General features: G+C 39.7%; 2 protein-coding genes and 1 long non-coding RNA gene across 7 annotated transcripts in view; 1 reads left to right on the top strand and 2 right to left on the bottom strand.

The window, feature by feature from the left end:
- LOC124799129 overlaps positions 1-1,008 on the bottom strand; it is a 128,469-nt gene extending 127,461 nt beyond the window's left edge. The window contains exons 1-3 of the mRNA XM_047262669.1: positions 879-1,008; positions 615-670; positions 352-517 (exon numbers count right to left, since the gene is read on the bottom strand). Coding sequence (XP_047118625.1) covers positions 352-517; positions 615-670; positions 879-908 — 252 coding nt within the window. The 5' untranslated portion in view covers positions 909-1,008. The remainder of the gene's footprint in view (positions 1-351; positions 518-614; positions 671-878) is intronic.
- A 100,416-nt stretch (positions 1,009-101,424) lies between these two features.
- On the bottom strand, positions 101,425-354,134 carry LOC124799192 (protein abrupt-like). Of its 4 annotated transcripts, none has more exons than XM_047262737.1 (10): positions 353,966-354,134; positions 331,714-331,906; positions 330,919-331,104; positions 303,773-303,973; positions 292,140-292,269; positions 269,864-269,950; positions 200,345-200,475; positions 183,542-183,761; positions 158,621-158,741; positions 153,789-154,201 (listed from the first exon to the last, which is right to left on the bottom strand). In XM_047262737.1, the coding sequence occupies exons 2-10, from the start codon at positions 331,897-331,899 to the stop codon at positions 154,183-154,185; spliced, it is 1,281 nt and encodes a 426-aa protein (XP_047118693.1). In that variant the 5' UTR covers positions 331,900-331,906; positions 353,966-354,134; the 3' UTR covers positions 153,789-154,182. The 4 variants fall into 4 exon arrangements, with proteins under 4 accessions (XP_047118707.1, XP_047118693.1, XP_047118685.1 ...); XM_047262729.1 differs by having other exon boundaries at positions 353,904-354,134; XM_047262751.1 differs by lacking the exons at positions 153,789-154,201; positions 158,621-158,741; positions 183,542-183,761; positions 200,345-200,475 and adding an exon at positions 101,425-101,767 and having other exon boundaries at positions 353,904-354,134.
- Positions 353,655-392,410, top strand: LOC124799223. Of its 2 annotated transcripts, none has more exons than XR_007016988.1 (3): positions 353,655-354,036; positions 354,146-354,339; positions 392,264-392,410. It is a non-coding gene; the product is annotated as an uncharacterized LOC124799223 (long non-coding RNA). The 2 variants fall into 2 exon arrangements; XR_007016987.1 differs by having other exon boundaries at positions 353,897-354,020.
- Positions 392,411-576,716: the final 184,306 nt, after the last annotated feature.

Genomic DNA, 576,716 nt, shown 5'->3' on the forward strand with positions numbered 1-576,716 from the left:
TTCTCCATTTATTTACCTGAGTCAAAAGATAATGCTTGTTTCATCTGTGTACAGCAACCAATCTAAAATCAACGAAAATAGTTACTAACAAATTTAGTCTGTATTTAACAACTCAGCACTCCTTCTGAGGACAGCTATCATTTACCAACCTCGTTTGCACAAATTAGTAGTTTGTTACCTCTACCGACAACTGCTCGTCATATGATAAACAGGATAATGTAGTAAATACATTCCAAATAAGACCAAGAAGGTTTATTCGATAAAGGAATGGATCCTTTTTTAAGAAATACTACTGATACTCAGGTTAAGGAATTTTAAAAGCGCAAAAACTTTAAATGTTAAAAAACCCACCCGAAACTCAATGACGTGACCCGCATACGCTCCGAATCTTATCACAACGCCCATGGGAGGTGAATTATAAACTTCATATGTTTCACAGTTAAACAGAGGTATAGCCTCAGCGTCATCCGGAACTGTCCACGTAACATCACCACTCTCATCCAGGCAAAAGCGGGTCCTAAAATGCAAACACAAATCTGGTTAAGAAAAATACTCTGCACATAAAGCATTTGTTTTGTTTTTATTATTTTTTAAATACGAGATTCACTACTTACCCATCAACACCCGTGTTTTCCACCAGTCCAGCCTGGCGAGGAGTGCATGAAACAACCTGTAAAGCAGTATACGAACTCAGCTATATCCCGCACCTTTTCGTACAACACGAAGTTGTCAAACCTCTACATGTTATGTGTTGTGACAATTGCAACCAAAACATCACAACAGCTTCTCTGACGGCATCAGCTATCACACTAACCACAAAGTTCTGTCTAAACATGTCACTAACACAAAACTACACAAATGTTCCGCACTTTGCTTACCTCCCATGTCCCAAGTAGCTGGGAATCCATTGCTTCCTCTCTACAAGATTGCCATATACTAGAGTGCACTACTTGTCATTTCAACACCAAAGCGGACAGTCAAAGACATTCGATAGTAAGTAACCTGTCTGCGCTTCTGCTGCTAATGAGCTAGAATCAATGATCACAGGCTTCATGTTATCTCGTAGGCGAAGAAAAAACCTAAACTGTTCTACGTGTAAAAGGAAGGGCACCAACTACAGTATGAAAGTTCACTGATTAAAAACTGAAACTCTTAACATAAAACGCTGATCCCGAATATTTTTAAAAGATGTTGGAAATAGCTAATGTTTCAACATCAGGATCACTGATCTAATCAGGTTTAACGTGATAACAATAATCAGAAATAAAACAACTGCGCAAAAAATAAAATCAGTGAGCAATAGAAATCGAACTACGATGGGAACTGAAAGCATAGTAGCGGCTCAAAGAGGCTACGACGAGGAAACTTTTGTTCAGTCTGTGGTACGTCTAAAACGTGGAAAAGTGGCGAGCTTAAAACCGTGTCAGAATAAAATTAGTCTTTAATCTGATGTAGAGATAATAATAATTTTAGGAAGAATAATTCCTCTTTATATAGAAAAGCGCCACCACAAAACATTTGTCATGGCAAGAAGAACACTAAACCATCTCCCGATTTACAAGAAGGGTAGCAGATGGGATACGCGAAACTACTGTCCACTATCGTTGACATCCATTTGTATAAGTATCTTGAATAGTATTCTGAAGTCCAACCAGGGATTTTGCAGTCCCATGCGAAAATTTCAGGTACAGCCGCTCTTCGTATTTTCATGTTGTTGTTGTTGTTGTGGTCTTCAGTCCTGAGACTGGTTTGATGCAGCTCTCCATGCTACTCTAGCCTGTGCAAGCTTTTTCATCTCCCAGTACCTACTGCAACCTACATCCTTCTGAATCTGCTTAGTGTATTCATCTCTTGGTCTCCCTCTACGATTTTTACCCTCCACGCTGCCCTCCAATACTAAATTGGTGATCCCTTGATGCCTCAGAACATGTCCTACCAACCGATCCCTTCTTCTGGTCAAGTTGTGCCACAAACTTCTCTTCTCCCCAATCCTATTCAATACTTCCTCATTAGTTATGTGATCTACCCATCTAATCTTCAGCATTCTTCTGTAGCACCACATTTCGAAAGCTTCTATTCTCTTCTTGTCCAAACTATTTATCGTCCATGTTTCACTTCCATACATGGCTACACTCCATACGAATACTTTCAGAAATGACTTCCTGACACTTAAATCAATACTGGATGTTAACAAATTTCTCTTCTTCAGAAACGCTTTCCTTGCCATTGCCAGCCTACATTTTATTTCCTCTCTACTTCGACCATCATCAGTTATTTTGCTCCCCAAATAGCAAAACTCCTTTACTACTTTAAGTGCCTCATTTCCTAATCTAATTCCCTCAGCATCACCCGACTTAATTAGACTACATTCCATTATCCTTGTTTTGCTTTTGTTGATGTTCATCTTATATCCTCCTTTCAAGATACTGTCCATTCCATTCAACTGCTCTTCCAAGTCCTTTGCTGTCTCTGACAGAATTACAATGTCATCGGCGAACCTCAAAGTTTTTATTTCTTCTCCATGAATTTTAATACCTACTCCGAATTTTTCTTTTGTTTCCTTTACTGCTTGCTCAATATACAGATTGAACAACATCGGGGAGAGGCTACAACCCTGTCTTACTCCCTTCCCAACCACTCCTTCCCTTTCATGTCCCTCGACTCTTATAACTGCCATCTGGTTTCTGTACAAATTGTAAATAGCCTTTCGCTCCCTGTATTTTACCCCTGCCACCTTTAGAATTTGAAAGAGAGTATTCCAGTCAACATTGTCAAAAGCTTTCTCTAAGTCTACAAATGCTAGAAACGTAGGTTTGCCTTTCCTTAATCTTTCTTCTAAGATAAGTCGTAAGGTCAGTATTGCCTCAGGTGTTCCAGTGTTTCCACGGAATCCAAACTGATCTTCCCCGAGGTTGGCTTCTACTAGTTTTTCCATTCGTCTGTAAAGAATTCGTGTTAGTATTTTGCAGCTGTGACTTATTAAGCTGATAGTTCGGTAATTTTCACATCTGTCAACACCTGCTTTCTTTAGGATTGGAATTATTATATTCTTCTTGAAGTCTGAGGGTATTTCGCCTGTTTCATACATCTTGCTCACCAGATGGTAGAGTTTTGTCAGGACTGGCTCTCCCACGGCCGTCAGTAGTTCCAATGGAATATTGCCTACTCCGGGGGCCTTGTTTCGACTCAGGTCTTTCAGTGCTCTGTCAAACTCTTCACGGAGTATCATATCTCCCATTTCATCTTCATCTACATCCTCTTCCATTTCCATAATATTGTCCTCAAGTACATCTCCCTTGTATAGACCCTCTATATACTCCTTCCACCTTTCTGCTTTCCCTTCTTTGCTTAGAACTGGGTTTCCATCTGAGCTCTTGATATTCATACAAGTCGTTCTCTTATCTCCAAAGGTCTCTTTAATTTTCCTGTAGGCGGTATCTATCTTACCCCTAGTGAGATAGGCCTCTACATCCTTACATTTGTCCTCTAGCCATCCCTGCTTAGCCATTTTGCACTTCCTGTTGATCTCATTTTTGAGACGTTTGTATTCCTTTTTGCCTGTTTCACTTACTGCATTTTTATATTTTCTCCTTTCATCAATTAAATTCAATATTTCTTCTGTTACCCAAGGATTTCTACTAGCCCTCGTCTTTTTACCTACATGATCCTCTGCTGCCTTCACTACTTCATCCCTCAAAGCTACCCATTCTTCTTCTACTGTATTTATTTCCCCCATTCCTGTCAATTGCTCCCTTATGCTCTCCCTGAATCTCTGTACAACCTCTGGTTCTTTTAGTTTATCCAGGTCCCATCTCCTTAAATTCTCACCTTTTTGCAGTTTCTTCAGTTTTAATCTACAGGTCATAACCAATAGATTGTGGTCAGAGTCCACATCTGCCCCTGGAAATGTCTTACAATTTAAAACCGGGTTCCTAAATCTCTGTCTTACCATTATATAATCTATCTGATACCTTTTAGTATCTCCAGGGTTCTTCCATGTATACAACATTCTTTCATGATTCTTAAACCAAGTGTTAGTTATGATTATGTTGTGCTCTGTGCAAAATTCTACCAGGCGGCTTCCTCTTTCATTTCTGTCCCCCAATCCATATTCACCTACTATGTTTCCTTCTCTCCCTTTTCCTACACTCGAATTCCAGTCACCCATGACTATTAAATTTTCGTCTCCCTTCACAATCTGAATAATTTCTTTTATTTCATCATACATTTCTTCAATTTCTTCCTCATCTGCAGAGCTAGTTGGCATATAAACTTGTACTACTGTAGTAGGTGTGGGCTTCGTATCTATCTTGGCCACAATAATGCGTTCACTATGCTGTTTGTAGTAGCTTACCCGCATTCCTATTTTCCTATTCATTATTAAACCTACTCCTGCATTACCCCTATTTGATTTTGTGTTTATAACCCTGTAGTCACCTGACCAGAAGTCTTGTTCCTCCTGCCACTGAACTTCACTAATTCCCACTATATCTAACTTCAACCTATCCATTTCCCTTTTTAAATTTTCTAACCTACCTGCCAGATTAAGGGATCTGACATTCCACGCTCCGATCCGTAGAACGCCAGTTTTCTTTCTCCTGATAACGACATCCTCTCGAGTAGTCCCCACCCGGAGATCCGAATGGGGGACTATTTTACCTCCGGAATATTTTACCCAAGAGGACGCCATCATCATGTAATCATACAGTAAAGCTGCATGCCCTCGGGAAAAATTATGGCTGTAGTTTCCCCTTGCTTTCAGCCGTTCGCAGTACCAGCACAGCAAGGCCGTTTTGGTTATTGTTACAAGGCCAGATCAGTCAATCATCCAGACTGTTGCCCTTGCAACTACTGAAAAGGCTGCTGCCCCTCTTCAGGAACCACACGTTTGTCTGGCCTCTCAACAGATATCCCTCCGTTGTGGTTGCACCTACGGTACGGCTATCTGTATCGCTGAGGCACGTAAGCCTCCCCACCAACGGCAAGGTCCATGGTTCATGGGGGGGGCGTATTTTCATACCTTTTTCATAATATCATTCACCCATGACGTCTTATTTTCACATATAATATTTAATCATGCATATTTCTGACTTGATACGTATTTAAAGCCCGAGATAGTCAGAGAAACAGAACTGAAATGTTTGCAGTATAATACATTTTCAATTAAAACCTCAAAATAAACTGTTTTAACCGAAATAAAGAATATACAACTAACGTATGTTCAATTTTTCTTGTTTCCTCATCCCAGATGAGCTTGTAGTATGGAGGGAGGAGCACCAGGACAGCCACAGGGAGATTAACAAGTGGGGAGTAGAGGTGTGTATTGAGTTGTTAGATGTCTGGCTATAACCAGTTATGAAACTTCCTGGCAGATTAAAATTGTGTGCCGGACCGAGACTCGAACTCGGGACCTTTGCCTTTCGCAGGCAAGTGCTCTACCACTGAGCTACCCAAGCACGACTCACGCCCCGTCCTCACAGCTTTACTTCTGCCAGTACCTCGTCTCCTACCTTCCAAACTTTACAGAAGCTCTCCTGTGAACCTTGCAGAACTAGCACTCCTGAAAGAAAGGATATTGCGGAGACATGGCTTAGCCACAGCCTGGGGGATGTTTCCAGAATGAGATTTTCACTCTGCAGCGGAGTGTGCGCTGATATGAAACTTCCTGGCAGATTGAAAGTGTGTGCCAGACCGAGACTCGAACTCGGGACCTTTGCCTTTCGCGGGCAAGTGCTCTACCACTGAGCTACCCAAGCACGACTCACGCCCCGTCCTCACAGCTTTACTTCTGCCAGTATCTCGTCTCCTACCTTCCAAACTTTACAGAAGTTCTCCTGCGAACCTTGCAGAACTAGCACTCCTGAAAGAAAGGATATTGCGGAGAAATGGCTTAGCCTATAACCAGTTATGTCCGGTTTTTAAGGTCGTGTCCAGTCAAATATGTAAGAGTCCGGCCAACCTGAGGTTTCTTAGGCTTTTTAGTTATGAACTGCAGAAAGCACAAGTTATGCTGCACAACAGAGACCTGTACCAAACTTATGATGCAAGTACATGGAAAAGTATGAAGCAGATTAAGGAGATATTCTGTAAGAATTTAAAAATATATGTGTTAAGAAGTCTGAGCACCTGGTGATATTATAATTGCCAGATTATAAAGCTGTTTACTAATTTTGCTTTTTTAGTTTTTGCAACAAACTGAGACTGTATTTCATTATTAATAACCGAGTGAAAATATCTAACTGTTTCTACTTCTATTTAAAATCGGTAGTCTGACTTTTCGGAACAAATGTCCAACTAAATATAGCGCCGAGTTCGATTTATCTATTTTTATGACCTGGCTTTCATAGGTGAGTAGAGTTCTTGCAGTACTTTCAACGTTCACATTTTGTGTTGCATACTGATAGCTTGTGGACATGTAAATGATGTGCAGGATAGACAATTTTCGTGAAAGTGCGTATATATCTCCATATGCAGTACATATTCATAGCACACCACAAAGTAAAAGAAACAAATGCACACCTGTTCACTGCGCACTGGAACGCCTCACTGCAGGGCAGGGCAGTGGTAGGTCGCTTACGTTGCCGAAGTTGGAAAAGGCACAAAACGTTCTGAATTATGTCAGCGAGTTCTGAGCAGGGCTATGGGGTTCAAGGAACAAGAAACAGTAAACAGGCTATAGTATGTGAAATGGCACTTCCAATATTTCTGTGACAGAAACTGAGCTTGTATCTAAGATTCAGCGTTGTATGGTCATCATCTGGTTAAAATAAAACGAAACAACATCGTTACGATTTGGCTGCTGGCAGCAAGGAAATTTACAACGCAACCGTGAGGACAGAGTGACAGTTCTGGAGACAAAAACTACGGCAAGAGACCTGTAGCGACATGCACATTTGAGTACTGCATTGTCGGTGATAACACTGCCGCTTCTCCTGTATGACGTGGAAGATTGTAGAAGTGGTGGTGGTGGTGGTGGTTAGTGTTTAACGTCCGGTCGACAACGAGGTCATTAGAGACGGAGCGCAAGCTCGGGTTAGGAAAGGATTGGGAAGGAAATCGCCGTGCACTTTCAATGGAACCATCCCGGCATTTGCCTGAAACGATTTAGGAAAATCACGGAAAACCTAAATCAGGATGGCTGGAGACGGGATTCAACCGTCGTCCTCCCAAATGCGAGTCCAGTGTGCTAACCACTGCGCCACCTCGCTCGGTGGTTGTAGAACTAAGTGACTTTCCGATAAATGCTTTATTTATTGAAAAAGTCTATAAATCCTCAGTGCCTGTTTAATTTGTCTGTAGGATGTAAAGCAAAAATGACGGTCGTCGGATATCGAAAGGGTATTATTTATAGCTCAAAACAAGCTTTTTTGAAAGAACTTTCATTTATTGTAGCGAAAAATAACAGTTAAAGTCTAAATAAGGTTTAGGACGCAAACACTGTGAAATACGACGAAACTGGATATACAATTCGTGCAGTGCAGATTAGTTGCTTCAGTTCCAAAGTACGGATTTATATTTCTTTTCCATAAGACCTTAATGTTAGTATCTGTTGATTAGTGATTCAACACAGAGAAAGAAAAGGGAATGAAAGGAAACTTGTTACAAGCAAACGAGAAAAAATTAATTAGAGAAGAGTGGAAAGAACGAGAATAATATCACATCTAAAGGAGAGGGAGTTGTGTGAGAAGGATGCCATTCAACTTTCCCTGTGTAAACGCCACATAAACACGAAGTCTGGAATCAAAAGACTATCGCATGTGATGGGCAGTCCATATTTTACTAACTCTCTGCTTATTTATAACAAAGTGTTTTTCTCACAGATATTAGTATAGTTGTTTACATTTCCTGCATAGGAACTGTTAGTCTATAATGTGCTGACACTTATCTTTACTTTTTCGCCATAAAGTTTTCCATTTATGTACGAGGTTTTCAAGCTGGTGCAGCTATATTTCAAGAGTTGTGTAGGCACATGGTAGAAAATGAGTTGGCAAAACTGCCTCAAGCAAGCGTTGCTATTTTGAAAGATGCACCCAAGGTGACCAGCGTTTCATTTCTTGTCTATTTCACAATACTATAGATATTTTCCAGATTATATGAATGATTTGTATTTCCAACTTCTTTTCACAATTCTTCATTTATGCAAAACACAATTCATTGTCAAGTTTAAACTGTCCTTTTGGACCCATATTAACATTCAAGAATCTGCTGCTCCCCTGAAAAGCAGCCATACTGGTCGGTGGCTCAATTCGCCTGACTCCCCCCCCCCCCCCCCTCTGGCCACCCCTCTACATCTGGCCCTGGCTCAACTGAATCACTGGCAACACGAAACTAAACATGTACTTTTCTCACATGACATCTTAAGAACTATGGATCAAGGCAGTCCTGTGGATGTAGTATTTCTAGGCTTTCAAAAAGTACTTAACTCACAGGCAAATCAATGCTTATTAATGTAAGTAGGAACTAATCACAACTGACTTTATACAAGCTGGAGTCTTGGCAAGAGCCAAAGCTGTGAAGAAAGCCTACAACTGAGGCAGTGTTGTATTCAGTGAAATACGAATTTTGACTTCAGTTGTTGTAATATGAGCAACGTCTGGTAAAATGTCTCTCCTAGGCAACCACAGACTACTGATTTGCCTGTAAAGCTGGGTTCTCTTCCTCATAGAACATATCTTGAACAGAATGACCTCATCAATGTCAACCAGCACTGATTCCAAAAACAACGGTCATGTGAAACCCAATTCGCACTTTTCTCACATGACATACTGAAAGCTTTGGATCAAATGGAGTATCAACAGAAATTTGTGACTGGATTGAGAATTTTTTGGTAGGGAGGATGCAGCATGTTATCTTATATGGAGAGTCGTCTTCATATGTAGAAGTAGTTTCAGGTCTGCCCCATGAAAGTGTGTTGGAACCCTTGCTGTTCATCTTGTCTATTAATGACCTTGCAGACAATATTAAGGAGGGATGGAATGGATTTTGGTCCAAAAACTCGATTTTTCCCAAATATTATTTTCATGATCTATGCAGTTTAATCTATGTTGTGTGTGAATTTTATCGTGACAGCAGGTATAGAAATGCCTTTAAATTGTTAAACTGTTTAACTCTGACATCTATATCTCTGGCTGACATCTATATATTTGCCTGCAAACTTTCTTGCATGTGGAAGGTTGAATTCGCAAACCTTTACGTGGAACTCAAGATTTATGTGTAATGGGTGGTGGAAAAACTGTGTTTAGGAAACGGAGGTTTAATAGAAATCGGTTTATCAACAAAAAAGAGGAAGCAGCTCGAAATGAAGAACATAAGCTCTCAGATTCAGCATTGAAACTTGGGACAGGAGAATTGTACAGGTGTGTGAATGGTGTTGATATGAACTCCAGTGGATTCAGACTTATTGGTTTAGAGAATCTCTGCCAGGCTATAAAGTTTTAATGTTCATGTGTTACATGTAAAAATACACAATGCACGATTGTTGTTGAAGAAAGATGAGTGGGAATAGCTTGTGATTTTTAAATTAATTCGTAATTCGTGTGGCCATTTACATTTTCCTCCTCCAAACAAACTGACACTGGCACCTATGAAAGCAATTTTAGGTTAGCATATGCTCTGAGGTGCCTTGGGCAGGGCAGGGGAAGGTAGTAATTAATTGTGCAGCTTTCTGAACATGCCTCCAACTTGTGCAAGGTTTGAAAAAATAAATAAAGAAGTGTCTGACGCTGTATCCGATACTTCCAAAGTTTCTATGAAGAAAGCAGTGAAGGAATTGGTGGAAATAAACGAAAAAGAAGTAGATGCTGGGGTAGGTATTCATCACAGCGACTCTACTACGAATGTTACTGACCCTTGTGTGTCTGTAGATGGGACCTGGATGAAAAGCGGTCACACATCTCTGTACGGAGTTGCATCTGTTCTTGGTACAGTATTGACTTGATTGACTTGGGTAGCGTTTTAGATGTAGAAATTATGTCTAAATACTGCCACCAGTGTGCAACAAGGAAAATGTCTAACAACAAAGACAGTGAGAAATGGTGGCAAGAAAAGCATGCAGTAGCATGCTCCAAAAATTACAGTGACACAAGTGGGGACTGCTGAAAGTGGGATGATGTTCACCAGATCTGAGAACCAATATGGTGTTAGATATACTAAATACCTTGCTGATGGGGACTCCTTTCCGTTCAAAGCTGTAACAGATAAAAATCTATACAATACAACAATAGAGAAGTTGGAATGTATTGGCCACATCCAAAAGAGGCTTGGTGGAAGTCTTCCTCACTTGCTGAAAGAGAAGAAAGGTGAAGTAACTGAGAATGGAAAACCACTAGAAGGAAAATCCAGGCTTACTCTGAAAGACATTGGTTCTCTTCAGTTATTTTATGGGAGAGCTATCAGGAAAAACAAACACAATTTAAAGGCAATGACGCGTGCTGTGTGGGTAATTTTTTTGACACAAACTATCCACTGACTAAACACCAAGCACAATCTGTGTCCGAAAGACATTAATGTAAGTTCAGCAACAGAAATGAGACATATTCATATAAACACTCATTACCAGAACCTGTTCTGAATGCGATTAAGCCCACATTTAGGTTTCTTGCCAACCTTGGTTTATTGAGGAAGTGTCTTTACAGAAATACACAAAATGCAAATGAAAGCCTCAATAATTTAATTTGGATTAGATACTCAAAAAGGACATTCGGTGGACTCCAAGTACTCAAAATAGGCGTCTTTGATGCATTTTTATCTTGAAATAACGGAAATAATGGCAGAATTAAATTGCTGAAGAAAGTTGGTATAGATCCTGGTGTGTTTACAACAAAAGCATTTTACACCATCCACGAAAGCAGGTTCAAGAAAGCTAACAGTGTCTTACCTGGAAATACAGCCAGGCAGATTCTAAGAGGAATTTACATTCAGATAATCTTGTATCTTGCTTCATACATATGATCTAATCTTTTTTTTTTAACTAAGAAACTGTGGCTATAGGGCGGCGAAAAACGAAGTATATATCAGTTTCAAACAACACCAAAAAAACCTTATACTGTCAGAAAAGTTAAAAACAGCTGCTAAAATGGAATTTATGTTCATATTGTGTATGTTTTCCTCTTTTCCATTTTTTTTACTTTCCTTTTCAAGAGTGACTTCTGGATGTACAAACACCAGGAATGAGTCTACCAAACAGTTCATCAGAGTAGTATTGTTAGTTAAACCAGACATATCTATGTCTTACTGTTTACTCTAGAGAACCAGGTACTGAAATTCCCTTGAATTAAACGATTGTATAATAACATTACGAATGTTTATAATGTGTTATGTATGTGCATGAAACACATTCTGCCCTATACTTGATAGCTGCACAATATTTAGTTTTCATATAACATAATGTTCATCCTTCATTGAAGACCCATCTTACCCATGTAAATAGTAGTAGTTTTATTGATTTGATCTTCTGCACATGTGTTAATCATGGCATTGATTTGATGTTTGAGCATATGACACAACCAGTCATATGTGGTAGTTGATTTCTGCATTGTGCACCATGTTCTGTCCCTCTTTTACATAATCTGTTAAAAATACATATCTGGAGGTTTAAATAAGAAAATGTGAACGATTCATTCGTGTGTGCTTGCGTTAAACGCACATTTTCTTCAATTAGAGTGTAAAACAGCACGATGTTGGAATACTGAAGACTCTGGCTTTTGTAAAGTAGGCTATGATTCAAGATGTAACATATTGATGATTTCTGGGTGGGGAGGACACAGCATGTTACCTTGGATGAAGAGTTATCAACAGCTGTAGAAGCAAATTCAGACACGCTCCAGGAAGTGTTTTGGGACCCTTCCAATTTATATTTATGTCAATGATCTGGCAGATAAAATTAATAACTTCGAATCTTTTTCAAATGACACAGCCGTCTGCTTGGAAAATGCTGCACAAATATCCAGGCAGATCTTGACAAGGTTTCACACTGGTGCAAATTTTCGCACATTGCTTCAAATGTTCAACAATATAAAACTGAGCACTTCCCAAAATGCAAAATTAGGTAAAGTACGTGACACAATGGATAATGTATGATATGTACAAGAGCGAGAGGGAACAATAAGACCAAGAACTAAGTACGCAGGTTAGAAAAGGTTTAGGACAAGGTTGTACACTTTTGCTTCTTCTGTTCAATTTATTCATTGAAGAAGCAATGATGGAAACAAAAGAAAGATTCAAGTTGAAAGGATATCAATGCCAAGATTCATTGATGACATTGCTATCCAGAGTGAAAGTGAAGAAGAATTACAGTATCTGCCAGAATGGAATGAACAGTCTAATGAGTTCAGAGTATGGGTTAAGAGTAATTTGAAGAAAGAAAAAGTAGTGAGAATGTCAGAAATGAGAACAGTGAGAAACTATGAACTATGGTTTGCAGCAAAATAACCCATGATGGACAGAGCAAGAAGGATTTCAAAAGCAGACTGGCACTGGTAAAAAGGGCATTCCTAGCCAAGAGAAGTCTACTAGTTGCAAACGTAGGCCTTAGTTTGAGGAAGAAATTTCTGAGAATGCACATTTGGAGTACAGCATTGTATGGCAGTGAAGCCTAGACTGTGGGAAAAATGGAAGAGAGGAGATTCGAAGTTGCACGAAGTGATGTTACAGATGAATGTTGAAAATTAACCCATCTGACAAGGTAAGGAACGAGGAGGTTTTCTATAGAATCAACGGGTAAAGGAATATATAGAAAACATGGACAAGAAGAAGGGACAAGAAGGAAGAGCATCTGTTAAGACATTAGGGAATAACTTCCATGGTCCTGACGGAGCTGTAGAGAAAGACAAAGATTGGAATAGGTTGCAGGTGCTACTGTGAGATGAAGAGGTTGGGACAGGAGAGGAATTCGTGATGGGCCACACCGAAGCATTTAGAAGACTGATGACAAAAAAGGGAACTGTACTTACTCACGGGAACCCAATGCTAATTTAAAATATAACTTATTTCATGATACACTTGTAAGAGAATTTGAAAACTGTTTCCCCAAGAAAGTAGTTAAATCTAATTATAAGAAACCATGCAAGAAACCTTGGCTTACTAAAGCAATAAAAATATCTTGTAACCACAAAAGCGAACTGTATCTAAAAACAAGAAAGAGTAATAAACCAGAAACAGCCAAATATTATAAAAACTACTGTGCTACATTAAGATAGGTTATTAGAAAGTCCAGAACCATGTGCATCATGTCTGAGATTAATGCCTCTGATAACAAAATCAAAACAATTTGGAAAATTATTACACGAGAGACAGGACAACCAAGAGTACAGGATGACTGCATCACCATCAAATGAAATGGAAACTTGATAAACAGCAAGCTGGAAGTCGAAAACATTTTAAACAATCATTTTTTAAATGTTGTAGAGAAAATAGTATCTAAATGTTCATTAGAAGAAGCAAGATAGTTAATGAAAGAGGCCTTACCCACACCATTTGATACAATTGAAATTCCACACACCTCTCCTTCTGAAATTAGGAAGATAATAAACTCTATAAAGAATAAAAGCTCACATGGAATTGATGGCAAGGTAGTTAATGAAAGAGGCCTTACCCACACCATTTGATACAATTGAAATTCCACACATCTCTCCTTCTGAAATTAAGAAGATAATAAAATCTATAAAGAATAAAAGCTCACATGAAATTGATGGCATTTCCAGCAGGATAATAAAAGCTTGTTCCCAAGAAATAAGTGGGATTCTTAGCCACGGATGTAATAGCTCTCTGAAGCAGGTTATTTTCCCAGATAGACCGAAGTATGCCATTGTTAAACCACTGCATAAAAAAGGGGATACATCTGATGTCAACAATTACCACCCAATCTCTCTTCTGACTGCCTTATCCAAAATTCTTGAAAAAGTAATGTATTGTAGAGTAGCTTCACACCCTTGTAAAAATAAAGTTTTAACAAAATGTCAGTTTGGTTTCCAGAAGGGTTTTTCAACGGAAAATGTTGTATATAGTTTCACTAATGAAATATTAAATGCTCTGAGTAAGCGGAAGTCCCCCGTTGGGTTTTTTGTGATCTATCAAAGGCATTTGATTGTGTAAATCATGGAATACTTCTAGATAAGCTCAAGTACTGTGGTATGAATGGGACAGTGCTCAAATGGTTAAAATCATACCTAACTGGAAGAGTGCAGAAAGTTGAAATAAACAGTTCACATAATATACAAAAAAACTGGTGATTTCTCAAACCGGGGAACAATCAAGAATGGGGTGCTGCAAGTTTTGGTCTTGGGTCCTCTGCTGTTCTTAATATATATTAATGACTTACCATTCTATATTCACGAAGATGCAAAGCTGGTACTTTTTGCCGATGATACAAGTATAGCTATCACACCCAACAGACAAGAATTAAGTGGTGAAATTGTAAACAATGTTTTTCAGAAAATCATTAAGTGGTTCTCTGCAAATGGGCTCTCATTAAACTTTGACAAAACACAGTATATATAGTTCCACACAGTAAATGGAATGACACCATTAATAAATATAGACTTCGATCAGAAATCGGTAGCTAAGGTAGAATATTCGAAATTTCTGGGTGTATGCATTGATGAGGGGTTGAACTGGAAAAAATATGCTGAGGATCTGCTGAAACGTTTGAGTTCAGCTACATATGCTATTAGGGTCATTGCAAATTTTGGCGATATACATCTCAGTAAATTAGCTTACCACGCCTGTTTTCATTCTCTGCTTTCGTATGGCATCATATTCTGGGGTAACTCATCATTGAGCAAAAGAGTGTTCATTGCACAAAAGCTTGTAATCAGAATAATTGCTGGAGCTCATCCAAGATCATCCTGCAGACACTTATTTAAAGAGCTAGAAATCTTCACTGTAGCTTCACAATATATATATTCACTTATGAAATTTGTTATTAACAATCCGAACGAATTAAAAAGTAATAGGAGTGTACATGGCCACAGCACTAGGAGAAAGGATAATCTTCACTACTCAAGGTTAAATCTAACTTTGGCTCAGAAGGGGGTAAATTACGCTGATACAAAAGTCTTTGGTCACTTACCTAATAGCATCAAAACTCTGACAGATAACCATATAGTATTTAAAAGGAAATTAAAAGAATTTCTTAATGGCAACTCCTTCTACTCATTAGGTGAATTTTTGGATATAGTAAGTAGGTAATTTCCCAACCACCACAAAAAAAAATATTGAGTGTCACGAAATATTTATATTTTGTCTAATGTAATATCTTGTATAGACACCTTTTATAAACCTGACATGTTCCACATCATTACCAAGTGTCATATTCATGATCTATGGAACGAGTACTAATATAATCTAATGTAACCTAATCTGCATTATTCATTACATGTTCGTTTCTTTTATAAGCTATAAACTGCCTGCTTTGGCAGAAAGAGGCAAGGCTTTTCTCAGTAACCAGTGTGCTATGAGTTGATCACAAGCTTCTGCACCCAGCAGCCTCTGATCAGGGCCCTTGTAAAAATGTGCAGTCAGTGGATGTTTTCGCGCACTAGGCGTACAAATAATTTTAAATTAATCCATGATTTCTGTACATAGTCTAGTAATGAGAGGATCCTTACCTAATTTACTGAAACCTTTTTTATTTCCTTTTTTAGCCCATTCCAACTTGGTGAATTCGGTGTCATCTAAGATTCCATTGTCTACATTAAAATTCTGAGAGTTTAGTTTTATTGCCAAAAAATATAATATATTGCCATCAAAAGGCAGTTAACAAACTGTTTATTCTATGTAATTTTCTAGTATGACAAACTCACCTTTCCACTTACCATTACCAAAATCTAATAGAGAAACAAATAACTAGGTCTGTGATGAGAAGTCTCTTTGAATATATGGTGAAAAGCTAATCTTACATTAAAAATTTTAATGCATCCATGTTGGATCGATCTACAAGCTTGAGTTGAACTATGATGGAGATAGAAAATAAAATATTTCACAACTAAATGCGACTTTATCTACAGGAAATAATCAATAGAATTTAATGAGACAAAATGGTAGATAGGCGAAACACAGTGCTGACTAATTCAAAACACTTTGATTCCAGTCTGCAGTTGATGTTCATTTTTAACTTATTATTTTATTATGTCATTGATAGTTAATTATGATGGAATGTGTTAGAAGAGGAGTAATGTCGGTACATTCTTCTTGTTTTTGTAGTGGCAAATACCACTCCCATCCACTGCTGTATGTAAGCCTTACTTCTGGTATAGTCGACAGTTCTGGATTGATAAGAATCGTTATGTTGCTTTCCAAAGCCCTGTAGAATCATAAATACAAATTTTTCCTCTTATCACTGTGCACTCACATAACACTGTTATCTGGTTACATTCGTTGAGGTACTATCTCTCTGGTGACTTCCTTGTTGCTCTCGCTTCCTCAGCAGTCTTATTATTAATATTTTTCATCACTGGTACTGCAAGAAATAGTCCATTCCAAGATTCACAAAATTGTTGGCGTCCTTTGCATTTCTCAGTCTTAACAAAAGATGACAAGAATATCAACAATTTCTATATATTGTTATTACTAACAATTCTCAATTAAAGATGTCAAACAAAAGTTGGTGGATTTCAAGTATTAAAAATTATTCCTAATTCGAAACATTTCTCATTACTTGAAAAAACAGAGCAACTAGCGAATTTTAAACTTTATTGGCATATTTCTAATAAGGAAAACGTTTAATAATGTAAACAATGACATATTATGTACTACCATCTAATATATTCACACTTAGCTTATTGTATTCTGGTCTGGGGTTGTGCTGCTTATGTATATAGACTCAAATATTGTTAAAACTTCAATAGAAAGCTGTTAGGGGTAATGTCAAAATATCTTCTAGAAATTCTTGCGGAGACATATTTAAAGCTCTTCAGATATTAACTGTCCCTCAATGCACGTTTGTGAAGTCATTCGTTTTTTAAAGCTGAACTACTCAAGCAATCTTAACCAAGACATATGTGATTACAACACTGGAAATAGGATGAATTATCACATAGAAAGTAAGCATTTAGAACTAACTAATAAAGACACAAATTTGCACAGGTAATATTTACTTCTACATGGCGCAAAGAATAATTGTAATATTATTGGATTTATGACACTTTGCATATGAGATATTTGTCATAAAAGAAAAGGACAGCCAACGAGCTGTAGTTTGTAAAGATGCTAAGCATCACCGTGCGAGAGTAAAGAGATGAAATATTTTTTTTTAAATGTGCGCCTATACCAAGACGCGCGTCCAGCGTCTAAATACTCTAAATAAACACTGTGAACCGTTGGGCGCAGATATTTAAAATCATTGCCACAGCACTTGATAGCAAGAAGCTGCAAAACAGAAGAAAGAACAATCTATCTTTTGTTAAGAAATATTCTAGAGACTTCATTATCCCTTGTACTTTTGGTCGCCGACATGTTAAGACATAGTGCATAGCAATACTACAAGTTGTATTTTTATTTTGTGTAAAAACTATGTGAAATGACGAACAAAGATTTCGGTAACTCGGGTGTGGATACAATGTACTTACGCACACATATTTAATTTTAAGATGGAACAGACTGACAAAGCAGCGATTATTGGACTGCGCCATCCAAAAAATAAATATCAGATGTAAGTTATGCATTTTTTTGTGTATTTGTCAATGTTTAGAAGTTTAATGGCAATTTTTTCAAAATATATTAATATTTTACGATGTAGTAATTTTCTTCTTATTCTTTTCTTTCACTAACCAAAAATGATGTTCAAATTGTATATGAGCTATGTTACAGGTTTGCTCTTTATCGTGGTGTCTCGATTGTATTTGGGAGACCACTAATGTGTTCAACTTTCGATTTGTTAACCTTTCTCTTACGAAATTCCAGTAATTTGCTTTCATTTCCATTTTTATATTCAAATAGCTCCCTTAGTTATTTTCACCGAAGATTCTGATTGTGTTGAAAGCAATCTGGGCCAAAAGGTCAATTATTTGCGTAATCAATCCGTACATCTCCTGAACACAATCGAGAATCGGTGCATCAGTGATCAATTAATAATCTCTCTCTCTTTTAAAGTCGCACTAAAAAACGGCCACGCAGGATAGCTGTATATATATATATAGAGGGAAACATTCCATGCGGGAAAAATATATTTAAAAACAAAGATGATGTGACTTACCATACGAAAGCGCTGGCAGGTCGATAGAAACACAAACAAACACATACATACACATTTGCCTTTACAAATGTCTGCTTGTGTCTGGGTATGTGCGTATGGATATGTGTGTGTGTGCGAGTGTATACCTGTCCTTTTTTCCCCCTAAGGTAAGTCTTTCCGCTCCCGGGATTGGAATGACTCCTTACCCTCTCCCTTAAAACCCACATCCTTTCGTCTTTCCCTCTCCTTCCCTCTTTCCTGACGAAGCAACCATTGGTTGCGAAAGCTAGAATTTTGTGTGTATGTATGTGTTTGTTTGTGTTTCTATCGACCTGCCAGCGCTTTCGTATGGTAAGTCATATCATCTTTGTTTTTATATATATATATATATATATATATATATATATATATATATATATATATATATATATATATATACTGATAGCTATACTTGCACCTGCTAATGGAAGAAGAAACCTGTTTCGTATATGACACTGGGTGGTGGTGTGATGGGCTACACTTCGTTGTCACCTATGATAATGGTCTTCCTGATGTTGCTGTTGATATTGCAACATTAAGTGTATTACTCAGTGCTATGGGCAGCAGGTTTTCAGGCAACAGTGCCTGACACTGAAATGTGGTTTCTATGAGTGCACTCTACATCCTTGCCCAACTATATTGTATGGGTTTTTCTGTCTCTTTCCTTAATTGCTGAGGCAAATGCTGGAACAGTTTCTTTCAAGAGACTTGATAGTGTGGTTTGTTGTGTACATTATTTCTGACGTACAGAACATAAACACTAAAAGAGAAAAGTAATTTACTAATGTATATTAAGAAAGAAGATGCTGGACATGTCTGCCTTCCTTGTTCAAGCAATTCTGACACCAGCTTAGGAAACTGCTTATTACATCCGCAATTCTCTCTGAGAAATGGCACTAATTTCTTGACAAATGTTAGTTTTAAGTTCATCTAAAGGTGTGGATTCGATTTGTACACTTCTTCTTTTAATGCACCACAAAGACAAAAGGGGGAGCAAAGATGCCATTCTTTATTAGTGATAACTTTATCTTGAAACACATAATGAATTTCCTCCAGTGAGAAGTTGGGCTTGTGTTCCGTCGCAGAATTCTGCTGAAAGGTCACGAAAGAACATTCTCTTTCAGTTAATTGCCCAAAAAAGGCCGAAGAATGTTTTCCACATACCCCACTGTTGTATCCTGGATAAAATAGGGCCTATTATTGTGTCACTGCTAATAGCGCACCACACTCCCATTTTATGATCATGCAGGGGTGTCCCATGTATTACTTAGGCTTTTTAGAACTGCTGTAGCTGCTATTTTCTGAACAAACGTATACAGTTAGGTGGAACCATGCCTCATTCAAAAAGCACTCATGGACTGTGCAGCTGGTCCCGGCAGAGGTTCGAGTCCTCCCTCGGGCATGGATGTGTGTGTTTGTCCTTAGGATAATTTAGGTTAAGTAGTGTGTAAGCTTAGGGACTGATGACCTCAGCAGTTGAGTCCCATAAGATTGAATACACATTTCAACATTTTTTTGAACATTCAAAAAGAAAGTTAGGTAATGGTCAGATTCTCCAACATGCAATCTACTCAAAATCGTTTCACAAATGGGCACCCTTTTTGCAGGGTTAACTGGTCTAAGTTTCCACACTACAGAAACTTTATAGCCATTTGAACAGAGACATAGGGAATTCACATTTGCTGAGAAAGACACCTTTCCAGAGCATGCAGTATGTTATTCAGAGTTTCTGCTGTGAGTATTGTACATGACTGTCTTGGTCTCCTGTCAAGAACACTTCTTATTTCACGAAATTTATTTATCAATTGATGAATCACACTCCAATTTAAGAACTTGACCACCAAAAAATTCCTCTTCAAATAGTCTCCTTATTGCATGCATTGATTCTGTACATATGTGTGAATCATAAATTAATACTCTTTGATGGATGGAATACTTGTATTTCACCATTTCACTTGAAACACTTTCTCTCAATACACTGTACTGCACTGGCTAACAAACATGTGCTATCTGCGCAAAATTTCTGCACAGAGGAAGGCCTCACAGTGGAGAGGAAATATAATCCACACCAGAACTATCACTAGCTTGCTGCAGCAGGATAGGTATGTCCCCACTAAGTGGTTACTTTGAGGATTGATCATCCTGTACTTTTCTTTGTAGAACTATAATTTTCTTTATGTTTATATGCAATAAAATTTTCTATTATTTATTTATTAATGTGTCTAATATTATTGTTAATGTAGCCTGCAGACACAAATAGGTAAGTAAATAATGTCAAGATGTGTTTCTGTTACTCATTCATCTTCAGTTGCTGTAATAAAATTATATACAGCATTCATCACTATTTTATGACATCAACAACTCGACTATTGCAGCTGGTTTCTATTGTAGTTCCATAACTCCTTGTTTGAAAAAAAAAATATAAATATATATATATAAAATTATATATATATAAACATGGATATATTGTTTCCACACAGCATCCACCATGTAGGCGACTAATGCGTTTCTTTACTTCTAGTTATATTTGACACTATTTGGAATATAGGAAGGAAGAACGACAATGGATAAAGTAAATATACACTGCATATTGCCTTTTAAATGTTGATTAGTGTGTCTGCTATATATTTTTTTCTCTACCCAATAATTGTCGATCTTTGAAGTGTTTGTGTGGTAGTTTTCCAGCTTTTTTCACTTCTCAATAGTTTACCATAATAGCTTCATCAAGAAAATCTGTGATAAATTTTGCTGTTGCCATTAATATACTTTATCATTATTAGTTACTTACTAAGGGTATAAAAACAACTTGTAACCGGAAAAGGGAAATGTATCTGACAGCAAGAAAGAGTAGTGACCCAGAAACTATCAAAAATTATAAAAACTACTGTGTTATATTAAGAAAAGTTATTAAAAAATCCAGGAGTATGTGTATCATGTCTGAAATCAGCAACTCTGATAATAAAGTTAAAACAATTTGGAATATTATTAAAAGAGAAACAGGTCAACCAAGAGCAGAGGAAGACAGTATTACCATCAAATTGAATGAAAGCTTTACGAACAAAAAGTCAGAAGTTGAAAATATTTTTAATAATCATTTTCTAAATGTTGTGGATATAGTAGGATCCAGGTGTTCATTAGAAGATGCTAGACTGTTAATGGAAGAGGCCATACCTATGCAATTTGATACAATTGAAATCTCACCCACTTCTCCCTCTGAAATTAGGAAAATAATAAACTTGCTTAAAAGCAAAAACTCACATGGAATTGATGGCATTTCCAGCAAAATACTAAAAGCTTGTTCTCAACAGATAAGTAAGATTCTCAGCCACGTGTGTAATAGCTCTCTGGAACAGGGCATTTTCCCTGATAGACTGAAATATGCTATTGTTATACCTTTGCATAAAAAGGGGGATAGATCTGATGTCAACAATTACCGTCCAATCTCCCTTCTAACAGCTTTATCCAAAATTTTTGAGAAAGTAATGTATTCAAGAGTAGCTTCACATATCTGTAAAAATGAAGTACTAACAAAATGTCAGTTTGGTTTCCAGAAAGGTTTTTCAACAGAAAATGCCATATATGCTTTCACCAGTCAAATTTTGAATGATCTGAATAACCGAACACCACCCATTGGGATTTTTTGTGATCTCTCAAAGGCTTTTGATTGTGTAAATCATGAAATTCTGCTAGACAAGCTCAAGTATTGTGGCATGAGTGGGACAGTGCACAAATGGTTTAATTCATACCTAACTGGAAGAGTCCAGAAAGTTGAAATAAGTAGTTCTCGTAACATGCAAAGATCAGCACATTCCTCAAACTGGGGAACTATCAAGAATGGGGTTCCACAAGGGTCAGTCTTGGGTCCTTTGTTGTTCTTATTATATATTAATGACTTGCCATTCTATATTCATGAAGAGGCAAAGTTAGTTCTCCTTGCTGATGATACAAGTATAGTAATCACACCTGAAAAACAAGAATTAACTGATGAAATTGTCAATGCTGTCTTTCAGAAAATTACTAAGTGGTTCCTTGTAAACGGACTCTCACTGAATTTTGATAAGACTCAGTACATACAGTTCCGTACAGTGAATGGTATGACGCCATTAATAAATATAGACCTTAATCAGAAGCATATAGCTAAGGTAGAATATTCCAAATTTTTAGGTATGTCCATTGATGAGAGATTAAATTGGAAGAAACACATTGATGATCTGCTGAAACGTTTGAGTTCAGCTACTTATGTAATAAGGGTCATGCAAATTTTGGTGATAAACATCTTAGTAAATTAGCTTACTACGCCTATTTTCACTCATTGCTTTCATATGGCATCATATTTTGGGGTAATTCATCACTGAGGAATAAAGTATTTATTGCACAAAAGCGTGTAATCAGAATAATAGCTGGAGTCCACCCAAGATCATCCTGCAGACATTTATTTAAGGATCTAGGGATATTCACAGTAGCTTCTCAGTATATATACTCTCTTATGAAATTTGTTATTAACAACCAAACCCAATTCAAAAGTAATAGCAGTGTGCATAACTACAATACTAGGAGAAAGGACGATCTTCACTATTCAAGATTAAATCTAACTTTGGCACAGAAAGGGGTGAATTATACTGGCACTAAAGTCTTTGGTCACTTACCAAATAGTATCAAAAGTCTGACAGATAACCAACAAGTATTTAAGAAGAAATTAAAAGAATTTCTGAATGACAACTCCTTCTACCCCATAGAGGAATTTTTAGATATAAATTAAGAAAAAAAAGAAAAAAAACAAAAATATAAAAAAATAAAAAAATAAAAATAAAAAATAAAGAAAAAAAACACAAAAAAATAAAGTTGTTATATTAACTTAAGTATGTTGTTAAATTAACCTAATTATGTCATGTATTGGAAAATTCGACTCGTTCCACATCATTACGAAATATCGTATTCATGATCCATGGAACTAGTATTAATCTAATCTAATCTAATCTAATCTAATCAGTCTCATATTATATACCGCCTTTTTGTATCACACAGAAATTACTCAAACGTCTGGAAGAGAAGACAAGTTACATTATTCAAATAATTATTATGAAGATAGCACTGCAGCTTTCTCATCACTTCTTCATCACAGTACACTAAATATTGGTAATCAGTTTTTTATTCATTAATGATCACTGTTACACATTAGTTAAATTGCGCAGGTAAAGCACACTTGTGCTAGTGGTATGGTTACAATTGAGGCAGCTCCCAACGAAAGTAGAATTTTGATGATATGTTGAATAACCGGGATCTCTGCAGGATATTCATGTTGTTCTCGCACGATATTGTAGGTTTGAAGAGGAGGCACTTACATCATCCACATATCAACCCAAGTGCTTTTTCAGATATGTGAATGATACCTTTCTCATCTGGCCTCATGATATGGAGAAATTAGATAATTTTCTGGAAGATCTATATTCACGGCACACGAATATAAAATTCATGATGTAAGTGTAGAAGGATGGACAACTGCCATTCCTGGATTTACTAAACAAGAGTAAGTCAGATGACACATTTGGACACAGTGTGCACCGCAAACCTTGTCATATTGACACATACCTACACGCTGATAGCTGCTACCATCCAGCACTGAAGAATGGAGTGCTCAAAACTCTATTAAAAAGGGCACATATTCTATCAGATACCGACAGTTTGGCGACGGAAATAGAACACTTACAGTCGGTGTTCAGCAAAAATGGGTTTTCTTCTAGGGACATCCAGAAGCCAGTTCGACCTGCTAGTCAGCGACAGGTTCCAGAAGACGAACCAGAAGAGGTGAACAAGATTACATACTTGCCAAATCCTGGACCAGTCTCCGTAAATATCAGTAGAATACTAATGAATCATGACAGAGAGTATTTTGCCCACCTATTAAAATTGGGACAATGCTGGGAAATGTAAAGGATGACCTGGGGTTATCCAAGCCACATATTTACAACATCCCGTGCCACTGTGGGATGTCATACGTTGGCCAGGCCACCAGGACTGTGAACATCAGATGTAAAGAATACCAGAGAGACACCAGACTCAGACAACAAACTCAGCCATAGTAGAACACTGTGTAAAATTTGGTCGCTCGCTGAATTACAATGGCACCATGATTATCACACAGACCCCAAGACACTGCGAACATGTCACAAAAGAATCCATCGGTCTGAGGGTCACAGAAAATCCCATCAACTGTGATAGTGGATAGCTGCTCAGCACTGCCCGGGATCTGGTTCTTGAGCTTCTGAAAACTCAACATAGGACACTTCGAGATTTTACATGAAACGGTAGTGTAGACTGAGAAAACAGCCATGAAACAGAGCACCAGACATTACGGGTCGATTTGACACACCTGAGATGACGACCACAACCCCAGATGACGACCGAGCCGGGCGTGGACGGCAGTCAGAACACCAGCGGCCAGAGAGGACCATTGGAGCTACTCCTACTGGGTGCAGATTGTGGACAGAACACCTGACACAGTGCGGACCAGTTACAGAGCGCCCAGGAAGACCCAAAGCTGGAGACTGAGGAAACAGCCATGTGACAGAGCACCAGATATTACACATTGACTTTGACACAACTCAGATATCGATCACAGCACCAGAGGATGACCGAGCTGAGCGCGCACGGGCGTTGGATCACCGGCGACCAGAGAGGACCATTGGAGTCGTGCCTGGCGGGCACGGCCGCGAACGGAGCACTAAACGCGGCGCGGACTGATTACGGAGCGCCAGCACCATCCAGGCATAAATACTGGACTCAGTCCATCCAAAAACAATTCTCAGGTAGCACCTACAGAGCACAGTGAGCTATGCCGTCGAAATATCGTGCTAGAACGACGCGAACATTGACAGAGATCCCGATTATTCAACATGTAAACATACCGCCAGGAAAGCCTGAAGAATAAATTAGAATTTTGATGTGTATATAGTGTAATATAAATGTAAAAACGGGACTTTATGAACGAACGTGATTGTTGGATATATTTTCGATGTGAAAAGTTAGAAGAAGACGATCTTCCAGACGAAAAGAGTGAATGTCGGTCCAAATTTTGCCTGGAGGGTAAAGATAAAATGTCGTTGCTGTAGGAAGATAACCATCACATAAACACAAATTATGATACTCTACAAGTTATTTTATCTGCTTTAATAGAGGAGAACTTAACCATTGGCTAAAGAATATGGCAGGTTGAAAAAATGAATATGCAATGTATGCCAAAGGACAATTTACAAAGACACTGGGATATCGTTTCAATCACAAAAAGTTGCAATCCAATGCTGAAGAATGGGCATGTAAATTTTTCACTCTTGAGTAACAGATTTAGTCTTCTTGAACATCTTGAAGTTTCAGACGAAACATTAAAGTATGCTTACAAATCAAACTGCCTAACCTAAGTAAGCCTAACGGAAATGAAGTGAGTAAATGGTGCAGTAAAAATTTTAGATCAAATGTCAATGGAACTAACTAAATGAAATGTTCAAAGATACGAAGCTGTGAAAATACATGTCTATGTTGACATCCAAGGACGAAAATGAGGAATATTATTGGCAACAGTTCAGGTCATCATATCTCAGCCATAATAAAAGCTGGTACAAAATGCAGAGATGTTCTGACAAGTTCTTCTCCAACAGATGCTACTAAAATGACAGTTTTCCTTGTTGGAACAAATGACATAGTGGGAAATGAGGGAAAAGGTCTTTTATTGTCATTAAGAAAAAAGGTGCATGAACTACACAACAGAAAAACTGTGCTCTTCTTAGTACCATTTCTTCCACTGTGGTCATGTGTGAACATGGAAGTAGTATGAATAAATGAAGAAACTTTGTACATATTTAAAAAATGTCTCTTTTGTGAACATAATTGCCCTGGATAAAAGACTTCATATCACTCATGGTGTCCATCTGAGTGAACTCAGAATAAAAATGTGAGTGATTAAATCGTCCTCCTCAGGGGACACCGCGTTAACATAGCAATGTAGCACTGTCCATATGGGCGAGGAGGCTTGTGGCTCTCGATCTGGAGGGCTATGCCAGTGGTAGCATAGCTACCAGTTGGGTCACCCATGCCGGACAGGCCAAAGGGGAGAAGCCAGATGAAGTGTGTCACATAACGACCTATCAAGACTGTTTCCTGTTCTATCCTATTCTAAGCCTATCCTTTGTCCTTGTCATTTTCATTTCCCTACAACATAGCATATGGAGGGCTCTAGAGGTGTGGTGAAATGAGTCTTCCTAATGGAGTAAACACAACCCAAATCCAGGGCCTCCAGGGTGGGGGTTGATCATGGGGTAACAACCCCATATCAAGAAAAAAACTCATTATTCAGCAACCTATTCACAGAGAGAACTAGACTGTTTCAAACTTACAACAACCAAGGCATGTCAAACGGCAACGATTTTGGTATATCGGAAAATGGAATGTAAGAAATATCTTTCAGGTGGGAGCCAGTAGGAAGCTCGAGGGGGAATTATTGAGGTACTGAATTGCCTTTGCAGCATTGCAGGAGATAAGATAGAAACAGAGGTGATTGATCTCGAGCATTATACCTTGATCAATAGCAGGGAATAAGAAAATAGATTGGGAACAGATTTTATGGTAAAGAAGTCTGTCACTCACGTCATGGTGGAATGTGAAACAATAAACCCAAGATTATGTCGATTGAGACTGAAGGGAAAATTCTCCAACTTATTACTGATGAGTGTGCATGCCCCAACGGAAGATGCTGCTGAAGAAGAGCAAGAAGAATTTTACGAGAAACTGGAGCAAGTATATGGTATGCTGCCAAAGTATGATGTTGAGATTATACTGGCGGATTGTAATGCTAAAGTAGGTAAAGAGAAAGAGAGCCAACCGGTGTTAGGTCTTCATAGTAAACACCTGGAATCAAATAACCAAGGTTGGAAACTGAATTTGCTTTTAGCAAAGATTACTGATTAAAAGCACATGTTTCCCACACACAGACATCCATAAGTAGACTTGGATATCACCAGATGGGTTGACAAGAAATCAAATAGCTCATGTACTGATAGATGGCTGGCATGCTTCAGATATTTTGGATGTGATTAGCTGCCGAGGATTGAATATTGACTCAGACCATTTTTGGTAAGAATCAAAACCTTAGAAAGGATTGCAGTTAAAGCCAGAAGGGCTGGGTTGGAGAAAAGTAAGGTCTACAATGTGGAGATGCTCAAAGATCAGAAGAAAAAGGAAAAGCATAGGAACGAAGTGCAAGAGAAGTTTCAAAAGATCTGCAGGATGGAGGGAAAGGATATCAACGTACTATAAGAGGACACTAAGCTTTAAATACAACAGCTCAAGAGGTACTTGGAGAAAGAGGAAAACAGAAAAGAAACGGATGGTTGGTGAGGAGATGTCAAAGACGCTAGATGATAGAAATCAAGCTTGACAAAAATTTTTGCGAAATAATGTGGCTATGTTTAAAGAGAAGAAAAGGGTAGCTACGAATTTAGCATGGATTAAAAAGAGAGAAGAGGAAAGGGGAAGGGTGGATGAAATACAGAAGAACTTTTAAAATAAACAGGGGAGGAAATTCTGTTATTGGGTGGGTCAAATAAAGAGAGGATATCAGCCAAGGATGGATATGCTGAAAGATGAGACAGGCATTTTGATAGCTGGAAAGGAAAAAATAATAGAAACATGGTCACATTTTGAAGTGTTACTGTCAAACAGACACATCATAAGTGAAGAAAGAAATTGAAGGGCTAGAGAAGAAACCAAGAACAAGAGGTGAATGGAGATGATGATGTGGTGGGCACAGAACCACCATCGATAGAAGAGCTAAGAGTAATTATAAAGCAACTTGGGAATAACAAAGCTCCTGGATATGACACGGTAAAAGAGGAAATGATAAAACACGGAACTGAAATATTAGTAGGGAGGATACATAAAATAATTACAATGGCCTGAAAAGCAGAGAAAATGCCAGAGGACTGTACATTAGCAACCATCTGCCCCATGCATAAGAAAGGATCACATATGCAGTGTAAGAACTACCGAGGAATATCTCTGTTTAGTATCATCTACAAAATCCTTTCCACAGCTGTAACAAGGACAGTAAGTAGAAGAGCAGAAAAGATTCTAGGTGAGTACCAGGCACGTTTTAGAGCTGGGAGGTCTACAGCTGACCATATCTTTACACTATGTATGATGCTGGAGAAGACTTACGAATATAATGTTAGATTAGAATATCTCTTTCTAGGCTTTAAACAGGCCTATGACGGAGTGAAAGATTAGCACTGTGGGAAACAATGCAGACATCCACATTTCCTAAGAAGCTAATAAAATTAACTAAGATGGCTGTGAAAAACAGCAAAAGCCAGGTTAAAGTTCAGGGATGTCTGTCGAGATGGTTCCCAATGGAAAATGTACTAAGGCAGAGAGACCCACTATCCCCAGTACTATTCAACCTGGTATTAGAGAAAGCAGTAAGATCAATAACCACAAACCCAGGAGGCAATATTTACAATAGACTTCTGGAAATATTAGCCTATACAGATGATGTAGTAATAAGTGCTAGAAGTATGTAGGTGCCCACATCAGCCTTCAAAGAGTTGAAGCCACTACCAAGAATCTTGGTTTAGAAATTAGTGAGACAAAAGCTAAGTATATGGTAACTGAGAGAGATAGAAGAAACACAGGTTCTCTACAGTTAGAAGGGTACAACTTCGAAAGAGTAGATAGCTTTATTTCTCTTGGCTCAGTAATAATATCAGAAAACAAATTGGAGGCAGATATAACAAATCGAATTAAGGCTCCAAACAGGTCATATAGAGCACTATATACCATGCTCAAAAGCAAGAACCTACATAGGAAATTAAAGCTGACACAGTACAAAACAGTGATCAAACCAGTTCTTATGTATGGCAGGGAGGCATGGGTACTGACGTAGGCTTTGGTGAAGAAACTAAATATATGGGAAAGGAAAGTGCTGAGGAAGACTTTTGGTCCTGTAAAAGAAGGTGAGATATGGAGAATTAGGACTAATGAAGAAATAAGGGCTCTGTGCAAAGAACCTGGTTTGGTAACCTAAATCAAAATGGAAAGGCTAAGATGGTTAGCACATGTCCATTGTATGACAGAAGAAAGGCCCCCAAAGAAGAAGATGATGAGACATATTGGAGGTAGAGTATGACCATGTGTGAGATGACTGGCAGATGTGGAAGCTGACCAGAGAGCAGTGGGAGTGAGGAGGTGGTGCAGGCATGCTGAAGACTGAGATGATTGGAAATCTGTGATTGGGAGGCCAAGATCCTCAGAGGACCGTAGTGTCATGGAGTCAATCATTCAGATTAAATCATAAATCTAGATGATACTTAAGGCTTAGCAAAAATTGGTAGGTTAGAGTCATTACCACTTAGCTTTAAGGAAAATTATTTTTTAGATGTAACATAGAAGGCATAGACTGTTCTAACTAGATTCACACTGGAGAACCAACTTAAAGATAAGCAAGATTTAGTAAATATCTGTATTGGTCCCATGATATGGTCAGGGAAAATATCAAAGGTCAGAACAAAATTAGCCTTGAGAATTTTGCACATCCAGTCGGAAGTTAATCATTGTTTTGAGAAAAGTAGAAGGAATAATGATTCTCCTTATAACAGAACTTATTCATTAACTTATGTTATTCAAGAGAGGCTATTTCAATGTTGAAGGTACGTTTGGAAAAGATGTAGTTTAAAATTATTTTGCAAATCAGAATATGGTCCATTTGTTTTGTTTGAGCAAACACTGTTGCAAGATAAAAGAAATTTCTTTTCATGTATTAGATGATTTCCTGTTTGTTAATAGTTGCAGCAGAGAGCAGCATAATCATAAGGTTGTATCATTTTATGTTAAGAAAGCATTAGTAATTGGTAGTAGTGGATAAGACCCAGGTTTTTTGTGGACTGAGTTGCACTTTGAAGGTACAGGTATATATTCTGAGCACTTAAAAATTGTTGTTGTATCAATATATAGGTTAACCAATGGTTCCAGTAGTCTTTCTTCGAAAACATGAGAATTTATTAAAGTTTTATCATAGTCCTTAATGAAGAAAGTATAGTATAGTGATTAATGGTGATATAAAGGCTTCATTTGATAAGACAGAAGATACACGCAATGTAAATGAATTTAAAACATCTATTAAGACAGTTTAATTTTAGTTTTACTAAGTGTAAACCTACAAGAGAGACAGCTTGTCTTGACAATATAATTACAAATGTTAGTAGAGATTTAATTTGTTCTAATGTAACTATTATTGCTTCCCAAGATCATGGTTCAATTTTAGTACAAATAAGTAAACCTAATGTGAAGTCTAAAGAACTCAAACAGCCTAAAGTGCCCATTACAAGACAATAAATGCCGGTCAAAAATTCTAATTTTATGGTTCTGCTTAAGAATTATGATTGGAAAACAATTGTTTAACAATGATAGTCACTGTTCTGCTAATATAACCTTTGATAGATTTTTTGTGCTTTCTTAAATATGTCTGAGACAAACTTTACTCAGTAGAAATGTTACATCAATCCCAACATAAATAAGCATAGGCATAAGAATGCATCATATATATCTCAACTAGCCAATGTGAAAAACAGATTGTTAACGTATTTCGATTTTTAAAGATTAGACACAACAGATATGGCTAAGCTAAAATACCTAAGAGCTCGAAAGTATTATGAATATTCAGTCAATGAGGCTAAGAAACAACATAATTTGTTTAGTATAGAATCGTCCAAAAATAGATGCTACAAACCATGAAGTGTAGTACACTCAGTGACTAAAAGCAAACAAAAAGAGAATGTAGCTGTATCACCAGTAGAATTTAATAACTTCTTTTAATGAAATTTGTGAATGCATTGTTAGGCCTCATGAAACTGATACAATAAAATGTCGTATGCAAGCTATGCATAGAAAGAAAATAATTTTCGCTGTACTGGACCAGACGTTGTTTTAAGTATTATAAATAATTTTAAGCCTTCTGACAACGTAGATATATCTGATCTTCCTAATAATATGTCAAGAAAGACAGCTGAGTGTATAGTATTTCCTTTTATTTATTTGCGCAAATAAATGTTTAATTGAAGGTGTATTCCCAGATGTGCTAATATTGTCAGGATTTGTGCCCATTTATAAAAAGGGAGATAGAAATTACTTCTCCAACTATTGCCCAGTATCTCTCAATAATTTTATCTAAAGTCTCAGAATCTGTCAGCTATTGCCAGTTATGTGATTATCTGGAGTACAATAACATTCTTTCTGCTACACAGTTGGGCTTTAGGAAGGGCAAATCTACTGTTCATGCTATTGACTCTTTGATTAAAAAGATGCTTAGTGCTTATGAGGAGAAAAACTTTACTCAGACTACATTTCGCAGATAACTGTGTACAGCATGATTCGCTTCTCAACAAATTAGTTTAATAGGGGATAATTAACAACATTATAGGTAACATTTTTGAATCATTTCTTAACAACTTCAAACAAATTGTATTGAGAAGGAGAGATGGGAAATGGCAAGGTTCAGGTTTTGGGCCCTTGTTATTTATTCTAATTATAAGTGAGTTGCCATTTCATATAGACACTCATTCCATTCTCTACCCTGTTGATACATTTTTTTCAATGTCAGTTCACAGTTTGAAGCCTTTCAAATTATGGCTAAAGACACACTATCACAAGTATCAATCTGGTTTAGAGCTAATGGATTCTTCCTCAATGAGAGTGCAACTGAAGAAACTGCATTTATTTTAAGAGATGTGCCAGCAGAAGACTGTTTAGATAGTACTAAGTTGTTAGGTATTGCCATTGATAGTAACTTGTCTCGGCACCCGCACGTTAAGTATGTTAGTGCAAGGTTGTCTAGAGTGGCGTATTTGTTAAAATTTTTTTTAATAAAGTCTTGACCCTTGGCTTATGAAAGAACAACCTATTTTGCTTTTATCACAGTATTATATCCTATCGGTTTTTATTTTGAGGCATTATTTTCAGGATAGTTTGGTATTTCAAAAGAAAGTTATTAGGATTATTTGAAACTCAGAAAAATTTGCCCACTGCAGACCATTTGTTATTTCCATAAAAATGTTAACTGCAGTAATTTATACATTTACACTTTTCTCTTGTATACAAAGAATAACTTATCATAATATGAGCTTCAACGGTATTTACACTCTCATGGTACTAGAAATAATAGGCATACTGACGTACCTTACTGTAGACTACCTAAATCATATCCTGTCCAGCTAGCCGTGTGGTCTAATGTACTGCTTCCTGGGCGGGAAGGCCTGCCGGTCCCCAGCAAAAATCCGTCTGATGCATTAGTGTCGAGGCCCAGTGTGCCGGCCAGACTGTGGATGGTTTTTAAGGTACTTTTCCATCTGCCTCAGCGAATGCAGGCTGGTTCCCATTACTTTGCCTCAGTTACACAATGTTGGCGATTGCTGTACAAACATTGTCACCATGTATGCGTTCACCATAATTACTCTACCACACAAACATTGGGGTTACACTCATATGGAATGTGACATTCCCGGGGGGAGGGGAGGGGGGGGGGGTCCACTAGGGGCCGAACCACATGATAACCCTAGGTTCACTGTGGGGCAGTGGTGGGGTGAGTGGACTGCTGTAGCCTGGTGGGGTTGTGTACCACTGAGGGCTATGGCAGGGATAAAGCCTCTCTGTCGTTTATAGGTCCCCAGTTCAATACATCCATACATACATACCTAAATCATTGAAGAGCTATGAAGTGATGGGTATGAAAATATTCAACAAACAACCTTCAGAATTGGCCGGAAGCTCCATTCGACTTCACAAATTGTACACATGGTTATCCACTAATACTTTACTCAGTTGATGAATATTATGAATTTGGAAATGTTACAGCATAGTGATAATTCTTTGGAGAGACTACCACAATTTCTTTAACATTGTTAAAGCAAGACAATTTTGTTCAAATTGTTGGATTAAATATGTTACTTGATTGGAAATTTATTGCAGTTTTTATTTTTATGGACTTATCTTTTTGTGTATAGACTGTGTATTTATATATCATTGTAACTTGACAGTGTGTATTTCTGTACGAGTTGAACAACAGTTCAGCACAGTCCCACAAGCTCTCAGAAATGTGAGGGCGAATAACAAAACTTTTAAAGATGGTATGATTCAAACCAAAGCAAACAAATTTTCAGTTCGCACTCGTTATTTAGTGATGATGTGACTCCACCACAGTGACCAGTTTTGATTTATGTCACACATCATTGAAAGACTAGTAACTCATTATCTGCTATTTAATATCAATAATTTGCAGCTTTTCGAGAGATTCTTAGTGTACTAGGGTTGTGGAACAGCATTTATTTATAGGCCATTAGTTATAGTACGGTTGTAATACAAAACCCATCAAATGCGAGCTTGGCGAAATCCATATGGTTCACGCAAGAGCTTCAGCCAAAATATAACTTTGAAAGGAATGCAGATAGAGTACATCTCGTAATGTACATAGAGTAGAAATATCTCTGGTCTGCACATTACGTTCAGCGCATAATGTCAACATTTTAAACTGCATGTGGCACTGACTTCGGGACGATGGTGTTTGTGTTTGCTACAGAGTTCGCAACATTTAAAATTACACATATTTGAAGCATTTTCACTGTTTGTTTATTCGTGACAGCAATTTACTGTAATTGCTACATGTGCGAAGAGAAATACATGAAAGAAGAGAAAGCTGGTATTGTATGTATAATTAGATGTACCAATACCATAGTGTGCTGTTTTGGTTGGGTTTTAGTAAATGTTTTTAATACTTTTTCATATGTGCAGAATATGTAGGTTTGTCAAGTGAAGTCTTTGGTCATCCGTGGCAGCCATTTCTTGATATTTGTACACATATAAGGCAAGAAACCTACAGCTCGAAAAAACAGGCTTTTCTTTTGACAGCTGTGAATCTAAATAAAAAACGACTGGTAGAAGTTGACTTTTTTCCTTTTTATACTTTTCTGATAGCTCAGACCTGCGTGATTTATGGTCAGTTTGTTTGTTTTAAACTGAACTAGGCTTCTCATATGGTAATATGTGGCATGAAAAAACAGTTTCATGTTTTATTCAAAATCGAAATGTTCCTCAAAAATTCCACTATTGGTTGGAGATTATATATGTAAGAGATGACCGCTAAGGAGCTAAAATAAATGTCGTGGAGGCAACTGTGTTGAACATGTGTGTGTGTGGGAGGGGGAAAGGGGGGGGGGGGGCGATCGAGAGGAGAGTTAAATGTAGAGTTGTGGCGATTCGTGAATAAAGAATCGTAAGAATCGGATCGTGATACGGACGAATCGTTGTTCAAAAGAATCGTAAGAATGATTGCGTGTTTCCGAGTCGTGACGATTTCAAGTTCCAACGATTCATCGATTCTTAGAACGCTATGCTTCGAAGGCAACTTCCGAATTATGCCGAGACGTGCCGAATGATAGCGTCCGCCAGATGGCAGTCAAGTGGTGGATGCGTGTGAACAAACGAAGCTCGGAACGAACAAACGAAGTTCGTGGGCAGTAATATTACTCGTGAAAACCAAGCTGACACTTGGCGGTGACTGACGGGAACGAGCGTAAAGGCATTTCCCATTTACTATCGTTACCATCAGCCACCGCGCCGACGATATCTTAGCTTGAGCTAGAAATGCACGAACTAGTGATGACAGAAACGATATACAGCGAGTACACAGCTCCCAATACACACGATTAAAATCAAGAAATCCAAGTATGATGAATAAATACGTACCTCTTATTTGTTGCAGATACTATGCAAAACACACACACCTTCTTTACACATGAGCATTAGCACTTGGATTATGTATGATATTTCATCTATCTTGAAAACGGCCCTAACGATTTGGATGAAATTTTGTATTTAGATTGGTTTTTGCTTTTTGAGTTCACCTACATAGTTCCATTCTTTCGTAAAAAGTCAATTTTACAACATATATATCCTAAATAGTTCCATTCGTGAAAACGCAATTTTATATTATAAAAACACTATTTCACATGTTTTTATAACGCGATCTTGTAAAACTTTGTTAGTACGTATTGAATGTAGTTAAGGTTTTGGTTTTTATGTTTATCTGTATTACATGTGTCTATCCTAAACGTAAACATCGGAAACTGCAGACCGGTTCACGTTGCCCGATCAGAGGATGCGCGGGTGATAGTCCTCACGCGAAAATGTGCATCCACACTAGATCAAAATACCATGCGAAACTCATAGGGAACCATCTGATTTCTTGTGAAGCCGTTCATTTTAATTAAATTTTCTGAGAGCTTAAAGTTCATATTTATTAAGTAGTCGTTATATTTTTTATTGTTATTTTTATTGAGTAATTTTTCTCTCATAGAGCTATCACCGAATTATGCTACAGTATTAGTGTTCTGACTTATGGTCTCAACTATTTGTTTTATTTTATGGCACTTAAGTTGCACAAGCATATATTTATCTAAATTTACATTTATACAGCATTTCGCCCATGGAGGACGCATTGTTTTTCGAGCTGCTGGCCTGTAACCCTTAAGATTAGGGCAGGATGACGACGACGAAAAGCCAGACGTTGTTGGGTTAAACCATGACTGGGAAGAAGGGACGAAGGCAGACGTAATGTGACTCATATCTTACTATCAATGAAGAAGTTAGGTCCACACAGTTTATTCATTCATTTCGTGATCGGACCATCTTACCGACTTCTGTCAGTTTCTCTTTCCTGGCGTACTAAAATAAAACAAAACATGCAATCAAATCAAACGTGACCTTTCGTCAATTTTAAGACATTACCCATACAAGTCGAAAATGACACTTTGTAGGGAAGCAGCCTAATCACGCTGTAGTAAATTCACATCAGTTTCCATTGTGTGCCAGCCAGTCTGCTGTAACTAGCTCTGACGTCATAAATGTTGCGCAATACCTTAAAAATCAAGCAAATGACTTAAAACTTTTGTTGCATGTCAGAAGTAATACTAAATTAATGTATGTTAAATATCAGTTCGATAACTTTAGCCGTTTCCGAGATTTGGACGTTTTTCTGAAAAAATCACTGGCGCAACAGAAAAGAGCTAGAGACTTCAAAATTTATATTTAGATTCATCTTTCATTATGATTTAATAAAAACAGTACTTTGGATTTCACAAATTAAGACTTTAGTGGAAATTCATGATTTTCTGATTTTCATCTCAAAACTGAAGGAAGCAAGATAGATTAAGTAGGCTAGTAAATAAGGCTAGGATGTTTAGATTTAAGTAGGTTGGAGGTCCGCTATGATTATGAAGATGTGTAAAGTTTCTTTTTAATACCTATAAAATTATAGCGATAGCGGATCTCAAAAGGGACAGTTCAGAGCTCATCTGCTGCGTGCAGGGTAATTAGATTAATTCTCTCGCCCAAAGTATTTAACTTAGCCACGTCAAAATTTTATTATCAATACTTACCTGCGTGCTGAATGCACGTTTAAATTAAGAGCTTCTTCGGCCATCAGCCAAAGAAGCTATAAATTATTATGTATCTTGAAGTGGTGCGTTACTAGCCCAGCGGCTAGTCGGGAGAGCGGATTTGATCAGGCGATCCCTCAGCCGTCCGCACCGCGGCTTTATATATAAGAACACTGCGCGAGGAAGCAAGGCCCCAGTTCTCTCCAGACGCTGAATGACACGCCATCTGTGTCGGTAGTCGCGTCGCATCAGTGTATCTGCTACAAACAGCCTCGGGTGCCGTATTAAGTTACTAGAGATATGCGGAACCATGAAAACATTTTATGTGAAGTGTTAATTCTGGAATGATTTTCATTATCTAGCTTCAGTTTGCGTTTTGTCGTATTTTCACGTGCCGTCGCGGGACAGACATTCTACCAAATATTTTGCGTGGCGTTTGATGAAATATTTTCATCAAATTATGGCGAGCATTCTTTTTAACATTTGATTCGGACATTTATAGTTGCATCAGCGTATTAGACTCTGAACTGTTCTGTTAGTTAGGTTGTAGGGATACTTGTGGTTTTTATCAGTGAATTTCAGAATATACTCAACTATTTTGGAAAACCGTTTTGATTAGAAATCCCGGACAATCTCCTAATTCCTCAGAGCTATAAGCTGCAGCTATAAGAACATTCTCAGGTAAAGTGGGCACTAGGATATCTATTTACTGGCTCCAAGTTTCATTAAATCACTTTCTGGGGGTCACGGAGTAAATAGAGAGCCAGTGTTGAGAACGGCAAAAGACAGCAATAACAACATTCTAAAAGCTAGAAACTGATTCTACATGCAAGCATATATCCAACAATTAATTAGATTTTTACAAACTCATTCCGCCGCCCCACATATGGTGCATCGGCCGGGAAATCAACTAAGTGAAAGTGATTTTAACTATTCGGATTCGCGAGTGAAATGCGACACGCAACTGAGAATAGAACAGTGAATGTGTTACGTGTGTATGTGGACGACGCAATTGGATTAACAACGCATCTGGATTGACGGAGCTGGCACTGAGTCTAGCGGTGCTGCCGGCATCGCGAGAAACCAGTTTTCGCCGTACCGCAGTCGTCCGCTGGAGCAGCCGGCGCAGAGCCTCCAATTGCGGGCCACGCAAACACACAACAGCCGTTGGAGAGCCGTCTGCAGTTCAACGTGCCACGTCGCATCAGGAATCCTGGTACGCCGCGCCGGCAACGCCATACGTCGTGCAGAAGGAACTAAGTTAAGTGAAAAGCTGTTAAAAGTTTTACTAACCTGCACTAAAAAACTGTCGGCGATGGAACCGTCAAAAGAAGCTGAGGTTAAATTTAAATCAGAACCTATGTCTGTTGAGGGAACTGTAAATCCAGACAACGGTTCGAGTGTAAATATGCATGAAAGCAGTAATGTTAAAGTGAAATATGAAGTATTGTCTCCTGACAGTAGTGTGCGAAGGGGCAATGATTCAATAATAGAGACCCCTGTAGTAAAGCGGAAAGTAGAAATGGTAAATTTATTGGATGACAGTTTCTCTAATGAATTAAAAATGAAACAGTCTTCAGAAATGGTAGAGTTTAAGAAGGAGAAGTTAGATATGACTAATCAATCAGAAGTTTCAGTTAGTTTTGATGATTCTGGTGTTGGAGCTAGTTTTTCGTCACCTGAGTGTGATAAAAAGCCAGCTAGTGAGCAACCCAAAAATGCTGGGGCTGTTGATTTAAATGTTATATTACAAGCAATAGCTGCCAGCAATGCTGAATTAAAGTCTGAAATGGTGGCCAGTCAAACAAATTTTAATAAACGGTTTGAGGCAATGGACAATAAATTAGAATCCAATAATGCTGAATTAAAGTCTGAAATAAGTGAACAGGTCAAAAGCAGTAATGCTGAATTAAAGTCTGAGATTGTGGCCAGCCAAACAAATTTTAATAAACGATTGGAGGTAATGGACGATACTTTCAAGGCTGGTTGCAATAAGTTGAAGGAGGATCTAGACAGTTTGAATTATAAAATTGATTGCAATCATGAGGATATTAAGAAAAAGGTTGCTCAACAGTTTTCTGAAATGTATAAAACAGTTAAATCCGAAGTTGCTGAGGTTCGCAAAGACTTCCAAATGGAAGATGCGAAGCTGGAGCACAAGTTAACAGAAAAGATCGAGGCGGAATCTGAACTGTGCTCAGATAGATTTAAAGATGTTAATATAAAAGTAAACATATGTCAAGCAGAAGTAGAAGCAATCAAAACTGACACTACTCATATTGTGCAAAGAGTAGATAATGTTGAAACGAAAGTAGAAAATATAAGTACTAACATTGCTAACATTGAGAGTAAAGTAGCTTCAGTAACTTCTGGTAATGGTAATGTACAACAAGTTGTAGCTGCAAACGCCGCTTTTATCGGGTGTCAGCAGTTCTTGCGGTTCGATCCAGATAAAAATATCCACCCGCTAGATTTCTGGAACGATTTTGAAGATGTGATTCCACCAACTTGGTCTGAGCGAGAGAAAATCTCATTTATTAGAAGCCATTTAGCAGGTGACGCCATGCGTTGGTCAGCTGATGTTATGTTGAAATGTAAAACATTAGCGGAATTTAAAACAGCTTTTATTAATGAATATTGGTCTAGCAATAAGCAAAATGAAGTGTTGAGAGAATTTTGGAGTGGAAAACGCTTCAATGCAGACAAGGAATCTATTAAAGAGTTTGCTAGGTCATGGATTTCACGTTTGTCACATTTGGCGGAAAAGCTAAAACCAGAAATGATTATACTAGGTCTGGAAGCCAAACTGCCATGGTACTGGCAAACTAGAATTATATCAGCCCCTAGAGACAATCTGGATCGTTTCATTGAATATTTGGAACGTGTAGAACGTGTTGCTGCCAATGAGGAGCAAGCACGTAATAACCGTAATGCCAATAATAATAATAGTAATTTTAGGAACGAGCAAAATGGCAATGTAAACATCAGAACAGTAGGTGTTCGTCATCCTAAGAGAGATAGGAATTGGGGAAATAATTATCAGAACCAACAATGGCGTCCAAGGGATAATAATTTTGTTCCAAACAGAAATATGCATGTAAACAACAGTACGGAAAGTAAGGCTATGCCAGCTAACTATAATGAAACTAAAGGAAACAGTAGTATGCCGAGGCAGGAAAACTAGTTCCCGTCTATGAGGACACTGGCGCTCACCAGGCGGTTACTTTTCCTAAGCCAGTAGTTAAGAGAATTGGTAAGACAGATCGGAATACTCAAACCGAACATGTGGATGAAGAGTCAGTAGCACGTAAGGATACAACAGAAATATTACATCACTCACAGTATTTGATAGATACCGTGTTAGAGACGCTTTCTAAGTGGGAAGAGAAAGAGAAGGCGCAGCAGTGTAACAGTAGGGATGAGCTACAAAATACTGAATTGACAGGTGAAGAAGCAGAAGAAATTCATGCTTATATTTACGATGAGGATGATGTGCTCTTATCTAAAGTGCCTGTGCAGGATGTTGATAATGTACTAATAGATTTAGGACAGGAGATAAGTGGGAATGTAGAGGGTAGGCTGTTTGGGGTCGATGAACCCAGTAGCTGTGACCAGTTGTCACTTGAGAAGGAAACCGACGATAATGGTGAAAGTGGTTTAGCTGTAACTAATGTTATGCCCGGTCTGGAGGCGCAGAATCGCTCAGACTACAGTAATTTGGGTCATGTTCAGCAAACTAAATGTAATGAAGTCGTGCGGTGTTTCGATTTAAAATTAATAGACCGACTGGAAAAGGCAGCTGAAAATGTAACTCAGGAAACCCCTACACACTGTGACCTAAATGTAATGAAGACAGATGTCGATCACTTTAGTTGGAGACAAATCCAAAAGGAACTACTAGATGAATCTGAGGAACCACCTGTACAACCTAGAATAAGCCACCCTATAATAATAGTGAAAATGTTAGGTATCAATGTACGTTGTCTCTTAGACAGTGGAAGTGAGGTGAGTGCAATATCTCAATCCTTCTTTGATGCATTACCTGGTAAAGACAAACTTACTGTAATGAGGGTATCAGGACTAAGAATAATTGGTGCTACTGGCAAGGTGTCAAAAACGGTAAAGCAAGAAGCTTTACTACCCTTTAACATTAATGGTAATTTAATTGATCATCCATGTTTAATTGTAAACAATCTCAGTATTGAGGTTTTAATTGGCATAGATTTCTTGTCAAAATATCAGAGTGTTGTTGACTTTGAAAGAAGCCAGTTAAAAATGGTCTTGCCAATAACCGGAGTAATTATAGTACCTTTTAGTGATAAACATGTAGTAACTGATCATGAAACTTGGGAGCTGCCTATACGAGTTCTGAAAAATAGGAGGTATTGGGACGAAGGTGTTAATCTTAATAACAATAAGCTGAATACAGAAGAAGAAGAAGAAGCAATTATTTTAGACAAAATAGAAACTAAATTGCAGGAAATCGATAAGATTTCAGACAATCAAAAGGAAGAACTGAGACAGGTTCTAAAAAGGCATCATAAAGTATTTTCAGATCGACGTGGCGTGGTCAAAGGTAGTGAATGAATGCTGTAGGGAGGAGGTTGTTCTTTAACCTCTACACAGTGTGGCAGCTGTGCAGTCCCAGCTGTGTGAGATCTTCTTTCCCATTTCAGGTCTCACTCAATCTTCATCTTTCCTATCCCCAAAAATTTCGACCTCTACTTTCCAACACAAAATTTTCCGGTATGATTATCACGTCAATAATAAGCTAATGAATGCTGTAGGGAGGAGGTTGTTCTTTAACCTCTACACAGTGTGGCAGCTGTGCAGTCCCGGCTGTGTGAGATCTTCTTTCCCTTTTCAGGTCTCGCTCATTCTTCATCTTTCCTATCCACAAAAAATTTCGACCTCTTCTTTCATACATTAAATTTTCCGGTATGGTTATCAATACAGCATTAAACTAATGAATGCTGTAGGGAGGAGGTTGTACTGTAACCTCTACACAGTGTGGCAGCTGTGCAGTCCCAGCTGTGTGAGATCTTCTTTCCATTTCAGGTCTCACTCACTCTTCGTCTTTTCTATCCACCTAAAATTTCTAACTCTTCTTTACAGCATTAAACTAATGAATGCTGTAGGGAGGAGGTTGTACTGTAACCTCTACACAGTGTGGCAGCTGTGCAGTCCCAGCTGTGTGAGATCTTCTTTCCATTTCAGGTCTCACTCACTCTTCGTCTTTTCTATCCACCTAAAATTTCTAACTCTTCTATACAGCATTAAACCAATGAATGCTGTAGGGAGGAGGTTGTTCTGTAACCTCTACACAGTGTGGCAGCTGTGCAGTCCCAGCTGTGTGAGATCTTCTTTCCTTTTCAGGTCTCACTCATTCTTCCTCTTTCCTGTCCTCAAAAATTTCGACCTTTTCTTTCCAAATACTAAAATTTTCCGTTATGACTATCAAGCCTTGAGTTATGTAACCATTCTATCTACCGATTAATGAAGAAAAATACCTAATGTGACAAACCTAATAGTGACAAACAATAGAGAAGTATGACGTAATTAAGATACAAATGTATTTGAGTAACAATTATGTATAGTACCCTGGTAATATAGTAAGTATGAAGTGTTGTTTTATTGGAAATGGTCCACCAACATTAATTTAAAAAGATATATGAATTCATGTACGAGCAGGATCTGAAGTGGTAGTGAAACCTAGTGTATGCATTAGAGCTAACTAAGAAATAGTAAAAGAGATTGCTTAGTGTTAGGAAAAATTTGCAGATAAGTTGTAAGATTAAACTCACCTGGTGTAGCAAGGAAAGGCAGTGTAATAGAATTGAGCAGTGTTTGTGGTTGAGACGTGAAGGACACGTCCCTGAAGTATTTATAAGGTTGGAGCTGGCCATTATTTTAGTGTAGTGTGTGACAGGATACACCTACACGTATTGAGGTTATGAGTTGGAGGCGTGAATGCGACCATAGGTACCCTTATGTTAGATGAGACAGAGCAGCTCATGGTGTCCTATAGGTTTAAGGAATTTAGCATTACGCTCGTCCATATTTACTTGATGCACTTTAGTGGTAGGTCTGAGAGAGACTACCTGAGGTTTCAGCATCCGATCGAGTGGAAATGGATTGCCACGTGAGCAAACTGATCAGCTGCAATACACTAAAGATATGAAATAAATGTGCTATCCTATGCTTTAAAAATTAATAGAGTGAGTATTAAATAAGTTCATACACTAGCAAAGTAAATAAATAACATGCTGACAGACGTGAAACATTATTTTAGCTCAGGATAAATACATTTCAAAGTAAGTAAGTACGTAATTGCAGATGTGGAACTGACAAAAGCAGAGGACCAATAAGTGGATTTAGTAGTGAACTAAACGTAGTGTGTTTTGAACACTCACAACTGTACTATTACCAAAAGTTACTCACATGTACAAAGAAGCTGAGAAAACAACCACTAATCATACTCATACTATCTCTGAGAATAAAGTAATCAAAGATGAGTCAGTTAAGTGCTTAAAATGCAAATGTATTCAGGAATGTACCGAGCATTGGTTCAGCGTTCCGGCCCAGAAATAAGAAATTCAGATTAAATATGATTTATGATTGTATGCCTTAGGAGCATAAATTTTCTCCAGTACATGACTAAAGGCGTTTTGAGCCATTTGTTTAACGATTTTATGACAATTAAGTAACCGTGAGAGTAAAATTAAAAAGGTTCTGTTAACTTTGTTCCAGCAACATATTGGAAGATAAAATGTATATATCCCCATTTCATTGTGACCCACCCTTAGATATTAAGTGAACAGAGTCTGAGGCACTCTTTTTGTTTGTTCTACAGGACAAACCAGATAATGGCAGCCTGGTAGCTGCGTGAAAGCGTGGAGTGACTTGGACACAACTCACAGTGACCCCTCCCCTTTCCCCCATGTAATTTAGAGAGAACGTGAAGGACGCACACCATAGCAACTTCCCCTCCTCTACCCTTGTGAATGGAAGTGTAGGACGCTAGCCAAAGCGGCTACAACCACGTGTGTAAAAATTATTTGTGAACTTTTCTTTCAGGTTTAGAAAAGACTGCTAAGAGATAATCATCTGTTTATGTATCATGTTATTTTCTTTGAATTTGTGTATGTAAAAATGTATTTAATGTATTTAATGGATCTAAGATTTTTATAATTTTTCAATTTCTATGTGTTTGTTTGTCTAAGGCAATATGTATGCCAAAATATTTCATGACTTTGTTTTAAAAATTTGAGTAATGACATTGTTTAAAAGGCAGTGAACATGCCTACAATTTAAATAATTAATGTAGGTAATCATTTTTCTTTAATGTTTCTACAGGTTTATATTTCAATTTTGAATTTTCATAGGGAGTTAAACTGTACTCTTGCTTCCCTTTTTGTAATTAAATTTTTTTTATTCATTAACATTCATAAACAAAAAAAAATTAAGTAGAGGGTGATGTAGGGAAGCAGCCTAATCACGCTGTAGTAAATTCACATCAGTTTCCATTGTGTGCCAGCCAGTCTGCTGTAACTAGCTCTGACGTCATAAATGTTGCGCAATACCTTAAAAATCAAGCAAATGACTTAAAACTTTTGTTGCATGTCAGAAGTAATACTAAATTAATGTATGTTAAATATCAGTTCGATAACTTTAGCCGTTTCCGAGATTTGGACGTTTTTCTGAAAAAATCACTGGCGCAACAGAAAAGAGCTAGAGACTTCAAAATTTATATTTAGATTCATCTTTCATTATGATTTAATAAAAACAGTACTTTGGATTTCACAAATTAAGACTTTAGTGGAAATTCATGATTTTCTGATTTTCATCTCAAAACTGAAGGAAGCAAGATAGATTAAGTAGGCTAGTAAATAAGGCTAGGATGTTTAGATTTAAGTAGGTTGGAGGTCCGCTATGATTATGAAGATGTGTAAAGTTTCTTTTTAATACCTATAAAATTATAGCGATAGCGGATCTCAAAAGGGACAGTTCAGAGCTCATCTGCTGCGTGCAGGGTAATTAGATTAATTCTCTCGCCCAAAGTATTTAACTTAGCCACGTCAAAATTTTATTATCAATACTTACCTGCGTGCTGAATGCACGTTTAAATTAAGAGCTTCTTCGGCCATCAGCCAAAGAAGCTATAAATTATTATGTATCTTGAAGTGGTGCGTTACTAGCCCAGCGGCTAGTCGGGAGAGCGGATTTGATCAGGCGATCCCTCAGCCGTCCGCACCGCGGCTTTATATATAAGAACACTGCGCGAGGAAGCAAGGCCCCAGTTCTCTCCAGACGCTGAATGACACGCCATCTGTGTCGGTAGTCGCGTCGCATCAGTGTATCTGCTACAAACAGCCTCGGGTGCCGTATTAAGTTACTAGAGATATGCGGAACCATGAAAACATTTTATGTGAAGTGTTAATTCTGGAATGATTTTCATTATCTAGCTTCAGTTTGCGTTTTGTCGTATTTTCACGTGCCGTCGCGGGACAGACATTCTACCAAATATTTTGCGTGGCGTTTGATGAAATATTTTCATCAAATTATGGCGAGCATTCTTTTTAACATTTGATTCGGACATTTATAGTTGCATCAGCGTATTAGACTCTGAACTGTTCTGTTAGTTAGGTTGTAGGGATACTTGTGGTTTTTATCAGTGAATTTCAGAATATACTCAACTATTTTGGAAAACCGTTTTGATTAGAAATCCCGGACAATCTCCTAATTCCTCAGAGCTATAAGCTGCAGCTATAAGAACATTCTCAGGTAAAGTGGGCACTAGGATATCTATTTACTGGCTCCAAGTTTCATTAAATCACTTTCTGGGGGTCACGGAGTAAATAGAGAGCCAGTGTTGAGAACGGCAAAAGACAGCAATAACAACATTCTAAAAGCTAGAAACTGATTCTACATGCAAGCATATATCCAACAATTAATTAGATTTTTACAAACTCATTCCGCCGCCCCACAACTTGTAACGTCATATGCATCATTACTCAGAAATAAACGATTGGTGGCGTATCTTATCACGATAGAGTGGATCGTGAGAAGAATACAAACACCTTTCCTCGGAATTTGCCTGAATTAAGACGATTAATGCTTGTTTGATCCATTCTATTTCTAGAATACGAAGCAATCAAAGTACAAAGAATCCGTTTCGAAAATAGCTTGAGTAAAGAAAGTCTGCTTGAAAATAATTGTTTAGTTGCTACATTTATGAAAATTTGAAGAATGGAAAAAATCTTCAATATAGAAACTTGAAGTTGGGATCTGGTCACAGAGGTTAATAGCAACAGTAAACCACAAACAAATAAGCAGAAAGCTGACTGTAGCACCCCCTTGTGCGCATGCGCCAGTTATCCCTATATAATTCACATGCGTGGATTCGTATCATCCTACGTTTTTCTGTGCTCTTTCCAATTCCACAGCACCTTATATTTCATAATGAGGCAGCTGTCAGCCCTCACACACTGCAAATTTAGCTTAACTTTTGTTTCGTCGAAATACAAAGCATAGGTATTTTGCTTTTAATTTGTCTGAGAACTTGCTTCTGCCACTACTGTTTATGTGAGAAGACGACATACTTCAAAAGTGTAGGATACAATCGTATACAGCGACATTACTTCACTGCTAATTCTGTTACTTCCACCAGGGCTGCCACTAAATGGCTGTCGCACTAGACCAATATTACAGACCCTATATAGAGAGAATAAAAGCTCTCTAACCAATACCTTTATTGGCAGATCGCCGTGTAGTACCGTCTTTAAACAAAAGCTTTTTAATTAATAATTTCAAGTTCGAGTTCCGAATGTTAATCGTGTTCAGATTCATATTAAATTTTAGTGAAGTAATGTCGCTGTATACGATTGAATCTACTGTTTAAAAGTATGTCGTCTTATCACGTAAATAGTAGTGACAGCGGCAAGTTCTCAGCCAAATTAAAAGAAAAATACCTATGCTTTGTATTTAGAAGAAATGAAAGTGAAGCTAAATTTGCTGTGTGGGAGGACTGTCAGCTGCGTTATGAATTACAAGAGTGATGTGGACTTGAAAAGACAGCACAGAAAAACTAAGGATCATATGAGCCAAATCACATCTGCCTCACTGCTAGATTTTGTTACTATAAAACAAACGTCTGTAGTTAGGTATGTTCAAGCCACACAAACAAATTGGCATACCACGTAATTTTGCACCACCTATCGCACAAATCGAATCCTCTTTCCTGGCATACTGTAATAAAACAATAGATGCAATCAAATCAAACGTGACATTCCATCAATTAAGGCATTACACGTATAAATCGAGAATCACACTTGTAACGTCATATGCATGTTTACTCTATGGTTCGGAGGGTGGAATGTCAGATCCCTTAATCGGGCAGGTAGGTTAGAAAATTTAAAAAGGGAAATGGATAGGTTAAAGTTAGATATAGTGGGAATTAGTGAACTTCGGTGGCAGGAGGAACAAGACTTTTGGTCAGGTGATTACAGGGTTATAAATACAAAATCAAATAGGGGTAATGCAGGAGTAGGTTTAATAATGAATAAAAAAATAGGAGTGCGGGTTAGCTACTACAAACAGCATAGTGAACGCATTATTGTGGCCAAGATAGACACAAAGCCCACACCTACTACAGTAGTACAAGTTTATATGCCAACTAGCTCTGCAGATGATGAAGAAATAGATGAAATGTATGACGAGATAAAACAAATTATTCAGGTAGTGAAGGGAGACGAAAATTTAATAGTCATGGGTGACTGGAATTCGTCAGTAGGGAAAGGGAGAGAAGGAAACATAGTAGGTGAATATGGATTGGGGGGAAGAAATGAAAGAGGAAGCCGCCTTGTAGAATTTTGCACAAAGCATAACTTAATCATAACTAACACTTGGTTCAAGAATCATAAAAGAAGGTTGTATACCTGGAAGAATCCTGGTGATACTAAAAGGTATCAGATAGATTATATAATGGTAAGACAGGGATTTAGGAACCAGGTTTTAAATTGTAAGACATTTCCAGGGGCAGATGTGGATTCTGACCACAATCTATTGGTTATGAACTGCAGATTGAAACTGAAGAAACTGCAAAAAGATGGGAATTTAAGGAGATGGGACCTGGATAAACTGAAAGAACCAGAGGTTGTAGAGAGTTTCAGGGAGAGCATAAGGGAACAATTGACAGGAATGGGGGAAGGAAATTCTGTAGAAGAAGAATGGGTAGCTCTGAGGGATGAAGTAGTGAAGGCAGCAGCCGATCAAGTAGGTAAAAAGACGAGGGCTAATAGAAATCCTTGGGTAACAGAAGAAATATTGAATTTAATTGATGAAAGGAGAAAACATAAAAATGCAGTAAATGAAGCAGGCAAAAAGGAATACAAACGTCTCAAAAATGAGATGGACAGGAAGTGCAAAATGGCTAAGCAGGGATGGCTAGAGGACAAATGTAAGGATGTAGAGGCTTGTCTCACTAGGGGTAAGATAGATACTGCCTACAGGAAAATTAAAGAGACCTCTGGAGAGAAGAGAACCACTTGTATGAATATCAAGAGCTCAGATGGCAACCCAGTTCTAAGCAAAGAAGGGAAGGCAGAAAGGTGGAAGGAGTATGTAGAGGGTTTATACAAGGGCGATGTACTTGAGGACAATATTATGGAAATGGAAGAGGATGTAGATGAAGACGCAATGGGAGATAAGATACTGCGTGAAGAGTTTGGCAGAGCACTGAAAGACCTGAGTCGAAACAAGGCCCCGGGAGTAGACAACATTCCATTAGAACTACTGATGGCCTTGGGAGAGCCAGTCATGACAAAACTCTACCATCTGGTGAGCAAGATGTATGAGACAGGCGAAATACCCTCAGACTTCAAAAAGAATATAATAATTCCAATCCCAAAGAAAGCAGGTGTTGACAGATGTGAAAATTACCGAACTATCAGTTTAATAAGTCACAGCTGCAAAATACTAACGCGAATTCTTTACAGACGAATGGAAGAACTAGTAGAAGCGGACCTCAGGGAAGATCAGTTTGAATTCCGTAGAAATGTTGGAACACGTGAGGCAATACTAACCTTACGACTTATCTTAGAAGAAAGATTAAGAAAAGGCAAACCTACGTTTCTAGCATTTGTAGACTTAGAGAAAGCTTTTGACAATGTTAACTGGAATACTCTCTTTCAAATTCTGAAGGTGGCAGGGGTAAAATACAGGGAGCGAAAGGCTATTTACAATTTGTACAGAAACCAGATGGCAGTTATAAGAGTTCAGGGGCATGAAAGGGAAGCAGTGGTTGGGAAAGGAGTGAGACAGGGTCGTAGCCTCTCCCCGATGTTATTCAATCTGTATATTGAGCAAGCAGTGAAGGAAACAAAAGAAAAATTCGGAGTAGGTATTAAAATTCATGGAGAAGAAGTAAAAACTTTGAGGTTCACCGCTGACATTGTAATTCTGTCAGAGACAACAAAGGACTTGGAAGAGCAGTTGAATGGAATGGACAATGTCTTAAAAGGAGGATATAAGATGATCATCAACAAAAGCAAAACAAGGATAAAGGAATGTAGTCAAATTAAATCAGGTGATCCTGAGGGAATTAGATTAGGAAATGAGACACTTAAAGTAGTAAAGGAGTTTTGCTATTTAGGGAGTGAAATAACTGATGATGGTCGAAGTAGAGAGGATATAAAATGTAGACTCGCAATGGCAAGGAAATCGTTTCTGAAGAAGAGAAATTTGTTAACATCGAGTATAGATTTAAGTGTCAGGAAGTCGTTTATGAAAGTATTTGTATGGAGTGTAGCCATGTATGGAAGTGAAACATGGACGATAACTAGTTTGGACAAGAAGAGAACAGAAGCTTTCGAAATGTGGTGCTACAGAAGAATGCTGAAGATAAGGTGGGTAGATGACGTAACTAATGAGGAGGTATTGAATAGGATTGGGGAGAAGAGAAGTTTGTGGCACAACTTGACTAGAAGAAGGGATCGGTTGGTAGGACATGTTTTGAGGCATCAAGGGATCAAAATTTAGCATTGGAGGGCAGCGTGGAAGGTAAAAATCGTAGAGGGAGACCAAGAGATGAATACACTAAGCAGATTCAGAATGATGTAGGTTGCAGTAAGTACTATTTATGGCATATCTTATCATGTTCCTTTGATTGCCCGTAACTAAAGCTCAGAGAAATTTGTAACCCATGAAACTGGATTCCAATCTTGGTTCCATGTCTTGAAAATTTATAGAGCCTCTTTAATTGATGTGGTGTTTTCTTCTTGAATGAAGAATATTCCAACTACTAAATAGCATACTTTAAATTTCACTACCAAGAAAAATAATGGAATGTCATACTTCGTTGTCTTGCATGTTGCATCAAGCAAACGTACCCTACGATACTTTTCCAAAAGTTCCCTTTGCCACTTGTGCTAGTAACGGTGTGAAAAAAATTCTCTCATCCTTCAATTCCTTTTCCCACTCGTTAATTTGATTCCTTAATGCAACTTGGTCAATAACTTTTTTTTTATCAAACAGAGCCCGATACATATGGCAATAGATTGTACTACCCGTTAGGTAAAACATTATGTTCATCTGATCTGGTCTGTTTTCCCCAGCGAAATTTTTGTCCACAAATCTTTCCAGTTCTAACTTAATAATCCGAACTGAGCTTTTCCCCTTTGCAACCATATACCCGATCTCTCTTGAAAGCAAAGGGTGTACATGTCCAATTGCTTTCACACATTCAATGACATGATTATGGTGGCTTGCTTGGGAGGCAGCCACATAATACTGCAGATAGCTTTTTGGTGCCAGTGTCAACTCCAAGTCTCGTTTCAATTTCTCCATAACCTTTAACACAATACAAATTTATCAATGAATTACAAATATTTATAAACAAGAGCTAGTCAAATGACATACATGTAACTGATCAGGCTAATATATCCACACGCATTTTTCAATTGGATACTAACTTTTTTTTTCTTTTTTTAACTGTCTGTTGCAGACTTTATTGCATAATTGGGGAATACCAGACACACTTAACGTCCAGTGTCACTGGACAGTCTTTCTTTCTTGTGTCCATGATCACTTTTCTCTTCTTTTTTGGGTTAACATGGTTCACCTTTATGTATAAAATGAATAAAGTTTAATACACCCTTGCCTGTAACTATTGCTTTTTGATTGAAAATATATATAATTGCAACTTAGAGCTTTATTTTACTTACCAGACGATCTGCAACAGGAGTCTCCCTTTTACTGTGATATAATGGGCAAGAGTACACTCTCTTTTTACAAGGCTTTCTATACAGAAAAAAGGCCAAAAATCTGGATCTGTATGTTTGCTTTTGTGTAGCTGTAGTGGAAGCCTGTCTTGTCTGGTAAAAGCATAATTTTAATAAAACCTACATTCATGTGATTGCACATACATGAAACTGGGGTAGGCCACTGATGTACATGGAAACTATTATGTAGCAGGCCTATGTAAAATATAAATGATAGCATCATGAAAAACCAACAGAATTTAGTGCAAAAACCAATTACCTTGTCACAACAGGAACTAGCACAATCAAGATCAGTTTATTCATACACGAATGGATATATTTTACAATTGGATACAAGTATATGTCTTTGACCACGGAAGCAAACAGCATGGAAATGATGTCAGTACTTAGTTACAGTATTTTCACACACTAATGGGTAGATATTTTCGTAAATTTAGCTGTTTTAACTGTACAGGAACTATGTACCAAATGACCAGTAGATACACAATATAGAGTCACCTGTAGTCCATGAGGTTTAGGATACGCTGTAAAGAATCTTGACAGAGTAGAGGCAGGAAGATTGGCGTTTCGTGCGTGGATGCTGTTGTTACAATACTCAATAAAAAAAAAGTATATCAGTATCTACATTTGAGCTACATTTTAATCCTTACATGGCTTAAATGTTTCCAAAATCAAATTCTTTCATGTCTTCCATTCCCACATGCCCTTTGTTCACTGCATTCTGGTTAGTCTGTTAATGTGGGCATGTTTTTTTCTCCCAAATTTATCACTTCTCATGGATATGGAGAAAACTTCTCTTCACCCGAACGAACTAAGGAAGTGACGTCAAAGTGACGTAGCTCAGCGTTAGTAAATTATGTCGATATATCGATCGGCGACTACAAATCGAGCTGACGTGGGAGAGAATCGAGCTGACGTAAAAGGGGCGGGAGATTCGTGTGATGTAGAGTTCTGTCGCAGCAGTATGCCGCGAACTTTTGATTCAGGCACTTCTTCGACTATTCCTACTGACCGTGTTGTAGCCCGGGAAGTAGACATGTTCGAGAGATTAATGCGGGGTTATTTCTGAAAGAGGTATGTCTTCATAGAGACAAAATTTGAATCGGTCATTTCAACCACAACTATTGATTCGAAAAACCAAGCACCTACAACTACGAAAAACAAAACCAATACCACAACACCTCAAAAATTCAAAAGTCAAAGATCCCTACGTAATTTGAAACACATTGAATACACAAAACAAAACATTACAACTCGAGAAAAATAGACCAAAAAAAAACACTTACCACCAACAAATTTCGTTACTGCAAAATAGGACACGCGCGCGCAGAGAGAGAGAGAGAGAGAGAGAGAGAGAGAGAGAGAGACGTCACGGTCACACAGTACACCACCCTTACGCCATGGGTCAGAGCCGACGGGTGGAATCGGACGCTTCCGTTGCCCCATTTTCATTCTGTCAACACGTTACACTTTTCATTCTCGCAGTACGTACTGTTCAGTTGGGCAAATCAATCATAGTGGGATGGGGAAGACAGCAAGTGATAAATCTGGGAGAAAAAAACATGCCCACATTAACAGACTAACCAGAATGCAGTGAACAAAGGGCATGTGGGAATGGAAGAAATGAAAGAATTTGATTTTGGAAACATTTAAGCCATGTAAGGATTAAAATGTAGCTCAAATGTATATACTGATATACTTTTTTTATAGAGTATTGTAACAACAGTATCCACGCACGAAACGCCAATCTTCCTGCCTCTACTCTGTCAAGGTACTTTACAGCGTATCCTAAACCTCATGGACTACAGGTGACTCTGTATTGTATATCTATTGGTCATTTGGTACATAGTTCCTGTACAGTTAAAACAGCTAAATTTACGAAACTATCTACACATTAGTGTGTGAAAATACCGTAACTAAGTACTGACATCATTTCCATGCTGTTTGCTTCCGTGGTCAAAGACATCTACTTGTATCCAATAGTAAACTATATCCATTCATGTATGAATAAACTGATCTTGATTGTGCTAGTTCCTGTTGTGACAAGGTAATTGGTTTTTGCACTAAATTCTGTTGGTTTTTCATGATGCTATCATTTATATTTTACATAGGCCTGCTACATAATAGTTTCCATGTACATCAGTGGCCTACCCCAGTTTCATGTATGTGCAATCACATGATTGTAGGTTTTACTAAAATTATGCTTTTACCAGACAAGACAGGCTTCCACTACAGCTACACAAAAGCAAACATACAGATCCAGATTTTTGGCCTTTTTTCTGTATAGAAAGCCTTGTAAAAAGAGAGTGTACTCTTGCCCATTATATCACAGTAAAAAGGAGACTCCTGTTGCAGATCGTCTGGTAAGTAAAATAAAGCTCTAAGTTGCAATTATATATATTTTCAATCAAAAAGCAATAGTTACAGGCAAGGGTGTATTAAACTTTATTCATTTTATACATAAAGGTGAACCATGTTAACCCAAAAAAGAAGAGAAAAGTGATCATGGACACAAGAAAGAAAGACTTTCCAGTGACACTGGACGTTAAGTGTGTCTGGTATTCCCCAATTATGCAATAAAGTCTGCAACAGACAGTTAAAAAAAGAAAAAAAAAGTTAGTATCCAATTGAAAAATGCGTGTGGATATATTAGCCTGATCAGTTACATGTATGTCATTTGACTAGCTCTTGTTTATAAATATTTGTAATTCATTGATAAATTTGTATTGTGTTAAAGGTTATGGAGAAATTGAAACGAGACTTGGAGTTGACACTGGCACCAAAAAGCTATCTGCAGTATTATGTGGCTGCCTCCCAAGCAAGCCACCATAATCATGTCATTGAATGTGTGAAAGCAATTGGACATGTACACCCTTTGCTTTCAAGAGAGATCGGGTATATGGTTGCAAAGGGGAAAAGCTCAGTTCGGATTATTAAGTTAGAACTGGAAAGATTTGTGGACAAAAATTTCACTGGGGAAAACAGACCAGATCGGATGAACATAATGTTTTACCCAACAGGTAGTACAATTTATTGCCATATGTATCGGGCTCTGTTTGATAAAAAAAAAGTTATTGACCAAGTTGCATTAAGGAATCAAATTAACGAGTGGGAAAAGGAATTGAAGGATGAGAGAATTTTTTTCACACCGTTTCCAGATGATAATGAAAAAGTGCAGCCATTCCTCTTTTGTTACCAGCACAAGTGGCAAAGGCAACTCTTGAAAAAGTATCGTAGGGTAAGTTTGCTTGATGCAACATGCAAGACAACGAAGTATGACATTCCATTATTTTTCTTGGTAGTGAAAGCTAATGTATTATATTTAGTAGTTGGAATATTCTTCATTCAAGTAGAAAACACCACATCAATTAAAGAGGCTCTAGAAATTTTCAAGACATGGAACCAAGATTGGAATCCAGTTTCATGGGTTACAAATTTCTCTGAGCCTTAGTTACGGGCAATCGAAGGAACATTTCCAATGTCAAGGGTTTATCTTAGTTTATGTCATCGAAAGCAAGCCTGGCTACAGTGGCTTAGCAAAAAGGACAATTTAGATGTACCGGGAGACAGTGAGCAAATTCTGAAGCTGTGGGAAGAAATTGCTGCATCACCATCTGAAGAACAACTTTTAACTGCAAAACAAAAACTTCAGTCTCGTGAATTATTAACTAGAAATTTTGGTGCAGTTGACTATTTTAATAAGCAATGGCTTTCAATATCTGAAAGGTGGGTGAAGGCCTATGAGGACACGGAGAATTTCTTCACCAATATAACTACTACTAATGTACTGTAGATTTTCCCACAAATTCTGTAATAAAGATCTTTCACCAAAGTGTTCAGTCCCTAAGCAATAAAGTAGAAGAACTAAACATTTTATTAATGCATGAACTAGAGGATATTTCCGTAATGTGTCTTTCAGAACACTGGCTTGACGAGAACTTAATTAAATCTGTCTGCCTACAGAATTTCACTCTGGCTGAGTGCTATTGTAGACCTAGTGGTCACTATGGAGGTGTAGCCATATATGTAAAAGATAATATAGAGGTTACTAAAATAGATAATGTCACCTCCCTAAGTTGTGAAAAAGACTTTGAGATGACAGTGATAAAAATTCCAAAATTAGGTTTGATAATAGCTACAGTGTACCGCTCTCCAACGGGAAAGTTTGAGGTATTTTTAGAAAAAATGGAAATTTTCTTAAATAAGCTGCATAAAACAAGGTGTGATGTTGTAGTATGTGGTGACTTTAACATAGATTTTCTTAGTAAATGTAAAAATAAAACAGCCCTTGGCAATCTCATTAAAACACATAACCTTACAGCCACAGTTAAAGTTGCAACGAGAATAACACCAAACAGTCAGACAGGTTTAGATCAAATCCTGATTGATAAAGAGAAATTGGAGTGGTCAGTAAAAGTGTTTAACACAGGTTACAGTGACCACAAAGCTCAAATACTTACCACCACAAAGGAAGGAAGACTGGTTAAGAATAACTTACTAAAGGTCAAGAGAAGGATCTACAGGCAGAAAAGCATTGACCACTTTAACTCACTATTGCATACTGAAGACTGGTCTGATGGCTATGAAAAGCAAAATCTGAATTCAAAATTCAATACTTTTATAGAAAAAATGGTAAAGCATTTTGATACAGCCTTCCCTCAAAAAATGGTAAATATAAGAGAGACGACAAGAGGAAAGGGTTGGATTACTAAGGGAATCAGAACTTCTTGCCAGAAAAAAAAGGGAGCTCCACAGAATCTGCAAAGAAAATAATGCCACTGAGGAAATGCATACTCACTACAAAACATACACTAAAATCTTACAAAAGGTCATTAAACAGGCAAAAAGAATGTACAATGATTACTACATAAATAATTCTACAAATAAAGTGAAAGCTATGTGGGACATCATTAAAAAAGAAACGGGCAAAAATAAGAGAACTGAGGAGAATACACAACAATAAAAAGATTTTACAGCCTACAGAAACAGCAAACATATTCAACAAATACTTCACTGGGATAGCTGAAAATTTAATAAAAACTAATTTTAGTTCAACTCAGCATCAAGTGGTAAACAAGTGCAACAGTCATAATTTTTCAATGTTTGTGGACCAAGTAAGCAGGGAGGAGACATTGAAGGCTGTCAGAGAACTAAAGACAACATTCTCAGCAGGAATTGATGGTATACCGAACAGAATCCTAAAACTCTGTATCCAAAATATAATTGACCCCCTTACTCACTTATGCAACTGTTCCCTAGAGTCAGGCATCTTTCCAGATCAACTAAAAACATCAAAAGTCATCCCTATTTTCAAAGCTGGTGACAAAGATGAAGTAATAAACTATCGTCCCATTACATTAACATCCTGTTTCTCAAAAGTAATAGAAAAATTATGTGTAGTAAGTTGTTAAAGTTTATAAACAAAAATAGTGTGCTATCTAATACCCAACATGGCTTTAGAAGCAAGAAATCAACGGAGACAGCAATCTATGAATGCATATCTACTGTATTAAAAACAATAGATGAAAAACAACAAACAACAGGTATATTTTTGGACGTAACCAAAGCCTTTGATATGGTAAACCACAGAACCATATTGAAGAAGCTAGAGCACTATGGAATTAGGGGGTTGGCAAATGATTGGATTCGTTCATTTCTCAGCGACCGTAAACAAAAAGTATCCATCAGACATACAGATGATAAAGCACGAATAATCACAGAATATGTATCACCAGAAAGCCCGATCACTTACGGGGTACCACAAGGGTCGGTAATGGGACCCCTACTTTTCTTGTTATATATCAATGATTTGGATATACATATTGATTCCCACAAAGTAATACTGTTTGCTGACGACACAACAATACTGGTAAAAGCAGCAAAAAATGAAGATATACAAGAAGAAGTAAACACAGTTACAAAACATCTAAGTAACTGGACAGCAGAAAATCAGTTGATAATAAACTACAACAAAACAGTAGCCTTACATTTCCATAACCACCAAAACACCTCATTGATATATCCAGAAATAAAAATCAATCAACACCCTATTGCAAATGATGAGGCTACAAAATTTCTTGGCATCTGGATACAAAGAGACTTAAAATGGGACAAACACATAGAACAAATTAATGCCAAGCTGAGCACGGGCTGTTATCTTCTTAGGGTTCTCAAACGATGCATAAATGAACGGGCACTATTGTGTGCCTATTATGCGTACTTCAATGCCCATCTCAAGTATGGACTCATATTCTGGGGAAATTCCCCAGCAGCTCAAGGGACTTTCAGAATACAAAAAAGAGCCATTAGGATTATGACAGGGAGTGGTGCTCGACAGTCCTGCAAACCCATATTTAAAGCACTGAATATACTACCTCTACCATGTATGTTTATTGTTGACACACTAATGTACGTAAAAAAGTATATGATTGGAAATGATGATAATACTTTAAAAAACAAAGATATACATGATTATAATACTCGAATAAAATATAACTTGCATGTACCCCCAGCCAGTAGCAGTTTGCATCAGAAAGGTACATGCTATCTGGGTATTAAACTCTATAATAGACTATCAAATAGTATAAAATGCTTACAAAATATTAGTGCTTTTGAAAGATCTGTCAGAGAATATCTACAGTACCACTGTTTCTACTCAGTAAAGGAATACTTGGACCAGAATAACTGTTAAGAACTAAAGCTACTGTAATTTGTAACATTGTATCATTATAAGAACTACAACTATTGAAATTGGTAGCATGTTGAAAAATGATTATTTAAATATGTATCATTTTGAACTATATGTATCATTTTGAACTTAGTAATAAGTCCAATATCATCCTGTACACTGTACTACATATGATCAAAGGATTCAATAAATAAATAAATAAATAAAAATAAATAAATGGTGTTGAATCACTAAATAAAAGAGTGAAACATTTTTTTCTTAGATATTCAGTGGATAAAACATTGACAGGCGTTGTTAAAGTTTTAATAAATGATTTCCTCCCTAGCCTGTATAAAAAATATTGTCAAGAATTCAATTGTCAAATTTTACAGCAGAGAGATTCCTCATTTCTTACATAACAAGTCACACAAATTTGTGAATCACATAATGAAAAGATATTCTTCAGCGAAAACTGAATTTACTAAAAGCTTAGTGAGAGAAATGAGTGAGGGAGTATTTTGCGTAGAAAGTACTGAGTCCAAGGATTATTACTATGTGGTGAATTGTGCAAAGCCTAAGTGCATGTGTGAAGACTTCCAAAGGTGGAAATATCCATGCAAACATTTCTGCACTGTTTTCATTTATTACCCTAGATGGGGCTTTCATAAGTTGAATGACAGTTACAAGAACAGCCCTTTAATTTGTCTCAATGAGACATTTGGGTTTGGCTCAAGCAGCAGTTGGTTTGAACCCGCCAGTCATGTATTACAAAGGGTGGTGTGTGTGTGGTGTGGTGTGTGTGTGTGTGTGTGTGTGTGTGTGTGTGTGTGTGTGTGTGTGTGTGTGCGTGTAAGAAAATGGATGGAAGGGAGGAGTAAGAAACATGCTTAGTTCAAACAGATGGAGCCTGAAGTATCCTACGTCTCTGCTGAAGCAAATTTACCTCCAAGAATATGTAAGTGAAAATAAATTGTATAGGTATACATTTTCTAAAACTAATATACTATAACTGTAATCAGTGAAAGAATTACTTACTTGCATTGATGCCCATACCGATCACCCTGGGCTAAAAGAGGAACATAAATAAAACTCAAAATAAATCTCAGCCCCATGAATCAGTTAGGCATGAACATAGCAAGACAGCCAGTAGTATTTATTTAAATGTAATAAACCAGTTGCTGAAAACCAATTTGATTTTAAATAATTTGTGCTAAAATATAGATCAGGGCCAGCGATAGTCACAGAGGTGCTTATCTACTGCGCATTGGTTGGCGACGCGACAGTTTTGCGCAGCCAGAAGAATGATTCTTTGACATATTCAACGAGAGATGAGAACACACACAATGTACTTCTAGTACTGAAATTGTAAAGCATTGTCATGTTTGCTGGATTTCAGTGTATTAGTGAGTTTTGAGAAATATTTTGTGATAAGGGACGCAAGCTATAAATTACTGATTTCAGTGATTGTTCTGCACGATGATGTCATCTGTTTGTGTATATCTCATGGATTAATTGCAGATATGTGAAAATGTCAGATGTGATGGTGAATGATGGTGGGTGGAATCATCTGGAAGTGCAGCATAAGCCTCCACTTTGAGTAACAAGATCAATGATTTTTTAATTCCATCATGGAAGAAGGTAGGTGGATCAGTAGTTGCATATGTTATACATTGAAAAACACCGATCCACCTGATTTAATTAAAAAACATTGATCCACTTACTCATTGTTCTCGTGTAGATAGATTGCATACCAACTCAAGAGGAGAGAAATATTTCACTGCTTTCTGGAATATATCATGGGTTGTGACACTGTACTTACTTTGCAGATACTAGCACAGTTTAAATAGCTGTGACTCAAACAGGGAGCAGTCAAATATATGATTCTTGTTTAAAGCAATGTTCCATCCTTTCTTTCAAATATATTACATCGAAACATGTTGGGCTGCTTCCACATAACACCCATTTGTCTAGCCTGCACAAGTGCCAACTGCCCCTAAATAACTGTTTTGCTCCCCCCCCCCCCCCTTCCTCCTCTCATAGTTCGTCTTACCTTACCAAAAACTTTTCTCTTCTAATAATGTGTGCCTTATAAAACTTACTGTAAGCAAATTCTTTCTCTATCTGCCCTCATTCTCTCCACCTTATCTCTTGTATAGATTCTTTGTCTTGCCTTTCACTACATATTACTATAAATACCGAAAGGTAGAGGCACCTAGGATGACTCAATCTACATGTTTCTTGTACTGTACTGTAGCGTACAGTTTTCAATCTTTTCGCTTGTGGAATTTGCTGTATACATTCTGGTGGTGATCAGACGAAAGGAGTTCTTGTCTTAGGTAGCTAATGCCTCATCACATGCATGAATGGGCTAAATGTTGTTTGTACAGTTACTCTTACACACAATTGGCTGTTATATAAAATTCCCAAAGATTATTCAATTATTCTACCTGTATGTGTGTACATACACGATTTTGTCTGAGGCTCTGGTCTGTAGATCCATTAATCACTAATAGTATTGCTATTTTCATCAGTAGTAATCATTCCAGTAGCCCCTTTTCCCCCTTCTTGCCAATCTTGTTGAGAGATCGACACACACTCCTTGAGCTGCCCTCATTTGTTATCCTGCCCCTTTAACTTCTAACAGTGAGCTGTTATAGAGCCTTACCTATGTGGAAAGATTTACCTCAGGTAGCTCTGTCATTTGCATTGATGTATGAAGTGCAGGGATAAGTACGTAAAAAATGGCAACATTAATCTGTTGTATGATACTACTCATTCTTTGTGGGTAACTCCTAATATTTTATCAATTAATTGTATAGAATGTAGGGGTCTTGGTAGAAGTCATTTCACACACAGCGCTTTATTTTTTCCATACTGAAATTTTAATGACACATTACATCTGCAATTACTTCTGTAAAACAACTTGTTAAGACTACCAACCATGATATAAAGCAACCTTGCAGATATAGTAAACAATGTAGACAGTGTTGCAAGTGGATCTTTGATGGTTGATAATTATAGACAATAGGCTAAGCCCTTAATCACTGCTGATAAATGTATCCTGTAAATTGGAATTTACAACAATGAAATTTGTGTGTCATGGCAGGCAGTGTTTTACTCTTTGCTAAAGGCAAACTGACATGTTGCAGCTAATTCCAAATTCACACACTGTGTTTGGCATTCACTATCCAAAAATTAGAAATTGTATGAGGACAAAGTCTGTTGAAGATCAACATTGATTGATGACTTCCCAATTGTGACAGACTTAATGAAGTAGGATATTAATGTTATGAAAAAAATAAGAGACGTTTTCGCAAACAGGCACAACAAAAAGACTGATAAATCTTAGCTTTCAGCCCAAAGGCCTTCGTCTGATGTAGGAAATACACACACATTTTCCCAAACACAGCTTGCACACACATGACTAATGTCTCTCACTATTGTGGCCAGAATGTGTGTCTAATTTGTATTTCAATAATATTAGGAAGGAAAGTTGCTACTCACCGTGTAGCTGAGATGCTTAGTCGAGATAGGCACAACAAAAAGATTCACACAATTATAGCTTTCGGCCATGAAGGCCTTTGTCTGCAATACATGTGTATGTGTGTCTGTTGCTGACAAAGGCCTTGATGGCCAAAAGCTATAATTGTGTGAATCTTTTTGCTGTGCCTATCGCGACTCAGCATCTCCGCTATATGGTGAGTAGCAACTTTCCTTCTTAATATTGTTACATTCCATCCTGGATTATCCATTGTTTAGTTTGTATTTCAGTTGAAGGAGCTTTGGCTGAAAGCCAAGCTGGATAACAGTGTAATATTGTTGTTATTCCATCCTGGACTTTCCATTGTTATAATATTACCATTCTTATATATGTTATGTGCACTCTGCATCAAGTAGAATGAATTTATACTGTTTACCACTGTTCCTCAGTGTACATACAGATTATTATATTGCAAAGGAAATTTTTAGCAACACCTTGTCAGTAATATATAGATTGCAGTATCAATAGGTAAGAATTGCAATATATCTTTTATTTTAAAGCTGTGGGTGGTGTGGGAGTTATCCCCTTTTGCAGTTAAACATGTTACATATGTATTTCATCATTAAATATGTATTGTTTACCCTTTTTTGCTTACTTCATGAAAAAACATTATTTCACTTTTCACAGGTGCTCTGGTTGTGTTCTTGTGCCACATTTAAAAGCAACATTCAGATCAGATTTTTTGTTCTTTCATGTTGCCTGGAAGCAGTGGAGAAGCCACAAGTACAGTTTACAAGAGAGTTGCAGATCACCTCAGCAACATCAAAGTATGTCAGTATCTGCGTTGATTTTTTGATTAAAATATCACTTGCAGGCCAAGTTATTTTAAAGTTAATCATTGTATTCCCATTCAGGTGACACAGTTGTCTTCTCCCAGCAGCGAGAGGCAATGTTGCAGTCGTTTCTCTGTACCTGCTTCTCTCGTGGAAAATGTAATCAACACACAATGCATATTCAGGTGCAGTTGCCCCTACTGTTACAAATAAGGTTACTGTGGCATATTATTTGGTTGTGTAACATCAAGATGCGTAAAGTGATAACATTTATTTATGTAAATTCTTATTACAAGGCAAATTTTTAAATTCATTTTGCTTTCTACACTTAGACCGTATCAGTCTAAGGAAAAACATGATGAATACAAATGAGTGAGTGCTCAGTCACAGTTTCACACAAATGGTTGAATTTTCCAGGTTTTCTGTTCAGTGAGAAAATTATCACTGGAAAACAAAAGTGAGTATAATATCTGATTGTGAATTATATTTCTAAGAACTTGTTATCGAACCACTTCACTGTACATGATTTGACAGCTTTTTATTGTTACATGTTATTGGTATTCCTAAATTAATGATTGAGGTAGCTGCAGAAGTGGTCTTGGTGTTCAAGTAAGACAGAAAGGCAAATTTCTGAATTTTTGTTGAACATGCTGCTATTACATGTTCCTCAGGGTAAGACAATGTAATTAGTGCACACATTCTCAAAGTCTATTAATGTTTCTAGTGTTGTAGGTCAGGTTTATAACTAGCCTAGCTAACTGCCTTTCATCTTGTTCCTCTGGTGAAGTTGAGCTTCTGAGATTGGCTGCTCATTGCTAGTACCCTCAGAAGTTTGTAATACGGGGCTGGCATATATAAACTGTTATATCCTAGCCAGTAATGCCACCCGAGCCCGCTGCCAAAAGGTTGGCAGCATCAAAGTCCGGACGCCGTCCGCATAAGCAGCGCCAGCAAGACAGGAAATCGCCGCAAGTCTGCGCGCTCCACCGCTGGCTTCTGGTTTCTTAAGCACTGGAGTCGCGAGCGCTAGGACAGTTCTGTATTCGCCGCTCAGTTGTATATTCACCACCGAATTGTGTACTTGCTAGTCAGTTGTGTGTTCATTGCAGCAGAGTGGTTGTTTGTCGTCAGCCGACGCTGACCTAGCCGCTCTGACTCGAACTAGACAGATTTCTGTAGACACGGAGTTCACTACTGTGTTTCTGTATCTTCGTTAATAAAGATAAGTACTGACTTTTATTTAATCAGAGTGTTTTGGGTTTTCATCTTTCTGTTCACTGTTCCAGCGGACCGGTCGGCCCGCTATTAAAAGTGTGGCAGTGACTTCGTAAGCCGTTTCTACAGCGAATTGTTTGTCGCTACGAACGCCGCCACAAAACTGGCGACGAGGACTTCCGAACTCGTGTGCAGGGCTGGTTCAACTTGTTTCTGGTTATACTAATTATAGCGATAAAATTTTGGGGGCTGGTTTAATTTGTGTTCACTATGTCTGCCGACTTACAACAGTTGATCTTGTTACAGAGTCAGCAAATACAAAGTCTGGTGGAAGCAATCGCCAAACAAGCGGCTAATCCTCCAACACAAAAGGAACAAGCACAGGCAGCACCACCTTTCCGTGCTTTTGATGCATCAAGAGAAGAATGGCGAGAATATTTCGCGCAGTTGCAGGCGCACATGACAGTCTACAAAATCACAGGTACTGAGCGGCAGCTTTATTTAATTTCCACTGCAGGCGTGGAAGTCTATCGACTACTTTGTAAGTTGTTCCCGGAATCCCAGCCAGAAGCTTTAGACTATGACGTTGTTGTTAACAAGCTTGCTGAGTATTTCGAGTCGCGAGTTCATGTGGCAGCAGCCAGATTCAAGTTCTTCAGATTAAAGAAACTGCCACATCAATCTAATAAACAGTGGTTAACAGATTTACGGGGCCTCACCCGTCAGTGCCGATTTAATTGTGTGTGTGGAGCTTCCTACAGTGATGTCATGTTACGAGACGCTATTACTCAAAACATTGCAGATTCTCGTATTCGTGCTGCTATCTTAAAGTTGCCTGACCCGTCATTAGAGACTGTGATGAACATCATTGAAGCCCAAGATACTTTTGACTATGCTGAGTGTGAGTTAGATCAGCCATGTATTTCTCAAATTGCCTGTGCTAAGCAAGTGCTGTCACGCCCGCGGCCCCACCGGCAGAGTCAGTCTGTAAACACTAGCCGGCCGCGTCATGTTAAAAACATTCGTCAGACGCGTGTGCAAAATGATAGAGTTAAGTCTTGCCCTAAGTGTGTTCTTGCTCATCCTCGTGAACGTTGCCCGTTAAGAAACGCGGTTTGTCACTTTTGTCAAAGGAAAGGACACATCCAGACTGTTTGTTTGCGTAAACGCAAGAACAATTCTAGTGCTGCTCAGCCCATGGATATTCATGTTATTCAAAGCCAGCCCGCCCAGAAGGTCGCGTTTAAAGACTCTTCCACGGTTTGTGTGGGTAATAAACTTGTTCGCAATAAGCCACCCACCCAGCCCTCTGCTATGCGACCCAAGCGTAATTCAAACGCTGTAAAAAGTAATGTACAGACTGCAAGTGAAGCGGGAGTTGTTGTTCCACCCGCCCAACCCACGAGTTGTCGTAAGCAGCGAACACGCGCTAAACGCGCTGATTTTGTGTCTTCCGCCTCCACTGCACCGATCCAGAGACAGTGTAATAAACTATTTGTGAAGCTACGCATCCAGGATAAGGCCTTCAATTTTCAATTAGACACTGGTGCGTCTGTGACTCTCATAAATAGTGCTACGTATGCGGCTATCGGCCGCCCTAAACTTTCAGCGGCAAAACATTCTTTGGCTACTTATAGTGGAGAACAAATTCCTGTGTTAGGTGTATGTAGCGTGCCAGCCACATTCCGTGGCAATACAAAAACAGTTTCATTCACAGTGCTCCGCGCTACAGACAGTGTAAACATTTTCGGATTAGACTGTTTTGACTTGTTTGGCCTGTCTATCCAAGACAATGTGTTGCAAATTAATTCTGTTGTTGTTCCTCAAGACAGCATAACCGATTTGTGTAAACAATAGTGACATATTTAAAGACGAACTAGGTTGTGCTGCGAACTTTGCCGCTCATATTACGTTAAAAGATAATGCTCAGCCTCGATTTTTTCGTGCTCATCCAGTGCCTCACGCCCTCCGGGCACCTGTAGCAGATGAACTTCGTCGTTGGCAAAACAACGGTGTTATTCAACCCGTTTCAGCGAGCCAGTGGGCTTCTCCCTTAGTTATTATAAAGAAACCGTCTGGCAAGTTACGTTTGTGTGCTGATTTTAAGTCGACAGTTAATCCTCAGACTGTCATTGATTCTTTTCCTTTGCCTAGACCGGACGAGCTGATGGATAAGTTAGGGGAAGCTCGTTTCTTTTCCAAAATTGTTCTCCGTGAAGCATATTTACAATTGCCCCTCGACGAGCAATCACAACAGTGTTTTGTCATAAACACGTCGTTGGGGTTGTTCCGTTTTCTGCGTTTGCCTTTTGGTTGTGCGTCAGCTCCAGCTGTTTTTCAGCGTTTTTTGTCACAACTTCTGGCTAATGTGCCATCGTGTTGCAACTATTTAGATGATATTGTTGTGTCCGGTCGGACGCCTGCTGAACATTTCCATAATTTGGAGTGTTTGTTTACAGTGTTGTCTCAGGCAGGCCTACGTTGCAACATCGATAAATGTTCATTTTTCCTTACGGAGATGGAGTATCTGGGACATGTTATTAATGCTCAAGGCATTCATCCCTCCCAGTCACATTTAGCAGCTATTCGTGATTTGCCCGCCCCTTGCAATCTGCATGAATTGCAAACAGTTCTTGGCAAATTGACATATTATATTAGGTTTATACCTAATGCATCACAGATTGCTGCACCGTTGCATCGTCTCCGCCGTAAGAATGTTCCGTTTGTGTGGTCAGCTGATTGCCAATCAGCCTTTCAGCAGCTTAAAGAGGCTTTATTGAATGATCGTTGTCTGGTCCATTACGACCCTAACAAGCCTCTGGTGTTAGCTTGTGATGCCTCTTCTTTCGGCCTCGGTGCTGTGTTGTCTCACCGAGTCGGTAACACCGAACGTCCTATTGCGTTCGCATCTAAATTGCTAAACAAAGCTCAGTGTAATTATAGCCAATTGGACAAGGAAGCGTTGGCTATTGTGTTCGGTGTCACAAAATTCCATCACTACCTCTATGGTAGACCATTCTATTTAGTAACAGATCACAAGCCCCTGACATCACTGTTTCATCCGTCTAAACCAGTTCCTCAGCGGACAGCTCAGAGACTACAACGTTGGGCTCTTTTGTTATCACAATACCAGTATGAGATACTGTATCGCCCTACAGCTCAGCATGCCAACGCTGACGCGCTTTCTAGATTGCCGATTGCTGCGGATGATGTCTTCGATTCCTCTGACGACTCTTGCCATCAGATTGACGCCGATGAGCATCAATCCCTCCGGGATTTTCCGATTGATTATGGTCAGGTGGCACGTGAGACAGCTACGGATCCTCATCTGAGTTTACTATTACGTTTTGTTCAACGTGGTTGGCCGTCCAAGGCAAAGGACATGTCGGATCCTGTGGTTCGTCGCTATTATCCGCAACGTCATCTGTTGTCTGTTTCGCACGGAGTTTTGCTGTTACGCACCGAGAATGACCAGCTTCGTGTAGTGGTTCCCCAAGTGCTCCAATCCAAGGTCCTCGACTTGTTGCATCAAGGTCATTGGGGAGTGGTCCGCACCAAGCAGCTTGCCCGCCGTCATTGTACATGGATCGGCATTGATAAGCAGATTACGCAGATGTCTACAGATTGTTCGACGTGTGCCGAACACCAAGCTGCTCCGCCTCAATGCTATTTTGAGTGGGCACGCCCTGCCGGTCCCTGGCAGCGAGTACATATTGATTTCGCTGGTCCATATTGGAATTCTCGTTGGCTCATCGTGATAGATGCATTTAGTAATTTTCCGTTTGTTGTGCTCATGCAGTCTACAACGTCTGCACAAACAATACAGGCGTTGACTTCAATTTTTTGTATTGAGGGTCTTCCAGAAGTTTTAGTGTCTGACAATGGTCCACAATTTACCTCTGCTGAATTTGAAAGTTTTTGTTCTGCCAACGGCATTTGCCATGTTCTTACTCCGCCATTCCACCCTCAATCGAATGGTGCAGCGGAACGTTTTGCACGCACATTCAAGGATCATATGGACCGTCTTCGTGCTACGCACTCTCGTCAGCAGGCCCTCATCACGTTCCTGTCGTCGTACCGGACCACGCCACGCGACGGCCCTTCGCCTGTGGAGCTTCTCCACGGCCGTCGTCATCGCACCCTACTACGGTTGTTGCACCCCCCGGATCGACCCGCCGCTTCTGAGCATCGCACGCGTTTTCAGCGCAACGACGCCGTTTTTTTTCAGAGTTTATCATGGTCGCCGTCGTTGGGAATGTGGTACCGTGATAAGTGTCTAGGGTCGCGGTTTTTATACTGTTCAAGGTGCTACTGGGGTGCACAGGAGGCATCAGAACCAGTTGCGCCGCGATGGCCGCCCGGATTTTGCCGCTCGTTCTTTGTCCACAGATTTGGTCCGCGGCGGGTTCCAGCCGCGCCTTCCAACTTCGCTGCCGCCCCCAGGGCAGCAGCAGCAGCCGTCGCCACTACCACGCCGACAGCCCGTCCCGTTGATGCCTCCCGCGCAGCTTCATCCGGGAGCGCCCCAGGTGGTCGCTCCGGCGCCTGCAGTCCCTCTTCAGTCGCCACCGCCTTCGGAGCTGATGGACGTCGACCCCTCAGCCGGGCCGCCTTCCCAAGCGGTGGCTGTGCAGCCTGTCCTGCAGCCGCTTTCCTTGGGCACCCCCAAGGAGTCTGACACCGCAGCGCCTTGTCCGGCGCCCACTCAGCAGCCGTCGACGCAGCGTCAGGAGACACTGCCTCTCTTCGTGGGTCCCGACGCCCCGTTGCGTCCAGTACCAGAAGCTGCGCCCGTGGTCACAGGCGTGCACCCTGACCTCAGTTTTCAGTCGGTGTTTCCCGAGGCCCCGCGCAGCCAATGCTGGGGTGCGGACCGGGGACGGCCACCGACAACAGTCTCCGCCCCAGTCTCTTCTGCTACGCCTGCGGCCAGACCCCTCCCCCGCCGTCGACGCTCGCCACGTCATTATTCAACGACGGTGCGGCGATTTGGGGGGGGAGGAGTGTTATATCCTAGCCAGTAATGCCACCCGAGCCCACTGCCAAAAGGTTGGCAGTATCAAAGTCCGGACGCCGTCCGCATAGGCAGCGCCAGCGAGACAGGAAATCGCCGCAAGTCTGCGCGCGCCACCGCCGGCTTTTGGTTTCTTAAGCGCTAGAGTCGCGAGCGCTAGGACAGTTCTGTATTCGCCGCTCAGTTGTATACTCGCCACCGAATTGTGTGCTTGCTAGTCAGTTGTGTGTTCATCGCAGCAGAGTGGTTGTTTGTCGTCAGCCGACGCTGACCTAGCCGCTCCGACTCGAACTAGACAGATTTCTGTAGGCACGGAGTTCACTACTGTGTTTCTGTATCTTCGTTAATAAAGATAAGTACTGACTTTTATTTAATCAGAGTGTTTTGGGTTTTCATCTTTCTGTTCACTGTTCCAGCGGACCGGTCGGCCCACTATAAAAGTGTGGCGGTGACTTCGTAAGCCGTTTCTACAGCGAATTGTTTGTCGCTACGAACGCCGCCACAAAATAAACGAACTGCTGCTTGAGCCAAACCAATGTCCCATCAAGACAAACTAAAGCATTATTCTTGTAACTTTCATTCAGTTTATGAAAGCCGCAGTAATGGTAACAAATGAAAACAGTGCAGATATGTTTTTGAAAGTCTTCACACATGCAATTCGGCTTTGCAAAAGTCACCACATAATAACGGTTCCTGGACTTGGCACTTTCAACATAAAACAATCCCTCACCCATTTATCTCACTGAGCTTTCGGTAAATTCAGTTTGTGCTGACGAATACCTTTTCATTGCATGATTCACAAATTTGTATGACTTACTCTGCAAGAAATGAGGAATCTCTCTGTTGAAACATTTGACAGCTGAATTCTTCAGACAATATTTTTTAAACAGGCTATGGAGGAAACCATTTACTAAAAGTTTAAAAACACCTGTCATTGGTCTGTCTGCTGAGTGTTTAAGGAAAAATGTTTTGTCTTCTTATGCACTGATTCATCAACATTAGTTGTTATATTGGTGAAGAAATTCTCCTTGTCCTCATGGGCCTTCACCCACTTTTCAGAGTTGAAAGCCATTGCTTATTAAAATAGTAAAGATCATCATAAATTCAGTTAATAATTTATGAGATTGAAGCTTTTATTTTCCAGCTAAGAATTGTTTTTCACATGGTGATGCAGCAATTTCTTCCCACAGCTTTACAATTTGCTCGCTACCTCCTGGTGCAATTAAATTGTTCTTTTTGCTAAGCCATCATTGGCATGCATGCTTTCAGTGAAATAAACAAAGATTAACCCTTGACATTGGAAATGTTCCTTCAATTGTCCATATCTCAGGCTCCGAGAAATCTGTAACCCATGAAATTGGAAATTTTGTATTTGTGGGGATACACAGCTTCCAGATGCTAAATAAATGTAAACATGGTCTGTAGTAGGCTGTAATACTATGTTTGTTTAATTGTGCAATTACCAAATTTTGACTGTCATTGTCCAGTACATTTGTAATATCTGTAGTACGTTTGTAATATCTGTATTTCGTGTCATTTTCAAATCACTTAATTAGAAGTAAGAAGTAGCCATATTCCACCATTTCACCAAAGGATGCACACTACAGTGACACCTTTTAAGATTGTATTCTGAACTTTGCTCTATATACAACATAACTGTTACAAATGTGACTTGACGATGCTTAGTCGAAATTAGCTGATCAAACACTTAAGCAGTGCATTACAGCTTACTACGTACCATGTTTACATTTATTAACTGTGAAAATTTCTAGAGCCGCTTTAACTGATCTACTGTTTTCTACTTGAATGAAGAATATTCCAACTACTAAACAGCGTACATTAGCTTTCACTACTAAGAAAAATAATGGAATGTCATACTTTGTTGTCTTGTATGTTGCATCAAGCAAACATACCCTACCATACTTTTGAGAAAGTTCCATTTGTCACTTATGCTGGTAACAAAGAGCAATGGCTGCACTTTTTCATTGTCACCTGAAAATGGTCTGAAAAAAATCTCTCATCCTTAGATTCCTTTTCCCACTCATTAATTTGATTCCTTAATGCAACTTGGTCAGTAACAGTTTTCTTTAACTCGAATAGTACTATTTATGACCATACAAATCAGGCTCTTCAGTTATGTAAAACATTTTCATCTGATCTGGTCTGTTTTTCCAGCAACACTAAAGTGCACAAACCCTGAAAGTGTTAACCAACAAACTTTAGTTATGTTTTATTTGCAGCAAGTGTGTGTCTTTTTGTATTGCTTCCTGGTCACTCACTGACTTCCTTACAACAAATAAGCTCTGTACACATGGGTGTAAGTTGTTTAAGCTGTGTAGTGAAACAATATTTGAGAAGAGGTTTTACATTTAGAAAACAGTAATCAAGTCAAAACACTTACGTGCATCGCTCATTTTGGCTTTGCTATAATTTGTTGTGTTATCAGAATACACGTGCTGATTTTTGTTATGCCCTATTGGAATGAAGAAATTCAATTATGTAATTATCATTTCCTTTGGCGATGAATCATATGAGTTAAATATGACATTAGAGGGAAGAGCAATTTTCAAATCATCTTTGTCAGTGTATACTCTTATATATGCATTGTTCCTTTAAGCTTACACACAATCTGTTGTTCAAAATGACTAATAGTTACGGTGTTTTTAAAATGTTAATACTATTGTACATATCAATGTATTTTATATGTTTCGTGGTTTCTCTTTATGTGGAAGAGGCAGTTCAATATATACTGGCTGTAAACAGTCAGAACTCCTAACCTGCTGAAAATTGGTTTACAGTGGTCTGTTTTTTTGCTTGAAGTAATGATCCCCATTGCTTTCATTCACAGTAAAAGTACATTCTTGCAGTCTGCAGAATGGCCCCAAAACAACAGCCCATAACTGATGTGGCTGTGTAACATTGCATAGTTCACAGTTTGCAGGTACTGTTCTGGTACTACACTTTTCAGTTTGCTCAAGAGCTACAGGACCCGGGAAAGGTTGGAACATACATGTTTGATGTGCTGTTGCAAGGTTAATTTGGTATCAATGAGAAATCCCAGAAGTTTAACATCTGCTGCATTACCCGGTGCTCCTGTATTTCTGAGGCTGCATTATCATCCTCTGAGTTTTTTCTTCATTAATTTTCATTTTGTTCATGATAAACCAGGCCTTAGCTTCATTAAACAAGACTTGTGCTTGTTGGACTGCCTGTACAACATTCTCTCCTTTTGAGAACAAGGTTGTATCATCCGCAAACTGCAAGGCGTGTCCATTGGAGCCCATGTCATTTACGAAGATACATAACAGCAGGGGCCCTATTACCGATCCCTGTGGCATACCATGCTGTAGCTTCTTCTCACCTGAATCAGCTCCTTGCACAGAGACAATCTGTCGCCTGTTTCTCAGTTAGGATTCAAGAGTTTGCAGGACAGATCCCCCTATACCATATGTTTTTAGCTTTCTGAGTGGGGCCTTATGTGAGATTCAGTCAAATGCCTTACTAAGGTCACAGAGTATTAGTGCTATAGACTCTTTATCTTCAAAAGCCTGACTTATGTTTATAACTAAGTCAAGTACAACTGTTGTTGTTGACCTGCCCTTCCAAAAGCCACATTGCGCATCATAAGAAAGACTATTTCCTTCAAAGTAACTTAATAGTTGTTCTTTCATTATCGACTCCATCACCTTCACTAGTACTGGTATTATAGATATGGGCCTGTAGCTTGACACCTCGTGTGGACTGCCTTTTCTTCTTGTAAACAGGCACTGTGCGTGCTACTTTCAGGAAGTCTGTAAAGTCCCCTGCATGGAGGCTTTTATTTATTACTACTGTTAAAGGCTGGGCAATTTCACTGGTTGTAGTTTTTAACATAGTACAGGACATGCCATAAATATCAGGGCTCCCTGAAGATTTATAGCTTTTTACAATTTTATTATTTCTTTTGGATACTCTCTCTTCCACATTACCATGCCGCATTTATTCTCAAATTTTACAGCAACTGCAGGATCTATTCCAAAGTCGGGAATTTCATCTACTGTTTTTTCCACTATTTTTGTAAAATAGTCATTAAACTCATCTGGACTGCAAGAATTAGAGCAAGAGGTGGGCTTTTTCCTGTGCTCATTAACCAAATCCCATGCTGCTTTACAAGAATTGTGAGCTTCTTCAATAAATCTGGCATCCCTTTCCTTCTTTGCTTTTTCTACTTCTTTTCTGTAGATCCTTTTGGTCTTAAATAACTAGAGTTCAGTCTATTCTTAATATCTATATCTTTGGCAACTTTGACCTTGTCATTTAGTATTTGGACAATACATTTTATTTTGGCTAGTCTAGGAATATACCACCTCTTTACTTTATTAGTTTTTGTCTACATTTTGATTTAGCATTTGAATATCTCTTGGTTTTTACTGGAAAATGTTCATCAAATTTCACTTTAAGAGTCAGGAACATGTGATTGAATGCAGAATTTTGTGGCAATTCATCAATTATTTGGTGCCAATCTATAGAAGACACTGTAGTTTTGAAATCATCTAAGCTTTTCTTTGTAGTAACTATTTCTGAATACATAATTTGAATGCCAGCTGGGAATTTGTTGTGTACTTACTGAGTTTGTCCATAACTTCATGATTACTGCATGGTGATCTGCTAGTATAGGGTCCACCACTTTTACTTTGTAGTCCCAACTACTTAGGTTTGTCACAATTGTGTCTAGACAAATAGCTCCTCTTGTTGGTAGTTTCCTACAAATAGCCCATATCTGCTTACTAAGTTCATGAAAGTTAAGAAACATACCTGCTTCACATAGTACTAAAAGAGAAATAATCTTGTGGGGAGTTCTTAATGTACATTATTTAAATGAAAGCGCCAAGAAAGACCTTAGTTGTTCAATGTTTTTGCAGTTTAGAACCATTTAGAGGTACAATGAAAAATCTGCAACCATAAACAATTGAAGACGTAGAAATGACAACATCTGCCACCGACAAGAAAAAGAATACTATCAAATCTGTCGCTGCACATTCTCTATTGGATGGACCCACAGTCTTCTGTGGTTGCAGACTGAACTTTAGCATCGACATAAATGATTCTTTTACCTATGGGAACGGATGGTTAACAGTCGCTATTGTACGTGGAGGTACAGGCGTACCCAATGTATCCGGACTGGAAAGCTTCGTCGATCGTGACATCATAGCCTATCGAACATATCATGTTACAGAAAATGCAAATAAAGACTTCGGCAAATCAACATATATGTCACCCTCACCCTTCTCCTTGTATACACGTAGTAGACGTAAGATATCTGTTAATGAAACTGTATTTGTATGGATCAAAGGTAAAGGTACTTGTGAATATGTTAAATTTGTTGGCGATTGTACAATGTATTTTCACAAATAAAGTTATTTGTAGCTTAGCTGAGAACCGGACAAGGGTACATCTAGACTCTGTCGACATAGAGTATGCAACAGCATGTTACGTCAGCTCTCTGAGCGCTTGACCTTTGACCCCGCCGATAAACTCTCCTGTGTATAGTACTGACAGTTTAATATTAAACATGCATAAATGAGTTTTCATCACAATTTCAAGAGGTATTTCCACAACCACCTAATTTCAATAGCTAAGATGACAAAATTATTTGCCACAAATAGTAGCAAGGGTTAGTATTTGAAAAGGAAACTGATGTCTGAAAAATAATGAAAACTCCTTTGGGAACAGAGCTGACAAGTGCAACCCCATGAAATTCTGTCCTCTTGTACCATGGCCATTACTGTCTTGATCTGCACCCCTTCCTCCATGCCGTTCTGTAAAAGTGTAGTTAGGAGCTTTGTCCATACTGGTTTTTGGTTCCCTCATCTCCTCCAAGAATAAGCAAATATGGTCAAAGGATGAGGATAAAGAGTATTCTGTGCACCCACTGTTTACTGTTACCATTAATCTCTGTACAGGGCCTGCCAGTCTGTCTTGCTAACAGTTATCAAACATAATTTTAATCACAATAAATAAAATAGAGAATGATTGACACCAGACTGAACTGGACATTTGATATTCTACTACATTTGTAGAGGAAACCAAGCTCTGTGACTTTTGCTTTACATCTCACTTTCATGCCAAGAAGTTGACTGGTTTTATGCCACTGAAGAATGAGGTCCTCAGTGTCCTAGCATAAAACAATGTCACAAGTGTGGCTTAAACTATTGCAAATAACCTTTCTAAGACTGAGGGAACAGCAATTAACAACATGCACTAAATTCTGTGCGGGTGCATAGAAGAATCAATATTAAAACAATGTTGTCACTATTGCAACAGTCTCCAATATCAGTATCTGGATACAAACAAATTAAACACACTTGTGGCTGTGTAGCTGACATTCTTGTATGGGCTACCCAGCTACCTTCCAAAGAAGCTAACTACTTTGGCAACTTCCATTCAGTATTGGCAAATGAGAATACATTCCAAACAGAGATGAGCACTTTATATATGATGCAGTACACAAAGAAATAAATTCAGTGATGCACTTTTTTCAAACAATACAAATTGTTGCTGTTTACAAAATCCACCCCACCCCTAAGGGTAAAAAAGGTTCAGAAGGTGCATATATTATGCCAACCAATAGCCAGTCAAATCACACAGTTATCTCAATATTTAGTTTGTGAATAATGTTTAATCTCTACTACTCAGAAGGTAGCCATATATTATTTTCACTTTTTATTAACACCTTATTGCACACTATTTGTACAGTTCTGTATGAATGGAGCCATGATTGTGAGTGTGGCTGAAGACTGTACATTGCTCTTAATGAAAGCAGTAAAACAATACATACATTTTCAGAAGAAATAACATTCACATGAGAGTACTGGTAATTGTTTCATAATTTATTTACATTTCTTTTTTAATAATCGACTGAACATCCACATTCAATTCTGATACGGCATGGGGATGAATGTTCTAAATGATGTGCTGACGCAAGTCGTTTCATATATACAGCAGCAAATATAGAGAAAGACATCTTTGAGTCTGTGACAACTTTCGTTTCTTAATCAGACTGGTGAATGCGTTGCAACAAATCAATTAATGATCATTAGTCAACTAGGGAAAAGCACGTAAAAATTGGCAAATATAATTGCACGACAGGTCATATGCATATTTTGCCACGGGTGAATGAACAGACACAGCAGAGTTAGTTAGAATACAACAGAAAACTCGATAACTGATCCACATGCTAACTACGTATTTTTACAGCATAGTTAACACATACTCCTCTTTCCTGGACACTCCGTGTGAGACTGCACCCAAAAAGGCCGTGGCTGGCCTAAGCTTTCACGTCAGCTTGATTTGTACTCGCCAATCGACATACTTCGTGAACGCTGGGCTACGTCATTTTGACATCACTTCCCTAGCTTGTTCGGGTGAAAAGAAGCTTTCCTGTATGTTGACAACACAAAATCTGTTCTGAGCATCCAAAAGTTCACACCAGAGATATTTCTACTCTATGGCAATGTATATGCAAATAAAGTCACATCAAAATGTACACCAGGTGTGATTTTTAAAAAATGTATCTGGCTTTCTTTCAAATTGATGCGACCAGCAAGGGCACCACTGTTTGCATCATACGCATGAGATACTGTTTTACCCATATTTGTCTTTATGTTCGCTTATGCTGCAGCCTTTCATCTTGATAAACACAACACAAACTATCGAGCAAAGAAGTGGATGCACAATAGGTCAACATGTGCACACGAGTGCGCACATGTGTACAGTACAGTCTTTCCTCCCATTTTTGCACATGATAAAGAGACATCATGTGGACACAGGGAGGGCACACTTAAACAATGGCTGTTTCATCATTTTCAGTAAATTTAAACAACAGCTGTTTCGTCATTCTCAGTAAGTTTGTAGAGTGTCTTATTGGTGTTCTTGCTTTCAGCTTGGAGAAGACAACGCATTGGTTGTCTGCAAAGAGCTTCACTCTGGCGATTCATTGATAGAATGGGAAAACTATTTGTTTTGCTGCTTCTAGCATGTGATTGTCTTTCAAAATCACTTTTAGATGTAAATATCATATTGCGTTTAGGTTTAATAATAAGAGGTGAATAAACAAAGTAGCACTAGTGATTTACATAACTGGAGGACTGATCATGGTCCTCAGCTAGTTACAGTATATGACATAGCTCCATTCAGTAATTCAAAACTACCCTCCAAAGTTGTGCGTTCAATTAATGACTCAACAATTAGAAATTTCAGGGAAAATCTTCAGCAGTTAGACTGGGATGAGGTGTACAAATGGGATGACGTGTACAATGAACCCAATGCTTATTTAAAATACAACTTATTTCATGATACACTTGTAAGAGAATTTGAAAACTGTTTCCCCAAGAAAGTAGTTAAATCTAATTATGAGAAACCATGCAAGAAACCTTGGCTTACTAAGGGAATAAAAATATCTTGTAACCACAAAAGGGAACTGTATCTAACAACAAGAAAGAGTAATGACCCAGAAACAGCCAAACATTATAAAAACTACTGTGCTACATTAAGAAAGGTTATTAAATAGTCCAGAAGCATGTGCATCATGTCTGAGATTAATACCTCTGATAACAAAATCAAAACAACTGGAATATTATTACAAGGGAGACAGGGCAACCAAGAGTACAGGATGGCATTACTATCAAAGTGAATGGAAACTTGACAAGCAACAAGCTGGATGTTGAAAACATTTTGAATAATCATTTTTAAAATGTTGTAGAGAAAATAGGATCTAAATGTTCATTAGAAGAAGCAAGACAGTTAATGGAAGAGGCCTTCCCCACACAATTTGATACAATTGAAATTCCACCTACCTCTCCTTCTGAAATTAGGAAGATAATAAACTCTCTCAAGAATAAAAGCTCACATGGAATTGATGGCATTTCCAGCAAGATAATAAAAGCTTCTTCCCAAGAGATAAGTGGGATTCTTAGCCACATATGTAATAGCTCTCTGAAGTGGAGTATTTTCCCAGATAGACTGAAGTATGCCATTGTTAAACCACTGCATAAAAAAGGGGATACGTCTGATATCAATAACTACCACCGAATCTCTTTTCTGACTGCCTTATCCAAAATTCTTGAAAAACTAATGTATTGTAGAGTAGTGTCACACCTTTGTAAAAATAAAGTTTTAACAAAATATCAGTTTGGTTTCCAGAAAGGTTTTTCAACGGAAAATGCTGTATATAGTTTCACTAATGAAATATTAAATGCTCTGAGTAACCGGAAGTCACCCGTTGGGATTTTTTGTGATCTCTCAAAGGTTTTTGATTGTGTAAATCATGGAATACTTCTAGATAAGCTCAAGTACTGTGGTATGAATGGGACAGTGCTCAAATGGTTTAAATCATACCTAACTGGAAGAGTGCAGAAAGTTGAAATAAGCAGTTCACACAATATGCAAAAAACGGTGATTTCTCAAACTGGCTATCAATCAAGAATTGCAAAGCTCGTACTTTTTGCCGATGATACAAGTACAGCTATCACACCCAACAGACAAGAATTAACTGGTGAAATTGTAAACAATGTTTTTCAGAAAATCATTAAGTGGTTCTCTGCAAATGGGCTCTCATTAAACTTTGACAAAACACCGTATATACAGTTCCACACAGTAAATGGAATGACACCATTAATAAATATAGACTTCAACCAGAAATCGGTAGCTAAGGTAGAATATTCAAAATTTCTAGCTACTTATGCTATTAGGGTCACTGCAAATTTTGGCAATATACATCTCAGTAAATTAGCTCACCATGCCTATTTTCATTCTCTGCTTTCGTATGGCATCATATTCTGGGGTAACTCACATTGAGCAAAAGAGTGTTCATTGCACAAAAGCTTGTAATCAGAATAATTGCTGGAGCTTATCCAAGATCATCCTGCAGACACTTATTTAAAGAGCTAGAGATCTTCACTGTAGCCTCACAATATATATATTCACTTATGAAATTTGTTATTAACAATCCGAACGAATTCAAAAATAATAGCAGTGTACATGGCTACAACACTAGGTGAAAGGATGATCTTCACTACTCAAGGTTAAATCTAACTTTGGCTCAGAAGGGCGTAAATTATGTTGCCACAAAAGTCTTTGGTCACTTAGCTAATAGCATCAAAAGTCTGACAGATAGCCATATAGCATTTAAAAGGAAATTAAAAGAATTTCTTAATGGCAACTCCTTCTACTCATTAGATGAATTTTTGGATATAGTAAGGGTTAATTTCCCCAACCCTCACAAGAAAAGTGTCATGATATTTTGTGTAATGTAATATCTTCTACAGACGCCTTTTATTAACCTGACATGTTTCACATCATCACAAAGTGTCGTATTCATGATCTATGGAACAAGTACTAATCTAATCTAACCTTTGTACGAACAAAACAGTATTGTTCACTAGCGGTAAACTGAATGCGACTGGGCTGTGTTAACACAACAGAATACGAATTGCCGCTTTTAGAGAAGAATCGGTGAAGGCAACAGACGATCAAATAGGTAAAAAGAAAGACAACACCCAGTAGAAACCCTCAGATAACTGTTCGTCATTGAATTTAATTTGCAAAAGGAGAAAGATAAAAATGAAGGAGGCAAAAGGGAATAAAGATGTTTAAAAAATGAGGTTGACTGAAAGAGCAAGAAGGAAAAACAGAGAGATCTCTGGAGAAAAGATAAGCAGCTCCATGAATATTAAGAGCTCAGGTGAAAAGCCAGTTCTAAGGAAATAATGAAAAGTTGAAAGCAATATTTATATGGTCTGTACAAGGGAAATGAACTACAAAGCAATATTGCAGAAAGGAAAGAGGAAGTACATGAAGATGAGATGTGAGATACTATACTGCCAGAAGAATTTGGCAGATCACTGCACAACCTGAGTCAGAACACGATGACATTTCCTCAGAATTATTGAGATATTTGAGAGAGCTATCTGTACCTGGTATGCAAGATATACGATAAAGGCAAAAAACCCTCACACTTCAATAATAATCCCAGTTTCAAAGGAGGTAGATGCTGATGGGTAAGAATATTTCCAAACTACGTGTCTGGCTGCAAAATATTTACAAAATGTAGGAAAAATACTTTGAAGCTAACCTTGGAAAATATCAGTTTAGGCTCAGGATAACTGCAGGAACACACAAATTATCGTACAAAATAGGTTGAAGGAATCAAACCAGATTTACAGTAGGGGGCCTATTTGTAGATTTAGCTGTCACTTTTGACAATGTTGATGGGAATACAGTCTTTGAAATTCTGAAAGTGGCAGGAATAAAATACAATGAGTGAAAATTTATAACATTTAGAGGAACTGGACTGCAGTTATAAGAGTCTTAGGACATGTAAGGGAAGTAGTAGCTGAGAAGGGAGCAAGACAGCAAGAGCTTGTCCCCAAAGTCATTCAGTCTGTACACTGAACAAGCAGTAAAGGAAACCAAGGAGAAATTTGGAAAGTCAATCAAATTTTAGAGAGAAGAAATAAAAACTTTGAGTTTTGATGATAATATTTTAACTGTGTCAGAGATTGGAAAGGTGTTGGAATAGCAGTTGAACAGAAAGGGGAGTTTCTTGAGAAGAGGTTATAAGATGGACATCAACAAAAGTAATAAAATAGAATATAGTCAAATTAAATCAGGCAAATGCTGAGGGAATTAGATTAGAAAATGAGATACCGAAACTTGTTCTTAGGTTTTGATCTTTGGCCAGCAAAATGACTGACAATGGCTGAAGTAGAGGGGATACAAAATGCAGGTTGGCAATGGCAAGAAAAGAGTTTCTCAGAGAGAGATATTTGCTAACATTAAATACAGATTTATGTGCCTTTTCTGAAGGTATTTGTCTGAAGGGAAGATTTATATGAAAGTGAAGCATGGACACTAAACAGTCGAACGGCCCGTCAAAAGATGAACACAGAGCAAGCATAAAAACCAGAAGAAGGTGTACTAAACTGTGAAAAAAAAAGTAAAATAGAAACAGTGAACGGTCCAAGCTCAAGATGTGCAACACCAAGCAGATCGGTGGTGCCAAGTCATCGTGGTTATGTGGTCCTGATGTTGGTCTGCAAAAGGGGAGATCCGTGTTCAAATCTCCCTAGCGCCAAAAAAAGATTTTTTCCCCACAAAATTATGAATGTATCTGTTTGTTATATTCATATTTTAGTCTGTGTTGTGGTGTAACATCCATTTGCAACTGGGAGGTGTAAGGAAGGGACCTATAATGAAAGTTGATTCCAAGATCTTGTATGTTCCCACTAGTACTCGATACTGGAGACCCATGATTACAAGGCAATTAGTCTCCAGATGTACATACCTCCTATTTGTTCTACACAAGTACCACATGTTACAGCTCTTGTGTTCCATTTTGGAAGTTTTCACTCTTGAATTCCTTTGTTTTAACATAGTTCACATCTGTTTATTTATTGTTTTCATTTCTGTGAAAAGCCTGTGCAGCATCTTGCCCACTCTCACTATTCATTACATTTACTTGTGACAGTAATATATTCTTACCAAATGACTCATATTCTATAACAATGTATAGTACGACAATGGCAAGAATACAGAAAGAGTACAAGTACATCAATGACTGGATGGACAGTTCATAATTTTGTGAAAAAAAAGGAAAAAAAAAAGTGGCACAAGCGAGATTTGAATGCAAATCTCCCACTCTGTAGTCCAACACCATGATCATATAACCATGACGCCATGGCTCTGCCAAGTTGCTTGGTGTTGCACATCTTGAGCTCCGACCATTCACCATTTCTGTTTTGCTTCTTTTTTCACAGTTCAGCACATTTTCTTTCTGTTTTCATGCTTGATCTGTGTTCAGTTTTTGATGGCCTATTCACTGGACTGTCTTATCATTAAATCTCAGGGGCATGAATGAAAGTTTCCTTTGTAAAAAATTTGGATTCAGTAAGGGATGCTGTGCAAAGGAATGTTTTATAAAAACAAAACTAAAAACATCAAGAAGAGATCAATGGAAGAATTTGGGCTACAGGGGCAAAGCACAGGCAAGATACATTGATTTTAAGTGTAACTGAAAAGGCAACAAGAATCTTGAACGTCTACCAAACTAAGTCTGGTGAGAACTGTAGCTCTTCATGTATTTACCATGTAAAATGCAACAAGAATAGCACAAATGTAGTCTGTAAATCCCTTTTCCAGATGGATTTGCTCATTATCGAAAAGCTTTTTTTAAAATGGCATTGAATGCTGATGCTCTTACACTAGAAAACAATAGAGACAGACCACTAACAGATCGAACAAAATAGCAATGGAAATTTGGGAAATGATCTGATCTCACTGGGAAAGTGTTCTTCCATACCATCGCCTTATTATCAAATCAAATCCCATAGGGAAATATTTTGTCAATCCTGACTTTAGTGTAGAAAAATTATTCAAATGTCTCCAAAATTATTTTCTGCATGCAATTAGTATAGTACTCCAGTTAAAGCATAAAACCTTTCACATATTCTTTAAAGAGAATAAATAGCCTGTATTCATTTCAAATACCAAGAGCTGATTTCTATCAGGAATGTGAAGTTACAGTGAGTGTCAACGAAAAAATCTTTGTAAACAAGTATATGAAGAATGAAAAATAAAAGTTGTCTAGTACCAAGAACTAAAGGAAAAGAATTTGAGGTTGGTCAATTGTGAAAACATGGATACCTTAGTGCTTGACTTTTATTACATGCAAGACTTGCCTCTGCCTAAACTGAGCATTAGTGTGGTGCTACGTTTTTTATGTTCACTGTCACAATGAACAATCCATTATTGTTTTCTAGAAGGTGTAGCAAAAAAGGTTCCAATTTTTCAGGTTTATATTTATACAATTTCATAACTAGTAAAATCTAGGCTCCAAACAATATCAATACCATTATACTTCCATCAACTTCATGTTCAAGGCAAAATGAAAATATGTGTGTGTTAAGATTTTGTACACGCCTTTCAGAATTGAAAAACATAACCATACACCATTTCCAGTTAGGGGACACTCATACAGTCAATACGACCATAACTTCGACCTATATGGAAAAATTCTAAAAGCTATCAAAAACACTGACAATGTACACCAATATTTTACAGAGCTTCAGAGCTGCACAAAAGAATCCACCATACTTTGAAGTGGAAGAATAAATGGACATTACTGAGGACTGGGCATCAATTTTATCACCATGCTATGACAAGAAACTCAAAGGAAGTCACAATTCGGAATACAAAAGTGTGTTATTTTGTATTACAACATATACTAATTGTTATAATTATTTATAAGTACATCACAACCAGAAGACTGAATACAAATTTATTTCACAGAAGCATTAACAACTTGAACACAGTATTTCAGTAATATTCAGCAAGAAAAAATTATGTACACAAAGAGCTGTAGCAATACACAAAGAGAATGGAGGCTGAGTGTAGCTTGGCTAGCCTTAAATAGACTGAGACCTGCAGGGTAGGGGGGGTGCTCTGACAGTGATACAAAACTGCACTCCTTCTCTCTTAGGGAGGCATCCATGCTGTCCTCCTCATCCCCTGGGCTCTGGCTAAGGTGTTGGGCTGCAATAGGAGCGTACAGTCTGAAGCACTTCAGGCGCAGTCAGATTTTGCGCCCACCTTTCCGTGTCAAACCATATGGCAACCCAGCGATGCTGGGGCCATTTCCATGTCAATCTCTGGCATTGGTTCAGGGTGACGATGCTCATGGTCCTGATGATACTGGTATCAGTGGTTGCTCAGGAAAAGGTGACAGAATCCCTGATGATGGTGTCAGAAGCAGTAGAGGAACTGCTGGTTTGGCCACCGAGGACAGATGCCCTCCGCTGCGTGGAGTGGAGAACTGGCAGCAGCAGGTGTTTGACACCTGATGTGGAAGGGCTCAGAGGTGATAGTGTGATGTCAGGGGGCACCTGGCTGTCCATGTGAAGGTGAAGCTGATCATGGTTCCTTGAGCAGAGGCTGTCCTCCGTGCAGATGTCACAGAGATGCCAGCCCCGGCATCTGGTGATGACAGGTGGAATCCATTCAGGATGACATCTGGAAATGCCCACCCAGACAGCCACACCCAACTGGAGGAGGTGCAGCTGCTGCATCGGTTGATATCCAGATGGAAGATACATGAGGTGTGATATTGTCCTCAACTGGTGCCCGTGGAGTAGCTCTGTCGTGCTCTTCTTGCTGAATGGTGTGAAAGGGTACAAGGAGAGAAACTGATCTAAGGAAACTTCAGATGAAGAGTTGGCAACATATTTTTTGTCTGAGTTTTGAACATTCACGTTAGGTGTTCCACCTCACTGTTAGATTGTGGATGGAACAGTTGGGTGAGGATGTAATGGATACTACAAGAATCACAAAATTTTGAAAACTCTTGCAATGAAAATTGAGGACAATTGTTAGACACTAACATTGGGGGCAAGCCTTCGATTGAAAAAATTCTGGACAAGGCTGTGATGCTGGCAGTTGTGTACATGGAAACATAATGAACAACATGTGGAAATAAGAATATGAGTCAATGACCAATAACCAATAAGTGTTGAGAAAGGGGCCAGCAAAATCCATATATATTTTATATGGTGCCATGGATGTGACTGCATCAGCCAAGGAGACAATAACACCGAGGAGCTGCTTTGTGTGTCACACACTGTGAATAGGAGGCAACCAGACAGGCAACGTCACCATCCAAGCCCGGCCAAAATATGTGTCAACCAGCCAATGCTTTTTTGATTGATACACCCCAACGATCCACATCTAATAAATGGAGAACCTTCAAATGAAGCACTGAGGGGATCACTACACGAGGGGCAGCGTGATCTGTGTCTAAAAGCAGAACACCACCCACAACAGAGAATCAGTGTCGAAAGACGTAATAATTGTGGAGGGGTCAAATGCATGAGCAGACAGTGAATCTGGCCAACCATTTTGTATAAAAAGTTATGACTTTCTGCAAAATGAGATCTGAAGCTACAGTCTTTGTGATCCATGTGGTAGTTACAGGAAAACCATCAACCATCTGCTTTGAGGGACATCAATGTGGAAACAAAGCAATTCCTCCTGATCAAATCATCGTTGCAGACTGGCCAGCAGTGGGGACAAAGCATCGGTGTTTGCATGTTGATTTGTCAGGTGGGAATTAATCTCATAGTTGCAACACAAAAGGAAACAGGCCCAACATTGAATGTGATGTGCTGCTTTAACAGGTAATGATCAAAAGCTTCCTTTTCTATCTGAGAGTACCTCATTTGAGCAAGAGTCAGCGTTTTGGAGGCATAAGCAGTAGGCTGCTCAGAGCCGTTGGGATATCTACGAGCCACTACTTCTCCCAACCCATACTGTGAAGTGTCCGCCATGAAAACCAAGTGGGGCTTGGTTGGTATGTCACTAAGCAGGGCGCAGACTACAACAAGGTCTTAAGGGACGAAAATTTGGTTTCACAAGCTGGTAACCAGTAAAACTGAGTGCCTTTGCACAGCAACGCATGTAACAGCTGGATGGTTGTCACTGCTCCAGGCAAAAATTTATGGGAGTCGGCGACTTTGTGCTGTGGATTGGCAGGAGAGCCAACCCAGGAATATTAGAGGAAGCCGAAAGGCACACGTTTTAGCTCACGCAGGCTGGCGTGAGGTCTGGAACAGGACAGGGAAATTAGAATTTAGAAAAACGGACGTAGCTGGTGGAATATTTAACTTAAATCCATTAATGGTGAACGTCGGTCTGACGGTACATGATTAACAAGATCAATAGCAACTGATAATGGCACCTTGCTAGGCCATAGCAAATGACGTAGCTGAAGGCTATGCTAACTATCATCTCGGCAAATGAGAGCGTATTTTGTCAGTGAACCATCGCTAGCAAAGTCGGTTGTACAACTGGGCGAGTGCTAGGAAGTCTCTCTAGACCTGCCGTGTGGCGGCACTCGGTCTGCAATCACTGATAGTGGTGACACGCGGGTCCGACGTATACTAATGGACCGTGGCCGATTTAAAGGCTACCACCTAGCAAGTGTGGTGTCTGGCGGTGACACCACACTTTGCCTAGAAAAACTGGAAGTTCTTTGGCTGGCATAGGGTGTAAAGTGACACAATATCAGGACCATATTGATGAAGGGGTTTGAAACCCTCATGGAAAACATCAGACCCAAGATAAACGATACAAGGTTGAAGAAATTGACACTTTTCTAAATTACACTTCAGCCCATCAGCTTGGAGGCCAGAAAAAAAAAAGACTACAGAGATTTTGTAAATGTTCCTCTGTGGAGGTACCAGGAACTACAGTGTCATCCAAATAGTTTGGACAACCTGGAACAGACACTGTAAGTAGTTGCAAAAAATGTTGAAAAATAACAGGAGTTCTGGTGACACCAAAAGGCAATTGCAGATACTAGTCCAGTCCAAAAGGGGTATTGATAACTAATACATGTGATTCTGTATTTACAGAGAGTATTAAATAGGAATCTGACACATCAATTTTTGAGAAATATTGACCACCTGATAACTTTGCAAAGAGTTTGTCTGGGTGCTGTATTGGGTATGTATCCACTATAGATTGTGCATTCTGAGGAACTTTAAAATCGCCACAAAGTCATAACTGGCCCAACGGTTTCTCTACTGTAACTAAGAGGGTAGCATCTTAGACTTCCTCCCTGAGTGCCACTGGAACCACACGGGCCTGAAAAAGCTGAGCAGAAGGTTTCATGGTAATGTGCACTTGAAAATTGTTGGCGCACCCCAATCCAGAAGAGAACAAAGAGGAAGATGCAGTACATAATGCATATAATTGTGTATACAGCACTTTTCATACACTACATTCACTTCATCTGAAATGGTAAAACCAAACAACTTAAAAGAAACTAATCCAAAAAGATTCTCCACACATGCATTATCTACAACAAGAAATGTAAGTGACGAGACTACTGACTTGTAGGTCGCTGGGGCAGAGGATTGGCAGAGAATATGAATACTCTGTTTATTTAATTTACTATCTTTCATGACATGGAGAAGCAAAGTGGAGCCCAAGCCCCTATCAGTTAGTGAATTTAACAAGGACACTGCAGCTCCCGTATCCACTTGCATGTGCATAACATCAACGAAAAGCTTGTTTGGCATAATAGGAACAGATGATATGATGTCGGGTGTTCTGCCGGATATCAGCATACTTGCATGATATTTCGGTAATGTAGCTCGTTACCTTCATCAGGTGCAACCTGAGACTACCCCTCAAGTGGACCTGGTCCATTATTTATGCCTGTGGCCTTCCCCCTTCACCAGATGCTCCCTCTGTGGTCCGCGCCTGCTTGCTGTGATCTTCTGGAGCATTGCCTTCCCTTTTCATCCGCTGCAGTCCTGAGTGTTCTCTTTGCAGTCTGCGCCTACCAAGCACACTCCTGGGTGTTCCATCTTCGGTCTGGTGCGTTTGGAATCCCGTCTGTGGTACCAGGCATTCCCCCTGTGGTCCTCTCCCACTCACTGTGATCTGCTGGAGCGTTGCCGTTCCATTTTTGGCCCACTGTAGTTCTAGATGTTCCCTCTGCGGTCTGCAGCCATCAGACCTGAACCTGGGTGTTCCATCATTGATCTGGTGTGCCTGGAACTCTGTATGGGGATCATTCTCCATGTCCATGCCTTCAGTTCTTCTATTTGTAGAGTGGTGCAGCTGTCCCCGTTGCTTCTTCAACAGTTCCAGAGCGGGATTCCAGGCTCTACTTAGCTGGTACCCCATGTCACAGTTCATGAGATTATCAGTCAGTTTTATCTCTATTGAGACTTGCAGGGCACTCACCAATGCCAGGCCTCCAAAATCGAACACCACATCTGAGGAGAGGCTTGCACTGAAGAAGCTCCAGGAAGGCAATGGTATTTTAGTAGGGAATCTACAGTCATTTTACAGTGGGTGGATTATGATGAGAAAGTACGTCAACTTCTGGAGGACCCAGCATACAGAACTTCGGAGTGTGACCCCACTGACAAGCTGGACAAGAAGGCCAGGGCTCTCCTGAAGGAGACAGGAATACCTGAGAAGATCATCAGACAACTTCAGGCAAAGGCACCAGTGCCACCTAGACTGTATGGTGTGCTTAAAATACACAAGGAGGGCGTGCCTCTATGTCCAACTGTCAGTAGCATTGGGGTACCTACGTATGCAACAGCCAAGTATTTGAAAAATCTGCTGTCTCTGTACGTGGGGAAATGTGTTCACCACATCCGAAACTCAGAAGACTTCCTGCAATGCCTCAAGCAACTACGCATCACAGATTCGGACATCATGGTTAGTTTTGATATGGTATCACTGTTCACTAGGGTCCCACTGAGAGACTCACTAGAACTGATTGCAGAAAAATTTGACGGTGCTCTGCTGGACCTATTCAGGCATACACTGACATCCACGTATTTCCTGTATGGGAACCAATATTACAAGCAAACTGAAGGTGTAGCTATGGTTAGCCCACTGTCTCCTGTCGTTGCCAACATGTTCATGGAGAGATTTGAGGAGAGGGCGTCAGAGACAGCCAGATATAAACCCACATACTTCTTCAGGTATGTGGATGACATCTTCGTGATCTGGCCTATGGGAAGGACAGGCTCAATGAGTTTCTGGAACATCTTAACTCATGCCATCCAAATATCAAGTTCACCACAGAACAGGAGAAGAATGGCCAGCTACCATTTCTGAATGTACTAGTAAAAAGGAAAGCAGATGGATCAATCTGCCACAGTGTGTATCGGAAACTCACACACACTGATTTATATCTGCAGGCCAGCAGCTCTCACCACCCTGGACAGAAGAACGGTGTTCTTAAGACACTGGTCCACAGAGCACTTGCCCTGTCAGACCAAGAAAGTCTACCGACAGAAATAGAGCATCTTAAAACAGTGTTCTGCAAAAATGGATACACCAAAACAAATTGAGATGGCACTCCAACCAGCCACAACACCACAAGTTCCAGCAGCAGAGAAAGCTGAAGCAAAGAAGGTGGCGTATTTTCCCTACACTGTTTCTGTTTCTTCCAGAATTAGTAGTATCCTCCATAAACACAATATCAAGTGTGTTTTCTGTTCATCCAGCAAGATCGGGGGACTGGCGGGAAATGTTAAGGACGAGCTGGGTTTACAGAAACCCGGGATTTATAAAATACCTTGCCAATGTGGCATGCCTACATTGGCCAGACAACAAGAACAGTAGTTATCAGGTGCAACGAACATCAAAGGCACACCCAATTAAGACAGGCAACAAAATCAGTAATTGCTGAACACTATCTAGAGCTAGATCATGCCATGAATTATGAAGAAACCAAGTTTCTAGCACAGACGCCCAGATTTTGGGACAGTGTTATAAGGGAGTCAATAGAGATAAAAGTGACTGATAATCTCATGAACCATGACACGGGGTACCAGCTAAGTAGAGCCTGGGATCCTGCTCTGGAATTGTTGAAGAAGCAACAGGGGCAGCTGCAGCACTCCACAAATAGAAGAACTGAAGGCATGGACATGGAGAACGATCCCCATACGGAGTTCCAGGCACACCAGAACGAAGATGGAACACCAAGGTTCAGGTCTGATGGGTGCGGACCTCAGAGGGAGCATCTAGAACCACAGCAGACCAAAAATGGAACGGCAACGCTCCAGCAGATCACAGTGAGTGGGAGAGGACCACAGGGGGAATGCCTGGTACCACAGATGGGATTCCAAACGCACCAGACTGAATATGGAACACCCAGGAGTGTGCTTGGTAGGAACAGACTGCAAAGAGAACACTCAGGACTGCAGCGGATGAAAAGGGAAGGCAATGCTCCAGAAGATCGCAGAGAGCAGGCATGGACTACAGAGGGAGCGTCTGGTGAAGGGGGCAGGCCACAGGCATAAATACTGGATCAGGTCCACTCAAGGAGTAGTCTCAGGTCGCACCTGATGAAGGTAACGAGCTACGTTATCAAAATATTGTGCAAGTACGACGCTGATATCTGGCAGAACACCCGAGAACCCAAGATGTCATTAGATCACTGGGAAAGCCTGAAGAATTACAGATGATATGATGTGTACATTCATATCCGCATCACTGTCACTGTGCTGAATTTTTGCATTACAAACAAAAGCAACGTGACCTTTTTTCCTTGCAGTTATGACAGATAGCCCAATATTGTGGGCAGTCTGGGTGCTCATGGTTACTGAAACAATATGAGCAGGTTGGGAACGTGGAATGTTTACATTGCTATTTACTAGCTTGTTTACTTTGTTGGTGTGGCTGCTGCAGGGAACAAGGCTGGCTGCCTTGATGCTGTGATCATGTGCTGACCGCCGCCACGATGTCTTCCCCGTGCGAACTATCTGAAGCTTGGTGTGGAGGAGAGAGCTGGATTGCTGATACCTCACACCATGACTCAATTTGGTTACCCACAGCTTGCGACACCTCGAATGACTGTGGAATAGCTAAAACCTTGGAGAGGGATGGATTTTCACACTAAAGGACATGCTCTCACACCTCAATATCTGGAGCTAAACAAATTACAGCCTCTCTCACCACCTGATCAGCATACAGATCTTTATGCACATTGGCCACAAAATGACAAAAATGATTTAATCTATGGAGTTCACTTTCCTTTGCTCAACAGGATTGAGGGAGTTGCTTCCTACAGCAGTGAAACTCAACCCAGCATGCAATAACATGGGTGCATTTACAGTAGTATTTTGAAAGAAGTTTGGTCAAATGTTAAAGGTGATGGATCCTGCAAAGGGGCAAATCAACATAGGACTTGATACATTCTTGGTGATATCCATGAAAGGAACAAGGCACAACATAAAATAGCATCAGCAATCGCAAAAGCTTGAAAGTGTTGTCGCAGACATTTCCTGTATGCACCCCATTCCTCAATAGATTCATAGTATGTAGAAAAGGGAGGCAGATAAACTGTGGGGGCCATGGAGGGCAAAAAAGCAGGGAACACAGGCTGAGGAGCATGCTGACTAGGCAAAACAGAAGCCAATGATTGAAGTACCTGAGTTTGATTATCCAGTGCCTGTGATCGGTAGTGCAACGCTGTGGCGAATGATTCTTGTTGTTCGACCAACTGATGCAAAATGTCCTTCATAATGCCATCAGCCATAGTGAGAATAAATGGAGGACCAGCCATAGTAGAAATCTGCATGAAAAACAAGACCACACTCATTGCCAATCGTATTGAAATTATGTATAAGCACAACCCCGAACATAGACTGAACACAACTTTATTCCATAGAAGCATTGAAAACTTGAGCACAATATTTCACTAACATTCAGCAGGAACCAGTTGCATACACAAAAAGCTGTAGAATACATATAGAGAACTTAGGCTGAGTGTAGCTCAGTTAGCCTTAAATACACTGGGAAGAGGGTGTACATTGCTAATGCTGAAGACTGAAATGGTGATGTGAAAGATATCACATCCTGAGTTGACAGGCACAAAGAAGAAATAATTTTTGCACTACCCAAGTTCCAAAGAGAACAAAATGCAGAAATGCTGTAGACAATTAAAGTACCTATGCATCCACAAAGAAATGTGAATTCTCTGAATGTGGAACAGGAAAACTGTCATTAATTAGTAGCCATACAAAGATTACTGAAGATCATTTGAGAGAAAGTCATTTTATGCCATTTATTTGTTTATTTTATTGAAAAGGTATTTATTTCACATTGTAAATGCTACTGTTACTAATAGGTTTTTAAAGAGAAAAAAATGGTTCAAATGGCTCTGAGCACGATGGGACTCAACTGCTGTGGTCATCAGTCCCCTAGAACTTAGAACTACTGAAACCTAATTAACCTAATGACATCACACACATCCACGCCCGAGGCAGGATTCGAACCTGCAACCGTAGCGGTCACGCGGTTCCAGACTGTAGCGCCTAGAACCGCTCGGCCACTCTGGCCGGCAAAGAGAAATGTTATGTGTTTTGCTCTTTAGTGTATAAAATGACTTAAAGAACAACATTAAATATCCCATTATTTTGCAAAGTAAATTTGTTTGGTAAGAATATAGTTTTTGTTGGATTAAATTCTAAGAATAGTACCTTTATTTTTTCTTAATGTTTAACAGTAAAATATGCCAAATTTAATTTAATTTTTCCTATTATACAGTGATCTATATAAAAAAACAACTTATGGAAAAATTAGTACTATATCATCACTTCAAATGAGATGCTGAGTCTAACATGTTAGACTATCACATCACATATTCTGAAACCGCAATATTGCAATTATATGCGTCTGAAATTTAGTCTATGTATGAGAGTTTAAAGTGAATAAAAAACAACTTAAAAGGTTTGATGCGTGTAGCCCAATTTCAGTATATTTCAGTTAGGTAATAATTCCAGAGAACCGCTCAATAATTGTTTTTCATGTAAGATCTTAGTATACTGGGAGCAAGTAGAGGCTGCAAATTTTAAATTACTTCTTATAATTGACTGCTGGAAGACAGCATTATAGCACACTGTTAAACTGAATCAGAAACAGCATTTGCCTTACGATACATTAAGAAATACTGTAAATGAATGTCCCATGTTTCCTTTGCCTCTTTGACAACAGTGGCTGCAGCAATGATAATGCTGCTGTCTTTTGTTTTTGCTGCAGTAGCTGTAACAGTTGTAACCATTGTTGCTGCTTTAGTGGTTGAACTAGTTGTTGACGCTGATGGCTGCTGTTGCTGCAAAGGCTGTCTTCAAAATGTGAGAAAGTGTGGATCCACAGTGATCAAACACTGCATAATAGGAATGTTCCTCATTGCCAATCATCTATTAGCCAGAATAGGAACACCTGTACTTGCTGTCTTGCATGGAGCAGCTCAACTGAAAACTGAAGCAGTCACACTGCAGTAGCACAAGGTGCTGGAGCTGGAGGCAGTCCAGCCAGCAAGTAGAATGCTGGAGTAGATTGGTAGAGCAACTGAAAACTGGAAACAACCCAGAGCCAAGCCTGTAGTACCAAGAGAAAAGACTGTAAGCATAATCCAAAATATGATCATTGCGTCATTGTACTGATACTGTAATGGCACAATTTAAGGCATCATGTACAGATAGCAAGTGACAACTTGGCAACTGTGCATGACTTTAAAGTCACTACTAGTCAGAGGCCATACATGGCTACAGCTTGCTTGTTAGTGGACGTGCCCACTTTGTCCAATGCTGATACCTAGGGTGGACTTTATCAAAAGGCACTGACTCAGATAATGCTAAGATCTCTGCCTCTGAACTGATACCGACATCATAGAATACTATACGAGCACTGATTCAAAATTAATGGACTGCTCAGCTTATGAACAATAACAGAGATTAATATTACGATCTTTACAGTAGATGTAAGATTTTCAGTCAGATGCATTTTGCTTTGTTTTTAGTCTCCGAAAAAATAACACATTTTATTACCTGTTTACATAATCTTTTCACAAATATACAACATGTGTGAGAAATCTACCAAAGGTTTTATTTTTTTTCAAACAACAGTATTGTCTCCTTCAAAATAATTCCCTTCAGCAGCTATACACAGATAGTCATTGTTCACAATCTTATTAGTGGCATTGAAAGGCTTCAACTGGTAGATCCTTTCACATGTCAGTCACATTTTTTTGAGCCCCAAAATGGGATTGTTTTAAGGCATTTTTCAATCGCAGGAAAAGAAAAAGTCATAAGAACGCAGATTGTATTAATGGGGGTGGGGCTATGGAACAACAGGAATGCCTTTTGAGATCAAAATTTCCATGATGGAAGTGGCTGTGTGATGTATGACATTGTCATGATGCAGCATTTGCTTGTCTGCAATGTCCAGTCTCACTTGATTCACCCTTTTCCTGAGCGTTTCAAGGACATCTTTATGAAACATTTGGTTGAGAGTCTATCCTGGATGAATATATTCTTTATGCGTGATATCCCTACTGTCAAGAATGCAAATCATCATTGTCTTGATTTTTGATTTGTTCATTTGATATTTTTTTTCAGTCGAGGAGATGTCTCAGTGTGCCATTTCTCATTTTGCCACTGTCTCAGGATCATACTCAAAAATCCAGTATTCATCACCGGTGATCACACGACTGAACCATTTGTGGTCACTGGCATTCCTCTAGAGATCGATGCATATGTTTCTTTGATTGTCCTGCTCCATTGTGAGCTTTTTTGGCACCATTTTGGCACAAACATTTCAAACGTGCAAATCCTCAGTCAAAATTTGATGTATAATGAAAGTGTTTGTGTTTAACAGGTCACCTATCATCCTTATCATTAAATGTCAGTCAGAACTTAAAAGAGCATGCACAAGTTTGTGAGCTTCATCTTCACTGTGTTCTTGGCCTTCCAAAAATGATTTGTGCCAGTGAAAAACTAGTGCTCTTGATAAGAAGTGTTTCCCATAGTCCTCTTTCAACTTTTCAAAGGTCACACTCATGTATTTCTCCAAGTTTAACACAAAACTTAATTGCATAACATTGCTCTAAATTCTGCTGTTCCAGTTTTGTTACATGCAATGAGAACACAAATTTACTGATGGCACTCTCAAAAATTGCATGACTGCTGTACAGAGCTGAAACTCAGACTGAGCATCTGGAAGGGATGCACACACTGGTCTACACAAGAACAACACAGTGTTGCAACACCACTCGCACTGTTGTCAGTCTCATTACTTTTCTCACACTACTCATATATTCTGGATCATTCGTGATGTCTTCAAATACCTATTATTTACCAGCATCAATCTATTGTTCAAATTTACTTTATATTCTGACCCTTGACAGAACTTGCTGTTTCAAGTTATTTTTGAATATCTTCCTTTCTGTAAATGTACTGCATCTCACGATGAGAGCAGAACAGCTTGTGGAGTAGTTACCAATATGTACACTACTGGCCATTAAAATTGCTATACCAAGAAGAAATGCAGATGATAAACAGGTATTCATTGGACAAATACGTTATACTAGAACTGACATGTGATTACATTTTCATGCAATTTGGGTGCATAGATCCTGAGAAATCAGTACTCAGAACAACCACCTCTGGCCGTAATAACAGCCTTGATATGCCTGGGCATTGAGTCAGACAGAGCTTGGATGGCGTGTACAGGTACAGCTGCCCATGCAGCTTCAACACGTTACCACAGTTCATCAAGAGTAGTGACTGGCATATTGTGACGAGCCAGTTGCTCGGCCACCATTGACCAGACATTTTCAATTGGTGAGAGATCTCGTGAATGTACTGGCCAGGGCAGCAGTCAAAACATTTTAGGTATCCAGAAAGGTCCATACAGGACCTGCAACATGCGGTCGTGCATTATCCTGCTGAAATGTAGGGTTTTGCAGGGATCATATGAAGGGTAGAGCCACGGGTTGTAACACATCTGAAATGTAACGTCCACCGTTCAAAGTGCTGTCAATGCGAACAAGAGGTGACCGAGACATGTAACCAATGGCACCCCATACCATCACGCCAGGTGATATGCCAGTATGGTGCTGACGAATACATGCTTCCAATGTGCATTCACCATGATGTTGCCAAACACAGATGCGACCATCATGGTGCTGTAAACAGAACCTGGATTCATCCGAAAAAATGACGTTTTGCCATTCATGCACCCAGGTTCGTCGTTGAGTACATCATCGCAGGCGCTCCTGTCTGTGATGCAGCATCAAGGGTAACAGCAGCCATGCTCTCCGAGTTGATAGTCAATGCTGCTGCAAATGTTGTCAAACTGTTTGTGCAGGTGGTTGTTGTCTTGCAAACATCCCCATCTGTTGACTCAGGGATTGAGACGTGGCTGCACGATCCGTAACAGCCATGCGGATAAGATGCCTGTCATCTCCACTGCTAGTGTTACAAGGCCATTGGGATCCAGCATGGCGTTCCGTGTTACCCTCCTGAACACATCGATTCCATATTCTGCTAACAGTCATAGGATCTTGACCAATGCGAGCAGCAATGTCACAATACGATAAACCGCAATCGTGATAAGCTACAATCCGACCTTTATCAAAGTCAGAAATGTGATGGTACGCATTTCTCCTCCTTACACGAGGCATCACGATAACGTTTCACCAGGCAACGGCGGTCAACTGCTGTTTGTGTATGAGAAATTGGTTGGAAACTTTCCTCATATCAGCAAGTTGTAGGTGTCGCCACTGGCGCCAATCTTGTGTGAATGCTCTGAAAAGCTAATCATTTGCATATCACAGCATCTTCTTCCTGTCGGTCAAATATGGCGTCTGTAGCACGTCATCTTCATGGTGTAGCAATTTTAATGGCCAGTAGTGTATTATTGTCTATGTACACTAAAGTTTGATGCATAGTCCTAACTTTTTAACTATGGTATGTCACTGATGAATCCAGTTACTCCTTTTTAGTTACTCTTATGCCATTTTTCTGTAGTTTAAAAAAAGCTTATTATGTTTTATGATTTTGACTCCCAGGATGTTATTCCACACCTAAAAGATTAGTGTGGGAGAAAAAAACAAGAGTATTGAATGTGTGTGTGTTTATTATCTGAGCATCATCAATTTCTTAAAAAAGGGATATGTGCATTCTAGATTAATTTCATAAAGATAAAGAATTTTTTTATTTACAAGTATGATTTTTATATTTTGTGACCATGAAAACCGTTCTACCTCTTTGTCTGAGCCAAATAATGGGAGCCATGAAAGGAAGCTATAATTAGGCGACAGATGTATCCGTATTTAATGCCCTCACACTTGCAGTCTTGTTTGAAAACAGATATGAGACTGTGAATCTGCTAAACAATCTCATTTACATATTTAAACATGATAGAGGACTGTTTCACATTTTGGTGAGTTGTTGTGCATGAGTATTATGTATTTGAATGTCCATCTGCTGCAGTTTGATATACTAAGTTATTTTCACCCAAGACAGTATTCAGTCATGCAGCAGTCAGAAAATATTTCGCTAAAACATCGCCATTATGCTATTACCATCATACATCTCATGCAGAGATCATGAGAACAAGATACATGGTATTAGGGTGATTACAGAGGCATATAGACATTTTTACCTCACTCAATACGTGAACTGGAATGATACACAAAAAAGGAAATGCTGAAAGTTTTACCACTGTCACTTTGTGAAATTAATTTGAATTTATATTTTCAATTACCTCATCAATAATGCAATCTTTAAAAATGTTTTCCTGTTAAACATTTTCACTTGTTGACTCATACTGGTCTGCAGAATTTTTTGTGCTTTAGTACCAGTGCATCAGCTTATGAGATTATATTATACTTTGAATGTCATTCTTTCTCACATATTATACATTGGTTCTCAAACATCTTTCTCACACATTATACACTGGGTCTGAAACATCTAACAATGGTTTGCAAAACTTTATTTATTCTTAATGAACTGGGGACATTTTGCTAAGAGCAATTGAATATGCAATATTATAATAAAAGTCCAAGTAGTATGGTGCAACTGACAATCTACTTAGCATTTGATAGCATTTGATGCCAAAATATCATTTTAATTAGGCAACTGCATTGCTACGTAGATGACTTTTTGGCAAACAATATATATATATATATATATATATATATATATATATATATATATATATATATATATATATATATAAAAACAAAGATGATATCAATATAATAGAAGGAAACATTCCACGTGGGAAAAATTAAAAATTATATAAAAACAAAGATGAGGTGACTTACTGAACGAAAGCGCTGGCAGGTCGATAGACACACAAACAAACACAAACATACACACAAAATTCAAGCTTTCGCAACAAACTGTTGCCTCATCAGGAAAGAGGGAAGGAGAGGGGAAGACGAAAGGAAGTGGGTTTTAAGGGACAGGGTAAGGAGTCATTCCAATCCCGGGAGCGGAAAGACTTACCTTAGGGGGAAAAAAGGACAGGTATACACTCGCACACACGCACATATCCATCCACACATACAGACACAAGCAGACATATTTAAAGACAAAGAGTTCGGGCAGAGATGTCAGTCGAGGCAGAAGTGTAGAGGCAAAGAAGTTGTTGAAAGACAGGTGAGGTATGGGTGGCGGCAACTTGAAATTAGCGGAGACTGAGGCCTGGCGGATGACGAGAAGAGAGGATATACTGAAGGGCAAGTTCCCATTTACGGAGTTCGGATAGGTTGGTGTTGGTGGGAAGTATCCAGATAACCCGGACGGTGTAACACTGTGCCAAGACGTGCTGACTGTGCACCAAGGCATGTTTGGCCACAGGGTGATCCTCATTACCAACAAACACTGTCTGCCTGTGTCCATTCATGCGAATGGACAGTTTGTTGCTGGTCATTCCCACATAGAATGCATCACAGTGTAGGCAGGTCAGTTGATAAATCACGTGGGTGCTTTCACACGTGGCTCTGCCTTTGATCGTGTACACCTTCCGGGTTACAGGACTGGAGTAGGTGGTGGTGGGAGGGTGCATGGGACAGGTTTTGCATCGGGGGCAGTTACAAGGATAGGAGCCAGAGGGTAGGGAAGGTGGTTTGGGGATTTCATAGGGATGAACTAACAGGTTACGAAGGTTAGGTGGACGGCGGAAAGACACTCTTGGCGGAGTGGGGAGGATTTCATGAAGGATGGATCTCATTTCAGGGCAGGATTTGAGGAAGTCGTATCCCTGCTGGAGAGCCACATTCAGAGTCTGGTCCAGTCCCGGAAAGTATCCTGTCACAAGTGGGGCACTTTTGTGGTTCTTCTGTGGAGGATTCTGGGTTTGAGGGGACGAGGTAGTGGCTCTGGTTATTTGCTTCTGTACCAGGACGGGAGGGTGGTTGCGGGATGCGAAAGCTGTTTTCAGGTTGTTGGTGTAATGATTCAGGGATTCCGGACTGGAGCAGATTCGTTTGCCACGAAGACCTAGGCTGTAGGGAAGGGACTGTTTGTTGTGGAATGGGTGGCAGCTGTCATAATGGAGGTACTGTTGCTTGTTGGTGGGTTTGATGTGGACGGACGTGTGAAGTTGGCCATTGGACAGGTGGAGGTCAACGTCAAGGAAAGTGGCATGGGATTTGGAGTAGGACCAGGTGAATCTGATGGAACCAAAGAAGTTGAGGTTGGAGAGGAAATTCTGGAGTTCTTCTTCACTGTGAGTCCAGATCATGAAGATGTCATCAATAAATCTGTACCAAACTTTGGGTTGGCAGACTTGGGTAACCAAGAAGGCTTCCTCTAAGCGACCCATGAATAGGTTGGCATACGAGGGGGCCATCCTGGTACCCATGGCTGTTCCCTTTAATTGTTGGTATGTCTGGCCTTCAAAAGTGAAGAAGTTGTGGGTCAGGATGAAGCTGGCTAAGGTAATGAGGAAAGAGGCTTTAGGTAGGGTGGCAGGTGATCGGCGTGAAAGGAAATGCTCCATCGCAGCGGGGCCCTGGACGTGCGGAATATTTGTGTATAATGACGTGGCATCAATGGTTACAAGGATGGTTTCCGGGGGTAACAGATTGGGTAAGGATTCCAGGCGTTCAAGGAAGTGGTTGGTGTCTTTGATGAAGGATGGGAGACTGCATGTAATGGGTTGAAGGTGTTGATCTACGTAGGCAGAGATACGTTCTGTGGGGGCTTGGTAACCAGCTACAATGGGGCGGCCGGGATGATTGGGTTTGTGGATTTTAGGAAGAAGGTAGAAGGTAGGGGTGCGGGGTGTCCTACACTCGTACTCTCTGCTGGAAGTATCACTTTGCCACGAAGAAAAATGATCCTAATCCTACTCCTAATGATCCGACTCCTCAAGACACCATCCAAATTGAACCCTGCCTGGAACAGTTCCGTCCTCCGTCACAGCGGGACCCACCTCCTCTTCCTCAAAATCACCCTCTCCAAACCTTCCAGGAATTTCTGACTTCCAGCCTTGCATCTCAATCCTTCTTGAAAAACCTTAATCCTACACCCAACATCACCACTGCTGAAGCCCAGGCTATCCGTGATCTGAAGGCTGACCGATCCATTGTCATTCTTCCGGCAGACAAGGGTTCCACGACCGTGGTACTTGATCGTCGGGAGTATGTGGCTGAGGGACTGCGTCAACTTTCAGACAACACCACATACAAAGTTTGCCAAGGTAACCCCATTCCCGATGTCCAGGCGGAGCTTCAAGGAATCCTCAGAACCTTAGGCCCCCTGCAAAACCTTTCACCTGACTCCATCAACCTCCTGACCCCACCGACACCCCGCACCCCTACCTTCTACCTTCTTCCTAAAATCCACAAACCCAATCATCCCGGCCGCCCCATTGTAGCTGGTTACCAAGCCCCCACAGAACGTATCTCTGCCTACGTAGATCAACACCTTCAACCCATTACATGCAGTCTCCCATCCTTCATCAAAGACACCAACCATTTCCTTGAACGCCTGTAATCCTTACCCAATCTGTTACCCCCGGAAACCATCCTTGTAACCATTGATGCCACGTCCTTATACACAAATATTCCGCACGTCCAGGGCCTCGCTGCGATGGAGCATTTCCTTTCACGCCGATCACCTGCCACCCTACCAAAAGCCTCTTTCCTCATTACCTTAGCCAGCTTCATCCTGACCCACAACTTCTTCACTTTTGAAGGCCAGACATACCAACAATTAAAGGGAACAGCCATGGGTACCAGGATGGCCCCCTCGTATGCCAACCTATTCATGGGTCGCTTAGAGGAAGCCTTCTTAGTTACCCAAGTCTGCCAACCCAAAGTTTGGTACAGATTTATTGATGACATCTTCATGATCTGGACTCACAGTGAAGAAGAACTCCAGAATTTCCTCTCCAACCTCAACTCCTTTGGTTCCATCAGATTCACCTGGTCCTACTCCAAATCCCATGCCACTTTCCTTGACGTTGACCTCCATCTGTCCAATGGCCAACTTCACACGTCCGTCCACATCAAACCCACCAACAAGCAACAGTACCTCCATTATGACAGCTGCCACCCATTCCACATCAAACGGTCCCTTCCCTACAGCCTAGGTCTTCGTGGCAAACGAATCTGCTCCAGTCCGGAATCCCTGAATCATTACACCAACAACCTGAAAACAGCATTCGCATCCCGCAACTACCCTCCCGACCTGGTACAGAAGCAAATAACCAGAGCCACTACCTCGTCCCCTCAAACCCAGAATCCTCCACAGAAGAACCACAAAAGTGCCCCACTTGTGACAGGATACTTTCCTGGACTGGACCAGACTCTGAATGTGGCTCTCCAGCAGGGATACGACTTCCTCAAATCCTGCCCTGAAATGAGATCCATCCTTCATGAAATCCTCCCCACTCCGCCAAGAGTGTCTTTCTGCCGTCCACCTAACCTTCGTAACCTGTTAGTTCATCCCTATGAAATCCCCAAACCACCTTCCCTACCCTCTGGCTCCTATCTTTGTAACCGCCCCCGATGCAAAACCTGTCCCATGCACCCTCCCACCACCACCTACTCCAGTCCTGTAACCCGGAAGGTGTACACGATCAAAGGCAGAGCCACGTGTGAAAGCACCCACGTGATTTATCAACTGACCTGCCTACACTGTGATGCATTCTATGTGGGAATGACCAGCAACAAACTGTCCATTCGCATGAATGGACACAGGCAGACAGTGTTTGTTGGTAATGAGGATCACCCTGTGGCCAAACATGCCTTGGTGCACAGCCAGCACATCTTGGCACAGTGTTACACTGTCCGGGTTATCTGGATACTTCCCACCAACACCAACCTATCCGAACTCCGGAGATGGGAACTTGCCCTTCAGTATATCCTCTCTTCTCGTCATCCGCCAGGCCTCAATCTCCGCTAATTTCAAGTTGCCGCCACCCATACCTCACCTGTCTTTCAACAACTTCTTTGCCTCTACACTTCTGCCTCGACTGACATCTCTGCCCGAACTCTTTGTCTTTAAATATGTCTGCTTGTGTCTGTATGTGTGGATGGATATGTGCGTGTGTGCGAGTGTATACCTGTCCTTTTTTCCCCCTAAGGTAAGTCTTTCCGCTCCCGGGATTGGAATGACTCCTTACCCTCTCCCTTAAAACCGACTTCCTTTCGTCTTCCCCTCTCCTTCCCTCTTTCCTGATGAGGCAACAGTTTGTTGCGAAAGCTTGAATTTTGTGTGTATGTTTGTGTTTGTTTGTGTGTCTATCGACCTGCCAGCGCTTTCGTTCGGTAAGTCACCTCATCTTTGTTTTTATATATAATTTTTCCCACGTGGAATGTTTCCTTCTATTATATTGATATCATCTTTGATTTTTTATATATATATATATATATAATGATAGTGAAAGACAGTAAGGCAGCTGAACACACTACTAGTATCTACAATGATCAATCTCATCTGGAGATGCTAGACTACGGTGTACTAGGATTCCCAGAAACTGATGAACTGCCAGTGGAAGTAGTGAAGGTCGGAGAGCATCTGGTGTCCATGGATGATGTACTCATTATTTGTATGTGATGCATACGCACATGGTCTCGCATGGCAAATTTGTTCTTCACTGTTTTCCCACAGTACTCACATCTAGCAGTAGGAAGGGCAGTATGCATGCGAGCAACATGCTTGTACATATTTGTACGACGAGATATGAGTTTCCCACACACCTGGCATGGCATAGGTCCTTCACTTTGTTCTCCTGATTAAAAAAAAATACAATTTTTATTCACATAAATATTCAGAACAAGACCCTGTAAAAAAAATAAAAGACTACATTATAAGCACAAAAACTACTGCACAATGATTCATATTACACACAGGAAATAAGAATCCATTTGTGTAAAACAGAAATTGGAACAAGGCCAAGAGAACCTTGAGGGTAATGTTACTGAAACACTTTCACATTCCTTCATTTGAAGCTAAGGGGAAAGAATAATGAAGGAACTGATTTAAGGAGATAACTGATGCAAGAAATAATAGTGGAGTAAAGGTAATAATTTACAATTTTACTATTTTTATTCTTTCCATTATTCATATTTGTTTCAACTATTAAGTGACACTGCTCTTACTCTTTCCACTATTTGTAATCCCCCATAGACTTTCCTTTACCATACTCATATAGGATAGAGGAAGATATTATTCAGAATCCAAGATCAACATTCATGCACAAATCATAAGTGCAGCTGAGAGTACTAATGTGTCTCATTTACTGTTTCCACCAAGGGTAGCCTCTTTTACTTTTCAGACCATTCACAATTCTCACCCTAGTATTATTTATATACAAAAAAATGAGTAGCATTCAAAACTTGAGATGTTGTGTGGATGTCAGTGCCAAAGCATTTCTTTGTATAATATGACAAATTATTCTTACTTTCATTGGTCTGTTAGGTATCCCCCCCCTCCAAACACATACATGAATTACCGTGTTACAATTCATGTTTACATACCTATTTATCATTCAATGCAGCCACTACATGATGAGCATTTTTGTTTTCTCATTTCAGTGTTAGTATTTCTCTCAAAATTTGTTATAATGATATCTGAAATTATGGACTGATTTTCGAGTGGAAACACTTTTTTGCAACCAACCCTATCAATCAGACTCAACCTGAAACACAGTCATGAACCTTTCCTCCAATAGCCTTAGCCCTGACGAAGGGATTTTCATTTATTTATTAGTATGGCACTGGGATGATTTTGTTGAAGTGATGCAGTACACAACAAATAAAAATAAATAAAATATGATTATTTAATGAATAAAGGAGAATCTAGTGATTCATGAGAAAATGACTTCTGACAGTGCTACAATAACAGGACTGCTTCATATTCCAAATGAAAGATAGTGGCTTTGCAGAATTCTCCCTTTTGACAGTCATACGGCTTGTTGAGATAGTTAGCATATCTACAGCCCAATGTTTGAAATAAAGTAAAATGTATTGACTGAATGTTCTGGTCACTAACATTTATTTACATAATATTTAGCAGTTAGATGTGGCATTAAGCTCAACAGCAATTAAAAGATAATTGTTGTATTCAGGATACCAAATGAAGTGCCACATTGTTTACACTATACTCATTATTTGGTAAGAGCTTGATTTAAATTGCAGTCTTTTTGTAACTGATTCCTGTTTTCCAGCATTTCCTTGACTCACTCAACTCTAATCCTGGCTGTCTTCAAAAGGTTCTCAAATAATAAAAACATGAATCATTTTTAACTACTGCAGAAGTCATTAAAGAGATTGAAAGTGAGAAATAGAAAAATACATTTGTCCATTGTTTACTTCACTGTCCGTGGAAAAGTGTAGTAGCTGTATGACCTTTCATACATAAAATATCAGGATTTGATAATGTAAGTGTAGTAGCTGTATGACCTTTCATACATAAAATATCAGGATTTGATAATGTATAGAAACTATTGAAAATAAAAAAGGGGATGCAATAATGTGCTATGTCTGAAATCTATTGTATTCCTTGTGAGCAGAAAACAGTGAACACAATGGATTGAATATAGTAGTTACATTGTTACTATTTAAACCATTCTTCAAAAAACTATAAGACAGAAACAATCCAACAGACTCACAACTTTCTCATTTTCTGATATCCTTATTATTGACAGTTAAGTTATGTGGAAATCAAGGACAGGAAGCAGCACTGTAAAGCAAAAGTGTAAACTGGGACAAGTGTGTTAAACAAGGAGAAGTATAAGAAAAAAAATAGCAAGTCATATAAAGTTGGATGCAAAGACACAATAGACAGAATAATCCAGTACAAGAAATTGATGTCTGGTACAAAGTCTTGTCTCTGGTTTATCCATTATCTTTACTTTTTCATTTTGTTTATCCATTATTTGAAGCGGCACAAATTTACAGCTTCTAGCGGATCCCAGTACACTCGAATCACACATCATACAACTGTAACTTAGGCTTTGGACAATGTCCTTCTTTGAAGCTAGCAAATAAACATAAAGCTAATTTTTTCCAACACAGTTGAATGTTAAATTACAGTGCAGTGAAGCTGTGTGTATATCACTGTTTTGTTTGTGTGGGAAGCAAACAACTTTAGAGATGTAATCACTATTATGCCTCATTGTATAACAGAGGGATGTTCCATGTGAATGTGAATTATTTTAAGGAAGTGAACAAAAATGCTTAATTACTCAAAACAGATTTCCAATATTCAGAAATTATATATTCAGAGTGTTAATGAACCCGTTTTGCATCATAGTATCATAATGTAACAATACATCATGGTATCATAATGTAACAATATGAGGCAACATGCCAAATTGGTCATGAAAATTGTCTTTTACATATTTAAAATGATATATCAAGTAACACTGGCAAAATATTCAGCACATAATTTCAGAATACTAAGTTGACCAAAACCAATAGTCTGGAGGTGGAAATTGCGTCACTGTCAGATAAAGGTTCTTCAGTTGATGACATGTTATGTGGCACATCCATAAAGTAAGTTTGCTACTAGTACTACAGTTATCAAATCATATGTTGCTTGGAGCAATTGCTTGTACATGGTAAGAGTAATCACATGACATGGTACATGTCCTAGTGGAAGTTCCCTAGATCTCACAGTAGCTTCGTAGCAGTGGTTGAAAATGGAGGCTCATATTCCAGCACCTGCTGTGTGTGAAGTGTAGTCAGTGATAAAGGTTTTGAATGCACTGAACATAGTGCTGACTGAAGTTGATAATCAGCTGTGCCAGGTCGTGTGCCTAATGTCATCGGCAAACAGGTGGTGCGTTACTGATGCAGACGTTTTGCAGCAGGTCGCCAAAATGTTCATGATGAGGAATGCAGTTGGAGGCTATTCATCATTACAGGCAAATTGTGTGGGGATGCTTTATGGAGTATTGTTAGTTCACAACACTGGAACTCAGCAGTCACTTCTTGTTACATAAATTATTATGGAGCATATGCTCCAGAAATTGCACACCAGGTGGGTGCTGAAGCAGCTGACACCAGAACCACAAAGCAAAGCATGTGTAGACAACTTTGATTTTCCTTCAGCAGCAAGGTAATGAGATTCTGGACTGTATCATCATAGGTGATGAGTTGTGGGTTGCATACGATACCCCACAGAGAAAGCAGCATTCTATGCTCTCCCTGCAAGATGAAATTCAAGCAGACTGTCACACAGCAAGTACTGTGTTCAGTGTTCTGTTACAGATGGCAAGTTCTCCTTATCTAATTTCTAAGCAGAGATGAGATGGTGAATGCTGAGCATTACTGCAAAATGATGCATTAATTGCAATGGTGGAGGATGCTCAGTGCCAATGTTATCTTGCTGGACAGTAATACACGTCCACACATGGCTCGACAAACAACAGAGCTCCTGCAGATGTTCAGCTGGGAGATGTTTGGCCATCCCCACTTTAGTCCAGACCTTTCTCCCAGTGATTTCCATCTTTCCCTGAACCTCAAAAAATTCCCATTTGGTCAGAGTCAGCATTTTCAATCTGACAGAGAGGCTGAAATGGTTGACACACCGTGTTTCCAATCCCTGATGACTGACTTCTGTGACATAGGGATACAAAAATTGCTTCCACAATATGACAAATGAATGAATTTTGGTGATGAATATGTTGAAAAACAGCCTGAGACTTCCCGTACCTGTTCCAATAAATGAATATGTTGAAAAACAGCCTGAGACTTCCCGTACCTGTTCCAATAAATTTTTCAGTTGTGTTTTGTTTCTGGTCACAACACCAAGGAAACTTACATTATGGATGCACCTTGAATTTTAGGTCACATTTGAGTGCTAGATAGCAAAAGCATGTTGATGACTACATGAAAATCTCCTCATAAAATATTCAGATGCTCAATTACAGAACATAAGAGGCAAACATGAAATTTTATTCATGTACCCTTCCTTTCTGGTGCCTTGTATCCAACTGATGCAGGGTTGGGACCACTATTTTATGGAGAATCAATCATTCCTACGTATAGGCCATTATTACGAAAGTGTCACCATCTCCAAAGGCGTTTTAATGCTACTGACAGCTCACTGTCCTCCCCTCCCTTTCTTCCCAACCAGGGATGAATTTGTTTACCCTTTCTGCCTGCAGCTAGTGTAAACGCATGGTCAAATGTCACATTGTTCTGCAAAATGCTTGTGCATTTGGACATGGGAATTTGCCTGTTATTTACTGACAAAGTGGCTGAAAACCACATTCAAGCTGGCTGGCATTTTATTCCTTCATCCCTTGAAATCAAAACAAAAAGAGTCAATAATAATAATAACATCCACCTGAAGTACTAATGGGTGGACTGAGTAATTTGAAAGTGCTGCTGCCGGTCCCAAGCCTGGATAAAGGAGGCCCAAATAAGCCATAAAAGAGCAGGCAGGTCACATCTCAAGGCACCTCTGAGGCTAACTACCCCAGCTGTAAGCCTGTTAACACCTAGATGTTGACCCCAACATAAATCATTCGATTCAGCATGATGGTAAGTTCTCTTACAGGAAGCACTACCCCATGTGGTAACCAATCCGCCATTGTCAATGACAATATTAGTGAGCCAACAGATTCGGGGAATTCGCACCAGCATGCAAGCGATTGCAAAGTAAGAAAGTGTCATACTTTGCTACCTTCAATGTTAACTCACTCCTCAAAACTGGAAAACTGAGACGTCTTACTGTTACTTTGGCCAAGCAAAAATTCATTGCAACTGCATTACAAGAAACAATATGTCCAGACGAAGCAGCATTTGAATCAGAAGGATATCACAATCTGAAGGGAAAACCTGACAAGTAATGAAGAGCGTACCTCAACTGGGCACAGGCTTTATAATCAATGAACAAATCCTGGGAGCCATAACTGATTTCAGATCCAGAAACAGTAGACTTTCCACACTTACCTTTAGGGGAGCAAATAAGATTTATATCATTGTCAATGAAGATGCTCCCACAAATGAGACTGATAGAACTGACCCAGAGAAAGTAGAAGGATTTTGGGAAGACCTGAAGGAAACACTATCCAAGATTCCAACTAAGAATGTTATCATACTATTTGGAGACTTCAGTGCTCAGCTAGGGAAAGAGAGGAAGTTCAGAAACATAATTGGGAACTATCCAGCCCACAACAGGACTAATAGGAATTGCGAATGACTAGTGGAAATTTGTAAGACCTTTGACCTGATGATGAGATCAATGGCATTTAAATGCCGTCCAAGAAAACAGAAAACATGGGTATCCCCCAAACTAGTACTAGGAGAGTTTCAGCTTGACCATGTAGTGATATCATGACATGTAGAAAAGGAAATTCAAAGTCCTCAAGAGTGCAAATTTAGACTCAGATCATTTTCTATCCAAAATAAAAATCAAAATTCTACCAAGAGCCCAGCAGACTAAATACACTACCTGTATTATGAAGTATGATACAGAGAAACTTAGAACTAGCAAAGATTTTAAGGCGAGCTTGAATCAGAAGAACTATCAAGGTTGGAAACAGTTGAAAGGTGTACTGATTGACAACTTAAAGAAAACAGTTCACCTGGAGAAGAGGAAGAAACATGCATGGTGGCCGAAAGAAGGAGATAAAGCAATCAAAAAGTGGGGGTTGATTGGTGATCTCATAAAACACCAGAAAATCTAAAGAACTTCCAAGAAGTAAGAAAAACCACTCCTAAAACTATCAGAAATCTCAAGAGGAAATATTTGCAAGAATGTTTAACTCAAATAGAAGAAGACTTCCGGAAGAAGAACATGTGAGACTTCTATAGAATGTTCAAGACTAACTTAAGTAGATATGATCCTTCAAAACTCAACTTTAAGAATAATGAAGGAAAGACAGTGTATGGAGACATGGAAAACAGTCAGATCTTGGTGGAATACTTTGAAGACCTCCTGAATTGTGAAGCACCATCTGAGACATTCAATTACAATGAGAAAGAACCAAACCCCGACTCAGAACCACCAACTATAGAAGAGGTTAAGAACATTATAAGAACCTTGACAAATAACAAAGCACCTGGGGAAGATGGGATCATCACAAAAAAGTATGTGAACGAGAATATGATCATAGAACTAACGCAAATTGTATGAAAAATCTGGGAAGAGCAGCAGCTTCGAGAAGGTTGGACATTGGCATTAATACATCCTATACACAAGAAAGGCGATAAGATGGAACCTGGGAACTACAGGGGAATTTCTTTAATACCTGTGACCTATAAGGTGTTCTCAAAAGCACTACTAAATAGAGTGGAAGAACAACTAAATCCACAAATTGATGAGTGCCAAGGAGGCTTCAGAAAGGAGAGATCATGCACAGGACAGATCCTGAATCTAAAACCAATAATCACTTATCAAAAACAGAGGAGCAAAATGTTCATGCTTACATTCATAGACTTCAAGAAAGCCAATGATTCTGTAGATGCACACACACTGTTCCAATTTATAGGGGAGATGAATTTGGACAGAAAATCCAGTGAACTGGTTAAACAGACCCTAAGCAACACAACATCCACGGTCAAGTTCTGAGGAAAGCTGTCGGAGGCCTTTAAGATTAACACCGGGGTGAGACAGGGAGACGGACTCTCCCCTTTGATCTTTAATTGTGTCCTCGATAAGATAATCAGAGAGTGGCAACAAGGAATGAAAGGACTGGGTGGAATATGACTGGAGTGTAAGAATAAAGGAGTACGGGTAGACTGTCTAGCATTTGCAGATGACATTGTGATCTTGTCTGAATCACTAGAAGAGGCAATTAACCAAACCACAGAACTGCAGAGACAGGCAGCTAAACCAGGCCTACAAATCACTATCGAGAAAACACATTATATGACAAACATCATGACAGCTCCTAGATGGATGACAACAGAAAGAGGGGAAATTCAGAAGGTGGAGAGATTCAGATACCTTGGAGAATGGATAGGCAATGGAATGACTGAAAAAGAAGCAACGGGAGCACGAATAAACAAAATGAACTTAGCATATAAACTATCAACACCTACAGTAAGAAGAATATTTTAATAAATCCAAAATTGAAACATTAAAAACAGTGATCCGCCCTGAAGCTCTATATGCAGCAGAAATTCTCAGCTTAGTAAGAACCAGAGTGATCAAGAGGCTAGAACTGATAGAATGCAAGATTCTCAGGAGAATATTAGGACCTCGAAGAACATAAGATGGTCAATGTAGAAACTGAGCCGACCAGGAACTGTATACCAAGATAAAAAAATTTCTGATGTCATCAGGAAAAGACGGAGCATGTGCTTCACACACATCCTCAGAATGGACCAGAGGAAGTTAACACAGTGAAACACACAATTTCTGATGGACAAGAAAACCAAAATCTAAGAGATACAAAGAAATCTGGAAGAAATGAGAATAAAGGAACCAGATTTTTAAATAAAAAATTCAGGCCTTCAAAGATTTTGAGGACAGAATAAGGCTCCTAACAAAATCATCTTGGACAGAAGAACAAAGATGAATTTGCTAGTACTAGACCTGTTAATCCACCAATTGTGAATAAAAAAATAAATCCTAGAGCTCATAATAATGGTCGCAAAGTATGAGAATGAAACAATATTGCGAAAAACGAAAGACCAGAAGAAACAAAGCTGAAGTGAATTTATGTGGTCTTAAGGTGGCCAAAACGAAAGAAGAAGAAGAAGAAGAAGAAGAAGAATGAGACAAAACACCTGCTCACTTACCATTTCTAAATATGTTAACAAATCTACAGCAAAGCACGAGTCAAAGCAAATCAGGACAAGGTGAAAAGCACTGTTTATCAGCTACCTCACTGGTAATTTGTAAAAACAGGAAAATTATGAGATGTTCAAGTAAAACTTAAAGTTGAGAATATTACTGAATTGGAGGCTTTGTTTAATTCATCTTTCAGTATCAAGAAGGCAAATTTCAGTAACAAAAAAACAGATACTGCAGGAAATTGCCATGTTAAGCAGAGTTTCAAGAAGGTGACAACACATAATGAACATCCAATTAAATGTTACTTAAGCAAATGCGCACATGCTTACACTACCCCTTGAGAGGCTGGGCCATTTTTGAAAGCAGCCATGTCATCTACAAGCTCTGCTGCAATCACTATTCAACTTTTTATATTGGTGTGACTACCAACCAACTGTACACCAGGATGAATGGCCACTGCCAAACTGTGGTCAAGAGCAAAGTGGACATCCCTGTGGCAGAACATGCTTGATTTCTTTGGATGGTCCACAACCTGGATCCTCCCCTCCATCACCAGCTTTTCTGAACAGTGCGGATGGGAGTTATCCTTTGAAACCTATTCTCTGCTCCCAAAATCATCCCAGCCTCAACCTATGGTAACCCACTGTCCCCACACCCTCCACCCAACTATTTCCACCCCCTCTGTCCTGCCACCTCCTCACAGTTCCCCTCCTCTCACCCTCACTGTGCACTGCTCTCTTCTGGTGCATCTACTGGACTTTCCCCTTCTCTGCTCTTCTCCTTTCTGTCCCCCATTCTCCTCTCCCCCAAAACCATTGATGCTGTGCCTGGCAGCCCTGTTCTGCCACCTCTAGTTCCTGCATGCTCTGCCAGGCAGCACTGATTCCTCTTCCAGCTACCAGCACTGTGCAATCCATTCTTCACCCCACTTTGGATTGTTGCTTCTGTTTGACACATTTCTGTTGTGTTCTGGCCAGAGATGGTGATCTCGTGTGTGTGAGTTGTGCTTCCTTGTGTGAATGTGTGTGTATTTTTCTTTTCTGAACAAGGCTGTGCATGAAAGCTTATATGTAGCAGTTTTTTTCATTGTGCTGGTCTGTAACTCAACATATCATTTTTATGGTGAGTAGCAATCTATTATTTTCATACAATTGTCAATATTCTAATTTGGGCTTCCCATTGTTTGTTTTTACTTAAGCAAACTTTTGTAATAAATACATGGAAATAAAATTAATAATTTTTGTACACATAAATAAATTAATTTTTATCATATTAATAAACAAAAATACATAATTACTTGAGGCAAATTAATACTATAGAAAGGCAATCAATTTTTTGAAAAAGTAAATGAATAGGTTGGAGTAATTATGGAAGCTATAAAACAGTCTGAGCTAATGTCAGGTTTGTCTTTATAAGGAAAAGGAAGATTAGTCTTTAAATCCCACTCAATAACAATGTCATTAGAGAAAGAGAACAACTTAAGATATGCCTCAGATGGGGAAAGAAACTGGCCATTCATTTTCAAATAAACCATCCCAGTGTTTTAGAGAAAATGGAAAACCTAAATCAGGATGGCTGACAGAGATTTGAACCATGTTCCTCTTGAAAGTTAGTCCAGTGTCAGAAATGCTGTGCCACACTGGTCAGTGTCCATTTACACTGAAGAGCCAAAGAAACTGGTACACCTGCCTAATATCATGTAGGGCCCCCGCGAGCACACATAAGTGCTGCAATGTGATGTTGCATGGACTCAACTAATGTCTGAAGTAGTGCTGGAGGTAACTGACACCATGAATCCTGCAGGGCTGTCCACAAATCTAAGAGTACAAGGTGGTGGATATATCTTCTGAATAGCACATTGCAAGGCATCCCAGATATGCTCAATAATGTTCATGTCTGGGGAGTTTGGTGGCCAGCGGAAGCATTTAAACTCAGAAGAGTGTTCCTGGAGCTACTCTGTATCAATTCTGGATGTGTGGGGTGTCGCATTGTCCTGATGGAATTTCCAAAGTCCGTTGGAATGCACAATGGACATGAATGGATGCAGGTGATCAGACAGGATGCTTACTTACATGTCACTTGTCAAGAGTCGTATCTATATGTATTAGGGATCCCATATCACTTTAATTGCACACACGCAACACCATTACATAGCCTCCAGCTGCTTGAACAGTTCCCTGCCAACATGCAGGATCCATGGATTCATAAGGTTGTCTCCATAACCATACACGTCTATCCATTTGATACAGTTTGAAACCAGACTCGTCCGACCAGACAATATGTTTCCAGCCATCAACAGTACAATGTCAGTGTTGACGGGCGCAGGCAAGGCATAAAGCTTTGTGTTGTGCAGTCGTCAAGGGTGCAAGAGTTGGCCTTTGCCTCCAAATGCCTACATCGATGATGATTTGTTGAATGGTTTACATGCTGACACTTGTCGATGGCCCATCACAGAAATCTGCAGCAATTTGCGGAAGGGCTGCACTTCTGTCATGTTGAATTGATTCTCTTCAGTCATCGTCAATCCCGTTCTTGCAAGATCTCTTTCCAGCCACAGCAATGTCAGAGAGTTGATGTTTTACTGGATTCCTCATATTCACAGTACACTCATGGAAATGGTTGTACTGGAAAATCCCCATTTCATCGCTACCTCGGAGATGCTGTGTCCCATCGCTTGTGCATTGCCTTTATCTCTGTTCCTCTAAAATTATGAATCACTCCCAATAACATGCCTATGCTAGATCTACAAATAAGTTGCAGTCTTTAAAAGGCTGTAGGAGATGTTAGTTAATTGCAGCACATATAAGTAACTATTGCACTAGTCACTTCCAAATCTTAACCTGATAAAGAGGACCAAAGTATGTGTACTATTCTGCAAAGTCATTATTCAAAAGAAAGAATCAGCCTTTAAAAAAAAAATACCCACAGATTCAAACAAAGTGCAAAAATAAGCATTTAAAACCCAGTTATAGCAGACTGAGGGCCAATTTATAAAGTTAGCTATTAATCTCCTAACTGATTATCCCAAGATAATCCATTTTTCTGATAAATATTATCCCAAGATAACTCATGCCTCCAAATTTTAACGCATTCCTGCACAAATATCCTGATTATAAACATTATAGTTCATTTCACTGCCACCAGTTAGCACCAACATGTCCATCATAATTGTTGTAGTTACCCCCCCCATAAACCATACACCTTGCTGTTGGTGGGGAGGCTTGCGTGCCTCAGCGATACAGATAGCCGTACCGTAAGTTCAACCACAACGGAGGGGTATCTGTTGAGAGACCAGACAAACATGTGGTTTCTGAAGAGGTGCAGCAGCCTTTTCAGTAGTTGCAGGGGCACCAGTCTGGATGATTGACTGATTTGGGCTTGTAACACTAACCAAAATGGCCTTGCTGTGCTGGTACTGCAAACGGCTGAAAGCAAGGGGAAACTACAGCCATAATTTTCCCTGAGGGCATGCAGCTTTACTGTATGGTTGAATGGCGATGGCGTCCTCTTTGGTAAAATATTCTGGAGGTAAAATAGTCCCACATTCGGATCTCCAGGAGGGGACTACTCAGGAGGACGTCGTTATCAGGAGAAAGAAAACTGGCATTCTACTGATTGGAGTGTTGACTGTCAGATCTTTTAATCAGGTAGGTTACAAAATTTAAAAAGGGAAATGGATAGCTTAAAAATGGATATAGTGGGAACTGGTGAAGTTCCGTGACAGGAGGAACAAGACTTCTGGTCAGGTGAATACAGGGTTATAAATCCAAAATCAAATAGGGGCAATGCAGGAGTAGGCTTAATAATGAATAAAAAAATAGTAATGCGGGTAAGCTACTACAAACAGCATAGTGGACGCATTATTGTGGCCAAGATAGATATGAAGCCCACGCCTACCACAGTAGTACAAGTTGATATGCCAACTACCTCTGCAGATGACAAAGAGATTGATGAAATGTATGATGAGATAAAAGAAATTATTCAGATAGTGAAGGGAGAAGAAAATTTAATAGTCATGGGTGACTAGAATTCGGTAGTAGGAAAAGGAAGAGAAGGAAACGTAGTAGGCGAATATGGAATGGGGATAAGGAATGAAAGAGGAAGCTGCCTGGTAGAATTTTGCACAGAGCATAACTTAATCATGTAGCTGAAACTTGGTTCAAGAATCATGAAAGAAGGTTGTGTACATGGAAGAGGCCTGGAGATACTAGAAGGTTTCAGATAGATTATATAATGCTAAGACACAGATTCAGGAACCAGGTTTTAAATTGTAAGACATTTCCAGGGGCAGATGTGGACTCTGACCACAATCTATTGGTTATGAACTGTAGATTAAAACTGAAGAAACTGCAAAAGGGTGGGAATTTAAGGAGATGGGACCTGGATAAACTGACTAAGCCAGAGGTTGTACAGAGTTTCAGGGAGAGCATACGGGATCAATTGACAGGAAAGAGGGAAAGAAATACAGTAGAAGAAGAATGGGTAGCTTTGAGGGATGAAGTAGTGAAGGCAGCAGAGGATCAAGTAGGTAAAAAGACGAGGGCTAGTAGAAATCCTTGGGTAAGAGAAGATATTTTGAATTTAATTGATGAAAGGAGAAAATATAAAAATGCAGTAAATGAAGCAGGCAAAAAGGAATACAAACGTCTCAAAAATGATATCGACAGGAAGTGCAAAATGGCTAGGCAGGGATGGCTAGAGGACAAATGTAAGGGTGCAGAGGCTTATCTCACTAGGGGTAAGGTAGATACCGCCTATAGGAAAATTAAAGAGACCTTTGGAGAAAAGAGAACCACTTGTATGAATATCAAGAGCTCAGATGGAAACCCAGTTCCAAGTAAAGAAGGGAAAGCACAAAGGTAGAAGGAGTATATAGAGGGTCTATACAAGGGTGATGTAATTGAGAACAATATTATGGAAATGGAAGAGGATGTGGATGTGGATGAAGATGAAATGGGAGATATGATACTTCATGAAGAGTTTGACAGAGCACTGAAAGACCTGAGTTGAAACAAGGCCCGGGAGCAGACAACATTCCACTAGAACTACTGACAGCCTGGGCAGAGCCAGTCCTGACAAAACTCTACCATCTGGTGAGCAAGATGTATGAGACAGGCGAAATACCCTCAGATTTCAAGAAGAATATAATAATTCCAATCCTAAAGAAAGCAGGTGTTGACAGATGTGAAAATTACTGAACTGTCAGTTAAATAAGTCACAGCTTCAAAATACTAACGCGAATTCTTTACAGACAAATGGAAAAACTGGTAGAAGCTGACCTCGGGGAAGATCAGTTTGGATTCTGTAGAAATATTGGAACACGTAAGGCAATACTGACCCTACGACTTATCTTAGAAGAAAGATTAAGGAAAGGCAAACCTACGTTTCTAGCATTTGTAGACTTAGAGAAAGCTTTTGACAATGTTGACTGGAATACTTTCTTTCATATTCTGAAGGTGGCAGGGGTAAAATACAGGGAGCAAAAGGCTATTTACAATCTGTACAGAAACCAGATGGCAGTCATAAGAGTCGAGGGGCATGAAAGGGAAGCAGTGGTAGGGAAGGGAGTGAGACAGGGTTGTAGCCTATCCCCGATGTTATTCAATCTGTATATTGAGCAAGCAGTAAAGGAAACAAAAGAAAAATTTGGAGTAGGAATTAAAATCCATGGAGAAGAAATAAAAACTTTGAGGTTCGCTGATGACATTGTAATTCTGTCAGAGACAGCAAAGGACTTGGAAGAGCAGTTGAATGGAATGGACATTGTCTTGAAAGAAGGATATAAGATGAACATCAACAAAAGCAAAACGAGGATAATGGAATGTACTCGCATTAAATCAGGTGATGCTGAGGGAATTAGATTGGGAAATGAGACACTTAAAGTAGTAGATGAGTTTTGCTATTTGGGGAGCAAAATAACTAATGTTGGTCAAAGTAGAGAGGATATAAAATGTATACTGGCAATGGCAAGGAAAGTGTTGCTGAAGAAGAGAAATTTGTTAACATCGAGTATAGATTTAAGTGTCACGAAGTCGTTTTTGAAATTATTTGTATGGAGTGTAGACATGTATGGAAGTGAAACATGGACGATAAATAGTTAGGACAAGAAGAGAACAGAAGCTTTCAAAATGTGGTGCTACAGAAGAATGCTGAAGATTAGATGGGTAGATCACATAACTAATAAGGAGGAATTGAATAGAATTGGGGAGAAGAGAAATCTGTGGCACAACTTGACTAGAAGAAGAGATCGGTTGGTAGGACATGTTCTGAGCCATCAAGGGATCACCAATTTAGTATTGGAGGGCAGTGTGGAGGGTCAAAATTGTAGAGGGAGACCAAGAGATGAATACACTAAGCAGATTCAGAAATATGTAGGTTGTAGTAAGTACTGGGAGATGAAGAAGCTTGCACAGGATAGAGTAGCATGGAGAGCTGCATCAAACCAGTCTCTGGACTGAAGACCACAACAACAACAACAGTTACTTCTGCTGTGATAAGTTAGTGTTTCTAGAAGTTTCATATTTTATTGCAGTGTACGCTACTGGCTTGTGCTCATGAAATTGTTGCAACATTGCCATGTTGTTTCACTGCATTTTTGTGCAATTGTTGCAGTGTTACGTTACTTGCAGTTTTCTTAAATGAATAGTGATTGTTGCAGTGAGAAAAAGCAGTGGGAAGACACTTGTGTTTCAGAATATGGTAATGACTCTTTTGCACTTTCATCAATTGAGAAAGAATCTGAGGAAGACACTGATATAGACTGGTCTCTAGTGGCATGTTGTTGATCCAGATACTGATTAGGCTCCACCAAGATTACCACTTACTGCTAATCATGGCAGTATAATTCCTTTTGCTGATGATGAACTTAACATATTTGAACAATGGAAAATCCAGTATGGAATGTAACAATAAATGAAAAGAAAGGACACTTGCTACTCACCATATAGTGTAGATACTGAGTTGCAGAAAGGTACAACAAAAAGACTGTTAGAAAGTGAGCTTTCAGACACCAAGGCCTTTGTCAAAAGTAGACAGCATGCACACACACACACACACACACACACACACACACACACACACACACACATGCAATTAACACACACACACAAATGCAATTAACACACACACAACCACAGTCTCGGTCAGTCTGACTCCAGCTGCCAGAGACTGTGGCCATGTGTGTGTGTGTGTGTGTGTGTGTGTGTGTGTGTGTGTGTGTGTTTTGTCTACTTTTGACAAAGGCCTTGTTGACCAAAAGCTAACTTTCTGACAGTCTTTTTGTTGCACCTTTCTGCGATTCAGCATCTCCTCTATATGGTGAGTAGCAACTATCCTTTTCGTATATTGTTAATATATTTGAACACTTTTTTGGTATGGATTTGATGGAAATGATACAGGTGGAAACAGTTAACTGTATCAGCCAATGTGTTTCAACTACCGGATATTATGTCTTGCTGCTATTGTGTGAAGAACTTTGAACTTTCCTTGTTCTAACCATTTTGCAGTGTTGTTCAGAAACCTGAATTATGGCTTTACTATACATGGCATGTAGGCATATCAACTCCATTTTTCAATGACATAATGTCTTACAAGAGGTTTTGCGAAATCACTGAACAAAATTTAGCCAGTTTACAGCACCTTGGAAATAAGTTCAAAGCTTCTTATGTTCCTGAACTGGACATTACAGTGGATGAAAGTCTACTTTTGTACTAGGGCCAACTGGGTTGGTACAGTACGAGTATATCCTGATAAAAAGGGCATGAACTGGAATACAATTCTACATGCTGTGTGAATCATCTGGTAGATATATGTGGTCCCTGAATAGTTACAGAATGAAAGGGACAAAGCTATGTCGTCATAGGTTGTTTTGACACTTGTAAAACCACTCCTGATGCAAAGCTACTGTACAATGACAGATAGCTTTTATAGATGCCCACACAGTGGGAGATTTCCTAATTTTGAAGTCCACTGACAGTTATGGAACAGTAGAAATTGCCCAGAAAGAGATGCCACAATCTCTCTTAAATAAAAAATTATGAAAAGGGGAAATTGCAGGCGAAAAGTGAGGAAAAGTTCTAGCATTGCATTGGAAAGACAAGAAAAACATGGTACTCCTTTCAACTATCCACACTATGGATATGGAGGAGACTGAGTACAGGTCAAAGAAAATAATGAAGCCAAGGCTTGTGCTTGCCTACAACAATATAGTGGGAGGAGTGGATCAAGCCAATCAGAGAATGGCATCATATCCAATACCCAGAATGCAATGCAAGAAATACTACAAGAAAACCTTTGTCCATTAGCTGGAAATTTCTGTGTGGAATTCTTTTATTTGTATGACAAACCTTGAGAGCAAAAGGACTCCCTGGAATTTAGAAAGCGAGCCCACCTAGAACAAACGTCCCACCCTCTCGACTGACAGAAAGACATTTCCCAGAAGTCACTGAACCAACACAGAAGAAGAGCAATCTGATATGAGTGTTTACAGTTTACTCCAAGAAGCAGGATACACTTGTGAAGCGTGTCTGGGGAGAAACACGATACTACTGCACCCAGTGCCACGTCCCCTTGGGCATCACACCATGCTTCAGAATCTATCATATAAAAATAGATTTCTAATACAATTCTAGTGTGGTTTTCATATTTATATGTTATCTACCTTCTGATATGTATCTTCAAATAAAAAAAAATCATCTTTGTGATAAGCAACGTGTTGTAATGAGTATTTCCAGAGCTTGTGATGATCCTGAGCTATCCATTTGCACCTACAAGTTAAATGTAGGACTGAGTAGCCGAAGCAATATATTTTCAAAAAAGTGTAAAATTATATAGGAAAAAAGAAGGTTTTGTGACAGAAATAGGTATGTTAGGAGGTTAAATAGGAGAATTTTCTTCTTCCCCTTTTGTTTTGAGAAAAAAAAAGAAGATATTTACAAGACAGATAGCCACATGAAATGAAAACAAAGGTTACAACAGACATATGATGAAGATAGCTAGAAAGGCATAGGAAGAAGTAAAAGAACTGTTTCACAGAATACCTTAAATAAACCTCTGAAGCCTCAATGGATGTGACTATACTGATAATATTGTTAATTTGCATGGTCTAAGAGTACTACCAGGTGTACAACTTTGCCTCTGTTTGTCGACAGGTGGCAACAGCGGTAAGTAGCGGTTGAAAGAAACAGATCGCAGATGTCAGGCAGTTAGCTTGGACCTCAGTCGACATAACCTCATTTAAACATTAGTCGATTTGTGTCTGCATCATAAAGTTATTCTTGATTGAAAATGTCAGTTTACGAGCCTAACTCTCACCATTTGCGGGAGGTGTTACTGTTTTGTTTCAATATGAAGAAAACAGCGGCAGAGTCTCATTGAATGCCCTCAGGTACATATGGTAAGGATGCTATTAGTTAAAGAACGTGATGTGAGTGGTTTCAACACTTCAAGAATGGTGATTTTAACGCCATAGACCAACATAGTGGAGGAAGAGAGAATGCTTTCGAAGATGCAGAATTGGTTGGAGACATTGCTGAGTGAAGACTCATGTCAAACTCAAGAAGAATTGGCATGATTAGTGGGAGTGACACAGCAAGCAATTTCAAAATGGCTCAAGGCTATGGGCACGATTCAGGAAGAAGGAACTTGGGTCCCGTGTGAGCTGAAACCAAGAGACATTGAACAGCGTTTGTGTGTTTGTGAACAGTTGCTTCAGAGGCAAAAACGGAAGGGATTTCTGCATTGCAATGTGACTGGGAATGAAAAATGGGTTCATTACAATAACCCTGAATGCAAAAAATCATGGAGATATCCCGTCCATGCTTCCACGTCAACGGCCAAACCGAATATTCATGGCTCCAAGATCATGCTCTGCATTTGTTGGGACCAGCTCAGCATTGTGTACTATGAGGTGTTAAAACCAAGTGAAGCAATCACAGGTGCTTGTTATCAAACCATTTTGCAAAGTGTTGAATGATACATGTGTAACCAATTTGTTTCATTAAAGCTGCAAATGTTGGAGAAAAAATGGCAGAAGCAAAGTTGTACACCACGTATCATTTCAGTTTATAACAATGAAAACAATCAATTTTTGCAAGCTTTCGCAGTCTGTGGTTCCTTCTTCAGGCAGAAGGGTTGAAGGGGAAGCAGGAGGGGTGAAGGAAAAGGACTGAAGTGGTCTAGGGGGTAGATTTCATGAAAGTCACCCAGAACCGCTTGTCATGGGAGATTTAGTGGACAAGATGAGAAGTAAAGACTGATTGTTGGGGAACTCCACTGGATGAGATTTGAAAACCTGAGAGCTTAAATGTGGAAGACAGAGTAATATACAAAACAGAGATTACTGCTTAAACATTGTGCATGAATTAATAGTGAAAAGATAAGTGCATTGTACAAAATACAGGAGGGAGGGGGTGGCAAAAAAATAGACAGATGAAAGATGTACAAAACTAAAATGGAGTGAAGAAAGGAGAAGTTACTGTGAAGAAATGCTGAGGCAGAAGAAATTAACCCAAATTAAGGCTAGGTGGGTGGTGAGAATCACATGGGGAGTTCTGAGAAACTGGTGTCTGAGGGAAGAATCCAGATGGCGCGTGTGGTGAAACAGGCACCAATGTCACGATTGTCATGTTGTAGACCATGCTCTGCAACAGGATATTGCATGTTGCCAGTATACACCCTCTGCCTATTCCCATTCATCCAAACTGATAGTTTGGTTCTAGTCATGCCAATGTAAAAGGCTGAACAGTGTTTAGATAACAGTTGGTAAATGACACGTTGTTTCACAGGTGGCTCTCCCGGCGATACTATATGTTTTTTCAGTTACAGGGCTGGTATAGTTGGTAGTGGTAGGGTGCATAGAACAAGTCTTGCAGCAGGAACGTTCACAAGGGTAGGAGCAATAGGGTAGGGAGATGGGTGCAGAAGGAGCATAGGGTCTGACAAGAATATTGCACAGATTGGGAGGTTGACGAAAAGCTATTCCAGGTGCTGTGGGCAAAATCTCAGACAAATCAAACATATTTCAGGGCATGATTTTAGGAAGTCATGGCTTCATCGAAGCAGCTGATTAATACGTTCCACACCAGGATAATGCTGAGTGACCAGTGGTGTGCTGCGAAGTTGTTTTTTGGAGGATTCAGCAATACCAGGATTGGATGTGATGGCCCGGTAAACCTGCTTTTGAACTAGGCTGGTGGGGTAATTACGTCCAGTGAAGGCTGAGGTGAGAATGGTGGTGTACTGTCATAAAGAGTCTGCATCCAAACAAATATGTTTGCCTCGAATGCCAAGACTGTATGGGGGGGAACGTTTGACATGGAATGGATGGTAGCTGTCAAAATGTACACAATGTTGTTTGTTAGTAGGTTTTATGTGGACAGAAGTATGCAGCTGGCCTTCAGTGAGGACAAGATCAACATCAAGGAAAGAGACACGTGATTCGGAATACAACCATGTGAAATTTAATTGGGAGAAGGTATTCCGAGATTCCAGGAATTTTAACAGGTCAGCCTCATCATGAGTCCATATGGTAAAGATGTCACTAATGTACCTAAACCAAACCAGAACTAAAGATTTATGGATCCCAGGAAAGCCCTGTCCAAGTGACCCATGGAAAGGTTGGTGTAGGAAGGAGCCATCCTGCTTCACATGGCTGTACCCTGATCTGTTTGCTTAAAGATGAAGGAGTTGTTGGTAAGTATGAAGTCGATTAAAGTGAGTAGCAAGGACACCATAGGTCTGAAATCAGGCGGGCCTGACTGAGGAAATGTTCAGCAGCAGACAGACCATGTACATGAGGGATGTTGGTATAGAGAGAGGTGTGTGGTAGGAGTGGGATGAGTACAGATTCCAGACCATCTAGGAAATCATTAGTATCTTTGACATAAGAGGAAAGTCTTTGTACTATGGGTTGCAGGTACTGATCAACTAAGGCAGATATACGTTCACTAGGTGCTTTGAAGCCAGCAACTATAGGACAGCCAGGATGATTGGGTTTGTGGATCTTATGAAGAAGGTAAAAGGTGGGGGTGCGTGGTTTAGGTGGGGATGAGAAGTCTATGGCCTGAGGAGTTAGTCCTTGTGAGGAGCCTGGGGTTTTAAGGATGGACTGCAGGTCAGGGATCACAGGGGTGGGATCTTGATGGCAGGCACTGTATGTAGATGTGTCAGACAGCTGGTGTAGAGCTTCACTAACAAACTCCTTTCAGTCAAGTACCACAGTGGTAGATCCTTTGTCTCCTGGAGGGATAATGATCATTATCCATCAATGGAGTCAACAGCTTCTAGGTAAAGTAGAGCCCAGAGTTCTGCAGAGGACAGGTTAGGATCATCCTGTAGCAACCTGAGGAAGGGTTGTGAAGCAATGCTGCATGTGAGGAATTCTTAGAAGGCTTGTAAGGGATATTTTTGAGGTAGTGGTGGTGGGTCAAGTTGGGACTGTGGTTGGCACTATTCAAGGCAGTGTTCAATATCAGGATTGCTGCTCTTTAAAAGGGATTGGGTTGCAAAGTGTTATTTCCAGCTGACACTATGCATGAAGAAAAAAAATAGGTCCTTCACCACAGTAGCAAGATCAAATGCCAGTTTAGGGATGACAGTGAGACCCTTGGATAATACAGATAATTCAGGAAGGGAGGGTGCTTTAGACAAAAGGTTCAGGACACTGTTCTGTTGTGACTGGTTCTTGTGATAATGAGTTATTATTGGTATGAAGGCAACGGTGAAGGCTGTGGAATGTTAAGGAGATTGGCCACATTTGGTTTGTAGGAGAGGAGTGGTGTTTGATGGTGTGGCTGTTTAAGGAGCTGCACAAGGATAGGAAGAGAAACACCAATGTTCAGATAAGCCAGTGGGATAGCTTTTTGAGATGAAGTCTGACATGTTGTTGCAGGTTGAAGTTGGCTTGGCAGATGATACCATTCAAGGAAACATGAGGGGCAGATAACTGAAGGATTTTGTAAAATGACACAAGTCTGGTGGAGTAGAAATTGGCTGATAGGGCATACAGGTCACAGATTAGCCAGGTAAGAGCAAGAGATTGCTGTGTTTGAAACTGAAAAAGAGCCTAGTGTAGAATATGATTACATCCAGAAACAGGGAATTTCAATGTTAGGCCTTTTGGAGTAACTCCAAGAGACAAACAGATTTATAAAAAAAAGACTGTGGGACCTTAGTTTTGATAGGGCAAAGAAATGTTTTTGAAAAGAATGGCTGTAATATGTGATGGGGTACATTATGGCAAGAGGGGACAGTTTGGAGTATTAGAAATCGCGGGAGTGGCAAAAATGATGAGCAGAGCGTGGATAAATGGTAGAAAATCGGAAGAAAAGCACAGAAAAAATTTGGCAAAAATCAGAAAAAATCATGACAACGGATGATGGTTATCAAGAAGAATTGAGTGGGAGAGAAATTATCGCCAGAAAAGTGGTCTATATGATATGAAAAAAATTTATTGGGGAAAAAAATCGACTGCGAAAGTCGTGAGAAGACAAAATTTTAAAATCTGGGTAAACAGAAACTGAAAGTCATTGAAGAAAATGAAAACTACTTAGCTTGACAATTAAAGTAATATAGGAGACGGCAGTAAAAGTCGATCAGAGCGGTTTGACAAAAAACAATTGCACAAAAACGTGAATGAATTACATATAAACAAGGTAAGTGGAGGGAGGGAAAGAAAATAGCTGCCACATTTGCAAACAAGTCAGCAAAGATGATTGGGACAAGGCCCAGCAGTGTAGTGAACCGCAAATTGTCATATGCAAATTCGAAAATACCAATGGAATTGTTACATGCAAATAAAAATGGACCCGTCTATGCACACAGAAATCAGTAATACAAAAATGTAGGGGCAAAGTGTTGATTAATTTCGGTGATACAAGTAAGTAAACGAACAGATTAGCACATAAGATAGTAAACAGAAGACAGTTTGAACAAGACAGACGACAGTTACTAACAAGAGGGTTACATAAGATGGAATGATGGTCACAAGGGCTAATATAAGAACGAAAACAATCACTTTTTGACAAAATGAGGTAATTGAGTAGATAAAACAATCTACTCACCAAGTAGCGGCAGAAGGCACACATGAAAAATTATAATTAGGCTAGCTTTCGAAGCCAGAGGATCCTTCTTTAGGCAGAAGGATTCAAGGGGAAGACAGAGTGGTGAAGGAAAAGGACTGAAGAGGTCTAGGAAAAGGGGCACATTTCGGAAAAGTTGCCCAGAACTGCATATCAGGGCAGACTTACCAGACAGGATGAGAAGGAAAGACTGATTGTTGGGAAACTGCACTGGATGAGATTTGAAAACCTGAGAGTTTAAAGGTGGAAGACATGGTAATATGCAAGACAGAGATTACTGCTTAAACATTGTGCATGAGTTAATAATGAAAAGATAAGTGCATTGTATGAAACACAGGAGGGCAAGGCAGTGAAAAATAGACAGGTAAGAAAATGAAAGATGTAGAAAACTAAAATGGAGTGAAGAAAGGAGTAGTTACTGTAAGGAATGCTGAGGCAGAAAAAGTTAACATAAATTAAGCCCAGGTGGATGGCAGAAACTAAGGACGTATTGTAACGCTAGTTCCCACCTGCGGAGTTCTGTTTCCTTGGATGGAACTGTGATGTTTCCCTTCCTGCCCTCCTTAACATTCCACAGCCTTCACCACTGCCTCCCAGATTTAATAACTCATTATACCAAGAACCAGTCACAACAGTACAGTGTTCTCAACCTCTTTTCTAAAACACTCTCCCCTCTTGAGTTATCTATATTATCCAATGGTCTCAGCTTCAGCCCTAAACTGGCATTTGGTCATGCTGCTTTGGTGAAGGACTTATTTTCTTTCACCCGTAATGTCAACTGGAAATATGCTTCACAACCTAACCCTGAAACCTTTCCAACAGCAAACATGACATTGAACCCTGTCTTGAACAGTTCCAACCAAAGTCCCAACTTGATCCACTACCACTACCTCAAAATCATCCCTTACAAGCTTTCCAAGAATTCCTCACATGCAGCACTGCTTCACAACCCTTCGTCAGGTCGCTACAAGATGACCCTAGCCTGTCCTCTGCATAACTCCAGGCTCCACTTTCCCTAAAAGTTGTTGAATCTATCATTATCCCGCCAGGAGACAAAGGATCTACCACTGTGGTACTTGACTGAAAGGAATGTGTTAATGAAGGTCTATTCCAGCTGTCTGACACCTCTACATACAGTATCTGTGATCAAGATCCCATCTCTGTGATTCAAACTGGCCTGCAGTCTGCCCTTAAAAACTCAGATTCCTCACAAGAACTAACTCCTCAATTCATAGAACTTCTCGCCCCACCCAAACCATGCATCCCCAATATAGGTTGACTCTTACATAGAAGATTACAGCAACCAGACACTTTATACAATGTCCCTTCCCCTTCCTCTGTTACATACAATGCACTTAGCTTCTCACTATAAACTCATGCATGATGTTTAAGCAGTAATCTCTGTCTTGCTTATTACCCTGTCTTCCACCATTAAATTCTCAAGTTTTCAAATCTCATCTTGTGCAGTCCCCAACGATCAGTCTTCCCTTCTCATCCCTTCCGGTAAGCCTCCCCTGACCCGCAGTTCTGAGTGACTTTCCTGAAATCTACCCCTTTTCTTAGACCTCTCCAGTCCTTTTCCTTCACCACTCTGTCTCCCCCTTCAGCCCTGCTGCTTGAAGAAGGAGCCACTGGATCCAAAAGCTTGCGTAATTATAATTTTTTATGAGTTTGTTCTGCCACTGCTTGGTGAGTAGATTTTTTTTATCTATCCAATTACCTTATTATTTCAGTTTGCTAGACACTGCTTGGATCTGTAGTCAACTGTCCCCTTTTCATAATTTTATGTATAAATGGGTGAGATCATTGTAAACATGACAGCTGCACAAAACAGCTAAAGACAATGTGTGATCTTATGCTTTCTAAGCATACGATCTTGAACTGGTCTTGTGTATTGGTGGCATTGTATAGATGGTCCAGTTTTCAGCACACTGACTTGTGGCCATCCTCAGGTGGTGCTGATGACAATGTCTTAATGTGAGTGTCATCTTAGCCACGACCTCTTGCTTTTGCTCTCAGGGCCACTGAGGGCCCAGGATCAACACTAGAATATAAGATGGCACACTCAGAAATTACTCAGTCATCAGCACAACCTGATGATGGCAACAAGTCAGCTTGGTAGAATATTACACCATTTGGACTATGCCACCTGGTTGAATACTAGAAAGCAGTTCAAGAATACAGGACAAATCATATTTCAGAGTTAAACCTCAATGGAGCACATTCATGTCTGAGATCTAATTACCTCATGTAATGTTTACAAGGGGTGAACACCTCAAATATATAAATTAATACTAGTTCAAAGTTGAATAAAAACTGATCATCACTGAAAGACCTTTTATTAACAAATAACAATTCCTATACAATGAATTATAGACCTATGCACCAACTCTTACTGAAACTTTTTTGAAAAGATATTATACACACAAAACGCTCAAGTATGTATATATAAAAAGGGGTGGATATTCAACATCATATGAAATCATAAAATTATAGTAATATTTCATGTAACACACATAGAATAACTGGCAGAACTACAGTAAGAGTCTTTGTAGTCCACTGATAACAGTTATGATTTATATTAACTGTTAATATGATGCCAAAATGTCCTGGGTGGAATTCAAATAATGGAAGGAATCTTAAACACCGCTGCGATTCAGCAACTGTATAAATTTGAAGAAGTTGAAAAAAAAAAAAAGACCAGCCAAGCAGGTGCAAACCAAAGGTTTATTTAACCCTTGACCTTGGCTTCAATATTTCTACAAATGTCGTCTTCAGAAGGAATGGGCCCTAAAAATGATAAATGAATACAAACTATTTTTACAGATGTAACAAAATATTAATAATACAAAAATATTTGTGATGTAAACATACTCACTTGTTATATAACATGGCGGTAAACTACATTAGCTGATGCTGAGCAGCTCTTGTCATATACAGGATGAAGTGAAATTCATGTACTCGGGCTTCACAGTGCGACTGTTCACATGCCAGCGATAAAAAATGTCTCTCACAAAATTTCTTCCAGCAAGTACATCCAGATGAAAAAGGACTTTAAAGAGTGGCAATGTGGCAATACTGTAACCACATGTATGGTAACTACCTCTGTTAGCACATATTAGTCGTGCTGTACAGTTGGTGCAATGGAAAGAAATTGGGTTAGCGTGCAGGGGGTCGAGGGTTCGATCCTGGATTGGGGTGCATTTTTTTTATTTGCTAATTTCATTCTGACATTTCATACTGTAATATACACCGTTTCTTAGGCCACATGTACCCTAAATTTACAAGATTTTGTAATGCGGAACATAACAAATAAGTGGCTAGACAAATAGGAAATAGACAGTTGAAACAAATGACCTGTCATAGGACAGAATCTACATCTACATGGACACTCTGCAAATCAAATTTAAGTGCGTGGCAGAGGGTTCATCAAACCACCTTCACAATTCTCTATTATTCCAATCTTGTATAGTGCACGGAAAGAATGAACACCTACATCTTTCCGTACGAGCTCTGATTTCCCTTATTTTATCGTAGTGATTGTTTTTCCCTATGTAGGTCGGTGTCAACAAAATATTTTTGCATTCGAAGGAGAAAGTTGGTGATTGGAATTTCATGAGAAGATTCAGTCACAATGAAAAATGCCTTTCTTTTAATGATGTCCAGCCCAAATCCTGTATCATTTCTGTGACACTCTCTCCCATATTTCATGATAATACAAAATGTGCTGCCCTTCTTTGAACTTTTCCGAAGTACTCTGTCAGTTCTATCTGGTAAGGATCTCACACCGTGCAGCAATATTCTAAAAGAGGACAGACAAGCATAGTGTAGGCAGTCTCCTTAGTAGACCTGTTACATTTCTGAAGTATCCTGCCAATAAAACGCAGTCTTTGGTTGGCCTTCCCCACAACATTTTCTATGTATTCCTTCCAATTTAAGTAGTTTGTAATTGTAATACCTAGGTATTTAGTTGAATTTATGGCCTTTAGATTAGACTGATTTATCGTGTAGCCAAAGTTTAACAGATTTCCTTTTAGCCTCATGTGGATGACCTCACACTTTTTGTTATTTAGGCTGAACTGCCAATTTTTGCACCATTCAGATATCTTTTGTAAATCATTTTGCAATTTGTTTTGATCTTCTGATGAGTTTATTAGTCGATAAATGACAGCGTCATCTGCAAACAACCTAAGACGGCTGCTCAGATTATCTCCCAAATCATTTATATAGATAAGGAACAGCAAAGGGCCTAAAACACTACCTTGGGGAACACCAGAAATCACATCTGTTTTACTTGATGACTTTCCATCAATTACTACGAACTGTGACCCCTTTGACAGAAAATCACAAATCCAGTCACATAACTGAGACGATATTCCATAAGCACGCAATTTCACTACAAGCGGCTTGTGTTGTACAGTGTCAAAAGCCTTCCGGAAATCCAGAAATACGGAATCGATCTGAAATCCCTTATCAGTAACACTCAACACTTCATATGAATAAAGAGCTAGTTGTGTTTCACAAGAACAACGTTTTCTAAACCCATGTTGACTGTGTATCAATAGACAGTTATCTTCGAGGTAATTCATAATGTATGAACACAATATATGTTCCAAAATCCTGCTGCATATCGACGTTAACGATATGGGCCTGTAATTAAGTGGATTACTCCTACTATCTTCCTTGAATAGCCTATTGGTGTGACCTGTGCAACTTTCCAGTCTATGGGTACGCATCCTTCGTCCAGTGAATGGTTGTATATGATTGTTTAGTATGGAGCTAATTCTTCAGCATACTCTGAAAGAAACCTAATTGGTACACAAACTGGACCAGAAGACTTGCTTTTATTAAGTGATTTAAGTTGCTTCACTACCCCAAGCATATTTACTTCTACGTTACTCATGTTGGCAGCTGTTCTCAATTTGAATTCTGGAATATTTACGCATTTTGGAAGGCTGTGTTTAGTAACTCTGCTTTGGCAGCACTGTCTTCAATATATCTCCATTTGTATCACGCAAAGAAGGCATTGATTGTTTCTTGCCACTAACATACTTCACATACAACCAGAATCTCTTTGGATTTTCTGCCAGGTTTCAAGACAAAGTTTCATCATGGAAACTGTTATAAGCATATCGCATTGAAGTCGGTGGTAAATTTCGAGCTTCTGTAAAAGATCACCAATCTTGGGGATTTTGCATCTGTTTATTTTGTTGCTTCTGTAACAGTGTTCTAACCCATTTTGTGTACCAAGGAGAATCAGCTCCATTGTTTGTTAATTTATTTGGTATAGATCTCTCAATTGCTGCCGATACTATTTCTTTGAATTCAAGCCACATCTGGTCTGAACTTATATTATTAATTTAGAGTGAGTGGAGATTGTCTCTTAGGAAGGCATCAAGTGAATTTTTATCTGGTTTTGTTGAATAGGTATACTTTTCGTTTATTTTTGGAGGATTTGAGGATTACAATATTCAATCTTGCTACGTGAACCCTGTGTTCACTAATCCCTGTATCAGTTTTGATGCTCGTTATTAACTCAGGATTGTTTGCCGATACGAAATCAAGCGTGTTTTCACAACTGTTTACTATTCTCGTGGGCTCATGAACTAACTGCTCTAAATAATTTTCAGACACTGCGTTTAGCACAATTTCGGATTATATTTAATGCATACCTCTGGAATTAAACATGTATTTTCGCCAACATATCAAGGGTAAATTAAAGTCACCACAAACTGTAATCGTATGAGTCAGTTACGAGTTTGAAATGAGACTCAAGTTTTCTTTGAACCTTTCAGCAACTGTATCATCTGAATTGGGAGGTCGGTATAAGGATCCAATTATTATTTTATTCTGGTTGCCAACAATGACCTCTGCCCATACTAACTCACACGAAGTATTTACTTCAATTTTGTGACAAGTTAGACTACTTCTAACAGCAACCCCACCGCCAACCATATTTAACCTATCCTTTCAGAACACAGTTAGGTTCTTATAAAAAATTTCGACTGAGCTTATATCTGGCTTTCAGTGCCTATAACGATTTGAGCATCAGTGCTTTCTATTAGTGCTTGGAGCTCTGGTACTTTCCCAACACAGCTATGACAATTTACAACTGTTATACCAATGGTTCCTGTATCTACGTTCTTCCTGTGTCCGTACTGCACCCTTTGTGACTGAAGCCCTTCTTGTGTTTTCCCTGCGACCCTCTACCCTAAAAAACCGCCCAGTCCATGCCAAACAGCCCCTGCTACCTGTGTAGCCACCTCCTGCGTATAGTGGACACCTGACCTATTCAGCAGAACCCAAAACCCAACCACCCTTTGGCGCAAGTAGAGGAATCTGCAGCATTCACGGTCGCAGAACTGTCTGAGCCTCTGATTCAGACCCTTCACTCGGCTCTGTACCAGAGGTCCGCAGTTGGTCCTGTCGACTATACTGCAAATGGTCAGCTCTGCTTTCATCTTGTAAGCAAGACTGGCAGCCTTTACCACTTCTGTGAGCTGCTTGAAACCAGAGAGGATCTATTCTGATCCATAGTGACACACATCATTGGTACTGATGTGAGCAACCATCTGCAGTTGGCTGGCTGCACCCTGTGCTCTTAATGACATCTGGGCGGACCCTTTCCACCTCTGGAATGACTCCACCCAGTATGAACATGGAGTGCACATCAGTTTTCTTTCCCTTCTTGGCAGCCATGTCCCTAAGGAGCCTCATAATGCGGCTAACATTGGAGCTCCCGACTACCAATAACCCCACCCTCTTTGATTGCCTGGATTCTGCAGGCTGAGTGGTTTCCTCTGAAACAGGACAGGCAACAGCATCTGGCTCAGCAACAGTGTCAGCTGCAGACAGCACACCTGGAACCTGTTTGTCAGACAAACCGAGGAGGTCTTACGTGCGGCCACCTGGGGAGATCTTACACGCAGCCACCTGGGAGGTCTTTTGCCACCTGCTTTGCCCCACTCGACCACAGGTGAGAGGTGAACCTCAGTGCGAGCAGTAACTGGGCTGGCCACCAGTGAGGACCAATTGGAGGATTCGGACATGCTGGACGACTGTTGGATCCCCACGGCCGGCCCACACCAGTGGTGCCCATCCACTGCAGCCTCAAGCTGTGTAACCAAAGCCATCACAGCCTGACGCTGAGAGCGAAGTGTCACCAACTCGACTCGCATCTCCACCCAACAATCGCAGTCCCTGTCCATACTAAAGACCGTGAAAAACTAAACTATGCAGATAAACAGACTATCGACTGGCGTTACAGAAACGCGCTGTAGACCCTGACAAAAACGTAGGAACTTTCTCTAATAATACACAGATATTCAAAAACCTAACTATCAAAGCGCTCAGGTGAAACTCGATAGTTTGCCCCAGATTAGGAACTTGTAATATGTCACATATTACAATACGTCACCCCCCCCCCCCCATGAACCATGGACCTTACCGTTGGTGGGGAGGCTTGCATGCCTCAGCGATACAGATGGCCACACCATAGGTGCAACCACAATGGAGGGGTATCTATTGAGAGGCCAGACAAACATGTGGTTCCTGAAGAGGGGCAGCAGCCTTTTCAGTAGTTGCAGGGGCAACAGTCTGGATGATTGACTGATCTGGTCTTGTAACACTAACCAAAGTGGCCTTGCTGTGCTGGTACTGTGAACGGCTGAAAACAAGGGGAAACTACAGCCGTAATTTTCCCTGAGGGAATGCAGCTTTACAGTATGGTTAAATGATGATGGTGTCTACTTGGGTAAAATATTCCGGAGGTAAAATAGTCCCCCATTCAGATCTCTGGGTGGAGACTGCTCGAGAGGACGTCGTTATCAGGAGAAACAAAACTGGTGTTCTACGGATCGGAACATGGAATGTCAGATCCCTTAATCGGGCAGGTAGGTTAGAAAATTTAAAAAGGGAAATAGATAGGTTAAAGTTAGATATAGTGGGAATTAGTGAAGTTTGGTGGCAAGAGGAACAAGACTTTTGGTCAGGTGAATACAGGGTTTTAAACACAAAATCAAATAGGGGTAATGCAGGAGTAGGTTTAATAATGAACAAAAAAAATAGGAGTGCGGGTAAGCTACTACAAACAGCATAGTGAGCGCATTATTGTGGACAAGATAGACAAGAAGCCCGAGAGTAGGAAAAGGGAGAGAAGGAAACATGGTAGGTGAATATCGATTGGGGGTAAGAAATGTAAGAGGAAACCGTCTGGTAGAATTTTGCACAGAGCATAACTTAATCATAGCTAACACGTGGTTCAAGAATCATGAAAGAAGGTTGTATACATGGAAGAATCCTGGAGATACTAGAAGGTATCAGATAGATTATATAATGGTAAGACAGAGATTTAGGAACCAGGTTTTAAATTGTAAGACATTTCAAGGGGCAGATGTGGACTCTGACCACAATCTATTGGTTATGAACTGTAGATTAAAACTGAAGAAACTGCATAAAGGTTGGAATTTAAGGAGATGGGACCTGGATAAACTGACTAAACCAGAGGTTGTACAGAGTTTCAGGGAGAGCATAAGAGATCAATTGACAGGAATGGGGGAAAGAAATACATTAGAAGAAGAATCGGTAGCTCTGAGGGATGAAGTAGTGAAGGCAGCAGAGGATCAAGAAGGTAAAAAGACGAGGGCTAGTAGATCTCCTTCGGTAACAGAAGAAATATTGAATTTAATTGATAAAAGGAGAAAATATAAAAATGCAGTAAATGAAGCAGGCAAAAAGGATTACAAACGTCTCAAAAACGAGATCGACAGGAAGTGCAAAATGGCTAAGCAGGGATGGCTAGAGGACAAATGTAAGCATGTAGAGGCTTATCACTAGGGGTAAGATAGATACTGCCTACAGGAAAATTAAAGAGACCTTTGGAGAAAAGATAGCCACTTGTATGAATATCAAGAGCTCAGATGGAAACCCAGTTCTAAGCAAAGAAGGGAAAGCAGAAAGGTGGAAGGAGTATATAGAGGGTCTATACAAGGGTGATGTACTTGAGGACAATAATATGGAAATGGAAGAGGATGTAGGTGAAGATGAAATGGAAGATATGATACTGCGTGAAGAGTTGGACAGAGCACTGAAAGACCTAAGCCGAAACAAGGCCCCGGGAGTAGACAACACGAGACAGGCGAAATACCCTCAGACTTCAAAAAGAATATAATAATTCCAATCCCAAAGAAAGCAGGTGTTGACAGATGTGAAAATTACTGAACTATCAGTTTAATAAGTCACAGCTGCAAAATACTAATGTGAATTCTTTACAGACAAATGGAAAAACTGGTAGAAGCCGACCTCGGGGAAGATCAGTTTGGATTCCGTAGAAATGTTGGAACATGTGAGGCAATACTGATCTTACGACTTATCTTAGAAGAAAGATTAAGGAAAGGCAAACATACATTTCTAGCATTTGTAGACTTAGAGAAAGCTTTTGACAATGTTGACTGGAATACTCTCTTTCAAATTCTAAAGGTGGCAGGGGTAAAATACAGGGAGCGAAAGGGTATTTACAATTTGTACAGAAACCAGACTGCAGTTATACGAGTCGAGGGGCATGAAAGGGAAGCAGTGGTTGGGAAGGGAGTGAGACTTGGTTGTAGCCTATCCCTGATGTTATTCAATCTGTATATTGAGCAAGCAGTAAAGGAAACAAAAGAAAAATTCAGAGTAGGTATTAAAATCCATGGAGAAGAAATAAAAACATTGAGGTTCGCCGATGGCATTGTAATTCTGTCAGAGACAGCAAAGGACTTGGAAGAGCAGTTGAACGGAATGGACAGTGTCTTGAAAGGAGGATATAAGATGAACATCAACAAAAGCAAAATGAGGATAATGGAATGTAGTCGAATTAAGTCGGGTGATGCTGAGGGAATTAGATTAGGAAATGAGACACTTAAAGTAGTAAAGGAGTTTTGTTATTTGGGAAGCAAAATAACTAATGATGGTCGAAGTAGAGAGGATATAAAATGTATACTGGCAATGGCAAGGAAAGCGTTTCTGAAGAAGAGAAAACATCAAGTATAGTTTTAAGTGTCAGGAAGTCGTTTCTGAAAGTATTTGTATGGAGTGTAGCCATGTATGGAAGTGGAAACATGCACAAAAAGTAGTTCGGACAAGAAGAGAATAGAAGCTTTTGAAATGTGGTGCTACAGAAGAATGCTGAAGATTAGATGTGTGGATCACATAACTAATGAGGGGGTATCGAATAGAATTGGGGAGGAGTTTGTGGCGCAACTTGACAAGAAGGAGGTACTGGTTGGTAGGACATGTTCTGAGGCATCAAGGGATCACAAATTTAGCATTGAAGGGCAGCGTTGAGGGTAAAAATCGTAGAGGGAGACCAAGAGATGAATACATTAAGCAGATTCAGAAGGATGTAGGTTGCAGTAAGTACTGGGAATGAAGAAGCTTGCCGGCCGCGGTGGTCTAGCGGTTCTAGGCGCTCAGTCCGGAACCGCGAGACTGCTACGGTCACAGGTTCGAATCCTGCCTCGGGCATGGATGTGTGTGATGTCCTTAGGTTAGTTAGGTTTAAGTAGTTCTAAGTTCTAGGGGACTGATGACCACAGATGTTAAGTCCCATAGTGCTCAGAGCCATTTGAACCATTTTTTTGAAGAAGCTTGCACAGGATAGAGTAGCATGGAGAGCTGCATCAAACCAGTCTCTGAACTGAAGACCACAACAACAACAACAACAACAACAACAACAATATGTCACAAAATCGACTTACTTTCCAACGCAAATGAAAACGCAAGAACTGTGCCTATTAGATATTAAATTTACACGCAGAAACTCAAGAAACTAAATTATTAAAGCACACAGATGATATTATAAAATTTGCTCCTGGTTAGGAACTCGTAAATGTCACAAAAGCAGTTTCTTCCCTGTTCCAAGCAGTTTTTCCCTGTTCCTGCTTGTGTCTCTGTCGGCTACTACTGCCTGACTACAACTACAAACTATAACTACAAAAACAATGTCAATTTTGTGATGCTAAAAATGAGGGCACAGTACAATAACACATGTACTTGTCATCCAAACATTGCGCAACCTGCCGGATCATACAGCTCTGGACCCGTCACAGCAAAGCTGTGTCCAAAGTAACAGCAGCAGCATGAACATGTGCTACCAATTTTTCCACATTCATTGGTGGAGTAGAGTACATGTATTCCTTCAGGTGCCCCCACAGAAAGAAATCCTGGGGATTTAGGTCAGGTGAACATTGTGACCATACAACTGGACCTTCATGTCCATGACATTTTCCCGGAAATGTTCCGTCCAAACACTGTCGCACATTGTGGAGTGCACCATCATGCTGGAACCATATCCTCTGGCAAACATGTAGTGGAACATCTTCCAGTGGGTAGTTTAGAGGAATGAATTATACATTCAAGCAGTTAACCAGGCAAGCAACATGTAGGGGCCCAAACACCTGCCACCCAATATTCTGGCCCAGTTGATACCAAAGCGAACTTGATATCCACAGACACGGGTGGTGTGCGGGTTAATCTCACACCAATGGTGGGCATAATGCATATCGAAGACACCCTCGTGAGTGAATGGCGCTACATCCTACCATATTACGGTGTTTACGTAGTCATCAGTCATTGTTGGCTTCGTGTTGTTGTTGGAACCATTCACAGAATTGTATCCACCGATGATGATCTGCAGGATGCAGGTGTTGCATGAAATCATAATGATAGTGGTGCAGCCCAAGCTCGTGCAGCACATTGATGATTGTGCATTGTGAGACAGGCAGCTGCCTTGCTACACTACATGTACTTTGCTGAGGTTCTTGGTGTATGATCTCCAGAATAGCTTCCTCAGTAGCTGGAGTACAGTGAGTCCATGGATGATCTCTGACACGTGATGGTGGAAGGAGAGAACCTGACTCCTGAATGCACAGATGAGCCGGCCGGTGTGGCTGTGCGGTTCTAGGCGCTTTAGTCTGGATATCTAGCAGTATATTTATGAGTGGCAACACCAGCCTGGTTATCATATGCACCAAGGACCATAAGCATATCCACATATTCACTGTTTGTGTGGGCCATATGTCTGCCACACTGGTTTTGAGGTTTACAGTGAGAAAATTCAATGTGTGTATTCATGTACATTGGGGTCTGTCACGGGTGCATTACTCCACTTGCAACTGGTCCCTGTCTGGTGGACAGCGCTTACAGTATAAACACACTGTCAGTCCTGTGCGCTGTTCCATCTAATGTGCATCACCCCTCTGACAGATATTGGTCTGCATGATTCATCCCAACATCACTAATTGTGAAATGTTTGGTTTTGAATTACACTCTTTCCCTAACAGTAACAGACGTGATGTTTACACAATACCATCGATAGAATAATAATAATAATAATAATAATAATAATAATAATAATAATAATAATGCATTGAGACACATACTAAACAGCATGCGGTTATCAGACTCAATGTTGAAAGGCATAATTAGTGGGACTATGGTGATAACACATACAAATAGTAACCAAGTTTGGACATTATTCGCAAAGCATGTTGCTAGTCCTACTGCTAACGTAAGGTCCTAACAAAATGCAATGGATATGAACGAGTGAAGAATAATAGTTGGTACTAATCCATGGAAGCACTGGAGGAGGGTACAAAGAAAACAGGTTTCGCATCTAGTACATGAAGTGGTGCGAATAAATTCACACCCACAATGTGGAAAGGGCTTCTTTCAAAGCTGACCAATCTTCCATTTCTACGATTGTAGTATGTAAGTGCAAATGTTTTCCACAGGAACTGCTGCAATCGCTGTTGGTGATTAAGATACCAGACACCATACCACCTGGACTACTTTTATCAAATAAAAAACATATACCTCAACCCAGGATCGAACCATCGACCTCCTGCATGGTAACCCAAAGCTCTATCAACTGCACCAACTATACAGCACAGCTAATATGTGCTTACAGAGGTAGTTACCACACATGTTGTTACAGCATTACCAGGTTGCCTCTCTTTAACATCTTTTTCCTGTTGGATGTACTCGCCAGCCGAAATTTTGTGAGAGACATTTTTTTATCGCTGGCACATGAGGAATAGTACTGCGAAGCCCGAGTGTGCGAATTTCGCTTCATACTGTATATGAAATTGATATAAAATTCAGAAACCTCACATGCCGTGGCTTAAGACAGCAGCCAGATTACATCCTGACGTATGCTGAATGTGCAACACAACCCTCAATCCTGCAAATTTTCACTCCTTTCTCCATGCCTCCTACTTCACTCATTAATCTACACTTACACTTTTTCTCTTTGCAGTACCCCTCTCCCTCTGTTCTAATCTCCCTACACACCTACTCTTCCACTTCATATGCCAATAGAGAGCCCAATGGGGCCACATTCCTATCCTGTCATTTACTGTCTCTGGCTCCCAGCTTCTCTTCACTTCCTGTCTTCTTCTTCCTCTCATCTATTCCACCCAACACAATTCTGCATCCCAAGTTGCCTGCAGTACCAGGATAATTTAGTTGGCTGACACAGTGTGTGTGTGTGTGTGTGTGTGTGTGTGTGTGTGTGTGTGTTTTGCTGAGCCTGTTTAGTGCTCAACACACTTATGCTTATGGTGAGCTGTTACCTTTAATTCTTTCATTATTGAATTAACTGTAAAGTTCCTTAAATATGAATCATATATTTCAGATAGAAATAAATAATAAGAGCAAAATTATGAAACATCTTCACGCCTTATAATAATTCATCTGCAATGAACACAATGTTCATGAAAGAAAAGAAAAGGGAATAGGGCATTTGGGAGAATGGAGGACAGACCATGGCTACCCAGCTATTAACTTCATAGTGTTGAAATAAGAGGGTGTGGTGGGTAATAAAAGGAGGCAGAGACTACATGACTACAAAGGTACATTATAAACTGCCAATATAGTAAATATTATTTGTTGCTTACTTTTACAACACTTTCTGTACAAATTTCAAAAACATTCTGTGAGCTAAATATAATGAGTGAGAGAGAGAGAGAGAGAGAGAGAGAGAGAGAGAGAGAGAGAGAGAGAGAGAGATTTTCAGTCCTAATATTTATTGCTTTTTGTTATTTCAGTGCCCAAAATTTATTGTAATTGAAAAATACAAATAAATTACAAAATTTAAAAAAATCCTTCAGTTCCCTTGCATTTCCTTTTCTGTAACGCATTATACATTAATGGCTGCCAAAATTTCATCACTACATGGATCTAAAGTAAGAAGTAAGGCACTGCTACTGCCATGAGACAGCATACATGTAAGTGGATGCAACAACCAATATGCCTCAGTAACATCAGTAATTGAGGAAGGAGTAGTAGGACAGAATTATCCGTTTCCAGGAAATGGGTCTCTCATTCCATGACATTTCAGTTCATAATGTTACAGTTCTTGTAGCATGGAACAGAGTCCTACATGTAATGAGATTGAACGGGACTAAGCAGTGTGTCTACACAACTGAATCACATTCACATTGTCAACATGACTTTAATAGTTTATACAATTTTGCCGCCAATGTTTTCCCAAATGCCGGAGCACTGTAGCAGGAGCAGACCTGACTTGGAAATACTGAACATGCTGATAAATGTCTGTCCTTTGACTCACAATGGTGAAAGTAAATCACTCATTGAAATCCAATATGCTTAAAATACATGTCATTAAAAGAATTACAGTTATTCTCATCATAGCATTTTTCTCTTAACAACTCACAACAAGACCATAATGTTAGTTTAAGCTAAAAATCCATGTCACTACAAACCAATATTTCATACTGACACTGGTTGGCTTCACTAAACTCATAACAATAGTGCCACCTTTCACCTTAACCTAGACTATGCTGCAGATCAGCTGGCCACTAGAGCCTAAAACATAATAGAGAAACAAAATAAATACTGACAGTGTTTTGTTCCATCTCTGTGCATGTATGATCCCATGTCATCACATCCTTATGTCACGGGTGCAAGCTAATATCTAGGTAGGTTCAACCTACTGCCATCTGTGTTGATGGTTCAGTTCTATTTACTGTGAACTGCACTGTTAGTACATCACTGTGCTAGCTTTCACTGATTAGAAAACGGGTATCTCAGACTGACTGCCATGGGGCACTGCTGGTACGCTGAGCTTCAAAATGTACCTCTTTTTGGAGGGGCTTCCATTTCAGTCTGCCCTGTGGTGATGGCTACGCATGTATTAGTTGCTATCATGGTGACCACAGTCTGTAAGTCTGGACTGTTGGGCAACATAGCAGACAGACAAGAATGATGGTTTGGGATTCTATCGTACACAAATGTGCAATCTCAACTTAAAAGTATTGATGGGAAGCTGAGGAGTAGCTGCTATATTGGCCAGAGACACATCTTAGCTATATGGTAGTAATACAGTGCCCAACCACAACATGTAGTGATAAATACGCAAGCCTTCTTTGAAGAACTACAGGTAGTTTTCCTGCCATGCACGTTCACCTGATGTTGCCTACTGAACATGTGTGGGATATAGTCAGCCAGCAACTTGTTTAGTGTGGTTCCCGAACAATTGTTGAGGATTCTTTGCGGCCATACATAAAATCTGCATGCATGGAGGGAGATTCTCAAGGTACACAGTGCAGGGCATCTTTGATTTCATGGCCTAATGGTTTGAGGCACTGGTAGAAGCATGTAAGGGACATGCATCTACATATTGCAGACAATGTTATAAAAAGCTGGTGGCATTTATGCAATTTTATTAAAACCAGAAAGGCATGAAATCATGTCCAATGGAATTAAAGAAAACTCAAAATGCTTTGAGAGATACTTTATATTACAATAATTATTCTTGCATTTTGGTGGTTGCACTAGTTCTAAGAAAGTAAAGTTTTATGTGTAACATTACCAGCAAGTTTTCATTTGCCTCTAATGCAACTGCAAAAAACTGCATTGAGCATATAATTAAAAGTCAGCAATTAGTGAGCATTTTATAGTTCATTTAAATTTTGAAAGTTTTGCAAAAACCACACACTCTTTACTGATAGTCAGTGCTGTAATGGTGTAATCAGTGCTTGTAAAAGATGCTTCAGAAAAAAGCAATAAATACGGACTACAACATATAAAAGAATGGTGGTGGTGGTGGTGGTTGTTGGGATGTTTAAGGGGGACTAAACAGCTAAGGTCATCAGTCCCCCATATAAAAGAATGATTGACAGTGGTCCACAGGAGCATTCACTAGGATAGGGAAGATCTGTCACTCAAGAATATTGAGGAAAAATCTCAAGAATGTCATAGCGCATCCTGAGAGAAAATGTATAGTCTCTGCAGTACGTGTGTGAATCTCAAAATACTGTTACACTGTAACTGTACTACAGAAGCACAGCAGATAGGTTGTTTTAAATGTCTTCTTTTTCTGTTAAACTATCAAAATAGACATGGAGCATTTGCTTTGACATTATACAAGAACAAACTGCTTATTTAGGGAAAAAAAGAATAAAAAAATATTAATGTAGGGTAATGAAGTTTCAGGAATATGTTTTTCTGGCTAACGTACACTGATCAGCCAGAACATTATGACCAGTGATCAACTATCGAAACAAACCCATCCAGACAATAGCAGTGTCACTTGGCAAGGAATGACTGTTAGTCAGACAAAAGTACATTGCATGTAGTATCAGTGAGCATGTTGTCTGCTTGTAGAATGGGAAACATGCACAATCTATCTGAGTCTGACCAAGCAGATTGTAATGGTGTGGAGGCTCAGCATGAGTGTTTCAGAAATTACACAACTTGTCAGATATTCAAGGAGTGCTGTAGTGAGTGTCTTCACAATGTGGCGAAACAAAGGTGAAACCACGTCCAGACGTTGTGGGGCTGAGCAGTCACCCCTCATTACGGATGTCGGATGTCGTAGGCTGGGCAGATTGGTAAAACAGGACAGTCAGCAAACCGTAGTGGAATTAACATCAGACTTTAATACAGGGCTGAGTACAAGTGTGTCTGAGCACACACTGCACCGAACACTCCTAACAATAGGCCACCGCACCCGATGACCCATGCGTGTGTCAATATCAGTAACAATGACTGAGATGGGTGTAAGACCATCAGCACTGAACGTTGGCACAGTGGTAGAGGATTGCATGGTCTGATCAATCCCAATACCTTCTTCACCATGGCAATGGGATGGCACAAATCCATCATCTTGCAGAACAGCTCCTTGACACCTGTACAGCGCGCTGGAGACAAGCTGGTGGTGACTCCATTAGGCTCTGGTGAACATTCATGTGCGCATTCATGGATCCAGTGAAGCTTGTGCAAGGCACCATGATGGCCAACAAGTATTGTACACTCGTTGCAGACTGTGTACACCCATTCATGATGATCATGTTTCTCGATGGCAGTTTCATTTTTCAAGATAATGTGCCATGTCACAATGTCAGTAGTGTGATGGAGTAATTTGAGGTACACAGTGGTAAGTTCCAATTGATGTGCTGGCCCCCCAATTCGACAGATCTGAACCAATCAAACACATCTGGGATGTTACTGAATGTGGTGTCAGAGCTCATCGGGCACGCTTCCCGGTATTTTTAGGAGTTACATAACTTGTAAGTGCAGATGCGATGCCAGCTCCCTCCAGCAACATAGTGAGCAAGGTGTTATTGCTTCCATGCCATGAAGTATCATCGCTGTTATCTGTGCCAAAAGTGGACATACTGGCTATTAGGTAGGTGGTGATAATGTTATGGTTGATCAGTGTATTTAAGTGAGTAACAATGCAATATTGTGGGTTAATGTAAGGGTGAGATAAGCCATTGCAAATGTGAAAGACTGGTACATTAATAACCGATGTAACCATCAGAATGTTGAATGCAAGGATGCAAACGCGTATACATTGCACTGTACAGGTGGCAGATGTCAGTTTGTGTGATGGAGTTCCAGGCCTGTTGCACTTGGTTAGTCAATACAGGGACAATATTTATGCTGGTTGTGGATGGTGCTGGAGTTGTTGTCCAGTAATGTCCCATACGTGTTCGACTGGAGACAGATCTGGTGATTGAGCAGGCCAAAGCAACATGTTGACACTATGTAGAGCACGTTGGACTACAACGGCAGCATGTGGGCGAGTGTTATCCTGTTGGAAAACACCTCGTGAAATGCTGTTCATGAATGGCAGCACAACAGGTCACATCATCAGACTGAAGTACAAATTTGCTGTCAGGGGTGGGTGGGATAACCATGAGAGTGTTCCTGCTGTCATATGAAATCACACCTCAGACCACAACTCCAGATGCAGATCCAATGTGACTAGCACGCACACAGGATGGTTGCAGGCACTCTACCAGCCTCCTCCTAATCAACATACAGCCATCACTGGCACCGATGTACAACCATCTGTCATCAGTAAAGATAGCAGACCACCACACTGCCCTTGAATGAGCTCTCACTTGACGCCACTGAAGTTGCCAATGGCAGCGACTTGAGGTCATTGGAATGAAAATTACAGGGTGTCTGGTTCGGAGCTGTCCTTGAAGTAACCAATTTGTAACAGTCTGTTGTCTCCCTGTGGTGCCAGCTGTTCCTCAAATTGCTCCTTCAGATGTAGCACAATGCACCAGAGCCATAAGCCGAATACAATGTTTTTGCCTCTTGGTAGTGCCACGTGCCCATCTGGAGCCTGGTCTTCTCATGACCATACATTGCCGTGACCACTGCTGCCAGCAGTTATATACAGTGGCTATACTCCTGCCAAGACCTTCTGCAATATCACACAAGGAACATTCAGCTTCTCATACCCATATTACACAAACACGTTCAATCTCAGTGTGGTGTTGATAATGAAGTGTTTGTTACCTTAAAGGCATTCTTGACTAAAATCTACTATCAAGTCCAATCTCAAAAGTAACTAATGCTCACAACTGTTAAAAGCAAACCCGAGTTGTATCCTCATAGTGGCACTACTACTGCCACTCGTATGCAACTGGCATGAAACATGAATAGACAGCTTTCGGATGTAGAAACACACCTAGTACTTCTCTTAATGTCACACAACTTCTTCTTGGTGTTGCATTTCTTTTTACTGTCAGTGTATGTTATATCTTCCTTTTCTTCTAAACCTTGTTTTTACAGTTAGAACAAAGGGACAACCAGTTTGTAATTTACACTATAAACATAGATCTGAAAACACTTTGTCTAGATCATTCATTTTTATGTTTCTTGTTTTCTTTCAATATAAAAATTAAATTAGTGTTTGCCACAACATCAGATTTTATGTTCTAGGACATTTGTGACTACACAGATCCACTATTTACACACAGTATCCTTCAATGTGCACTGAACAGCATTTAAGTAATTTGCAATTCAGTTTTACGTTTTACTGCTTATTTTCTCAGAAAGCTTCCTATTACCTGTCAAGAGGCTCTGTTGATACCTTTTGAGATTTTCCCTCAACAGAAAAAAAATTTATGTTGCTCATCGGAAATCAATTCTTAAGCTTTTACGTCAGAAACTGCTGATGCTAACCTATGGCTTACGGATGCACTTATTATAATTTACCCAGATCAGTTGAATCATAGGTCTCAAATGAAATGACATGAATTCTTTCTCATACGTTGCATGATATTGCAGATCAACCAGCATGTACATACTCAGTTCACTATCAACAGAATGCCATCTGTGAATCTTGTTGTCTCACTGGGCAAGAAATAAACGTCTCTTCTCCTTCTCAGTCTACTACATGTGATAAAAAATTGTGTGCATCTTCGTAAGAGTCTCATGAGGTATGCTTTGAGAGAAAGGCGTTAAATACTCCTTGAGTTTGTCAAAGTCTTGCACCATCAATTTTCCAGCCCAAAAACTGTGCTGGGTAGAAATCACCAATAACAGGTGATGAGGTCTTGGAGCTCATTTTCTTCTTGATTATTGCTCTACACCAGCATATGTAGCAAATCTTGCCACATGCCTATTTTAGCGCACATTTCTCAAAGTTTATGTGGTTTCTGCATTGTATCTTTTTTTATACAATGAGATGGCATTATTCTAAATTTTGGAACTATTAGTAGGGAGGGATGGATTGAGGAGGTTTAAAAAGGAAGGGCTGGTCACTCAGACTGAGAGGGATGAGAGGAATTCAACTGTAGTGAAGATGAAAGGGGACAAAATGATGAATGCAATATATGAGTGCCATAGGAAGTCATTTCGAACAGGATCATCATGTGTACAACAAATTATTCCAAAGCTAGCTGTGGAAAGCATATTCAACATACAGAAAAGTACATTATGACAGACTTATTTTGTACTTTTCTGAACTAATTTGTTTGTTGTATAGAACATGAATTGTGAACATTCTTGGTTATTAGTCAAGTCACAAGGTAAGAGGCCCAATACTCTTATACTCAGTGTGGGCCAGTTTTTGTTACTGGAATGCAAAATTCCACTTTAGACTATACCAAATGCATAAATAACTTTTGTAGTAATACAAAAAACAAAAACGTGGAAGTAACATAAAAATGTAATTTCTTTTTTTCTTTATTGAGGCATATTCAGTTACACTTAGGGAACTTACTTCTTGACTTGCCATTGTACTAATGAAGACAATTACTTTCAATGTTTTGTCTCCATGATTCAGTTATGTTATTAGAACTGATAATGTACAGTAATTTCTCATAAAAATAGACCATAGTTACATTAAGATTACAACCACCTGTCATGGGGATTTTTACAAGAAAGCCATATATTAAGATGTATTTCAATATGTACACCACTCATTTTTCACATACTATAAACATTTAGTATGGAAGAGTCAATAAAAAAGCAGGTTACAGACAGGCTGCAATCTCATAATATATTTCCATCAATGATAAATGAAAACTGATTGAAGCATACAAAATAGAAATTTTATGTTAAAATTTTGTAATATATACATATTAACATGAGTAATGTACTGCTTTACATATTACTATGAATGTTTAATACACATATTTCAACTCTATACTAATGAGACACTAACCCTTTTGTCAGTTCTTGTATTTTAACAAAGTTTATTAATTTCAGCACATAACAATATATACAACATGATACAATACGAAATACTTTCTACAATTTAGTCAACAGTTTATAACATCTAGTAACAGCAAGATTCATCGTACCACTAAAATGTTTTGAAAGAAAAACTGGTCTATTAATTTATTGTTCTACTAAACAATTCTCAAAATTTCTGACAATTTTAGATCACATGTTTAAGACTGTTTAATGTCACAATATTAAAAAGTGGAAAACTTTATTCAGATTTCAAAGTTTTAAAGGTATGAGTCAAATACAGTACTTAGATATTATATTTCTTAGAGGTTGCAAAATTAAATATACATAGTTCTCTTCATCTACTAAACCTACAGTAAATAATAAAGTCTGCTGCTTGACATGCATGATAAATAACAGACCATTTGCAATAAAATTGTGGTCTAACCTGTACAGTATCTGGTAACTAATGAATATTTTTATGGCAACAGCCCCAAATTGTGAGAAGCATAAATGCTCAGGAACAAATGCAAAACATAAGTTCCCACAATTCATTGCGAAACACTTGCACTTTTCCTTTGGTTTCTTTACAAAACGGAATTGAACTCTAAATGTGAACATGACATTTCAAAGATACCACAGATATGAAACACAGAAAGAGAACATATTACATTTATAAATAATAAATTTCTTATGTAATATAAAACACAAATAGTAATTGCTAAAAAAATGCACGACACCTTGGATATCAGATCTTCCAAAAATCTAGGAAGACATTTTAAAGCCATCACCAGAATGTTTGTATGTTTGCTTACTATGAGCTACACATAAAAAAAAACTGAGTATCTACACCTTCAAGCATTCTGTCAAAGTACTTCATTGCTCATTTCAGATTTGTTTTGGTCTGTATTACTGGAGCTCTTTGGAGTAGTTCATGATTTCAGATGTACGCATTCTCATGATTTCAGATGTATGCATTCCGCTTCACAAGTACTTACACAAAGTCATATCAATCCAATGAATGAAATGAAATACAGATTAAACTAGAGACACTATTTACTAATAATTGAAAAAGTAGTCAGACCTAGTGGTCAAGTGGTAAAGCGTGTACCTGGAAACCATGAGGTCGCAGGAATTGAATTCTGGTTGGGTCACAAATTTTTCAGTCCACATATTAACCTAGCCTTCACCTCTCAATGATGTGAGGAGTCACCAGAAATGACATGTTTGGATTCCACATTAAATTATAGGTCCCCTTTCCCTGGCTGGATAAATGGGGTAGGTTAGGGAAACACAAACTGCCGAAGTGGCATCTAACTGAAAGCCTTGCACCAGGCCATTGAAACACTTGACATTATTATTATTATCATTATTATTATTGAACAAGTAAGGGACAAAGTGCACATTTGTATCCTGCAGTCAGATTAACAGTTGATAAAACAATACGCTACAACTGCAGCGGGTAAAGTTGAGTTGAACAAATGTAATATTTCACTTCTGTAAATGAGAAAACAGTTTTGAATCTGAGTTGTCGATAAAGTTAACAGTTATTCAGTCTTCCTGTCACTACGTATACATATCCGATAAGATGATGATCAACACTACACAGATTTAGGATAGGTATTTTACTGCTCTACAGAAAATCCATTAATATTGACATAATTATTGCTTTGTAGTGGCCACTGTTCCTGCCACACACTGGACACAACAGCAGAAGTATTCTTGGGGCAGTGAGGTGAGGTAATGCATTAATATCTGTCACTTTTAGTTCCTCAGATGATATGGGCAACAGCATTGTTTTTGAGAACTTGAAAAGAGAGTAAGTATGAAGTTATAATACCAGCAATGACAAAGAGGTATCAGAATTAGATATGAAGATCTGCTATAAACTAAGAAAGCTTTCATTTGACATATGTAACTAAATGTCTTTTTCTAACCATATACTACTTACTTCTCTTCCCATATTGCATACACTTCTAACAAAATTGAGTCAGGAATTGGAAAATGGCATTATGTCACAGTTTTTCTGAAATTGAGTTAGTGGTAGTACGGCACTCTGCAGAAAAGGAAGCAGATCTCATGTTTATACACGAGGTATTTGTCCTGTATAATTTTGATGTTGTTTGAAAAAAGGTTACGAGTCCTTCACAGAGTGAAACCCAGCAAACCCAGGAGCAGTCATAGCAAGAGCATAGAGTGATGTATTGTGTAAACGTGTGTTTCTACTTCACTTGCCAGCAGTACAAAATATCCAACTGTCTATGCCAGGAGCACATTCACAAGGCCATGTCCCAAATAATGCAAAGAAACTTGAAGATATTAAGAAAGCAATGAAGTGTCTGACTTTTATGTTGTTATTTTGGAATGGCCAACCTCAGGAGACACCAACTAAAATATTGTAGTGTTTTCTGTAACTAGGGTATTTAAATATAGTGTGTTATATAAAATTATATTTAAAAAGTGCCACAGTTTTGTTTTGTACACAAATAATGTAATGTATTATTATCTGTCTTATTCACTGGAATGAGGAGCTAAGCCCACCAAACACACTGAAGGAAATGTGTCACTCTTTCCTACATGCCACAAAAAATATTAAGTTCACATGGTACCTACAGTTTTAAGACATAAATAGTGTACTAAATCATTACTGTGTCTTATTCATTGGAAGGGGCAGATAAGCCCACCACACAAATTGTACTCTCTGCTTGAAAACACTCACTTTTATTTTTATGCACAATCATTCTATACTCACAAACCACTTAAAAGCATTCCAGGTTAAAATTGTTAATAAATATTAATATAAAGTGTTTTATCTCATTAGCTCAAAACTAATTCCAATTCCATGATTCAAAAGTTTTGTAGGAAAATTATTTCTTGATACAATATGGTTTACTCCTTACTACTTGATATGAAGATCTTAATGAGAATAGAGAGGTTAATCAATATTTGGTTGATTTTTACAGTACACTGGAGCTTCCATTTTTTTTGAGCAAACAAAGTAAACCCCTGATGAACTGATATGCTAAGCTAGCCTGTGGAAATAACTGATGAATTGTGTATAAAATCTGATCAAATATAAGTAACAACAGTAACTAAGAGACAGGAAAGACTAATAACTGAACAGCCTCAAAGGAAATAGTGCTGAAATATCTGAGAAGTGTGTTCATGGCTTGATTAAACAGAGCAATGGTTAACCGATGATGCTATTATGTGACTACTGATACCAACTTTTAAAAGTACTCCTTGAAATTCAGACACACAAAATGTGCAAAAGACAAATATGGAAAACATGAAACAAATGTGGGAGCTGGGTAAAATAAGGATGAAGGAGAAACCACAAAGGCAATGAGAATGAAAAGGTGAGATGTGCCAAAAATCAGCCTCAAAAAGTCAGATAAACATAAAATTGTGAATGAAGAATTTACAATACAAACCGCACAGAGAGCAGTGCATCTTGAAGTGCTGCTTCTGGGACGGTCACATATGCTGGCCCCAGATCGAATCTGCTTGGTGGATTAAGGACTTGGGTCGGTATGCCGGCAAGCCTGGATATTGTTTTTAGGCAGTTACATCAGCCTAAGTGAATACTGGGCTGGTCACCCAAATCCCACCTCAGTTTTACGATTCAAAAACTTTCACAAGATTAACACCACACGCAGACAGTTGGTGTACACACACTCTGTCCTGGGGGTAACGAGTGGCAACAGAAAGGGCATTAAGCCACCTCTTAAAAGTAACACTCCAAAATCCATTTATAACCATGCTGACTATGTATAGATGCAAGACAAAGGCACAAGAAAAAGAACAGTAACTTACTATATACAGACAAGTATTTCCAAGTGCAAATACTGAAATGAGGGTAGTTAATTTCAGACTAAACAACGGAAACTCCAGGTAGAAATACCAACAATGTAGGGAAAGATAGATTGCTACGTACCTTAAAGAACACATGTTAAATTGCAGATAGGCACAATTAAAAGACCCTTACATAATGCTTTTGGCCACAGCCTTCGTCAACAAAAGAGAAACACACCATTCATACACACAAGCAGGTACACTTCATGCACACATGATTACCATATCTGGCACTCGGCCTGCCCGAATAAATGTCTTTTAATTGTCCCTGTCTACAACTTATCATATCTTCTTTACAGTAAATAGCAACCTATCTTTTCCTTCAGCATTAATTTCAGATTAAGTTATTCTTACAAAACTCTCCAACTAAAAAAATTTTTTAGCTGACTGGAATATTTACAGTGGAATTCTTGTGGTATTCTGCAGCAAATCTGGCAAGAAACCTGACACATTTTATTCCAAAACACTCTAGACTTCCTTGAAGACTACAAAAGGATCATGGGAGGAAAACTAATTTAGTGGCAGTCAGGCACCAACATGGTATGTAGCCAAATAGGAAACTTTTAATGACTGTAACAACTTAACCTACCTACAGTACCCTCATTTCAGCACTGAGTCTAATAAAAGCAAAATAGACATACATTTATAAACTTCACATTTTTCTGCAAAAATTGCATGAAAGACACATGATACGTATAATGGAGGATTAATATTCTCAAATCGAAAGGAAACAAAATAAACAAATATAGGATAACTAAGATAAAACCAAATTGTAGGATACAAACTACCGATGGAAATGCGGTATGTGATATTTAGCTAAAGAAAATGCAGCACAGATTAACACAACAAGATTAAAGTGTTCAGAAATATAATTTAAATCACATTAGTTTAGCTGTAATTGAAGATTCACGAGTGTGATTACTAAACCAGATCTGAAATGTACATACAGCTGAAAACTGGTGCACTAAAAATAATAACAATAATTCTATTGTAATGGCATTTTGTCTTAAAAGACGTTCATTACAAAAAGTTATGTATATGATGTGCAGAAGTGTAACATGCAGCTTGATACCAGAGAAAAATCTATTGTTTTGGTGCAGCACTACCTTGGTATACTTCTTTCCCTCTAAAGAAATAAAAAATTCAGTTTCGACTACAGGTAGTGGGATTTGACACACATTAACCTGCTATGCCCATAAGTATTGTAGTTTGGGGCTTGAAATAATGGAAATTTCTAATTTGGCACTGGCCAGATGGTGAGGAAGTGGTTGCCATTAGATTTATATCCGCCACTGTGCACTAGTTACTGTTAGATGTCCCATTTTCTACAATTTTAAATTAGTGTAATTAATATCAGAGTTAAATAACTTAACAGCGGCAGCTTACATGAAGCCTAAATGTTATCAAGGTCAGTAAGTTAAATGTGCTTGAGAAGAGGTCAACTGTTTCCTCATACCCTATGCTAATAATGGAAATAATAGTCATATGAGACACACAAACGACTGTCTCTTGTGACATATGAGGGACAATGAGTTACTGAGAAAACTACTGATTATCATTAGTCATTCATGATAAACATAATTATAATTAATCATGTTCAAGATGGGTCCAAGACAACTGACTCGAGTTCAAAAGACATTCATGCTTGCATTTGTTACGCACTCAAACAACAGATTTTAATGGTTGGTAATGACTTTCTGGTGTGTTACAGCCTGAGGTCGCATTTGGAATTTCCTCTGTTACCCTGAATTCAAACAGAAGAAACTTCAGTGGAATCATTTTGACTTGCCCACTAATGCTTCTTGGGGAGACACAAATCAGTAAATTGAAATATTTTGCATATTTTCATTCAATAATGTCATATGGAATAATGTTCTGGGGTAACACATCTTTAACAAAGGTTTTAATTGCCCATAAATGTGCTGTAAGAATAAAATGAGATGCTCGCCCATGGCCATCTTGTACATATATGTTTAAGGAGATTGGCATACAGACTACAGTTTTACAGTATATTTATTCCCTACTGCAATTTCTTGTAAACACCCCACTACATTTCAAAAGGATCAATGATGTACATAATTGCAACACTAGAAGAAATAATGACATTCATTACTCCACATTAAGGTTGTCTTTAGCACAGAAAGTGGTGCACAATACTGCAACAACAATTTTTGATCACTTACCGAGTGATATAAAATATCTGACAAACAACAAAGTAAAATGAAAATAAACTGAGAAAGTTTCTCCTTGACAACTCTTTCTATCCCATAGAAGAATTTCTATTACTATAATATGTAAAAGGTGGTGGCAGGAATTACAAACTCATAAAATTGCTGCATGATAATGACCATTCCTAAAATTCCCTGAAAACGAGGACAGAAAATTTGAATTGGCAGATGTTGCCACATACATCATACAATCCTGGCCTCTAACTGATCCAATTTTCATCTGATCTGACCATTAAAACAGTTTTACACAGTACCAAGTTAGAAGACAGCAAAGCTGTCAGATGAGCAGATGAGCTGCACATAAAAGACTCAGATAACAAGGTCAATATTCTTCACTACTGGAATTAGAAAGGCAACAGAGCTGTGGGAAAAATGTAAAATGTCTTAAGACTGGTGGAGATTATATTCAAATGAAGCACAAATTTAACTGCCATTGAATACATTTTTATTCTCCTTTTTTCTCAACACTTTGTATCAATTATTGAATATCCCACATACATTGACTACAAAAGAAAAGCTGATCCTGGCTGAAAATTTTTTTCACCTGGCTACTAAATGCAAATTGTATGAAATAAATGAACACTTACATCACCGAAGAAGCTGAAAATTTACATCAAACAATGAAAAATTGTGTTATTGGTCTTCGCTGTGTGATATGTATACAGTAAACAAAAAAGAGGAGAAGGTAAGGGTGTAGCATCCAGCCAACTACACCATCATTAGAGAGAAAAGGAGAACAAGATGAAATAGGACATTGGTGAACAAGGATATTGGATATTCGCAGTGAACCACCAAGGTATTAACTGATTGAAGGAAACTGTGCAAAAATTTTCATCTGCATGGCAAGGTGAACTGAATATGAGCCCTAAATCTTAACAACTGTGTCATCTTGCTCAGTATTATCAGATAGGAAAACCCAATGGCATTTGTCATCTTGGACCTGTATAATCACTATTAGGTGAGCAGCAAATAGTAACATTTATGACATTAATCATGAACAGTAACAACGAATAACTAAGTCCCAGTAAGGAGCTCTTGCAACAAGAATATTTCTCTCTCTCTCTCTCTCTCTCTCTCTCTCTCTCTCTCTCTCTCTCACACACACACACACACACACACACACACACACACACACAGAGAGAGAGAGAGAGAGAGAGAGAGAGAGAGAGAGAGAGAGTGTGTGTGTGTGTGTGTGTGTGTGTGTGTGGGTGGGTGGGTGGGTGGAGTGGATCTAGCATGGTGGTGGAATTATGGATAAGTGGCAAAGAACACCTGCGTTTACATTCTTCAAACTTCTGGTTTATCTTTCCCTTCACAGTGATTATACGATATACATAGATTCATTTTCTTGCCTAACAGAATACTGGGACTAACAAATCACAGAGCTGTATGGCCACATTGTGCATAGGTTCCTTGTACTCATGAATTGCAGTCTAGTCTGAGTGAGCCTGAAGAGTGAGTTTTATGAAGGCTTGAAGACTCTACAGGCATTTTACAGCTCTGGATTTTGTCACTGCTACTGTCATTTTTTTTCCTCAAGTTAAAACCACATGCCCCATCATGCCTACTACTGCAAGCATTCTACTGCTCTAGATTTGTCATCGCTACCGTCATTTTTCCTCAAGTTATACTCACATGCCTCATCATGCCAACTACTTTACCCCAGCCTGTTGCTTGAGCTCTCTTTATTCATGGATACAGTCCATATCTATGGCCTTTAATATCTCCCAGTACCTTCAACTGTCTGACCTCAAGCTGACTTTTAACACTTGTCTTTCATATTCAGATTTAATTCTTATAGAGAAGAGTTGGCATTGCTACTATTCGATATAAATACTCCACAATGACAGTGTTAAACCACACCAATATGAAACATGCACATCTGAACTTCTGCCAGTAAAAGAGGAATGTTGAAATCTAACATTAATCAATAAAATTGGTATCTTAAAACATTAAAATAATGGAAGTGTTCCCAAGTAGAAACAAATGCAGAAAATTACTGATCAGTCAGTACTATCTTGAGGTTTATGCTTGTCAACTAACTTCTTCCCAGTCAACATAGTACTCACAAATGAAGTGTGACAATCCTATATGTATACAAACAATAGCAACTACACAACTCAGGAACCTTTATAACATTTCACTCAGTCTGATACATACAAATAGAACGCAAAGAACATTATATTTAAGATGTATACAAGGTCTCACACAGGGAATATATGACCAACATGAAACACTTCCAACGAAATATGTATGGTGCCTTATCTGAATAGGCATCTCCCAATAACTTAGGAAGATAAGCCAATGGCAATTCAAATAAGCTTTCTCTTTTATTTTATCAATGCACTGTGTTTTTTTTTTTTTTTTTTTTTCACAATAAAAGAATCAGCATGCAGACATCTGAAAACTTAAAATTACTTCCTTTATACTGGCATCATATAGCAGCTGAACAGGTTATTTTCATTCAGAAATGAACTGCTCCAGATTAAGTACTACAATCACCTACTAACATACTGTCGCTACAACGATGGATCCAAATACAACAGGACATGCTAAATAGTGCCTACTCACTAAAACATAGAGTTTTCCAACTTTTTCCCATTAAAAAAGTAGAAATGTATCAGAAGTTAACAAAAAGTTCTAACTACAGAGCAAAAACATTTCATCATACCTCAATTTATGATCATGTGATAGCTACCAGTATTATTCAGATATAAAAACATGATGGAATGTTTTAATCAACTTGAGCCCTGCTACTCAGGGTAAAGACAGTTCAGTAAGGCACATTTCATATGATTATTATTATTATTATTATTATTACTATTATTATTTAATTTGAGCCACAAAACTCATTTCCAGTGTAGCAACATTGAGATCTTTCTGATGTTCATAATTGTTGCTACATTAATGCACATTACATATCTATATTAAAAACCTGTTCTCTCCAGTCTCAGAAGGCAAATAATATTAAATTTGTCACATAATACAGACTGGGATGTGCCTGGTGCATCCACAGTGACATAATACATGTTGAAAACAGACATGGCCAAATAGCTAGAGAGATAATTAAACACAAACTAGACAGAATAAAAAATGATAAATGCAGTGTAACTGCTCAAATAGTCTAATATAAAACAATGTTAACAACTTAAAATAGGTGCAAATGAACCAAGTTCAAGTATCATATTTTACAGAATCTCAGAACAAAACACCTCGTAGAGTTGTGATTAATGACAGCTGTTACAAAGGCCTGCTATTGTTTATAGACTATAAATGTTATCAGAGTATCCAGGTTTGAGTGCAGACAGATGCTACTGGTCTTGAAGTTCACTGAAACAAAGAAAAACTCCAGTTGACACTGTTTCAGACGAATACTCTAGGATTCATATGAGAAACTGAAACTGTCTGAATATCACATTAATGGATACCTACAGGCAAAATTCACAGATGAAGTACTTAAAAACCTCCTCTCATGTTTGGGGACAAGTACAGCAAATTATTTTTATGCATTTTGATACTTCATTCATATTTAAATAAACTATTTATAAAAGAAACATATGCTTAACTGAAGTTTCCAATACCACTAACATAACTTCCATACCTTTAGTAAAAATGGAGAGAAGAGTGTGTTTTGTTTTGTAAGATGTAAGCAATTTCAGAAAAAAGTATTGTTCAGTGATATTGGCATATACTTTGGTGAGTTCTATTACACACACACATTCAGTTTCTCTTAATTAACAAATAAAGTGTGCAATTTGTGTTCCAAAATACTGGAATACTTGTTAATGGATGATCTCTTGCTAATTCAGTAAAACTTATTGAGGAGCCTTGAGCCATTTATGAAGTGGTACTTTTTCTGATGTGAGATTAATAAACTGAAGAGCAAAAGGAGACAGGGTGGACTCAGAGGGGTGGGGGGCATTAGGTGTGTTCTTTGTACTGGTAGTCTATTACAGACTGTTCAATTGGGGCCTGCCAAACACTGTTACATGGTACACTGTCATTAAATGTAACTTCAAAGATACAAATATGGGCAGTCATTAATTCAGATGAAGGCTTTGATTAGTATATCTGCAATCTACCACACTATTAAAACATTATAGTGGAAACTACTTCTACTGAGAGCCACATGTTAGTTTTGATGACTGAGTTTTCTTACAGAGTCCTGTTAATATCCATAATGCTTATGAATTATCTATCAAATCATAGCCTTCCAACACTTAACTGAGTTGGTATCCTCCAGTGATATTAAATGCTTAAGCTACAGGACCTTACAATCCACTTCTTGCAAACATTTTTGTATTTGCGATGACAACACATTATCCACAGAACAGTACTAGTTCTCCAGCTACTATCTTCATTCAAAGAAACTAAAGAAATTTCAGCATAGCATGGAAGACAAGTAAGAATGGTGCTGTATTTGTTTACTCTGTTAAATGACCTTAAATATGTTCATATGTAAAAGGTAGAACTTTTGCCTTAGAGTAAAAGCCCATCAACAGTTGACAATAGTAACAGACTTCAATGATTAAACATATAACAGTCCTTGTGCCCTCCAAAATAATTGTTTATATGGTTGGTGAAAGATGAGGTCTGCAAAGGGTACATTAATACAGTTAGGGAACTACTTTCTCATCAAAGTTGAAGACTTTGTCAACAAAAAGGAACTCTTCCATGGCGTATTAGTAGTAGTAGTAGTAGTATAGTAGTAGTAGTAGTAGTAGGAGGAGGAGGAGGAGGAGGAGGATGCAATCCACTCCATGAAATAGAAAATTATGTTAAACAGAACAGAACATACTACAAGGTGTGTTATAATGTTTTACAAACTCTGTCACCTGTTTAAGAAATGGATATTTATTGTAAAATTACTAATATTTGATTGGGAAACAGAAACAGTAGTTGTTTAAACAGAAAAGAGTTCAGAAATAGATCGCATGCTAGTGCTTATTCTTTGATTCACAGATACCAGTAGGATCATCTTAATAAACCCCTCATCCTTCCTATGGGACTGCCTGCTTTTCAGTTCTGTTTCTGCCTACTTAGTAGTACCCATCAAATACATACCACATTCCATCCCGCATTTTGCAATGACCACATTTTCCTCAATGGAATACTTAAGACCTTTCAATATTTTGAAGTCAAGTATTAATAAATAACTTATTCCTATGCCACAAGCATATCAGATCTTCATTTTCTTAACTCTATTCATCATTCATTTGTGTGTCCAGTTAGCATTTCCAAAAAATAGCAGCTGTGATACCTTTGTCATTTCCTTTGTAAACATCTTGTATTGTGCATGGGTTGTCCAGGAGGGGGCATACAAGTAGGAGCTTGGATCTTCTTCAGCCCCACAGTTGCAAAAGGTGTCAGCACTCGCTGGAAGGATTCCTCATTTCTTCGGGTTGGTCAGGGGATGGTAACTCTTGGGCAGTTGAGGGATCTCCATACAGGGTATTGTAGGTTTGTGCCAGGAGCTAGTTCTTCTTTTGGAGAGATGTCTACAGGCAGTGAGCTCTTCCATGTTGCAAGACGAAATGTCACTGGTGCTCCCTTCATTGGCAAAGTCCTAGCGAGGAAACTCTTGCGAGATTTAAGGTGGGATCTTGCTGCCATACAGAGGATGTTGACGGTCATTCTCCTGCTTTGTTCTCTCATTGTCTGCAGCAATGGCCCTCCGGATGTTGGGTGGGGTTATTCCAACAATCAGATACAGTTTCTAAAATGAAGTTGGCTTCAAGCATCCCGAGATGATCCTTGCTGTATCGCTGACCGCAATATTGACTTGCTTAGCATGAGCTGAAGTGATCCACACAGGAGCGGCATACTCAGCGGCTGATACACAAAGCGCAAGTGCATAAGTCCTTAGGAGGTGTGGACTGGCTTCCCTGCTGCTGCCAATCAGCTTCTTAAGTATCCCATGCGAGCAATAGCTTTCTGTTTCACGTATAGACATTTCTGCCTGTACGTTAGAGCCCTGTCCAGTGCGACACCTAGGTAGACTGGTGTCAGGTAATATTTCAGTTGCTCTCCTCACCATCTGATGTCCAGCTTTTGCTGCACTTCCCTGTTTCATAAATGGAAGGTGATCACTTGAGTTTTACCGGGATTGGGCTTCAGGTGGTTGGCATCATAGTACTTGGAGTGTTCATCCTTTGCTCGAGGCAGTTTTCCCTCTACTTCTTTAAAGGTTTGCCCCTGAACAGTTACTGCTGTGCCATCAGCATAGATGAAGAGCCTAGTACTTGCTGGTATTGGCTGATCATTTGTGCAGATATTGCACAGTGCTGGAGCAAGCACACTGCCTTGGGGGAGACCATTCTTCTGTGTTTGCCTCTTACCCTGTAATAAAACTTGGAATCTACTGTTCTGAAGGAACGTGCTAATAAGGGGTGTTAGTTGGTAGTCCTTAGTAAGGTAATACACTTTCTTTAACAGTTTCCTATGATTCACAGTGTCATTGCAGCTGTTAGATCAACAAAAGCAACTCCAGTAATCTCACCACACTCAAAACCATCCTCGATGTGCTGGGTTAGATTCAAGATCTGACTGCAGCATGATTCGCCAACACAAAAGCCTGCTTGTTGTGGGATAAACTTCACTTTTGAGGGTGGCACTGATTCGGTTAAGTACCAGCCATTCTAATATCTTGAAGGCGTGGCATAAAAGGGAGATAGGTCGAAAATTTTTTGGAACGTTTGGTTCCTTCCCAAGCTTAAGTATTGCAATGACTCGAGCGTTCCACCACATTTTGGGGATGTGTAGCTTGGCAAAACATGTGTTCATTAGGCTTAGTAGCCACTCTATCGTTTTACAGCTGAAGTTCTTTATCTGTTCAATTGTAAGGTCATTGACACCTGCAGCCTTATGCATCTTCAAACTGGAGATGGCAGCTTCAAGTTCAGCCATGGGGAAGGGAGCCCTAAGAAAATAATAATCTGTTTCTGGATCATGCAGAAGAGAGTCTTTGGGCATCCTTCCTTTTATTTTGCCAATCCACACGAGCTGGGTTGCCACTGTATCAGGAATCACACTCGTAAAATTGTCTTGTGATATTACAGAGTCGCCTCTCAGGTTTTTAAGCAGTTTCCAGGCTTGTCTACTGTTCAGCTTCATGTCGAAGTTCTCTACCAGGTTACTCTACTTGGCCTTGCGAGTTGCTGAAATGGCTTGCAGCAATATTTCACCAGCTTGGATCGTTTCTTCTGCAAATGGATCCTCTTTATAGAGTTTGGTATCTTTCTAACAAAAGTTTGTCATCACTGGACATGCCTAGAACATACTGAGTTCTGCATCCTCTCGGAAGTTTTCCTCGAAACTTGTTGGACACATTTGATGAAGGTTTCATACAATTCAGGTTGTGGTGGAATATTTATCACTTTTGAGTCAAGCTCTTCGCTGAACGTCTGCCAGTCAGCCTTCTTGAAGTTAAACCTCCTCTTGAATGGTACCACTTCAGTCCTACAGTCAGACCTACAGTCTTCATACACTGTACAGCTACCTTTGAAGAAACCTCTTTTCCACCTGTCACCGTTAAAAGAAGGTGGGAGCTTTGGATCACAGATCAGATGTGGGTCATGAGCCTCAGCCAGATATTAATATAAAGAATAGAATGGAACAATTGTGTGGGGCATATGGTTAGCATAATTATTGTAAAAGAGTGAACAAAGCAGAACAAACTCAAGAAATCTAACAAGAGCCTGGAAACTACTTCTGTTCTTAATATATTAAACACTAAAACTAGATGCTTACTTGAGTCCGAGGAGTTTAGATCCACGTACCCTCAGCGCAGCAGCACTTTCTTTACACTTGTATGCCAGTACCTGCTTCACTTTGCTGCGCTCGATGGTGGGAAAATGTGTACCAACATATGCTGTAAATGATATGTATGAATGTAACAAATATATACAAATTATACTACCTACATGTCTTACAAATTATATAACTAAATTTAATTGTGCTAATTTGCAGCAACAAACTTCACTGACCAGCACCCTTTCATCTTCTAGTTTCTGTTTTGATTACCACAGTTCTCACACCCTCTTTTGATGTGTTACTGGCCACATTAGTACTAACCAAACATTATATCCCTGAGTCTAAACCTTTTGATAAATTATAGAAGGGTTTTTATTCAAAGCACACGATTCACCATTTCCCCTACAAAAAAATGTTTTTCCGCATAATGGTCATATCACAAATCCTAGGCCAAATGTTCAGTCTCCCTTTGTCCCTGGGATTATTTTTTGTTTATTGATATGATGTTCACATTTGTCAGTCCATTGTATATGAATAAAAAATAAAGCTGGTGTGTACACTGCCATATAAGTTGTTGTGTGAGCCAGTTCCCAGGATATATCTCCCATCAGATAATGCCTTGTAAAGCACTCTGGAGAGCACTTCAATATCTGAGTGTAGGTCAGCCTTACCTTTTTTATTACAAGAAAAGTCTGAAGTGGCAGTTGACAATATTTTACCGAATACTGTAATCTCTAACAAATGAAAAAGCAAAGGGCTAATAAGAACATGCAGCATGAAAGTACATTTAACTGTCTTCCAAATAGCAATCTGTTCTTAGAGGCAACATAACAAAGTAGGGAACCTGTCAGCAAAAACAAAGTGTGGAGTGCATTGTGAGGCTGGAACATGTGACTGGACCTTCTGAAGAAGGGCACTAAGTGCCCAAAACCAGCCAAGAAATTAAATTTCTTATATGCAACTGGTTGCCTATTATTTCATTATAGAAGGACTCCTGTTGTTAAAGATGGATAAAATACTAAAAAACAAGGGAAACTAAATCTAAGAAAAATGAAAAGGGAAAAGAAATGGTAAACAAAAGTAACTAAAACAGAGAATAATTCACCTAGAAACCAACAAGCTAACCATTTACGTCACTAACATTTTTATCATTTCAATTTTCTCTTCTTCACTTTATTCCTTCTTCCTTTTCAGTAAAAAACAGTATAAAAAGTTTTGAAAATTCTAAAAACTAGCCTGCATTTCTGTGCACTGCTGCTATCAGATTCCCAAATATAATTCCCACAACTCTCAATGAAACTATTGTCATAAAGAATTAAACTATGAGGCACATTGCCAACAATCTTTGAGAGATGAGACTAAGCACAAATATAGCAGAATAACAGAACTTACAAAGGTAAGTCACTAAGTATCTAAAAACAGCTTTTATATACATCAAAAAAGTTTTGCATCACCCCAGTTCCTAGAATTCCTGAAGATAGACATTGACTGTGGATACTGTATCACAGACACAGTCCCTTTGACTGTTTAGAGATGTCACTAAGCCCACCCAAAGATGTAAACAACCATGCATGGAGCAGCGCCTATTAGACGGAGAGTGTCAAACAGCCAATCAGTTCCAGTCATTCCACCAGGAAAGAGGTACACAGCTTGTGTTGTCCGTAGTTCAACCATGCCTAGACGGTCAATACTGTGGTTTGATCACGTATGCATTGTTACTCTGTGTCAGGAAGGGCTCTCAACAAGGGAAGTGTCCAGGTGTCACGGAGTGAACCAAAGCAATGTTATTTGTACATGGAGGAGATACAGAGAGACAGGAACTGTCTATGACAAGCCTCGCTCAGGCTGCCCAAGGGCTACTACTGCAGTGAATAACTGCTACCTATGGATTATGGCTTGGAGGAACCCTGACAGCAATGCCATCATGTTGAATAATGCATTTCGTGCAACCACAGAACGTCGTGTTACGACTCAAACTGTGCACAATAGGCTGTACGATGCACAGCTTCACTCCCAACGTCCACAGTGAGGTCCATCTTTGCAACCACAACACCATGCAGCACAGTACAGATCGGCCCAACAACATGCCGAATGGACTGATCAGGATTGGCATCACGTTCTCTTCGGCAATGAATGTTGCATATGTCTTCAACCAGACAATAGTTGGAGACGTGTTTGGAGGCAACCCGGTCAGACTGAATGCCTTAGACACACTGTCCAGTGAGTGCAGCAAGGTGGAGGTTCCCTGGTGTTTTGGGGTGGCATTATGTGTGGCCGACGTGCACCGCTAGTCATCATGGAAGGTGCCATAACGGCCATCCTCCAACCAATAGTGCAACAATATCGGCAGCATATTGGCAAGGCATTCGTCTTCATGGATGGTAATTCACGCCCCCATCATGCATATCTTGTGAATGACTTCCCTCAGGATACCAACATCGCTCGACTAGAGTGGCCAACATGTTCTCCAGACACGAACCCTTTCAAACACATTGGGATAGATTGAAAAGGGCTGTTTATGGATGACATGACCCACCAAACACTCTGAGGGATCTACACCAAATCACCATTGATTGGGACAATCTGGACCAACCGTGCCTTGATGAACTTGCAGATAGTATGCCACGATGAATACAGGCATGCATCAATGCAAGAGGACGGGCTACTGGGTATTAGAGGTACCAGCGTGTACAGCAATCTGAACCACCACCTCTGAAGTGTTGTGAACAGCACTGTAAAGCATGTCCGGAGTTATGGTGAGGCATTGGCATCGGATGTTGTCTTTCAGCATCCCTAGAGATGCTGGTCGATCACGATACACTTGCTTCTTCAGGTAACGCCAAAGCCAATAATCGCACGGACTGAGGTCTGGGGACCTGGGAGGCCAAGCATGACGAAAGTGGCGGCTGAGCACACGATCATCACCAAACGACGCGTGCAAGAGATCTTTTATGCATCTAGCAATATGGGGTGGAGTGCCATCATGCATAAACATCATACGTTCCAGCAGGTGTTTATCAGCCAGGCTGGGGATGATGCGATTCTGTAACATATCGGTGTACCTCTCACCCATCATGGTAGCAGTTACAAAATCAGAATCACGCATTTCCTCAGAGAAAAAACGCCCGATAATGGTGGATGTGGTAAATCCAACCCATACCGTGACTTTCTCGTCGTGCAATGGAGTTTTCACGACAGATCTAGGATTTTCGGTAGCCCAAATTCTGCAGTTGTGGGTGTTGACAGACCCTCGGAGCACGAAATGAGCTTCGTCGGTCCACAACACATTACTCAATCAATCGTCATCTTCCGCCATCTTTTGAAACGCCCACACCAAAAATGCCCTCCGCTTAACTAAATCGCCAGGTAACAGTTCATGATGCCGATGGATTTTGTACGGGTAGCATCGGAGGGTACGCCTAAGTGCCAACCAAACAATAGTGTATGGAATGCCGGTGTGACGTGCGACTGCACGAGCGCTGACTTCCCCGTGCATAGATGAACCCGCTACAGTCTCTATTTCTTCCTGAACTGTCTCAGCAGCATTAAGCATTGTGCTCGGTTGGCCACTATGGGGTCTATCGTATAAACAACTCATGCCTTCGAACTTCGAAATCATTCTCGCCACATCTGCATTTGTCAACGGACCTTTACCCGTTCGAATCCCCTTCCTATGGCAATAGGATTGTAACGCTGAACTAGCACATTCCCCATTCTGATAATACAGCTTCACTAAAAGCTCCTTTTCAGATAACGTCAACATACTGCGACTGCTGGCGCATCTGATTCTCTCTATAATTACAGCTCCTTTTATACGCGATTGTCATGCGCAGTCACTGACGTTTTGCTGTCCAGCGCCATCTGTCGGACATTTTGAGAGCTTTGGTGGTTTTTTTTTTTCCTTCCCCCCCCCCCCCCCCTCTAATAAAACCCCATGTCATTTCAAGCATGTATGTCAATTTTTACCTCTCTATTCTACATTATTTCGTTGTTTGTTAAGTTTTCAAATTTATACTGACTTTTTGATCACCCGGAATTCATCCAGATCTTTGAGGCACTTTGTCCATCACTGCACAAGTTTTCTAATGACCAAAGGAACAAAAAATAGTATTCAGTTGAGCAACAAGTCATGTATGCACCACTTCCTTTGCCTCTCGACTGGATGCAAACTGTTGACCTCTTTAACATGAATTTGAATGAAACAAACTAATGATATGCCAATGAAGATGTTGCTATTTTGTCATCTGGTATTTGATTTCTAGTTGGAAGTGATGAATCTATAGTACATTAATACTGGATGACATACTGTCATGGGAGATTCTCCAAGTGTCCAAAATTTTAAAATATTTATTATAAAAGTCTCAGTTGTAATAATCATATTTTAATGTTAGTGATGATTAATTCCTGAAAAATTTCATGTACATTAGTTTATCAGTCCCATGGGCTCTGATATATACTCACTCAGTTGCTCTTGTGCTCTCCCCTTAGTTAGTTTGGTACCAATATCACACAAACCTTATGAAAGTTACATCTATTATGCATTATTTCCCATGAAGAACCATGACCAATGCCCACATGGTTTGTGACTTCATTGACAGTCACTTATCAGTCAATCAGCCTTGTTCAATGATGGCATTAGCAATGAACGTGGATGGACCCTGCTGTTTCATTGTTCTTCAAGCCTGTTCCACTGCTTGTGCACTGTTAAATGCTCTGGCAATCCATTTGCCCACGGTAAAATGCTGCCCTCATATAGTGCTGAAAGTGTTCTATGGATTTTTGTTAGTGTTACTCAAACCAAAAAAAGAGCAGATTACAACAAACTGTTTTTCACTGGCACAAGTGGAGAGAGCCATAGTCATGTTTACTTCACAACTAATTGTGAACTGATGTACTGTTTAAATCTGAATTAAACAGAGGGAATGGCACCATCTAGCAGTGAGAATGGTGCCATCTAGCAGTTAACTACAACAAAAGTGCAGAGAATGACTGACTCACTGTTACAGGTCTGAAAATATTTAATAAACCTTATAAACAAAATAATTCTGACAGCCACAAGGAAGTGCCAAAAAAGAACCGGTATGAGCAAAACGAGAAAATTTCTCGACCTCACACAGAGCTAGTGTTGATAACAAAGAAATTTTGTTTTCATTATATCAGTACATGTTGCACAATGATGTAAGTGAAATGTCTTCTTGATTTGCGGAATGGTGTTGATGATATGCCAAGGCTGAAGAGAAAGCCAATATGTGCTCAATATACCTGCCACAGGCAGTTGGGGAGGGGGAGGGGGAGGGGGGGGAAGGGGGGGGGGGGGGGGAAGGAAGTCCTGCCTGCAGCTACGAGGTTGGAGGGTGCAATCATCTGCAAGTTGTGGAACATGTTGGCACCAATGATGCCTGTTACTTTAGTTCTAAGGCCATCCTCAGTTCCTGCAGACAGCTAGCGAAACTGATGAAGACTGCTGACTTTGCTTGAAGGGTACAAGCAGAGCCTACAATTTGACAGAATTGATTGGGATCCTTCAGTTTGGAGCTGAAAGAAGATGCTCCATCAATTCTGTGGTCATCTTGGCTGCCCATTTTCGGATCTGCAGTATGGTGTGCAATATAGAAAGGAAGCAGCTGTTCAGGGGGCACAGTAAGTGCTGAGTGCATTTTTTAGGGCAAGTGATAGGGGTCCTTTGATGAACATTCACCATTCAATATACAACAAACAAAATAAGACCACATACAAAATGAAGATATTTCAAATATCAAGATTTTAACAAAAAATTGACAATTCATAACAAATTCCCTGAATCCACTGCCCTCCAGGAAAGCTCTCATACCCATACATGGAACTGAGAGCTGGATGAACTACAAAGAAAGCACCTCCAAAATATTTATCATGGCATGGAACATATTTCGAAAAGACTAATTAAACATCATAGGTTGGGGATGGTTCATTGCAATTGACAAAAACAATGTGTGTATCCAGGTCAAAATGGAGTCCGACTGCAAAGTTATCAGGACTGAGTAACCGGTCTACATAAACGAAAATTAACCATCATATATTTTTACCAGACACCTGATTCCAAGGTAACAATTGTAGAATTATTCAAAGAAAGTTTCTGTAGTGTGGAAGTATTCTGATCATGCAATTTTAGTTGTTGGCATACAATAACTTGCACCATTATAAATTAGCAGCCAGCCTGTTGTGGCAGTAAAGTACAGTAATGGGAAAGCTGAAGTTTTAAATTTCACACTTAAAAAATCATTCATGCAAGAAAATCATACAACACACAAACTTCCATACAGAGGACACATAAATTAGTATCACTGGTACTGAAAAGCAACTTAAAGTGTTGAAAATAGGTAATTTGAAGGTCCAAATCAAATCCCCACACTATTTACAGAAAATACTCTTTGGCATTAGCCCTTCACTTAACATGCATTTATTGCTAATCTGTTACCTAGTGCACCCGCAATACTGCAGACCAATATCCCTCATTCACAACCCTCATCCCCCGTGAGTGAGGTGTGCACAGTGGTTAGCATACTGAACTTGCATTCGGGAGGATGATGGTTCAAACCCAAGTCCGGCCATCCTGATTTACGTTTTCTGTGATTTTCCTAAATCACTAAGCAAATGCTGGGATGCTTCCTTTGAAAGGACACGGCTGATTTCCTTCCCCATCCTTCCCTCATCCAAGCTTGTGCTTGACCTCATTGTCAATGGGACATTAAACACTAGTCTCTTCCTCCTCATGTCTTTTTGACATAAAATTCTTGAGCATATTCTAAGTGTGAATCTAATAAATTTCCTGTGGAGAGAAAAGATTCTGTCCACAAACTGCCAAGTATTTAGAAAACACGACTTGTGAAAAACGTAACTTGCCTTTTCTCACGATACCCTGCAAACCATGGTTGAAGGGAAACAGGCAGATTTCATACTCCTAGATTTCCAGAAATTACTTCGCACAACACTACACACTAGACTGTTAACAAAGAAATATTGAATAAGTTCTCGTACATCAGTGGCTTGAAATCTTTTTAAGTAATAGGCTCCAGTATGTTGTCCTAAATTGTCAATGTTCATTAGAGATAAAGGTATTGCCAGGAGTGACCTATGAAATTGTGACAAAGACTGCTTGTCATAGTTCATCTATAAAGGACACCACATAAAGAACACTTGCCAGACCCATTCTGGAGTATTGCTCAAGCATTTGGGATACACGTCAAGATTAAAGAAAGATATCAAAGCAAGTCAGAGGCATGCTGCTACATTTGTTAGCAGTAGGTTCAATCAGGATAAGAGCATCACAGAAATGAAAAGTGAATTCAAATGGGAATTCCTGGAGGGTTGAAGACATTCTTTTCCCTAATCAGTATTGAGAAAGTTCAGAGAACCATTATTTGTGACAGAGAGCAGTACGATTCTATGCCACCAATGTACATCGTGTAATGATCACAAAGACAACATAAGAGAAATGAGGGTTTACATGGAAGCATATAGACCATTGTTTTTTCCTTACTCAGTTTGCAAGTGAACAGGAAAGGGAAATGGTTAGCAATGGTAGCAATGTAGGTTGATGTAGATGTAAAAGTAGTCAAACTGTGTGTGTTTCATTGAAGTGAATAAACTGGGACACTACTTAATCATTTTAGTATCTGATCCTGATTCAGATTCCCCGTGCAGCCTGAGTATTGAAATGGAAAACAGGTCAGAGATACTCAGGCTACATACTCAAACAGCAGTGTGTTGCTGCCCAAGGCGTCGCTGCAGCAAGTATGTCACATGGAGCTGTTCACTGATGTGAGACTGCCTCTACATGCCTTAGCTTGGCACTTGCCGGTCAGTCTCTTGCTGGTTTTTGTAGCCCTTAATTATGGGCCTTTGAACAGTTGAGTTTTGACCTTCCATGTTTTATGTTTGTGATTTGGATTGCTTCCTGGAATATTGTATATGCTTAAAATAACTCTGCTACACCCTGGACTTGTTTTATGGTTAGTCATTCATTTTGTGAACTCTGACATCATCAACCTCCGGGATTATCTGTTTGCTGCATCAGTCTCTGTGTTGTTATCACCAATGCGAGTGATCATAAACTGTGTTCTACCTGTGGAGAGTAGGATAGAAAAGTGGTGATGAGAACTTTCTCACTATGCAACTGTTTCAGTGAAGCATGGATCCTGGGTTTAAAGTTGTAGTAGCAGCTGCAACAACTACTACTGCAACTGCAACAGCAAGAAAAAAGTAGGACTTCTAGCAGCAGCACCAACAACAACTGCAACACCAGCAACAACAGGAAAAACCATGGAATTCCACCAGCAACAGCAGAAATTGCTGTTACAATTGCTGCAAAAACAACAGCCAGCAGCTGCAGTTTCCTTGCTTCCCCCTCCACCATTTGCTTGTTTTGACAAGACAAGAGTTTGGAGGTCTATTTACATCATTTTTGTTTCACTGCAAGATAAGCCAAATAACTGACCCTAAATGTCAGTGCATGTTCTTACTGTCTTCTAGTAACTAATTGTATGCAGTTGTGTAGAAACTATGCTCACTCTAAGAACCTAGTGGCTTGAGTCTTTCTGAGGTTTTTGATTTGCTGACTGATTATTACAGTCGTCAAACCCATGTCACTGAGACCAGACTAAAATTTAATGAATGTCTTGAGCGACATCAGCATTCCTAAGCAGTATGGGCTGCTGCCTTGTAGGATTTTGACATATAAGTATGCTTTTTCCTCTCAACAGTGTGGCCCAACACATGTGGTACCCTTCATGCATGATGTTGTTATACGTCTCACTCCTGACAGAGAAGTTAGTACAAAGACCTTAGAGCTGTATGATCCAGCCCAGAGAGATGTGTTACAAATTACCAAACCTCACAATGTAACTACATCGGTACAAGCTATGTTTCACAATTCTTCTAGTGTCGCCACTGTTAGTAGTATTAGTTGACATTGTGCTCTATGATCAACAGATGACTTCTAGTCACTGTCATCATCAGCATTACCGAGGACCCCTTCGTCCAGTTCGTGCATTTTTGTCAGGTTCTACAGTAGAGTTGCACAGCACATGCTGATAGTCCGTTTATCTGCATAGTTTAGTTTACCACGGTCTTTAGTATGGACAGGGACTGCAATTGTTGTGTGCGGATGCGAGCTGAGTTGGTGACACTTCGCTCTCAGCTTCTGGCTGTGATGGCTTCGGTTACACAGCTTGAGGCTGCAGTGGATGGGCATCACTGTTGTGGGCCGGCCGCAGGATCCAACGGACGTCCAGCACATCAGAGTCCTCCGATCGGTCCACACCGGTGGCCAACATAGTTACTGCTCGCACTGAGGCTGGCCCCTCACCTGTGGTCGAGTGGGAGGTCGCCCTGGGGCGAAGCAGGTGGCGAAAGACTTCCCAGGCGGCTGCACATAAGGCCTCCCAGTCTGTCTGACAAACAGGTTCCAGGTGCTGTCTGTGGCTGACACTGTCACTGAGCCAGATGCTGTCACCTGTCCTGTTTCAGAGGAAGCCACTCAGCCTGCAAGATCTGGTCAGTCGCAGAGGGTAGGATTATTGGTAGTTAGGGACTCCAACGTTAGGCGTGTTATGGGGCCCCTGAGGGACTTGGCTGACAAGAAGGGTAGGAAATCCCATGTGCACTCCATGTGCACACTGAGTGGAGTCATTCCAGATGTGGAAAGGGTCCTCCCAGATGCCATGAAGAGCACAGGGTGCAGCCAACTGCAGGTGGTGGCTCACGTCGGTACCAATGATGTGTGTCACTTTGGATCATAAGAGATTCTCTCTGGTTTCGAACGGCTAACATAAGTGGTAAAGGCTGTCAGTCTCACTTGCAAGATGAAAGCAGAGCTGATCATTTGCACCGATTGTGGACCTCTGGTACAGAGCCGAGTTGAGGGTCTTAATCAGAGGCACAGATGGTTCTGCGACCATGTAGCCTGCAGATTCCTCTACTTGCGCCAAAGGGTGGTTGGGTTTCGGGTTCCACTGAACAGGTCAGGTGTCCACTATACGCAGGAGGCAGCTACACGGGTAGCAAGGGCTGTGTGGCATGGACTGGGTGGTTTTTTAGGTTAGAGGGTCTCGAGAAAACACAAGAAGGGCTTCAGTCACAAAGGGTGCAGGCTGAACACAGGAAAAATGTAGATACAAGAACCATTGGTATAACAGTTGTAAATTGTCATACCTGTGTTGGGAAAGTACCAGAGCTCCAAGCGCTAATAGAAAGCACTGATACTCAAATTGTTATAGGCACTGAAAGCTGGCTAAAGCCGGATATAAGCACAGCCGAAATTTTTGCAAAGAACCTAACGGTGTTCCGAAAGGATAGGCTAAATATGGTTGGCGGTGGGGTTGCTGTTAGAAGTAGTCTACCTTGTCACAAAATTGAAGTAAATACTTCATGTGAGTGAGTATGGGCAGAGGTCATTGTTGGCAACCAGAATAAAATAATAATTGGATCCTTATACCGACCTCCCAATTCAGATGATACAGTTGCTGAAATGTTCAAAGAAAACTTGCGTTTGATTTCGAACACGTACCCGAATCATACGATGATAGTTGGTGGTGACTTTAATTTACACTCGATATGTTGGCGAAAATACATGTTTAATTCCGGAGGTATGCATTAATTATCATCCAAAATTGTGCTAAACGCATTTTCTGAAAATTAACTTGAGCAATTAGTTCATGAGCCCACGCGAATAGTAAACGGTTGTGAAAACACACGTGACCTCTTAGCAACAAATAATGCTGAGTTAATAACGAGCATCAAAACCAATTCAGGGATTAGTGAACACAGGGTTGTCGTAGCAGGATTGAATATTGTAATCCCCAAATCCACAAAAAATAAGCGAAAAATATACCTATTTGAAAAACCAGATAAAAATTCACTTGACACCTTCCTGAGAGACAATCTCCACTCACTCTAAATTAATAATATAAGTTCAGACCTGATGTGGCTTGAATTCAAAGAAATAGTATCGGCAGCAATTGAGAGATTTATACCAAATAAATTAACAAACGACGGAGGTGATCCTCCTTGGTACAAAAAACGGGTTAGAACACTGTTACAGAAACAACAAAACAAACATCCCAAATTTAAACAGAAGCTCGAAATTTACACCGACTTCAATGCGATATGCTTATAACAGTTTCCATAACGAAACTTTGTCTCGAAACCTGGCAGAAAATCCAAAGAGATTCTGGTTGTATGTGAAGCATGTTAGTGGCAAGAAACAATCAATGCCTTCTCTGCGTGATACAAATGGAGATATATTGAAGTCAGTGCTGCCAAAGCAGAGTTACTAAACACAGCCTTCCGAAATGCCTTCACTAAAGAAGACGAAGTAAATATTCCAGAATTGAGAACAGCTGCCAACATGAATAACATAGAAGTAAATATGCTCGGAGTAGTGAAGCAACTTAAATCACTTAATAAAAGCAAGTCTTCTGGTCCAGACTGTATATCAATTAGGTTCCTTTTGGAGTGTGCTGATGCATTAGCTCCATACTTAACAATCATATACAACCGTTCACTCGACGAAACATCCGTACCCAAAGACTGGATGTTTCACAGGTCACACCAATATTCAAGAAAGGTAGTAGGAGTAATCCACTAAATTACAGGCCCATATCGTTAACGTCAATATGCAGCAGGATTTTAGAACATATATTGTGTTTGAACATAATGAATTACCTCCAAGAAAACCGTCTATTGACACACAGTCAACATGGGTTTAGAAAACATCGTTCTTGTGAAACACAACTAGCTCTTTATTCACATGAAGTGCTGAGTGCTATTGACAAGGGATTTCAGATGAATTCCGTATTTCTGGATTTCCGGAAGGCTTTTGACACTGTACCAAACAGTCATCGAGTAAAACAAAAGTTATTTCTGGCATTCCCCAAGGTAGTGTTATAGACCCTTTGTTGTTCCTTATCTACATAAATGATTTGGGAGATAATCTGAGCAGCCATTTTTGGTTGTTTGCAGATGACGCTGTCGTTTATCGACTAATAAACTCATCAGAAGATCAAAACAAACTACAAAACAATTTAGAAGAAATATCGGAATGGTGTGAAAAGTGGCAGTTGACCTTAAATAATGAAAAGTTTGAGGTCATCCACATGAGTGCTAAAAGGAACGTGTTAAACTTCAGTTACATGATAAATCAGCCTAATCTAAAAGCCGTAAATTCAACTAAATACTTAGGTATTACAATTACGAACAATTTAAATTGGAAGGAACGCATAGAAAATGTTGTGGGGAAGGCTAACCAAAGACTGCATTTTATTGGCAGGACACTTAGAAAATGTAACAGACCTACTAAGGAGACTGCCTACACTACGCTTGTCCGTCCTCTTTTAGAATACTGTTGCGCGGTGTGGGATCCTTACCAGATAGGACTGACTGTTTACATCGAAAAAGTTCAAACAAAGGCAGCACATTTTGTATTAGCGCGAAATATGGGAGAGAGTGTCACAGAAATGATACAGGATTTGGGATAGACATCATCAAAAGAAAGGCGCTTTTCGTTGCGAAGGAATCTTCTCACGAAAATCCAATCACCAACTTTCTCCTCCAAATGGGAAAATATTTTGTTGACACCGACTCACAAAGGGAGGAATGATCACCAAGATAAAATAAAGGAAATTAGAGCTCGTATGGAAAGATATAGGTGTTCATTCTTCCCGCGCTATATACAAGATTGGAATAATAGAGAATTGTGAAGGTGGTTCAATGAACCCTCTGCCAGGTGCTTAAATGTGATTTGCAGAGTATCCATGTAGATGTAGATGTAGTCCAGTGATACGGGATTCAGTAGTTAGGGATCCACCACCATTATTGTCCACAAACAAGCAAAAACAGAATTGTTTTGTTCGCCATCATTGTCACAAAACTGGTATGTGTCCCAAAACGAGCAGAAGCTACGGTGACCAGTGTGGATACTGGAAAGGTAATAGATCTCCAGATTTTAACCAAACATTGTTATAAGTGCAAATAAGGGACTGAAGAAGGGCATATCTGTGACAGAAATTATGAAGGAACAAGTGGTGGTATGGAGGTCTCTGCAGATATTGACATTTTTAGTCTATCTGTGAATGAAAGGAGAGTGTGTTACACCAAGTTCTTAGGTGATGGAGACTCAAAAGCATATAAAGTATAGTAGCTACTCAGCCTTATGGTGAGAAGATTGTCACAAAACTGGTATGTGTTGGTCACGTCCAGAAGAGGATGGGCATCAGGTTGAGGAAGTTGAAACAAAGTTCGAGAGACAAGACACTTTCTGATGGTAAAACCATAAGAGGCAGGCTTAAAAAAGTTATTTGATTGTGCAAAAATTGGCAATTGATGCTAAATAAGGAAGTGTTAGATCATCCACATGGGTGCTAAGAGGAATCCATTAAACTTCAGTTACATGATAAATCAGCCAAATCTAAAGGCTGTAAATTCAACTTAATACCTATATAACACGAAAACAATCAATTTTTGACAAAATAAATTTGTCCGTCTGGTAAGTCTCCCCTGACCTGCAGTTCTGGGTGACTTTTCCAAAATCTACCCCTTTTCCCAGACCTCTCCAGTTCTTTTCCTTTACCCCTCTTCCTTCCCCTTCAATCCTTCTGCCTGAAGAAGGAGCCACTGGCTCTGAAAGCTTGCCTAATTATAACCTTCTTTCATCTGTGTGTTCTGCCACTGCTTGGTGAGTAGATTTTTATCAATCCAATTAATTCATTTTGTCAACTAAATACACAGTAATTACAATTATGAACAATTTAAACTGGAAGAACATACAGAAAATGCTGTGGGGAAGGCAAACCAAAGACTGTATTTTACTGGCAGAGCACTTACAAAATGTAACACACCTACTAGAGAGACTGCCTAAACTATGCTTGCCTGCCCTCTTTATGAGTACTGCTGCACGGTCTGGGATCTTTACCAGATAGGATTAACAGAGTACATCGAGAAAGTTAAAAGAAAAGCAGCACATTTTGTATTATCACAAATAGGGGACAGTGTGTCACAGATATGACACAGGATTTGGAGTGGATATAATTAAAACACAGGCATTTTTCACTGTGGCTGAATCTTCTCATAAAACCACAATCATCAACTTTCTCCTTCAAATACGAAAATATACTGTTGATACAGACGTACATAGGGAGAAATGATCATCATAATAAAATAAGGGAAATTAGAGCTACATGGAAAGATATAGGTGTTCATTTTTTCCGTGCACTGTTCGAGATCAGAATGATAGAGAATTATTGCTAACGTGGTTTGATGAACCCTCTGCCAGGCAATTGGTGTGATTTGCTAAGTATCCATTTGATGTAGATGTAAACCAATTCTAGAATATTGTTTGAGGGTTTGAGGCATAAAGAAGGAACAAATTCAGAGACCCACTGTTACGATTGTACTCTAATTGACTGGTTTAGTCCAAATAAAATTGTAACAAAGATGATCAAAGAAAATAATTGGGAAGGTGACAATATTCATACAAAACTGTGATATGTAAATATGGAGTATTAGTATTCAAGGAAGACTTGACAACAATTCTGCTGTTCCATAAGATATCATGTGTAATGGCTACAAGAATAAAATGAGAGGTTAGGTTGTGTGTAGAGGCATATAAATAATAAGTCTTCTCTCACCATATACATGACAGTTAATCACCAATATTGCCACAAGCTGTGCTGCACGTAATGGTTAGCATCACTGGCTGGCATGCTTCGGGTCTCTAGTTCAAACACGTCCACGGTCAATTATTTATTATTTTAGTATTTATCATTTCTGGATAGTTCTGAGAATGCCTTATGTTTATAAAGTTTGTATGTTATGAAATATTTGATGCCTGTTTAAATCCCAGCACTCTCCATCCAAGAGTTCACTTCTGTTCTGTTCTGGCTGCACACTGGTGTTCGTAAGGAAGTGCTTTCAATGCTAAATGTTGTACTTCACTGATGACCCTACTTTTGGATTTTCACTCAATTCTTGTCACAACTGGACCGTTTTGGCATGAGTACTCTCTGCCACACACTGAACAGTGTTTTTCGGTTTGTACATTTGAGACACTTAAAAGCACAGTTATTAGTGCTTTTGAAAGTGCTCTGGAAGACAAATGATGTTACAATATTTAAACAGAAATAATATCATCATAAGATATTTGCTAAAACTCAATCTCTCACATTTGTTCACACAAAGCCTAAAACATATTAAGACAATGGGTGATAAAGTTTTAATTAGCACATAAAATGATGTTACATAATTAATGCATTCATGGTACACACTGACGTTCCCACACAATAGCACCATAACAGGTCACTAGAAGGGCCAAAACAAGATGGCATAGCCCGCTGATACAGTGGAGATGGGCTGCACTATTCTGTTTTTGCCCCTCTAGTGACATGTTATAATATTTTGATGTGGGAGTGTATCATGAATGCATATAAGTGCCTGTAAACAAACAAATAAAAAACCGGAATGAAAAAGGCTCCTATTACAGAACTAAAGAAGTTGAACATGTCCTGCGCAGGGTTTGGGCTGTAAGAGAAGGGAGCTAGCTTTTCGACTTATCTGACAGCTTCAAAAACTTTTAAACCAAAACATCTTGACATATTTGTGCTTTTTTACTTGTTAGTACCAGTACAAATGTCATGTAATATAATTCATTGTGTCAAGTAACATGTTACATGATGTCATGCTGTATTACATGATACCTGCCATCATGTCATCCAACGTGGCATGTTTTGTGATGTGCAATATCACACATGTCATTTGTCATATTGCATGCATGCATGCATAGCCACTCTGGGATATTTCCTATTATGGATGCACTCCACTCTCGGATACTTCCAATTGCAGATGCATCTTACTCTCTAGAAGCCCATAAATTTGTGTCTATTTCTTCTTTCACCCCTACCATACATATAACAGGGGGTGTGTTTGGGGTAGAAATGGTCACCTCGGGGAAAATTCCCCTCCCCCCCCCCCCTGCCAACCCAGAAATCAATAATTGTTTTACAACCCCCTCACCCCCCTTTCCCCCAAGGAACAAATCCATCCCCAGAAATTTAATCCTTCCAAAAACTTTTTTAGGTACTACATGTATGCTCTTCAGCCATAAGATAAAATGTTATATTGCTTACAATGGCTGACAAATTTTCTGAATTTCAGGCTCAGTATCAGGGACTTTAGCCTGTTAATTGCAAGATGTCGATGTGCTGACACCTTGCAGCTGTGAGAGCTTGCTGCATTGGGGAAGTAGGGTTACCACATAAAAAACTGCCAGATACGTCAAAAAGCTAGTTCCTTTCTTTTATATCCGTAACTCTGCCCAGGACTTATTTCCCTTTTCTGTACCATGATAGCAGTACTTTTCATTCTGGTTCCCAACTTTTACTCTACTGTAATTTTGACAATAATCTGCCACAGCTTGGAAACGGAAGTAGATTTTTGTTAACTCTGGGGATGACTGATTCAGTATCGATTTTTTTTAGTGACATTTGAACCATGCTGCTTATATCAAGGCAATGGATGAGGCTTTCACAAAACAACAGGACAACCATTAATTATATGTATTCATATAACTTCTTACAAAGTTTGAACTGATTCACACAAGTATGAAGCACAGAGGTGGCACATGTAAAAAAAGGCCCTCACAAAAAAGACATGTTTTTTTTGCAAGTAAACAATGAATGAAGATAGATTTTATCATAAGAATGGATTTTTTATTTATTTGATTCACATTAAACTGTTTCCGTGTATTCAGTTCATATAAAAACAAATGTTACAAGCTACATTTAGGATGACTTTATTGCATGTTTCAAAAACCTGCCAGAAAAATGTGTTTTTTGCATGTAATTTCCAAACAAAGCAAGAGTTTTCAAATAATTAAAACTTATCTTAGATCAAGGTCCGATACACCAGATGACCAAATTTGAACCATAAGTCTTGTTCCAGTCCGGAGTTATTTAAGGGTGACTATTTTTGCTTGTAAAATTAGAATGAGGGCGGTTGTTCTCGCACATAAAATTCGACATGTGTACATACAAATACTGTTATTAGCTGAGCATTACTTTCAGCCCAATTATGGTCTTTTCCAAAAGGAATTAATTGATTCACACAGTTTGCCTGGGTGCCAGCTCTGGTTCAATGTTCAAACACTGCTTAATACACTGTAACATAGATACAGTAAGACAGATGTTCGAATGGTTATGCAAATGGCTGCTGGTCTACACTAAGCCAAAATTTCAAATAGGAACAGAGCACCAAGATCACCCCCCCCCCCCCCCCCCCCCCACACACACACACACACACACACACAAAAACATGATTCTACATGCAGCCTTTTCATACATGTTTGTTACAAAACTTCCACACTGTAACTATTAATTATATAACTTCATTTTTTTGATGTGATAATTAAAATTTTATGATTACCTCCCATATACCCTTAGTATTAAAGTATAATCTTAAAATATGGTCACAAAAACAGAACAAGCTTTGAAAACAAAGCATAAGGTTATAGGTAGAGATGCTGAATGAAATTCATTTGAGCATGAAAGAGAGCAATGAATGAAGTCTTCAGTGACTGTTGTAGCAGAATATTGTCAAATGATCTTTCACAAAACCCAAAGATCTTCTGATTATATGTCAAGGCTTTTAGTGGCACCAAAGTTGATTGTATATAAGCGCTGTTAGTGACACCAAAGTTAGCGTCCAGTCCCTAGTGAATGAGAGAGGAACTGAAATATAGGGTAGCACAGCAAAGGCTGAAATGCTTAACTTTGTTTTCAAATGTTCCCTTACAAAGGAAAAACCCAGGGGAATTGCTCCAATTTAATTCTTGTATCACTGTCAATATGAGTGACTGTGACGTTGAGAAACAACTGAAATTGTTAAAATTCAACAATGCTCCAGAGCTGGATGGAATCTATGCCACATTTTACACAGAATTTATGACTGAGTTAGATCCCCTTCAAACTATAATCTATCATAGATTCCTCAGACAAAAAAACCATACCTAGTTCTTGGACAAAAGCACAGGTCTCACCCTTCTACAAGATGAGTTGTAGAAGTGATCCACAAAACAAGCGTCTAATATCCTTGGCATCGATTTGTTGTAGAACCTTAGAATATATTCTGAGCTCATACATAATGAGATCTCTCAAACAGAAAGACCCCCTCCAGCATGGATTCCGAAAACATTGATCATGTGAAACCCAATTTGCATTTTTCTCACATGACATACTGAAAGCTTTGGATCAAGACATGCAGATAGATGCAGTATTTCTTGATTTCCAAACAGAATTTGAATCAGTACCACACCTACACTTATTGTCAACAGTAGGATCATATGGGGTATCAAGTTAATTTGTGACTGAATTGAGGACTTTTTGGTAGGGAGGATGCAGAACGTTATCTTGGATGAAGTGTCATATTCACACATACAAGTAACTACAGGTGTGCCTCAGAAAGCGTGTTGGGAGCCTTGCTTTTCATGTTGTATATTAGTGACCAAGAAGACAATATTAATAGTAACCTCTGCCTTTTTGCACATGATGCAGTTATCCATATGAGGTACTGTCTGAAAGAAGCTGCATAAACATTCAGTCTGATCTTGGTAAGATTTCAAAGTGGTGGAAAGTTTGAAAACTTGCTTTAAATTTTTAGAAATGTAAAATTGTGGATTTCACAAAACAAAAAAACATAGTATTCTATGACTATAATGTCAATGAGGCACTGTTGAAATCAGCCAACTCATATAAATAGCTGAGTTTAACACTTTATATGGATATGAAATGGAATGATCACACAGGTTCAGTTGTGTGTAAAGCAGGTGGTAGGCTTTGGTTTATTGGTAGAAAACCAGGGAAGTGCAATCAAACTTCAAAGCAGATTTCTTACAAATCACTCGTGTGGCCAGGTCTAGTATATTGCTCATGTCTGTGAGTCCCATTTCAAATACGACTAATGGAGGATACTGAATGTACACAAAGAATGACAGCATGAATGGTCACAGGCCTATTTGATCCATGGGAGAGTGTCACAGAGACAATTAGGAAACTGAACTGGCAGACTCTTGAAGTTAGGTGTAAACTATCCCAAAAAGTTCTATTAACAAAGTTTCAAGAACCAGCTTCAAATGGTGACTCTACGTATATATTACAACCCTCTACGTATCACTCACATAGGAATAATGAGGATAAGAACAGAATAAATACTTTACACACAGAGGCATTCAATCAATCATTCTTCCCGCGTTTCATATGTGACCGGTATGGGAAGAAACCTTAATAAATGGTATAATGGGATGTACCCTCTGCCATGCACTTCATGTAGTTTGCAGAGTATAGCTGTAGTAGATGTAGATATACACTGAAGTGCCAAGGAACCAGGTATAGGCAGTGTATTCCAATACAGAGGTATGTAAACAGGCAGAATATGGCGATGCAGTTGGCAACGCCTATATAATACAAGTGTCTGGCACAGTTGTTAAATTGGTTACTGCTGCTACAACGGCAGATTATCAAGAATTAAGTGAATTTGAATGTGGTGTTATAGTCGGCACATGAGTGATGGGATGCAGCGTCTCTGAGGTAGCAATGAAGTGGGGATTTTTCTGTACGACCATTTTGTTTGCTGGAAAAGATCCTGGAAGAAGGGGATCGACACTGACTGAAGAGAATCGTTCAATGTGACAGAAGTGCAACCCTTCCACAAATTGTTGGAATTCAATACTGGGCCATCAACAAGTGGCAGCGTGTGAGCCAGCCAAAAAAAAAACATCACCAATATGCGCTTTCTGAGCCAAAGGTACACTCATGTACCCTTGATGACTGCACAACACAAAGCTTTATGCCTTGCCTGGGCCTACCAACACAGACATTGGACTGTTGATGACAGGAAACATGTTACCTGGTCAGACAAGTCTTGTTTCAAATTGTATTGAAAGGATGGTCATGTATGGTTATGGAGACAACCTCATGAATCCATGGGCCCTGCGTGTCAGCAGGGGGCTGTTCAAGCTGGTGGAGGCTCTGTAAAGATGTGGGTGTGTGCAGTTGGAGTCATATGGGACCCCTGATACATCTAAATATGATTCTGACAGGCGACAAATACGTAAGCATTCTGTCTAATCACCTGCATCCAGACATGTCCATTGTGCATTCGACGGACTTGGGCAATTCTAGCAGGACAATGTTGCGACACCCCACAAGTCCAAAACTGCTACAGAGTAGCTTCAGTAACACTCTTCTGAGTTTAAACACTTCTGCTGCCCATCAAAATCGCCAGACTTGAACATTACTGAGCATACCTGGGATGCCTTGGAACGTGCCGTTCAAAAGAGATCTCCACTCCCTTGTACTCTTCTGAACTTATGGACAGCCCTGCAGGATTCATGGTGTCAATTGCCTCCAGCACTAATTCAAATATTAACTGAGTCCATGCCATGTCGTGTTGCGGCACTTCTGCACGCTCACGGGGGCCCTACATGATAATAGGAAGATGTGCAAGTTTCTTTGGCTCTCATAATACTGATGCTTTGTTTGTGTTTCTCTTATGGAACTATGAAGTGTTTAGAACTGGTTGCTTCACAGATATTAGGGCATGTGTGTGTGTGTGTGTGTGTGTGTGTGTGTGTGTGTGTGTGTGTGTTACTGTGCCTGCCTGTTTTACGTAACATGTGACAACTGGAAATTAATTTAACGAAGTTTTCATTTTATGGGGAGCAAGCGTCTACTGAGCTTAAATGCCTATAACTTTTAATTAATTGTATTCTGATATGGAAACATTATAGCCTTTTCATTTCCAAGAGGTGCAAGGTGTTGTTAGGTGTTTTTGTGAAGAAGGGGTGGGGGTGGAGGTGGGGAAGGGAGGAGGTTATATATAGAGTGAGTGAGTGGCTAGTGTGTGTGTGTGTGTGTGTGTGTGTGTGAGTGTGTGTGAGAGAGAGAGAGAGAGAGAGAGAGAGAGAGAGAGAGATGGTTGGGAATTAATAGAGAGTTTTTTACCTCTGAAAGATTTCTTTTTTAATTTAAATGTGGTATGTTAGATTTCAGTCCTATTTCATTAAGAGTTGCTGTTAGCTCTTTTTCGGCATAGCAGCTGAGATGTCAGCAAGTGAAAAGCAACTACACATAATCAGTTTTTTCCTATTTTCCAGTTACCAACAAGTGTTCTGCTTACTCTTGTTGAGTGGGTAGCAGGAAAGATGTTGTTTATGTTAGCTAAGAATTACAGTTATGGCCAAAAATATTCAAAACCACTGTCACTGCCTCACAGAAGATTTGCACAAAAATGGGGAAACAAAGGCAGAAACCTCATTTGGATAATTGCAGATAATGTTGTGTCTACAGGTATTACTCCATGCCTTTTTCAGTACCAAAGAAGACACTTACATCACACTGCTCATTTAAAAACATTTCCTGTAGGGATGGCTCCAGTAGGGTATATTATCAGAGTTGAATAGTATATTCTAAGCACAGACAGGAATCATCTTACAAGATTTCTGATACTAGAGAGCTGATGAGGAGGCATTTTGTCACCTATTCTAGTGGGTTACCAATACAGCTGGTAAGGGTGAGATGATGATGATAACAACAGTAACGACGAAATCAACAACAGTTAGGATTTGTGCACTTGTTTCCTGGTTTAAGGAGAGGATCAATTATTGATGACCTCCCCATGCCAGGATATTGGCCTTTGGTATGTATTTTATTTGAAAAAAGGCAAGCAGATTATCCTTGGGTTTTCAGTTAAGTTTCCACAGGATACCATAATAAAACGAGTCTGGTGAAGGATATTATCACGTACCATCAATACCATGGTATCCACTTACCCACTGCAGACAATGAGTAGTGAAGGTTATTGTCCTACTCATTTCTTGAGTGGAAATCTGTTCTCCCTCATCCTCCTGGAACTGGATTCATGGAAGGTGATTTGTTGGCACAGTATTGCAACATGTTCCCATACTACAATGGTGAACCTTCCCTCGATGATTTGTCAAGTTATCAACTCCCTGCCTGAAGGAATGCAAGTTTTTATGCAGATAAGCTGCCCTTGAGCCTGCAGTGCCAACCATTTGCCCTTATAGTAGACTGCCTGTTCCAACAATGAATGGGCTGTCTTCTATGATACCCTGAAGATTTTGTTATACAAGGTGCTACCCAAGCCAGTAGCAGTACGACATTCCGCTGCTAGGTGTCTAGAGGTACACTTATAGCTACTGTGGCACAAAGTTCTGCCATCTTTGGCGGATGTAGTTGTGAGTTATAGTGGTGCCTGGCAGGATGTGTTTCAGTGTTTCTGCAAATTGTGAAATGGTTTAAGTGAAGAAGCAAGAGATTTATATCAAAATTCTGTTTGAAGTTGAAGAAAACTGCAGCTGAAACTCACTGCATGCTGACAGAGGCATTTGGTGAGAGTGCACTAAGACAAACAAGAACATTTGGTTCAAGTGCTACAAGGAAGACCAAGAATCTGTCAAAGATGACAAGCATTTTGGTCAACCGTCAACATTCACAACACCGGACATTATCATGAAAGTGCATGAAGTGTTTTACAAAGACTGAAGGCAGACAATTCACGATGTTTGTAACAGACTTGGGCTGTCATACATTACACGTAAACAAATTCTAGCTGATGAACTGAACATGATAAATTACAGCCCTCTCAACATCGACCAATGAAGCCTCAGGATTCAGACGTGCACTGAACTGCAACAAAGAGTTCGAGAGTGTCCAAAATTCTTATCTAGAATCATAACAGGTGATGAATTTTGGGTCTACAGTTCTGAAATGAAGCAGTAGTCATCACAATGGAAAACGCCATCTTCTCCAATGCTGAAAAAAGCTTGACAAGTTCACAGAAAAACGAAGTCAATGCTGATGATTTTTTTCAACATTCGGGAAATGGTGCTCAAGGATTTTGTTGAACATGGTCAGAGTATCAACAGGCAGTTTTACTGTGAGGTTTTGAGGCAACTGAGGGAAAAATGTTCAGTGCATATGGATAGAGTTGTGGGAAAAGAAAGACTGGTTGGTGCACCATGACTAGGCACCCACACATACTTCACTTGTTGTGAAAGAATTCCTGGTGAAAAACAACATGGAAATGGGTGCCACCCTCCCTACTCCCCAGATCTAGCCCCATGCAATTTCTACCTGCTCCTGAAGATGAAAATCGTCTTGCAAGGGCAACATTTTGGCTCGACTGAAGACATCCATGTGGAATCACAATGGGTCCTGAACACCCTTCACCCCGAGGGCTTCCAGGAATGCTTCCTAAAGGAACAGCGCTGGCATCATTGCATGCATACCTGAGGTGACTACTTTGAAGGTGATGGAGGACACTAGGACGTAGGTATAGATTTCTGATTCCTACAATGAAATTCTCAGAGATTTTGGGTAGACCCTCATAGAAGCACGAGTGACAGATTACACACTATTAGTAATGTGATTTACTCAATCCTGAAAACTGTCTAATTGTTGAAGTACAGTCTACAGACTACACAGTGTCTGAGTTTGCCCTTGTGAGCATCTAGTTTGTCAGTTTTCTTTTTTGCTTAGGTTCTTGGATAAAAAATACAAAACTTCTAAGGGGCTACTGTGGTGAAAGGCATGTATAGCTCCCCACTAACGCAGCATCTGTGAAGACAGGAGAACAATGTTGCTACTGTGCTAAAATGCGTTATTTGTCTTATAATAATCAATAAGATTAAAACAAGGTGAATACAACTAAACTATTTAAAAAAGTGAAACAACAAGTCAGAAAAAATGAGATATATATACATACATACTTTAAAACTTTCTCGGTAAGAACTCTTCTCATAACATAGTTAACATGAAGGGTGTAAGGATAATAAACAATATTAAACATATGTGTTATGAAAGATTGTATAGTCAGTAGTGGAGGACAAATCTTTACATTTTAAGGTGACATCTTGAGTTTAACTGCTGGTCAAGATATGAAACAGTGGAAAAGAAATTAGCTTCAAAGAAAGGAAATGAACATGAAATGAATATGCAGATATATCACAAGACACTGGGCAGAGAGGTAAGAAGTTATATCTCGAAATGTATGAAGCATACAAAATAGTCGAAAATTGAAAGGAAGTCTAAGAATTAAGTTAGTGAAGGCATGCAGTAAGAACACAACTTGAGGAATACTTTTATCATATTGATGGTCACTGGAACTGGTGAAGACAACCGACAGTACAAGATAAGTGAGGTACACTGACAAATGCCCTGCACTAACAGAATATGTGAAGACTGCAGCAACACATGAAACTGCTACTTTTCTTCTTTGTCACATTGAATTCAGAGAATGAAAAGTACCTTCAAAAGCTCGAATTTCACTAATCTTTTTGTGAGCTTTTATTTCAGATATCCTGTATAGTGTAATTATAGGAAAAAAAACAAGAAGTAAAATTTAGAAGAAACTGTTTTAAGTATTGCAAAAAAGGAGTGGAAACCAGGACATGAAATTAGGACTGGGTAGGAGGATACAAGCTACACTAATATGAACTACATCTTAGCTGTTAATAAAAATAAAATTTTATATTTCCGTTTCTCTATTACATTACATACCTTTATTTTATTTTTCCTAACCTTTCTTCTACTACTTTTCACTGACATCCCTTCCCATCATACCCAGAATCTCATCATACAATTTCTTCCACTTCTACATTCTTTCACTCTCCTTGTGTGTCCTCCTTAATATGTTCTCTTATTCGTTGCTCATTTGAATTATCTTCACCAATTCAAAAATCATCACCTCTTATTTTTTCTCATGCATTTACATTACTTTCTATGATTTAGGTTACTATTTCCCACTAATGTCTACTTAATGCTTCTTTTCTGCTATTAAGTTATAAAGAATGGTACAAATGTATCAACATAGACACACCGAGAATGGCTTCCACACGACGCCGATCCAGAGCAGGTTTCGTTGGTCGGCCTGAGCAATAACCTGCTCGAGTCCACCGCTGACCAGTCACTGAACTTGATCCAAGTTCAAGGGGTGAGAAAAGAGCTGATGCAAGACCGCGGGTGAGTTTCCGATAGTCAGCTCGATTAACTCGTTGCAGCAGAGAAGCAGGTACCAGGACACCAGCAGCCAAAGGCACCTAGAATGAAGAGGCCAAAACTTAAATGACTGTAAAATCTTATATTGTTGTTGCCCAGTGGATGCTACAGGAAGATGGAAATATTCTTCTCATCATCTACAACTGAATAGGAGGTTTAAAGAAAAGCTAGATCTGTTAGCAGAAGGCATAAGAAAGCAGCATAAAGTGTCTACTACCACACAAAGGCTAATCCTTGTGGTTGTTGGTGTCAGATGAGACTTCTCTTTTAGGTTAAATTTGGAATTCAGAAAGAAAGTATTAAACATATTTAATTGTCAGAGACTCCCAATTCATCGTTTAAGAATACACGGAAAGGTAAAGAGAAAGGGAAAATCAACTTGCTTCATCAAAATATTGGTGGGGTTAAAAATAAAGTAAAGGAGTTGTTAGTTTGTTTTGCAGACTCAGTAACTGTAAACACATTGACAGCATTTGTCAGTCAGAGTACAGGGACAGAAAATCATAAAGTAAGGGGTTATAAATCAGCTGCGTATTGATGTAGATCTGTTATGGATAGAAGAGAAGCCACCACATTCCTAAAAACTAAATAGACTTTGAAAAACAGAGAACTACACTGATGAGCCAAAACATTATGACTATGTGCTTAATAGTTTGTCTGTCAGTCTTTAGAACAAAGTACATCACTGTTTCTGAGTACCAGGGATTCAACAGTTCGTTGGAAGGTTTGTGGGGGTATGCAGCACTAGATTTCTGAACACAGGTTACATAATTCACGTAAATAGTGGGCCGCTGATTTGTGTATGCAGTGATGGTGCCAGATAGTGACCCAGACGGGTTCCATAGGATTTATATCAGGTGAATTTGGTTGCTAAGACATCAACGTGATTTCACTGTAATGCTCCTCAAACCACTGTAGCATGGTTCCAGCTCTGAGACACATACATTTATGCTACTGAAAGATGACATTGCCATTGGGAACGACATCAAACGTGAACGGATGTAGGTGTTTTGCAGCTGTCTGCGTGTGTTTGATTTCTACCCCAGGTCCCATGAAAGCACAGGAGAATCTCTCCCATAGCATAATATTGTTCCACTAGCCTGCGTCCGTGGCATGCTGCACGTTTTGAGCCGCCGTTCCCATCGATGACAGCGTTTGTGGAGACGACCATCGATGTAGTGTGATTCACCTGAAGAGCCAACATGTTTCCATTGATTGATGGTCAAATCCCAATGGTCCCATGCCCACTGTAACCATAAATTACAATGTTGTTGGGTCAACATGTGAACTCGTAAGGGTTGTCTGCTGCAGAGCTCCATGTTCAACAATTTACAATGAACAGTGTGCTCCAAAACAGTTATGCGTTCACCAGCTTTGTGCTCTTTCAGCAGAGATGCCAAAGATCACCATCTACCCTACTTTGCAGACCAGACAAGCCTCTGAACCCTATGCTGCATGAAGAGTCATGGTCATCCAACCATTTAGTGTCTAGTGGTGGTTCCACTATCCATCTACCTCTTTGGCAGTGGTCATAATGTTTTGGCTTATCAGTGTAAGTAAATTCTGTACAAATCAGTATGAAGAGGCCTGTTAATATTGGAGAGGTATTATCTGTTACAGTTACAGTATGCAGTCCCCACACGGTATTTTGGAAATTACCTGATAGAGAATGTTTGCATACAACAAGCTCATCTCGTGGCAAAAGGTTTGTCAGCTCATGATACACATTATGTCAACGAGCTGCATATACAGTCCAGAAACACTCAAGAAAACTATAAGAGTAATTAATGGAAAAACAATGAAATTACTTGAAGTATTACACTTACAAAATAACATAAATTACAGCACACAATTCAAATTGTGACATCCTGAATCTACACTAACAACCAACTCTACCAAAACCTGTCTGCGCTGGATACTTTCCAGCATATTGTAGTTGGTCTTCAGCATTGACATAGATTCAAGTTATCATGATTTGACATATATCCTGTAACTGAAGATGTTTTATAAGTATATATTATGTGATGAATGTTGTATACCTACATGATGATTGTGCTTGGTAATGCCAAATTATGGTCTCTTTCAAACTATATACACACCACTGGATGGCCTACTCTCTAACTGAAACTGATTGATTTCAATAAAGTAACACACAGTTATTGTGCAAATCATGATTTTTCAAAAATATGTGTCAGTTATAACTAATTCAGAGTATTTTCCCAGACAGAATAAAATATGTCATTGTTACGTCTCTCTATAAGAAAGGTGACTGCATGGATGTCAATAACTACTAGTCAGCCTCACTCCTTTTGTTACTGTCCAAAATTTTTGATAGGGTGATGTGCTCTTGGGTTGTCAGCCACTTGTGTAGTAATGGGATGGTCACCAATAGTAGCTTAAGTTTCAAAAGGGTTGCACTACTAAGGCAGCAACCTATACTTTCACTCAGCAAGTAATACAATTTTAAAAAATAAATTACGTTTTGTGGGTTGCATGGTTTAGTTACTATTTATGAAACAGAGTGCTGAAAGTTACACTAGGATATTCAGATAATATAAGGAGGGACACCCGTCATCCGCATGGGGATATATCGCAAAAAGTATTTTGCAGGGTTCAATCATGTGACCACTGCTGTCCTTGTTCTATGTTAATGATCTGCCATTTTATATTCAAATCTGAAAAACACAATTACTTCTTTTAACATGTTTTGCAAGATTATTGTCACACCAAGCAATGAAATATTAACAGAAAAAATAGTAAAATATATTTTGTTAAAGTTATTAAAAGGTTTGCTCAAATGTGATTAGAAAACACACTATTCATCCACGTTTATACAGACAAAAATACACCACCTCCCCTATCAATAGACACTAACAGGTAACACTAAGAGCGTATTAACAAGAAATAACAACAAAGCAGAAAGTTCTAAGTTCTTGGGTTTTTCATTGTGTCCTAAGAGATAATAGTTTAATGTACCTCATCACTTACACAAAAGATATTCATTGTATTACTAGAGTAATACAAAGAGACCTTTGGAGAGAACAGAACCACTTGTATGAATATCAAGAGCTCAGATGGCAACCCAGTTCTAAGCAAAGAAGGGAAGGCATAAAGGTGGAAGGAGTATGTTGTTGTTGTGGTCTTCAGTCCTGAGACTGGTTTGATGCAGCTCTCCATGCTACTCTATCCTGTGCAAGCTTTTTCATCTCCCAGTACCTACTGCAACCTACATCCTTCTGAATCTGCTTAGTGTATTCATCTCTTGGTCTCCCTCTACGATTTTTACCCTCCACGCTGCCCTCCAATACTAAATTGGTGATCCCTTGATGCCTCAGAACATGTCCCACCAACCGATCCCTTCTTCTGGTCAAGTTGTGCCACAAACTTCTCTTCTCCCCAATCCTATTCAATACTTCCTCATTAGTTATGTGATCTACCCATCTAATCTTCAGCATTCTTCTGTAGCACCACATTTCGAAAGCTTCTATTCTCTTCTTGTCCAAACTATTTATCGTCCATGTTTCACTTCCATACATGGCTACACTCCATACGAATACTTTCAGAAATGACTTCCTGACACTTAAATCTATACTCGATGTTAACAAATTTCTCTTCTTAAGAAACGCTTTCCTTGCCATTGCCAGCCTACATTTTATATCCTCTCTACTTCGACCATCATCAGTTATTTTGCTCCCCAAATAGCAAAACTCCTTTACTACTTTAAGTGCCTCATTTCCTAATCTAATTCCCTCAGCATCACCCGACTTAATTCGACTGCATTCCATTATCCTTGTTTTGCTTTTGTTGATGTTCATCTTATATCCCCCTTTCAAGACACTGTCCATTCCATTCAACTGCTCTTCCAAGTCCTTTGCTGTCTCTGACAGAATTACAATGTCATCGGCGAACCTCAAAGTTTTTATTTCTTCTCCATGAATTTTAATACCTACCCCAAATTCTTCTTTTGTTTCCTTTACTGCTTGCTCAATATACAGATTGAACAACATCGGGGAGAGGCTACAACCCTGTCTTACTCCCTTCCCAACCACTGCTTCCCTTTCATGCCCCTCGACTCTTATAACTGCCATCTGGTTTCTGTACAAATTGTAAATAGCCTTTCGCTCCCTGCATTTTACCCCTGCCACCTTTAGAATTTGAAAGAGAGTATTCCACTCAACATTGTCAAAAGCTTTCTCTAAGTCTACAAATGCTAGAAACGTAGGTTTGCCTTTCCTTAATCTTTCTTCTAAGATAAGTCGTAAGGTCAGTATTGCCTCACGTGTTCCAGTGTTTCTACGGAATCCAAACTGATCTTCCCCGAGGTTGGCTTCTACTAGTTTTTCCATTCGTCTGTAAAGATTTCGTGTTAGTATTTTGCAGCTGTGACTTATTAAACTGATAGTTCGGTAATTTTCACATCTGTCAACACCTGCTTTCTTTGGGATTGGAATTATATTCTTCTTGAAGTCTGAGGGTATTTCGCCTGTTTCATACATCTTGTTCACCAGATGGTAGAGTTTTGTCAGGACTGGCTCTCCCAAGGCCGTCAGTAGTTCCAATGGAATGTTGTCTACTCCAGGGGCCTTGTTTCGACTCAGGTCTTTCAGTGCTCTGTCAAACTCTTCACGCAGTATCATATCTCCTATTTCATCTTCATCTACATCCACATCCTCTTCCATTTCCATAATATTGTCCTCAAGTACATTGCCCTTGTATAGACCCTCTAATACTCCTTCCACCTTTCTGCATTCCCTTCTTTGCTTAGAACTGAGTTTCCATCTGAACTCTTGATATTCATACAAGTCGTTCTCTTCTCTCCAAAGGTCTCTTTAATTTTCCTGTAGGCAGTATCTATCTTACCCCTAGTGAAATAGGCCTCTACATCCTTACATTTGTCCTCTAGCCATCCTTGCTTAGCCATTATGCACTTCCTGTCGATCTCATTTTTGAGACGTTTGTATTCCTTTTTGCCTGCTTCATTTACTGCATTTTTGTATTTTCTCCTTTCATCAATTAAATTCAATATTTCTTCTGTTACCCAAGGATTTCTACTAGCCCTCGTCTTTTTACCTACTTGATCCTCTGCTGCCTTCGCTACTTCGTCCCTCAAAGCTACCCATTCTTCTTCTACTGTATTTCTTTCCCCCATTCCTGTCAATTGTTCCCTTATGCTCTCCCTGAAACTCTGTACAACCTCTGGTTCTTTCAGTTTATCCAGGTCCCATCTCCTTAAATTCCCACCTTTTTGCAGTTTCTTCAGTTTTAATCTACAGGTCATATCCAATAGTCTGTGGTCAGAGTCCACATCTGCCCCTGGAAATGTCTTACAATTTAAAACCTGGTTCCTAAATCTCTGTCCTACCATCATATAATCTATCTGATACCTTTTAGTATCTCCAGGTTTCTTCCATATATACAACCTTCTTTCATGATTCTTAAACCAAGTGTTAGTTATGATTATGTTGTGCTCTGTGCAAAATTCTACCAGGCGGCTTCCTCTTTCATTTCTTAGCCCCAATCCATATTCACCTACTATGTTTCCTTCTCTCCCTTTTCCTACACTCGAATTCCAGTCACCCATGACTATTAAATTTTCGTCTCCCTTCACAATCTGAATAATTTCTTTTATTTCATCATACATTTCTTCAATTTCGTCGTCATCTGCAGAGCTAGTTGGCATATAAACTTGTACTACTGTATATAGAGGGTTTATACAAGGGCGATGTACTTGAGGACAATATTATGGAAATGGAAGCGGATGTAGATGAAGATGAAATGGGAGATAAGATACTGCGTGAAGAGTTTGACAGAGCACTGAAAGACCTGAGTCGAAACAAGGCCCCGGGAGTAGACAACATTCCATTAGAACTACTGATGGCCTTGGGAGAGCCAGTCATGACAAAACTCTACCATCTGGTGAGCAAGATGTATGAGACAGGCGAAATACCCACAGACTTCAAGAAGAATATAATAATTCCAATCCCAAAGAAAGCAGGTGTTGACAGATGTGAAAATTACCGAACTATCAGTTTAATAAGTCACAGCTGCAAAATACTAACGCGAATTCTTTAGAGACAAATGGAAAAACTGGTAGAAGCGGACCTCGGGGAAGATCAGTTTGGATTCCGTAGAAATGTTGGAACACGTGAGGCAATACTAACCTTACGACTTATCTTAGAAGAAAGATTAAGAAAAGGCAAATCTACATTTCTAGCATTTGTAGACTTAGAGAAAGCTTTTGACAACGTTAACTGGAATACTCTCTTTCAAATTCTGAAGGTGGCAGGGGTAAAACACAAGGAGCGAAAGGCTATTTACAATTTGTACAGAAACCAGATGGCAGTTATAAGAGTCGAGGGGCATGAAAGGGAAGCAGTGGTTGGGAAAGGAGTGAGACACGGTTGTAGCCTCTCCCCGATGTTATTCAATCTGTATATTGAGCAAGCAGTAAAGGAAACAAAAGAAAAATTCGGAGTAGGTATTAAAATCCATGGAGAAGAAATAAAAACTTTAAGGTTCGCCGATGACATTGTAATTCTGTCAGAGACAGCAAAGGACTTGGAAGAGCAGTTGCACGGAATGGACAGTGTCTTGAAAGGAGGATATAAGATGAACATCAACAAAAGCAAAATGAGGATAATGGAATGTAGTCTAATTAAGTCGGGTGATGCTGAGGGAATTAGATTAGGAAATGAGACACTTAAAGTAGTAAAGGAGTTTTGCTATTTAGGGAGTAAAATAACTGATGATGGTCGTAGTAGAGAGGATATAAAATGTAGACTGGCAATGGCAGGGAAATCGTTTCTGAACAAGAGAAATTTGTTAACATCGAGTATAGATTTAAGTGTCAGGAAGTCATTTCTGAAAGTATTTGTATGGAGTGTAGCCATGTATGGAAGTGAAACATGGACGATAAATAGTTTGGACAAGAAGAGAATAGAAGCTTTCGAAATGTGGTGCTACAGAAGAATGCTGAAGATAAGGTGGGTAGATCATGTAACTAATGAGGAGGTATTGAATAGGATTGGGGAGAAGAGAAGTTTGTGGCACAACTTGACTAGAAGAAGGGATCGGTTGGTAGGACATGTTTTGAGGCATCAAGGGATCACAAATTTATCATTGGAGGGCAGCGTGGAGGGTAAAAATCGTAGAGGGAGACCAAGAGATCAATACACTAAGCAGATTCAGTAGGATGTAGGTTGCAGTACATACTGGGAGATGAAGAAGCTTGCACAGGATAGAGTAGCATGGAGAGCTGCATCAAACCAGTCTCAGGACTGAAGACCACAACAACAACAACAACAACAACAACTAGAGTAATTAGAATTATGACAGGGTTCACACATACAGACCTTGCAAGTATCTATTTAAGCAGTTGGATACATTAACCGCAGCCTCAAGGTACATTTATTCATTGATGGACTTCATTGTTTACAATCCACTGCAGTTAGAGAATAATAGAGATATTTATAAACACAGTACTAGAATGATTGTCACTCTCTGATGAATCAACTTTGGCACACACACAAGAGATATTCACAACAATAAACTCTTGATGATCTGTCTTTGAGAGTAAAATATCTTACAAACAGCAGAAGTGATTCCAAATGTAGATTTAAGTTGTTTCTCTGTAACAACTACTCCTACGCCATAGAGGAATTCTTGAAATGTAAATAAATAGTCCATTACAAACTCATAAGCAGCCAGCACCTAACCCTGTAAATGTTTTTTGTTTAATCGTGATCTATGGAAAATCTAACTAACAAACTAAATAATGCTCCCTCCCCTTTCCCCTGGAAATGGGATACAAAGTATGGCTCAGATCATTAGTTTATTAATGTTATTGTTTTTCTTCAAAGGCTGGTTTGGTGCAGCTCTTCAAGCTAATCTATTGTGTGCAATCCTCTACACATCTGCATAACTACTGCATTGCGGATCCACTTGAATCTGCTTAGTATAGTCAAGCCTTGGTCGCATTTTGCAATTCAACCCCCAATACTTACTTCAGTTACCAAGATGAGGATTCTTAAATGCCTCAGAGTGTGTCTTATCAGTTGTTACCTTCTTCTAGTTTCATTGTGCCATAAATTTCTTTTCTCCTCAATTCAGCACAGTATCGCTTCAGTACTTAACTGATCTACCCACTTAATCCCACCATTTTTTACACTTCAAAAGGTTCTATTCTGTTCTCGTCTGATCTATTTATTGTCTGAATTTCATTTCAATACAAGGCTATGCTCCATGCAAATACTTTTGGAAAAAAATGGTCTAGCACTGTAAGGGTACATATTTTGATGAAGCATACAACAGTTCAAATCTACCATTACGCTTTTTGCTACAGCATTGGGTGCCTCTTTGTTACAGTGCAGCGGCATCACTGGTGGGGATGCTCCATAGTCCTGGAAGGTGCAAGTGGGCACCTAGACATCGGTTGGTGAGAAGCAGTGAGTCTGTTGCACTTGAGCCATAGCCAGGGCTGGACATGAATATGCTACGAGAGCACGATTGTGGGAAGCAAATATGTATGAGGGTGCCATTGTGGTAACTGTGTTCAAAATATTAACCTGTCAGTTATGAAATGTTTAATAATGAAAAGGCGATGATACAGAAAAAGAATGCAATGGCTAACTCATTTTATATCATGAATGATGAGTGTATGCAAGTGTAGTCCAAGTGGTGTTAGAAACGATGTTAAGGTGATATGCGAACAAGGAACAAATAAAATCAAGTGTTCTGTACAAATATGTTATCTAATTTATAATCTAAATCACTTTCATAACTTTTGGATGGGACTGATTTGTGTTAGTGTGGATACAGAAAATAGGGCATGTGTCACAGGCTACAGAGTTGAGATTCTAACCACTGACGTATTAAAAATATCAAACAGCCAGACTGAAACTGGAAAAATTTCCAGTAAATTGATATAAAAAAGGGGGCGGCAGCATACACATGGTGACGTGTGACAACCTGGACTGCAAGAACCTTGCATGCAATTGTAAGAAGAACAAAGGAAGGAACAGTTTCCTAAACATTTTGGATATGACGGAAGAGCCATTGCAAGAAAGAAGAAGAAGGCAGACAAACTGGTGAATAACGGATCAAGCAGATGTCACATCACAATGATCATCAGCCAGCAGCCAACAGCAGCACAAGTACAAAATGTAAGTGTTGTAAGTTGCTGTAGGCCATTAACGAAAAAACAGTGCCGTAAATACTGATTAACAGTGTAGCAGTAAATATTCAATGGAAGATGCTGCATAAGCTATTAAGTATACGTAAAATTGTATGTGATGAAACAGTGAAATTTTAGAACTGTGGATATTAGTAAATTTGGGATAATATTCAGAAAAATAGTAGTAAATTTCCAATAGTGTAAAATGGAACCAATATAGCTTGTAGAGGAAATCAAACAGAATAGTGTTTCAAATGAGGATGACTATCACTCAAATTTAGAAGAACGGGAAAATTGGTTGTAAGGTAGTGAAATGAAACAAGAAAATGAATCTGAAGGGAAAGAAAGTCTGACAGCTAACTCAACAAAATTATTCTTTGAAGATAGCATGGAGCAGGAAAGTGCAGGAAGTCAGACCACACGTGAAACAGAGAGGCGGGAAGCCGTGGGTCATCAAAGACGTTTTCGATGAATGTCCAAACCAAGAGGAGGAACTGTAGTTAGATGAAAAAGCAGACAGGAGAGCAAAAGAAAGGAAATCATCAATATCAAGTGAACTTAAATCAGACATTAAAGCACTTCAATAAGATCATGGAAAACAATTTGCAAGTTTTGAGGCAAGGTTTAAAGCATGGGAGAAAGAGATGGATACTGAATTAAAGAAAGAGAAGGAAGAACAAGAGAAAGTAAACAAGGAGATAAAATTGCAAGTGGGGAAACAGGAAAAAAGTAGTCACACCAATAAAAGAACTACAAAAACAGATGCAGAAGAGCATAACACTCGAGATAAATGCGATAGCAGTTTTCACAAATTTGAAAGCACAAGGATGAGAAGAAATTAATAAATGAGTAGAAGAGATTGAGAATGAGTTGAAAGACAAGGAGGGAGGCGGCAGCAAAAGCACAGAAAGTACAACAAAATATTGATCAACAGACCGAGTAGGTTGAAACTGAGAGACTAAGCAGCAAAATGAAATCATTAAGTGGCCAAACTGCAGTAGTGACCAAAAGTGACCCTCAAGTGGAGTTCAGAAACAGTTGTAAGTTCAGTAAATTCCACCCCAGAGGCAAGCTGCACCCTGTTTAGTTTATAAAGAATTTCCAGGGATTGTCACCAAAATCATGGGATGAAAGGAATAAAATTGCTTATGTCATAAATGAAATCGAGGACAAAGCATATAACTGGAGCACACACTTAGATAAGAAACATTTAACCTATTCAGAAGTTGAGGTGATGTTCCTAAAAAATTATTATGAGCAAACACAATGACATATTAATCTCTATATCTAGTTTTCCATTAAAGAGGAATCAGTATCTTGACACACTGTATGATGAGACAAATGTGGTGTGATGGGTAATACAAAGGCTGCCACATGAAGTATGTAATCATTTAATAGAAACTATTAATGACTCTGTGGGACAGACCAGGGTTACATTTACACAATCAGAATGGGAGGATAGGCCACCAGAAGTGACCAAAGACTGTTTCAGGATGCAGCACCACAGCGCGGAACACATTACGAACATGGGTGAACAAATAGAGAACCAGCAGAGGTCGTGGACACAGCAGTAACGCTTTCAGATCTCATGATGAGTGAGGGACAAGTGGTAGAGGGGAATAAAAATGTAGCATGCACGAAGAATGCTACAACAGATGGAGGCAAAGCGGTGGAGCAGAACCTGCCGTGAAACATATATGGTAGGGCCTCCAAACACAGACCGAGTAGAAAGGAATATTTATGTAATAAAGGTGAATAACTACGTGAAAAACAAGAATATAAACTAGAAGATGTGTAAAAGATAAGGTGGTAATTATTCTAATAACTGAAATTAAAATATGTGGGAACACAACTAGTCTTTGGTCAATTTGTAAAGCTAGCTGAGTGAAGATTTAATGGAAGAGGAAAATTTAGTAAACCATAGACACAGGAGTACAATTCCTGTCAGTGCACAAGAAGCAAATGAGCTCACATGGGAAGAAGTCAGGAGCAAAATATATGGGATTAGGAATATTGATAGAAAATCAGCTGAAATGCTATCAATGTTAATCAATGTTAGCAGCCAGTGAAATGTGAAGGAAACAATTAAGGATCTTGGAGGAGATATTAGAAGGATGTGAACATGCAGGCGCTGTACTTAATTTTCATAAGTCAGAATTCAGAAATACCTTGAGAAGCTTACAGCAATAAGAAATTTTCTGACACCAAGAAATAGGAAGCAGCTGAGAAGCTTCATTGGTCTCTGTGATTTTACCACCAATTGGTTGATGAAAACACATTAAACAGGGAAGCACTGCATTGATTGCTAAATAAGGGCAGAAAAAATTAAAAGGGCCAAACAAATGCTTCATAGGAGAGCTGAAGCATGAAAAAGACAATATAACAAGATAGTGCATCTTATAGTGTACATGGTTAGGGACCTGTTTTAATACACAGGCATGTTCAATCACAGAGGGACGATAGATTAAGAAAGTGTTTCACCATGTGCATAAGGAACCCAAAGGGTTGTTGCTTGAAGCATTCTAATACTTTCGAACTTGACATGTGCCAGGCTGATAGGATCCATGGTAATGAATACATTGAAAATGCAAAGAAATATTTTACCAAGGAACTGTCTCTTTCTGAAGAGGAAGAGGAGAAAAGCAGTGAAAGCAATTAGTGTTATAAATGAAGTGTTTAAAGTGTAATATTTGTGACTGTTAATTATAATTAGCAGTGAAACATAGTTGTAACAAAATGTTTCTTTTAGAAAGACGAAGCACTATGGAAATATTAATTTTGATAAAAAACAATAGCGGAAGTGTTAAATGTATATTGATACAATTGCACAATGTGAACATAAATATATGCAGCCAAGTATTTAGAGTGTTGCATATTAAAAATATTAAAACATAGTGATGATAGAGTTAAGAGGTAGGCAGGCATAGAACTTGTGACGCTTGCTAGGTTGTGTGGCAGGTACAAGCAACAGTAAAGTGTTACCACAGAAGCAGACGGCGCATACAATGAATTTTGTTTCACGCTGGGAACTGGCGGTGACTGCGCACTGCATTTGCCAGCACAATGATGCTGTGCAGCCAGATAAAAAGGCGAGGAATGGGCAGATTACACAGTGAACAAGGTTTTAGGCATTCACTGAAGGAACCATTTGCAGGGGAGACTACAGCAGCCGACAGGGCACTGATGGCAAACGAGGTACCCAAACCTCCTCAGGTGACAATTACAGCAAGGAGATGTGCAGCCAGCTGTGAACAGCACTGTTCTGCTTCACAGTTCTTGTGTGTGGCTCCCTTTCATAACAACTGTTATCCCACTGTGCGTCTACTATAGGTTGCAAAAACTTGCATACACATGTGTAAAGTTGTTCTATTGTCTGTAAATGCAGTGCTTTCTTTATTGCAAAATTTTCTATTTTCGTTTGTCTATATTGTCATTTACATTGATCAGAGTCCAGTGAAAAAAAATGATTTTAAAAGATTAGGATCATTTTAGTGTTTTGTATTATGTTTTGTTCCAGAGAAAAGTTTTCAAGCTATCAAGTTGTATCTCTCACGTTCCCTGCTTTTTATAGAATTTGTTATGTTTGATATGACCGACTGCTACATTACAATTAAAGCATTTGCCTAAAAATGTAGTACTTTGCTACAAATCTGAACAGTTCATAGGTTTTTTGATCACATAAGTGACATGTTTTTGAATTTCAAGATTTGTTTTGTGTTGTTCTCCTTTCAGCTAGAAATATGGAATTCCACTCTTGATATATCATACCGAAAAGAATTTAATGAATTTCCCAAACATTTTTGTTAAATATTTCAAACTTTGTAAAGATTTTGCAAATTACTTGGTATAAATAGCTGTGGAGCATGTATGAGATAATCCTACTGTTACTGAAGAATGATACTGTTTGAAAGTGAGGGCACCATTGCCATTTTTGCAGCGATTTTGGAAAAAAATTAGGGGGACAATCCAGCATTCAATTGATCGAATCTATCCCTTGGGGTTTTTCCTACATCGCTGATGGGGATGCTCCATAGTTCTAGAAGTGGGAGCCTAGAGATTGGCTGGAGGGAGGCAGTGAGTCTGTTACACTCAAGCCATATCCAGAACCATCACATGAGCAAGACACAAATCTACACGAGAGCATGATTGCACGAACTGTGTTAAAAATATTAATTTGTTGATTATGAAATGTTTAATGTTGTAAAGGTGACTGTAACAAAAAGAATTGCAATGGTTAACTCATTTTATATCATGAATGATGAGTATATGCAAGTGTAGTCCAAGTGGTGTTAGAAACCGTGTTAAACTGATATGCAAACAAGGAACGAATAAAATCGAGTGTGCCATACAAGTGTGTTATCTAATTTATATCCTAAATCACTTTGATAGCTTTTGGATAAGACTGATTTGTTGTAGTGGGAGCGGAGTAGATAGGGCATGTAGGATACAGGCTAAACTGTTGAGTCTCTAACTAATGATGCATATATTTTCAGAGTAAGTTTGCCTTTCAAGAACTGACTAATCTACATGTCCAATGTCTAAACATATCAGAAAGCCAGAATAAAACGTTTCCACCAAACTGATATAAAAAAGAGGGCAGCTTACAGCACTTAAAAGTTAAATTAATTTTTAAAATAATTTTTCTTTTCCAGGAAAACTTTTCTTACTACTGCAAGCCTGCAATTTATATCCTCTACTATTTTTAGTGTTTCATTTCCTAATGTGGATCACTCAGTATCACCTGATTTAATTTGGTATAAAATATTTTATCAGGCAAACATCCACAACTGAGGAACATATTAATAGGATAAATTTGCTTTAGTTGCCAGAGATATCTTATTTATTGCATGACTGGTTTTGATGCCTGAAGCTTTGTCTTCAGGTGCCACGGACTGCAAACAAGAGGAGGAACTATTAGTGCATACAAACTATGGGGTTGACATACCAAACTGAAAGGCAAAGCCATGGGAAGTGGTGTACTCACATGATTATGAAAACATAAATGTGTGGTGGCCAGTACAGTCAGTTATGGGGAGGTCACACCAACATCAAACAAACACATGTAGCTGGAGCAAAGACACTAATCTAGAGGGAGGGATCTGGACAAAAATGAATTCGATAGTAGAGAAATAAGTAAATAAATGAGTAACTGCACTCATGCTTAGGACCAGCAACTGAAGCACCTGTCTCAACAGCACAACATGGAAGAAACTACTGCAGCTGGTCATGCAGCCAGCTGTGACCAACATAGTAGCCAATGAGGTGGGGAACCCGAACAGATAGCCGAAAAAGTGCAGGAAACAGGGGCTGACTGGTCCATCCACTTACATATATGTGGTTCATAAGACTGATACAAAATTGAACTACAAATATAAGAATAAATATAACAACATGAGGTTCAGCAAAAATGCCAACAAGTCAATGTGACTGAGTGAATTAGAATAAAAAGATAAAACTATTAAATTAAAACTAAAATGGGGGACACAGATAGTATATGGAAATGTATCTAAAAATTGAGCAATAAGACAGCAACAGGTGAAATGTGGTAGGAGAACGATGCCACATATCAAATATATATATATATATATATATATATATATATATTATATTCATTATATATATATATATATATATATATATATATATATATATATATATATATGTTATTATATATATTATTATATTTAGTGATACTCCCTTATATTTAAATAATTTATGTTATTTCATTTTAATGACTCAGTCACTGCATTGTGTCCAAATCATAAGTGTCCTCAACCACTAGACATAGGCTTAATTTCTTTACTCGCTTTCTCTAGTCCTAATTTGTATGTCTTTTTTTTTTTTTTCCTTGCTTACTTTTATTATCTGTGGTGCTGCAAAGATACACCATGCTGTTTATATGGGTGTGCTGCTATTCCTTTATGTATTTCATTCTAATTCTGACTAAACTTGTTATACTTAGACTTTGTTTTGGCTGTTTAAGATTAGTCTATACATTATTACCGATCTTAATAGTTGACATCATACTCCTGCCACACTTCACCTGTTGTCATTGTCATATTGCTTAATTTTTTGATATATTTCCATACACTATCTGTCTCCCCTGTTTTAGTTGTATTTTTATCTTTTATATTTTTATCCCGATTCACTCTGTCATGTTGACTTCCAGGCATTTTTGCCGAACACTAATCTTATTATATTTATTCTTATATTTGTAGTTCTATTCTGCATTGATATTGCGAGCCACACTTACGTAGCAGATGGACTAATCAGACTCTGTCTCCCATGCTTTTCAGGCTGTCTACTTGGTTTCCCCACCTCACTGGCTCCTACATTACTCACTTCCACCACTGTGGTCAGCTGTCTCCCTGGCTGACTGCACTGGTCACTTTTGTGTCACACTGTCGAGGCGGGCGCTGTGACTGCTGGTCCTAGGCATGAGTGCAGTGACTTATTTATTTATTTATTTATCTACTATCACATTCGTTTTTGTCCAGAACCTTCCTTCTATGTTAGCGTCTTTGTTCCAGCCCCATGCATTTGTTCAATGTGAGTGTGACCCTCTGAGTGCTACACATTTGTACGAGTACACCGCTTTTCATGGCTTTATCTTTTACAACATTATGTTAACCACATAGTACACGTACACCAGTAGCTCCTCTTCTTGCTCATAGTTGGTGGCTCTTTAAGCTACAGCTTTAGGTTTTGAAACTGGCTGTCGAATAAATAAGAAATTAATGGCAAGTGGAGTGGATTTTTTTAATCTATTAATGATTTAATCTGAATACCTTCTATTACCCTTATTTTACTTTTGTGGATATTCACCCCAAAAAACTCTTTTCAACACACTATTCATTGCTTTTAATTGATCTTACAAGTCTTTTGCTGTGTCTTGTGAGAATTAAAATGTCATCTTCAAATGTCAAAGTTTTTATTTCTCCTCTCTGAGCTGCTCAGTGTACAGGTCGAATAACATAAGGGCAGACTATAATGCTGTCTCATTTCCTTCTCAACTTCTGTATTAAAATAATCCTCTTCATGGACTCTGTGCAAGTTGTAGGTAACCTCTCTCTTCCTCTATTTTATCTCTGCTACCTTCAGAAATTCAAGGAATGTATTTCATTCCTAAGTATCAAAAGCTTTCTCTGAATCTACAGGTGCTATAAATGCAGATCTGCCTTTCTTTGAGCTATCTTCTAAGAGAAGTTTCAGGTTCAGTATTATCTCACATGTTTCAGTATTTCTCTGGAACCTAATCTGATCTTCCCCAAAGTCCCAAAGTCAACTTCTACCAGTCTTTCCATTCATCTGTAAATAGTTTATGACATCTATCATGTGAGTAACTGGTACTTGACATATTATTATTATTATTTATAAAGTGAAGCTGTTATACACCTCACCTCAACTTTAACAGAAAGCATAACATATAAAAACTATTTTTATAAGACTTACCATCTCCTTTGAGTCTTGTTCATCGCCAACAAAATTAGGAGGAGATCCAAAGTATCGGGCAGAGTGGTCCCTGGACCAGGAAGACATGGCATGCCGCAGCAGTGTTGGTGGACACCAGCCCACACGGTTTCCTGGCAAGCAAGTCCAGCTGAAACACTCGGCATGCTAGCAGTGCCTGGGTTCAAGAGTAAAGGTAAAGTGGAGTAGGTGGGTTAAATGAAAAAGAAGAATAAAACTTGTGGAATCACCTCTGGGCAGGAACAGATTTCTTATTTTTTGACTATTGTTGGTGCTGTAATCTAACTAGAAAGATAATCAGATTGATTCACTTTTCTAAGTTAATGTGAAATTACTCATCACTGCTTTGAGTGCTGTAACATTAACTGCAAAAACTACTGTGTGCCAAAACTGAAATGGTTTACAAACAACCACAACAAGGCCTGTATTATTTAAAAACGAGTGTGTGTACAGTTTCTAACATTTTATCATCACAATCTTTTTAAAATTTACAGCTTCCCAATAATGGTTCTATTCATTTCCAGTATGTTCAATGGTATTAAATGCTACAAGACTTCATCACTTAGGGGTGGAAAAAAACTTTGGAGGTACTGTTATGCAAACTGAATATAATCATATTTTGGATTTGAATGAAAAAACATACACCATCAATGATATGGATGTCCCTCCTTGAAAGTCAGTTCAGTATCTACACACTGAGAATGTATGAACATACTGTTAGGACATTAATTAAATTTGAAAAGTGACAGTCAATTTGTCTATCCCTATGCAACAAACACCCAAGTTATACAAGCAAAAGTATAAGTTGCAGGTTACTCCCATTGGTCATTAGTGCTTAATTCTGCCCAAATTTTGCAATTACAGGTGATCAAAGATGTTTGTACTTTGCTGTATTACATCAGGCATTCTGGGCCCTGTGGGACCTTTTTTCATTTCTTTGCTTTATTTCCCTTACTCTCAAGCAAACAGTACACATGGGTAAAAGTTTATACTGTTATAACCTTTACGTAACAGGAACACACTTTCCCTGAGCTCAATCTGCTCAAGAGCAAGAGAAATAATGGTTGACATCTGATAATGGGTGCAAAGGGTCTGCATGAATTTTAATTGGATACAACCCAAATATTTGTAATTAACAATACTTTTTGTGTAATCATTATTGACTGCTTCTTTTTCATTCTTATAATATTGCAAATTTATCCACTGAAGGAAATAGTATATAAGAAAGTCTACAGAAAGTTGCACAAAGGATGAATCCCTCAGGCATAACGTCAATACTAAAAATAGCTACCATCTAGAAGTTTGATGATCTAACATGGAATTTCACATTATGTTGGCCAGACACAACCTAAATATCTACTGAAGGGGTAAATTAACTGCAGCACACTCCAGAGAGCAAAAAAATTAGGAATTGAAAGCAATTATATTTTACTCTCAATTTACTGTCATCCAGATGCTACAGATGCCCCAATGTGAAGTAACATAAGATAAATATATTTACAAAAAGTGAAGAAAGATCAGAACAGAGATACACAAAACATGTAGCTTTTTAAACAGATGTATGTCATCTAAAATGACTTGACCTAGTCCATATTAATTCAGGCAGGCTAGAAAAAAATCTTACCTTCAGAGTCTCGGATGTTATTGAATTTCGCATACGTTAAAATGAAGGATTAAGTAAGAAACATGTATTTTTTGTTTTCTCCAAAAAAATTTCTGCTCCAAGATAGAGCCCTCCAAAGGCGCATACCATTTTGAAGACGCGAATTTTGCAAAAAAAAAATTTTATTATATCTGGAGAAATCTATATATTTTATTGGGTTTCTTTACTTGAAAGATAACTGCTTTATAATTACAAAGAAATCGTCCATTTGGACTTATCTGTCAAAGTTCTTTTATTATAGCATTCTGAATTTTTTTTTTACAATTTATGGAAATTTTTTTTTCCAACAATGCCAATCCTTAAATTTTTGATTTTTTTTTTTTCCTGTTGATTAGTACCATACAGCACTATATTCCGTGAAAAGGAGAGCTTCCACTTTTAGGTTGAACAGGTTTTATCACCATCATTTAACAGTTCCAGTTTCCTGGGTACTATAATGAGCTTCTTCCACTACGTCCTGTCCAAACACATCTGTTCACAGAGGACATCATCCAGTGTCTATCCTCTGGGCACTAGATTGACCTTAATCAAGTTTATCCATCGGGTTCGAAGTCTTCCTTGAGGTCTCTCCCCATCCACCTGCCTTTCCAAATTTATTTTGCCTGTTCTGGTTGGCTCCATTCTCATCACATGCCTGTACCATCGAAGTCTAGATGCGCCAATTCGATCTAATAGGGATGTCTTTATTCCGGCTTCTTTCCTCACCACCTCATTCTTTAACTTGTCCATCTTGGTCTTCTGGACAGTGGACCTAAGAAATTTCATCTCTGATGCTTACAGCCTTAGTGATCCTCTTTTTGTGAGGGTGCGTCTTTCAATACCATAGGTCAATATTGATATGAAATAGCTATTGAACATCATCAGTTTGGCTGGTTTTGGATTCAAGTCATCCCATAAAAGTTATCTTACTTGTTGGTAGAATTCAGATCCTTTTTGCACTCTGTTGGTGATTTCATTTCTGACCAAATTATCACTAGAGATTACACATCCAATGTAAGAAAAACTGTCCACACAATCTAGCTGGTGGTCTCCTAGTTTTACACTTGCTGGTTGTCCATCTCTGTTGACTGCCATCACCACTGTCTTGGTCTTGCTGATGTTGAGGTTATATTTCTGGAACTGAGATTTCCATTTATCAAGTCTGATCTGTACTTCCTCTTCAGTTTCACCCCATATCACGATGTCATCAGCAAAGGCAAATGCCTTCAGTTCACCTGGCTTCTCCTTGACGTTCTTCATTATAGTATCCGTAACAGTGATGAATAGTAGTGGCGACAGGCACATTCTTTTTCCTCAGGCATTCCCAGATCTTATCTTTTATAACACTATCACAGGCTTTTTCTATATCCAAGAATACAATGACCAGGTTTTTGCCTTTCTCCCAATACTTTTCCATCAACATGCAGGTTTTAAAAATTAGATCTATTGTTGATCTGTTACTTCTGAAGCCATATTGTTCCCCCTCCAGCTAAGGTTCTATGATAGTTCTCCGTCTCTTTTCTATGATCTTCTCAAGTATTTTCAGCCCATAAGACAATAGGGTTATTCCTCTATAGTTGGTGGGTTTCCGCCTGCTACCTTTCTTCAACGGGGGAATTATACACTCTTACTCCAATCTGCAAGTATTTTGTTATCTGCCCATATGGCATTGAGTACTCAGTGCAGCCATTGTATGCCTTGGATACCTGCTGCCTTTATCATGTCTGCCTTCACTTCATCCGCACCTGGAGATTTTCCTTTAGGCACAGATTTTAAGGCTGCTTCTGTTCCTATCCAGGTGATGGGAGTTTCCTCATTATAAGTGTGGATTTCCAGTTCAATATTTGGTTCTTCAACTGATCTATTTAATAGGTGGTCAAAATGGTTTTTCAGGACTTCTCTCATGTCACTTTCTGTCCAAACCAGACTTCCATTTTCATCTTCAAGTGCTTTTATGGTATTCATTGGTTTCCTTTTACCTCTGATAACCCTATACAACAGTTTCTTATTGCCTCTACTGTCCTACTCCAATTTCTGAGTGAATATCTTCAGTGCCTAGGTATTTTCTTCTGCAACTGTTCTTTTAAGTTCCAGTTTCTTGATTCAGTACATTTGTTCGAGGTTTCTGATCTTTGCCTATCCATTTTATTTTTCTCCCTATCCCTCTCTTTCCTGAAGAGATTTCTTTTTCTGATTACTGCTCTCACACTTTCATTTCACTAAGGTGTTTCCTTCTATCTTGTCATAATACTTGTCTTTTCGCAAACTTCAGTGGCTTCCTTTACAAAGTGTACCTTAGTCTGGTCCATTCTGCCTCTCCATTTTTCCTTTCACCTTTTGGTAACATGGATTTTATCTGGTTCTGATATTTGGATCTCTTCTCTGTTTTCTGGAGTTCCCATACTTTGATTTTTGGGATCTTCTTGTTCTGTACTTTTGGTCCATGGAAGTTTCTCAGGTCCACTACTAATAGATGGTCATCGCTGTCAAGTCTCTCACTAGGGACTTGTCTGACATCAGTTACCATTCTACTCCTCTTTTCATCTGTGATGACATAATCAATTACAGTCTTTTGTAATCCATCCCAACTGCATCATGTTATCTTATGGCTCTGTCTCTTCTCAAACCAACTATTTTTCCTCACCAACCCATTCTCATACAGAAGTCAAGGAGATGCTCCCCTTCTATATTTATTCTACCATATCCATGGGGTCTCATTACATTCTCATATCCTGTTCTATCTGTCCCAATCTCTGCATTTCGGTCTCCTATAATGATCACTCTCTCTTTACTAATGACTTTTTCCAGACCTACAATAAACTGGTTCTTATCCAGTTTGAGGTGCATACACCAATACTAAAGTTAGTTTTTCTCTCCCTAAATGTACAGTCATCTTTATTAGTCTCCCACTAATGTACTGAATGTCCCAGATCTTTATTCACGATGAAACTGACACCATTCTTCATCTCTTTGTTATTTCCATGCCAATACAGTGTGTACTGTTTCCTTAATTTCTTCATGCCTTTCCCTTTCCATTTTGTTTCTCTCATCCCCAGTATCATTAATTTTCTCCTTTCCATAATGTCCACTAGTTCTTCACATTTTCCTGAACAGGTTTTAGAAACAACTGAAATTTTTGCCATACGTAAAACCTGTTTTGTTACCACATTATCACATGAAAGGCCCAAAAATGTCAAAACTTAGCCTTATTTAACATAATTTTAGTTTTGAAAGATGAGTAAGAGACTCACTTTTCAGGCATTTTAAATGGTTCCAAAATGTATGTGAAAGGCCCAAAAACTTAAAGGTTTCAGTTTATACAACTTCTGTGCACACTGTTTTTTACTAATATCAGCCAGTCAATAAACTAAAAATGTATTCCACGGTTTCAGTATCTTCCTTTGATATAAAGTGATGTCTCCCTGTTGCACCAATAGGAACTGGAGCACTTACAAACTTAAAAACATTGTGAACAGGAAGTGAGCACTGATAGCGTTGTTGCTGTCTTTCAGCAGGAAACCTATATCCAGCAGCTAGTCCATGGGGGGTAGTGGTGGTGTAAAGTTCCCTACAATTTCGTTTAACTCATAACTGGTGTCTATGATCTATGCAATCCACCAGTCACAGTCATACACACACACACACCACAAACATTCCCCTCTCAGGCTGTGAATCTGAATATTATCCTGCTGTTTCTGAGGTGTTGGCCAAATGAATGAAATTTTTTCTTTCTTGCTCTTTAAAGTGCATACAATACGAATTCGCCCATCACTTTGAGTCCAAAAATATGTCTTCTGAATTCCTTTCACAGGAGTAGTTTGTTTGGACCATTCTTCTTTTTTCTGCTCACAGAATTCTTCGATTTCCTCTTTGGACAAAAGAATAAGGGCTGTGGATGTGTAAGATTTCACGACTCTCATAAAAACCTCATCATTCTGAATCACAGCTGTATTTGATCTGGAAAGATTGTTTTGTAGTGAGGTGCTTCAGCAGGCCTACACCATCACAAGGCCCCTTCCTGTGACCAGTCAGTTGGCACAAGTGACTTACTCAATTCAAACAGCTGGTAACAACTTTTAAAACGACTAGGAGAACCATCAGCAATAATGAAGATCTTTTCTGCCCTTGTTTGCAGTTGAAGAATTTTGCGCATTGCTAGTAAAGCATGTGCTGAGTCATGTCCTGTGTGATCATTTATAACTGCAACACTTGTGGTCTTGGTCTGAAAATTTGTCACTCCTGTAAAAACTGAAACCTGGTCATTACTCCAATGACACCCTTGTACTTCTTGTGGGAGAATTACAGACCAGTTCTCAGCAAAATCACAGTGAAGCACTAAACATAGTTCTTCAGCCTGTACACACCCTTCCACTTCTGCAACGTGTTGTTGTTGCAATTTCTTCAGATGCTGGTGTGTTACTGCTTTCACGGACCATTTACCAAGTTCATCAATGAAACTGTCAAAGGTAACAGTTTTCTTAATTAGTTTATTTTCTTCCCATGTCACATATGTAATTTCTGCAGAGTTATCTGCTACATCTTCCAGGCCAAGTGTCTGTACAGAATGCCCTCCCTTTCCAGGGCAATCACCACATTCTTGAAACAAACAAGTCTCTCGCTTTACGTCACAGATTGATAAACACTTCATATGCCCAAACAAGGTGTCATATGTCACGTGCTCTAGTAAGTTCTTCAAAGTTACAATACAAAGTTCAAAATTTGTGCAGTACACACATAAAGGTGTGGCCGTGGGACTACCCATTTACGTCGTAGTGCATAAAATTTTGACCTTCCAATATGTGAAGTTGTATAATTGCTCTTATAAATTGCGAAAGTTTTTTTTAATACTGCAAGTCATATATCTCTTCACTTTCACAACTTTTTGATCTTCAACTGTTACAGTTATAGTGTATTTTCTGTTGGCACTCTGGTGAGAACAGTCCTGTTTATCTTCCAGATAAAATGATTGCAATATTTGAACTTGAGCTGCTTTTACAGGATGACCATAATAGGGATCTGGTCTTCCAAAGACTCCTTTTACAGACCTCACATTTATTGATTTGTCTACCTTGTACTTTGATATTGATGGAATGTGGTTAAAAATTGTTTTCTTTGAAAATGTCTCTGGAATAGTAGTTAAACCTTGCACTTTTTCAATGTAGGATGCACAATATTCAACAGCTGAAATGATTTTTGTGAAAAATTCCTGGCAAGAGGTGCACGAGTGCTTTGGTTCATTTTCTTCTGAATATGGAATTTCTAATTTGAAGCATGTGGTCAGTTTTGCTGCAGTTTATTCATTCATAGCTTTATTAATTTCTCTGCACTTTCTTCATGCATAGAGCTTATGACCCGACTTCACTGACCACGGTTTCTTAACAGGACTAACACCTGCATCATCTGCACCATGGGACGCTTCACCTTGTCCAGATACTATCATTCCTGTTATTCTGTCAAAAAATTTAGAACACAAAAAGTCGTCTCTTGAAAGATCTTCACTTTGAAACAGAGTCTTCAAATGTGAGCACTTATTCCCAACCTGAACAAAGTCTGTTTCTTTCTTTGTCTTCTATATCACCCTTTCATGGATATGCAAATAGTCAGCACACTTCACTCTCCTGTGGCCCCAGTCAGAAGACATTTCAAATAGTCCTTTTCAAAAAACACACTGCAACTGGGTCAACATGCAAATTCCTCAAAAAAACACAGAACTCACTGGATGGTCTCAGATTTCTTAGAAGCCTCTTCAGTAAACAAATTAGCACTGAACAACTACAATACAGAAACCTGCAATGAACAACCACGACAATGATACTATCAAGAAACTGCAACTAAGTGTAAGAAATACCTGCAACAATGTAAGTGAAAAGAAATAACTGCAACAAAGAAAGTGATAAGAAATAGCTGCAACAAAGACAGTAGAAATAAACATTGTAACAAATAAATTAGTAAGAAACAACTTCAGTGAAAACATACATTATCCTTGAAAGTTAAAAAAATGATTTTATAAAATAAAACCTGTCCAACTTAAAAGTGGAAGCTCTCCTTTACAGAGAATATAGTACTGCATGGAACTAATCAACAGAAAAAAATCTAGATTTTTCTAGAGTGTTTTTTTTCGAAAAAAAAAAAAAAAAAAAAAAAATCTGTAGATTACAAAAAAAATTCAAAAGGCGGCAGTAAAAGATATGTCCAAATGGAGGATACCATTGGAATCATAAAGCAATTATCTTTCAAATAAAAAAATTGTAAAAAAATATCTAGAACTGTTAGAGAGATACAGCACTTTAAAAATTTTTCTGAAATTCGCATCTTCAAAATGGTGATCATAGAGTCATTTTTTGAGGCCTATGTCACAGGGCAAGAATTTTTTTGGAGAAAGCAAAAAAAAATACGTGTTTCTTACTTACTCCTGAATTTTAACATATGCTAAATTCAATAACATCCGAGACTATGAAGGTAACCCTGCTGCCTGAAGTGATATGGATTGTGCCACTTATAATGCAACAGATAGAACACACAATATTATTTTTATATATGTGTGCAGCTTTTAATATTGTCATATACAATTTTAATAATACATATAAAAGTCATATATAGTTGGGGACGGATGACAGATTAATTTATAATGCAATAAAGAAGCATAGTAAGGCAACAGAGCGAGACAGACAAACTTGCATGACAATGTTCACTGCTCTATGAACACACTTATGCAGATATTCCAAATGAGTTTTAGATGTCACATATCCTCCCTGAAGACAGAATAATGTAGGTTTTGATATATGTAATCATCTTTCTGGCATAATTTTTTCTGTCTGTGTATTATTTGTGATTCTTGTCTGTCATTTTTTCATTATTTATACTTCCCCTTTCATCTTTGTTTGTCCTTGTCTTCATTACAAGCATGTGTCTCTCATCATGGGGTCTGAGTAACTTGCCCTTCCTTTTAAACCTTCCCCAACCTCTCCCAGTCTTCTCCATGTGGAAGGAACTATTAGTCAGATAGCGTGTCACTTTTACTTTTATATATGTCTATCGGCAGTACACTAAGCTCTCACTAATTCAGCCTCTCAGTAACCCTGCCCACATCCAGTCTGTAGCTGATCAAGCAAAAATGACACATACAATAATAAATGTTCATATGCAATAATGTTGTTAGTTAATTACAATATTAAACAATGCTATACTTGTTTGAAATTCTACCTTTTTTATAGTTCAGTACGACAGCTTCTAAGAGGAAATACGCGATGTTAGACCTCAAGCAAAAACTTGAGATTTGAGATAGGTTGAACTGAGGTTCTTCAAAGAAAGCTACTGCTGCTGAGTACAATGCTGGATAAGCAACCATTTTTTAAAAGAAACTTTAATAGATAAAGAGATAGTCAAAAGTGAATAGGAAAGTTATGATGAAAGTGATGAAGGAGAGGACATAGGAGGAGAGAATATGAAGATATGTCGCACTTCTGGTACTGAAGCTGTAGATATCTTTCTGGAGTACATTACGCAACAATCAGAAACACGCAGTACTGATATAATGCTTGTAACGCCATTGTGTGACAAACCATAATGAAGTCGTGTGTCATCATTGTGACAACTAAAAATTTGGGACATTTTTCATAGTGACACTGCTGTATATGTACATACTCAAGGACTAAGTTTTCTACTAAAATGAATGTATCTTCGGATTTAATAAAGTACAATTCCTAGGTGTTTACACTAAATTTAAGAAATTCTAATAATCTGACACTTCCACTAATCCGGCACTCACACATGCAAGGAATGCCCGGAGTAGCAAGAGTCTAGTACACAACACATTTTGCCCCTGAATGTAAGTACTGGCCAGGAATTCTGTCTCATAATTTATTAATGTACAGCAGACAAAGAAGTGGGATGTAACACAGTAGCAACAAATGTTTTATATTAAGACATTACATTTCGTCAAGTCAAACAAGCGAGAACACATCACAGTAAAAAAATTCTTTGAATAATATATCATAAGGCATGCCAAACACTATAGCATATACAAGGGGCGTTTGAAAAGTCCAAGAGATGGCACCATCAGCGCGTATCAAGGTCAGGTTTAGTTACTAGCATCCTTGGAAAGAACGTACCCCAAGTTTCAGCTATATTGGTCAATTTCTTTGTGTTTGGCATTCGTGTGAATCAAGGAAGTTGAGTGATTGACAAAAAATGGATGAAGAAGAATTTCATCTGGCGATTAAACATTACTTTATGAAAGGCAAAACACCTCAGGAGACTAAAGAGAAGCTTGATAAACAATACTGTGACTCTGCACCTTCGATTAGAACAGTTTATAGGTAGTTTCAAAATTTTCAGAGTGGCCATATGGGCACAAGTGATGCTATGTTCTGGACGCCCTGTGGAGGTTATGACTCCAGAAATCATTGATAAAATCCATGATATGGTGATGGATGACAGAAGAGTTAAGGTGGGTGGGATTGCTAGTGCTGCGGGCATCTCGAATGAACGGGTACATAATATTTTGCATAAACATTTGGACATGAGAAAGCTATCCGCAAGATGGGTTCACGATTGCTCACACTTGACCAAAAATGGAATTGTGTGAAGTGTTGCAAGGATGATTTGCAGCTGTTCAGGAAGAATCCGCAGGACTTTAAGCGTCGTTTCGTCAATGTGGATGAAACATGGATACATTACTATACTCCTGAGACCAAACAACAATCTAAACAATGGGTTACCAAGGGAGAATCTGCACCAAAAAAGGAGAAGACCATTCATTCAGCCAGAAAGGTTATGGCAACTGTCTTTTTGGATTCACAAGGGATAATCCTCATCGACTATCTGGAAAAGGGTAAAACTATTACAGGTGCATATTATTCATCATTATTGGACTGCTTGAAAACTGAGCTGCAAGAAAAACACCCGCAAATGGACCGCAAAAAAGTCCTTTTCCATCACGACAATGCGCCAGCACACACCTCAGCAGTGGTGGTCGCAAAATTAATGGAAATAGGATTCCAACTTGTTTCACATCCCCCCTATTTTCCAGACTTGGCTCCCTCGGACTACTGGTTGTTCCCCAATTTGAAGAAATGGCTGGCGGGACAAAGATTTTATTCAAATAAGGAGGTGATTGCAGCAACTAACAGCTATTTTGCAGACTTGGACAATCCCTATTATTCGGAAGGGATCAACAAATTAGAACAGCGTTGGACAAAGTGTATAAGTCTAAAAGGAGACTATGTCAAAAAATAAAAAAGGTTTAATCCAAACACGTAAGTAGTTTTTTATTTTTGCATGGACTTTTCAAATACCCCTCGTATGGTGTCAAAAAGAAATAATAGTAATTTTGTTTTCACATTTTTAGTAAGCTGTATCAGAAAATTAATAAAAGCTATACGAAATTCTGAAGTTAAGACATCTCTTTGTAAGTGTACATTTTTCATCTACAAATTCTGAATTTCAGTCTCAGCTTGTGTGTGCATTGTACGTGTACGTGTACGTGTGTGTGTGTGTGTGTGTGTGTGTGTGTGTGTGTGTGTGTGTAAAAACTAAGATCAATTTATAAAAAGGTAGTAAAGTCACATGGAATTAGTATTTTCTAAATGAAATAAAACATCAAAGAGAATTCAAAATAAGACACAATTCTAACAAGCCTCTCATATCTAACTGGTCTTAATTACGTTAGTTTATCCTTCTCTCTTGTTCTAAAATCTTGCTTTTCTTTTCCTTTCTTATCTGCTTTATTTGTCTCCTCCCAGTACCTACAATCTCAGCCCAAATTTTAATAGTCTTCTTGTATTTATTTACTATGTTGAACTTATTACCTGCAGCACAGAACTTTTAAACTGAAATCAGGTTGTTACATATTACGTACCACATCTCATCTGTAATTTGCACATCATTTTCCTCCATCAGAATGTTGGACAGTGAGCGACATTTTCTTCTTCACACACATAGCACATAATTCTTCATCTATTTTCATTTCGTAATTTGCTTCATCATCCTCAAACAGAAACTTTCACTCCTGACAACTTCAGTTTAACCTTTTTTTCCCCCTGTTTCACTTGTACTACTGCTGGATTGGGTAATGTTATGATATTTAAAAGATGGAGCCATTTTAATGAAAGTGAAAAGCAAAGCGTTGCCCAGTTTTGAATCTTAAATGTATCTCATCTTGGGGTCTTATATGCCTTCTCTTTCTTTTTAACATTCACTAACTTACTTCTCTCTCCTCCTAGAAGAAGGAACTAACAGTTCTGAAAGCTACGGTAGTATGTGTGTAGTTCTGTCTGTCCCTACTGGCAGTACTTAATTTGTTTCCTGAAGGTAACACTTGTCCACTATGACACAACCAATAAAAAACACTTCTCAAAGTAAATCAAAACAAACTGTGTGAAATTTTATGAAACAGAGGAATTCTATCTCATAACTGCTGTACAATGTTTATATATAACAAAATACAAATTAAAAACAATGGACAGCAGACATAATATGGCTGAAATAAATGAAGATTTTAGACAATGGTGCCTGTTTCACCAAACACTTTTTAATATACCGATGATGTAAAAAAAGATTGGGTAAAGACAAAAAAACATTTTAAAATTAATAACATCGATGTTAATATAGTGCTTTTTGTTGATGATCATGTAATTAATAGAATGAAAATAATCTGGAAGACGTTGTTTTTAATTTACGTAAAACAGCCATTAAATGTAAAGACCTTCCAAAAAGTAAGGAAACATATCACCACACTATCAGAAAGCTGCAGAGAAAATATGAGCCTCAAATAGAAGAAGTCTTACAAAGGAACAATATACAAGAATTTTATAAAACATTCAAAACTAATCTAAGTAGATATGATCCACCAAACCTCACCTTAGAACAAAGAAGGAAAGGTAATATATAGAGGCATGGAAGACAGACAGATATTGGGCAAGTAGCTTGAAGAACTCCTGCATTGTCAACCACCATTTGGAACATTCAGCTACTATGAGAAAGAACCAAATGCCAATTCAGAACCATCATCTCTATATGTGGCTAGGAGCATTATCAATACCTTGAAGAATAATAAAGCTCCTGGGGAAAACGGGTTCATTGGAAAACTCTTCAAGTATGCAAATGAGAATATGATCATCGAATTGACACATATTTCAAGTAAAATTTGGGATGAAGATCAGCTGGCAGAAGAATGGACGTCAGCACTAATACATCCACATACATAAAAAGGAGGTAAGTCAGAGCCTGAGAACTACAGAGCAATATTGTCAGTACCAATGACAGACAAGGTAACCTCAAAAGCATTGCTGAACAGAGTGGAAAAACAGCTACATTCACAAACTGGTGAGTATCAAGGAGGCTTTAGAACGGAGATTGGGTGTGTAACAAATTTTGAATCTGAAACTTATAATCACATATCAAAAACAGAGGAGCAAAATTTTTCTGTGCACATTCATTGATTTCAATAAAGCTCATGATTCAGTAGATAGACGCACACCATTCCAAATTTTAGAGGATATGAGTTTGGATGGACAATCCAGAGAACTAATTAAACACACCTTAAGCAACACAACATCCTAGGTAAGTTCAAAGGTAAGTTTTCGGAGGCCTTCTAGTTTAAAACTAGACTCCCCTTTGCTCTTTAACTGTGAACTTGATAAGACAATCACATAGTGGCAACAAGATATCAAAGGAATGGGTGGAATATGACTAAGGTGTATGAAAAAAGGAAAACAGGTAGATTGTCTAAGCAGGCATACAGACCTCATCAAGAAGATACAGTACATCACAAACATCATGGCAGCTTGTAGATGGGTGACAATAGGAGGAGGGAGAATTCAGAAAGTGAAGAGTTTTGAATACCTAGAATGGATAGAAACTGGGCTCACAGAAAACGAAAGAATGGGAGCACGAATAAACCAAACACATTTAGCATACAAACTAACTACAAATGTCTATAATATGAAGAATATTTCAGTCAATCGAAATTGAGATATTACCAGATGGTCATCTGCCCTGAGCCTTATACTCAGCAGAAACTCTTAACCTAGTACAAACAGGTGTGCTCAAGAGACTAGAATTGGTGGAACAAAAAATTCTCAGGAAGGTACTGAGACCACAAAGAATAGAAATTGGTAAATTTGGAAGATTAGTGAACCAGGAACTGAAAACCAAGATAGAGGGACTGTTGGACATCATCAAGAAAAGAAGTAGTGTGTTCTTTGGACACACCTTAAGAATGGACCTTGGGCGATGAAACAGCAAATAACACAGTTTCTTGTGAACAAAAGAAAGCATGCTAAATCCATGAGGTACAGAAGGATCTGGAAGAAATGGAACACAGGAACCAGACATATACAACAGGATGATTTCAAAGTGAAAAATTTAGGTTTTTACAGGTTTGGAGCACAGAACTAGACCCAGAACAAAATCATCATGGACATAAGAGCATTGAAGGTTGCCAAATACGAGAATGGAAAAATGCTGGGCAAGGAGAAAGACTAGAAGTCATGAAGATGACACAAATTAACTAGATCATTAGATGGCCGAAACAAGAAGAAGAAGAAGGAGAAACAACCATGGAATACAATTTGAACATCTTCATTCCAAAGAGAAAATCAACGGCATTTTTCGGGCATCATGCAAGTTAAGTTCAAAATTGTAATATTACATATATGGCAAACAATGAAATAAAAAATATGTTAGAACTCTTCAACTGTTTCTGTGGAACTATAAGCAGAACACTGGGAAGAAAGTCCACAGAGATATTCTATGGAAGTTTTCTAAGGTTATGGTTGTACCTGTACTACTCTCTGGATATGAGAATTGGACCATTAAGAACAGAAATTAAAAGAGAAAAGAAGCATGTGAAATGAACTTCCTTAGATACATGGCTGGGTATACTTTAATGGATAAAAAGAGAACTGATAACATTCAATATGAACTGAATATGCAGAACAAAACTGAAACAATAACAACATGTAAGATAAGATGGAAAGAACACATAAACCATACATCAGATGCAATAGGCACTAAAAAAAAACAATACAACATAAACAAAGAGGCAAAAGGTCTTTAGGTAGAGCAATAAAGAGATGGCTTCAGCAATTTTAAAGGGGATGGAACAAACAAAAAGACACAATCCCTTACTGTGCATGTTGATGATGAGCGACTTCCATCCCTCCACAACAGTTTCACACATTCACAGTCTCTGAGAGTTATTTACGAAATGACTATTGAAGTGAATAATGAATGGGTCAAGTGGCTGCAGTGAAGTCACAAAATAATCTTCATTGACAATAAACAGGAAGCACTCTAGAATTATTCAGTTAATGAATGAGAGTACAAAGGACAAAAAGCTAGTATTCTCCTACGGAAGTTCCCCAAGTCTCCAAAAATATCAGGTAAAAACAGAGTCATAAAAGACCAGGAACTCAAGAAAAAGCAAGTGCCACAATAGACATAAGTTTTATATCCCTAAGAAGTTAATTAATTTCTGTTGAAGATAATACACAGAATTAGAAAGGCTGATAGTCAAAGAAAGTTGTATAACAGAGAAGTAACAAGACAAAAATATGGTAAGATTAGTCTACAAAAACAAAACAATACACAAAAGGACTCAACATATTTGAAAAGTGGGGAATAAGTACAGAAAAAAAGGAAACTAAATGATAGGAGAGCTATAAATTAAACACAGTGTATGAAACTATAAGAATAAAAATGTGGTTGTGCAGAAAAGCCCACGGCAAATCACAAGAAAAGGTAATGGTGGTGGGAGGAAAAAGTAATAAACAGGTGGCAAAGTAACTGTGTGTGGGATGGAGTCTTATCAAGCAGGAAGCCACAAATATACAGAAGTGCAGATTATGAGAATTTATTTATGAACAGGCAAGTAAAACACTTTAAATTAAACCATTAACTGTGGCCACAGTGCCTAAGCACAGGTACCATGACTGCTATGAATAATCTGTTATATACTGCCATCAGTCGCATTATAATACAATAATTTTAAAATTATTACATTGGGACACATATCATTAAAAACTGAGCTTTTCAGTGAAATTCTGAAAATCAAGTTGCTTGGTGATCTGTGTTTACAGTGTTCTGATGCAATTTTGCTTTAAAATATAGTAGTTTCAGCATGCGACAAATGAAGCTTGGAGCCCAGAAGTCTTAAGTAAAACATCTGACATGCAGAGAGAATGTTAAATGATTAGTGCAACATAGTAAATGATACCAAAATATCTTCATGCGTGTAACGGAAGCTATATTGTGCAACTCCACAAAATCACCACCACCAAAGATGGTAAAAATGTTGGTTTTCCTCAATTAAGGTGTCAGATGACAAAGCAACCAACAGAAAGAAAATTCCACAAGCATTCCAAGGTTCCTTTAAAGGTTTATATTGTTTAAAAAAATGAATCTGATACACAGATCTGCTTCAGAATGTCAACATTTCCATTTTAACTAGAAATGGAAATAATGATATTCAGAAACAAATGCAATAATGAAGGTACATGTTTACACTTAGATAGTGTACTTCTTAAAACCTCTTTCATTTCTTTCTTTTTCTTTTTTTTCTTTTATCTTTTTTTTTAAAAAAAGAGCCATTTTGAGAGTTTACCCAAAGAAATGATGATGATGATGATGATGATTGGTGGGGCTCTCAACTGCGTAGTCATCAGCATCCATACAAAGTCCCAAAAGTTACACAGTCCAATTTAGCCACTGCCACAAATGATGATGATGATGAAATGATGAGGACAACACACACTGTCCTCGGGCAGAGTGCCCAAAGAAAGGTGCCATGAACATGAAAATGGAAGTGATTCATCACACAATGTGATACGGTTTATGCAAAAAAGAGTTAACATATTTTTTAAAGAATTTGTTTGATATTAACTGTACTTCACAAGAGTAAAATAACGTCTTTCAATGACTGTAAGCTATCGATGTCAATAGAAATCACAACACAGTTATTCAAAGAGGCAAATCAAACTAAACGTACAGGACCAAATTGGAGCATTCTATCATATTCCCAAGCCATCTAAATTACAAATGATGCTCTTCTACTAACATAATAACAAATGTGAAGTCACCGCATAGCAGCAAATGTGATTTCACTGCATAGTTGCAAGTAAGAAAACTGGTATGGCAAGCTCATCTGCTCATCTACTTAATTTACTGTCAGCAGTAAACAGAATAAAAATTGTTATTTTTGTTTGAAAGTTCTGGTGGAATGTAGATACTTAAAAATGAAGGAAATCACTCGATATGTGTGCCTGTCGATGACTTAAGGCTTCTGTTTTTTCATGAGTCGTCTCCTTTACAACTAAAAAAATATCCACAGAATAAAAATGGTGTCCCACATACAGTACCCTTATGAGCATACCTTAACCAGAGGGCAGAAATAAGACTCAATGACTGACAAGATACCTGAAACACTTCGATATTTATAGTATCTACGCTCATCTATGCTGAACAGTAACAGCTTAAAGCTTAATAAAAATGAAAATTACCCAATTGTTACTGTTTACAGCTGCCAATTTTTCCATGACACATATCGCATCAAAAGCTGATATTCTACCATAAAATGATAATGTGCTTTAAACAAAGCATTATGGGAAAGGAAGACAATAACTTACTAATGTGGTCTTGTAATTACTTGTGTCACTGAAGTATTTATGACATTAACAATTAAAAATCTACAAATGACAATATCAGGACTAACTATAAACAAGATGTATTGCAGATGACTAATGCTGTAATACTATTATGTCCACATCAAAGTAATATAAAGACTCTGGATACTTAGCAAAATACAGTTACATAATTATGCTCATTGATGTACTAAATTACCAGTCTGATGAGAGAAAAGGTCTGAACATACTCATAATTGCTAGTCTACGAAAGTCGAACCAACAAAGCAGTGATAAATAACAATTAATTATTAGTAAAATCTATTAAGAGTTTAAGAACTGAAGGACTTAGTGGAATAGGGGATATCTCTCAAAAACGTACTTTTGAGATATTTAACATTTTGTTAGACATTTTGTTAGATTGTCTGTAATTTTATCGAAACTATAAAAATCATAAAATATTTCAAGGGTTAGGTTATATAGGTACTGTATTACCTTCCTATAAATGTGATGCAGAATATGTCGATAATTATAAAAAAAAACTTACACTTGAATAATGACATACAGATGATATTGTCGACCCAACACACGTTTTAAAATATAACAGAAAAAAAACTAAATTACACAATTTTCATGCTTTATTTTCTTCTGTTTCATTTCCATTGCCTGATTTCAAATTTTGATAAAAGCTGTGGTTAAACGGAGATACAAACTTGAACATCGACACTATAGCACACTGTTTGGCAGCTTTGATGGACCTACCATTGGGATACTTAGGTTCCAGAAAAAGTGTCATTTATTTTCTGTACCTTACCTTTATCCTTCGGTACATTTATGGCAGTATAGTTACGTGTATTTCTATACATGAACCATACATGGTATCTTAGAACAGATGCCTTTCTGAAGATCACACTGATGCCAGAAGTGTTTTTGTTTGTTTTTATTAGCTTTTTTTGTTAATAAAGTTAAAATAACACAATCCTCTATCTGCATTTCCCCTATAGTGGAGGGTTTGTTTCTCCGTGCATTTTAAATCAGCTTTGCCCATTCTTGAGGGTTGTAAACATACTGTGAACATTGCTATAACTTATCAATTATGCCAAAATCTGCATCACAAGGCATTCATCATTTATAAACAAACTCTCTCTTTCTGTGTCAGCCATATTGATTACAAACCCAAGGTATAAAGCTGCTCTACCACTTGTCAATTAGTTATAATCAGTTAGCCAACTGGAACCCAGGTATCACATAGATATGGGATACTGCCTTATTCCACTTAGAAGTTAGAGACTGCTTTGTAAAGCCTGTTACCTTACGCTTTTTAGTATTGACATGGAGCTATCCAACACACTGGCAGATCAATAAACTGATGCCAGATGGATCCAGCTCAAATAATATGCACACTAAGGGATGCTCCCTCATTCCACTAAGCCTTTTTAATAAATATAAGGGACAAATTTTTAATGCAAAACAATTATGGTTTTCTGCATTAATTAAAGTTATATTCTGAAATCTTAAATGTCATTTAAGATGTAATTAAAATAATGTAACTGAAGAAAAGAAGAAAAGCTACTCAACAGCCGTGGTGAATAAATACTTCCACAAAATGGAAAGAAAACCAGATTTTTTACTTTTCTTTGTATGTGAGTCAAAAGTACACAGTACCTTGTATTTTAATAGTATTTAGCATTAAGATGCTCTTTTCATTTTTCATTTGCCCTATCCTCTTCTCGCAGTGTGTTCGGGTTTTGCTTGGTATTATCGCTGACCACAGTTCTTCTGCTTTCTACATAGCCTGCTTTTTATATCTCTTCACATACTGGTTTCAAAATAACTTATTTTATTTACTGTAGGTATAATTAATGTCATTCACCTGCAAAACATGCATTTTTTCATAACATTTAAGACAGTCACTCACTCACTCACACCTGTATGGCTATATTGTCCAAGCTGATAACATTGTGCCAACACTGGAGTGTGACTGCCTACTATGCGCGTGTTTTGGTGCCAGAACTACAGCTTGATTGTCCAGTATGTTTAGATCAGAAAAAGGATTCAATAAAAGTTTTGTTCTTTTTTTATCTGCCTGTAGACGACAACGCTTCAACTATACGGTAAGTTGCTACCTTTACTACTTCCATCATTTAACAAGGTACAGATCTCTGTTAAATGGCCGCAGCATGATCTAATGTTACAAGACACAATTAAGTTGTTGGCATACACAATTGTTCAATCAGAGGCACAACATATATATCATGATAACTGAAAAACTAACATGCAACCAAGCAAAATATATATTCTGTGCTAGGTAAAACTATTTTAAAAGACTGTCTGCATCCATTTAAATTTGCACATTTCACTATTGGTCAAGTTCACAGCAACTTTAATGTCTTTTTCCATATTCGTGACACTTACCTATCTGTTGCCTTTGTGAACTACCTTCTTGATAGGAGTTTCCTCACTAGCTCATTAGTAAATTAAATAGATATGGTCTACCACAAGGGCAAAGATATGTCTGTAATTGTCAGAAGAAGAAATAGGAGAAATTGTGATGTCTTGGGCAATGGTGTCATGGGTTGTTGCATCTCAAACTTTCATTATTGGGGATACCTTCTTGATAGTCAAAGGAAAATCAAGAAAGAGAAAAATTTATGACTGTTTAAAACAATTCTTATGTATTTTTCCATTTCAGATGCACATTTTTAATTAGATTACATGTTTCAGTCACTCAAGATCATCTTCAGATTCAAGCAGTTGCAACAGCAACCTGTCTTGCCTACTCAGAACTACATACCAGAACCGATCTTTATTGGATCTGAAGATGATCCTGAGTGATCAAAACATGTAATCTAATTAAGAATGTGCAACTAGGATGGAACAATAAATGAGAATTATCTTAAATTTTTATATAGTTACTGAATCTCTCGAGATGATTATGTTGACTATGGTGACAGTATTAAACATGGCGGAGGATGATAAATTACTATGAAATCTAATTAAAATTCATCAATGGCTGAATTTTTCTCAACTATTTGTTCGAATAATTTATCCTTGTCTCTACTCTTTTCATATGCATTTCCCTATCTACAGCTTTCTTTAACTCACATAAAAGACACTAGATTTGTCATGCTGATGCTGCTTCTATTGTTGCTGATGCTGCTTCTATTGTTGTTTATTGTTGTTGTTGTTGGGCATGGATGATTTTTTTTTTCCTAGCGCTGTTAATGTGAAGTGTAAATTTATCTAATGTAAGCATTGTATGTTGATTTCAAAATTCCGTTTCGGTGTCCCCCTATAACTGACTAAGGAAGGCAAGGGAATACCAACTCCAATTGGACCTTGGCTAGTAAAGCACTGTAGTATTACAAAACCTTCAGGCTGAGATCTGTTGGATCTTTCCTTTTTGATGCCACAGTGTGTTAACTCAAAATGTAACTATATTACTGAAAGAAACGTTCAATTAGGAGGCAAAAAATGACAGCAATATGCACCACAAATTTTACTCTCATAACTGAAAGACAACAGTAATAGCATTGCATGTAAAATCTGAACGTTAATGCATACATTTTGTTGTTACTGCTGTAGTTCATGACAATTACCTCCACAAACATACATAATTATTCATTTCATAAAAAGAACTATATATGTTGATTTCAGTAATTCAATCTTAATGATTACAAGTACAATGCAATTGTTTGTATCTTCCTTAATTGTAAAGATAATTAGTGATTCTTTGGTGTTTTTCAAATGGGTCAATCCACTTATATATTTTTCCTCAACAAAAAATAAATAATTTTAAGCATATAATTTCCAACAGTACTTTCCTGAATTAGATTTGTTTAATTAATATAAACCATTTTTAATAGTGAGCAGTTTTGATGGAAGTCTCGTGAAACTAGACACTGTCTATGGAGCAGAGATCTAATATTAACAAATGTTTTTATTGAAATTGTCTGCTCACAGAAATTAACAACAAGGGTATCCCCGTTATTAATTTTGATGACAAAGACAATTTCAAAAAAATATTGATGGAAGTGTCTGCAGCTTCACATCTTAACATACACCATGTGAATAAGGAAAGCAACAATATGGATTAATCTTACTGTTCACCACTGACTGCTTGATTAGAACAAGTTTCTGGTCATACACTAGACCACTATCAAATATGTCACAAAGTATCTGCAATGTACAAGTAACATACCAACTAAACTAATGACAGATCAGCAGGAGACATTTTAGGACAAAATGTTAATAGTATTTTTAGCGACGTAAAAAGAATAACTTAAAATTAGTTTCTTTGAAAGTTAGGGCATGACCACTAGTGAAAATCAAAAAAAGGGAGGGAGGGAGAGGGGAGAGTGAAAGAGACAGAAAGAGAGAGAGAGAGAGAGAGAGAGAGAGAGAGAGAGAGGAAAAAAAGGCAAGATATGTCAATCAAAAAATTATTTCATTACAAGGTTCAAAATAAAATATTACCTCAAAGATAAAAGAACTGAACATATTTTAGGAGGCTCTTAGTTGTAATCACTTCTAGACTACTAATTACTTTCACACCAAAAAGGGAGGTTCGAAGGAAAGAAATGTAAGGAATTGAGGAGGAGGATGACATAAAAAGGGTACCAAAATTTTGTTAACAATTGATTAAGATTCATTGTCCAGAGCGAAAAAAAAAAAAAAAATTCATTTACACATGTAGAAATGACCATTACTCAATACCAGATATTTCTCAGTATATATAGATTGAGTAATGGCTTACAAAACATTCTTTAATTTAAAATACATTCGAATATATTATCATTGCTGTTTTCCTGTGAAGGTTTATTCAAGTAGGTGTGTAAGCCTTCATTTCCCCAACAGATTTAATTTTTTTTTAAAAATACATTATATTAACTATAAACCCAGCAACAGTACTAGATATCTGTCAGTGCAAATAGACTCTCCAAGACTTCACGTGAAATGAGTGAAGAAATAGAACACAATGCTAGTAATGACACTAATACTTTTACTTCATCTTACAATCTAAGACCAGTTTTACCCACACAACAACAGTGGCCATTCATTTGCTTTGGAGATCTGACACCATTATCCTCAAGTGATGCTCAGCCCGTGTGCAAGTCCTTTTCTAGCTGTGTTCCTCAGGCACACAAGCAGTCTTATCTTCACAAACAATGAGTAAAATTTGTGCTAAGTGAATTCTTGCATATCATGTCTGTCAATTCAGTTTTACCAGACTGATGAAAAATCTCTGCGTTTGTGCCGCGCTCTCAAGCACTGATTACATGCTCATTATAGATCTGCTTTGGCTAAAATGCAGCACTTCCCAGACATGGAAAATCAGCAGATGAATATTTGTCGTCCTGCAACCCTGGTGTATATGGAGGGTGTGCAGTCTTCATGTGTCGCCGCAAGTTGCTGTTGTTGCTGTATATGCGGTAGCATACAGGACAAGGACGTGGGTCCTCCCAGCGATACTTGCGCGGGGCCAGCCCCCCTGCAACATACAAACACCCCCACTTGCAAGTGCGCTTCCTCACCTGGCTCTAGAGGTGGGGGGCACAATCTTGATTTCATATTGTCTCACATTAAAAATCCAAATTAATGTAAAGAACGGATCATATCTGTTTTTTTCTCATCCTGAAAGGGATGTATATGTTGGAGCTGATGATTTTTATATTCAGTGACATAGTTTACATGTACTTCTTTTATGATCAGGAAACTTGATGACACGTTCATGGACTACGGTGAGTAACATTTGATCATGGTTTTAAGGGAGATAACCAACATCTGACCATGATTTTAAAGGTGGTTTATGGGAGATTTAGTCGCAATAAATAACTTTTTCTTGGAATGTGTGACAATGGATATATACACATAAAAAACTAGTATATTTTTCTTACTTTATTATGTCATATGGTATAATATTTTGTGGTAACTCCACAAAGAGAGAATGTTTTTAGAGAATAAAATCATTTAATAAGACTCATTTGTGATGTAAATTCAAGAACAGCATGCCAAAACGTATTCAAAGAATTCTCAGTACTTCCATTTCTTAATGAAGTTGGTTGAGGTAATAAGTCTCCTTGTTACTTCTGTGCGCTGCTGATTGCTAATAGGTGAGCGCATCCATGGATTGCCAGTACTGACTGAGAAACAAGAATACCCCCCCCCCCCCCCCCCCCCCCCCCCCCCGCCCTCACAAGCGCTCTAGACGGATAGGTTGTGAGTCACTCTTTCTCCATTCCTCACGTTCTCTCGAGCAAAACTGCCTTCTTTCAGTAGAAGTGTGAATAGAAAATAGGCTTTATGTTGACAATGGTATCAATTATTATATGAAAACTTTTCAAGATCTGTTGGTCAGGCAATTTAAGCCATCAATAGTACTTTGGGGGATTAATATTTATAACAATGATCACTGAGAAATATACACGAGAAACAAAGCTCTCAGTAAGGGAGCCAGGAGGAATGAAAAAAGTTGCTATAAAACGGGAAATCCAGCAAATAGGGAAGACTCTTTAGAAGATCATTGTTATACCTCAAAGAAGCTGAATACTGAAAGACATATTGTATACCACAGTTTAAGTATGAATATTTTCACTGAATATGGAGTGTTTGTGATTAAAGCTATGCCAATGAAGAATGTTCTGACGATACCTATCATGAGATATTCAAGCATTATTCCATTTTTTTTCCTCACTTCATCAAGTACCTACGCAATTTCTATGTGTCTCTCCAGGCACTATACTGATCGCCCTCTACAGGGTGTAAACAATAACTGTTTACAATGTAGCACAGTGGTGTAGAGGAAATCAAGATGAACAGTTTGATACAGGACACTTGGGGTCCATCAAGTCAGAAAATTACCTCAAATAGGCCTACAAAAATCACTTAAGCTCCAGTGCACACACACACACACACACACACACACACACACACACACACACACACACACACACATTGCCTGAGATTTTTTTATATTCTCTCACTTTCTTTACATAAACTATTAGTCCTTGAGAAAAAATTAATACGGCTTTTTATGTAGGAAATTTAATGTAATTTTATTTTGTACTGAGATAAATTTTTGGTGGAGTCACAATTTTTGAGTTATTAAAGGAAAATATACAGAAGTATCCTTCAAGTGAACCCCTGCCCCCACATTCAAGGAGTTTTACTATGTTGTTCATTGCAGGCCTTCCTACCACTGTACAAAAATTTGTAGGTACAGGAATTATTTCCCATACTCGAACTTTTTTTGTCTTCACTGACTGGGCTTGTAAGGTACCAGATTAGTTGTGCACTTACAAACTGTAAAATAAATGTCTGCGTTAATTTTACCTCACAAATTTCCATAAAATTAACAATTAAATCGTTTTCTTTGTCTAGCTTTCTCAATATGAAACTACTGTGTATTTAAGCATTAAGTTTAGATAACACTGTAAATGTAATTAGCTTCTGAAATATGTATACAAAAGACTTTTTGCTTTCACTACCCTCAAAGAAAAGTTTAAATAACTAATATTAACAAAACAGCTAACTAAGCAGATGGCATAACAGAACTGTTGATGAAGATTACAAACTGTCAATATGGGAAATAATTCATGTAGCTGCAAATTACTATAATATGGTAGAAGCCTGTGCCAAGAACAATGCACTAAAAATCCTGATCAGTGGGGTTTCAGTGTGGGAATTGCAGTGTGTTTTTCTAGAAAACCAGGGTCTCTAGCAAAAACATTTCCCAGTACAAAATTAAACTATATTAAACTTTCTACAAAATAGGTCCTCTTCATTTTTTCTCTAGGACTAATAGTTTGTTCAAAGAGAGTGAGAGAATATGGAAAATCTCACAAGACACACAAGCACTATAGCTCGGGTGGTGTTGTGGGCCAATTCAAGGTAATTCTCTGACTTGATAGACCACTAGTGTCCGTACAAAACTGCTTGTCATAAACTGTTATCATTTACACCCTGTATATGCTTGATGAGATAACTGTTACAATTTTTATTCTAGAGTAATTAATATCCCTTTTGGTCTATCTGATAAAATTAATGTACAGAAATAAATTAACCAGTTCCACTGTTTTCCTCAAGTAATAATAATTTTTGCTTTTAGAGTTTTCAGGGGACACATCAACGAACAAACAATAACATAAGGGGAAGGTATTTAAAGTGATATTTGTAAGTCTCCATAATGTCACCCATTCTGAAAGGAATTACATTAATTTCACGTCTCTCCTATTATATATGCTATCTAGCTCTGAAAAATGAACTGGATGTATGTTGTGCATGGCTTTATGTTGCAAAATTGTTGGCACCTTCAAACTTATCCAGAAGATGTGGGGCAAATCTGATTACATTAGTACCAGACACATTATTTGACCATTTCAGAAGAATGAAAATGAGGCATCAAATACTGCCAAATACAGTCCAATGAATACACAATTGTCATGTCAATGATATTAAGAAAACAGTAATAATCACAATATTTACAGTAGAAACTTGTTTGAGGAAGCATCGTGGTATGAACAGGATTGTAGTGGTCTGGGCTCGCTCAATCAACTTCATTTCTTGGAGCATGAAGCTGAACTCTATTAGATACTGGAAATTCTCTGCCAGTACTTTAGAACTGATGATTTAATTTCTAGCATGGCAAATTAGAAATCATTACAGAGAGCTTTGAAGAAATGGGAGACAATAAAATCTAGCAGTGAGGCAAAGCCCTTATTTCAACCCAACAGAGCACACATGGGCAAAATAGATGGATATCTTTACATTAGGCTGTTCAACAGTGAGTCTCCAGTATCCTTCTGTATCAAAATATTACATTCAAGTCACATATTAACTGTATAAACATTCTTATTCCTACACTTCTGAATGCATCAATTTGCTGCTGCTTAAAACATATTAAAAGAGAAACAAAAAAAAAATTTATGCAGGTATGCACAGCTGCTTGAGGACATAAAACATAGGATGAAACAGACATCCTGAAACATATTAAAATCACTGTCTTACTAATTTAGGCTACCCTGAAACTGCAAAATTTACCTTTTCCTCATTCTCTGATCTACTAAGATGATGAGACAGATTCATCAATTTCTTCACAAGAAACAGAAACCTCCTGCAAGTTAATGGAAAGTCTTCCAATGGACGCAGATGATGAAATAAGGGCAGATGCTATAACAGCAGCAACGGACAGACCTACATCCCACCGACATCATCAGATCAGTAATTACCCATAATGTCCGGTTGTTATCAATTACTGTAAAGTAATGTGGCCTTTAGGGTCAAATCAAATGTCCCTTGAGCCATCGCAACCTCATTCAATTCAAGTCCTTTTCTTCCCCTACTTGCGATACCTATGAGAGACTTACTCCTGAACAGTATGGAGACACATTGTCATGTAGTACGTTATTTCCTCTTGACACTGAAAGACAAGAAAATGTGATGATTGGTCATAAGATTGAGGGGTGAAGGTGATAATATGCTTCAGTGGTGTGGTTGTGAACAGACCAAAAACAGCTGTCAGAAGTCCATCATGCCAAATTTTACCAGGCAATTACTGCAGTTATAATGCATGCAAAAAGTAATAACAAAATAAAACATGTGAAGTAAGTAAAAGATCAAAAAGAGCTGGGGGTGGGGGGGGGGGGGTGGGGGGTGGGGGGGCAGAAGAAAAGGCAATAAAGATTAGTCTCTTCTAATTTTACTGTATAGTAGTCCTGGGTCATTCACCACAGAAAAAGACCTTTTGTATTTCACCATCTCAGATTTTCTTGAAATTTGGCACAGGTGTACTTTTGGTATCGACTTTGAAGAAGAAGAAGAAGAAGAAAAAAAATTTTTTTTTTTTTTTTTTACTGAGATATGTCAACTCATTTCTGAATTACGGAGCTGTAAAGCTTTCATAAATGGGCTCAGAAACAGTGAACAGCAGATTTTTAGACTTACTGTAGAAGCTTTCCTAATTGAGCTACAGACCTGGGATGAATACTATTTTACAGCATTTTTCATGCCCTTTTGTAGGGTATACAATAATATATTGGTTACTAAAGAATTTTTTTGAAAACAAAATGCAAATTTTAATTTTTTTTCAAAAAGTACTAGCTAACACTGTAAATTGCAGGCTAAAATATAAATTTGGGATGATAACTTTTTCATTAGTAAAAAAAATTAGGACTGAAGCTCTATTTCCAATAATTCGACTGTGTACTCATGTTAATTGTTACAGCAATGCTCACAGTCACAGAGTGAATGCAGCCCTCCCTGAGTGGATGTATTCGAGTTGGGCTGTGTACAATAAGTTAGTTACTTGCGAAATGGTATTACAGATTACTTATTGTTTAGGACAAATATTAGTGCTTCAGTAAACCAAAGTATTACTGAAAGCTATAAAGTGACTAAAATTAATCAGAAAAACGTAAAAGTTATTGGCTAATTTTTAACAGTGATTTCTACATCTACTTGCACATTAAGTGTGTTTGAGCGCCCCCCCCCCCCCCCCCCCCTCCTCACTCAAGATGGAAACCGACACATTGCCTCTCAAAATGGAAACAGGCTCACTGAGAATAACAGTACTGAAATCCGTTACGGAAAACAATTCACTTTGTTAGAGACAGGCAAAAAGCTCCAAAATGTCACATCATGGATGTCTAATTGTATCTGCAAATACTCTGTTGTTCAAAAACCTGTGATAAATGCAGGAAGGAAATTACTATGTTAAAAAATGTCAGTCCATTCCCTAAGTGACAATAATGTTGATGATGATCATTCTCACTCAGAAACATTACTGCACAGTGATACAGAATTTACAACTACTTCAGAGGATGTCAATCATTTGATATATCTCTTGAACAGTTGGCAAGTCTCCCACTGCTAAGGGAAAAATGAAATACAAGAAGTACTGCACAACAAAATAAGAAAAATTTCCACAACTATGAAACATATACGTTTTTCTGCTCTGCTGAAAGAGTGTCATCAGACAGTGATAGTGATGTTGAGAAATGTGAATAAAACCAGGGAAAAGCTTGCGAACAGAGGACAGTGGGAATTGTATGTTCATTTATGAAGATGATTTAGTTAGTAGGAAAATACCAGGAATTAAAGACTATGTGACAGTTACTGAATCAGACAGAAGTAAATCAACTATTTTGAAAAGACTCATAGCGTGTAACTTTAAGAAGCATACACAGAGTTTAAAGACAAGTTTTCCAGCATAAAAATAGGTTTCTCTAAATTTCTGAATTGAGACCCTAAACGTTGTATGTTAGCTGGCAACGTGGCACACATACTGTTTGTGTGTGCACAAATCACTAAATTCAAAACTGTAACGAAAAGTAAAATTCAAAATTACAAGCAATGCCTCGCAAAAGTGTTTTGTAAACCCATTACTTTTCTATTGCAACATGGGGAAATGTGCTTACTGTCCAGGTGGAACTGAGATGCTTAAAATTTTGAAGAATCCTTTGCTGAAAATGCAACCGAAAAAGTGCAGTTTCACCAGTAGGTTTCAGTTGACTGTTGTCATCTAGAGACTTTGGCAAAAGATTAAGAAGAGTTTATCAATTTATTCTGCTGCAAGTTGTCCTCTTTGACTCAGCATGACTTTATTACCAATAAGCACAGATATTTTCTCAACTGCATAAAAGAAAATCTGAAAAATCAGAATTCATTGTCACATTGATTTTTCTGAAAATTGCAGCACAGTTCTACAAGATAAAGGTCAGAGTTACCACAGAACAAACCAACAGGTCACAATCCATCCCTTTGTTACGTATTTTCTGGGAGGAAAACAAAACTGAACACCTAGTTATACAATGTTTCAGATTCACTAGAGCACAACACTGTTGCTGTATATATTTTCAAAAAAACTACACTACTGGCCATTAAAATTGCTACACCAAGAAGAAATGCAGATGATAAATGGGTATTCATTGGACAAATATATTATAATAGAATTGACATTGTGATTACATTCACAGGCAATTTGGGTGCATAGATCCTGAGAAATCAGTACCCAGAACATCCACCTCTGGCCATAATAACGGCCTTGATTACACCTGGGCATTGAGTCAGACAGAGCTTGGATGGCGTGTACAGGTACAGCTGCCCATGCAGCTTCAACACGATAGCCACAGTTCATCAAGAGTAGTGACTGGCGTATTGTGACGAGCCAGTTGCTCGGCCACCATTGACCAGACGTTTTCAATTGGTGAGAGATCTGGAGAATGTGCTGGCCAGGGCAGCAGTAGAACATTTTCTGTATCCAGAAAGGTTCGCACAGGACCTGTAAGATGCGGTCGCGCATTATCCTGCTGAAATGTAGAGCCTCGCAGGGTTCAAATGAAGGGTAGAGCCACGGGTTGTAACACATCTGAAATGTAACTTTCACTGTTCAAAGTTCCGTCAGTGTGAACAAGAGGTGACCGAGACGTGTAACCAATGGCACCCCATACCATCACGCTGGGTGATATGCCAGTATGGCGATGACAAATACCCACTTCCAATGTGCATTCACCGCGATGTCGCCAAACACGGATGTGACCATCATGATGCTGTAAACAGAACCTGGATTCATCAGAAAAAATGACATTTTGCCATTCATGCACCCAGGTTCATCGTTGAGTACACCATCACAGGCGCTCCTGTCAGTGATGCAGCATCAAGGGTAACCGCAGCCATGGTCTCCGAGCTGATAGTCCATGCTGCTGCAAACATCGTTGAACTGTTCGTGCAGATGGTTGTTGTCTTGCAAACGTCCCCATCTGTTGACTCAGGGGTCAAGACATGACTGCACGATCTGTTACAGCCATGCGGATAAGATGCCTGTCGTCTCGAATGCTAGTGATGCGAGGCCGTTGGGATCCAGCACGGCGTTCCATATTACCCTCCTGAACCCACCGATTCCATATTCTGTTGACAGTCATTGGATCTCGACCAACGCGAGCAGCAATGTCGTGATACGATAAACCGCAATCGCAATAGGTTACAATCCGACCTTTATCAAAGTCGGAAACGTGATGGTACGCATTTCTCCTCCTTACACGAGGCATCACAACAACGTTTCACCAGGCAACGCCAGTCAACTGCTGTTTGTGTATGAGAAATCAGTTGGAAACTTTCCTCATGTCAGCATGTTGTAGGTGTCGCCCCACCGGCACCAACCTTGTGTGAATGCTCTGAAAAGCTAATCATTTGCATATCACAGCATCTTCTTCCCGTCGGTTAAATTTTGCGTCTGTATCACGTCGTCTTCATCGTGTAGCAATTTTAATGGCCAGTAGTGTAATCACTTTTCTGACAGCCAAATTTCACAAGCTTCCAAAAGAGATGTTCTATTTTTCAGATGGGTCTGCTGTCCAATACAAAACCAGAAAGAACTTCTTAAATCTCTGTTTCCATGAGAAACATTTTAAAGTGGAAGCAGAGAGGCACCTTTTTGCCAAAGCACATGACAAAGGGGCTTGTGATGGTATTGGAGGATCTGTTTGTAAACACCCAATGAGAACCAAATACAAATCCCACTGCACCTTTTTGAATGGGCAATAGAAAACATTACCAATGCAGACTTTGCATATTCAACTCAACAAGACTATGTTGACTCATGTTTCTCAAAAATTAGGTTTGAACAAGCATTTACTAACAAAGGAACGCATCAGTACCACGCATTCATTCCAAAAGCTGGATAAAAAATTTTGGTGAAAAACTTTTCTTTTGATTCAGAAGTTTGCAAAAAGGAGGTGTCAAAACCTTCCAATAAATTAAAATTTGCAGACACGTAAAGCTACATCACTGTTGTCTACAAGCAAACTTGTGGCTTGGTTATGTCTTGCAGAAAAATTAAAAACTTGGTAAGTAAATGTGACTTTTCTTCATCAAGCCAAGAAGAACTGATATTGTCTGGGTATGAATAATGGATGTTCTGGTGAAAGTAAATCCCGTGACTTCTACTTGAAGAACTTATAGTTTATTTGATAATGGTGTGTACCAAACAAATGAAGCCTTTTCAAAATTAAAATGATAAACAGATCTTGTTACTTAATAGTTAGTTTCACTGTGGGCTATTTACTTGAATCTTTATCACAAGTGTTCATGTTTATTTTCACGAAAATGTCAATATTAGTAATCTTGTAATAATTAACATTAGCACACAGTCGAATTATTGGAAATAGAGCTTCAGTCTTAAGTTTTTCATTTATGAAGAAACTATCATCCCACATTTATATTTTGACCTGTGATTTACAATAATACTAGCTATTCATGGAATAAATTTGGAAATTTTAAAGTGTGCACTTTTTGGAAAAAAATTAAATTAAAATTTTTAAATTTCAAAAGAATTTTCTTATATTAACTGATATATTGCTGTATACCATGCAAAAGGGCGTGCAAAATGCTGTAAAATAGTACTTGTCCCAAGTCTGTAGCTCAATTGGGAAAGCTTCTACAGCAATTATAAAAACCGCTGTTTCCTGTTTTTGGGCTCATTTACGGTAACTTTAAATCTCTGCAATTCAGAAATGAGTTGACACATCTCAGCAAAATTTCATTTTTTTTTTTTTTTTTTTTTTTTCGAAATCTATATCAACAGTACACCGGTGCCAAATTTCACGAAAATCTGAGATGGTGTGGTTTAGACTCTGTATCAATTTGACATTGTATAACCCTCCTAGTCCTTCAGCAATGCTACAGCATTAATACTTCAGTTAAACTGAAGATATTTCAGAATGAAAATAATTTGATGGAATGTTTTCAGGCTTCAACAGAGTTGATGATTAAAAAAAGCTCGAAATATATCAGTCTTTAACATCAGGGAAACACTTTCTTGGTTGAACTATTACATGGACAACTCATATTCAACTAATGTGTTCAAAATTTAAGACTGATCTGGTGATAGTCACTGCACTTAACTGGTAACATTTTCATCTTTACTTGCCCCCACACCCCTTTCCTCTATCTCTTTCCTGTTACTACCAGAAACCAATTTAATCTTCCACATGCTTCTAGCTGGTGATCTACTGGTGTGATGTACGATTCAATGCAACATATTTGCTCCAAACGTGCCATTAGTTTCAGTAAAATGCCAATACTAACAAAAATTTAGTACACAAAGAGATGCAAGTTTTCTAGAAGAAAATCACATGTCTAGTAATTTAATTACCAGTCACTTGTTCACAAAAATATTTCTCCAATAAACATTCATTAGGATTTCAATTGTCACTGACCTCTGCAGGAAAGAAAACAGTCTAGAGCTACCCACCAAACTTGTCTCATATATTAACCTACTCTTGTTTTACATACGTTGTCATATCTCAATAGTAGCCTTGTTTACTGAATTGTGTGTTATTTCTTCATTTATTTGCTTAATGATTTTTTCTTGGTATTTCTGAAATGCTCTACACAAAAAGGAAATAAATGTGGCAAAAATGGAACACAAGTGAAAACCAGTATGAGTTGTGGATTATTACTGCATGAGCCATCACATATAAATAAAAACTAGATAAACCATGAAACATACAGCACGTGAAATTCTCTGTTAATAGTTCTATTGTTACAGTAATGGATAGAGGCCAAGCCATGTTGTATTAATGATATTCAGCACAACAAAAACAGCAAAAGCTTTTTTTTTTCACATTTCCCCAAAACAGCAGGTTTCTTGGCAATTTTATTATGCATGTTTACACAAAGTGTAAGCAGAAACAGATGATAGCAGTTTAAATAATTAATTGCTAGTATTTCTTACGGAATTTGTTTAAAACAGCTGCTTCTCTCTGTCAATGTGTATCTTTCACTTATTTCACAAAAATATGGAGGAAACAAAGACTGGAGTTTAACACCCTGGCAGCAACAAGGTTGTTAGAGACAGCACAAACTTGGCTTGGAAAGGAAGGGGAAGCAGATCAAAGGAACCATTTCAGTATTTGCCTTAAGTGATTTAGGAAATCCATGAACAACCTAAATCTTGATGGACAGACAGGGATTTGAGCTGCACTGTTCCAATTGCAAACACAGTGCATTATCATCATGCCACCTTTCTTGATAACTTAAATCACATCCCTGAAGATTCTTCTAGGTGACCAATGGAACAGGAATAAATCACAGAGAACTAACATATATACAGCTCATATGGTGCAATTGAAAGTTTTTGTGGTCATTAATCCCATGCACAAATGCCTTCAAACACTGTAACTCCTGGACCACCAATATTATCATGTTTCACAATGTTCCTGGGTGCATTACATGTTTCCACCTCTCGTCGCATGATGGATATCCAGCAAAGTCACACATGATTGTTTTGTTGGTTAAGGTGTTATGGTACGGGTTGGCAAAACGTTGCACGGACATACTGGCATCCAAAATTTGGAACATTGTACTCTCGCCAGTCAACATTATCGTGACACTGTACTTCTTCCCCAAGTGCAACTTTTCAGGGGTGCATGTGGCCCTAACCTCACATTTTTAGGGTTCCTTGCCTCATTTGAAGAAAATAGAATCCTTATAGCACATTGCTTTGTTGTATGTCTATCTGTCTGACTGTTAAAAACCCTGTGTCTCAGGCACGGGAACACGTATCAAGTTGAAATTTATGTCAAAAACTAAGGTTTCTAAGGTCCCTTGGCTGCATAATAAATGTAAGCTTCAAAGTCAATCCAGTCAAAAGATATGGCCATCTATGTAACACATTTTGATACTTGCAAATTCACTCATCAAAACCTATAGGACTGTATATCCACAATGATAAAATTTGGCAAGAAGTAAGGTTTCACAGTATAAGTAAAGGAAAAAATCTGAACATTGTTAATTTGTAATTATATCACATGTAAAAAAGCTGTCATTTGTTATCCAACTTAAACTTGAAATTAAACTAATCAGTAGCTGTGCATTCAAGCTGACTGGGTCACAATGGTACAACTCAAACATTAGGCGAGGAATGACTTTATTGCTCATATGATGCATTCTCGAATTTATCCACCATTAAATACCCAGAAGCAATTATTGCACATAGGCAAATATTCACAGACTCATTCCTGGATATCTGATGGATAAATTCTGAAATGCTTCACATGAGCAATAAAGTCATTCCTTGCCTCCTGTTTGACCTTTACCTATCGACCCAGTCAGCCTGAATAGAGAACTACTGAGTATTACAATAATGGTTGCCTGACTCTGGGTCACATTTATATTATCAAAATTAAAACAGTCTCGAAAATCTTGCTATCTTTAGGACCAATGTCTTGCCAGTATTGATGTCGATAACAGACAAAATTGGACAAGATTCTTGATTCCCAGAATGGGTGAACTATTTATATACATAATTAAGTTTGTATGGAACCCTTGGAGCATGAGTCGTACTCACACGTGGCCAATTATTTATGAATAACAATGAGTGACCACAGTGAACAGTGCAGGTGGAAGAGCTCTTGGAATGAGTGAATATTTGGGAAATGCACTGCCCTACCCGTTTCTTCCCTTTGATTTAAATCCTATTGAGCAGGTGTGGAAGGCATTGGGGAGATGTACTCCAGTGAGTTCACATCCACCAACAGCCATCCATCATTTGTCAGGTGTGCTGTTGGAGGAATGGAATGCCCTACCACAACGACCGCTTAGCAACACTGTGACCAATACGAGAGCACACTGAAGAGGATGCATTGCCATTTGTGGTGATCATACATCCTATTAAGAATTACATCATGCCTTTTGGAACGTCCTGGAGGCAATCATGAATTGTGGTGACTCCAGTGTAACTAGTGACTTTGAATACAAGTATCATTTCTGTTTGTCTCATGTGTATTTCTCTCAGTTACCTTCTGAACTATACTGCACCCGGTCTTTTTATATATGGTTCAAGTCTCATCGAGCTTTGTTACCTAGCAGCAACACATCATGCAAAAGTCATTTTTGTCCTTAAGTTTTACACATCAATTTATAATGGAACATAATCTTCAAAATTCTGAAGGTAGCATGGATAAAGTACAGGGACAGAAAAGATAAACTTATACAGAAACCAGACTGCAGACATAAGAATCAAAGGACATAAAAGGGTTGCAATAGCAGAGAAAGGAGTGACAGGACTGATTGATATCCATCATGATATTTAAGCTGTACACTGAGTAGACAGTAAAGCAAACTAACATTTATAGAGAGGATATAAAAACATTGAGGTTTGATGATGTAATTCTATCAGAAAGAGCAAAGAACATGGCAGATTAGATGAATGATAAAGTAGATATGTTTTATTTATTTGTCTGATTAAAAAAAGAGCGAGGGGGGAGGGAGGGAGGGAGGGAGAGAGGGGGAGAGAGAGAGAGAGAGAGAGAGAGAGAGAGAGAGAGAGAGAGAGAACACACTATAATCCTAAAATTACAATCTACAACAGGATATCCAGAGAAACCAGGATAATATTGCCATTGACGGAGCTTATGTAGTACGCATTTCTGCTGCTCAGCGTGTATAGTTGCCAGTTCAGTGCCACGTGTGCGGTCAACCTAGCTTGTTCTGTTCATCTGCACGATTGTCTTTTAGGTGCTGTTTTGTACTTGTTTTGATTTTTACGATGGCAAGTTTGAGTGAACAACAAGTAGCTGTGAAATTCTGTTTTCTACTCAGTAAAAATGCTGCTGGAACTGTTTTAATGATGAAAACAACTTACCAAGGGGTATGGGTAAAACTCAAGTGTACGAGTGGTTTGCTGATTTAAAAATGGCGACATGTTGACTGATGACAAAACTCATTCTAAACGAACATCAACTGTCTGAGTCACTCAGAGTTTGTTCCCCCTAGATCAGACTGTCATTCAAACCTTTTATTTGGGAGTTTCAAGAAGATTGCACAACAGTGTTAATCAAAAAAGACCCAATTTGTGGCAGACTGGTTCTTCCACCAAAACAACGCACATGCAGAGAAAGCCATTTCTGTTAAATGCTTTTTGGCTAAAGACAGCATGGTTCCACTGCCCCACACACTTATTCGCCTGACCTGGTTCTGTGTGACTTTTTCTTATGGAAATGGGCATGAAAAGCCACTAAATTGACAACATTGAAGTAGTCAAGGGAAAAAAATGAGGAAGGCTGCCAGCCATTTCTAAAGACAACTACAAAAAATGTTGTGAACAGTGGAAGCACTGGTGGGACAAATGCGTTAGTTGTAATGTAGAGTATTTTGAAGGAGATGTGGTTGTTTTTGTAAACAATTTGAAAATATAAAGATTTTAAAAAATAATTCCAATTTTTTTTCGGTACTCCTCACAATTTTAATGTTGGAGATAATTTCTCACTTTGTAAGTCCAAGGTTCAGTAGTTAGAATGGCACAGCCATTTGCTGCAAACAAGCCTTTTGTGTCACAGGGTTCACTCACGTTTCTGTAAACCAACAAGTGTTCAGAGTCCTGCCTTGCCCCACGTACACCAAGTACATCGTCACTGATACTCCACTTTTTCAAATTAATTTTGCAACTTGTCATTTCTGTTCTCAATCTGCCAAGTGTCTTCCAAGACCCGTAGTGAAAATGGCAGCTTGATGGTGGCTTCTTTTTTGCTGTCCATAGTCCTCCATAGGTCTTTGTTCTCTACAGCACAGTTCTGTAGGCTTCTGCTGAAGTTGGAATTGGTGCCATTGTACAAGCTTTTCTGGATTTCAGTCATGGTAGATAAGCATGTGTTTCAAGCAATGTATGCCTTAGATCTGTTTCTTGCTTCTTTTTTTCAGTCTCTGCTGCTACCAGCCCCCTTACATCTGGAGCTACTAAAAGTGCAGAGTTTATCCAGATTGGAGTGGCATACTCTGCAGGAGACAAAAACAGACCAAGAGAGGATGTGTGGAGGAAACTGGACTGCACTACCCACATGGTTTTTGTCAGATTGTTCCTGGTGCATACCTTCTGGCTGGCAACTATACAATATTGTTTTTAAATCAAGACACAATCTGATTTTAAACCTAGCTATTTGGTGTGAACACAATGATCGAAATTTCATCCGTTCCAGGAGATGTTCAGCTTTCTCCCTGCCTCCTTACTGCATATGTGGAACGCACACAGTTTTGAATTTGATCTGGATTGAGTTTCAATTGGGATGTCATCACAGTACATAACAAGTTCTTCGAGGGTATATTCTACTTCTTCAATATGTCGCTCCTGTCATCTGCACAGATACAGAACTGGGTTTCCAGTGTCAAATGGCTGATGATTGGTATATATGTTATATAGTATCGCAGCTAGCACATTTACTTGGGAAAGGTAATTTTTCTGTATATTCCAACAGCCCTTTTTGTTATTTAGAGTGATGAAAAATCATCTGTTCTGTGGCAGACATTGAATATAGCCCTTAGTTGTCACAACTAACTTCTCTGTTAGTTTCTAATGACTGACAGTATCATAAGCAGCTGTGAGATCGATAAAAGTAACTCCTGTAATCTGCTTTCTTGCATACCCTTCCTTGACGTGCTTGGTTAGATTAAGTATCTGACTAGTACACGACTTCTCCATGTCTGAAATCTGGCTGTTCTTTAATTATCTTCCTGCTGACAGAGTCAGAGATAATATTCAAAATCACTCTACAAAATTTTAAAAAGATGGCAGAGAAGTGTTACAGGTCTGAAATTCTTGGGGTTATTCAGTTCCTTTGCCTAGTTTAAGCAATGCAATGACTTAAGCCTTGCACCATATCATTCTGACTATACAAGTGTTCATCACTTTCAGAATCCATTTCACAGTTATAGGGCAGAAGTTCTCTATCTGCTTCAGTCTCACGTCATTCAATCCTGCATCTTTGTTACTTTTCATTTGATCAATGTTGTTGTTGTGGTCTTTAGTCCTGAGACTGGTTTGATGCAGCTCTCCATGCTACTCTATCCTGTGCAAGCTTCTTCATCTCCCAGTACCTACTGCAACCTACGTCCTTCTGAATCTGTTTAGTGTATTCATCTCTTGGTCTCCCTCTAAGATTTTTACCCTCCACGCTGCTCTCCAATACTAAACTGGTGATCCCTTGATGCCTCAGAACATGTCCTACCAACCGATCCTTTCTTCTAGTCAAGTTGTGCCACAAACTTCTCTTCTCTCCAATCCTATTCAATACTTCCTGATTAGTTATGTGATCTACCCATCTAATCTTCAGCATTCTTCTGTAGCACCACATTTTGAAAGCTTCTGTTCTCTTCTTGTCCTAACTATTTATCATTCATGTTCCACTTCCATACATGGCTACACTCCATACAAATACTTTTAGAACTAACTTCCTGACACTTAAACCTATACTCGATGTTAACAAATTTCTCTTCTTCAGAAATGCTTTCCTTCCATTGCCTGTCTACATTTTATATCCTCTCTACTTCGACCATCATCAGTTATTTTGCTCCCTGTATTTTACGCCTGCCACCTTCAGAATTTGAAAGAGAGTATTCCAGTCAACATTATCAAAAGCTTTCTCTAAGTCTACAAATGCTAGGAACATAGGTTTGCCTTTCCTTAATCTAGCTTCTAAGATAAGTCGTAGGGTCAGTATTGCCTCACGTGTTCCAATATTTCCACGGAATCCAAACTGATCTTCCCTGAGGTCGCCTTCTACTAGTTTTTCCATTCGTTTGTAAAGAATTCGTGTTAGTACTTTGCACCCGTGACTTATTAAACTGATAGTTTGGTAATTTTCACATCTGTCAACATCTGCTTTCTTTGGGATTGGAATTATTATATTCTTCTTGAAGTCTGAGGGAATTTTGCCTGTCTCATATATCTTGCTCACCAGATGATAGAGTTTTGTCAGGACTGGGTCTCCCAAGGCTGTCAGTAGTTCTAATGGAATGTTGTCTACTCCCGGAGCTTTGTTGCGACTCAGGTCTTTCAGTGCTCTGTCAAACTCTTCACGCAGTATCGTATCTCCCATTTCATCTTCATCTACAGCCTCTTCCATTTCCATAATATTTTCCTCAAGAACATCGCCCTTGTATAGACTCTCTATATACTACTTCCACCTTTCTGCTTTCCCATCTTTGCTTAGAACTGGGTTTTCATCTGAGCTCTTGACATTCATACAAGTGGTTCTCTTTTCTCCAAAGGTGTCTTTAATTTTCCTGTAGGCAGTATCTATCTTACCCCTAGTGAGATAAGCCTCTACATCCTTACATTTGTCCTCTAGCCATCCCTGCTTAGCCATTTTGCACTTCCTGTCGATCTCATTTTTGAGACGTTTGTATTCCTTTTTGCCTGATTCATTACTGCATTTTATGTTTTCTCCTTTCATCAATTAAATTCAATATTTCTTCTGTTACCCAAGGATTTGATCAATATCAGTTCTCAATTCACATGTAAACAGAATGTCGAGATGATCATTCTCTTCTTCGTTCTGTTCAAGTTTCATTATGTTTGACCTTTTGCCATTCAGCAGCTGTTGGTGTGCTAATTGGTCAATGTGACCATGACCAATCTTAAGGATGGAACTGTAAGATTACTGTCAAGGTTTTTTAATAATTTCCAGGCTTCTTGATTGCTACATTTCATGTCCCAACTTTCGAGGAGATTACCCTATTTTTCTGTTTGCAGTGTTGAAATGGCTTGGATAAGTTGTTCTCCTTTGTAGTGAATTTTCTGTGAATGGATTATTTTTGAAAAACTGTTTGTACCATTTGAGTCTTTACAAAGTCCAAGTAAGTACACTGTTCATTAAATGTAGTAAAAAAAACTCAGGTGATATTAAAGGAATAAGATTAGGAAATGAAATACTGAAATCATATATACTTTAAATGATAAACAGTTCAAACAAGAACAGAAGTTTCTGAAAATTGGTGCTACGGATAAATGGTAAATGTTAAATGGGTAGATTATATAAGCAATTAAGATGTACTGAATTGAATTTGGGAGAAAAATTTGTATGGTGTAACAGTTGTATCAACTCTGTGAGATGAAGAGATTTGCACAGGACAGACTATCAGGAAAGTTGCATGGAACCAGTCTTTGGAGACCACCACCACTATCACTAGCAGTTTTTATCAATATGCATATCCACGAATTTTGAACATTCAGTTTACTGTATTTCATTTCTGATGTGTTTCGTGGTGTTTATACTGCCTTGTGCAAAACTGAAACAGAGTGGTTTTTTTTTTTTTTGTTTTTGTTTTTTTTAGTTTCTGACAAATCATGTACAGACAACCAATTAATGATTTTGGTGAAAATTACATTTCTCATTCATTCTGTCAATGTACCTCAACTGGGCTCCAATATCACATATCCATCATCAATAAAGGTAAGTATTTTAGCTTGGTAATCCAAGAACAGGATGAAGCAATTAATGACCCAGGGAAATGTAACTGAAGAAAGTAGCAGGAAATGTTTCTGCCAGTCAACTACTTATGTAACTTGCTTCAGTTAACTTTCAGCGACTGCTGCCTAGAATCAATCTGATAACACAAAGAATACACTTATAAACATTTGCAAGCAAAAGATTAAAAATAATGACTAAAAGAGAGCTGTTTCTATGTGTGGTTCCTATGCTTACAAAAGAAAATTTCACTGTAAAACAACAGTGGCAAAATCTAATCAGAGTTGATGCAGAATAAATCAATCAGTGCTGAAATGCATCACATACAAGCACATATGCTTTATATATACGAACTGAAAGATTTTATCCAATGGAGGAATTATATATTTGCATAAATACCAATCTGAGAAACCCTAATAAAAAAAGGGGTCATATGGCATGATTGGCTGAGAATTCCTCAAGAGGGCTGTGCAGCCACCTGGTGCAAGTCTTTCAAATGGATGCCACTTAGGTGACTTGTGTGACCCTAACCTAGTCCATTAATTGTAGCTGGGAAGAGATACCTACAGCTTAATGTGGAATCCAAACCATGTGTCATTCCTGGCTTATCTTCACATCATTGAGAGGTGAAGGCTAGGTTACACGAAGACTGAAAAATGTCATGGTCTGACCAGGATTTGATCCCATGACTTTTAGGTTTCTAGGCATGTGCTTTCCCACTAGACTGCCACTTCCAACAAACACCCCAGATAATAAAGTTTATCAATGGATAAGAAAAATAATTGGGGCTTGAAAGATTTTTGAAAACTAAAGCCATGCAAAACACAATTCTACAACTGAGTAAATGAACACAAATATGTAAAGCAGTTGCATTTAATATAAAATTTCTTGTTTTCACTCCAATTCAATATAACAAGTGCACACACAGATCAAATGACACAAGCAATTCATTTAAAAAATATAAGAAGTTCAAGCTTTGATCTGAGTATGGACAGAGCAGTAAGTTTCCACTCACAGTCTTAGAATGTTTTGCTGGCACTAAATGTTTCTTCCATTTTGGACAATACTTAATGTACATAAAAAATACCATACCTATCTCTGATTTACATTCCCTGTCAAACTGAAAAAACTATTCAAATGTCATCAAATGAGACAGATTGCACGTCAGTCCAAATAAACAGCATATCACCATCTTCCGACCACATGCAGTGAATAATAATCGAACTGCCTTTCACATTGATTACTAGTACTAGATAACATTATAGAAAGTATGCAGTAAATAATTACAAAACTTATTTGCATGTCTTCATGTCATCACCAACGTAAGATGCTGTAAGTTGTTGTTGTTGTTGTGGTCTTCAGTCCTGAGACTGGTTTGATGCAGCTCTCCATGCTACTCTATCCTGTGCAAGCTTCTTCATCTCCCAGTACCTACTGCAACCTACATCCTACTGAATCTGCTTAGTGTATTGATCTCTTGGTCTCCCTCTACGATTTTTACCCTCCACGCTGCCCTCCAATGATAAATTTGTGATCCCTTGATGCCTCAAAACATGTCCTACCAACCGATCCCTTCTTCTAGTCAAGTTGTGCCACAAACTTCTCTTCTCCCCAATCCTATTCAATACCTCCTCATTAGTTACATGATCTACCCACCTTATCTTCAGCATTCTTCTGTAGCACCACATTTCGAAAGCTTCTATTCTCTTCTTGTCCAAACTATTTATCGTCCATGTTTCACTTCCATACATGGCTACACTCCATACAAATACTTTCAGAAATGACTTCCTGACACTTAAATCTATACTCGATGTTAACAAATTTCTCTTGTTCAGAAACGATTTCCCTGCCATTGCCAGTCTACATTTTATATCCCCTCTACTACGACCATCATCAGTTATTTTACTCCCTAAATAGCAAAACTCCTTTACTACTTTAAGTGTCTCATTTCCTAATCTAATTCCCTCAGCATCACCCGACTTAATTTGACTACATTCCATTATCCTCGTTTTGCTTTTGTTGATGTTCATCTTATATCCTCCTTTCAAGACACTGTCCATTCCGTTCAACTGCTCTTCCAAGTCCTTTGCTGTCTCTGACAGAATTACAATGTCATCGGCGAAACTCAAAGTTTTTACTTCTTCTCCATGAATTTTAATACCTACTCCGAATTTTTCTTTTGTTTCCTTTACTGCTTGCTCGATATACAGATTGAATAACATCGGGGAGAGGCTACAACCCTGTCTCACTCCTTTCCCAACCACTGCTTCCCTTTCATGCCCCTCGACTCTTATAACTGCCATCTGGTTTCTGTACAAATTGTAAATAGCCTTTCGCTCCCTGTATTTTACCCCTGCCACCTTCAGAATTTGAAAGAGAGTATTCCAGTTAACATTGTCAAAAGCTTTCTCTAAGTTTACAAATGCTAGAAACGTAGGTCTGCCTTTTCTTAATCTTTCTTCTAAGATAAGTCGTAAGGTCAGTATTGCCTACGTGTTCCAACATTTCTACGGAATCCAAACTGATCTTCCCCGAGGTCGGCTTCTACCAGTGTTTCCATTCGTCTGTAAAGAATTCGCGTTAGTATTTTGCAGCTGTGACTTATTAAACTGATAGTTCGGTAATTTTCACATCTGTCAACACCTAAGTATGCTGTAAGTACATATCTAAAAATGATATTTACTGAACACAGCATGTCTCAACTAAAATGTAAGAATTACCACCTCAGCATTTAATGATACAGAAACTAAAAAACAGAGAAAAATTGAATAATGGATAGCAGAAAAAGGAAAAAAACCTTGGACAACTGAACTAAATAGGCACGTAAATTGGATGTGAGAGGCAGGATCTATGTGTTCACATACAGTAAAACTTTCTCTTCTATTGATTACAGATGTAATGCATGTATAAATGAGTATTTCAACAAGTAACCCATTTATAGTAGCCATTTCTATTAGAAGAGAAGTATTAACGAACAGATATCTTATAGTAAGCTGCAGTATGTGCTCTTGTTAGGCAGGACACTTATTTTTTTTTTTTTTTTTTTTTTTTTTTTTAAAAAAAAAAAGGTGCACTTGACACAAATATCTCCTAAGCTCAAAACCGGCGCCAACCTTGTGTGAATGCTCTGAAAAGCTAATCATTTGCATATCACAGCATCTTCTCCCTGTTGGTTAAATTTCGTGTCTGCAGCACGTCATCTTTGTGGTGTAGCAATTTTAATGGCCGTAGTGTATATCTGTCTCCATTTTGACAGCTGGTATCTTTCACAAATTATAAATGTCCTTTGTCTGCAACAAATTAATCTGTTTTACTTGGCTTCTTACATGAGGACAAAGTCTTAGATGCCTTTATACCTCACAACCACCCTGAATGCTCTGTAAAAAATTACTTCTTATCAACTTTCATCCAACTGGTGTGCAACCTCCAAATCTAAAACCATCCTGATGTAGAAATGCATACATATTTGCCTTGATAGCCAGTAGATCAACACACTTCAATGCAGGTGCCTTTTATGTTCTAACTCCAGCAGGAATCTAAAATTAATGAGTATAGATGATTATATAATGGTAAGACAGAGATTTAGGAACCAGGTTTTAAATTGTAAGACATTTCCAGGGGCAGATGTGGACTCTGACCACAATCTATTGGTTATGACCTGTAGATTAAAACTGAAGAAACTGCAAAAAGGTGGGAATTTAAGGAGATGGGACCTGGATAAACTAAAAGAACCAGAGGTTGTACAGAGATTCAGGGAGAGCATAAGGGAGCAATTGACAGGAATGGGGGAAATAAATACAGTAGAAGAAGAATGGGTAGCTCTGAGGGATGAAGTAGTGAAGGCAGCTGAGGATCAAGTAGGTAAAAAGACGAGGGCTAGTAGAAATCCTTGGGTAACAGAAGAAATATTGAATTTAATTGATGAAAGGAGAAAATATAAAAATGCAGTAAGTGAAACAGGCAAAAAGGAATACAAACGTCTCAAAAATGAGATCGACAGGAAGTGCAAAATGGCTAAGCAGGGATGGCTAGAGGACAAATGTAAGGATGTAGAGGCCTATCTCACTAGGGGTAAGATAAATACCGCCTACAGGAAAATTAAAGAGACCTTTGGAGATAAGAGAACGACTAGTATGAATATCAAGAGCTCAGATGGAAACCCAGTTCTAAGCAAAGAAGGGAAAGCAGAAAGGTGGAAGGAGTATATAGAGGGTCTATACAAGGGCGATGTACTTGAGGACAATATTATGGAAATGGAAGAGGATGTAGATGAAGATGAAATGGGAGATATGATACTGCGTGAAGAGTTTGACAGAGCACTGAAAGACCTGAGTCGAAACAAGGCCCCCGGAGTAGACGATATTCCATTGGAACTACTGACAGCCGTGGGAGAGCCAGTCCTGACAAAACTCTACCATCTGGTGAGCAAGATGTATGAAACAGGCGAAATACCCTCAGACTTCAAGAAGAATATAATAATTCCAATCCCAAAGAAAGCAGGTGTTGACAGATGTGAAAATTACCGAACTATCAGCTTAATAAGTCACAGCTGCAAAATACTAACACGAATTCTTTACAGACGAATGGAAAACCTAGTAGAAGCCAACCTCGGGGAAGATCAGTTTGGATTCCGTAGAAACACTGGAACACGTGAGGCAATACTGACCTTACGACTTATCTTAGAAGAAAGATTAAGGAAAGGCAAACCTACGTTTCTAGCATTTGTAGACTTAGAGAAAGCTTTTGACAATGTTGACTGGAATACTCTCTTTCAAATTCTAAAGGTGGCAGGGGTAAAATACAGGGAGCGAAAGGCTATTTACAATTTGTACAGAAACCAGATGGCAGTTATAAGAGTCGAGGGACATGGAAGGGAAGCAGTGGTTGGTAAGGGAGTAAGACAGGGTTGTAGCCTCTCTCCGATGTTGTTCAATCTGTATATTGAGCAAGCAGTAAAGGAAACAAAAGAAAAATTCGGAGTAGGTATTAAAATTCATGGAGAAGAAATAAAAACTTTGAGGTTCGCCGATGACATTGTAATTCTGTCAGAGACAGCAAAGGACTTGCAAGAGCAGTTGAATGGAATGGACAGTGTCTTGAAAGGAGGATATAAGATGAACATCAACAAAAGCAAAACAAGGATAATGGAATGTAGTCTAATTAAGTCGGGTGATGCTGAGGGAATTAGATTAGGAAATGAGGCACTTAAAGTAGTAAAGGAGTTTTGCTATTTGGGGAGCAAAATAACTGATGATGGTCGAAGTAGAGAGGATATAAAATGTAGGCTGGCAATGGCAAGGAAAGCGTTTCTGAAGAAGAGAAATTTGTTAACATCCAGTATTGATTTAAGTGTCAGGAAGTCATTTCTGAAAGTATTCGTATGGAGTGTAGCCATGTATGGAAGTGAAACATGGACGATAAATAGTTTGGACAAGAAGAGAATAGAAGCTTTCGAAATGTGGTGCTACAGAAGAATGCTGAAGATTAGATGGGTAGATCACATAACTAATGAGGAAGTATTGAATAGGATTGGGGAGAAGAGAAGTTTGTGGCACAACCTGACCAGAAGAAGGGATCGGTTGGTAGGACATGTTCTGAGGCATCAAGGGATCACCAATTTAGTATTGGAGGGCAGCGTGGAGGGTAAAAATCGTAGATGGAGACCAAGAGACGAATACACTAAGCAGATTCAGAAGGATGTAGGTTGCAGTAGGTACTGGGAGATGAAAAAGCATGCACAGGATAGAGTAGCATGGAGAGCTGCATCAAACCAGTCTCAGGACTGAAGACCACAACAACAGATGACATGGATGGGGACAGTGGATAGGCGGGAGTGTAAGTCAGCCAGGGAGTATGCTGAGATAGTACGCGCATTTGCGATAAACACTGTGTCCCGATGGTGCAGTGATTAATTCAATTGCCTGGTAAGCAGGAGGTCCAGGATTCAAGTCCCGGTCTGGCACACATTTTTCACTAATTGCCAGTGATTCTGCATTAGGTCCTGATGCAGCAGTACCTATGCCACCAAAAAAGGATTATTTACTTACAGACTGCAGTGGGGCTATTGTTTCGCGTTTTATAAAGGTGCTGTAACTACTGAATTACTTCTCAGGAGCTACATGCTCTGGCAAACATCCACAGAATATATGATTATTTCACATTTCAGCTTAGTAACTACACAAAATGTGCCGCTAAAGTTCAGTTTTTAAACTATTATTCCTATCTACTTTTCTTTCTGTCCCCTCCTCTGATCACTTAATTGGAATGCAGGCTCTGGTTGTGGGAATTCAGGCATATGGTTTCAATGACTACCATCCATTACCTCAATTCCTTATTTCTAAATGATGAACTTACGGAAATATTGTGCTGAAATATCAAAGCTGTACCTAGGTGATCCTGCTTTCCTGACAACACTGGCAAACTTACTCTGCCCCCCCCCCCTTCCCTCCCAACACTACCACCAAAAAACTACCTTTCTTCTTAGGAGATTTAGTAAATTTTATAATTTTCTAAGTAGGTTTAATATAACTGAGCCACAGAGAAGTAAAGTAAAATTTGATACAAGAACTACATGGGTCAAACATTGAAAAGAACTACAACTTTTGATGCTTTAGAATGTGTCCGAGTTTCATTTGTACTAGAAAATAAATAAAGTACCTAACACACAAGTAAGGCCTACTTACAGCAGACGCTTGAGAGCCAATGGCCAATAGTAGGACAAACATTTGTTCAGAAAAGGGTTCAACTTCGAGGAACAAAGTATAGTTATCTAAAGGCACAATGCATACTAATTTATTCTGATATAAAATATGAAATAAGAAATGATTGTATTCTTTTGAATGAAGAGTGTATAAAAATTTCTAATGCCAGGAAGTGGAAACTCCACAATGAACTGTAAAGCAGAGTGGCCTATTGTCAAATCAGAGTTAGGTGTTAAGAGTTAGTAGTAATGAAATAGCTAGGATTAAAGTAGATGATTGCTTTATTGTAAACACAGCTCAAATATCAGAGTGTTTAAATGAATAATTTATATATGTGGGAAAGTCAGATGTTGATGTAGCAGAGTATCAGAGTTAAACAAATGCCTTTGGAATCCACCAACAGGCTGAGCAGCTTACGGATTTAAAAAAAAGTCACAATAAAGAATGTCGAAAATGTTATACAACTATTAAAAAATAAAAGCTCTGTGGGTGGAATGGGATACCCTCTAAAGCGATCAAAACGGTGTGTAGCATAATAGCACCTAACTAAAATATTCAACCAGTCTTTCGAATGCTCTCCCGATGTTTCGAAGTATGTCGAAGTCAGACCTCTGTTCAAGACAGGGTCAAGTGAAGATCTGAGAAACTATCAGCCTATGTCTATTCTTCCAGTCCTGTCAAAAGTATTAGAGAAAGTAGCTGCAAACTAGATCAAAAACTTTATTGTACAACATGATATTATTGTAAGTACCCAATTTGGATTTCAACCAGGAAAAAAAAAACTCTGGATGCAATGAATAACTTTATTGAAAAGATAGGCAAATCATTGGATCAGAGGAGTAAAGTTGCAGGTATCTTCTGTGATCTCTCATAAGCATTTGACTCCATGAACAATGTCTTGCTTATCTACAAATTAGACAAATACGGGATTAAGGACAATGCTCTAAATTGGCTAACATCATAGTTATCACAACAGAAAACAAAGGGTAACTATCACCTCAGATGCAGTGAATTATTATTCTAAATGGAGTACCGTGTGCCTCAAGGCTCCATTTTGGGGCAAATCCTGTTCCTATTCTACGTAACTGACATACCTATAAATATAAATTCCCCATCAGTTTGGTTTGCAGACAATACTTCTGTTTTAATTGAAGATGATGATGCACAAAAAATTCCAAGCTCCATCATATGTACACTGGACACCTTAGAAAACTGATTCCATTTAAATGGGTTGAAACTGAACATTGCAAAAAACCATACGGTACATTTCAATAACAAACATTCAAAATGCTTGGAACTTCTGATGTGATAATGAAGTGCAAACATGAAGGGACACACACAGCACAACAGCATGCAGGCCGACTTTGTCTGTTGACTGACAGAGACTGCCGACAGTTGAAGAGGGTCGTAATGTGTAACAGGCAGACATCTATCCAGATCATCACACACGAATTCCAAACTGCATCAGGATCCACTGTAAGTACTATGACAGTTAGGCGGGAGGTGAGAAAGTTGGATTTCATGGTCGAGCGACTGCTCATAAGCCACACATTGCTCCGGTAAGTACCAAATGACACCTCACTTTTACTAGTGAACAGTGGTAAAAACATTGTGTGGAGTGATGAATCACAGTACACAATGTGGTGATCTGATGGCAAGGTGTGGGTATGGCAAATACCTGGTGAACATCATCTGCCAGCACATGTAGTGCCAACAATAAAATTCAGAGGTGGTGGTGTTACGGTGTGGTCATGTTTTTCACGGAAGGGGCTTGCATCTCTTGTTGTTTTGCGTGGCACTATTACAGCACATGTTTTAAGCACATTCTTGCTTCCCACTGTTGAAGAGCAATTCGGGGATGTTGATTGCATCTTTCAACACAATATAGCACCTGTTCATAATGCACGGCTTTTTGTGGAGTGTTTACACAGCAATAATATCCATGTAATGGACTGGCCTGCACAGAGTCCTGACCTGAATCCCATAGAACACCTACGGGAAGTTTTGGAATGCTGACTTCGTGCCAGACCTCACCAACTGACACCGATACTTCTCCTCAGTGCAGCACTCTGTGAAGAATGGGCTGCCATTCTTCAAGAAACCTTCCAGCACTTGACTAAACATGTGCCTGCGAGAAAACTGTCATCAAGGCTAAGGGTGGGCCAACACCATAGTAAATTCCAGCATTACCGATGGAGGGCGTCATAAACTTGTAAGTCATTTTCATCCAGGTGTCCGGATACTTTTGATCACATAATGTATAACAAGTTAATGGGCAAAAACATATTTAATATGAAGCCAGAAATTTTAAAAACGAGGCTACAGCAGATTCTCTGGGAGAAACGCTACTATTCAACAGAAGAATTCATAGAGGATGAAATGATAACTTGAGCAAGTTATATTATTATTATGCTGTTTCTTAATGTGTGCTGTTCTTTGTATATAGTGAAATTTTACAAAAAATTGAGACGTCTCCTGTACCTGGATTAAATGATTTAGATTATGTATGTTATGAGGCTTTTTACTGATTTTTTAAAATTTCCTCAACAGGTTGTACCAACCACCAGCAAAAGTACTGGCTAAAGAGGCAAGTATATCACATATCCTCTTCATTTCTTTTGCTCAATACCTTACCACCTTGTCTCGCTCCAGTCCTCACCTTGTAGAAATCCCTATATCAAATAACATATTGTTTCAGCATCAGCTCATCAGCCTTTGAGATCTTACAACCTCTGTCCAGAGTTCAGTGAATGTGTCTACACTGCAAATGGATTGTTGGCTTGTCTGAAAAAGCAGTTCCTGTCCTTCAAAGTAATCCCCATGGACAGTAATGCGCGTCTGCTACCAGATGTACAAGTCCTACACGTTGGCTGTCCAAAAACCTCTAGGTCATTAGGGTTGTTTTCAATTGAGTGACGAAACTCCTATGTTGCATAAGAACTGCTGCATCAGAAAGGCAGTGTGGTTGGACATTATTGTGGAGCAGGGTCCAGTCGCCTCATTTGGTGTACCTGCTACAACCAATGCCCACTTTCTCTGTCATCATTTGCAATGTCACACAACAATCCTGGGACAAAGGTTTCTTTATTTCCTTGTCTTCCATAGTGTCATGCCCATCTCAGAAGTGTTTCAACAACACACAAACACACTTCAAGGTGACAGCAAGTTCTTCATAAACTGTTGTCAGTGTGAGTAGCTTTCAATGTTCTTCCAAGTTTGAAATGGAACAGCACATTCATTTGCTGATCCACTTTAGGTCTAAACCATGTGCACAACACCTTCACTCTACAATGTGCTGTTTACACATGAGAAGCACACTCGCAGCACTGCCACTCGGCATTTGACAGTGGCACACACTTACAACTGAGCGGTATGACATAATTCAGTGAACGTTTTGCACAGGCGTTGTACAATACCATAAATAAACAATTGCACAACTTCATCACTGTTCATGAGCAATCTGTTTAAGCAACAGTTGTGTGAACAAAGTGAATATAAATCACATTAAAGAGGCAAAATTAAAAGGCACTCACATTTAGCTTTCGACTACAGCCTTCAGAAGCACACACGACCACCAATTCCAGCATCTCGGGCCAGTTGGAGTTGATGGTCAGGGTGTGTGTGTGTGTGTGTGTGTGTGTGTGTGTGTGTGTGTGTGTGTGTGTGTGTGTGTGTGTGTGTGTGTGTGTGTGTGTTTGTGTGTGTGTTTTTACTGATGAAGGCTGTGGCTGAAAGCTATATGTGAGTGTCTTTTACTTGCACCACGTGTCTTCTTTACAGTAAGTAGCAATCTGACTTTTCCTACATTGTTGAAATTCCTACCTGGAGTTTCCGCTGTTTGATTTAAATCACATTAGAAGTAGACGTCTGTTTGGTAGTAGCTATTTCTTCGTTATGCTACTTGGAAGAAATGGCAATGGCAACAGTGTGCACTTTTTCTCGTAGGCAAAAGCTAGGAATACAACAGGTAGTTCTTAAATTACCTTCTCCCTCTCCCCTTCCCTGGCCTGTTTTCATGCCCACCTCTGTGTCTGTGCACTAGGTGAGGACCCATCTCATCTCAAACCCCCCACCCCCGGCCTGCCTGGTTAAAACTGAATTAAGGAATGTTGGTGGTACATGTCAAGTAGTCACACACTAGGAAAAGTGGACTGTGCAACAAAGAGCACAATTGGTGTTGTGGCATGCAAACTGAATTCAACTGTACCAATGTAACATAAATGGCAAATGTCATATTCAGGAAAAAGGGCTGCAAATGATGGAGATTTGAATCGATGGACATAACAATTCAAAGCAACTAGATTCAGAGCAAAAGGAAAATCTCCAGTGCAAACCAGCCCCTCATAGAAAAACGCAGTCTGTGGCCCGTGTGTTAAATGTCCTAACAAGATCATCACTGTGTACTTCAATATTACTATTCAAACTGTCCTTTGTTAATTTTTTACAATGTCACAACTCCAAAATTTCACTAACGTATAGAATTAAGTCAAAGAACAGACCACAGCATGTTGAGTTTTTACTTTGATAATGAAGAAACCTTATGACCATGAAAGCTTCTTACATCATATTCTTTTCATTGACAAGGTGATATTTCACAACAATATGTACAGCAATCTGCATAGCTACTGCATCTGAAGATCATAAAAACCAGTCAGAATGTAGATGACTGCAAAACGATATGGGAGCCACCATCTCCAAAACTGTATTGATAGGCCTTCGTTCCTCAGAGATACAGCAAAAAAATTTGTGTTTTCTCACAAATAGAAGATTTTTAAGCTGCGACTGGGAATAAGATTGTTTTAATACATGACAGGGCTCCTCCACATGTCTACCTATCTGTGCGTACAACCTCAAATATGAATTTTTATTAATACTAAATCTGACTGGACAGTCCAATGCTGTGACCTCGCTGAAGCTCTTATTTTGCACCTCTTGCCTTCTTCTCCAATACGTACTTTGACAACATCCCTTACAGTTAAAAATTATTAATTCCACACACCTAACACAACAAATCAGAAACTGTAACTCACAAGACACAGACTGAGTCTGAATATCCTCTTCAAGTACGTCTAGAAACTAATGGTGAATATATTTCAAAAGTGAAGAAATAAATGTAACATGATGCAACTTTCTTAACGCTGTAGGAAAGTACAGGGTGTCCCAGTTGAAAGAGGTCCCACAAACATGCATAGTAAATCCGCTGAAATTACACTGTGTAATTTGTGATGTTTGACGTGGCAACACTGCGCTCTGCAACATTGTTTGACACAGTACTGTGTATCTGCATGTCGCTGTGGCTGGAGCTGAGTGTTTAGCATTTAATGACAATGTAGCGTTATTCTGTTGAAGAGCGCATGTTTCTTGTGAAACAATACTGGATTACTGGTCCCATTAAGACATGTCAGTGAATGTTTGTTGAACAGTTTGGTGGTCAGCATATACCATCTAAATGCTGCATACAAAAGTTTGTAAACTATATGGAGAGCAGTGGAACAGTATTGGATCTTCACAGTGGGAGACAGCCGCCATTCTCGGAATAAAAAGTTACTGACTTGAAACAACGATTGTTGGCCTCTCCTGCAAACTCTGTTTGAAGTTTATCTCAGGTATGCAGAATGTCACAGAGCTGCAAAGAAAGCCAGTGTGTATCCATATAGGTTTACAGTTGTTCAGGAACTGAATGTCACTGACACAGACAAACGCATTACATGTTTGCTGTTGGTTTCAGCAGTTTACTGCTCAGAGGCCAGGAATATTGCAGTACACATGGTCCAATGGTGAGGCACAGTTCCACTTCACTGACTGTGTAAATTCTCAGAATACACATTTGTGGTGTAATGAAAATCAACATGCACTGGTCGAGCAACACCTGCATTCGTAAAAGATTGGCATGTTCTGTGCAATATCACAGCACTGCATCATCAGACCAATTTTTTGAGTGTACTGGGACAAGTGCAGTTTACATCAAAACATTTTGGGAATTTGTGAACCAGCTGGGTGATGAACTTACGCTCGGCTGGTACCAACCGAATGGCACCACATGCCACATGTCTCGAGTGATGATGGCTGAGGTCGAATCATTTTTCCCCCGGAAGAGTGACTTTGAAAGGACTGTTGCCCCCAGGGTTATCTGATTTAACACCACCAGACTTTTTCCTCTGGGATGGTCTAAAGGGCAAGATCTACAGCAACAAGGCACACTACTTGGAAGACTTACGAGAGAACATCATCCATGACATAAAGATAGTGACACCAGAGGTTCTGGCAGTAAGAGTCGAGAACCTGTAGCATTGTGTTCAACTGTGTTTGGATGTCACGTGCAGTCACTTCCAGCACATTTTGTGATTCACCTTTATTTTTCCGTGAACGAGGTATGACATGTTCATTTCATTTCCTTTCCTGATTTTTTTATGCAAAGCCTTTACGTATAATTTAAGCAAATGTTGGTTTGTGGAGCCTCTTTCAAGTGGGCCTTCCTGTATTTGTATGTGTATTATACTGTGTAATACTATTTTCTCCTCCAGAATTTTTTTATGGCCCTGTATTTCATACAGCTGTTGCATTCTTCCCCAGATAATGCTACATACTTACAAACATTTCATATTTACTGTAAGCATGCGAAGCCATTTTTTGTCAGTATCAATGCCTGCCTGACAGAGCCAGAAAAAATAACATTTTTCATACAGCTAGTAAAAGTAAACCCAAAGACTTGGAATTGTTTGCTTTTCCACACTGCAACTGAGCTGAAAGTTTGCAGTAGGTAGTAGGCACAGTTCTAAAAAAAATATGGGAAGAAGAAAACAGAAGAAGAATGAATTTACCCAAAAGGCAAATAACTAGTTTTAAGTTATTTTAAGTCATTATTTACTTCTCAAAACAGTTACCCATATCTTGGAAAAAATTTGTTATTTTAATTAACGTAAGTGCTATGGATATATATTACACGTGTAAATACACAGAAAGCAACAGCATACAGGCCCTTTATTCCAAATAGTCTCACCAATACATTCTTTACTGACTGCCAAAGTAGCCCCTTATATATATCACCTCCACAGCTCTTATATCAGAAAACTCCAGTGTATGAGACAAACTATGTTCAATGTTTTCAGCACTATCATTACTCAAAATGTTCACATGGATGACACAATGCGGGATAGTACATCAGTTATAGCAATTTCATTTCGATACAATTCAAATAATAAGTAGTGCTAAACCGCATGAATTGAGCGATTATATGCTTTCAAATTCCAAGAGATCACTTGGTAAATAAAGGAAAAAAAAAACAAATGGCAATGAGATGAATAAAATTACACAACACACTGAGTATTTGAATGACTTCTTTTCACATCTGTTATCACAAGGTCCCATGCATACACGGAAGTGTAACAAATCAGATTTACATAGAAATTTGAAACTATCTTCCATTTTTAGCTCTATTTTCTGGTAACTGTTTTGAAAACCCAATAGTTAATGACCCACTGAGGTTACCTCACTTAGTTTTATGTTTTGTGAATATCTGAAGGAAAGTCGTACGGAATTTAGAGCTACATTTCTCCCACTTACCATTTTCATCATAATCGTCACATTAAAGGTGTTAAACACTTTATTAATAAACCTATTCGGGTACTAGGGAATCTTTTACCAGCTCATTAGAACTGTTCACATGATATTCTGCCTGACACTGTAAGGAATTAATGTAAATGTCTAGTCATAGGAAAATAATATTGATGTCTGTGTGTGTGTTTGTTTAAGTAAAAACTAACATTAAACTTCCAGGTACACTAGTGGCCTTAGCATCCCGCAAACTTTGAAAAATATTTCAGCCATCAGGCATGATTATAAATAAACAAATTTGCTATTCTCTTCTGAGTGTACCTGTTTTTGATTCAATGCTTCTGCTATGAACTGAGTGATCTCCTTCACTCCTAAATATTTACATTCTGCCTCAACTTTCCTTACTATATTTATAAATAATACCAAGTTTAAAGCATAAAAATTATATTTCACTATTTCAATCTCGAAAATGGTTATCTAATTAAAATGAAGATTTACGAAAAGGATAGATTGCTTCTCAGCATATAGCGGAGATGATGAGTCGCAGAAAGGCACAACAATAAGATTACTAAACACCTAAGCTTTCAGCCAGAAGACCTTCTTCTGAAACAAACACACACACACACACACACACACACACACACACACACACACTCATGCAAACACAGCTCATACATACATGACCACATGCTGAGGCCTCAGCAGCCACAGACAGTGGTCATGCACGTGTAAGCTGCATTTGCATGAATGTGTATGTTTATTTCTGAAGGCCTTATGGTTGAAGGCTTACGTGTTTAGTAGTCTTTTTATTGTGCTTATCTGCCAGTCAACATCTCTGCTAGATAGTGAGTAGCAATCTATCCTTTTTGTAATATTGTCATCATTCCATTCTGGATTTTCCATTGTTTAAAGTGAAGGTTTACTACTTCAATATTCATTTCATTCATACTCTGCTGGGGAAAAAAAATGAAGCACCTTCAAGGTCTGTGTTCAGTGCCACCAAGGTATAATATGTGCATACTGAGGGGTTCTACTGTTAGTGAATCCTTTGTCTGTGTCTCCATTTTGACTCTGAAATGTTTGCAACATTCATTCTAGCATACAATCATGCCCCACTGACTAGTATGTAATTACATTGAACAGTTTCAGCTATTTGAATGGTGTTGCATGGTGGACCTGTGCAAAGCTGGATGGACCCACAAACTGACTACTGCGAATGTTGGGCACAATGTGTTGGTGGTGTGTCACTGTTTTCAAGAGTGATCTGTGGAACATTCCTCTCCCATCCTGTAGACCAGATTCTGACAGCTGTGTAGTACAGACAAATGTCAAAATCGACGCATAGTGTGAGCAGTAATGGCCAATGGAACATAATCCATGGATGACATCCAGACACATGTTGCATCAGAAGCCACCATTGAGAACTACCTGTTTGGAGTAGGATAAAGATCACATGTGACTCTGGCCAAGTTACCAATGACACAACATCACGAAGCATGGCAACTCTGATATTGTGAAACTGTTGACTGGAGAGTGGAATGGCATTCTGCTGTCTTCTGTGATTATATTAGATTCTGCTAGTATGCGAGTGATGGATCTAGTGTATGGCACAGAGCCAGTGAGCTGCCTATTCCAGAGTGCATTTCTTTTCAGCAGGACAATGCAAATCCACATATGTCTGCCGTGACGTGTGCTCTTTGTGAAGTGCTACTACTCTGGCCAGCAACATTACTAGATCTTTCACCAACTAAGCAGATAAGAGACACGATGAAGTGGGAACTTATTCATGCTCCATGGCATCCACAACCAATGCTAAATTACAACAAAAGGTGCAAGATTCTTGGGACAATCTATCGCAGGATATCATTCAGCACCTTCGTGATTGATTGCACATGAGAATACATGCCTGCACCGCTACTGTATGGTGATACACTGTGTACTGATGTGACTATTTAGGCACTCTTTATTGTGATGAGTGTTTCGTTTGGTCTGAATTTGTTACACACTACTACAATGATGAACAACCTGTCACTTCACTTGCCAATAAAATGACCTTGTCATTGAGAGTGTTGCCTTCTTTCTGGCTGTGTATAATATTCCCTCAACTGTCTACTGAGTAACTAATAAGTGTTAGTTTGGACAATGTTCTAAAATGGGGCTCAAGAATTTTTTTTTTCTCTCATTTCATTTCTTGTACCTACTAGTTCTCAATTTTCTCCATTCTGTTTTTCTGCCATTGCTCAGAAATGTAGAAGTCACAACCTAAAATGTAGGAAATTCATAATATATAGTATGAACCATGATACAACTGTTCCACTGTCAACAGTTAATAAATTTGTGCTTGTCAAACATTATTAATCCTTATTTCAATTCTGTCTTTATGGCACGAGTGTTACTATTTGTAAATGTGTTAGTACCATCTTTCCTACACTCAGCACAAAGCTGTATCAAGTCAGAGCACACCATAAAAATTTTGCATTTGCAGCCATTAAATCTTGTCCAGTGAGTGTAAAGAAACAGAAATAGTGAGAGGATGATGGGGTTTGGAAGGTGAAGACAAGATGGATTGGGGTTGAGGAAGGTCTAAAACAGAACTACTCCAATGCCCTGTTGTTTGTATATGTAAACAGTGAACATTAGTGTTCATTTCTTATCATTACAACACATCTTGTATGGGACGTATTTCATAAAACTGTTTAGTTCATTACATGCTGTTGTGGTCTGGCTAAACACACTGGCACACCTATTAGCTTCCTATGGTACAAACTACATTTCAAATCATATAAATCAAATTAAAGTGATTATTATAATGTTATCTTTGTGATGTTGACAGTGGAAATCCCACTTTTTTTTTTCTTTTTCTTTTTTTTTTTTTTTTACACACACTAGGGATGACGTTCTGCAAGTAATTTAAACATTGAGCATTTTCACTAATTTTAATTCAGTAAGAATCAATTTACAATGCAAATTGACAATACTTTTAATAGAAGTAGCAATTTTATTACTGCAAATTTTGATGACGCTTAAGATCAATTGACCATGAAGAACAACAAATATACACAATAACAGTTATTTGAAATCTGAGATTAATTACAGAGTGTCTCCAAAGCATTAGATAAAACCATAACCTATAAATACGGCAAGTACGTGCTCCCTAGAATATTATGGAACAAGTAATACAGGAAAAAGAAATGATGATTCTGCAGCAATCTTTTCATTATCATACTAATTTTTACCATAAATACATCACACTGTTACAAACAAACGTAAGTTTCATTTTTTATCCACTTTAAAGAAAGGCTCTTTCTCCATGACATTTGAAAGCCTAACTCACTATTCATTAGAAAATTTTATATTCACTTTACTGTTAAAAGTTCATGTTTCATTTTTTTATAATTTTGTGCTTACACAAAATATAAGGACAACCTACGCAACAACCACAGTTTAGTATAGTAAAAATGCAGGAGAAATCTGGAATTCCTTTCCGAACATAACTGATATGCTGCTCCATTGCAGTGAATGTGCACCTACAGAAATGAGGTAAATATAAAAATTATGTCCCACTGTATTACACTCAAAAGGAGAGAATGGCTTAACAAGCAAACTTTGACTATTTGTAAACATCTGCCAGTAATCCCACTGTACTGAAAATGTACATTTTTTACTTATGATGCTTTTTGAGACCTTGTTCCAATATGGAGCAGAACAAATACTGGGATAAAATATATAAATATCTTGTACTGAGGCTACTTACAAACAAATGGGCTCTTTAATTCTCTAACAATTACCTCAACATAATATAGGAAATCAAGAAAGAATGAAGATTTTGATACACTGTCTGCAGAGACATTAGAATGGAAATTGAACTGTTTACTGAAGAGATACAGTACAGGGAAAAAATACTGTGTTAACACCAAAAAACTTCAGGTTGGAGCTGCCATTAGTTGCGGTCACGTGTGGGTGAGGTATGTTTCCTTGTGTGAATATATCTGTGTGTGTGTGTGTGTGTGTGTGTGTGTGTGTGTGTGTGTGTGTGTGTGTGTGTCTTTGGCTGAAAGCTGTAATGTGTAAGTATTTTTACTGTGCCTGTCCATCTTTAAGAAAAGTAGCAATCTATCCTTTTCCTAATATTGCTGAAACTTTGCAATAAGGAGAGTGCGTGCACCCACCCACACACACGAGAGAGAGACAGAGAGAGAGAGAGAGAGAGAGAGAGAGAGAGAGAGAGAGAGAGAGAGGGGGGGGGGGGGGAGGGAGAGGTGGGGGGAGAGGGAGAGGTGGGGGGGGGAGAGAGAGGGGGAGAGAGAGAGAGAGAGAGAGAGAGAGAGAGAGAGAGAGAGAGAGAGAGAGAGAGAGAGAGAGAGCCTACATTTCGATCTTAAGCGAAAGAATTACTAACTGATCAGTAAAGCTGCCTCAGAAAGAACCTGCCAAATCTTTGAAGTGCACAATTCAATACTTATTTTTTCAATCATGAGTATTTTCAGTCACCACAAATACCAATAAATACTTCTTGAAAAATTATTAAATCTGTATTTCAAACCAGTTTTTATTTGAACCTTATGAGCAATGATGTTTCTACTGATCCATGTAAATACATCTCAGAGCTCGATTTATACCTTCAATTCATCATTACCTCTCCCCTTCCACTCTTCCAAAATTTACAAGGATTCTCCTGCTTGCTGATTAAATATACCTAGGATAAATGATGTGGTAGGGAATGATTTGACCACAGGGTCAGGGTAGTTAGCAGAATTAAACTTTCATTCAGAAGATACAGTGTCAACTGACAACATACAAAATCACATTTATAAATACAACACCTGCAATGATGTGTAATGATACCGGTGTGCAAATCATACCTCCAAATGGCTCTGAGCACTACGGGACTTAACATCTGAGGTCAGCAGTCTCCTAGAACAACTTAAACCTAATTAACCTAAGGACATAACACACTCATGCCCAAGGCAGGGTTCGAACCTGCGACCGTAGTGGTCGCGCGGTTCCAGACCGAAGCACCTAGAACCGCTCGGCCACTGCGGCTAGCCATACTTCCAAGATATCTACATATCTATGAAGGTTTCCTACCTAGCACCCAGGCAATTCAAATCATAGCAAACCTCCCAACATACTCAAATATTTTACCCACATTTTATACAAACTTTAGAGTAATATTACTGAAACGAAAGACCCACAGTTTGTTAGACACAGACATTCTTTGTAAAGCATTAGGAACTGTGTGTGTGTGTCATTGCCTGTTACATCAACTAATTCTGAAATTAGAATTACACAGCAGAAAGGATTTTACTGGACAGCAGATACACTAATGCACTCGGAACATGTACCACAGCATAGCTAGGGCTGTTTCACCAAAATGGCCATCTGAATTGTTTCATTTAATGCGTTTCTCACCTTCACAAAAGTTGTTAGATCTTTCATAAATTCAGAGATTTCATTCAGATCCTCTCTCATAGATTCACACAACACTTATTTATTTACTTCAGATCACAGAAGTACCAGCAAAAATGGTGAAACTTTTATTGTGATTTGCCTAACATTTTTTATAAGTACACAACCAAAAAACTGCACACATGTTTTCTATATGAAAGACAATGGCATTTTATTGTGGTGAGTTACTTCACATGAAACCCATGTTTTGTGTCTTTGATTGTCTACTCAGATGCTCTTCCTTTCTTTGTCTCAGAGAGAATCCATTGTAGTTCTGTGACTGCAGCAGTTGAGGTATTTCACATACTAAGAGCATAGGGGCAAAAAAGAAAAACACAACACACGCACACACAGACAAATCTGCACTCATTCTGTGTAAAACATAACAACTACTACTTCCTGCAATTTTGTCGAAAGACTGAGACATTATGAGCTCACAGCTTTGTAAAGATATGGATTAGTTCTAAAGAAAAGTAAAAAGCAGCAACCACCTAGAATTAATGATGATACTTATTTAAAACAAACAGTACCAATATTGGTATTGAATCGACAAGTTCATCTACAATCAGCTGTTTATGATTATAATTTCATTTAGCTCATGCCAAACAAAAGGCATCAGCTGTTTCAGGAGTAAAAAATGATGCACATTTTCAATAGTACCACCACTACAAGAAACTTTAGCCACACCCACAAACAGACAAAATCCTAAATTGCTGTTTTTTTCCCTGTAAGAATTCCATTTGAGATTGTGTCATGGTCAGTGCAGAATGTTTTTCTCAAAATAAAAGGGAAGTGTAATTCAGACAATGAAAATGCTACACTATTTTAAGAAACACTATCAAATTTTAAATGAGTTAGTTGCCAATAGAGCCAAGTATCTCATTTTAAAAAGCCAGTTGCAGAAAAAAATATTTTGCTTTTTTTTTTTTTTTGCTCAATGCAGCTTTCATTTAATAATGGCGGCTCAGCAAGAAAGATAACACATTAGTGTAAGCAAGACCAATTAAATAAGCAGATGATGGAAGATAATGAAAGGGAAGAGTAAAACAGGAGAACTCTTGACAACATCTTTTCCCATAGCAATGACACAAAACTCTGCACATCAGCAGCCAACTGCGTGTTACAATTTCTAATAATGAGAACCTGGCATTCAGTACCACCTGTCTTTTACCGGAACAATTCGCAACACCACTTCCATTGAGGTCCACTCAGTCCCAATTTCTTAATTAAAAATAATTCAGTCTTTTCGACATCAGTGCAAGCTTTTACGAAAGCCCATAGAAATAATAAATATACAAAGACCGAAATTCCTCTACAGACAGACTATTTTCTCAGATTCTTCTTCAATGAAGGAATGGAGATTATATAATTTAATGTCCCATTAATGATTAGGTCAACAGAGATGGAATTCATGGTTGGTAATGCAAAACTTCGAAAACCATGGAAAACTTACGTCTGGATGACTGGAGGGGGTATGTGAACCCCAGTCTTCCTGAATGCAACTCCAGTGTCTTAAGCCCTGCACCACTTTGCTTTGATTCATCAACAGTAGCGTATGTCAATGGTTTAGCACATACCAATTACAATTCTGAAAGAGTTTTATTTTAACCTTTTTGTCTGTTTTCACTGAAGCAATCCATTGTTATGTAATGACTCTGAAATCCAATTCTTGTAAATACGTGACAAAATGTCACTTAGTGTTTGATTTTTATCTATTTTTCTTTATGCATATAAAATGGCCCCAAACAAAAGACCAGTATGCTTCATGTACCAGTTAATTATCTCTAGTCAAACTGCTTGTGAAGTGGCTTGGATGCTCATGGCCACCACTTCCAGCATCTCTTATAAACAGGTAGCTACATTTTTTTTTTTTTTTAACGTTACTACACTCTATTCTTTTTTAGTTAGTTCATTGTTACTTGAATCTCGTGTTCGAGGCTTTATGACTTAGTGACAACAAGGGCTTTGAAAAACAAAATGTGCACTGTTACAGCCCATTAAGGTAAATAGGACACACAAAGTTAAATAGATGTTAAAAGTTTGCTACTGTTGCACAGTGTATGTCAATACATTTTTAATATCCACATGGTTCTCCAAGAAGACAATTTTTAATCATTATAGACATGCAGGCAGATGATAAGAAGCACAGTTAAAATGTTCAGATGCCACATGTCAATAACAAATGATGGAAATCTCTCAAATCACATTTTACATGCAATACATTTAAATTCTGCTTCACAATATATTTCCTCAACTGCATATCACAAGAACTGAAAATAAAATTTGTCTCTTTTCAGAAAGTTTCGATTGATTGCTAAGCCACAAGTGGTAACTGAAGATCAAACATTTTTGGCTTAAAGAAGCCACATTTAACAAGAGAAAACAAAAATATCAAAATTCAGTATTCAATAACTTGCTGCAGGAAATCATTTCTTATTCCACATAATTTGGAAAAACACCTACAATATGTTTTCAAGACTGTTATAAAAATGCTCAACTTGCCTGATTTGAGTTACTTAGTTCTGGGCCAAACTTTCCGATCATAGCAAAATTATCAGTAAAGTAATGGCAAAGACTGTCAGACTGCCTGTATGTGAGTCATTTTCATTGATCTCTTAAGTTACATTTCTCAAAATCCTGACTAGTCTGCAAGTCTACTAAAGACATCTGATTCGTAACACAGTCGTTAGTAATGCATATAAAACCACTATCTACAGCAATAGGGGCAAAATGTGATGTTATACACATTTAACTACCAGAATATAAGTTAATTATAAGAAAAATTTATCAGATAAGGATTCCACAAATAGAGCACTACAATAATACAAGAAACCAACGTACCAGATCATCATGAGAAGCATGTTAAATAGCATGAAAAAGTCCAAGCTTCTTTCTAAAACAGAAATATTCAAGCAACACACACTAAAACAAACATGAACTTCCTCTCTTTGAAAAATGAGGAATTCAAGTAGTTACTATACTTTATCAGTATATGCTTCAGTTGTGTGAACAAACATAAAGCTACCAATATTGTCAACAACAAATAACAAAATTATCTGACAAATGATTACTGAAAATGGATGGCAACCACCAGATTCCAAATACCTCAAGAGCTTTAAGAGAGAGAGGGGGGGAAATGGACGAGGGCAAAGGGTGGAGTAAGTAGTTAGTTACACAGAGACAAAATGCAACTTTAAGGATGAGCTTGTGTACCCTTTTCTGCTACTTCTAATTGTACTCAACAAGAAATCCATAAATAACTTCCTTATTTCTGATTTTGCTTCCCATTGCTTATGAACTATCACTTAATATCAAACTACTACAATATCTAAAAGTTTAATGAAAATTTTGTTTGTTATGAACACTTCTACCGATTAACAATCTAAGCATCTTGTTGAACAATACACAGAGGAACATATTTAATTAGTTTACTTCTCATGAGAATCGTGTACAGTTAATACTACATTTTACAAACAAAAGTTATTTAGTATGAAAACAGTATCAGCCTTATTACTCAGATAAATATTTCAACAAAATTATTCTAAAAATGATCATTTCATGCAATAACTTGTCACAACCAATCACAAATGCCAGTTTTCTAAAACAAGACACTTTCTTTAACACAACACACATTGCTGCAAATGCAAGCAACTGCATCCATACATTCATGAAATATCTCTCTCTCTCTCTCTCTCTCTCTCTCTCTCTCTCTCTCTCTCTCTCTCTGTGTGTGTGTGTGTGTGTGTGTGTGTGTGTGTGTGTGTGTGTGTGTGTGTGTGTGTGTGTGTGCGCACACGCACACACACACACACACGCACGCACGCACGCACGCACGCACGCACACGCACACGCACACACACACTATGAAAATTTGTTCATACAAATTTCTTCCAAAAAGAAACACAACACACTGCAGCAGAAAAAGATTAATCATTCAGCTGTACAAGTCATGTCTACTGATCAATGAAGCCTGGATCAGTAACACAACAAGAACATGCAATACCTATTTTCAAGTTGCATGGGGTACTGCATTTCTCTTGTTACTATTGTCCTCTATTAGCACTCTGAGTAAACACAGCTTTCATTGCTTTATTGTGTACTAACATAATAATCTGTTTGGATATGCGTAGCAAATTTCATTGTAGGTTTAGATAATATTAACTTGCTTCACAATTCCTAAGTCCTTATTTTAAGCACTAGTTTAGACTTCCTGCTCAGTTCTTCAGAACTTTCTTCCTGAGTTAATAAACTGCATACAATCCAGTCTGTGGAAGCAAATTAAATTCATGGCTACTATTCAATGCCAACACTGGTCTCAGATTGATTACTTCAGCTTACATACAATTACACATTGAAAGAACCGTTACTTCAGAGTATGTTACTGAATCTACAGGTTTATAAGGAACTTATGAAGCAAATACTTGGGGAGTCCATTCAATTGCACAGCCAGTATTAAGTACATGTAATAGTACATCAAATAGCTATGTGATTTTATCACTTTCTTATGACAAAATCTGAGAGAAAGGCACGCACACTGGCAGCATTATGCTGAGGCACGCCTCTTGTTAAGTACATGCACTTAGGTATGATAGAAGTTACCGAACAATAACAGTAACAACACATTTTAGTCCAATTGTACCTAGACTTTAAGAACAAGAAAGTTTTGTGTTTGCTGAGGATAGTCAGATTCACTGAAAGTAAACATATCAATTAAGACTTAAACAATGGTGTGAAGAAAACAGGATGCTAAATTCTTGGTAAAATATCAACTCCTTCAAGCAGCATTGTACAAATATCTGTCACACAGTACCATAAGTCTTGTAATATACAATTTAATACCAAAGCATTTTAAAACATCTGATAAACTCTACTGATGCCTATGACATAACAGAACAACATAATGTTTTAGTCTTGTATGTTAAGCGTGTAATGCTTTGCAATATAGTATATGTACAGTCTGTATATTCTACCAATTAACCTGAGTTGAGCCTGTCTGTTGACGAAGCTTGGCCAGGATTTGCAAGACAAGGTGGCCAAATGCCTATTGTCATGAACAGTTTATATAAAAATCTCAGTTCAACAGAACTTTCAAACTGTAAGTAGTAAAAGACATCACAAAAAAATAATGCTTGAAAATCTGTGGCCACTTTTCTTGCAAAAAAGCTGACCAAGCTTCCTTTATTGTGATATGAGGTTAACAGTTTAGTGTGTAGAAATAAACAAAATATACACCAGCAGTGAAAGATGTAGGAACCTCTCACCGCTTCACCTGTGATATGTCTGTGGAACTGTATAACTGCTAAAGGCATAAAAAATAAATTATGCTCCATATATTAGTTAATATACAAGCCTCTTTCCTCTCAGATACACATAACAGCATCTTAATACTGTAGTCTGTCCTCTACACAGTCTTCCAGGCAAATATTATTGCGAAGTGAAAGAGAAAAAAATCTTTTCACTTTTCTTTAGTCTCATGTTCTATCCACATGAACACGAAAAGAACCACTCTGTCATTTACACTACCATCACTGATGTCTAATCTGCAGTGTAAAGTAATTGCCACAAAACAGAAATCCTGCACAAAGGATACTACAGATAAAATCTGTAGATAATATTGTAATATATGCATAACAAGGCTCTTCCCTTTGATGCCATCAAAGTAAAGATTAAAAAATATTATGAATATAGTTCTAGCTGAAGTGTAATGAATCAAGTAGTCTCTCTCCTGTTCAAAACCAGTTCCTCAAAGATTGCTTCAGTACTACAAGTTGTCTAGACATGAGTTAAAGAAACAGAGGACATAATTTTCTAATAATCTGAAAGCAATATGGGTACCTTCACAACATAGTGATCATTATACAGTTTATTGTTGGAAAGATAGGCAAATAAATAAAACAACAGGCAGGCAGACATACAGAGACAGAGAAACAAACACACACATACGGGGGGAGAGAGAGAGAGAGAGAGAGAGAGAGAGAGAGAGAGAGAGAGAGAGAGAGAGAGAGAGTAAAAATATTTTAAGAGTGAGATGATGATAAAGAAACTTGATGTGATTATCTAGTACTGATAATAATTACATTTAATTACATCTGAACAAAAACAGTGGAAAATGTAATTTCTGGATGAACTAACAAAGTCGATGTTGGAACAAATGGGATGAAGTACATGAAAACTGCTCAGATGTGTTGAAAACATCTAAATCCTGCACAAGGAAAGACAAAACTGACAGCACAAATTGAATTTAAAAAAGGTGGAATCAATAAAATGGAAATGCCGTGGGGCTAGGGCCTCCCGTCGGGTAGACCGTTCGCCTGGTGCTAGTCTTTCGAGTTGACGCCACTTCGGCGACTTGTGTGACGATGGGGGTGAAATGTTGTTGATAAGGATAACACAACACCCAGTCTCTCAGCGGACAAAATCTCCGACCCAGCCAGGAATCCAACCCGGGCCGTTAGGCATGACATTCCATCGTGCTGACCACTCAGCTACCAGGGGCGGACTAGTGGAATCAATTATGGCCCTATTTAACTGCTTAACAACTGGATACTGGAGAGGGAAAGAAATGAAATGAGGAAAAACTGAACCAAAGAAACATAAGACTCTCAAAACAAAAATAGGAGCATAAAGTGTTAATTATGATGACATTCAAACAGCTACTTCTGTTCAGCTAAAATAGACTCAGCTATGAATGCAACATAAAAAAAATTAATTTTGAACTTTTGAAATAACACACTTCTTCACAGGGAAGTAGAATAACACAATGCAGAAAGATGGCATGCAGTATTTTAAAATAACTACTGTCAGTGTTTCTTCAGATGCAACTTCAAATATGTATAGATAAGATTTTTTAAAAAATCATTCATTGTTTCTTCAGATATAATTGCAGATATGTACAGATAAGATCTAACATCTGCAAACAGAACATGGATAACATAACAATGACTTATTTTTGTCTCTTATATGCCTTCCCCACTGGTGCAAGGATTCCAGTTCCTTTGCACCCCTCCTAACATGTCCTTTTCTATCTACACTTTTTCACTATAGCTGCCAACAAAGGAACTGTAGTTCTCAGGGTTTCATTTTCTGATCTATACACATTCACAATTATGATCCCTGTTTCTCACATCAGATGCAACAATTACTTGCATGTTCCATGGATAATAACTGTGACATGACTCTACGTACGCAGGCCTCTAAATACGACGCATGATTTCCAAGAAAATATCACAACAGCAATTTACTTTAACTGCCTTTTACATTGATTCTGATCTATATTGAAATTCAGTAACTGAAACCAACTAAAGCAGAGATTTATAAATGATAGAGCACAGCAATCAATCATCCTTTTTTGCATGTTTTATTTGGCAAATCCAGATTTCGGCTAGTGCCTAGCCATTATCAATGCATTATTTTCTAGTCTCAATGCATGTCAGTTCCCAGTTGCTTGGGCTTTGATTATCGAAGAACTGCATATCCCAATCAGTCAAATAGTTCACTAACTTTTATCCATCACTTATATTTAAGAACAATGCTGTGTAAATGATTAAAAATCTATTATTTATGGAGATCAAAAAGATCCTGCTGCTGGGTAGAAATCACACGAGAAGAATCATGAACTTTCCAATCTGTAGTACAAGAGGATTCAAGACATGCACAGGTATGCATTTTTCATATTGGTCTTGGTTTTGGCTTCCTCTGCCACTCCTTACAAACATATCAAACAAATAAAAAACCAGCAATTCTGAGCTACTTGAGATTTCCCAATAACACCAGAATCATATCTACACTAAAATATGTAAACTGTGGAATAATATTCTGAAAACTACAAAAGACTGAAGAACTGAAGAGAAGACATGTAATTTTTGCCCCAATTTTGGTAAAATTAACTCAAACCAGACACCTTGTAGTACTGAAGCTGCTTTAATTGCAAGTCTTGTACTATTCTCTCCTATAGTTACACGATGAGGCAAAACAAAATTTGTATAAGCACTTCTGGAAACTGGTTTCAGTCTAAAATATTACTCGTATAGTGAGTAAACTTCAAGACAATCCCAAAGTTTTCAATCTTACTCCTATGGCAACACTCATATATCCAAGTCATCAGATTATGTGCATAATTCAATGTATATAGGTACCAATTTAACAACAACAAAAAATTACCCTCACAATGCCCCATGAACTTGCACCAAGTCATGCAGTGCTCCAAGACACAAAATTCTTATCTTAACCAAACATGGTAAAGCATACAAAGATGGATAACCAATTACAAATTGCCAAGAGGCTTATTGCACAAAACAGGAAGTAGGTAGAGTACTCCCTGCACTCTTTACACACTTTCATTTTTTTATACGATACATTAAAAAAAAACTGGCTCCTATTACACAACTATGCACATCAGTAACCCCACAGTGACATGGTCTGAACCAACCAGCACAGTGAGCACCACTATTATACTACACAGTAGCTGGAGTATCATCAACCTCTGACACATCATCTATCATTAAGCACAGACTGAGAAAATGATCCAGAGGACACAATATGCTCTATTATTTTTTTAATTACATAATGAACAGTATTAGAAATAAAAAGAACTGGGCCACTTCTGAAGGCAACAATTTCACTAGTTGGCAGGTTGCTTGTTGGCTGTGGGAGCAACAGAAAAAACAGTAGAGTCCTGGGAGGCAAATGGAGGTGGTGGTGCACGAAAGTTGGATGCACTACTACTACCACCACCACCACCACCACCACCACCACCACCTCCATTGGCCCCAATAAACTCCTCTTTCTCTTCAGACAAAACAACCTGTGGTGGCGGAGGGAAGAAGTCTAGACCAGAGCTGGCTGCAGTAGCAGGAACAGCATGTGGTGGAGGCTGCTGCTGTTGTTTCGGTGGTCCACACAGCAGCTCGTGGAAACTCATGAGATGACGCTTGAGGTACAGCTTTGTCTTGAACGGCTTGCTACACAGGGGGCACGCCACGGTCTGGGGGTTGTGGATGAGGCGCAGGTGCTGGCGCAGGTTCGACAGGTTACTGTACATGCGGTAGCAGATGGGGCACGGCCGCGGGTCCAGGGAGTGCAGTTTGCGGTGGTCAGCTGCTGTAACACACACAACAAGCAACCGTGTCAGAGCTCTCCCGCCTGCAAACCGCACCCCCGGGACACCCGCATGGGAAAATGGACAGGAAGTGTTGGCTGGTGAGGAGAAGGGCAAGTAAAACAGGAAAGCAGGCAGGATATCCCTCAGGGTCAAACATAACACTAAGTTTGTCAGGACAGAGTCTTATTTGGGTACTTACCTTGTGAAGCTGGCTCCTGTGGCAGTGTTGACACGTCTGAGAGGAAATTGTGTGCAGCGGATGTTCCAGGAATCATCTCCATTCCACCTGCAAATAATAAGACTCCCTATCAAATATAAGGTACTGGTGGGCAACTCTACATTTGCTTTAAATAAAATTAAATGTTTCCATAAAAAATAATTTTAACGGTGTAGGGCTGACGGATAAGTTGTTATGGGCCTTCTCCATGTTGTAATGCTACTGTATACTAGAGATATGGATTACAATAATAAGGAAAAAAGATTACAATTTAATGTTTCACCAACCACATAGTCATTAGAGACAGCACACAAGCCTGAATTGTAAAAGGAACATCACCATGGCCTTTTCAAAGGAATAAATCAGGATATTTGCTTTAGGGAAACCATGGAAACCTACATCTTGATGGCCAAAGTTGGCATCTGAATCCCAATCTTCTTTAGAGAAAATCCAACATCTTAATCACTGTACTATTTTATTTGGTGGGGCACTGTCAAGTAAGATGAAAATAAAATTCTACACAGGAAAAATTTGCACAGTCCACACATGTGGCAAGTGTTTAGAAGAGGCAATTTTCATGGAAGAGAAAAGTACAACAGGAATTATGGAATTACAAGTGAGTTATCCAAAATGATAGCTCTGAGCACTATGGGACTTAACATCTATGGTCATCAGTCCCCTAGAACTTAGAACTACTTAAACCTAACTAACCTAAGGACAGCACACAACACCCAGTCATCACGAGGCAGAGAAAATCCCTGACCCCGCCGGGATATCCAAAATGATACCTGCTCTGCTGAACTAGAGGATGCCTGCCTCCTCCCCCCCCCCCCCCCCCTCTCTCTCTCTCTCTCTCTCTCTCTCTCTCTCTCTCTCTCTCTAGGCTACCTGAACATTTTCTCAACTTCAAACTTCCTAAAGCTTTTATTTTTTAATATATATGTATAATTTGCACTTAATGATAACTGACAGGCTTTACAGAATTAAGTACAATACTTTCCCTCAAATAAGAATATGGCAAGAGCATACACAAGAAGGAAAACTGCTATGCTAGTCGGAGGCTATACAAAATACACCTATAAATCAAAATATAATAATCAAAACACTTCTTTGTCAAACACTACCAGTTAAGAAATGGAAACATTATCAAGCTCTCTTTCATTGTTTTATTACTGTTTCTTCACAAGCTTCTGTAATAGGAGAAATATGATATTTTCTGTGTAGATAAGGTTATATAAAAGTGACAGCCACATTACTGGCATTTAAGCCCTCAGACTTTTTTGATTTTTGATTATTAATTTCATCTTCAAGCATTTTGCATGCTATTGATGTTAATAGTTAGTGCAACTTGAATAATACATAATGAGACGTGTAATAACAATAATAATAATAAGGAAAATTAAACAATGGAAACTCCAGGTGCGAATATCAGCAATGTAGGAAAAGATAGAGTGCTACTTACCATAAAGAAGACGCATCAAGTTACAGACAGGCACAATTAAAAAATACACTCACATGTAGCTTTTGGCCACAGCCTTCGCCAATAAACAAACAAACACACACACACGAGATGCTAGAGTTGGCAGTCATGTGTCTGTGAGGTGTAGTTGCTCTCTCTCTCTCTCTCTCTCTCTCTCTCTCTGATGAAGGCTGTGGTCAATAGCTTCAAATGTGAGTGTCTTTTAACCATGCCTGTCTGCAACTTGATATGTCTTCTTTACGGTAAGTAGCAATCTATCTTTTCCTATATCTTTAACAAAGAAAATGGTTAGATTTGATGGATTTGTGTACATACATGAGTTTAAGTTAAAATTTTAAATCATCTTTTGCACAATCAAAAAATTCCTCTATGGGATAGAAAGTGGCTTTTAATGAGGCACTATGTGCTTCTGGTGGCAGTGCATTAACAGTTTTACTCCAAGATATTTAAAGTTATTGTGAGTTTTGCTTAGTCTTGTAAAGGGCTGGTCAATCTTTTCTTTGTGACATGTATTGTGACAATGAAATGATTGCCTTAATTTATAGCTCTCTTTGTTCTCTTCTGTGTAGACTAGACAACTAAGTAGAAACACTGATGGGACTTTTATGACATCTCGAAAAGCACCCTACAAGATACATTGTTTTTGAAAACACCTGCTACAATTTGATAGCCTCTTTCTGCCACATAAAAACTCTTTTTACCCCCGTGGAGCTGCAGTATGTTATGTGGCTATGAAAACAATGCATAGGAGCTGAGCATCATGTTTTCACTCATACATGCTCTATGTTTATATAACAGGTGTATTACTCTTGATAAGTAAGTGCATAAAGGATCTGTGTGTAGGTTTCAGGTTAATTCAGAAGGAAACACTGTACACTGAGAAATTTAACAGCTCTACAGTCACTGTCGGTACTGCATGATCTGAAAATTTCATTTTCAGTTTTATTCTGGTTGCAGTTAATTCGTTGTCTTTAAGCCAGATACTAGAATGGTTGGCTCAGCTTTGCTCCTTTAGGTCCTCTATGTCACTTGCAGTTGCAATGAAACTGGTATCAACAACATACAGAACAGATTTCCACGGCATGATACTAGGCAGGTCTTTAATATAAACTATAAACAGTAAAGCTCTGAGAACGGAATCTTGTTGAAGCATGCCTCTTGAAACATCTGGAATTCCAGAAGTGTGTAGTAACCATTGAAGAGTGCAGTAATCAAGTAATACAATATGGTTGTATTCATAAACCTCTGAACAATAATGGAAATCAACCTCTCGTAGATCCCTACGTAACAAGACAAAGAACAACTGATGCGAATGATACAACTGGAAGAAAACAAAAGCGGGTCAGCCAGCACTGCTCTGCACACATATATGTGTGAGTTGCCGATAGACAGCACAGTGTAGATTGCGCCGGGCACACACCTCCCACAGGCGACCTCCACCTGCCAACCCACACTCCTACAGTTGGTGGTCGATACATGCACACATGCATGGCAACACCACATTTGGAGCATTTCGGGTGTGTGCGCGCGCGCGCGCTCAGTCTCACACACACACACACACACACACACACACACACACGCAATGAAACTGGTATCAACAACATACAGATTTCCACGGCATGATACTAGGCAGGTCTTTAATATAAATTATAAACAGTAAAGCTCTGAGAACAGAGCGTGCGTGTGTGTGTGTGTGTGTGTGTGTGTGTGTGTGTGTGTGTGTGTGTGCGCGTGTGTGTGTGTTCACTAGTAGCAGGATACAGCACACCTCTCCCTCATGCAAATTGGGTGCCCAGGCAATGCAGAAGCCACCAGCAGCCCAACAAAAGAGATGCATCTGTTGGATCTGGAGTGGCAGCAGCCGGTGCCATGATGTGCCAGGTAGGCACCAGAGCACAGTGCCAGAATGTGCTTGGACATGGGCAAGCCTGAGGGCAATGGACTTGTACAGCGCCTTATGACAGCACCAGAGAGGAGGGTGACATAGTCATCTGAGCATCATCATCAGCAAACAGTTCCCAATGTGAGGGAGACAGGGCTGGACCTACAGGTGATGACAGTTGAGGTGATGATGGTGAGGGGGCCGATGGAGGTGGCTCAACTGGAACAACAGGCTGCAGCAATGGACCAAGGCTGGAGACAGACTGGCGCCTAGTACTGCGAAGCTGGAACCCGAGGGGTCCACACATGGAGGAGGCAGCCAATGGGACGGGGGTGCCTCCACAGCAGGCAAGAACGGGCTCGAGGTGGTGGGCAGTGGGGCAGGGTGTAGCGACGGGGGGCACAACTGATCGAAGTGGCGTGACACCAGCCTGTCAGCCATATGGACATCACAAAGACAGCATCCCCAGTGGTGGACCCTAGCAGTGGACAATAGTGACTGGTGTCCACCTGAGCCAGCAACCAAACTCTCGCACCCACACTGGTGATCCTGGTGGGCTGCAGACGGACGAACCTGCCTGTGGCAGGAGCAACACAGGCAAGAAGTTGAGGAGCATGCATGGCTTCCAGCTGTGAAGCAACTTAGTCGGGCTCAGCTCCCTGTAGGCATGAAGATAGAGTTGCTCAGAAAATGGAGAAGGACATCGCCTGCTGAAGAATCCACAACAAACTTTTTCATTTGGGACTTGAATGCATGCATTAGTCATTTTGCCTTGCCGTTTGGGTGAGGGAGCCATGACAGGAACAAAACATCTGAAAGGTGTGAGAAACGAACTGGGGCCCATTATCAGAAACTACAGCACAGGGCAACCCCTCAATAGAAAAAAAATCATCAAAAGCGTAAGAATTGTGACCTCCGCCAATGTAGAAACAAACATGAGAATGTAAGGAAACCAGGAAAATGCATCCACAACCGTGAGTCAACAGGAATTCAAGAAGAGACTTTCATTGTTTACAGGAATGTGTTCCCAAGACTGGCAGAGAGTGGGACAGGGGGACAGGGATGCCCAGGGAGCTGCCTGTTGTTGGGTACATTGTTCACAAGCCACGACAAAATGAACAAATTTGCCACCAATCCTTGGCCAAAAAACATGTCTCCTAGCTAATAGTTTAGTGCACAAAACTCCCCAATGGCCCTAGTGGAGAAGGCGTAGAACCTCGCCCGTAACGCAGTGGGAATGACTACTCTGCGAGAGAGGTCTTTTGTCCAAAATGGGACTAGGTCTTTTATCAACAACAGCAAAACACCACCCAAAACAGGGGATATGAAGCCCAATCTGGCGATTTATCTGCCCAGCCCTGTTGAAGAAACTGAACCACCTGGTGTAGAATTGGGCAGCAGTTGCCGTGAATGAGCTGGTAATTGGGAAACTCTCGACTGTGGCCTGCATTTTCAAAATCAAGATGGAAGCAAAGCAATTCTTCGCAACCAAAATTGGGATCAGAGTCCACAGCAAGGCGGGACAAGGCATTCGCATTGGCATGTTTACAAGTAGGTTGAAAATGGAATTAGTAATTGTAGTGAGACAAGAACAGCACTCAGAACTGTAGATGGTGTGTTGCCTTAAAAGGAAAGGAAATGCGAAGGTTAAACAAGGAAATGAAGGGTTTATGGTCAGTAATAAGGTGTAACTTGAAACTATAGAGGGAAAAAAACATGAAATTTCCGGAGAGCATAGACTATGACAAGAGCCTCTTTTTCCATGAGAGTAATACTGCTGAGCTGGATTGATAAACAAAAACTATGTGCTGGTCCGGAGAGAACACAACTAAACAATGTGCCAAGAGGAGTTTGGATTTCAACATTTGAAAAGAACATTTGCAATCTGGGCTCCAGCAAAAAGGCACAATGTTGCATAACAGGGTATACAACAGGTGGCTCAATGTTGCCACCCCTGCATGAATTTACGGTATTAGGCTATCTAGGAAGGCCTTAAGCTCCTTTGTGGACTACCAAGGCATAGACGTAACGGGAGATGTGGTCTGGAAGAGGGCAAACCTCATCTCATTAGACCTCGAACCCAAATACACAACAGAAGGTTGAAAAACCCGAGATTTCGCGATGTTACACCGTTGGTCTACAGATTGTAAGACAGAAAACAAAGTGCGCAATTTTTTTCAAGTGATTAGCTGTGTAGGAGCCCAGACAACAATATAATCCACATAATTAATGCAACCTGGGACAGGCACAGTCAATTGTTCTAAAAATAATTGGAAAATAGCAGGGGTGCTGGTGACACCAAACGGAAGGCACAAATATTGATAGAGACCAAAAGGAGTATTTAAAACCATAATTCACAAAAATTCTTTGTCCACAGGAACCTGGAGATATGCTTCAGACAAATCAATTTTAGAAAAGTACTGGCAACCCAATATTTTCGCCAACAGTTCCTTCTGGCGAGGGAGAGGATAAGTATTCGCAATCGACATGTTTTGACAATAGTACTGAAGTCACCACACAGGCGAAGTTTCCCTGATGGCTTCTGAACTACAACCAGCAGAGATGACCATTCACTATCCATAACAAGTTGCACCACCCCTAGAGATTGAAGGTTGTCCAATTCCTTTCACCTGAGCTTTCATGGTGACAGGAACAGGACATGCACAACAAAAACGAGTCCAAACCATGGATTTCAAAGAAATTTGAGCAGAAAAGTTTGTAGCAAACCCTATAACTTCCAAAAACAACTCCTCTTCACACAATGTTTGCAACTGAGAATACAGTACCTAACTGGACACAAGGTGAACTGTGTCAGCGACAGAAAATCCAAATGCCTGAAATGAGTCCATCCCAAACAAGTTCTGAATGCCGGCACCGCAACCACCAAAAATGCAATGGAACGAACCGCTTACTTATAAGAGGTAGGTGCCATAAATTGTCCGAGTAGCGCAATGTTCTGTTTGTTATAACTGACCAGCTTCCGTGTGACTGGTGTCAATGGAAGTGAGCCCAAGTTCGCAAAATTTTGATAATTCAATGACATCACTGCAGCACCAGTGTCAACTTGTAGCCAGAGCACTTGGCAAAAAACACTTAACTCAATAAACAACTTGGGAGAAGTATTAGAGTCAAACAGTGAAGGTCTTTGTCCAAACCCCGAGCAACCTTTGGCGAAACACACACAGAGGTGATGTGGCCTTTCTCCTGGCAAGCATCACAAATAGCCCAGTCCCCACTCCTGCTTCCTCATGAAAGCTATCTGTCAACCTAGTGGCCCCATCTTGTGACATTACTGCCACAACGCCCCACACTTCAATTTGATCACTCACTGCTCGAGAAACTTCAAAAGATTGTGCTATTTGAAAAACTTCCACCAAAAGGAGGTTTTCAATAGAATAAAATTTTCTTGCGCACTTCATTGTCTGGAGCTAAATAGATAATTGTGGTGTGCACCATAGAGTCTGCACAACCAGTAATGAACTGACACTTATGGATAAGACCATCTATGACTGATTTGGTTTCTTGTGGCATCAGTAGAATTCAACTCACGTCACTATGAAGTGTTCATTTGCGATGGTAGTTGGACAGGAAACTGCTCATGTGATAAAAAAAAAAAAAAAAAAAGAAGAAGAGACAGAATTGTCGGTTCTTGCACAGAGACAAGCTTTAGGTGGAACCCTTGAGACGAAGAAGGCAGAGCACAAATTCAAGTCTGTCATGCTGAAAACCAAAAAATTCTGTCTTAGTCTCTTTTTCATAAGATTACAAACCTCAGATGAATCATCATATGGAAGAAAAGTGGGTGGACGGATCGGTGGAATGGTACCTGTCTGTTAATGGAAGCCGACAAAGTGGTCATTGCCAAAGTAAGCTGCTCAATTACGGCCGGTAGTACGATGTCCATAAGCTATGAACTTGACGAAACTGCACTTGAGAGACAGCACACATGGAAATCATTCCAAACATGTTGCCAGTCGTGTAGTACCCAAGCAATACACAAAACCAATCCAAGTAACAAATAAGGCTTTATTCATAAACATCTGTACAATAACAGAAATCAGCTTCTCATGGCTCTCCACATAACAAGAAACAGAACACCTGATGTGAATGGTACAACTGGAAGAACATAAAAGAGTGCTTCAAGCATATATATGCAAACATACCAGTATTTATCAGAGTTCCACTGCAGGTGAAATATTGGCAAATTTGCTGGTACAAGCAATTTCTACTATTTTCAAAAGTATTGGTACAAGAGAAATATAGGATGGTAGTTATCAACACAACTTTATGAACATTCCAATTCAGCATTTCATCATGTATCTGCTTCATCTCCAAAGCAAGATAACAAATCACTCAGAAAGATGTATATGTACTATAAATAGCACCAGATCATTAAAATCAACAGTGAAGACACACTGCCAGAATTTGAAAGCAGCCTTTTCTTGGTGCAGGAAATCACAGTCGTAGTATTTCAGTGGAAATTGCTGAGAATCTCTACCACAAAATTCCTATAAAGGAGACTTTCAACAAAGACTTTTGGCTAGATTGTGGCCAAGCGACAAGTGCAATTATACTACTCATTAAAACATAAGTTTTGATGATATTTTTTATCGTATCCGTGTTCTTTTTTTTACATGTTTCACATTTTTAAGAGCTTTTGCAGTATATTTTGTGGTTATTGCCTTGAAGGTTTGCCCATATAGTGTTTTTCCAATAGTCTTATTTAAGTTTACATACTGAACTAAACACTTACAATGAACTGCACACATCTGCATGTATATCTATACATACCTTTTGCTGTGAGGAGCTGCACTTGTGTCTTTTTTGTTGTTGCTCGAATGGAGAATTGGCATTTCTGCATAACACTTATGAAATATAGCATGTTTGAATTTCCGTTATGTGTGACTTCTGTCTAACATTTTTGTTTATATACATCCGACATAACAGAGCTCATGCTGCTAACAAAGGCAACACATTGTCATCAGATGTTACATTATTTCTATAGTGAAGTAAACATAATAAATCTCATTGTATTCCTTTAGTTTTGCAGATTATTTTTTTTTTTTTTAATGTTTGTTTGACCATGAGTGGAAACAGTGGGAGTTGTCATAGGAAAGTAAGTAGTGGGATGCACTGTGGGAGCAGCAAGTGGCTTCACTTGGGGAATGTAGTGGCGAGAACTATGGGAACATCACTGAGGCCATCTCCTGGAACAAATATGCAACAATAATACTGTGATAGAGGAGCAGGAAAGTAAATTCTGTGCTCTTCAGCCACATTTGGATCAAGATCAGACTTAGTGAGGACGAAAGAAATAAGTGGTGGGGAGGGCCGGGGGAGGGGGGGGGGGGGGGGGGGAGATTGGGAACTGGCAGTTGGTAGGTAGGCTAGCAGGAGGATGTGATCAGGTTCCAGCAGCCAGAGATGAGGGGGGCAAAAGTCTAAGATGGTGTAGATGTAGGGAATGTGCAGCAGACACTATGCGTATATAGGAAGGCTAGGAAGAGCACAAATGTTAGGAAGAGTGAGTACTGCTGCTGGCAGCAGTCCTGGATGAGATGTAGGCCTATAGTTACAGGAGAAGTTAGGGGAAGGGTATCAGGTAACCAGCATTTTCAAGCCATGTGCTGGGCTAGTTGGTTCTAGGTTAAGGTTTAGGGCCTTTGTGTATGGGTTTTACAGAGGAGGATCAGGTAGTGATAATGGATGGGGCAGGGAACAGCTCTGGGTAGGGACAGGGCATACAACATAGGTGGTGACCTGAGTAAGACAATTTCCCTAACTGGTGGCATCAATGGGGGCATGGCTGGTCTGTTCCAGTGGTACAATCAGCCTTGTCTTGGCACTGGTGTTTGGCAAGTCACTACAGATGAGGAGGTGGCGTTGACAATTGTTGATCGGGTGCACACTAAACTGGTATCACTGGGGACTATTGGGAGGTGGGGCTACACAAAATATGGTCTGTACCTCAACAGGACATGGAAAGGATGGAGTTAATTAGTGAGAGTATTGCAGGTGGGTGTGGGACCACACACGGTCAAACACCTATTGTAAAAGGTAGAATGGCTGGGCCTCTTTTAGGATAAACCACAACAACAGGTTCCGCTCTTCTATAGCTATCTCTACCACTTCAGGGATTTTTTTCATGGTGTGTCCGGAAGATAGATTGTTCCACATCAGAGTGCACAAACACCACAGAAATTTGTTTGGAAGTATCTATTATTCACCAAAATATGTAGTTCATTACAAATAACATACACCAGCTTGGAGCTGAATTACAATGTTTGACCAGTGTGGTGGAATACATTACAGAGCACTGGGGTAGAAATAGTGAATTTCAGCATATAGTGTTGTCATCATGTGAACATGCTAGTTGCTGCTGTAGAACTACATTAAATGTAAGGAGATCATGTATTTATACCAGAGTTGGCACATATTTTAAAGCTAGAGATGATCTGATTGCAATTGGTATGGATAAACATTTTGATTGGCAGCCGTTGAACTAACAAAGCTAGACACCTATAAGTAGTAAATTATTCTGTGTGTGTGTTCCACTCACCTAGTGGTGATGTGGGCATTTTCCTTAACAAATTAACCAACATTCTGGAAAGAGTCTCACGCCCAAAACAAATGTAATAATATGTGGAGAATAGTATATTAACACAGGTACTGAGGATGAAACCAGTAATGAAAAAATGCGTTCATTAATGTTAACACCAATCAAGTATATATACACCATGTAAACTGACTCATTTCACATCATTTCAATAAGAGAATCATTCAAATGATCTATGAAACATGTAACTGCATTTCCCACAACACAGCTAGACATCTGGAAAACAGTAAAGAAATTAAAAAACAAGAAGTTAGCTGGTTTAGATGAGAGTAATGTTTCTGTTCTGAAGAGGTGTATGATCACATACAAATCTGATTAACAAAGATAATAAATGAATCCTTCAATTCAGGTATTTTTCCAGAGTTCCTAAAGCATGCACAAGTTATCCTTTAGTAAAAAGAAAGATAATGCAGAAAGTACTGAAAACTACTGGCCAGTTTCACTACTGTCTTGTTTTCCAAAAATCATTTACTCTATTCTGAAGGATCGACTAATGAGTTACCTGGTATTTAACAAAGCACAGTTTGGTTTCTGAAGTGGAAGAAGTAGAAGATCGGCTGTTACCAAGTTCACAAAATTGATACTTGAAGCTTTTGACAAGGATGACTGTTTCAGGCATGTTCTTAGACTTGTCCAACTCTTTTCATATGTTTGACCATTTAATATTGCTAACAAGCTAGAAGCACTGGCTATGAGGAATACAGCGAACAAGTGGTTCCCGTCTTAACTGATACAAAGGATGCAAAAGGTAGAGCTAGTCTGCCCATCTGCTGATAATTTTTTTGCAAAACAACTGTCAAACAAGAAATACATACACACGTATTGTACTTCTGTCTGCATGACATATTTATGCAGTTCTGTATATACACACTGTAATTCATTTTTGTATTTTTTTAGCTTTTGCAGGACCACATGGAAATGGCTTAAACTCCGAAATTGCAATTGGAAAATGAATAATTTCTACAGTCAATGGTGAATATGATGTCCTTTAAAAAATAAACATAGGCGTTCCTCAGGGTAGCGTATTGGCTCCAGTTCTGTTTTTAATCTATATCAATGTTTACCAGATAGTATCAGACATGGAGAAAATGTTCTCTTTCCTGATGACAGCAACATCATGGTCACTGATAAAATGCCAGAGCTCCTAGTATAGAAAGCAAAACAGATGTTTATGGTTTGGCAGCACATAATAAATTGGCACTGAACACAAAGGAGATGTACAGAGTGCATATCAGTAGAAAGACAGAAAACAACTCATCACATTAACCATAGATGATGAATCTACAGATTGTGTAACAAGCACAAAAGTTTTAGGGATGAATATTGAGAATCAATTAATGTGGAATGAGGACACAAAGACACTGACTAAAAGAAGTCATCGGTATTTTACATGTTCTTAGGGTATTATCATCAATTTGTAGCAGCTAACTGTCTTGTCGTGATATACTACTCCTATGTACAATCAGTTCTTAGCTATGAGAGTCTTTTCTGGTGATCAAAGGCATGAAATATTGTCACTGTTTTTAAACTGCAGGAAAGGGCCATAAGAATAATAATTATAAGCAGTAGACGGGCTCTTTGTAAAGAGCTATTTAGAAAACCGGGCATCCTCACTGCACCACTTGAGTACATATAACAATCTGTGGTGCCTATCAGAGCAGTGTTCCAATTTTAGTTCTACTCATAATTATGGAACAAGAGTCAGTATGAACTTACATTTACCACAGACTAAGAAAAAAGAAACAAAGCACAAAACAGTATTATACATCAGGGAATGGATCTGTATAATAAATTGCCCAAAAAATGAAAAACAAAAACATTACTTAAGTACATTTGTTCCAAAAGGCAGCTAAACCTTCTTCATAACTAATGCAGAGTACACAAGTAAAGATTATTTGGAGGACTCAGAGCAGTGGGTAATAACAGAAGGGGTTAACTAAAACAACCTGTCACATTTTTATCATGATCATGGTTTACTGCTTTTGCAAAGAAGTCATATTTCAGGATCCAGTAAAGTGCATGGTAGTAATATCTTTGACAAAGGGAATGACAGGAAAGAGACATGGAGTATACTTTAATGTCAGTGGCCCAGAAATAGATTGTCCGAAGAGGCTAGTGTTATGCAAAGGGCATAGCACTACCTTCATGGTCCAGAAGTCATCAGTGGTTATCCATAGTGTGTGCAGCAATGGAGAGCAAAACTCTGTATTTTTTATTATTAATGTTGTAGGTAAGATCTTGTAAATGGTGACGCTTTAGGGTTAAAGCAGAAGTGCTGAGTTGTTGATATGCACCAACAAAGGAAAGAAAACTTGCAAGATTTCGGAGTTATCCTTTGATGAGCTAAAGTAACACTCTCTCTCTCTCTCTCTCTCTCTCTCTCTCTCTCTCTCTCTCTCTCTCACTCACTCACCTATGCCCCTACATGGTGTTGTTTAGACTAGCAGTGACAATGCTAGTTTTTGACAACAGGATGGAGGAAGGGGAAACTCCTGGGTGAATGGTGTGGAAACAATGGGTTACCTGAGATTGAGTACAAGGCGATCACGGAAGTAGAGGATGTGATGTGAGGATAACTCCCATTTGCGTAGTTCAGAGAAGCTGTTGGTGGAGGGAAGGATCCAGATGGCTCAGATTGTGAAGCAGAAATTGATATGGAGCAGGTGGGGCTTAGTGCTCAGTAGCATGTTGTGCCACCTGGTGGTCAACTTTGTTCTTGACAACAGTTTGGTGGTGCCCATTTATCCTACAGGATAGCGAGCTGGTGGTCATACCAACATAAAAGGCTGTTCACTGTTTGCAGCAGAGTTGTTATTGACAGGCCTGCTTTACCGGGTGGCCTGGCTTCTGATGGGGTAGGATAAGCTTTTGATCATTAGATAGCAAGAACATTCTCAGACTGGGGAACAACAAGGAAAGAAACTGATCACACCCTAAAAAGGGAACCTTTCTGACTTCCAGCTTTTGTGATTTAGGAAACATAAATCTGGATAGCTGGACAGGTATTTGAGCCTTAGTCTTCCAGAAGGTGAGTCCATTGTCTTAATCACTACACCATTCCAATGTAAATTCAGCTGGGTGTTACAGATGTGTGTTGAGATTCTCTCTCTTCATGTTATATATTAGTGATCTAGCAAGTAATATTGATAGCATCCTTATACTTTTTGCATATCATGCAGTTACCTACAATGAATTACGACCTGAAAAAAACTGCACGCAAATAATCAGTCAGATCTCGGTACAATACAAAGTGATGCAAATATTATCTACTTGTTTTAAAATGCTCAGAAATATGCAACTGCGAACTGCAAAAGCTGCAGAAGTGTAACAGCAAATGATTAAAATATCAGTTTCGAGCAGACAGTGGTAAATAGTGGACGTGCTGTCGCAGTGTGTCAATCTCGTCGTGTCACAAATGGCACAGAGCAACAGCTCTGAATCAAGTGTTAAGACATTCTCTAGAATATTTTGAAGAAAAAAAAAAGTATTTTTCCAAGGACAATGACATCATGAGAAATAGCAAAACTTAAAATTTCTTGCAATGTAAGAGTTGGAGTGTCAAATGTTGGATCTGGAAACCTGGAGACAACAGTGACAATGTGTGTGTGTGTGTGTGTGTGTGTGTGTGTGTGTGTGTGAGAGAGAGAGAGAGAGAGAGAGAGAGAGAGAGAGAGAGAGAGAGAGAGGGGAGGGGGGGGGGGGGGGGTTGATTCTGTCTGATAGCTTAATCTGCATTTAAGTGTCATTTGATGCCTCGCATATTTGGTGCGTAGTGATCTATCCTTATCCACTGTTGTTATTCCATCCTGGATTTTCCACTGTTTGACTATGACAATCCTTTCACTAAGCTGTTCATTGTAGTTCACCCAAATTCCTATTTTCTAGTTCATTATTACACCAATGCCTACCTTACCTCAACCAAATTTTGTGTCAAACAGAACACAATAGAATAGAATAGAATAGGCATTTATTATCTCATAACATACAACTGCAAGTCGTTGACTTTATTTATTTGCTTACACATCATGTTCCATAGGAGCAAATCTCCAAGGTCATGGAACATGACAGTACATGCAATTACAACATAAAAGTAATATGAGAGGAGTGACCCATGAGGAAACTCTTCAGTTTCAATTTGAAAGTGCGTGGATTACTGCTAAGATTTTTGAATTCTTGTGGTAGCTTATTGAAAATGGATGCAGCAGTATACTGCACACCTTTCGGCACAAGAGTTAAGGCAGTGTGATCCAAATGTAGGTTGGATTTCTGCTGAGTATTAACAGAGTTAAAGCTGCTTATTCTTTGGAATTAGTTGATATGTTAACAAGAAATGACACTAAAAAAATATATATGTTGAGAGGCCAATTTCAAAAGACCCACACTAGTGAACAGGGGTCAACAAAAGGTTCGCGAACTTGCACCACTTATTGCCTGAACCACCCACTTCTGAGCCGAAAATATCCTTTTAGAATGGGAAGAGTTACCTCAAAATATAATATCATAAAACCTAAGTGAATGAAAACAAGCACAGTAGACTAATTTTTGTGTCAAATGATCATTTACATCAGATACCATTCGAATAGTAAAAATGGTAGCATTAAGTCTTTGAAAAACATCCTGGACATGGGCTTTTCACAAGAATTTACTATCTATCTGAACACCAAGAAATCTGAACTGTTCAGTTTCACTAATTATATGCCCATTCTGTGAAATTAAAACTTTGGGTTTTGTTGAACTGTGTGTTAGAAACTGTAAAAACTGAGTCTTAGTGTGATTCAGCATTAGTTTATTTTATACAAACCATAAACTTATGTCATGAACTGCACTACTTGAATCTGAGCCAATGTCACACACAACATCCTTTACTACCAAGCTAATGTCATCAGCAAACAAAAATATTTTAGAGTTATCCTTAATACTAGAGGGCAGATCATTTATATAAATAAGGAACAGGTGTGGCCCCAATACTGATCCCTAGGGTACCCCCCATTTGACCATACCCACTCAGACCCCGTATCACAGCCATTCTCAACACTGTGAATAATGACCTTTTGCTGTCTGTTGTTAAAGTAAGAGGTGAACTCCACTTATTCCGTAATGGTCCAACTTCTGGAGCAATATTTTGCGTTCAACACAATCAAACACCTTAGTTAAATCAAAAAACATGTCTAGCATTCGAAACATTTTATTTAACCTATCCAGTACGTTTTGGAAAGATCTTTGAAGCGCAGCAACATGTACGCTGCATATTTTTGTGTTACGAAGATATAAATTTGAATTCCACTAAACACCGCATGTTACTTTCCGAAGCATTGAAATTGAGATTGTGACACAATTTTGTAAGCCAGTCATAGCTCGTGTTACATGATCTCGCCAGATGATGACAGCACAGGACACGTGATGCAGTCAGCCAATAGCAATATCACTTTTAAGTAGTGCAAATACACAAATATGAAAAGTTAATAGCTTACATTAATATACATAGTGTTGCTATAAGACAAGCAAAGCTTTTACATATAATGCTGATCTTTTTGTTACACTTTAAGACACATCACACAAATGTGCCAGTGTGCCAGTAAAATTTTTAGTAACGGCGTAAATGTCTGATCTTCTGAGTTCAAAATTCTTCTAGGTGGTCATCATCAGAAAGTTGATTTTTCAATGAGAGTCAAACGCTCTGTGATTTAAGAAATTAATCATACGTTCTTGCAAGTAGTTCATCTTACGTAAAAGGACATTTACTTTGAAAGTAACTCTTTTCAAACCACCATTTGCAATATTTTCCTGAGACCTGTTAGAAATTGGTTCGTTTCAGCAGTTGCCAGAGAGCGCCAGATAACAGGAGTCACTATGCTTGTGCAGCTACGATGACGCGGGAAGCCCGTATGTTCATACGTGTAAAATGTTAAAAGATCTTGCATTATGTCATAAAAGAAACAAGACATCAGAGGATACTTCAAGAGCATCGGAATTTCATGAACCATACTAAAATGCGTAATTCAGCTTAAAGTGCACATTCATATGTCCAGATTGAGATGTAAATTTTCTTGGAGTACCAGTACTGTATTATCTCATGTTTGGCTCTTTATAACAGCATAATGCCACATGAGCTAGTAGATGGAAAACGAGCACTTAAAATGCAGCGAACAGTTGAAACTAGCCAACAGTGTGAAATTAAACACTTTATTTCAAATAAATTGACTGCCTCAGTGGAAAAGATTAATAAAAGCCAAATCTCTTTAGCAAACCAACAAAAATAGCTTCATTGTTCTGCAAGGCAATTAATACTTGACTGTCAGAAAGGTGGAAATAAAATTTGAAACTAGTATCATATTTTAGCCTTCCGTAATTATGTGAACATATTTTAATTCATTTGGTAGCTCCTGGCCACAGAAATCTGGTTTGTTTTCATTTGATGCGAGAGAAATAAGTGAAGAGGACACAGCGAAATCACTAAACGTAAACACAGGTCACGTGGAGACTACCCACCTCCCCACTACAACTCAGACTGCTCTGTGCATCAGCCCCAGATCTACGATATTTCTGAACCGGGACAATACTAGGTAGTGGCACCCAATCACACATCTGTAGTCAGAAGTGGGAGACGGTACTACTCATATGTGACTCCACTGTGCATGCGCAAGAGCCTGCCCACAACTGCTCACACGAATCTAATGTAAACAGTTGTCACAACGTTCATCGGAGGCAATTTATTGATAGGAAGATTGCATAGTCTTCCTAAAGCCTTCGACACACATTGCTGCTGGCAGACACTTGTCTGAGCGGCGTTTTTTGTTGTTGTATATGGCACAGTTCCTTTGCAACTTACGTTCTATTTTCATTTTTTTCCCCTCTCGTTCATGTTTTGTTGCTGCAGTATTATTCTGCAGAAGCGGGATACAGTAATATCCTTTGTTAGAGTATTGGTTATTACCAGTCAAAATCACAAAAATTTAACTGAAATCTAAAACAATGAAAAATGCCTGGAATTCTAAAAAATTTCCGGGTTTTTCCTGGTTTTCTCCCGGATGAAAAAATTCCCAGGTTTTTCCCCGGATCTCCCAGGTCGTATACACTCCGCATGCCCTCTGCCATCAGTGACTTCTCCAGCCCCATGTTAAAATGCCAACAGCTGCATTAAGATAAGGCTGATCATGGCGCTGAAACAGTTGCATGAAATGCACATTAGTGCCACCAGTTTAAATAGCAACTATATTTACCAGGTCACCACCTACATCACATTCCCCGTCCCTATCAAGACTATTCTCTGCTCCATCCCCTATCTCTACCTGATCCTCCTCCGTAAAATTCCTACTTAACTCCCCTATGCTGTCAGTCACCTGAGCTAACCCTGCACTAAGCTTCACAATGCTTGTGACCTGGTACTCACTCCCCAACACATCCTGCAACTGCTGGCCCACATCTCTACCATGTGAACTAACTAGCAGCAGAACCACCTGCGTTCTGTTATACTTTGCAACTGATTTAGGCCTCCTAACTGCTGAGGACTGCTGCAGCATGTTTCCTACACCTATAGCTACAAGAAGCTCCTCTCCACTCGACTCTGACAGTTGGACAAATCTATTGCATATATGCAAAGTACAACTGTCTGAATACCTCCTCCTCTTAGCTGCCTTCATGCCAACTGCCAGTTCCCATTCCCCAGCATCCTTCACCCTCCTCAACATATCTAGTTCCTCCTTCGCATATTGTAACTGCACCTGAAGGGCGCAGATCTTATGCTCCTGCTTCTATATCAACTTATTTCTTCTACAGATTCTGCATTACCAGGAGAAGATCTTGCTAGATTGCTAGCCCACTGGCTTCCCCACTGCATCTCCCCCCCCCCCCCCCCCCCCCCCCCACACACACACACAAAATGAAAATATTTTGAATAAATCCCACACCTATGACAGAGCCCACACTTCTTACTCATGGCAAAATTTTGCAGTTACTGAAAAAAAAAATTCTATGTTGCTTAAGTTCAGTTACACCAGTAGAACCATTTACAGAACTAACAATAGTGCTCTCACAATTCTCTCTCTACTAAGAAAGCAACTACTTTTATTAATACTACTAAACCACAACTAATACCAATACCAACTTCACAAAATTTATTAGCTGAAACCAAAAATTCAAGTGGAAACTGGAACACTCAACGAACTTAAAAGAGCGAATGAAAATTTTACTGAAATATTTCACTAGAAACAATAAGAAACATCAGCTGAAAATTAAAGCACAAAATTTACCAAATGACTTCAACGCACAGAAAACCCTAAAAAACAAAGCGAGCAAACATTTATTAAATTGTAATTTCACCACAAACAGCACAAAACACCATTGAAAACTATTAAAGTTAATAAATATATAACAGTGCACAAACAACTTTGTCAGTACTTATATTTGAAACCGCTACAACTGCAACCACACGCCGCAAAATGTAAACACACTACTGACCAGGAGACTCGACAAAACACAAAAATTGGTTTCCAACTTTCCTTACAATATCAGAAATATAATTTACTGTACTGGATAATTAATTAAGCAATTAATATTTTCCTTCAAAAGTAACAAACTTTTAAAAATTAACAGTCCTAAGTACTTATGCTCTCCTGCTCAAATTTTCAGGTGGTCATTCGTGATTTATTCTAATAAATAGAAACATTTCTGCCTTAGTTTTTCACATAGGATTTTTTTAGTGTTTCTAAATTTATGCTGAGCAAATTTTCTTCCTTCCCCTCTGTTATAAATTTTCATGCCCATATAATGCGAAGTTTGAGCATAAAGTTTTAAACAGTGGGCGGGCAGCATAAAATTATTTTGATTTCTTGTGTTGTAATCATGTTGGAAATAATTTGCTACAAATAAATCAAGGTTGCTGTACGCAAAGGTAATCAGCTCACAGATGTATAGTGAGGGAACACTTGACATACTTAAGATTTTTTAAGAGTGGGCAATATGATTTTCATCACCCTACATTGTGTATGTTTATAATAATGGTTTTCTGAAGTTTTAATATTCGGCACTTATGGCTTGATTATCCCAGATTACAATTCCACACCTTTTTAATGACTCAAAGCAACTGTGATATACCACTTTACGTATGCCCATACTGGCAGCATTGTACAATACCCTCACTGCAAATGCTACGCTGTTTATTTGCAGGGTACTGTATATGTGAGCCACATGATACATTTTTATCCAGTTGCTTTCCTAGGAATTTCACACGGCTAGCTTTCTGCAAATCCTGGTTTCTGTGACTGACCTGGATATCATTTAATTTTGCTTGTATTGTTTCAAACTACATTAACGGAGTCTTTTCTATGTTTAATATTAACCCATTTAAATTAAACCAGGTATCCAATTTTTCTAAAGTATTTAATACAGTTTGGAGAATTTGGTCAGTACTGTTACTTTCGATGATTACAGATGTATAATCTGCAAACATTAAATGGTAGATCATTTATGAAAACAGAAACAGAATGAAACCTAAAACAGAACCTTGGGGTACTCCATGTGAAATGGTTTCCACTTTGAAGTATTAAGTTCCTCTCTCTGATGATATAACCACTCTTTGTCTTCCGTTTGTTAGACAGGACTTAAACCATTCTAGCACCGTGTCCCAAATTCCCTACTTTTCCAGTTTACAGAGTAGGAAGTAGTGGTTCACACTATCAAAGGCCTTTGATAGGTCACAAAAAATTCCTGTGGTGTGCAGTGAATGGTCTAGAGAGAAGCTAATTTTATCTAGAAAATCGTTTACAGCAGATACTGTGGTTTTGCCTTTTTGAAATCCATACTGATTTTTTGAGACTATTTTAAATTTCTCTATGAAATTTTGAATTTGTATGGTGATTACCTTTTCAAATATTTTTGATAATGATGGAAGAAGAGATTGGGCGATAGTTTCCCATATGTTCTTTTGTGCCTTCTTTGAATAGTGGCTTAACTACTGTACACTTCAGTGAGTCTGGAAAATAACCTCCTTGAAGGAACTGGTTAACTATTGTAGATAGTGGTTGTGCAGTTATTTTAGACACTGTTTTTAACACTTTTGTTGGTATTAATTTTCTATATCTTTTACAGTAGTTTTGGTAAATGTACTGAAAGGTTCACCCTCAAACTGTTCACTGTTGAAGAAATTTACCTTATCTGAATAATCTTCTTCACTGATGTTTGCTTTGTTTACATTCATAAATAATTCATTAAATAATTCAGAAATTTGAGCAGGTTTTACAATAGTTTTATCCTCTATCTTGATTTCGGAAATATCATGGCCTCTGGCTGTGGAACCTGCTTCAACTTTGATCACTGACAATAATGCCTTTGATTTGTTGTCACAATCCAAAATAAATCTATTATTTGCGAGTTCTTTTGCTGCATTCACAATTTTTTTAAAAATATTTTTGTAATTTTTTTTACATAGGTAACAAAATCTGGACTTGTTATGTTTTAGTTCCCTATGTAACTCCAAACAGAGCACAATGATCAGTAAGTCCTATCTGAATAAAACTTATTTGCCTCATTATAAATACAACTGGTTAAAATATTATCTATACATGTTGTAGACATTTTGTTTACTCAAGTAAGATCAGTGAAATTAGCACTGAAACCCGATATCTGAATCACATTAATGGATTTTGTTGAGTTTTTGGCTTCACTGGCTAGACAACTCATTATTAAGCTGATCAGAGATCAACACTGTATTGAGGTTTACGTTTTTGGCTACAGACATATAAGATTTCTAAATGATTTTGGCAGTAGTCCACTATTTCCCAGCAATGACCAAATGAGCCAACAGTCTCCTGGGATAAGGCAAACTGCTAGGGAGCTTTCAGCCAAACTTTGTAAAAACTGCTAAGCCCATTACACATTTCCTAAGGGACAGATTAGGATGATTATAAATGATCAAATGTTTTAAGCCTTCAGATCTAGTCTAAGATTTGGAAAATTCCAAAAATTATTTACAATGGCCTGTGATGCCGACAACGCACAAGTACTAATTCAGTGTAACAACAAATAGTACCTTCACAGCATTTGCATCTTGGAAATAAAACAGTCATCACGATGCACAATCATCATAAACAGGTATCACAAGTTCTACTCTTGCATTTATCACTATGAATGCCGTTTGTACAACTGGTGATTTGAAGTTGGCATTACACTAATGTGTCTTTTTGATCTAGAAGACTCCACCAACTAAATGTTGTAGAGGGCGTTCTGAATCTGCAGATGCTTTTATGAAGTGAAGCACCAACCTAGGAAAACTGTCTATCATTCACTGACAGGGTAACTATGTGGAAGTACAGTGTAGTGACTTTGGGAAAAGTAAGAAAGGATGGGTGGGATAAAGAAGGATCCATTATCTCTTTTATTTGATTTATTGTTCCACACTTTTCTACTTCCATTTCATTTTTTTCCATCAAGTTCTTGTTACTCTTCAATGCATATTATTTATTTTGAACTTAGCTCTCGTCATTGACCTACCTTTTCAGTAAAGTTACGGAGTTTGAATTTCTACCAATCATTTATTAATATCTCTACATTTCAGCATATACTACCAAAGACACAGCGCCCTAAATAACTGGGTTCCGCCTTTAGATGTTCATACTATTTCTGTCTTTAGACTGTCAGTGTCAATTTTTCGCTAATCACTCAGAAAATACATATTACAGTGCAATAACCTTTGGCGCGGAGGGTATTAAACCAAGCACTTCACTAGATCTTACAGTAATCAATTCTGTGTGTATTTAACAAGCAGCATATCACAAAAACAGAAGAAAACAATAGAATAGTAGCTGAATTGAGCAATCCAAATCTGGTAACAGTAAGTGGTACACTAATGTGCTGAAGCAATGTATAAGGGCAATATTATGAATAGTAGGTAATAAAAAAAAAATGAGGTGGGAGTGGGGGTGGGGGTGGGAGAGGGGAAGGTTAGTATACAGGGGTTACTGAAAATGGTAAATGAATATATGATCTAAAGATACAGTGTGGAGTGATACAGTTCCAGTAAACCTGTGTTCGTAAAAGTAAGATGCATAATCTGTAGAACATTGAACTCAAGAGTGTAGACATGAATACTATTGTATCCCATTTGTTTTATAATACAAGCATTCACTAAAATGACTAGCAAGCAAAAGAAATATTAGTTTTTTTGTCATTTCAAAGTGAGTCCTGCATTCAACAGTTGTCGGCTGTTTTTCCTGTTAGCACACTTTGAAGTATTCACCATGGAAGAAAAAAGTGACAATTATACGTAAAATTACACTCATAATACCTTGTAGTCCTCCAGTTGCATATGCTGATTTCGCATCAAGAGGATTTTCTATTCCACCATAATGAGCTCCATTTCCACTTTCTGTTCTGCTTTCTCCATCACTGCTATAGTCAGGGACTTCCAGTTTTGGCTACAACAACATTAGTTTACAGATAATTATTTTATAACTTTTTATGGCTTTATTCCAAAAATGCTATGAGAAGCATGCAGAAATATTTAAGTTTCAGAAAATATTACATCATTATGCAGCTTTATGTAAAGTGGAAACATTGTTTTGCACACTAATAAATTCAGATACAATACTAAATAAATGAAAAACTATTATCTCTCTCTCTCTCTCTCTCTCTCTCTCTCTCTCTCTCTCTCTCTCACACACACACACACACACACACACACACACACACACACACACACACACACACACACACATTTTTCACAGTAACTACTTGGCAGTTGGATAGATTTGAATAAAACTGTCAACTGCTCAATTTAATGCAGTAGTAGTAGTAGTAGTGGTGGTGGTGGTGGTGGTAATAATAATAATAATAATAATAGTATGTTTGGGCCCTACTGGACCACAAGATGTACAACAAAAGGCTTTTTCAGAGTTAAAACACCGCTTCTTTGTGCCCATATTCCTTTCAGTCTCTCAGAATGGGCTCTTTTCCACTCATCAGACCAAGTTGTTTGGATTTTCTTGAGTTTTTCTACCAGGGCAAATGTCCAACTGTGAATTTTCTGGGCAATATATTTCCTGCTTGTTACATCAAGTTGTGTTATTCCTGCTTTCTTCAGCTGTTCTTCTACTGCAGAAATCTATTTTATTTTTTTCAGTTTTAGCTTTACATTTTCCTGAAACAATATCAATTTTATTTGTCCATTCTTCTGCCTTTCTTCAAAGAAGTCAACAGCCTCGTCACTGAAATGAGACAGGCTTTGAATTATGTTCTTTCCTCCAGTGTGCACTATTAATACACTCAACCTAGTCTCAATCACTGTTGTTCTTTAAAATATCTTCAGAGTTGATAAGCACCTTTCAGCCTCAACAATAACAATTAGAAAAATTTCAAAAGTTTGCATGTTTCCACAACATTTTTGTTTATGAGCTGAAAAATGTTAGTAGTGGCACTCATGACAGAAGAAGTCTTGCCACCTGTAGATAGTTTAGTTTTTAGACATTGCCTCCCTACAAATGGATATGCTTATATTGGGGAATTATTCACACATACCACAAAGTACTACAACAAAAAGGGTAATATAGAATTGAAATTTACTAATGAAAAGCTTTACTTGGTATGATATTGCATCACACAGCTCTTTTGCTATGACAAATAAGCTTGAGACTCTTCTTTCATTTCTGATACTTTTGACACACCTACAGACTCCATAAACACTGATTTTTAAATATTTCAACCAATGAAATACATGTTGTTATCTGAGATTGTCAAATGGAGACATAGGCATTCTATTATGTTAAAATATGTATGTAGATAAAAATCCTAGGTCCAGATCACAAGAATTCCTTTACTGATAACAATATAATGTAAATGGACAAATAAAAAATCTACTCACCATGCAACGACAAGAGAAAACACACACACACAAAGATTTAACTTGTACAAGCTTTCAGAGCCAGTGGCTTGGCAGAAGAGTTGAAGGGGAAGGCAGATGGGTGACTGAAAAGGACTGGAGTGGTTTAGGAAAAGGGGTACAGTTCACAAAAGTCACGCACATCCCAGGTCAGGGAAGACTTACCAGATGGGATGAACGGATAGTCTTTTAAATTTTTTTAAATTTTAGAAAGATACTTCAAGCATGCCTCTTGGATAATGGATACTAGAGAGTCAAAAATTATTTAGGTTACATTAAGCAGAAGCTAGTGAAAATCTAACATCAATTTATAATAAAATATCCCTGTTGTGCTAGGATAGGGCTATTCAATACAGCTGATCAGGATTGCACAGCACACAAAGCAGCAGACTAGAACAGAAAGAGGAGCAATGGGACACCTCACCCAACAGCACCAGTTGTCAGTGAACTGTGAAATGGCAGGTGCAGGAGATCAGGTGCAGGAGATGCTCTAACAACGGACCTTCAATGCCAACTGTATTTTAATCCTTCACTGCTGAATGGGCTACAACAGTACGCACATCCGTGTGTGTGATGGCTGCTCCATGCAGCATGCTTGCCATGTTAAACATGATATGACGCTGAATACTGCCACATCTGCTGCACTGAGTTATCATAGCCAGCTCTTCTGAATTTATTCTCACCAAAAAGTTTTTAAAATAAAGTGTAGTTTTAATAATCTTTATTGATGGAGTTCCTAAAACCAGATAACATTACAAAGAAGCACATTTCAGACTTTTTTTGTGTGATATATTTCAAAACAAGCTACAACACACAGTTGCATATCACATTTCACATTGTTTATAGCAGTAACATGATTCCTTTAATTTTTTTTTTGTTTTTGCTGCATATGATGCATCTGCTTACAGATCCATGTTGTTTTACTGATGATTCGATGGAGCTTGAAAAATGCCTTTCTCAAAGCCACAAAGGCTTTTCCTCATTTGACCAGCAACCTCCTGCTGATTTCCTTTCTTGGTACAAGTGAAGTACTCTTCTCAGTGCGAACCTTGTAAATAATGTGGGAATTTAACACATTTACAATTCAGTGTTTCGTAAACACATTCCACTGAACTAAGTAGCATGTTTATTTTGTCCACTGGACCCATAATCTCATTATATTTCATTACACATTTTTTGTATCAGTTTGGCAGTCCATTTTCCCATATTGCCCTGATTTCATTCCAGCTGTACGACATGTTGTCAACAGACATACGTCTTACATCATGTCTTCTGACCTAAATTCCATCTCTCCTCTTCGCAGTTTGGCCTCAAGTTTTAGTGCACCTTTCCTGTTCAAGGGAACTGTATCTACTGCATTTCTTCCTCTTTTGTGCAAGAAGGGGAACAGAGATGTACTTGTGTAACAATTATCCACACATATATCTAAAAACAAAGATGATGTGACTCACCAAACGAAAGCACTGGCAGGTCGATAGACACACAAACAAACACACAAAATTCAAGCTTTCACAACCAACGGTTGCTTCGTCAGGAAAGAGGGAAGGAGAGGGAAAGACGAAAGGATGTGGGTTTTAAGGGAGAGGGTAAGGAGTCATTCCAATCCCGGGAGTGGAAAGACTTACCTTAGGGGGAAAAAAGGACAGGTATACACTCGCACATACACAGATAGGTGTGTCTGTGTATGTGCGGATGGATATGGGTGTGTGTGCGAGTGTATACCTGTCCTTTTTTCCCCCTAAGGTAAGTCTTTCCGCTCCCGGGATTGGAATGACTCCTTACCCTCTCCCTTAAAACCTACATCCTTTCAGGACCGATGACCATCGCAGTCTGGTCCCTTTAATCCCACGAACGTGCGGAACGATTTGAAGTGGAATGATCATATAAAATTAATTGTTGGTAAGGCGGGTACCAGGTTGAGATTCATTGGGAGAGTGCTTAGAAAATGTAGTCTATCAACAAAGGAGGTGGCTTACAAAACACTCGTTCGACCTATACTTGAGTATTGCTCATCAGTGTGGGATCCGTACCAGATCGGTCTGACGGAGGAGATAGAGAAGATCCAAAGAAGAGCGGCTCGTTTCGTCACAGGGTTATTTGGTAACCGTGATAGCGTTACGGAGATGTTTAATAAACTCAAGTGGCAGACTCTGCAAGAGAGGCGCTCTGCATCGCGGTGTAGCTTGCTCGCCAGGTTTCGAAAGGGTGCGTTTCTGGATGAGGTATCGAATATATTGCTTCCCCCTACTTATACCTCCCGAGGAGATCACGAATGTAAAATTAGAGAGATTAGAGCAGCCACGGAGGCTTTCAGACAGTCGTTTTTCCCGCGAACCATACGCGACTGGAACAGGAAAGGGAGGTAATGACAGTGGCACGTAAAGTGCCCTCCGCCACACACCGTTGGGTGGCTTGCGGAGTATCAATGTAGATGTAGATGAACCAACCAACCACATCCTTTCGTCTTTCCCTCTCCTTCCCTCTTTCCTGATGAAGCAACCGTTGGTTGCGAAAGCTTGAATTTTGTGTGTATGTTTGTGTGTCTATCGACCTGCCAGCGCTTTTGTTTGGTAAGTCACATCATCTTTGTTTTTAGATATATTTTTCCCATGTGTAATGTTTCCCTCTATTGTATCTAAATTATCCACATATGGCGCATGCCATCTTTCCAAATAAGGTTCGAAAAGTGTTGTCACAATATTATTGCCTGTAATTCCCAAGTAGTCTTCACTGACTACTATGTCACACTTTGTGCCAGTATAAACTAAAAAATCAAGTAAAAAAACCTGTTTCACAACAACACAGAATAAACATTTTAATACCAGAATGACTTCTAGATGGAATGCACATTTGAAACCTAAGTGTCCCTTGAAAAATGGGGGACTTTGTAATGATGAAACATTTGGAATGGAGTGAGTGCTGTCCTAAACTTCCCCCCCCCCCCCCCCCAGATATAAAACAGCTGGAGCAGGAATATTGTTGTTGTGGGAATGCAACACTCAGAGTAACAATAAATAAGTGTTCTGAGAGACCAATATTCAGAATGTTTTAGGTTTATAAATCTTGTCATGAGAAGACATACTGTCAGGAAATACATTTCTGCTAGGCACATATCTTTCCAGGCCTTCAAACAGCTTTTATCACAAAGAGAGTACTGCAAACAGCGTAGTAACTGTTAGTCTCATCTACAGTAATCGAGACAAACTCCTCTGTGAATAACCTCTAAAAAACTTGAAGTGCACTAGTGTTTTTCTGGAAGTGTATAAGTCACACCTGAATGCATTGTATCAACATCGATAACCCAGGGCTTTGGCTCCATCTTGTACCACAGAAATTTGTCCTCAAACTTGTCTTTCTTCCCTGGTGGCATGTCATCTTCACCTTCATTATCGCTGCAGTTGTACTTCTGGAAGGCAAAGGTATGCAATGACAAAACCGACTTTCCAACACTTGAGAAGTCAAAGAATAAGAATCAAGAGGCACAGTGTCCTCAGTTTAGACGAAAAGGAGGAGGTTCTCTCTCACTACCACTTTCCATGTGAATATGTTCTATTTTTTGTCAGACGGCATGTACTTACTTATTTCCAAACACAATGCAACAATAGAAAGCAAGGCAAAAGGCCCATACACTACCATTTCTGCCATATGAATCACATCAAGGAAGCACTAGTAATCCTATCCACCGCATGGAATTCTAAAAGTGACATCATGTTGCCACATTGCTAGTATTTAGCACAAAAACTTCAAAATGTACAGATCTGACATTAATACTCCTAGTACACTTAGCTCCTGTGGCATATATACATTGTTACCACTCGAGGCACAGCCATCATATAAGTCATCAGCAGTAAAAGGGTTAATGTTACAAGGGAGTGCCTACATGGTGTGCCAAAGGGTACTTTACAACTTCAACGCCCTATAACTTGACTTGTAATTGACTTGAAGAAAAAAATAGTCAGTCTGATGCACCAACTAAAAAAGTTTTATATGTAAGGTAATCAATAAATGTTTTGCCTTTCCAGGTGACAAGAGCAACATATATTAAAAGAAATCTATGTTATTGCAGCGTGGCAGGAGCACCATAAATGAAGTGAAGACTGGAGTCCGTACTGGACAAGACGCAGGGTGCGGCTTGGTTTATTGAAACGAAGTCAGACACACAAGTTCAGAGAAAGTTCAGGATGCAATACAGGAAACCACCACCCTCTCAGTCATCCATAAGAGAACGGCACAGGAACTTCATGCAAACAGGGAGAGTGGATTTGAAGCACTATGTAATTGTGACAAAGATACGAAGAGAATTCAACATGTTTTCCAATATTCACCACATAAGCCTGTTCATAAGACATCAAAAGAACTGTGAATCCTTTGTACGACAGAGCAACAGATACTCAAAAAGTGTACAAACTGCAGTAGTTACAAGAAATCAAACCAGATGAATACTGCAGTAATGGCCTTGCAAGATGTTGCTAATTTGATTTTACAGTTTTGCAATATGATTTTGCAGTTGTGCATGATTTCTGACATTCAGCAAACTATGCCTTTTACAGTTTGATTCATGCCACTGAGAGCAATGTTTATTAACTATTGAAGAGAGTACAGTGGGTATTTCTACCGATCAGCTGAGGTTCAACTGATACATCTGGCTACTGCATTCTATGGCTTGTGGCTAATTCTAATGGAAATGACATGGCTTGAGGCTAATGGTAATGACATGGCTTGAGGCTAATGGTAATGTAAATGAATGACTGTGCCACGGTGCTGTTAATTGAACTCACTTCACTAAATGGTAGCTTTTATTAGTCAATCTGGCATATTCTGCTTGTTCTATGTTTCTTCCATGAGCTACCTTGGATAGTACACTTTACATGGCAGTTGAACAGAGCAGTTTTTGCACTGTTTGCTATCAACTTTACTATTAAGTAACCTCTCGCAAGAGTGAAAAGAAGCTGAGTGTCAGATTCAAAGATGTAACACTGGTTTTACTGAGAGAAATGGTAACTTTGATGACAGCCCTGACAGCAGGAAAGACAGGAAATGTGGAAAGTGAACTATCTGATAAAAGAGCAAAATTACAACAGTCACCTGAATCTATTTTTGTGTATAGAAGTTCATGTCACAGTCTTTTGTCTACTGGTAATAGGAAAGGAACAAATCTGCCACTGACAAATTGTTGTGCATGTTTTGTTGATGAACTCTGTGCAAAGTATTAAACAAACAAACTTATACCCGCATCAGAACACAGTTTCTCATTCCCCGTCAGGAGTAGGTCAAGTGCTCACAGTTAGCAAGATACAATGGAATCGGAATATTTATATTCCTGGTGATTTTCTACAAGCCAGAAATAAACCGTACTTGTCTAAGAGGAGTCACCTGCCACATCTTTAGAAAACTTATGAGTAAAGGAGGTTTTACCTTTTTAGCTTTTTGATGAAGTTCTTACACTATACTTCCAACGACCCTCAGTCACAGTGAAAAGAAAACATTTCATGTGCAAAAAATCATGATCTGAGATGTAAATTCAGATCTAGTGACTTTTTTCCAGTGTAGGTGATTTAGCATCATCCAGTTTTATGAAATATGTTAAGAGCTGCTCTACAGATGCCTGGGATTTTATTACTTGCATTGGAAAGTGCACAAATTATGGTAGCCACTAAGCCAAAGAGAAAATAGCTTCGAAAAATGTTTCTGGGTTTGCATTAGATTTGCTCTGAAAAGTCACCGTAACAATTAAAACATTATATATAGTTCAAATCTGGTCAAGAGAGTAACGAGGAGGAATACTGATGTCAGCAGACTGCAGCAGCACAGACACGACTTTGATGAATGAAATACTCATGAAAGGAAGAATACATAACAATCTACAGTTGCAAACAGATAATGACAAAACAAAAGTACAAAAGAGACAGTGTAATGATCTACATGTTCCACAACTCTGCATTTGTAGAGGCATATTCACAGAACAAGTCATGCAAAAGTGATATGATGATGTGGATTATCCAACAAATATGAGAGAGATGGACAAGAGTGATTTCCATTAGCAGTAATAGTATTTGTTCTGGAGTGAAATGAAAAAGTACTATCACAAGCTTCTTCACTATTAACTGGACATTGCACACTTTTATGTACACATTATATTGTACAACATGATGGTGAAAATTCAGAATGGAATTAATCACTGGTCTCAGTGACCAGTTAACTGCATCTCTTTACTACAAATATCAAAATCTGAAATATCATCTTCAAACACAAAAAGTGCGTAGACTCACAGTATGACATTTTTTAGACTTTTTGAAAAAGCATGTAACAGAAAAGACCAAAAAGAGTGTGTAATATAACTGGATTGATAAAAAAGCTACTCTCAAGCAACAGCAAGAGAAAACACAAAAAAGTTACGGAAATTTTCAAACTTTTCGAGCCAGTAGCTCCTACTTCTGGCAGAAGGGTTGAAAGGGAAGGAAGTGGAATGAAGAAACAGGACTGACGAGGTATAGAAAATGTGGAGAGTTACAGAAAAGTCACCCAGAACCCTGCATAGGGGGAGGCTTGCCGGAAGAGTTGAGAAGGAAAGGCTGGCACATTTCCATAACTTTTATATGCATCTTTTCCTCTGGCAACACTCTGAATAGATTTTTTATCCATGTTATATTTTCAAAAACTGGTTTTTTTGGTCAACAAGAGTGTATGGAATATATTGAAGGAAAAGCATGAATTTTATATTAGAACAGATATAATTATCTCTTTCACTGAAATTTGAGGTAGTTCATCCGAAGTGAATTATGCTACAGTACTTTGAGCAATGTAGCTTGCCTGCATTGTTTTATACTCACCGTGGTTTACTATTTGTCAACATGTTGTGCAGTTCATTACTGAAGGCATGATAAACTGTCCTGTCACTGCCACTATGTACTGATGACTATGTAGTTGAGCTAAAAGCTTGTGACGTAAGCAACATTGCTCTAAACATTATAACACTGTTCCTTCAATTAGTCACAAGTGTAGGTACTTTTAATAGTGTACAAGACTCTCAGCAGTGTTTGAAATAGGGCTACTGAAAATATGTTGTTCCATCCACATCAGCAAATAACTTGTGATAAAGTCAAATTAAATGGTTATGAACTGCGATGTTGCAGATTGTGACACACCTTCTTTCAAAACATTTCATTCAAAAATAACTGTTTTAGTCTTGTATGCCCCAGAAATGACATCAATCAAGGGAAGAATGGAAATCAAAGAGACAGAAAAACAAGAGAGGAAAACAATGAGAAAGGTCTATAGACCAGTTCAGAAAGAGTGGATCTGGATAGAGAGACTGACAAAAGAACTGTACAAATGAAGACAACTAGAAACAACAGGAGGAGGAGGCCAAAGTTCCATGGACATGAACACAGGGTGAACAAAGAGACAATGACAAACAAGATTTTTAACATAGTGATGACTAATACAGTGAAAACCTGCTGTGTAAAGGAAACAGTGAAAGACTTCAAGGAAATAAACATCTCCTCAGAAAACATGACAGACAGTTATTCCATGAGGTGACAAAATTCATGGGATACAGGATAATACTTTTGGCCTGCTTAGTATATGACACGGCATGGACTCAACAAGTTATGGGAAGTTCTCTGCGGAAATATTGAGCCATGCTACATCTGTAGCAGTTCATAACTGTGAATGTGCATGAACTTACCTCTCAATTATGTCCCATAAAAATCTGATGGGATTCATGCTGGGTGATCTGGCTGGCCAAATCATTTACTCGAACTGTCCAGAATGTTCTTCAAACCAATCATGAACAATTGTGGCCAGGTGACATAGCACTGTTATCCATAAAAATTCCATTGTTCGTTAGGAACATGAAGTCAATGAATGGCTCCAAATGGGCTCCATGTAGCCAAACACAACCATTTCCAGTCAATGATTCGTTCCATCGGACCAGAGGACCCAGTTCATTCCGCGTAAACACAGTCCACACCATAATGGCGCTACCACCACCTTGCAGAGTGCCTAGAAGATAACTGGGGTCCATGGCTTTGTGGAGTTTGCAGCAGTTCTAACCATACCATCAGCTCTTACCCACTCAAACAGGGACTCAGCTGACCCGGCCACAGTTTCCCAGTCATCTAGGGTCCACTCAATGTGGGCATGAGCCATGAGCCCAGGAGAGGCATTGCAGGCAACGTTGTGCTGTTAGCAAAGGCACTCACGTTGCTCGTCTGCCACCATAACCCATGAACACCAAATTTCGCCGCACTGTGCTAAGGGATATGTTTGTCGTACATCACACAATGATTTCTGTGGTTACTTCGGGCAGTGTTGCTTGTCTGTTGGCACGAACAACTCTAAACAAAAACCGCTGCTATAGGCCATTACATGAAGGCTATCAACCACTGTATTGTCTGTGGTAAGAGGTAATGCCTGAAAAGTGGCATTCTTGGCACACTCTTGACACTGTGGATCTGGCTCCAACTACGATTCCACATTCAATGCCTGTTAATTCTGCCGTGTAGTCATAATGATACTGGAAACCTTTTCACATGAATCACTGGAGTATAAATGACAACTCTGCCATGCACTGCCCTTTTATATTTCATGTATGTGATACCGCCACTATCTGTATATGTGCATATGCCACCACATGACTTGTCACATCAGCGTAAAGGCAGGTTATAAAATCAGAAAACAAAATTTTGAGCAAGTGTCCAGTGAGAAACAGGACAGAAGAGAGGAAGATGAAACTCGGTGAATATGTGACAGGTTTTTGGGAAGAAAGAATAAAGAGCTGGAAGAAAAAGGCCATAAAAACTGATTGTATTTTATTGCTCTCTTTGAGGGGCGACTTACGATGCTGCTGCTGCTGCTGCTGCTGCTGATGATGATGATGATGATGGTGGTAACAACGATAATAACAGTAATACACAGAAACTGGTCTCAAATGTAGTCAGTATGCTAAGAAGCATTAATGCATTCAAACATTAGAAAATGACTACAGAGCAAACAAATATATTGTAGGGCATATAGAGGTGACACCTCGTTGTGATACATATTCCACAATTATGTGGCATCCAAAAGATTAGCGTGTTGTAAGCTATCTGAGTGTCTCCACCTGATGTGGTCATATCATAAACGCTAACAACGGAAGGAGTAAATATAACTAATCGCCACATAGTTCAGATGTTAAGTGGTTGACAAGGATGTATACGAGGTTGAAGACATGATTCAGCTTTTGGATATCAAATCCTGTGCCGATCTGTCATATGCTGAAAAACATGCATTCACACAGAAATACACGGCTACAGTGTCCCAGGTGACTACATTGTCTGTACAAAGTAACTTGAATGGGGTGAGGGGTTGTGGCACATGGAGTGAGTGGGATGAGAAAGGCATGAGAGAAGGGTGGAGGGAAGATGTAGATGGACAGAGAGAGAGAGAGAGAGAGAGAGAGAGAGAGAGAGAGAGAGAGAGCTCTGAAGGACGGCAATGTCCAAAGCTTGGCAACTTTTTCAGTCTCATTTATGTGCCTATCAATTGCAAACTGCCTTAACTGTACGGTGATTGGTTACCTTCACTCTTTGCATTATCTTTATTCCACACAACATTTTCCATTATCATGTTCATATCACAAATGTACAATATGAATATTAACATAAAAACATTGGCTTGCTCCAGTGATTCCACTCCACTTTACTTCACCGTAACTCACAATAGCAGTTTACTCATTGCCAGCATTTCAGTTACTTCATAATAAAACCAGTTGACTTGTATGGAATATCAAAAACCTGAAAAACCTATGTTTTCAGAGGTTCCTATCAAACTTATTATGTTCTCCACTATACTGTGGCCAGTTTACTGATTAGACATTGTTATTCATCTTAATTCTCTCTATGAAATTTTACTTCTATATGGAAATTTTCGTCACAGACACATTCAGTCGACTTTGTTATTTTCCACTTAAAACAGAAGGTGATTTCATTGTGTAACTCTGAAAGTGTATAATTTTCTTTATATCATTAAAAAAAAGTCTGCCAACAAAGGCACACACACACCTCAACAATATCTGGAGCTTCTCTCTTGATATTTGCTGGATCTGGAGCTGTACATGGGCGTTTGGCAGGAGGAGATGGGGAGGCAGGAGGGCTTAGGCTCAGGATATCATCTTCTTCTGGAGCTCCTGCTATAGGTGAAGTCGGAATGCCACTGCGTGTACCACGCCGGCTGTGTCCAGTATCTGATGTTGCTCCATCAAACTATAAAAGAAAAAACAAATGATAAGCAGAAAAAAAAGTCACCCTCCATTAAAAAACAAAGAAAGTAGATAGACTTATTAAAACTGCTGGCGGTAAAAAGCCTAAGAGCATCAAAAATAGTACACATGACATGTGCCTTTTGGAAACTGAGATTATTCCATCTGATGCTCCATCAAAGTAAAATAAAAACAGGCAAAATAGTGGTACTATTGGAAAGCAAGCAAAGTGCCTCTGTAGATCCATCAGACGGATGTTTTTCTGTTCATTCATATCACAAAAGTTACACAAATCTCAATGTATTTCATAATTCTCCGTTCATATTGTTTTATTTTTATGCCAAGGAAACTGTCAAGCTTCACTTTTGTTTCATCACTTTCTTGTTATAAACTGTTAGAAAAAACAACTAAAAATTAAGCCATCAATGAAGTTCACTGCCACATAGACTCCCTTTTCACAATGATTTGCAATAAAAAAAAAGCAGGGTCTGCCTTTGAAAACCCAATTTCTTTATGACTCACAGAAAATGTTTGTTACAGCAATAAAGTGTTTACTTCAGTTGACAAAGGCTCATTTTTGGCACACACTTCTTCAAAACCTTCTGGTTGTTACATATTTACACTGTCCAGTCACATTAATGTAAGCACCTGTAAAAAGCCTGAATAACCATCTTTTGCAGCAAAGACCACTGCAAGATGTACAGGAAGAGTGTCAATGAGGTTCTGGAAAGTACCGACTACACTGCAGTGGCCAGCTGTGCTAGGCTTCTTGGCTTAGGATCCCTGGCACGAACAGCCCGATCAACGTGGTCCCACTCTTGATTGGGTTTAAATCAAGGGACTGTGGTGGCCATAAGGGTATGGCAAACTTATCCTGGTGCTCTTCGAACTATGCATGTACACTGTGTGACATGTTGCATTGTCCTGCTGGCAGATGTCAACATGCAGAAGAAAAATAAATTGCATGTAGGAGTGGACATGGCCCCAGGGATAGATGCATACTTTATGTTGCTCCACTGTGCATTCCAGAATAACGAGATCACCCAGGAAATGTCATGAAACCATTCACCAGACCATAACACTCCTTCCTCCAACCTCAACCCTTCTGACAACACTTGAACGGTATTTTGCTTTCAGACTTTTCACACCCTATACACTAATGGCCAACTGTCAATCCGTCACCTGAGAAGGGCACCAGTCGCCACTCAGTGGACATCCATTTGCAGTACTAGCACGTAAATTCCAGTCTTTGTTGCTGACAAACAGCAGTAAGCATGGGTGTATGAACCAGGTGCCTGATGCAGAAGCCCATACACAGCAACACTGCTGAACGGTTGTTGACGAGACATTGTTGGTAGCCCCTTGGTTTATCTGGGCAGTGAGTTGCTAAACAGTTACACACATCTCTGCAGCCATCATTCATCCATGTCATCTACGGCTTGCGATGCACCACAGTCATCTCAGCAGCAGTTTTGCATAGCGCCATTTTGCCATGCACAGTATACTTTTTAAAGTGGCACATGAACAGTTTACAAACTTCACTGTTTCAAAAGTGCTTCCACATTTCGGATGTCACAAAAATCGCTCTGTTTCCCCATTATGACAATGACTGAACTGTTTTCCACATCTTCCCAACATGCTTTACATATGCTCCACTGCTAGTGCTGCCACTTGCCATCTGTGATTGTTTACTGCATGCTGACATCTAACATAGGCAGCAGTAACATTAATGTGGCTGCACCATGTAGTTAAGCTTCAAATATTTAACTCTAAAAAATTATATTCACATGAAGATTTTGAAGGATCAACATCTCAGAAAGCTTCATTTAATGAACTTCAAATAGCACTGAATTGAGCTTTAAGTTAAAGTACTTCTTATCAGCTGCAGCTTTTTAATGAACAACCCAATGACACTGCAATACTCTGAAATTCTTATGATCCTGAAGTCCTGCGTTCAATCCCAGATAGGGATGGAGATTTTCCCTCATTCCATTTCCTCCATGACAATCCCAGCACCACACACACACTGCTATCAAATCAGTAGCAGAAATCTTTCCTGGGGGAAGGTCAACAGTCCAGTCACAAGCTTATATCACATACTTTACACTGAAATTACCTTTAATAGCTACAGCCTCATCTTTCTGAAACCATGTCACATCTAAAACCAATGTCTCTGCAGTTGTGAGATGAAGAAATTGTTATTCATGGACACACACCACACAAAACTGACACCTGCAGGCCAGCGGTTGTCCCTGTTAATTCTGTCCAGTAATGTTGTGCACAAATTGCAATCACTCACTTTATCTGTCAGTTGTAACTGTTGAGCCACTTGCAGTTTATAAGGATGAAATTTTAAAAACTGTTTCTTCATCCTCTGCAAAGACTTGCAAGGGCTTTATAATGTTCTGCAATGGTGATGGACAAACTGCTGGGGGTTTTGTTGCAGAGCTGTATGAACTCATCAGATATTTTCCGGCATTCGAATTACCTCTTCAACTCCATCATGTTTCGCACTGGTTACAGAACCTGTCTCACCACACTGTTTTATCCACCTGGATATTGTCCTTCTGTCTGGAACATGAAAATGCTGGTCTCCTCCACATCAAATTGGACAGCCACAATACTCTGCCACAACAGAATTCCTCCACTGCCTCAGTATGCACTTGCACTGGCCAACATTCCATACTGAACTGAATGGCATACTATGTGGGTCTCATCAGACATATTAGATGGTGCGAGCATGTCTACATCTTAGGACAGTAGCCAACAAAGTGTACCATTTCGGTGACTCGCCCTGTATTATTTACCTCCATCACATTTAGATATTTAAAAATGTATCCTCTGCTCTGAGCTTCATTTAGAACTTGCTCAAGTTCATCATACACTTACTTGTTTCAAAAAGAAAATTCCGCAGAACTCACTGAAATAGGATTTAAAACATATTACGAAACAAACAATTGTGGGCAAAAGTTTACGAGAGGTTGTCCAATATGTTAATACCTGTTACAATAAATCATGGGAATTCAGAAGGCAGATTATGGGCAGCCAAGGTCATACTAATGAGACAATTTTCTTTTGATTGTAGGAAAAATAAATGTTTGTTACTAATGGGAAAACAATTTCTTGAGTTGCTAGCAGTCAGAATGTAATAAAATCATAATCTAATCTCCCCCCCCCCCCCTCCTCCAAAATAAACAAACACTTAGGAAATGATTTGGGTGAAGGTCACAGTTAAAGCAGGCTCAGACATGGTAATTGGATTTCTCTATAGGCCCCCTGGCTCAGCAGCTGCTGTGGCTGAGCACCTGTAGGATAATTTGGAAAATATTTCGAGTAGATTTCCCCACCATGTTATAGTTCTGGGTGGAGATTTTAATTTGCCGGGTATAGACTGGGAGACTCAAACGTTCATAACGGTTGGCAGGGACAAAGAATCCAGTGAAATTTTTTTAAGTGCTTTTTCTGAAAACTACCTTGAGCAGTTAAACAGAGAACCGACTCGTGGCGATAACATATTAGACCTTCTGGTGACAAACAGACCCGAACTATTTGAAACAGTTAACGCAGAACAGGGAATCAGCGATCATAAAGCGGTTACGGCATCGATGATTTCAGCCGTAAATAGAAATATTAAAAAAGGTAGGAAGATTTTTCTGTTTAGCAAAAGTGACAAAAAGCAGATTACAGAGTACCTGACGGCTCAACACAAAAGTTTTGTCTCAAGTACAGATAGTGTTGAGGATCAGTGGACAAAGTTCAAAACCATCGTACAATATGCATTAGATGAGTATGTGCCAAGCAAGATCGTAAGAGATGGAAAATAGCCACCGTGGTACAACAACCAAGTTAGGAAACTGCTGCGGAAGCAAAGGGAACTTCACAGCAAACATAAACATAGCCAAAGCCTTGCAGACAAACAAAAATTACACGAAGCGAAATGTAGTGTGAGGAGGGCTATGCGAGAGGCGTTCAATGAATTCAAAAGTAAAGTTCTATGTACTGGCTTGGCAGAAAATCCTAAGTAATTTCGGTCTTGTGTCAAAACAGTAGGTGGATCAAAACAAAATGTCCAGACACTCTGTGACCAAAATGGTACTGAAACAGAGGATGACAGATTAAAGGCCAAAATATTAAATGTCTTTTTCCAAAGCTGTTTCACAGAGGAAGACTGCACTGTAGTTCCTTCTCTAGATTGTCGCACAGATGACAAAATGGTAGATATCAAAATAGACGACAGAGGGATAGAGAAACAATTAAAATCGCTCAAAAGAGGAAAGCCGCTAGACCTGATGGGATACCAGTTCGATTTTACACAGAGTACGCGAAGGAACTTGCCCCCCTTCTTGCAGTGGTGTACCGTAGGTCTCTAGAAGAGCGTAGTGTTCCAAAGGATTGGAAAAGGGCACAGGTCATCCCCGTTTTCAAGAAGGGACGTCGAACAGATGTGCAGAACTATAGACCTATATCTCTAACGTCGATCAGTTGTAGAATTTTGGAACACGTATTATGTTAGAGTATAATGACTTTTCTGGAGACTAGAAATCTACTCTGTAGGAATCAGCATGGGTTTCAAAAAAATAGTCATGTGAAACCCAGCTCGCGCTATTCGTCCACGAGACTCAGAGGGCCATAGACACGGGTTCACAGGTAGATGCTGTGTTTCTTGACTCCCGCAAGGCGTTCGATAAAGTTCCCCACAGTCATTTAATGAACAAAGTAAGAGCATATGGACTATCAGACCAATTGTGTGATTGGATAGGAGTTCCTAGATAACAGAATGCAGCATGTCATACTCAATGGAGAGAAGTCTTCCAAAGTAAGAGTGATTTCAGGAGTGCCGCAGGGGAGTGTCATAGGACCGTTGCTATTCACAATATACATAAATGACCTAGTGGATGACATCGGAAGTTCACTGAGGCTTTTTGCAGATGATGCTGTGGTGTATCGAGAGGTTGTAACAATGGACAATTGTACTGAAATGCAGGAGGATCTGCAGCGAATTGACGCATGGTGCAGGGAATGGCAATTGAATCTCAATGTAGACAAGTGTAATGTGCTGCGAATACATAGAAAGATAGATTTAGCTACAAAATAGCAGGTCAGCAACTGGAAGCAGTTAATTCCATAAATTATCTGGGAGTACGCTTTAGGAGTGATTTAAAATGGAACGATCATATAAAGTTGATCGTCGGTAAAGCAGATACCAGACTGAGATTCATTGGAAGAATCCTAAGGAAATGCAATCCGAAAACAGAGGAAGTAGGTTACAGTACGCTTGTTCGCCCACTGCTTGAATACTGCTCACCAGTGTGGGATCCGTACCAGATAGGGTTGATAGAAGAGTTAGAGAAGATCCAACGGAGAGCGGCGCGCTTCGTTACAGGATCATTTAGTAATCGTGAAAGACTCTGCAGGAGAGACACTCAGTAGCTCGGTACGGGCTTTTGTTAAAGTTTCGAGAACACACCTTCACCGAAGAGTCAAGCAGTATATTGCTCCCTCCTAGGTATATCTCGCGAAGAGACCATGAGGATAAAATCAGAGAGATTAGAGCCCACACAGAAGCATACCGACAATCCTTCTTTCCACGTACAATACGAGACTGGAATAGAAGGGAGAACTGATAGAGGTACTCAGGGTACCCTCCACCACACACCGTCAGGTGGCTTGCGGAGTATGGATGTAGATGTAGATGTAGTTGGTGAGGTGTTACACGAAATGTGAGCTACACTTCATGGAAAACAGTGCATGGGGACTGGAAGTGTGAGTGAGTCCCATACTGCTAATCACCTTAAAATATATTACTGTGTCAGGCTGCACACACCTGTAGGACTGTAGGAGGGGACTAAGGACACTTAGATGACGATATTGTAAACAGCTATTGTCGGCACCTTATAAGTCACTTCCAATATCACTTATGCTTACATTATTACTTTTGCTCTCAGTGGAACTGGCTTGTACACTTGTCAATTGTTTGTTCAACTAACAGATAATCCTCTTTAAACTCATAACACAAAACCATTCTTTTTCTATTTTAATTATACCATACAAGATGAAAGTAATATTCTTCTTCTGTAAATAGTGTTTCATTGTAGCACAGAGTAGATGGAGTGAACTTAAATTTGGATGGTACAGAGATGACCTACGATTTGATAGCTCATATTTGGCATGGGTAACATCAATTTTAAATGTTCTAAATCTTCTTCTGCTTATTTAAGAAAAGAGCACAGTTCTGCTTTGTATACAACTTCATGAAATTAATTATTTCGTCATTCTGAGAGTAAAAGTTAGGCGATGAATTATCTTCAATACTATGAAAAGGAAAATCACAAATTCTCACCCTGTACTTAATTATTAATAATTCATTTGGTATGAACACCTAGCACCACCAGCATTCACAATGACAGTTCATTTTACCTTTGAAAGTGGTGCATGATGCCTTTGTTCTTATCAGCACTACAAGAACATGCAGTTCATAATGAGTTCACGTAAGTCTTGTTAAAGTACATAATAGACCTCCCATTCTTTCCATACTTATTTCAAATATTGCAGCCATAATTTGAAAGCATATTCCTTTCTCATAAATAATTTCAGCTTTTCTGCCATTTTTCCCCATCTGTATCTCTATTTGCCAATAATCTTTTGTGGAGCCTACCTAAAAAATTTATCTTCCGTTTCAAAACTGGAAGCTTTGTTCTCAACAAAGGGTATTCATCATTCATACCATGGAAATATACTGTCCAATGAATCAACCAAGGTTCCACTGCAGCTTCTTCTGAGAAAGTTTTATTTCACACTGAAAATGATCCAGCTTCTTTGTTAAATCCTATGGCCCTCCCTCACACAGTATTTGTTTTTCAGTATGACTCAACACGTTTAAAACAAATAGGCCAATTTAGATCAGACACGTACTTCATAAGCTTGCATACACAACTCTATGTTTTCTTAATGTCTGCTTGTGTCTGTATGTGTGGATGGATGTGTGCGTGTGTGCGAGTGTATACCTGTCCTTTTTTCCCCCTAAGGTAAGTCTTTCCGCTCCCGGGATTGGAATGACTCCTTACCCTCTCCTTTAAAACCCACTTCCTTTCGTCTTCCCCTCTCCTTCCCTCTTTCCTGATGAGGCACCAGTTTGTTGCGAAAGCTTGAATTTTGTGTGTATGTTTGTGTTTGTTTGTGTGTCTATCGACCTGCCAGCGCTTTTGTTCGGTAAGTCACCTCATCTTTGTTTTTATATATAATTTTCTTAATCAAGGTTAGAGATGCTCTGTGAATGCAAAGGCAGTCACCACAGGTCTGAATAAGCTCCTTCCCCATCATACAAAACCAGCACAAGGCAATGTGCATGTTGATTGAGCTAGCTGAAATCACAGTTTATGTTACAACCTGCAGACTATACCACAACACAAGGACGACCCATAGTAATCATTACTCAGAATAATTATACAAATTCATTTAATTAAGCTTTGCTCATGGCAAATACAGCTAGCAACTCCATACCTAACATACAATTCAGGATACACTGCACACCAGTCCTTAAAACAAACAAGATTTCAGAATCATATTTGTTGGCTTCAAAAACTCATAAGCAAACTGTAACCTTTCAATCTAACTTTGACCTCAGGCTCTGCTGCAGATTAGTCTGTCACCACAACCATGATTTTGTATTTCAAACAGAACTCATCAATAAATGTTTCAATATAATAAATGTGTGAAAAGTACTATAATGGAAAATCCAGGATGGAATGTAACAAAATTATGAAAAGGAAAGTTGCCACTCACCATATAGGGGAGATGCTGAGTTGCAGATATGCACAATGAAAAGACTGTCACAAATAATGCTTTCAGGCCGCAAGGCCTTTGTCAAAAATAGACCACACACACACACGTCATTTATTTTTGATGATGGCCTTATGGGCCGAAAGCTTTATCTGTGACAGTCTTTCTGTTGAGCCTATCTGCGACTCAGCATCTCCACTAGATGGTGAGTCGCAACTTTTTCATAACACTGAAAAGTACTATACACACACACACACACACACACACACACACACACACACACACACACACACACACACACAAACTGTCAATCTTTGGCCGACACAAAAAGAGAAGTAGGGGAAATCCATACATTGTGAGAAATTAGTGTTTTCCAGCATACGGATCTCATTTGGTTAAGAACTTGTGACTGATATCTGGTCTACTTAACACAGCACACTGATAGACCACCATAAACTTTAGTCAAATTCTGCCCTTACTAATCCATTGCATATGCTTGGATTGATTTACCAGTAATGGCAGTTAGTTGAAAGATTTCTTATGCATCTTATTCAATACAAAACAATAACATAATACATTCTTTTAGCCCTATAGGTTGACAGCTATTCTCTTGGAAATATTTTTTAATCATACGATTTACTTGTGTCAATGTGCTTGCAAGTTTATATGTCCCAGACACATTAAGTAAATATAGCATTTCTACTCACAATTTTGGCTGAACAGTAGTGCTTCAGAACTGTCCACTGACCTAGTTGTTTGCATTTATTAGATGAAACATTTTCTTTGGTTTGGCACATTTACTTGAATTTTTCTTCCATTGGACTGAACAAGAGTTGTAGTTGTCCTATTTTGTTCCCACAGTTCAATAATACAGCATGTATCATTGAATAAATTAAAACTCCATTTTTCCTATGTTATTATGTTCCAAAGATTTTTAAAGCTAACATAATACATTCCTTGCCAAATGTAGATTAAATGAAATCGTTTTGGGGAATGTATTTTCTTCGTGTTTTGTTTATGTGATGACCACCACTTCACATCGTAGCAGGATATAAGATTCAAAACAATCCAACCAGTGGCAGCACCGTGTCCGGCTATGGCTACATCAGCCACTCTACCAAAAAGATTGGTAGCAGCAACAACAACAACACTAGCCACAGCGTGTTGGGAAGGATTGCTGGCTGGCCAGACAGGCCAACTTTGATACATCCAATATAGGATAAATCATTGTGATCTGGAAGTGAGTCTCACCTTCGGCCATCACCGTGCTCACACAAATGCGAAGCATCCTTATTTAAAGAAGTACACAGGCCACTACAGCCAATTCACCTCGCTTCGCTGCACTATGCTGTTACCTATGCCAATGACAGAGCTACAACCATGCTCCAAATCATGGACTAGCAGTTTTGGTATATTCGATCAATTACTGTCTATGCTTGGCCAGACTACCTGACATCGTTTATGAGAATGGACTTTGGTTTGTGAACTGGACCTGGATTTTTGTGGTGTGTGTAATAAACATGTATCAGTGATCCAGTCTGTGTTCTTTCAGTCATAACAGTTTATGCACCAGATATATCTACAAGAAACTTTGGTAGTTTTGCCACATCTATGCTAATACATTCCATTTCATCACACTTGGGACAAAATTTTTAATTTGTTTACATGATATTTGATTTTATGTTCAAACAGAATGCATGATTTACCCCAAATTTCTTTTGCACTATTTCATCCACACAAAATAAGCAACTGATTAACTTAGTACTCTAGTTGTCAGACTTACTGCTTTTGAACAATCCTGTAGACATTCTTCAACACAAATAGCTCCATGTATAAAAGTATAATATAACAGGATAAAGAAAGCTACTCCTCATGTGACAGGGAAAAAAGAAACGAAAAAACAAGTGGAAATGAACAAGCTTTTGGGACTGTGACTCCTCCAGACAGAAGGGTTGACGGGAAAGAACTGGTGAGCTATAGAAAATGAGAAGACTTATGGAAAAGTTGCTCAGAACCCTGGTTCAGGAGCTTGTGAGAAATTAAAAGGTGGAAGATAGGATCACAACCAAAAAGAGATTACTGAAAAAGCCAATACGAGTGAAAAGCTAAGTGCATTCTGTGGCAGACAGATGAGTAGGGCGGAGGAAAATGGACAGGTTGGAAAATAAGAAAGGAGCAATGAAAAGGAATAGTTATTGAACAGGAATGCTGAGAACATAAAGGAAATTTAAGCCAGTTAGGTGGCCAGAACCAAGCACATCTTGCAAGGCCGGTTCCTACTTCCAAAGTACTGGGAAACTCTGGACAGTGTTTACATAACAGCTGCTATGCAATGCGTGGTTTCACCGGTGGCTCTCCCTTTTGACATATATTTTGCCAGTTACAGGGCTGGTGTAGGTGGTGGTTGGAGGGTGCATATGGCAAGTCTTACAGGAAGGACAGTCACTTGGTAAAGAACCATAGGGTAGGAAAATGGGGTGCAGAAAGAGTGTAGTGTCTGGCCAGGATACTGCACAGATTGAAGCTGGCAAGGAGAGGGGAGCAACGAAAAGCTATTCTAGGCGAGGTGAGCAAAATATTGACAGAATGTGCCTTATTTCAAGGCATGATTTTAGGAAGTCATTGCCCTATCAAAGCAGCTAGTTAATACATTAAAGATCAGGGCAGTACTGAGTGTCAGCAAGCGTACAAATGTCATAATGTAAGTACTGTTGTTTATTTGTAGGTTTAATGTGAAAGTTCTGTCCCACACAGTCTTGTGTTTGAGGCAAACTTATTTGCTCAGATGCAGACACTTCACAGCAATACACCACCATTCACACCTCAGCCTTCACAGCCCTCCAGAAAACAACTTAGAAATATGCCTCTTGTCACTCAGTTCTGTCTTGGTCTTGAATGTATTAATCAGCTACTTAGAAAGGGCTACCACTTCCTAAGTCATGCTCTGAAATGAGGTCCATTCAATTCTGTCAACATTTTCTCCATATCATCTAGATTAGCTTTTAGCCCCCCCCCCCCTCCCCCCACAATAACCTGATCAGACCCTATGGTCCTTCCACACCCACTTCCCTGCCCTATAGCTCTTACCCCTGTGACCATCCCCACTGTAAGGCTTGCACATGCATCCTCCTTCCATCACCTACATACAACACCCCTGTAACTGCAAAATACACATCATCAAAGGGAGAGCCATATGTGAAATGACCTGTCATGTAAACACTATCCAACCTTCTATGCTGGTATGACTACTACTGAGTTATGGTTACAATTAATGGACACAGAGACAGGGTGTAGACTGGTAACACACAAAACCTTTGTCGAGCATGCTCAATAACATGACAATCATGACCCCAGTGCTTATATCACTATAAGTGCCCTCTGTATCCTTACTCCTGACACCGTTTCTCAGAACTCTGCAGGTGGCAATCAGTTTTATGACATGTGCTTTGTCCTCACATCATAGCTACCTTAAATTTACATTAATTTCATTGGTCTCAGCATTTCTTTTCAACCACTATTCCTTTGTCATTTTCTGACCTGTCGATTTTTCTCCACCCCTCTCATCTGTCTACCACAGAATGCACTTAGCTTCCTGCCTCTATTGTTTTTTTTTCCTTGGTTATTACCTTATCTTACACCTTTTTTCCACCTTCTAAGTTCTCAGGTTTTCAAATCTTGTCCAGTTCAGGCACCAACAATCAGTCTTTCCTCCTCACCCTGTTCAGTAAGTTTCTTCTGACACTGGGTTCTGGGTGACTTTTCTGTAACTCTTCCCATTTCCTAAACCTCACCAGTACTTTTCCTGTGCAAAACCAACTGGAGCTTACACACCGAAATCAAAACTACAGAATACTAAGACAGTGAGCAGTTAAAAAACTACTTTATGTCAATCCCAGTTGACAGAAGAGAAGACAGCTAAAAACAGGGATGTGGAGAAAGGGCTATAAAAGACACCATACAGAAACGGAGGTCCAGAACTAAAAATTAAATGGCCTTTGCCATACTGCTACAACCAACAAAAAGTAAAATGCAGTCAACAATCATTGCGTCATTTGCTAAAACGAACGATAACTCTTATGGCAAACCCAAGTGGGAATGTAAATGGTTAAAAAATGGGCATTCTGTCAGGAAATGGCTGACAGTTAAAACTTGGGCACAATTTGTACAAAGTGGTGGGGGAGTGCCACTTAATAAATAACAATGGCTAAAAAGACAACCTAGTTGAAATGACCTCCTCCTGGCGGGAGGGCTGAGAGGAGGTAATCCAAGCTGCTGGGAGAGTCTTAATAATCTTGAGATTACTTCAACGAAGGGAGGACCAATGGCAATGCTGAAGTGACACCACCTCCTGACAGACGGCAGCACAGAGATCATCAGAGGGAACATAGGAACTAGTGGGCACAGGTACGAGGCCTGCAGTCTTGGCAGCAGCATCAGCAGCCTTGTTTCCTGGCGGACCAACGTGACCGGGAATCCATATAAACATCTCAGTGGCCCCAGCAAGAGTGAGCAATTGACAGTTTTCCTGGACCCATTGCACTAAGGGATGAGTGAGCTCGGCTGTAAATATTGAGCAGTGTGCTGGAAGAAGATATCAAAAAACATTGGTGCCAGTGTTGAAGACATGCCTCACAGCACAGTTAGTCTGAAAGCCATCAGTGTACACAAAGGTACTATCGCGAAGTTCCATGCAAAGGTCATGAAATTGAAGGTGATAGAGTGAGCTTGGAGTAGTATCCTTAGGAAGTGAATGAAGGCCAAGGTGAATGAACATGGGCCGCCGCACGAAGCCAAGGTGGTGAGGGTCCACACCCACCGGGAAAGTTACAGGCAGTGTGAAGTTAAACAGCTGAAGCAAGAGCCAAAAGCGGACTCCAGGAGATAACAGGGAAGAGGGATACACCCCATACTGGTGATCAAAGGAGTCATCGTTGAAGGAGGTATAGGATAGGTAACCACGCAGGGGAGACAAAACAGCATGCATACCTGTTGAGGAGATATAAAAGGCACCAGTGGTCAAACAGATGCCACGATGGTGGATAGTGTTCAGATGGCGTAAGAGGGGCGGATGTGCAAATGCATAAACAAAGCACCCATAGTCTAGTTTCGAACGGACAAGGGACCAGTACAAACAGATGAGGGTGGTCCGTTCTGCACCCCAGGAAGCACCATTGAGAACACATAAGACAAAGAGGGACCGCGTACAGCAGGCTACCAGGTAAGACACATGGGAGGACCAGAAGAGTTTCCTATCGAGAATGAGCTCCAGGAATTTCACAATTTCAACGAACAGAAGGGCAACAGGCCCAATATCTAAAGATTGTGGGGAAAACCAACTGCATCACCAGAAATTCATACAAAGTGGTTTTGTCAGCAGAAAAACTATAGCCATTGTCAATGCTCCAAGAGTAAAGACGATCGAGACACTGCTGAATACGTCACTCAATGAGGCAGGTCCATGGAGAACTGTAATGGATGGCAAAATCGTCAACAAAAAGGTAGCTGGCTATGATTGGTGGGAGACAGGCCATTATAGGGTTAACAGTGATAGCAAAAAGGACGACGCTCAGGACGGAACCCTGAGGCACACTGTTTTCCTGGATAAAGGTGTCCGACAAGGCAGAACCCCCCCCCCCCCCCCCTTTTAAAAATTCCTCAATGAAATGAAACAGGGCAGGCGGCCATGGAAGGCGCCATGTGTAGAGAGTACGGAGGATACCAGTTCTCCAGCAGGTGTTGAAGGCCTTCTCCAAATCGAAAAACATGGCCACAGTCTTGGATTTCCACAGGAAACCATTAATGAGATGGGTGGACAAAGTGACAAGGTAGTCAACTGCAGAACGGCGCACTCTAAATCCACACTGTGCAGTGGTTAGTAAATTGTGAGACTCGAGCCACCATGTCAGCCTGGCATGACTGATATGTTCCAGCACCTTGCAAACACAGCTGCTGAGAGAGGTAGGGCAATAGCTAGAAGGAAGGTGGTTGTTATTACCGGTCTTAGGTATGAGTATGACAGTGACTTCATGCCAGCATCTGCGAAACGTGCCCTCTGCCCAGATGCGGTTGTACGAAGTAAGCAGAAAGTGCTTATCTTCAAGAGAACTGTTCGGCAACATCTGACTGTTAATAGTGTCTGGCCCTGGGGCGGAGGATCGGGATGAAGTGAGAGCATGATCTAGCTCCCTCATAGTAAAGGTGGCATTGTAGCACTCAGATTCTGAGAAGAGAAGAGTATCGCCCGAGCCTTCTCTGCTCATTTTCAATGGAGGAAGGCAGGGTGATAGTTGAAAGAGCCCGCAATTTCCACAAAATAGTGGCCCAAGGTGTTGGAGATAGCAATTGTGTCCATGATGACATTGTCTGCTGCTGTGAGACCAGAAATTGGGGAATGGATTGTGGTTCCAGAGAGCCATCGGAGGTTGGCCCACGAGACGGAGGATGCGGGGGAACTCTTAAAAGAACTAGTGAATGAAATCCAGCAAGTTTTTTTGCTATTTCCAATAATGCAACGACATTGTGCACACATCTGTTTATAATGAATGCAGTTTGCCACCGTAGAATGACTGTTAAAAACATGGAGAGCACATCTTCGGCCGCAAATTGCGTCATGGTATGCCTCAGTCCACCAAGGGACTGGGACACTGCATGGTAAAGAGGAAGTGCTAGGAATGGAACATTCTGCAGTGGTAAGGATAACGTTTTTAAGATATTCTAACTGGTTATCATAACTGGGGAAATCTTGTTCTTCGAAGGTCGCCAGGGAGGAGTAAAGCTGCCAGTCGGCCTTAGTAAGCTGCCTTTTGGGTGTGCACGCAGGTGGGATAGGCGTCAGCAAACAGATAGCGCATGGAAAATGATCACTTGAGTAGGTCTCAGAAAGAACGGATCACTCAAGAAGATGGGCAAGCTGGGCAGTGCAGAAGGATAGGTCTAAATGGTAATAGGTGTGAGTCAAATCGAAAAGGAGTATGGGTGCTCCTGTGTTAAGGTAGAAGTAGTTAAGTTGATGGAGAAGGTCAGCCAAGAGGGCACCACTCTGACAGGTTCTGGGAGAACCCCAAACGGGATGGTGCACATTAAAATCGCCGAGCAGCAGAAATGGGTGAGGTAGCTGCCAAATATGTGGGAGGAAGCCTGCCCTGGTGACATCGAATGACGGAAGGATATAAATGGTACAAAGGAAAAATGTCACGTGAGGGAGGAAAAGGATAAATGAAACAGCTTGAAGGCAGGTAGTCAGGTAGATGGTTTGACTATGAACGTCGTCCCATATGAGCAGTATGACTCCATCATGAGGTAGAATGCTGGCCTCAAGGGGAAGGTCAAAACAGACTGGGAAGAAATGTGAAAGATCAACGTGGTCATGAGGATGCAATTTTGCTTTCTGAAGGAAGAGTACATGGGGACGCCGCAATTCTAAAAGCAGCCGTAAATCCTCTTTGTTCGATCGAAGGTTGCAAATATTCCATTGGAGGAGAATCATGATGAGGAAAAAATAAAGAGGTGTCACCTCGGTGACTGCTGAGTGACAGCCTTCGAAGACTCGCAGCTACAGGACACAGAGGCAGGAGGATGCTGCTCCATGAGGTCCACAGAAGCATCTGCTCTCTTGTGCTGTCAGTATGCAGAGTCCAATGCAGAAAAATGGTTGGTGGCATGCACCAGCGACAGGAAGGCCGGCTGTGCGAAGGTATCATGTAGCAACACTGTCAAAGAGGCTCTTCAAGTCTGTGAAGAAGAATACCGTTCGCCTTTTGATGGACTGCTTCGAACCTTTATGGTTAGCAGAGGAAGACTCAGGTGTTGGTTGGCTGGAGGGACGTAAGAAGTCTTCACAGAAGAACTCCTTCTGTCGTTTCCAGCCTGCTGGTTGCGCAGCGTGTGGCATCGCCCCTTGAGGTAAGAGTTTGATGGCTTGTTGCACAGCGGGACAAGGGGACAGCGATGCTACCTTGACAATGGGCGGCTTCAAAACCCCAGAGCTGAATTTGAAGTCACATGTCTGCGTGGTCATGTCCTTTATGGAGCAAGAAGTACCAAGAACAGCACTGCAAGTGCCAGATGGTATAACACAGTGTTTGCGACTAGCCAATAACTTGCAAGCGACCGGGCAAGGAACTTTTTCTTTTACCCAGATCTCCTGAGAAGCCCACTCATCGAGATACACGGGACAATCTCGAAATGAGATGGCGTTGTGACTGTTTGCATTCTTTGTTTCTCCGTGTCAACGTACTGCACTGAGATACTGGCTGAAAAATGGGGTGTGGAAGTACAACTCTGACTACTTTAAATAATGTAGCTGACAGGTGCACATTTCCAATTCACAGTTGTTTACTTTCACTTTTCACAACCCCCACCCCCCATATATATATTTAATATGGCCAGTTCAATACTGTTTTAACTTTCCATAAGACTCATTAATAGTTTGTAGACAAACCTCCTCATACTGCTACAATAGTTTACTATTGAACATCTATCACCAGTAGAAACCTAACCAGAGAGTTCACAGTTCTTGAAGAATAGAATGGTACGTATGGAACAGACACTGTCATTGTTTCAACACACAGCCTAATAGTGTTACACTTATTTCATGGACGCATTGTTGTTGATCTAACCAACATAGGTTTCTCGTCTGAGACTCAGCCGTGGACTGACTGTCTCGTGACCAACATTCGGACCCTTATATATCCTCACAATAATAGGCAGTGAAACTAAACATTGTTCAAAATTAAATTTTCAGAAGTTACAATTACTTAGCTCATTAAATTAACGGAATACATCAAAAAACTCGTTCCTTTTAACAGTTTCTTCTACTACAAGAGTCAGGCCGAATTATTTGTTTAAATCATGAAATTAACAAATATTAGTATGCAGACAATACTTTGGACAAAACTGTTAATTACTTTGGAATTAATGAAGGGCTGGTTTTGCAAACATGTTTCCGAAGAGAGCCAAATAGATACTTTAAGATTCCTAGTATTTCATCTTTCAAATGTTTATAATCAGTACAGCATTTAAATTTGTTTATAAGTCAACAGTAGAATTTAAGTTATGAAACAATTGCTGATTTCACCCTATAACTAATAGTAGATAGTAACTAGTAATATTCAAACTAAATTTGAAAATCAATTACATACAAAAAGTTAAGCACAAAATTAGATCTGTTGTTATATTCTTTAAAACTGAGACCCAACCTTTCTCTTTTATGAAAATGCAGGTTGTACTCACGTATTGTTGGTTGGTTTTGGGGAAGGAGACCAGACAGCGTGATCATCGGTCTCATCGGATTAGGGAAGGATGGGGAAGGAAGTCGGCCGTGCCCTTTCAGAGGAACCATCCCGGCATTTGCCTGGAGCGATTTAGGGAAATCACGGAAAACCTCACGTATTGTTTTTTGTTGTTGTGGTCTTCAGTCCTGAGACTGGTTTGATGCAGCTCTCCATGCTACTCTATCCTGTGCAAGCTTCTTCATCTCCCAGTGCCTACTGCAACCTACATCCTTCTGAATCTGTTTAGTGTATTCATCTCTTGGTCTCCCTCTAAGATTTTTACCCTCCACACTGCCCTCCAATGCTAAATTTGTGATCCCTTGATGCCTCAGAACATGTCCTACCAACCGATCCTTTCTTCTAGTCAAGTTGTGCCACAAATTTCTCTTCTCCCCAATTCAATTCAATACCTCCTCATTATTTATGTGATCTACCCATCTAATCTTCAGCATTCTTCTGTAGCACCACATTTCAGAAGCTTCTATTCTCTTCTTGTCCAAACTATTTATCGTCCATGTTTCACTTCCATACATGGCTACACTCCATACAAATACTTTCAGAAACTACTTCCTGACCCTTAAATCTATACTCGATGTTAACAAATTTCTCTTCTTCAGAAACACTTTCCTTGCCATTGCCAGTCTACATTTTATATCCTCTCTACTTCGACCATCATCAGTTATTTTGCTCCCCAAATAGCAAAACTCCTTTACTACTTTAAGTGTCTCATTTCCTAATGTAATTCCCTCAGCATCACCCAGTTTAATTCGACTACATTCCATCATCCTCGTTTTGCTTTTGTTGATGTTCGTCTTATATCCTCCTTTCAAGACATTATCCATTCCATTCAACTGCTCTTCCAAGTCCTTTGCTGTCTCTGACAGAATTACAATGTCATCGGCGAACCTCAACGTTTTTATTTCTTCTCCATGGACTTTAATACCTACTCCGAATTTTTCTTTTGTTTCCTTTACTGCTTGCTCGATATACAGATTTAATAACATCGGGGATAGGCTACAACCCTGTCTCACTCCCTTCCCAACCACTGCTTCCCTTTCATGCCCCTCGACTCTTATAACTGCCATCTGGTTTCTGTACAAATTGTAAATAGCCTTTCGCTCCCTGTATTTTACCCCTGCCACCTTTAGAATTTGAAAGAGAGTATTCCAGTCAACATTGTCAAAAGCTTTCTCTAAGTCTACAAATGCTAGAAACGTAGGTTTGCCTTTCCCTAATTTATCTTTTAAGATAAGCCTTAGGGTCAGTATTGCCTCACGTGTTCCAATACATCTACAGTTTCCAAACTGATCTTCCCCGATGTCGGCTTCTACTAGTTTTTCCATTCGTCTGTAAAGAATTCGTGTTAGTACTTTACACCCGTGACTTAGTAAACTGATAGTTCGGTAATTTTCACATCTGTCAACACCTGCTTTCTTTGGGATTGGAATTATTATATTCTTCTTGAAGTCTGAGGGTATTTCACCTGTCTCATACATCTTGCTCACCCCAGATGGCAGAGTTTTGTCAGGACTGGCTCTCCCAAGGCTGTCAGTAGTTCTAATGGAATGTTGCCTACTCCTGGGGCCTTGTTTCGACTCAGGTCTTTCAGTGCCCTGTCAAACTCTTCACACAGTATCATATCTCCCATTTCATCTTCATCTACATCCTCTTCCATTTCCATAATATTGTCCTCAAGTACATCGCCCTTGTGTAGACCCTCTATACACTCCTTCCACCTTTCTGCTTTGCCTTCTTTGCTTAGAACTGGGTTTCCATCTGAGCTCTTGATATTCATACAAGTGGTTCTCTTTTCTCCAAAGGTATCTTTAATTTTCCTGAAGGCAATATCTATCTTACCCTAGTGAGATAAGCCTCTACATCCTTGCATTTGTCCTCTACCCATCCCTGCTTAGCCATTTTGCACTTCCTGTCGATCTCATTTTTGAGACGTTTGTATTCCTTTTTGCCTGCTTCATTTACTGCATTTTTATATTTTCTCCTTTCATCAATTAAATTCAATATTTCTTCTGTTACCCAAGGATTTCTACAAGTCCTCATCTTTTTACTCACTTGATGCTCTGCTGCCTTCACTACTTCATCCCTCAAAGCTACCCATTCTTTCTCTACTGTATTTTTTCCTCCATTCCTGTCAATTGTTCCCTTATGCTCTTCCTGAAACTGTACAACCTCTGGTTTAGTCAGTTTATCCAGGTCCCATCTCTTTAAATTCCCACCTTTTTGCAGTTTCTTCAGTTTTAATCTACAGTTCATAACCAATAGATTGCGTTCAGAATCCACATCTGCCCTGGAAATGTCTTACAATTTAAAACCTGGTTCCTAAATCTCTGTCTTACCATACATACTCACGTCTGTTAATAGTAATTAGTCAAAAAAGAAAAACGAATTTTAAGGAGGCAGATGGCAAAACAAGAGGGCAAGTAAAAAAATATCCCAGCTTGCTTCATCACAGCATGGTCACCACTGCAGTTGATATAACGGAGAGAAAGAGGTGGACAATCGCCCTCGTGCACACCCCTACCACAGGTTATACATTTGGCCGGGTGTGACATTTGAGGGTGACACCGGTAGAAGCGCATCAGGGTCAGAATGTATGGTCGAACTGTGATAATTTCATAGCCTGCTTTGATCTTGGACGGAAGCACCACTCTATCAAAGGTGAGAAAAAGAGTGCATGTGGACACTAAGAAGGAATCGACATTTTACATCACCCGATGGACAGCAGTAACACCCTGATCAGATAGGTACAATAGGATTTCGGCCACGGTCAGACCTTTGAGCGGCCTAGTGTAAATAACACCATGGGAAGAATTCAGAGTTCTCTGGGCCTCAACACAACAGGATAGCCACGGAGGAGCAAAGCTGCAAGCAGTTGTTGTGCTTGAGAATCAGAAGTAGTCTCCAAAAGCAACATGCCATTGCATAAACAAGAGCAAGATTTCACAGGGGCAGCAATTGCATCAACACCTTTCTGAATAATAAACTGATTTACCGTAGCAAAAGACTGACCGTCTTCAGTACGTGAAATCACGAGGAACCGTAGTGCAGCTGGGAGGGTCTTTGAATTGTTAGCCTCACTCCATTTACATTTTGTAGCCATTGACTATGAAGATGATTGGCTCATTGCGAGAAAATCCCCATGATTGCCAGCATCTCTGGTGGCACACTCCTTCCCTGGTGGCCCACCTTCAGAAGAGGCACACCCACATTAGGTGATTGTTCACACCTCCCAAACACCTGACAGAGGGATCAATCTGCAATTTGGGAAGGTAGCAACTCAGGCAATCACCCCACCCTGCGCATGGCCTGTACCAGGGGCTACACGTGAACCCTACCTGTTGAGCTGGGGCTGGGAATTACGTGTTACCATGTCACCTGTTATATGTCAAGATGCGTGGGTCGGCCTTCAGAAGCACACAGGGAGGAAGAGGGGGGGAAACCTCAAATTCAAAATGGTGGAAGGATAGGAGAAGGTAAACAGAAAAAGGAAAAGGGAGCGAAAAACAGTGGTGAAACTGTTCTTATGTCAGCGATGGACAATGCGGAACATTCCCAATAGCACCCCCGACATGTTCCCCAAGGGAGGGGAAAAAAAATAGCAAGAGGATAGACATGCAGCATGGAAGTGAAATGATGCTGCAAAGGCTGGGGCCCCATGGTAGACAAGCACAAACCCGCCAAATGGTGGTGAGCCCCCTGGGGAGGCCACTGGCTCTGAAAGCTCATACATTTCACCACGTTTTCTGTGTGTTTTTTGCTGCAAACACTTGATGAGAAGATATTTTTAACTAGCCTATTATGTTATGTTGGCATTCTTTGTATGATACATTTTGTTAATTTATTGGCTCTTGTGGCAACACCTTAAAGTTCATGCAAACTGTAAATTACACCTCTGAGTTGATGTAAAGACAGCATCAAGAGATATGCCATTTTCCTTTATCATAAACACGATCAGATTCTTTAGGGCTGTCACTGTCACTCACTCATTTTAATACAAAAAATTCTTTCATGAGCACATGTTGGATTTCTTCAGTCTTCTCCTTCTTTAATACTATATTTTGGTAGTTACCATGCAGTGCAAGACCACAATCAGTTATTAAAAAAAAATAACCAAATACGGCCAACAAAGTTTTATTTAAAAGTGATTTATTCTTGGGACACATACAAGGTGATTATAATTAAAATTAAACATTCAAGCCGTTGTAGAAATAACACCACTGGTCAGAATGACATCAAATTGCAACAGACTATTATTGGAGAAGGGGGAAAACGTATGGCATAAGACAAATAAACAGTTACAAAATGCAGCAATAGATGGCTCTGTAAGCATCATAATTTAACAGTGGTCGACTACAAGTGACAAATGAATCATACAACAATGCCTACAGTTTACATTTAACGTTAAACAAACTCTACTACTTAGTGTGCATGGGTGTACTGGTGCGATGCTGTTAGTTACGTACGCCCATCCACCACCGAAAGGTCATATTACATTGGAGGGGAAAAATCAGTTTTTAATTGTCCTGAAGCCAAAAACCGCATGAAAAGCATCAATCAAAATCAAATTAGATTATGAATTTCCATGAGACTGGCACAAAACATGTTCAATATGCTGTCCACCGTTTTCTGCAACAAGTTGAAATCGAGAGACATATGTTCCACAACTGATCGGAGAGTTTCCGGGGTCACGTTCAGTAAGTGTTGCGCAATGCATCCTTCAGTGCAGCCAAGTTTGCAATCGGAACACCGAACACAACATCTTTCTGATAGCCCCACAGCCAGAAGTCAAATGTATTAAGATCAAATGATTGGGACGACCAGGCTGTAGCGAAATTGCAGCTGATAAACATTAACAAAAGCGAAACGAGGATAATGAAATGTAGTCGAATTAAGTCGGGTGATTCTGAGGGAATTAGATTGGGAAATGAGACACTTAAAGTAGTAAAGGAGTTTTGCTATTTGGGGAGCAAAATAACTGATGATGATCAAGGTAGAGAGGATATAAAATGTAGACTGGCAATGGCAAGGAAAGTGTTTCCGAAGAAGAGAAATTTGTTAACATAGAGTATAGATTTAAGTGTCAGGAAGTCGTTTCTGAAAGTATTTGTATGGAGTGTAGCCATGTATGGAAGTGAAACATGGACGATAAATAGTTTGGACAAGAAGAGAATAGAAGCTTTTGAAATGTGGTGCTACAGAAGAATGCTGAAGATTAGATGGGTAGATCACATAAATAATGAGGAGGTATTGAATTGAATTGGGGAGAAGAGAAATTTGTGGCACAACTTGACTAGAAGAAAGGATCGGTTGGTAGGACATGTTCTGAGGCATCAAGGGATCACCAATTTAGCATTGGAGGGCAGCGTGGAGGGTAAAAATCTTAGAGGGAGACCAAGAGATGAATACACTAAACTGATTCAGAAGGATGTAGGTTGCAGTAGGTACTGGGAGATGAAGAAGCTTGCACAGGATAGAGTAGCATGGAGAGCTGCATCAAACCAATCTCAGGACTGAAGACCACAACAACAACAATAATTCTATCATTTCCAAAATGGCGCTTCAGCAGCTGCTTAACTGGATTTGCAATGTGCAGAGGTGTGCCATCTTGCATAAAAATGATCCCATCCACACTGTTGGAGAGCTGGAATGGCGTGATTGTGCAAAAGACACTCATAGTGCTTACCAGTGACGGTACAGGTAACAGGACCAGAAGCACCTGTCTCTTCAAGAAAATATGGCCTTATTATAAATGATGCCATAAACCCAAACCACACAGTGACCTTTTCAGGACGAAGTGGTACTGTTTGATTTGCGTGTGGATTTTCCATTGCCCATATTCAACAATTCTGTGTATTGACATATCCTGTTAAATGGAAGTGGGCTTCTCTGTCCACAAAATCTTCCACAGCCAATCATTGTCCACTTCAATTCGAGCAAGAAATTCTAAAGTAAAGGTCTCTCTTGCTGGCAGGTCAACAGGAAGCAACTCATGCACCTGGGTAATTTTGAATGGATAGCAAAGAAGGATGTTTCGTAGGATTTTACACACCGTGCTCACGTGTATGTCCAATGTTCGGGCAATTCTCCGTGCACTACACATTTGCACACCACCACTCATCTCCTTCTGGATTGCTGTGGCTGCTTCCATTGACATAGAATTAATTTGTTTCCTCCCTCTACCAGGTTGCACACCAAAAGAACCCATCTTTTCAAATTTTCGAACAATTTTCTCCAGACCCACGGCAATCATCGGACCAACGCCTTTTATCAAACCCTTCAGTGTCCAGAACTTCTGCAGATCGACGTTTGCACATTCATCATTCTTGTAATACAGCTTTACAAGCAGAGTGCGATCCTGCATTGAGACAGTCATAGTGACTGTCACACGTGGGAAAGGAGGAAAAGCCATGTACCTAGCGTGTTTTCATTTACATATCCTGACACATAAAGCACCATCTATTGATCAATTTTCACACTATTTTTTATTTTCTTCTGCTATACGTTTCCCCCTTCTTCAATAATATTCTGTTGCAATTTGACACCATCCTGACCAGTGGTATTATTCCTACAGCATTTTGAAAGTATAGCTTTAACTATAATAACCCTGTACAATACGGTAAAGCAAAAATAATGGATAGCTCTCTGAAGATCAAGGATATTTTAAAAATACATGGAATAACTTTCAGATTACAATGAATTCTCTACAACTTTCCCTTTTATTACAAAAATTGAGTTCTGTTGTGCAGAGTCACACCAGTACCAAGTGCACGTACAAATGACATTCTGATTGTTACCATTTCACTTTGTATGTCTAACAGTAGTATTTCTCAGTCAGTAGTTCAATCCTATACAGTTGCACCTTCAATATACTGAGTGCAATGCAGGCAGTGGGAAATACTGCTAAAAGGTTTCCTAAGCAGTCAAACTGACAAAAGCTGCCACTTGTAGAATATTAAACCCACAATAAAGCTTAACAGGACCCTTTCACATTAAGTGGATCAGTTTTATGAATCAGCCTCATCTCACCACTTACAACCCGAATAAAATTTTGCACATACTTGTCTCTATAATAAAACTTCACTGGGAAAAATTTGAGCTCAAGATACAAAAATTGAAAGTTTTAGGAGACTTTCAGTGGTAGGCTGCAAAATTTTGTGTGTATTATACAAAAGTTTAGGCCAATTTTAAGATGCCTTAGAACTGAAACTAGTAGTAGTCCAAGAGAGATATCTGGATTAGATACATAGCTTTTTGTGCCCACTACACTTAAAATTTGTGTCATGGGAGTGCCATTTAGTGGCTCTGCAGAGAAGTTACCTGCTAACAGTTTTATCAAGTTGCAGAAAGTATTCTTGAATATTTCAGAAGTGGTAACTATTCAACCACATCTAAATATTTTTTATCAAATTTGTCATTAGGCATACACCAGTTCCATATTCAAATAATTATACCTATGTCAATCATTTCGTTGATAGACCTATGTCTCTTCTTCCCTTTGGGTTTTATTCTGTTGCTACATATTGTCACCTCCTATTTCCTTAATTTTTATTTAGTTACATAGAGTAGTTTTTTCATACTAAAAAGAGGTTTTGCTTGTTTTGGAGACCCTCTGGATGAACTCAAAAATACTACTGTCAAATATTCACCAACTGTTGTTACATTTACTATTTGACAGTTTTTGTTATTTTTAGGTGCCATAATCTTCTATATTTGCCAATACATTTACTTTATGCCTATATTTAATCACAGCTAAAAGTTTTTATGATAGTGAAATTCCAAGGTGGAAATAAGTTAAAAATGAGAAGAGGCTGCTAATAACTTACATATGATTACACAAATGAATCCTAGACACTTGCTCCAGATGCACACTGACTATATGCATGTGCACTGCATTTTAACTGTTGGAAACTGCCAACAACAAATACAAACCTACCAACCAAGCTGCAATCAACATGTGCCACTATTCGTCATATCGTTCAACCCACCACCATGCAAAATCTCCTTCTCGCACACAGTTTGTGAGGCTTAGACAGATGATCTAGAAATATTTATTATACACGTCCAAGACTTTACAAGCGAAAGGATGATTTAAATCAACACAAAAAAGCATCAGGTGCAGAGCTCAGCCCCACGAAAACTGTGGCTCATCCCAGGGTAGTTGCAATTTAACCAGAACTAAAAAACCATGCTCCTTTAAAAAAAGAAAAAACACCAGAAGCCCAATCAAAATAAACCATATTTAATTATGAAAATTTAATTAACATATAAAATTTTACACAATTAGCCTTACAAAAATTAAAAAGAGCTATCATATTTATTGAAGACCTGTATTTACTGTCACAAGAATTTATTTTATTGTGTTTTAACACTGTTCAACAACATTCACACTTTCAAAGAAAACTTTATTTGATGTAAGACTGTAACGACTATAAAGCACAATTTAGTCCTTTTTGGAAGCATGCAGAAATTTATAGATCTTCACTAATTTCTCCTCACTTTCCTCTCATAAATTAACTCTTAATTTTGATCAAACACGCCTGCAGGAGAATATAGTGCTGGTGGGCAGGAGATGAGGCTTTCACAGAAGTAATGAACTGTGTTGATATGTTTCCTTTTTTTATTGTGGTTTTCAGCTCCATTATCTTCTACCATTTGTTTGGGCAAAACTAAGTTACACCTGCATCAGAAAACATACTAGCAGGAAAATAATCATAATAATCACTCCCAAAAGACATAAAACTTGCAATCCACTCTGGATGCAGCTCTGCGAGCCAGTTTTCTACACTTTCTTCTTGTTCAGCAGATAATCTTCCCCCCTGAATCTTGAATCTAATCTATTAGCAAGACAATGAAAGAGTTCTAGTGCTTGTTCCTTTCACTCTTCATTACGTTCCTATAGGGTTCCACATCGGAAAAAAATCCATCCATACTTTGGCAGCTTCTGCAATATTCATGCTGTCTGCTTTAAAAAGGTCCAGGGCTACGAAACATTTGACAGTTGTTGGAGAAAATGAGTGGCACTTAAATTGCACTGTTTAATTGTCAATAACAAAAAAATCCCAAAAACCCAATTTAACCCACTGGGTTGTTGTTTTTTCTTTTCTAAAAGCACCAGGAATTTTTCAATGCTGAACTGCGTAACATGTTGAGTACATTCATAAAAATCACCTACTGATGACAAAAACTAATCTTTCTAATGAAACAAAAGTAAAGAAAATAATATGTGATAATATTTAGCAGAACACATCAAGGCATGCACTAATTTGGTGTAAAAAAAATTTATGGCATGTTTATGTATCAGGAACTTCTAGAATATTCTCAAACAACTGCTGCTAATTGGTACAACTGATAACACTTAACTTCACTATGTGACTACTAAAGATCACTCAATAAATTGTGTCTGTCCAAAAATGACTGCAATCAAACAAGAACACTGGCTGATTTCTCCACAACTTTGACCTTACGTAATATGAAAATAGTGATTGACGTTGTATTGAAATTTTCATGTGTTTGTGCATCTGCTCCAAATATCTCCTCTGAAGTACCACTAGTTTCAATTCTTAGCCATCTTAAATTTGGTTGAGACTGTTGTAGAGTTTGCATAACATTATATATTGCCCTAATAACAGCACATAAACATTTAATTTTTGTATCTTGAGCTCAAATTTTTTGCAGGTCATTATTATTGTATAAGAAACGTGTGTAAAATTATATCAGATTGGAGATTGGACCACTGGTCCAGTAGTTGTGAATATCTTCTGGCACTCAAACAATATGACAAGTTGCAGTAACAACTACTTTATAAAGCATATACAGTTTTCCTCTAAAGAAACTGTAGAAACAGGTAGAGTAAATTTCTAAAAAAAACTTTGTTGCTCACCCTTGAATGCCTCTGTGGTGCTTCTGTGAGTCCACGTATTTGTAGTGATTCTGCAGTTCTAAGGAATGCTGATAACTGTGCCTGTGCAACATTGACCTCTCCAGCATACATGAACTCTACCAGAGACTTCAAATGTCTGAATTCCACATCACGCATGAACAATATAGGATGTTTGCAAGGATTACTCTGCAAAAACAGATAAATTCATATACAACTACATAAAAAAGAAATCACAGAAAGCATTGCAAGTGAACCAATGAAATATATTTATTATTTTCCAGTAATTCAGAAATTAACAACATGTATTTCATCCCACACAAATTAATATTTTACACCAGAGCTACAAAATACAGACAAGTGAAATGAAAATCGTCTGCTATGAAGTCCACATATGTTATTTTTAACATACTGGGAGGAGAGGGGGTTGGGCACGGGAAGCTAAACATCTGTCTCCCATAGGGTGAAAGGAATTCATTATGTGCACATAGAAATTTTATTCACCTGAACTACTAAACGAAAACAAAAGATCTCTTCCTAGAAATAGTTGACTATTTCTCATTTCTGTTACATAACACACCATAAATTTTATTACAATTGACGACTGAGTCAAAATGTGCTACAGTCACTCCAATTACCTTCTGACATAATTCTGCAGTCACTGATAACATTTCAACACTGTAGGATGAATTATAATCTACAAATACCACAGACTACTTTGCAAAATAAATCCATACCTAATATTTCCAGATTAAGTGAAATTTTATAAAATCATAAAGGTCCTCAATAGTATTTCACCTTGAAAAGTTCCTTGAAGTAAGGACTACAAGCTGATAATACAACTTTATGTGCTTTTAGACGCTGTCCCTCACAAGCCAATGTCACATCCACAAAGTCTTCTTCATCACGTAATGCCTCAAACTGGGATGTTATGTTCATCTGGAAGTTATTCCAGCGTAGACAGAATTGCTGCTCATCTGCCATTGTTGAACTGCAGAAAAAAATCACTCTTTAAGACACTACATCAGGTAAGTTAAGAATTAATTAACAATCAATGAAAATAAAGTTCATATTCATTTCCACACAAATGCAGCTTCAATTTGCATTCAACATGTATTTCTCCTTTCACACTCCTAACAGCGAGGCATTTCTGCACTGTGAAGACTACACATCTAGAGGAGATCACAACAAGATTCATATTAAAATTTTATGTTGAGATTGACACACACACCTTCTGCTCTGTTTTCTAATCATTAGCCTACTTGCATGTCTGACACCATGGAAAGAGATTTTCTAAACCTCCTACATACAATTTGATAAATAGGGACTTTTGACTGTCTCGAATTGGATTTCACTTTACTACCTTCAAAACAATGAGGCATGAGCCATTTCTTGAAATATTACACTCTGGTTTCAACAAAAGAACTATAAGAGGGGAGGGGATGTTTATAAAATCTACACTTGAAATTCCAAAATGTGTAGTCAATAGTGTGATCACACATTAAAGAATGAAGACAGCTCCAAACTTCAGATTTCCGTATGTTGACTCTGAATGGGATTTCTCAGTTTTGACATTACTGCATTAAGCCACACACATTTTTGCAACTCTAAAAACGAGCAAGAGATCAACTTTGCCCCATGATTTTCTGTGCAGACTGTTTTTATTTTTTTTATTTTTTCAGCTTTGATAAATTTGAATGAATTTCTATACTGACCTATACTGACTGCTGTTCAAAGACATCACACAGGGTCCAGAAACCCGTCAGCCACATTATGCCATTTTGCATGGAGACATATAAGTACTGGCCATAACCCACATATTGCGTGTGCGTGTGTGTGTGTGTGTGTGTGTGTGTGTGTGTGTGTGTGTGTATTATTTTTGTAGACATTGTAACCTGCACTCTCACAAAATGAAGTCCACAAAAATATAAAGCACTTTGGCTCTCAAACACTGTTTATTGTGCATGCTACTGTGCAAGTGCAAGTTGCCCATTGCAAGCAGTTATATTTTCTAACCAATCAGCCCTCTCCCTCTCCCTCTCTCTCTCTCTAAAAAAAAAAAGATGAGGCATCAGTCCATTTTTTGGACTTAGTATGTCTGAAAAGCAGACAATGACAAAGATACGTTCATGTTGCAGGATTCAAGTTAGCTTTTTACACCTGTGGAGAAAATATGGAGAAATGAGGGATTGCCACATTCGTCAGCAGAAACTGTTTTAATTTCAAGAATACTGATATTAATTAATTTTGCTCAGAGCAGCACTTAGAAGCTTAAGCATAAGAATTAGAATTTCATAGCAAGTTCTTTACAATAGTAAGTATATACAGAGCACCATACGGAAACTTTAAACTCTTCATTAAAAATCTGGAAGCTCACATAAAAAAAAGGAAACCTTGGTTGCTGGTGATTTTAAAGTAGATTTATTGAATAGCTCTGTTACTGAACAATTACTGCAATCAGTAACACTGTCTTTCCATTAATTCCTGCTGTGAACTTTGCAATTAGGATATGTGAATGCTCTGACACTGCTATTGATAATATCTTTGTAGAAAAATCTAGGCAAACAACACATATCACAAAACCAGTACTAAATAGGCTATCTGATCATCACATGCAGCATATTCTGCCAAACGCTGAAACTTGTCAGTACAAAAAATCTATTAAATCTGAGTACAGAAGAGTAATAAATCAGTCAAAACTTGAGAATTTTAGGAGAGTACTCAAAGACATGAACTGTATAGATTTTTACAATACTTGTAACTCAAATGAAAAATACAAAGCATTCATAAATAACAGTACTTCCTCTTTTGAAAATGATTTTCTCCTAAAGGTAACTCAAATAACACAGAAGTCTAAAAATAAACCACGGATTACACAAGGAATAAGAATCATGTGGGACAAAAAGGAGACTGTATCTACTATCTGCAAACACCTCTGATGTTAACGTTGTAATGCATTACAAAGAATACTGCAAAATATTGAAGCAAGTAATACGGAAATCTAAGCGGCTTTATAATGAGAAAAAAATAATTACATCAGATAACGAAATAAAAACTATATGGGATATAGTGAAGACAGAGACACATGGACCCAAAAAGGAAGAGAAACAGAGAGCTGGAAAAATAAATGAGACATTGGTAACAAGAGCATGTAGTGTTGCAAACCTCTTAAACAAGTACTTGTGTTACTGACAGGTTGGGGGTTATCAGGTTCAGTTAACAGTGCAATGGAATATCTGAGACAAGTCTTTACTAATAACTTCAGCAGAATGGAAATGACACTTACATCTCCCAAAGTAGCATCCATCATAAAATCCTTAAAATCAAAGTATTCTAGTGGTTACGACAACATTTCAATGAAGTTACTCAAAGAGGGCTCAAGTGAGTTGAGTTCTGTCTTAAGTTATTTGTGTAATCAATCTCTTCTCAGCGGAACATTTCCAGACTGGTTAAAATATGCTGAAGTTAAGCCTCTTTAAAAGAAGGGTGATAAAGAGATACCATCAAATTATCAACTGATTTCTATTTTGTGGCTTTTTCAAACATATTTGAAAGGGTTGCGTTTAAATATCTCCTTAAGCATCTGATTGCATATAATATATTGTCCAAGTCACAGTTTAGGTTGTCTGAAACAGATAAAGCTATTTACACGAACAGTGAGACTGTACGTAAGTCATTAGACAACAGAATAGATACTACTGGCATTTTGTGACCTTGCAAAAGCCTTTGACTGTGTGAATCACAGCATCCTCTTAAATAAATTAGAATATTATGGAGTTGCCAACAGTGAGGCGAAATGATTTGAGTCTTACCTAACTAACAGGAAACGAAGGGCGTTGTTGCGAAATACCTGTGGAGCAAGCAATCAGTCTTAGTGTGGTGTTCCTCAAGGTTCCATCTTTGTGTACATTAATAGCCTCTCATTTATTACAGTGCCAGATGCTAAATTTGTTTTGTTTGCAGATGACACAAACATTGCAGTAAATAGCAAGTCATGTATAGATTTAGAAATGGCCGCTAATCAAATTTTCATGTACATTAATAAATGGTTTACAGCTAATTCACTGTCATTAAACTTTGAAAAGAGCCACTACATGTAGTTCAGAGCCTGTAAGAGATTTCCTTCCCGCATGAGTACAACATATGAAGACATGCAGATCGAAGAGTGTGACAGTGTTAAATTTCTGGGATTACAAGTTGATAATACATTAACTTGGGAAGGGCATACCACAGCATTGCTGGAGCGCCTAAACAAGTCTGTATTTGCAGTGAGAATGATGTCTGATTTAGGAGACTAAATACAAAAAAGTTTCATACTTCACTCACTTTCATTCTATTATATCATTTGGGATCATATTCTGGAGTAACTCAACAAACCAAGCAAAAGCTTTTAATGTGCAAAAGCATGTAATAAGACTCATTTTTGGTGCAGCTTCAAGAATATCCAATAGAAACCTGTTCAAGGAACTTGGTATTCTAACCACCACATCTCAGTATGTTGTTGTTGTTGTGGTCTTCAGTCCTAAGACTGGTTTGATGCAGCTCTCCATGCTACTCTATCCTGTGCAAGCTTTTTCATCTCCCAGTACCTACTGCAACCTACATCCTTCTGAATCTGCTTAGTGTATTCATCTCTTGGTCTCCCTCTACGATTTTTACCCTCCACGCTGCCCTCCAATACTAAATTGGTGATCCCTTGATGCCTCAGAACATGTCCTACCAACCGATCCCTTCTTCTGGTCAAGTTGTGCCACAAACTTCTCTTCTCCCCAATCCTATTCAATACTTCCTCATTAGTTATGTGATCCACCCATCTAATCTTCAGCATTCTTCTGTAGCACCACATTTCAAAAGCTTCTATTCTCTTCTTGTCCAAACTATTTATCGTCCATGTTTCACTTCCATACATGGCTACACTCCATACGAATACTTTCAGAAATGACTTCCTGACACTTAAATCAATACTGGATGTTAACAAATTTCTCTTCTTCAGAAACGCTTTCCTTGCCATTGCCAGCCTACATTTTATATCCTCTCTACTTCGACCATTATCAGTTATTTTGCTCCCCAAATAGCAAAACTCCTTTACTACTTTAAGTGCCTCATTTCCTAATCTAATTCCCTCAGCATCACCCGACTTAAATAGGCTACATTCCATTATCCTTGTTTTGCTTTTGTTGATGTTCATCTTATATCCTCCTTTCAAGACACTGTCCATTCCATTCAACTGCTCTTCCAAGTCCTTTGCTGTCTCGGACAGAATTACAATGTCATCGGCGAACCTCAAAGTTTTTATTTCTTCTCCATGAATTTTAATACCTACTCCGAATTTTTCTTTTGTTTCCTTTACTGCTTGCTCAATATACAGATTGAACAACATCGGGGAGAGGCTACAACCCTGTCTTACTCCCTTCCCAACCACTGCTTCCCTTTCATGTCCCTCGACTCTTATAACTGCCATCTGGTTTCTGTACAAATTGTAAATAGCCTTTCGCTCCCTGTATTTTACCCCTGCCACCTTTAGAATTTGAAAGAGAGTATTCCAGTCAACATTGTCAAAAGCTTTCTCTAAGTCTACAAATGCTAGAAACGTAGGTTTGCCTTTCCTTAATCTTTCTTCTAAGATAAGTCTTAAGGTCAGTATTGCCTCACGTGTTCCAGTGTTTCTACGGAATCCAAACTGATCTTCCCCGAGGTTGGCTTCTACTAGTTTTTCCATTCGTCTGTAAAGAATTCGTGTTAGTATTTTGCAGCTGTGACTTATTAAGCTGATAGTTCGGTAATTTTCACATCTGTCAACACCTGCTTTCTTTGGGATTGGAATTATTATATTCTTCTTGAAGTCTGAGGGTATTTCGCCTGTCTCATACATCTTCCTCACCAGATGGTAGAGTTTTGTCAGGACTGGCTCTCCCACGGCTGTCAGTAGTTCCAATGGAATATTGTCTACTCCGGGGGCTTTGTTTCGACTCAGGTCTTTCAGTGCTCTGTCAAACTCTTCACGCAGTATCATATCTCCCATTTCATCTTCATCTACATCCTCTTCCATTTCCATAATATTGTCCTCAAGTACATCGCCCTTGTATAGACCCTCTATATACTCCTTCCACCTTTCTGCTTTCCCTTCTTTGCTTAGAACTGGGTTTCCATCTGAGCTCTTGATATTCATACAAGTCGTTCTCTTATCTCCAAAGGTCTCTTTAATTTTCCTGTAGACGGTATCTATCTTACCCCTAGTGAGATAGGCCTCTACATCCTTACATTTGTCCTCTAGCCATCCCTGCTTAGCCATTTTGCACTTCCTGTCGATCTCATTTTTGAGACGTTTGTATTCCTTTTTGCCTGTTTCACTTACTGCATTTTTATATTTTCTCCTTTCATCAATTAAATTCAATATTTCTTGTGTTACCCAACGATTTCTACTAGCCCTCGTCTTTTTACCTACTTGATCCTCTGCTGCCTTCACTACTTCATCCCTCAAAGCTACCCATTCTTCTTCTACTGTATTTATTTCCCTCATTCCTGTCAATTGCTCCCTTATGCTCTCCCTGAATCTCTGTACCACCTCTGGTTCTTTCAGTTTATCCAGGTCCCATCTCCTTAAATTCCCACCTTTTTGCAGTTTCTTCAGTTTTAATCTACAGGTCATAACCAATAGATTGTGGTCAGAGTCCACATCTGCCCCTGGAAATGTCTTACAATTTAAAACCTGGTTCCTAAATCTCTGTCTTACCATTATATAATCTATCTGATACCTTTTAGTATCTCCAGGGTTCTTCCATGTATACAACCTTCTTTCATGATTCTTAAACCAAGTGTTAGTTATGATTATGTTGTGCTCTGTGCAAAATTCTACCAGGCGGCTTCCTCTTTCATTTCTGTCCCCCAATCCATATTCACCTACTATGTTTCCTTCTCTCCCTTTTCCTACACTCGAATTCCAGTCACCCATGACTATTAAATTTTCGTCTCCCTTCACAATCTGAATAATTTCTTTTATTTCATCATACATTTCTTCAATGTCTTCGTCATCTGCAGAGCTAGTTGGCATATAAACTTGTACTACTGTAGTAGGTGTGGGCTTCGTATCTATCTTGGCCACAATAATGCGTTCACTATGCTGTTTGTAGTAGCTTACCCGCATTCCTATTTTCCTATTCATTATTAAACCTACTCCTGCATTACCCCTATTTGATTTTGTGTTTATAACCCTGTAGTCACCTGACCAGAAGTCTTGTTCCTCCTGCCACCGAACTTCACTAATTCCCACAATATCCAACTTCAACCTATCCATTTCCCTTTTTAAATTTTCTAACCTACCTGCCCGATTAAGGGATCTGACATTCCACGCTCCGATCCGTAGAACGCCAGTTTTCTTTCTCCTGATAACGACATCCTCTTGAGTAGTCCCCGCCCGGAGATCCGAATGGGGGACAATTTTTCCTCCGGAATATTTTACCCAAGAGGACGCCATCATCATGTAATCATACAGTAAAGCTGCATGCCCTCGGGAAAAATTACGGCTGTAGTTTCCCCTTGCTTTCAGTATATTTATTCCTTAATGAAATTTGTTGCAAGTAATGTGTGTCTATTTCCCACCAATAGCTCAAAACATAGTATCAATACTAGGAGTATGAACAATCTACATAAAAACCTAAAATTACTTAACTTGTTAAAATAAAATGGGCCTAATGTACAGGAACACATATTGCCAATAAATTTCCAGCAACCATTAAAAACTTGGCTCCAGATAAAGCACAGCTTAACAGAGTTTGAGAGACTTTTCGATAAGCAGCTCCTTCTACTATGTAGATGAATATCTTAACAGAGACTGTCAGACCAGCTTCAGTAAAAATGTCTGCTTTCAAAGGAAGTCTTTGGCATTGTTATGGTTGTAATAGTGTCATCTTTTGGTTGGGTTGGCTTGCTTGGGGGAGGAGACCAGACAGCAAGGTAATCAGTCTCATTGGATCAGGGAAGGATGGGGAAAGATGTCGGCCGTGCCCTTTCAAAGGAACAATCCCGGCATTTGCCCGGAGCGATTTAGGGAAATCACGGAAAACCTAAATCAGGATGGCTGGGCGCGGAATCGAACCGTCATCCTCCCTAATGCGAGTCCAGTGTGCTAACCACTGTGCCACCTCACTCGGTCGCCATCTTTGTATATGTACTTGCATGCGGTGAAACTTCTTCGGAAATTTCACATCAGTTGGGAAAAAAAAGCGAAAGCTGATGTAAAATTTACCTTAGTGGGAACTAGCTCTCTGAATATGAACCTGTCAGTTCAAAACCCAGTAACAATGCTATTTAAATAAATAAATAGTATTGTAAAAGGTGGTTTGTTGCTCTTATCTTCAATGTAAGAGTCAACCTATATTTTTTACACAGCCATGGGCTTAGAATGTCAGTTTTCAACAAAATAGCAAACAGTATTAGATCTCATCATTTCCATGTCCTTTTGTTTCTTAGGCTTTATGTGAAAAACATAGTCACGTGTAAATGTTTTCGTGTGATACATTCAGTTTTAAAGCTGTCAGTTCTACGGCCAGAAGGAAAGGTAGTAGTGCCTCATAAAAGTGAAAATATCAATTTTTATCTAAAGAAGAGTGTCATTTTTTGCTTTTGGTTTCTTACAAAGAGCTACAATTTCTAAACTACAGAACAATATAAATTCAAGATTTTGTTACGTCAGTTGATTCACTTCTATGACAAGGGAAATGTGATACATGGAGCTCTACCGTTAGACCCGATAAGATGGAATATTCAAAGAAAATTATTGTATAGAAACTCAGGACCCACTAATGTCTACAGTTGAAAATTCTACTATTTAATTTACTGAATAAATTTGTTTTCTGTTTTATCTTCCAAAACATGATTATGACAGGTTTTAGCAGTTGTAATTCACTGTCATAGACACTAATCTTGGCTGCAGATGATCACTGCTTTAATTGGGTGTGCCTTTTCACCTTGCTCTTAAATCTAGTAATGCAAATGAGTAAATATGTTCACTCAATTTTTCTTTTGCTCTGACATATACCAAAACTTTTCCCTCAGATATGACCATTAAATCATCAGAAAAAAATGTTTTATTCCACGCTATAGCAATTTGGAATTTTACATTAGGTGCTTAGTCAAGTTTCTTTGTCCTCCCTTCAATAGAGAGATGCAAAATCAATTTGGAGATACCCCACAATACTGATTACATTCTTTGAATGCTGAAAATGTTAAAATAAGAAAGGATCGTTGGCTGGAACTGCTCCCCTCATGATCTATAGGAGTAACCTTGGATGCATGCGAGTGCTTGTAGTCATTTTGCTGTCTTTTTACTTACATTCTACTCATTAACAGCAGCACAAGAACTCTGGACAATGTCTTAGAGAAATAATTAGCACATCCAGAAAAGCAGACAGATCTTCAAATGTTATTGGAAACATGGGAATGCAGTTTCGGAATTAAGTGCTAGATCAGTAACACAATATCACAAGACAAGTATGAATGGGATACAACTGCACTTGCAACACAGAGAAAATGACATAGGATGCAGATTAAAATTTATATGGAAATTAGACTGGGTGATTGGTTCGTGGTTAAGTGACTAAATAGTGAGGTCACAAGTAGTGCCTGTATCAAGAGATATTTCATCTGGAGTTAATCCTGTCAGTCAGAAATTTGATTGAATTATGAAATAACTTAGGTGTTGTAAAACTGTGGCATTGAAAGCAATACTGATGGCAGAGCTGAGAAATTAAAGAGAAGTAGAAGTATTTGGGTTGGGTTAGTAAGTACATCAGACCAGACAAGGGGTCTCCCAGGGCTCATCTACAGGGAGAGAAATCCCACCTGTATCTGACCCCCTGCCAACCTAATAAAGGGCAAAGGAAGTTACAAGGCAAATAACGTTTTCTAGCCAAATGATGCATAATAGTAAAAGTGAGAAGAAAACTTAATAGGCAAAAGTAGGATGATGATGATAAAATAAGGTGGGCGAATAACCAGTTCAGCAAGGAGGTGCGCAGAGGTAAGTGATCCCAAGCCTCTGTATACAACAGGAAATGACTCACTCCTGATCCATTAGAGGCGAAGCCGTAAAGAACACCACCCACCAATCATCAGAGTGCCATCCCTACAATATGGTACAGGAGAAAAATGGGGCTAACCACATCTAAAAACAATTAAAACAAGTGTAAAAGAGAGATGAACAAGGTAGCTGGCAAACGAGGCAGATCAAGGGTTCCCCACACTCAGAATGCAGTGCGAGATGACCCAACCTTAACCACCCTGTCCCTGCCCCCAAAGTATTTTAATTATAATTAATTTAGAAAGCTCCACTCCAGTTGTAATAATGTTAGTTAAGCCATGACCGGTCTTTAAAATCCCGTCTTCAGTTGTATGAAATTATTGTATTTGGTAATACACAATCAATGCAAGAGTTCCAATCATTGCATGTGGGCTGAAATTGTCACACTGGGCTACCAAACAGTAGGAGCACTAACCACAGGGTGAGACTGCTCACTGAGTCACTAGAAATTAAAACACTGTTGATGGAGGTCTGTTTAATACACCATAAGATTCTGTCATAGCTATCAGCCCCACCATAAAAACACTAGATGTTCCTGGCAACAAATGTTCTTCCTGACCAGCGGAAGTGTACAGAGTACATTCCATCCTATCAACGGTTTTACAAGTGTAAGCATACATGACAGAAGAATTCCGATACTTCTGCAGAACAGAGATACAGATATCAAAAGGTCAAGGGGGCAACTGAAATTTGAGGTCCCTGAAATAACTCTGTCGTAATTTGTGGTGGGTGTACTAACCAAGGGGGAAGGAGTGTGCGAAAAATATGGGGAGCACATTCTAATTGGATATGGTGGAGGTTGCGGCTATGGACCTCAAGGTGCATACCAGCTGAAAATCCCATCCCACCCAAGGGTGGATGTCAGGTGGTTGATACCCCTTGTATACAGAAATAATGTGATAAGTTGAATGATTGGGAAATCGTTAAATGGTGATTACGTGAGTTGGTACCATCAGAACTGAAGAGGTAAACTCTCTGCGTTAGCAAGGAGGCTATCTACATGACTAGTCCAGAAGGCTACAGTGACCAGTCTTACAATTATGGGCTAGGACCAATAATTTCAAAGCTGAATGTGCCACTGAGCCATAAACTTGGCAATCATAGTCCAATCAGGATGAGATCAGGGCCGAGAGCAGTGCGATTCGCACCCCAACAAGTGTGGGCAGGGAAATCCAGGGTGTTAAGCTTTCACGTCAACCCAGTCTTCAGTTGATGAATTGGGCAACCACGTCAGTTTTTTATGAGAGAAGTCCCAAATATTAGGACCATGTAACAACATCAAAGTGTTTTGTACCCAAACAGAGGTCTGGGTCAGGATGGGCCACGATATGAGACAGAAATATACGATTTGTGTTTTTGCAGGAGATAACTGCAAGCCAAGAAAACAGGCCCAAATGGAGGGCCTTTGGATTATGTCATCGAACTTGTGTTCAGCCACAGCTACAGACTGGAGCTGCACCAAATGCAAAAGTTGTTGACATATGGCGCAGAGATGCTCACTGGTCTGATGGAGCTCACTAGTGTATTAATGGCGATGAGCAAGAGAATAACACTCAGCACGAAGCACTGCAGAATGGTGTTCTCTTAGGTTTGTCGGGAGCTGAGTAATATATCAACTCCAACCTGAAACAACTGATGGGATAAAAACTGGTGAATAAAAATTGGTAGGGAGCATTAAAATGTGTGGCACCAAGCAGTGTCTTATTACTTATGTAAGTCAAGAAGAATGTAATGAGATGTTGGCATGCAGAAAAAGCCTGTTTGATTGTTGATTACAACCTGATCAGATGGTCAATTGTAGATCATCACTTCTGGAAAACACACACTGATATGGTGACAAAAGGTGTTTCAACTCAGAAGAGTGTTCCTGGAGCCACTCAGCAGCAATTCTGGGTCTGTGGGGTGTCACAAGTCTGTCGGAATGCACAATGGACATGAATGCATGCAAGTGGTCAGACAGGATGCTTACATATGTGTCACCTGTCAGTCATATCTAGAGGTATCAGGGGTTCTATATAATTCCTACTGCACATTCCCCACACCATTACAAAGCCTCCACCAGCTTGAACAGTCTCCTGCCGACATGCAATGTAAAGCTTTGTGTCTTGTGGTCATCAAGAGTACAAGAGTGGGCCTTCGGCCCCGAAAGCTCATATAGATGATGTTTCGTTGAGTGGTTCGTACACTGACACTTGTTGATGGCCCAGCACTGAAATCTGAGCACTTAGCATGGTTTGCTCGCATAGAATCTTTTAAATAAAAGTGTTTCTTAGCATAACCAAGCCTAAAAAAGGGGAACTAACTTAAACCAATACTAACTGATTTAGTAACAAATTTTTACTAAGGGGATGAACAATCTAGAGATCTATCAGTTATAAAGGATGTCGGAAGCAAAGAGGAAAATCATATTTATTTATTACCTTATAAATAAATAAATAAAATTTTATTTTAAATTCAGTGCATTAGTATTTGTAAAATGATTCTTTTATATAGTGTACATTAAAAAATGACGATCTTTCCACTTGGGACCTGTTTAATAGTACATTAGCTAACTTGTTTTAGTTGTAAATATTTGTCATGTAGTGTTGTTTTTCTGACATGTTCTACATCCTGGAGGACCCCCTTACTACAGATCAATTGGAATGAAAGTAAATCTAATCTAATCTAATGAATAATAAATCTAGATTTTTAGGCAATTTACTTAAAAATTATTCCAATTATATTGAATATCTAGACAATAAAGTACTTTTTCCTGTGTTGGGTTCTCTTACCCCAAAGTGGTGTGTTTTAACAGGTGTTAATCGTACCTTCTTAGTACGTCTTAGCCATTCATCATAGCATAATTTTATTAATCAACACAGTAGCATTTGAAGAAAGCTATAAAGATCAAACAAAAATGATATTATGTGAAAATGTGACCTCTCCATATATGCTACAGAGTTGTAATGAATGTCCTCCAATAGAAACACTAGTACAGTAACTGCGATGAAGATGAAACCCTTAACTTTCATGAGTGAAAATTACTTTTACTATCCACGACAAAACCAGTGATAACACTGGACATCTGACTCTTGCACTATACATATTATTACAATTAATCTAAAAAAAATGTAATGTAAGATTACTTAAGTGTCTTGGCATTATATCTGATGATGTGAAACAATGTGTGTGTGGTCCAAAAAATGCAAGAACTGTGCCTGAATTCATCACAGAAACATACGCCAATCCTTAAAAAAAAATAATTTTGTGATGGCTCTGCAGGATAATAAAAAAATATTTTAATTTTATAAACTTATGTCTTCATCAAAATTATTTTAATATCAGAACCGAGTGGTCACTCTGCAACTAGTCACAGAAAAATTGAGAAGGGTTAAAAGAATTCGTAAAAGGAAATTTTACCAAGACACTTAGGAAACCAAATACTATCTGCATCAAATTTGCTTCAGTTTTATAATGTTAATATTACCAAAGTTAAGTTTTATTTTATTCAAGAAGAATCTATAAATCAAATACACTTTGATTTTGCAGAATTTCAAACTTTACTACAGTTTCCAGGAGTTTAAGCCATTATATTGTTTAAGGAAAGCAAGAGAAGGGAGTATCAATAGTGATGTGGAGCTCACCTTCAAACCTAATTTATGGAATAAATTGCTATCTTTTGTTAGAAAAGATAATCTGATCCCATCAATCCATGTAGCCTGCAGATATTTCAATATGTGGTGCAATGATGTTACCATATAATTTATGCATCCTTCAGGACCTTCGCTGCCATTCACTTGGCCCAAATGAGAGGATATTTGCCTAGTTCCCTTTACTAGCACTCTTGATGTTATTGAGAGGATATTTGCCTAGTTCCCTTTACTAGCACTCTTGATGTTATTGAACGTTCTAAAACAAACTGGAAGAACTTACCAATTTTCAAAGGAATGTATGTGCTCTATTCAGAAAAAAAGTTATTGTATAAATTATTCCTCCTGTAAGAAGTGATATTTTTAAAAAATTTGAGTTTCTTAAACTTAAAGTTGGTCATGATAGCTTGTTTTTATTAGTTTAATCACTTAGAATTTCAGTTATATTATTCAGGAATCATGAAATTTCAACAGCTAATTTTAGATTTTCAAGACAAAACTAGGAACAGGTGGTTGTTGGAATAAAAGACAAAAATACCATTAATTTTATTTTCCAAGCGACAGCTCATGCTTTGATTGTTATCCTGAGAAACATTTTTTTGGTTATTCTTTTTCCTTTGTGTGATATTCAATTTAAGAATGTTTGTTTTCTCTCTCTCCAGGCGTTGACAGTTTTACTTACAATCCTTATACTACAGAGTGTACAATCTCCAAATTTTACCTTCTTTGGGTAGTAAATAAAAAATGGTAACTTTTATCCAAGCGTAAGCAAGCAACAATTTGTGTCATCACAATGTTACAAGTGGCCAAGCTTCCAAATCTAAAGTACCATAAAAAAGAAACAGAGATAACATGCTGAAATCTCGTATGGTTATTTGTCTCCACAGGGAGAACACATCAGCCAAGTTCAAATCTGAGATGTTGGTCCAGAATTTTTTTTTTACTGAACTGACATGGAGTAATCCTGCAGTAAAACTAAAACATTAAGCGTTGCTTTTGGGTGTTTAGCCAAGTATTTTCTATTTTATGCACAATCTTTAAATTGCAGTTTGACAGTTGGCCGGACAGAAAAACTGAAGGCCGGAACAACTTGGTCTAATGAGCAGAAACAAACCTGGAGAATTCCCTTTGTTGCACGTTTTGTGGTCCAATGCATTGGCAGAGATGTCATTCTTTACTCAGATGATTCCCATGAAAAGGTTTCCAACATGACTATGGCCACACAATGGGAATTAACAGACTTTGAATGTGATGTGGTAGTTGATGATGCTGAGCCACAAATAGGCAACACAAAAAGACCTTCAAACAAGTAAGATTTTGGTCAAAAAGGTCTTCATTGGTATTATTATTCTCTCTCTCTCTCTCTCTCTCTCTCTCTCTCTCTCTCTCTCACACACACACACACACACACACACACACACACACACACACTTGGCTGCTGGGAGCAGCAGCAGTGCATGATGGGAGAATCAATCTGAGGGGTGGGGTTAGGGAAGAGGATGGGATGGGAATGGGAGAGATAGCAGGGTAGGGATGGGGAATGGTAAAGTGCTGCTTATTGAAGCATACAGGGATGGAGTGGAGTGAACATAAAGCAGCTAGGTGCAGTTGATAGGTTAGTAGGAAATTTGAGAAGTAGAATGTCTGCAGGACTGTAGTTGGAATAAAGAGCTGTGTAGTGGCGGAGAAAGAACACAGTAGGGTATATGTGGTGTAGGAAATGACTAATGAAGGTTGAGGCCAGGTGGGTTACAGGAACGTAGAATATACTGCAGGGAGAGTTACCACCTACACAATTCAGAAAAGCTGGTGTTGGTCAGCTTGCTTAGTAACTGGGTGGTCCAGCTGTTTCTTGGTCAGTTTGTCAGTGGCCATTCATGCGTACAGATAGCTTGTTTGTTGTCATGCACATCTAGAATGCAGCACTGTGGTTGCGTCTTAGCTAGTAGATCACATGATTTGTTTCATAGGTAGCAGAATGTGATTCAGTTGTTCCAGCCTTGGGTGGTACTGAGTTGCGAGGGGAATGCTCCTCTGTTGCTGGATGGTGGGACTTTCGGAGGTTGACTACAGAGATAAGGCAAAGGAGATCTGTTTCTGTACATGGTTGGGAAGGTAATTACAGCCTGTGAAGACCTCAATGAGACCACTGGTGTATTTTGAGAGAGACTGCTTGTCATTATAGGTGCAATGGCCACGAGTGGCTGGGCTGTGTGGAAGGGACTTCTTTGTAAGTAATGGGTGGCAGCTGTCAAAGTGGAGGTATTGCTGGTAGATGGTAGGTTTGATATGGATGGAGGTACTGATTTAGCCATCTTTGAGGTGGATGTCAACATCAAGGAAGGTGGCTTGCTGGGTTGAGAAGGACCAGGTGAAGCAACGGGGGGAAAAGGTGTTAAGGTTCTGGGACAGTGTGGATAGGCTGTCCTCTCCTCAATCCGGATCACTAAGATGTCATCAATGAATCTGAACCAGGTGGGGGCTTAGGAATCTTCGTGGTTAGAAAGGTTGGCATAAGATGGTGTCATGCGGGTGCTCATTGCATACCCTGGCTTTGTTTTTAGGTGATGCCTTCAAAGGAGAAGTAATCCACAGTGAACGGCAATGGACATCTGCAAGACAATACCTCCACTCTGACAGCTGCCGCCCATTCCCTACCAAGAAGTCCCTTTCATACAGTCTAGCCACGCATGGCTGTCGCATCTGTAATGATGAGCAGTCCCTCTCGAAATACACCAAGGGTCTCACTGAGACCTTCACAGACAGAAATTACCCTCCCAACCTATTACAGAAACGGATCTCCTGTACATTATCTCTCTAGTCACTCACGGCCTCCCAAAGTCTCACTATCCAGCCACAGAGGAGCATTCCCATTGTGTGACAGTACCACCCAGGACTGGTGCAACTGAATCACATTATCACATTCTCCACGAGATAGATAGAGAGAGAGAGAGAGAGAGAGAGAGAGAGAGAGAGAGAGAGTGCTGTCTAATTCCAATGAAAGCCATTTTGGCTCAAAGCTTACTTGTTTGACAGTCTTTTTGTTGTGCCTATCTGAGACTCGCTTCTCAGCTATATGGTAAGTAGTAATGTACCTCTTTCGTAATACTGTGTTATTCCATCCTGGATTTTCCACCGTTTGTATGGAAGTTGGAGCTAGACTCATGGGAAATTCCATTTCGGAAATCATTCGGTTATTCAATATTCCAAGAATGTACTGCGAATGCCAAATTTCAGGCATTACCTCTCACCATGGACAATGTAGTGGCCAACGACCTTCACATAATGGCCGAGAGCAGCTGTCATTGCGTAAAGTTGTCAGTGCTAATAGATAAGCTACACTAAGCATTCTGGCCTGAGATGCTAGAGTTGGCGGATGTGTGTGCATGAGGTCTGCTTGCTTGTATGTGTTTCTCTTTTGCTAATGGAGGCTGTGGCCGAAAGCTTTATGTAAGGGTCTTTTAATTGTGCCTGTCTGCACAGTAACATGTCTTCTTTACGGTAAGTAGCAGTCTATCTTTTCCTGCATTGTAGACAAGCAACACTGCATGAAATAACCACAGAAATCAAAGTGGGACATATGACGAAAGTATCCGTTAGGACAGTGTGGCAACATATGGCGTTAATCGGCTACGGCAGCATACAACCAATGTGAGTGCCTTTTGCTCACAGCACATCATCTGCAGTGCCTCTCCTGGGCTCAAGACCATATCAGTTGACCCTAAACAACTGGAAAACTATGGCCTTGTCAGGTGAATCTCGATTTTAGTTGGTAAGAGCGAATGGTAGGGTTCGATTATGGTGCAGTCACCAAAAAGACATGGACGCAAGTTGTCAAGAAGGTGCTGTGCAAGCTGGTGGTGACCCCATAACGCTGTGCACTGTGTTTACATGGAATGGACTGGGTCCTCTGGAGCAACTGAACTGATCATTGGCTGGAAATGGTTCTGTTCGGCTACTTGGAGACCATTTGCGGCGTTCATGCTACAAATAAACAGTGGAATTTTTATTACTGACAATGCGCCATGTCAACAGGCCACAATTGTTCACAACTGGTTTAAAGAACATTCTGGATATTTCGAGTGAATGAACTGGCCACCCAGATCGCCTAGCATGAATCCCTTTGAACATTTATGGGACAGAATTGAGAGGTCAGTTCATGCACAAAATCCTGCACTGGCAACACTTTCTCAATTGTGGATGGCTGTAGATACAGCATGGCCCCATATCTCTGCAGGGGACTTCTAATGACTTATTAAGTCCATGCCACATCAAGCTGCTGCACGACACTAGGCAAAAGTAGGTCAAATACAATATTAGGAGATATACCATGACTTTTTTCATCTCCGTGTTTATAATATGTGAAATGCTTGAGAAAGTCTGACATTTTAAAAGTTCTGTATTATTAAAATTTGCTACTGTCAATCACTTTTGCACTTAGTATGATGGTAAATCGGAAAGCTTCTGACTTCTCATGCATTTAAGGCAAGATATGTACGAAGGTTAACTAAGAAGACCTGATGGCATGTAGAAGTCATTTCCAAAATCTGCTCAATGATTTCCAATACTTGTTAAACGAATGAAGCAAGGCCCTCCTGCATCACCGACATCTATAGAGCAAAACCAGGCCTCAAATAACATTATATGAATCATGATAATGTAGAAATTCAGAGGCAAGGGGATAAAACAGAGAACAAAGATCAGCTGAGTTATGTACAACATTCATTAGTACAAAGCAACTGTTTTAACACAGGAACTACTGTAAAAGAAAGGGTCACTGGATAAAGGACTGCAAAAAATAGATTTCTGATGGAAAACAAAGAAAAAATCTTAACAGACATAATTATAATTGTGAAGTAACTAGTGCTATGTTGTTGTTGTCTGTGAAGAGGTCTACTCAGCTGAAGCAGATTCAGCAACATGATGGGTCGACTACAGAGTTACAAGGCATGCAACCAACTGTTCAGACTGTTTTACAGATTTTCTAAAATTTGACAGGTGGCGTAAATGCAGCTGGAAAAGAAACTTCATGGCTTTGGGAAAGGGCAATAAAAACTGGTCATAATCTGTAACTGATGCGCAAGATATCATGCTGTAGATGTTCCTAAGCTGTCTAGAAACTTGTTTTCAACATTACCTGACATGAACTGAATCTTAAAAAAGTCATCTAATAGGTGAATTTAAATCATAAGTAAGGCAATGCTGGCTTAAAATTGTTGTTGGAGCCCCGGAGCCTTTTGGAAATCAGGTAAAGTGGACAATCAATTCCCTTTACACAAAAACACTGTTGAAGTCAACACCACTGAAGAGATTTCGTTATTGCAACTGTACCATGACAGACAGGCACACCAGCAGAAACACCATGTCAAAGAAATTAGGCATAACTGTTCCTCTGTAAAAGGAATTTTTGGAGCCATGCATTTATGTCAAAGAACATGAACTCATCTTTAAAAATGAAGAAATATGTGGTCGTATGCAAGGACAGCTACATGAAATTTTGGTATTGCTATTTCATAAGGCATAAATCTAAAGTGATGTGTTGGAACATGTTCTTCAGCATTCAAAAGTGTAGGTTCACTCAAGGACTACTAAATGACAATGCTGGTTAATTCAGTAAAGAAGTTCAAGACAAACTGCATGTGGCAGGTGTTACTCAGAGGCTAACAACACCCTACACAGCACAACAAACTGGTAGTAGTGAGCATGACAATAATTGTGTTCAACTCTCTTCTTAGAATAATGTAAGACTGGTAATCAAACCGTGGAAAATCTGGGATGGAGTAATGACAATATTATGAAAAGGATAGATTGCTGCTCACCTTATAGTGGAGATGCTGAGTCACAGACAGAAGATGTCATTAGAATAATACATTTATCCAAGGTTCTTGCTTAGGCCTTAATTGTTCCTTCTTTTAAGCTACACTAACAACGTAAACAATTACACTGGAGGTAGAAAAAAGGATAATTATTTGCAAACAACATAGGTAGTTTAATTACAGCTAAGGCATGATGAACATTAAACAGCACTGTACAACTTGATGTCACTGTTTTAAAAAAATGCAAAGAAACATGTTGATTTAAAAAAATGTGCAGCCAAGAATTCACACACTTGCTCACTTCTGCAAGAGTTTGAAATGGGATTATCATGTGAAATGAAACAAAGTTTGCTAGGGTCTATGTGTGCAAAATCAGAGTAGGATCAGATCAACAGAGATTCAAGTATATTATAATTACATTTCTTCAGTATGGATCCATGTTCTGGGAAAACTTATCCCCCTTCAAATGAAGTCTTTAAAATGTCTGCCAGAGATCTTTGTAATATAAACAATCTACAATGACCCAGAACATTCTTCATTCAGTTGAAAATAATGAGTCTGTCCAGCCTGCATATTTACAAATCCAGCCAATTTGAAAATGAGCAGCTTTCAAACATGAATGAGAAACTGCAATAAAATAAACATGTCCACAACCTCAACATAAAAAAAGCACATGATTCAGTCTATACCAGCATTGTATCAGAAAAACGTTTCACATACAACAGTATAAATTATTCAACAACCAACTCAATCATTTAAAACACCAGCTAAATAAAAAAATCCTTTAAAAATAAACTTAAGTCATTTTTGATGGGCAACTAAATTATTTTTAGCATCTGCAAACAGGAATTCAAATTATTGTATCATTGTACTATTTAAACTGTGTTGTACACTAGATTTGTAATTTATGACTGTAATTTGCTATACCTTTATTCTCTCTCTCAAATTTTTGACTTGGCCTACATAAATGGACGGGACTAGTGTAGCAGGGGATACAACCCGTCGGCTTTGGACATTGACGTCACAAGTCGCCAATCGAGAAGCGATTCTTCTTAGTGTTGTAGCTCCCTTCAGTGGCTGATAAGTGTTTTTTGGCTTTTTTAAAAAAAAAAATCTCACGAGATAGAATAAACAGATCCACTTTATTAAGCAATCAGTAAAAAAACGAAACAAACATAACAGCAAAAGCGAAAATGGTAAACTGCTATCTGGCGACTTGTGACGTCATTGTCTAAAGCCGACGGGTTGTATCCCCTGCTGCACTAGACCCAAATGGACAATGTTCACTGGATCATAAAGGACCGATAGTTAATGATAGTAAACTTGAAGTATGTATTTTTCTTGTAGAAACAATTCAGGAGCCAGAGAAAGAAACCTTACAAAAGCATTAGAAATCTTTTGTGGAATATATAGTGATCCTCAATGAAATCCCTAAATTTCAAGAACAATATGAATTGTGACAAAGCCAAGGGGTTTGAACTATGAACAAAAATATTTGTTTCCTCAGCACCTCCAACATCATAAATATACACAGAAGAAACAAATAATTGTGTTAAAGCAGGACAAATATTTCTGTTGAAACAGCTGAAAAATCTTCATTCCACCTCATATTGTTATGAAGTGGTTCAGAGATATCACAGTTACATAACTCCAGGTGCCAACCATCTCTCTAACTCCATGGTGTTATCCTTAATCCAGAAAAGTCGTGTACAAATAGCTTCTATGACAGAATCAGTAAGTTTACAATGGTACAGAACTTAGAAAGTGACAGCTCTTGTTTCTGCATACATATCTGTAGTCAAAACTAAAAAAAAACTTGACGTGACTGTAATCATTCTACCACTGCAACAATGTGGCTTGAAATTTTAAGATTTTCTGAGAATGTGACGAAGACAAAGACAATAAATACAAAAACAATAGGAAGATCTGTAACAGGTTTAGCAATTGGTACCTGAGTAAAACAAAGAAGTCGTCTATGTAATGGTTTATTACTAGTTACTTAAGCTGAATATTTACTGATTTTTATGCCTTGCAATACTATTTAAGTCTTCACATCTGTAGAAATCACATTAATAAATAAGCAATATCTCATCAGCTGAAACATAATAGCCAGCTAAAGAAACACATACAATTATATCTACCAGTAAAAAATTATCAACTCTCTATGCACTCCTTTTGTGTGCAACTAATTATGATGTTAGGAAATGCACATTATTCATAACTTTAGGGTATTGCTGTCTGCATGTAAATCAACATTAGGCCTACTATCTGTGCTGGCTCCATATTACTTACAATATTTTTATCATAACCAAATCGACAAAGGTAACAAACACAATTTAGCGTAACCTTCATTACACTACTACATCACTTTAAAATAATGACAAATAACAATAAGTCACCAATCTTTATCCTTAACAATGAGCACATTCTTTCCTGTTGGTAGCATTCTAGTGCACTTTCAAGTGCTGATGTTCATAATCTCTGACAAAATGTGGTTGAACAAAACAGAACAAATATGGATTACATGGAGTGATCAGATCAGAGGTGTAATGAACAAATACAGGGGATCCGTGTGTGACCAAAAAAAAAATTGAATGTGAAGTGATTGAGAGAAACTCTGAATTTCAAACACAGTGCAGATTATTAACTTGTCATTGACAAGGAGGCGAGCTAACACAAACAACACAGTAGGCTAATGTAGTGAAGTATGTTTATTTCAGGAATTTTTATATGACACTTAAATCCTTAGTACTTTAGCTGCAACCTTAAGAGTTTTAAACATTCACCCAAGTTGACATCATTGGTAATCAGGTGTTATTAACAGCAGGCGATAAAGTGGTGTTGTTTGTGGGTGGGACTCCGAGAGTCACAGTATTAACCAGGCGGTTTAATTTATAATAAACTGCATAGTAACACAGGCATGTATCTCCATTTCACTCAATTAACTAAAATGAAAAGTCGAGAATACGTAACATGATTAACGTCAGTGACACACAGTCGCGCTATAGATCAAATTGCGTGCCGAAAATGGGCTGATGAAGTGCTTATGTACTTTTACTAGTTGCGACTCACCATGTGCACATTTTTTTCCCCCATAGGATGCCCTATTAAATGTAAACGAGGTTTCTCACAATACACAGAATGAACGTCCGTCCAGCGTATTATAACAGTTTTTTCCTCAATATTTATTTTTCTCTAAAACAGAGGTGTCGACTATTCTCCATCGGTACACACAAGAGATGTGTTATTAAAGAAATTGAGTTACTATCTTTCGTTGAGTGACTGGGTGAATCTTCATCCTTTATTCGCAGGAATATTCCTATATTAAGGATTTATGTACCTTCCTAATTTTATTAAAATAGGTGTCAAGCAACATGCATCGTTTATAAGAGCTTCACACATGCACAAAGTAAATAAAAAGGTCAAAGCTTTATACAGCGGACGCATACTTATCTTTCTACACACCTTGCAGATTATGGCTTATCCTCATAAAACCAGTTCAGCTACTTTTAACATTTACCACTCACCGATTTCTTGTATGAAAGTGGAACAAATTAAATCATTTCCCTCGTCGCGTGAAGGGTAAGACAAAATAGAGGTCGAGTACCAACTTTTCTATTCTACAGTGCATATATAAATCATAAAAATATTGGTTTTTACTTGTAAAACTAAACAGATTTACGATTTTCGTTATTATTGACGTACAGTTCTGTGCTGCTATCTACATGTTACCGAGTGAACCGAACATGCATATCCCTTCGCTCAGATCTCTGGAATACACTGCATGTGGTACTGTGTAGCAGTTCCTATTCGAAGCGCGCTGTTTGAATCAACTTGGTAACAAATTTGGAAGGTCATTGTACCAGCTCATATATTCAGAGTAAATTGAGCCACATATCAGGTAAGCCTAGTACATTACTTAAAGAAATTATCTATATTAAAAAATAAGTAGTGTTTTTAACCCTTTTATTATAAATTTAAGTGCGACATTGACGTTAACTTGTAATATTGCACTTTTCGAGCAGAATAACTGTTTCTTGTATAAAATTGAATTCTTTCGTTTATTATAGAAAATGGGCTCTAATCAAATAGCTTCAGAAGAAATAGTTCAGAACAGTAACAGTCAAAAAGCAACATAAACTACCGACAATAAAACAGCTGCCCAAGTTTGCATACAAAAAATATCTACATCGATAGTTCGCAGACCATTATGAGGTACATGGCACAGGGTACATCTCATTGCAACATTTATCGGGCATGCTTTACAATCCACTCGCATATGGAACGCTGGAAAAATGATTGCTAAAATGCCCTTGTGCGCTCTGTAATTGACCTAATCATGACTTCACAGTCTCTATTGGAGTAATATGTAGGGGACTACAACGTATTCATATCATTTTCACGTAATGAAGGAATAAATTAATGGATTAGTGAGCAAGGGTTCAATATTCACTGTTAGTCCTATTTGTTATGACTCCCAAAAACTTGAGCAATATGTTAAGATAGAACCAAGAGTGCTTTCTAGGCAGTGCCCTTTGCAGACTGATTCCATTGTCTCAGTATCCAATCAATAAAGCAAGGTCAGCCAAAAACCTTACCTAAACCCAATCCTACACCTGATATCCCTACAGAAAGAAATACCCTTATATTTGTATTAATAGACTGGTCCAAATCTGGTTTGTTAATACCATATCATATTCAAAGGGTACAAAATTTTTTGTTGTTTAGTCAAGCGCACAGTTTTATGTTTTTGACCATTTAAAGTGTCAGTGTGTCAATCTTTGCAACTCCTTAATATATTATCAAGATCCAATGGAACAGTTGTCCATTTTTTTTTATTTATTTCAGAGAGAATTTCACTATAGGCAACCGCATAATCTGCAAAAATGTCTGAAGTTACTATTAATACTGCCTGCCAAATCATTAATATACAACATTTACAGCAAGGGTTCCAACACATTTCACTGATATACACCTCAAGTTAGTCCTACATATGTCAGTGACTCTTCACTTAATTAGCTGATGCTCTATAAACCATAAATAAGTATTCAAGTTAGCAGTGTAGTGAAGCCAGGAAGGATGACTACAATACAACAATCTGTACTTACCTGTTCTTTCCACAAAATAGATTAACAAAAACTAACAATAGTCATAAGTACATGGCAATTAAAATATATAACAAATTGTCTGAATATGCCACAAGCATGCTACTCAAAGTATTTAAGGAAAAGTTACACAACTTCTTGTTAACTAACCCATTCTGTCCATTAGAAGAATTTTTAGAAATATCCAATATCAACTTAAATATGTGAAAATGTATATTAGAAAATTAATAGGTTAAGTGAGCTGACAAAGTCTACAGCATGTAATAATGCTAAATGATGAATAAAGAATCCAAATCTGACTGAAAACAAAAAACATCATAGCAGACCTAGATGTTGCATGACAGTGCTCTTATCACCAGTGTAACAGGCACACATGATATGAGATGCAATGAAGCCAAAATTTGTATACGAGGTTTGGCCAATTTTCTAGAATGAAGCAATTTGAAAAAGACTATTGTTTTTACCATGCCACATCAGCGAGAGTAGTATACAACTCGTGTTACCAGAGAGATAAAAAACAAATGTGAGAATTAAATCAATTTGCTCAGGTTACGAAAAACATCAGATTCTAGAAAGAAGTAAATTATATAAAAGCCTGTACACCAAACATTAATTACATTTGAACTGTGAGGGTAAGAGTTTTTTGTGTTAAAAATTAAGCAAAATAACTACAACACTTACATATTGTGAATGAACCTGGGTGCAAGACAAAAGAGATTTGGAGCTTTAAGTTAAATAAGTACAAAATTGTGGATGACTGTTGTAGAAAGATACACAAAGGTGGTAGTGCAGACATTTATCTCAGAAACAACATAAAATGCGAAAACACTGAATGGGCTGACAAACTCACCATGGAGGTGCCCTTTGAATCAGCAACAATAAAATAAAGCTAGGTAAAAACGACTTAATAATCATTGGCCTGCATAGATCACCAACCAGTGATGTAGATGAATTCTTCTGTAATTTAGAGGAACTTCTGTATAAACTCTTAACAAACAGCAACCAGATTATAATAATGAAACAATGAACACAGAGTCGCTAAGCTACAATGTAAATCATGAGGTATTTTGACTTGTTACAGTGCTGTAACCATAGCCATACAAATTTGCCACCAACCAGAATAAAAACTGATTCACAGACTTTGACTGACTATGCTGTTACAAATTGAAATGGGGAAGGATTCAAGGCGAGAACTACTGAAAAATATTTCTCAGCTCATACTGACAATGGCTTACTCACATACAAAAGAAAAATTAACTGAAATAAGCTATAGGAGGACTTTTCACATACACTAGCAGATGATATTAATGAAAAGTAGGGTCACTTCTATGAAATATTTAATCAGAGTTTTAATTGGGTACATCTAATGGCAAAAGCACTAAGGAAAGCAGACTATACAGAGAATCTTAAAATTCTCCTAAAATTGACAAATTAAAAGTAAATATGAAACCAGGGACACCATATAGCATTAATTGCTAACGAAGTATATAAGGAAATCATAAAGACTCTAAAACCACATTATTATACGGAACAGATAAGCCAATCATGTAATATTTGTAAAACATCCTGGAATATAGTAAATTGTGAATGTTAAGAGAGAGCATATCCAAATTGCAGTAATATATCACTAGGGAGTGTGTGAGCCAAACACAGTATGTGAGGCTGTCATAGATCATTTTGCTAAGGCATGTTGTTGTTGTTGTGGTCTTCAGTCCTGAGACTGGTTTGATGCAGCTCTCCATGCTACTCTATCCTGTGCAAGCTTCTTCATCTCCCAGTACCTACTGCAACCTACATCCTTCTGAATCTGCTTAGTGTATTCATCTCTTGGTCTCCCTCTACGATTTTTACCCTCCACGCTGCCCTCCAATGCTAAATTTGTGATCCCTTGATGCCTCAAAACATGTACTACCAACCGATCCTTTCTTCTAGTCAAGTTGTGCCACAAACTTCTCTTCTCCCCAATCCTATTCAATACCTCCTCATTAGTTACGTGATCTACCCACCTTATCTTCAGCATTCTTCTGTAGCACTACATTTCGAAAGCTTCTATTCTCTTCTTGTCCAAACTAGTTATCGTCCATGTTTCACTTCCATACATGGCTACACTCCATACAAATATTTTCAGAAACGACTTCCTGACACTTAAATCTATACTCGATGTTAACAAATTTCTCTTCTTCAGAAACGATTTCCTTGCCATTGCCAGTCTACATTTTATATCCTCTCTACTTCGACCATCATCAGTTATTTTACTCTCTAAGTAGCAAAATTCCTTTACTACTTTAAGTGTCTCATTTCCTGATCTAATTCCCTCAGCATCACCCGATTTAATTTGACTACATTCCATTATCCTTGTTTTGCTTTTGTTGATGTTCAACTTATATCCTCCTTTCAAGACACTATCCATTCCATTCAACTGCCCTTCCAAGTCCTTTGCTGTCTCTGACAGAATTACAATGTCATCGGCGAACCTCAAAGTTTTTACTTCTTCTCCATGAATTTTAATACCTACTCCGAATTTTTCTTTTGTTTCCTTTACTGCTTGCTCAATATACAGACTGAATACCATCGGGGACAGGCTACAACCCTGTCTCACTCCTTTCCCAACCACTGCTTCCCTTTCATGCCCCTCGACTCTTATAACTGCCATCTGGTTTCTGTACAAATTGTAAATAGCCTTTCGCTCCCTGTATTTTACCCCTGCCACCTTCAGAATTTGAAAGAGAGTATTCCAGTTAACATTGTCAAAAGCTTTCTCTAAGTCTACAAATGCTAAAAACGTAGGTTTGCCTTTTCTTAATCTTTCTTCTAAGATAAGTCGTAAGGTTAGTATTGCCTCACGTGTTCCAACATTTCTACGGAATCCAAACTGATCTTCCCCGAGGGCCGCTTCTACCAGTTTTTCCATTCGTCTGTAAAGAATTCGCGTTAGTATTTTGCAGCTGTTACTTATTAAACTGATAGTTCGGTAATTTTCACATCTGTCAACACCTGTGTTCTTTGGGATTGGAATTATTATATTCATCTTGAAGTCTGAGGGTATTTCGCCTGTCTCATACATCTTGCTCACCAGATGGTAGAGTTTTGTCAGGACTGGCTCTCCCAAGGCCATCAGTAGTTCTAATGGAATGTTGTCTACTCCCGGGGCCTTGTTTTGACTCAGGTCTTTCAGTGCTCTGTCAAACTCTTCATGCAGTATTGTATCTCCCATTTCATCTTCATCTACATCCTCTTCCATTTCCATAATATTGTCCTCAAGTACACCGCCCTTGTATAAACCCTCTATATACTCCTTCCACCTTTCTGCCTTCCCTTCTTTGCTTGGAACTGGGTTGCCATCTGAGCTCTTGATATTCATACAAGTGGTTCTCTTCTCTCCAAAGGTCTCTTTAATTTTCCTGTAGGCAGTATCTATCTTACCCCTAGTGAGACAAGCCTCTACATCCTTACATTTGTCCTCTAGCCATCCCTGCTTAGCCATTTTGCACTTCCTGTCGATCTTATTTTTGAGACGTTTGTATTCCTTTTTGCCTGCTTCATTTACTGCATTTTTATATTTTCTCCTTTCATCAATTAAATTCAATATTTCTTCTGTTACCCAAGGATTTCTATTAGCCCTCGTCTTTTTACCTACTTGATCCTCTGCTGCCTTCACTACTTCATCCCTCAGAGCTACCCATTCTTCTTCTACTGTATTTCTTTCCCCCATTCCTGTCAATTGTTTCCTTATGCTCTCCCTCAAACTCTCTACAACCTCTGGTTCTTTCAGTTTATCCAGGTCCCATCTCCTTAAATTCCCACCTTTTTGCAGTTTCTTCAGTTTCAATCTGCAGTTCATAACCAATAGATTGTGGTCAGAATCGACATCTGCCCTTGGAAATGTCTTACAATTTAAAACCTGGTTCCTAAATCTCTGTCTTACCATTATATAATCTATCTGATACCTTTTAGTATCTCCAGGATTCTTCCAGGTATAGATCCTTCTTTTATGATTCTTGAACTAAGTGTTAGCTATGATTAATTTATGTTCTGTGCAAAATTCTACAAGGCGGCTTCCTCTTTCATTTCTTCCCCCCCAATCCATATTCACCTACTATGTTTCCTTCTTTCCCTTTTCCTACTCTCTAATTGCAGTCACCCATGACTATTAAATTTTCGTCTCCCTTCACTACCTGAATAATTCCTTTTATCTCATCATACATTTCATCAATTTCTTCATCATCTGCAGAGCTAGTTGGCATATAAACTTGTACTACTGTAGTAGGCATTGGCTTTGTGTCTATCTTGGCCACAATAATGTGTTCACTATGCTGTTTGTAGTAGCTTCCCCGCACTCCTATTTTTTTATTCATTATTAAACCTACTCCTGCATTACCCATATTTGATTTTGTATTTATAACCCTGTAATCACCTGACCAGAAGTCTTGTTCCTCCTGCCACCGAACTTCACTAATTCCCACTATATCTAACTTTAACCTATCCATTTCCCTTTTTAAATTTTCTAACCTACCTGCCCGATTAAGGGATCTGACATTCCACGCTCCGATCCGTAGAACGCCAGTTTTCTTTCTCCTGATAACGACGTCCTCTTGAGTAGTCCCCGCCCGGAGATCCGAATGGGGGACTATTTTACCTCCGGAATATTTTACCCAAGAGGACGCCATCATCATTTAATCATACAGTAAAGCTGCATGTCCTCGGGAAAAATTATGGCTGTAGTTTCCCCTTGCTTTCAGCCGTTCACAGTACCAGCACAGCAAAGCCATTTTGGTTAATGTTACAAGGCCAGATCAGTCAATCATCCTGACTGTTGCCCCTGCAACTACTGAAAAGGCTGCTGCCCCTCTTCAGGAACCACACGTTTGTCTGACCTCTCAACAGATACCCCTCCATTGTGGTTGCACCTACGGTACGGCCATCTGTATCGCTGAGGCACGCAAGCCTCCCCACCAACGGCAAAGTCCATGGTTCATGGAGGGGTGGTGGGGGGGGGGGGGGTACTAAGGCATACAAAGAAGAAATCTGTGACTCAACATCATCAATAAACTGGGCTAAAAAGAGCAATTCATTTACTGTCAGGAGTGTAACAGTGTGTGAAGTACTGAAAATAATCTCAAAAATTAAAGTAAAATCATCTGGGATGGCATATCATTTATATTACTTGAAGGATGCAGAAATGAATTAATGAAGGTACTAACACCTTCTCTTTAATGCATTGCTAGTTAAGATCAAAAGAAAACCATATTTTAATGCATTTTAAAGAGAATGGAATAGGCAAACAGCAAAAGTAATAAACAGTGCAATTCCAGCTCATTATAGACAAGTAGTTGAAATATCAGAAACCAGTTTTTGCTGTGAAAATATACGGTTTGAATTTAGGGAATAGAGATTAGACAATTTGAGTAGACTAAAAACATTACTAAAGGGAGGAAACTGGAGGGAAATATATTCAATACATGGAGAAGAGGTGGAAATACTTTTTCTCAACGTTAGTCTACCACATAAATATTGCTTGCCCCATTGTCTCCAGAAATCCAAATGAGAGAAATAGTAAGAGATGGATCACAACTGATGTAAAATCAAGGGATGATCTAAAGATGGCATTTGAAAACAATGCTACAGCTAGCATCAACACTCATAGAAATAATAAGAGAGCCCATGGTAGAATAATAAGAGAAACTAAATATAGTTTTTACCAAAATGAGATTTCAGCCTCCCACACAAATGGGCACAGGAAAAGGTCTGATAGGGAGGATAATAGTAACATATTTTAGAGAAAGGTGGAAAGCTTTGTAGAGGTCCAAATGTCATTGACAGTATTGTTGGTAGGTTGGTTGGTTCGTTGATTGATTTGGGGAATAAGTCTAAATAGCAGGGTCATCAGTCCCGTCGGATTAGGCAAGGAAGTCGGCCTGCCATTTCAAAGGAGTCATCCTGGCATTTGCCTGAAATGGTGCAGGGAAATTGCGGAAAACCTAAATCAGGATGGCCAGACAAGGGTCTGAACCATTGTCCTCCCAAATGTGAGTCCAGTGTGCTAACCACTGCGCCACCTCACTCGGTGGCAGTATTGTTAATCAATATTATGTTGAAATAGTGGAGAAACTCATAAAAGAAAACAATACCTCCCAAGTATTAGGAAATATGAGTGATAACCATAAAGAAGACATGCCAACCTGCCGGAATGCCACATGTTGATATTCCTACCTGGAGTTTCCTTGTTTGAAATATGAATAATGTATTTAATAACACAGAATATACTTTTCTGCTGCCAACAAGTAACTCAGGGACAGCAAAGTCAAAAAAGACAGGTCTCGATGGAATAGCAAGTTGTCTAGTAAGTACTGTGCTCAGTGGTTAGTGGGACTACTGACTGATCTGACTAACTCAGCTTTGGAAAAATGAGAGATTCCTAAATGTCTGACAAAGAGCAAGGCTGTGCTCATTCATAAGGATTGCAATAAGAAGAATCCTGCCAACTATAGCCCAATTACTGCTGCACCTATTTTATCCAGAATGGTGGAAACAGTCTTGAAAGATAGAATATTACATTTTATAGAAAAGAATAACCTAATCAATGAGGCACAGCCTGGTTTTAGAAAATGTAGGTCTACCACCACAGCCACAGTGAAGTTCGTAGCCAGTGTAATTGGAGCAATAATTGAACAAAGTAAGTCTGTGAATTTTACCCTGACCTCTCAAAGGCATTTTAATGTGTATGTCACAGCAGGCTAATACACAAAATAAGCTATTATAGTATCAGGGGAAAGGTACCTGACATCATAAAATCATTTATAGAAAACAGATAGCAGTGTGTAGAAGTAAAGCATAAGACAAAAGGCGCTAATGTAAATATACACTCTAATTTTTAGTTAGTAAAGTTTGGTGTACCTCAGGAATCAGTTCTGGGGCCCTTTCTTTTCATTCTAGATGTAAACTGTATGATATAAGCTATTGTTGAAAACGTAGTAATTTTCACAGATGACATTTCACTCACAGTAAAAAGTGACTCAGTAGAAGAAATGGAATAAAGTGCCACTGCCCCCAGGGGGTCCACAACTCTTTTGTGGATATGTGTGTGGTGAGCACGGGACCCCGAGCTCATGCAGCTCTCTTTCCTTTCTGGGCTGCATGCCTTCCCTTTCCACATTCTTCCCTTTCCCTGATCCTTCTCGGCCCCGTCCCCCTTTCCCTTCCCCTTCTCCCTCTATTTGGGAATATGTTTTACGCCTATGTCCAGAGATGGATGCTTGTGAATGAATGAAGTGGTTTCTCTTATTTTATCTCTATGATGTAAAGTATCTGTCTTCACTTTGTCCTCTTTCCTTGATTCTTCTCTTTACCTTCTTCTCTGCTGTGACGTTTGAGAATTCTCTTCTTTCCTTTTCTTTGTTCCTCCCTTTTTCTTTCTTTCCTCCCTGTGTGTGTCTAAAGGCTGATCCATGCATTCCCGCACATAGCTGGTGATTGGGTAACACATAATTCCCTGCCCCGGGTAGACAAGTAGGACACATACATACCCCCTGGTGAAGATAAGGCCAAGTGAAGGGAGATTACCTGAGCTGGTACCTTCCAAATGTGCCAATTGGTCCCTCCATCTGTTTCTTTGGTAGAGTGACCTGAGATGTGGACAATCACCCATGGTGGGAGTACCCTCATAGAGAGCCCCCACTAGGAAGGAGTGTGCCATTGGAGATGCCGGGGGGATACTTTCGGAATGGTTTCTTCTACTTCTACAAAAAAATGTTTCAAATGGCTCTGAGCACCATGGGACTTAACTTCTGAGGTCATCAGTCCCTCTACTTCTACAACTTCTATCTACAAGAAAAAGCTAGATGAGTCTCAGCCACAGAAAATTCTTCCATCAGTGCCAAAGTTCCTAGTTGTTTCTCAGTCTGATGAAGGTCAAGACTTCTCAACAGTCAACCCTTTCATTATTTAGAAAGGTGTCGACGCAATTGTAGGTCCTATAAAGTCTTGTTCCAGGTTACAAAATGGCACCTAGTTGTTAGAAGTAGACAGTGCCCTCCAAGCACAAAAATTGCTTCAAACTACACTGCTGCACACCTTCCCTGTCCGGGTGGAATCACACTGTACTTTAAACTTATTGTGCAGTGTGGTTTACACAAGTCACTTGATGGATTATCAAATGAGGATATTCAAAATTACCTGTCTGAGCAGGGAGTAATGGCCGTCCATCAAGTAATGAAAAGGGTTTAAAAGGGATTGGTACCAACCTGCACTCTCTTCTTGACGTTTGACAGAGTTCAACGTCCATCAAACATCAGAGCGGGATATGAGATCATTTCAGTTCATCCTTATATCCCCAACCCTAAGTGTTGCTATCAGTGTGAGAGGTTTAATCATAACAGCCAGTCATGTTCCAATACAGCCAAATGTGTTGGCTGTTGCAGGGATGTCAATGAGGATGATTGTTCACCCCCATCCCCTCTTTGCATTAACTGTATGGGTGACCACACTGCTTCTGCTAGAGATTGCCCTAGTTTAGAAGATTTATTCAGGAAATCCGAGTGAAGGAAAAGGTCTTTAACTTTGCAGCTCATAAATTATTTGCCAGTAGAAAGCCCACTGTGCACCCAAGGGGTAAATATAGTACTGTCCTCACCTCTCCTTGACTTACTATGGAGGTAGCCATGCAGACATGCGATCTCACCTTTAGCGCCACAGTTGTTGGATTGGCCAGCCCAAAGATCACCCGTTCCATTTCCCCACTACCACCCCATCACTCTTAAGGACCTCCTGCGAGTCCGGGGGTTAGAATAGGCCTGAGGTGTTCCTGCCTGTCGTAAGAGGCAACTAAAAGGAGTCTCATACATTTCGGCCTGTATGCGATGGTCCCCTGTAGGGTTTGACCTCATTTTTCCAAATTTTTTGCAGAGCGAGCCAACTGGGGAAGGGCACCTTACATGGTGCATTGTGTCCATCATGCGCTGAGACATATCACATCCTTCGTCGATGTGGATCTGCACTTCTGCGCACTCTCCAACTGTTGGGCAAGGTCATCCACCTGGGTGCTTATTTTTCCATCAACTGTGCAGTAGTGTTTTCTACGCTAACGATGATAATGGACTTGTTTGCTTGGTTGCACCTGATATCCAGCACAGTAGCTGGTCACTGGTCCATTGTGGTGGGGCCAGCATGTACCCTGTTGGTTGTTGCCCCCTGACCACACAGGGATCACTCTGCTGATACTGCGCCTTTAACTCCCCACGTATGCCAATGAGTAGATGCCTGTCACCCTGGGGCATCGGGACACCCAGTAATGGCTATCCTGCCAGGTGGCCTTTGCTGCAGCTGGGTGGTGCCTGTGAGGAGGGCTCCTGTTCGGAATTGGTGGCACCAGGGTGGATGACACACGGTGAAGCATTGTACATCATCTCTTGCTGGTGGTCAAACACCAGCAGTCTCTAAGCATTCATGGGCCCAATTCAACACACACAGGTACTACCCCAAATCGTTCCCTCCCTGGCCACACCATGGGCCATCAAGCTAAGGATGGCAGTGGCTCTTATTCGTGCCGGTACCTTGTATGTTTGAGAGCTGGTGGGGAATCTTTCATGACGATGAAGCCTCAGTTTTTTGTTGAGCATTTAGAGGACAAAATGAGATCTGGATCAGTCCTGATCAAAACAGCATCCTATGTCCAGTCATGGGCATTACTTTCTTGTGACAAGCTGAGGGATGTGTCTGTAATCATCACATCCAATAAGAGCTTAAATATGGTCCAGGGTATCATACTTCACAGGGACCTTCTTTCGCAGACTGATGATAAGCTGCACGCCAATTTAGAGTGGCGAGGTGTACATTTTGGTCAGCATGTCCATCAGGGTCTGAGGGATAATCAGGTTGCCAACGGTGCCTTCATCTTGGCCTTCAAATTACCCGAGAAGGTCAAGGTGATGGTCTACTGCTGTGATGTAAAGCCCTATATCCCTCCCCCAATGCAGTGCTTTAAATTCTGGGAGTTCAGCCATGTGTCTTCCTGCTGTACTTCCAGCTTCAAATGTCAACATTGCAGATGCCCCTCACATCCCAATACTCCATGTGCCCCACCTCCCATCTGTGTCAAGTGCGAAGAGCACCATTCGCCTTGGTCACTTGAATGCAGGATTCTCTAGAAAGAATGGAAAATCATGGAGTACAAGACCCTGGACTGACTGACCTACACTGAGGCTAAGAGGAAATTTGAATGTCTACATCCTGAACGTATGACATTGTCTTATGCCGCCACTACAACAGTTCTAGCCCCATCAGCTCTGCCAACCTCAGTCACCTCTCAGAGCTGAAGGACTCCACCTGCCCTCTTGATGGTGGGAGGGCACTTTACTATCTGCTGCAGCTGCACCACATACTTCGGGAGCAACACCCCCGAAACCATCGCGGATATCAGTCCCCACTTCTGCGCCGAAGAAGCCTAAGTCTTCTTTGGCTCCTCTTGCTAGGAAGGTGTCCCTTGGGTCACTCACTTCCCTGGTTTCTGCTAGTGGGAAAGATGACACCTGCCAGTGGCTGAAGAGGTCAAAAGCAGCTGGTCGTAAGGCTTCATGCTCGTCCTCAGTACTGAAGATTGAATCTGTGAAGTCCTCCCAGACAGGGAAACCCAAGGAGCAGTGAGAGAAATCCAAAAAGAAGATCCCCAAGTCTAAAAGAATTGTGGTGGCACCCACACCACCGCTACCTACAAGCTCTGTATCTGCAGATGAGGTGGAGATTCTGGCGTCTGCTGAGGACCTAGATCTCACCGGACCCTCAGACACAATGGATATAGCCCATTCAGGAAATAAGTTGGTGGCAGTAGGTGACCCTGAGGCATAGTCTGCCTCATTGAGTATTTCATCCCTTCCCAGTCTCACAATCATGTCATCCTCCAGTGGAATTGTGGTGGTTTTCTCCACCACCCGGCTGAGCTACGGCAACTGTTAAGCTTTACACCTGCTTTCTGCATTGCCCTCCAGGAAACCTGGTTCCCAGCAATGCGGACCCCTGCCCTCCACTGCTATAAGGGATATTCCAGGAACTGTAGTGACTATAATTGAGTGTTAGGTGGAGTTTGCGTTTATGTCCTAAACTCAGTCTATAGTGAAACTGTGCCCCTTCAAATCCCTCCTAAAGCTGTGGCTGTCAGAATAAGGACAACACAGGAAATAACCATCTGCAATGTATATCTTCCTACAGATGGTGCAGTACCCCTGAATGTATTAGCTGCACTGATTGATCAACTCCCTAAATCTTTCCTACTTTTGGGAGATTTTAATGCCCATAAGCCCTTGCGGTGAGATACTGTGCTTACTGGCTGAGGCAAAGATGTCGAAACTTTATTGTCTCAGTTCGATCTACGCCTCTTAAAAATTGGGGTTGCCACACATTTCAGTGTGGCTCAAGGTAGTTACCTTGGCCATTGATTTATCAATATGCAGCCCAGGACTTCTCCCATCTAGCCACTGGAGATCACATGACAACCTGTGTGGTAGTGAAATGTCACTGCTCTGTCATCAGGCTCATGTACGCCTGCCCAGATAGACTTTAAACAAGGTGGACTGGGAAACTTACACATCTGCTGTCACCAATGAATCTACCCCACACGGGAACATCGATGTGATGGTTGAGCAGGTGACTACAGCAATCTTTTCTGTGGCAGGAAACACGATCACTCGCTCTTTAGGGCGCCCTGGCAAAAGTCAGTCCCTTGGTGGTCACCGGAATTTGCTGAAGCAATTGAGCAGCATCAGCAAGCTCTACAGTGGCATAAGCAGCGCCCTTCCCTGGAGCATCTCATAGCCTTTAAATGGCTCCATTCCCACATTCGCCAACTTATCAAACAACGGAAGAGTGTTGGGAGAGATACGTCTCAACCATTGGGTGACATATGTCACCTTCCCAAGTCTGGGCAAGGATCAAACATGGTTTCTGGTACCAGACCGCAACAGGTGTTCCCAGTGTTAACATAAATGGTGTGTTATCTACCGATGCAGTCACGATTGCCCAGCACTTTGCTGAGCAATATGCTCAAGCCTCTGTGTCAGAGAATCACCCCATAGCCTTCCGCACTTTCAAACGGTGGCTGGAAGGGAAAGTCCTCTCGTTCACTCCACCCCACAGTGAACCCTATAATGCCCCATTTAGGGAGTGGGAGCTCCTCAGTGCACTTGCACATTGCCCCGACACACCTCCTCGGCCAGATCAGATCCACAGTCAGATGATTAAACATCTCTCATCTGACTACAAGCGACATCTCCCCATCATCTTCAACCAGATCTGGTGCGATGGCGTCTTTCTATCGCAATGGCAGGAGAGCACCATAATTCTGGTGCTCAAACCCAGTAAAAACCCACTTGATGTGGATAGGTATTGGCCCATCAGCCTCACCAACGTTGTTTGTAAGCTGCTGGAATGTATGGTGTGTCAGCGGTTGTGTTAAATCCTGGAGTCACAGGACCTACTGGCTCCATGTCAGGGCGGCTTCCTCCAGGGTTGCTTTACCACTAATAATCTTGTGGCCTTTTCCAGACGCCAACACCTGGTTTCCGCCTTTTTTTATTTACAAAAAGTATATGACACGACCTGGTGACATCATACCCTTGTCACATTATACGGTTGGGGTCTCTGAGGCCTGCTCCCAATTTTTATTCAAAATCTCCTGTTGCTTCATACTTTCATGTCCAAGTTGGTGCCTTCCATAGTTCCCCCCATATTCAGGAGAATGGGCTCCTGCAGGGCTCTGTATTGAGTGTATCTCTATTTTTAGTGGACATTAATGGTCTAACAGCAGCTGAAGGGCTGTCCTTTTCACCTTCCCTGTATGCAGACGACTTCTGCATTTTGTACTGCTCCACCAGTACTGGTGTTGCTGAGCAGCGCCTACAGGGCCAATCCACAAGGCGCAGTAATGCGCTCTAGCCCATAGTTTCCAGTTTTCGGCCGCAAAGTCACCTGTTATGTACTTCTGTTGGTGTCATACCGTTCCTCCGGAACCAAAACTTTACCTTAAAGACGATCCACTCACTGTAGTGGAGACATATCGATTCTTAGGACTGATTTTCGATGCCCGATTGATTTGGCTTCCTCACCTTTGTCAGCTTAAGTGGAAGTGCTGGCAGTGCCTCAATGCCCACCACTGCCTGAGCAACACCGACAGGGGTGCAGATCACTCTACACTGCTGCAGCTCTACAGAGCCCTTGTTCAATCCCACCTTAACTATGGGAGTGTGGTTTATGGTTTTCTCCCAGTAAGACTGTGTAAATTTTTGGCATCATACAGAGTTTTATCTGCCTTGCTTACATCTAAGTGCTATTGACTTACATTCATGGACATCACCAAATTCTTGGGACTTACGTTTGATGAAAAACTGTGCTGGTCTTCTCACATTTCATATCTTTTGGTTCACTGTCTGTGATCCCTCAACACCCTCCGTGTTCTGGGTGATATCTCCTGGTGAGCGGACCGAGCGATCCTCCTCCATCTATATCATGCCTTAGAGCACTTGAAATTGGACTATGGAAGCATAGTTTACTCCTCTGCGCAGCCATCTGTTCTTTGGTGTTTAACCATCTGTTCTTCGGTGTTTAGCATCTTGAGCTTTTTACACTAGCCCAATGGAGAGCCTTTATGCTGAGATTGCTAAACCTCCATTGGCCTTTGATTCATTGCGCTAGTCATCTGTCTTCCATGCCTTCTCACCTGACCCATGCCCTTTTTTCTATGCCTCCTTGGATTTGGGGTATGCAGGCAGCTCGTCTTGTCTATTACCACCAGGAGTCAACTTCTGTCATCTGCTACATTCATTTTCCTTCCAATTTCCTAAAACTTTCTTGGAAAATGGGGTTACCACACCACCTTGACTTCACTCCTGGACCTGCCTTCACTGGGACCTTTGTCAGCTTCCCAAGGAAAGTAACTCTGACCCCCCCCCCCTCCCTACAGTTTATTGTCAGGCATTTGCAGCTCTATGCACACAAATGGAGGATGTCTCATTTATTTACACTGATGGCTCCAAGACCACCTTTGGTGTTGGGAGTGCCTATATTATTGACGACACCACTATCGGATTTCGGCTTCCCAACCAGTGATTGGTTATTATAGTGGAGATTTACACTGTCCTCCAGGCTGTCCAATACGTCCGTCACCATCAGCGGATACAGTATATTATATGCTCGTATTCGCTCAGCTCTCTTCTCAATCTCCAAGCTCTTTATCCTGTCCACCCTCTGGTTCACCAGATTCAGGACTGCCTCCACATGCTCCACTTGGGGGGAATCTCTGTGGCATTCCTCTGGATCCCAGGGCATGTTGGTATACATGGAAACAAGGCAACCAGCATAGCAGGAGAGGCTGCTGTCTCTCTTCCTCAGCCCGCTGTTTGCATGGCTCCCTTTGCTGATCTACAGGGCGCTTTTTGTCGTTGTGTTGCTCTTTTATAGCATACACATTGGTCTGCACTTCAGGATAATAAATTATGAGACATAAAACTTCTTCCCTGTGCTTGGATCCCTTCCTCCCGACCTCGTCATTGGGAGGAGGTAATTTTAACTAGACTCCGAATTGACCACTGTCTTTTTAGCCATCAACATCTTTTAAGTGGTGACCCTCCCCCATTTTGTCCCCACTGCTTTCAGTTTTGGATGGTGAGACACCTTTTACTTCAATGCCCCTATTTTAATCCGCTACGTTCCCATTTACAGCTGTCGCCTGATATATCTTCTCTTTTAGCAGCCCCCCTGTGGTTCCAGGGGTAAGAATAGGCTCGAAGTATTACTGCACGTCATAAGAGGTGGCTAAAAGGAGTCTGACACATTTCAGGTTTTATGTGATGGTCCCCTGTAGGGTTTGACCTCCATTTTTCAAAATTTTCCCGAAGAGCGAGCCAATTGGGGAAGGGCGCCTTACATGGTGCATCATGTCCATCATGCATTGAGATCTTCATCCCACTTACTCGTCGTCGCATTGCAGCCCTTGCCCATTCTTCATCTCTTGGGCGAGGACACCTTCCTGGGTGTGTTTCCACCATGCACTACACAGTGTCACTTTCTGTGCCGATGATGACCATGACTTCTTTGCATCTCATATACAGCATGGTAGTCACTCTGTTGTGGTGGAGCCACCATGTACCCTGTTGGTTGTAGCGCCCTGACAACACAGGGATCACTCTGCTGATGCCTGCGCCTTTAACTCCCTATGTATGCTAAGGAGTAGATCCCTGTGACCCTGGGGCATTGGGACTTCCGGCAATGGCCATCCTGCCAGGTGAACTTTGCTGTGGCTGGGTGGCGCCCATGGGGAGGGCCACTGGTTGGAGTGGGTTGCATCAGGGCGGATGACACACCATGAAGCGTAGTATGTCATCTCTCACTGGTGATCTGCCGCCAGCAGTCTCTAAGCAGGCAAAGTCTAACTTAAATGCTAAGAAATATGACCCCAAGTTGTTCCACTCACTGGCCACACCATGGGAGGAACCCCAGGCTAAGGATGGCAGTGAAGCTTATTTGCCTCTGTACCTCGTATGTACAAGAGTTGATAAGGGATCTTTCATGTCCATGAAGCCTCAGGTTTTTGTGGAGCATTTGGAGGACAAGTTTGGGGAAGTGGAGGGCTTGTCCAAAATGCGCTCTGGGTCACTTTTGATAAAAACAGCATCCTCTGCCCAGTCATGGGCATTACTCGCTTGTGGCCAGTTGAGGGATGTTTCTGTTACCATCACACCTCTTAAGAGCTTAAATATGGTCCAAGTTATTATATGCCACAGGGACCTTCTTTTCCAGTCTGACAACGAGCTGCGTGCCAATTTAGAGTGGCGAGGTGTTCATTTTGATCGACGCATCCATCGGGGTCCAAGGGATAATCATGTTGCCATTGGTGCCTTCATCTTGGCCTTCGAGGGTGATACATTGCCCGAGTAGGTCAAGGTGGTGGTCTACCGCTGTGACATCAAGCCATATATCCCTCCCCTGATGCAGTGCTTTATGTGCTGGAAGTTTGGCCATATGTCTTCCTGCTGTACTTCCAGCGTCACATGTTGAGATTGTGGACACCCATCACATCCTAATACTCCATGTGCCCCACCTCCCATCTGTGTCAACTGCAGAGAGCATCATTCACCTTGCTCACCAGACTGCAGGATTTTACAGAAAGAGAAGAAAATCATGGAATATAAGCCACTGGAGCTACTGACCTACACTGAGGCTAAGTGGAAATATGAGTGCCTACATCCTGTGGCTATGACCTCCTCATACATTGCTACTACGAGAACAGTTCTTGCCCCATCAGTTCCTCGAATTCCTGTCACCTCTCTGAACCAGTAGACTACACCTGCCCCCTTGATGGTGGGGGCACTTCCTTCCCTGTTGCTCCCGCACCACCTACTTCGGGAGCAACACCCCCCAATGATTGGGGATTTCAGTCGCCACTTCTGAGTCAGAGAAGCATAAGACTTCTTCGGCTCCTCTTGTTAGGAAGGAGTCCCTTGGGTCACTCCCTTCCCTGGTTTCTGCTAGTGGGAAAGATGACACCCACCAGTGGTAGAAGAGGTCAAAAGCAGCTGGTCGTAAGGCTTCATGCTCGTCCTCAGTACTGGAGATTGAATCAGTGAAGTCCTCCCAGACAGGGAAACCCAAGGAGCAGTGAGAGAAATCCAAAAAGAAGATCCCCAAGTCTAAGAGAATTGTGGTGGCACCCACACCACCGCTACCTACAAGCTCTGTGTCTGCAGATGAGGTGGAGATTCTGGCGTCTGCTGAGGACCTAGATCTCGCCGGACTCTCAGGCACAATGGACATAGCCTGTTCAGGAAATAAGTTGGTGGCAGCAGGTGACCCTGAGGCATAGTCTGCCTCATTGAGTATTTCATCCCTTCCCAGTCTCACAATCATGTCATCCTCCAGTGGAATTGTGGTGGTTTTTTCCACCACCCGGCTGAGCTACGGCAACTGTTAAGCTTTACACCTGCTTTCTGCATTCCCCTCCAGGAAACCTGGTTCCCAGCAATGAGGACCCCTGCCCTCCATGGCTATAAGGGATATTACAGGAACCAGAGTGACTATAATCGAGTGTTAGGTGGAGTTTGCGTTTATGTCTTAAACTCAGTCCATAGGAAACTGTGCCCCTTCAAACCCCTCTTGAAGCTGTGGCTGTCAGAATAAGGACAATGCAGGAAATAACTGTCTCCAATGTACATCTTCCTACAGATGGTGCAGTACCCCTGAATGTATTAGCTGCACTGATTGATCAACTCCCTAAATCTTTCCTACTTTTGGGAGATTTTAATGCCCATAACCCATTGCGGGGTGACACTGTGCTTACTGGCTGAGGCAAAGATGTCGAAAATTTATTGTCTCAGTTCGATCTCTGCCTCTTAAATACTAGGGCTGGCACACATTTCAGTGTGGTTCGAGGTAGTTACTCGGCCATTGATTTATCATTTTGCAGCCCAGGACTTCTCCCATCTACCCACTGGAGAGTACATAATGACCTGTGTGGTAGTGACCACTTCCCCATCTTCCTGTCACTGCCCCAGCTTCAGGCACATGGATGCCTGCCCAGAAGGGCTTTAAACAAGGTGGACTGGGAAACTTTCACCACTGCTGTCACCAACGAATCTTCCCCACATGGTAACATTGATGTGTGGGTTGAGCAGGTGGTTACCACAATCGTTTCTGCGGTAGAAAACGAAATCCCTTGCTCTTTAGGGTGCCCCCGGCGAAAGACAGTCCCTTGGTGGTTGCTGGAAGTCGCTGAGGCAATTACAGAGCATTGGCAAGCTCTACAGTGACATAAGCGACACACTTCCCTAGAGCATGTGATAGCCCTTAAGCAGCTCTGTGCCCATGTATGCCATCTTATAAAATGATGGAAACAGGAGTGTTGGGAGAGGTACATGTCGACCATTGTGTGCCATTATGTCACCTTCGCAAGTCTGGACAAAGATGAGATGACTTTTTGGGTACCAGACCCCAACAGGTGTCCCCGGCATTACCTTCAATGGCTTGCTATGTACTGATGCCAACACAATTGCTGAGCACTTTGCTGAGCACTATGCTCGAGCCCCTGTGTCGGAGAACTACCCCCCCCCCCCCCCCCTCCCCCCCACCGCCTCACGCACCCACAAACGGCAGATGGAAAGGAAAGTCCTCTTGTTCACTACACGCCACAATGAACCCTGTAATGCCCCATTTACGGAGTGGGAGCTAGCACATTGCTCCGACACAGCTCCTGGGTCAGATCGGATCCACAGTCAGATGACTGCACATCTCTCATCTGACTACAAGACCCATCTCCTCGTTATCTTCAATGCATATGGTGCGATGGTGTCTTTCCTTCACAATGGCACGAGACCACCATGGTTCTGGTGCTCAAACCCAACAAAAACCCACTTGATGTGGATAGCTATTGGCCCACCAGCCTCACCAATGTTGTTTCTAAGCTGCTGGAACATGTGGTGTGACGGCAGTTGGGTTGGGTCCTGGAGTCTCATGGCCTACTGGCTCCATATCAGGGCTACTTCCACCCAGGTCGCTCTACCACTGGTAATCCTGTGTCCCTCGAGTCTGCCATCCAAACAGCCTTTTCCAGATGCCAACACCCTGTTGCCATCTTTTTTTATCCATGCAAAGCATTTGACACCACCTGGCGACATCATATCATAGCCACATTATACGGTTGGGGTCTCAGAGGCCCGCTCCCAATTATTATCCAGAATTTCCTGTTGCTCCGTACTTTCCATGTCCAAGTTGGTGCCTCCCATTGTCCCCACCCCCACCCCCATCCACCCACCCATATCCATGAGAATGGGGTCCCGCAGGGCTCTGTATTGAGTGTATCACTATTTTTAGTGCCATTAATGGTCTAGCAACAGCTGTAGGCCATCTGTCTCACCTTCTCTGTATGCAGATGACTTCTGCATTTTGTACTGCTCCACCAGCAATGATGTTGCTGAGTGGCACCTACAGGGAGCCATCCACAAGGCACAGTTATGGGCTCTCGCCCATGGCTTACAGTTTTCGGCTGCTAAGTCGTGTGTCACGCACTTCTGTTGGTGTCGTACTGTTCATCTAGAACCAGAACTTTACCTTCATGATGATCCACTCACTGTAGTGGAGGCATATCAATTCTTAGGACTGGTTTTTGACGCTCGATTGACTTGGCTACCTCACCTTCATCAGCTTAAGCAGAAGTGCTGGCAGCACCTCAGTGCTCTCCACTGCCTCAGCAACATCAACTGGGGTGCAGATCACTCCAAACTGCTGCAGCTGTACAGAGACCTTGTTCAATCCTGCCTTGACTATGAGAGTGTGTTTTATGGTTTGGTGGCGCCCTCAGCATTGCATGTACTCAACCCAGTGCACCACAGTGGTGTTTGCCTAGCGATGGGAGCTTTTAGAATGAGTTCGGTGACCAGTATCCTGGTGGTGGCCCGAGTCCCTCCATTGCAGATCCGACATGCACAACTGCTCGCCAGTTATGTTGCATACATTCATAGTTCTCCTGAGCATCCGAATTACCGTGTCCTTTTTCCACCTGCGGCAGTTCACCTCCTGCTTCGGCAGCCCAGGTCAAGGCTAACAATTGCGGTTCGCATGCATTCCCTTCTGTCTGAACTGGAGTCCTTCCCTTTACCACTCCCCATCCAGGTCCATCCACATACACCTCCATGGTGTACACCTAGGCTGCAGATTCGTCTGGTCCTTTCACATGACCCTAAAGACTCAGTTATTCATGCCGTTCTCTGCTGTCACTTCTTCTCGATTGTTGACATGTTCCGGGGCTCTGAAGTGGTTTACACTGATGGTTTGATGGCTAATGGTCATGTTGGCTTTGCCTATGTCCACAGAGGCCATTTTGAACAGCACTCCTTGCCCAATGGCTGCAGTGTATTCACTGCAGAACTGGTAGCCATCTCTCGTGCACTTCAGTATATCCGTTCGTGCCCCGGGGAATCGTTTCTTCTGTGTACTGACTCCTTGAGCAGCCTACAAACTATTGACCAATGCTACCCTTGCCATCCTTTGGTAGCGTCCATCTACTCCCTGGACTGGTCCCGTCGTTCAGTGGTGTTTGTGTGGATCCCAGGACACGTCATCATCCCAGGCAACAAACTTGTCGACAGGCTGGCGAAACAGGCTACGCGGAAACTGCTTGTCGAGATGGGCATCTCTGAACCTGACCTGCATTCTGACTTACACCATAGGGTTTTTTTGGCTTTGGGAGACAGAATGGCATAACAGTACACAAAACAAACTGTGTCATTAAGGAGACTACGAATGTGTGGAAGTCTTCCATGCGGGCCTCTTGCAGGGAATCAGCTGTCCTCTGCCGGCCTTGCATTGGCCACGCTTGGGCGACCCACAGTTACCGCCTGCGCTGTGAAGACCCGCCTGAGTGTCGGTGTGGTGCCCGCTTGACAGTGGCCCTTATTCTGGTGCACTGTTCTACTTTGACTGCGCAGCGATGAAATCTTGGGCTACCGGACTCATTGCCGCAAATTTTATCAGACAATGCCTCATTGGCTGATTTAGTTTTATACTTTATTCCTGCAGGTGGGTTTTATCATTTGATCTAAGTCTTAGCGCATGTCCTTTGTCCCTCTGTGCCCTCCACCCTAGTGTTTCTAGGGTGGAGGTTTTAATGTGTTGCAGAGTGGCTGGCTTCTCCTTCTTTATTCTCATGATCAGCCAGCCATGGTAATCTGCTTTGTTGTTTTAATCTCTTCATCCTGTTTCTTGTGTTTCTGTGGTTTTCTTGTCCCCTTTTGTTCATTTACATGTCTGTTGCCCTTCATCGTTCTTGTGATTTTTCCTTTCATTCCGTTTTGAGTTGTCAGTCTCGTTTGTTTTATTCTCACACTTATGGCATTGTTTTATTCGGAATAAGGGACTGATGACCTCATAGTTTGGTCCCTTTTCCCCTCTTTTAATCCAATCAACCAACTAACCTTTTAGCAGATGATGTGCGCTCAGCTGATCGCGTCCTTGAGTTTATAAGTTTTATAGTGAGATGACATTGGTCATTTGAAGCTCTTTTCGGGGAAAACACCCCCCCCCCCCCCCCCCTTCAATAGCACTTTCCTAAGATTTCCTTCTGTCTCTCGTTTCCCTCCTCCTTAAGTTTCGCTCCCACTGCTGTTGATTTAAATTCCTGTTTTTACCCTTCACTAAGGCACAGAATGGGCACTTATGACCATAGCTGTTTTGTGCCCTAAAACCATAATCCAAAGAAAAGTGCCACTGCAAATTTGAATGAGGCTTATAAATATTTCAGCAAAAAAACTTGTTTGTAAATACAAATCACACAACATATATACAGTTACAATCAACTAAAACTACATAGGCTGACAATATCTCCCTTGAACTAGGTAATTCAGTTCTCAAAGAAGTAGGGAATCACAAATTCTTGGCTGCCATAAACACTTGACATGGGACAATCATAACAGCATAGAATGTTGAATAGTAAGCACCAGCATGTTCTTAAAGAGATACTGTCTAAGGCAGTGAACATAGATACACAGTTAACAATGTACTATGGCCTAGTCTACCACACCTATCATAGTGCCTTATAGTCTGAGGAATTGAAGCGTATGTGTGTATTAATAGGTTAGTCAAACTTCAAAAGAGGTCTGGCAGATGCATTGCAAATCTGATCCCAAGACAACCTTGCAGAAACATATTTAGAGAACTTTAAATAGTTTAGACAAGTAGAGAACAGAAGCTTTTGAAATGTGATGGTACAGAAGAATGCTGAAGAATAGATGGGTAGATCACACAACAAGTGACGAGATGTGGAATAGATTAGTGAGAAGAGGAATTTGTGACACAAATTGACTAGAAGAAGAGATTGGTTGGTAAGACATGTCCTGAGGCATCAAGGGATCACCAATTTAGTGCAATTTAGTATTGGAGGGCAGCGTGGAGGGTAAAAATCGTAGAGGGAGACCAAGAGATGAGTACACTAAGCAGATTCAGAAGGATGTAGGTTGCAGTAGTTACTTGGACATAAAGAAGCTTGCACAGGACAGAGTAGCATAGAGAGCTGCATCAAACCAGTCTCTGGACCTAATTCAACAACAACAACAACAACAACAACAACAATAATATTGTGACTGTCCCGTAACTACATATATTTGCAACAGTTATGTGCTTGAAAGCAAATAGTACTACATTGTCAAATAGATACATACATGATGACAATACAAAAAAATAGAGGTTATTATTATCTATGTAAAAAGTGGCCTCAGTAAAGCAAAAGAGATCCCACAACTCCTGGATACATTTTGTACAATAAATGCAAAAATGCATTGAGAAGATATTAGTTTTCAGAAGTAAATTAAGAGGTTATTTAGTCTCTTTATATCTACATAGCCTAAAACAATACCTAGAAGGTAAACACTAGAGGTGATCTCCTTCAAGCTAAAAAGGACATCATAAAATGTCTGTGTATTCATAAATCAGGTAGCATAAATATATAATATAGGACTTTCTTATTATATAAGGACCATCCTGCTGCCCCTGCTTGCTCTTTTTTATTATTCTGGCTGCCTTGGACAGACATGGTGCTACAAAGTGAGGCTGGCATAGTATAAGATAGTAATGATTAGTCTGTCCGTTGTGTACACTGCAGAAGTGAAATAGTGAAAGTGTAAAACTTTGAAGATACAACATACCCCTAATGGTATGTAGTTGCAGACATAATGTGTAGAAAACAGAGAAAGAATGGTGGGACTGTAATTTTTGTCAAGAAGAAGTAAAATTTACCAGAACTGATTTACCGTATTTACTCGAATCTAAGCCGCACCTGAAAAATGAGACTCGAAATAAAAGAAAAAAAATTTCCCGAATCTAAGCCGCACCTGAAATTTGAGACTCGAAATTCAAGGGGAGAGAAAAGTTTTAGGCCGCACCTCCAAATCGAAACAAAGTTGGTCCATTGTAATATGAGAAACAATTTAGGTCGAATGAGTGACGATACAGCTACAGTAGTTTGGTTCCAGTCGTAAGCTTAGCAGTTAAGCTTTACCAGGTAGCCATTGCTATGCGTCAGGCGCTCCGTCCGTATTTATACGGGTACCCTTCCTTTTTCACGTGCTTCGTCTGGTTTGAATCGATTGTTTATTTTCCTTTGATCTGATAAGTGTCGTCTTCTTTGTTATAGGTGTTTACGTCACTCTAAGCTGAAAATGCATTACTATACTGTGTAATGCATTGTTTGTCGCATTCTGATAGTGCGTGTTTACGGCCTGTCGCCGCTCGCGGCATGGCTTGCTTTTGTGCGCGCTACCGCTGCTTATAATTTTTTTAAAAAAAGAGAGAGGAATCGTCTCATTATCGAAACAATGGCAAGAGACTGCTATTTGTTGTTACTTACACTGCTGCTTTCTTTGATAATGATAAACAAGAACCAAATAATAGACTGCGTATGATAGAACATGTTCTGAACGAGAGTTGGGCGAAAATTTTTCACCGTTTGAAAATCTTTGCGGCCGCTTCTTTAGTACATCAAATTCTGCATAGAAATTAGTCATCTTAGATTTAAAAATCTAGTCAGTTGCTGTGCTTCATTTCTGACTGTATCACTACTAGGCATAAGAATAATACGAATATAAACATGACATGATACGTATATTCTTCCGCGTTTGCTGTTGTCTCACTCTAGTTTCGTAATTTATTAGGCAGACAGGATTTAAATGAGATAGCAGCAATCACGCAAGAATACATGGCAAAATGTTTATATTCGTATTATTCTTATGGTGAAGAGAATACTGCATGTGATTCCCATTTCATCAGGTTCCTATTAGCAACCATCTCTTTTCACTGCTAGGAAAAAATTCAGAACGTAGAGTTGGCCATATTGACAAACATCCCAAACAATCTTGCCAGTCGGATTTTCGTAGTACATCGAAATTCTGCTACATTCTAAGATGAGCAACACGGAATTTGTATTTACTTCGTTGGATAATGTATGAAAATGCAGTGGTCGAAACTCGGGGCGGAGAAAAAAAAGAACGTCTTCCACGTTTTCTTTTAAATTTATTTACTGACGCGGAGGTTTTGGCGCCAGTATTTATCTTTGTGCCTACAAAGCATGCCTGTGTAGCGCTACATATATTTGACGGCAGAAGTTAGTTGTGGTGGGACCTATCAAAATTTTTCAGAACTTCCGCTTGCTTTGCACTCGATTCTAACCCGCAGGCGGTTTTTCGGATTACAAAAACAGGAAAACAAGTGCGGCTTAGATTCGAGTAAATACGGTATCTACTTATTGCTCAGAACTGGATGGGGAGTTTAGTTGTGTAAAACTAGAGAATAAAAATATATTAATTGATAGTCTGTATAGGTCTCCAGATGGAGATGTAAGTTTGTTTATTGAAAAATGTGACTTAATTGTTAGAAAACGGATAAGCATGCTTGTACCCAAAGGACAAAACAGAGAGAGAACATATATAGGTCCTATCTTAAAAGAAAACAATTCTACAAAGCTAAGCTCCTCGCAGCAAAAAATTGCTGTATGTGGTGATTTTAACATAAAAATGGCAAACACAGAGGGGCAAGTCACAAGGAAATTTCTGAATATGCTAAGATGATTGGACCTATATTGCACAAATAATTGTGCTACATGTAAGACTGCCTGCGTGGACAGTATTATATTCAATTTCCATAGGAAAGACTTCACAGACAGACTTGCAGGAGAAGGTCTGGCAGATCATGAGCCTTTATTCCTTGCACTGTATAAGAGACAACCAATTAAAATCGAAGAACCTAAAGTGGTGCAGGTAAGAGTAAAATGAAGAGTACATACGAGCATTTATTGAGAGACTAGATAGTGCAAACTGGGACTTCATATACAATTGCTACTAGGGGAAAAGGGGAGCTGAAATGGCCTTTAATAACTTTTTTAAAGAAATATATATATTTTTAGTATTTTTGTTCTCCAGTAAAAAAAATTAGATCTCCAAGGATACCTAATAATAAAAGGCTGAACTGGTTTTCTGAAGAACTTGTGAAATCGGAGTAAACATGCTCATGTTGTACCAGAGTCATAGGCATGCCTGTACCCAAAGGACAGAACAGAGAGAAAACATATATAGGTCCTATCTTAAATGCATAAAATTCTACAAAGCTAAGCTCCTCACAGAAAAAAAAAAAACTGGCAGTGGAAAACTATATAGAAAAGGCCCCAAATAAATGCAAAGCAGCATGGTAAATAATAAAATGGGGGGGACACATCAAAATGCACACAAGCATCTCTGCTAGATCCCGAGGAATTAAATCACTGCTTTTTAAACTCAGTTAAGGAAACAGGAAACAATATTAAAGCAACATGTTCATCAGCAATGGACTTCATTGGAGCCCCACTGCCAGGTAACCAGATATTTCAATGGAGTATTATCATATCTGCTGATATAATAAAAGCTGTTTCCAAATTTTCAAATTCTAAGGGTATGGACTGGTATTGTTAGCTGAATTACATCATTAAAAAGACAATGCAGTCAGTCTCTACACCGTTAGCTTTAATTTTTAATAAATGTGTAGAATTTGGAGTATTTCTGGAATTATTCAAGGTATCAAAAGTTATCGCAGTTTTTAAAAAAGTGGACAAACAACTTCCCCAAAGTGACAGAGCAGTCTCAATTGTGCCAATATTTTTGAAAATATTTGTGGCATTTCCACACAGACAAATAAAGCAAGAAGATTAGTTGGATAGATCACATAACTAATGATGAGGTAGTGAATAGAATTAGGGAGAAGAGAAAATTGTGGCACACCTTGACTAGCAGAAGGGATCGGTTGGTAGGACATGTTCTGAGGCACCAAGGGACCACCAATTTAGTATTGGAGGGCAGCGTGGAGGGTAAAAATCGTAGAGGGAGGCCAAGCAGATTCAGAAGGATGCAGGTTGTGGTAGGTACTGGGAGATGAAGAAGCTTGCACAGGATAGAGTAGCACGGAGAGCTGCATCAGACCAGTCTCTGGACTGAAGACCACAACAACAACAACAACAACCTAAGTTTAATTCTCACTCCACAGCAGAGATGAGTGACACAGGTATTAGTGTCAGTGACTGTGAATCTGCTAAATCTAACATGGCTTCAGTGCCCATTGGCATTCCTGTCAGATTCTGTACATCATTTGCTGCTGAGTTAGCCCCCCTACTTTAAATATTGCATACTGTAGATCTCTCGCCCTCTAAAAAAAGAACTGTGCTGAGTGGTTGGAAGGAAGAGCAGGTCACACTTCTCTACAACAAGGGCAGAAGATGTGATGCACAAAACTACCATCCATCTTTTGATTTTGAACCCAAAATTGAAACTTGCTTGGATGCTGAAATCGTCAGTTAGGCCTATGTGAAACCCAGTCCACACTTTTCTCATATGATTATTTATTTATCCATTCCTGAGCATTGTACATGCTATTGACATTCTGAAAACCTTGGATCACTGCAATCAGGTGGTTGCAGTATTTCTTGATTTCTGAAAAGCATTTGTTCAGTACCATACCAGCCTTTATTAAAGAAAGTATTGTAGCAGCACAGACAAAAGCTGACCTGATGCATAAATCCAAGCACTTTCTGACACCTACAAGTTCAGCAATTATGCCATGCCACCAGCTCTACAATCAAACCCAGGTGCTGGTACAATAACCAGTGTTTTTGAGATATTTTGACAGCACTTGGCAAATGGCATGTGTGAGCTCACCTCCAATAAACCATGCCCAATTGTGTATCAAAGCCATCTGTCCAGCGAAGGTGGGATGTTGACACAGCTGGGCTTTAAATCAGCCTCTTCTGTGTGTTGACATCCGTCAACATCTACCCATCATCTTGTCGGGACCCTCTGCAGGATTCAGCCGCAGTCTGGAGGGGCCAGAGGTTGAACTAACATACTCTCAGCTCCAGCCACCAGGGTGCGCCAGCATCTGCTGGTGCTTCCAAGTCAATGGACCCAGGTCTGACCCTCTGTCACCAACTTCCACCACTGGGGCCAGACGCAGGCCTGTACCATACACAGCTATGAGAACAGAAGCATGTCTCCTGATGCTGTGTGAAACCAAACTATGTACAGTTTGCAAGGTCGATGCCATGCCATACTGAAGGAAGCTCTGACACCAGTGCCTCTTTGCCTGCAGTCCCAGTCTGGGTCACTGACGTCTGCCACTGCTCACCTCTTGTGGACACTGTATCTATGCCCATACAACATAGAAGTTAATAAACTGTTTGTTACCATTTGTTGCCTGCATCTTTTGTACCAACTACTGGCTCTTGCAGCATCACAACATTTTGCTGACAGAACTGGGATTGGCAGACTGTCCCTGTAGCTGAGCGTTCATTGCACCTGACTGCCATGCAGAGAACCTGTATTGGATTCCTGGTACTGCCAGCAATCTTTCCTTTGTGGGAGAACTGGAACAGGGTGTACTCAGCCTTGTGATATCAATTTTGGAACTACTTGGATGAGGAGTAGTGGCTCCAGGTCACAAAAACTGTCTTTGACCAGGAGAGAGTTGTGCTGACCCTACATTGGCCACCATTGGCAGAGGACAACATGGTGGTCAGTCAATACCAGAGGGTCCAACAGGCCCCGTGGAGGAGTTTGTGTTTGCTTTTTAGTGGGTTGTATGGTCATAGGCAGTGCAAGCAAGTAGCAACATGTGCTTTTGGTAAACTCTTGTGGAGTCCTTGTTTTCATTTTTTCTAGTTTTGTGACTGTCTCTTTTTCCTTTTCTGTATAGAATATGTTTGGAATGAAGGCAAGTGTATTCTGGGAAGGTACAGGCGGGTGTAAGTAAGAGACAACTGTGTAAATGGTAGATATGTATAGAAGTGATTTGTTGTTGTCACATAGGCAGTAAGATTAAGAGTTCTCCAAGGGTCTATGTAATATATAAGTGGGGTTTGATATCCATAGAGTGTCTGAGTTGTGTGCAAAGCTTTTTTTTTCTTTTTCTATTGCTGCATCACACTCATACTGCTTATTCTATTTTCTAGGAGAGTAGTTGTAATCCATAGGATACCACTGACAAGGTGAAATGTAGATCAATGTCATAGGAGACCATAAAACCCACCTGGGATAACATTCAGAATCGGTGTAAGGGAGAATGTGTTGGGTACTAGCAAATTTTATGGAGTATCATAGGTGTATTAAGAGGCACAGGTTGTATCTGGGAAGTGCCTGTGGTTAAATAAGTCAGTGATGTCAAGGGGCTCATGCAGAATGATATGCTGGACTAATCTCTCAGGTAATTGTGAGTTGAGACATTAAGAATTTATTATGAAGCATTGAGGATTTGTAGTGAACATACTGTATTAGGGAGTTAAGACAAAGAAGGATTATGGAGTATTGTTGATTGGTAGTAAGAGACACAGGTTGTGGCTGGGAAAGCACCTGTAATTAGACATATAAGTGATATCAAAAAGCTCAAAAAGAGATATCCTGGACAGGCCTCTCTGGGTGATAGATATAGTCTAAGGTTAGATAGATAGTTCTCTAAACACTAGGATTACAAATGCAGCTTTAGTGGCTTTACAACAGATTTTCTAGTAAATAGTTTAGGTTTATGTTCCTCTTGTTGAATTCCTCCACTTTAAGTTGGTGACTTCACAACAAAGTGATAACATAATTTGTTAAAAAAAAGTTATGTGTGAAGGAAATATTGACGATGGGTGATATGTGATGAAGATAGGTTACTGCATACATGTTCTGCAATATTAAGTACTGTAGTTAAAGTGAGAATAAGTGCTTAATTGTAGGTAAGATTTCTATTTTCAAGGAATGTCTACTGTTGTAATGACTGTAGTAGACAATTAATTGTGTTTAATTTATTCTGGTAGGGAAGCATTGATGTTACATAGTGCAACAAGTTGATCATTTTTTCAAAGTGTGATAACTAGGTTGAAGAAGTTATGTGATACATTTTAAAGTTAAGTAGGATAGTAGATGAGGAGGAGTGGGTGCATAGTTCATAATGTTGTAGGATTATTCGCAGGTCTCTAAACTCCTATCTTTATGAGGCAGTATACCACTGCTACCAAATCAATAAGTGAATGTCATGGACTGTAAATGTTTTATGGACTAGCTCTGTGTAGAGACTCAGTGAGATGGCATAGAAAGTGTTACATGAAGCAGTAAGTGGAATATGAACTATGAACCAAAGTGTGAATTGTGTAGACAAAAATAACCATTAAAGTGTTGTAATATATGTCAGTTAGACTAGTGTCACAGAATGCAGCCTGTAACTAGGACTATATGAACTATAGAGAAACTTATCATTCATAATCACATCAGCCCAAGAAGCTGGAACAGTGAAAATAATGTAAATATAAATTGGGGAATGAAGGGGAATGACACACTGTAGCTAATTTAGGACTTGTAATACAGACTAGTGTTTTATATAATATGAACTGTAGGAACAGTGTCTTGGTTGCAGGCAGATTTTAGCCACTCAGGAATTCAGTGGGCCTAATCTCTCCAGGAAGGGAAGAATGTTGCAGCACGGCCACAAACTAAGGCCAGAAGCAGAAATCTGAATGTTTGTCAACACCTACAAGTTCAGCACTTATGCCATACCAACAGCTCTGCAATCACAACCAGGGCACTGGTACAAAAACTAGCATTTTGAGACATTTCAGCAGTGCTTGATGTGTTGTGTACATATCCTCAGCTGCAATAAATCCTGCCCAAATATGTATAAAAGATGTCCATTTAGCCACGCTGGGATGTCGACACAGCCGGACTTCAAATCAGTGTCTGCTGTGTGTTGGCTGCTGCCATGAAACCACCGATGTTCTTTCTGCTACAGGCTGCCACCAACTGGTGTTGAACCAATGCCCTTCTAGTCACCAAGACATGGGGGCCCAGCAGCTCCTGACACTCACCTCAGTTGGGCATGACACAGCCCCCCCTTCCCCCCACCAGTGTAACAATAATATACAACTGACAATATGATGCAGCCCTATGCGGTATGCCAAACATATGATGTGTCCACACTGCTGGGACAGCAACTACCGCTGTCCTTGTGACACCATTTCTAACCACTATGGGCCATGAGATTGACACCTGACTATGCCCATGGAACAGGGATGCCATGGGTCAACGCTGGGCCACCTTTCCAGATGAGAGCATGCACATGTAACTGCTGTAGCTTTATGGAGTAATAGAGTGTTAACATGCCTTCAATCTGTATTGCTGCAGCCACCTTCACTCTTGTAGTCCTTGCCAGTCCTTTGAACTTGCAATGCTAGTGGGAGAGCCATAATCATCCTGACCATTAGAAGAACAGCTCTTTCATCTCTCTGTAGTGGTCGTTTCATCCCAGACCCAATACAGTATGATCATAAGGAGTATCAAAGAAAACTTGTGATAGATTGTGGATTTCTTAGTAAGGAGAATGCAAAATATTATCAGACATGTCTCTGGGAAGTGTACTCGGAGCCTTGCTCTTCATGTAGTTTATTAATGAGCTGGCAGGCACTATTAATAACGACCTTGTACTTTTTACACATATGATGCAGTTACCTGTGCTGAAGTAATTTCTGAAAAACTTCTCAAATATTCAGTCCCATCTCTATGCGATTTCAAAGTGGAGCAAAGATTTGTAGCTAGCTTTAACTGTTCAGAAATGTAAAATTGTGTGCTTCATAAAACACACAAAAGTAGTATGACAACAATATCAACAAACCATGTCACACCTGGCTGTAACAATTTGTGGGAATATGAAATAAAATGGTCACATAGACTCAAACCAAGGTAAAACAGCTGGCAGATTTCAGTTCATTGGTAGGATACTTGGAAAATGCAATCAGTTTACAAAGCAGACTCCTTACAAAATACTCATGTGCCCCATCAAATATACTATTTTTCAAGTCAACATCCCACATAGAGGAGTGAATGAGAAATTGTTAGGAATATTGTTTTAACTGGCTTGTGTCATTGCATATCTGTTTTGTGCTAAAACTATTTTTTTGTGGAAAATTTTAATGTGAAAGAGACTGTTAACTTATTTATTTATTGTATTTTTTTGCATGGAGACACCAACTGGTGTCTTTTGCAACTGTCATAATTTTACAAGTTTAGTACAGTCATATATACATATGTGATTACATATACATGATACAAATATACCATTGTACCTACACAGAGATATATATGATGTGACTTACCGAACGAAAGCGCTGGCACGTCGAAAGACACACAAACATACACACAAAATTCAAGCTTTCGCAACAAACTGTTGCCTCATCTTTCCTGATGAGGCAACAGTTTGTTGCGAAAGCTTGAATTTTGTGTGTGTGTTTGTATTTGTTTGTGTGTCTATCAACCTGCCAGCACTTTCGTTCGGTAAGTCACATCATCTTTGTTTTTTGACAAATTTCCCTTCGCAAACATGCCCTCGCCCTAGCCAGATTAGTACACCCGTCCTTTTTTCCCCCCTAAGGTAAGTCTTTCCGCTCCTGGGATTGGAATGACTCCTTACCCTCTCCCTTAAAACACACTTCCTTTCGTCTTTCCCTCTCCTTCCCTCTTTCCTGATGAGGCAACAGTTTGTTGCGAAAGCTTGAATTTTGTGTGTATGTATGTGTCTGTTTGTGTTTCTATCGACCTGCCAGGGCTTTCGTATGGTAAGTCACATCATCTTTGTTTTTTTTTATATATATATCAGACATTGCGGGAAAGCTGTTGTGTCTGTATGTGTGGATGGATATGTGCGTGTGTGCGAGTGTATACCTGTCCTTTTTTCCCCCTAAGGTAAGTCTTTCCGCTCCCGGGATTGGAATGACTCCTTACCCTCTCCCTTAAAACCCACTTCCTTTCGTCTTCCCCTCTCCTTCCCTCTTTCCTGATGAGGCAACAGTTTGTTGCGAAAGCTTGAATTTTGTGTGTATGTTTGTGTTTGTTTGTGTGTCTATCGACCTGCCAGCGCTTTTGTTCGGTAAGTCACCTCATCTTTGTTTTTATATATAATTTTTCCCACGTGGAATGTTTCCTTCCATTATATATATATATATATAAAATTCAAGCTTTCACAACAAACTGTTGCCTCATCAGGAAAGAGGGAAGGAGAGGGAAAGACGAAAGGATGTGGGTTTTAAGGGAGAGGGTAAGGAGTCATTCCAATCCCGGGAGCGGAAAGACTTACCTTAGGGGGAAAAAAGGACGGGTATACACTCGCACACACACACATATTCATCCACACATATACAGACACAAGCAGACATATTTAAAGACAGAGTTTGGGCAGAGATGCCTGTTGAGGCAGAAGTGCAGAGGCAAAGATGTTGTTGAATGACAGGTGAGGTATGAGTGGCGGCAACTTGAAATTAGCGGAGATTGAGGCCTGGTGGATAACAGGAACAGAGGATATATTGAAGAGCAAGTTCCCATCTCCGGAGTTCGGATAGGTTGGTGTTAGTGGGAAGTATCCAGATAACCCGGACGGTGTAACACTGTGCCAAGATGTGCTGGCCGTGCACCAAGGCATGTTTAGCCACAGGGTGATCCTCGTTACCAACAAACACTGTCTGCCTGTGTCCATTCATGCGAATGGACAGTTTGTTGCTGGTCATTCCCACATAGAATGCGTCACAGTGCAGGCAGGTCAGTTGGTAGATCACGTGGGTGCTTTCACACGTGGCTCTGCCTTTGATCGTGTACACCTTCCGGGTTACAGGACTGGAGTAGGTGGTGGTGGGAGGGTGCATGGGACAGGTTTTACACTGGGGGTGGTTACAAGGGTAGGAGCCAGAGGGTAGGGAAGGTGGTTTGGGGATTTCATAGGGATGAACTAAGAGGTTACGAAGGTTAGGTGGACGGCGGAAAGACACTCTTGGTGGAGTGGGGAGGATTTCATGAAGGATGGATCTCATTTCAGGGCAGGATTTGAGGAAGTCATATCCCTGCTGGACAGCCACATTCAGAATCTGATCCAGTCCCAGAAAGTATCCTGTCACAAGTGGGGCACTTTTGTGGTTCTTCTGTGGGAGGTTCTGGGTTTGAGAAGATGAGGAAGTGGCTCTGGTTATTTGCTTCTGTACCAGGTCGGGAGGGTAGTTGCGGGATGGGAAAGCTGTTGTCAGGTTGTTGGTGTAATGCTTCAGGGATTCCGGACTGGAGCAGATTCGTTTGCCACGAACACCTAGGCTGTAGGGAAGAGACCGTTTGATGTGGAATGGGTGGCAGCTGTCGTAATGGAGGTACTGTTGCTTGTTGGTGGGTTTGATGTGGACGGACGTGTGAAGCTGGCCATTGGACAGGTGGAGGTCAACGTCAAGGAAAGTGGCATGGGATTTGGAGTAGGACCAGGTGAACCTGATGGAACCAAAGGAGTTGAGGTTGGAGAGGAAATTCTGGAGTTCTTCTTCACTGTGAGTCCAGATCATGAAGATGTCATCAATAAATCTGTACCAAACTTTGGGTTGGCAGGCCTGGGTAACCAAGAAAGCTTCCTCTAAGCGACCTATGGCGTACGAAGGGGCCATCCTGGTACCCATGGCTGTTCCCTTTAATTGTTGGTATGTCTGGCCTTCAAAAGTGAAGAAGTTGTGGGTCAGGATGAAGCTGGCTAAGGTAATGAGGAAAGAGGTTTTAGGTAGGGTGGCAGGTGATCGGCGTGAAAGGAAGTGCTCCATCGCAGCGAGGCCCTGGACGTGCGGGATATTTGTGTATAAGGAAGTGGCATCAATGGTTACAAGGATGGTTTCTGGGGGTAACGGATTGGGTAAGGATTCCAGGCGTTCGAGAAAGTGGTTGGTGTCTTTGATGAAGGATGGGAGACTGCACGTAATGGGTTGAAGGTGTTGATCTACGTAGGCAGAGATACGTTCTGTGGGGGCTTGGTAACCAGCTACAATGGGGCGGCCGGGATGATTGGGTTTGTGAATTTTGGGAAGAAGGTAGAAGGTAGGGGTGCGGGGTGTCGGTGGGGTCAGGAGGTTGATGGAGTCAGGTGAAAGGTTTTGTAGGGGGCCTAAGGTTCTGAGGATTCCTTGAAGCTCCACCTGGACATCAGGAATGGGATTACCTCGGCAAACTTTGTATGTGGTGTTGTCTGAAAGCTGATGCAGTCCCTCAGCTACATACTCCCGACGATCAAGTACCATGGTCGTGGAACCCTTGTCCGCCGGAAGAATGATGATGGACCGGTCAGTCTTCAGATCACGGATAGCCTGGACTTCAGCAGTGGTGATGTTGGGAGTAGGATTAAGGTTTTTAAGAAGGATTGAGAGGCAAGGCTGGAAGTCAGAAATTCCTGGAAGGTTGTTTGGAGAGGGTGATTTTGAGGAAGAGGAGGTGGGTCCCACTGTGACGGAGGATGGAACTGTTCCAAGCAGGGTTCAATTTGGATAGTGTCTTGGGGAGTTGGATCATTAGGGGTAGGATTAGGATCATTTTTCTTCGTGGCAAAGTGATACTTCCAGCAGAGAGTACGAGTGTAGGACAGTAAATCTTTTATGAGGGCTGTTTGGTTGAATCTGGGAGTGGGGCTGAAGGTGAGGCCTTTGGATAGGACAGAGGTTACGGATTGGGAGAGAGGTTTGGAGGAAAGGTTAACTACTGAATTAGGGTGTTGTGGTGCCAGATTGTGTTGCTTGGAATTTTGAGGTTTTGGAGGGAGTGGAGCTGGAAGTGGGAGACTGAGTAGATGGGAGAGACTGGGTTTGTGTGCAATGAGAGGTGGTTGAGGTTTGCTGGAAAGGTTGTGAAGGGTGAGTGAGTTGCCTTTCCGGAGGTGGGAAACCAGGAGATTGGATAGTGCCACGTGTGAAAGCACCCACGTGATCTACCAACTGACCTGCCTGCACTGTGACGCATTCTATGTGGGAATGACCAGCAACAAACTGTCCATTCGCATGAATGGACACAGGCAGACAGTGTTTGTTGGTAATGAGGATCACCCTGTGGCTAAACATGCCTTGGTGCACGGCCAGCACATCTTGGCACAGTGTTACACCGTCCGGGTTATCTGGATACTTCCCACTAACACCAACCTATCCGAACTCCGGAGATGGGAACTTGCTCTTCAATATATCATCTCTTCCCGTTATCCACCAGGCCTCAATCTCCGCTAATTTCAAGTTGCCGCCACTCATACCTCACCTGTCATTCAACAACATCTTTGCCTCTGCACTTCTGCCTCGACTGACATCTCTGCCCAAACTCTTTGTCTTTAAATATGTCTGCTTGTGTCTGTATATGTGTGGATGAATATGTGTGTGTGTGCGAGTGTATACCCGTCCTTTTTTCCCCCTAAGGTAAGTCTTTCCGCTCCCGGGATTGGAATGACTCCTTACCCTCTCCCTTAAAACCCACATCCTTTCGTCTTTCCCTCTCCTTCCCTCTTTCCTGATGAGGCAACAGTTTGTTGCGAAAGCTTGAATTTTGTGTGTATGTTTGTGTTTGTTTGTTTGTGTGTCTGTCGACCTGCCAGCACTTTCATTTGGTAAGTCACATCATCTTTGTTTTTAGATATATTTTTCCTACGTGGAATGTTTCCCTCGATTATAACTATATATAATTGTTACAGCCAGGTGTGACATGGTTTGTTGATATTGTGATATTGTTGTCATAGGAATAGGATACTACTTTTGTGTGTTTTATGAAGCACACAATTTTATAGAAATGTAAAAGGTATATATATATATATATATATATATATATATATATATATATATATATATATATATATATATATATATATAGATGAGGTGACTTACCGAACAAAAGCGCTGGCAGGTCGATAGACACACAAACATACACACAAAATTCAAGCTTTCGCAACAAACTGTTGCCTCATCAGGAAAGAGGGAAGGAGAGGGGAAGACGAAAGGAAGTGGGTTTTAAGGGAGAGGGTAAGGAGTCATTCCAATCCCGGGAGCGGAAAGACTTACCTTGGGGGAAAAAAGGACAGGTATACACTGGCACACACGCACATATCCATGTGGTGGATGGATATGTGCGTGTGTGCCAGTGTATACCTGTCCTTTTTTCCCCCTAAGGTAAGTCTTTCCGCTCCCGGGATTGGAATGACTCCTTACCCTCTCCCTTAAAACCCACTTCCTTTCGTCTTCCCCTCTCCTTCCCTCTTTCCTGATGAGGCAACAGTTTGTTGCGAAAGCTTGAATTTTGTGTGTATGTTTGTGTTTGTTTGTGTGTCTATCGACCTGCCAGCGCTTTTTTTTAATATATATATATATATATATATATATATATATATATATATATATATATATATATATAAGTTTAATATTAATATTCACTTACCACTGGTGAGAGGGCATCACGGATGCCCAGCTTCATACTTATATTTTAAGAAGCTAACTTATTAATTACAAACAAGACACTCGCTTTTCATATTATCTTATTACAAATACCATTTTATTTGTTTTAAAATAATTTGTATGCATCATTGTCATAGATAATAGCTGTGACCACTACAAGAGTACATTATCTCTGCCTGTCATACAAGTTACCTGTATTAAATGAACATACTTTCTGAAATGACAAACATACTTGTCATTCTCACCCTTGAATTCTGATTTAACTATTGCTATTACAGTATAATGTTCTAACTGTAATTGAAAATGTTTCTCAAGTTAAAGTTATAGGTTATGTGGCCCTACTGACAGACCCTGATCTCTGCTGCAAAACTCATTTTTTGACACATGTAAATGTATATACAAGGATCTATCACAAATTTGTTTATTGTTTCACATCATTTTTTAAGGATCTGGAAGAACATCAAGAGATTCTAGACAATGAAAATTCTCAAGAGACCCAGGGAGCAGCTCCTCAGAGGAGAAAAAGCAGAGAAGAGTAGTGTGTTCTTGGCATTTTACAATGCTCTGTAAATTCACTTTACAGAATAAACCAATTCCTGTACAACTGTGTTCTGCTATATCATTCAGTAGTGTTCTAGAATGCCTTAGTACCCTACTTATACAGATGTTTTTTCTTCATTCTCACAACTGCCCTTCTGCCCTTATATATATATATATATATATGTGTGTGTGGGGGGGGGGGGGGAGGGGGGGGGGGAACCATCAAATTGCAAAGTCAATACTTGCCTTCAGAAGGCTAAACTCCGTCTCTTACCAATAGGTAATTTAAAAGTAGAAGAAGAGTCTTACTTTCAAGTCTATCTAGCAGAAGTACTTGGAATTTTACCTTCTGGAGGTAAATACTCACAATTTTATAATTTTTTCAACTAAATTTCCTTTTTGGTACAATCTCTATGTATAAAAGACAATGTCCTGACTGACTGACTGACTGACTGACTGACTGACTCACTGACTCATCATCACCCAGCCCAAACCACTAAGGATAGAAACTCGAAATTTGGAAATGATGTTGATCTTATACCGTAGGCATTGTTTAAGAAGTGATTTCTTGAAATTCCACTCCTAAGGGTGTGAAATGTAGGATGGAAGGTTTTCCTGAAAATACGTCACTATTAAAGTAATTTTGAAGCTAGGCCTATGAAAATTAGTATTTGGTTTCTCAGTCAGAAATAAAGAAATACATGTTTCAAGCATAAAATGTAACTTAACTACTTGTATTGTTTTTGCTTAATAATGGGGTTACTCATAGTTACTCATGATCTGCCGCAGTCGTCATCCTGAATCCATTAACAGTCACTGTAAACTTAACTATAATGTTAAAGTAATAATTAATCTTGTATAATGTTTAGATATATTTATTATGCTTTCAAAACAAAATCAAAGCATCATTACAGAAGTAAACAATACTTACAATACAAATGGAGCAGCTACATGCTCACTGCTCTAAAACCAAAACCAGACTGACTGACTCTGCCAATATGGCTACCCCTATATATATATATATATATATATATATATATATATATATATATATATATATCCCAAACAATCCTAAACAATCCTCAACATTGTTTAGAATGATTTTTTGATTAACTAACAATTAAAATTAACATATAAAACTGAAAATACACATATAAACATATGTTTACTCCAGAACAGCAAGTACAATTCTATGTTGGGTTGTATTTGTGATACTGTTAGAGTATAATTTCTCAAATACGTAATTACAATAATGCATTTACATATCTCATTAAATACTTGAGGCTCCCTTCATGGAAAATGTTCCCTTCATTTACAGAGCTTCAACACTTTGAGGTAAATGAAATCAAACAGTTATTTTTGTAGTTACAATTTTTTCTAGACAACTTATACATTGCTAGTTCTAACTTTGTTCCCATAAGTTGTAGATCTAATTAAAGTAAATATAAAATCTGCAGATGACGAAGAAATTGAAGAAATGTATGATGAAATAAAAGAAATTATTCAGGTAGTGAAGGGAGACGAAAATTTAATAGTCATGGGTGACTGGAATTCGAGTGTAGGAAAAGGGAGAGAAGGAAACGTAGTAGGTGAATATGGATTGGGGCTAAGAAATGAAAGAGGAAGCCGCCTGATAGAATTTTGCACAGAGCACAACTTAATCATAGCTAACACTTGGTTTAAGAATCATGATAGAAGGTTGTATACATGGAAGAACCCTGGAGATACTAAAAGGTATCAGATAGATTATATAATGGTAAGACAGAGATATAGGAACCAGGTTTTAAATTGTAAGGCATTTCCAGGGGCAGATGTGGACTCTGACCACAATCTATTGGTTATGACCTGTAGATTAAAACTGAAGAAACTGCAAAAAGGTGGGAATTTAAGGAGACGGGACCTGGATAAACTGAAAGAACCAGAGGTTGTACAGAGTTTCAGGGAGAGCATAAGGGAACAATTGAAAGGAATGGGGGAAAGAAATAAAGTAGAAGAAGAATGGGTAGCTCTGAGGGATGAAGTAGTGAAGGCAGCAGACGATCAAGTAGGTAAAAAGAAGAGGGTTAGTAGAAATCCTTGGGTAACAGAAGAAATATTGAATTTAATTGATGAAAGGAGAAAATATAAAAATGCAGTAAATGAAGCAGGCAAAAAGGAATACAAACGTCTCAAAAATGAGATCGACAGGAAGTGCAAAATGGCTAAGCAGGGATGGCTAGAGGACAAATGTAGGGATGTAGAGGCTTATCTCATACTGCCTACAGGAAAATTAAAGAGACCTTTGGAGATAAGAAAACCACATGTATGAACATCAAGAGCTCAGACGGAAACCCAGTTCTAAGCAAAGAAGGGAAAGCAGAAAGGTGGAAGGAGTATATAGAGGGTCTATACAAGGGCGATGCACTTGAGGACAATATTATGGAAATGGAAGAGGATGTAGATGAAGATGAAATGGGAGATATGATACTGCGTGAAGAGTTTGACAGAGCACTGAAGGACCTGAGTCGAAACAAGGCCCCCGGAGTAGACAACATTTCATTGGAACTACTGACGGCCTTGGGAGAGCCAGTCCTGACAAAACTCTACCATCTGGTGAGCAAGATGTATGAAACAGGCGAAATACCCTCAGACTTCAAGAAGAATATAATAATTCCAATCCCAAAGGAAGCAGGTGTTGGCAGATGTGAAAATTACCGAACAATCAGTTTAATAAGCCACAGCTGCAAAGTACTAACACGAATTCTTTACAGACGAATGGAAAAACTAGTAGAAGCTGACCTCGGGGAAGATCAGTTTGGATTCCGTAGAAATACTGGAACACGTGAGGCAATACTGACCTTACGACTTATCTTAGAAGAAAGATTAAGGAAAGGCAAAACTACGTTTCTAGCATTTGCAGACTTAGACAAAGCTTTTAACAATGTTGACTGGAATACTCTCTTTCAAATTCTAAAGGTGGCAGGGGTAAAATACAGGGAGCGAAAGGCTATTTACAACTTGTACAGTAACCAGATGGCAGTTATAAGAGTTGAGGGACATGAAAGGGAAGCAGTGGTTGGGAAGGGAGTAAGACAGGGTTGTAGCCTCTCCCCGATGGTATTCAATCTCTATATTGAGCAAGCAGTAAAGGAAACAAAAGAAAAATTTGGAGTAGGTATTAAAATCCATGGAGAAGAAATAAAAACTTTGAGGTTCGCCGATGACATTGTAATTCTGTCAGAGACAGCAAAGGACTTGGAAGAGCAGTTGAACGGAATGGATGGTGTCTTGAAGGGAGGATATAAGATGAACATCAACAGAAGCAAAATAAGGATAATGGAATGTAGTCGAGTTAAGTCGGGTGATGCTGAGGGTATTAGATTAGGAAATGAGACACTTAAAGTAGTAAAGGAGTTTTGCTATTTGGGGAGCAAAATAACTGATGATGGACAAAGTAGAGAGGATATAAAATGTAGACTGGCAATGGGAAGGAAAGCGTTTCTGAAGAAGAGAAATTTGTTAACATCCAGTATTGATTTAAGTGTCAGGAAGCTATTTCTGAAAGTATTTGTATGGAGTGTAGCCATGTATGGAAGTGAAACATGGATGGTAAATAGTTTGGACAGGAAGAGAATAGAAGCTTTTGAAATGTGGTGCTACAGAAGAATGCTGAAGATTAGATGGGTAGATCACATAACTAATGAGGAAGTATTGAGTAGGATTGGGGAGAAGAGAAGTTTGTGGCACAACTTGACCAGAAGAAGGGATCGGTTGGTAGGACATGTTCTGAGGCATCAAGGGATCACCAATTTAGTAGTGGAGGGCAGCGTGGAGGGTAAAAATCATAGGGGGAGACCAAGAGATTAATACACTAAGCAGATTCAGAAGGATGTAGGTTGCAGTAGGTACTGGGAGATGAAGAAGCTTGCACAGGATAGAGTAGCATGGAGAGCTGCATCAAACCAGTCTCAGGACTGAAGACCACAACAACAACATATTTCTTTTGAAAGGAAAAGAGCATTGATAATGAGTGATTACTGATAACCATGTTGCACATGACAGTATATCATTGTATAAGTAGAGGTGGAAGATATTTCACGTAGCAGCGCATATGAATAAACTCTCATAAGTTTGAGAATACATTGACAATGGGTGATTAAAACAATTATATTACATGTGACAGTATATCATTATATTAAGTCTAGATAGATTACGTCAAACAAAATGACTATAGTGTGCATTGTATCATGTAAAAGTGGTTGTCAAGCAACTTACAAGAAACAGTAATTGTTAGCCTTTCAGACATCTATTTTCATGGAAAAATTAAGTCAGTTTTCAACTGTTGAATTACATCAAGACATAATGACTGTATCATTTGCAGGATCAAAAGACCTTACATATAAATAAGTCAAAGTCAGACTTCAGAGTAACTGAACTGACATGAACATATCAGGTGGGGAAACCACAAGGACAGATAGAGGGATCTGCCCACAGCAACTGTCAAAGGCATCATGTTCTCATACCTTAGGTGTAGACTTTCCAAATTTTCACCCTTTTTCAGTAGAGACTGTGAGTCAATATAGTCACATGCAACTGTAGAGTTCAATTTACATGGGTAAATTGAGTATCAGTAGGTTACTTCCAGAACACATACTGCTCAACAACTAGTTGACAGATTTCTCGTTGACCATCACCACATTTGACATAATGCAGGATCATCAGATCCGACAGCTTAGAAAACTGGGCATAGGTAAGGTAAATTCCCACATAGGTTATGGCAAAGGGTAAAGTACCACTAGTTACATATGAATGGGCAAAAAAAAATAGGAGCAAAATGGTTAGTTCAGCCACTCTAAAGGTATGATATGTATGTATATATTTTATCATCAGTTACATAATAATGTCGGATCTGATGATCCTGCATTATGTCAACTGTGGTGATGGTCAACGAGAAATCTGTCAACTAGTTGTTGAGCAGTATGTGTTCTGGAAGTAACCTACTGATACTCAATTTACCAATTTAAATTGAACTCTACAGTTGCATGTGACTATGTTGACTCACAGTCTCTACTGAAAAAGGGTGAAAATTTGGAAAGTCATGGCATAGGTAAGGTAAATTCCCACATAGGGTATGACAAAGGGTAAAGTACCACTAGTTACATATGAATGGGCAAAAAAAAATAGGAGCAAAATGGTTAGTTCAGCCACTCTAAAGGTATGATATATATGTATATATTTTATCATCAGTAACATAATAATGTATCAACTAGACTTCAATTGAAAGTAGATGTCTGCAAGAACAATAACTATACCATGAGTACAAATCCTCAATCTTTAGTTTTTCCTTTGCTCCTCATTACATCAGAATCATTAGTGGTCATCAGAGTATTTTCAATAAGATAATGGAGAAATTTAACCAGTTCTCATTAGAAATCAGATTGTAAGCTAACACTTGTCTATGGAAATCTCAAGTTACAATGCTTAGAAACCTAATAGATTTACATATATATATTGTAAAGCATTGATTTGCTATAACGTACAGCAGTATTGAACAGTACCTAACTCAAACATTTTGTATCACATGAAGTTGATAGCTAAGCAGTTTTTCAGATTTGTGTAGACATTGTGACAAAGAACACCTCATATCTATACCAAGGAGATAGCTTGACATATACAGACACCAGACATGTAGCAAACATCATTCCTATCTTATTGTACTAAGATGGCAAAAGAATAATTAAATAAGACTACAAATGGTTGATCATAATACTCATTGAAGTGGTAGAAATAACATGAAAATAAAACTTATTTATTTATTGGTCCAAGAATCAGTTTTGTACATTGTTTGTACATGTGATAGAGGACAGTGGTAAACCTAGTTAGTTTACAATACAGTAGTCATTTTGACTACATTGTTGACTTAATAAAAATGCATAATAATGTAGGTTGGTGTACTACATTGCTTCTACATGTGATAATAGCAGTTATTAAGTGAGATGACATGATAAGCACAATGTAAACTATATTATGAATTGACAATTAGTGAAATTTGGTAAATAAGGTTACTTATTACGATGTTCCATAAACTCAGACAAAGAATAGAAGCAGTGGTCAAGCAAGAACTGTTTTAATTTTATTTTAAATGCATTTAATGTTGGTATGCATTTTAGGTAAGAAGGAATATGGTTATATAGCATAGCTCCAGAATGATAAACTCCTCTTTTGCGTAAGTTTGTATTTACTGCGTTCATGTGTAGGCTCATCTTCTGTCTAGTTTCATATGTGTGTATATCATAGTTGTGTTTGAAGAGATTTTCCTTTTTTAAGATGCTCCCTTTTGTGAAAATTAGTATTTCGTATACATACAAGCAAGGCAGTGGCAATATTTTCAGAGTTTTAAAAAGTGGTCTACAGGAATCCTTAAATTTAGCTTTTTTTATCACCCTAATAATATTTTTCTGTATTTTAAATGTTTTTGTAATATTTGTGGAATTCCCCCAAAAAATTATTCCGTACATAAGTAACGACTGTATACTGAAATGATACAGTGTCAGCACTGATGAACAGCTTGTATTTTGAGTGAGAATCATAACAGCATATGCTAGTGAATTCAGTCTCTATTCAAATTGTTTAGGTGTACCTCCCACATCAGATCCACCTGACCATGTACACCTAGAAATTTTATATGACTGATATTCAACACATTTTTTCCTTTGATAGTGAAAAGAGGGTTTTCAGGATGGAGGTTTTGTGTGGTATGAAAGTTAAATGCCACAGTTTTTTCAGAATTTATGATGAGCCTATTGGTCTTGAACCAGTGTGTTATGGTACACACAACTGATACTGCAGCCTCCTGCAGATTTTCCTCATTAGAATATTAGTGTCATCTGCAAACAGTACAATGGTTCCATCATCTATTTTGCTAGCCAAGTTATTTACATACAGCAGAAATAGGACAAGTCCTAGAACTGACCCTTGTGGGACTCCATACTTGATTTTCTGCTCATCACTGTAAAAACTAGAAATTTTTTGTTTTTCCACTGTTTGTGCTTTATTTCTGTAATCTGCTGATGATTGCTGAGGTACAACTGGATCCACTTTTCCGACTGGCCTCTAATTCTGTAATTACTTAATTTACACAAGAGAATGATCAATTACACCAAAGCCTTTACTTAGATCCAGAAATATCCCAGATATATGTTGTTTATCATCCACTGCTTTTAATACTTCATTTAAGATGGCAAAAATTGCTGACTGAGTTGACTTTCCAGCTCTGGACCCATGTAGGGAGTCACTTATCAGGCTTTCTTTATTTAATAAAACTGTTAATCTTCTAAGGAACATTTTTTTCCGTAATTTTGCGGAAGCCTGACAAAACTGAAACTGGTCTATAATTAGCAATATCACTTTTTGCACCCTTCTTATGCAAAGGTGTTACTTTTGCAGTTTTTAGATTATTTGGAAATACACCACTCTCAAAAGATGAATTTACTATGTCTGTTAGTGGTTCCACAATAAATGTTGCACTATCTTTGATAATAGCATCTGGTATCTCATCAACACCCACTGAATATTTATTAGGTAATTCTTTTAGGAATCTCTGTGTGAATTTCAAAACTTGGGAATCAGAAACACTTCTGTCCCAAGAACTATCTCCAACAAAATTTTCCATCTTCCTCATGCTCCACAGACGGAGACATTCTAGTAACGTAAACATAATAACTTTCTTTCTGAGAAATGTTCCTTTGCCATGTACACAGTAGTTCCAATGAATAACCAGACAAGCTAGCATGTCTATTCAGTCTTACTGTTTAAATCAGAACATATATGAGACTGTAAACACTCTTACCAAATTGTAATCACATCCAAGATGTAAAGTAATAGAATTTCATAATAACTACACAGATATCTTAAGTAAACTTCACACCAATTCTAAACATTTTCTCAACTTTTCACAAAATCATCAGCACAAGGAGAGTATAACATTATCAGCACAATGAGAGTATTATATCCAAAATGTAAAGTAACAGAACTACAATATAACTGCACAGACATCACAAGTAAATATCAGACCAACTCTCCTTAAAAATCATACATATGTTGCATTATTACATTTTCTGACTACCTGTATTCATTTAAACAATATAATCATTGACTTGCTAACTATTGGAGGATATGGACAGTGGAAGGAGGGTCAGTTTGGACAGAAAAGTAAGAGTGGATGTGACTCGAAAAAGGAAAGAATCACACCAGCTCCGAGCCTTGGGTTCACTATGCCCAAATTGCAGAAAGAGCTTGCAACCTCCTGAGGAAAAACAATTCTTGTGATTTTACATGAGTGATCAAGGTTGTCTGTATAATTTCAGCTGTGTAACATTCCTGAGTCCAAATAACAACAAATTCAAATGGTCCTACATAAATATCAAACAACCCCCAATCTATGCCTGGTAAAAGCATACACAAATGTTCAAATATACCCTTTTCAACCCCCACTCTATGAATAAACAAAATATAGGTAAAAATATGCAAATATTCACACACAAAAGAAATATGAATATAAACTACAAAAAATATTTTACAGTATTAGCTTCAAATGGGTTAAATTATCCAATTTTGCACTTCTCAGTGTTTGAATTTGCAGAAAGCAGTGAACATTAACTGCACTTTTTATGAGTTGTAATTTTCTTTCAACTAGTGATTTTTTTTTTTTTTTTTTATTATTGTATCAAAGTATTCATAGCATGGCATGACAAAGTGTATATCATGGATTTGTCTGAGTGGCAAAGGACATAACTTCTTTAGCACAAGTTTACATTTGCTGCTTGTTAATTTTGTTTTGTGGTACTTTCAATAACTGGGTAATCGTTTTTGCAAAGGTCGCTCAAATCTGTCTGTAAGCTACTGACTTCAACACACACACACTCTCTTCCTCCACTACTTGTACACATTCACTGATTGAATTACTATTAGGTACCTGTTCCAAATTTCCAAAACAACTTTCCCTTCCTAAATGCACATTTTGACAAATTTCATTTATGACTTCAAACTTTTGGTCACTATGGTTACATCTGTTACTATAGTCACTAACTACACTTAGTACTTATCACTAATTAAATCTTCTTTTCCATTTTCACCAACACATTCAGTCACATCACTAACATCAACTGGCAACATTAATCTATCTAGTACTGCTCTACTGGTTTCTAATTCATAACTCAAACTTACATCAGATTTTCCGGAATCATTCAGCACACACCATCTACCTTAACTTCTGCATATACCATCCCATCTAATTCTGTAAGTAACATATCATCATCAACATCATTATCACCATCATCAGCAACATTATCATCACACTTAATATTATTTTCAACATCAAGCTCATTTCTCTCTCCACACCCTTCTTCGACAAACTCAACACTGTGACCACTCTGTTCTATGACATCCTCATTTTTCTGTCTATTGTCTACTGGAATTTCATCTGGAATTACACTGTCATTCTCATTTTCATTGCCAAGTACATGAGCATCAGCTTCCACACATACAACACCAGTATCAGCTTTTTCACTCATTTCACAGTCACTCAACATTCTCACTAAACCATACTCATCAGATCTGTTCTCGTTACTGTCAGCAACTATTACTGCATTACTACTGTTAAAGAAATTTGTCAAAGTGTTTTCTTCTAATTAAAATTCAGGTTTTCTACTTTTTTGTTCATCTTTGTTTTCAGATAAAAAATTTCCAAAAATGCCCTATCAAACTTTATTTTATTCACTTTAGATTGTATACTGGGTACAATATTTTGGTATGTCCTATTTGTTCTGCCTCTTCCCCTTCTGAAGCTACTACAGTGTGCCTGATTATAATCCCAATGTCTATTTGCCCCATTTCACCAGGCTCCGAAAGAGGCAGGTCTTGGTTTATCAGACCATTTCTTCTATTTTCGAAATTGTTACTATTGTTTCCCTGATTTTGCCCCCACCGCCTATTTCTTGGTTCAAAATTCCTATTCTCTGGTCTCTGCCTATCATTTCTCTCCCTATTTCTTCTGTCATGATTTCTGAATCTACTGTTAAAATGATCATTGAAAGCTCTGTTATTGTTATTCCGGTCTGTCATTATATCTGTCATTTCTCTTCCATGCTAAGTCCAATTTATCTGTATACCTAAGAAACTGTTCGACAGTGTCATCAGGTCTGGAGACAAGACTCCACTGTACCCTGTGCAGCAATCTACATTTTAATGCATCTATCTGGATCATCTTGTCCAGTGGTTATGAAGATGCAAAAAAGTTCATAATTGTTGTTCACAAAAGATTTTCATGCGACCTTTGCCCGGCTTGAAATTTGGCCCATTCAAAAATTCTGACTCAATTCTGGCTTGTTTAGTTTCTGACCAGAATTTACTCATGAAAGTTCGTTCTACATCGTTGAATAACATTTCAGGTCTAATTGCTTGGTTCACCCATGACAATGCTTCCCCATCTAAAAACTTTAAAAAAAATTTAATTTTCAAATTATCGCTCAATGAAGTCATCTTTTATCTGGCACATGAAATCTACTGGATGTATATTTCCTTCGCCTGAAAATTTTTTGTGTTTACATTGTTCCACAATGGGCTGTAACTACAGAAAGATTTCATTGCAATGGAATCTTCGATTTCTTGGAGTTTAGATTTGAAGTTCGAAATTTGGCCTAAACAAGTTCCTACTTCCTCTTTTAATTCTGCAAAATGATTATTTGTGATTTTTGTGAAACCTTTTATACTTTTGTCTGTTTCTGTGAATTTCTTTACGAATTCTTTGTTGAGCTTCTTCAATTGTAACACTTCTGCAGTAGCAATTTTTTCGAAATTTTATTTGGAATCTAACCCCTCTTTGAAATCTTGGTGTTCCTGTTTCTAGATAACAATTTCCCCTTCTATAGTCGACACATTTCTGGTATTCTCGTATACCTTTTCCCAGCATCTTTCTAAATTCTCTTTTGTCTCGCGAATTTGATTTCCTTGTCTATCTAATTTTTTCTCAATGGAATCAAGCTTTTGACCAAGAGTGATTCTATGCTCATCAGTCGATCATTTTTTTTCTTCTATAAGCTGAACTAAACTATCCAAGGCTGATACGTTTGGTTCAAATCCACAAAAGGATGAACATACACTACTGTGATAACTACCCCTCCCATGTTATCTATTTCCTGGTTAGTTGCACTAATACTCATATTGTTATCAGGAACATCTATGCTATTTTGCGTACTTCCATTAATCTCCCCATTATGGTCAACTTCCCTATTGTTCTCCATATTAACAACTGCAGTCAAAATTTTCCATAAGTAAACTATTAAATAAATTTTGTACTCACAGTTTTTTCCACATTGCGTTTTACATAAACAACATGAAGTCCTTCTTTATAGTGTTACTACTTTCTTCATTGTCCAGTTGTCAAAAAATGGAATAATACTTCAACAAGCAAATTAACTCTGAAACAAAATACAAGATTAGTTTACAGAATTACACTGCATCCCAGCTCCTCCACCACATAAAACATAACTTAACTACTCGTATTGTTTTTACTTAATAATGGGGATACTCATAGTTACTCATGAACTGCTGCAGTCATTGTCCTAAATCCATTAACAGTCACCGTAAATTTAACTATAACATTAAATTAATAATTAATCTTGTATAATGTTTCGATATATTTATTATACTTTCAAAACAAAATCAAAGCATCATTACAGAAGTAAACAATACTTACAATATAAATGGAGCAGCTACATGCTCACTGCTCAAAAACCAAAACCAGACTGACTGACTCTGCCAATATGGCTACCCCTATATATATTCCAAACAATCCTGAACACTCCTTGGCATTGTTTAGAATCATTTTTTGATTAAATAACAATTAAAATTAACAAATAAAACTGAAAATACATATATAAACGTGTGTTTACTCCAGAACAGCAAGTACAATTCTATGTTGGGTCGTATTTGTGATACTATTTGAATATAATTTCTTGAATAAATAATTACAATAATGCATTTACATATCTCATTAATTACTTGAGGCTCCCTTCATGGAAAATGTTCCCTTCATTTACAGAGCTTCAACACTTTGAGGTAAATGAAATCAAACTGTTATTGTTGCAGTTGTAATTTTTTCTAATCAAGTTACATATTTTGTATGCATGTGTAATTCCGAATTCATCTGGAGAATGTATGTTTTAAGTGGGTCTAAATGGGCTGTTAAGTTTCAAGCATTTTTGGAAATTTAACCTCTTTGGGCATAAAATAGTGGATGAAATTTTTTTGAAACTAAATTATTATTAAAGAAACTACTAAAGCATATTTAAAGCTACACCTATAAAGATTTGTGTCTAACTTCTCAGTTACCCATAAAAAATACATTTCTCAGTGTTTTTGGAAATTCAGTCCCCTAAAGATGTGGTATAGGGGATGAAAAGTTTCCAGCATGTATTCATTATTAAAGCTCTTTCAAAGCTAAATCTATGAAAATTTGTATTTCGCTTCTCTGTTAGGAATAAAAAACGTATTTCACTGGTTCTGGATTTCAAGCCCTTAAGGGAGTGAAATAGGAGATGAAAATTTTCAAGGAAATGTGTGTTTGTGTTGAAAAATTTTAAAGCTAAATCTATGAAAATTGATATTTCACTTCTCAATTAGATATAAAGAAATATCTGGTAGGGCATGAAAGTTTGTATGGAAATATCTCCACAAGAACACCAAAAGCTTGATGAACAAAAACTTTGACCCAAGCTACAAAATTGCTGTTTGATCAAAGTGCATCGGAAAAGACCATGATTTTATGGCCTTAATTAATGTGAAAAGTTTAGCATGTGTTGCAGTTGGTGAACAACAAAAAATCTGGTTAAAGAAAAACAAACAAATCTTTGGAGGCCACATGTATACACAAGTGAAGCACGGATTTCCCTTCTTTTGCTTTAATTTACAGTAATGTTCAACTCAACTTGAAATTGGATTCTCAAGTATAGACCAAAGGAATCAAGCAATTTTAGAAAATTTAAATGACAATCTTAAAACAGGACAAACAGTTGCTGTCAAAGCTGATAAAGGAAACACATCTATGCTGGAACATAATTTACAGGACTTATCAAAACTGATATTCTTCAATAAAAAATGTGATTCAGATGCTGTTTTTTCATTTATTTACACAACTGAGCTCACAGATATTTTGACATGGCTTCAATCATGAAATATCTGACCACAGTGGGAAGTGTTAACAACAAAATATGTTGGTCACTATTGTATCTCTTATTTTAGGAACAATAACATTTATTAAACACAAATAAACTTCCAGTGAAAACAAATTAAAATTGTCTGTTAGTCCTTGACACCAAACAGTAGCAGCTCTTGACAGATATACTATAAGCAATAGTTCTGGACTGAAATTAATATATGTCCAAGTACTGTAAGCGAAGGTGAGATTAATACACATTTGGGTTCCATTTACATTGTAGTTCGCTTACAGCTATTTAAATTTGAGCAGAATTGGGAAACATACAACTGTGTGATACCTAAGGAATGTAGGAATTATCTGTTACTTTTAGAAATAAAATAAGTTTAATACATTTTGAGACACATACTCCAAAATTTGTAGAACAATGTCCCCCAAGCTTGGGGAGAGTTCAGTCCATGTTGTGAATTCTGCACTTATAGGTGACTGTTTTGTTCTGGAACAATGTAATGCAAGCCCAGGTATGGCTGAATGAATGTTAAAAAAAAAAACAGAAAGAAAATATTATGTACAAGTATCCCAAATGATTATTTAGTTGGACAAAATACAGAGATCAATGGCAAATAATCTCAAAATTAACTCAAGAAAGAAAAAAAATAATGAATACTTTTCAAAATTAAGTACAATAATAAAGTCATCTCATTAAAACAGAACAATAGTTACAAAGTTCACTGTAAATCCTCATCAGTTTGCCTTTATCATTCTGCTTGAACAAAAGAATTTAACTGCGGTACACTGAAGTGTTCTCTTTTATTCAACAGTGCAGAAGGTACTATTTTTCTGATTATGCCTTGCCATTCAAATTCTAAAGAAACTTCTTTAGCGGGCAGTTTCCATCTTCTTCCAAACTTTATCATACAGCTAACAGTGGGTCCTCTCTCATCATTAGCAGAAAGTTTCCAGCTAATCTCTGGATACTCTTCTCCATTGTATCTAACAGCCACAAAGTTACCTCTCTTCAATTCTTTATAATGCCAAACAAGATGTTTCATGAGTAGCCATTTCAGTCTATGCATCATTGAAGGTCTCACTCAAGTCACCAGATGCCAGTTCCATATCTTCAAGCTCGGTTGAATAATCACTATCAGTTTAGACTACCAATTTCTTTGAATGTCCAGACTGCTTCTTTAGCTTTACTATGTCAGTTTTCTTCCTCAAATCAACAGTAATGCTCTGCCCATCAGGCACACTTAGCTACTTCTTCTTTTGCTTGACAGAAGTAGAAATGAATCTCCTACTGTACGCATGTCAAAATGTTGCTCAGGAGTTCTAATTTATTTATGGGTTATATACAAAATTTCCTGAAATCTGAAATAAGATTTTGCTTCACATTTAGTGAGATTGTTACAGTTAATTATTTTAAATACAAAGGAAAAAATCTTCAGGAATTCCAGATGTTTTGCTACCACTCTCAAAATCTCTTTGCTCTTGGAGAATATTTTGCCATGCCAATTTCAATGGACTAAATGCAGCAGCAGCCAATGGCTTGTTACATTTGTACAATTTGATTGCAGGCATATGAAGTTAATATTAAATTCTTCTTAAGCTTATAGGACTTTTTCAGTGATGTGAGAAGCTTTTGGACAAGTTTTTAGTCTTGGTGCCATCACCTTCATAAACCAGTCTCAAATGTGGCATTGTCAAACCAGTCACTACTTGTTCCATTGTAATGACAATATTTGGGTCCATTTAGCTTCCCAATGACCCACAGATGTTTGGCTTTGTATACAACATCTGTACACCACTATCACTGCCTGCAAACACCACTGAAACAGATATTTTTGTGGATTGCAAACTTGCTCTACATTTTTAGATCCTCTGTGATAAATGACTTGTCTCATGTCTGGGTTGTCTCAAAGGGTGTTGGGTTGTTTTTGGGGAAGGAGACCAGACAGCGCAGTCATCGGTCTCATCGGATTAGGGAAGGATGGGGAAGGAAGTGGCTGTGCCCTTTCAGAGGAACCATCCCGGCATTTGCCTGGAGTGATTTAGGGAAATCACGGAAAACCTAAATCAGGATGGCCGGATGCGGAATTGAACTGTCATCCTCCCGAATGTGAGTCCAGTGTCTAACCACTGCGCCACCTCGTACGGTTGTCTCAAAGGTTTGTCATCATATATTTGTTAACTTTTCTTGCCAGATTGTCTTGGTACTCTTCAAGCACTTCTTCACTGAAGCAGCTCATACCCTTTTTGTATTTGAAGAAACATGCGCTTTCAGACTGGGATGGCATTTTAAAAATGATGGCACCCAATCTGAACCTGGAAAACTATTTTTAAACCTGGGAACACTTCTGTCTGTTTTCAGTAAGAACTATCTGGCACAAAATCTTTAAATCTGTTTTAGTAACAGGAAACCCAAATTCTGCAAGTTTCAAGACATTGTTCTTGAAACTCTCTTCTTCCTCTTGAGTAAGCACCCTTCACCATCCAATAACAGAGCTGTGTGTACCCTTCAATTGATTTGTTCAATTGGCTGAAGTATACCATATTTCTCCGCAGCTGCATGATGTGAGAGATGGTTGCATTTGATGTCTTCAGGCATTTTTGTAAAGTTTCTGGTGGATACTCAACATATGAATGAGATCCAGGCGCATGTTTTGGCTTTCTGGAGATTATGAACTGATAGGTAAGAAATGCAAAACATTTAAGACACTTCAGGTTAAGAAAGTTTGTTAAATATTATGTTATGTCAACATTTTATTACTGAAGTAGACAATGGGATGACATTCTTCCAGGACCAAAATCACCCCTTGCTAACCTCAAAATTACCCCTTTCACTTACATATCAATTATTTGAGAAATATGAGCTTTCAGCATTAAAACTCAAACTGTAACTTCATTAGCACAGTATTAAGCACCAAATACTTGCTACCAGATTTTTGTCTGCTATCTTCTGGGTCACAGACATGAAAGTTCATTTTTTTCCCCTAGAAAATTATTGATCCAAAACAGGAGCGGGCAGGAATCCTGCACGTGTGCGGTGCACTTGCACGCGTGCAGTTAACAGGTGTTCCGCATGCACACAGGGGCAAGCTGGCCACCCGCTTATCTCCCCTCCCCACCATACCTTCTGTCCACTCCTTCCTCTGTAATGCGTTTTTGTTTTCTAGCTTGCTTTATTGAGTGTATGAATAAGGTTAGTAGGAGTGCTTGAAAGAAATCATGGTTTGAACGAGTACCTATTACCTACGTTTTATTTAATTATCACAGGTGGAGTTTACAAAACATTTAATATCTGGAACAAAATTTCTACATACAGACAAACACAAAGAGTTACGTAAATTTTCATCACTGATGTTTGCTCTTAACCGAGACTTATTAATTCAGCAAATGGTTTTCCAGCTCTCGCTATATTAAGCGCAGTCTTATAACTTGCACATAGCGCTGGGCTATTATTGTTGTCATCCTGAAAACTTGAAAACAGTGCTCCATAAAATGTTAAATCAGTTAGATGAGACACATGACGAGAGAAAGTCACAGATCTCTCATGACAACAGCAACTACGACAGATTCAAATAGCTCTGAGCACTATGGGACTTAACTGCTGTGGTCATCAGTCCCCTAGAACTTAGAACTACTTAAACCTAACTAACCTGAGGACAACACACACATCCATGCCCGAGGCAGGTTTCGAACCTGCGACCATAGCGGTCGCGCGGTTCCAGACTGTAGTGCCTAGAACCGCTCGGCCACTCCGGCCGGCCAACTACGACAGATTCATCTGGTATCGTCAGATCGCTCTTCTTAAGCTCAGTCAATTCCCCATCCGCTCAGAATCCGACAATAAATTGTACTCGTCCTTGTGAAATTTATTATAATGGCCTTCAATACTAAACTTCCGTTGACCAGCGAGAATACTGCCACATATTAAACATTTCGAATTTTCACATTTTTGCACAAAGAAAAAATGATTCTCCCATTACTTTTTAAAAGATAGCAAATCCCCACTTCTCCGTTTCTTGAAATACAATGTTCACTACATAGTGCTCGCTTCGCATCAACGTCCGCAGCTTAGCCTGGCACAACACTGCCGCAACCTGCCGGCTGTCGCCACTGTCCCGGTCGACGCCTGCACGCGAGCAGCACACGTGCAGCGCTGTGTGCTCATGAGCCGCGTGCAATGTTTGCCCGCCCCTGATCCAAAACAGACTAGTGCTGCCCCTAGCGGAATTTTCCTGAAATTCTAAACACCAGTTGCAATGTTACCAACATACATTCTACAGTAGATGTCAATCATCAAAATGATAATTTCCCCATTAGGTCTGTCAGGAAACAAATTTATAACAAACTACTCACAGTGGAACAATGTTACCCTGCAGGACCAACCTCACCCCAGTTTACAATACTACTTCCTTATTGTACATGTGTTTGGAAATTTATATTAAGCACAGTTACACTTAAGTTATGTAGTGGTAGAAACGATATGCTGATCAACCAAGACGCTATGCAACAGAAGGCTAATTTGGTACAGACAAACAGCAATACCAGTAGCAGCCCAGTTGTAGAGGTAAGTTGGATAATAGCAATTGAGAGTGAGCCATATATTTGCCCATTGCAAAAGTTCACAGAAATGGCCTGTGATATAACTGGCTTTCCCACTGTAGGTGTTCGTGCCAGATGTAGGCACTTTTATAACTGTCAGTACATCCATATTTCCATGTGAACATAAAGTACCTATAACACAATGACCTGTTCAGTAGTAGATTACAATACATATACTTATAAACAAAATTTATGATTCCATTCATTGTTCAATTATCTTTTTCTGAAAACTGCAAGTCTATGCTCAAAAAGGGAGCCACTGGGATCAATATGTTTGGGAACATGTATTTGAAATTTGATTCCCTTTTAAGTTTTCAGTAATATTTTGAAAATACATTTTTATCTTTGATTTTAAAGAACTTGTAGTAATTCCAGTCATAACAGTGATGTGGTAGAAAATGTGAAACACCAACAAGTGATTCATTATCAATAACTTTAATGAAATGTAGATGCACAATACAACTGAACAACTTGTAATGATGCACAGCAGATGCAAAGGCATAAGAGAGCAGAGTCAAAGATCAAAATATCAAAGATGAATGATAGTGTTCTAATGGTTGGTCATCACCACAGAGACACCCCCACCCTCACTAAGGTGCACAGCAGGCAATGCCACCAATGAAAAAATCTTGCATCCAGTCAGGTGACAATGTGGACATCCTGCCTGGGAATGGGAGATGTCGCTGGCCAGATTAATGTCCAGAATTAGAGGTCAAATGGGGATGATAATGGAGTGTCAGCCATTGGAGGAAATTTTCACCGAAATAAGATTCAGGTCATAGTAAGTGCTTACTATATACCTACGTGTTTAGTTTGACATTGATACTACATCAGAATATTTTATGATCTGAAGATGGCAGTAGCCAAAACCAGTCATAGTGAAATGTAAAAATTTATGTGATCAAGACGGACCTGTAAAATAAAATGAGCTGTAATGTCTTTGTTTAGTTTTTCAAGAGTCAGTCTTTGTGTACATTTGGTAGAAAATAGTTGAGTCTAGTTTTGTTGAAGTCATGAGGTGGAGTTGCAGTTTTTGGACTGATTACTGTGAATCTGTGTGTAAAACAAACATCATTTATATGTAATTCTATAACTATTAATGAAACATGGAAGTGAAAAGCAATGCATTTCATCAGTTGTGAAATCAGTGTTCATTTAAGTATGACTTCCTTAGCAAAGAATTTAAATTTTAGAATGTGAAGCTAATTGTAGATGATGTTGTACCTGGCCTTAAATTATGAGATTGTTTCAATTGCAAATTAATATCTTTCCTGAAACTCCACATACCCAGACCTCATACCTCATACCTTAGAATATATGAGGGCTGTTCAATAAAGAATGATCACAATTTTTTTTGACAATGCACCTTTATTCATCCTCATAGTTTTGATGGTCCTTCTCAAAGTAGTCTCCCATGAATGCGATGTACTTGTTCCAGTGTTCTGCCAGTCTTCAAATACTTGCTGGAAACCATTTTTTGAGAGCTCCTTCAAAATTGCCTCCACAGCCACTGCTTCTGATGATTGATAATGCCTCCCACAAAGTTGCTTCTTCATGTTAGGGAATAGAAAAAAGTCTTATGGGGCTAAATCTTGACTATAGGGAGGGTGAAGGATACACTTCACATTGATTTTTGCAGGATATTCAGGACATGCCTGTAGTATTGTCCAGACACTGATGTATATGCAGGTACAACATGCTGATAAACCATTCCATGAATATCAAAGAATGAGATAACCATAACTTTCCCAGCAGAAGCAACCACTTTTGCTTTTTTGGGCATTGGTGATGAAGGAGATTTCCACACTGAGCTTTGCTGTTTGCTCTCAGGATCAAAATGATGTAGCCAAGTTTCATCAGCAATGATTACATTTGAAAGAAACTCCAGTTCTTCCTCTAACATCAACTTTTACTGCATGCAGACCTGCACACGAATGTCCTTCTGTTCGGGAATCAACAAACTAGGAACTCATCATGCACAAACACGTGTCGTGTAATTTTTCTGTCCCCAATGTGTGGGTGGCACACAATGAAATGTTCAATATTTTAGAAAGTGATCGTAAGGTAATTCGTTGATCCTGTCTCACAACGACAGCAGCAATGTTGATGTTTTCTTCCGTAAGAGCAGTAACTGGAGCACCGGGTCCACACACCTTTGAAATTGATTTTCTCCCCTCTTTAAATATTTTAAACCACCTTCGATCTGTGCTGTAGGGAAGAACAGACTCCCCATTGGCCTCCTGTAACGTTGTATAGGCCCCAGATGAAGATTTGTTGAGATGAAAGCAGAATTTTAAAGTCACTCACGTGTTACCTCCATTGCAGCAGTAGGCGATACTGAAAATGTCTTGACCTTGCCTGCCTCTCACAGGTGGGAACCAGGAGTCCCAACAATGAAGCTACTACAGTGTGTTTGTTGCACATTAAGCTAACCAAATATCATAAGATTAAATTTTAGTGTGAGAAATTATGAGCATAAAAAATTATGATTATTCTTTATTGAACAGCTCTCATATTTCAATGGTGAGTTGAGCCGCAGTCTTCAAATAATCAAGATGAGTATTAAAATTGTTTTTCGCTAATGCAGCAGCCACAACCACTATTGGAACTGATATTCTGCAGTACTGTTCTTCATCTTACTTTATTTCATCACCACCACCACCACCACCACCACCACCACCACCATCCAGTTCTATCACTTAATGATGTGGCCTCTTTGAGTCAGCATGTAACAAAGCATCCCAGTAAGGTCTTCCATTTCTTCTGATCCTGAGCTTCCCGTTGCCAATTGAATCCCACTGTCTTCCTTATATCTCTGTCCCATCTGTCTGGTGGTCTTCGTCTAGGTCTTTTTTGGTGAATTGGGCTCTAGTCTAGGGCTTGTTTAGCCCTTCTACCATGTTTGGTTTGAGCAACATGACCAGCCCACTGCTATTTCAATGTATTCACTCTTTCCATTATGTTGGTGACCTTTGTTGTTCATCTTAGCTGGCCACTGTGGCTGAGCGGTTCTAGGTGCTTCAGTCCGGAACTATGCTGTTGGTATGGTTGCAAGTTCGACTCCTGCCTCGGGCATGGATGTGTGTGCTGTCCTTAAGTTAATTAAGTTTAAGTAGTTCTAAGTCTAGGGAACCGATGACCTCAGATGTTAAGTCCCATAGTACTTAGAGCCATTTTTTTGTTCGTCTTATTTCAACTGCTCTCTTCCTGTCTTTTTTCATGTAACCCAACATTGATCTTTCCATTCCTCTTTGGGCTATTGTTAGCTCCCTATCAATGAACTCATTTAATGTCCATGTTTCACAGTCATAAGTTATTACTGGCAATATACATTGGTCAAAAATAGATTTCTTCAGCTCAACCGACATCTTAGATTTCAAAATTGAAGAGTGCCTCCCATAAGCTTAGCAGCCCAGTTTAATTCATCATAATATTTCTGGGTTTAAATCTCCTTTTGTGTTTATCAGTTGACCCAGATAGATATATTCTGTGACTCTTTGGAGTTGTGTACTTCCAACAGATATACTTCCCTCAGGTGTCCATTTGTTGATCATTATCTTGATTTTATCAATGTTCATTTTTAGTCCAACTTCAGAGCACATGAATGCAAGTTCATTAACTAATACTTGAAGTTCTTCTATGTCATTTGCAAATAGGACAATATCATCCACAAACCTCAAGTTGTTCAGCCTTTTTCCGAGAACTTGAATTCCCTTTTCTACCCAATTCTATTTAGACATGGCTTTTTCTAAGACTGCTGAACATAGTTTGGGAGGTATAGAATCACCTTGCTTTACACCCTTTTCAATGGAAAATTCATCAGTATCTTTGGTAATGCTCACAAAGGCTGTGGAGGTTTTGTAAATGTTATGTAGGATTTTCATATAGTGCTGTTCTACTCCTTGTTTTTTTAGAGCCGCAAACATAGCTGAGTGACTGATTGAATCAATGGCCTTTTCAAAGTCTATAAAAGCAAGGCAAAGGGGTAGATGGTACTAATTTGTTCTACTAATTATTTCCCATATCATGAAGATATGGAAAATGTGCTAAATCCTGATCGGAAACTGGCTTGCTCAATGGGTTCAGCCTGGTCAAGTGTAGTGCTCAATCTGGTGGTCAAGATCCTAGTGAACACTTTGTATACTGTAGAGAATAAACTGATAGGGTGATAGTTCTTTATATCTTTGGCACTACCTTCCTAATGTGTTAGAATTATTTTGGCTTTATTCCAGTCTCTTGGTAATGTTCCATGGTGCAAACAACCTGAAAATATCTTAGCTAAATACTTTATGGATTCCTCATCCATCAACTTAAGATCATCGACTGGGAGGTCATCACTACCTGGAGCAGTCCCTTTTTTCGTATTGTCTGTTGCATGTTTGACTTCTGATGGGTGTATTTCTGGAATTTTGGAGATAGAAGCATCCAATTTGTCTAGGATCAAGGTATCATCATTGATTTTACTGTATAGGCTAGTATAAAAATTTTCAGTACATTCAAGTATTTTTTTCTTATCTGTAATTCATCCTTGATTTGTGTCTATTGCCATTAGCTGATTCCTTCCAATCATAAGCATTCGCTTGGCTTTCTTTAAACTACTCAAGACTGGCTTTTAGTGTTTCTTCTTCATACTTCTTGATGTTGTCTTTCATGCTCTTTCTCAGACCTTTGCACAGCTCTGCATGTTCTATCTTATCTTTGTCTGTATCAACTATCATTCTTCTTCTCTTTTCCATAAAACCTGTTGTTTCATTTGTCAGTTTCTTGGGTTGGTTTTGAGATTTTCATAAGCCACCCACTTCTTCAGCTGTCATAATTAGTGCCTTTGATACTTCTTCTACTTCACATTCTTTTAATTTTCTCTTAATTCTTTCTTGAAAGTCTTCTTTCCATTCTCCAAGATTTTTGAAATTTAAAATTTTACTTTTTCATTTAATTAATTTTAATATTTCATGTTTTGTATTAAATTCAAATCTTGCTCTTGCTAATCAATGATCAATGATCATCTTTAATGTTTTGAGGCCTATTGATGAGAACGAAGTCTATCTCATTTTTCACTTCAAAGTTAGGACTCCTACAAGTCCATATGCGACTTGGGTGATTCTTGAGAAACATATTCATAATTGTTGTTTTCATGCATTCTGCAAATTGTACCAATCTCTCCACATTTGTCAACAACTGAATCACCTTCTTTGTATGTTCCAACTCTGGCATTAAAGTCTCCAATTATGAATGTATAAAAACAGTCTCTGCCATTCTCATACGTTTCCTTCAGACATTCATAGAAGGGGTCTATCTCTTCATCTGAGTGAGTAGACATAGGTGCATATGCTTGAACTATTTTGATCTTATACCTGTCTGATATTTTTAGGACCAAGCATGCAATTCTGCTTGAAATTTCTTCTAATACTGTTATCTTGTCGACAATGGTTTTGTTTACTAAAAGTGCAACTCCATTTAATTTTCCACTTGGTTCTCCACAGTAATGTAAGAGATCTCCTGAATTCAAGCAAAGGCAGTTTTCGCCTTTATGGTGCACTTCACTTAAACCAATGATGTCCCAGTTCATTTTCTCTAGTTCCTCTTCTATTTCCATTAATCTGTCATCTCCCACTAGCGTACGACAGTTGTACATACATATTTGAAGGCATTGCTTCTCTCATTTTTTAGACTTAGGATTTTGTGACACTGAAGTAGCTCCCACCTGGAGATCCGAACGTGGGGCTATTTTAACTCTGGAACATTTTACCTTACTGCCACACATCATGACTCAAAGGTGAGAAGCATAATCACCACACTTGCTTCAGAACAGATTGGTGATATAACTTTCCAGGCCACCCCTAACATGGGGTACAGTACAGACACCTTTGGCCACTCCTCTGGAGTACAGGTGCCACCTGTGCCTGAGAAGTGTAGGTTGGAAAATGGACAACTCCTAGCCCTCAAAACCTAATAGTGTCAGGGTCGGAAAAGAACTAGAGTTGGCCGAGGATGGCCAGATAGGAAAGATGAAAGTGAGGAGCCTGGTATAAGTAAGTGGAAGCAATGCCAGGACTCAGCTCAGGGCCCATTGTTGCCAGCCACTTACTCACTAGGTATAAGTCTCAGGGGGGGGTCTTACTGTATTTAGCCTTTACAAATTAGGTAGTACTTCTTTCTTTGTCATCATTATAATATATTCTTAAAAACAAAGATGATGTGACTTACCGTACAAAAGCGCTGGCAGGTCGATAGAAACACAAACAAACACATACATACACACAAAATTGTAACTTTCGCAACCAATGGTTGTTTCGTCAGGAAAGAGGGAAGGAGAGGGAAAGACGAAGGGATGTGGGTTTTAAGGGAGAGGGTAAGGAGTCATTCCAATCCCGGGAGCGGAAAGACTTACCTTAGGGGGAAAAAAGGACGGGTACACACACCCACACACACACATATCCATCCGCACATATGTGCGGATGGATATGTGTGTGTGTGCGAGTGTATACCTGTCCTTTTTTCCCCCTAAGGTAAGTCTTACCCTCTCCCTTAAAACCCACATCCTTTCGTCTTTCCCTCTCCTTCCCCCTTTCCTGATGAAACAACAATTGGTTGCGAAAGCTAGAATTTTGTGTGTATGTATGTGTTTGTTTGTGTTTCTATCGACCTGCCAGCGCTTTCGTATGGTAAGTCACATCATCTTTGTTTTTAAATATATTTTTCCCACGTGGAATGTTTCCCTCTATTATATTCATATCATTATAATATATTCTTATTGATTGGACTGGCAGAAGACCCTTACTATTTTGTCAGGATGGAGACTGAGGACCAGTGTGGCACTGTTAGATGCAATAAAACAGTATTCAAGGTTATTCCATTTATTACTCAAAATATACAAGTTCTTGCCATGTCTTATGTAATGGCTGGTGGCTACATAATCCAGAGAGCTATCTGCTGAATCCAACAGCAGACTACAAGCTGCCAAGAACGCTTCATCAGCTCAGTGTTGAAGTTAGTGGCACCACGATGCACCAGTTCGCCACCTGCCGGTGAGGCAGGCCTGTTTGAAGATGGCAGCGACCATGATGCTTCTCTTTGTTACACGTGCCATTTCTGGGCTTACGCAATCCATCACAGATCACTGCCCACATCTATGGCTACAGATTGCTAATCTCATGTAAGAGCAACATCAGAACAATTCACACACAAGATATAACCACATCATTACCAGAGAATTGTGTGTGAACAATATGAACACCATTGATCAAGTGCCCTACGATACTGAGGGTGGAGTATTTTTGTCATCAAGGGAATGTTCCATTCTATGATGTCATTTGTATTGACTGAATCAGTTCTGCTCTTTTCTAGTCATCAGTGGCCTTCATTTCTGCTACATATGCTTAACAAATTTGTTATGGTGTCTTTACTGGTTAGTCAAAGTCCTTCTAGGTATTGTTTCACCTGACCTGGTGTCTCTTACATAACAGTACAAGGGCAGTTTGGTCTACAGTCTTCTAAAACTTTTCTCCTGAGCTCACTCGCAGTCTTGCTCAAGAGTGTTGAGGTTGCTGTCTTCCTGACTGAGCAATGGAGTTGAAATGTTAATGCTTCCTAGCTGATGGCTGTTAATACATCCACATGACTCAGTAATGTGAACTGTTTGACCTCAGAAAATTTTACTTCCTCATTTCATTACTAATTTTTGTGTTACAGTAGTTTTAGATGTGGGTCTTGTGCCAGGATCCTTTGCTGTAGTGAAGATATTAATTTTGCATTTTATTTCAGACAATGAAAAATGCTTTATTCTGAAGTATGATCTAAAAATGAGACCCTACAGGAAAAAGACACAAAAATATTCCAACCTGGAAGTGGACTTTGTGGACCTTGCTTGTTTCAAGACTAATCGAGATGATGAATGAAAATTAGAAAGCTAACATAGGACATGCAAACAATGTACCAGAGCATAATTCAAGATATGTATATAAAGTACAAGACTTTTTATTTTTGAATCAAATACCTAGTCTGTGAACATAATAGTAAAAATCACAATGTATGAAAGTCCAGTAAATTTGTTAAGAAAAATTTTAGCTAAAATGCTTGAAATGGACTCTATCTAGGATGGCAGCCAACTTGAAATCTGAAATAAAATCCAATAATGACCCTTTGAAGTTGGAACTGCAGTGTACAGTAAAATCTACAATGAAATCCAGCAGTGACTCTTTAAGATTTGAAATACAGAAGAGTAGTGGATAAATAAGCAACAAATTAACAGAAACAAACATCACTTTTGATAGCATAGTAAAAGAAATTAATTTTAAAGTTAGTCCAGCTGTTAAAGAGGAACATTTAATTGTGGCAGATAGTAGCATTCTTGTTCTACAGGAAACTTGTATAGATATAACCCTGGCATTCATGAACTTAGCTGTAGAATGTAGGGAAACTTGATCATGCTTATAAATTTATCAAGTGAAGAGTAATCAGAAGTAAAAGTGAATTAAAATCAGAACTGCACATGAGAAATTTTGGTAGGACAATTAATGGCTGTAGTTGAATATTATGAGAAGGATAGATTGCTACTCACCATACAGAGGAGATGTTGAGTCGCAGACAGGAACAACAAAAAGACTGCTACACATGTTAGCTTTCAGTCAAAAGCCCTTCTTCTAAAGTAGAAGACACAAACACATTCACACAAACACAACTCGCACACACATGACCACTGTCTCTGGCCACTGAGACTGGACTGCACACAGCAGCAGTGCCTCAAGTTCAAGATCCATCACACTAACTACAAAGTAAATAGTCAGCACTGCGGAGTCCACTTGTAGAGGTGTCAGCTAACAGCACTCAGGAACCAGAGACCAGGTGGCCTTATATGTATCTCACTGTGGAAGCTCATGCGACTGGCCTACAATTTCACCCTTGTTCCGTCGCAGGGGTCCTCACTGATGTGTGCAATGTTATACGTATTGTTACATCTTTATCATCCGTCTGCATGTCCAATAGACTTACTAATGGAACTGGTATTACTTGTTATTTCTATACTTCTATCATCTGAAAAAATGAAAAAAACTGCATCTGCCAGTGAAAGACCATTTATAAATATCAAAAACAACAGAGAAGCCTTATGATACACCATGTCTGATTGCTTCAAATTCTCAGTGTCTGTTATATTATTGACCTGGAAATGATACTTCCTGCCATTCAGATAAAAAAATCATGAACCTGTTGCATTTACTATTACATAATATTTCAATTTTTGCTCAAAGGTATCATGTTCCACACAATCCAAAGGCTTATCCAAGTCATAAAATATTCCCAATGGTAGTGAGTGTTGATTTATTGACAACAGATATCAATTGTCAAGGTAAATATTACATTTTTCAGTTGATTATCATAACTGCAATCCAAACTGTTTGCTACTGAGTGCATAAAAATTATTTTACATGTTTTTAAGACAAATTCAAAATATTAACAATAATGAAATGGGTCATCAGTTTTTTACTAATGTTTTGTCTCCTTTTTTGTGACATGGGCCCAGTGTCCCACTGGGAAAGTACCACTACAAAAATATCCATAACATAAGTAACTCAATAAATCCAACCCAAAAACATGACCACAGCAGACTCCAGCATGTAAGCTACCCTTTGACCAATCAAGAACGCAATATTGTGGCTAATGCTTGACTCAGAAGTGAGAAACCACATATTGAAGAAATCAGATCCATTTCTGATGGAAATTATGCAAATAGCTGAAACCCACAAAACTCTCCATGAAACACAGAATTTGTTTATGATGAAAGGAGACATCATGGCAGGCAATTCTTGGCACCAGTTATACGGGTGTTACGTCCCTCTGGCAGTGCCCCCACCACGTCAGTGGCCCAGACAACCTCATAAACAACTACACCAGTGGCAATAAGCCACATCAGCAGCAACACTGTTGCCCAGCTATAAACATTGTGTCCTATATCATACACACAATGCTTTCCCCATCAACCCATAAAATGCCATAGGTGTGGAAGAAAAAGGCCCTTGAAAGAGGTATGTTGTATCGGCTCCAATACAGATATGTCCCAACCTGTGTAAGTGAGCCAAGTGAGGGAGCAGTCTACAGAAGTACCTACATCTCAAAACATAGCCCAGAAAATGTTCTTGAATAAATTCACTGACAATGACACAGTGCTACTATGTCACTGCTGCACCAATCTACTTACTTAAATTTAGGGACATCACCACTACAGCCAACTAAAATAAGTCTTTGAGCCTATGAATGTCATCATTTGCCTCTGCTAGTAAAGTTTCCAGTTTTACTTACATATAACATATAGCCAGTAAATTTTCTGATGGTAGTTGACTTCAAAGTCAACAATGTCTTCAGGGTAGACTCCTTCCACACTTTTGGTTTTATGATCATGAAACAGTCCATCCTACACAAAATGATGGGCCTTGTACTATCTTCAAATTTTTGGAGTAGAGAAGACAACTGATTTTGAAGGTCATGTCATTCTTAGTGACAGTTGTCCCACATTTTATCAAAGCCCATGCGGTGCCCTTGACTCTCAAGGACACCCTCAAAACAGAGCTGGATAGGCTCATTCATGGAGATGTGCTACCACCTACACCCCTCATCAATGGGCCACTCTCCTGGCAACAATACGTAAACCTAATAGTGCCTTGAGACTTAATGGTGATTTCAAAGATTATGATGAAGTGGAAACTTATCCTTTGTTGATCCCAAATGATCTCTTTGGAACTTTAGGTCATGGCATCTTATTCACTAAAACTGACCTCACAAATGCGTATTTCTAAATCCCATTGGATGCAGTATCATAGACTTATCTAATGTTAAACAAGCCAACTGTTATCTTTTGGAATCTTTCCAGTCTCTGCCATATTTTAATATTTCATGGCTCAACTGCTACATGATATTCCCAACTGTACTTGGTACCTCAACCATTTTTTGGTGACAGATGCAACTCCAGAGGATCACCTTCACAACCTTGAGCTTTCTGTCCAGAGGCTGTCAGAAAGAGTGCTTGAATGCAACATTCACAAGTGTTTTTGTATATAATCTCCTTTGACATATTTAGGGTTTAAACTCTCAGTAAATGGACAGAAACCAAGATGAAGGATTATGCAGGAGTGATAGATAAAACGTAGCCACCCATGAGCATCAAGGACTTACATGTGTTTCAAGGTAAGATCAACTGTTCAGTGCAAACCTAGCAGAACTCTCCTAACCACTTAACCAGCTGTTGGGCCAAGGTGCACTTTTGTAATGGCCACCTAGCTGTCAAGAAATTTTCAAGGCTTTAAAATATTCCCTTAAGCAGGCATTACGTTTAATGATGTACATTCCTCGTCTGTCTCTGGTATTAGCAATGCAAGCAACCTAGCAACCTGCCCCCCCCCTCCCCCCTTACACACACACACACACACACACACACACCAACACACACACACACACACACACACACACACACACACACACACATATATATGCAATATCAATGCAGTCCTACCCCATTACTCCCTTGTGATGGTGCTCCTTCACTTCTATTATTTTTTAACATTTGGACTTCATTTTCTAAAAATTTTTGTCAGCCAAGAATCTGGCACTCTCTTCATTTAGCTCACATAATGTGTTGCAGATTATATTGCAATCTAAATGGCAAGTGCTATGAAAAATATTGATTTAGTAATTTTTTTGTTCTTAAGTCAATTCTATTTTGCACCATTACACAACTCCACACGAGCCATCATGTTCACTTTCAGCCAACTACTGGGCTTGCCTATTACATGTGAGCTGAACAGCTGTGTTCTATGGCTGACCCTTACTTTTCTTTCTAGCTGGATCTCCATTTCCCTTGAGTGACCACACATTTGTGGTTCTCACTATGTAGCGGAGATGCTGAGTCGCAGATAGGCACAACAAAGAAACTGTCACAAATAGAGCTTCTCTCTCTCTCTCTCTCTCTCTCTCTCTCTCTCTCTCTCTCTCTCTCTCTCTCTCTCTGTGGTCTTAGGGGCCAAAAGCTTTATTTGTGACAGTCTTTCTGTTGTGCCTACCTGTGACTCAGCATCTTTGCCATATGGTGAGATAACTTTCCTATTCATAAAATTGTTACATTCCATCCTGGATTTTCCATTGTTTCAATATTGATATTAATCATCTCTGGCACCTACATGTAATAGTACTATCTCTGTGCTCTCTCAATTATTTGCATTCACCTGAGGAGTAACAATGCTGGAAGATGATCTTAAAACTCAGAGAGTTTGGACGCACATACATTCTTTTGTACAGTAAACTATAAATTGCCCCAGTGGTCAGGGGGTTCCAATAATAGCAGGAATAGATGAGGGTATCTTTCAGATTGGAATCTATATTAATAACTTTGAAATTCCAGACTGTTAAAGACTCATTCATAAGAATCAGATGCACTATGTGTGGCCTTACTGTCAATGGAGTGTCATTTTCAGGTTACCAGCTTCAAGATGATCTGGCAGGTGATGTCTTTTCAGTGTCAGCAGCTACTGCAGGTAGTGTTACTTGGAATCCTTACCATTTGACTTCCACATTATCAGCATACTGGAAAGGCTTTGTAAGCTTTGTTTGGAAACAGAAAAACTTTTTGGATATTATTGAGTAATGTGGTTGTTGCAAATAAAGATGGGGTAAAAAGTCTTGAATTACATACATTGCTTCACTTGTATGGTTCTGTGTCAATGCATAAACAACATCTATTGATTAAAATCAAACAATGGAAAATTCAGGATGGAATAATTATGATATTATGGAAAGTATATCTATTGATTAATGCAATGAAGCAAGCTGTTTGTAGTTTACAGCATATGCCTTCACATAATCATCTGCCACATAAAATTGCCATGATAAAGCTCACTGCTATTGTACGTACCCCTAAAATGCTGTTTTTATAGGATCATTCCATTGGGAAATGGAGGTGGTTACTTGTCACAGTAGACAAGAAAATCAGAGCCATCAAGATAGAATCTGAAGCTGCATGTGAGACTGTTTGAGCAAGACTCTCTATCAGGGTTGGGATAAAATGATAATTAGATCCCTGTATTGCCCACCAGGCTCATCTGATGTAACCAAAAACTTTAGAGAAAGCATCAGTTCACTTGCATGTAAGTACCCCAATCATACTGTAATCATTGGTGGAGACTTTCATCATTTAACAATTAATGGGGAAAATTACAGCTTTGTTAGTAGTGGGCATGATAAGACATCCTGTGAAACTTTACTAAATACCTTCTCCAAAAACTAACTAGAACAGAAAGTTAGGAACCCCACTCATAATAGGAATAAGCTGGATTTAGTGGCAACAGACAGACCTGACCTCTTAGAGGATGTCCACATCAAAACTGGTGTAGTGACCGTGACGTGGTTGTGGCAACAATGACTGCCAAAGTACAAAGGACAACTAAAACAAGCAGAAAGATATGTACATTCAGTAAAGTACATAAAAAATCAGTAGTGTCACATCTCAGTGAGAAACTTGAAATTTTCATCACAGGGCAGGAGAATGTAGAGGAACTATGGCTCAACTTAAAGAATAGTTTACCATGCACTGGATAGATATGTATGTATCCAGCAGAACATTTCAAAATGGTAGGAAACCTCCATGTTATAAATTCACTATAAAGAAACTTCTAAAGAAACAAAGATTACTGCACAATTGGTGTGAAACAAAGCATTGGGCTATAGAAAGAGTTATGCTGAATGAAACATGTTTGGCTGTCAAGAGAGCAATGCGTGATGCCTTCAATGACTACCATAGCAGAATATTGTCAAATGATATTTCACAAAACCCAAAGAAATGTTGCTCATGTGCAAAGACTGTTAGTGCCACCAAAGTTAGAGTCCAGTTGCTTGTGAATGTTTATTCATTTATTTGTCCAAGAATCATTTTAGTACATTGTTTGTACATGTGATGTAGGATAGTGGTAAACCTAGTTAATTTACAATACAGTAGTCATTTTGATTACATTGTTGACATAATCAAAACGCATAATAATGTAGGTTGGTGTACCACATTACTTCTGGGGTCAGTTAGTTTATTTTCATTCATAATCAACTCTATATTACTGTGATTAACTGGCCTGATGCCCATTTCTTTCCTTATAATTTGCCAGGTTGCTTTAGTTTTATTCCTGGAATTACACAATATTTTGTCTTTCTCTAGTTTTTCTACTTTTGAAGTAACCTGTGTTAGTATTCTTTTGTATCTTTTGAAATATGTAATAAAATCAGGATTAGTATTTTGCTTGGAGTACTCATTCAATCTCGTTGTTTGTTTTTTGAGTAGAGTTAAATGTAGTTATTTTCTTGGGAAAAGCCATTTCAAAAATATGTTTGAATGTAACCATAAACTTATCATATTTCTCATTGGTATCATTACGGTCATATACATCTTTCCAACTTTCACCCTTTAGGAGAGAACAGAAATATTCCACATTTTTTGTACTGAATTCCTTACAGTGTGTCATATTCTACCGCGAATTGAGTGTCCTGGAATATTCATTGCAAGAATTTGAGCATTGTGATCACTAAACCCTGTGTTTACAACTTGTATGTTATAAGTATATTTGCACATATTTATCAAGATCTGATCAATAATAGATGCAGAGGTTGGTGTTTCTTGAGTTGGTTCAGTTACCATTGCACTAACATTGAACAATTGTAGTGATTTATGTCATCTCTGAATTTATTGGATTTTGAGAAATCAATATTAAAGTCACCACATATAATTATATTTTTCTTGAGAGAGTGAATTTCTTCCAAGAGTTCCTCCATGCAATTGTAAAACACTTTTTTGTCTCCATCTGGCAACCTGTATACACAGATAATAACTATATTTTGCCTTGGTAGTTCAGCTATTGAGAGTTCTATATCTTTTTCACAGGACAGCTTATGGTGTTTAGTTACACTATTGAATTCAGTATTTTCTCTAACATATACACAGGTACCCCCATAACTCGATATTTTCCTACAAAAACTGAGGGTGATAAAGCAAAAGCTGAAATGTTTAACTCCATATTCAAATTTTCCTTTACAAAGGAAAACCTGGGAGAATTGCCACAATTTAATCCTCATACCACTCAAAAGATGAATGCAATAAGTATGAGTGTCACGTATATTTAGAAACAGTTAAAATCATTAAAATTGAACAAAGCTCCAGAACCCGATGAAATCCCTGTCAGATTCTTTACTGAATTTGTGGCTGAGTTAGCCCCTTTTCTAACTATAATCTGTTGTAGCTTCCTCAAACAAACAACAATGCCCAATGCTTGGAAAAAAGCACAGGTAAGACCTGTGTACAAAAAGGGTAATAGAAGTGATCCACAAAACTACCATCCAGTATTCTTGACAGTCATTTGTTTTAGAATCTTATAACATATCTGAGCACAAACATAATGAGGTATCTTGAACAAAATGACTTCCTCAATGCCATCCATCATGAATTCCAAAAACATCGATCACGTGAAACCCAACCACACTTTTTCACATGGCACACTGAGAGTCAGGTAAATGCAGTATTTCTTGATCTCTGAAAAGCATTCCACTCACTGATACACCTATGTTTACTGTCAAAAGTATGGTCATTTGGAGTATCAAGTGAATTTCGTGGGTGGATTGAGGACTTTTTGGTAGGAAGGGTATCTTGGATGATGAGATCGTCTGATGTAGAAGTAACATCTGGTGTTCCCAGAGTTGTGTGGTGACACCCTTGCTGTTCATGTTGTATATTAATGATCTGTCTGCTTGTGTCTGTGTATGTGTGGATGGATATGTGTGTGTGTGCGAGTGTATACCTGTCATTTTTTCCCCCTAAGGTAAGTCTTTCCGCTCCCGGGATTGGAATGACTCCTTACCCTCTCCCTTAAAACCCACATCCTTTCGTTTTTCCCTCTCCTTCCCTCTTTCCTGATGAAGCAACCGTTTGTTGCAAAAGCTTGAATTTTGTGTGTATGATTGTGTTTGTTTGCGTGTCTATCGACCTGCCAGCAGTTTCGTTTGGTAAGTCACATCATCTTTGTTTTTAGACATATTTTTCCCACGTGGAATGTTTCCCTCTATTATATTCTAATGTATAGTTGAATTTACAGCCTTCAGATTTGTGTGACTTACCATATAATTGAAATTTAGCAGATTTCTTTTAGTACTCATGTGAATAACTTCACACTTTTCTTTCTTGTTCAGGGTTAACTGCCTCTTTTTGACCATACAGATATCTTATCTAAATTATGAGGGCCGTTCAGAAAGTAACCTCCGGTTGATTTAAAAAAATACACCAAGTTAAATAAAAATATTTTAATATATACATCTTACAACTACATCTTTGCACTATTTTTCTACATAGTCTCCATAGCGATTGAGGCACTTATCGTATCTCTTCACAAGCTTTGAAATTCCTTCTGCATAAAAATCACCCGCTTGTGCCTGGAGCCAGCCTGTGACCGCATCTTTGAGCTCTTCGTCGTCATCAAACCGCTGTGACCCGAGCCATTTCTTCAAATCCATGAAGAGGTGATAATCACTTGGCGCCAGGTCTGGGCTGTAAGGTGGATGGTTGATAACGTCCCACTTGAAGGACTCAAGAAGGGCCGTTGTTCTGCGAGCAGAGTGAGGACGGGCGTTATCGTGCAAAAAAACGATACCGGAAGTCAGCATACCACGGCGTTTGTTCTGTATAGCCCGTCGTAACTTTTTTATTGTTTCACAGTACACGTCTTGATTAATGGTCATACCACGTTCCATGAATTCAACCAACAACACCCCTTTGGCATCCCAAAACACCGTTGCCATCAGTTTTCTGGCAGAAAAATCTTGCGAGGCTTTTCTTGGTTTGGTAGGCGAATTTGAATGTGCCCACATCTTTGATTGTTCTTTTGTCTCAGGGTTCACGTACTTAATCCAGGTTTCATCACCGGTCACGATTCTGTTTAACAATGGTTCTCCTTCGTCCTCATAACGTGACAGAAAGTCTAATGCAGAGGCCATTCTTTGAGTTTTGTGGTGGTCGGTAAGAATTTTGGGCACCCATCGTGCACAGAACTTACGGTAACCCAATCTTGCTGTCACTATCTCGTACAAGAGAGTCTTAGAAATCTGTGGAAAACCAGTAGACAACTCCGACATTGAGAAACGTCAATTTTCACGAACTTTTGCATCAACTGTCTGAACGAGTTCGTCAGTCACCAATGATGGTCTACCACTCCTCTCTTCATCATGAACGTTTTCTCGTCCACTTTTAAATAAACGTACCCATTCACGGACAACTCCTTCACTCATAACTCTTAGTCCGTACACGGCACAAAGCTCACGATGAATAGCTGCTGCAGAATATCCTTTGGCTGTAAAAAACCTTATGACAGCACGCACTTCACATTTGGCGGGGTTTTCTATTGCAGCACACATTTCAAACTGCCACAAAAACTAAACTAGCGCAGGTACGACGTTCACTCGACCACGGCTTGATACCGACTGACCTGTTGAGTGCGTGAACGCACAGATGGCGTCGCTACTCCCCCCACAACCCGCACTGTGACCAATCGGAGGTTACTTTCTGAACCGCCCTCGTATTTTGCAATTCGTTTTGGTCATCTGATGCTTTACAAGATGGTAAATGACAGCATCATCTGCAAACAATCTAAGAGGTCTTCTCAGATTGTCTCCTATATTGTTAATATAGATCAGGAACAGCAGAAAGCCTATAACACTTCCTTGGGGAATGCTGGATATTACTTCTGTTTTACTCGATGACTTTCCGTTTACTACTACGAACTGTGACTAAATCACAAATCCAGTCACACAACTGAGGCAATGTTCCATAGGCACGTATTTTCGTTAGTAGACACTTGTGAGGAACGGTGTTGAAAGCCTTCTGGAAATCTAAAAATTTGGAATCCATTTGACATTCCCTGCCAATAGTACTCATTACTTCATGAGTATAAAGAGCTAGCTGTGTTTCACAAGAATGATATTTTTTGAATCCGTGCTGACTATGTGTCAAGAAATCATTTTCTTCGAGGTACTTCATAATGTTCAAACACAATATATGCTCCAAAACCCTACTGCAAATCAACGTTAGTGGTATGGACCTGTAATTCAGCAGATTACTCCTACTTCCCTTTTTGGGTATTGGTGTGACTTGAGCAATTTTCCAGTCTTTAGATACAGATCTTTCTGTGAGCGAGCTTTTGTATATAATTGTTAAATATGGAGCTATTGTATCAGCATACTGTGAAAGGAACCTGACTGGTATACAATCAGGACTGGGGGCCCTGCCTTTATTAAGTCTTTTAAGCTGCTTTGCTACACCGAGGATATCTACTTCTATGTTTCTCATCTTGGCAGTTGTTCTTCACTGGAATTCAGGAATATTTACTTCATCTTCTTTGATAAGGAGTTTCGGAAAACAGTGTTTAATAACTCTGTGTTAGTGGCAGTGTCGTCAGTGAATTCATTGTTGTTATTGCGCAGTGAAAGTATTGATTGTGTCTTACCACTGGTGTGCTTTATGTATGACCAGAATCTCTTTGTGTTTTCAGCCAGATTCTGAGACAGATGTCTGTAGACTGGCAGTGGCAGTGGCAAGAAAAGCATTTCTGGAAAAAAGAAATTTTTTACATCAAATATACACAAGTGTTAGGACGTCTTTTCTGAAGGTATAGCAGTGTACAAAGTGAAATGTAGTTGATAAATAATTCAGAAAAAAAGAGGATAGAAGCTTTTGAAATGTAGTGCTACAGAAGAGTGCTCAAGATCAGATGTGTAGATTGTCTAACTAATGAAGAGGTACTGAATAAAACTAGGGAGAAGAGAAATTTGTGGCACTTGACCATAAGAAGGAATTAGTTGATAGGACACAGTGTAGAACATCCAGGGACCATCAATTTAATACTGGAAGGAAGTGTTAGGGGATAAAAATTGTAGAGGGAGACCAAGAGATGATTACTGTGAGCAGTTTAAATAGATGAGTGTTCCAGTAGTTATCTGGAGCTGAATTGATTTGCACAGGGTAGAGAAGCATGGAGAGCTGCATCAAACCAGTCTTTGGACTGAAGACCCCTCCAACAACAACTGAGGTAAGACACTAATTTCCCATGACTTCTCTTGATCCCTTTTTGAAGACTGGTTTAACTTCAGCATATTTCAGTATCTCTGAGAAGTGGCCTTCTTTTTAAGGTGTTTTAATTACTTGTGTTAGTGAGTATGCACTTATGTTGTGTAATGCTTTAACAACTTTAGTTGGTATTCCATCTCAACTTGCAAAGTTTTGGTTTTTTAATGATGAGATTGCATTTTTGACATCTTTTCTGGAAACTTTTAAAACTATTTTAAAGTGTTACTTACCCTCATATGGTGGGAGGTGAAAGCATATAATGCACTCAGGAATACTGTCAAAAATGATTGTTTAGGTGGTCCAGGTGTTATGGTGTGGGGAGGCGTTGCATGTGCATACTGACCTCCAAAACTTTGAACATGATAGACTCACTGGTCAACATTATAGTGACTTTGCACTCCTTCCCCATGTCCAACTTTTCAGCAGTGCATTCAGCCCTGACTTCATTGTTATGGATGACAATGTGTAGCTGCACTGTACAATACAGGTGGAAGAGCTCTCAGAATGAGAGGATGTATGACAAATGTATTGTATATTTATTTATTGGTCCTTTGAGTCATACACTGTACAGGGGTACATGGTCATTCCCCATGTGAGATGCATTGGGAGACATATTGCAGGATATCCACATGCAACAAGCACCATCCAAGAGTTGCCGACTGCACTGGTGAAGGAGTGGTATGCCATACCACAAAAACTCCTTCCCAACTTTGTGGGCAGCATGATAGCATGCTGCAAAGGATGCACTGCTGTCCTATTAAGGACCATATTCGACCTTTTTGTAATGCCCAGAAACCATCATAAATCATAGTAACTTCAGAGTAATTATTGTCTGTGAACAAAAGTGTCATTTCTGTTGATCTCATTGTCTATTTCTTTTAGTTACCTTCTGTACTATACTGTGGCAGTTCTTCCTATGTATTGTCCAAGTTTTATCAAGCTATGTTACTTGGCAGTAACTTACTTCTGCACAGCAGTGTATGATGCATGATTTATTTATTTATTTATTTTATTTTATTTTTTTTTTTTTTCGGGAAATTCAGTTAACATAGTGCAGATACTAAAGATACATTTTAATCATTCAGAATATGTGTACTGTACATCAAAAAAAACCATATTACCCATTATTTAGAAAACTTCAAATATTAACTCTCCCATCCCTACATATTTATAAGATCATTATTGTTGTTATCTAACTACCAGGAATTATTTGAGGGAAATCATCCTATTCATACAGATGATACAAAAAACAAAACAAAAAATAGTTATCCTTCCTGGCTGCCAACTCAAACATGGGACTGAAAATTTATTATAAATTAAAAGGGAACAAGTTAATGCTCATGAATTTAGGTTGACTGAAAGGAAAGCTACACAAGGTCTTGATAATGAAATAAATATGTTAGAAACTATAAAACTATTTTTTAAAAAGTTGTGAAAGCTTCAAAACAAATGGCAAATAACAAATTCATTCTAGGGCAGAAAAATAAAACAAGGGCGGTATGGTCTGTAGTTAAGTCTGAATAGGGTGTCCGAAATCATAAACAAGACATTTTAGAAATCAAACTTGAGGAAAAATCCATTGTAAATCCAGCTCAAATATCTAAGTGCTTCAATGAGTTCTTCGTAAATGTAGAAAAATCTGATTTAGACATAGCAAATTATGAACAGAAAGTAAATATCTTCAATGAGTTCTTTGGCAAAGCTGCAAATGATCTTATCCAAAGCAACTTTCAGAATGCTAATATGCACTACATTGAGAACTGTAAACCTCCCATTGGGTCTATGTTTCTCAAGCAGGTCACACAGAGTGAGCTCATACTGGCAATGAGCTCATTAAAGAAACTTTCATGTGGTTTTTATGAGATTCAGATTGTATTATAAACCAAACAGGGTGTGGCATAGAGCGCCATAAATATCGATATTTGTTCTGTGCATAAGTGTGCTATCTTTGAGGAGAGGGCTTTGGGCAGGATGTTGGACACTAACAGCAGTTAGCCTCCGGACTTGTATCTGTGTAGAAGCTAAGTGTGAATAAATCTGTATCTGAGTGAATTCTAGTTGTTTACCTACAACTATTCTATATTCCCTCAAGGGTATCATATTGTAGAACCTCTGAAGCATATTGTTAATCACTCCTTTTCCACAGGTACCTTTCCAAATCTTCTAAAGATTGCAAAAGTAACCCCCTTGTTCAAAAAGGGAGCCACAGACAATGTTAACAATTACAGACCTGTAGCACAGCTTAGTGGCTTCTCAAAGATCTTCGAGAAGCTCTTTTATAATAGGTTGCTAGAGTTTGTTAACAAAAATTCATTGCTGTCAAAACATCAGCATGGCTTCAGGCAAACTAGATCCACAACCACAGCAGTCTATGAATATTTGCACTCCATTCTAAAATCTGTAGATGAAAATGAAATGGCTACTGGAATATTCTTGGACCTATCCAAAGCATGTGACATTTTAGATCATGGTATTCTACTACATAAGCTGGAAGGAAAGGGAATTAGAGGTATTCCATATGAATGAATTAGATCATATCTTACTAGCCGGCAACAAAAAGTTGTTCTCAAACAAGACACAATAACTGAAAACATTCCAAGAACAACAAAATACGGTACACATCAGAAAAAACTGCCATCAAATATGGTGTGCCACAAAGATCAACATTAGGTCCTATCCTCTTTCCTTTGTATATTGATGACCTGAATGACACTGTCCATGCCAAACAGAAAACTTTATTTGCAGATGATACCAGTATTCTGATAACAGGGTCAGACCAAAAAGAGCCTCAATCAACTACAGATGCGTCATTGCTGGAGCTAACAAACTGGTTTGAAAAAAATAAACTTATAATTAACACTGGGAAAACAGTGGCCATGAACTTTCATATATGCCACTATAAACAACAAAATGAACATGCATTGAAAATAAACAACAAAATTGTAAAATTAGTTGATGATGTTAAGTTCCTAGGAATATATCTGCAGAATGATCTCAAGTGGAATACACACATTAAAGCTCTTACAACCAAGCTATCATCAATCTGTTACACGCTATGGATACTAACCACAAGCTGTAATAGAGAAATAGTAATACAGGCATCTTAAACACATTTCCAGTCAGCAATCCAATATGGACTAATGTTTTGGGGGAATGCACCCTGTAGTCAATTTGTTTACAAAACCCAGAAACGAGCTATCAGAATCATCTGCAACATAAAGAGGCAAGGTTCATGTCGCTCTCTTTTTCCTACTCTAAAGATACTGAATCTTCCATGCCTATATTCTATTTGAAATAATGGTCTTTGTAAAAGAATTTTTAAGAACTCCAATGCCTATCAGCTGAACAGCTCTGTGCACAATCACACAACAAGAAATGGCAATAACAATCACGTCTCATATGCCAGAACATCAGCCTACCAGGTGTCCTTCATAGAGGCACGCAGTTGTACAACTACCTTCCTAACAGCATCAAGTTGGTAAAGCAAGACAGCTTGTTCAAAAGAAAAAAGCTGAAGTCATTTCTTATGGACCACAGTTTCTACTCTGTAAATGAATACCTTTCAGAATGAAGCAGATTTTTATAATATTAAATTAGTAAACAATTTATGACAATATATATATAATAGAGGGAAACATTCCACGCGGGAAAAATATATTTAAAAACAAAGATGATGTGACTTACCATATGAAAGCGCTGGCAGGTCGATAGAAACACAAACAGACACATACATACACACAAAATTGAAGCTTTCACAACAAACTGTTGCCTCATCAGGAAAGAGGGAAGGAGAGGGAAAGACGAAAGGAAGTGGGTTTTAAGGGAGAGGGTAAGGAGTCATTCCAATCCCGGGAGCGGAAAGACTTACCTTAGGGGGGAAAAGGGAAAATATTCCGCACGTCCAGGGCCTCGCTGCGATGGAGCATTTCCTTTCATGCCGATCACCTGCCACCCTACCTAAAACCTCTTTCCTCATCACCTTAGCCAGCTTCATCCTGACCCACAACTTCTTCACTTTTGAAGGCCAGACACACCAACAATTAAAGGGAACAGCCATGGGTACCAGGATGGCCCCCTCGTATGCCAACCTATTCATGGGTCGCTTAGAGGAAGCCTTCTTGGTTACCCAGGCCTGCCAACCCAAAGTTTGGTACAGATTTATTGATGACATCTTCATGATCTGGACTCACAGTGAAGAAGAACTCCAGAATTTCCTCTCCAACCTCAACTCCTTTGGTTCCATCAGATTCACCTGGTCCTACTCCAAATCCCACGCCACTTTCCTTGACGTTGACCTCCACCTGTCCAATGGCCAGCTTCACACGTCCGTCCACCAACAAGCAACAGTACCTCCATTATGACAGCTGCCATCCAGTCCACATCAAACGGTCCCTTCCCAACAGCCTAGGTCTTCGTGGCAAACGAATCTGCTCCAGTCCGAAATCCTTGAACCATTACACCAACAACTACCCTCCCGACCTGGTACAGAAGCAAATAACCAGAGCCACTTCCTCATCCCCTCAAACCCAGAATCCCCCACAGAAGAACCACAAAAGTGCCCCACTTGTGACAGGATACTTTCCGGGACTGGACCAGACTCTGAATGTGGCTCTCCAGCAGGGATACGACTTCCTCAAATCCTGCCCTGAAATGAGATCCATCCTTCATGAAATCCTCCCCACTCCACCAAGAGTGTCTTTCCGCCATCCACCTAACCTTCGTAACCTGTTAGTTCATCCCTATGAAATCCCCAAACCACCTTCCCTACCCTCTGGCTCCTATCCTTGTAACCGCTCCGGGTGTAAAACCTGTCCCATGCACCCTCCCACCACCACCTACTCCAGTCCTGTAACCCGGAAGGTGTACACAATCAAAGGCAGAGCCACATGTGAAAGCACCCACATGATTTACCAACTGACCTGCCTACACTGTGATGCATTCTATGTGGGAATGACCAGCAACAAACTGTCCATTCGCATGAATGGACACATGCAGACAGTGTTTGTTGGTAATGAGGACCACCCTGTGGCTAAACATGCCTTGGTGCACGGCCAGACATCTTGGCACAGTGTTACACCGTCCGGGTTATCTGGATACTTCCCACCAACACCAACCTATCCGAACTCCGGGGATGGGAACTTGCTCTTCAATATATCCTCTCTTCCCGTTACCCACCAGGCCTCAATCTCCGCTAATTTCAAGTTGCCGCCAGTCATACCTCACCTGTCATTTAACATCATCTTTGCCTCTGCACTTCCGCCTCGACTGACATCTCTGCCCAAACTCTTTGTCTTTAAATATGTCTGCTTGTGTCTGTATATGTGTGGATGGATGTGTGTGTGTGTGTGTGCGAGTGTATACCCGCCTTTTTTCCCCCTAAGGTAAGTCTTTCCGCTCCCGGGACTGGAATGACTCCTTACCCTCTCCCTTAAAACCCACTTCCTTCCGTCTTTCCCTCTCCTTCCCTCTTTCCTGATGAGGCAACAGTTTGTTGCGAAAGCTTGAATTTTGTGTGTATGTATGTGTCTGTTTGTGTTTCTATCGACCTGCCAGCGCTTTCGTATGGTAAGTCACATCATCTTTGTTTTTAAATATATATATATGTATATATGTATATATATATATATATATATATATATATATATATATATATATATATATATATATATATATATATATATATATATATAATAGAGGAAAACACTCCACGTAGGAAAAATATATCTAAAAACAAAGATGATGTGACTTACCGAACGAAAGCGCTGGCAGGTCGATAGACACACAAACAAACACAAACACACACACAAAATTCTAGCTTTCGCAACAAACAGTTGCTTCGTCAGGAAAGAGGGAAGGAGAGGGAAAGACGAAAGGAAGTGGGTTTTAATGGAGAGGGTAAGGAGTCATTCCAATCCCGGGAGCGGAAAGACTTACCTTAGGGGGAAAAAAGGACGGGTATACACTCGCGCACACACACACACACACACACAAAGATGATGTGACTTACCAAACGAAAGTGCTGGCAGGTTGATAGACACACAAACATACACATAAAATTCAAAGTTTCACAACCCACGGTTGCTTCATCAGGAAAGGGGGAAGGAGAGGGAAAGACGAAAGGATGTGGGTTTTAAGGGAGTGGATAAGGAGTCATTCCAATATCGGGAGCGGAAAGACTTACCTTAGGGGGAAAAAAGGACGGGTATACACTCGCACACACACACACACACATATCCATCCGCACATACACAGACACAAGCAGATATTTGTAAAGGAAAACTCTTTGCCAGTGCTTTCGTTTGGTAAGTCACATCACCTGTGTTTTTAGATATATTTTTCCCACGTGGAATGTGTGTGTAATTTTTAACTTTCTGTATCATTTATTGACCTGTCGTATATCTGTACAAGATGTCACAGGACCAAACCTAAATAAATAAATAGTTTTGGGTTAAAAGGCAATATCAGTGAATGTCTCAAAAAATTCAACACAATCCCACCAAAATAATTAAAAAAAGTTTACAACATAATAGCTCATCCTCTCATCTCTTAATAAACAAATCCTTCTAAGAAGGTTACTTCCCTGATCTCTTAAAATATGTGGAAGTACAACTATTGTTTAAAAATGGTTCAAAAGATGATATGGGAAATCATTACCCCATCTCTATACTCCCTGTCATATCAAAAATATTTGAAAAAATTGCTGCTTTACAGATACAAAGCTTCATCACATAGAATGACATCATTTCACATAACCAATTTGCCCTCCAACAAGACAAAAACACAGTAGATGCGATAAATGAGTTTATTGAAAAAATTACTTCATCACTAGATAGGAAAGCTAAGGTCACAGGAATATTCTGTGATCTTACAAAAGCATTCGACTCTGTAAACCATGCCCTGATGCTTTTCAAATTCAACAGGTATGGAATAAGGGATGTTGCTTTGAAATGGTTTGAATCATATCTCTTGGAAAGGAAACAAAGGGTAGTAATCACATCAAATGGAGCAGATCACTTCTCTGAATGGAAAACTGTGTCACAAGGTGTTTCTAAAGGCTCAATCCTTGGACCCATTTTATTCCTGTTCTATGTAAATGACTTGCCTCTCAATATAAATAGTCATTTAACTTCGTTTGCAGATGATACTTCTGCCCTAATTGAAAATGAAAATTCTGACAACATACCACAGAGTGTCATGAATATGTTAAGTAACCTGGAAACATGGTTCAGTCAAAATGGCTTAAGGCAAAACATTTCAAAAATGTGATGAGTTTTAAAACCAAACATTCAAAAACTGAAGAAATCTGTGTCACTCACAGCAATCAAAAAATGGAAGAACTTGATTCAGTCAGGTTTCTGGGAATAAACGGAACTTTGAGCTGGAATTCTCGTATACAATATCTAGCAAATAAATTGAACAGCCTTGCATTTGCAATGGAAATTTTAGCCTGTGCCACTGATATGGCCACCTGGAAAATAGCATATTATAGGTACTTTGAGTCAGTTATTCAATATCAAATAATTTTTTGGGGAAACTCGGGAAATGTTACACGAATTTTAAAATTGCAAAAAAGAATCATTCACAAGTGCTCAGGGCATCATGTCGACCATTATTCAAAAAACTAAAAATATTAACTGTCCCTTCTTTATACATATTTGAGATGGTTCTTTTCCTACGCGGCAGAGCTGATCTATGAAAAAAAAATCATTTTGAACACTCATATGACACAAGACATAAAGAGAACTTTATTTTCACCTCACATTGCTTAGAACTGCATGCTCATACTCCTCAGTATATAACCATGAAAATTCACAACACAATAAAAGGGGGTGACATAGTGAATATGGAGATAAATATTTTAAAAAGCAAGTTACAAGATTTTCTAATTGAATAATGCTACTACTCTGTGGAAGATTTCATGAAAGATGAAGTGATACTTTGAGCTGGATCCCTAAAATGGAATAAAAATTTATGATAGTTATAGTAGATGTAAATACTGTAAGTTTGACAAATTGCAGGTAAGCAAATGCTCCACTAAGTATTATTGTAAGTGTGGCAAAATTTTAAATAAGCAAATTGTAACCTTGGCTTGTCTCCTGTACATCAGACATATGTTCTCAAATTGTGTACATTATGAGATGAATAAAACACATTTCACGTTTCACATTACTATTACTGAGCAGATTAATTCATGCAGGACAGGCTAGTAATTTGAGCTGGATGCACCTTCTTACATAAACTAAGTGTGTCATTTCATTTTAGTGCTATACCTGAATTTTTGACATGTCTCCTGTATGCAAACCGTGTGCATTGCAAACATACATCATCAGTTGATTAAACTACAATTCACAATTAACCTTGCCTTATAACAACTGTGTGGTTTTCCTATTACCCTTGTTAGTTTAATCCACAACCCTGAAAATTTAGTATCAATGCAGGATGTCAAGTGTGTTTTTTCTATGAACAAAATGCCAAATGCTGCAAGAATAAAGGGGAAACATTCTTCAGAATGTTTGATTTATTTATTATGTAATGTCAGTCCCATCCACAGGACAACCTTCAGACATGTGGAACAAAACAAGGTATATATTCATTACACAAATCAGGAAGTCCTGAAAGAGATCAGTGATCAGTGAGCACTTATACAAAGGGAGTACTGTCCAGTGTGCTCTCCATTATTCTGCATCAAGTGGAACTAATGCTTTTTAGGGCACTGTCATCATCAGTTTCAAGACTAATCAGTACAGATAATATTGTCAAATTTTGCACTGAATTAAACCATGTACAAATGCCAAATAGAGTAACAAAGAGTATACTGAATAAAGAGTACACCTGCTCGTACCAGAAATAGACATTAATTGACATAAACTGAATGAAATTTTATTTGAGAGTTTCCTTGGATTGAGATGTAACTGATAAGCTCATAGATCTACATAATGTACCTGATACCTGATTCATGTGGGAGTAGGGGATACACTATTCAAGTAAATTATGCAATCCCCAAGAGAACTTGAATCATCGACACACTGTTTTTTTATTATGTTGACCTACATTTGTGATTATGTTTCTTATTGTTGCATGTATTCATTACCATATTGTTTAAGTCTCTTTCAAGTAACTTAATGAATTGCAAATGGCAAAGTTAATCATCTCATTTTATATACTAAATTAGGATATTATACAGATGAAAATTTCATGTATACACATTTCAGTCCAGTCAATTAATTAGTTTCAGGTCCACAAAGACAGAAATCCATTTATGCAATACGATTTTCAAACAAAATTTAGATCTTCATTCTATCAGCAACTTCAGTGAGAAAATGAGAACAAATAGAAAGGAAGCCAATGTGGTCTCCAGAGAGTCTATGAGCAGTTTCCCACTAATTAGCAAAATATTTTTTATGTCACAGACAGTGAAACAGAAGAGACTCAAGATACAAAATAATGAATGGAAATTGATCATATATTCATCTCCAACTATAACATATTCTCAACAACTCAAGATTCATCAAAAGAAAAATAGTACTGAAGTCCTACACCAAAACTACAAAATACTAGAAGTATAAGTGCTCCAGAGTGAAACACTACCAGATGTGTTATGCATTAGTGAGCAAGAGCAAATAAAGCAGTCTAATGGCAGGAGACTATGATCTGGTTCCCTTTTTCTGCACATCAAAACGTAAGGTGGAGGTAGCAATGTAATATAGTGAGATTCAAATATTGTACTACAGGATACATGTGATAATTAAACAGTCCAATACAGTGTAATTTTGCTATGTAGTTATGTATTTTTGGCCCTGTCTTGATTTTCGATGTGCAATAATTATTGTTTAATGATATTTGATACAAAACAGAATGTACATTAAAAGGATTTTTGTTCACACCTCATAAAATGAGGTAAACAGTTGTTCGTGAAGTCAACATGTGTTACTCAGTAGTTTTGAATACAAAATAGTGTAATTTATTTTATATAGATAAATTATAGTTGATGAATAAATTGCCACTCTTGTAGGCAAATGAAATATTAGTTTAATTCTGACCATAATTTCCACTTTCTAATACTAATCAAATGAAAACAGTCATAATGTAATATTTAACACTCAAAGTCCCTGTATTTTATGAAAAAAAAAGTACCGTATTTAAAAGACGCCTTTGTTCTCTGTTGACCTTTGTGCCATGTGAGAAATTATTTGTATTATCTTTTTTATTGAAATTTACTTAGAACATAAATTGTAATTACACATAAAACTGTCAGAGCATTTGGGCATTTGAGATTTTGCTCATTTCTCTACAGTAATTTTTCAATATTTGTCAATGTAAAATTTTATAATTTGGATGTAAAGAAACTGCAAATAAATCACGAATGTTGGAAAAGAATATTTGTTGTGGGAAAGTTGCTTGTAATGTCATAAGAATGGAACATATTCCAAGAGAGTCACACCAATATCTACTGTCGCAAACAATAATAATGCATCAGATTGATCAGCAATGACAAATAAATCCAACTGAACAAGATAAGTAGAAATTATGCAGCAAACCATTGCTTGCTCGAAAAAAAAACTTCATCTTCTTTCATTTAAATACTCATATCCAGCATTCAGTATAATGCTTAATAAAAAAAATGAATTTCTTTAAATTAATTATGTGTGTTTGAGAAGTACTAATATTGCAACCTCCCCCCCCCCCCCTTCCCCTCCAAAAGAAAACTAACAAAATTATTATTGAAGTTTAAAATGAAAAATATATTAAGCGCACAGACTAAAACATAGACATGAGTACAGTATCAAGATCAGAAGAAGAACGGAAAAAAACATTATTATGAAAATCATAATAGATTTACTTACTGTAGTGACTGATCAAAGATAGATAATCATTGATAGCATTATCACCAACACTGATAACAATGATTTTGGAGTAAAAGTTCTGCAGACTCTGGTCATCTTGGGTTAATGTGTTGCATCTAAAAAAATATGAAGCTCTACAAAACAAATAAATTAAGATGAGAGAAGTCAGGGTTATCAGTCTACAAAACATGAACAGTTTCAAAATAACAGTGAGGAAAAAAGGTTGGACTGAAGCAATAGAAGCATAAGGAGCAAATGAAAAATATAGTGCATTTCTTAAAACATTAATGGACCACTTTGATATAATCTTCCCCAAAATAATTTATCAGAAAAAGCAGGTCACCATAGACAATGGATTAACAAAGAAATAACAGACTCTGGACTAGATTGAATAAAGTCAGAGATACAGGGAATACAGAGACATATATACTATATCAGAGGAAATACAGGCAATTAATAAGAGTAGTAAAGGCCAGTTGATACACAGAGTCATAAAAATAAAATGAAAGATCAGAGGATATTATTAACACTGAAAAGTATAATAAAAATTACACAAATGTTATTAACTGAATGAAAACAGAATGTCACAGTTACTGATGGAGCAGAACAATTTCATATGTTTCCAGAATGAGATTTTCACTCTGCAGTGGAGTGTGCGCTGATATGAAACTTGATTTCATATGTGCTGTACAAAATTCAAAGGGAAAGAAATCCAGGTCCAAAGCTTCCTAGAATACTAGGACAACCGTCCTGCTCAGTGTTCCTGTAACCAGAGACAAAACATGAAACAAAAATCTGAAAACTCTCCAGGAGATGATGAAATACCAAATAACCTAAAAATATGTGTGAGGGATGAAATAACAGATATGGACTCTACTTTATTAAATTCAAAGATACATTCATTTTAGAGAAAACTGAGTCCTTGAGTGATCACATGCAGGGTATTCTAGAAGAATGGTCAATATTCAGTGATATGACAGGAATGCACATTTGAAGTAAAAAAAATTCATAAGGATATATGCCCTATTGTAAAGGGTTTTCAAAATAAACACTGTTATGTATTTTCTGTATTATTAAATATATTTCTGGTTAACACATGTACATCAATAAGTAAACATTACAAAATGGATCTGACAGTTGAAAAATTCATATCTTAAACTCATTCATCTCTAAGCATTATCATAGACATCACATTACCGTTGACAGTTCTCTTTGACAGCACAAGGAGCACTACCATTTCAGAACCCATAAACATCCACCACATCTGCATCTCTTCATTAGTGTAAATGCTTCAAATGATCATACCTGACAAATTCATGAATATTGATCATTCCCCTGCGACTTCCTGTACTCAGTATATCATATTGACCTTTCATCTGGGACATCCTGTATAGAGTGTATCACTAACTATGAAACATGTGCTAAATTTGTAGTTGTCACAATGATGATACACAATGGTGGCATACTTTATCATACAGCCACCTCACAAAAATGACATTGGTAATGCACGTAATTGGTTGTTGTGCATATTGTATTCCAGGAAGATGTCTGCAGCTTCGGCACTAGCAGTGTGAGAAATATTCAAGCTCTCTCCTCCAATCTTCTCTTTTTCATAACTTTCACCATTAATTTCCTGCATTCTTTTAATTATTTCTTCATCTGTTGATGTTTGGTCTCCCTCACAGTTTTCCAAATTCAGCCACTTAACAACATTTCTTCACCAGTTTCTCCTCCTCATGGAAGCTTGTGGTACATGTTGCTGTACAAAGTGTCAGCAGCTGATGATTCTAAATCAACTGGCTCACCGTTGTCGCTCGGTACTGGATCCAACACTTATTTCAGCTCTTCATTATGGTAGTGCTCTCCACTTTAGCCCATACTTTTGCTGTTTTAAAACATCGTCACTTAAGTTGATTGCTTTTCACACCTTCAACATACCCTTGGTAGAGTCATTTCCACATTCATTCAGCAGGAAGACAAGGATTCCATGTTGTTAGTGACATTTAATTGATTCCTTGCTCCACTGGCCGAATCTAGGCGGTTCCACTGGGTGGAAGAAAGAAAGATCTTATGGGCACTCAGCAGCGAGGTTATCAGCACCCTGACATTTATTAAAACAAACAAATGTGGATAAGGACTAATACTATTATACAGGCATGCACTCATAACTGTGTGGTCATTTCGAGTGCATGCAGAAGAAAGAGTGTGTGTATACTTTAGAGTCACATCAAAAGGATGGTTGGAAGCATTTTCAATTACAAGAATAGCGTCTGTGGAAGTTTTTTCTTCTTCAGATCTCATCTCACAGCTGGTAAAGCCACCAAATAATACTTCGCAAACCATCCACTCTTTCTTCTGAGAACAATACTGCACTGTTAATGGAAGCTTTTGGGATTTCCAGCTACCAAGAGCAGCAATTAATCACTCCAACTTGCTTTACATCATACCATTAATGTTACATGCTATTTCTGTTGTTTGTATTTATGAGCTCCCTTCTCATTCTTGGCAGCTAATGTTTTTAAGGAACCATCTTGTAAAACAGATTGGTTTCATCAGCACTGTACAAGGTATCAGCAATTAAATATTCTTCTTTTATTATCTTCCATATCTTCTTCACAGACTCTTCTACACCTTTTTTGTTAGCTGAATGACTTTCCCTGGTGACTGTCAGCTACCGCACACCATGTTGCTGCATACAAGTTACTGCTTCCAAGTTCTTTGTTAAATGGAACTGTTTTTACCTTTAATAGTGGGCCACTGGCTGGAACTCTTTTACTTTCTTATTATAACAACCATCTTCATACTGTTGAATAACATCTTTCTTTTTTATGTCATAAACAGTTGTTAATCCAGCAGTATACTCAGCAGTGATGGCTTTCTGCAAAGAACCTCGGTTCAGCTTACCTAAAATTTAGAGTTACAGTTGTGACATAGTGCAACGTGTTTCCTTCCAGAAGCCAAGATACTGAACTGCAAGGAAAACCACAATTTCAAGTATTATATTATGGTTTAAGACTGCAATTAACTAACAACATTGCTGCAGAAGATAATTCATTGGTGTGCAATTCATTTCTTCCTGAGTGACTAGAGAGTGGATGTGAGTTTGATTACTGAGAGGCCAGACTACTGAGTGGCAGACTGGTGAGAGTTCAGTATACTTCCAAAAGTAGTACCAATAAACAAGAAAGGCATCAAAGCTACCAGAAATAATTATAGACTAGTATGTATAATATAAATTTCCTCAAAAATGCTTTTTCTTTTTTTTTAATATTAGATGCACAATAGTTTCCTAGAGAAACGTGGTACTCTGATTCTGGCCCAACATGGTTTCAAAAAAGGAAATATACAGAAATAGTTATTTTTAACCTAACAGGACCTATTATAGATGCATTAGACAAAAGAAACTCAGTATCTGCTACGTTATTGGATTTGTCTAAGGTTTTGACACAATCACCCATACAGCAATAACAGAAAAACCTGAAAGCTGTCTCATAAGTGAACACACAGTGCAGATAATAAAGTCAAATGTTGGAAACTGAAAGAGTTCACATGCAGACCTGCAATCAGGACACAGCTATTTAGGATGGTGTACCTCATGGATCTTTACTTGGTCCATTTTTGTTCCACCACTTTATAAACAATATGTAATAGAGAAGGAACAAAATTACTGCATGCTGATGACATGACATTAGTAAATGTACGAAATAATCTGTAAACAGTGGAAGGAGGTGCATTTATTTCAACAAATAACACAGTGCAGTGCCTTGTGCAGAATGGCTTAATAATAAATCTTAAAAAGATGATATTCATGCTGTTCACTAATAATGGAAAGGAAGATCACAGGTATATTTAGTGTTGAAACAAGACTGGAAGAAGTTACTTCCATACTTTTTTGAGGAATTATATGTGATAATAAGCTGCAGTGGGGGCAACATTCAGATATGATTTAACAGCTTATACATCATACCAACAAACAATTTCTGTATACAATGTACCATGCTCTTTTTGAATTATATTTACGGTGTGGTCTATGGTTTGGGGTAACTTTAGTAGCATTAATACAAAAATTATTTTTATATTGCAAAAGAATGGTCATTATGACCATCCTTCATTAAAAACAAACTGCTTCATGCAGAAATACCTGTCTTTCCAGCTATATGTAAATACAGAACAATAATTTCATTAGTCAAAGGCAATAAATTACTAGACAAAACATATGTTCATTCATATGATCCAGGAAATAAAGGCTTACTGAGAAGTATACCACAACAACTGAGAACTGTTGAAAGATACATACTCAGGTTTAAAACTGGTAAATTGTCTCCCTAAGAGTCTACAGGATAGTAGGAGTGAAAAGACATTGCAGAAACCAATTAAGGATTATTTAATGTGATACAAATTTTATATAGTCTAGAAGAGTATAGGTTTGAGTAAAGGGGGACTTACTATTATCTCTATGTCTGTATTAGTATCATCTGTTTGGAAGAGTGTATGAAAATAATATTAAGAACCTGAATACATTGTGTGCATCATCTGTTTCTATATGTCAGTGCTGTAGTATCTTGAGCTGAAGAGTATGGTATATAAATAACTGTAAGACCTAAATATAAATTGGAAGAAAAATGTATACAACATTACTACCACATCTGCCAATCTGTTGATTTAATACTAAATATTTTATGACATTAAATTAAGCTAAATAAAAACAAATAAATCTAGAGAATAACACAAAACAGTTTAACTGTTCACTCAAAATGTATACATATCAATGTTATCAATCTTCAATATGATATTACAGACCACTCTACATATGAATTAATGATGCTTCTCCATTGGAATTTTTATAAATGAATGAAAATGTAATATTGAAATATTTTGTTTGTAATTTGCCTCAAGGGTCAGTATTGGGCACACTGCTTTTCATACTTTACATATACAAAATGGATACACCAGAGGGTAAAAATGTCATCATATATAGTGATGTTACATCTCTTATAACTAATTATAGTACTGAGAATGTACTGGAGAAAAGACTTGTTCTGAATATAAAACACGTAAGCCAGCATTTATGTATAAAAATTTATTCATAAATGGAACAAAAACAATGTAAATACAGGTCCACGCCAGTAGACATATCACCACAGAAAAATTAACCTTGAAGTTGAGAATATAAACTTAAATGAGACAGGCAGTTACAAGTTTTTGTGAATAGAAGTAGACAAGCACTTGTCTTGAAAATACCACATAGGTAATCTATTTGCAAAACTAGCTCCATCACATTCTTAATGAGGAAGATTACTAGCACATTAAAGAAAAACACATTACTGAACATGTGTCATGGTCTTTTATGTCTATCTGGTACAGATTTGAAATGGTGTTGCTAACTTACATACACAAACACACAGAAAAATTGCTTAAGTTCCAAAAAAAGGCGTAGGGTGAATTGCCAAATCACAGCCACGAGAACATTGCACAAAAAAGTTTATCTTAAAATCTTAACATTTCAAACAATCAAGTAATTCTATATTCGAAGGAATGTTATACTATATCAATGAATAAAGATTTAAATGCCTACGACACTAAAAACAGGAATGACCAGCAGAAAACTGCCCCTGTCAGAGCACAAAAAAGGACAAACATTCTCCAGCTGCATCAGTCCTCATTCCACTTTCCTCACCAAGAAATTTCCACATATGAACATATTCGTACTTTTTTTAACACAGAACATTCTAAATCCTTTTTACCCATACTCCATCTGTAGTTAAGCCTTCATACTAAGCATCTCCCTCTCAGTGTCACTGTCTATATAAGTCTCCCTTCCACTGTCTCCTTTTTCTCCCATTCATGGCTGCTGCCAGTGTCTCCTCTCTCACTTCCACAGCCTCCGTTTCTCTTTCTTTCCCACTGCCACTGACTCCACCACACCTTAGATGCTCGAAAATTCTGGAGCGTTCAACTTATTTTTTCCCCTGTACCTACACATTTAAAATTTCGATGCAAAATGCGCCATCCCCTATACCTACATGTTGAAGTTCTATGGTCGGGGATACTCCAGATCCCTCTAACTCAAATATTGTCTCCACTCATCAGTATTTTTCATTTCCACTGTCTCCTCTCTCTCTCTCTATTGCTCCCACTGCTTCTATCTACATCCATCTCTTCCTCTCTGGCATTGTCTCCCATTGACTATCAATACCTTTTATCTCTTTGGATTCCACTGCTATTGTCCTTATCCATCTCTCTTTCACTGCCACTTTCTCCCGTTATCACTGTCTACTCTCTCTTTCTCCCCCACTGGCATGCACTGTCTCCTCTCTCTTCCACTATCACTGTCTTTCTGCTACTCTCCTTCAGCACAGAAAAGTGTGAATATGTTCACACGCCAAAATTTTGGGTGAGGGAAGTGGAATGAGGATTGAGGCAGTTGGCTCCCCACTTTTCTGTCAATCTTTTCAAGAACATATTCACCTTTTTGTTCCCCAACAGGAGCATTTCCCTGATGGTTCCCTTTTGTTCCCTGCTGCTTTTGAAACGAAGTCCATTGCTCAGGAAAGTTTTGACAGTGTATACACATTTATATACATTAACACTTATAAACAGCAGATAAGTACGCATAATATGTGCTCAACAAAAAACCATTTGCTTTACTTTCTTTGGATTCTCTGCTCATCAGCTGCAATTCACCAGAAATGCCGACTTATGATTTGTATCTTAAAGGCGCAAAATGTTACTATAAATATTTTACTGCATTTGCAGTCTTTCCAGTTTTAAATAATTTATTACAGTCCATTTAAGTTTTTTCAGACATTTTAAGACTCCTTTCAGCCCACTTTTGTCGCTGCAGTACATCTTTGGGCATATCTGTATATGTGTCAAGTGCCCATTACATAAGACAGCGTGTTTTATAGTTTTATTAGTGAAAAATGCTTACTAAAAACATAGGCTGAAGACTTCAGAATCCTGGCGATGAGCCTGGAATCAACTCATGTCTCCAGCTACCTAACAACCAAGAGACTGGGAGACTCAGACACAGCATGAGTCTCCCATACTGCCAAGTCACTTATGGTGTGAAATGAAAATCAAATCAGTTTCACTGGTTGTGGGCAAAGGATGTATGTTGCGCATTTTATTGTGTGCTGTGCCCCCAGTAGTACAAAGTCCACTGACTCTGTTAGTGATAATGATATTATAATACAGTATTTCAATTACACTGCGAATAATATAAACTGTAGGTTAAAAGTTACCTAATTGCTCAATTACATTGGACGGGAAACATATTCACATTGAAAAATTGCCTGGGACGGGTTCAAGTAACTTCAATCATAAACAGAACCACTCCACAATATTGTTAGCATGCAGTGATGCTGAAGGTTTATTCATTAACACTGAAACCGATAATGCAGGTAGAAATAGTGATGGAAGGGATATTTCGTGCTTCAGCAACTAAACATTGGATTACAAATGGAAGATTAAACTTGCCATTGCCTTCGAGATTACCAAGTGATGAAAATGAATATACAGGGTGTCCCACTCAAACCTCACTGATTTTCAGGACCCAGGAGAGGAAAACCACAGTAGATACGACAATGAATACTGCACCACATTGTAGAGCATCTCAGAGAATTTATATTATCTTGTCAGATGTGCCAAGTATCGCCGCCAGAGTGAAGTATAGTTGCATGGACTATGGTGACTCCACAGTATCGTGCGCAAGCAGCAGTGTGGTTTGCAGAAACAAAGTCGCCGATTACTGTGCAAAGAAATTATCGTGTTGCGTATGAATGTGATCCACGTGATATGAAAACAATTAGGAATGGTATAGGAAGTTTCTGGCAACAGGAGGTGTTCTGAAACATTCTGGTGGTGCACGTTACGGAGTTTCAGAAGAGACAGTGGAGGACATCAGGCAAACGTTTTTCAGAAGCCCATTTAAGTCAATTCCTCAAGCATCTAGGCAACTTGACGTACCTCAGTCAACATTGCATTGTGTAGTTCACCAGCGTCTTCATATATGTACTTACAAAGTGCAATTTCTGCAACATCTGATGCCAAATGACAAACCACGCCAACAACAATTTGCTGCAGATATGATTCAGCGTAATGATATGGATTCCAGCTTATTGGAAAGATACTTATTCTCAGATAAGGCAACCTTTCATCTATCATGTAGGGTTAATAGGCATAATGTTTGTATTTGGGGTTTGCAAAATCCGCACATTGTCATTAAACATGTTTGTGATAACCCTAAACTAAAATCTGTTGTGGGCTGATGCCAGACAGGATTGTTTGACCGTTCTTCTTTGCAGAACAAACAGTGAATGGATCAGTGTATCTGGACATTTTGGGGCAGTTTGTGTACCCTCAGATACAAGACTTTCAACCCAACATCATTTTTCAACAAGATGGAGTTCCGCCGCATTGGTCAACAGCTCTTCGCAAGTTCCTGGATAGGAAATTTCCCAATCGTTGGACCGGATGCAGTGGACCCATTGCCTAGCCACCACATTCACCTGACATTATGCAACTGAATTTCTTCATGTGGGGATTCGCGAAGGACCGCCTGTATGTGACTAAAGTGTACGATATTCCTACATTGCGATATCATATCACTAATGCGATTGCAACAATAACAGAGGAAATGTTACAAAGAACCTGGCAAGAAATTGAATATAGACTCGATATTCTTCCTGCTGCAAATGGTTCACATGTAAAGGTGTATTGATGATAAATAAATAAATTCTTTGAAATGCTCGGAAATGTGGTGCATTTTCCATCGTCGTGTATACTGTGCATTCTTTTTCCTGGTTCTTTGAAATCAGGGAGGTTTGAATGGGACACCCTGTCATGTCCAATATTACTTTGTAGGAGATGAAGCGTTTCCATTGTCATGCTACTTGATGATACCGTACCCACAATGGACACTCGATAATGTGAAGACAATTTATTATTGTAGATTAAGCAGAGGAATATGTTCTGAAAATTGTCTCATGTAAAGATTTATGTGATAGCTTAGCCAGCATAGAGATTAAATTTTTATTTACTTCTTTGCTTTCGGTGTGTAACGCTGCTCTTATGGATATTTTATCACCTTGTTTCACTATGCAGAAACTTCTAGAACGGCCCAAACAAAAATGTCATAGTGTAAGTAAACCTGTCATTGCAAGTCCAGCACAGCACATGTTTCCTCTATTAGCTTTTTGTTGTGTCAGTTGTTTCCACTTCCCTCACAACGTATATAATTTGTCTTAACGTCCCTCTGCTGATATTAATCACCATTAAAATGTGACTCCTCGTCATAGACCCAATTTGGATGTTGAATGGCGGCAGGTATACGGTTTGTGGCAAAATGCTCAGTATTTAATGATAATTTTATCAGTGCCAAGTGTCTTTTGTGTCATGAAGACGTGATAAAAAGTATCCGAATAGGTCCAGCATTCCAGAAATAGTACCATTCCTATTGTTTCATGCAAAAAGAGCCAAAAGAGAAAATAACGTGTCACTGTGGACTAAAATATAACGATCGTGAATCAGTAGTTGAAAAGTGCATAGAAGGTGTGGAACTTTCCGTGACAGAATCACTCCTCAGTGAATTAAAAGGACGCAAAAAATTACGTCAATATGCTTGAAGATTTGTTAAGGTATATTATTCAAAATCCTGTGAAGTCAAAAAAATAATGAACTGTTTCAGATCAAAGAGTGCAAGACAAATTTCTGTAGTATGCCCAGGACGAAGTATCATGTGCTGCCAAGTAACAAATATGACAAAAAAAATGAAACGATTGTGTGGCGTTGTTGGCCAGGAGTCCCCATCCAGGGAAGTTCCGCCGCCAAGTGCAAGTCTTATTTCAGTAAATGCCACATTGGGCGACTCACATGCCGGTGATGAGGATGAAATGATGATGAGGACAACACAACACCCAGTCCACGAGCGGAGAAAATCTCCAATCTGTCCGGGAATCAAACCCGGGCCCGCCTCATGGGAGATAAACACATTACCACCCAGCAAAGCAGCCGGACAACATATATGACAATTTGATGCCAAACACAACCAATTCAAAGTTAATTAAGAATGGAAATATAATAGTGGAAGTAATAATAAACACAAGATCAACACAGAACAATCATTAACTTCATTAAATGCAGCCAATAAACCTTCAATTATTCCACCTATAGCAAATAAGATGAAAGCAATAATAACAACAAGGCATCTTTATGTAATGTACTGATGAAAAACTCAGAAACCTGTATGAATTCTGACAGTCTTGGCAGAAGAATCGCAAACATTTTACGAAATGATTAACAAGTAGAAGCCACTAGTCTCGTTAAACGGGGAGCTCCTATGCGTGAAATCTTAGGAACTGCTCCAATAACAAATGGTGCACACTATTCATAGCAGGTGCCAACAACGTTTATGAAAATGATCTCATAGGAGCCACAAGATGCTTAAGGAAGACACTGATGTTATTGCAGAAGCAAACAACGATTGCTGTAGATATACTGCACAGATACAATCTTCCAAAGCACTCTTGTGTAAACAAAGAGATTTAGAAAGCAAACAGACTGTATTAAAAAATCTGGCAAGCCTTTCAGAATACATTTTTCCTACACAGAGGGAATATGGACTGTGAACTCTTTACAAGGCATGGTATGCATCTTAATGAGAGGGGAAAAACTGTTATCTCTAAAAGTAATCGTGGAAATTATCCAGAGTGCTCATTGTACAGGTTGATTATAATAAAAGTTAAACTTCCAAACCTCTGTAGAAATAACACACTGGTCAGACTGACATCAAATTGAAGCGGAATATTACTGGCGAAGGGAGAAAACGCATGGCAGAAGAAAAATAATAGTTACAAAATGTAGCAATAGATTGCGCTGTAAGCACTACAATTTAATAGTGGTCGACTACAAATGACAAATGAATCATACAACAACGCCTAAGGTATACGTTTGACGCTAAACAAACTGTACTATTCAGTGTGCATGGGTGTATAAGTGTGATACTGTTAGTTACATAAGCCCATCCACCACGGCAGGGTAATACCATATTGGATGGGAAAAATCGGTTTTTAATCGTCCTGAGGCCAAAACCTGCATAAAAAGCATCACTCACATCAGTTTTTAGTTGTCCTGAGGCCAAAAATCGCATAAAAGCATCAATCTCTTCGGTTTTTAATTGTCCTGAGGCCAAAAACCACAAAAAACATCAATCTAAATAAAATCGGATAATTAACTTCCGTGTGACTGGTACAAAATATGTTCAATATGCTGTCCACTGTTTTCTGAAACAAGTTGAAACCGAGGAACAGAATGTTCCACAACTGATTGAAATATTTCCAGGGTCACGTTCAGAATGTGTTGCGCAATGTGTGCCTTCAATGCAGCTAAATTTGCAATTGGAACAGTGAACACAACATCTTTCAGGTAGCCCCACAGCCAGAAGTCACACGGATTAAGATCAGGTGATCGGGATGACCATGCTGTAGGGAAATGGCGGCTGATAATTATAGCATTTCCGAAATGGCGAGTCAGCAGCTACTTAACAGGATTTGTGATATGCAGAGGTGCGTCCTATTGCATAATAATGATATCATCCACAGAACAAAGCTGTTGGAGAGCTGGAATTCCATGGTTGCACAAAAGACTCTCATAGCGCTTACCAGTGACTGTACAGGTAACAGGACCGGACGCACCTGTCTCTTCGAAAAAATATGGCCCTATCATAAATGATGCTGTAAACCCACACCACTCAGTGGCCTTTCAGGATGAAGTGGTACTGGTTGATTTGCGTGTGGGTTTTCCGGTGCCCATTTAAAACAATTCTGTGTATTGACATATCCTGTCAAATGGAAGTGGGTTTCGTCTGTGCACAAAATCTTCTGCGGCCAATCATTGTCCACTTACATACAAGCAAGAAAATTTACAGCAAAGGTCTATCTTACTGGCAGGTCAATAGGAATTGCACACATGAGTAATTTTGAATGGATAACAAAGAAGGATATTTCGTGGGATTTTACGCATTGAGCTCACAGTATGTCCAATTTTCGGGCAATTATAGATGCACTACACATTAGCACACCACCACTCGTCTCCTCCAGCATTGCTATGGCCAGTGCTTCCACTGACGTCGAATCAATTTATTTCCTCCCTCTATCAGGTTACACAACAAAAGAACCTGTCTTTTAGAATTTCTGAATCATTTTCTCCAGATTCACGGCAGTTATCGGACCAACGCCTTTTCTCAAATCCTTCTGTGTCTAGAACATCTGCAGAGCGACACATGCACAATCATTTTTGAAATACAGCTTTACAAGTAGAGTTTGATCGTGCATTGAGAATGTCATGGCGAACGTTGCAGACGCGATACGAGGAAAAGCTGTGTGCCCAGCGTGTTTATACCAACTTCAAAGGGTTTTATGCATGACAGGTGTTTTCATTTACATATTCTGACACATGCAGCGCTATCTATTGATCAATTTTCACACTATTTTTTTTCTCCTGCCATACGTTTTCTCACTTCTTTGATAATATTCCGTTGCAATTTGACGTCATTCTGACCAGTGGTGTTATTTCTATAGCGTTTTGAAAGTTTAACTTTAGTTATAATCAACCAGTACATCTAGTTCAGCTGCCATTCCTCTATCTCAGACAATCCCAGCAGTTCCATAAACTGCCACTCCTGTTAAGACTAAGTGCAGTGAAGTGTTTCATACCTCAAGAACATCATCAGAAAATTTCTCTCAGACTGACAGTACACAAGCAGGTTCAGTACCAGATACTCGCAAGGAATATGTCTCAGGGGAAGTTACACTAGCACTTTGAAGACAGCAGAAGCAGTTCCAACCTCTCCTATGGAAATGAATACATAAGAAACAGCACCAGCAGCAGTGTCCAATGAGGTGAGCAGCAGAAAAAATTGCCTCCTTTCCATCTGAATGATTTTTTTAGTAGAAAACAGAAAGAACACAAGATAAACAGAGTCAGGATGCTATCTGAGATAAGTGGTTCATCAGAAATGACTAAAAGTAGTAGTAATAAGCAAAACAAAACTTTCTCGAATTTCATATAAGGCATCATATTGTTCAATCTGTAATCAGTTAATTACAAGAACTAGAAATAATAAAAGACTCTGGCCTAAAAGTTGATGTTATCTGCATACTGGAGCATTGGCTAAAGAACAGCAAACAGAAACTGTACATATATCTGATTTTCTCCTAGGCAGTTCATTCTGTGAGGTCTCATTATGGACATGATGGGACAGCTATCTTCACAAAGCAAAATCTAAGGTATAAAGAAATTCAAATACATTCTGATTCGATTAAGAAAAGATCTTGAAGTGGCAGCTATTGAACTGAAATCCACCTTACGATTGTAACTGTATACAGGCTATCTGATGGTGACTTTGAGGACTTCCTAGGTAAATCTGAAATGATGTTAAATAGTCTATATCAACAAAAAAGGAAATGATTTGTGGTGACTTTAACATTGGTTTTTTGAGACCGTCAAATTGCAGAGATGAATTGCTGAACATTGCAAAGTGTTTCAATTTATTCCCTACTGCAAATGAACCAACAAGAATCTCTAACCATCATAAAACAGCATGAGACCAAATTTTTATTCAAGAAACCCACTCTCAAATAATAATAAAGTAGTAAATATGGGCTACATCAATCACGAGTCTCTGTCGCTAACATTGGAGTACGTATAAAGAAAATATCACCCATCAAAATGGCTAAGTGCATGGATCTCAGTGATGGTAATGTAGCAGACTTTTGCCAACAATTAAGTCGGAAAACATTGGATGAAGTGTTCAATGAAACATATGTAAAGACAATGTTTAATAACTTTCATGGAACATATAAATAATACTATTTTGACATAGCATTCCCATTTATGCAACGTAAATTAAAACCTACTACAAACAAAAATTCTATCACTACCAGGGTAAATATCTCTAACGCAAAGAAACGATTTCTGCATTCATAAAAAGAAAAAACAAAATACTGTATCATTAGAGGTCAAAATTATAGTAAAGAGTACAGTAGGATCTACAACAAAGTTATTAAAGATGCAAGAAGGGGTAATAATGAATACATCTGCAAATCAAAAAACAATACATATGCCACATGGAACATCACTGCTTCGAAACAGGCACCAAACCAGTGACAAAGAGTATTAGCCTAAATCTGGAAAATGGGCAAGCATCTGATGCCACTACAGTAGCTAATACCTTAAGTGAGTACTTTAGCAAAATAGCAAATGATCAAAAGTAACTTTCAAACTCTTAATATGCGCCACATTAAAAACCACAAACAACCCATGGCCTCTATGTTTGTCAAACAGGTCGCATACGATGCACTCATGCTGGCAGTTACATCATCAAAGAAATCTTCATGTGGTTTTGACGATATTCGAGACTATGTTATAAAAGAAGCAATTTTATCATATTGCAGAGCCCCTGAAGCATATTATTAATCGCTCGTTCTCCATTGGTACATTTACAAATCTCCTTAAAGTTGCGAAGTTAACCTTTGCACAAAATGGCAGCCACACACAATGATAACAATTACAGACCTGTTAGTGACTTCCCAAGAATCGTTGAGAAGCTCTCTTACAATAGATTGCTATAGTTTATTAACAAAAACTCTTTGCTCTCAAATCATCAGTATGGCTTCAGACAATCAAATCTGTTCTATGAATTCGTGCATGCAATCCTAAAAGCTATAGATGAAAAGGGTCTACATTAGTTCCAATCTTCTTTATTTGCATATAGATAACCTGTATGAGAATATCCATGCCAAACAGAAAACTTCATTTGCTGATGACACCAATATTTTAATTACAGATTTACACCAAAAAGACTGAACATCTACAGACACATCACTGCTAGATTTAACGCACTGATTGGAAAGAAATAAACTTATCATAAAACAGTAGCCATGGACCTTCATATATCCCACCCTAACCAACGAAATGACTACTCTCTGAAAATACATAACAGAAGTTTAAAGTTGGTTGATGATGTGAAATTCGTAGGAATATATCTGCAGAGCGACCTAAAATGGAACACACATATTAAAATTCTTACGGGTAAACAGTCATAAATCTGTTATGTGCTGCAGATACTTAACACAAGCTGTAGCAGAGAAACAGTAATACAGACATATCATGCACACTTTCAGTCATCAGTTAGATATGGAATAATACTCTGAGGAATGCACCTTGTAGTCAGTCAGTATTCAAAACCATTCCATCCCTGTACATCTTTGAAACAATAGTCTTTATAAGAGAAAATTTAGGAAACTCCAATACATATCAGCAAAACAGCTCTGTGCACAGTCATGGAAAAAGAAATGGCAATAACATCCATGTCTCCTATGTCAGCACATCAACCTATCAGAAAAGTATTCTTCATAGAGGTATGCAATTATACAATCACCTTCCTAACGACAACAAACAATTAAAGAAAGAAAATTCGTTCAAAACAAAACTTAAGTCATTTCTGATAGATCACAGCTTCTACTCTATAAACGAATGCCTCAAAAATTAAATTGGGATATTATAATGTACAATTATCAGATGTAATATAGCAATCATATGTGTGATAAATCATATCAATTGTGTGTATGATATTGTGTTAAAATAGTCATTTGCATTTACGTCAAACTTGTTGTAAATTTTATTATTGTTGTTATATGCATATGTAAGATTCCCATTTACTTCAAACTTGGCCTGAGTAGTGACATGTGATAAATTCTGTAATTGTACAAGGGGCATACAAAAAGAAACGAGCCAGAGGTATAAGTACAGAAACCAGTACTTTCATGTTAGAAGTATCGACCCTGGCTGTTTAGACACTTGTGCCACTGTGACACAAGTTGGTGAATGGCGGTCTCATAAAGTTCCCAGGGCCGCAATGTTAACCTGGTCTGCATGTACAGCTGGACATTTTCGATCGAGGTGAATCTTTTGCCCCTTGGAGCCTATTTAAGGGGACCAAAAATGGTGTAATTACAGGGAGAGAGGTCCGGACTGTATGGAGGGTGGCCTAGAACCTCCCATTTGAATTTCTGCAGGAATACCGTGATTGTGTTGGCTGTATGAGGCTTTGCACTGTCATGGAACAGAATGACTCCACAGGTGAGATTGCCTGGTCATTTTGATTTGATCGCTTGGTGAAAGGTGGTCAAGGTTTGCGAGTAACACTGGGCATTCACTGCTGTCCCATGCTGCAAGAAGAGAATCAGAAGGGGGTTACCTTAGTCAACGAAGAACGTCAGCATAAGCTTCCCTGCATGTGCGGAACTGTTTAACATCACAGCCCTGGGAATTTGATGAGACAGCCATTCATCACCTTGTGTCACAGTGGGACAAGTGTCTCAACAGCTACGGTCAATACTTCTAACATATAGATACTGGTTTCTGTAATTATGCCTCTGGCTAGTTTCTTTTTGAACGTCCCTTATATATTATTGTTTACCACTCAGAAAAAATTCGTCATAGGTTAACGACCAAAAACAGCTCGTCAGTCATTTCCCTGATCAATGACGAGCCCCCAAAATGTATAGAAAACACGGTTCTGAGTTTCACGTAAACTGCTTCTCACCACCACAGCTGCAAATTCTAATCAGGAAAAAAATGAGATAATTAGAAGAACAGGACTCTGCAATTCGCGAATGCTCCACAAACATACAAAACTGCAATATTCAGAGTCTCTAGTGCGCCACTACTATTGTTGTTTGGAAAACCTTTAAAACACTTCCGAGTCACACACCACATTATATATGAGGTATAGTGGGATTCATATGGAACATTTAAAAGTTTTCTTGTGCAACAAAACAGAAGCAGCTTTTGTATATTCAGGGACAAACTACATGTGTGTCCGTGGAATAAATTTGAGTTGCATTTCTTGTTAGTTTGTTTCAGTTTTCATTACAATTTATAGCTGCAGTAGTAATCAATAGTTTGTATGAAAATGACAATCATTTCCCCTTACATACAAGTGCGCACACACACACACACACACACACACACACACACACACACACACACACACTTAAATATATATTGTACATAAAAATCCTTAAATCTCATGGGATGTGGTCATACAATCTAAAAGCCGTGTTTTCTAATACCGCTTGCGAAATACCCCTTGCGAAATAACAGCATTAATTTCTGAATATTGTAATGTAATTTTCTTCCTTGTATGATATGTATGAGTGATACTACTATTTCTAAACTGTGTTTGATTTTTACAATAAATTGTGTATGAGAAATGAACTGTGAGATTACTGTTAAGAAGGTTGGGTTTATAAACAATTTTGTTTTATGGTTTCTTTTTTTATCATCAAATCATTTGCTCCTTGAAGTCATTATTTTTAACTCCTATAATATTTTGTGAACTAAGTGATTCAAAATACATTCTTTATTGTCAAATGAGTCATTTAATTTATCACATTACATTTTATGAACGAAATGTGATGCTTCTTGTGTAAAAATTGAGTGTACTTATATTTGGAAGCCACAAACTGTAATCTTCGGTGAACTGTAGATGTGCATATATAAAATCGATAACTCGTGCAAACAAGACACAGAAATCTATCTTAAAGTGATATTTTCTGAAAGACTTAAAATAAGCAATAGCAATGCCAATTTTTAGAAATAAAGATGTGAAATTGCTGTTACACGATGCTCCTGTCTATTCATTCTATTTTTTCTAAGATTCCTGAAAGCATAGCCCATGGCAGAACAGTAGGCCATTTCCGAGGTAACAACTTCTATTTTGAGTTCTGTGAAGGCTAGTATACAGACAAGTCTCTTTTTTTAACTCCTAGTGTAAATACTGACACTGTTGCATGGTTAACGATACCTTTATCTCTACAAATCGTCTTTTATGTGATGAAAAGGTGTTAAAACGAGACCAAATATGTTCAACATTTCATAAATCGTACAAATCTGAATCTTCCATGCTAGTCAACAACAAGAAAGAAATTATAATTGCAAACTAAACTATAATGGACATCAATTGGCAGTTCAAATGTGCATAGATATCACTCCACAGTGAATTAAAGGACAATAAAAAATTCAGTTAAGATGCTCTGCTTGAGGATTGCGAACATTGAGTCAATACGTGTTGAACCATCACAGTTCATTGACTGGGAAAACACTTTTCTCCCTAGACCTAAACTGACAAACTATCATGTGCCGCTAAGTAATAAATAAGAAAATTTGGATGTCAAGTATGACAATTTCAAAGTTCACTGAGATTCAAATTACAGCAGTGGAGGTAGATAATAAAAGCTTATGAGCTACATAAGAAAACTTCTTATGCTACAAAATGCAGTCACTAAATCTTAATTATTCCATCAACATGTAAGTCAGAAAATAGTCTGGAAGATGTCTCAGCGTCATCAGAAGGACCACCATCATATGTGGAGTGCCTTGGGGCTCAGTTTTTGGTTCTCTACTTTTTATTATTTTTATTAAAGCCCTACCTCTTTGTAACAAATATTGTAAATTCACGTTTTTTTGTTGTGACACTGTTGTATGTACTGATAACTCGCTAGAGATAAACTTGAGGTGTCAGCTAATATATCTTTCAGGGACACTGTGAACTGGTATAACATAAATGATCTTTCTGTTACTTGTAGTAAAACAAACTTTATTTAGTTTCACATTAACTCTAAAAATGGAGAAGTAGGAGAAAACCAGATGACCATTTGATAGCTAGGATGGATACTTAAAAATACCAGGGCTTACATAGAAGACCAGTATGGGTTCCAAAGAAATATAAGAACATGCAAGGCAATGCTGACCTTACAACTTCTCTTAGAAGAGAGTCTAAGGAAAGGCTGACCTACGTTTACAGCCTTTGTAGACTTATAGAAAACTGTTGATAATGTTGACTCAGATACACTCTGAAATTATAAAGTTAGCAGAAGTAAAATACTGGGAGTGAAAGGTTACTTACAACTACAGAAGCCAGATGACAGTTATGAGAGTGAAGAGGCATGAAAGGTTATCACATGTTGACAAGGGGGTGAGAAAGGGTCTTAGCCTATCACCGATATTCAGTCTGAACACTGAGTAGTAAACGTAACCAAGCAAAAATTCAGGAAAGGAGTTGCAGTTGAAAGAGCAAAAATAAAAACTTTGACATTTGCCAATGACATTGGAAGTTTATCAGAGGTTACATAGGACTCAGAAGAGCAGTTGAACGGAATGGAAGATATAAGATGAACATGAATAAAAGCCAGATAAGGATAATGGAATGTAATCAGAATAAATCAGGTGATTCTGAGTAATTTAGATTAGGAAACGAGACACTAAAAGTGGGTAACATGTATTGCTATTTGGGCAGTAAAATAACTGATGATAGCTGAAGTGGGGAAGATATAAAGTATAGACTGGGAGTGACAAGAAAAGCATTTCTGAAAAAAAAGAATTTTTTGTACCATCGAATGTAGATCAGTGTTATGATGTCTTTCCTGAAGGTCTTTAGCTGGTGTGTAGCCTTGTATCAAGTGAGGTAGAGGTGATAAATACTTCAGACAAGAAGAGAATATAAGTTTTTGAAATGCAGAGCTACGGAAGAGTGCTGGAGATTAGATGGGCAGATCATGTAACTTGACTAATAGAAGGGAATAGTTGATATGACACAGTGCAGAACATCCTGGGAGCATCAGTTTAATATTCGAGGGAAGTGCTTGTAAGAGACCAAGAGACTGTGTGTAGTTTCAAATAGATGAGGGTTCCAGTAGTTATTTGGAGCGGAAGTGATTTGCAAAGGATAGAAAAGCGTGGAGAGCTGCATCAAACCAGTCTTTGGACTGAAGACCATATCAAAAACAAGTGAGGTAAGACGATAATTTCCCATGACCTCTCTCGATCCTTTTTAAAAATGGTTTAACTTCATTATATTTCAGTGTCTCTGGGAAGCAGCCCTCTTGTTAAGGCATTGATTAATTACTTGAGCTAGTGAATATGCACTTATGTTGGGTAATGCTTTAATAACTTTAGTTGGTATCCTGTCTCAGTATGCAAAGTTTTGGTTTTTTAATGCTAAAATTACATTTTCACACCCTTTATGGAAACTAGAGAGCTAGGATGGATTCTACAAAATACCTGGGCTTGCAGATCCACAACAAACTAAACTGTTTAAAACAAATCCTTGATCAGTGCAGAAAACTATGTTCTGCAATATACACTTTATACATTGTTTCCTCTTACAATTCTATAGAATCCATTAAATCAGCTTATTATGATTATTTTCATGACATTGTGATATGTGGACTAATACCTTGTGATAATCAGCCACTGGTTGGAAAAGTGCTATAGGCACAGAAAATTGCAATAAAAATCATATGCAGTGTGCACTCTAGAATCACATGCAGGAATCTTTTTAAGGAACTTTAAATCATCACATTCACTGCACAGTAAATATTCTCCCTGACATGTTTCATAAGAAAAAAGGGCCTGTTTTAAACCTAATAGTGTGTATTCTAATCATGACAACAAGAAAAAAGTTGGTGTCCAATATTACCATAGAAACGCAATTATGGTAGGCATAGGAGCAATTTCAGTGGTTGTATGATTTTTAATTGCCGTCCCTACACATATGATGACCTCTTGTTAACAAAAATTTAAATCAGTTCACATTACAAGGGTCATTTCACCCAATGGAAGAGTTCCTGAACCACAGTAGATAATATACATATACCTCTAACACTTAGATACATTCATAGATCCTTATTTGTGTGCATGATTTTTAATTGTTGTAAATGTATTTAAATACTTTTATTTTTCTTTAGTAGAACCTAAGTTGTAGATATCTTAATATATAATCGATTCATACTATCTACATAATACCATGGAATATAATAACAGCAAACTTGTAAAACTGGCGTGTTCTGTTGTGCTCTATTCACATCATGAATCACCAAATACGATATAAATAAATAAATATTTTCCCTCTTCTTGTATACTTTTTATTCTTGTTATTGTAGGACAACCCTGTGAGTGAATACTACTCACATCAATAAATGCAGCAGAGAAGATACCCATATAGGCATTTCCCTTAGAATGATGTGGAATGCAGTTTCATAAAACAAATGATCAATAGTTGCCATGTGAGCTCAATCTGCATCTACTTCTTATCAGTTTGATTATTGTCTGTAATGGAAAACACAGAAGCATTCGTTATAGTTATGCATTTAGATATTGTATACTATGGCTTACATTTCAGCTCTGATGTTCCCCCTCAGTATAACATCTGCAATAAATTTTGTGTGAGTTAATGGTCGAATTCTGAGGTGTTGCATTCCAGTTTACCCTTTTTACCCATGGTTACTATGAACCACTCTTCGATATGAAACAATGAACTTTTTGTTCCTTAATCGGTGAAGGAACATCCATTCTGACAATAAATTTCACATCTTTATCGTATGTATAAATTTAACAAGCACGTAATATACAACACATAAGAACAGTAGCAGAAGGACAATGCCTAAGACTAGGGTGCAGCTGTTGGATGTAGTATTTGTGTACATCTGCCAGTTGAGGAAGAGGAAAAAATGATTTCTGTTTGTAGATGAAATAACATTAAAGTTGAAAGGCGCATCTGAGTATTATTGATTAATTGACACATTTTACTGTCTTGACTAGATTAGAAAGCAGAATTCTTTAACATCTACACTACACTACAGTTAAGAAACGAAAAGTGTTCAGGTATATAAGACACTACCCACATGAATATTTGGTTCATCCTACTTTTAGAGAATCAAATATTGCGTTTTGATGTAGGTCTCATTTTACATGCAATAAATATTTGCTGGATTATTTGCCACTTATGGAATTAGAATTTCATACTATTATAAAAACAGTAATACATGAAATGAATGAAGGAAAAAGTCCTCCAAAATACGAATACAGATAATGCAGAGAGTACACAAACATATCAAGTGAAATAATTACGCCAAATAAAAGAATACATTAACAGAAATTCCCAGATGATGTAAAAAGATAGTTTAAATCACATGTAGAATCTTATAAGAAACAAAATAAGCTAGCATAGGCATATATCAGTAAGAAGACTCTTAGTCCCACAAAACAAGAAATTCAGCTTAGTTGAAATTAATATAAAACAAGCCAGAAATAAGTCAAAAGTCAATGTCTATTATAAATGTATCCAGAGATAAAATAGTAAAATCCGTTAATGAACTAACAAAGATGCACTCATAATGTTTAAACGGTATACCTAACGTAATCATCGAGGAATATGTGTAAGATTTGCAGCAGCATGTAACATTCCAATGTAATACCTCACTCCCATTAGTAATGTTTCCAGAAGCTTTGATAAAATTTGATATTATATATATTCACAAAACAGCAGTTAAAGTAGTAGTATACATTTATTGCCCTTTTACTTTGGTCTCCAGTGTTTAAAGAATTTCATTGTATCATATATAACAGTTTGACAATAATCATTGACAAAATATGATATACTCTCAGCAAGGCTTCAGAAGCTAGGAATCAGGAGAATTCGCTGTAATTACTATTCAGACAGTATCGTAAAATTCATGGGCAATAAAGAACGAGTAAGAGGAATATTTTTATAGCCAGCAAATAATTAACATTGTTGACCTCCTCAGTTTTTGTAGGAAATTTTTAAACAGTAACATGTGGAGCTTATGAAATAACTAGATTGAGTCATTTCCAAGGAACAATAGATAGACTGTTAATGCAAAATTTTCAGAAAGAAAACTAAATTATTATGCTTATCCATTAAGATGTTTTAGAAGCCATGACTGTTAATTGAATGTAGATAAGTTACATAAAACTGGAACCAGTCACTTTTTTGAATAATTATGCTTTATTGCATGAACCGGTTTTCGAACCATTTCAGGTCAACTACAGATGGTTTCTGGAGGTTACATCATTATTTCTAGCATAATGCTTGGTGCTGGCTTGGGACAGTATGGGCGGCTTTTTTCGTTAGTGTCCATCTGTCTGCTTCCTTTTTGATGGCCAGTTGGTATACCACTTCACACGCTTTTAAACAAAATATAGTAATTTACATTCTGACAGCGAAACTTTACCAGCATTCAGCAAGTGCCGTACAACTGCTGCTTGTGGGGGAGAGCAAGAAATCGCAATTCCTTGCTCGCCCTACACGCAAAAGTTGGATAGCACACTGACTGCAGTGTACATAGTACGTTTAACTTCAAGATTTTGGGCTACAGAAAGGTTCTATATGATGGATGGCGATTTGTTCAAACAGATTTCCTGGTATTTTAAGCGCTGTGGACTGTATCCATATCTAAATCACATCTCCTGATGACAAAAGTGCAGAGATATTAACAAATCGTCACTGATGGTTTTCGTTAAACGTACAAGTAATCTCAGATGCTAAGATTAATTGAAATGTATAAAAGCATTGGACGTAATTTCGGAACGAAAGTCTTTCTACGAAGAAAGTCCACAACCAACAGCAAATGCAGCTAACAGGAATTACCCCTTTTTCTTGTTGGTCATCGGTTTGTTGTGTCATTATACTGGCTCAATACGAATTCCGGCAATTTTTTTTTTTTTTTTTGTATGGATAGAAGATGGAAGATCGGGCTTAACTGTTTTGTAACATTATAATGCATTTCTGTTATATTTTTAAGATGGTTTACAGTTTAGGGGCCTATGGAACAAACAGTGTATATAATGTAGTTTGCACACAGGTAAGGAAGTTTATAACTCGCTAGAAATTATTTTATTATAAAACAAATAGTTGCGATAGAAAATTATACTTCAGTTATCTAAGTAACCACGGCAAGATTACACCTAATAAGTAGCTCGTATTCACAAAACCAGAAACAGGTATTATAGCGTAACACACTTCCGTATTATCTGTGTTAATAATTTGTCCACTGCTACGTGCCCCCCCCCCCCCCCCCATGAACCATGGACCTTGCCGTTGGTGGGGAGGCTTGCGTGCCTCAGCGATACAGATAGCCGTACCGTAGGTGCAACCACAACGGAGGGGTATCTGTTGAGAGGCCAGACAAACGTGTGGTTCCTGAAGAGGGGCAGCAGCCTTTTCAGTAGTTGCAAGGGCAACAGTCTGGATGATTGACTGATCTGGCATTGTAACAATAATCAAAATGGCCTTGCTGTGCTGGTACTGCGAACGGCTGAAAGCAAGGGGAAACTACAGCCGTAATTTTTCCCGAGGGCATGCAGCTTTACTGTATGATTACATGTTGATGGCGTCCTCTTGGGTAAAATATTCCGGAGGTAAAATAGTCCCCCATTCGGATCTCCGGGCGGGGACTACTCAGGAGGATGTCGTTATCAGGAGAAAGAAAACTGGCATTCTACGGATCAGAGCGTGGAATGTCAGATCCCTTAATCGGGCAGGTAGGTTAGAAAATTTAAAAAGGGAAATGGATAGGTTAAAGTTAGATATAGTGGGAATTAGTGAAGATCGGTGGCAGGAGGAACAAGACTTCTGGTCAGGTGACTACAGGGTTATAAACACAAAATCAAATAGGGGTAATGCAGGAGTAGGTTTAATAATGAATAGGAAAATAGGAATGCAGGTAAGCTACTACAAACAGCATAGTGACCGCATTATTGTGGCCAAGATAGATACGAAGCCCACACCTACTACAGTAGTACAAGTTTATATGCCAACTAGCTCTGCAGATGACGAAGAAATTGAAGAAATGTATGACCAAATAAAAGAAATTATTCAGATTGTGAAGGGAGACGAAAATTTAATAGTCATGGGTGACTGGAATTCGAGTGTAGGAAAAGGGAGAGAAAGAAACATAGTAGGTGAATATGGATTGGGGGACAGAAATGAAAGAGGAAGCCGCCTGGTAGAATTTTGCACAGAGCACAACATAATCATAACTAACACTTGGTTTAAGAATCATGAAAGAAGGTTGTATACATGGAAGAACCCTGGAGATACTAAAAGGTATCAGATAGATTATATAATGGTAAGACAGAGATTTAGGAACCAGGTTTTAAATTGTAAGACATTTCCAGGGGCAGATGTGGACTCTGACCACAATCTATTGGTTATGACCTGTAGATTAAAACTGAAGAAACTGCAAAAAGGTGGGAATTTAAGGAGATGGGACCTGGATAAACTAAAAGATCCAGAGGTTGTACAGAGATTCAGGGAGAGCATAAGGGAGCAATTGACAGGAATGGGGGAAATAAATACAGTAGAAGAAGAATGGGTAGCTTTGAGGGATGAAGTAGTGAAGGCAGCAGAGGATCAAGTAGGTATAAAGACGAGGGCTAGTAGAAATCCTTGGGTAACAGAAGAAATATTGAATTTAATTGATGAAAGGAGAAAATATAAAAATGCAGTAAGTGAAACAGGCAAAAAGGAATACAAACGTCTCAAAAATGAGATCGACAGGAAGTGCAAAATGGCTAAGCAGGAATGGCTAGAGGACAAATGTAAGGATGTAGAGGCCTATCTCACTAGGGGTAAGATAGATACCGCCTACAGGAAAATTAAAGAGACCTTTGGAGATAAGAGAACGACTTGTATGAATATCAAGAGTTCAGATGGAAACCCAGTTCTAAGCAAAGAAGGGAAAGCAGAAAGGTGGAAGGAGTATATAGAGAGTCTATACAAGGGTGATGTACTTGAGGACAATATTATGGAAATGGAAAAGGATGTAGATGAAGATGAAATTGGAGATACGATACTGCGTGAAGAGTTTGACAGAGCACTGAAAGACCTGAGTCGAAACAAGGCCCCCGGAGTAGACAATATTCCATTGGAACTACTGACGGCCGTGGGAGAGCCAGTCCTGACAAATCTCTACCATCTGGTGAGCAAGATGTATGAAACAGGCGAAATACCCTCAGACTTCAAGAAGAATATAATAATTCCAATCCCAAAGAAAGCAGGTGTTGACAGATGTGAAAATTACCGAACTATCAGTTTAATAAGTCACAGCTGCAAAATACTAACACGAATTCTTTACAGACGAATGGAAAAACTAGTAGAAGCCAACCTCGGGGAAGATCAGTTAGGATTCCGTAGAAACACTGGAACACGTGAGGCAATACTGACCTTACGACTTATCTTAGAAGAAAGATTAAGGAAAGGCAAACCTACGTTTCTAGCATTTGTAGACTTAGAGAAAGCTTTTGACAATGTTGACTGGAATACTCTCTTTCAAATTCTAAAGGTGGCAGGGGTAAAATACAGGGAGCGAAAGGCTATTTACAATTTGTACAGAAACCAGATGGCAGTTATAAGAGTCGAAGGACATGAAAGGGAAGCAGTGGTTGGGAAGGGAGTAAGACAGGGTTGTAGCCTGTCCCCGATGTTGTTCAATCTGTATATTGAGCAAGCAGTAAAGGAAACAAAAGAAAAATTCGGAGTAGGTATTAAAATTCATGGAGAAGAAATAAAAACTTTGAGGTTCGCCGATGACATTGTAATTCTGTCAGAGACAGCAAAGGACTTGGAAGAGCAGTTGAATGGAATGGACAGTGTCTTGAAAGGAGGATATAAGATGAACATCAACAAAAGCAAAACAAGGATAATGGAATGTAGTCTAATTAAGTCGGGTGATGCTGAGGGAATTAGATTAGGAAATGAGGCACTTAAAGTAGTAAAGGAGTTTTGCTATTTGGGGAGCAAAATAACTGATGATGGTCGAAGTAGAGAGGATATAAAATGTAGGCTGGCAATGGCAAGGAAAGCGTTTCTGAAGAAGAGAAATTTGTTAACATCGAGTATAGATTTAAGTGTCAGGAAGTCATTTCTGAAAGTATTCGTATGGAGTGTAGCCATGTATGGAAGTGAAACATGGACGATAAATAGTTTGGACAAGAAGAGAATAGAAGCTTTCGAAATGTGGTGCTACAGAAGAATGCTGAAGATTAGATGGGTAGATCACATAACTAATGAGGAAGTATTGAATAGGATTGGGGAGAAGAGAAGTTTGTGGCACAACTTGACCAGAAGAAGGGATCGGTTGGTAGGACATGTTCTGAGGCATCAAGGGATCACCAATTTAGTATTGGAGGGCAGCGTGGAGGGTAAAAATCATAGAGGGAGACCAAGAGATGAATACACTAAGCAGATTCAGAAGGATGTAGGTTGCAGTAGGTACTGGGAGATGAAAAAGCTTGCACAGGATAGAGTAGCATGGAGAGCTGCATCAAACCAGTCTCAGGACTGAAGACCACAACAACAACACGTGCAATTGTAATTCCCTCCGTTTTTACGTTCACGCTACTGACTCTGTGTGTGTGTGTGTGTGTGTGTGTGTGTGTGTGTGTGTTCTTTCCACAGACATTGCTATGTGAAAGATGCCTACGCCTGCATGTAGTATCGCTGGTATTCTTAGTCGCATCTGTGGTGTGGGAAGTGAGTGTCTGTTGAGCTTGCCCCGGTTAAATATAAACAAATGTTTAAGTGATATGTAATTTATGATCAAAGGTAAATGTTAAACTGCTTTGTATTTGTTCAGTACAAAATCGTCACCCGAGATCAGTGATAAATATAGTTTTATTTCTTTATTTATCGTGTTGTCGGACTACAGTATTTGTGTTGCTGAATGTGGTGGTACGTTTGAATGCCGTTAATCATTGTTGCCTTATTTTGCAAAATGTTGGTTTAGCGTACTGTAATGCAAAGACCACGGGCCTGTCAACTTGATCCGGAGGAAGATCAGCTGTGCGAAGTGTGTGGTGTGTGTTTGTGTGCAACTATTGATTTTAGTTTTGCCATTCATCGTTGGTGGTGCAGTTTCAGTGTTTCACCCGAGAATTATTTGCAGTCCGTAATTTGAATGTGAAATTTCGGTTGTATAATGATTATTTACAACAAAGGAGTTCAAAAAGTAGTAGCAAAGGATGGAGGTGATTTTAGTACCACGTGTCTTGTTAATTCTGCTAGGGTGCATTTGTCATGTGTGTGTTTTTACTGCACTATATTTTAATTGGTACCATTTAAAATAAAACCTCCTTCTATAAATACTGAATTATGCGGGCGGATTACAATCTCTTTTCGCTTTCCAGTGTTAGTACTCTTTTTCTTTTTCGTCGTCGATAAAAAGTGGCATTCGTCATTGTTTTGATATTGTGTTACGTTTACATTTCTCAGCTCTAACCTATTTTGAATCACTTATACATAGTTTGTTTTTGAAGTGTGTTGTTTATCAAAATATATAGTTATTTACGGTTTGTTTTCGTTGTACAACGTGAGTAGCTGACAGTTAACACTATCACATTGTTTGTGCTAAGAAATATTACGAACGTAATTAGGTTGACTGCGTATTGTCCTGGAAATAAACTTAGGTATGAGCTGAAATATACCGAAGTGTGACTGATGTGTGACTATTGTGGTATTTTCAGCGTTGAGAACTTCATTAAAAGCAAGGCCAGAACCACTTATAACAGGCGTGCGGTGAAAAATCGTCAGTTCGTTTAATAAACTACTGAGGCCGGGCTGAATTACCAGTGCAAATGAAATTTGTTGTAATGTCAGTTGTTAATGAGAGCAACAGGGTTTGCGTAAACATTGTAGGTTTCAAGAACACGATGCAGTAATTGCGTAACTTTGTTTTTAGAACTTCGTTTTTCAGTCACTTATAATTTAAAGTCAACTCGAGGTGGTAAGAGTAGTATTGTCTAATTCTGGAGTCAAGGTAAAATTAACGAGCTTTAAAATTTATAGTGTTTTCGTTTCATTGAATGACGATACGACTTGTCACAGCATATTCCATTTCTTGAAAAGCTCTGCCAAGTAGTACATTGTTTTTCAGGCAATGTGCGGGACAGATGTGTCCTGCTGAGTCCTATCTGTCGAGTTATTGGTGAGTCCCCATAATAAGTTTATAACATATTTATATTTACGTACTGGGTAAAGGAGTACACTAGAATAATTTCTCTTTTTAATAGCATTTCGGAAAGTGAGTTTTTTGTTTGGTCTTTTTCAGACAATGTGCGGGACAAATGTAGTGTCCTGCTGAGTCCTATCTGTCGAGTTATTGGTGAGTCCTCATAATAAGTTCATAACATCATGCAACAGATAAGTTCACTAAATGGTGTGTTCCAGTGTTTCAACTACTTGTTAATTAATTTGAAAATGTTTCGTGCATACAGTTACTTATTTTAATTTGGCACATTCTGGAAGGCATTTAATAGTTTTATGTAAGGGACGCTTGGACAGGTTTTGCGAGCACATGTCATTAATTTTGCGCCGTCGTTTCAGTGATTGTTTACTTTGTTACATCTGCAAATGTTAAGTACTTCGATGAGCTTACTGGATATGTTGTAGCGTGCTGAATCAGATATTTCTGTCTATAGGTTGTGTGTTACGCGAAACGATTTTAAAGTGAAGAAACTCTCTCGCCAGTACTCTTGAAAGTTCGCAACACCTGTCAGTAATTATGTCGTTGCAGTCTCCGGCACTTTAATTGGACCAATAAGGACGAATGAGGTGGATGGAGATTATCTTATCTACAGCCAAACGTTTATCTGGTGCTAGTGGTAGTGTTAGTTCTGTTTCATCCTCCGTTTTGTTATGTTCCTAGCAAGAGATATACGACGGTCAGGAAGGCTACTGTTGAAGATCAAGGATGTGACTGGGGGCCCCTCCGGATCCTCTTCGGAGGAACCAAGGAGGAGCCCTTCGTCCCAGTCTCCGATCTCAACTGTAAGTTACAACGAGTTTCACACAGGTTATGGTTCCTTGCAGTCTACAGATGTGTGTGGTCAATCATGTATACAGGTCTGACTTTTAGAGTGAAGCTGCGTGAGAGGAGGAGAAGTTCTGGACCTAATATGATTGTGTCAGTAAATACGCAACTACAAGCATGTGGTAGCATTGGTTCTTGACCGCCTGCGGAATAATTTTTCATAATGCAGGTTGTTCAAGCAACTTGAATCTTGAACGTTTTTCTACCATATGAGCTTACCAACGTGAACATGCATGAGAGTTTGGGGACTAGTGTAGCAGGGGATACAACCCGTCGGCTTTGGACAATGTCGTCACAAGTCGCCAAATGAGAAGCGATTCATCTTAGTGTTGTAGCTCCCTTCAGTAGCTGATAAGTGTTTTTTGGCTTTTTTAAAAAAAAATCTCACGAGATAGAATAAACAGATCCACTTAATTAAGCAATCAGTAAAAAAACGAAACTGAAACATAACAGCAAAAGCGAAAATGGTAAACTGCTCTCTGGCGACTTGTGACGTCATTGTCCAAAGCCGACGGGTTGTATCCCCTGCTACACTAGACCCAGAGTTTGCACAGGCTATGTGCAGGCTTATACATGCAAATACCAGTTGTGAGGTAATCTTCGTAGTGGCAGTATGTCGGGTGACATAAAGCAAATCAATATAAAATTGATGCAAACAGTACTATCAAAAGGATAGAATACAACTCACCACATAGAGGAGACGTTGAGTCACAGACAGGCGCATCGAAAAGATTGCTATACATTGTCGCATTCGGCCAAAAGACATTCTTCAGAAGTGGGAAAAAACGCATTCACAGAAGCACATCTTATGCACACATGACAACTTTCTGGGCGCTTTGTCCGGCCATGGCATTTGCTTGTGAGTTGTGAATTGGTGTTGTGGCTTCTATGTCCGAAGAACACCTTTTGGCCAATAGCTTTCTCGAAGACCACAAAACGTACGCGGATATTTGAATAGAACTGAATGATTTAAGCCTAAACCATAAGCAGTAAATTTTACAGAAGAGCAAAATAATTTTGAAAAACCTGTAAATCAAGTTAATAAATCTTAATGATTTAAAATATCCATACATTACTGCATCATCTATTGAAAAGTCAGGAAACCACTTCACCAGTAGATGCACCTAGCTATACTCGTTGATTACCTGGTGAAATTTTATTGTTTGAGGCAGTGAGGCTTAGGCTTGAATCATTCTGACCTCTTCATTTATAGAATTAAGACATTCTCGGTTACTGTCATTTAACATTAATAGATACTATAGCCAGAAACTGTCGGTATACGATTTACTAGAGTAAATCTGATTATAGATACTGTTAAAAGTTTAGTTTATTTTCTTCAATGGGTTGTTGGTTGATCCATACCCCCGAAGTATCATAAGATGCGAATGTTCTTTTACGTTCTCATTTCTAACAGTTACGAATCAATTTGAGAAAATATATGAAACAAGGATTTTTGTGAAGCTTAGTAGCGACAGAATTGATTCATTCGACAAAACCAGGGTCATGGGTATATTTCAGTTATGACAACGACACATCTATTGTTTGAATGTAGATAGAGGAATGGACCTTTCAAGCTAAGTCCAGAAATTCGGTAAGTGACCTCCTTTGCAATTAAAATGCACTTTGTTTGTAAGGTTTTTTAATTAAAATGAGCAGTTTTGTATGTGAGGGCGTGTAAATAGTTCGCCGTCGAGTTGACTAGTACGACATTGAACTCCAGTACCAGATATTTGCTCAACATAACAAATTTTAGACAGAACGTTGTCTTTCAAATCACTGGATGTGAAGCAATCACCCGTTCTCCAAAAGGTGCCTTCAGAACCAAGATTCCGAAAATTGTGTACTTAAATTATTGTATTCTTAAATTTTGGACATCGAGAATCCCTCGTAAGAGATCGGCAAACAAATGATAGTAATAAAAACCGCGAGGTATGGTGTTTTGTTAAAGGTGCGGTGGTGAAAACATTTTTCCGTTATTGCTTTTCTGAAAAATGCCTGACGATACATATTAAGTTTTGAACTTAATTTATTTAAATTTTTAATAATATGGGTTTTAGGTGGGCAGCCGGTATAGTGCTCGATGCGGATGATGCCCTTCAAGTATTGCAATCAGAAGGGTCGTTGGTGTGTGGAAGTTGCAGGCTATCTTATCGTATAAGTTAAACCGTGGCAGAATAAACGGATCAGAGATGGAGATAAGTAGATTACAGTGCCTGCCTCAAGAGAGTCTAGTGCAGAGCTCTGTGGAATGGAGATGTGGATTTACGAGACTTCCATTAATATAGAGCAACTTTCTCTCTCTCTCTCTCTCTCTCTCCTCTCTCTCTCTCTCTCACACACACACACACACACACACACACACACACACACACACACACACTACTATGCATTTATGACATGTTTACCACCAGGAGAAATCTACCTTGTTGTTGTCTGTAAATTGATAACACGCGAAACATTCTGTTAATGGTTAAACATATCAAAAGGAAAAGAGCCGATGTTTCGCTTTAAAGGCATACATTTTTATCTGATGCGATCCTGAAGCAACAATATTTTCTGAAATAGTAGTAGTATACATCTTTACAGGCAATTGACTTTTCTTTAAAGGGGATAGTTCTGTTTCCAACTGAACGTTTTGCAAAAATAGCAGTACCGAGCGAAGTGGCATAGTAGTTAGCACATTGCAGTCGCACTCGAAAGGACGACGGTTCGAAACCCTGTCCGGCCATCCAGATTTACGTTTTCCACTATTTTCGTTAAATCGTACCAGGCAAATACCGGAATGGTTCATTTGAAAGAGCAGGGGAGATTTTATTCCCATCCTTTCGTAATCCGAGCTTATACCTCGTCTCCAGTGACCGCCCTGTCGGCTGGACGTTAAACTCAGATCTTCCTTCAAAAATTTTCACCTTTATAATATGTATCATACAATTCGCAAAAAAGTCGGTTTTAAACCCAAGAAGGCACGTGCGTATTTCGACCTCACATTAAATGCATTCTACAGATTTTTATGAGTCGTTCAGCTGCATACATTAACAACACGTATCATTCCACGCAAAAAATACATGTTCATTATTTCTGTAGATTACAAAAATATGAGTCTCCAACATACTGCCCTTTACATTTTCAAAGTCTTGTAACAGTTTCCTAGAACGCAGTACTGCCTACTTTACTCTGGGCAAACAATGTATCCTTTACGTAAAGACTTCGTCGACGGAACCGGACGTTGAACTCTGCTTTTATATTTCTTCCTATCACAGCTTAGGAAAGGTAAAACAGATTTCCGTCTACGAGAAAAGGCATCGTGACTCTATTGCCACTTCTTCCATCCAACCCATCTGGTCCACATATGACTCAGTAGAACTTTTCTCATGTAATAAAATCAGAATTGAAGGACTTAAAAGGTACTTGTTATAGACCGAACCGTTCAGTGACTAAAGAGAAAATGTTTTCTGAACAACAAGAACTACTACTACTACTACTACTACTACCACTACCACCACCACCACCACCACCACCACCACCACCACCCCCAGGTTATAGTACACGTTGTGAGATAATAGAGAATAGTCACTTTGGTAATGGTGAAAATTTTGTAATGAGAGAGTTTGTAAAAAAAGTGTAGGTGGTCAGCACGTGAATACTTCAAGCATGTTTCAGTAGTTTGGGAAAAAAAACACACACACTCCGTCTTCAAGCCACAAGTGGCCCATCGGGACCATCCGACCGCCGTATCGCCCTCAATGAGGATGCAGATTGGAGAGACGTGTGCTCAGCACACGGCACTCCTGGATTTATGATGGTTTTCTGTGACCGGAGCCGCTACTATTCGGTCGAGTAGCTCCTCAATTGGCATCACGAGGCTGAGTGCACTCCGAAAAATGGCAACAGCGGATGGCGGCCCGATGGTCACCCATCCAAGTGCCAGCGCTTAACTTCGGTGACCTGACGGAAACCGGTGTATCCACTGCGGCAAGGCCGTTGCCTTTGCGATTGTTGAACCTATATGATAAAGACATGCACAAGATCGACTTGTGTGTAAAGGTTTGCCTATCACAGTCTTAAGACTGATGACGGCAAGTTAAAAAAGTCACCATGTCAAGAATGGCATGATGCTGAGGTGTGCCATCACCAGCATGTAAAGTTTGAAACATAGCACCTGACGGTATCACCAGATGCGTTCGGAGCAGAGGTAGTGGGTATGCGTGTACCGCCAGAGGCCGTCTGCTTCAGTTGGAGGAGACTTGTGCCCAGAAAGTGCCGCCAACGACAGGGCTGACTCATAGCTGGCGAGAAACGAGCACGCGAGATGCTACAGGAGTGCCTTGGGCACGACTTAGCGGGAAGGAGAAACACTCCTCCGTGACGCCTGTGCGGTGAAATGGCCGAGAAGTCTACGCGCTTCGCCTCCCAGTGTCTGCTGTAGCTGGTCGTTGAAGCACCTGTTACTTGGAAACTATTTTTCTGTTTCGTCGGCGATACGAAGTGCCCCAAAAGGGAAGGTCAAACTTCGGACAGGTGACAGATTGAAATTTTAAAGCAAAAGCGCCTATGTTGACATTGTGCTCTTATTTTAAATGGTTTTACGTCGTAATTTCCACGTAAGTGTTTAGCAGAGGTTTCATAGAATCACTTTCAGACTATTTCTCGACCATTCCACTTCCGACTGCCACACAGGGAAAATGAACGCCTAAATCTTCTGATACTAGCTCTGATTCCTCTTACTTTATTACGATGGTCATTACACCTTATGTAGGTGTGAGTCAAAAAAATATTCTGACATTCTGTGGAGAAAGCTGCTGATTGAAATTTCGTGAAAAGATCTCACCACAACACTGATTACCATTTCAACTCGCTTGTAGTATCCGTGACACACTCTTCTCTTTTGCATCATTATAAAAAACGAGCTGCCGTTTCGATGCGAGCATGAGTCCTATCTGGTAAGGATCCCAAACCGCGCAACAATATTCCAGAAGAGAACGGACAAGCGCAGTAGATTTATTGTATCTTCTAAATATTCTGCCAGTAAATCACAGTCGTTGGTTCGCTTTCTCCACAGCATTCCAGTTTAGGTTGTTCGCAATTGTAATATATAAGTATTTCGTTGAATCGTCAATCCTTAAGCTTGTGTGATTTATCACGTAACAAATTTAACCGAATTTTTTTAATGCTAATATGGAAGACATCACACATTTTATTGTTTAAGGTCAACTACCACATATTCCGTTATACAGATATCTTGCTTAAGTCCTTTTGCAGTCAGTTTCAGTGTTCTGATAACATTTTATTAGATGTTAAATAACAAAGACATCAACAAACAGTGTAAAAGGACAGCTCAGGTTGCCTCCTAAATCGTTTAATCTATACAGATTAAGTTCAGCAGAGGGTCTAGGTCTAGGTCTTTGGGAACCCTAGATGTAACTTCGGTTTGACTAGACGACTACCCTTCATCATTTACTACGAACAGTGACGTTTCCGGCAGGAAATCACGAACTTAGCCGCGCAACTGTGACGAAATTCTGTTGTTTGTTTATTTTCGTTACTATTTTCTAGTCGTGTTACAAATTTACAACATATTCGGTAGTTGACTATTAATTGCCAGCGATCTATAATTCGCAATCTTTGAGACTTCCGCAAACCCCCCCCCCCCCCCCCCCCCCCCGACCTATTGCTTTGAGGCGTCTGTCACAAGAGAGAGAACATAATTCTCTGAGAAAACAGTCGCTCATGCTGCCGGAACGTCAATCCAACAGCATTTTACTGAAAAACTCAGAAATGACTTTTCCAGCCAATACGTTAGTTAATAATACATTTTCAGCTGCTGAGAATATTTTTTGAACAATGAGACATGAGGTCGTTAAGACTTGTGACGTCGGGATCCATAGAGACCAAACACAAAGTTCGTACTGTGGAAGGAAGTAACCTGTATTCTCTTCAAAGAAATGGCCCTCAGCATTTGCTTTAAGCTATTTGTGTAAAACTAGGGAAACAAAATCTATCTGGCCAGGGTAGGATTTTAATCTCCCATATTCCGAATTGGGGATTCCAGTGTCGTAATCAATCCGGCACATCCTACGGTCAGTGCAGAATACATTTTGCATAGTTCGTAATATGAGTTAATTAGTCTGCAGTGCAATTGGCTCAGTTCAGAAAACATTTTTGAGAGCCCACAATAAATTCACGCATTTCACAGTTGGAAAATGTTGAGGGGAAACAGATAACAATTTATGAGTCGGCCCGTAAGACATCCACGGACAATGAGTGAGTGCAATTGGCTCATAAAAAGCACTGCCCAGCCCTGGTGCGGCAAACAACTTAATATCGCAAATGTTCCATTTTAAACACTGTTGAGTGCATTTTCAAATCGCTCATCACCTTCTATGAATATTTGAGCGCCCAGGAGAATATGTTCCGTTACATGTCTTGGTGCGTATCTACGCTCTTTCTACGGCGTTCCTTGTGGTTCGTAGGTATTCCTTCCACTTCTGTTCCTCGTCAAATCAATGACAGCTCCGCATTGCATTGGATAATTAAGGTTCTAATATAAGAACTCTTAATATTTAGGATTTCCAAAGCAGTTTCATTTTTCGCCATCCAGAACCCAACAAATATTCATAGTGAAGAATAGTATAATCCCAAAGCCTTTCACTCTGAGGTTCTGTATTTCCTGTCTGTTCCCTGCGCGAGTTCATTTTGCAGTCCGGCTCTTTCATACTCAATTCAAATATCAAGCGAACCATTAGAATAGAAATTTTCCACAAATACACTGCATCACGGTACGCAACGAAATACTGTGCTCTTAACGCGGTTAGCTCTCACAACGCTTTTGTATAGGTTCTTTGCTGACAGCCTGCGATATTCTTTTGATATTATTTCAGCTTCTAGTTCTTCACTCACGAGATCTGGTCCCTTGGACCACTCGAGAATTTTCGAACTCGCTCTCCAAGATGTGTTGCGGCGGAATGCTTCTAAACAACTCCCCACCTCCCTAAATCGCCAACTCTACAATGTTTCATTATCGCTTACATTATCACCTTCCATGTTCGGTATTGATACGCTTTGAGGTTTCCTATACAGGAATGTGCGAGTTTTAACGATCCTAAGGTTCATGAAATTGTTATTCGGTGACTGGAGGAAGATGTCAGTGATGATGTAGCTTAAAAAAAAAAATAGACGAAGAAGACGACGATTTTGCACTAATCAGTGAATACAGTTCTGCTAGGGACAAGGGACTCAGTCAGAGGAAGAACTTAAGGACCAGTGGTAATGAGAACCTAATTGTTTCTCCAATAAAATACTTAAAGTAACAATCGAATGTAAATTTTATCTGTTAGTTTAAAACATGGAATTTAATTTTGTGTGAAAATTTACTTTCTACAGATTTACTATAATTTTCCGAATTTGAAATTTAGTCTCTTAACAGTTAATTTTTGTGTACTGTTTAAAAAAAGAAGTATGTGATTTTGTGTGATAAAAAATAAAATACTGTACGCGTTATTTAGTGTAGTGAAACCATCAAGGAGTATTTTAACAACACTTTAAATAATCGTGAAAATAAATGTTATGTAACTTCAATTAAAATTTTCATATGAATTTGACAGAGATCTCTGTTTAAACGTAGGGGTCCCACAAACCGCACCTTATAATCAATATTTTTATATTATAGTCGTAAGTGTACAATGCGCCTGCCGCTAAACCTCGGGTATGATCAAGAGAGTTATATTAGTGCAGTATCCCATTATTCCATAGCCATGAAGGTTCCTGTTTTTAACTGAAGATATAAGGGCTGGGAAGTTTCGCCCTGTAGAAATTTCTAGAACATTCGAGAGCATTCCACAACATTCCAGAATGTTCTTGGATATTCTGAAATAGTCTGGAACTTTGGGAAAGATTCCAGAATGTTCGGTAACAGCCCGGAACATCCCAAATCACTGTGGAACATTCCAGAACACTCGAATGTTGTGTAATGTTCTGGAACATTGTGGACCATTCAAAGCCTTTTCGGTACGTTCTGGAATTCGCCACGGGTGGGGCTACCCATTGGTAGGGTCATATAAAGCACGACCCGTCGTGTGATCGAACGTCAGTTTCTTATCGGTGATGTAGGAAATCGGTGATGTAGGAAGGAACTGAGAAAGTAGTGCAGCGAGTGAATAAAACGGTGTAATGTGAGTAGTCAAAGTGATACAGTGACTGATTATAAATCGAAAATAAAATGTGGAAAGCGAACTTAGTGTATTAATATTATTATAGACAATGCGCTAACGTAAAAGAGGAGGAGATCTTGCTAGTTCTGAAGCAAAACTGCGAAAACAAAAAGAACAGCGAAAAAACGAAATAGAGCCTGAAGCACTTTTAAGTTCCTAACAAGCACCGTGAGAAACTGAACAACGAAATAAACGGGTTGAAGAATCAAGAATTGCGAGACAATCAAAAGACTGCTAACTCAAGCCAGCCATGCAAATATCACTTTACGAGAAGTGTGGACGAGGACAAGTAAACAGTACAACCTAACAAATGAAGCATTCCACTACGACCCGACGAAAGAATATAACAAACAATTAATAAATGGATAATAACTGCCAATTTTGCAACGCGAAAATTCATTTGAGAAACACCATGATTGCATGAATGGAAAAATTCGATTACCACCTATTCCACAGGAATTTTCACACGACATGACCGGGGAAACTCCAGAATAAAAACATTTTCTTGAAAATGTTGCTTACAACGCCTGCTTCCAAATCAGTTCTCCCGGTGTCATTCCGATCAACACTAACAGAGATGAAATCGAATATGTTTTTTCCAGTCAAGGACAAATGTATCACAACATGGGATAATTACTTTCACTACCCAACGAAGACCATAAATTTCTGCAAGTATATTTCATAGGAAGTGAAGAAACAGAAATTGATCAACGATACACAAATATAAGTGGATTGAGACAAAAGTAGCGCACGACGTACAGAGAATCGTAAACAGATACAATCAACTGATTCACATATTCAAAACAGCACTATACTGAGTGATTTCCGATGACTATAAAGTTATAATTCAAACCGACGAAAGATTCTTGCTTCTCTCACGGTCAGCTATATGCAACGTGTTCTCGAGTAGGGAACTTAAAAAAATTGTACATACCCAGGATAATAAAATGAAACTTGTTGTTTATAAACAAGTATTCTGAATAGTTAGAATGTTTTCAATAATGTTTTTTTACCTCTTATACTTCAAAGTTTCTTTTCTCCCTACTATCACACAACCTCCTATCAACACTCTGAGCGAAGCCGGGTAGCAAAGCTAGTATACATCACAGAAACGTCATCTCTTGAGTTAAAATGAGCACATTGTGGCAAAATAAGAAACACTGAAAATAAAATTTGTTGCCTCTAGAATCCGTTAGTCAACCTGCGACTAGAACTGATTGACCAATTAACTGTTCGGTGATAACGACGTAAGAATATTTGGTATAGTCCAACTTCTTTGCAAGACTGGACAGGCAACTCAGCCGTATATTTTTGATTTTAAGCGTCCTCAGCAACCGCCACTCTCGAACATATGACCAGATTCTCCAATTTTTTCGATTTACGAAACACTGCTCCAACCCAGTAGGTATATTCCATTTCCATACCCTCTGCTAGCGTGTCTGCTCATCATTACCGTTGCTGGTCTTCTTTATTAACCTGTGCTAGCATCAAATACATCTCCAAGTTACTACGTGTCGTGTCACGCACAATGTACGATAACCTCTGCTTACTGGTTGTGTGTATGTTTCCTTGATCTGTTACGAGGTGATAACTGCTTTGTTGGTGTGTTTGATATCTACCGAAGGTTTGACAATCGCCTCTTACCACCAGAGTTCAAAAGCGTCAATGCTTCTTTCGTGGCCCTCTTTCCCCAGAGGGACAAACTGAAGAACACCTATCGTAAATATAGGTAAACTTAAATTTGTCGCCACTGCAACACTTTCCGAGCAACGTGCTGGAAATTCAAGATGCTGGAGGATGAGAGTCCTATCTGAAATACCTCTCCGTCGGTTCTTCGGTTTGTCGGTTGCCTTTTGAGGTCATCATTTTGTTTTCTACATGTTCAATTTTAGCCTGTCTATAAACCGGTAATTAAAATTCCAGCAGTTATCGGGAACATCTGAAGACAACTACTATAGTTTATGTAATAATCTCTGCCAGGTTGTCGAGAACGGAGAGTAGTACTACGACTTGGATGGTATTGGAAATTATTTCGCAGTGCGATATGTCTCAAGGATGAACGCCATCAGTATGCGAGTATGGTACTCCTTTGCATCTTAGCCTTCATGTTATGACAGATTCGGTGCGGAGCACGTTTCCCAATTTTTCGTTGTGGTCGAATTCACTTGCCCATTCCCGTGGATGTTCTGTTCGCTATTTGGAGAATACTACAAATTTTTTTGTGTGTTTCCTAAGAATTGTGGGACTTAACACGTCTCATTACTACTGCACCAATGCAGTGTGACATATAAGGGCTTCCTAACAATAGTAAAATAATTTTAGACGAAAGTATCAGTGACATTTCTCCTGCAGGGCAGTGTCTGAGAAAACACATATTGTCGTGGTCTGCATTATCAGCAATTAAAGCTGAAATATATGAATACAAATATTGAATTCTCAAGCCCATTATTTCATACGGGCCTCAGTAGACCCCAGTTTTTGTTTCTGAGAGATCTGACGGTGTTTAGCACTAATTTGGCGATAGAAGCAGTGGGACTAGTAAACGATTCATGATATCTTCGAAAAATGGTAGTGACAGCCGAAGGGAGACAACGAAAAGCTTTATCTTGTTCGTTGGTTGAACAGTCACTTCTGCTTTGAGAGTGTACACTTAATTCACTAATTCGATAAGTGCAGAAATCTCGCGTCGAACATGTTGCTCATCCAAGTCATAGAGTATCATTCATTTAGCAGACAATCTCAGAAGTTCAACCTCGAAACAAATTGTGTGTTGCAGCACCTTATCAGCATTTGATGGAGGTACAACTTGCATTTAAAGTAATAATAATTCCAGTTTTGCTGAAGATAAATCAGTAAACAGTTTCTCGCAAAAAGTTATTACCGTTTTACACTGAGTTATCTTTGCCGAAATCAGCAGCCAGTACTAAAATTTCAAAATAAAAGTGGCATACGAATTAATTGATGGCTCACTGAAGCACAGTTCATGATTTTGACGTGAGACAGTACATTGTTGGCCAATACACACGCTAGTTCTTCAGTGTGATATCCATTTAATCTCAGTGTTAATTCCTTTAATGTATTTGTTGTAAAATCCCGGGAAAATGAAACTGGGAGTTTATCAGACTTGTAAGTGGATTTGCTTTTTAACAGTATGATTGGTCGGAGGTCTGGCTGTCCGTAGCACGTGCAGGAGGTGACGTAGCAGTTTCCTAGGGGCATGTTTGCAGTTTCTAAAGTCGTATGATACATATCTAGTTATGTGATATCTTAAAGCAGACGCACAACTTTTCAATGATAAGAGTTTTCGTTCTCACTAAACAACTGCATGTATAGAAGTGTTTTACTATAGAGGTACCGATTTCAGGTCTCGATGCTTAGCCATAACAATTCCACCACAGATATGAGAATCTCGGAACACGCCTTATGTAAAGATAATGACTGTTGGATGATGGCAATTTATGTCTCCAACAGGCTCTGGTGAAATTTGTTCATCGAACCTCTTGTCGTCCGCAGCTCGTGGTCGTGCGGTAGCGTTCTCGCTTCCCACGCCCGGGTTCCCGGGTTCGATTCCCGGCGGGGTCAGGGATTTTCTCTGCCTCGTGATGACTGGGTGTTGTGTGATGTGCTTAGGTTAGTTAGGTTTAAGTAGTTCTAAGTTCTAGGGGACTGATGACCATCGATGTTAAGTCCCATAGTGCTCAGAGCCATTTGAACCATTTACATTCATACGTATTTGTTTCGACTGCCTATACATGTATCCAGCAAACGGATTGAATGACTGCTTGTGGCTGGTACTTTTGTGCCGTTTCTGGAAATCGTTCCGCAGCGGAATGTGGAACTTACCAGTCTGCAGACGTTCGACTATCCTTGCGAGAGCTGAGCATTATCTCTGGTCGCTGTCCAAGTTAAAAGTGAAGAGTGAGTAATAAATAGCCATTGGCTGTATATTTCGCAGACTGATATCGCGCTGACGAAATATCCGTCCTTAGTCACTAGCTTAAAGCTCTTAGCGGCCTTTGCATGGGTGGTGCCACATTTAATGTTGAAAGATACATCACATTGTACTCCTAACCATACGCTAGAAGTACTTTAGACATTACATGAGCAGAAGCCATGTAAAAACTCCCTTTAAAAGAACGCGCTTTATACTCTTCTGTGTTTATGTCGCAGAAGTAAATCACCTGCTCGTATGACATTTCCAACAGTATCCTTGCGTATAGAAAAATGCTACTGCTGCCGTTGCTATTCATATGTAGAAAATTTGGTGGTTGCGTATGGCAATACATTCTCCAAACTGCATGAGCTTTTACTTTCTTCCTTAGTACCGCCAAGAACGTTGCGATCGCAGAATCGTAAATTGTGGCGATTGTCAGTGTACCGTTTGCCGAATTTTCCGTCCTAGAGATTCGATGAATTTAGCTGTGTTAACAGCTAGGCGTTGCGGCGGTCTGCGAAGGTATTTTCCGCGATCAGTTTCCATGCTTGCACTGCAACGTAACAACGTTTACTGCGTTGAATCGGAACGTGTCTGTATTTTGTCAAATGGTTGCGTTAGATCCCGCCTCAACTGGGTCTACGGTTCACTTAGTCGAGTACTATTATTGAAAACGAGCTTGTTTACTTTCACGACACCTTTACACCTTCGTTACCTCCTTTTATACACATCGCACGTACAGTATCAGTAATGCGGTACAAGTACCTTGTTCACCCTTGGACAGCCGATCTTATGTGCTGACAGGAGCTTAACTCCTACCTTCCCCGCACACCCTCTGTGTGTGTTCAAAAGGTTGACAAACAGTTCTACACTCTCTAGATTCTGAGGATAATGAACACAGTTGTGTCATTCCAAGAAGGGAATAGAGCACGTGTTTCGTGATACAGTTTCGCACTGTCGCCTAATGAACATAGTACGAGCGTTGGGACATCAGACCAGCCTTGTGATTGTATTGAGGAATTCATAACAAATACAACACGACGTGTTATTCTTAACGGCGAGAAACCTTCATACAAGAAAGTAGTTTCGGGCATGTTCCAAGGAAGTGTAACAACACTATTACTTTTGACAGTGTACATAAATGACCTCGTGTACCTTGTCGGAAACCGCTTGAAGTTGTTCGCGGATGATGCTGTTGTTTATAGGGAAGTCATAATGCTAAGAAATTGCAGCTAAATACGTGAAGATCTACGTATTATGGGACCTTATTGCAAGGATTGTCAGTTGAGCCCCAAAATAACAAACTTAACGTATTCCGCATAAACGGACAAAAATACCTATTATTTTACGCTTGTCCGCCCTCTTCTGGAGTACTGAAGTGCGGTATGGGATCCGCATCAGATAGGATCGAAGGAGGACATCGAAAAAGTTGAGAAGGGTAGCCTGTTTTATATTATCACGATATAGGGGAGAAAGTGCCACGGATACGATACGCCAGTTGGGGTGGCAATCATTAAAACAAGACGTTTTCGTTACAACAGGATATTCTGATGAAATTTCAATCAGCAACTTTTCAGAGTGTGAAAATATTTTGTTGGCGCCCGCCTACATAGGAAGAAATAATTGTCATGATAGAATAAGAAAAATCAGACCTCGCACGGAAATAGTTGTGTTCGTTTTTCCCGTGCGATGTTCGTGAGTGGAAATATAGAGAAATAGCTTGAAGATGGTTCGATGAATCCTCTGATTGTCACTTAACTGAGAATTTCAGAGTAATCATGTAGATGTAGATTGCTTGATTATACGATTGCCGAAAATCACATTATTTATACCCACCAAAATTTAAAAGTACGCTTACGAAGCGATTTGAAGTGCAACCACGTACAATAATCGTAGTAAAGTCAGATGCCAGACTGACGTACACGATAAGAATCCATAAGAAGTGCAGACCACTAACGTAGGTACCATACAAAATCTTCTTTCGGGCGATACTTGAGTATTGCTCGTCAGTCTGAGACCCTTATTGTGTAGAACTGAAAGAGAAAACAAAGAAGATCCACAAAAAAAGCAGCGGACTTTGTCACGGGTTCTTTCAGTAAATGCGGAAGTGTCACGGATATAGTCATCCAATTTCAGTGGCAGATGCTACAAGGCTTGGTGCATCATTAAGAAGTTTACTGTCAAAATTACGGGAGGTTACGTTCGTAGATGAGTTAACCAACATAACGATTTCTGCTACACTCGCGAAAATACTGTATAGATAAAAGTACACATAGAACCCTCAGGAAGCTTACCCACAGTCTTTATATCCCCGGACCGTTCGAGACTGACAAAGGAAATGAGGTAAGTGAAAATGGTATAGGAAAATGGTGATGGAGAAGAACATTCGGGATGCCCGAGAAATGCAGAGGAGTTAAGTATATACTTAAGATCTGCAGCTAGAGAAAACAAAACAAAAAAATGCTGGTAATGGCTTACACTTTTAGTTATCATGTTGGATTTAGAGTAGTATAATGTGAGAAAAATGTTCATACACTCTGGGGTATGATCCCCAGACGTTTTTCGTGCTGTTAATTTTTCATCAATCACATTCTACTAATCATAAGAACAGAAGACTTAAAAATACACCTCTAAAGTATAAAGAGTAAGAGGTTCACGTTACCCTATAAACGTCAACAGTCCTGTGGAGGCGGATACACACCAGTTCCCGTCAGATCACCGTGGTGTTTGGCCAGTAGAAATCAGAAAACGTCACCGTGGTGTGTGGCCAGTAGAAATCAGAAATGAGCTGAGTTGTGTACACTAGCTGTAAACTCGCCAGCGAGTCGTATGAGGTCATTTCCCAACTCGCTGTCTCCATATGCTAGGAGTGGTCGACGCTACCCGTTTAATCGAATACTCGTCACTTCACTCTTTTGTCGGGTACAAGCGGACTAGACGGAGGGAGGGAGGAAAGAAAGAAAGATTGATTGATTGATTGATTGGGTTTAACGTCCCGTCGACATCAGGGTCATTAGCGAAGGAGCACAAGCTCGGATCGTGTCAAGGATAGGTAGGGAAATCTTCCTTGCTCTTTCAAAGGAACCATCCCGACAATTGCCTGGAGCGATTTAGGGAAAACACGGAAAACCTAAATCTGGATGGCCGGACGCGGGATGCAACCGTCGTCCTCCCGAATACGAATCCAGTGTGCTAACCACTGCGTCACTTCGCTCGGTGCGCACTATACCAGTTTCGAAAGGAGAGCGACAACACGAGTTGGTAAGTATAAAACCGTGGACGCGGCATTGCCGCAACAGTTGGGAATGACGATTATACAGGGTGATTCAGCAGCCTCTACCCATGTCGTTTTATGCAGCTCACAAGGTTAATTCTGGCATTCAAAAGCAACGTGGGAAATTTTCTTGCGTTCTCTCTCGCAATGGGCAAACTGTTGCTCCTACAGGAAAAAAATATGCACTGCCTTTTTAGGAATCGTCATTTCTTAAGCGGTGATCCACCATCACTTAGTGTTCATTGTCATTAACCTTTGATGGTTTCTCCATTTCCTTGGCGAATTCAATTTTGTTTTTTAATTTTTTTAATCGCTTGCGTTCCGATATATGTTTGCCGTCTGATTTACCGGCAGTTTTAGCGAACGACGCACAAGGTGTGGGCCTCGTTTTACTGTTTATCCGTCGCAGTAATATGGCAAAGGAAATTTAATCTTTGGTTCGGGACCTCCGCTGTCTCTACGGCGTTTCTCAGAGGGGAAGGCCTTGTTTTTAGCTCTTTTTCCTTCCGTCGATTGGGCTTAACGTATAGTCGCTTTAAACTTCTATTACTTATTATTGTTCTAGGGCTATGACATAGGCGCTTATGATATCAGTTGTTTTAGCGCCCTTAAACAAGACAAAAAGAAAGAAAAAATGCACAGGATCTTTTATAGTAAATTTAATGTAGTTAAATTTTGTACTGGAATACTTTTCGGTAGAGGCTGTACTTCCCGAGTTATTCAAGAAAAAGGTACGAAAGTGACCTTCAAACGCACCACCTCTCCCACACTTAGCCTCCATTCGACATTTTTTACCTCCATTGACTGGCCTTATTGCACCATCGGCGTGCTCGAGCTCTTAACAATTACTGTAAAATTGACGTTTGTGTAAATTTTAGCTAACAGTGTGAATTTTAACAGCATAAAATAAACGATTACATCGTCGTATTCGCCAGGCCTCTTGCCTACGAACTACTGTGCTTCTAAGGATTAAGTTTGCATCGAATTGTCAACATAATTAGTTTTTGCATAACGTTTGCAAAAGTCGTTTTTCTTTCAGTACCCTCACGGATACGCTTAAACAAACAACGTTAAGGAAGCAGCCGACTACGCCGATGGCGTAATAGCCCATTAATTGAGACCAAGAAAGATCGGATATTGGGAATAGTTCGTGTAGTCGGAAATTTTTGTACCGTGGTAAGACGAGTGTCATGAACAACAAACTGTACTAGAAATCCTGACTGAGGGATGAGAGTGGGGCTAGACGCTGCGTTTGAAGGTCAGTTTTGTACGTTTTTCTTGAATAATTCGAAAACCGTCGCCTCCAGGGAAAACTTATGCCAATACAAAATTTAACTACATAAAATTTCCTACAAAAAGGTCCTGTTAATTTGTTCTGTAGAACGATGAGTTCGCGCGTAGCGAACACGAGAGAATGAAAACCTCGCGCGTGAATGCCAGACATAACGTTGCGGGCTACATAAAACGACATCGATAGGGGCAGCTGACTCGCCCTATATATTAACACTATGGTTGATTGGTTAGCAGTGAACGAGCTCGGAACGAGCATTTCGGAAACTGCATTACTTGTTGGGTGTTCGAGGAGTGCTGTGGCGAGTGTCTCAACACATGGCGAAATCAAGGTGAAACCACGTCCAGACATTGTGGGGCTGGGAGGTCACCCCTCATTGCATGCTGGGCACTGTAAAACAGGACAGGCTGCGAACTGTGACGAACCAGCATCAGACTTTAATGTTGGGCAGAGTACAAGTGCGCGTCTGAACACACAGAGCGCCTCTGCAGACGGAAGACCCACGCCCATGCCTGTGCCAGTCTTAATGTCACGACATCGGCTAGTACTACTGAAATGGGCACGTGACCATCTTCAGTGGACGTTGGCGCAGTGGCACAACATTGCATGATCTGATGTTTCCCAATACCTTCATCATGCCCATGGTAGGGCGCGAATACGTCGTCTTTAAGGGAACAACTCCTTGACCCTGTACTGCGGTGCGTAGTCAAGCTGGCGGCAGCTCTATTATGCTCTGGGGAACATTCACGTTAGCATCCGTGGGTCCAGCGCAGCTCATGCAAGGCACCATGACGGCCGAGGAGTATCGTACACTGGTTGCAGACCAGGTATACCCCTTCATGACGATCATGTTTCCCGACGGGAGCGGCATTTTCCAACAAGAGCTCATCGCCCCCTCCCCGGAATTTGCAGGAATTAGATGACTTGTATGTGCAGATGTGATGCCAGCTGCCTTCAGCGACCTAGAAAGACCTCACTGCTTCCTTACCACGAAACGTCGCCACTGTTATCCGTGCCAGAGAAGGACTTATCGGCTATTAACTAGATGGTCGTAATGTTTTGACTGATCGGTGTATGTATATGTATGTATGTTGCCGACAATCTGTCGTGGTAATCGTCAAGTCAAACACTTCACGCGCCAGTAAGAGAGAACTGCTCGACGAGTAGGAGGCGATCACAGCGCTGTCCTGAAACTGGGCGTGTTCCTGGAACTACGCCGGGAAGGAAGACAGTCATTATAGCATTGACGTAACAGCGGTGCCTTGATTTCTAATACATGCAACCCGCACGTTGGACTCGTATTAATCCGTTCCTGATACTGGTGGTGGCGTAAAGCCTCTGATCACCAGTCTTGCGCCAGTGCCCTGGATGCAATTCCAGATCTCTTCGCAGTGTCTCATGAAGTGAGGGCATGCGACCCTTTTGATGGTGACCTGTCCGTCGGATGGGGACGTTAAGCCGGCGGTCCTCTTGGTGCTGTTCGAGGGAAGTAGGCGATGTGCCGACACCGAGTTTCACCCACTGCCTTCTCTCATCTCCAGCACGAACATGAAACACACACACACCAGTCATCTACAGTTAACAGATGTCTCCCAGCTCTTCTTACCATTCGACTTAACTTTAACTTACCATTAGACAAACGTTTACAATGAATTTGAAGTCGAATCAGAATCCTTTTTCCTGCAGTTTAATTTTAATGTAACCCGTTATTTTATGTACGGACGCATTAACTAGAACTAATTTCTCTTTTATTTTCTCACAGAAGATCGGGAGACGACATCATCTTTAAGACGCTGCTACACGCTTAACTGCTCTGCCTTATTTCATGTATTCACCCACAATTTGCGTGAATCCGGAGTATTTTTAGCTTACTTGTATATGGTCTTTAGTCTACCAGATGCTCGTTGCAGACGTTACGGCATACGCTGGCGGGAAATACATTTTATTTGCGCAGCAGGCCGTGACGCATCGCCGCACGTGGCGAAACGAAACCAGGCTTCAGGTTAAGCCAGCTACACCACTCATTATTACTTTCGATTCAGAAAGGAACGTTGGGGTGTAACATCCCGTCGGCGGCGAGTTCATTCGAGACTGAGCTCAAGCTCCGATTGGGGAAGTATATCGGCAGTTTGCTAGTTTGCTTTCCGAAAGAACCAATCCGACATTCGCACTAAGGGAAATCACGGGGACTCCGAATATGCATGGCTGGACGGAGATTTGAATCGCCAGTTGTCAAAATAGAATTAACTCCTATGCTACCTCGCCGGTGTCTCGTTTTACATACTCGTATCGTTGTACTTGAATATAAATATGAGTGCCGTTTTAACTAAATACAGGTAAACTTTTTTTCATGGAAAAACTGAACAATTACAAGAGGGCGAGGAAAGCGCTTTTGTGTATTACATACATAATAATAACATATAATTATCTAATAAAGAATTACAGAAGGGAAGTTTGATACAAAAATCATGCAAATGTAGCGTAAATGTATCAGTCTAGAGCAGTAGTCGTCAACTGCGGCTCCAGTCAAGTGTTCGTGCGGTCCGCGTTTCGCAACCATATTTTATAGTAATATGCGTCGATAGTCCGATTTATATATATTTCTCGTGTCAGAAACATACATAGTTACATGTGATATAGTCTGTGACCAAAATTTGGTCGCTTCCAGTCCTTTTTCTGTCCCTTGATTGAGTTCCTCTGAAATACAGGAGGCTGGACACAGTCGACACTGGATCGTGTGCTGGACATTCTGGACTGCTTCACAATCACACTGAAAATTATTTTCTGTACTGTATCCCCCTCGTGCCAGATTAAAGCTTGATCTGCCCACTCCTGATCCCAGCCTACTGATTTCCAGGTCACCCATTCCACGTCAGGTCCTAGAGGAAGAGTTTTAGAAACTGTTTTCCAACCAGAGAGAAGGGAAGTCTTATCGCTCCAAAGCTGCGCCCTGACATTTTCAGCGGTGGTAGGTAGTAAGTACCTATGATGTTCTAAGGAAACTCTTCCCTTACTTCAATCGCTGCGAATGCGGTTTATGCCCTTATAGGAGATGGGTTTGTTCTTGTTCCACTTTCTTTCGTTCCTTCTTCGCCGCAATTTCTCTTCGAATGCGAGGTGGTGCTATTCTGCTATTCCTACAAGGTGGTAAATCCATTCGACAGGAGTAGATTCCAAACAATCTGTTATAATTCTGCAGGTGTCCTTGAGAACTACGTCTGCCTGTTCGGTATGTGATGAATTATACCAAACAGGACATGTGTACTGTGGTGCAGAAAAGGCTAATGCAAATGCAGAGGTTCGAATGATTTCCGGTTGACTGCCCCACCGCGATCCGGCCAGTTTTCTTAAAAGATTATTCCTGGTGGAAACTTCCTATTTGCAATTAATGCAGTATTTCTTGAAAGTAAGAGATCTTTCCAGCGTCAATCCTAGGTACAAAGAAAAGCAATCTGGCGTATCCTGGGCAACGTCAGAAAATGAAAAGTCTGACGGCTGATCCTTTCGCACCAGAAACGCCCAAATCTGGGCCCTTTCCAGGGCCATAGTTAACGGTTATATCCGTTAACATAGAAGGTATATAACAGCAGCCAAAGAAGAGCTGCTACAAGATTTATGCAGCCAGCACCATTGCCAGATACTGTGCGTACTGGATAGTCCGATTAAAACTACTTGATGGTTGACACTTAATCCCTTGGAGCGGGTTTCCACGAATCAGAGCGTTCAACGTCACGTCCGAAACGATAGCGTTGCCAGACTGCCTCACAGTTAGTCAGTTCGCTTCCAATTGCTTCTCCGGCTTTCTTTCTGGTAGTATTTGGATTAGAGCAGCTGAAAAATATCGGTATCTTTCCGAAAAGTATCGATATACGTCGGCGATATATTTTCTCCAGAAATCTCGATATCAGAATGGCAATATCGAGTGCCCATATTATTATTTTGCATTACGGTTTTTTCTCAGTTTTCGGAAAATATTTGAAGTTGTTATTTTGAAATTGTAGTAAGATATATAATGGGCGTTCAAAATGAAAGGAGCCGGATGCATAATTACGGAAAGCAGCACCTGCATGTTAGAATTATTGACCCAGGCTGTTGAGACACTTGTCCTGCTGTGACATAAGGCGGTGAATGGCTGTCTCGTAAAATTCCCAGGGCTGCGGTGTTAACCAGTTCCGCGCGTACAGTTGAGTGTCGTCGTCCGAGGGGAATCGTTTGTCCCTCAGAGTCTTTTTAAGGGGACCAAAAATGACGTAATCACTGGGAGAGAGGTCCGGACTGTATGGAGGGGGCCGAGAATCACCTATTTGAATTTCTGCAGGAATGCCGCGACTGTTTAGGCCGTATGAGGCTTTGCATTGTCGTGGAGCAGAATGACCCCACAGGTGAGATTGCCTGATCGTTTTGATTTGATCGCTTCGACAAGGGTGGTCAAGGTTTGCGAGTAATGCAGGGCATTCACTGTTGTCCTGTGCTGCAGGAAGTGAATCAGGAGGAGGCCATCTCGGTCAAAGAAGTACGACAGCTTAACCTTTCCTGCACTTGTGTGGATGGCCTTGCCCTTTTTGGTGGTGGTGACCCTGGGTGATTCCACTGGGAACTCTGTCATTTTGATTCTGGTTCAAAGTGATGTCACCATGACTCATCTCCAGCCACCACTCGTGCCAGGAACCCATTCCCTTCCCGAGCATAGCGCTGCAGATGAGCAAGACAGTGGGCCATTCGACATGCTTCGTGGTGTGGTTGAAGATATTGGTGCAATCATTGGGCACACACTTTGCGCATGTGCAGTCGTTCTTTCTTGATGGTGTGAACACTCCGACGCTCAATCCGACCACGGCGGCTACGGCTTTCTCTGTCACAAGGCGGTCCTGGGTAATGAGTTCATCCACCAGCTGGACGATGTCATCGGTAATGCAGTGTGATGCTCCAGACCGTGCATCATCGGCTAACGACATCCGTCCTTCCCTGAAGCGCTTGTGCCACCCTTTGACCCTTGCAAAGGACGTACAGTGTTCGCCATACACTTGTGACAGTCGTCGATGAATGTCCGTTCCTCCTACTTCATCCGCAACACCTCCTTGCTCTTCTTTTGACTCCTCCATGTCACTGCAATGCGACTGGCAGCGTTGGCCGAGGAGTATTGTACACTGGTTGCAGACCACGTATACCCCTTCATGACGATCTTGTGTCCCGACGGGAGCGGCATTTTCCAACAAGAGCTCATCGCCCCCTCCCCGGTATTTACGGGAATTAGATGACTTGTACGTGCAGATGCTGCTGCTAGCTCTGTACAGTCACGTGACACGCACGCGTGCCCTCTAGCGCCGGGCTGTGAACTTGCACGCTCTGGTCGGAACCACACATCGTTACACAGGCCCTCGATTCTTTTTGAACGCCCCTTATAATTTTACCTTCACCGTCTGAAGGAGTCTTGTTACTTTTTTATCTTTCGTCACGTCCAGTCTTTCTCTTTGACTGTGTGAAACAAGTATATGTGGCACAAAATAACACCTATTGCACTGGGTGGGTGGCAGTCTGAATGGAAAAACAAGATTTCCGATGTGAGAAACAGCACACCAGTTGCGATAAAAAACAATTTTTAATGCAACCATTGTGCTATTCCTTCACATAGACATTGGTCAAAAACAGTTGCTGAAAATATGAACAAAAATCTAAATGACGGTATTGGCCGTTGGGGTGACATGTGAGGGGGAAATGGTGACGTAATCGGCGCATGGAGCTACCAACAAAAACTGCGACGTTTGGCTTCACGATGCAGTTTTGACACTACAACCGCTAGGTCACTGGCGTTTATGAAAATGAAGAATAGGGAAGTAGACATGAAGTGTTCTGGACAAATTCCATATTTGACGAAACTGAACGATGGACCCTTCAGACACCTTTTGCTGTGCCACTTACATGCAGTTAACATTGTTAACAAAGTGGTTATCGCCAAGCGTAAATTTGCATCGCTTTCATTCCAATTTTTACTCTAAAGGGTATAGGCAGGTTACTATAGTACCTTTAAAATTAGTTGCGACTTTTTGCACTTCAGTGCAGAGCGAGTGAAGGGAAGCGTAGTTGCTGTGCGCGTTGGTAGGCGACCACAGTATAGTGCTAGTCCTATTCGGTGCAGAATCTAGCAGGGTCGGTTGACTGCGTGAAAAGCGGGCCGTCCGATCTGCAATCTTTCCGGAACAATTTTAAAGAAACTGTTCGGTAGTAAACTGTCACTCTCGCACATTTTATAGTTAAATTCGTCAGCTTCATGATGAACCGCCTATCATTGCGTTAATGCTCAAGTCGTCGCGATGTTTCAGTAATAGGTAAACCAATGCAAGAAATTCTTAGTTTGCAGTGAAAAACAGATTTCGCTGTGAATTTGTGTTTGGTACGTGTTACGTTAGATGTTCCTACCTATTAAATGTAGGTAATATATTGAACTATTCTTTAAATTTGGAAGGATCCAGCTGTCTGTTTCCAGTCTCGAGAAAATGGAATGTGTGTGAAGCGCTCCGTCACGAAATCGTGCGTCAATGAAAAACATTGAATGAAATACTCATAAATTCTTCCTATCTTATAAATGTGTTGAGATATCTAAACAAGATCTTGGCAAATGATAGCGCGCAACGATGAGTGTGTTTTGCCATATGATTAATATGCGAAACTTACATATCAACCGCGATATCCAGGAGACTACAGATTTTTCAATCAAATAATGTAATTACTGAGGGCCATCGGTAGCTGGTGAAACGAGAGCTGCTGTGGGCTTTGTAACAATGTAAGTGATGAAGTTACACGTTTATTTTTATACTGAGAATGGAGAATGGTCTGTTTCGTAAACTATTGACCTGACTTGCACTCAGTTGTTAGTTTAATAATACACTATTTCAACCACATGACAATATTAGTGAGATGAATATTTCTAACTCTATCGTGTTCTGACAAAAGAAGCAGATTTTAACATAGCAACAAGAGAAATTACGTATTCCTCAAAACTCGTCCTTCATGAATGGCTTCTGAACTACTTTCCTTGTATGGCTGACAACTCCAGTCCTGTCGTGTAACATTTGCAGTAGCTTCTTTTGTCAGCATTGCAACCTCAATGACCGTAAACTTCTTGCTGTTTTTTGCCATATTATTTGTCACCTAGGCCCATATACTCTCAATCGGATTTAAATGAACATCATACGGAGGAAGCCTGACTAAACTATGCCCTTTACCGTAGCCCGTTCGTCGATCTGGTAGCGTGGAGTTTTGACTTGTACAACACTAAAAGTTCCATTAACTTCGCCTTATATACGCTACGTTAAACTTTATCTCATGGAACATTTCTTTGTACCCTGATCAAAATATCAGCTTTCCTTCACTGCACTGTTGGAGCGTTTTATGCATCACAACAGCGTGATATGGGTTTTGTCGAATACTATTGTCGAATTCCGAGGAATGTTTTGTGGCAGAACGTTGTCTTGTCAGTCGGTGAACGTATTCTAGGACGACACTTTAAGACAAATACCTGACGACTACAGAACATTTCAATGCTAGAAAATACGACTTTACAACGAGAGCTGACAAACGTTGATGCATGTGATGGGTGAAACCACGTGGTACTGTTTACTCATGGTGTGGCAACAGGGACGCTTTACCAGCCGAACCGCTGGCGACGTGGTAGGGAAAGCCGGCTCGCCATTGGTGTCACCTGGGCAACGGCATCTCTTCCCCCTCCGGTCAGCCAAACGTCAAAAGTCGCAACTATTTTTAAACGCACTATAGCTTGTTGATTTACAAATTATAATACTAAATCAATACTAAAATATACAGGTCTAAAACAGGCATTATATTAACAATGTGCAGTCGAAATTTTTACAGGTAGGTGCATCGGTATTTTTTCCGTCGATTAATCTGTCCCTTTTCGATATATCGAGAACCGACAGTAATATATTTTTAAATATCGATGTATAGGACTCCCGATATTTTTAAAAATGTCAACTTTTCCTGATTTGGATCCCAAATCGTGGGGGGGGGGGGGGGGGGTGGGGAGGGGGTCCGACACTTTTATCCCCCTCTCCTCTCCCCACCACACACACACACACACACACACACACACACACAACGATGCCAATGAAACGCACGGTTTATACGCAACATTAACCAAACCATACTGGATACTTCCGCACAAGTTGCGTTTCAGTGTCACATGTCATAATGAAGAGATCGGCTTGCATTAGATAAGCTCACGACATTGCGTGATCAGAATTTTGTAAAACTGCTATTCATCGTTGCGACTGGATCGCCACAGTTGCATTTGTAACTACTAAATCCAGTGTTGTAGCATAGCGCAATGGTGGCTGTAAAACCCGAAGTATAGAAGGTCGATGGTTATAAACTCGTCAAGTGCAATGAAAATTGGTTTAAATGCAGTACTTCGCTGCGTCATTTTCATCATTGTATGCACTTTTTTATTTGCTCTTATTTTTCTTCCTATCACTCGTTTTTCGTTTGGAATCTGCCTGTGTTGCCTGTTATGTGCAGTCATGTACCAGCGACGCTGCCCATCGTTTGGTAATGCGGCAACTCGTGTAGCCAGTGTGAGGATAGTTTCAGGTAACCATTGATAGCGAGAAATTACAGTTATGCTTTTAACGCGGCCACTTCCAACATTATTCCGCGTTACACAATAGCAGCATTATTGTGAAGTAACCCGCCGCTTTTGTGTGTCATCTATATCCGAACGCTAGCCGGTAGGCGGCAGCCGATGTTGCAGCGATGTAGCGATAGGTGACAGACGTCAACTGTCAATTAATTTTAATCGGACTGTACCAACTAACAACTGGATCCAAAACGTCAACAGCTTCTCAAGAGCATAGTATTTTTGCTCAATAACAAACAAAACTATTTACAGTGATAGTAGTACTGTAAAGTGTGCTTAATTTAAATTGACTGCGGTGAATTCGAACATGAGAATGAGGGTGGCCACTTATCTCAGGGGCAGAAGAGTAAATAGTGTGCCACTGGTGAGGGTTAGAGGATGTGAGGGGGGAGTGTTTTATATACTGGTGTCCAAAATTCCCGTCCTGTGCCTAATTCACATACGATCGTGTTCTGCACGGAAGATGGCATTCCAGTCAGCGGAGAACCACGCCAACGATGACGTAAGGGCACCCATCAAACGGGGTAGTTTACCGGGTTTCCCCACATCCACAAGCGCTGTGTACACACTGACAGGCGGAGTAGTATGCCACAGAGAAGAAGCCTACCAGTCTCCTGCGTTGAAGAACCATAGGAAGAATGAAAGGAGGACAGTTGCAAACTGATGTGGCGACGGTTTGTGGAGACCGAAACTGTGTCCTCAAGACCAGCGCAGGGCCGACCACATGTGACATCACAAAGAGAGAATCGTTATTTGGCTGTAAGGGCACAACGGTACGGCCGTAGTAACGCATGATACCTGGCATCTGACATCGCAGCTTCCACTGGACGTGTTGTATCGAGGCAGACAGTGTGCAGAAGGCATCGACGTAGTGGTCTTTATTGCCGGAGACATGCTGTATGTGTGCCTCTGGCGCGCTTTCAGAGAAGGGAACATCTAGAGTGGAGTTGTCAACATACCACCTGGTTGATAAAACAGAGGGCCTATGTTCTTTTCACAAATGATTCCTGGTTTGGTCCGGAGAGTGATTCTCAACAGCTTCGCATCTGGAGAGAACGTTGAACGCGATTTCGGGACCCAAAAAATTTCGGAAAGAGGCGATATCGAGAAGGATCGCTCATCGTGTGGGCAGGGATTATGTTGACCACTGGACACACCTTAATGAAATTGTACGGGTGAATCGGCTAAGTTTAACTGCTGTCAGGTATGGTGACGAGCTCTTGGGACCTCCTGGGCTATGTTGGGACCTCATGAGCTGTTGTTGCAAGGTGCCTCGGGCTTATACTTCGTCTTGATGGCGATAATGCTCGACCTCGCAGAGCACGGGTGGTTGATGTTTTCCTAGAAACGGAAGTTATTGCACACATGACGTAGCCTGCTCACTCTCACGATTTGAATCCCACGGAGCACCTCTGGGATGCACTAGGAAGACGTTACCCTCCACAAACGGCTCTCCAAGACTTGCGAGCAGCTCTGCGGGAATCATGGGCGTTATTGCCTCAACATGAGATTGATATCATTCGCAGCACGCCCCGCCGTTGTCAGGGCTGTACTGCTGCCACAAGTAGTCAGAACCCATACTGAGCACATTAACCAGTTGTCGGAATGTGTGTGCAAATCCGTTACGTTGCATGTTGCAGCAGTTTACTTTTCGTATTCTTTACATTGTTTCTACTTTACTATCACCTGTATACAATTTTGTGGCGAAATAAACGAACCCTTTACAAATTTCCGTTTGTTGCTTTCATTTTGGAAACCATTGTAGTTTGCGTTCCAGTATAGACAACTTCCGGACTGGCGCGACTTGTTCTGATCAGCTGCTACGGTATAAATTTTGATACGGAAGTAACATGGACTCGTTGAGTGCCCATTATAGAGACGGACGTCTTCAAATGCGGTGCATAGTTGTAACCAGGAATTTGAAAGTAAATTAAGGCTGTTCTAACACAGCGCAGTGAGAAGAAGAAAAATGACATTCAAAACATTTAGTAAACATTTGTGATCTTGTCACATATTGAATAATTCATTTGAAAGTAAGTACAATTGCTCTTATTAATCACTTAATCGTTCATCAGGCAATTGCAGTGAGGGTGGCAACCATCTGAAACAGAAACAGTCGACACACAGTGTTCAGGCATTTAACGAGCAGTACTTGGGGGCCAGCGGTCAACTTACAGTTGATCCACTGGGAGCTGATAAAAGTAATTTATGAAGGTTACCGTTTAATAATAAGATTGATACATATGTGGCAAAAATGTTTGACGACCAATAGTCTAGAGTAATACTTTGCCGTGGAATGTTAACCAACTGCGTAGAGACATTGAATGAGACAACCAGAGGTATTTCGGTGTATTATATATACATGGAATCAGTTATGGTCTGATTCTCTTTTTACGTCGGTTTATAGGTACTGTTCTCTCTTCATCTATTTACTGCATTAGAACTATATTATCCCTTTTCTCCTGTGAAATTCACTGCGTTAGCCTTATGCGAAAGTAAAATGTGAACGATAAACATTACAAACAAGAAGCGAGTTGAAATGTGGTGTTACGGAAAAATAGTAAATATGAGTAGCTGGGTAGATTGGGTATTCGATGAAGATACACTGAATCTATTTTGTGAGAAAACTGCTTGATGGAAAGACCACATCGTTAGGCATCAAGGATTACATTGATTTGGTAATGGAGCATAGCGTGCTATCGACAAAGGATTTCAAGTTGATTCCGTATTTCTACACTCCTGGAAATTGAAATAAGAACACCGTGAATTCATTGTCCCAGGAAGGGGAAACTTTATTGACACATTCCTGGGGTCAGATACATCACATGATCACACTGACAGAACCACGGGCACATAGACACAGGCAACAGAGCATGCACAATGTCGGCACTAGTACAGTGTATATCCACCTTTCGCAGCAATGCAGGCTGCTATTCTCCCATGGAGACGATCGTAGAGATGCTGGATGTAGTCCTGTGGAACGGCTTTCCATGCCATTTCCACCTGGCTCAGTTGGACCAGCGTTCGTGCTGGACGTGCAGACCGCATGAGACGACGCTTCATCCAGTCCCAAACGTGCTCAATGGGGGACAGATCCGGAGATCTTGTTGGCCAGGGTAGTTGACTTACACCTTCTAGAGCACGTTGGGTGGCACGGGATACATGCGGACGTGCATTGTCCTGTTGGAACAGCAAGTTCCCTTGCCGGTCTAGGAATGGTAGAACGATGGGTTCGATGACGGTTTGGATGTACCGTGCACTATTCAGTGTCCCCTCGACGATCACCAGTGGTGTACCGCCAGTGTAGGAGATCGCTCCCAACACCATGATGCCGGGTGTTGGCCCTGTGTGCCTCGGTCGTATGCAGTCCTGATTGTGGCGCTCACCTGCACGGCGCCAAACACGCATACGACCATCATTGGCACCAAGGCAGAAGCGACTCTCATCGCTGAAGACGACACGTCTCCATTCGTCCCTCCATTCACGCCTGTCGCGACACCACTGGAGGCGGGCTGCACGATGTTGGGGCGTGAGCGGAAGACGGCCTAACGGTGTGCGGGACCGTAGCCCAGCTTCATGGAGACGGTTGCGAATGGTCCTCGCCGATACCCCAGGAGCAACAGTGTCCCTAATTTGCTGGGAAGTGGCGGTGCGGTCCCCTACGGCACTGCGTGGGATCTACGGTCTTGGCGTGCATCCGTGCGTCGCTGCGGTCCGGTCCCAGGTCGACGGGCACGTGCACCTTCCGCCGACCACTGGCGACAACATCGATGTACTGTGGAGACCTCACGCCCCACGTGTTGAGCAATTCGGCGGTACGTCCACCCGGCCTCCCGCATGTCACTATACGCCCTCGCTCAAAGTCCGTCAACTGCACATACGGTTCACGTCCACGCTGTCGCGGCATGCTACCAGTGTTAAAGACTGCGATGGAGCTCCGTATGCCACGGCAAACTGGCTGACACTGACGGCGGCGGTGCACAAATGCTGCGCAGCTAAGCGCCATTCGACGGCCAACACCGCGGTTCCTGGTGTGTCCGCTGTGCCGTGCGTGTGATCATTGCTTGTACAGCCCTCCCGCAGTGTCCGGAGCAAGTATGGTGGGTCTGACACACCGGTGTCAATGTGTTCTTTTTTCCATTTCCAGGAGTGTAGATTTCCAGAAGGCTTTTGACACCGTACCTCACAAACGGCTTGTAATCAAATTTCTTGCTTATGGAATATCGTGTCTGTCATGCGACTGGGTTCTTGATTTCCTGCTAGAGCGGTCACAGTTCGTAGTAATTGACGGAAAGTCATCGAGTAAAACAGAAATGATTTCTGGCGTTCTCCAAGGTAGTGTTATAGGCTCGCTGTTGATCCTTATAAAAAAAATGGTTCCAAGCACTATGGGACTTAACATCTGAGGTCATCAGACCCCCTAGACTTAGAACTACTTAAAGCTAACTAAACTAAGGATATCACACACATCCATGCCCGAGGCAAGATTCGAACCTGCGAACGTAGCAGCCGCGCGCTTGCGGAACCGCTCGACCACAGTGGCTGGACTTATCTACAGGGTGATTATAATTAAAGTTAAACTTTCAAAACGGTGTAGAAATAACACCACTGGTCAGAATGGAATGGAATGGAATATTATCGGAGAAGGGGGAAACTGTACGGCAGAACAAAAAAGTGTAAAAATGGATCAATACATGGCGCTGTATATGTCAACATACATAAATGAAAATACCTTCATGCGCACAACCCATAGAAGTTGGTATAAACACGCGACGTTCTCCATCACTGTCTCAGTGCAGGACCGCGCCCTGCTTGTAAATGCCGTGTTACAAGAATGACGACTGCACACGTTGCTCTGCAGAAGTTCCCGGACGCTGAAGGGTTTGAAAAAAACCGTTGGTCCGATTGCTGCCTTGCGTCTGGAGAAAGTGATTCGGAAATTCGAAAAGACAGGTTCTTTTGGTGTGCAACCTGGTAGAGGGAAGATAAGAATTGATTCGAAGCCAGTAGAAGCAGTGGCCACAGCAATGCTAGAATTACCAGCCGCCATTTCCCTACAGCCTGGCCGTCCCGATCACCTCATCTTAATCGGTGTGCCTTCTGTCTGTGGGGCTGTCTGAAAGACGTGTTCAGTGTTCCGATTGCAAACTTAGGTGCATTGAAGGCACACATTGCGCAACACTTTCTAAACGTGTCCCCAGAAACACTTCGATCAGTTGGGAACATGTGTTTCTCGATTTCGACTTGTTGCAGAAAACAGTGGACAGCATATTGAACGTGTTTTGGCGCCAGTCACAAAGAAATAAATAATCCGATTTGATTTTGATTGATTTTTTTATGCGGTTTTTGGCCTCAGGACAGTGAAAAACCCGATGTGATTGATACCCTATGAGGTTTTTGGCCCCAGGACAATTAAAAATCGATTTTTGCCAGCCGATACGATAAAGACATTACCGTGGTGTATGGGCTTACGTAAGTAACAGTATCACACCAGTACACCCATGCACACTCAGTAGTACAGTTGGTTTAACTTCAAACGTACACCTTAGGCATTGTTGTATGATTCATTTGTCATTTGTAATCGACCACTATTAAATTATAATGCTTACAGCCCCATCTATTGCTACATTTTGTAACTAATTATTTTTATTCTGCCATACGTTTTCCCCTTCTCCGATAATATTCCGTTGTAATTTGACGTCATTCTGTGACCAGTGGTCAGGTAGACGGGTGCTCAGATTGTCTCCTAAGTCGTTTATATACAGGTTGATCATAATTAAAGTTAAACTTTCAAACCGCTGTATATAAACGATTTAGGAGACAATCTGAGCAGGCGTCTTTGGTTGTTTGCAGATGATGCTATCGTATGTCGTCTAGTAAACAAAACGGTTTAGGTAAGATATCTGTATGGTACGAAAGTTGGCAATTGACCCTAAATGAAAGATCTAAAAAAATTGAGGTTATCCACATGAGTTCTAAAAGGAATCCGCTAAACTTCGGTTACACGATAAATCGGCCAAATCTAAAGGCCGTAGGAATTGCAATTACGAACAACTTAAAAACCTACAAAATGTTGTGGGAAGGCGAACCAAACATTGCGTTTTATTGGCAGAAAATTTAGAAGGTGCAACAGATCTACTGAAGTCCATTAAAGGTATTCGCAATTGCGAATGTGGACAACCAGCAGCTTTAGAATGGAATGACGACAGTGAAAGTTTGTGCTGGACGGGAACTCGAACCCGGATTACCCAATTATAGCGAGCAGTCGCCTTGTCATTTGGCTATCTGTGCACGATTCACGGTCAGACCCAGACTTCCATATATCGTCAACCAAGGGTGTATAAGCTCTACCCGTACGTCCATTATGTATATTCCCGTACAGGTGAGACATTTTACTTGAAAGTCGCTTGCCCGGTATCGACGCCGGCCGGAGTGGCCGTGCGGTTATAGGCGCTACAGTCTGGAGCCGAGCGACCGCTACGTTCGCAGGTTCGAATCCTGCCTCGGGCATGGATGTGTGTGATGTCCTTAGGTTAGTTAGGTTTAATTAGTTCTAAGTTCTAGGCGACTGATGACCTCAGAAGTTAAGGCGCATAGTGCTCAGAGCCATTTGAACCATTTTTAACCGGTATCGGCGGATAAATACAATGTTGCAGTGCCTGCGTTACTATGAATTACGATGCAAACTTTCGTTGGACATGCCGACACTACGCTTGTCCGCCTTGTTTTGGAGTACTGCTGTGCGGTGTGGGATCATTACGAAATAGGATAATCGGCGTACATTGAGAAAGTTCAAAGAAGGGCAGCACGTTTTGTATTATCGGGAAATAGGAGGGAGAGTGTCATGGACATGACAGGATTTGGTTAAAAAAAGGCGTTCCTCGTTGCGGCTTATCTTCTCACGAAATTTCATTCACCAGCTTTCTCCTCCGGATGCGAAAATATTTTGAACTATCATCGTAAAAAAGGGATATCAGAGCTCACACGGAGAGATACAGGTATTCGTTTTTTTTCCCGCGCGCTGTTCAAGAGTGGAATAACAGAATTATTGGGATGTTGGTTCAAAGAACCCTCTGCCAGACACTTAAGTGTGATTTGCATAGTAGCCATGTAGACATAGCTGTATTGGATTTGTGGGCCAAGGGGTGGGGGGACTTCTAGAGGGAGAACAATAGTTGACTACAGTAAGTAGAGTCAACTGGATGAGGAGAAGAAAAGGTACAACATAGACTAGCGTGGAGAGCCGCGTCAAACCAAGCCTTTCCCGCTCAGTTTACTCTTCTGCTTCTCGGAAGCCATCAGGTATTTTTGCTGTTTTCCAGTAACTGTGAGGGAAAAGTGCCCACTGAGTTGGTCATTTTATAATAACTGAATTGAGAAGTATTTTTCTTCCCGACTAAGTTAGCAAAGGCTAATTTTAAGCCTTGAGAGCATAATATTTATCGAGTTCACACGTTAAGAAATTGTAAGAGAAATGATGAGCACACGCGTCTCGTGGTAGTACTGGCTATTTTCTGTCGATTAAATGTTATTTGACTACCAACGGAATTAATTTCCGCAATGTGCATGAAAAGACAGTTGCATTAGAATTCACCATCATGAGTAACAGTTGAGATTTTTTTCTGTGACGTAACGAACTGACGAAACGGCATTGGATGATTTCTGAGGACCATATTTCGATAGCTCCCATTAACGTCCATATTTCCGTAAGTATTTGTCTTTCACACGACTATTCGTGTTTAGAACCAAACATCGCTATGGTCATAATATAGTGTGGATTGTTGCTAAAATTTCTAAAGCAAGCATTCCTAGAAGAGCCAACGACATATTGTTTCCTCCTACATGCGTCTCTCAGTAGGGCTCGTCTGTCTTGTATGGAGAGGACCTGGGTTCAATTTCCGGCACTGCCGGGATTTTACCTTGGTAGTAGGACTGGAACGGTGCGAGGCTATATGTGGATTGCCCCCCCCCCCCTCCCCCCAAGGTCTGGAAAGCCGACAAAGGCTGATATAGTGATGTGCTGAAACCGCGCGCATCCGCATCCAAAGTCGCCAGCCATATGGCCGGTCGGCATAGCATAAACCGCTGGGTCTGGTCGTAGCTCTTAGTAATAATAATAAAACGACGACTTTTTAAATGTAACAGTACGTAAAATTGGGAAGATTCATTTTTTATAAATAATTTGATCAGCAATAGATTTCACTTAAGAGTTCCAGGTGTCTAAGCTATATATTTTAATATGTTTTCTGGTACTACATTGCGATATAATTGACAACTTGTTAGGCTCTTAGCAGGTTGGTAATAAGCACCCTTATTACGCAACAGTTTTTCCAGAATTGAGGTTACAAATGGATGTCTTCTGTGGATTGGTTTAAGCGTCAGCTTGCAGAGTCAAGGTTCCATCGTCAGATGGTCGTAGGATTTTTTCTTTGAAATACAGCTTTTTTCGCGTCTGGCAATGATTTATACATGTGAAAAATGTCAAGTTCCCCGTGGTTCGGTGTCCGCGTTGAACTGTAGATCCCACTGTAACTAATTCAGTTCAATGGCAAAAGCATACCACTTCCAGTAACGCCATTCTTAGTGAATCACTTCGTTGTCCAGGAAATGAAGGGCCGTGAACAGCGTTAGATGTAGAGTGACAAAGCCTTATCAGCACCTGACAGAGTGTGGAAGGGGCGTCATTGTGGTTCTTGAGTTAGCGGGCAGGTCAGACAAATTGTGCAATATCCAGATTTGTGGGGCATTCGAATGTGACAGTGTCGCAATATTGGACTTTGTGGGAACATAGGACAGGCATACTCGTCGTCAAGAGTGTGGTCGACCATGAGACATTTGCGCCTACCATCCAAGAACAATAGACTCCCTGATGCAGCATTCTGTGTCTTCCCGCACCACTGGTCGAAGAGTAGCAGCAACCGGACTATGGAATTACCGTCCCTTGCATAGGCTGCCGTCAACACAACGAACACAAATGGCTGCGTTTGGAATGGTACCCTGAATGGGAAGCATGGCCTGCTGATGAATGGCGTTCGCATAGTGTTCTGCGATGAGTCGCGGTTCTGCATTACCACGGATGACCCCCTCATCGGCAAGTATGACGGCGACTTGATGGGAATCCCCATTGTTGTCATTATGTGGGCAGCCATCGGGTATGACTTCAGCCAACGACTGGCTTCTTCGGATATGTGTGTGAAGCTATGACAAACCTGGATCAACGAACATAGTGTGTTTTACCACTATACTCCGCCAACGATATGTGCTTAATGGCAGTAAGAGAAGCTATGGAATCTGTTTGTAGGGGGAGTGGCGGGGGTTAGAGGAAACGACACGCATACGAAATAGACATGTCGTCCACAATTATGTATGTACTCCACAGTACATGGCCGATGGTACTCCGTACCAGTACTGCCGGTTTTCTGTTGTATTCGATTAGCGTATGAAGCGAGGGAAATACGACTGGGGTGTGTCTCTGTACGCACCCTTATGTGTATCTCATTGTCTTGATGTCAGCGCGATATGTATGATGAAAGCCGAAAGCAGCAATATTGTTGTTGTTTACTGGTTCTCCAAATTTATGCAGTAGGATTTCGCGAGAACAGTATTGCCTGTTCTCCCGCTCTTAAAGGCATTTGAATTCACTAAACATCTCTGCGATATTTTCATATGGACCACACCGGCCCATTGCTATCTTAGCAGCGCATCTCTCAAATCGTTCGATGTCTGCTGTCATACCTACTTTTGAAGAAACAGTTCTGTAAAATGCGTCACACTGGCATTTCGTAGTTGGTGTTCTTCACAAAGAAACGACGCACTTTCTCAGAACCCTCGTAACACTCCATTTATCGTTACCGTTAAGTGAGAAACCAGAAATTATAGTGTTATATACTCAAGTACCTCAGCTGAAAAATACCGTCAAGTTCTGATTTGTTTATAATTACTTAAATACTAATCACACTCCATAGTGTGGCCCTTTTGCGGTGGATGCTGAGTGCAAAACCTTGCAATTGTCTGACAACACATTCGCTGCTAGGATTACGCCCCGCCTCTCCCTGGGCAACCAGCTTTACAGAAGAAACGAACGTGTCCACTACCCTTCAACACTGCGCACGAATCAACAGTATTTTCACAATCTGTATGTGGTTGTATGCACAATACTGTTACGTAGCTAAGGTTGGACACATTCCGTGGCGACCCGAAGTCATCCAAACTGAATGATCTTAAAAGGGGCGCCTTTAAGTGTCGGATTAGTAGTTTTGAAGAACGAGAAAGACACTTAAAAAGCGGTAGCATGCTAGGAATTCCTGACTTCGATGCCTCTGCTTATCCTTCGAGGTGCTTCCGGAAGCTTCAGTCACGCAGGAGTGGCGTACAGTGAGAGGTCGTCGACATGATACGCCGGTCGGTGGCAAATGTCGTTGTGTAGTGTGCTGATGCAGTCGGTGATGTCAGCGTGTTGCGTCACCGCCTGACGCGGCGTAGCGCCGGTTATTCCAGGCACAGGTGGACTGGCAGCTTCTGGCGCGAGCATGGCGCCCTCCATGCAGGAAGCGGTAAATCGTGTTGTCTCATCGTCGGATCGTTTAGAAACGATGAATCAGCGACGATTACACATTCCTCATGTTCCTGCGAATATACGTGAACTGTAGAGGCACCTGTGCTCCCAGAACCGTTATGTGGCATTTCTTCTGGATTCGCATATTAACTCTCGCAATATGGGGGGGGGGGGGGGGGAAATCATCTTTATGCACACCTCTTGGAAATATTGCGTTTTACTCACGTACATTATATTTCAAAATTTTGAAAAAAATATCATTGTTGAAACTTCCTGGCAGATTAAAACTGTGTGCCGGTACGAGACTCGAACTCCGGACCCTTGCCTTTCGCAGGCAAGTGCCCTACTGTTATTGTTGTTAATAAAGTTTTCTGCCAGATTCTGTAAACTTTGACATTTTTCTGTTAAACCTAACCAAAAAATTTTAGTCTTAGTATTAGACGTGACTTTTCGCAGTGAATGTCATATTCAATATTTTCAGGTTCAGGACCCTGCGTACACATCAAAACGTTTCTAAAACATATGTTGTGAGTAAAATTCAACATCAGTTAACGAATTTTGTATTAAAAAAGTTGTTGTCGTCATGAGGTACCACAAGCACCATCCTTCGTGATACACGCCATCGAAAATGCTTTGGTATTGCAAATAGTGTGCTAATTTTTTTTCCTGGTCTGGACCTAGTTACACTTCAGTACTTTTTTTTCCTGTTCTGGACCTAGTTACACTTCCGTACTTTTTTAAAAAAGTATGTTGTTAATGTAAGCCGACAAAATTTGCCATGCGTCATTGTTCAAACAATGACAGCGTAGAAAGTGGGCGTCGTTTGTTTATAGTAAGCTATTAAGAAAGCAGTGTGGGGAAAAAGATGGAAATTTCCGTCGAAGATTTTCGTTGTATGATTTTTTAGGAGTTTCATTAAAACTGAAGCTTGGAATCGCTTCGTTCAATCTTCGGTAATGTGCCACCTTCAGGAAAGGCAGTCAACAATTTGAAGAATTTCGTCTGGCCGGCCTCCGTCATTGATGAATTTTGTGAAGCTCTGCCATAATTGGTTGCTGTTCCAAAAAATATCGATGCTGTGTGCAACATGATTGTAAAGGATCGACATATGACTTAGTCTGTCATAGAGGTATCCAGGCATATCGAGGACGGCAGCATATTTGATTTTGCTAGAACCTGTAGCTGTGGGCTTTGTATTTGACCTCCGATCAAAATGTGCTTTCTCGTTTCATGTGATATATTTAAATGCTCACAAAATTCGACGGAGGAAATGCAAAATTCGTACACAAACTTCTCTGCAGGACTGGAAAATGTGACACGTAATAAAATGAAACACCTATAGCCGTCATTTTGATGTTATATTGCAACCAGTTCCCTGTGACTCAATACACCAACCATCTCCAGTCTTTAACTGACGCTGACGCGAAAACCCAGTCGTATATATATTTGGAGTTCACTTCCCGCTCCCTCCTACCCCGACTCATTTAAGGTCAGTAGATGGTCTACTGAGTCACCGAAACTGGTTGGAATACAATAAAGTAACACCGAAACAATGGCTGTAGGTGTCTCAGCTTATTACACAAGTGCGCGGACGAAGTCTTGCACACCGTCAATCACAAAGATGGACATTTAAAAAAAAAAAAAGCTTTATTAAAATGTATTTATTTCCAATCAGTCGAATTTCTACAGACAAAAAAAAAAAAAACGGATTTACCACGGACATTTGTATTGGACAAGGACGCCCTCAAAACAGACAAATCCGGGGAAACCTGAAGCCCTAGTTACACCGGACACTTTCGTAACATTGCATTATTTAGATCATCAAAGAATAGTTGATGCTAAATGGTATGCAATAATGGGTCACAAGTCATCGATGGAATTATTAAAGGAACTACTCATGTCGCATCTTTCATTTATTTATTTAGGCTTTAGGAAAGATTGACCTTACGGCCAACAATAGTTACAGCAGTACAGTCAACATAAAAACTCCAGTAGATGTAAAATGATACAGGAACCTTAGCTTTGGGGATAATACAATATACCAAGGAGATTATATTACGTACAACCCTACAACATTTGGGCGTTCTGGATACGTAAAAGTGCGGTATGTTTTCATATGAAGTATATTATTCAAGATAGATTGAGCATACATATACACTTAAAAGTTCTCAGTTTAAAACGCACAAAGGCATGACGCGTTATTGTAACAGGACTGTCTCAGTTTACTTGCGCCACGTGCACTTACTCGTATATTTCCAATTTTAAATCTGTAAATCAGCTTTCTGCCCGTATTCAGCCGCCAAATTTTATTTATTTTCATTGAATCTGCAGAGTAAGGAGTAACACTTTTACGTAGAGCAAAACCCTTCCCAACCGGTTTCCGGTACAGTACTACTTCTGCTTCCTTGTACTTAGTGCATGCCAATATCACGTGGGCCATCTGCCACGGCAGTTCCATCATTCTTCGTCGTGAGAATGTCGGCTGTCACACGGTACGTAAAACAGTTGATTATTTGTGGGACAAAAGCATTGAATTGAAACGCCTTTACACGTATTCACCTTATTTATCGCCTACTACTACTACTACTTTTCGTTTCCTTACGCCATTAAAACAAATTCCATGGGCCGCGGATTTCATCACTACAAAAAGCCATTTAATCTTTGTTTTTAAAATACCAATATCAAAGTGGAAAAAATAATTACATAATTGACTCGAACGCGTGCAGAAATTTATAAATTGTTTAGACGCGTATTTTGATAAACAGTAAAATATTTGTACCAAAAATGTTATTTTTTTAACTTAAATGGTTTGGCCCTCGTATTGGATGGTATTGTGAGGGGTAAAAGATATTGTATAGCTATACCAAGACTTGGCTGTAGTAACCAGGCTCAAGTGACGGTTACTGTAACTATACAGAGACGAAGTGACTTGAACATGGTAGACTAACAAGGGTAGATGCATGAAACCAGTCTTCCGTCTGAAGACCACAACCCACCTTAATAATTCAGTTTAAGCCCCATTTTGACACATGCCCCTATATTGTTTCTCTCTCCGCGTCTGATGATACCTGTACGGCGAATATAGCACATTTCGTCATTCTCCGTAATGTCACAAAGCTGTAGCCATCTTGCTCCACGGAGTATTTTATTGTAATAACGGGGCCGGCCGGCGTGGCCGAGCGGTTCTAGGCGCTACACTCTGGAACCGCGCGACCACTACGGTCGCAGGTTCGAATCCTGCCGCGGGCATGGATGTGTGTGATGTCCTTAGGTTAGTTAGGTTTAAGTAGTTCTAAGTTCTGGGGGACTGATGACCTTAGAAGTTAAGTCCCATAGTGCTCAGAGCCATTTGAACCATTTTGTAATAACGGGAAGAGAGAGAAAACCTGCCTATGGAATGAGCATTTGCGATTGGTTTACAATCATTATTCAACCTTACGTACGTACATTTTTCATTATCATTATTGTTCCAGTAGGTTCGCCAGTAGCTGCAAAATGTTGCAGCAGTTCTGTTTTAATGGTCATAGACAGAAAGTAACTGAATCTTGATAAAAGTAGCAGTGATTGACAGTCAAGCATGGAAGGGGGAGATTGGGGGGGGGGAGGGGGAGAGATGTCGGTTCACGTTTGTTTGCGCACTCTATACGTTTGCAGCAGCAACATTTGGGCGTTCTGGAGACGTAAAAGTGCGGTATGGGCATACTTAGTGTGGCGGTATAATCAATTTTTTGCATATTTCCGCAACTGTTTAGGACAATCTGTAGCTTAAAATAAACACGCTGTACGGAGAAACAATGCAGCCAACGAAAACGAATCACAGTTGTTACGTTATTGGCCGCTACCCGCTAGTGTAGGGTTTGCAGCTGACACCTGAGGTAGCAGAACGATCTGGCAAGCTGAATAGGGCAGAAGGCGTGAGCCAGCTCATTCTGTGGGTGGTTATTGCTGTGGCAGCTGTCAATCACTTTGTTATTCTGATCCTGGAATGTAACCCTACATCTCGCTGCTAAGCAAGATACCTATGAATGAATATGAAACAATTCATAATATCCGTGACAGGAGTTTCTCGTATCATATATTCTGCAATAATGCAATTTATTAGAAGCTTTATTAGAGACAACTATGATAAATTGTCCGTCATACAATTTTTTTCGGAAAGAATTTTACAAAAAAAAATTAGAAATGGAAATGTAACATATTATTCAGTAAACATTTATATCTTTTTCTACTGCCTGGTCCAATAACCAAGTTTTCTTGCGAGCAGCGTGCTCCTTAACTCGGGAGGGGGGAGGGGGGGGGGGGGAGAGGGGATGCGTCATACCAAAGACACTCCCTTTTAGAAAACACGACGTTCTTCTTGAAAGAGGATAATTGTCCATAAGCATTGAAATATGTGTGTTGTGGCTAGGCCTCACGTCGGTTAGACTGGTCGCCTGCTGCAAGTCTTTCTGTTGACGCCACTTCGGCGAATGATCTGTCATCTTGAGTTAAATACTTAAAACACGCACATACATTACTTCATGCATTTCACATAGCCACCTCCGCTTATTGAATGACACAGAAAACCAGTGGTAGAGACTGAAGGTCGAATCGCGTGTTTCAACGCGAGGGTATTAAATTATCGTACGTTGATTGTCTCCAAATGGGTAAATTATCTCTCGCTATAAATCTGTAGACGTTTACGGAAACCTCGCTAACATTTAGTTTTACGCGATAGTATCTTCCCGTAATAACCCTGCGGAAGCTTGTAGAGACTTGGTATTTAAGTTTCAGGCTGCTTTGTACTGTCTCCACATCTGTATCATTAAATTTGTTCATATACGGCAGCACTTAAGCCAGTCGATTTGCGCCCTTATTTCAACATCTTTGTTAGTGCATTCCTGCCTCAGGAGCTTAAGATCTGTGTATAAAACCGTTCTTTTCTGTACCACATAAACATTTGACATTTAGCATTGTTACGCCGGCTTGTAGCTCTCTAAAGCAAGCCTTGATCTTCACACGATCGCTCGCTAAGTAGTCGTTATCTGTTTTTCTGTTTTTGCATTCTGACACGACATATCGGAGTACCTTTATCTCCGTTTTGTTTTTTGCGATATGAAAGTTTGTTATCTGGCTCAGGCTACAGGTTCTTCAAAGAGATGACATGTTTTACCTACGTTGTAACTACTCTCTCTCTCTCTCTCTCTCTCTCTCTCTCTCTCTGTGTGTGTGTGTGTGTGTGTGTGTGTGTGTGTGTGTGTGTGTGTTTTTACGTTCTTGCTAACCACACTGTAGAAATCGCGACATATTCGGAAATAAAACAGCCTATAGTTGTGGCAAGCAAAAATACTCCTAGGTTCCTGCCTATCCACACGCCCCGAAGTTGCGATATATTAGGAAACAACAGCCAAAAATTTGAGACAAGCGAGAGTATAAATGTCATTGCTCCTCGTTTTACTCTCACAGTCGGCAGTTTAGTCTTTAATTTTTTTAATCAGACTAAAAGTAGAAAAAAATTATGTATAGCCAGGCCTAAGCATGGATAAAATGTGAAGCGATGTTTTTATTACAAAGCAGTAGGGAAACCACGGCTCACACAATACTGTTTCGCACCGTGGCATTTCCCACCGAGTTTCCTCCACTGGTCTTTTTTTGAGGGAAGGAGAAGCAGTAGCTAAAATATTTGTGGCCGGCAATATCACGTTGACGTCACGAGTGGCGACCCCATCAAGTCGGCTTATACTATCTTCCTGCCGGCATATTCGAAGAAAGGTTTAGCGTACTTCCTCACCAATTGAATGGAAGGCAGAGGTAAACTGGGCCCATCTGCAAAAACCACCAAGGGGATCAAATCAAATTCGACATGAAGACTGCTTTGTAGGCTCGATACATGTTGAGAGCGAAACCCAGTCATTTCGAACTATACCAGCAACGATGCCATTATTTCTGTCCGATCACACCTCTCAGAAGTGGAGGCAGCTAGGAAGATTGGTCGAGATAAGAACGATATCTTTGAAAGAATGTTGATGAGACTTGTTTTGGGTCCTGTCTAGGATGATAGAGAGTGAAAACTGTCGATAAATGGAACGCTGTATGGCCCGCACCGTATAATAAAACTCGGTTGGAAGCAAGGGGACCGACTGGGGTAGCCGCTTTTGGTTGGTTGCGAAAACATAACTGTGGGGAGCTTGGTAAAGGAATAAGAAGTCACTACGACAGACGAGAATTTGCGGTTGAACCTGGAAGACTCTATTCGGACATCCAAGGACTGTAAAAAGATCACTAGATCGACACGTTGGAGGCAACATGTTAAAACAGCACCGGCGACGAACACACTATGACACACAACTCACAAGTGCTATCCAAATAATACAGAAGTAATGTGCCCGATTAAGATGCCATTGCTTTGGTAATATAATGTTAGAGCAAGGAAACTGATGCTGCATCTGTTTGTGTGGTGCTCATACAGCTGTGTAGCACGTTGGTGTGGGAGAGAACATATTTCGTGCCTGGCGATCGTTAAGTTTGGCATGGGAAGAGAGTCATTATCGTGTCTGAAGGCCGCACGTGACGCACGCAAATCTGTCTCCTCTGCATGCGGGCTGCCACCTAGCAAAATGTTGACAGATAGGCGGCAGAGGCAGCGACGCAAGTGCCTTACTCCTTACAATTTACTTCCTGTTATTATATGAACTGTTAAAGGACAGACCGGCAGTTATGGTGTAGCGATTGAGGTGATCGTGTCAGTTCAAAGTTAAATTGAGATGTATGTTGGGTGTTCCTTAATCTTCGGAAGGTGCTCGGGTCTATTTTGACTTAGAAGGGTTTTTTGGTGATCTATCTTTTGAAAATATTAAGTTTTCTGTGGAAAGGAGGCAAGGGGGAGCGTAAGCCATTGCTTTTTGCTATAAACAAATCAGTTTATAAAGTGATTCTCTTCTACTCAGGTCACTTGTTTTCGACCTATAAAATTCACATATTTTGTTTTTCTTCTCAAGATAATGGCCTCTTATACAAGATGATGAAACGGGAGACACGCTGCTGAATTACGTCTGATAGCGATGTAGTTTCGGAGGATGGATGTCATGTTTCGGAAGGCAGCTCTTTATTTTCACGAGAAGACCTAGATGATACACCAGAAGAAGTGTTAAGCAATTTTGATTTCAAAGTATAAATCAATTGAATGGAAGACAGAACCCCTGCCTCAACTGGGATGGCATTCAGCGTGTAAAGTTCACCAGGTATGCTGCTCTTCGCACTTCTTTACTTGTAGAATCGTTTTCAATTGATGGAGGAAGGAATAATTTGAAATCTGAGTATTAATTTGAAATGCGTGAAGACATCCATGAAAACAACATAATCACCCATACCAGTGCTGAAGAAACTCTTTCGTATGGAGATAAGAGGAAAAATTTGATGTTCTTGAAGAGCGGCAGACGTCATCTATGTGGAGAAACTGATAAAGGAAGTTCGGTGAAGTGGACTAAACGTAAAAAAATTCACTTGCAAGAAACATCTTACATACAGATGTCAAAACTGTTAGTAAAAGGTAGGCATAGGGTAGTATATCAACGCTACAGCATCTCCTGTTGGAAGATATCTTCGTCCTATTCCGGAGGTAAAACAGTCCCCCATACGGAAAAATGGCTGTAAGCACTATGGGACTCAACATCTGAGGTCATCAGTCCCCTAGACTTAGAAACTACTTAAACCTAACTAACCTAAGGACATCACACACATCCATGCCCGAGGCAGGATTCGAACCTGCGACCGTAGCGGTCGCGCGGTTCCAAACTTAAGCGCCTAGAACCGCTCGGCCACCACGGCCGGCCCCCCTTACTGATCTCCGGGCGGGACTACTCAGGAGGACGTCGTTATCGGGAGAGAGAAAACTGGCGTTCTACGGATCGGAGCGTGGAATGTCAGATCCCTTAATCGGGCAGGTAGGTTAGAAAATTTAAAAAGGGAAATGGATACGTTAAGGTTAGATATAGTGGGAATTAGTGAAGTTCGGTGGCAGGAGGAACAAGACTTTTGGTCAGGTGAATACAGGGTTATAAATCAAATATGGGTTCTGAGGCATCAAGGGATCACAAATTTAGCATTGGAGGGCAGCGTGGAGGGTAAAAGTCCCAGAGGGAGACCAAGAGATGAATACACTAAGCAGATTCACAAGGATATAGGTTGCAGTAAGTACTGGGAGATGAAGAAGCTTGCACAGGATAGAGTAGCATGGAGAGCTGCATCAAACCAGTCTCAGGACTGAAGACCACAACAACAACAGGTCGCCGAGAGTTTCTAGGTAGAGTCTTCCATTAGGGGTGAGCTGCCTTGAGTAGCACAGCTATGAGTTACATGCGCATATATGTCGACGATATCTGAGAACGCAATAGGCCATCGGTTTGTCTTCTTCGTTTCTGTACAGTTCACCACCACCTTCCTAGTGTGCCCGCAGTTTTCCCTTCAGTACTATCAGTGAAACGAATACCGACTTTACGGACGACGAACACTGGTAATAACATGCAAAAGATGTCGCGATTAAGTATAACTGGTCGAATTGCCAAATCCTTTTAGTCAAAGAGTTAAATTTAAAGCCAGCCGCAGTTCTTAATTCCTAGCATACTAGTAAGTCTATGTATCTGTTTTACCTCTTGTGAGGGCGGTAACAGAGTGGAGTCCAATGACTCCAGAAATAACGGAAAGTTTAATTTTATTTCGGCTGTAATTAAGGTATCAGGAGTGGAATGATGTAATGCGACCAATGAGAATACGCTGAAATTTAGTGCAAAGCTTAAGACGCTCGGAAACAGAAGAGCCCCAGCTGGTGTTCAGTTGCATTACACATCGAGAGCTTTATTACATGATCTGCTGCCAATTACCAAATAGTAATATAATGTGTAAGAACGACTCACGACGAACACTTACTCCCTAACAAGGATATGTCGTTCCTCCTGCCCCGCCGTCCAATAAACCGTCAAATTTTATAGTGAAGCAAGAGCCCAGAGTTTAAAAACAGTAGATCTTAATAATCCTTATATTGTTACACTCTGTCTTTTCATTTTTTATGTATGTAGATAAATATTTCCTACGGTTTTGTAAGAGTTATATAAACAGTGACTCAGACGTTGAAGAGAACCGTCTGTTACCGCCTAAGCTATATGCCAGTTTTTTCCGCTTCTTATTTAGATGTTTATGTTTCCCTCTACCTAAAATTCGTTGAAGCTGCAACAGTAAAGGCTAAATGATAATTCACTTTTGCTGCCTAAGTTTCAAGCTGGAGTAGTGCTGTCAGATCTCTTTCTACGCCGGTAGCAAACATTCCTGTCAACAGTATTCGAAACCGTGACAGCAGCTTTTGAAGGTAGGAGGTTATTTGTGTTTTGCACTTTTTACATTTTGTACTTGTAAATAGCAGTATGCAAATGAAGACGATGTATGGGTATTGACGTGTTCAAAATAACAAACACCCATGGCTTGCACTCCGGAAAAAATGGGCTAAGATCGTTTAAGTGTATTTGATGGCAAACTGGCTCCTGTTGTGTTCGATATTTCACCAGTTCATTTTGAATTCCCTTCTTTACAATAAGCACGTGGCGTCTTTTTCTCATTTTTAGGTGGTGTTCTTGTAATTGAATCATATATGGAATTCACCTAGCAGCTGTCTATATACAGGGTGTTACAAAAAGGTACGGCCAAACTTTCAGCTAACCTTCCTCACACACAAAGAAAATATGTTATGTGGACATGTGTCCGGAAACGCTTACTTTCCATGTTAGAGCTCATTTTATTACTTCTCTTCAAATCACATTAATCATGGAATGGAAACACACAGCAACAGAACGTACCAGCGTGACTTCAAACACTTTGTTACAGGAAGTGTTCAAAATGTCCTCCGTTAGCGAGGATACATGCATCCACCATCCGTCGCATGGAATCCCTGATGCGCTGATGCAGCCCTGGAGAATGGCGTATTGTATCACAGCCGTCCACAATACGAGCACGAAGAGTCTCTACATTTGGTACCGGGGTTGCGCAGACAAGAGCTTTCAAATGCCCCCATAAATGAAAGTCAAGAGGATTGAGGTCAGGAGAGCGTGGAGGCCATGGAATTGGTCCGCCTCTACCAATCCATCGGACACCGAATCTGTTGTTGAGAAGCGTACGAACATTTCGTCTGAAATGTGCAGGAGCTCCATCGTGCATGAACCACATGTTGTGTCGTACTTGTAAAGGCACATGTTCTATCAACACAGGTAGAGTATCCCGTATGAAATCATGATAACGTGCTCCATTGAGCGTAGGTGGAAGAAACTAAAATGAGCTGTAACATGGAAATTAAGCGTTTCCGGACACATGTCCACATAACATCTTTTCTTTATTTGTGTGTGAGGAATGTTTCCTGAAAGTTTGGCCGTACCTTTTTGTAACACCCTGTATATACCTGTGAACCCGTGTCTATGGCCCTCTGGGTCTCGTGGACGAATAGCGCGAGCTGGGTTTCACACGACCGTCTTTTTCGAAACCCATGCTGATTCCCACAGAGTAGATTTCTAGTCTCCAGAAAAGTCATTATACTCGAACATAATACGTGTTCCAAAATTCTACAACTGATCGACGTTAGAGATGTAGGTCTATAGTTCTGCACATCTGTTCGACGTCCCTTCTTGAAAACGGGGATGACCTGTGCACTTTTACAATCCTTTGGAACGCTACGCTCAACTAGAGACCTACGGTACACCGCTGCAAGAAGGGGGCAAGTTTCTTCGCGTACTCTGTGTATATACAGGGTGTTACAAAAAGGTACGGCCAAACTTTCAGGAAACATTCCTCAGACACAGATAAAGAAAAGATGTTATGTGTACATGTGTCCGGAAACGCTTAATTTCCATGTTAGAGCTCATTTTAGTTTAGTCAGTATGTACTGTACTTCCACGATTCACCGCCAGTTGGCCCAATTGAAGGAAGGTAATGTCGACTTCGGTGCTTGTGTTGACATGCGACTCATTGCTCTACAGTACTAGCATCAAGCACATCAGTACGTAGCATCAACAGGTTAGTGTTCAACAAGAACGTGGTTTTGCAGTCAGTGCAATGTTTACAAATGCGGAGTTGGCAGATGCCCATTTGATGTATGGATTAGCACGGGGCAATATCCGTGGCGGGGTACGTTTGTATCGTGACAGATTTCCAGAACAAAGGTGTCCCGACAGGAAGACGTTCGAAGCAATTGATCAGCGTCTTAGGGAGCACGGAACATTCCAGCCTATGACTCGCGACTGGGGAAGACCTAGAATGACGAGGACACCTGCAATGGACGAGGCAATTCTTCGTGCAGTTGACGATAACCCTAATGTCAGCGTCATCAACACAGATTTTCTGTGAACGTTTGGGCAGGCATTGTTGGTGATGTTGACTGGGCCCCATGTTCTTCCACCTACGCTCAATGGAGCACGTTATCATGATTTCATACGGGATACTCTACCTGTGCTGCTAGAACATGTGCCTTTACAAGTACGACACAACATGTGGTTCATGGACGATGGAGCTCCTGCACATTTCAGTCGAAGTGTTCGTACGCTTCTCAACAACAGATTCGGTGACCGATGGATTGGTAAAGGTGGACCAATTCCATTGCCTCCACGCTCTCCTGACCTCAACCCTCTTGACTTTCATTGATGGGGGCATTTGAAAGCCGGTAGCAAATGTAGAGACTCTTCGTGCTCGTATTGTGGACGGCTGTGATACAATACGCCATTCTCCAGGGCTGCATCAGCGCATCAGGGATTCCATGCGACGGAGGGTGGTGCATGTATCCTCGCTAACGGAGGACATTTTGAACATTTCCTGTAACAAAGTGTTTGAAGTCACGCTGGTACGTTCTGTTGCTGTGTGTTTCCATTCCATGATTAATGTGATTTGAAAAGAAGTAATAAAATGAGCTCTAACATGGAAAGTAAGCGTTTCCGGACACATGTCCACGTAACATGTTTTCTTTCTTTGTGTGTGAGGAAGGTTTCCTGAAAGTTTGGCCGTACCTTTTTGTAACACCCTGTATATAGACAGCTGCTAGGTGAATTGCTTTTAATTTACAATAAATTTTGGTCTTTCAGACCGTCTTCAGGCACCAAACGTTCAGTTACATGTGATCATATTATGATATCCAAACATTTATAACAAGTCAGGCCGTGTCAGAAGTTCCATAAACTATAATTTCAATCAAAATCTCACCGTAGCTGTCTTTAATTAGCGACATGAACTGCTCATATCCGTCAGACACTACTTTTGTAATTCCCCCTGTAACATATGTTATAAACATGTTTAAATCATCATGGGAGCCCATTTACATTGTTGTGATATTTTTGTATCTAAAAGATATTCTGTAACCTACGCTGCAAACTAGTTCTGAAATAAAAACAATTAACCTAAGAGCTGTCTGTGTATGTATACGTACCAAAGAGTTTAATGCCGCACTTATTAGCTCTGGATCGTCACTTAATAAAAATAAATCTTGCGAGTCGAAACATTATTAACACATGTTTGATGTTCATCATTTTGTCCAGGTTTCTCAGAAGTCCAGAATCGCTGATACAAGAGAAACGGTTGTGCGCCATTTTTCCAGTCAGACCATATAAATGTATAAGCATCTGAGGAGAATAATTATTCTTATAGCGGAACTATGACAGGGAGAGAAAGCGCATTCGGGAAAAGTTGGATTAAAACTTCCTACCTTGATATAACAGCTTTAAGCTGTCGTGGCTCTCCTTAAATCACTTCAGGTAAACGTTGGGGGCTGTACCTTTTCGAAACGGCCCGGCTGATTTTCTGCCCACATTCTTACTCACCCCCCCCCCCCCCCTTTCTCTCTCTCTCTCTCTCTCTCTCTCTCTCTCTCTCCATCTACATCTACATCTACATCCATACTCCGCAAGCCACCTGACGGTGTGTGTGGCGGAGGGTACCTTAAGTACCTCAATCGGTTCTCCCTTCTATTCCAGTCTCGTATTGTTCATGGAAAGAAGGATTGTCGGTATGCTTCTGTGTGGGCTCTAATCTCTCTGATTTTATCCTCATGGTCTCTTCGCAAGATATACGTAGGAGGGAGCAATATAATGCTTGACGCTTCGGTGAAGGTATGTTCTCGAAACTTCAATAAAAGCCCGTACCGAGCTACTGAGCGTCTCTCCTGCAGTCTTCCACTGGAGTTTATGTATCATCTCCGTAACGCTTTCGCGATTACTAAATGATCCTGTAACGAAGCGCGCTGCTCTCCGTTGGATCTTCTCTCTCTCTTCTATCAACCCTATCTGGTACGGATCCCACACTGCTGAGCAGTATTCAAGCAGTGGGCGAACAAGCGTACTGTAACCTACGCCCTTTGTTTTCGGATTGCATTTCCTTAGGATTCTTCCAATGAATCTCAGTCTGGCATCTGCACTGCCAACGATCAATTTTATATGATCATTCCATTTTAAATCACTCCTAATGCGTACTCCCAGATAATTTATTGAATTAACTGCTTCCAGTTGCTGACCTGATATATTGTAGCTAAATGATAAGGGATCTATCTTTCTATGTATTCGCAGCACATTACACTTGTCTACATTGAGATTCAATTGCCATTCCCTGCACCATGCGTCAATTCCCTGCAGATCCTCCTGCATTTCAGTACAATTTTCCAATGTTACAACCTCTCGATATACCACAGCATCATCCGCAAAAAGCCTCAGTGAACTTCCGATGTCATCCACAAGGTCATTTATGTATATTGTGAATAGCAACGGTCCTACGACACTCCCCTGTGGCACACCTGAAATCACTCTTACTTCGGATGGCTTCTCTCCATTGAGAATGACATGCTGCGTTCTGTTATCTAGGAACTCTTCAATCCAATCACACAATTGGTCTGATAGTTCATATGCTCTTACTTTGTTCATTAAACGACTGTGAGGAACTGTATCGAAAGCCTTGCGGAAGTCAAGAAAAACGGCATCTACCTGTGAACCCGTGTCTATGGCCCTCTGAGTCTCGTGGACGAATAGCGCGAGCTGGGTTTCACACGACCGTCTTTTTCGAAACCCATGCTGATTCCCACAGAGTAGATTTCTAGTCTCCAGAAAAGTCATTATACTCGAACATAATACGTGTTCCAAAATTCTACAACTGATCGACGTTAGAGATGTAGGTCTATAGTTCTGCACATCTGTTCGAAGTCCCTTCTTGAAAACGGGGATGACCTGTGCCCTTTTACAATCCTTTGGAACGCTACGCTCAACTAGAGACCTACGGTACACCGCTGCAAGAAGGGGGCAAGTTCCTTCGCGTACTCTGTGTAAAATCTAACTGGTGTCCCATCAGGTCCAGCGGCCTTTCCTCTTTTGAGCGATTTTAATTGTTCTCTATCCCTCTGTCGTCTATTTCGATATCTACCATTTTGTCACCTGTGCGACAACCTAGAGATGGGACTACAGTGCAGTCTTCCTCTGTGAAACAGCTTTGGAAAAAGACATTTAGTATTTCGGCCTTTAGTCTGTCATCATCTGTTTCAGTACCATTTTGGTCTCTCTCTCTCTCTCTCTCTCTCTCTCTCTGACAGAATCCATGAAGCCAACGAGGCGCAGCAGTTTCTTCTTTTGTGACGAACCGTTCTATATTCCGCCAGCTTTCGGCAGTGACGTGTGAAAAAGCTGCGTGCGTTAGTTCCAGTACGTCGGACAGCTTAAACAGTCTCGTTAATTCTGGAGCCAAACCCCGCAGCTTGTCTCCAGATAAGTTCTGTTGGTTTCATATTATAATGGTACAGTAGCAAATGTAATAATGTATTTGTATGATGTGCTCGATGCTGTGAAAATGATAGTTTTTCATGTTTCTATGATACTTATCTACCTCTTTGATATAAAACGAAGAACATAGTCCAAATAAAGAGGATTTGGATTTTAATACTTGCCTTAAAAAATTAAATTGTTATGTTCTCTTAATTTAAACAACTTTTATGAACAATCTTTCATAAATCATCGATATTTAAGAATTTGTATTTGAAATAGAGACAGAAATTTCGCGTCCAATATGTAATTAGAAACAAGAAGACGTGCATTATTCATAAAAAAAATGATGATGAGTAATTTAATACCGATTATGAGGACATTGTGCTTAAAGAGCAACAATATATGCAAATTTCTTTTATGTGATCATAGTACGATGGCGTACTACATTTTGCACAAGTTGTTTTCACTTTTCTGCCTTTATCTCTAGAGCACCAAGGACATCTTGCTTATTTCTGCAGTTTTGTGGGTCTCTGTTACTGGATCTCGAAAGGCCTTTTTTCCTCTTGCTTCTCAGAGGTGATATATTTTCTAACAACACCCGTGACAAATTATTCCGTAGACGCCACTGTGTGTGTGGTAAAGCAAGTTTAGATCAAAGACTGATCAGAAAATCTTTTCTTCTGTTGCTGTGATTTTACTAAGAAAATAATAAAGAGTAGAAGGTAGCCAGCATTGCGTACCACTTGAAACACAGTATGCACGTACCATTTTGTGAAATACATCCATTCCTCCTTGGATACTATTATAAAACTCTACGATCTCTGGTTTCTTTGTTGCCTGATAAACATCAGGAGCAATTTGCAAAGTAGACAAAAGTGCTACAGATTTTCCCTTTATAATCCAATTAACATCTCAGAATTATGTCCTGATTGTACGAGGGTAAGTCAATTATTATCCGCAATTTAGTTATGTTTTTGTTTAATTTGGTAGTACTGTCGTTTTACGTTGATGACGCGTGCTTTGTTTATTTGCTGTTATATCTTTGCAAATTCTGCTAGCTTAGGCCGGCCGCGGTGGACAAGCGGTTGTAGGGGCGAAGACCCGAACCGCATGCCTACAGCGGTCGCAGGTTCGAATCCTGCCTCGGGCATGGCTGTGTGTAATGTCCTTAGGTTAGTTAGGTTTAAATAGTTCTACGTTCTAGGGAACTGCTGACCTCAGATGTTAAGTCCCATAGTGCTCAGAGCCATTTGAACCATTTTTTTGCTAGGTTAGTTTCGTTATCGCTGCCGTGCTACTAATCAAGGCTGCTCCGCTGTATATTTACACTAAAGAAGAGCAACGACCAGTGGTCCGTTTTTTTGTGGTCGAAAGGCGTACCAGGGGTCGAAATTCATCGAAGACTTTCGGTACCGTACGGGAAGTGTGTTTTGCCACAACGAAGTGTCTACGAATGGACTGAAAAATTCCGAAATGGTCGCACAAGTGTCCCGGACGACCGTTTACCTCCACAAATGAAGAAACCATTGAGCGGTCACGTGAAATGATTCTCTTAGAAAGACGATTAACTATTGACGAAGTGGCACATCGTCTCCAAATTAGTCGCGCTTCTGCCTGCGAAATCATTCACAACAGACTTGGGTTTCATAAAGTTTGTGCAAGATAGGTCCCAAAACAACTCACACAGTTGCATAAAGAAACGCGCTTGGATATCTGCAAAACCATCATGGTCGCTATGGTAACGTAGGGGACAACTCCTTAGACAGAATCATTACTGGTGACGAAACATGGATCCATCATTACGAGTCGGAGAGTAAACGGCAGAGTATGGAATGCAAACATCCAAATTCGCCGTGCAAGAAAAAGTTGAAGACCCAACCGCCCGCAAGAAAACTGATGCTTACGGTTTTTAGGGACGCACAAGGTTCAGTACTGGAACATTATGGGGATAGGGGCACAACAATATACAGTGTACATTACAGTGTGATGTTTACTGCCAGGCTAAAGCCTGCAAATCGAAGCAAACACCGAGGATTGCTGTCAAAAGGTGTTGTGTTGTTGCACTACAATGCTCGTCCGCATACTGTTGCCCACACCGTTGAAACGCTCCAGAAACTCAAATTTGAAGCACTGGGTCATCCTCCATATAGTCCCGATCTTGTCCCTTGTGACTTGTTTGGTCCACCCAAACAGGCATTAAGGGGCCGTCGATTTGCCTCGGACGAAGCAGTGAAAGAAGCGGTGCATTCCTGGCTCGCAGCTCAACCGAGAACCTTCTTTTATGAGGGTATGAGGAAGCTTGTACAACGATGGACCAAGTGCGTTGAAACACAAGGAGACTATGTCGAAAAATGATGTTCTTGTAAGTTTCCTATTTGATTACAATAAAATTTTATAAGTACTTTGCGGATAATAATTGACTTACCCTCGTATTTCTAAATTATTTTTCTCCCTTGGATCTAAGTCATATTCAATGCTATCGTCATTGTCTTTCTCCAGAACACTTCTCACGAAGTTCTCAAACCTTGAATCATACACATTTACAGATTACGTAGTCGAAAAGCCTATGAAAGCTAGTAAAATATTTCAACTGAGTAAGCGGCAACAGGGTGACACACAATCCCAAGGATTATTCGGTCTCATGTAGCAGCTGAAGGCAGCTGATAAACAGCTTGCCTGATCAGTCAACAACGACAAAGGAATAGATAGGTGTGTCAGAAAAGTGAAACCATTGTAGCTAATTTAAAAAAGAAACAAACTATCGCTGGAGTGACTTATCACCCCTGTTACCTTTGGAGGGTTAAGAAAAACGTTGATGGCTGTTAATACATTTGAATATCTTAATGTTTCATTTAACCTAACATAGTAATAAGATATCTAATACATAAGTAGGACCTACTTCCTAGAGCGTAACACCACCGGCTTCTGACCAATCATCGGGTTTGTGTTTGTCTACATCAGGTTTATTCTTATGATGAACGGATTATAGCAACAGCATGCATTAATCGTCCAACGCTGCCAGTCGCATTGCAGTCACATGGAGGCGTCAGCAGAAGAACAAAGGGGTGTTGTTCGCTTTCTGACAGCGGAAGGATTAGGAGGAACGGACATTCATCGACGAAGGTCATAAGTGTACGGCGAACACTGTATGTCCCTTGCAAGGGTCAAAGCGTGGCACAAGCGCTTCAGGGAAGGACGGATGTCGTTAGCCGATGATGCACGGTCTGGAGCATCACACTGCATTACCGATGGCATCGTCCAGCTGGTGGATGAACTCATTACCCAGGACCGCCTTGTGCAGAGAAAGCCGTAGCCGCCGTGGTCGGATTGAGCGTCGGAAGTGTTCACACTTTCATGAAGGAACGACTGCACGTGCGCAAAGTGTGTGCCAAATGGGTGCCCCAATGTCTTCAACCACACCAGGAGGCCTGTCGAATGGCCCACTGTCTTGCTCATCGCAGCTCTATGCTCGGGAAGGGAATGTGTTCCTGGCACGAGTGGTGGCTGTAGATAAGTTATGATGCCATCACATCGAACCAGAATCAAAATGACACAGTTTCCAGTGGAAGCATCCAGGGTCACCACGACCAAAAAAAGCCCAGACCATCCACACGAGTGCAGGAAAGGTTATGCTGACGTTCTTCTTTGACTGGGATGACCTCCTCCTGATTCACTTCTGCAGCACGGGACAGCAGTGAAAGCCCAGTGTTACTCGCAAACCTTGACCACTCTTCACCAAGCTGCAGAAATTCAAATGGAAGGTTCTCGGCCATCCTCCATACAGTCCGGGCGTCTCTCCCTCTGATGATTACCCCATTTTTGGCCCCGTTAAAAAGGCTCTGAGGGGAAAATGATTCACCTTGGACGACGACGTCCAGCTGTACGTGCGGAACTGGTTAGCATCACAGCCTTGTGTCACAGTGGGACACGTGTCTTAACAGGCGGGGTCAATACTTCTAACATACATTTACTGGTTTCTGTAATTACGCCTCCGGCTCGTGTTTTTCTTATTTTATTTTTTTTTTATCGCCCCTTATATACAGGGTGGTCCATTGATCGTGACCAGGCCAAATATCTCACGAAATAAGCGTCACTCGAAAAAACTACAAAGAACGAAACTTGTCTAGCTTGAAGAGGGAAACCAGATGGCGCTATGGTTGGCCCGCTAGATGGCGCTGTCATAGGTCAAACGGATATCAACTGCGTTTTTTTAAATAGGAACCCCCATTTTTATTACATGTTCGTGTAGTACGTAAAGAAATACGAATGTTTTAGTTGGACCACTTTTTTCGCTTTGTGATATATGGCGCTGTAATAGTCATAAACGTATAAGTACGTGGTATCACTTTTGTCCGTGGTATTGCAGTTCGCCCCCCCCCCTCCCCCCCATGAACCATGGACCTTGCCGTTGGTGGGGAGGCTTTCGTGCCTCAGCGATACAGATAGCCGTACCGTAGGTGCAACCACAACGGTTGGGTATCTGTTGAGAGGACAGACAAACGCGTGGTTCTTGAAGAGGGGCAGCAGCCTTTCAGTAGTTGCAGGGGCAACAGTCTGGATGATTGACTGATCTGGCCTTGTAACAATAACCAAAACGGCCTTGCTGTGCTGGTACTGCGAACGGTTGAAAGCAAGGTGAAACTACAGACGTAATTTTTCCCGCGGGGCATGCAGCTTTACTGTATGATTAAATGATGATGGCGTCCTTTTGGGTAAAATATTCCCGAGGTAAAATAGTCCCCCATTCGGATCTCCGGGCGGGGACTACTCAAGAGGACGCCGTTATCAGGAGAAAGAAAACTGGCGTTCTACGGATTGGAGCGTGGAATGTCAGATCCCTTAATCGGGCAGGTAGGCTAGAAAATTTAAAAAGGGAAATGGATAGGTTAAAGTTAGATGCAGTGGGAATTAGTGAAGATCGGTGGCAGGAGGAACAAGACTTTTGGTCAGGTGAATACAGGGTTATAAATACAAAGTCAAATAGGGGTAATTCAGGAGTAGGTTTAATAATGAATAAAAAAATAGGAATGCGGGTAAGCTACTACAAACAGCATAGTGAACGCATTATTGTGGCCAAGATAGACACGAAGCCCACGCCTACTACACTAGTACAAGTTTATATGCCAACTAGCTCTGCAGATGACGGAGAAATTGAAGAAATGTATGATGAAATAAAAGAAATTATTCAGATAGTGAAGGGAGACGAAAATTTAATAGTCATGGGTGACTGGAATTCGTTAGTAGGAAAAGGGAGAGAAGGAAACGTAGTAGGTGAATATGGATTGGGGGGAAGAAATGAAAGAGGAAGCCGCCTGGTAGAATTTTGCACAGAGCGTAACTTAATCATAGCTAACACTTGGTTCAAGAATCATAAAAGAAGGTTGTATATATGGAAGAATCCTGGAGATACTAGAAGGTATCAGATAGATTATATAATGGTAAGACAGAGATTCAGGAACCAGGTTTTAAATTGTAAGACATTTCCAGGGGCAGATGTGGACTCTGACCACAATCTATTGGTTATGAACTGTAGATTAAAACTGAAGAAACTGCATAAAGGTTGGAATTTAAGGAGATGGGACCTGGACAAACTGACTAAACCAGAGGTTGTACAGAGTTTCAGGGAGAGCATAAGAGATCAATTGACAGGAATGGGGGAAAAGAAATACATTAGAAGAAGAATCGGTAGCTCTGAGGGATGAAGTAGTGAAGGCAGCAGAGGATCAAGAAGGTAAAAAGACGAGGGCTAGTAGATCTCCTTCGGTAACAGAAGAAATATTGAATTTAATTGATAAAAGGAGAAAATATAAAAATGCAGTAAATGAAGCAGGCAAAAAGGATTACAAACGTCTAAAAAACGAGATCGACAGGAAGTGCAAAATTGGTAAGGAGGGATGGCTAGAGGACAAATGTAAGGATGTAGAGGCTTATCTCACTAGGGGTAAGATAGACACTGCCTACAGGAAAATTAAAGAGACCTTTGGAGAAAAGAGAACCACTTGCATGAATATCAAGAGCTCAGATGAAACACAGTTCTAAGCAAAGAAGGGAAAGCAGAAAGGTGGAGGGAGTATATAGAGAGCCTATACAAGCGCGATGTACTTGAGGACAATACTATGGAAATGGAAGAGGATGTAGATGAAGATGAAATGAGAGATACGATACTGCGTGACGAGTTTGACAGAGCACTGAAAGACCTGAGTCGAAACAAGGCCCCGGGAGTAGACAACATTCCCATTAGAACTACTGACGGCCTTGGGAGAGCCAGTCCTGACTAAACTCTACCATCTGGTGAGCAAGATGTATGAGACAGGCGAAATAGCCTCAGACTTCAAGAAGAATATAATAATTCCAATCCCAAAGAAAGCAGGTGTTGACAGATGTGAAAATTACGGAAATATCAGTTTAATAAGTCACGGCTGCAAAATACTAACGCGAATTCTTTACAGGCGAATGGAAAGAATAGTAGAAGCCGACCTTGGGGAAGATCAGTTTGGATTCCGTAGAAATATTGGAACACGTGAGGCAATACTGACCCTACGGCTTATCTTAGAAGCTAGATTAAGGAAAGGCAAACCTACGATTCTAGCATTTGTAGACTTAGAGTAAACTTTTGACAATATTGACTGGAATACTCTTTCAAATTCTGAAGGTGGCAGGGGTAAAATATAGGGAGCGAAAGGCTATTTACAATTTGTATAGAAACCAAATGGCAGTTATAAGAGTTGCGGGGCATGAAAGGGAAGCAGTGGTTGGGAAAGGAGTGAGAAGGGTTGTAGCCTGTCCCCGATGTTATTCAATCTGTATATTGAGCAAGCAGTAAAGGCAACAAAAGAAAAATTCGGAGTAGGTATTAAAATACATGTTGTTGTTGTGGTCTTCGGTCCTGAGACTGGTTTGATGCAGCTCTCCATGCTACTGTATCCTGTGCAGGCTTCTTCATCTCCCAGTACCTACTGCAACCTACATCCTTCTGAATCTGCTTAGTGTATTCATCTCTTGGTCTCCCTCTACGATTTTTACCCTCCACGCTGCCCTCCAATGCTAAATTTGTGATCCCTTGATGCCTCAAAACATGTCCGACCAACCGATCCCTTCTTCTAGTCAAGTTGTGCCACAAACTTCTCTTCTCCCCAATCCTATTCAATACCTCCGCATTAATTACGTGATCTACCCACCTTATCTTCAGCATTCTTCTGTAGCACCACATTTCGAAAGCTTCTATTCTCTTCTTGTCCAAACTACTTATCGTCCATGTTTCACTTCCATACATGGCTACACTCCATACAAATACTTTCAGAAACGACTTCCTGACACTTAAATCTATACTCGACGTTAACAAATTTCTCTTCTTCAGAAACGATTTCCTTGCCATTGCAAGTCTACATTTTATATCCTCTCTACTTCGACCATCATCAGTTATTTTACTCCCTAAATAGCAAAACTCCTTTACTACTTTAAGTGTCTCATTTCCTAATCTAATTCCCTCAGCATCTCCCGATTTAATTTGACTACATTCCATTATCCTCGATTTGCTTTTGTTGATGTTCAACTTATATCCTCCTTTCAAGACACTATCCATTCCATTCAACTGCCCTTCCAAGTCCTTTGCTGTCTCTGACAGAATTACAATGTCATCGGCGAACCTCAAAGTTTTTACTTCTTCTCCATGAATTTCAATACCTACTCCGAATTTTTCTTTTGTTTCCTTTACTGCTTGCTCAACATACAGATTGAATAACATCGGGGAGAGGCTACAACCCTGTCTCACTCCTTTCCCAACCACTGCTTCCCTTTCATGCCCCTCGACTCTTATAACTGCCATCTGGTTTCTGTACAAATTGTAAATAGCCTTTCGCTCCCTGTATTTTACCCCTGCCACCTTCAGAATTTGGAAGAGAGTATTCCAGTTAACGTTGTCAAAAGCTTTCTCTAAGTCTACAAATGCTAGAAACGTAGGTTTGCCTTTTCTTAATCTTTCTTCTAAGATAAGTCGTAAGGTTAGTATTGCCTCACGTGTTCCCACCTTTCTACGGAATCCAAATTGATCTTCCCCGACGTCCGCTTCTACCAGTTTTTCCATTCGTCTGTAAAGAATTCGCGTTAGTATTTTGCAGCTGTGACTTATTAAACTGATAGTTCGGTCATTTTCACATCTGTCAACACCTCCTTTCTTTGGGATTGGAATTATTATATTCTTCTTGAAGTCTGAGGGTATTTCGCCTGTCTCATACATCTTGCTCACCAGATGGTAGAGTTTTGTCATGACTGGCTCTCCCAAGGCCATCAGTAGATCTAATGGAATGTTGTCTACTCCCGGGGCCTTGTTTCGACTCAGGTCAAACTCTGTCAAACTTTTCACGCAGTATCTTATCTCCCATTTCGTCTTCATCTACATCCTCTTCCATTTCCATAATATTGTCCTCAAGCACATCGCCCTTGTATAAACCCTCTATATACTCCTTCCACCTTTCTGCCTTCCCTTCTTTGCTTAGAACTGGGTTGCCATCTGAGTCCTTGATATTCATACAAGTGGTTCTCTTCTCTCCAAAGGTCTCTTTAATTTTCCTGTAGGCAGTATCTATCTTACCCCTAGTGAGACAAGCCTCTACATCCTTACATTTGTCCTCTAGCCACCCCTGCTTAGCCATCTTGCACTTCCTGTCGATCTCATTTTTGAGACGTTTGTATTCCTTTTTGCCTGCTTCATTTACTGCATTTTTATATTTTCTCCTTTCATCAATTAAATTCAATATTTCTTCTGTTACCCAAGGATTTCTATTAGCCCTCGTCTTTTTACCTACTTGATCGTCTGCTGCCTTCACTACTTCATCCCTCAGAGCTACCCATTCTTCTTCTTCTGTATTTCTTTCCCCCATTCCTGTCAATTGTTCCCTTATGCTCTCCCTCAAACTCTCTACAACCTCTGGTTCTTTCAGTTTATCCAGGTCCCATCTCCTTAAATTCCCACCTTTTTGCAGTTTCTTCAGTTTCAATCTGCAGTTCATAACCAATAGATTGTGCTCAGAATCCATATCTGCCCCTGGAAATGTCTTACAATTTAAAACCCGGTTCCTAAATCTCTGTCTTACCATTATATAATCTATCTGATACCTCTTAGTATCTCCAGGATTCTTCCAGGTATACAACCTTCTTTTATGATTCTTGAACCAAGTGTTAGCTATGATTAAGTCATGCTCTGTGCAAAATTCTACAAGGCGGCTTCCTCTTTCATTTCTTCCCCCCAATCCATATTCACCTACTACGTTTCCTTCTTTCCCTTTTCCTACTGACGAATTCCAGTCACCCATGACTATTAAATTTTCGTCTCCCTTCACTACCTGAATAATTTCTTTTATCTCGTCATACATTTCATCAATTTCTTCATCATCTGCAGAGCTAGTTGGCATATAAACTTGTACTACTGTAGTAGGCATGGGCTTTGTGTCTATCTTGGCCACAATAATGCGTTCACTATGCTGTTTGTAGTAGCTAACGCGCACTCCTATTTTCTTATTCATTATTAAACCTACTCCTGCATTACCCCTATTTGATTTTGTATTTATAACCCTATAATCACCTGACCAAAAAGTCTTGTTCCTCCTGCCACCGAACTTCACTAATTCCCACTATATCTAACTTTAACCTATCCATTTCCCTTTTTAAATTTTCTAACCTACCTGCCCGATTAAGGGATCTGACATTCCACTCTCCGATCCGTAGAACGGAGAAGAAATAAAAACTTTGAGGTTCGCCGATGTCATTGTAATTCTGTCAGAGACAGCAAAGGACTTGGTCGAGCAGTTGAATGGAATGGATAGTGTATTGAAGGGAGGGTATAAGATGAAAATCAACAAAAGCAAAACGAGGATAATGGAATGTAGTCGAATTAAGTCGGGTGATGTTGAGGGTATTAGATTAGGAAATGAGACACTTAAAGTGTAAAGGAGTTTTGCTATTTGGGGAGCAAAATAACTGATGATGGTCGAAGTAGAGAGGATATAAAATGTAGACTGCCAATGGGAAGGAAAGCGTTTCTGAAGAAGAGAAATTTGTTAACATCCAGTATTGATTTAAGTGTCAGGAAGTCATTTCTGAAAGTATTCGTATGGAGTGTAGCCATGTATGGAAGTGAAACATGGACGATAAATAGTTTGGACAAGAAGAGAATAGAAGCTTTCGAAATGTGGTGCTACAGAAGAATGCTGAAGATAAGGTGGGTAGATCATGTAACTAATGAGGAGGTATTGAATAGGATTGGGGAGAAGAGAAGTTTGTGGCACAACTTGACTAGAAGAAGGGTTCGGTTGGTAGGACATGTTCTGAGGCATCAAGGGATCACAAATTTAGCATTGGAGGGCAGCGTGGAGGGTAAAAATCGTAGAGGGAGACCAAGAGATGAATACACTAAGCAGATTCAGAAGGATGTAGGTTGCAGTAAGTACTGGGAGATGAAAAAGCTTGCACAGGATAGAGTAGCATGGGGAGCTGCATCAAACCAGTCTCAGGACTGAAGACCACAACAACAACATTGCAGTTCGCTGTTGCTCGCCATTGCGTTATCCAGTGATATGGCACAATGATAAAACACATGACTCGCATTCGGGAGGACGTTGTTGTTGTTGTGGTCTTCAGTTCTGAGACTGGTTTGATGCAGCTCTCCATGCTAATCTAATTCGGGAGGACAGCGTCTCAAATTATGGTCTTGACATCGGGATGGAGTTGATCTGTGGTTTTCTTAAATAACTACGGTAATGCATGCCCGATTTTCTACTTCTCCCTTCCCTAAACCAAGCACGTTTCCTGTCTCTCATTTCCCTATTGCTTTATATGCAGAGTTTCGTGATGTCCAATTTCTTTGCATTCTGCACACGGTTGTGACGTGATCTGTAATTCGCTTCATTAGCCTAAATATTCCGTTGAAGTTAAAACTGTGCAACTTTGGAATACATAAGTCACGTGCTTCTGAGGAACTTCTTTTGTCTACGAAAATCATGCTTTGGAATACATAAGTCCCATACTTCTGAGGAACAGAGAGAAAGAATTAATTTTTTTGTCTATGAAAATCAGGCAGTCACATTTCAAGTTCAAGATAACGTTTTTGTTCTTTTCCTTTGTAATCGATATGTGGCGCTTTATCTTCAAGAAATGCACCTAGTCTAAAAGTTCTTTCGGTTTAAGCAGCAAAAACTCCCCAGTGTTGTGTGGAATACTTGCGTATTTAAACATGCAGTAGTAGTTTATAGGTTACATATATCAATTTACAGAATGTCAAGAGATTAAGAATACGCAACTGAAATTTTCCGTCGTTGCTTGACAGAACATGATAATCATATATTTGCAAACTATTAGAAAGTGTCAAGAGACTAACTTACTGATAAGGCGCCAAAAAACCAGCCGTTAAGTGACATTCTCACAGCATACATTATTTCCGCACATATTGTTTCGAATGCGTAAACATTCATGTTAGCCTTCTCTTGCGCAGTGAAAAGTGATGGAAGTTAAAGAAGTTTTTAAACACATACGACCGACTCCCCGATTGAGTGATGTAGATCAGTGGTATCCAACCTAACCGACCCACGGCGTCAGTTCATTCGGCCCGCCGAATGTGCTTGAATTTGCTTCATAAACGTATTTAACACGAGACGTAACTGCCTCACTGCTGGTGTTACTAGGTCTGCATGCAGCCGTTAAGCCTGACATTGGAGCTTCTACAGCAGGTTAACCACCCAGACTGGAATTTTTCAAGCAACACATGGCCACCGTCACGAGAACCTTCGTTTATATTTCAGCAAGTCTAGAGTTCCATCTCTAAATTTCACCCGTGGCCAACATCCTAAATATGGACTGCGAAATTTTTGTATACAAGGATCTAGGGCGTGTTTTCGGGTCATGTTGCGCACAGCCTCAGTAAAATCCCCTTTTATCCCGTATGTAATTCATTCAGCCACATGTACTCAATCACCGTCAATTCCAGGCATTTCTTGACGGAATAGATTGTGAATTCTGTGACTTACGTTATCACACAGCAATGACGTGGCTCAGCTGCAGTAAAGTCCTGTTTCAGTTTTACAACCTCCGAAACGAAATAGATGATGTATCACTGAAAAATAAAGATAATCCACAGCTGTCAGGTCCTGCCTGGCTCTCAAAGTCATCGGATGCCGCCTGAATGAACTGAACTTGAAACTTCATGGAAAGGATAACCTGGCGTTCTGTACAGAATCTTCAAAATGTTTCGGAGAAAGCTGCCATTGTGTCAAACACAACTGGAAGGTTAAAATTTTTCTCGTTTTCTTTTCAGAGAGTTCTGTGCTTCAATCCCCGAAGGCGTCAACCATTATTTTCCGAAAAATATTATTCATGAGTTGAAGCTTTTTTTTTAGTGATTTTTCACGTCTTGACAACATTCAGATTGACGATTCTTCTATTCAAGAATCGATTTGATTGTAACCATGATGGTGCAGCAGTTGAACAATGTTCGGAGCTCACTGATTTTCAAGCAAATGCCTTGTTGAAAGATAACGCTACTTAGTGATGTTGAATTTCCGAAACTGAAGAAATGGCCGGTTGCTTTGAACAACTTAGTCTTTGCATCCATATTCAGAAATGAAGTATGTAACGTCGGCATATCGAACAAATTGACTAACGTAAATTGAAACCAGTTACCTCGACTGAATGCAGCAATACCAAACCATACTATATCTAGAAAGCCAAACGCCAGTTTCACAGATATAATCAACTTTTTTGCAGCATAATTTGAGAGATTCAGGTATGAGCGCACTAGATCCGGTTTACCTACCTTTTGCTAACATTGCCTTCTCTTTTAACATTTGTAGTAAATAAATAAATTTCTTAGTTGTCCTTTTTTTATGCATTGCATGTCATTCATCCATGATCATCATGGAATGCTGAATTTAGTTTTTCGTCTTTTTTCCCAAGAGCTTTAATTCTAGCTTTTAGGTACCTTACAGAATGATGATGCGGCCAGCTGTGAAAAAAGTTTGGTGACCTCTGATGTAGATGAACATATCAGAAACCCCAGTAAACGCTAGCTTTTCGGTACTGTACAGAAGGATGATGCGGCCAGCTGTGAAAAAGTTTGGTGATCTCTGATATAGAGGAACATATCAGAAACCCCAGTAAACGATAGATTCCACCAGTGATCAAGCCATAGTTGTTATGTGGAGTGGGGACCATTTGTTTTACGACATAGCTGCGACAAACTACTCCAGCATAGTCGGTTCCGCTAAAACGTTCTGCAAAACGTTGATGGGAGTTTATTTTATTTAAATTTATCTTACATCCTGTCATGGTTTTGTGCATAGAGTTCTTTTTACATCATAGTTAATTAAGTAATGACTAATAGCAATCATACTAGAGTTACTACTAATGATGTTGATGCTGCTGCTGATAATAATAATAATATACTAGATACGAAAATGATATGACAGAGAAAATTCTGAGAGCGAGAATTTAAGATAGATTGGACAATGAAGTTCTTCTGGGAAAAAGGTAGTTTAGTTGCGATGGGTAAGATGTGCGTACAGAACAAAGGTAGGCTCTGTTATTTTGCCAGATATGTCATTAGCTAGTTTTTGAAGGTGGAAATGTTATTTTGTTTTTTGATACAGTGAGGGAGGTCACTCCAGAGTCGGGTTTCTGCTATGAAATAGGACTTAACTGAAGCCAGCTGAGGGACGGACGGAGAAGAACAATTTTGATTGGGAGTGTATCTTTCGTGTCGTTAGAACAAGAGCGCTAAGGTCTAGGAGAGATGTGAGAAACTGCGTACTTTGATAATACGGTAAAAGAGGCACAGTGCACGGAAATCTTTGCGCTTGCCTTTCGTAGCAAGGATAGCTGCGTTGAGAAATGTGATCAAAAAGTTTTACTGAAAGCTCTTTGCTTTCCATACTCTGAGAGATGGTATTGCAGACCAAAAGAATTAAAAAAAATAAGTTCAGTAAACACGGGCTCTGAAGTGCTAACCATAGAGCGATGAGCACAAAATACACTTCTACTGAACAAGTGCTCGTAGCTCATGCATTTTTGAGCCCAAGTTTGTTAGACAATTTTTTGTATTGGTCGATGCTACCTCTTCTCAAAATATAGAATGCAAAGAGCTTACGGTAGAAAAGTTTAACTGTATCGAAGATAAAGTGCTCATAGCTCTTACGGTACGAGTTTTAGAGTCCGTGTTTACGAGTACTAGACTGTTTTGCTTTGAATTGTCGTTCCTGTCATATCTGTGGATATTGAGTATTTCTTCTGAGACACATAGTATCTGTATACACAAATGATCTGACGGATCGGGTCAGCAGCAATCTGCGACTCTTGTTTGATGACGGGAAAGTGCCGTCGCTGGGTGGGCGTAAGAGGATACAGGTCAACAGAGGCAGAATTGCTATTTGTAGGTATGAGTGACATCTGGCACCGAATGTAAAAAAAAAAAAAAAAAAAGTGAGAATGTAGCAAAATCAGTCCCGCAATGTTCAAATACCTTATTAGTTGTGTACTGCTTGTCAATGTCACACGGAGTAAATACGAGGGATATTCAATAAGTAATACAACTCATTTTTTGTCGGCCAGTTTCTGTTGAAAAATACGGAATTCGTGGTGGTATAATGCCGCTTCAGCCCCTGTAGAAGTTCCGATAGTTGGTGACATTATACGTAGCCTTCAAAATGGCGTCCGTAACGAAGGTACGTTCCAAGCAGAGAGCTGTCATTGAGTTTCTTTTGGCGGCAAACCAGAACCTCTCTCATAGGTGCTTGCAGATGTCTAAGGAGACCCGACAGTGAACAAAAGCACGGTTAGTCGTTGGGTGAGGGGTCTGTCAGAATCGCAAGGTCGCGCAAACCTGTCCGATAGCCCGCGGTGTAGGCTGGCCGCATACAGCTGTGTCCTGCAGTGTTGGAACGTGCGGACACCCTCATTCGAGGTAATCGATTACACACGAACTCTCCTTTTCCATGACAACGGAAGGCCTGACAAGTCTGCGCACTCGAGAGGAGCTCACAAAACTTCATTGGACTGTTCTTCCTCATTCACCCTACAGCCCGCTTCTCGCAATGTGTTTGGCCCTATAAAGGATTCACTTCGCGGAAAACAGTACGTGGGTGATGGGGAGATTATTAGTGCAGCAAAACGTTGGCTCCGACGTCGACCAGTAGAGTGGTATCGTGCGGGCCCTCCCAGTAAGGTGAAGCAAGGCCGTCGCATTGAACGGAGATTATGTTGGAACAGTAGGATTTTGTAGACAAGAGACTGGGGAATAATATGGAGCATTGGTATCCTGAATGAAATTAACGTGCTTCCCGAAAAAAAATATTGCATTACCTGTTGAACGCTAGGCGTATTGTTGCAAAGCGATGTGAAATGGAACGAGAACGTAAGTTTGGAAGAAGGGAATATGAATTATCGGCTTAGGTTTATTGGAAGAATTCGAGGAAAATGTAGCTCATCTATAAAGCAGACTCCGTCTAGAACACCTTCGCAACTCATTCTTGAGTATTGTTCGAGATGTTTGGAATCCATACCAGGTCAGATTAAAGGAAGACATCGAAGCAATTTTACGGTTCCTATAGAAGCGCATAGACGATCGTTTTCCCTCCCCCCATTTGCATGTACACTCCTGGAAATGGAAAAAAGAACACATTGACACCGGTGTGTCAGACCCACCATACTTGCTCCAGACACTGCGAGAGGGCTGTACAAGCAATGATCACACGCACGGCACAGCGGACACACCAGGAACCGCGGTGTTGGCCGTCGAATGGCGCTAGCTGCGCAGTATTTGTGCACCGCCGCCGTCAGTGTCAGCCAGTTTGCCGTGGCATACGGAGCTCCATCGCAGTCTTTAACACTGGTAGCATGCCGCGACAGCGTGGACGTGAACCGTATGTGCAGTTGACGGACTTTGAGCAAGGGCGTATAGTGGGCATGCGGGAGGCCGGGTGGACGTACCGCCGAATTGCTCAACACGTGGGGCGTGAGGTCTCCACAGTACATCGATGTTGTCACTAGTGGTCGGCGGAAGGTGCAAGTGCCCGTCGACCTGGGACCGGACAGCAGCGACGCACGGATGCACGCCAAGACCGTAGGATCCTACGCAGTGCCGTAGGGGACCGCACCGCCACTTCCCAACAAATTAGGGACACTGTTGCTCCTGGGGTATCGGCGAGGACCATTCGCAACCGTCTCCATGAATCTGGGCTACGGTCCCGCACACCGTTAGGCCGTCTTCCGCTCACGCCCCAACATCGTGCAGCCCGCCTCCAGTGGTGTCGCGACAGGCGTGAATGGAGGGACGAATGGAGACGTGTCGTCTTCAGCGATGAGAGTCGCTTCTGCCTTGGTGCCAATGATGGTCGTATGCGTGTTTGGCGCCGTGCAGGTGAGCGCCACAATCAGGACTGCATACGACCGAGGCACACAGGGCCAACACCCGGCATCATGGTGTGGGGAGCGATCTCCTACACTGCCCGTACACCACTGAATAGTGCACGGTACATCCAAACCGTCATCGAACCCATCGTTCTACCATTCCTAGACCAGCAAGGGAACTTGCTGTTCCAATAGGACAATGCACGTCCGCATGTATCCCGTGCCACCCAACAGGCTCTAGAAGGTGTAAGTCAACTACCCTGGCCAGCAAGATCTCCGGATCTGTCCCCCATTGAGCATGTTTGGGACTGGATGAAGGGTCGTCTCACGCGGTCTGCAAGTCCAGCACGAACGCTGGTCCAACTGAGGCGCCAGGTGGAAATGGCATGGCAAGCCGTTCCACAGGACTACATTCAGCATCTCTACGATCGTCTCCATGGGAGAATAGCAGCCTGCATTGCTGCGAAAGGTGGATATACACTGCACTAGTGCCGACATTGTGCATGCTCTGTTGCCTGTGTCTATGTGCCTGTGGTTCTGTCAGTGTGATCATGTGATGTATCTGACCCCAGGAATGTGTCAATAAAGTTTCCCCTTCCTGGGACAATGAATTCACGGTGTTCTTATTTCAATTTCCAGGAGTGTATTTTAATTGAAGCACTTCCTGGTTGGAAAAGGAGTTTCCTAAAAAGTAGCTTGTATTTTTCCTTTTACTTCACTAAACGGCTGAGACTAATTTACTTTTCACACCTAGTTTGTTTTAACAGATGTTTTGAATCTTTACTGGCATTTGCATTTTTCATGTCTTAATTTGTAAACTGACACTGACAACTCACTCCATGGAGAGACTGCTCTAATATGTACATAACATCAAATATTACAGAACACACTTTTATTAAATTAATAATTAGAAAAGCTAAGGTAATAAAAAATATTAGAAAATGCAGGACGCAAACCAGCGCACTAGTTACATCTCGCTCCGTTACTCAGCACATCTATCCAGTACCCCACCGTGAATGCATACCATTTGTAACCCCCTTTTTTTTTGTAATTGTACCTTCGATCTATCATTATCGTACATTAATTATAACAAGTCGTACGAATACCGAAGCGTTTACGAGAGCTCCTCAGTATTTGAAACAGCATAGGACGTACGTTACAAAACTCGTCAAAAATATAGAATTTTAATTAAAACGACTAAATGTAATATGGCATCTCACACTTCTCAGAATCCGATACGACCACGAAAGTCGATAGACATCCCAAACGATCGAAACTGGGTATATACACATGATAATGACGTCACGGAGAGTATCACCGCAGTGAACCTATCGTCCTCGCTCCCCCCCCCCCCCCCCCCCCCCCCCACACACACACACACACACACACACTCACACTATCGCCGCGCTAACAAGCATTAGGTGATGTACGCGAGAAGTCAGCGGCCGCGTTATAGGAAGGCACGTGTCGCCAGCGAGCATCTGTAGCTGGCAATTAATTGCAAAAAGATTTGCAGGTCCCTTGAATGGAGAACTGGTCTCTACAATTGGAAAGATGCACAAGTGACTCACATAAAAACAGGCTGAAGAACTGATATGCAAATCAAGTCCTACGTCAACCATCAGTATTTACAGCAAATACAATATTATGTACTCTGACTTGAAACAGATTTTGTACCAAAATGATCTTCGTGGAAATCATCCATAGATTCACCCATCATGTGAAACCCAATTGATGCTCATAACACATGTTACCCTAAGCCATGTATGGAGATCATAAAATTTCTAGGCGTTTCTAAGGAGAGTCATTCCTGCGATGTTCGAATACACCATTAATGGAGTGCTATTCTATAGTCACGTCGATTAAATGTGTAGACATAATGTTGCGAAACGATATGATAAGGTCATTTGTAGGGAAGAGGAGCGGCCGACTACGGTTTATTGTGAGAGGGGAAGTGTAGGTCATCTTTAAAAGAGAGAACGTCAGCTTAAAGGAGGACATCGAAGCAGTTTAGAAACGTGCTGCTAGATTTGTTACCGATCTGTTCAGTTAGTAAGACACCACAGTTTCCGGAGGGGCATACTTTCAGTCTGGAGGCTGTTTTGATCTTAGTATGCTGCTTTTGCCTGTCAGGATGTCTGTCATAAGTGGTAGTTATCATTGTGCGTCGGATGTACAGAAAATAGGTTGTGAGGTTTTGATGTGACTATCACTCCCTAGTATCACGTTGTTTGCAACGTTAAATGTATACAGAAAGTACTGTCGTAGAATATACGTCGGCAGAGTTCGCGTCGTGTTTTCTCGCGGAGAATACAGCCGTGGTAGCAGTTGACATTTTCGGCGGTAGCGTCCTCTCTTTAGCGATGACAGCATTGGGGTGTTTGGCACCTTGTCGACAGCTCCGCGTACGCTAGGATAATCCCCTTCGGTGCCCTCGTTCTCTGCGGCTACAGTTCTAACCACCTGTCCGCCAATAAAGACCCTTGTGCTTTTTCCTTTAGAGTAGAATGCAGTAGAGCCGATAATACTCGAGCTGAAACTGGTGAAATGTAAGTATCCGATACTTTCAGTAGTGAGACCAGCACTGACACATTGTAATTCTAGAAGGTGAAAATAAAAATTGTCTTGTTCCTGTAATTTCTACCCTCCCTGTACGTATTATTGGGAATTAGCACCTTGAGAGAACATCTGTTTTGTCACTGTACGTTAATGGTTACGGCATTGTAACCTCTATGCAAATAAATGTTTCCTTGTTCCCATCCGCTTGTGTTACTATGGGCAACAAAAATGGCTTTAAATTTTTTGCGACGTCTCCTCCTGTGTGACCGGCGTCTGTTGACCTAAAAATAAGAAAGAAACAATCGCATGGTCGCCCTAATTTGCTTTTGCTATTGTTCCATTAATTTCTTTAACGATATTATACTTTCATTCAATCTTACACCAAAGGCTTACCACGGATCCACTTGGCACAGTACTTAAGGTACTGGACTTGTGTTCGGGAGGCCTTTCGTGGGTTCCCTAAATCGCCTAAGAACTCTGGGATGGTTGTATTAAGGACAGGGTTGATTTCTTTCTCAGGCCTTTTCCTGCTTGAAACTGAGCTCCATTTCTAATGGCCGCATCCTTGTCAAACGTTAAAAACACTTATCTTCATTCCAGTATGCTCTGTCTGGGTGATAAAATCTCTCCCCATCTTAGGACATCCGATCCACTCTGCCATCACTATGACGAACCTCCAGGGATGAAATGCAATATTTACAGCTCAAGTTTTAACAGACATTGTTTTGTATTTTTGACTTGAAAGGAAGAATTTAACATTTTGTTAAAATGTGGTTAGTTGGATAAAACACATTGCATTAAATAAGCGCTCATTTCATTCATGGCGAGGATAATTATATATTCCGCACTCAGATAAAAAGAAGAGACTTGAAAGGAACGTTGTCGGCCTGAACCAACTGTGGACTTCCCTAGTTGTCCCAACGCTTGTCAGAGTGTACGTAACCTCTGATTATCAAATGTCTGTTACGAGTAATCGATGGATACATCGTTATGATTGGTCAGTTGTGGATTACTATGTGGAAATACCGGAGAATCGGCATTGCGCCGATAACACTGCTAGAATCCCCTAATCTATGGAAAAGAAATATGTTGTAAAAAAAAGTTTTTGAAACGTTTAGACGTAAGACATTATTAGTAAAACTGAATAGTTGCAGTTTTTGAAAGTATCTAAGAATGGACCACCATGGTTTCATTACATTGCTACGTCAGATAACTCAGTTTTGGAGCCGCGCTGCTGCTACGGTCGCAGGTTAGAATTCTGCCTCGGGCATGGATGTGTGTGATGTCCTTAGGTTAGTTAGGTTTAAGTAGTTCTAAGTTCTAGGAGACTGATGACCACAGCAGTTAAGTCCCATAGTGCTCAGAGCCATTTGAACCATTTCGACAGTCGCAGATCGCGAAGTTCGCGCTAGGAAGTTCACAGCACAATAATGGACGAGCTGTCCGACCCGACAGCGATACAGAGGGCCAGCCACCCAGCGAGACCCGACAATCGTTCTGTCTGACGACAAGCCTACACACGATCTAAGTCGTCTGATACGAACAAATGGCCCGACCGTCCTACCAAATCGGATCGTCTTTACTGCTGCCCTTTGAAATTGTCGAAGTGCTTCGAGTGATGAACAGGGTTTGGTTAGGAAGGAATGACGACGCGGGTATGAGAGCTGAAACTCTAGCAGTTACAAAGTAAGGATAGGGAAAAAACATGACTTGCCCATTTCAAAGGGGTCGTCTCGGATTTTGCCAGAAATGATTTAAGAAAGTCATGGAAAATCTAAATTTGAACGACCAGAGGGTCGTCTATTTGTGAATAGTGTGTCTTAACCTCGTTCAAGCTCTATTCGAGAGTCGGATTTAACCTCGCAATAGCAGGGGTCTGTCGTTACATTATATTCTAAAATTTTGAAAAAAAAAGTTTCTAATTAATCCTTTTACCAGATTCCATAAGTGTTTTAAAATTTTCTGTTATGAACTTAACCAAAAATTCAGTTCATAGTGGGGGGTGTCACTTTCCCTAATGAGTGTCATATTCAGGTTAAGACCTTACTCACACATCAGTATTTCTTTAATAAGTATGTTGTGAGTAAAAGTCAAGAATAAATAACAAAAATTGCATTTGTTAGTGTTTTTTTTTTTTTTGCTGTGGGCATAAAGTACAGTAGTGCACATTACTGAAAATACATTGATGTTGCTAAGTGTGTGGTGAAAGATATCTTCAGGTTGTGGAACCTACTTACACATCAGTACCCCATTAAAATTATATTGTATGTCAAGAACAGTTAACGAAGTTTGTTATTTTGTAAATTTTTTATGGTGATCATCTCTCTTTGGTAATGCACCTTATGGAAAATGCGATGGTATTGCGAGGGTTAAACTTCTGTGGTGCAAGATAGAGTGAACTGCCCGATATCTGAATGACAGTTCTCGATCGCGAAATGGAAAGCACAGAGCAGAGAGAGAAGAAAGTCTGTGCTTTCGGGCATGGAGTCACGGAACGCAATTTACGAGAAGACTTGGTGATGAAGGTAGTCCTCCTCCATGCTTTTCATCCAAATATCTCCTCACAATGCTGCCAGTCATACAGTTTAATGAGAACCTTTATGTGAGATTATTACCGCAGCTGATTAAGGGCCTCCTATATACTTTTCAGTCTTAAAGGTGTTCAGCTGTACCTATTCGTGTTACTCCTGTATGTTTTTCTAATGACATCGACCCTATTATATTCTCGCCTTGGTCTTTTCTTAGTTCTTTGAATCCAGAGGAGACCTTTTTTGGTCCATTGTTCATCCATTCTTCTCACGAAAACTGGTGACAGATATCTAGGAAGCTATGGACCCGAGGAAGGAGGGAAGGGAAGGGAGGCAGGAACGAAACGGCATTAGCTGTAAACAACTCGCAAAATGGATTACTTTGTGGAGGGAGGTGCACGAGGCTGAGGCACTGACCGCGGCTCGGTGCTCCCTATTCGGGAAGACCCGGCGCGGCGAGGCCCGGACGGGGAGCGGTCGATAGCGGCACAGCAGCCCGCGGGGGCGGAGCAACCGCCTGCTTGGTGACCCACTTGCGCCCCTACAGGAGCGCGCCGGCTCGCCACTTCCGACGTACGTCTCCCGCACACGCATTTTGCGAGCACTGTCCCTTTCACACGGTTGGCACGTAACCGTGAGCGTCAGCCACTAGTTTTGTCGTAAAATACTTGGCGACCCACTGTCGTACCGGCCCAAACGCAGCTGATGGTAACTCTCCACCAGTAGAGCTTTGTGATGCAGAGATCTAAAATAAAAGGCCATTCCAGGCAATGTGATCCAATATCCCCCACCTTTATTCTAAGTAGTGGTTACACTGAAACAAACTGGGAAATGTCACGCCGCCGAAGTCGAGTGGTAGTGTGAAAGCAAATGAATGTGATCGTAATACAACAAAGGACGAGAATGGAATTGTCTTTTAACAAATTTGTGGCTGTGACTTCCGATATGAGGAAAACTTCGTGCTGGAATCACACACAGTCATACAGAAAAACAAGAGTGAAATGGCTCCGAATTGAACGTCCATCATAAAGGGCGCGCTTAATCAGATGCCATTGTGCTGATAAGACTAAGATGAGCTTAAAGCACGGCAGGAGCCATCACGCAATATGCTGTGAGAGTTAGTCTACATTTAAGTCAACTTACAGACAGTATAAATACTGATGTCAAGGATGAAGCAAGATAAGATCTCAATATTTGCAAATTGATTAACGTTCAAATCAGTGGGGAAGTCCAGGTGCCTGACAGGGTGCATTAAAACTCCGGCCAGAAGCAGAAAGTACAAATAGGAGTGTGAACCTGCGAAATACCCAGGGATCCAGGGCCCTGTCTTGTAAACAAAGGTGAACTCCAACACTATCATTCTCCGTAAGGGCTCTGAAATTTAACACACTGAACTACGAAAGTCGAATAAAAAAGGAAACTGCCAATGAGAGACCAGTTTGTTGATACCGTCACTGTAGAACTTTGACTTTGTTGAGGGAGCCACCACCTCACCTCTGCTTGCACCGATTCATCATTATCAAAGTGAAGCCCTCGAGATGTTCTTTAAGTTTTTGAAACAGATGAAAATCGGGTAGGACCAAGTCGGGACTGTACGGAGGATGAACGATGACGGTTCCTAAGGCGTCGGATTCTTGTAGATGTCGCAGCGCTCGTAGGTGGTCCGCCATTGTCATGCCGAAGAGGAGAGTGCACCGTGTGTGGACGAACCCTTCGAAGTCTGCCTTTAGTTTCCTGAGGATCTGGCTTTAGGCACGAATTTCAGATGCACCATATTTTGAACGTCCCAGAACACTTGCGAGCATGATTTTGCCCGCTAGTGGCATGCTATTTAACATTTTTGGCGTCGGTGATCCTTTGTGGCGGAACATCATTGATGCTCTGTGGTTTTCGGGGTCAAAAGCGTGAACCCAGCTTTCATCAGCTGTCACAGTGTTGTTAAGGAACTAATCACCCTCATGCTGGAACCGCCAAACAAGTAGTTCACAGGTGTCCAGGCTCCTCTGTTTCCTGTCAGTAGTGAACATTCGAGGCACCAACAGTGCAGATAATTTTGTGCGCCACAGTTCTACAATTATGGCCTGTATACACACTCGTTATATGCCAAGCACTTTTGTGAGAGCTGTGCCTATGTTACCCGACGATTTTCTCTGACGAGTTTATCAACCAGAGTCCGATGACTCACGTCGGATGCCGTATGTGGTCGTCCAGTTGAAGCTCTGTCTCACACGTTCGGGCTAGCACCACCGTTTCTTTCATTATTATGAGCACGAACAACTCAACGTCGCACATTACTGATGGGGGATGCAATCATTACCGTACACATCTTTCATTCGTCTGTTGATTTCATTTGGAGGCACGTTTTCTGGCGGTAAGAAACTCGATTACAGCACTCTTGCTTCTCACGCACCGACATAGTGAAGTTAACGCTGTTTTTCGGAGCCCTCTAGCGGCAGAGGATTGTAACTTGCGTCAGCGAAGCGGGGAAGTCGACCGAGTAATATGCATGTCATGTACTACCTCAGTCGATTTTGAGAATAGAATTGAAAGCTCGGACGCATTACCTTTCGTAGATAACATCAACAGAAGAACGATGAGAGAATATTCGTACTCATAAAGGATAAAAGAGAATGAAAACAATGGGCAAACAAGGAACCTGGAATTGCAATGGAGGGAAAACCACCAATAAAAAGACTGCGTTAATGACGTATGGGAGAAAAAGGCCTCACTTAACATGTTTCAAGATGGCTGTTAAGAAGGACCAGGTCGAGGCATGTTACCTAGGCAGTTTCCTTCCATCGTCCATGCCATTATCATTATTTCTTTCATTTGACGCGTTGTTTTCATAGGTCGAACAAACTTAATTAAGTCTTGAAAGGTGCAGTAGTTTTGTCAGTGGCCTTATGTATGTGGATCACAAATTGTATCCAGTTGTTGGTCCTGAGTGTTACTTGCGTATTTCCTACTACATATAAAAAAATCTGTACTCTGCCATCAGGCTCAGAGTACCGCATGATGTCGACAGTACTATGTGTCGTCATTTGTCATATGGCGCCATTCGGATGCGTTGTGGAGGGTTGCCTCTCGTCAGCGCACCCCTCTTTCATCCGTTGTCTGCTTTCAAGGCGGGGGGCATCCATTATTTGCAACTAGCTCCTCAGTTGGCATCATGAGGCTGAGTGGAGTTACTGATGGGATATCAAACACTAACCGTACTTTTTTCCTAGGGCAGTTTTTGGCAGTTTAGCAGCATTAACGAAGGTACTGTTTTCATAAAGTAAGTGTCCAGAGGCTATCTTCGTCGTAGTTGACCACTTTGTCGCGTTCTTCGAAATATAGAGGAAATATTTTTATCTGATTTTTCAGAGAACATTTTGGTAATTACGTCCTTCAGTCGAGCAACAGCTACCTTCTCACTCGATTACGTTCCTAGATAATTCAGTGCCGTGCAGCAACTGATAAACACACGAAATCTGCAATAAATAAATAAAAACTTGAATTTATTATTTTACAATCATACATTCTTGTTGCATTGTGAGCCACCTCCTCCAGTTCATAAATACACTGTGCAGCAAAAGTAAAGGATCACTTTATCTAAACCCCATAACTGCCTACCATTGCGACTCATAAGTTTGAAATTTGGATCAAAGATGCCCACCACCTTGCCCTGTAATGGTGCAAAAGCGTGGCGCCGTGCGACTTTATCCTCCATCTCGGCGACGCTTCAAGTTGTCGACACATGTGGGGAAAAAAAAAAAGCCGCAGCTCAGAAGTTTCTGTGCGCTGTAAGGTGACTTAATGGTAGCATTCTGGCACCAAATTTCACCACATTTCTGCCCACTGCCACCGTTTACGAGCCACTCCATGGGAAGGTCGTCACACACTCATTTCATCCCGCCTTTTGACGGGTCTGCGATGCATGTCAGAAGCGCAATACCCAGCGTTGAAGACGTCCTAAATTGGATGGCGCTGAGGATGTTGCCAAATTGGGCGATCTTAGAGGAACACTGTAGCATTTTATTGGCACGTTTATCAATATCGAACTCTCCCATCATCACGCCACAGGACAGCGTGAAAAAGGAGCGATGTAAAAGCAGACAAATACGTAATTGCCTCGGATCGCTTTCAAATGCCGCCGAATGGTTTTGAACGCTCTCTAGTGGTTCCACTGTATGGCACAGTAAAAATTGCTGTTACACTACACTACAAAAGGGTGAGATAACGTTCAGAGGGTTTGCAGCTCAGCAATGTCCCTGGAGTAGGATTGAAACATCCAGGTGTGTCAGCAGTCGCCAAATTTGTCAAGAACGTCGTCCTGCTGCTCATCACACTGTGAAATGTTTACGACCGCGAAATGTGTGGGAATCAACGCGCCAAGGGAAGAGGTGGTTTCATTGCGCACCCCCCCCCCCCTTCCGAAGCCTTTTCGTGTCGATGTGTCTAAAATGCGTTCCTCTCGGCCACTCATAAGAAAACCGCGTGATTTCAACGCTGGGCGCCGCAGTTCCGACCGCCATCGCACATTCGTCAAAAGAAACGGTGAGACGTGGGTAAGGAGGGTGTGACGGTCTTCCAATCGTGTGGCCCGTGCAGTGTGGCGCTGGGCAGAGTTGTGGTGAAATTTGGTGCCAATGTGACTTGATTAACCCATCTTACACGTCACATGAACTTATGAGCTCTGGTCTTTTTTTCGCAAATGTGGCACCTTGCTGTTCGAAGAGTCGCCGAGCCCGAGGGTGACGTTGCAGAGCACCACGCTTTCGCACCATTATCGTTGACCCAAATTTCAAACTTGTGCGTTGCAGTGGAAGACAATTATAGGGTTCGAAAAAGTGGGGTCCTTTAATTTTGTTGCGCAGTGTAGCATCTTGTACTGCAGACACTTGTTTTCAGTTTGTTCTAGTGAAAATTATTCTTACGAAATCCCAGTCATGACCCCTTCCCAACAGTTCTTTTTCCCTCCTTGCGCACGTGGGTTCCAGTAAAAAGTTCTCACAAAACACCTTGCTACACATGATGAGTTCATGTGTTGCTATATCGACTGAAACGTAAAAAATAGTTTCGTAGGTTGAATGTCACGCAGCTTAACCTTCTATCCCCAGTTGTTTCAGAATTATTTTCTGGTGCTACAATGCGGAATTCCCCTCCACCTCCACAAGGTGAGGTCTTAAGGGATAAGCCGTGGAGTTACAATTTCAGTTTATTAAAGTAGTTCCCTGTTTTACCGCTTTATGGCAGTAATGGGATGCTCTTCCATCGCGTGCGATACCTGTGTACCTTCATTTGCTCAGAGGCTGCGCTGACTTTCTGGCCCGGAAAAGCGGCCTTAACTATGTTCACCGTATTTAGCCGCTAGCAGCTGCGCCTGTGAACACACGCTCAGTAGTACCAACAGAGAAGTACTAACAAGAAAACAGTAACCACGTGGCCGTCTTATATGCATCCGTACAAAAAGCATGACAACTTAAAGCTAGAGGAATTTTGTCTTTTGACTCATCTCTCGCCACCGCCCCCCTACCATCCCTAAACACACAAACCCCTATAACTGTTTTATAAGTAATTAAACTCTCTTTTTTGTGTGCCGTACGTAAAACTTACTGCTCTCGGTTACATGTTTATGGACCCCGTGGACGAGTGAAAGTGTGACCCTCTCCAACAGAGTCGAGTTCAGGAAAGCAGTGTGATGTCCAAAATGCGTTTCAGTTTGTTAATAGTCACATTTTTATGAGATGAAAGTAGATGATGTTAACAAGCGAATTTAATTAGACTTGTATATTGAACATAGTTCTTGATTGGACAGTTTTGAGTGTATGCTAGCTAGACTGCAAAGCAGGCGGATATAGCTCCTTCCACAGTCGGTCCCATGGTGTGTTGTTTTTTCGCTGCTTTCACCCCAGGCAATAAATTGTGAAGTGAACCGGACTATGTTCACGGTTCGGAGTCCACATTAAACTGGAGAGTCCGCAATAAGCGACTGAATAAATCAGAAAAGCAAGGACATGCCACTTGTAATGACTAGACCTCGGATTTTAGGTAAAAACATATTTTGTTCCTCATTAAATAAAGGCAATAAAAGTTGTACATACATGAATTACGCCAATTTATGATCGAAAACGCTAGTTTTATAGCACGTAAAAAAACTAATTTCAGGTTAGTGCCTGATTGTCCCTAAATTTTAAAAATCCAATTAAATAATATTTTTGTGACTAACATTCTCTCGCGGTTTTCCCAGCCAAGAATTACGCAAATATTTTATCGAAAATTGTAATTTTTATTGTACCTAAAATACCTAATTTCTTGTTAGAACCTAACTGTATCTAATTTTTAAAAATCCAATCAAATAAAATTTGTATGAATAAAACTACTCTTCTGGTCTTCCCGGCTACTAGAAAACAGTAACTGAATGATAACTCTTTTATTTGCATGCGTGAACGCCAATCATGAGTCAGCGACGATAGCATAAGCCGGGCTGTTGCAGCCCCCCTGCTCCTCAGAGCTTTGTCGCTCGCTGTGAACTTTAAGTGGGCCAGTAGGGTAAGGAGGAGCCTTGTGATCTGCCTCCTGTGCCTTCCTGCCCTGTCTGAACAGCCTCTTTAAACCACCTGCACTGTCTTCATTCATTCAGTCTGTCAGCATGCTGCTTGGATGCTGTGAAATATTTCACGACGACAGTCTATTTGTGGAAAGTCAAGCAAGCCGAAAGTAACCAGCTCCAAATAATCTCTTGATTCGTCAGTGGATACAAGAATTTCATGATTTCTCTACAGACGGAATAGTTATTTACTGCAATGTGTGCAACAAAGACGTAAGTAAAATGGTAACTTTTTGTCTGCTACGACCACTCAGAGAACAGTGATGCCACTGTTTTTCCCAAGTTAACTTGGACCAGACACATGCGAATGCAAAAATATTGTTTCTAAACCCTTAATGTACGTTAATTTTGCTAAGTAGATCTCTTACGTAAATTCTTCCACAATATATTTCTCATTTCTTTTTTGTTTTTAGGTGCGTTATGAACAGAGGTCGCATTTAAGGCAGCATGTTGTAGGAATTAAACGCCAGGCAAATTTAAAAAAAAAAAAAAATCAAACTTGAAACAAACGTTTGTAACTAAACCAAGTGCAACAAACAAAAACGAACTTCATCTTGACCTCTGTCGAGCCATTGTTGCAGCAAACGTACCATTCAGTGCAGTTGAAAATAGCCAATTGAAAACTTTTCTAGGGAAATACCTTCACCGCAGCATTCCTTCATAATCCACACAGAGAAAGAACTATTTAGTTACTTTAAATGAAAATACATTGACCAGGACAAGGGAAGATATAGGCGATTCATACACGTGGATCTCTGTCGGTGAGACAACTGACAGACAAGATCGATATGTGGCTAATTTGATTGCTGGAAAGTTGGATCCGGTCACTCGCTCTGCACCTCATCTGATCTGCAGCAAGGAGCTAAAAAAGACTAACCGGTAAACAATTGCTCACTTTGTTAATAAAGCCATCAAATTACTTTTCCGCAACAGTCTATGTGAAAATAAAGTACTTGTAATCTACACTGATGCATCCGCCTCTGATTAAGTAACGTAACCTACATCCATTTGAACCTGCGTTGTACTATCCATGCCTAGGTTCCCTACAGTTTTTATTCCCCACACTTCGTTCCATTACCAGATTGTCATTACTTGACGATGCCCCAGGATGTGTTCTACCAATCGACCCTTTCCTTTAGTCGAGTTGTGCCGAAAATTTCTTTTTTCCCCTATTAGATTCATTATCACGTCTTTAGTTAATCGTTCTAGCCATCTAATCTTTAGCATTCTCATATATCACCACCTTTCAAAAACTCTTATCCTCCTCTTGTCTAAACTACTTTATCTTCCACGTTTAATTTCCGTATACGGCTAGAAATTTAGTAGTTTTAAAATTCCTTACTCTTACGACACGTCAGATAAGTTTCGTTACTCCTCTAAATCCGTTCTCCCTGTTCGCCAAAAAGTGTGGGCATAATACTGGGTGAACATTAAGAAACTGCTGGGACTGATTCCTGACCGGAAATGGAGAAGAAAAGGCCCCATGACCAAGTGTCAGGAAATGCATCGTTGCCATGGTAGATGGCGTTGTCAAAAGACAGTCCCTCTGACCAAGTGCCGTGTGGTTCTTGTGTTTGTGCAGGCTGTATGATTGACGCAGCCTACTGTAAGCAGCAGAATGGTTCGGTATTCATGTCGGGAACAAGACGAGTTGGTGTTAGTGTACGGCCAAGCAGATGGAAACAGTCGAGAGACAACACGGCGATACAAAAGTAAATATCCTCTCAGATACCAACTACATCACACAACGTTTCAAGCCTGTTTTGGGCGATTGTGTTACCATGGGTCCGTTCAGACAGACGAACGTGCAGGGAGCCGGCGCACTGTGTGTAAACCAGATTTGGAGGACCGAGTTGTACAGGACATTAAGACGAACTCCAAGTACAGGCTCCAGGCAAGTAACACTCCAACGAATATTTAACTGTGGCGCCAGATGATGCATCTTGGGGCGCTGGAGTTGCCGAGAATGGGAACCACGTATCAAATCTGTACATATTGCAAATCTCGGTACGACAAAGCAAAATTGTAGTATACGACAGGACAACTATAAACTGTAGAAGCTTGGGAAAAGGACAATAAGGGTTTACCGTTTCATTGATAGCAAGGTCAAGATATGGAGCGCTTCTTCCGATTGGGAAGTAATAGTGAAGAATGTCGACTAAGTTGTTTGCAAAGGAACCATTCCGGCATTCGCCTTAAGCGATTTAGGGTATCCACTGAAAAACAGGAATCTTAGGATAGTCTAATGGGGATTTGAACCGCCTATCTCTGAAATGAAATTTCGTTGCTACCGCTTACGAGTTGTGTGAATAAGTAATTAATTAGTTGGGATGTCTTCAAATTTCTCCACACGTTGCGGTCTTCAGCTTCAAAGTAGTCCTTCCATTTTTTCTAGTGTCATCTGTGCATCTACCCTTCTGTCTTTTCTAATGTCTTGGCATCCAGCAAAGTGTTTCTTCGTCCCGCTACCATATATGTCCTGCCATCGTCTCAGTCTGCTCCCTGGTTTCTGTCTGTTCCAGTACTTCCAACATCAGTCTCTCAGTTTCTTTTTGGGCAATCAAAAAGTTTTGAATTATTTTCATAATGAAAGACCCTAACTCGTAGATTTGGTTTATCAGTTCGAATATACAAGTTTAACATTGAATAAACCTTCTAAGTGCATTCATCTGTTCAGTACACTTTAGTGAAAACGTAGTAGATGTGCATCAAGTGACACATTAGGTAGCGGATTAGTTAGTCTCGTGGAATACGTGTTACCCAAAAACGAATACAAACGATTGCGTCGTAAATCAGACCATTTGTTGGTGTCATATCAATTAATAGATGTAGAATGCGTTCTGGTGGAACCAACTAGGGTCAACATTGCATTTTATATTGTCAGGCTAATGATGCAATATATCTGTCACTGTCTTTCGAAGCGTGGTTCATAATAGCCCTGAGGCTTTACGGTTTCGAACATCTCTCTGTCTGGCAAGGGAACGGCTGACTGCATAGGAAAGCAGGAAGCCTGGTGGTAGAGCTTTAATTGCTGACTCGTGTGCACACAGGCACGGTTCCCAGATAGCATACACACGAAGCTGCTCGTTAAGCTCATTACTGCTAAAACACAGCCTTGGATGTCTGCGCAGGCCAGAGACAGTCTCGTGGTCTGGTGGAGTACCATACGTGTTCAGCCATGCTTGAAGAGCCATAGCAATAATTCACTAGAAAACAACAATTCGTTCACCGCCTACTATTGTGTTTGTGCATTGTGCGTTTGTACTTTTTAATTTCTTTTTTGTGTGATATATTTCGTCCATGCTATATTCTTTCCTGTACTTTATTTTTTCAACTGTAGTATAATAGTTAATCACAATTGATTTACATAAGTTCCATCACATATTGTACGTATGCAGCGTGACTGCTAAATACAGAAGTACCCAAGAATGAGGTCAGCAAGAATTTTGAATGTCTTTAAGTTATTTTATGGGTGCAACTGGAGAAATTCAATCATTGTGTTTGTTGAAATTCAGTAGCAGATCCTTACTTTTCCCTGAACTGATACAGGCATTATTTGTGACTCCTCATTCATTATGGCGAGGAAAAAAAGGGGAAAAATCGGGCTGATAGCGCGAGACAAGGAGTCGTTACTGTGTCAGTGCCATTGTTATTTCGTTAACTCATCCATCGTCCTGAAGGCGATTGGTTCTGCAAACGTGGTCCAGTGACCTGCAAACGTGGTCCAGTGACCATTACTCTTCCCATAATATAAATTGTAGGGAATCCTGTGACCCACGAACTGTATAGTCTAAACACAAATAATCGTGATCACCGGCAGTAATGAGCCGGTTTCGAAAGGCACTAACGTAAATGTTGAACATGCCTTGTATATTTTAAATACGTTTAATTGTATTATTATGTACTGTTGAGAAGTCCATTTTTAATATACAAATGACGTCTCCCTGATTCTTCCAATCCACTTATATTAAACTCCGAATTTAATGCAGCAAGGGATAAGTCGTCTTCGGAGGATGGCTGCACATCTTTGATTAGCAGCCAGACTTGGAGTTCATACTTGAGTTGGGACGTGTGTGGGACAGTTAAAAAGTCTGTGGAGTCTTTCGAGGAAACTAATTTCAACCCCTTGGTTTCTGTCTGTTACGAATTCCTTTAATCTGTGACGGTGTGACTTCTACAGCTATGGCCGATTAGTGGCTAAGCGTTGTTTAATTTCATGCCGCTGGTGATTTCAATCCCGAGAAGAGTAAAAACAAAACATCAATGTACATTTTCTAAATAAAAAAATTAAAAAGCACAGGGTGCTATGGGACATTGACAAGATGAGGAAACGTCTGATGGTAGGTAGGACATATTGACAAGTTTGTTTGTGCGGCCATCCTCCGCAGCAAGCATATAAATGCTTGTTTTGCAAATTTGGAATATTGAAGTTGTCGGTGGGTTCTTTGCAAGCTGAACTGGAGGTCGCCATACAGCAGCTTCCCATAAATCACGCGCGGTTTATATGGGAGCGCATGGCCCGCAATAACTTGAGTACGCGATCCTGTCGCCCTAAATCTGATGATTAAGCTATTATTTTACAGCACAATATCGAATAAGAATTATTTTCCGCTAAAGATTTTCTTTTGTGCTTACGTCTAGAGTACTGCTTTACTCTTGATGTTATCGCCGCGTTCAGCATTTAAGAATGCTAATGATCACTGTGTTACGAGATTTAATTAGATGAAAGGATAAAAAGGTTTTGTGAAATTATACCAACAGCGGCATAGATGTAAAAGTATTAAATGCAAGACTCACCTTGTGCTAATTAGGAGTGAAAGGTGCAAGAACAGCAACTCTGCCGGCCGAAGTGGCCGTGCGGTTCTAGGCGCTGCAGTCTGGAACCGCGAGACCGCTACGTTCGCAGGTTCGAATCCCGCCTCGGGCATGGATGTGTGTGATGTCCTTAAGGTTAGTTAGGTTTAACTAGTTCTGAGTTCTAGGGGACTAATGACCTCAGAAGTCGAGTCCCATAGTGCTCAGAGCCACTTGAACAGCAATTCTTAACTGTAGAAACGAGGATGAAACAGAAAATGTTTGAAATACAGTGTGGTGAAAGTTTGAAACGGATTTATGTAGCCTGCTGGCGAAGTACTCTGGGAATCAGGCCTGGCAGTTAAAAGGAAGCAACACAGAACAGGATAAAAGAGCGAACGCTCCTATTCAGGATAACCACTCATAACTCGAAATTCACATAACCGATTCCATCGTATGATAGAACAACATACGGAAAAAAACATACGGAATTAATAAGTACTCAGAATATGGCTCATGTTTGTAGACATAAAGCTGGAAACGTAAAGTTACTTCAAAGGTATTATTTGGTTGGCGGTCGGATAATGAGATGGCTACCTCCCACTTTCAAGTTATCTTCACCTTTCTTCTTCGGTCTCGCGTTAGGCAGACTAACTAATAATTTACTGAAAGTTGTTTGTCATCGTCAGCATAGCTTCTGAGTCTGCACTATAGGAATTTAGCGATAGAGTCCATAAAGGCAGTAATTTGTCCTTTATGTCTTGCGACATAACCTTTCATAGCCCACAGGAGAGAATATAGGAGGGTCGTTGAAAGTTTAGTGTGGGAAATCCAGATACTCGCTTTTTCATAATTTCTGGCCATCAGTTTGAATGCACTCGCTTTTTCATAATTTCTGGCGATCAGTTTGAATGCACAGATGATTTTCGAAGGTTCTGTTACATGCTTTCATCAGAAAATTGTTCAAGAACGCTTCAAAAGAAGATACTGTTGCGTCCAAGGACTCAATATTTCAGATAAAAAAGGAAGCTAGAGTAGTATTTGTTGTTCCGTTAACATACTAAAGGCGAAACACTAGTTCGAATTAAACAAAGGTGCGGAAATTGCCTTGTGGCGTTTCTGGAGAAGCTAAGCCGACACCTACTAGGGCGAGCTGAAAATCAATACCTCCGAATTTTTTTTATGTGAAAACCCTTAAGGATACAGGGTACTTATAAATTGTGGAAAATTTTTTTATGACTATTAAATTCTATAGACTTTCCTGATTACATTGATATGTACATTATAGGGTTTCAAATGAAAAATGACAACTATATATACCAAATTTTAAAGTTGCAGTCATGTATGCCGCCACGCAACCGTTATTTCTGTTACAGAAACCAGTATTATTTCGAAAAGAACAGTGAACTTTTTGGTTCCAGCGATTATACGTATGATACATTGTATATATTTGTAACAGTTTAGGATTCTAGTATCTGTAAATGATTATCTTTGGTAGTATTTACTTTTGTTTCGCAGAAGCAGTTTGTTCACATGTTACTGAATGTTTGTTTCCCAAGTGCTTCATATATTTGTGGAAGTACATATCCTGCAATGTGCAATAAATGCGAACTATGCCAGGCATCGAGAAATTCAATAAAAGGAAATTCCGTGGCAACCTGTTCACAAACAAAGCAAGCCACACTGTTGAAAGTAACCTATGTATCAGTTCTTCAGGGAAGAAACTCCTCCCATGGCACGCCTCCTGGTGATTCAAATTTTTGTGTTAACAATGACGCTGTTTGTAGTGGATTTGCTGTTGTTGTTATCTTCTTTGATAAAGGAAGTGGCGAAATGTAAACAATGTGATGGTGTAGGCTGTCTGGAAATAACTGAACAACAAAGTAGCAGGAAGGGTTTAGCGTCAAAATCGGGTGTTCTGTGTAGATCCTGCAATAAATCTACCTCGAAAATGACTTCGAACATTGTGCATAATTCATGCGATGTGATTTTGAAGTTAGTGTATGCAATGCGTGCAATAGGAAAGGAAAAGGCTGCTCAAACGTTTTGTGGTTTGATGGACCTTCCTCCTCCTCCTCCCAGTAGGTTCAGCAAGTACATAAAAATACTTTTAGTTGCCTTGACGGTTGTGTCTAAAGCAGCTATGAAACGTGCAGTAGAAGAAACTGTAAATATTAGTGGGACCAGGGACATTGCTGTTGCACTTTATGGGACATGGTAATGTCGAGGATATCGTCCCTTCAATGATGTTGTAAGTGCTACTTCTCTGGAGAATGGAAAAGTTGTTGATGTTGAGTGCTTACCTAAGTACTGCCACACCTGCCATGGTAACACTGAAGGACACATTGAACATCAGGTCCCAAGAATTATGATGGCTACAGTGGAGGTATGGAGTGTGACGGAGCTCTAAAAATATTTCAGAGGTCGGTGGCAGTTTATAACGGTAGATATACGAAGTACGTAGGCGACAGCGACTGTAAAGCTTTCGATAAAATTAACGAGTTCAGTGTTTATGTTGATACTTGGTAACAAAACTGGAGTGTTGTGAGCATGTGCAAAAGAGGATGGATGCTAGATGGAGGAAGCTACGAAGAGAAATGAAAGAAAAGTTGCTTTCTGATGGAAAATCTCTGTCTGGCCTAGGCACATTGACAGAAACTAAAATAGATTTTCTTCAGTTATTATGAACTGGTCGTTAGGTGCTGCACCTCTGAATGATGTTAACAGCAATGAGAAAAGCTGTATGGGCCACCTACTTTCATAAGTTGTCCACAGATGACCACCCTGTTCACGGACTTTGCCCTAAAGGAGCAGATTCTTGGCGTGGTTACCAAAAAGCAAAAGAAAGTGTTCACATATACCGTCATAAGCATTCTCTTCCTGAGCGTGTCATCAATTAAATAAAAGCAATTTTTCGAGACCTGAGTGACCCTGTATTGCTTAGTAAATGTCTTCATGGGGGCACTCAGAATACAAATTAGTTTCAATCATTGCATATGGGAAAGATTACTCAAGAATATTTTTGTAGGATTATATACATTAATAGTTGGTTGGTGATATGTTTCAGTGATGAAGTGATAGGAAGGTTGGAAGTCCTGAGTAATTTAGGCATAAAATGTGTGTCTAATATGGAAGATCATTGCTTGCGTGTGACAGGTAACTGGTGGATGAAGCTAAAAGATTCGCTCTTCAAATTACTAAAGAAGCAAGAAGTGCTAAAGGGAATGCCAAGGGGAAGCTTGAAGATGAAGAAGTGCTGCAGGATGAAGACTATGCTTCAGGAATGTTCAGAGGCACCGTTTAATAGGACTCATATCTTCATTTGAAATTTCCCGCAAGTTGTATTTTTCAGAATTTCCTAAAGTTTATAAAGCATTGCCATAATTTTTTTTTCTGTAACTTGCAATAGTCCGTACTTATGTAGTAGACCTTAGCTTTACTGCAGAATCAGCTAAATTATAGAAAAATAACATTTTTATTAGGAAAAAATTATAAAAATTAAAATGTAAAATGTGATATTTTTTATCCTTTTAATTAAAGTAATAGGTGGAATTAAATAGGTCTAGTACCTCAGCCATCATATTGTGCATATCTGGTAAAATTTTGGTCTCCTTCAAATGTATAACATTGGATTAAATCGTACTTCAATTTGAGAAACCATTTTAGGAAAAAATTGAATCAGTTTCATTGTAATTTTTTTAATAACCGTAAGCAGGTTCAAAAATATTCAAAATACTTCTAATTTGTTTACAAAGTGTGCTGCATTATCTGATACCAACAAAAAATCTGTAAAACATACATTATAAACAGTGCTTGAAAGAAATAGGTGTTGATTTTTACATAATATTGAGCCGCAAAAGTATCCCGTATCCTTAAAGCTTGTTAAGTAAATCCAACTTGATTAACATTTTAAACGTTTATTTTTCATGTCTATTTCTCAACGCAGTCACCCTGGCGGCAGACATACGGGGTTTTTATAAATGAATATCGGGGCTTTAACGCTTTATAATATTTATTACAATTAACTTACAGTTATAAATGATATGTCAAATGAAAGAGCAACTCAAACAGTTGTGTTTGGCACCAGTGCGCATGTGCAGCGCGCAATGTTTCCGCCGCAATTGTACGCGGTTGGTTGAACTTCACTGTACCCAAGCGCTGGATAGGCCGCAAGGGGCCCAATGACTGGGCTTGCTTTGCATGTCCTCCACCTTCACCCGACCTAACCCCATGCGATTTTTTCCTTTGGGGCTTCATCAGGGATCGTGTGTACGTGCCTCCGCTACCAGCAGACCTCCCAGAATTAAGAAACCGGATTGAAGCAGCTGTTGCTACAATCACTGAAGACACACTTATCGACGTTTGAGAAGAACTCGGCTGTAGACTTTATGGCTGTAGACTTGATGTGTGCCGTGTGACAAATGGTGCTCACATTGAACATTTATAAGGTTCTTGGTAAAACTGTTTGAGATGTTCTTTCATATGACATATCATTTATAACTGTAAGTTTAATATAATAAATATTATAAAGCGTTAAAACCCCGATATTCATTTATAAACACCCTGTATTTCTCCCAAAGGGAAACCAATTTGTTTATACCGTCAGTTCTTGCACCGCTTCACCTCTACAAAAGTGAAGTCCTCGAAAATGTTCTTTAACGCTAGATCACTAATGCCTCGTAAGGTTTACGATTGCTGTAGAGTATAAAACAGGACTTTTTTTTTTTTACTCAGTTTGGTATGTAACATACCAATGGTTATCTAGTAGTTGGAATTCATTAATACATAACCTATATAAATTGACTTCCTTTGATTGAATTGTGAAGTAGTAAACTTTAACGATGGTTTAGTAGCAATGTTACATTTCCCCCCTTTAGTGCTCTAGGGCTAAGTTTTGGAAACAGACGAAAATCGGATTTGGCGAAGTTTGGACTATATGAAGATCGATCAATGACAGTAACACAAAGCATCGTTTTGCTGCAGAAGTCGCAGCGCTCGTATGTTCCCTGCCCTTGCATGCTGAAGGAGAGGATGTTCCATGTGTGAACGAAGTTTCCTCCGGTGAAGAAGCTCGATTATAGCACAATGTTTCTCGCACACCAACATAGCTACGTTACACACTAGCATGATACACGCTACATATTGGAACCGTATAGCGCCAAGGGTTGCAACTTCTGTCAGCGAAGCGCGAAAGTCGATCGAGTAATATACATGACATGTAATACGTGAACCAATATTGAGAACAGAATGAAGAATTCGGGGGCGTTACTTTGCAGCACGCGCTCCTATATCTATATTTCACAAGCCGCCTTATCGTGGCCATGCGTAAAGTTATGAAGGATAAGTTGACCGAACTCTAAACATTGAGGCTTCTCGTTGTTTGGTATCTAACAACTACAGATCTTCCTGATATGGCGCCATCGGCGAGATTTCGAGACAATCCACGAGCACGCTGAAAATGCTTAAGTACAAAACAAGTTACTCTGCCATTTCTTGATTATCACGACCTTTTTTTCCTTGTGAAGTATGTAAGAAGTCCTTGGTTTCACAAGATCAGTCAGTGTAGTGTGTTCGTTTCTCTTGCCACCGTCCTCCCAAGGGCTCAGCGATCCCATGTTACTGAGCTGGGGACTGGCAGGCGCCGCCAGTCCTCTCTTACAGTAAGCTCCAGGGATACTTCAGCGGCCATCGTGCGGCCTTGGCTTCACCGTCTAGACCGCGAGGAAGGTACACACCTGTATAAGAAAATCCCTCAATTTCGAAGTCTGCTGATAAGGTGAATGGCCTTTGAGGTAAAGCAGTCTGTAGCGGGCAACCTCCGGGGGAACCAGCCGTCCCCAAGTTGTATAAGGCTTCCTCAGGCACGCAGGGCTCTTCTTGGGTCGGCGGTCGTTTCCCTAGCGTCTCGCGGGATACCTATCTAGTGGTCTCATCAAACAACTACTACTGACGGAACGGGCAGACTCATCAACGAGGGCTCGGTCGGTCAGTCCTCCCTCGGAAACATTAGTTTTAGGGGATTAGTGTGCCATAACACTTTCACTGTAATCAAGAAAACAGGGGGAACCTCTGAGAAGGTCTCTCCTTTCTATATTCACAAGACATTGGAAGGTGTTACTGGTTCCCTAAAAAGTGTTAAACAAATTCGTAATGGAACACTTCTAGTTGAAACTGCTAATTCAAACCAAATATCTAAGCCTCTGGGATGTAAGGCCAGTCAAAACTGAGTTGCATAACACCCTTAAATTTAGTAAAGGCGTGATTACCTCCTTTGATATAATGGAGGTAGACCCTGCAGAGTTGCGTGAAGAATGGAAAAACATGGACGTCGCGGAAGTGCAGAAGTATGTGAGAAAAGTCAGTGGCACATTGGAAAAATTTCCAACATTTATTCAAACGTTTAGCACTCCAGAATTACCTGAACACATCCTTGCATTCTATATCCATCTTAATGTTCGCCTGTTTGTTCCTAACCCAATGCGATGCTTCAAATGTCGAAGGTTCGGCAATACCACTATGGGATGTAATGGGAGGGCTATGTGTGGAAATTGTGGAGGCTCAGGTCACAAATCAGGCAATTCTTGTACACTTTCTCCGAAATGTATAAATTGCGCCAGGGATCAACTTAGAATTCCGAAGTTGAAAGTCAGAAGATGCATACTCAATGGTGAGGCTGAAAAAGCTTTCAACGCTATGCAACCTTCGGTTTTTGCTGCTTCTTTTGCATTGGCCCTTAAGAAGCCAATCGCCAAGCATGATGTCTCCAAACTAACTCTGAACCCAGGTTGAAGTATGAGCACATGCACTTGTCGGTGTACCTGTGGTGAAAACTCTGCTCTTGAACCAGAAATCATTCGGAAGCCGTCGGCGATCGGCTTACAATCTAAGTCACGTACCGCTTCCACCATCAGAAACCTACTAAGCCGTCCCCTCAACCCAAGGAACCAATTCCTCCCATAAATAAGGAAAAACTTCCTTCAAATGGTAGTTCAAAGTCGAAGAAGGTGGCAGTTAAACCTTTGGATCGGCGAGCTCTCTCCTTCTGAGATGGGGAATTTACTGTTGAAGATATGGATTTCCAATTGGAGGAACCAGAGAGCTGGGCACCAGCTCCCGGGTAAATCACCGCTTCCGAAGGAGAAAGACAAGACTAACTGTCGCTAATCAATGACTTCTGTGTTAAGGTGGAATTTAAATGGATACCGATCGCATTTGGCAGAATTAAATCTCCTGGTCCAAGAGAAACCATTCTGTGGTTGGTTGTAGGAAAAAAAAACAACTCATTTTAAAGTCACCGCCATACCTTTATTACAGGGTTACCACCCATACAGGAAGGACGGTATTACTGGAGACAAGGCTAAAGATGAAGTGGCTGTTTTCATTGATGACAGATGCCACTCCTTTCATGTCCCTCTTAATACGGCCATACAAGCAGTTTCCATGAAAGTCCTAGCATTATTTAACATCACAGTGTGTTCTTTATATCTTCCACCTGATGATCTTTTGGATGCAGACGTACTGACAGAACTCTTCTGGGCATTCCCACGCCCTTTCCTCCTTGTCGGGGACTTCAGTGCACGCAGTGTGCTGTGAGGCTCGGCTGTTACTTCCTCCAGGGGTCGAATTATCGAGCGACTTGTCCATTCTGAGAGTATGTGCCTTTTGAAGTCTGGGCAGATGACACGCGTTTCCACAGCTACATGGTTTTTCAGCCGCTTGTAATGTCTCTTGGAGCGGTCTCTCCGCGATATTTTCAGAAATTTTATAAATTATATAACTCGGTACATATCTCGAAATATCTCTTCTTATCTTACCGATTATCAATGCAAAGTAGTTTCAAGCCCAATTATTCCTTGGAGCGTCCATTTACTCCATGGAATAGCTTCTCTGCGATCTATGTTTACTCTTGTGAAAAGAATGAAGTCTTGCCGATTAGTCGTGAAAGAAGGATGATGTATATGTATGTATTGTTGAGCTAGTCGCCATCTTGATAAAATTCTGTATGAGAAGGAATTTAATATATAAACTAAACTAAAGTAAGTGTGTTCGCGTCTTATTTAACTGATTATTATTGACGGTGTCTGCTTACTGCGCTGTGTTGCACGGGATCAGTGGGGAACGTCTGATTTACACTGGACGAACCTGCCGTTTTGTATGCTCAAGATATCCAGTTACTTCAAATAAATAGGCTAACACGGTCTTACCAGATCTCCGGTCTTCCCCATGTGATCACCGAAAGTTAGTAATTATTACAAATGTTTTCAGGAGATCGACTGACAATTTTCGTCGCTCCGAGACTTCGAAATTGCTTCACTGCCTTATGGAATTTAAATTAAGCTCAATTTAATCAGGATAGAACAGTATTGAACTGCCTGAATGTGATAAGCCTGCTTTGTGAATGAAAATTCCCTTAACATACGCATGTTTTTACTATCCTGATCAGTGAAGTTAAATCAGGCCGGTGTGAGAGAGGTTTTTAAAATTTCAGATCCCACACAAAAAAAATATTAAACGCTGACCTTGGTTTTTGCTCCCCTGCTATTGCAGATTCGGGAAGATTTACACTCTAGTGAGCACTTCCCAGAGTGTTTCCGTCTGCCGGCTCAGATGGTGGTCGACAGGAGACCACGAAGATATCTGATTCAAAGGACAAATTGGTTGCTCTACAGTCAGCAGGCTATTTTTGAACCAAAGGATTGTGCACAGGAGATGGTGGCCTGTATTACTTGTGAGATCCAACGGGCTGCTGCAGAGTCCATTGCCCACTCCAGCAACAACCTTAGACGAGACCTGTACCTGGGTGGAATGACGACTGTCGATTGAAAGCTAGAGCCAGATGAACAGCTCTACGAAATTCAAACACCATCCAACTACAGAAACCTCCGTGCCTTCAGATCTGCGAGAGCGCATGCGAGATGAGTGATAAAAGAACGGAAGAGGAATTCCTGAAGGAATTTGCAACTTCCATTAATCAATCCACTTCCACTGCACAAGTTTGGGAGCGAATAAGGCGGATTTCAGGCAAGTACATTACACATCCTCTTACGGGCTTGTCGAGAAAAGGGGTCTTGGTGGACTCGCCTAAAGACATTGCTCAGATTGTAGCTGAACACTTTGTTTCAGTAACTGCGTCATCCAGACAAACTCCAGAATTCAGGTGTTCCTTAGAACTGCGGAGGAAGTTTACAAATTCCGTTCTCCATTTGGGAATTGGAATCAGCTCTGTCTGCGGGCAGAGGTACTGCTCCAGGACATGATGAAATTCATTATGGCTTCCTGCATCGCCTGTGCCCTGAAGCGAAAGAACAGCTCCTCTCTTATTTCAATCAGATCTGGCTTGATGGACAGTACCCGACTTGGAAGAAGGCAATATTAATTCCATTGTGGAAACCAGGCAAGGACTGTAGCGCCCCTAACAGTTACCGGATTGTAGCCCTTATCAGTTGTATGGGTAAGACTCTTGACTGCATGGTCAACTGCCACCTTGTCTAGCTGCTCGAATCCTGAGGTCACCTTGGCCGCTCCCAGTGCGGTTTCAGGCGCTACCATTCCGCCCTTGACATGTTAATTGTACTGGAGACGCCGGTGCAGGAGTCCTTCTAAAACCAAAGCCATTTAGTTTGTGTATTTTTTACCTCGAAAAAGCGTATGACATTACTTGTAGATTCAACATCCTTCGCCAACTTCATAAATGGGGACTATTTGGACGTCTCCCACTTTTTATGCAATCTTTCCTGGGGGACTGGCGCTCTCGTTTTCGCGTTGATGATGTATTGTCTGACTGCTATGTTCAAGAGAATAGGGTCCCCCAAGGCAGAGTACTCATTGTCACATTGTTTGCCATTTCCTTGACAGTCAGCAGCCCTGTCAATTTCTCTTTGCTTGTGGATGACTTTGCAATCTTCTACTCTTCCTCCGATCTTACAGTGATGATGAGGCAGCTACAGCTGACCATCAGGAGGCTGGAAACCTGGGCCAAGACAGCTGGTTTTCGGTTCTCTCCAGAAAAGACTACTTCTGTCAATTTTAACCATGTTCGTCGAGGCTATAACCAACCAGTGCTCACAATGGGGGACAATATTTTACATTTTCGGGAAATTGTACGCTTTTTCGGTTTATTATTGGCGCGAAATTAACTTAGCTCTCAGACGTGAAAGACCTACAAACTAATGGCTCAAGAATCATTGAATATTTTGAAATGTCTTAGTGGAAAATCACGAGGAGCTGACATGTCCTGTCTCCTGCAGTTTTACAGGGCATTTGTTGGATCATATTTAGATTATAACAGCATGGTCCCTGGATCAGACCAAATTTCCTATCTCAAGATGTTAGACGCTGTCTCCCATGAGGGCATTCTGATATCTGCTGGAGCCTTTTGGACCGGTCCAGTTCAGAGTCTGTGTGCAGAGGCTGGTGGACCACCAGTCTGGATTCAGCGACTTATCCTTTTGGCTCGACAGGCACTGAAAATGTCAGCGTCACATCAGTCATTGGTATTTAGTGCTGTAGTCCAACCCAACTTTGAACGCATGTTCTGGAATCGGCCACATGCGACCAAGCTGCTGATACGTGCTGCTGACTGTCTCAAGGACCTGGATCTATCAGAGTTCCGAATACACAGCCAGGGATGGGACGTGTTGCTGCCTTGGTGTCTTCAGAGGCCCAAAGTGAGTTTAAGCTTGACACAGTAGAAGAAAACTTGAATTCCAGATTACGTTTTTACAATTTTGTTTTCTTCCTTTTAAGTATGTATCACAATTTAATCGTTGTTTATACGTTTATGAAGATGGGACCCAGCAAGAGAATGTCCTCGATTGTTCCACTGTTTTCCCTGATAGTGTTTTTGAAGTGCATGTTCCGCAACAATGTAGAAATTATGATGTGGAGTTATATAGTGTTATGATGGCACTGGAGAGTATTCACAGATATTACGGTATAAGGTTTCTTGTCTGTTCCAACTCGCTTAGTCTACTACAAGTACTTCACCAAATGTATACAGTAGACCAGTTGATTCGGATCATCCATGACTGCTTACAGTGGCTCCAACACAGTGGCAAGGAGGTGATCTTTTGCTGGGTACCTGGCCACATTAAGATACAGGAAAACGAAATGGCCGCCAAAACAGCCAAAGAAGCATGTCGGGGTGTTGTTGTCCATCAGTGTCCCATCCTGTTGCACACTGTCTTCTCATTTTCTGAGGACACATTATGAGTCATTGGGAGACTGAATGGTTGAAGGTGACCGAAAACAATATGCAGTTGTATGATTGCTCAAATCGACCACATGGGCATGGCGGACTTCAAAATGGTTCAAATGGCTCTAAGCACTGTGGGACTTAACATCTGAGGTCATCAGTCTCCTAGACTTAGAACTACTTAAACCTAAGTAGCCTAAGGACATCACACACATACATGCCTGAGGCAGGATTCGAACCTGCGACCGCAGCAGCAGCGCGGTTCCGGACTGAAGCGCCTAGAAGCGCTCGGCCACAGCGGCCGGCATGGCGGACTTCATGTAAGCGTCACCACAGGAAGGATGTTCCGCTTACCAGGCTGCACATCGGACACAGCCCGTTAACGCATGGCCCCCTCCTCCGGCAGTTGGATGCCCCACTCTGTCAGGTTTGCGGTGTGCCACTTTCAGTCCAGCATATTTTGGCAACGTGTGTCTTATGTACTCATGTCAGGGCAGCCCTCAGTCTCGATGGAGATCTGCCCACCATCCTCGCCGATACTGATTCCAATATTACAAGAGTGGTGACATTTTGTGAACTGTCAGGCCTCATCCCTAAATTGGAGGCAGACTTTAATGCATTATGAACTGCTCCGCATATGGGCACAGCCGCCTTCGACCCCAACCATGAAATGGCTTGCTGACACATCGTCAGGGCGCTGATGACCATGGTGTTGAGTGCTCCTCACCTAAAATAATCATCATCATCATGACCATCTTGCCACCATGCGCTCTTTCAGCCGAGTATTCATGTTTCTATTTTTCTCCAGACTAGCTTTGAAATTTCAATTGAAGTACTGTGTAATGCGTCTGTTAATGTCATGAGCATGTACATTCACTGTCAAGATTCTTTAAATTCTGATAGCATGTAGCTATAATCTGCATGTAAGAAGAGCTTAGCACGTGGTTGATCATCAGTACGTGAATGGATAAATGAAAGACGAAAATGTGACATAACATTCTTTTTACCAAATGTTTTATTCTGGCGGCTGTTCCCACATAGTCAGCCGTCATTTGATTGAAACTGTGAAATTCTTTTGATGTGCGGTTTGATATCCGCTGAAATAAAGTACCCCCATCCATGAAACTGTCGCCCATAGTGTTTGTTGTATTTTTAACGCAATTTTTTTATTCGCAGCTTATCAAGTCAACAGTCGTTCGCGACTAAGGTGACCGTCCTCGTCAGAGGTCTACTATGTCGTTGAAATTCAAGATTTTACACTTATCCAAGATGTGTGTTATATACACTCCTGGAAATTGAAATAAGAACACCGTGAATTCATTGTCCCAGGAAGGGGAAACTTTATTGACACATTCCTGGGGTCAGATACATCGCATGATCACACTGACAGAACCACGGGCACATAGACACAGGCAACAGAGCATGCACAATGTCGGCACTAGTACAGTGTATATCCACCTTTCGCAGCAATGCAGGCTGCTATTCTCCCATGGAGACGATCGTAGAGATGCTGGATGTAGTCCTGTGGAACGGCTTGCCATGCCATTTCCACCTGGCGCCTCAGTTGGACCAGCGTTCGCGCTGGACGTGCAGACCGCGTGAGACGACGCTTCATCCAATCCCAAACATGCTCAATGGGGGACAGATCCGGAGATCTTGCTGGCCAGGGTAGTTGACTTACACCTTCTAGAGCACGTTGGGTGGCACGGGATACATGCGGACGTGCATTGTCCTCTTGGAACAGCAAGTTCCCTTGCCGGTCTAGGAATGGTAGAACGATGGGTTCGATGACGGTTTGGATGTACCGTGCACTATTCAGTGTCCCCTCGACGATCACCAGTGGTGTACGGCCAGTGTAGGAGATCGCTCCCCACACCATGATGCCGGGTGTTGGCCCTGTGTGCCTCGGTCGTATGCAGTCCTGATTGTGGCGCTCACCTGCACGGCGCCAAACACGCATACGACCATCATTGGCACCAAGGCAGAAGCGACTCTCATCGCTGAAGACGACACGTCTCCATTCGTCCCTCCATTCACGCCTGTCGCGACACCACTGGAGGCGGGCTGCACGATGTTGGGGCGTGAGCGGAAGACGGCCTAACGGTGTGCGGGACCGTAGCCCAGCTTCATGGAGACGGTTGCGAATGGTCCTCGCCGATACCCCAGGAGCAACAGTGTCCCTAATTTGCTGGGAAGTGGCGGTGCGGTCCCCTACGGCACTGCGTGGGATCCTACGGTCTTGGCGTGCATCCGTGCGTCGCTGCGGTCCGGTCCCAGGTCGACGGGCACGTGCACCTTCCGCCGACCACTGGCGACAACATCGATGTACTGTGGAGACCTCACGCCCCACGTGTTGAGCAATTCGGCGGTACGTCCACCCGGCCTCCCGCATGCCCACTATACGCCCTCGCTCAAAGTCCGTCAACTGCACATACGGTTCACGTCCACGCTGTCGCGGCATGCTACCAGTGTTAAAGACTGCGATGGAGCTCCGTATGCCACGGCAAACTGGCTGACACTGACTGCGGCGGTGCACAAATGCTGCGCAGCTAGCGCCATTCGACGGCCAACACCGCGGTTCCTGGTGTGTCCGCTGTGCCGTGCGTGTGATCATTGCTTGTACAGCCCTCTCGCAGTGTCCGGAGCAAGTATGGTGGGTCTGACACACTGGTGTCAATGTGTTCTTTTTTCCATTTCCAGGAGTGTATGAACGTAGTCTAAATGTTTTACCTGTTGTAAGTAGCACATAGTTGCAGATAATACTAGGTTAAGGCTCTTCAGAAGGAGGAGAGAAAGGAACTGTTACAGTAGAGCTTCAAAATGAGGTTTAAGAAGAGAGAAAGAAAAAATCCGTTTCTGAAATAGGAGTGAACTCGGCCAGAATAGGGATACTTCCGATGTTAGCAGAAGCCGCTACATTACCCCGTTTTTGGACATGCTCAGTGTGCAGCACACTCGGAAATTTAGAACTTCACATTGGGCACAATCTACAAATCATTCTGGTCATATAAACACTCGCGTCATGGTTGGCTGCTGATTTACAAGCAGGCACGAAAGTTGCAAGCACTTGTAGTAGTCGATTTTGACCAGAAAAACGGGCTGTGTAGCGGCCAGCGCCTGCTTTAGGCCGCCACCCGGTGACAAAAAACCCGAGTCTGCACGCAAACGGCAAAGTTGAACTTCTCGGAATGGGCTTGTCAACATACAATACGTTAGATACCTACCTACGCATCCAGACCTGTAACAGTAATACCGTCAACACACAATGTTACGTTTGCTGTCACAGGAGTGGCATATGAGCTAGAAGTGTTGATCCTATAATTTCGACACTTCATAGCTTCGTTGGATGACGTTTATGGGCCTGGATACATCTTCTCCGTCTGTTCCTCAAGGCACCCTCTACAACGCTCCGAAGTTGGTTTCGTTTCATATACTCTGTATATTAAAGCTCCGTAAGCACTGGAAACAGTTAACTTACTAGCAGAAATACTGTATTTTTAAGGGATACCCTAACGTACAAGCGCGTGCGCGCGCGCACACACACACACACACACACACACACACACACAAAAAGAAGGCTACGCAGAGGTCCTTACCTCGTAAAAAAAATGGTGGCGTGCTCGCTTAGCGGCCGGCACCCGGTGTCGCCAGTGGAAAGTGTAAACACAAAGCAGCTACTCAGGCGCAGGTGACGGGTGGGAGGGTGTCCCCGTTACGGACGAGCGCTCTCACGCCCCGGCTGGCGTACGTGCCGACAGTCATTCCACCGCTGCCCTTACTTCTGTCGGTCGTGGCCGTCGCCAGTCTTCGCGAGTCGGTCCAGACAACTGGTTGTAATCCAGTCATCTCACCCAATATGTGCAGAGGTTGTCGGTATGAACAGGTAACGCGATTCACCTCATCTAGCTACGCTTTAGTTGAGACTGTTAAGTCTCGAAACACTCATGCTCTCAGGTTGAAACAGTTTCTACTGTTTGATTTATTGTGGAGTCTTGGACTGTTTACCTTTTCTGTCCTTCAGTGTTCTACCTTATTGCTATTTTATTTATCAACGTAGCCATCTATGGTTGCCAATAACGTGGTTGGGGAATAACTTTTATTTATATAGAAGTGCATGTACCAAATGTTATAACGTCGACGTTGCTGTAACGAAGACAACTACGGAAGCCAACGTCCGCCGTCGAGTGAAAGCGAATTACCTCATACGCCGGCGAGCAGAGGCTGCATCGTCTGCGCTCTCGACTCCTGGAGATGCTCGTCCGTAGTGGTGAAGCGGAATAGCTTGAAGACGTTGAGAGAAAAACGAACGAAACTGAACTTCGCATCAGGTTCGAAATGCGCTCGCTGCTTTCGGTGTTGTAGGAACAGATATAGTTTTTGGACTCGAGGAAGCTTAAGTTTTATTAAATATTATTGACAAAATGACCTATCCCTAGCGTGACTATTGGACGATTTCGTAATCTTGTTCAACTAGACTAATGTCGGACTTAGACGAAATAACACTTATTTGAAACATTGTGTCTTAGCTACCAGAAAATTTATTGCTGCAGAGAACACTGTTGTAGTAAGAGGAAACGCGTTAGTCTTGTATCAAACCAAATTTGAAACTGGTGTGTGTGTGTGTGTGTGGGGGGGGGGGGGGGGGGTTCTTTTCGTACAGATTAGGCCTTTACTTGATCAAATATATCCATGCTGCCGACTCAATTTCATTTGCCACCGATGGTTAAAGGAAAACAAAAACGTTAGCTGTCTTTTTGTTCTGGTAGCATAGCGTGTCGACGCAAGTCATTATCGCGCCCGCATTTTGTATAAGATTTTTCCCAAAATAGTAGTGTGTTGACAAAAAAATGCTCCTGCCTGCATTATTTCAAGATCACCTAAAAGTTAATGCTGTTATATGTTCATGCGGAGTAACTGCAAGCGGAAAACAGAAAACTAAGTGGAGAGCAGATTGCGGATCTGAAAGACTAAACGTCGAGATTTCGAATAGTAAGGAAGGGTTTTTAATTATATATGTTTTATGTATTTTATTCTTGCTTTATAGTTTGTGCTGCAAGATAAGTAATATTCATCAGTTCAGTTTTAGCTTGTATTTTCATTTCTCGCATTTAGCTGTGGCCACATTTTCTTCCTCAGGAGTAGCTTCAAACTGGTGTCTTTCAGTCTAAGAAAAGAGAGGATGCACCAGACAGTAGCTTAAAATCTCGTGTAGTCTAATAGCGTTGTTCGGAAACAATACATAGATTCTCGTGTGTAATAATCAGGCGAAATTTCGTGTAGTGAGGATTGATGAATAACGTTTACAAAACACGCTGTTCTCATGTCAACATTTTGTCAGAAATTTGTAGAGTTTTTGCACTGGATTTTAGAGGTTCTGTCAGTTTTGGTTTGGATAATTAACAAATGCTTGAGATTTGATGTCAGTGTTGAGTGCCTTTAAAATCTGTGACCGAGATGACCCAGCGTCGTAATGACATTGGGCTGCTATTCTGCAGTAGTGGAATTCGATCTCCGAACCGAACGAGACGATACACTGTTTATGAACATCAATCCCCTACTCGGAAGGAGCGCACTTTTAATTCCAGCTCTGATTTATGTTTTCCGAGGTTTCTTCAACTTTGTCAACGCGAGTACTGAGATCGTTTCTTCGGCAGTGTTCGGACCAATTAGTTCCAACCCGACCCGACACTACCCTAATAACCCCTGTGTCGCCAAAGGATTATACTTTCACCTTTTCTTTCGAATTTGTGTGAGCGTAAACATGTATAAAACCAACACTGCTGTTTCAGTGCGCTACACATGTTTATTGCGATGAAACCGAAGATAATGTTAGTAATACGAAGGATTGATCTTTATTGCAGTTCCTAGAGCTTCCCACATAACCAAGTAATGATGATGTCGGTGTGTCACACGGATTATGGAATGATTTGGGAGAATGTATAGAATGACGTTATAGGGTAAATTACATGTGAACTCCCCATAGTTAAGATGACCCACTTTTCCATGTAGATTTATTGGTTCTGATAGACCACTATTGAGATTAAATTTTTTCTGGTACCTTCGACAGGACGACGCCCTAACCAGGGTCTCCGACTTCATCCCGACTTCAGCAGTCTGTTATTTACAATATAATATCCAAACGAACGTCATTGAAAAACTAGGTGGTTCACTCTCCAGCTCAAAGCCCCCTCCCCCCCCCCCCTCTCTCTCTCTCTCTCTCTCTCTCTCTCTCTCTCTCTCTCTCTCTCTCTCTCTCTCTCTCACACACACACACACACACACACACACACACACACACACCAATTTATGCTCGCCCGCTAACTCTCAGAGTTTGCACCTGTTGCAGAAAATACACAGCAGGAAAAAAATTAGTACACCCTTTTAGAGGTGTTTGCAATTCACTCAAGATTTATTGTTGCAACAGTGCATATGAAGTACATGAAATGATTACAATCACATATCAATAGCATAAGCGGTTCTGTGGTGCGAGGTATCGACCAATGCTGAAACGCACATATTAGCACGTAGCGAAGCAATGCAGGTGCTGACTTTGGCATCCAGTCGATCGTACAAAGGGCGAATACTGTCCTGGGTTAAGTTATGCTACGCGAGCTCGACCTGTTCTCGTAATTCTGGAAGAGTTGTTGGTTGAAGAATCGCACTAGTCGCTTCTCGTCTCATCATATGCTACACATGCTCAACTGGAAACAAGTCAGCAGATAATGCTGGCCGGCGAAGTTCTTGCACTTCTTGCAGAGCACGTTGAATTTCACAAGCCTATGGGGCCAGTGGGTCTTGGACGAATGCACTCCTGTGAGACAGCGCTCACCGGGTCTACATCGTAGGTGCAAACGACCTTGACTTTGAGTTCAGGAAGAATCTGCTTTCATCGCTGAAGACCACGGCGAGCCGTTCCATTTTCCAAGTGATCTAACGGCACCACTCGATCCTTGCACTTCCATGCTGTGGCATGAATGGAAGATGGGGTAGAGGTGTGCGTGCTCGGAGCCCCACTGCAATAACCGGTTCACAACAATCACCTGTGGGCTCACAAGCCCTCTTATCTGTGATGTGTCAGCTGTATGATGTGCCACTGCTGCCCTTAACGATAAGACGATTCTGCCGGGCAGCTGTGCTGCTTGGACGTGCAGAACCTCGTCTACGGGCGTGAGAATCTTGACGTGGCCGGTTGCAAAACTGATGCAGCACGTCCAACCTTTGTGTCAATTCTCCGTTCCCCGAAAGGACTATCCCGCCACTCGGAAGGCCGTAATTTGACCGCTTTCAAACTCTCTCATTTGGCTGTAGGAAACAAGAGTGCGTCTCCGTGGCATGGTTCCATGCTTGCACCATACTGAGCCTTCTGGGCTGTGAGCATTTCCTATTTAAGCACTGTCACCTTCAACTGGTGGCAGTTCAGCATGCACATTTTCTTCTTCTACTGCCTGAAGTTCCTCATCATCATTTCCCAGACCAAAATTAATCATTCAGTAGATCCTTGATGATGTGTGTTCCTTCCAGGGTAAATTATGTGGACAGAAGAGCAGTCCCGAACAGCGACATCGTAAAATACTTCACTGCCTTGTTATTTTTGTCAGTTCCAGCTTTCTAAACGCATCCTCAGGGAGTTCAAGATCTTTCTTTGTAACAGACACCAGATGTTTGCCGTCATATTCTTGTATCTGCTGTACTACTGATTTATTTTTCATATGTGACTTGCAGGTGAGGTTAGGGTCGGGAACGTGACCCAACCCATCCCCTCTCCACGAAGAATCCAGTTCCTAATCTATACCCATTCTGTTGAAGACAATTCGGAACATGTTACCATTTTTCTTATTGTGATTCTGATACTTAAGTGTTTTCTCGAATTCATTTTCCATATACATCTTGTATTCAATATGTTCTAGCTTCCAATTTTGTTAAAAATGTAACTAGTATATTTGCCCATTAACCAAAACACTGTGTTATTTTTTGCCTGAGGGTAGTAACTTTTTTCTGGCCTGAAGAAATGTTAGTCGGTAGGGTGTTTGCTGAAGTTCTTGTTATTTGAGCAATTTTCTCCCTGGTCCACCTCTAGTTGATAATCCGATCTCCACATGTGTAACGATGAGGCACACTATCAACGAGGTTGCATTTGCTGCAGAGGTTAGTGTCACTTAAACCGATGGAAAAGAGACGCTCATTAGTGCTGATGTTATTGACTACCTTGTACCACGCTGTTCTCGCGTCAGACGAAAGAACATCACTACTGATGTTTTTTCCAGACCACATTCCAAGCTATTCCAGCATATTTAGTTTCTATATTATTTTTCCTTTCATGCTTCCGTCTTTCAGCTAAAATCGCCTTTGCTGTAACGTTTTTGGAGTTTAAAAGCTTTTTGCTGAGATAGCTTAGTTCAAGATAATACTCCCTAATATGTTTTAGTTTAAAACTTATTTTTTGTATATTTACCGGCGGCTCTACACTTTCTGGCGTGGCAATGTATAGTTTTGCTGTAATTCTGTTAGGCGGACGACATTGAAACCATTATCAGTACGTCTACTATTCCCCAAGTGGCAAATGCTGTCACCGGGTCAAAATCGACTTCGTCTTTCAAGGTGTAATAATTTTTTTCCGCAGTGTGTATTCTTCTGTTAACAGGTGGTTCATCCATAAGAGGCGGGCTTTTCCTGAAAAAAGGAAACAAAAACTTCGTCGAAATTTATAATTGTCCCAAATAAAAATAACTTTCTATTCTCAAAACAAGACACATTTGCGTTGTAAAAAGTAAGCCTTGTAATTGCTTATCAGAGTATCGATGACTTCTTTCTTAATTATTTATTTCGAAACGAAATCGTGAAATTTACTTGCATTGATGTTTTATAAAAACCAGTAAAAAGTAACCTGACCCCGATATTTGAATGTGTGAACGACGGAATTGAAAACATTGTGACGATAATTTCGTTTACGATGAGTTTTAACATTTCAAAAGGACTTGATGTATAATTATGGACTTGATGTATAATTATGGGCTTGTGACTACAAGCTTCAGAGGCGTTAATGGAATCCGGTTTCGAGTCTCCTGTGGTAGCAGGAAACGATCTCCGTCCATCCTATTCTCCGCTCGCTTCAGCTGAAAAGGGTAAGTATTCAACTGAGGATATTTCATGTCATTTTCGGTCCTTGATTACTGTTTCGCGTTAGCCCATTATTTATCACAAAGTCGCCCGGCGACAGATTTGAAACGTTATCCGACATTAATCTTCTTCAGTGTACGCCTCTGTCAGAATAATTAAAACAATATCGGTTATGCTTATATTTCTGTTGTCAAATTGATCATACGCATTTTCGAGAAAGGAATGAATAGAACCCGCAGAGTCAACGGGAAAAAAATGTTAATAAAGACCTTAATAGCACGAAGAGAGAACGGCTGAATAAATATTAGGAGAGGGGCAGATTTATACCCAGTACAGCAAGAGGAGGTCCGTGACGCCTGACTACCACGAAGTGCAAATGGTTGTCCCCAGAAAACTACAGAAACAGAGGCGTTGCCATAGAAATGAAAAAAAAGTGCATTGCCTTGATTGGTCATGCTAGACGCGAGAAACAGCCACGGAAAGCCTACTTTACCTGCCACGGGTCTTCTCTGACCAAACGCACTGTAGACATATATGGCAGTTCGTTGTGATGGAGGATGCAGCATTTAACGCAGAACGCATACTGTAACTGGCAAACAAGGGGAAAGAAGAACTGCACAAGCCAAACGTATGGTTGAGGACCGAAATAACAGTGTGTCTTTCAGGGCTTCCATGTCAGTGAGCGCGTAAAGCATCAGTTTGCTGTATCAATGTTAAGCATTCCTTCGTTAAGAACTTTGGAGGACAGATAATGCACTGCATTGAAATTTATAAACTTTTTATTTGCCGTAATTGCGTGTAAGCAGGATTGAAGAAATATTTGGCTGTATTTTTTCCTAACCTTTCTGTTTACTGCGTGATGTGTAATGTAATCTTCAGGTCTGTTGGTGGTGATAATCTCTTTCTGAATGTGCCGTTTCGAATGATGGTTTTCGCTAAATCAACGACCGTTTCATTTATTGTTCCTTATAAATGTTACCTTCTTCCCGATATTTTCGTTTTCCGTTGTATCTTTCATAACGCCCAATACGAGAGGATTACTTTTCTCCAGAAGGATTGTCATGAAGCAGGCGTCTACAATCCATTAAAATCAAAATCTTTTTTTCTGTTAGGTTCAACAAGTAATGTAAAGCTGTAAGTATACACTTTTGCAGAAAACTAGAAGTTTCACCCCCAGTTGGAATTAATAGATTTGTTAAAAGCCGTAGCACATGTTGTTTACTTTACACGATATAGTTGTTAGCGTTTCCGTTCCAGCTGACCTTGTGTCAAGGCAGGCAGTAAGTAGTTCCGGTGGAATGCAAGCAGCCGAACTTGTGGCCGTTCACCGTCCCTGTCGTCGCCATCCTTGAATGCTGTTGGCGGGTAAGTGTGCGGTTGCGCACGTACTAACAAGGCGGTTTTGCAACTGTTCCAGCTGTGTTGTCTTAACAGGCTCTCCGTACGTGCCAATCATTACGTGTCACCCGCAACATGTAGGGTGCCGTTACATGGGAACTTGTCTAGTGCGAGCGCAAAAATAGTCCTATATGGATAACTTGGACCTGCCTGTGACAACGACCAGGATATTCAAGTAGTCAGACGCAAACACTATACAATACATCGTGATTAATGACAGTGTAAACACTGCAAATTTTAAAACAGCCCCAGATTAGAACTTTGCGGTCTCAGGTGCACTGATCGTAGTTTTCGCTAAGTCCTCCGTGATGCACTAGAATGGAAGCGACGGTGCATGAAATAGGTTGCTCAGTCCCACATTCATCAGACTGCATCGCGGTTCCACACTGAATATTAGTTTTGGTCCGTATGCAATCACAATAGGTTTGATTTAGTGACTTTCAAGCAGCGGATTCTTCTGTGTGTGCACGGGGGTCTCCTCCTTAAAGTATCATCCGTATTACCAACTGCTAGGTTCTAGTACGCCACGCTTGTACAGTCGTTTTGAACATGCAGCGAGACAATATATCTTCTTCAGACGGCTGAGCCGTATATTTTCCCACAATACTGTTCTGGTACCTGCGTCCCGCTTCAGTTAGACAATCCGCAAACATTTGGAAAAAATGTTCTCACACTTGCACAAGCGATAACTCCAGCCGCCGACATGTGGGAAACACGAACTCCATACCGGAGGGAAGTGGTGGCGTCAGGAAGGCCATCCGGCCACCCACTCTCACTAACGCTGCCAAATCCGAAGTATCATGCAGACCCTGTGGAGACACCGTATAAGGCCAGGAAGAAGAAGAAGAAGAAAAGGCGAGCCGTGTACAGCACGTGATGTAGCATATATCTTTTACAGCTACACTCACCTCATTGGTATGGTGGAAGCCGTCGCGTACAGGGCATTTGTAGCCAACTTTATAGTAGCGCAAATCAAGTGCTGACGTCCTCACAGTTTCTGGTTGTGCTCTCCATGCTGTTCCTCTCAAATTGTGCACAGAATTTCTTCGGACAGCCAACTTCAGCATGGTTTTCAGGCAGTGCCGCCTAAAAGATAAGTGTGTGTCAGCGTAACCTCTAGGTTGTGGAGTTGTAAAGTCCCGCAGTGTTTTTTTTTTCTTCCCAGTAGGAGTTAAAAGCCCGTTTTGTGTGTCTTATTTCTCAGATGAAAAACCCATGTTCGTGTTTTCAGTGAGTTTGGTTTGAGTTGCTTCCTTTCTTAGGCTGCAATGGGTGTGTACGGCCGTCAAACAACTTTTTCTTTTTAAGTTTCTTGTTTGTACAGTGATTATACGGTCGCCAGCGTAAATGAAACTTACAATTCTTTCAGGAAGAAGTTGATAATTTTTATACATGTTAACTAAAGATGACAGAAACATAATTTCTTGAGACAGGCCATTTTCCTTCCACCTCTATTCCCTGGCAGCGGAATTTCATACATATCATTCGGTTCTGCAGTAGATTTCTGATAGTGCAGGTTAAGAAGTAATACTTTGACAACGACGTTTTAAAACTTTGCGTCTTTATTTGTGTGTGTTTGGAAGGGGGGGGAGGTGGTGGTGGTGGTGGTGGTGGTGGTGGTGGTGGTGGTG

This window comes from Schistocerca piceifrons, chromosome 1 (genome assembly GCF_021461385.2).
Source record: "Schistocerca piceifrons isolate TAMUIC-IGC-003096 chromosome 1, iqSchPice1.1, whole genome shotgun sequence".
NCBI lineage: Eukaryota > Metazoa > Arthropoda > Insecta > Orthoptera > Acrididae > Schistocerca > Schistocerca piceifrons.

Coding starts and splice junctions, on each gene's coding strand:
- LOC124799192 (XM_047262737.1), bottom strand. CDS start 331,899: ATGGCAGATGAGCAGCAATTCTGTCTACGCTGGAATAACTTCCAGATG. Junction 303,974..330,918: donor CACCACAGAGGCATTCAAGG/GTGAGCAACAAA, acceptor TTTCTTTTATAG/TTTGATGGAGCAACATCAGA. Junction 158,742..183,541: donor TCGTGTGGAAGCCATTCTCG/GTGTGTCTATGT, acceptor TATCATTTACAG/CATATGTTGGTACACATTTT.